Raw genomic sequence first — 575,243 nt, 5'->3', positions numbered from 1 at the left:
TCCCCTCAGTTGGGGAGGAGAAGATTTTGCTGCCTTTACTCTCTCTGGAAAAATAATAGCTCGTTCTGTTTTTCAGGAAGATTGCATAGGTAATTCAGAGATGCAAACAACAATGAAGAGTGTTATTCCATACTAGAAATGCTTTATATAAGCAGTTACCTATAGTAAATAATTGAACTAATTAGTTTAAAAAAAAAAAAAGGAAGAATTTATTCAGTCTGAAGCACAATTCAAATGTGATGCGTGTGCCCTGCTGGCAAAGGTGTGCCAGGCCAGAATCTGAGCCTCAGTTTCTGTTGTCCAAGTGCTGTGTCACCTACCCATCTGATTTTGCAGAGCAGTTGGTAAAAACTAATCAAATGTGCTTTACTACAGAGATGTGCTTTATCTGCAGAGGGTTGTAAGCAGATGTGATGTGAAAGCGTCTCGCTGGAGAGGAGGAGATGGTAAAATACGAGTGTGCTGAACTTGGGCTGGATGTATACGTGCGTACTGCATGGTGCAGCAGGATCAAAGAGGCTGCGCTCACCCAACAGCTTGTCAGCACCGAAAAGAGTTGTCTTGTTCCAGTGTTGTGTGCTCCTTCGTGGGCTGAGTAACATTTTTGAAGTAGCAGAAAACAGAAGCGTAAGGAAAAAGTAGGTACCTTTCTGCTGGCAAAACTGTGGGATTAGTGAACTGAATTGGCTTATCGTAGCTTCAGAAAACGACCACACCTGGCACAAAGAGACAACAAGTCTTCTGGCTCTAAAAGCAATAAATGGGTGTAGGAATGTCATTTTAGTGACAACTTTTTGTCAATATGCCCCTTCATTTGTCAATAGGTATTCATGTATCAAAAGCATTTGTCAGACTTTCTCTGCAGACACTCACTGTTTAGCCTGATTGGCGATGTGACAGACCTGAGTGACAGAGCTGAGTTTTGTGGCTTTGCTTGACTCCGGAGGGAACTGTTTGCCAGCTTGTAGCACTCTGTGGGATGTTTGTATTGCAGCTCATGGCTTTTCATGAAATGGCTGTCTTGCTGTACGTGGCAGTCCCACAAAGTGAGGTGACTTGTTAGCATAGGATTGCTTCTCTGTAAGATACACATACATACCTATATATATATCTTTATGTATACATATATATGTATTTTACAGCTCTTCTGTTGGAACAGTCTTTATTGATTCAAGATTCGCACATAAGATTCTTCCTGGCTTTTCTGTATTTGCTGGCATAGAAGATACTTCAGAGTCCAAGTCTTCATTGGCTTGAAAAACATCTCCATATTAAATCACTGTCATTTATACAGTGTATTTGTCATAAAAGCTTATGTATGTGGCTGGAATGCAAGGCGACCTGCAAACTACAGCTCTTCCCAGCTGTGCTAATGTATCCAGAGATGAGTGTTCATCTTGCTGAAATCTAAACACAAGGTCACCCATTTTTGTGTTTTGAAGAAGTGCTTTCTCTAAAAGGGTAGAGTAAGGGTAAAATGATGATTTATTTTTTTTTTTTAAGCCAATAAGCTTTTGATTCCCTGTATCAGGTTTGTAGTCTCTCTGCTTTCTAATGTGATACTAGACTAGTAAGATTTACTTCTTAGGTGTGCAAGATGGAGTTCAGTATAAGTATTTATAGCATTAGCTTTCTTGCTCACAAATATTAGAAAAACGTTTTCCATTCTTTCGCTCTTTTGCTCTCCTTTTAAGCTGCTTACTTTTGTCATTCAATTTATCCTTTGCTTTAAATTATAACTACAAGATGCATCAAAAGTAGAGGTGGTAGAAATAAATTGTGCAGAGATTAAGTAAAACAAACAGCATCTTTAAAAAGCACTCGTTTAATTCCATTGCTTTTATAAATGATCAAGTGGATTGAAGGGCAGTGAAATTGTTACCCTCTTTACTAATCTTACATACTCTGCATTACTATCATTTGCAGGCCCAGATTATAAAGTGTCATCTTCTATGCATCAGATCTTTATACTTGTTTGCATAATTTGGTTTTGTTTAATACCGAAAAGACCAAATTAGAAGGAAAAAGAAGCTAATTGTTTTTTCTGTCTTCTACAAATCGACTTCATAGTGATGTGTCTGTAGCTTTGGCTTCTGTGCACTCATCATTCAGCTGCTGAAGTCAGCTTGAGTTGTTACTTATTTTCTACAGAGTCATCTATATTTTCATTAAGTAGGAAGTCTAAAAACACTATAGAAGTGAATCAGGAGGCTGTTGCTGATTTCGATTGCTAACATTTTTTGAGGTTTGGTTGCTAAAGCTGTGTGAATGAAAACTGAGGAGCAGGGACTGATTAGAAAAAGATATTTAAAGAAACTTCAGAAACGACATTTTGATAAAGCATCTGTTTTCTGTGGAGGGAAAAATACCTCTGTTGGGGAAAGCTGTCAAAGCGTTCTTGTTTCAGCTTTTCAAATCAGGACTTTGAGAGTGGAGAGAGAGAGGCATTGAGTTGTTTCCTTATGGTCATAAAGCTATCAAATGGGGTCACAAGTTGAACTGTAGTCTTTGATTCCCTCTACTGTCTTATATTTGTCAATCGTGTCAGAAATGATAGGTCTCGGAGAGACAGAACAATTATCCATAATTCAGGTATTGTGAGAAGTGATGAATGCATTATTAACGAAAACAACAAAAAATAATGAAAACTGCATGGATGTTTTGAACTCTGTTTTCTTCTGCATACTAATAAATTCCCTTGGCATGTGATTTTCTCACTCAGCAAGGGATCAGGGAGAGCTTGAGCTACACGTTAGTCATTTTTCTGTATGTGCATTTGAAAAAGGGGATTGCTTCTCTCTGCAACTATCCTCCAACGAAGTGGCCAAGAGGGAACACCTCCTGTTGGGTCTCGAAGACTAAATCTTAGTTCTGTTCCACATCAGTATGTTGCAGGTTAGAGTGGTGTTTTGGAGCCTTTTCTGGCCTCTTCAAAACCAAAAAACTCCCAACAAAACAAAATAACAGAAAACCAAAAGCATTTTTGAACCTAAGAAACTTTCGTAGTGGAACACACATTGAAACTAGATTTCTTCACCATAGTGATTCATTTGTTTCAACATAGCGATATTTTTCTGACTGCAAATAAAGTTGTAGTGAGCTGTAATTAGTGCTTAGAAATAAATAAGAACATATGTGCTTTGCTTCCCGCTAAAGTCCAAAGTGGTGGTGTTTGCATCTGTATGAAGTTTTACACCACAGCCTCCTTGTAACTGGTGAAAAACTGCTTACCGTAACTAGGCTTTGCAATAAAACTCGGACAAGCTAGAGGACTGTGGGATGATAATCTGATCTATGGTGGAGTAAGTCTTCCTTGGGTTTTGTTCGTGGCGCAGCTCGCGCTGTGCACTGTCTCTGCCTGCTGGCACTCAGTCGCTCTTTTCTTTTTTAGTGCATCATTTGCATAAACACTAGAAACCTATTTCACTGTGGTTTTTGAGGCTGGTTATCCCTGTGTTTGTATTTAATCTATTTCAATTTCGTAAGAAAATATTTTTTTCCCCTTCCATCTCCTATTATAATTAAAGTTGTAGGCTAAACAACTGCTTGTAATTTGGAGGCTAACCGAATAATGCTGTTCCTTTTACTGTACCATTTTCCATGGAATAAATAAAATAACTGTGTTGCTCTTAGGAAAACAAAAAACAAATAACCACCACCACCACCAAACCCCAAACACAAACAATATAAACGCCTGAACATCAGTATCTGTGCCCCTGTTTTTGTGAGGGAGACAAAATTGATGCTGTCCCTTTTCTCCTGGCACTCCTGCCATTGTTAAAGGTGAAATATTTGTTATATTTCCCTGTGAAAAATGTCAGTCTGTGGTGCCAGACAGGTAGTCACTACAAGAAACTTTGTGAAGTGCTTCTCTCCTGTGGTAGACTTTAAAGCACTTGGTTATCAACTAGCAAGCTTTCACAGAGACTGGATCACAGAGTCATTTTAGCGATTTGTGTCAAAGAACTCTTGAGTATTCCCAGTGCTTGCATTTCAGCTCTAGATATGATTTGTATTATCTGTGAAATTTCACATGTAATAGGTGTGCCTCATTATTCATGTTTTTGGAAGACTGAAACTATATTCTTTAGGACACCCCACCCCCTGCCATGTCTTTCTGTTAAATTTGTAGAGTATGTAGCGTAATACGTCTGGGAGTTTGAAACACGTTGCTGATAAAGAATGACAGCAACTGTGTTAGCTGTTGGTTATATTACTTTGTCTTCATTAATTCTATGAAATATCTGAATTCCTTTGTAGAAATGGGAGTCCTGAAAGCAATCTGGTCAGCACTTACAGGAAACCTTTTCTTTTCTGAAGGCTTTCAGCTGTGAGGGCCTCTCTCAAGGTTTTCAGAGCTACCTTAAAAAACTTGTGACAATATTCATATCCTCTGGCAAGCCTTATCACTATTGATGCAGAGTACTCTGTTTCTGATGGCATTGAAGTTAGGCTTGTAGTCATCCATGACGCTTGTGGTATGATGCAGTGATTTGTTTGGCCTGGCTCTATGCACAGCATAAGATCCAGCTTTTCTCTTTCGTTATTGCTATCATCATCAAATTATGTTCACGTTTATTGTCTGTTAAATGCACTCCTTAGAATCAAGATACATTGTGGTTGTTGTACAGTAAATATACAGGATAACTTTCTTTTTTCTTCTGGGAGCAGAACAAAACCACTGCATTTTCACATTTGGGTCTTTCTAGAGGGAGTGAATGAATTAAGAGTTCCTCCTTTGGAAAGCACTCCGTTTAAATCATTGCACGCAAGTGAGCACAACAAACAGTTTTAGGAGAACATAAAACCAAGCTAGCCGTTTCTCACCATCAGTCATTGTTGGGAGTGTGAAAAATCTGGAGTTTCAGTCCTTTTTGCGCTATTCCCGCTTGTAGGCTTCATTTCAAAGGAAGAAGTATTTTCAGTACTATCGCTCTCATCTCTTGAATTCTTAAAAGTATTTAAGAGTTAGCAGAGGGTGATGTGATAAAATGCTAGAACATAACTACAAAATACTTCCGCAGGTGCTAAAAGCCTAAAATCAGAATCTTACTTTTTAAGGAAAGTGGTGGTACTTGGTAGCTAAGAAGAATAGTTGTGGGTTTTTTGCCTTAGACTTCTGTTTTCTTTGGAATTAGTACCTCTTTATATATGGGGAATGACCTTGCAGAATACAGCATTGAAGGTAAAAACTAATCATTATGATTTATCTCATGTTTAGAAGTTATAATAACATGGGGTATTTAAGGATTTTTGTCTTTCAAGAGATAGACAGTTTGTGTTTGGAGAGGGCAGAAATGCTTTAGATGTTTCTGTCTCATCAGTTAATAACCAAAGGTATTTTGCTTTGCACTGCAGAACTTCATTGATAAATAAACTTGGTTTTCTTAATTATGTCTTTTAAATATAGAGCAACTCAAGAGCTTGTTTGAATATAGAAACTGAGTGCTAAATCTTTGTCTTCCCCAAGTTTGATGGTCAAGGAAGAGTTTCTGTATGGGCTCTTCCACTGTCCCTAGGAGCAACCTTGGTATTGGTTCCCAAATCAAACCAACAGTAAATGGTGCATTTGCCATAGTGGCCTTGTTTGAGAGCTGAGATAAAGATCAGTGCCCAAATATTCTTCCTCATCCTGTCTTCGGTGCATTTCATCAGCTTTGAGCTTCAGGAAGACTATGTAGATCCCCTTTCGTCTTAGGGACCTGTTTACAAAGCGGGAATAGACACAGTCAGACCCTTTATTAAAGTCTCAATATCCGCTCTTGCATGCTCATTTCATTAACTGTACTCTGGATGCTTTCAGGAAAGGCCACCTTGGTTTGTCACTCTTGAAGTAATCGGCAAAATTAGTAAACTAGCAAAGTTCTCTGCACAGAAAAATAACTTACTACTCTCTGTCCTTAAGTAGAGGAAGCTACATCGAAACTGAACTGAAAAAAACCCTCCGTCCATAAATGGATGTTTCAGTTGAATGTTTCACTTACACTTTCAAGTGGAAACTTAGTAAATTAATTTAAGATGGTGTTGGGCATTGAAACTGGAAGTTGCTGGGTGTCTGCTTTGCAGCTGGGGAGATTCCCCAGGTGTCTGCTGGAGTCTCACCTCCTGCACTGACTTGGAACTGGCCAGTAGCCGCTTCTCTTCACTGGCAGTCACTTGGTATTCTAGGAAGGATGAGCCTGGTGAAATGTAGGAACCACTGACTGCAAATTTGTGCAGTGAGCTGAGGTTGAGGATTGGGGGGGAGGAAATCTAGCAAAAGCTCTGCTAAACTAGCAAATAAAATAATGAAAGGCTCATTTTTCAAACATAGGTTAATTTTGCTTTTCTCTTTGCTTTCTAGTTAAAGAGCCTTTTCTGACTGTGGAATGCTTGACTTAACCCAACTAATTTGATAACCAGGCAAGAATAAAGCATAAGCTTTTTCTTGTAAACTCCTTCATTTTTCTGAAGCAAGGGAGAAGTTCTTCTGGAATCCACTGTTCACGTGATTCAGGTTTGGGATGTCTGATTCACCTTCTCTAGAAAACCTCAGGTGTTTGAGCCTGGCTAAAAGCTAGTTGCATGTGTAGATGAGGAAGGTGCTTTGTGTGCGCCAAAAAAGTTGACCGTGAATCATTAAAGGGCAGAAATATTTTTTTTTTTTTTTTTTTACTTCTGCCTATGTGGTGATTAGCTTGGAGTGTTACTGTCTGTGGGGATATCCTTATTCCTAAATGAGGCTTGTGTTTGAATTAGCATAGTTTGCTTCAGAAGTTGTCCTTTAAAGGTACACTTTACCTAGCCTGAAGTATCATGAAAAATTTGTCTTCAATTTTCTCCCCCTCTGTGTTTCTGCTCTAATAAATATTTCAGTACTTAAAAAAAGAGGGGGGGGGGGGGGGAGACAGTACAGTTTAGTGTTAAAAATAGAGTTATTTTCTACTGCATTGAAAAAATTTCTAGCACTATTGATTAGACCATTTTGAGTGTAATCCAGACGGAGGGGTAGCATTGTGAAGCTGCTTAGCTCTGTTCATTTGTTACTGTGTGTTCCTTTGAAACAGTGCTGTGGCTTCTCTCTGATTTCTGTCATTGGCAGTTGCAAATGTAAATGTTAGAATAAAACTAACTTTGTGGACAGGGACACAGGGGTACTTGTTCAACAAATTGATTACATGTGTCAGACACCTGTTATTTGATTTCCACAGCAGAAAAGAGCAAATATTTTCTTGGAACTGAACTTAAAGTCTGGCTGGATAAAATTATCTTGAAAGTTTGTGCCCCTGTGCTGGAGAGGGAAGGGAAGAGAAGCAAAATCACCTTTTGTTTTGTTTAGAAGCCCTTTCTGTTACACAGTCAAAACAATCTTAAAATTACAGTGTTCAGGTACAGCGTTTTCCTTGGAGGTAATCTTTGCTAAAGACAGGGGAAGGGCTGTTTTGGTTTTTAGGCTTTGGGTTCTTTGCAAAGATTTTGCCAAGGGGCACCGCATCTGTGGCGATCATCCTTCTCCATGGTGGAGAGCTGTGGCTGCAAAGTTCCTATCCCACAGAGATTGGCTTGATAGTTATCATTTAGTTTTCCTGTGAAATGTAAATTCAGAGGATCCTTAAAATCAGTCGCAAACTTTCTGCGGGCTTTGGCATTTTGATGAAAACACCTGCTGCGAAAGAGAAATATTCTTCAGATGGCTGTCTGTGTGAAAGTGAAAGGAAAGGGCGGGGAACAAATGAGCAGGAGAGTCCAAGAGGAGACAAAGCCTTGCCTGAAGCACATGTTAATCAAAGGAGATCAAAGGATATGATGTCAGTTTATAGAGAAACAGGTCAGGCAAGCCCAGGTAGCTCAGGAAGCACGATACTAATTATTCACTGCAGAAAGTCAGGTATACGGTTACCGTGCTACAGTTGAAAGTCAGAAGGTCAAAACTTGCACAGCAACAAAGTCAACTTGATAAACATCTTGGCTCCTTTCGCGGGGGGGAGTTTATCGTTTTCTACAAATGGGAGAGAATGAATTTAGTGTGCCGAGTCCATCCCAACAAGGTAAGCACATGCAGCCTGTGAAACACTGTGCTTTTTGGAGGTTTGGGACAGCGTTAGTCTGTGCATGCGGGAGCTTGTTTTGCTGTCGGCTGTTGCTGCGTGTCCACACGAGGGGATGTGTTTTTGCATGTGCGTGTGTTTTGGGGAAAGGAGGAAATCCACATCCCTCATCTCTGCAATACCTTGCTTTTAGAAAAAACACTGCGTGAATTTAGGAGGGTAAGGGAAGGTCTGATAAGATTGTGTCAGCGGTTGTCACTACATTGTCAACAAAGGTTGCTTTAAACTTAAGGTGATCCGTGAATGTTGAAGTTACCGTTCTGTAACGTAGTTCAGTCTGCTGCAAATGTTGTTTGGGTAGGAAATGCTTTGCACAACTGTTTTGCACAAATTGAGTACCTGTTGCATGCAAGCAGAGCATGGCAGATGCATAAAGATGAAGGATACTCTTTCCAATTTGCATTCTTGGCTTATTCCAGGTTGTTGTCTTTTTTTTTTTTTCCTTCTGTAGGCTGTGCTAAGGTAACACCAACACATGCATGCAAAATAGCTCTTGTAAGCACTTGTGTGACTAACTGTAAGAACGGAATATTCTGTCCTAGGTGTTTTAAATTTTCAGTAGAAGCCTGAACACAACAGTACATAAATCTTGCTTAGTCCTGCTTTTGCAACATTAATGTCAGGTTTTTGCTTTGAGAAAGAATGTTTTCTCAGTAGTCCTTTTTTCTTCCAACAGATAGTTGTAACATCCCAGGAAATATTATCTTCCTGAGGAATTATGCCATTATTTTATCTTAGTGTTCAGGAGATATTTCCCCTGACATTCAACCTGTGCTTTTTTTTTGCTTGACTTTACCAGTCTCTTCCTGGTGTTTTTCTTGTACTTTGCATGCCAGCAAGGGATAAAGCGTTTTATATGTTTCGAGTTTTGCAAGAATCCTCAAGCTATTGTACAATTTGCAAAAGGTTTTCCAAGACCTGAAATGGTAACTTTCTAGTCATCAAGAAGCCATGCTACTACTTTCCCTCTTGAAATTATTCCTTATATATACATCCAAGCATGGTATACTGGGAGTCAAATACGTGTCTTGGACCTATGTTAATGGATAATAACTCCATTAATGCCAGAGCAGATTTTGTTCATGGAGAATCTTCCCACTGCTTTTTCTCTCTTTGTGTAAATGAGTATATACATACTACACAGAAAACATATACTAACAAATCCAGTTTTCATCCAGATTTTAATTTTGTAAAAAACAACAGTAATGCTCAGGAGCATACAGGTCTAAGCACCATTTCTGGCTTGGTAATGAGAGAGTTGATATTGTTTCTTTCTTCTGTTTCTTCATTCAGGATATGACTTGTGGTTACAGGGGTATGCTGTTCAGAAATATGCCCAGCCTAATTTTGACCATAGTTTTCGTGCTGTAGGTGAGGAGCTATTTCACTGTTGCTACTAAAATCGTGTTGATGAAACTGATTTAAAATTATTTTGGGCCTGTTGTATTTTATACAGGTCTTTTGAGAGCCATGATTGTGATTCTGACTTAATTTTTGCCTTTTCTCCATTAGTGTAAGTGGGCTTAGTCAAATGGAAATCCTCTTGATTTGCATCAGTGGTAATGAGACAAGAGTTAGGGCTGCACAGTAATACCATTTTTAAATAAAAAAGTTCTGTGTGTCCGCACATGCAAACACACACTTACACCCCTGGTATGTTTTTTTCATTACTATCAATCCGATGTACTGGGTTATTTCCATGTGTGCTTGTTTTTAGAAACTGTCCAAAATAATTGGCGATTCAACTGGTATTTTTTAAGGAGAAAAAGGTGGAAAAATTAACATTACTCAAGATACCTGTCAAAACCACTGCTAGTGAGACAACTTGCATTTCTTTTCATGTTATTTATTTTTAGAGGACTTTGCGCTTGTATGAATTACTGAAGGTGCCAGATTGACAGCCCTGGAGGCTGGCTTCACTTATTCATTAGCAAACGAGATACGGCCTGGGCAGCAGGTGCACAAACCTACTTGCTGTGCTAGACCCAGGTGTTTCAGGTCTGCTGTGAAAAAACACTTTTTCAGGATCCAAGGGTTTCAGTCGTGTTCACTCCTTGCCTTTCCCTGCAGCATTTTCTTCTAAGTGTGCAACATAATGGTCTTGTGATGATTAGGTTTGTGCAGTAAAGACTACGCAGAGACCTTTATTTGCCTTCACCAAACAGCCGTCAGATGGTGAAGAAGGCTTGGGGCTTACATAAGTCAGTAATTCTCGCCATCTGGTCAATCAGTAAATATAAGGTCACTCTGCCATCACAGCATTTTTGTTTTGCAGCAAGTCCAGTAAGCTCAGAGAATAAATTAGCTCTTGATTCCGTTGTTATTCTGCTACTTCTGTAAATGCTTCAGACCTCCATTTCTGCGGAGGCTTGCAGCCTGGGTGTGACAACTGAAAAGAGCAAAGCCCAGAACAATAGGGCTTTCACTGCCAGCCATAAATTGATTCCTCGTTCAAGCGAGCACACTGAGAGCCCTTCAAAAACGTGCTGCACTAACTGAGGATATCTTGTATTTTTTGTGGTGGTTTGGGTTTTTTTTTGCTTTTTTGTTGTTGGGTTTTTTGCTTCTAGAATCAAGCTCTGTTCCTTCACATGAGTTGTTGTTTTCAGTCTTCCTGTGAATTAAGTACTGTTTACTGGAGAGTGTGACAATATTAGCCCCACAAGATGCAATTACTGTAAATTTTAATTTTATGTTCTAGTACGTGAGTTGTAACTGATTTTTACACTGTAAAAATGATCATAGTAGTTTCACTTGCTTGCTAAGTGTGTGTAATACATGCTTGCCTCTCTGGCCCAGAGAGGACAGAGTTAAATTGACAAGTTCAAGTTAAAGCAGCTTATTCTTTCAGTTCTTGGGAGGCACAGTAAGTGATAAAGAATGAGAGGAGTCATATGAGCATTATTAATATATCCTGAAAAATTCATTTTTTGGGGGGCTCCCTTGTGTGCTGTTTCTTTTGGCATATCTAAAGTGTTTTTATAAATTATTTCATTATATATATCCTTAACATAAACATATGATTAAATAAGCATAATATTTCTTAAAATAATTTCCAGCAAGTTCTGATTCCTTCCATAATTATTCTGGGCTTTGGATCAGCTCCAAAGTGTGTTCCTTAGGGTTTGTTCTTGTGTTCTGATTTTGATTTTATAGATCGATATATGTGTAGTCTCATGAAAGATTTACAGAGCAGGTCTAAAAGAAGCAGCTACTACTTTTTGCTGAGAAAGGTGATAGGAAGAACATCGCGTGCTTGCATGTGTCAGTTGGAATTAAAAAGGGAATGTCCCAGAATGCGCATTTCATTCAGAACGGTGGCTTTTCAGTCTCAAGCTTCCCTTTCTAAATGAGAGGGCTTCTTGGCCACCAGCTCTACCCTGCTTGCTGGGGACTGTATTGAACGGTTTTGTTTCAGGTTTGTGTTCTTGAGCAGGACTCTGAATAGTGCTAATGAATGCTGTAATCAGCTGCAGTTATTAACTGTGGGGTTCTCCAACAAAAGGTGGTAATTCTGAAGGTCCATTGTAAAAATGCTTCATCTCTTCTTTGCGTTCGATGACCTCAGTCTTCAGAATTGAGTGCCTGTTTGCTCTCTGGACAGTGCTGGTGGAACATCATTGGGTCCCTTCTTGGCTGTTTTTGAATAGCGAGGGTTTCCTGTGACAGCATTTCTTATGCAGATTGGCTCTATTCCCCAACCAGGTACAGTAACAATGGGTAATCTAAAATAATTCATTTTATTGCTGCCTCCCGTAGATTTTTGACTTTCATTTCAAAGTGGTGAATCTGGAGAGCTGGAGAAGTATGTTCTGATCACTGTCCTGGTGCTGTGAAAAATTTGAGATTCAAGTAGTCCCGCAGAGCCATCAGCAGCTGGATCAGCACAGAGGGCTCTTTGACTTCAGCTGAAGTCATTGTAACATTTTCTGGGGGCTTTTAACTCTTTTATTACAGGTATTGTATTTTTTTTTAGCTTTAATTTTGCCAGTTTATATGTGCACATGAATCAGGATTTGGGACTTCAGTTCTACAGATATACCCTCGGTAACATAAGTATATTAAAACTGAGAAAACGGCATAAATTGAAGAATGATAATAGTGGATCTCTCTCCAATGGTGAGAATCCACAGCAGAACTGGATATCGAACCCAAGACTTGCAGCTCCCAATCTGCTTCATATTATTGTTGTTTTGCTGTTATAATCTTTTCCAGTTCTTAGAGGTATGTTGCAGATGATTGCATCCTAATGTATATGCCTGAAAATGAAACAAGATAGCAACATCTTGCTGCAATAAATAGCACTGAAATTGAAAATGAAGTAGATATATAGTAAAAGGATGATGTTTGCAAAGTGTCCGAAAACTTTTCCTCATAATATTGATCATAAAGCTGCTTCAAACGTTGAAATTCTATGAAATGTAGAAATAAGCTCTTGTTGGCAGTAGGGCCTGTCAGGTTTAGTGTCTGCCACTCAGGGAAGTGATCCAAGGAAAGTTGTTGGGTTTTGCTCCAATACATCGTTCTTCAGTGTGTGTGGTAAGCATTAGATCTATTTTGGCTGCGCCCGTACCTCTTTTCTCTGAAAGTGTGCCACTTACTTGGAGAAAAGTACAAAAAGTGAGGTAAATGTAGGGGGAATATCAACGTGGTTTTAGCAGTTCAGGCAAAAGAAACCAAGATTTGTGTAAACTTCTTGTGCAGGTATGACGCTAGTTCATAATCTAAAGAGTGCTCTGCATTTATAGCAGGTCCTGACAAGGTCTCTTTTTTTTTTCTCCTTCTTCAAGTACTGGAAGTTTTCTGGAAGCATCTCCACTGATCTCCACCACAAGTGAGGTGGTATAATACTGGGACAATATCCTAAACAGAATTTGTTTTTTCAGTGAGTTGTTGAGATGTGCTTTATAAAGACAAGCAATGTTGTTTTCTTTGCGGTATTTAATGATAAGGCCAAGCAGGCTGTTTGGGGGAGAAGGCATACTGCTTGAATTTACCCTTCTGAAACTATTTATGGATTGTTAAACTAAGAGCATGCTGTGAAGACTGTCAAACAGAACATGGTAGGCGCAGAAAATGGTTTATGTCATGTCATTTGCACATGCCTTGGAAAGAGCTGAGGTGCACTGCGTAAAGACTTCTGCACTTTCTTACGATGTTGCTTTTGTCATTCAGGTTTCAATAGTTATTGTAAGTGTCCATATTCATGACAACTACTTAAAATGTAGCATGTGTTTAAAAAAAAAAAAAAATACTGGGGGATTTTGGCTATTTTATCCTTATTTACTAAGGAAATGAGGCTTGTGCTTTCTCTGTCAGATGAATTTGAGAATGTGCAGGCAAATTTTGGATATTTTGGCTGTTCTTCTGGAAGCATATTTTTCCCAAAGATTTTATTGGAAAGCAGTTGATGTATGCAGCAGCCAATGTAGATGAAGATACGTCTTAGGCATAGGGGGTTGGGGGAAGCAAACAAATTTAATTACTTTTCAGTGACTTCAGATCTTCCTATCCTAAGATTAATTTTTAATTACACAGAACGCTGTGCAACCCTGAGGAAGTGTGGACATATCCACACTTAGAAAACAAAATGCTTCCTGGTTTACTAAAGAAGGGCACATGTTTGCAGAAATACTGTGATTTCATTACCTGTTATGCATTTTCTAACTGTCGTTATTTCTGAGGAAAAAAAGGACTCTGTATGGATGCAGTTCATCTGTATTTAACATCTATATCATAGTTGTGACAATTTTTAGGAATCTTATGGTTGTGTAATATATAGAAGTGGGAATAATATCTGCAAAACAGTTCCTCTTGCATTTAGTCAGTAGTCAGAGAAGCAAGAAAGATTTACTTCATCTACGTCAGGAAAGTAGCTAGAAACCATTGGAAACCAAGGAGACTTGTCGTGTTCTTCGCTCTCAAGCAAGACGTGGATGTTCTATGTGGAAGTGCTGGAACTTTTAGCTCATATTTCTAATTTCTGTTTTTAGAGAGTCTGCCGTCTCCAGTGCCATGTTTACTGCGGGACGGTATTTCAGCTGGTGCAGAGACACGAGGTGCCTTTGGGCCCGCACTGGTACTAGGGGTCCACTCTTGCAGGGTGTAGCTGGAGCTGCTTCTGCCTTTTTCCAGTTTCATGTTTTTGGTTATGTTTTGGTCATATACTGAAGCCCTTCTTAGCATTTAGGAGAATAAAAAACATAACCTGAAGTTAACTAAATCCATCCTTGTAGAAACAGTCATAGAAAGTGGAGCTGAAATGTTTAGCCTGAATGTTACTGTGAATCTGTAGTGCTAGACATCGTTTAATAATAAGTGGCTTTATCAGTATGTATACATATTAATCTTTTTCTTCAAATAATGCTTGCATAAAAGTGGCATTCCTGCTGTCTGTGTAAGTTCAGATTTTATGTGCCTTCGTAACACAATTAAGTTTACCTGATTTTATTCCTGCTAGTGCTGCACAAGAGGGCCTGAGTCAGACTGTATTTGTTATTGTGCTTCATCAGTGGAAACGTTTACCAACCTTCTAGTTATATTTTATTTGTGAAAATGTGATGAAAGTAACAGGGTTGCACCGATATCAGAGGGTTTCATTTGGCTGGTGTTATTAGTGTTGATTGAGACACGTGAGCGAGATATAATCCAGTTAGACTTCCAGTGCCCAAGGCTGAGTTTTTAGGGCTGACAGGAAACAAATACACATCTTTTCACATCTAAACTAAATATATTTGACCTGAAAGTGTAAGAGTTACAGTAAAGCCAAATTACAGCAATGTTGGTTGTGCAGCAGAATTGTTTTTTCTCTCTCCTCGTAGAGGTGATGTGTAGTTGTGCTTGATCAACTGTGCTCTCTTCTCATTTGCTCTCCTTTCTCTCATCAAGTCTTTTCTCAGTATGCCTTGGGTGGAAGAAAATACAGGTAGAGGGTTTGGGTTATAAATATAAAGCCATTCCAATACTCCAGTAAATTAAATTACAGATACCATATTACTCTAGATCCTGGTGGTGTTGGCGACTGGTACCTGGCACGCCACCCCTGGGATGCTGCCTCTCTGTAACAGAGGCTCCAAGGGCTCTAAGGGACTGTAAATTCAGCTCTCTGTTAATTCATGGACATTCTGGCCATCCACCTGTAAACTGTAGTGTAGCTGGTGGTTAACTAGCAGATAATTATATAAACCCATGTCCTCTACATACCCGAACAACAAAATGTTTATGACTGTTGCTTTGCTGATAAAGAGAATTTTTCCTATTTGCTATTTCTATGCTTACCAGATTACATGTGAAAACCATAAAATCCTTTATATTATCCATAAACATAATAAAAAATGCTACACTACATAACTTTGACTTAGTCAATAATTCTAGGCTTAGCCTGAGGAGTTGAAAAGAAAATTATTCCTGTTACAAATTTTAATTATGCCATAAACTTTGGGAAATAGCTATTGATCTTCAGCATCTGGCACCAGAAATGTTGCCTGCTTTTTTGGTTATTTAGTTTGTGAGTAGCATTGTCATATAGGATAAAAATAAAAAATGTCACAAGAGATGAAGATGCACCATATGCAAATGAGAATATTTTGGTTTGTTTATGTACTAAAAATATTTTATTGCTGAAGAGTTTTTTGTTTCTTACCAGATTTTTTTAGCTATCTCCAGAGAAATTTGCATTTGAGATGCAGGAAAGTGAATTCTAATTCTATCAAAGACCGTTTCTCACCATGGGACACTGTAATGTATACAGTATGCTTCTTGTGTTAGAGGTGCATTTAAAATTGCAATTCAGTTGACTTTTCTCTGTTGTGGAAAAAGTAGAGTTTCAAGGGCCAGATGAGACAAAGGCTGGAACTTATTTTTTTGGTTTTTTGCCTTAAACCTGAGCTCTTAGATGATGGGTATTAGTGTAAAATTTTTAAGTCTAGCTTAAAATAATAAAATTGAAATTCTGATCTGCTGTGAAATCAGTGGCAAAGCTAGCATTGCTCTTCACAGAGAGCTCTTTCTTGGATGTCACTGAGTAGGTGGAAGAGCTTTTAACATGTTTGAATTTCAGAGCAGCATGTAATGAGTGCAGCATTAGAAATGCAGACTACCTTTCTAATCATAGTAAGGCCTAGAGCCAAATGTGTTGTTTCATGACGTGCTTACGTTTCTGGTTCATGAGGTTTGACTGTAGGTGAAAGAAGAGGGAGAACTGAGGTGATCCCCAAAACCAGTCATTTTAGGTGACTGGAAATACAGACTATACTGTCATTAAAAATTCAGTACAAGGATCCTTGTAGGCAGAGTAGGATAAAACTCCCTTTCTTTTCCCCCATCCAAAACTGTCTTTGAGGAGATGCTACTTGGTGCCCTCCTTTTGAGGTAAATGGAGATACTTTTTCCTACCCAGGAGAACTGAAGCTACATAGAGAAGAACTGGTTAGAGAGCTCTGAAGAACTGGTCCTTGAAAGGACGACTGAGGGCAACTCACTGTGATGCCAAAGAACGATGGAGACTGTCAGACCCCTGAGTTAGGTGCCTGTGGGACCAGAAAGTGCTTGCTTTCTCTTCGAGTGTCTACATCGTGTAAAGCAAGGAGGTAGTTTGTGTGGTCCTGAGAATTGTGCCAAATTAGTGCAATTGTAGCTGGCTTAATACAAAGATATAGTGAACCCAATGTTAGTGTCAAATACTACGTTGATGTATCTATATTGAAAGTAAGGATGTTTGTAAAGTTATAGCATGTGGGTATGCTGCTCTGTCAAGTAAACTCCCAGAACACCCTTGAGAAATATTGTACTTTTCTGTCTGCTTCAGTAAGGGGTGGATGTGCGTCTGTCCCTTTCTGCTTGTTAGTTTACTTAGTTTGTCACCTTTTTATCTTTGTGCACCCTATGGTGAGTGCTGATATCAAGCGGCATCTGACGTTTTTTAAAACTTTGTGCATGTTACTGTGATGCTATGACCTCTTTTGAATAAGTAAAAAAAGCAAAGTAGGACAAAGATGGCTTCAGAGAGGCAGCTTGTAGTAGCTGTTGCCAACTCTTCGGCAGGGAATTGCTCCCTTGTAAGAGTATCTGCCAGTGGCGTATTGATGCTTGAACCCTTCTGGCTGACTTTCCTCTGCCTAGCCTTGAACAAAAGGGGTAGAAAAAAGTGTCATTGAGGCTTGCAGGCATTTGAGGTGGCCAAACTGACAGGTTGCACTCCAGCAGGTAAACGGAAGCCTATTAAGAACACACAGAGACAAAACGTGTTGTGTGAGCTTCAAGTGTTTTGTTGGGATGAACTTTGGTGAGGAAGACAGCTGTGGCTGTTTCAAGGGCATGGAGCAACAATGCAGCTTCTGAAGGCTTTCTATAGCAAATTCTGACTTAATTATTTTCAAAGAAGACTAAATGTCTAAATGGAGACATGCATTTGTAGTCTCTTCGTGGAACCAGGATTAAGGTGGCATCCCTCTATCTGACTGCAGAGCCCTCTCTGTAAAATGGAAACAACCACCCCACCCCCAGTGTTGTCCTCTCTGAAGAACCCTAGTACTACTTGAATAAATTTTTTTTTGTCTGCTTTCTTTTTCTGGAAAAAAAAAATAATCTGTGAAATGTATGCATTTTTCACAGGGGAAAAATCCATTGAAACACCCAGTTCTCTGTGAAAACTTGCAACAGTTTGGGAACCCAGACCTGCCTTGATTTTTTGCTCCTTTGCAGTTACTCTTTAACCATTCAGTTTGGGCTTTTACTCCAGAAAAGTTCTGCCATTTATGTGTTGAGCCATTTATTTTGGTGACAAAGGGAAGCTTAATACCTTGAAAAATGTGAGCTCTAATTTTTATATACTCCAGGTTTTTTGTGTTTTGTTTCTGGCTGGCAGGTCAGATTTGTACTGCTGCCGTATGCAGCAACTTAAAATTCATGTTGGTGTGTCACTGCAGTTACTACACTCAAGCCGCCACACCAGAAAACTATTAAGTTTCAGTTAATGATAACAGAAGATGTTTTATAATAAACTGTGAAATAACCTAATCATCTGCAAAAGGTGTAAAGATTTTATATTAAAATGCAATTTAACTTCTGCCTTTTTTTTTGGTTTCTTTTTAACAAATTGGTTATGTAAGACATGCAATTAATTGGCTTTTGCTTTGGAGGGATTTTGTGTTCGCTATAACATGGTGTCTCCTCTAACAATAGATGACAGCCACTAAATTTTCTGATGTTTACATGTTCCTACCTTTTTGGTAGGAAGAGAAAGAAGCAAGTGGTAGCATGCACTTGTTAAAGCTAGGTGCCAAGTTGTACTCTGAAGACTCAAAGCCATAGAGAGGCTAAGAAAGGAGAGGACTTGTTTCAGTTTTTGGTTGAATAACAAATTTTCTGTATGAGCTTGGGTTGCTCCCTTGTCTTGCTTTGTGCAAATCACTTCACTTTTTACCTTAGACTCTCATGCGAGGTAGGCAGACAGGAATTGCCTGAGCTCTGCTGGCATTGCAGGGTTAAAATCTGTCAGTAATTCTCAAGTGCCTTTATCTCAGCGAAGGTAAATATGATAACGACAAGAACTACTTATGAGTACCTTTGTGGTTTTAATTGGCTCATTTCTAAGAGCAGAAGAGAGCGTTCAACTAAAGTGGAAAAAACCCAAAGTCTTCTAGAGAAAAGGAAACTTTCCTAAGATGTGAGGTTAGAATGTGCTGAGCTGTTAAAAATCAAGAGGAAAACTTTTACTGTGAAGGATGGGAACTGAAAGGTTGGGAGAGGAAGATGAACAAAATGAAGAATATGATAATTTGTTCAGAAAACACTTCTGCTGCAGTTGTGGTCAGTTATGAAGGCTGCTGGCACCAGCTGCCTTCCTTTGCACTGATGGGAGCCTAAAATTGTGGAGTAAGTTTCCACCTTCCTGAGGAGGTTTCTTGTTTCAAGACAGACTTTTCAAACACTCAGTTGGCTGTCTGTCTGAAATGCTGTAGGCACTCTGCTAATAACAGTGGTATAAAACAGGTTTAAATGCAAGTCTTGATGTAATTATTCACGTTACCTCCTTCCTGTGTCATGTAGAAGATTCAGGATAGGTTTCTGGGTGAATGAAGGATTAGTTACTTCAGTGTCCTGGGTACAGCAGTTAAGCAAACCCTTTTCCTTTTATCTTGTGCTTTAAAGCTGTATGTCAGACTAAGTATCTCCCAGCACTCTCCAGAGGTGATTGAAAGCAAAGGGTTCCCTGTATGTCACTTCATTGTTGTTTCTTAATCTACTTTATGACATTTCCAACTATTTTTGTTATGCAAATAAATTTATTTTTTACATTATAGGATTCTTCTGAAATTTTGTTATTTTTTTTTAAGTAATTGAAAATAGAAATTTATCTAGCACAATTATTTGATTTTTGGTTGACTAATGGAAATGCTAAGTATTTTAAGATGCCAGACATCTTGGGGGAAAAAATCTAGGCCCGTAAATTTACATTAGTCAAATGTTATCCCAAATACAGTTTTTCTTAAATGGGAAAGATGAATTTTGGTTTATAAATGCAGTGTATTGTTTTGTTTGTTCAGCTATCACTGCACTTTGTATTTTTAAGGGTATTCTCCGGTGTTGACATGGATGTCTTAGAGTCAGGAAGCAGCAGGTACTGACATTCTGGCCCTGCTGAAGGTGGCTCTTCACATCCTTGAGGGACATTGCAAGGGTCTATAAACCAGTGTTTCTCTTACCATTGCTCTCCTCAGATGAAGATTAAAGATTACAGGTTACACATCTGTAAATCATGTCCCAAAGTTGCATGCTTTTACAAGCACAGGAGTTAATTGATCTGTGACTTGGAATCCCTTGTAGTTGGAGGCTTTGAGGTGGGTGGGTATGTATGTGTGTATACACATGCAATATTGTGCTCTTGTTTTGCCTGTGGCCATTTTTCGTAAATCAATATCACACGGAACACATTGCTTGCCTTGGAGATGTAATTTTATTTTGTTAAATTCTGCCCTTCCCACAGAGCGTGATGGAGACAAACGAGTAGAGCAGTGAGGGAAGGTTGTAAACCACCTTGTTGTATACGTTCTGTGGTTACACAGAGAAGGGCAGTGGTTAAAGTTCACGACTTTTTACACACTTAGTTTGTTACTGTATTTGGGTTTCTTGCCTTTTCAGTATGTAGTTGTACTCCTAACCTAGTGATACATTCACAGGCAATAATCGTATTTCTTCAGTCATCTGCCTTAGTCCAGAAACCTTTCCTGAACAGAGTCTGTGAAGGTGGAAGAGAGGTGGGTTTTCTTCTTCAGATCTACCGAAAAGCAAGAGAAAAATCAAATTGGTTCTAAAACCAAAAGAAGTCTTAGTGTCAAGATATACGTAGCCTTAGGGTATTGTGTTCTCTGGTTTCTTTTATTTATGTGATGAGGAGAGTCCCTTGTAGCTTTATTTCTGTCTGTTGCTTTGTCTTCCATGCAGACCAAAAGAAAACATTTTACTGAATTTAATGTCTGTATCCTCATTCTGCAGCATGTAGGGTTACTGCTGTGCTCCCACTAAATGAGGATAATGTCCAATAAAACCTGGCTTTTGTCTGTAAAGTCAGCTGTCATGTTTAAGAAACTTGGATTGTTCCTTTCTTTTTCCTAGTTTGGTGTCAGCTGCAGCTATTTGAATGGGATTACATCTTTTATTGCAATTACAACAAAACTAAAAGATGCAGGAAAGGAAAATCACCTTCATATTTCTAAACTGATTGAAAAAAAAATAAAATGGGTTTTCTGTTCTCTCCGAAACAGATGTTTGTTTAAACCCAGGCATGAACTTGTACTCTCATTTAATTTATTGTTTAATTTTGTACCAGTCTATTGTAAATGAACTGCCTCAGGAGTAAGTGAATAGGAATTTTCTATATACTGAAGACTTGGAATGAGGCCCCTTTCAGCAGAGTTAGGCATCCCAGGAAAAGAAACAAAATTGCTGATAAAGCAGGCTCATGTATACAGAAATTTGCCAGGGTTTAAAAGATGCGGTAACTTCAGCTTGCAGTACATCTCCAGCTAAGTCTGATCAATTTTGGTGCAAATCGAATCTCAAATCTTCAAAACTGAGACTTCCAAAAAATGATTTTTGTGTTGCTTTCTTTCTTCGGCTGTGGGAATCTGCGGCCTTGGCTGTGCTCACTAGTTTCATAGGCACCACATCCGAGTGCGGATAGGTCTTGTGTGGAGGCGATGAGATACAGCTGGTGTCTTGAAATTATTTTTGACCAGACGTGAAATAGGCCTACTGAAATGTCATGATGGTTGTCTTGGTTTTCTGTGTGGAAAATCTTACCTGGTAAGAAAACACAGGTGTTGGAGAATGAGGTTTTGAACCAACCCCAAGCTTAAAAACTATTTCTGAATTGCAGTCAAGACTTTAACAGATTATAGGCATTATAAGCACAAATATACAAGCATTTTTACTAAATCTATTTATCCAGTTTGTCTTACCTATCATAGTGGATTTGAATTCTTCCTCTTAAAGAATGCAGAAAAATTGTCTGCTTTCATTTAGTTTACTTTATCTTGTGTATATTTCTTACTCAGAATTGGAAGAGAGAGCAGCCAGTCCATCCAGTGACTCATGTCTGGCTTTTCAGGGAAACAAACCAAAAAAAAAAAGTAATGTACTGACTATTTCAATCGTAAAAATAAATTAATAAATACTAAGTTTAGGTCTGGAAAATTGATTTGAAACAGGCAAATTACAGTTGATCATATGTGAAAAAATAAAATTTATTCTGGTAGCATGCTTCTGTTTAACACACTGTTTTTAGCAAACATTTTTTTCTTGTTTTCTGGTTTTTATGGCATTTGTAGGCTAAAAAGTTATAATTGGCTATGTTTTTCATTTTGTGGTAGCTGGTTTTATTTTGGTATTTGTATCAGGAAGTTAACGTATAGATCTTTGAATAGGCATGTCTGTTGTAAAGATACAAAACTGATAGAGGTGTGATTACTTACTGTAATAGGAGAAAATTAAAATCCTCTATTCCATGGTGTAGAATAGGGGCAGAACTCTGAGATAGGATGTTTGCAAAAGCAGCATTTTAAATGTTACTGGATTGTTCGGTTTTCATTGGTAAACCCTGTAACCATGAGGCATTTCAGCCATTTTAAGTTACTAGTGTATAAATGTTTAAATTATGCCAAGTATAAAGATAAACATTTCTATTATGCTTCAGAATTTGAAGATCATCAGTAACTTCCTATTCTTCATAAAGTTCAATTTCATGCAAGAGTAACTGATGTTTTCAGATGCAGTCAGTGATGCTGTGGCTTCTGCAGAGCTTTTAGTTGGTAAGGGAGAAGAAATCGAAGAGAAATAATTTTGAATAGTGTGTGGTTGATTTACTAAGGCTATCGTGACAGCGTATCCCATATTGTGTTATTAAACCCAAGTGTTATCATATTAGTCATTTTATGTATCATCATAATTGGGTAATTATTGTGTTTCACATAACCAAGTTTGTTCCCATTAGCTTTTAGTCTTAAATCATTAAAGGCAGACTTTAAATTCCATGTGAATTAGAATAAATTTTTTTCTTAATCAGGTCAGTCTTTGCAAAAAGCTCCTGCAGATTTTGATTCCACTCATTATTAAAGTTTTCCTTTCTCAAATCAAAACTCAGTATTTCTAAATAGTTTGTTGTCTTTTTATAATTAACTGAAATTAGGGTATAGTGAAAATGTGTTTTTAACTATTTTAATAGTCCTATTTAAAATTATTTTCTTCTTTCACATAATGAATCAAATTTCTAATGATTCTTCCTGCTCACTGATGTGCATTGTTGTCTGGCTGCCTTGCATTTAATCAGCAAGAGTAAACTTAATATATCACCAGGAGTCTGTCAGGAGTATCTGTTTAGCGCTGTGACTGCTGACAGTGTATGGAAATTTGCTGGAAACGATGGGCTCAGTCCACCAGGGATTTCATCTCTTGTCAGAAACACAATGACTGGCATCTCAAAATCTTCAAGTAGAAGATGCAGTAACCGAGCTCTGGTATGGGGCATTGTGCTTATCTGGCAAACCACCTGCTTTCTGTCTGGATTTGTATGCTCTTCTGATTTTCTGTCTACCAGTAAGCAGCAGAAATATGTTTATTTTGGTAGTAAGCGTTTACAGAAATGTCTGTTTTTATAGTGTTGTTGGTTTACATTTGGTGTCTTAACAGAAGGCTATGAGTAGAGTTGAATTACTTTGCATGGTTAACTGCAAAACAGAAATTTTCAGCTCGTGCTGAAAAAAAAAGAACGAAGTGCAGTTGGACACTTTCTTCCTTTGGTAAGAACTTGCTACTTACAGACATTTCACAGTTGTTTGGCATTACATGTTAGGCAAAATATCAATGGTGAAATTGTATAGTCCAAACTTCCTTGCTGTGCTTATTTTGCCAAAGATGCTTTAACATTAATAATGGTTCATAGAATAAAAAGACTAAAATATGAAGGTAAAGCTGTGTTAAGATTAGTTTTTTGTTGGGTTGTCTGTTCTTGGATTTTTTTTGGTAGAAGCCCAGAGACTGTACTGATATTAGAGGGATGATTCAGTCTTCATCTGATCACAGTAATTAAATTCAAATTTGGAATGATAATTGATCAGTAATCTTGGAAAAACTAACTAAAAAGTTCTAAAGAGACAACAGTAAAATGATTTTTTTCAAGAGTAAAGATTCTGGCCCTCCATAGGCATTTCTGATAAAGGATGGAAGGCTTAATGAATGTGGAAAGAAGAGAGCAAATAAGTCTTACTCATAATTTTGTGCTTGCTCCATAAAATGATGGTAACTGTGATCTCTGATTGCATATCATTTGCGGTCCAGTTGGGCTCTTACATGTGCGAACTACGCTAAATTATAAATATTTGGAATAGTCTGAAGTTTTCAAGTTGTGCAATACTACAACAAAGAAGAATTGTTATTAAGAGCTGCTAATCCTTGTTTGTTTGATTGGTTTTTTGTTCTTTTAACTACTTCTAATCCCACACTAAATCTATTTAACATTGGAAAATGGAATATGTGGGAAAAAAAAGATTTTAGCATTCGAGTGATACGATAAACTCTGTCCCTGTTTGCCTGTACCACGTCTGTTTGTCTATCACATCACCACTAAAGAAAGAAATTTGAGTGGTTTCACCCATCTGGTTGTCCACTCTTCACTAATTCTTAGACAATGGTAGCATAGGATGAAAAATAACGCCTTTAGTATTTGCAGTTTTGCACGTATTCCACGAATAATAAAGCATTAGCTTGTCATTATTTCTCACAGTTTAATTCTGCTGTTGGCAATATCAGGGCGTAAAAAATATGAAAGCATATTGCAGTCTACTCCTAAATTTATTTTTTTGCATTTATCAGTAGCAGATCCTCAACTCTATTTGAAGTTTGAATTAAATTTATTAAATGTATGTGATAGGGATGTTGCTGTGCCCTTTCTTTCCTAACTTTTGAGCCAGGCTGGCTGTGTGTAGGTGTTAGAGGGAGTGAGGAGAGAGGGGGCTTTGTCAAGGAGGAGCCAGAAGCTTCATAACCTGATTATAAAAGTGATTATTGTTCACCGCCTGTATTAGGAAAGTGTTAAACACTCATTAGGGCTCTGAAGTGTTAGCCATTATGAACCTGGCTGCAGTTGCCATACAACTTTTATCTTGAGTGTTTTGCTTGGATGCGGTAATAGAAGTGTAAATTAGAAATGAGAAAATCCTAAGAGCAGAAATAACAAAAAAACCCAGTGTTTTATAGTCCTTTGCCAGTGCAAAGTATTCTTTTCCTCTCCTCCTATTAAGAGATAGAAAGCTAATCCTACCCAAGACACCCTAAGTGCGCAAGGAAGAAATTACACCGTAGAGACTCAACCTGCAGTTATAGCTGAGAATTAATGTGATACCATATATTAAAGTGGGGAGGCTGTGCTGAATTGCAGCTGAGTGGCACGTGTCTGTAGGAAGGACAGGTGCGTGATCTAAAGGATTTTTTTCTAAACCTGGAGCCTGAAGTGACATACCTGGATGCTAACTGGGATGTCAGTGATCTGTTGTCACGTTAGTAATTTGTCAGTGCATTGAGGCCCTGAAACTGTGCTCCGACAGGTCCGTGCAGAATCCAGCAGTCATCTGTCTGCCAGGTTGTTGCGCGTTTGCGACTGTATTGAAACCAGGCAAGTCTGGGAAAGTGAAAAACCTTTTTTTACCCTTCTCCAGTTTTTTCTTTGAGTTGTATTTTCAATCGGATTCAAGATTGTTACAGCTTCTGTAAGGATACTGGCAAATAGTGAGCCATTCCACGTTACTTTAACAATGCAGTACCCTATTAAGAATATCCTAAAACATAGTGCTGACATACGTGTTGCAGATGTCAAGTTACCTTAAACTCCAGCATCTCTGGAGTGTTCCTATTCTAATGTCTGTTTGGCTGTTCAAAGGTCATTATGGGTTGTTCCTGTCTTGAGAAATGCGTTGTGTGCTGGGTACACAGCATTACACAGAGTTTTATTCAGGAGGTGCTGATAACAGACTTGATTTGCCAGTTTGCTTGATGCTAGATCATGTTTCCTGCTTTGCAGGCCGTTCAGTGTAGAAATTGGTCTAATTTACTTCAATTTAAATGTTAATGATCCTTTTTTCTTGAAGCAGAGGAAAACATGCACAATCACTCTGAAAATAAAGATTTATTCTCCTGACAATCCTAGTAATAACTTTATGTCTAAGAATCCCCTTTAAATACTTGTTTTCCTATTTGGCATTACCTATTTCTTATGTAGACAGCTTTTTAAAGGCATTGATCAGAGATTAGAATTTCAGACTCAATCTAACAATATATGCACTTATTTGAAGCCTGTAAAATGGATAAAAATTGTTTGCTTTTGCTGTTGTCAGTTGTTTTTCCCAGCTCCATAACAGTTATGGAAGCTTCAAAGTGGTTTACAAATTTTGGGGGTGGAAATGTCAATATTTTGTCAAACGTGCAGTGAAGTTTTATCATATGCTTTGTTTTGAAAACTTTGTCCGCTTGTATTTATATAATAGCATGTTTTAGAACCCTTAAATTATGTGCTGAGTCTGCTTAAAAAGCATGCGCTACTATAATGGGAAGCAATCCTTGCCTTGGTGAGCTTCCTTTATAAGTAAGTATTTATTTAAAGCAGAATCAGGTGTATGTGGTGTATAATAAATAAGTATTTATTTAGAATATAGCAGAGTCAGGTATACATGGTATAATAAATAAGTAGGCTAAAGCAGAATCAGGTATAGATGGTACAAACGAATGGTTGGAGAAGAAACTGGTACGTGTTGCTGGATGAGCAGGGGGGCTGTGGGTGTTGTGGCTGGTTCCCAGCTGACTGAAGCACAGTGCTCTGACAGCAGTGCCTCTTGTGTTGAGCCCCTGGGCTTGGAGCGGGCGCGAGCATGCTGCCAGCGTGAAAACATGACAGGGGCCTGCAGATTACTGTGTTCTGCCATGCTGTGAGCAAGGGAGATAGATTTTGACTGGTTTTCTGAATTGTTGTGATTACCAGGCTCTGTCTAGTGCATTATAACAAAATACAGTTGCAAAGCTAGTGCTGGAGGGGAATGTCAATGAGCACCAGTGATGTTTTAAAACCCTGAGAGTAGGCTGGACTTCCCATTAAAGGAGTTGATGAGAAATTATCTATTCTGTTCTTTAAAACATTCACAGAAGTACTAATTTGATATTTCAAGTGGCTTTTGGTACCTCTTCTTTTTCTTCCTTCCTTCTTTTCCACCCCTGCTCCCTGGAAAAACAGTGGGGATCAGCTTGTAGTCTTCAAAGCTACATTTCCAGCGTCATCTCCTTTTGTCACATTCATATAATGAAGAACAGGGAAGACATACCCTACACATCCAGGAATCATGCTGGCTGAAATTAGATGAATGCTGATATGAATACAAGTAATTTACCTTCCAGGGTGCTCCTTTACCTTTCATGTCTTTCCATGTGCTGTGAAGATGGAGAATCTCTCACAATTTTTGTGTTGCAATTTCATGTTTATTTTGCAAGACAGGGGATTTTTTCCCTCTATGTGTATCAGTCTGTTGAAGTGGTTTGTGAAGTTCAGTCATTTGAATTTGCTTTCGGATTCTTCTTTGAACAGGCCCATGTCTACCGTCTCATCCAGTAGTGTAAAGAAAGTTGCTTGCTCTAAATAAAGTGAATGTGGATATTACAGAAAATGCTACATGCAGTCTGAACCCAAGAAAATACATCTGCTTTCTGTTAAAGTGGCAGTACTGTTTCTGATAACAGTTGGGGCTGCCATTAACATTTATTTTGTGGTTCAAATATTCTTTATAGGCAGAAGTGCTAAACCAGTTATAATTCCATCACTGCATTTGCTGTTTGGGATATCATTTATTGGCTTTAGATTAGGTGTTTTAATTACTTGATTGCTGTATTTTGGATTTGCCTAAATGTCTCTTCATTTTTGTGGCGCTCCAAGAATGATTAGTATCAGCAAAAAATATTGAAGTCCTTAGCTTTCAGCGTTCAAAATTTTTCTTTCTCTGTCAAGATGGAAGAATGTGTCAATACGAAAACAATTTTCATTTCGAATGAGTGCTCATAAATTAACAATTAAGAAGCAATTAATTGTTTTTATGAATTTTAGTGGATGATATGGTGCAGCATTATGCAAGGGAAATGAATGACATGAATTACACTGGTATATTGATTCATATCATTTCCCTGTACCTCATTTCATATGTGTTAGTCACATAGGGGTGCAAGCTAGACAAGTCGTTGTTGCACACATTGAGAATCTTTTCGCAGGAGACTGAGACTCATCCATTACTACGCTGGAATGTGGTGGCATTTCTGATGGTGCTAATCAAAGCTGTAGCACTGTTTTGGAGAGGTTGAGGGGAGGTTTGCTCCGTCTGCTAGACAGTGTAAGAGAAAGGATGTAACCAGTAGTACTGACGCATTTGAACGCTGTATTGGCTTTACTGTGCTTTCCTATTACCTTTTAACAAAATTAAATTTTTCAGTAAGTTAAGTATTAATATAGGAAGTAACCAAGTAACTGTGTGTGTCTCATTCTGCATCTCCCTTCTTGCAAGGGACCCGAGTAAAGGATTGTTTGACCAAGCGGTGGCATTGGTTTATATAGTTATTTATTTTACGTGGGTGGTAGGGACAGAGCATTGTACGTGGTCACAGGGTGAATTAACGGATAATGATAGAAAGTGTATTACACAATTTGTAATAGACCTCAGCAGACAGGAATTCAGTTTCTTTATCGAATTTTGATGTTCAAGGACAGAACAGGACAGTGGGTATAGGCCGGCATGTATTTAAGATGGAGAGGTCACAGCTGTATCTGTTAAAAAAAGAAAAAAAAATTATAAGCCATCATTTAAGTGTAGGTGTGGTTTCAGAAATAGTCAGAAGGCTACAGAAAGACCTGTGTGCTGAGCTGTGGAGGTAATTATTGCTGGTCAGCTTCAGTGACTTTCTTCAGCACTGTAGAAAAAACAAGTTCAAAGCAGAGTCATGCTGAGCTTCGGATAGATAGGTGCTCGTAGGGGAGAAAGTAGAAAGGAATATAAGTAGCAATGAGGCAGTGACTTAAAGCTAGCCGAGGTGTTCTTAACCTGGCAGCTACAGACTCAAAGAGTCAGTGGACTATTCTAAGGATCTGTGAGGATAATGAAGAAACTCAAAACTTGTTAGCTGGCCTAAATTCGCTATGCAGGAGTGGGGACTGGCAGGAGAAGACTTCAAGGGTTAATAAACGGGAACACCCCTGAGTTAGAACTTAAGACCCATCCTCAGTTAGATTTGCTGTAAGATTGATTACTAATACCCGATTGGATACTAGATCACTTCCCTACCAACACCTTAATTAAATGCAGTTAAAATTTTAATTTTGGATTGCACTTTGTACTGATGGCTTCCTACAAAGTTTTATTGCTTTTAAAAGATGCTGTGCTTTCGTGATTCACTTCCTGTTAAAAAGAAAGACCAGAAAAAAACAACTCTGTCCATCTGCTTCTTATGTTGGCCATCTTTAATGGGAAAATTACCCTGTGAAAGGTATCTAAATTTTGCGAAAAGCAGAGCCTACATTCTCTAGTGTATTCAAATGCACACAAATGGGAGTTGTAGAGCAGGTAGCTGAAAATCAAACACCCTGGTCACAGCTATAAAGGGATATCACATAGACATTGTACAAGACCTTTTCAGAAGTTATTTCATTAAAGTATTAACTCAAGACAGTATTTAAGATCATTCCTAATTTCGAAGGCAGTTAAAATAATTTATTAGAAATTGAGTCTATGCACTGATCAATGGATTTATGTCAGTAACTTACTGAAGTCAGAAGACTCAACAAGTTCAGTAACTTCAGTCATCCCTGAAGATAAACCTTTATAGTTTTTCACAGCTCTGAGAAAACACCAATCTGATTTTCTGTTAAGTAAAACAAAAATATGTTCCCAAATGTATTCCCTTTGAAGAAAAAAAAACCTGTTAACTTCCCTCCCATCCATCCTGTGCAATGTAGTATAAGTTAGCAACACATGAACATTTCAAGAAGTGGGATTCAGGTCTAGAACTGAGGCCGGTTCATCTTACAGCAGGCAGTGTGAAGATAGGAGGTTACTTAATGTTTGTTTACATGTCTCCACATCTTTGCACATTACATGATATCAACATACCTTTCAAAACAAATTTATTTCAATTGAATGCAACTTTATGTAGTGCAGGAAGCAGTGGAGCCTAGGAGCAATACTGGTACACAACCAACTGCAAATATTTTCCAAGTATAATTATTCTTTCTTCTAGATAGGTTCGTAGAGGAAGGCGTCTTTCATTTAGAAAAACTTCCAGTATTCTGGTGATTTGTCATTTAAAAATACATGTGTGTGTTTCTAGACGTTCATTGAGCAAGGACACTTTGAATTCAGTGGCCTAAAGGCATTTGTTTCTTCTTGCAGCAATTTGCAGATATTTCCTGGTTTCCTGACTTTTTTTTTTTGAGATGCACATTCTCTCGTGTATCTTCTACCCAGATTCCAGCTAGCTCCTTATAACAAAACTTGTCTTCCTTCTTGTCCTCTTAATTTCCTTTTTGCAAATTGTAACCTGTAGAAGAATAACCAACATACAAAAGAGTTGAATAAAACAAATCTACAAAGAAAATCTGTTCACAAATGGAAAACTTAAATAGACTTTAGAAAAGACACTGTTATTTTCATTACATTTGTGCCTATTTTTGTGTTTCCTGAAATGGCTAGAGCTAATATCAAAGGTTAAATGCAGTATCAGTAGGCTTGTGGGGTTTGTTTTTAGAAAAGAAAAAGCTCTGCAGCTTGGAGATAAAATGTAATGTAGTAGTTGCTAAGGTAACTGCATGTTTTTGTGAATAGTGGAACAAATTAGGTGAGCAAAACATCTGTAAATTGTCAATACGTGTGGTAGAGCTGTCCTTAAGCCATAGAAATTAACCTCTTCAGACCTGCTAACAAAGCCAAGGAATATGGAGGAGTAACGGTCGTGCTGAGCTCCATTGTAAAGCTCCTACTGCAGTGTATGGTGTCATCTCTTCCCAGGAAGCAGAGGTTGGCTGTGGCGGTGGTGAGTCTTCAAAGGACCTGCGAGCAGGGATGAGTCTGGACTCATCTGTGGCTCCAAAGATAGTTCTGGAGAGAGATGAGCTGAGTGGTCCTGTTCTAAAGGATGGGATCCCACGTCCTTGTCATACCTGGCTGCGTGAGGACTGGAGCGTGCCCCGAGTCCTGCATCAGGGGTGGCCAGTTCTCATTATAGTGAAGGTGGTTCTTGGTCAAGTGTGCTCCTAAAAATTAAATACAGACTTGGTTCCCTGGAGAGCTACCTGTAGAGGCTGTGTCTCACACCCCTATACATCCAATACTCCTCTGAGAACACGCAGTAGCTGAGTATACAATTACCTTTGCTTCACCTCACACTTTACAGCTTTATGTAGATGAAGCCTAGACATTATTGCCAGCTGCTTTTTGGACATAACCAGCTAACTCTTTGCCTACTACTGGTGACCAATAGGACATGTTTTGAAAAGGTCTGAAACGTAAATTTTACAGGATGAAACCTGTTGCTGTTATTTGATTATTTTAGAGAGTGATGGCATGGGACTCCAGTCAAAATCTGACCCACATCTGCAGAAAGGTAGATATGACTTTATTTGGGAGGAGAAGCTTATTGAATTTCTTCTGGCACACCAGAGGCTAAGGACTAAAAATGAGAGCAGTAAGATTAGCAAATACCTTAATGGTTACAAATCCTTTAACAATAAAAATGATTGGCCTCGTTGATATTCAGAGCAGGGATTATTTTCCAGAAGGAAGTCAAAAAGTCCAGGTATGTCTAGATCTCAGTGACTTTATGTGCCCATATTTCTGAGCATCCATCTCTGGGCTTAAAAAAAAAGATCTTTGTTTTCTACCCTTGACACGTCTGCCTCGTCTTCCACAAATTGACCCAAAGGCATCTCGATAACCAAGTGAGCTGCAGTCATTTGAGTTTTGTCAAATGGAAAGAACCAATAGTTCATAAGTAGATAATTAGTACAGGGATGAACCCTTTTTTCATCCCAGTCTCTTGTGGTTAATTATCCAAACTGCAAAATCATTTGAGCTTGGCATGCCATAGCAGGATTAGCAGTTTTTGCGTGAGACAGTACCAGAGAGGTTATGGGGTCAGGGTGATTTGAAATGTGGAGGATAAGCTTTGTATGGTTAGTTTCCAATGTTAGTCCTTTACAAGAATAAAATTCATTATTGTTATGTGAAATGAGAGGTGAGGGGAAACACCCAAGTGTTGTGAACTAGGCCTTCCTCATCCTGTAAAGTACATTCTCAAATGAAGGCATGAAGCACACAGCTGCCTGCTTGGGAGAACAGAGCTACAGAAGGAACTCTGCAGGTGGTTTTGTCCAGACCATGTTCACTGAAGGTCACCCAGACTGATTTGAGGGCAACTCGGACATGCCAGTGCTGGAAGCTCCAGCTGACTTGTTTCTCCCACCATGAGATGTTTGGAATAAGCTGTAGCTCCAGCACCAAACACAACCCCATGGCTCGTCATGTGAAGCAACTTTTGCGTGACAGTTGCACTCTTAACTTCTCGGGAGCTTTTGCTTTCCTGCCAGTGGGGCCACTAGGTACCAGTAGAGCTGCAACTATTTTGTGGAACACAAAACATCTTTATTCAGTAGATTGTCATTATGGGATGCAGCAGGTGCTTAAGAGCCAGTGAGTCAGATTCATAGTTAAAAAAGAAGCAAGTATGGAGGAACTTCATTTCAAGTACATGACAGTACTTACCAATTAGCCACAAATAACTAGTTGTAGAGTTTGCTTTGGTTTGTTACAGTTTTGAGTTGCAGTTGCAAAGATAAATGCAGCTTTCAATTTTCTAGGGGTTTTTAGTGTTCTTTTTTCTTAGGAAACTCCTGCAATTGCTGTTACTGAATAATTTTAATGAGTAATTTTTCTAAGCATGTGAAAATTTTGCTTATTAGGTTTTGTATTTAATAGTGTAACTTGACCATCGATAAGACTTTATGCTGTAGGACATGATTTGTTGAATCTGCCTAATTAAATCAGGAATTAGGAATGAATAAAAATTAACTTTAAAATGAGAAATGAGGCATAGACAAAACTTCATGGGGTTTGGGTTTGCTGGTCTGTACACAGGATCTAAAATATTCTGCAAAGTGCATCTCCATGGACAGGAAGAAATGTATTTTAAAATTGGACAGGTGGCATTATATACACAATTATTTGGTCTTTAAGGGTAGACTGTCCAGATGAAAGAACTCTATTTTTCCCAGCTCAGAAATCTCCATTTCGTTCCTTCTAGCTCAGTGGTTACCAGAATCTCATTTTTGGAGGCGCTTTCAAATCCAACCACCTGTGCTCAGAATTGGACCACAGGATTCTTAAAGATTTTATAAAGTGACAATTACGTTGGTCTGACATTACTTGCATCCATTCCCATGGTGTTTTCCGCTTCACCTAACTAACTTTTCGTGTCTCTTCAAGCTAGTTGCAATCAGGATTGCTTTTTACAGTGAGATTTGAGACCATCTAAGAAGGAATAAGTTATTAGTGTGGGGCCCCATCAATTTTCATCCTCACTTTCCCAAAAGTGAGAAGAGGAGACGCTGAGAGCTCTCCCACTGAGGGTAGGACTTTGGGCGCTACATTAAAAATACAGACAGATAGAGAACCCAGTTTCCTGCAGCTCTCATGTTTTGTGATTTTAGGTGGTAAATGCTTATTCTCTACACTGCAAAATTGCACATCCCATATCTCTGTGCTTTGTAGTGTACACTTACAAATAGCATTATCAGAGTGGGGAGATAAACGTATCCATAAAATATGTATCTTTATAAATATATTATTGTTTTCTTTCTCTTTTAAAACATATTTATCTGGAGAATTTACGCTCGTGACATCCCTCTTCTCCCAGTGAGAACATTCATTTCTCCTCTGAAGGCCTCCTTTAACAGCAATGATTTTCTTTCCTTTCAGTCTGTACTTTGCTTACTCCAGTTGTTCTGCTGTTAAGAATTCCTCAGTTTCCTTCTGGAGTTCTCTTAATTAAAAGCCATGAGCCTTTAGTTATTCTACAATTCCAGGAAGGTCTCTTGAGAGGGTAAATGCTGTCAGTTCATGGCAAATGTTGACACCTGCATAATTTCTACCACCTTTTGGATGAATAGTGATTATTTCTCAGAAGAACAATCTCAAAGCTTTATTGGAAAATGGTTCTCGTTATTGGCCTCTAAGAGGAAGATCCAGACTGTTACTAGCTGTCAATCTGAAATGCATTTGGAGCCTATCCAGAAAACACACTTTTGGCCTGTTAAACAGAAGGTATGATTTTACGTATTAAAAACTCCCTCTCTGTAGACAGCAAATTTTATTCAGAATGATTGGACCTAAAAGGTAAAACTGAAATAAACATTTTTCTTTTCAGCCTTATAGTAAAGTCAGTGGGAGAAGTGGAGGTTGACCAAACATCGGAGTTTAGACATGATAGCTAAAAACAATAGGCTGCTTTTCATCTCTCTTTTGGTAATTCAGTAGTTTACTGGATCAAAGAAAAGACAGGTGGAGCAAACCCACTGCCACTGAAAGTGTAGCAGAACAACCTTATACTGTGGTGATAAATATAAAATATGTGGGTGTAGGATGGATGGAAAAGGCGTTTCTGTGCCTGATGACAAGGGGCTGCGATAGCAAAGAGAAGAAGGAGTGACAGAGGTATGTGTCCCTTCGCGTTGTATGCAGTTCCTTAAACCGCAAGTAAGTGTTGGCTGTGTGGTTTGTTTTTCCCTTGTAGAAGGTCATATCTCCTGAAAAACCTTGAGGTTTTTTGGATGAGGCAGATATTTTTTTGCTTGTAAACAGTAAAAAAAGAAAAGGAAAAAAAAAATAAATCAGCCTGATAACCAGAGACATGATAATCATAGCGGCAAATGGAAAAGATATCAATTATATGAGAATTCAGACAAGTAGTTGTAATTTAAACCATAATGTGAATTGTGGCTGGTTTTGATAAAGGGGAAAAATAAATTCAAGAGAAAGTTTATCTTGCCAACAAATGGAACAAATTCTGGAGAACCCCCCCCCCACATTTCCTTTGTTTCTGAAACTCATAACAATAATTGTATTTATAAAGGGTTTTGCTGCAGTGATAAATGTACAGTGGATCTTACATGTTTTTCCAGGACATTCATCTGGTTGAATATTGCACAAGTCATTTAAATGTGCATCTGATGTGTATTGCATTGTTACAATGAGAAAGTGAAGTTTTCATTCTGTACAAATGTGTGGAAAAGCAGCCTGGTGTATCATGTGGTTGTTTCAATTAAGGATGTAATACTGGAGGAAGAAGTGCTTTATAATATGGGAAGTGGGCAGGATTTCAGAGTGTCGTTTCGTACTTAACTATAAAAGTAATATTTTCTAACAAAATTACTATTTTAGATGGCGCTGTAGTGTTTTTGAAGGGTTGAAGCGTGGGGAAAGTGGAATTTGTGTTTGAATATGATGTACTGCAAAAGGGGTGTCCTTGATGTCTGAATTGGCTGCTAGTTAGTTTTAGATTAAAGTGCATAAACTCCTCATTTCTCAACATAAGGAGGTTCATAGGCATTACAAGCAAAGGCATGTTCTGTTTCTGGAGTAAAAAGTGCAATGCATTCCCTGGAATAATCAGAAAATGTGAATAATTTGGTAGTACCGATTGATTTACAGGCTGGTATTCTCAGTCAGAGATATATTGCTGAGATGTATTTCAAAATAGCCAAATAACTTGGGCTAATAATAACTGACATAACTGAAATCATTATCCAGAAGACCTAAACCTGTAAAAAACGGGGGTTAGCTTTCTTGTTTACTATACCTTACAAATTTGGAACCAAGACTCTGAAGCTGGATTCGTGTTACTGTGCGCTGTGAATGCGAGAGCTGAATGTTGTTGGAGAATAAGCTCTTGTAGACTGATCGTTTTTGTGGGCATGTATTGAAGGTTTGTGATGCAAATATGTGGAGTGTGGGGTTGAGACTAGAATCAAACTGATGACTTAAAGGCCAAACGATGCGATAACGTAGATCTAAGGGTCATGAACCTACTGTCTTGTGTATTTTGTGTATGGTCCTGGGGTTTTAAAACTGTGCTCATACCTCTGAATCACTGGCTGAAAAGCTAAAAGCATAGAGCTAAATGTAGAATAGAATAGGACTGCAAGGCCTTTGGGAGGATGAGATGACAGCGTTAAGGTGCATCCATGGTGCTGCTTGTGTTAATGTCTGTATATTGCTCATATTGAGGGGAATGTACTGAGTTCAGAGAGGTTTTGGCTCATAATAGAGGCCCAAGAAATTTGATGGACAGAGAGTATTAACTGTTAGGCTATCTAGCACATACACTTAATAAACTATCAATATGGTTGTACAAAGGGAATAGCTTTTCTAAAGAAAAATTACGATGGATGATAATTTAAAGGAGAAAAATTTTAGTATAAAAGGGTACATCATTATTTAAAATGCCAAAATGCTTTATTGTATTCAGGATCACCTCTTATTTTAACTGCTTAAAATTCAGAGAAGCCCTTTCAACCTTCCACTGTTTAACAACTGTCAGTGGCTGAACCATTATATTCATAAGCAGTTTTACAGTATGTCTTCCGGTACATCACCTATTTATATTAATGCCTTCATACCACAACCTGAAGCACAGCTCCTTTCTAATCAAACATTCAGTTACAGGTGGCCTACCGAAAAGATTAATGAAATGCAGACTTTATTAGCCGCTGTGGAACATGTAATTTGACTGTTGAAGTTACTACTATTGCTCACCTGAACCCACACCTTTGACCACAGGAATTGAATACGTTTGATCTCTGGGAGTGCTTAAAGAGGATAATTGGCTGATGCAGAGGATGGGAGCATCCTGAGGTAGGTGGCACTGTGTGTACCAGGTGAGAGGAGGACTTGCCTGGTGACACGCGTTCTTTCCCCCTTTCTGCTTGGTCCTTTGGACCAGGTTATAGGTGAAAACTCAGGTCAAACAGCATCAGTGTGTGCTGATGTGCAGCAGGGCTGCACGCTCGGCAAATGCCCGCCTTGCTGCACGCAATTCTACGTTAGTCAGGTGAACCCGCATGCTGCAAAAGAGAATTTAAAGGGCTTAGAGGGAAAGCAAAGTCAGACCAGTTTAGTTTCTCACCTATAAAATGTATAGGAATAATCTGAATATGACCTTCTGGTGGGAACAGCAATTCATCGTTTAAGTACTGATCCAAGTAAGAAATAGTTGCATTGTAGCATACTTTTTTATTTTTATTTTTTAATTATTATTCTCTGGACAATACAGATCTTCTTCAAAGATGCACATTAGCCTCTGTGGCAGTGCTTGCTCTTTTGCCTTTTATACTTCTAGATCCCAATGAAAAGAGACTTAAGAGGTAAATCAGTGTTCTGACCTGCCTTCAGATTTGTGCATTTTTAGTCCAGACTTTTTAATAACATGCATTTGTGTGGTGAGGCTGTCTGTAAGTGCATGGTTTTGTGTTTAGCGTTAGCAACAGAGAACACGCAGTTTGTAGAGGAAAAGGAGCCCAACAGCAGGTGGAGCAATGAACTATTTACATTGCTGTATTCTGCTATTGGATGTGCTTTTTTTAGTTTTGTACTTGCTCCATCTCCTTTTCCTAGGGCTGTTCAGATCAATTGTCAAACATCTGCCTGTCAAAAAAAAAAAAAAAAAAAAGGTTGTCTTTCAGTTTGGAAGATTAATTGGGTTATTTCAGTCACAGGAAAGTTGCCAGCTCTTATAAAAATGGGAGGAGAAGGGACACAAATTCTAACAGCTATTGATTAATAGATGTATATTAACAGATGTATATTCTACGGAGTGGAAGATGAACTGCTCTTTTCAGGGCTTTGATGGATAGGGTGCTTGCTTCCCGGTTTCCTGGAGAACACTGCAGGGCACCTCTCTTAGGCTGCAGAGGGTGTTACCTAATGAATTTCCATTGATTACATGATAGCAAGCATTGATCAGGTCTCTGTTGCCTGTCAAGTCCCTCTTCCTGCTGCTACTTCTGCCAACCTTCCTCCAGTAGAAAATAACAGTTTCCAAAGGCTGTTTCCCTGTGTTTCTTTTATTTCTTTGTGCTATTAAGGACTGACTTGAAATGATGTACATTCCTAGAAAAGATCAAATCCTAGAATCAGCCCAAAGAGCACGCTTTCTTTATCAGTTACTTTGTTTAATGCGTAAAGTGTCCAACAGAGTGTATAATCCAGTGTTTTGGTCGATTAGTAAATCAATATAATCCAAAGCAGATTTATAAACTGCACACAGACAACCTGGGGAACAGGATCTTTAAAGCCGATAGCATCAGCCAGCATGTCTGAAGTTATAATGACAAAAGTACTGGTAGAGAGTAACTAAATGTTAGATTGCTTTGTAATGTCGGTGTGAATAAAAGAGACGCTGTTTTTACACACAACGTGAGGAAAAAGCGTTGTTGGCCTACCGTAGTGCTTCTGTGGTTTTGTGTGCGTTCGCTACATGTGGACGGAGAGCTGCCTCTGCTAGAAAGAGAAGAGGGAAAATATAAAGAAGCAAAAGAAGAGATTGATAGTAGAACTAATAGGGCACTGCATGAGACGGTAATTTCTAATCCACTTGCAGAGGAATACTGAAGTGTTTCAGGTGCTCTCTGCACAGCGTGCACCATACGAGTGGTTCAGGTTTTTGTTCTGTCGTTGGTATGGTGCATGTTTGCCTTGTAAAATTAATTATTGAAATTTTTTGCATGTTTTTGAGCTGTGTTGTTCTTTGGGAGAAATCTAGATTTATTTTTAAAGATTCCCTGTCATCTTTATTCCTGCAAGTGTCCTGATATTTCTCTTGAATTTCACACTGGGACTCATATATGACTACATTTTAGTACTACTACAGACTTCCTCATATGAAGGCCACATCATTTGCAGGTCATTGAATTGTCAAGAGCTGTATAGGATCAACTAGCTGGATATTAACTTTTTGGTGGGTTGACGGGCATTTTCGTGGTTGTTAGCAATAGAAGTCAAATTAACATGCAAGTCTGTCTCTGTCTACAGAAAGTACTGTGCTTTTTTGGTTTGGTCTTTGCTGGGTATCACCAGCAATGTCCAGTAGCCCACCATTTTTTAAAAAAAGCAACTATAAAGGACAGATTTAATCCACATCATAGCAAATAGCTATTTGAAATCCAGCTCTTTACTATTTGGTATGGGCTGTTTGTGCTGTTTTTTGTTCATCCCTTTGGGGTTTTTTTGCTGTTACATGCATGAAAACTTATCTAAGAAGGTTGACTCTGCTGCTGGGTCAGTGCACCCCAGAAGACAAACATTTAAAAGAGCATCTGTTCAACCTCTGATGAATTTTTGGAGCGCAGTCCTACCAGCATCACTTCTGGCAACTGTGTTTCACCAAGTGTTGCTGCAGCAGCTCCAAGCAGGGTGGCTGAATTACAGTGCTCCTTAACTGTCAGGTTGCTTGGGTGAAGGGAAGAGAGAAGACCACTTGACTATGTGAAAGGAAATCTCGTGTATGATAAATTATACTTTTTTCTTTCATTGCATCAGTCAAATTAAAATTGCATAAGCATTGGTATTGGTTTCTAAATTTCAGTGACTGCGCAGCTGAAAGAAATGCCTGCAAGCAGAAGTTAATTTAATGAAATATTCAAACACTCTACTTAACCTCCCGATGTTGCCCCTTAGATGTGTGCACTGCGCACTTGTGGCTGGGAATGGACTGCACTTCCACTGCCAGAGAAAAGTTGGCTGGAGTATCCAGAACCATCAAATTCCTGAGGATTTCCTCTTAGTGAAAGACAAGAACTCCTTAAATGTGGAAATTATATATGGAAGTAGATACAGTAATTTATTTTAACTTACGACGCATCACAACCTGTATGGGATTTTTTTTTTTTTTTCTGAGCATGATACTGTTTGAAAGAATTTCTTTTGTAATTAGAATCTGAGGAAATAACAACGGTTGTCAGAGGTTTGTCACAGAGATAAATATTAATGAAATACTTCATATAAGCTCTGTTAAAGCCTCCCTGGAAATTCAGTCAGTTCATTTCCCTCATTAGCTGAGAGCTCGTTTGTCATTCATGCAGTAGCTCACTCTTCTGGAGGAATGTAACTGTGTTTTTCAATGAAGATTTCAAGAAATCTGTGTGTCGTGTGTCATGTGGTCTTCTCTAACTCATTTTATAGGGATAACTCTATCAATCAGTTCCCAAATTCTAAAATTACTTTAAAATATATGTATTAGTCACAAACATTCATAATGTGTTTTAGAAAACACTTCAGATGGTATAAAACTTAAGGGTGTTTTCCAGGCATCTACAGAGAAGTAGCATTATTGATGTGAGAAAATAATTTGTTTGATCACCTTGTGTTCTGAGGCTTTGTGTTTTAACTGTCTTTGAATGCCTGCTGAGAGCTTTCCTGTAATAGCATCCTCCCGGCCGATGACTCCAGCCTCTACCATATCTGCTGTCAGTTGCTGAGGTTCTCCACACTGTTTTTCCTCCTCAGCATAGCCATACCTGTACTTTGAAGTTACATTGGGTTAACTCAAGACGTTGTCTTCTGATCTCTTACAAAGAAATAATAATGAAAATACAAAGGTCTTCCCGATTCCAGCTCCTCGGGCTAAACCACCTGCTAGCTGCGATTACCTGAGGCTTTCCATCACTAGTATTTTCCCATACCGCCAGACTTCAAAGGAAATATATTAAATGTTACTCTGTATTAATGATTAATTGTAACGTTGTATAATGCAGTTTCTGGCTTTTCTTGTCTAACTTAGAAATTCACGTAACTTTGCCTGTTAATTCATTTACAGTTTCGATTTGATTGGAGTTTTTCAGAAAATGCCTAGGTAACAAAGGCCAAGTAAGTGCTTTCATCTGGTTTGATCAAAAATCTGCCAAAATTTGAGAGTTTTCTAAAGGGAGTAATTTTTTTTATCCTGTGAGATGTCTTGTGAATGTAATAAGTAACGTGTAATATTTCTGGGTTTTGGAGAATTTAAGCAGAATTTATTTGCTCACAGTTCAAACCCTCATTCAGTCAGCTTCCATAAAATGCACTTTCTTTGTGGGCTGATCCTGGCTGTACCCTTGACTCTGCTTCTCTGTTTATGATTTGACTTCTTTTTTGCCCCCTTCCGTTCTCCTGCTCTATTCCTTGAGCACACACATTCCTCGAATACAGCCCCTTTTTCATACAGTTAGTGTTACTGAGAAGCATGTGTTTGGGATGGAGACGTGTCCCCTGTACTTTGACAGTGCTGTCATTTCAGCTGTCTCTGTCCAACGAGAGACCACACACTGCCTCATGCAATAAAGTGTGGTAGCTGAAAATCTCACCCATTCCGCTCCAGTGGAATTTCATGCAGAAGACAACAATATTCTCAGTTGTTCTATTCACGCACATTAAGAGACAACCACTAGGCTTAGAAAAGTCAGGGGTTTTATTTTTCATTTTGAGGCATCTGAAATAACATTAATGGAAGCAATAAAACTGTATGATTTGATCACTACAAGTAAACATGAAATAAATAAGAAAAAAAGGCTGGTGATAACAGTATAGAGGGAAAGCAGCAGAAAAATTACAGGTTCAAAAAGGCCTTTCAGTGTTATCAAGTAAAGCCCCCCTTCTAAAACTTTGCGGTGTTTCTACATCATAAGATTTCATTCTAAGAGGCTTAAGTAGAGGTAAGATCGGTCAGACTGTAACTGCATGCAGACCTCAATCTAATTTACTACATTTGTATCTTTCGTTCACTCATCACCCATTAGTCCGACTTCTGTGTAGTTGTAGTGAACTCAGGTTTTAGAGATTGTTTTTCTGCCATTTGAGAGAGAAGAATGACTGGTGAAATGCAACAGGAACTCCAGACTGAGATTATAACCTGCCTTGATGCTGAATGTCATAAACGTTTGGACAAATGGTAAATGTTCAGTTTTTATGAATTTGCAGTGGAGCTTTATCTCAAAAATAAAATAAAAGTGGAAGCTGAATAGCAGAGAACGGAGAAGTTGTTTGGTTTCTTTTTCTTCTGGTAGTTATACGTTCATTTTAATTCTTCTTTTAAAAGAATCTCTCAACTCCATTATTTAATTCTTACGATGAAAGCTTTTTTGATATAATAGATACTTTTGTTCTGCAACGTTTCTAAGTGCTTTATAAAAATCTTAGTCCTATTTTGGAAAGTTTGACTCCTTAAAAAAGGTGATTCAGGATGTCTTTTGTAGCTCTAAAGTAGTGTTGGTTTGTGGTTTGTTTTTTTTTTTTTTCCTAATTCAATTAAAAAAACCACCCTGCAGAAGCATAAAAGTAGAACTTTTTTCTAATAATGACATAAATGTCTTTTTTGCCTGCCTCTAGATTTTTGTACTAACTACCAGCTACCTAGCCCCAAATATTTGTACTAATTTATTGAATCCATTCAAACCAAAAGGCTGCTTCTGTTAGAATTTTCCAGCATTCTAACGTTCAGTTCTACAGCTGTCCATTGTAGCAGCATTTTGCGGCATACAAGGCTTTTCCTATAAATAAGCATTTTACTAATACTCATGTGAAGTATAACATTTTGGGATGCTTTGTAGAGCTCTGTGCTTTCTAGTATTTATACTCTGTTTCAGTTTGCCATCTTTAGCCGTTATGATAGAGGTTATCATCTTTATGCAGGTGATGGTAAGGCTTATGTGTATATAATTAGTTTTCTGTAGCAGTCACAACTTTTAGAGAATAGCTTAATTGTACCTCACTTCTTGAAGGTTGGTTCTGTTGTATTTAGGAGAAACTCTTTTGTGTATATGTTTAAGTAATCTTCTCCAGGGTTGGTCCGTGCTTGGCCCTACCTGATGCTTCAAAACCCGCACAATTCCTCTCAGGCATAGCTTACAGTATTACACCTTGGCACTGTTTTGGATTTATCCAGTGTTGCAGGGGAGCAGCCTAAAAACGATACACCACAGACCAGCCAGTAATTAGGTCAGATCGGCAATTTCTTCCCAACCTGATGATATGTAGTAGCCTTAAAATATTGCAAGAGTGACACAGTGAATCTGAGCTGTCTGAGCATCTTCTCATTGTTGGGAGTTTTGTATGAGCCTTTTGTACGTAGGCTGTGACTTGATGAGCTTTTGCTTTTCCTTCTGTTTTTGTTGGTGCGGAGCCTTTCTGGTTCAAGTATGTTCATTACTCTCTACGTGACAAACTAAATTAAGAATTTTTGCTAATGCCAGTCTTCTAATGGTGTCTAAAAATAGTTTCAAGACCAACAGCGCAATGTCTTTCAGTAATTGTTAAATATGAGTGAACTAACTAGACTAAAATAAGAATCGGGCCAATTAAACCTCTCTTTGAAGATAGTGGTGCTATTAATTAGAGATGCTCAGGAAGGGTTTCTCTCCCACTCCCCACCCTTTTTTTTTCTCCCACAAGATGACGGAAAGTGAAGGGAGAGAGCACCCACCTGAAGAGCTAAATGCTTGAGCATTATAGTGCTCACATGGGAAACTTCAGCAGTTTCCCCAGAACATGAAACATTATACTGAGATTTTTAGAATGCAATTCTGTGAAACTTCCGTTTGTTGTTTGTTTTTGGTTTTGTTTTTTTAAGAACCAATGCTTTCTTGGAAAATCTCACTAATCCACTATTTATGGTGGTGGAGAGGGGATGTAAAGTGCCCTATTTAGTGTTTTGAAGACTCATGATTAGAAAGTGTGGCCATAACGATGCAGCAGGACTGTTTTATCAACAGTCTCTGGAAGCCTTACTTTAAAAATAAGAGTGATTTACCTCTTTTGATCAACTTTTATTCCTCATTAAGTAGGTGAGAAATTATATTATGGATTATATTGCTGGTGTACTGTAATCTTCCTCTCCAGCTCAAGGTGGAACACAAAACCTCGTCTCGAGTCATGAGGCTACTTCTGTAAATAGAGAACCTGGAGAAAGCTGTGCGTGGGGAGGGGGTCGTGCCTGCAAGTAGGGAAGTTTTGTGTCCATGTGAACCTCAGTTTGCCAACTTTTCCTGATAGGCAAAAAACTATTAGATGCCATAAGGTGATTTTAAAAGAAATAATTATTCTTCTTTTAAAATATATTATATTAATCTGTAATCTAGTTTCTCAAGAGAGCAGTCTCATTTGAGGGAAACTCGAATGTCTTTAAGATCCCTTCTTACAAGGAATGGCATACGGCCTTATCAAATGGGGGTTATGAGCACCAACTTGAAGGTGATATTTCTTATTGTTTACTAGGCCTTTTAATCCTGTACTACTTGCATCCTTTATCTAATCAATTTCTATCTTAAGGATTGTAATCTTTGTAGTATCATCGCTGCATGGAGGATTGCAAACCTTGCCCGTTGGAAAGACCTTTGGGTTTTGGCTGGTTTGGTGTTACTTCCTTTTGTCCTGACTTAGGGATACCTACGTTGCAGTAAGGTGGGTATTCTAAAACTGTAAGACTGAATATGAGATGAAGGTAGGAAATAGTATGAGAAGTCTCTCTCTTCAAAAACAGATTCATATTTGTGAAGTGATGAAGCTTGCAGAAGCACTGAACGTTTGTCAGTTCTCATTGTTCAGCAGCAGGCACATGGTACAGTTGTATAATTAATTTTAGCAGAATAATTTTTTTTAGAAAGGAAACTTACACTGACTTTTCTCAGTGTGAACAGATTCCAAAGTCTTCAAGGTTTTGTTGGTCCTAGACTTTGTATGTCACAGCAGTTTCTTCTATCTTGAATGTAGCTTAATTGGCTCCCAGATGTGAGAATAAAATGGACCCTTTTTTCAGTGATCTGTAGAAAACATGGACATATGCAATTACATCGTTTCAGTGTATTGGTTGGGAACCCTATAGACTATCTCTTTTTTTATATTAGGGCTTGCTTTTTAGAATCAGTGAGAATTTCATACGGAAGGTTTCAGGAATCTGATGTGGATGTATATTTCCTATTCACTCAGGTCTAAAACCCAGCATGACTTTGTCTTTGCAGCAAGCTGTATTTTCACTGAATTCTTTGCATTATAGACTGAGGAATCGGATCAAAACCTGGTGCTAACAGCAGCGGTGCCTGTATGATACATTGTTGTCTGTTGATAATATTTTTTGGTGTGGCACCTGAATAAGGATGACCCCTTAGAAAAGATTGCAAAATAGAAAGAAGGGGGATGTGGTGTTACCAAATTAATAACTCTGAAATGTGTTTGTCTAAATGGGTTTCTCAGGTTTTGGTTGTTTTTTATTTTTTAAAAAAAAACTCCTATTCAATATTCTCTTGATTTAATTATTAATGTGAAATTTAGCTCTTGGGACACTTTTTAACTGCCATTATCAACAAGAATGTCATTCCAAAAGTGGTACGTGGTATTACTGTCTTTTCATGGTGTCATTAGGACAATAGTGTTTATGTGGCAAAGATACTTCTAACTCAAGATCACCTTCACCCAATCAGCTGCTACTAAAATTCTCCTTATGTGTTTAAAGCTTCTTCCCTTAATGAAAATTCATGATAACAGAAGAGAGGTGAGTGGTGGTGATATAAAATATATACCATCAGGCACAAATATGTTTTATGAACTTGTGTCGTATGAAGCCTTGGGAAATCTTATACACATGAATGCTTTCACAAATTATGTTTATCTTGTACGTGCACAGGAGCAAATTACATTTTTTTTATTCTTCAGGGTGCCTGCGAGTGGGTCTGTTCTCGCCAATTCAGTCTGAGCTAAGAAATATATCAGTAAGGCTGTAGGCTTTGCAAGGTCACTTCAGACGGATAGAGTTGTATGAAATTTCTTGTTGAGGCTTGAAAGCAGATGAAATTCAGGTGGTTCTACTCTTTGGTACAACGTGAATTTTTTAGTAGTTCAGGAAAAGTAAGTAAAAGAACTAGTTGAAGTGTCACAGAAGTGATTAAAATGCTCTTCCAGGTTCTGCTGGTGCAGAAAGGGAGGGAAACCATAGTATTGGAAAGGCAAGAGCAAGCCAAATTGCCTATAGGTAAAAGTGGCAATTTCCTTTTTAACTCTTTTACCAAAGAACAGGGGTTAGAGTTCGGTTCTGTAGAATGGATCGGTCAAAAAAAAAAGTTAATTATTGAAGTCAGTTACATGAGGCTTAATTACAGCATTATATATTGGATGCTTTCCATCATTAGCAGCAATGTCCCCCATGCCACCCTCCCACTATCGTGTCATTTTTCATTGTAATTATATCTTCGCTTAAAAGAGGTTTTTAAAAAATTTTTCATCTTCACGTTTCATCATGCAGAGAAGGTGATCACAATGCAGCGGCGTCTGGGATGCATTTGGTAAGTTTGTCAAGTGTCAAACATGTTTTTGAGTGTTTCCAGGTTAGTTGCAAGCTCTGGCATCTCAGGCAACGACAACAGAAGTAAAACTATGCAGCTATGAGTAATTTGCCGTTTCCCAATAACCTTCCAAGTAGAATTGAGTGGGGTTTGCGTAGCTTTCACAATTGCTTTGAAGAGCATTCAAATGTACCTCTCATGTTGAAACACTCTTTTAGTTAGGTTTCCCACACACCAGCAAGTATTGTGTCCTAAGTAGTCTTCTGCAGGGCTTTCCCAGACTGATGTGTGAGAAGTTACTGGTTGAACCACTCCTATTTCTTCCGCGTGGCTGCCAAACCAGTTGTTTTAGCTATCGACTTTCCCTTTTAATCTTTACTGTCTTGGTTATTCACATGTACTAAAGAATGAATATTATTAACTTGGATGATGACAGAAGTACTGAACACAAGATTGTTCAAACTGGGTATGTAATCTGAAATTTTTAAGAGGAATCTTCAGGTGGAAGCGAGTTCATCACCAATAGTGTTGTAGGTTCTGTTACCTTTTCAATCCGTATTTGAAAATAAGACTTATTTTTTCTTTTCAATCCTGTATCAGAGAGAGGCTGCTCTCAGTTATTACAGAGACTGTTGCATTAGTGATAGGACGAGAGGAAATGGCCTCAAGTTGCGCCAGAGGAGGTTTACATTGGACATTACAGAAAATTTCTTTACCAAAAGGGTTGCCAAACTTTGGAACAGGCTGCCCAGGTAAGTGGTAGAGTCACCATCCCTGGTGATATTAAAAAAATGTGTTGATGTAGTGCTTCTAGACATGGTTTAGTGGGCATGGTGGTATTAGTTTGATGGTTGGACTTGATCTTGGAGATCTGTTCCAACCTAATGGTTCTATGATTTAACTTACTACAAATAGGGAAACAGGACGTGCAGGGACCACAAAATACGTGGCGTCTACCTTGGGACAATGGTATGGAGGAGTGGCGTAGGTGACTGGTCGAGGAGGATCTGCTGAATAAGTACTGCACGTGCCCCCAGGTATCATAGCCCACAAAAAGCTCCCAATAGGAATACGAGACCTACAGGAGAGGACCAAATGCCATAACTGTATTGCCCATTAAATGCCATAAGAAAAGAGCAAGAGAAGTAAAAGCCATGGCCATTATGCTGGATATTTGCAATAAAAGCACATTGTTAAACAATATTCCAGTGGTCCTAGGAATGGGCCGTGGTGAGGAAGGACAGAGCAGAAACATCAATGGTCTTTGCTGCTCTTGAAACAGAAAAGCTAGAATGGCATTGACCCTATCAATGTAGTTTGAAGTCTAATTCATAATAGGCAATCCCATAGGCTCCCTGCAGCTGTGGGAAAGTTTCTCACTCTGTTCTAGGGGGCTTAATTTTCCATACAGGGCTCTTCATGTTTTTCGTTCCAGAGGAAAAAAAAATAAAACCCTTACTGATGAGAGGTGTTGGAGGAAAAAAACTGCTGGTGAAGATACACTGAGCCAGAGCTATCAATCCTTTTTAGAAGAGTAGACAGTAAATTTTCAGTGTGTCTGAGATGGCAAAGGAAACTGCCATTCATTTGAATGTTGTTGAAGGGCTATCTTTATCTCTTAACCCATATCACTGTGTCTTGAAGCTTGGGGAGCGTATTGTCTTCCTCTTTTGAAATCAGTGCAGTAGATGCGGTCTCTACTAGATGCCCTGCATTCAAGGGGTGGGAGAAGCTTTTTTTAGGGTTTGAGGATGGTAAGGGTGAGGGAACATCTTATTTTCAGCTACTTTAATCATGTTTGTGAGTTGGCTTTGGCTCAGTCCTTGGCAACTGTCTTCAATCATTGTTGGGTAAAACGGCAAACCTAGAAGTCGAGAAATCTAGAAATCCACATCTAAGGCTATTAGAACTGAAGATATGTGATACTTTGTGGGTTTGATAAGACTTTCCGTATAGTCCCTCTCGCTTGTAAACTATGTAATCAACTTAGGTTGTCTGATCAGCTTGAATATTCTTTAAAAATACTGTAAAATAACAGACATTGGAGTGCTGATAACAGAAGTAATCAAGAACTGTAATTCCTGTAAGTATTTTAGCTGTTATATTTCTTAATCTGTCAATAAATCTTTGAAGTGTTATGACTCTGCTTTACAAAACTCAGGTATTAAATGGAGAACTTGTCCTTTAAGAATTAAGTATTGGTGAATACTAGGAGTAATAATACAAACCCCCATATATAGTACATGCTCCAGAAGCAGTGAGGAAAACAATAAGGCTAAGGTAGACAGCTCTTGAAGATCCATTTCAGCAGTATTAAAATAAGCACGAGACTAAGTTTTAGTGCAACTCAAAAATAATCCATCTCAAATAAATACATAGTGGCAGCATAATTGATGCAAATCTATGTAAATAGGTAGTTATGGTAAATTAGAATGTAGTGTTGCTGAATGGACTGTGCAAGATTTCATTAACTAAAAAGACTGAAGACCCTGTTTACTAAGAAAAATATCCTTTATTCTATACCAGTTGCTTTAGGTTGTTAATTTGAGAAGCTGATCGTTTTGGACCATTAATCATAATAATTAGAGACAGATTTAGTGAGCTTTAGTGCAGTTCTCAACTAGACTAATAGTTGTGTAATCCAGTGTTTATTAATATAAATTAAGTAAATTAGAAGGATGACATTATAAAGAGGAGGAAGAAACTTCAGGAACATTCCTGGATCCTCCTAAAACTCCATTAATTTACAACGACATGTTGTTCTTCAGTAGTTTTCTTTGTGTTGGTTCACTTTTTTTTTTTTTTTCTCCTGCGCTAATAGTGCTGCAGTTCAGCCTGGATAAGCAGCCTAGGAGAAGAATGTGTGCAATGATCTCTAACCATGTTTACAGTTACTTAATATCCATAGATTTTGATATTTGGGTGGAGAAGGGAGTAGAGAACTTACCAGCCACGGGAAGTTGTACGTTTTTGTTTTATACGTATTCTTATCGGTAAGATCCTGTTCTTCATTCATCTGGAGGCTCTGAGCCAGGTTTGCCAGTGCATGCGAGATTTCATGCATGTGGAGACTCCCACCTCAGTGTGGTGCAACAGTTTATCGATGAACGTTGCCATGCAGAAGTCTTATTTAAAGAAATACCGCGTACAGCGCTGTCTCCTTGCTGCTTCTCACAGATAGGAGGGAGTGAATTTTAAGTCTGCTAAAGATGTGACCACCGTGTCTATCTCTACGTAGCTTTACTTCAGAGAGGAGGTGGCGTATGACAAGAGCGTAGTGTGGAGGTGAGAGGTTTTCCCCAGCTGTGAGGTATTTTATATCTTTCCTTTCCTGAGGCCGGTTGCCTTAGGGAGTCTGGGTTTTCCCACGCTGGGGTTCACGTGGCACGTTAACGCTTGCTTGTAACAAAATTTCCCAGTGTCTGGACTTCTGCCGGCCTTTCCTGGGGGTTCCGGCATGAGCTGTGTGGGTCTGTGTGTGCTCCTGTGCATAGGAAACAGATTTCCAGGGGCTTTATTGAACTTGTGTGCTGAAGCACCTTGTTTTTGAGCCGTGTGTGTAGTTAAGGGGAAAACCTCACAATTCTTTAGGATTAGCATTAGTTTCTCACTGTAAACTTAATGTTTCAGCACCTCCAGAAATGCGAGGCTCTCCTGAGCCTCGTGGATTCTAATTCTAGCTTTTCTTTTTCAAAATTCTTTTTTAAAAGTTGGGAAGAAAATAGCGTGAGTTTCACAAGATAGAAGGACTCCTGATACATGAAGAGTCAAAATGTAAATTATAAATTAAAAATCTCCATGTGCGTTTAGCAGGTGGAGGAAGTCTGCATGTGAGTGTATTTATTTTCCTACTTCCTCTACCAAAACTCACTACCCAAATTGATCCATAGAACTGTCAGCAATTTCGTCCTCAGAGAATTTTTCTTTTACAAGTAACCCCACCTTCCCCCTTGAAATGGAAGGCTTGTTTTTTAACAGGGTTAACCTCCTGTCACCTTTTTATTTTGCATACACAGGCTTAGCTCTGTTTTGAAAATCACATTGCAAATCTAAATGCTAATAGAAAACTTCAGAGCTCACTTCAGAAAAAAGGCGCAAGGAAGGCAGCAATTCCCGTACTCATGTATTTTGAATGGCAGATTCTTCTAATGCAAAATACTAGACAGCGGTTGTAAAGAAGGTAATTTCCTGTCCAATCCAGGCTCCGGCTTACAAATCACCTGACAAAAATACCATTAAGAAGTGGTTGTGAGACATGTGCTTGTCTGTCACTCCGGTTATTCCACAGCAGCTTTCCAGCGAGCAAGTTGGGAAATAAGACTGGCTTTCCAGTGGAAGCTCCTTAGGGTAGGTTTCAGCTTTGCCTCACTTGATTTGAGTAAGACGAGCCTGTTTGCAGTTGCGAATTCTTTTGGAGCATGCCTTCACATGCAACTTTCCATACTTTTTTTTGGATCACCTTAAAAGAAATCCGTACCTGTAGTTGACCTACTTAATCTATGCAATTATTCTGCTTTGCTAGGGTGTATGCACATCTTGTTCTCATCTCTGTGGTTTTTTTTTTTCCAGTTTGGCAGTTATTTCATTCCTTGTTAAAAATACCATGTGGTTGGTATGGGAACCTGAGTTCAGTGTTTCTATTGTTACAATTACTGGCCAGAAGAATGGAGGCAAAAATCAGACTACTGCTTTGCAAAATCGCGGCTTATTCACTGCTTTCTCAGATATCCTGCTGGATTAATTTAGATGTTTTTAATAGCGATGAGTAAGGCAAACGAACTCCTGTCGAAAGCAAGTGAAATGTCAGAGATTGTTGGTTCTAGTTAAAAATGCACCCGTTTCTCACCAGACCTTGATGTGGCAACATCTCTTTATCTGTAAATCTACTAAGAAATTTCCAAGAGCCGATGGGTATCTTGTGCCTAATTGTTATCTTTTGTGTAATGCCGAATTTACTCGTGTGTTCGTTCCTTCCTGGCCGTAAAGCTACAATATTCTTTAAAGCTCCAGAGTCTGCATTCTGCGTATATTGAGTGTTTCTGGATCCAATTGCGTCTGAGTGGGGTATAAGTAGAGATGATTCAGCCCTGTAAAACCCTGTGATCCAGCAAAACTTATTAATGAGCTAAAATGGAAGGATGTAAGTAGTTTTTCTGAAGCCACTGAGTCGTTCCGTGTTTGTTACTGGCTTAGTACTGTTTCTCTTAACACATTGTATTATCTATGCCTTAGTCGATATAATGAAAAATCAGCAAATCTCTTCAATTGCTAAATATAAGGCTACTTTTTGTTAAAATTTACTTTTTCAGTTGTGGTTAAATACTTACTGTTACAGGAAACAAAGATGCTTTACTTGCCTCTTGTTACTAAGTATGTACAGGTTACTATGCATTTCTATAGAAAACTGAGAACAGATTATAGCTGTAATCAAAATTAAATATAGTTTTTAACATAGTGATAGTAAATTTTTGGTGATATTAACATATGCAGAGGGAGAACCAATAACTACTTAGTTGTGCGGATTACTATGCGGCTTCTAATACTATCTAGTGACTTGATGATAGCACTTTTGACCCTGATGTTTTGCTTCACATTTTTCTTGTAAATGTTGCTTTCGGAAAGTTGCCCTAATAAATTCTTTCCTCTGTTTCCCAAAGTGTCGCTTTGCCCCTTGGCTATCATAGGGAAACAGCTGTGATTTAAGACATCAGCTTTGCTATTAACATCAAGTGGCTGCACAACAACTATGAATCATCTTTATGAATGTGCTCTGACTAAATCATAGGACTCATTAGGTGTGGATGGATGGATGGATGGAGGGATATCTGAGAAAGTGATGTAGGGAACAGGCTGTCTTCTAAGATAATGAAAAAGTTTTCACCTTCACTTTTCTTTATATGCTTGCCCTGGAAATGGTGGCTTTCTAATACAAGTACTTGCAAACATGCAGCTGAAAATGAGTCTGTCACTGTAAATCCAGTCACATGCACAAGACTGATTCATATGATTGAACGATAATTATTCACAATTGGGACTTGTGTAGCAGAGTGTTTTATCAGACAAGAGCAAATTAAGTTAGGGTTTTTTCCGAGCTGGAAGTTTTTTGGCATCTGATGCCCAAGAAAGAATTCCCTCTCTGAGGGAAGCGGGGAGATTTATTGTAATGAATCACACAGGAATGTGTAGAAAACAAATTTCCTGAATTTCTATTTTGCCAAAACGATGATATAAATAGCATGCATTCCTTCTACATGTGATCAGTATGGGAGAGTATTTAATCTTTCCTGTATAATTTATTTATTTCAAGGAAATTAGTTTATTTTACTATGGAAAAACACAAATATATAAGCAAATTGCCTCTTGGCCAAGCCATATCTCAAACCAGCAAATGCAATTCACCCCCTAAATGAGCTAGGTTAATCTGCTCTTCTTGATAACTTTTTGCTATGATCGGATTTTTCATAGTTGATCTCTAAGTACTAATTTTAGTTTGATAAAGCTTTCAATTTATTTGCTGCAAAGGATGGTTATTTAACAGCAACAACCAAAAAAACCCCAATCAGTCTGAACATTAACTGCCTCAGGACACGAACTCATTAGAAGCACATACTCAGATTGATTGGGCTGATACTGATGGTAATGATAATAATTGCATTACAGTCGTGCCTTAGGATCCTAGCTGTAAATGGGGTTCTCATTCTTGTAGGTACAGAACTAACATCTGCTCCAGCTCTGCAAAACTGCAAAACTAGAAGTGAAATGAGAATCAGAGAGCTTGAATACAAACCTTCTGCTCTTTTTCATTTGTGAGGGGAAAAAAAACAAAAAAAGTAGACCTGTTTGAATTTTAACCAGATATGCCAAATTCTGGTCTTCAGCACCTTCAAAAGAAGCAAAATATCTGTCAGGATGATAAAATATTTAAAATAGTTTAGGCAGAGCACTCACATGAAACAGTCATGCAAGAAATGGCAAGGTCTGCTCTCCGATATGTGGTAAGCAGTTAATAAAGAAATGAAATAATGAATGATGCAGGTTTCAACTGTAGTAATGCACATAGTGCTAGTAATAAGCAGGGAACACATACGCCTGTTTGAAGGATGAATTGAGGTTTATACCAAGCTATTGCTTTTACAGTCAAGCAGATGTCAGTGGGCTTGCTTTACAGGATATTATGATATATGAAACTGAAGGCTTTTGAGTAGTAAAAATTGCTCCTGTCAATTTGTCTTTGTGTATGGGACTTTGATATATCATTCACAGCTTAATTATATTGTCGTAGTTGAGAGATTAAAACAAAAGTCAGGTTGACTCTTGCTTAAACCTCTCTCTGAAATAATGCTGGTAGGTGAAGAGGGAAGAAATCCATAAGATCTATATAAAATTCCATTGTAATGTATTGTGCCATCAATAACAGGTTCCTTCCATGATGCAGTTTCACCTAGTGCAGTTAGGGAGATATTCATCAGCCATCACTCACTACATAGGAGCACAAACAACTAACACCAGGCATGCCGGGGGAAAAAAAACAAGTGAGAGAGTGGGAATTGTCCTTTGTATAAGCCCTGGCGTGGTTGAGGTGTGGGTTGTGCCAAACCCCGGTAGAATCAGGGCAGCTGAACAAGGACACAAATCCATCGGTGCAGGTTTATGGGCCTGACTGCAAAAAGTGTTTGATAACTCCATCCGGGAAGTCTTTGTTGTCACCTTCATCGACATGGTGATGGCTACCTGTCTGCAGAAGGTGACTGGTGGTGGTGGGAGCCTTCAGCTGCCATCCCTGGTCAGAGGGGACAGGAGGGATGCCCTTTCCCACTGGTGGGATAGAAAGACTTACTTGGATATTGAGCTGGGCTCAATTTGTTACCAAGGAGACGTGTGGTTTTGTGTTTACCTGTTAAATAGCGAGCTACAAATGACAAAACAAACTCTGTAATCAAAATAAATTGCAGTACGTGATTTAGGCATGCAGGTTTTGAGGCTTAATTATTATCAACTACATTGATTAAAGCAAAACCAATCAGAACCCGAAGGAGAATTTTCTGTGTTCTCAGACTCTCCGTTACTCTTTGTGCTTGTGTATTGTATCTGCATAAACTAAATAGCTCTTACATGAAGCTGTTTGTGGAAGTAAATTGCATGTGGATACCTAATAAAGGTCTACGTGGCGTCCAAAAAATCTGTGGTTAAATGAATGTTGAAATTTTTTCAAGATGTATTTGGCATATTACTCCTGCACCTTGTGTTTCTGGATGATACTGTAATGCATATACACATTAAATGTAATACTAATGATTACTGCCAGGTGCTGCAAAAGATACAATTTAAGCATCAGACAAATGTAACTTAGGACAAAGCTTTTAATATGGGTTGTTGTATTACTTGTTGTATACGTTTTATAAGCCTTGATTCAAATGGTGGGTTAAGGGATGCATTTGATTTATTTCACAACTTCCTGCTGCAGCTGTCAGTTTGCCCATGGGTGGCTTTCAGAGTGACAGCTTTGAAGGCAGAGAAAGGTTGTTTATCTTTGAGCTTCCGGATGAGGAGGTAAAGGTGTGGATGGGCGGAGGTGCTGGCGATGATGCCAAGTGGCGTATGCTTGGTAAAAATGGCTATTGAGGAATTTTTTCATTGAAAGAGATCACTTTCAAACGCTGTTTGAACACTGGAGCTGTTTCTGTGGATGCAAAAGTAGAGCTGCTCCATATTCCCCTGCCTGGGGATGTGGCACATGCTGACAGTACACTTTACATACATGCAAGCAACTAGATTAATGAAACATAGGTAAAAAGTTCAGACATACCATCTCCTTTACTTGCTTTACAGCTAAAAGGTTAGATAGGCTGTCATAAATTACTAATCTGAGCCTCCTAACTGTACCAATTTGGTGCCTCCACCCTTCTTTTCTGTAGTTTAGTGTAACAAAACTGTTATTGCTTCCTGCACATATTAAAGAATCTGGGTAGTAAAACAAAAGAAAGAAAACCTTACATGATTCTGTGGGTACCTGAATGTAATGAAATGGGTTTGAATCTAATGTTTTCAGGTATTTGCTTTGCTAGAGCAATATCTTTCCATGTATGCAATGTGCTTGTATAATGTAGGTAAATATCATTTTACACTTTTTTGATGTTTGAGAAAAAAAAAATCATTTACTATGCTATAATTTTGGAAGAATGTTATAATGACATGGTAGATTGCCAGAAATTGCTTATAGAGTGTGTGGCACGTGTTTAGGTGAGAAAATTTCAGGAAAGCTTCTGCTCAAAGTCAGAAAACAAACCTTCAGCATTCAAACCCAAAATTTAAGCATTCTAGGAAAGTGACAATTTAATTTTTTCTCCCCATGCCGAGACCCTAGTTTGAGTGAAGGTAGATCTGTGGTTTGATAAATTATTTTAGGACCTCACCCTGAGTAGAAATCTGTCTTTTTTTTAGAAGTAACATGCTGCCCCTGAAGGCACAGTGTAAATTTGTGTAAAATGTATTTAGTGATGTGATTTGGGTGCATTAAAATAAGAATTTGAATTGTTTTCCATTACAGTTAAAGACTTGTTGAGAATAGCTATCTTTTTGAAGAGCTTTTTGCATCTGTTCTTATCTTACTGTTTTAATTGTCTAGTGCTGTATCTGTGTGTTTTCCTTCCCATAATAAATTTGTGTAGGATGCTGATGAATGCTGTTAATGTGGAATTGCCTGGCTTGACTTTGTGATACTAATGCCTTTTGCGAAAGCTTTGTCCAGCTGATTGAGAAATAATGAAATTGGTAAACATTTCTTTTTTGGTGTGTGGGTAATTTGCTTTTTAAAAAAGGCAGAGGTGGAGTCCGGTGTTGTGTAGTGAAGGCTGGCGTAGTAATATTTTTGTTCCTTTAGAAAAGCATTCGCTGGGCAGGAGACCAGAAGCAACAGTTTATCCGCTATTAATCTCTCTGTGAAATATTTAATCTTCTGGTTTTGGAGGGATTTGCTAATACAGTGGTTCGCCTGAGTAACCAGTGTCTTCTGAAGGAAAAATAAACAGAATTGTTTATGTGTAGCAGATTGTTCGAGATTTTGCACTTTCTATGTATTTATTATATTCTGTATGTAATATTTTTGATATCTTAAGAAAATTCTTTTTTGCAGATAAAGGTTTGTGAGGGATCTGAAGTGTTCTGTGTCCTTTTTTTGGCCAAATAATATTTTTATTTAGCAGACACTATCACATTTTCCTTTTGAATTCTAAACTAACATTGCAGATGGGTGCAATTAAGTTTGGTTTTTTTTTTTTTGTGAGAGAATGGATATATATTCCAACATATTGTATTTAAAGCAGTGCAGGCAACCTGGAACTTGCAAAGGTGATGAGAATGGAAGCGTAGCCCTTGCGGGTATCATTAATTTAAAGCTCCAGGGGTATGCTGTGTCAGAAGGTCCCACAGACAGCTAATCTGCAAGAAGCAGGGGGTTCTTCAAGGTACTGATTTCCGTACTTGGTCCTTTGTTTTTTCCTTGTGTATCCTGGTGAATGCTGATACCATCTGCTCTCTTGAAGCATAATTTGTATCACACCGTTGGCCAGCTTTGCCAGTACTGCTTGCATGCCTGTTTGGGAGGTGAGGGGGTGGCCCACATGTGGATCTGCTTGGCCCTTGTCTCAGCTGTTTCCAGGATTGAATGGGAGAAGGCTGGAAGGATTTGGGGTTGGTGGGGCACTTTAATTTCAGCTGGTGTGTTAGGCACAGCTGAAGGAAAGTTTGGACTAATTTGTCAGGGGAGAAATGATCTAAACTGTCTGTGTATTTCTCTCCTGCCACGCTGGCTTCTGTGGGTTTGGCTACTTGTGTGAAAATCATTCTAAATATCTTCATATATGTAAGTTACTAGTGAAATAATTCTCTGAAACGTTTCCATTTTGATACTGTGTCTGTGTGGAGTTGAAGATTTGTGGCTGTTTATTAATTTTACTGTTTACTTGTACTTTGTAAATGATCCCATTTAGTTACCTATTGAAAATCTCATTTGGTTTTCTTAAAGTTCACACTAGTTCTAAATCTTAGTTTTATAGTCTTTTTTGGTGGTAGGAGTTCCTTGCTCTGCAGACCCATAGTTTTGTTTTTTAGGTAACTGTAAGGTAGATAACTTCTTCAGTAATAAGATGACTTCATGTGTTGTAAGTAATGTATTTGGCTATTTTGATGAAAAATGTAATATTTTTCCTTCTGTATGTGACTAGCAGAAAACTTTAAAACTGGACTAAACTATAAGCCAGTACCATTAAACATTTCTGTGGAGATACTGCAGGTTCTTGACTTGCTGGTTTACTTGATAGGGAATCTGGGCTCATTCCTGAGTTTGCCCCAGAAGTTTCATGTGAGCAAATAGTGTCTCCTAATTTACCGTTATAGGGGAAATGGAAGGAATAATCTTCTCTTGGATCAAACCTGATATTTAGCAATATTTTCAGATATTGAAAAGAAAAATGGATTTTTGTTGCCTGCACTCACTTGTCAATTACTGTGCTGGTAAGTTACTGCAGCATTGCTGTGGTAAATTACTGCACTGTAAAATACTGCTTCTCAGTGGTTTGGGAAGATTTTTTATGTACATGCCTCACTTAAAAGATACTGTAGCATTAATCAGATTTATTTGAAAGGTATTATTAGATTTTCTGTACTCTGTACTGAATAGTAACGTATCCTTAGCAATGATTACTCATAAATCCTGCAATTATTCAAGAATAGCCTCATGATTAGTAGCGTTGACTGTGTTATCCTGTGTTATTACAACAGTATGGAAGCATTTTCATAATAACAAGGGATTTAATTGGTGCGAAGACTTATTTGCAGAATACTAAACACATTGGTAAGCAAGGCATTTGAATTGTGCATTACAGGCACCCAGAGTATTATCAGCTAATTAGGTACTGGAAGGGCATATGTAGTGTTAGCGAAGGCTGTTCAACTTCTGAACGCAGTTGTTTTTCAGTATTAAAATGGCTGGAACAATGATTATGAGTTTTATGTGACTTTAAGTATGTTTTACTACCTTCTGTGAACAGTTTCTAAAACATACTTTTAAGCAGTTTTCAGGGAACAGCGCATGATTAAGTTTTGCAATGAAGCTACTGATCTATATCTAGAAAATTGTGTAGGAGAAGTGTTTACATCAGTAATAGAACGGCATAAATATTTAATCTGTTTCCAGGAAAAGCTGGGGTTTTTTACCAGCAGATGTATTTTGTCAGGTGCTGGGAAAGTATGAATGTAGGTTGATTGGTCCAGGTAAAGGGGGAGATGCATTAGTGGGAGTCTGATACTCTGGGGAGATCTTGATTATTAACCTGCCAGTTTTAAATTCCATCTGTAATGTACTAATCAAATGCTTGTGACAGTTTAAGCTTTATTGTCACCCTTAAACCTCTACAGAAGGAAGGTTTCCTCTGAAATCTGGTCTGTTTCTTACTAGGCATAATTAACAGCTGTGTGATATGTTTTGTTAGTTTTTCCTTCCTTCCAGGCCAGTGTCATCTGCAGATTTCTTTTGCTTCAAGTCTTTAATATTTTACCTGCTCTCCTTGCTGTTCCTCACTTATCATTGAATTTCTTGGCAGAAGTGGTAGCCCACACAAGTATTTTATCTTCTGTTCAAACCTTTGATTGTTTATGACCAGTCAGCTGTCAAAACCCTACATCGGCTGGGATGCTACAGAAGTTATCCTTGCTAGAGGCAGAGTTTATTTTCTAAGGAATTAAACATTTTATCATATAGGCGTGATGTTAAAAGTAGATAAAAATGTATGATTACTGTTTCACGGGGGAGGAAAACTGTTGCTAAGCGGGATAGGTTGGATTGTCGTTTTGTGAATAAATGTCTTTTTCCTTGCAAATGTGTGTGCAAGGCGCAGAGGTGCCTCTCCTTGTCCGGGGCAGCACCGGGCGACACAGGGTCCTTGTCCTTGCCCTTTCAGGGATGCAGAAGGGACACTAGGTGAATGTGCTGGCTGGAGAGATGTGTTCCTCTCTCCTTCCTGGTCAGGACTTGACTTGATGGAACCAGCTACCTAAAATCAGGGCCAGCTGAGGAACTGGCTGCACCAAAGCTACGGTGGTTGTTCTTGACGTAGGAGGCACTGGCAGCAGAGGGATGAGGGTGAGGGAGAGGGGAGAGCACAAACTGAACTTCACAAACCGAACTTGGCTGGGCCTGGTGCGGGGCAGTGCTGGGGGGAGGGAGAGTCCCTGAAAGCTGTCAGTGTCTTGAAAAGCTGCGGTGTTGCGTTAGGGCTGATAGCTGGGGTCGAAATTCTGGAGTGGTTTGGTTTTTTTTTTGGTGCGGGCTTCTTCCAACAGAGCTTGTGCAATAGTAATGCCTCAGGACCTATGGTGGTGCTTGAGCCTTGTCATCTCGTTAAAATGCCGAGGCTTACGCTGCGCACTAACTCTAAATAAAGTAGATCTATTAATATAACAGACCAATTTTGTCCTTCAGTATGTTTATCATACCTGCACAACAAAACAAATAATCTCAAAGTGACAGAGTTCACTCTTCATTGGGCTGCTGGCGCGTTATTTACTCATTTGTTTGAAAGCAGAGTCAGGAACCCCTTAATTCCCCCTGCCCAACCTGGAAAAATCCTTTTCACCTATTAGACCGAGTTGTAATGCATAAGGTGCTTATGCGGGGATATATTTCACAAGTACAGCTGAAGGTAAATGACTGACAAAATGTTATGTTGTGAAATCATGCTGCTGGCAGAGAAAGTGTCTCCCCAGTTTAATGGTTTTCTGCTCTTCCAGTTGGTGTGCCAGCCTTTCAGGGCATCGTGATACAATTTACTTATCTAATATCTGTAATTAATGTGTGAGCACAGTATCATTTTAAAGATAGGAGATGATGAATGGTAATAAGGAGTGTTATTTCTGCTACATACAGTACTCTTTAGCCAGATTATTGTTAAACCCAGATGTTTTATGGCTTTTTGATAATAGTGCAGGGTGTTTTATTCTTGGTATTAATTGGCGTTACATTTTATAAAGTAGAAATTCATTCTGTCCTTCATTAAATAAGTTAAAATCACACTATTTGGCAATTTATGATTCTAACAGCTCTTCCTTTTTAAGTATAGAGAGAAATTCCAATTTATGTCCTGTATTTTGCTAGCCTGGGACAGGCAGAATTAGAGGGGAGAAACATTGCACACTCACAGCTTGGCATATAGCTAGGAAATAAGTCCAAGACCAGTGTATTTTTACTCTTTTGGTTGAAGAGGCTATTAACTGGTAGTACATGAGAGAGTTTTAAAAGAAATTGATTTGCTTACTAACAATGTTTTCTTGCCTGAATAAGAGTTTAATCGTATTGGTGGGAAACAAAATTGATGAACCTTTAACATCAGATGGTACAGAAATAGTGATTAGAAACCATTTGCCTACAGTTTAGAAGACAGAAATTTAGATTAAGCACAACTGAAACATTAATTTAATCTAATTCTGTTGAAGTCATGGGGAAAATCTGCTGCTGTAAAATTAATCTTGCTCCTCATTTGCAGTTACAAGAAGGGTAAAATAATGTCAGTATAATTCTAGTGTAAAAGTCATCTATATACTTTTTTTTCTCCTTCGTACCTGATGCAAGCATTCTTCTCACTTACAAAGTGTCCTCCTCCTCCTGTCACGTTGCTTGTCTTCTGCCATTCCCTATCCACAAACAGTCTAGATTTAGCTTTCCAAAGCCAAGCAAGTGAGATCCCAGCATTCAAAAGCCTTCTTGGAACAGAATTTCACAAAAAAAGTGTCTCTCCCAGCTGGTGTATAGGCTTGAGCAGGAAAGACAGAGCAACCATGGTCTTGGAGGTCTTTCCTGAAAAAAAAAAAAAAAAAAGAAACCAAAAAACACAAATGCACGCAAAAAAGCTCTAATCATGCATGGTTGTTTTCCTCTCCTGCCAGGATTCTGGTCTGGGCATTCAAATCGGTTGGACTCCTACTCAGGTTACCTTTTCCCCTTGTCACTTTCCTACTGATTTGTGTAAACCGTGGCTAAAGTAATCACCTGGGGATGCTCTTGTGTGTTGTGCAACTGCTTCAATATTCATTGCACTGTTAAAAGAAGTAGTTTTGGGGTTTTGTTTTGTTGTTTGGGGTGGGGAGACTCTTTCCCGTTGACTCAAGTACTTACTTGATAGGAAGGGCACTGTGATTTAGTGAAGAATTCATTTTTGATTCATAGAAAAGTGTCTCTGGCTGCGAAAAACAGCAACAAACTAATTACTTCATTCTCTGAACTAAAAATCTGTTACCGCCTCCTTCATTGTGCGACACGAAAATGGGAGCTGTTGGCGCACAGATTTCAACACCGTCCTTCCCAAACCTCTGCCAATGGGTCTGATAGGGGAACCCTAACAGAGTCCGGCCACAATTTGCAGTGACCTTTTCTAGCAGAAATCCCGGGAGATGTGGTGTCTGATAAAGCTCATAAAACAGAACTTGTATTTTCTACTACCAGCAACATCAGATGTTGCCTAATGTACAGTTCAATCTTTGTATTTAATGTGCTTCTCTCTTCTCCTTTTGTCAGGACTGGGGCATCAGGCTGGTTGGTTGGTCCCTCTTCTGGGCTTGTAATTAGTGAGCAATAAACTGCTTCCATCTAGGCCAGATTCACTGAGGTAGGCAGGTTTTTCACTTCTGTTTAAACTCCCCACTCCCAGTCCCGATTCGGCAGCTACATCCTTGTGTGCATTTGGGCTGAGCTTCCTGTGGTTGTTAAAAGAATCGCTGGTTTGCTGAGAAAAATAGCAGCTACTGGAGTGTTAGAAGGATGACGTGCTGCTGTAGACAGATGATCAATCTTCTAACGCCTGGTTTATATGCAGTTGTGAGCCTGTTCTGGGGTGTTTTATATTCACAGCTGAAGTATTGCTGTGAAGGCTTGTGACAGAACTGGTGAAAGCTGGAGTGTCACTGCGAAGTTAGCTACTAGGCAAACTAAGTCTTGATGTAGTCTCTCAAAGGTCTGGCCAAGGCCTATGTAAGACACTTCTGGTACCATAGGAAGAAGTTACTGACTGTGCGATTCATCTCTTACTTTAGGGCATGTGTGGAGCAATTCCTGAGATGGCAGGAGTGTATCTAAGGGGTTGTATCCACGTCAGTACTGCTGATGGCCTCATTCAGGCAACAGGACATGTTGCCTGCTGAAGGACCTCAGCACCTGTTTCCACAGCTTCTGGTGGACTTGGCAGTGTTAGGTTTAGGGTTGGACTCTATGATCTTAAAGGTCTTTTCCAACCTAAATAATTCTGTGATCAACATACCAGTTGTTCAGTTACTGTGCGTTAGCGGAGCTGCGATAAGTGGCCACGTTTGCACAAATGTGAAGATATTTGGCTTGGCTTAACCTGAAGTGAAAGAGGGGTTCGGTAACGCCTGTTACTTCGTTACCTTGCATTTTATTACCTAAGACCAGGTGACTGGAGAGTTACTGGATGTGGGTAATACGTTGTGACAACTTTATCACGTGTCTGAGGTCTAACTACACTGTCTAATGTCTTCATTAGTGTTTGCAGTGTACTGTATGTACTTGCATACTGATGTGTGATTTGTGAAGGTCAGATTTGTGAAAGATTATTGTGCCTATGTACGTAAATAATAGTACAAGTAAAAGCTAAGCAACGCGAGCAGTTTTGACAATGCCATCTTTTTATTGACTATGCTGGCTTTTTACAAACTAAATGCTTTTATGTTTGTGTGGAAGTTGCATTACAGTAGAAATTGTGCACAGGCAATAATTCTGAACTGAGATGTGCTAGCTCGCTAATGCCAAGGCTTTCTGTTGGTGACATCTGTCATCCTGTTAAATAGGAGACCTTTATTATGTATCTGGTTTGGTGATTTAAATCCATGACGGACTTGCTGTCTGTGCTACATAATGCGTTCAGATAACTTGCCCAAATGGATGCTTTTGGTTTAGGTTTAAAAATGTATTTCCAAAAAAAAGTATATTGCTATGATAAAGCAGTGCAGTTATTCATCTGCGGATTGCATTTGTTACAGAATTCTTCTAAAGGAAACAAATTATTTTATTGTTCTCATCTACCAAAAAATATCAATTACCATGCCAGACTAATTAATCTTATAAAAACTAACAATCAAATACAGCACACTTCCTCCCATAGGAATACACAGTACTTCTAAAGGTCACTGTTTAGCTGTGCACCTCCTTTTATTACACTCTTTCAAAAAGGAAAAAAAAAAAAGGAAAAGGAGTGGTTGAGTGATGAGAACTCAGATCTCTCTAATGCTTAATAAACTTAACCTTTATCATGGTATTGAACTTGATGATCCTGCATTAAAGAAGAGTGCGTGCTGCTTTAGAGGCATTTGTGCTGACTGTTAGTTAATCATTTTTATTTGCTTTATGGATACCACATGGAGTATTTATTAAAATTCTTCAGAGCATAGTAAATACGAAGAGAGATTAAAGCAACAGAGTAGGAAGGGTAGCTCTCTGCAAGGAGGGGGTGTGTAAATACAAGCGAGTGTAGGGGATGCATGTTGACTCCAGAAAGATTTCTTCATGAGCAGTCACCCTGATGTGTGATTCTGGACGTACTCAAATTCTTAAGGTGCAGAGAGAGCTAGGCATGGGAGTTATACAGGTTTTTTTTTTATCCAGGGTTCTGCACTGTAATAAGTGGTTAAAATTTGACGTAACTGAAAAGAAATACTGAAATTTTTCTGCTTGTATGCTCCTATTAGAAAGTCTGTGGAAAACCAATCATTTTGAGAAGCAAAAAAAGAGTATAAAATACTTTACATAGGGGTATTCTCGAAGCTCATCAAACTCAAAGCTTTCAAATTTCATCTCCGGTCAGGCATCTTTTATTGCTGCATTTTAAGGAGTTAAGGATCTTTTCTCAAGTAGACTATAATTCTTCATCATATATGGTATGCTAAGTTGCTTTAGGAGGTAACTAGAGAATGACTTTTTTTTTTTATTGCTGATCCCGAAGTAGTGCCCAGAAACTCAGAGGTTCCATAAGCATTTCTAATGATCCATTAAAATCATGCTAACCGTGATAGATTGCAGGTTGCTATGTTTTACGTCATGATCCTCATCTGTACTGAAATTAAGTTCTTGTTTCCTTAATTGAATATTAGATTTATTCTAGTCCTTGGGGGACTAGATCCTTAGCACGTATGAATCTGACACTTATTTGCAGCAGGTGCTAGTCTTGTCCAAAATACACATCCTTACTATGGCTCTTTTCCCAAGAAATTCAAGCTGCTTTGCCACATTGTGCTGACTGTGCAATAAATGGGCCCTACCTCTAGACTGAAATTAAATGTTGTGTGGAAAACCTGAGTTCCTACTGGCGGGTTAGCTATGGAAAGGTGCTGTCTGTGCCGCGCTAGGGATCAGGGTTCTGCAGATCACTTTTCAATGGTGGATCATCACTGAGAATTGGGAGGAGAGTAAAAGGTATCAAACAATTTGTCCTCATCTCTGGCTTGTGTGTTTTCCCCTGAGAAGACAATGCCAAGTGTTGCTGAGAAAACGGAGAAAAGCCACTGGAGATGACAAGTGTGCCTGTGGAGTAACGGCAGCAATGGAAATAGGGCATGAGAAATATAACGAGTTGCCTACAATCTGTTGCTTTCTCTGTTTTGCCTCTGGTTTCACATCAATTTTTATCTTTTCCCCAACTTATTTTTCTTTTCCATAATACTGCTATATGTAGCAAGCCACATCCCAGATCAAGAAAGTCTGTTCACTATCTCAGGGATCCCAGCCTAACTATTTTTAGCTTCTTTGGGCTGAGAAGCGAGGGCAGGGCAGGGTTGATGCCAGCAGTGAAGACGACCGGGTGAAGGAACGACTGTCCTCCTGGCTGCACCAGCAACACCAGTCGTTGCAACAAGTCTTAAAAAAAAAATTCAACCAGCAGTGGGAGCAGCGGCTCTTTAAAGACACCCCACCTCCATATTTGTTTTAGGGATGTCAATCATTTGTAATATTTGACTTGCTTGTCAGTCAGTACCAGCCTTCCCAGCTGTGTGAAGCGGGACTGGAAAGGCTCCTCCGCGTTAAAGCCTCTTTTATCACTGTCAGTTTTGGTATGGCAAACATCCATCAGCGTCACTAGTGGGAGGAAGTTGTGCTCTCTCTGTCAAAATGTAGTGCTCCTGGTTAGTGGATTGTTGTTGTTGTATTCTTGTACTCATCCAGGAAACCCACAGGATCTCTTGTCTGACACTGTTGGCTTCCAGGGACATAATGTGCAGCTTCCTCCAAAAGTTATAAAGCCTGATGTTTGCTCTCCACAAACAGTGCCTTCAGAAGTTAGAAAGCTGCTCTCTGGCTGAGTTTATTTCCCTGAGAAATATATGTACAAAATGTTTTTGCTACCTTGCATGGCTTTATAGGTGAAGTAAAATGTGCTGGCAATTGCTGCTTTAATTTTTGTGTTTCATTTCTGTATTACTCCTTTTGAGAAATTGCTAGAAGATATAAAAGTTTAAGTTCTGTGCTGGAAAATAATTCTGGCATTCATAAAAGACCTGTGTCTCACAGTGCCTGTCAGCGTAATATGCCTGTCACATGCTTGAACATGGCTTGCTGTTCTTTTTAAAACTTTTAACTCTTCTGCAGGCACCAGTTGACAGCAAAGAGTCAATTACTAACAAAAAAAAAAAAAGTAGAAAATAAAATAAAAATGCAAAGCCTCCACCAGTCAAACCTTTTCCTAGAAACTAGAGAGAATAAATTGTAATGATGGTGTCCTCAATGAGGTCATCTGTCAAATCCCAAACAACTGGTTAAACAGACTTAATATTACTGGCAATAGGAATAAAAGAAAACATGGTAGTATCTCAATTTGGGATATTTGAATGTGAGCAAGACTGCCAGCCCTGAAGAGTGCACTGTGGCTTTGACGGACTGCTTGAGGTAGCTACCAACTCTCCTCCTCTACAGAAATCACCCTTTCTGGTAGTTTGGAGCCCGTTTGATGGGCTAAAATATGCCTGTTGCTCTGTGGCCCATCCTACCCTGTCTGGGCACTGTGAGGGCACTTCTCCATAAGCACAGCTCAGGGCTGCTGACCTGCAAAGTAGGTCTTGGTTCCCAGTTGGCAGGTCGGCTAGGATCTGCTGCAGTTCACGCCGAGTTGCTTGTTGCGTACCTGGTCGGAGTTTATGCCGTCTTTTCTGTTAGCTGTGCTCCGGCTTGCTGAGACTGTCGCCCTGCACCTCTGTCTGCTGCTGCCTTGCTCAGGGGCCTGTGCAGTTCCCTTGCACGCCCTGTGCAGGTGTGCCGCCTTTCGAAGGACCTGAAACGTGCTCCTCAAGCCTCCTCAGCTCCCTTGTCACAAAGGAATAATTTACTGAATATTTCCTTTGCTTATTTAAAAAAAAAAAAAAAAAAAAGGCACAAACTCACCGTTTTCTGGCCCAGCCAATGTAAATCCTTTACGGAATCCCATTTTCTACCATTTCTTTATATGCTGAAGAGACAGGTTTTAAGGACATGTTCATGGTAGCCTTTGCTCACTCCTGTTTCCATCACAACGCTACAGTAGCACTGTCCACCTTCCTTGGGTGTTTTGGGCATTTTCCAGGTAGTTTACTAAGTATAAATGCAAATAAACTCATTGGGGCCTGATCCAACGGTATAAATTCCTTACCTCTGGTGTCCTCAAGGAGGGACTACTGTCTTCTGCACAGGTCAGACCACAGGATTTATGCAAACTGCATTTCCCTTGTGCTGGCTAGAAGCAGCTTTCTTCGAACTTTCTGAATGGCAAAAGCATGTGACTTCTTGCAGGTATGTTAAGTGTGAAACCGTTTGTATTAAAAGCAGATTTAGAGGCATGTTATTTTTGATGTTGCCTTCATTAACTAAAAAGGTGAGGTTATTGAATGCGTGAAAGAGTTGAACCGATAATTGTAATGGTTGAAATGTTTTTTGCCTGTTAGGTATTTGGATATTTGGTTAGGTGGCTATATAGTAAATATTTAAGGCATGCTGTTAAAATAGCTTTAGCTCACTGTGTCCAGGCTTTCTATAAAAAGACCCTTTTTTTTTTCCCCCTCTGGAAAAGGGACATATTTATCAGAAGAAACTCTGTAAAGTATGGAGAGTTTCTTTGTGACTTTATAATACGTAAAGGTGAAGCTGTTTGCATGCAGGGTATCCTTTTTCATCTGCTGCAAGTATTTTATACAGCTCTGGCTGTAAGATATCAACAATACTTTTCCATGGCTTACTACTTATGTGAATAATCAGCTAACAGTTTCTTTTGCAGTGGGTTTGATTTCATAAAATTCGGTGCTGGAATGGTATTACAGCTTGCAGATATTTCAGAGTCAGCTTTAATATAAATTTTTATACTACGCTAGAGTGAAGCCACAGTCTGAAATAATTTTACATCATAAGTGGTTCTAAATGAAAGTACTTGCAGGTTATTTCAATCACATTTGCGGAGGAAAGAATCTTTTTCTGCCTAAATAATATTTAAGTCCATTACCTTATGAGAAAACAGTCATTTCAAGTTTTAGCACCTGACTGGTGCTGAACTGTAGTGATAGTACTAGGCAGGTAAAAGTGCTGAAAAATAAAATCCCTGCCTTCTCAGGAGAAACTGGTCTCTGAACAAACCTTGAGAGCCCTGCTAATGTGTCCTGCATAGGCAGAGTCCAATGCATTGAAGTCAGATGATGCAACATCTTGGCTTACCAAACTTTTGAAAGCATATATAAAATTCGAAAATATTTTTTGTGTTTATCTATGTGTGTATATACACATGTGTATATGTTTCTTATATATATATATATATTTATAAAATTTATACACGTGTAATATCCGTTCTTACAACGGTGACCAGAGTGGTTTTGTGCTTCTGAAACCATAACCCAGATCACTGCCTTGGAGGGATCAGAGCCTCTCTTCTCCGCCTGCTGCTCCTGTAGAGGGAAACAGCCTGGTTTGGAATAGCCTTCCTATGTGTCATCATGCAGATGCGAAGTCTTTTGTTTTAGGGGCTCAGACGGTTCATGGAGGAAAGAAGGGGCTGGGCAGATATCAGTCCTTTAAAATATCACAGGACATCGACTGTGCATCTGCCAATGCTCAGAGGAAGCTAATTGAATCATAGTCATTGGAAAAATGACCAAACAGTACAGCCCCAGTTATAAATTTGATTACCTAAGTTCATGTGGACGTGTGTCTGAATTGAGGTGAGACAAGATAATGGTTTTGTGTGTGCTTAACTGTTTATTGCTATGGCATTAAATAAGGTTATCGGCCTCAGGATCTCAGGTTCACACTGGGCCACACACCACTGCCTTTTGAGGCTGGGGTTTTAGCTGGAGTACATCAAGGAAAATAAAAATCTGTTTACATTTATAATTTCTTAAATGTCATTTGAGTTGTGTAACCATTACTGGGAGAATAAAATACTTTTTTCTTAGGGTTGTTTGTTTTCTTTTGTGGAAACTAAATATTTCAAATGACACTGAAAGTATGTTTGTAGCCGTCTGTAATGCCAGTAAATCAGGGTGGAGAGGGAACTATCTCATTTCTTCTGTTAGGATTTGGGAAACCTCATTTCTTGCGGTGCATCACTTATGTAGTGCTTGTGATTTGACTGAAGTACAGTACTTAGAATTTGGTTTTTTAACGTCAGTTTTAAAAAATTCCAAGTAATACATGCCAGTCATTTTCTGCAGGGGGTAAGGCCTTCTGTTGCTGATCTTCAGGCATGGTGCAGGCTGAGCTGTTGGTGTGTTCTTTATCCTTCTTGTGAGATTTTTCCCTTACATTTTATAGATCATTTCAGTATGTATGTGCTCTCCTGTGTTTTCTGTTAAGGGCTAGGCTGTTCTGAAGGGCAGCTGTTGCTTGCTAAGAAGTTTCTGGAGTTGTAGTGTTCAAGATTCATTTTGTTCATTTACAGCCTAGATGTATGTTGGAACAGGGCTTTGTGTTAATAAACCAAAAAAAAAAAAAGGTATTAAAGAGGTAGCTTTACAATTAAGCAGAGTTTTGAGCCATCTCATTAATTTTTATTTTCATAAACCAGAATACAAAAGCAATAGCGAGTAACAAGAGTATTCTAATTCAGGTAAGGAAGGTAACCGTTCTGCATGTGAAAGGTGAAACAAAAGCTGTGTCAGATGTTCCTCTGAGCTTGAAAACCTTTCCATCTCCGGAAATGAAAGTATGCATGGAAAAGAGGTGATTTTTCTCTTGCTTTCTGCAGTTCTGTTTTGCAGTAGCTGCCAACAGGTTGTCTAGGCTGACAAAATCATATATACGACAGTACAAAGTACAGGCTTTTGGTTGTCGGAGCAACCTATATATTTTGGAGCAATGGGTAGTAGGGTGGATCCTGTGAGATTTCTAAGTGATACACAACAATGAGAGATGAGATTCAAGCCTGTATTACCACCCACACTACCCACGCTTAGGCATACAATTGGATTTTATGGATTGTTTTTTTTTTTAATGTGTTTATTAAGGTATGAGAAAGGAGAGGAAAGTGAGGTTGTCTAGCGGCACGCATTATCTTTGAAAATGATACGAGCTGTAAGAGTTTTTTAAAGGCAGTATTTCAAAAAAATGCTTCAGGAGCTAAATTCTTGAGCTTGCTTTCTCCTTCAGCCAGTCATGATGATTGTGTATAATTGCTTGTATTTGAAACCCTTCTTCCTTTAAAAGAAAAAACAGCGTACAGCAGTTGTCAGGTTCTTTGTTTTAACATCCACTGTTGGCTTCTGCAGAAACACTTCATGCATGTTCTAGAAGGTTGCCTTTGGGCTTGCTGTGCCAATAGCCCTGAAAGGATTTAGTGTGAGGCAGAGCTGCCGGACAGCTTGGGCCGCTGACCCTCAACTGCAACATGAGCAAAACGCATCTGTCTTCCCAGGGCTTCTCTTCAGCAGGGTTGTTACTGTACAAGAGCTGAACAAGGCTTAAGTCATGTCAAGTGTAGGGAAACCTCATTTGGGAATACAGTTTTGATTTGAAAGTTGGCTCTGGAAATGTGCCTTTTTTTTTTTTTTTAATCCTAAGGAAGTTGCATTATTTATTAAATCTTTGAGCTGGGTTTTCAGATGGTAATTTAGATTTTGTCTCTCAGATGTTTCTGAAGTCATCTGCATGGGGAACTCCAAGAAATGCTGAGTAAATAATGGCAGATATAGCAAATCTTTGCTGGTGCTTATACAGTCCAGGTTGTGAGAGCACAACTGTCTGCACCTTTCTGTATCCAGGCTCTTACAATCCTCGCTTTACACACTAAAAGCCTGTTAATTGCTCTGGGTCTGTCCGTTTTGTATATGTATACAGCATAACCTGTTTAGACGTTGTGGTTCAGCTATGTAGTAGCACAGTGTATGGCCATCGAAAACATGACGTAGCGTTGCGCGGTGGACTTGTAAGCCACAGCCTTGGTGCTGTAGCTCTGCACTAAGCCCTTGGCACAGCAGTAGCACTCTTCCAAAAGCACTGAGCTGCTTTTCAAATTTTGCCATGAAGTTTAGTGCTTTCATTTCACCAAAGCTTTTGATTATCTGAACCATTTGCATTTTAAAAATTAAGGATAAAGGTGTTCCTACGTCTCTTACGTTGTTAAATTACCTTGTGGTACCTAAACCAAGCCGTGGTTTCAGTGGGAGGCATTGAGCAGTACTGCAGTGGGAACAGAGAGAAACACTTTTTTCCTGTACTTATTCTTGAACTCTGGCTGCCTTAAATTCGGTCCATTAAGTCTCATTTTCCTGAAGAACAGAGATTAGTGAAATAGCTTGATTAATAGGGCCAAAATTAGAAATTGTAGTATACACAGAAAAAAATTACTTTTCACCCATAAACTGAAACACTTGCATTTGTATGTACGTGTGAGTGTCTGCCAGCGTATAAAATTACCTGTCATAGTAACATAGCCCTATGTATTTTGTTGAGCTATAGTAGGTGCACATGAAATCTGCCAAGAAACTTGTGCTATTCAGGATGCTCAACTTTTAGTCCCTCTCTAGATATCTAGCAGTTTCAGATTTGCAATATAATATATATTTGGTAATCTAAAAGTATGACAGTTATATTAAAGTATCAAAAATGTATTTTTTAAAAAAATGTAGTACTTACATACTTTGCTGAAGTTCATGGGTGGGAATTGTTGGACTTCCGTTAAAGACCTCAGTATTTTACTGTGTGTTAAAACTATAATTTAAGTGAGAAAAGATACTTGTTTGAATTCCCCTAAGCCAAAGTAATGTTTGCTTTCTCAGAACTTGTTAGAGCGGTATTACCTAGTCAGCTTCCATATTAAAAAAAATGAAAAAATGCAAGAAAAATGACAACAACAACAAAAAAGCTGCTACTGAATTGAATGTGCCCTGGCTTATTCAAAGCTAAAAGATTGAAGGAAAATATTTTTCTCTTGTTTCTCTTTACAGCATAGCAATCTTTTTAAAGTAAGATGCAAACAACTGTGTAGTACTATCGTACATTTAAATTCATATGAGAAGATGTCTTCTCAATTCGTGCCAGATCAACACAAAAAAGTATTATTTTAATAACAAAATGGCAGATGGAAAAGATATATTGATTTTTTTTTTTTTTGTCTGAACTCATTTTGTCAAACTCGTTTTAGTGATTTACTTGGAACATTTCTCAGAAGAAGCTGAGGTCGGGAGGAAAATGTTGGTGTGTTGGTGTGCTTAGGTAGAGGCATAAGCAGTTCTGTTCTTCAGTGTCAGCAGTGAAAGCAGGGCAGATTATTAATACGTGTTTATACATTTTGACTTCAGAAGCCAGTGTTGTTCGTAGAAAAAAATTGCAGAATTTTTGTATTCTGAATAAAACTGTTGAAAAAGGATTGAGTAGTCAGACGTTAAATCATCTCAGACCTCTGAAGGGTCTGTGTGAATACTGAATGTTATTAATTTGAGCGTGTCGCTTCCTCATGAAATCTCAGGCCCTTGAATTTCTTCTTGGATTAGTGACAGGGTTGACATTGGGCTTTTAGGGGCAGGATGTGTTTGTTTTGTGGGGTTTTTTGTTTAGTTGGGTTTTGGTTTTGTGGGTTTTTTTTATTATTTTTTTAATTTTTTTTTATTAAGAGCATAGTCCATCTGCTGGGTCAGCAAAAATTTCAAGCTCTGGATCTGTGGACATAATGCCAAAAATTGCTACCCTTGTTGCTGAAATATTCCCTTTCATGAGAGTGGATATTGGTTTATTTCTCCAACAGCTCTTTTGAAGAGGATCGGTCAGATCAATTGGAACATGTCCTCATCTATATAGAGTTGGAGAGGCACATGCAGGTGTATAAATTTCATGTTTTGGTGTGTTTTCTTTAACCCTTCCACTCCCAGTTAATGAAGTGGAGGACTAATGAGCTTTTTTGTGATTTTAGTACCTCAGCACGTTCTGGTTGCTAATTCAGTGTTAACGTGGGCAATACAGGCATCAGTGTAAAGGAATTATTGGATCATGACATGCAGGACAGTTAATACCTTTCCTTCCAAAGCTGGTCAGAAATCACTGTATGAACATGGGGCAGTGAGACTAGCCTGTAGTGCGTACATAGTACAGCCACAATTCTTTATATCAATTACAAATGGGGTTGCTGATGTTCCTACTCCCCTATTAAAAAAAGTCTGTTTTTCTGCAATGTAAGAGGGAAACTAGGGGAGATCTAATACTCTTCTAATCTGAGCGTTTGAACAAGTAACTGCTAGAACGTCAACTGCTACCCAGGCATGTTCTGTAGGGATATGGCATTTTATACTGCACTGTGTTAACAAAAATAATAATAAGGAAACATTGAAGCTGCTTGTACACAACTAAGAAAAATTAAGGGTAATACAAATAAGTGAAAGACTTCTTTTTTAAGTTTTAAAATGTTGGTTTTAATTTTAGCAGGTTTTTTATGTTTCAAATATGTGTCCTTTTGCGTTTTACTCTGTCCCTTTAAATTCAGAGCTCTCGGCTAGTGTAATGCTCCTTGTCCTTCTGAGCGTGGTGTCTGCCTTCATCGTGCTTCATCTCAGTGTGCCACCTCTGACCATTAATGCAAATTGGAGGCCAGATAAGAGTTGCTCTGGATTTAAATTGGTGCAACTCACAGCAGAATCTGTCTCCAGTTCATATTAATGACTGCAAGTGGGAGAAGCCTGAGCAGATAGAAAGCTCTAATGAGACCATGTTCCTTCACCCATAGCCATATCTGTGCCACCTAATCTCTTTTCTATACTAACTGCCAAATCAAGTTCATTTAGTTCTGTTTCCAGTTAAATTCTGTGAAGAGCGAATATGAGAATAAACAAGAAATTGTGTTTGCGTGTTCAAATCTCTTTCTATTTAAATTCAATGCTTACTTTTTTTTCTTGGTAATCGCACTTAACTTGCTCCATGGCACTCATGGCTGCTCTTGAGGGGCTAGCGGAAGGTCTTGCTTCTTGGAGCACCTGAGGCATTGTAATAGCCCATTCCTGCTTGGGCTGTTTTCTCTAGAGGAAGTTTAAATAAACACTAAGAAAATAATTTGCTTGTCCATACTGCAGTTCATAGCAGAGTGAGATTTCCGTGTAGATATTGTGTATTGTGATTCTTTGTATGCTTGACTAAGGGCAATATTTATGTCATCATTCATGAGCTTGCATGAAGGATGTTGTTCCCACTGTGAGTGTCAAAAAGGATCTTCAGTGTCTTGCAGCAGATACCCTAAACTCCCTTCTTTGATAAAGTATCTTTTGTCAGCAAGTGTGTATGTTGAAAATTAGTGGTTCCTTCAGCACGAAAACCTTGACATTGAGTATAATTGAGGAGGTTAGTGTCGGCATGTTCGTAAGTATTACCTGTCATTTGAAATATGACGGTGCTATAACTGCAGGACCTTGGGGACTTCAGTGCGTTGGCACTGCCATCTGACTGCCTTGGAGTCTGCGAGACCGCATGCCGAGCGACTTCGACCCTGAGATAATTAACATGGCCCTGGAGGCTTCTGCCTTTTGCTTTTCTGCACTTGTTTAATAAGATGTTTGTTGCTCTGCTTGTCTCTGATGCAGTGGTGTGCCTTTAGGGACGCAGGGTCCTTCACATTCTGTCACAGTTAGTAGGTTTAGGTAATGCTGTCTGTGGAGCCGTTTCTTTCATTTCCAGCAAATTAAAATATTATCATAAATTAGCCAGCTATACTTGGTGGCTTGCTTCATTTCTGAGAGAATGTGCATATTTATGTGCTACGAAAACAAGGCGAGAGGGGGGAGAATGTTTGAACCCTGACTTTTCTTCTGGCACTTTAATCATATAATAACATTGACTGTTAAAATGACATCATAGGATGCGGGAATGAAAGGGAGCATGTAAGGCTTTGGGGGGACAAGTGAGGGCTGTGGTTGTTGCTGTCTGGAGGCACAGCCTTGCGGTGGGAAGTTATCAGCTGGCTCTGGTCAGAGAGACAGTTTCTTTAATCGCTCGCATTGGTTGGGATCACAGTGGTTTGGTCCACAAACTCTTTTTAATGTATTACTGAAAGCAAAATGTGCTTTTAATAAGAAAGGAGGGGGAAAAAAGAGCTGAAAAGTTTGAAGCGTCTATGTGAAGACAAGCTGAACACAAGTGGGTTTACTCTTCCATTCTGTGAAATGGCGTTTTAAAGAGTTTTGAACAATTCAGCTGTGTTGCTCCCTTTTAGAGATTCATGCTAATACGCCAACTCACATGGCTGAGGTCCTTTTTGAATATTGTAAGGACTCAGCACTAAATCTTAATTATCAACTCCAGTGGATGGCATTATTGAGCCAGGGTGCTTTCACAAAGGTGCATTTTAAACCACAGCAAAAGCTTCACAAAGTCATCTTGTTTCTAGGGAGTTGTCTGTTTCAAGGAAACAAAATATTCTCCTTCAGTTTTTTTCAACAGTTGACTTTTTTTTAAATGTGTTTTATTTCTGAAGGAGACTACAACAAATATAAAAAGCATAACCTGGTATGTGCAGCCTTAGAGAGCTGTGGTCAGGGCATTTAACTTCTGTTTCATTCCGTAAGAACAAATGAAACTTGAAAGAAGTCTCATTACACCCATTTAGTTTGAAATGCTTCTAATCTGTGTTGCTTGTGGGGAGTATCATTCATAATTAGAACTGGGAATCAATGCAAGATAATATTGAACAGTGAGTTTGGCTATTTTAGAGAAATGCTTTTACTGGAGAAGCTTGGAAAATGCTATCAAATAGAGTTGCAAATACTGAAAAGATTAACATATAAACCACAGTTTGCACCCATAAGGACTCGCGGTATAGTAACATATTTCAAGTTCCTTAGTGTATTATTTCCACTGTCATGATAATACAGTATGAAAGAGGGAAATACAGCTGTTTTCTTCTAATCATCCAGGACTAGTTCAGGAGTTAAAGCCAAGATGACTGAAAGCTACAATATACTAAAGCCTCATTCTACCATTCTCTTACATTATGAATATAAATATATTTTCAGTTATAGGCATTAGGCTTTCATTGTATGGCCCACTGTTAGGCATAAAACATATGAGAAATCTGTCTACATTAGGCTATTGAAATTGTTCTGATTTATAGCTCTTCTGCACCCTTACTTTACAAATATTAAGGGAAAAGTAAGGGGAAGGGATACTGAGAATTCTATATAAATACATTAAGCTTTGACTTCCATTTAGGAATGCTACGTATTTGGCGGATGTGGACTTTTTTTTTGTTTGTTCTAAAGTATGACTGCAGCATTTGTTGCTTAGTTGTAACCTGCCTGTCTAAAAAAGTAGTAGTGTGATAAATCATTCTTCTCTAATGCCTTTAAGACTAGAGTTGTAGATTTTAATATACATCTCGGAACTACTTGGCTCGCTTGGGAAAGGAAAGTGCTAAACTTAAACCCCAACACAACAGAATTTGCATTTACTAGGCATACCTTTAAAATAAGGAGTTGACTGCAAAATCACATCAGTATTTGAGTAATTCCAAGTTAATCCTTTTCTTGCTTAAAAACTGTTATTGGAGGGGAAGAATCTATTGAGAAAATTATAATTAAGTGCAAGATGTTGATCACCTATGGCTAATATGAAGTTAATTGTTGCTAGAATTTCAATCAGCAGAGACAGAAGACTTCAGCAAGAGAATATACAAACTCAAGATCTACCAGATGCGATACAAAAGCGAGGTGATGTGGGTGTGACTGTTCTTTGGGGCACAGCCATTTAGGCATCTCGGGTCGCACGCTGCTGCTTTCATTCTGCCTTGACCTCTGCTCTGAGGCTGCAGGATTTTTAATGGGAGTTACTGAAATAGATGAAGACTGGCACAGGATGTCAGAGGGCTTCCAGTGGTGGAAAGAAGCATACTGCACAGATAGGGGTCGTTTTTTTACAAAGCCATTGAGCTTTTATTTATCAGAAGACAATGGAGTTCTGTCTGTTTTCCCAAGGAATGGTAGAACATAGCCAGAATTAAGTGAGTAAAATTAACAGTAATAAAGTTAGGGAAGCATGAAATTAAAAAAGTGATTGCAGTAATAAGGTGTAAGTTTTTTTTCAGAAAAACAAAACAAAACAAACGGTCTTGATTTGGTGAAAAATAATATTAGGACTACTTATTAAAGAGAAATAAATTTATATTATCAGTATCTCATCTGTGAGATCTGCATAGTTTTTGAATTTATCTACTCTGTTCTAATTGATTATCTGAAATTAATGTACTTTGCAAGTTGTCCTCCTCATTTTAATGATAAGTTGGTATTGCTAGCTTAGTTTTGGGAAAAAAAAAAGAAAATAAATGCTGAGGCTTATGAGAGAAGTAGTCAGAATCCATTGAAAAGAGCTTTAGTTTCAGGTGCTCAGAGGTGTCTAGCTCAACAAAACGTGTAGAACTAGATGTTCGGCTGGTACCTCAAGTAGCTTTTAGGTACTTCAGTTTTATACAGTGACAACTCAATGCAAAATACGTGTGCAGCCCTTGAAACAGCAGCTCATCCTTCCGTGGGACAGCATCCTTCCAAGCATGCAGGGAGATACTCTCGTTTTTTTCCCTTTTGCACCATCGTGTGCTCTGCGCAAAGCTGACTAACAAGGGTGTGCAAGAGGCATGAGTGTGAAGGAGTATGGGTGAGGAGCAAGGCTGAGCTTACAGGTTGCAATGTGTTAGTTGATCATTATTCCAAGAGATGGGTTTGGGTTTGAATCATCTCAGGAGCTGAGGCTCTATAGATATCGCTGGACTTCATGGGCTTGTGCTGAGGTCGAGAGAAGCAGACAGACTTGAGGGAGATCAACTTCTCCATCGGTCCTAGAGTTCTTCCATACAACATCTGGCATAGTCCAGTTTTCTCTTTAGTAGATCTTGCATGTGAATCCTGCCCTGTCGGATTTATTCATTTATTTCTTCCCTCTCCACCAATTTTCGTAGCTTACAAGCGGAAGGATCAATGGAGCCCAGTAAAATTTTGGTCAAAGATTGATGGGCAGAACAGCAAGAAAATCGTGGTTTGTTATACAAACACAGTGTTAGGGGTTTTTTTGTATACAGATGTGATTAATACCACTTCACCAAAATAATATTTCTGAACAACTGTTCAGATTCTTTTTCCCAATGATCTTGATTAAAATGCAAATAGAAATATCCCAATAAATTTAGACAGAGGAGATATTAAAGGGAGTGTCATTTGAATGTATTTAGTATTTTTTAAATTAGTAATTGAGTTCCCTTGAGGTGCTCTGCTTTCACAGTTCTCCAGTTGGCTGGTTCGTTTGGTGTTAAACATCTCCAATAGATCCGGAGAAGCTGAAAAGCTTGATAAGGTCAGAATAGTGAATGACTGCTGAAGACGCATCTTATTCACGAAAAATGCATCTAGTCTTTGAATGCGTTGCTATTCATCTTTCTATCTCCGTGTTAGAGTTTCACATCTTATATAGAAATGTCAGCACATTTTTTTTCTTTTTGAATACTGAGCTTTGCAGAGCTGATCTTTATTGTTTTCTTGATTCTTGCCCTTTTAATAACCTTTAAATGTAGGTCCACTTCTTGCTGGCAGACCAGCTACTTTGCCGTGAGGGTTTGAAAAGGGACTCTTGTGGAAAGAATAGTGTGTTCCGGGCAGAGTTAAATTTTCCCCATGTGCTATTATCTGAGTCACATCAGCTCAGTGGCACATTAAGTAATAGGCTGTCATGGTCTGTTGTTATGGAACAGTTCCCATGAACTAGCACTGGGTGTATCTTATGTAACAAGCCTGTCTTTAGGCTGACGTACAGAATTTCACATTGGGAGCCAGGCAGGGACATAGCTGATGTTTCATTTCTACCGTTACGTCCGTTTGTTTAATGCACTTAACAGGAGTAGCACTTGGAAAGTGGATGCTGTTGCTTTTCGTGCCTGCTAAAAGGAGATAGCATTTCTTCAAATAAAGGTGTTCCGGAGAGAATAACAGATTCCAGATCTGTAATCGAAATGCTATAGCCTGCTGCCCTGTAAGACATCAAGAATTTGTCTTGTGACACAAAAATGTGCAGTCTGGGGAGAGGTTGCTGCAATTTTGGTGGCATTTTAAAGACTCGCTTCAGGGCCTGGATCAGATGTTTCTTAGATACCTACTGCCATTGGCAAATGCCTCATTTTAAATAACACTTGCTGGGTGACCTTTGAAGAAAATCACTAATTTCTTTGTTTCGAGTGCAGAGGGCATGGATCTCATAGAGCAGTTTCTGGTAAATGGAGTATATTACTTCAATATCAGTGTCACACTGTCAGAAAGTGGCACTTTGTTAAGATAATGTGACCTTTAGAATAATCATCTTTCAGTACTTTATTCTGTCTGTGGTAGTGTGAATCTCTACTTTAATTCTTAATGCTTTCTGATGAAGTAGAAATAACACAAAATTGAAGTATTTATGTTATTTTCTTTCAGCTATATAAGATGGTTTTCTTCATAAATGGCACAGGTGTCATTTTGTCCGTGAAAAACTTTTGTTTGCTGACTGTAAAATGTACATCTGTTCTGAAATGTAAATTTAGTAAGCTTTTACATATTTTATAAAGCAAAGAAACTGATATGATAATGGGTATCAATTGCTTTCTAGTAGCTTTTATGGGAAAAAAAAAGTGGACAAAAATTGCCTTGTGAGCTTTGTGCAAGGTTGTCTATTGCAGGAATAGAAAGCCACTGTGCTGGAGCAATAATTATTTAAAAGGATACTATGAGACCAGGTCTGGGTTAGATATGTGGATTTGGTTATAATACTAGCAAAACTGTCTTCCAGTAATTTTTCCCATTAAATTCCCAACATATTTTTTTGAGGAGTTGCCCCAGCTTCAAAATTTTTGTTCTCAATCAGATAGTCCTTATTGTGCGTTCACTGAATCAGAGGTTCAGCTTGGTCTCTTTTCCATCTTCTCTCTTGGAGCTGCTGCATTTAATATGAGTCATACAATATGCTTTGGGTCAAGGAAACAGGCTTCGATGCTTTCAGAAATATGTTTCCGTTTTAGAAATGAAGTTTGGTGGTTGTTTTTGTTGCGGTTTTTTAACTACCAAAAGATTTAGCCGTACTCTTTCTATCCTTCTGGGTTCTTAACCTGATAAGTGCTGGTTTTCAGCAGTTGTTCCTTTTGCTTTCATCTCATGACGCCTATAGTCATAGAATAAGGTCCTGCTACTTGGAATGTGAACTGGAGGTACGCTTGATTAGTTTTTCAGCCTTATCATCGTGATGTAAATTCAAATGGAGTAGAAAGAGCAAAATACCACTCAGTTCCTTTATGGTTTTGGTTTTTGGGGTTTTTTTTAAACAAAATTGAAGAAAAGCTAACGTTTCACTGGAGACAAAAGCATTTTCAGAATAGAATCTGTGCTTCAAAAAACAAATTTTATGGAGCAATGTTGCAGGAATTTTTTTGTTGTGTAAAAGTCATGAGTTTTAAATACTTACAAGTACTTTTAAGTATACCTTTAGGTACCATTCTGACTTTTCCCTCAATCCCCATAGAAAATCTCAGCATTGTTACTGTACTTGGGTAGCTGAATAAAAATTTGTGCTGGAATTTGAAGGATGTAACATATATTACCATTTCTGAGACTGAGAAGGAAATATTATTTTGTTTGAACTAAAAATTTGGAGGTTGGTTCCTATGTTTAACAGCATCTGAGTCTTGTTTTACTTGGAATGGAAAAAAAATGTTACTGGAAATATTGTAGAAGAATTCTAAGAGAAAGCAATTTACTTTCTAAGCCCCCTTAAATTTTAGAACTGTGAAAATTTATAAAAAGTTCAGTCTTGTGGGAATTACTTTTGATACTACTTTTGATACTGATTACTTTTGATTTCTGAAATCAGAAACGTTGATTTTTTTAAATTATTTTTTGTCTAAAGGAAGGATCATCATATAATCCAATTGGAATAAAAACCTTAATTTTTTTAATGGTTTTTATATTGTTATTGCTAATGGCAAACTTTCTCACACAAAAATGTATTAGCTGCAAATTTTTCCTACTGTCTGTGAATGTACTGCAGAATCGTAACAAGTGTTGGAGAAGAAATAAGTACAAATAATGATAACTTATTTCCATAAACCTTTTAATAGTATTTTGAACAGATACTAGACACATTGTAGGTGTGTCGATTTTGTTAAAGCTAATATTTTAGCTCAGGGAACCCATTTGGCACTTGAACTGAATCCTCCCAGATGGAACAATATCATTAAAAATTAATTGTGTAACCACTGGACCTGCCTTTAAAGACTTTTGAACTGCTGAGGCTTTCTAATCGTATATTGTTGCTCTAGTTCACCAGTGAAGCGAATCCGATGACTTTTTCAGCGTCTGGCCTACTTCTGTTAATGAAAGTACAATTTATTCTCTTCAACATATAGATTGTAAAACTAATCTCCTAGTTGACACATTATGCTCTTCTGCGTGTTTAACTTCTCTTCACCGAGCCAAAAAAGTATATAGTAAATCAGAAGGGAAGCATCGATCAACGTGGCATCATTTAAAATCCAATTAGAGTTTGGGATTGTAGTCGCCGTTGGTGTCGCATGCTGAGCCAGGCTCTTCCCTGGCAAGCCTGGGCTGAGCTAAGGGGAGTCGCATCAGCCGTGGGTCTGGCCCGTTACTCTTTCTAGGGGTCTTTAGCATTCAAGGGCTCTTTAAAAAAAAGTAATTGTAACTACTACTTGTTTTTTTTAAGAACCTTGTTTAGTATTTTCATCTTTTCACAAATATTTTTCCCTAAATGTTGGTATTTTATTTTAAGACAAAGCAGATATTATCCGTCCCAAACAGCCGAACGTTCTAGTCCTCTCCTACATGGCTTCCGTGTAATCTTGGCATCTGTTGTTACTTTGAGAAATAGTCATGGCTCCGAAGTGCTTCATGAAAATACTTTTCGAAGCCTTGGCAATGCTCTTTCATTGGGTGTGTGAAATCTGAGGGCTACAGTGGAACCTGCTACAGCAGTAACTCCAGTATAAACACAGCTGATTTTCGCTTGTGATGTTCACTCGGCATGTAACCACCCCGGAGTGGGAATGAGGCGATTACTGTGCTGTTGTGTTATCTGCTCCTTCGACTTACCGGTCACTGCCATCTTTCCCTCCCGTGGAGTGACGGGCGCTGCGATGATGGGCTCAGTCAGGATATGTCAAATGCCTCGTTTGTCAGGATAACAGCCCGTCACATTATTGGAGCTGGGGAGAGAGAGAAGAAGCTGGAAGGCTGAATAATAGCATTTGTCATCTAACAACAGTATATGGGTGCATTAGAGAAAAACTTTACACCTTGGGGTAAGAGGATTTGCTTTTAGGGTTTTTTATTTTCTCTGTTTAGGGGTAGCATTACCACTTCATTACCATACCATTTACTGATAGACAATACTGATAGTACCTCTGGGCTTTCTCCTTCCTACTTACCACTATCATGAAATAACTTTCAGATGGTGAAATTCATCAGAAAACATCAGCGGCTGAAACAGTAGCACTTTCATTTGGATTAGATCTGTCACTGTTGAAGGTGGATGAAATAGATGAGCTGGCTCTTGGTTTACTTCCCGCTCCCTTGCTGAGGCAAGCTATCTCATTTTGGGCTCCAGCCTGGGGGAAGGGGGCCTTGAGGCTGTGGTTGCAGCCAAGGCAGCAGGGATGCTGTGGGCTTGTCTGAGAAGGCCTTGTCGTAGTTGATCCTTGCATCTGCCACGACTGTCTTTATAATCATACAAGTATGGACATCTCCTTTAGGTTGGGGTCTTGTACTGCAGTGTTTTCCTGGAGGGCAGAAGTAGGTTGTTTCTCAGCTGGCACTGCTGGCTTTACGCTGGCAAGTGCTTCCCTTGTCCTGTTCCTCAGCTGCCCAGCTACAAATGCTTTAAGGCTGTTTAGGGTCGTTTTAACAGTCAGAAGACTAATACTCTCGCTGTAAATATTAAAATGTGACAGTTATTACTGTCATGTTTAAGTTTTGAATGAGGTATTTGTTGCAACAAAAATAGTTCAGCAGTAGTGTAGTTTTGTAAGTAAATACCAGATAATAATTTGTGTTTATGCTGTATACAGCTATAGAAAATGCATGCACATATATAGTTGTGTGTATATATATATTTGTATGTACTTAAGTAAATAATTTCTGTACAAAATATCAGCTATTCCTTAAAATACCAAAACCACCCAAAACAACAGCAGGATAGATGCACTAGGACATGCAGAGGATTCTAATTAGACTCTGACTTCAGACTCTGTCTTTTCACAGCACTGGTGTAGGCAGACTGAAAGGTAAGTTAAAGGTTCATTAAACAGCATTCAACTAAAAAAAACCCTAATTGTCTTATGTGGTAAATGCACCATTACACTCTGAACTAGTATGTCATATTTATTAAAATTTGATTTAGACTTCCTTTTCAAGTGACAAGCACAGGACAGGATTATATCTTTTTTTTTTTTTTTTTATAATGAGTCTTATTTTAATACATTTTTCTTGGTTTATCTACCATTTCAAGCTGCAAGTCATAAACATGCTTGGAAATAATGCTGGAGTTTGTGATGTTTCTACATTGAAGTGACCTTTTGTGATGTTTCTGTTCTGTTCCGTCAGCTTATAGGGAATAAATTGTGAGAACAAAAAATAAAGGGAACAGTGGTATATATTTCATCTCACTTCTTTTATGCCATGTACTTGCCCAATAGAAACTGGGGAAAAAGTAAGTATATTATGAAGATAAGGTGACACTTCAATCAGCTGTACTGCTGTTTTTCTTCTCTTGTGCATTCAAGCAGAGAAGCCGATCCCAAGTTGGAACTCATTGGGTGTACAATTTGGAGAGAGCTTATCCTCTTTGTTTGTGAAATTTAACATTAAATAAGTTTATAGTATCATAAAATCCAGAACCCAACTTCTATAATCCATTGCTGTACTGGAGTTTGCTGAGAAATTGAACTAATCAAAAAAAAAAAAAAAAAAAAAAAAGTGAAAGTTTGCGTTATGAGCTGCTTAAATCATAAGACTAGGGGTGTTTGGTTTTGTTTTTTTTTTTTTTTTTTTTTTTACTTCAAATTAGGCAACCAGTTATGGTGTTTGTAGTCAGAATTAAAATAACCCAATAGATTCAACTAGTGATTTTTATAATCTTTCTTTTATATATGTCTATATGAATAAGTAAAAGAAATACTACTTACACTTTGTGACTCAGATATAGAGACCCTTCAAGCTATTTGACATTTACATAAAGGCAAAATATACTGTTCTATGACAAAATTGAATTAGTATACGTACACTTGTATTATTGTGGGATAAACATTTCACAACCATTAATTCTACCCTACCCCCAACCACCCCTTTTTTTGCCTGTATCTTAATGTCTCACTAGAAGACACACCACAAAACCAGCAGTGACTGGAATGTACTATCTGCGTGTGTGACAGTTCCCTGATTATTGGAATTAATTTGTGTTTACTGCCTTACACGTTTGTGCTTCAGTTTCTGCACATAATGCAAATGGTGATACCTGTCTGACGTAATTCCAAATTCCTTAGCTTGAGGTGACTGCCCACTGACTTAACAGACTGCCAATCAAACCTCATGTACTTTAGTATCTAGCGCTCTGACTCCTTTGGAGGTAGCAGTTCCTTTTCTAGAACAGTGAAGATGCTAGAACAGCGTTCAGGAGAGATCCTTTTCTTTCCTTCAGCCTTCATTGGCATATGTGGTATGTTAAGCAGACCAACAGAATTTTATCTTTTTTTTTTTAAATTATTCTCTCATTTTCATTAAAATCGCTCAGTTTCTGATTTACCTCTGGTATCGTGTCTATATCCTGCTTCTCCATTTTCGTGTGATTCTGTGCTTCTGCATAAAGTGAAGAACTAACAAGACTAACGTTGCTTTCCCACTGTAGCAGTACCGATGTTCTGTGCTGATGCAAGAGCAGATGTGCGTACAACCTTCTGACCACTTTTATCTGCAAAACCAATGATAAATTTTCTTGTTCAGTGCTATATAAATGTAGTTATTTTATTGTCTTAGGCAACTTGTAGTTTACGGTTTTTTAATATCTTAAATGTTGCATTAGGAGTAAAGCATGGTGTAGAACTTCTTCTCTATTACTGTTTCCAACGGCAGAATAGGTGAGTGGAAAATCATTGCCGATTCAGCAAAAGGTATTACACTGCAATTAAAAGATCAGACTGGACATTGTTTGTTCCCGCCCTCTTAATTTTTTTTTTTTTTTTTGGAAACATGTTCTGGGAGTTATGTAATTAAATTATTATCTGCTATATCACCATCTGCTTACATGGTTCTGAAACGTTCCTAACCTCTGTCTGTGCTTACACTTCATGACTTCAAGGAAATGCCAAAAAAGCAGTGAATGTACTCAGCAGATGGACTGAGCAACTCACACCCTCCAAGCAGTCAGTCTTGATTGTTCTGGGTATAATTAGGCATATTTTCTCTAAATCTAATTATTTAGTTTCAAAACAAGGCGGGGAGATGTTTATAGTTGTAATAGTAAAATACTCCTTGACCTACTCAAGATCATGTCTGTAGATAAACTTTGTGTTTTCTTAATAAGATCGTACACCATTTATTTTATTTGTTGTTTTAGCTAAATAGCTGTATTATTATCTTTTAAGTAAAAAGTATTTCAACTCATTCTGTGCACTACAGCATGTTGTAAGTAAATCTTAAAAACGATGAAACAGATCTGGATGCTCATAGTAAGCATGCCAAAAAATGGAATTTAGATTTCAGTGCTTAATGCTTCAGGTATATATTTATTTTCAAACATTATGGTATCTCGTTCGAAACAATTATAATATTCAGAGGCTTGAAGTTTGAGCATGTTGTCCAACAAAAAGCAGTGTATAACTTCAGTTTAGAGAAGAAGCTACAGATATGGAATTGGTATGGAAGAGGGACAGTAAAATCTGGCTCCAATAAAGTCACAGAAGAGCATCCTCCCCAGCCTTAATAAGGCAGGGGTTATTTGGGTGTGTGCGTTTGTAGACAGCAGGTCATGAAGATCTTTGAAAACAACCATTTGTTCCAGGTCTGATACTGAGTGAATTATGGGGTGTTGCTCTAACACCAGCCTACACTACCAGGAAACTGGATCGCTGCTAACTGAATGAGTTGTGCTGCTCACTGCTTACAAAGTGTAGAGCTTGTTGCCAAGAGACTGACTTTGATCTTCAGTTACATCTCATCTCGGTCCAGTGTCAGTCTTTAGCTTTTATTAGAATACTGAAAGCAAATAGTGAGAAGTCTTGGTAATCATTGGCTTAATAGTTTAAGCAAACAAAGAAACAAAGCAGAAAACAATGATTATGATTAGATAGTAATACAAATTGTGATGTGTGATGCAGAGCTGTTGCTGGGTCAGTTCTGCTGGATTTAGTGTATGGTTTGGAGAACCTGAGCAAACTAATTCCCTTTAATACAGGTGAGAGTCGCGGAGCCTCAGCAGTCCGCAGGAGGAGTTCATCAACATAAGGAAGAACATTTTCACTGTGAGGGTGACAGAGCACTGGGACAGGCTGCCCAGAGAGGTGGTGGAGTCTCCTTCTCTGGAGACATTCAACACCCGCCTGGTTGGATTCTTGTGTGATCTACTCTGGGTGGTCCTGCTCTGGCAGGGGAGTTGGACTAGATGAACTTTTGAGGTCACTTCCAACCCCTCACATTCTGTGAGTCTGTGGCAGAAAGAACCCATCCTCTCAAATACATGTAGGCTAGGAATTTCATAGACTGTTGGGCAATCATGAATTATCTTAGGCCTTAGTCACAAGCTGAAAGGCTTTATGGGTTCATTAAATGAGAGTTCATTCTGGTTTTATTCAGCTGTGTGAAGTTTAAGTTGCGATAGGGCTGTAAGAAATTTTTTCTCACTACCAATGTTATGTAACTTTTCCAATTTCTTACTCATTTTGCAGTCGTTTTGACCTTGGTAAAACAGTTTCAAACTATCTTCAAAGGCATTTAAATACCTTTTTTCAGTGCTATATTCAAAAACTCTGAAGTTAATACCTTCTCTGTATTTCATACCTTATATATTTACTTTTAGATTCTCATTAATTTAATTAGATTGCAGTCCTCCTTTGCTCTTTACTGAGAGATCGCTCTGCAGGACATACACATTTTAACTTTGCCTGATGCTAGATGTGGATACTCATAGGTATCTACTCAAATAAAAGTGCCTGAAGTAAAGTGTTCTTCTTTCCCCACATACAAAGTTCCAGTGCAGTCAGTAAAATTGCTAAGGAGTTTTTGATAATCTGCATCTCTAATGAGAAAGTCATCTCTTTACTTCAATGATAACTACTTCAGCGATACATAAAAGTGCTTCAGAACAGAGGTCAATGTCTTTTATCCCCGTTTTGTTTTTGAGATCACCCAGCAGCTTAACAACCAGCCGGGATATGAAATTCAGTTCTCCAATCCTTTGTAGTAGTCTGCACTAGGTAGCAAACTTTATGGGCATTTAGCCAACTGTCTTATGAAGTGTTGCATTCACCCGTTTTGACATTAATCCATAAATTCCATATGTAGCTCAAATACTGGTCTTTGTGTGTCCCAAATTACAATGGCAATAATTAAAATGTTTACTTTCATGTCCCATATGGTAGCTGTGGTAGATAATTGTATTCACTGCAATTATTTTGGACTAAGTTTAGCAGCAGAAGATAAAAATCCAGTATGGTTTTGTAACGGGACACAGTATTTAATTGGTTTAACTGTAGGCGTAATTATTTCCAGGATCTAAAAGTAAAGGAAAAATATAAGTGGATTACAGGTCCAAACAGATTTATGGAGAGTTTGCATGTTACTTACATAGAGATGTGACATAATGGCCACTTTGGGGTTATTGTCTTTACATTCAGTGTGGTAGGCTTTGGGCATGACTTTGTAAGGGTTATATTATGGATTTTTTTTGGCAAAGTTATGAAAATGGAGAATGGAACTGATTACTTTTGATCACACATATTCAGTCTCTAGCCTTTGTAATGTAGCAGTGCAGCTAAAGCCATGGTATCTGTATGAAGTAGAGCCATAGCTTGATACTTTTTAAAAAAAGAGTGAAAAAAGGAGTACTTAAGTAATGTAATGATTGCAAATTAAATGTAATGCAATTGTAATGGTTTTGTTTGTGTTGTTATAGTAAACCTAGTTGTTTCAGGCTGTATTTTGATAGTATAAATATTCTGTGATAAAACGGTGTTTTATGGCTTCCCGAGTTTTACATTTTTCTGCCATTTCCTGACATTTGGTCTCAAAACAACATTACTTTTAAGTGCCATTGAAGATCATTTATTTTTAATAATTTGCCTGTTCATAAATACATTATAAAAGCTATGAGATGTACATAAAATATTTCACTGTGTTTCTACATACCTTTAATACATACAGAAATTATAGGTATGCATGTGTATCTAAAATAGAGGGAATTCTGCGTCTTCACTGTAGGAAAAAAAAAAGGCATTCAAATTTTCAGTCTTGAATTTCTCTTAATGTACAAACTGTTTTCTAATGTCGTTTCTGGATTCATCTTAATTATAAATTTAGTCATTCTAAATTTTTCATGAGCTTGGGTGACTTTTCACTAGAGACTGATTTGCCGCTCTTTCCTTGCTGTAAATCATGAAAAACTTTGCACTATGACACTCAGTGGAAGACATTTCACTGTAAAAACCAGTAGAGATGAAGAAAGCACTTTTGCTTGTTTAAATTGCGTGACCTGACTCTTTTCCTGTGGAAGCTCATGGGCATCTTTTGACTTTTTTTTTTTTTTCCCTGAGCTTCAAATTAGGTCATGTATAAATAAAGCTGATTAAGTTGTTTTGTGAGGGAAATATTCCCACTAAAAAACTAAATTTAATCAAAATGCACATTTTGACTGAGGAAATGTTTATTTTTAAAAGGAATAATTAACATGTAAAATAAAGCAGAGGATGTTCAGTTTTGAATGACGTTTCTGGGGAAACTGAAAAATTAGTTCTCCATTTTTGAAGTTGAATAAAATACGCATAGATGTGGGGATCTGTATCCCTATTTCTGTGCTTTTTTGTTATTTTGATGTTTCAAAATGGAAAGAAAGGCAGGAGAGACCAGGGACGTACTGATACTCACTGTCACAATTTACACAGTTTCCCAGAGGCCTGCGGAGAGACAGAAGCAGCACGTGAATGATGATCGGTTATGCATTTGTTTATTTTGTGAAGTCTTTTCTTCTCACTTCAAGGAGACACCTAAGTATTTTGGTAGAAAAGGCGGCAGGCGATGGGACTATAATTCAGATTCCAATCAAAAATATTTGTACAATGTTGAAAATATGTAGGAATTTGGAGAATTTAATAGTTGGTTATATTATTCAGAGTCACTAGTGTGTTTCTTCGAGTCCTTTTCAGAGCCAATTACGGATAATATTTTCATGAATATTAGGAAATTCTGTTCTTTGGAAGTTGGCTTATTGATTCTTTTCATTATGTGGGTTACTTTTTGAGAACATTGGATTCTTAATGGTTCTTAGCTCTGTGCAGACGGTGAGAACTGGTGACTGAGATTAAAATTGGGAATAAAGTCAGTAAAAAGCTTTACCGATCCCGCAACTTAGAGATTTCCATGAAACTCTCAAATGTTTTTGAAACAGAGTTGTCTTGAGTAGTGAGTTTCCATCTGTTTCTGTCACTGGGAAAATGCAGCAGATAAATCCGAAGCTAGGAGGCAATTAAATGCACTGCTGCTAGATGAAGGAAGGAAAGCCTCAATCCTGGTTGTTTTCCTCCTCCAGACTGAAGGGTTTATTTAATAGGACTTCTTATAAAGGAAAAGTTTATTGGTCAAGTCTAGATTCTGCTGTGATGTTTATTCTTTCAAGAAATCAACATGTTCTTCATATACATGTTCTACAAAGCCCCTGCAATGAGTCCTGGTGAGAACGCTTGTGTTCACATCTTGCTTCAACTCAGCTGAAGTTACTGAAGGTTTTTTGGAGATGTAGGGTAGCAATAGCAAGGCATTGTACAACAATTAATTGTGACCAAATCTGAATTGACACAGACCTCATTTGTTTGTTTATTCTGTACTTTCTTACATGAAGATGCCACTGAGATGTTTTGTACATGTTTTGGTGATGTGCAAGTTGCATCAAAGGCTGCAACAAATATGAGCCATGGAAATGAAATGCTTCATTTACCAGTGATTCAGGAAATCTGCGTCATTCTTGTGCTTCAAGGGTTACAAGTCAAGCATTTTTTAGCAAGCTGCTAATCTGCTATGCTTGCTATATAGTTATAGTTGCTTGCTATCCCAGGAGTTTCTGGCAAATGCTCATACAATCTGATTAACATGGTTCACATACAAAGGGCGCTGGCCTGGGGACTACCATGTCTCATTAATGGAAATGAATTTTTCATGCCATGGCTGCTATCTCTGTGTGTGAAGACTTTCTTTTTTTTCTTTTTTTTTTTTTTCCATTTCTGTCTCTTTTTTTTTTTTTTTTTTTTTTTTAAGCAGAAATATCTATGAATTTTAACAGCTGGTTATATTACAGGTTGAGGTTATTTTTGCATACTGATGTTTACTTTTATTAAGAAATAGATGTATCAACAGCTGAAAAAAAGAGAAAAATGGCATAGGTATGTGCTGGTATTGAACCCTTTAGCTCTGATTGAATGCTTGATGAGTTCAGTTTAAGGATGAGGTGACTCGATCTGTTCTTGGCAGCAGTCCTGCTGTAAGTGGGAGGTTGGAGCTGGTGACCTCTGGAGGTCCCTGCCAGCCAACGTTTCTGTGGTTCTGTGAATTGTCAACTTTTCAGTGTAACTTTCCAGAATTAAGGGAATTAATGTAATTGATGTATCATCCCATCTTTTTAAGAAGCTGTAACATCTTTTACTGTGACATAAATAATGTTCTGTTTTATTGCTGAAAGCAGGGAAGAGAGGGCTTAGTTGACTCTCAAAGCTGTTGCTTGAAGGGTTTTTTTTTGATTAGAGCTGCTTTTTAAAGGAAATCAGAGAGAGGAAGTAATAGTACGTATTAGCTGGTATGCAAAGTGTGCTTAGTGACTGGTCAGCCACAGCTGCTGTTTTGTGGCGTTTGCTTGTTTAAGGGTTTTGGGGTTAGCAGATTGCTATTTTCTGATTAATATTACTTTGTTGAAAAGTTCTTAAACATCACTAGCTGCCGTGTCTGAACCTGGTTATCCAGCATCTTGGAAGATCGTCAACACGCGTTTAGCTGATGGTATAAAGCTGAATTAGCACAAACCATCAGTCCTTCTGTTCATGCATAATTCCTGCTTTAAATGGGAAGTGCTGAAATACTTCTAAGCCTCAGTTATACAGTTTATAGCCTACTTTAACTCAGTATACTAAGCTATATTTTCTTGAATATGTTGTCTTTGTTCTTATCATAATGCACACTTTGCTTATCTTCAATTGCTGATGTCTCTAAATCAAAAAGTACTACAGCATAAACAATTTAAGCTCTAATAGCTATACACAAACCCTTGCCTAGTCTAAAAGAACAAGGTTTAGTAAAAGTTTTTCTTCTAAAGCAGCTGATCTGTTTATTTTAGATTGTGAAGTATGTATCATGCTCTTCTCTAATGCTCCTCTGTTTGTGGTCAAGAAGCATTATGTTTACTTTTTAAGAAATTATTGCTTTAACTTCATTAGTACAGACTAACAATATTAATAAGAACTGCTCAGAGTTCAGCCTAATAGTGGTCTAAGATAAATTCTGCCTATACAAAAGTTTAACTGTCAACTTGTAGGTGTCAAAAGCAACTGTAACACACTGAGATGGATAACTGAGAATGGAGATAGTCTTTAGGATATGTACTTCTCTAGTTTATTTACTGTGATACCCTCATCTTCATACATCTCAACACAACTGAGAGATTTTCGTAAGTGATTATTGGGAGTCCGTCAAAGAGAGGCTGAAGATAAAACCATAGGCAAAGCAGCTGTGCCTCTTCTCCCAAGGCTGTGGTCACAGTTGGGTAGGACTGGGCTGCAAACAGGATCAGATATTTCTGCTGCTTTTCATGACTTAGTTCCAGAAGGGCTGACAGCAAAATGTAAAATTCTCCTGGAAAGCTACTGAAAGGATATATATTACTGATACACAGAACTTTACATATAGATTTACTTCATCACAGATCTTAAACATGTTTGCAGAGTGATACTTAGCTAAAGGAACAAATCAGTTTTTAGTTTAAGATGCTTCCACGCTGACCTCAGTGCTGGCTGATGTGGAAAGGCTGTGTCAAGAGTGGCAGAACTGCTAACAGATAGATATGCAGATAAAGCAGCAGAAAGAAGGGGTGCTTCCTTTGATTTTTATCCCCAGAAATCCGCTGAGGATTCCTCTGTTGACCTGAACTAATGCACCTTGGATTTTCTTTTAAAGAGAAATCATAAACTCATTTCAGCATGTAGACATTGGCGAATTCAGGATGCTGAATGTCACACCATGTTGACTATGTGTGAAATAACACGTTGTGATAAATTCACGGGAATTGTACACCATGCAAAATTACACCTCCGGGCAGACTCCAATGACCAAACTCTGACATTTCTCAAACTTGACAGCTTATTTCAGTGGAGATTTAGAGAAAAAAGGTCAAAGGACACCAAATATATTATTACTCCACTCTTCGCCTGTAGCTATAGAAACACTAAATCTTGTGATATTACATCGTGTGGCAAATTAAGGTTTCCTCATTTAGATCCTAGAAACAGGAGTGATGGCTCGAAGGCTTCGTGACCACAATATGCGGAAACAACCTTGCATTTTATATGTCGTACTTGGGGTTGCTGCAGCTTAATGGCTGTGGCGAATGTCCCCTTGCCTTGCCAGGAGCGGAATCAGGACTGATAAGGCATGAATAGCTCGATTGCCTTCCGACAGGAGTCTGGAGTGCCGGTGTGCCTCGGCATGTGTATACGGGTAAATAAATGTGCTTTCATAAACATGTTCCCATCTTGGGTTGCAGTAGCGGTTGCCATGGCAACGCCACTGTGTGTACTTGAGCTTTAACATTCGAGAGTTCACCCAGAAAATAAATTTGGCGTGATTATGAAGTAAACTTGCTTGTTTTCTGAATTCTTTGGATACAGATTGTTGAAAAAAGCAGAAAATTACGTTACTGCCTTGCTCTGTTTTCTGCTATAAACCATGCACAGAATCATTAAAGCTGTCATCTATCAAAATATAGTAAAATTCCAATAAAGCTAAATTGTAAATGTTGCCATCTTCAGCTCCATAATGTATTATTTTTAAGGGCTCCGTGTCATTGTTGAAATTGATAAAACTCAATAAAACCCCACTGAGCAAGACATGGAAAATTTCTATAAAATGTACTCTGAAATAAGGAATTTTTTTTTTATATATATAAGTACTGACCTATTTTTCTGCAGCAAGTTAGAAGACCACAGGATGGTGACAGCAGAAACATTTTATTACTGTGTATCAGCATTTTAAATATATAATTTAAAATCTGGTTTTATGCAAAAAATTGCTCTTGACATGAGGTGTTAGTGCTTCATATGTCATGTGTATCCCAGATTTCCATGTGAAATCTTAATTAGAGGAAGAATTGTCTTCTGTAACCAGGTAAGTTTGTGAAATTAATCCTCAGCTTTGAAAACCAGCTTAGCTCATCTGATCTTGTGAGTCACTGGGAGCAGCAGAGCCTTTGCAGATGAAGTCCATTCTGCTCTCCACCATGCCACTGCTGTTCCGTTCTCTTCAACAGAAGCCTTAGAAACAGGGGTTTGAGAATACTTGTCCGCTCCAGCTGGAGCCCCAGCTCTTCTATGGGAAAAGAAATTGTGCACAGGTCAGTCACACGTGCAGATTTTCTAGAGGAAGCCTTTGCCTGTAGATTTATTCTTTTTAAAAGCAGATTTGAAATACTGACTTTTTTTTTTTGCATTGCCTGTCTTGTAAGTAGTGATTTATCTATCTGAGATCATTCTGCTTGGAGGTGACCTCTTCTAAAGTGTCTCAGTTGCTTAAGAGCCAGTTTCCTTTTAGAAGATATGTGAGTACAACTCATTGTCTCCAATCTACATTTTGTACTAAGACTTGGTCTTAGGTGCTGAGCTTGTCTCACGCTTGCAGGTCTGCTGCATTCTGTGTCCCTTTAGCAGGGGCAGATCCCTTCCGTGGATAGACTGAAATTGCAGGGCTGACTCATGTCCATCTCTTATCTTTGTACTAGACTAAGGCTAGATAATCTCCTGTCTCAAGTCATCAGTTTGGTTCCCCCCGCCCCCGCCTGCCCCCAGCAGAATGTGTTAGTATTTTCATTGCTAGATTTTGGCAATGAATGTTAAAAACCCTGGATGGAGTCTGTGTTTATGGTGAGGCCAGATTCCTCTTTGTAGCTCATCCATAAAGGTGACCTTTCTGGCTTTTTTTTTGTTGTTGGTTTGTTTTTAGAAAGACATGGGTTGAAATCACACAGTATTTTGTGATGTTGGTCGCACCTTTTGGAGTATAGTAGACTCTCAGTAACACAGTTTGTTGGAGTGTAGTAGCTTGCAAGTGTACAGTTTCCGAGTTTTTAAAGTTAAAATTATGTGTTAACTTTTTACAATAATTTAAATGTGATTGACTGTAATTCATGAAATAAAAAAAATCAATGTGAAATGTGCCCAAACTGAAGACTGGCGATGTAAAAATTTCCAAAGCAGAAATGAGTCACATAAAATTAACTTTCTTAAGAACTGCTAGGGCCTGTTATTGCAGCTATCGCTGTCAGCATTTTCAAGTTAAACACCATTTACAATAATTTTATTTCACATCAAATTCCCAACTATAAGCTTGAATGCAAATGCCCCAATAATAGTTTTTGTCTCGGTAAAGCTTTGTGGTTTCTTTCGTTCAGAGGCAATTATAATGTCTGGAGAAATGCAATGCAAAATATATTATTGATGAAACCTTGAATTAGGAAAAAATATTTATGCAGGCAAACTGAGTATTAGGTTAGCATACAGGCAGTTGGTATGAGGAGAAATGGGAAAAGGGAAAGATTAAGGTGTTCAAAGAACAGCCCTGAGTGGGTCGATTGTGAGAAGAGGTGGTTGCTGCTGACCATCCCAAATCCCACTGGGCGTGAGGGGGCAGAGGAGTTCAGCAGGTGGCTTTGTCCAGGATCCAGTGATGCTGCAGTTTAAACCAAACTATGGCAAGGACTGGCTGAAAGACTTCGCTTAAATTTCTTCGTTTGCAGGAGACACATGCTTATTTTTTGCATCCCTTCTGAATGCTTTTTGTTTGCTGTAGTTGTATAATGTCTCCAAGTCCCTGAAATCTGAAGCAGGGGTAAGAACTTCAGCACTTTTTCTGAGGGACGCTTGTTGTCAGGTGGACTTTCACCACCCTGTCAGCTATTGTGATTCCACGGGGAAGTCAAGGAATTGATGCTGGAGCGGAGTGGCAGCTCCAGCAGCAGGGATGGGAGGAGCTGGGGGGCTTTGGGACAGGGATGGGGAGGGACAGGGTTGCTCTGAAGAAGCAGAGCCTGATGTGCTGGGGCTGGGGGTGGGCAGGAGCCCAGGCAGAGGTGTGGGAAGGTAAATGGCGGGGAGGTGACTGGGGCAGGAGAGGTTAGGTGGTGGGGCTGTGGCCTAGTGCAAATGAACAAATACGTAGGACATCATTTCTTCCCCTTATACCTAGCTTAAGAACAGCATGTAATCGCACATGCACAACACCTCCCTCCTGATGCTGGGAGTCCTGTTTTCCCACCCACCTTTTTGCTTTTAGAAACACTGCGATCTATCCAATGCCCTTCCCAAGAGCAGCAGCGGGATCTGAGTGTTGAGCTGAAAGGAAAGATGAGTGATTAATTCACGGACTAAGGAACCGGTGTGTGGGGGGCTTCTCCCTCCTTGTTTGAGACTGTTGTTCCGATGTTTGCAAATGAGTGTGGTAGAGAGTGAGAAGGTAGAAGACTGAGCTGTTACCCACCCGGAGTGGGGGGAAAAGCTGTTCTGAAAATGGAAGCAAAGCAAATGCGGCAGCACAGCACGTACCACCAGAAGTGCACAGACTCTGTAACAGAGCCATTTAAACTGGTCTGATTACACTGCAGTTTTAATAAACCTCCTAGGTAGGCTATGCATATATAACAGATGCTGTTAGCTACTGTAAGTTCAGTAAATATTTCTGAGTTTTGTTTCAGGCAAATAGGTATTTGCAAACTAAACATGTCTGAGGATGGCGAAGATCTATGTTAGTAATGCATGCTCGGCATATTAGAGACCAGCTGAGTCTGCCTCAGCTTTGTGTGATAGTTGTCTGCTGGGTGAGAAGGGCTTTCCTAGCAATTCTTCTTTCTCTGAGCCCCAGGACAAAGGCAGCAGGCAAATACACACGTGTGTACCTATGCACACCTGGATGGCCCAGGATATTCTAGCTCAAGCAGCTGATGCATTTGATCACTGCCTTGACAGACAAGTTAACTCTTGTCCAACTGGACAGCATTGTGTGCAAGGCTTATGAAATCAAGGTGCATTATAGACCTTGTCATGTAGTCATCCTTTGTCTTAATGGTATCCTGGTCTGCATGGCTGTTCATGGTATAATAAAATTGAGGACAAATTTTCAAGAAGTTAAATATTCTGCGTCACTTGTGTGCCAAAAAGTAGTATTGGTGTTATATGAAGAGACAACTTGGACTCAGCTTAGCTGTGTTCTTCACACCTTCCTTCTCAAGTCTGATCTCTCTGTTCTGTCTTCTGCTACAACACTGCATGTTCTTTCAGATTGGGTTTGTCTTGAGTCAGCTAGTGAGGTGTCAACAGCTGGTGGGTTTTGTCATTTGTTTTTATACGGTGGTAGTGCAGAGTGACAAGGAACTTAATTGTTATACTGCAACTGGACTTGTTGCCAAGCCCATATCCCAAACGTGAGGGAAGGGAGAAATCATTACTGCAGAAAATTAAGGAAGCGATGATGGAAATATTACATTATTTTCTGAATTACAGTGTAGTGTAATGTTGCTGTTGACAAGGGCATCATAATCTCTTCTGCAAATAACTTTTGCAGGGATTTATAACTCTGAAGAAATTTGTCTGGGCCTGAAACTTGGCATCATCTCATTTAACAAAATACTACATTGTTGTCATATATGCTTTAAAGACTTGTATGTGCGGTGGATGTTGATTTCCATGGTAAGTCAGCTATTTGCCCTTCAGACAGGTGACATCATATCTGCTTTGAGCGTTTGCCTAGACACAAAAAGATTACAAGGACTTAGAGCAAAAGCACTCTGTATAGAAGATACTGAGAAGAAAATAAAAGTGGAAGAACCTTTAAAAATGCGGTTAGCCACCAGCCCTGGATTTCTGCTTTTGTGACTATACAAAGAGGCTGCAATGCCTTTAGTACAATTCCTGGGAAAAACTGGCCTTTTTGGTAATGAGCATTAAATAGTTCAAGAAGGCATTTGCTGTGGGCACCACGTTAACACTTGCCACTCTTCCTGCTGTGAATGAGCCTGCTAATTGTCTCTGCTATTTGTGAACTGGATTTAACAACTACAGCACTAGTCACAAAGAATTTACTGTAATATATGCATATTGGTCTGTCTGTTGGTTTCATAAAATGTTGTATAAGCTGACCTTTCTGGTGTGGAGGTGTTAGAGAGTGGCAGTGCTCCAGATGAAACACCTTTCATGTGGTCCTTATTATATAGTTTTCAAAAGCTTCGTTGATAACGGATTCAAGCCAGAAAGCTATCACAAAAAGATTTTCTGGTTGTTTCATAACAAGATGTACCTGTCAGGATGTAAATGTGTTGTTTTTAAAATCAAACAACAGGTAGATAGTTTTGAAATGGGCTCGTTAAGGGAATAACGATCTGATAAAGCTGACTCTCCTGTTTCTTGTGCACAGGTAATTGAAAGGATGTTTAGCACTGATTTGATACCTCTCTATAAACATCCCGCCCACAAATATGAGGAAGTCTAGAAATGCGCATAACTTTGTTGGTCATCAGCTTGAGTCTGTCCAGTATTCCAGTGTTTATGATCCCCTTTGCTGTCCCTATGGAATGGCTTTAAAGCTCACTCAGTGCACATTCAGACTTCTGGTATTTTGCAGTTGCTCTTTTATTTTTATAATAAAACATGTATTTAACAACAATTAAATGTTGAAACAGCTTGCTGGCAGATGGGATGGATTTTCTGTCTCCTGAAGTTTTCAAAAGTGTCTTTCAAAAATATGTTCATTTTATGATCTGTGTTATAGAGAAGACTGAACTAGAGTATCATAGTGATTTTTTTCTTGACTTCATAGTTTATCCGTGTTTCTATTGTCTACTTTTTGTTATTCTCTATGTAGCGTTTTCTTCCTTTTTCTAATTCCTACCTAAATTTAGATTTCAAACATAACCTTTAAGTCATGCCTACTTCCTTAACCAGCCAAATGCTAAATAGAACTGGGAATATAGATTACATGGTTCAAATGACTTGTGCCTTGAGAACCAGGAGACAGACCCCTTTCTCAAATCGCTGTTGGCATCGTTAAATACACTGCGGGCCCTAATCTTAGATACTTCGTTGCGCCGTGTCCTTACACTCAAATAATGAACTTAACAATATTAGTAGAAAAAGTGAAGATGTTGACTGAGGCTACTCTTGCATTCTTTGCAGTCCTTAACTAAAGAACATGCATTGCTAAGAAGATCCCGTACTGCAAAGACTGGTCTCAAATATAAAACTGAATTGAATATTGATTTTTATTTTAGTTCATTTAGTTGTTTGTTTTTTTCTGGAGTGAGGTAACTGGTTTTGGTGCATTGCATGAATATTGACTTGCTGGGATACTAAGCTGTGGAATGTGGTTACTATTCATCTGCATTAACAACCATTTAAAGAAATTTCATGGGAATTTTTATTATGCGCTTAAGTGTAGATTTAAATAACCTTTATTAATACAGTCTGTTGAACAATAACATACATTTTTAAAATGTCATAAATACAGAGAAAAGTTAACTATCGCGGATATGCAATAGTCAACGCTTATAAGCTCAGCAAGATTAATATTTGCCATGCAACTGCATCTGAAAAACTGCCTTAATTCCTATTCTGTGGGTAATACTGTTGTGATCTGTTAAGCGTTTATTTATGTCGCTGAAGAAGTTGGTTAAATGACTGAAGTAATTCTCGAGTCAAAATTACGTATTTATGGAATACAGTAATGATTTGTTTTGCTTTTAAAGGACGAAACATTTGCATTTAATTTCTAATAAAAAGCAATATGAAATGGACTTGGAAAGATGAGGTGGCTGGGCAGCTGTTATTATCTAGTAGTGACCTCTGTCATTGGTGGTTTGCAAATTAATCACTTCAACAAAACAGGAGGAGACAGAGTGAAAGGGCAGATAAATAGTTTGAAAATTGGTTAGCTCAATTTTCCAAAGACTATTAATAAATTGCTTGATGTCTGTTTAGTGCTTGGTAAGAAGCTTAGTGCACCAGGGATCAGTTCTGGGGCTGACATTATGAAATATCTTGCTTAATAACCTGGGCGAGAAGACGGCGTGCTCCCTTGAGAAATCTTGAGGTTTGCACAGCTGTTGGGGAAGGGGCTGACCCGGTGCATTGGAGCGCTACGGTTCAGAGCGACCTTCACAAACCTGAGAGTTGGGCTAACAGAAAGTCCGTAAAGTTCAGCAAGAATGGCTGTGCAGGCACAAGCCGTTTGTTGACTCAACTGGAATTGAGAGACTTAACATTTGTTATCATTATTTAAATAATTAATCCGGATTTTTACACTAATTTAAGATGCCTTAGTTCAGCTCACTCTAAACTCTGTTGCTTCCGCTACGTCTTTGGACTGCAGGTGGAGAATTGATTTGCAAAGTGTCTACAATAGCTGTGCTTGAAACCTACACCTCGAGTATGGGCTCCCTTGACTGTTCCTAGACTGCCTGACAGTTATAGGCGAGGGATATTTATATGGCTGTACAAGGAAATAGGATCTATAAATTGGGGTTGTACAGAGCAAGATACTCTTTCAGTGGACAATAGGCTGTTTCATTACATCAATGCTTTCTAACAGTTTGCTCTCTTCAGAGAGCTTCAAAAAGCTAAATTCTACTTTGCCATTATAGTAGGTTCATCTATTATGTGGCCTCAATAATGTTATCTGGAGGTAAGTCTTGGAGAAAGAAAATTACTTAAAATGTAAAAGTGGAGGGATAATATAGTATTGTGGGTGTCAGTCCAATATCCATCACTGTGAGAGGTTTAATATCTGTATCTTCATTTTATTCTAATTGATGAGTGAGGCTGATGTTTGAAAAGCCCTAAATTACGGATGCTTATGTGATGGAATAGCTATTGTCAAAGCATGGAGGAAAATGGCACCCTGTTGTTGCAGTCTGTTAAAAATGATTTGTTGAAAATTGCCTTTGAATGTTTGTACTGGAGGTCAGAGTTCCCTTTAGAGGGCTCAGACTTCCATAGAAATACCTAGAAGTGCCACAGATATGCCCAGCTATTAAAGGAATGATTTTGATATAAATACTTACCTGGCAGTGCTTTTGATTCATTAAAATGGGAAAAATAAGTGGAGCAAAACAGCTGGGACAATTTCTAAGTAAATTCATCAGTCATTCAGGAACTATGCATTTAAAATACCTATAAATAATAGAATGCTCCATCTAAATGGAAGCCTTTTATTGATGTGTAAGTACAGTGTCACCCTGAAAATTTCTTTTTCAACTTATCATTTCCTTGTGTTTAGAATCGGATTAGGCAAGTTATGTTATTTCTACTTTTTTCAACTTCATTTTAACAGCATTATTTTGTGTGGTGTGTGAAATGAAATTGATACACAGTTGTTAAGCTTTAAAATTACTTTCAGGTATTAAATAATTGTTTTAGAAACTCTGTGCCTTCACTCAATTTTTTTAATATTGTCTTCGGGACTGAGAAAATAATAGGATAACTTTTGTGTTTTGCCATTGTCAGTTCTAAATTCCCTTTATGCATATTCTTACCATGTATTATATTCCCTTAAATATCTTCTTTCCCCTCTGACGATGTTCATGGAACTGCTAATCCTACAAAAGATGACAGCATAATGGAAACAGAGAGAGTGAAATACTGAGAACCCGGTTTTTGCTTTTTATTATACACGTTTACTTCTCCCAGGTTTACAAAGAATAAATAAATTGCTTTTGTATACATAAGGAAACAAACATTTAGGGCTTTTTAAAATTTTGTTTTAATAGATAAAAAGATGGCCTATCACAAAGTAAATGCAGACCAGCGAGCACAGGGGCACTCTCCGTACCTTGACAACGATGAGCTCCAAGCCACAGCGCTGGAACTGGAATGGGACATGGAAAAAGAGCTGGAGGAGCCTGGCTTTGACCATTTCCGACTGGATGGTGCGGTCCAGCATCACCTGGGAAACTCACAAAGCCCTGACCTTGATCTCGAGCCCATCCAGCCTTCATCTTCTCCAAAGGGAAGGTTCCAGCGGCTTCAGGAAGACCCTGACTACGTCTCACACTATACGAGACAGGCACCAAAGAGCAACCGCTGCAGTTTTTTTCAGATACTGAAAGTATTTTGCACTGCTTTGATTTTATTTATTTTTGGAATTGTGATAGGATATTATGCACGGAAGAAATGCCCTTCTCCCTCAACATCTCAAGAACCAAATAACCCTCATATCTACCATGAAATTCTCAAGGAAATCAAAGCTGAAAATATTCAGCAGATTTACAGGTATGTACCTTGACAGGTTTTTGTCTAAATGCAATCGGACACCAGTGTTAGGACTTGTGATTTGTTGTTGTGGAACCCTGTCTGCAAACCTGGAGTTTTTTTCTTCTTGTTCAGTGTTCTCCTGATACTTGGGAAGCTTCCATAAACATATGTGAAACGGGAGTAATTTTTAACAGTGTAGATTTGTGTTAGTCATTACAGTTTTCTCTTTAATAATGTTCTATTGGTAAATATATTAACATTAGCTTTAATGTACATGAATTGAAAAACATAGATAACTGAAAGTGAATGGAAGTATAGACAATAGACCAGCTGTCCTCGATCGAGTCGGTTGTCAAATAACATTGTTGAAAAGCAAGATTTTAGATGCTTTTTGTAATATTTGGTGCTTTAAGAAATCCCCATCTAATCTCTGACAAATAAGTGAATCCTGGCTTTTGTTTTTCAATCTATATGGTGAAGTAAACAATTAGTCTGCATGGGTTTAGAATGGAGTAATTGAACTCTGAAAGACACTGATGATTTTTATTTTTTTTTAGTACCTGTTTTGTTCATATGAAATCTTGTAAAATATCTACTGACTGGTTTTGATTTTATATTTTTTTCCATGTGGAATCTTTTCACTGCTTTGGAGTGTATATAACACATTTGTATCACAGTATAATCTTCACTTTTCTGTAGCAGTGAATGTGGAAGAAACGAGGTTTTCCTGCCAACTTTTAAAAGTTACTTCTATATAAGGGAGGAGATGAGCTTATTTCTGGCTTCTGGAAGTGCAAGTTCCTTTTTCGTGATAAAGGAAATGCATTGCAGATATTATTTTTTTTTTGATCTGTACCAGTTCAGAAGCAGCAGGACTTACATACCTGGACATCCAAAGAGGTGTTCTTGAGTACGTCAGAAATACATTGGAAGTAACCACATAAGTCTTCTAACATAATTTATCTTTTATTATATTTGCTAAACCAAGCCTGAAATCCTAAAGTGGTTAGTACCATGTTTTGAGCCAATACTGTTACTGAATTCAAGGATAAAAAAATAGGTATGAAGGATATAAGATCAGTTTTCATGTGCTGAGCTGACTCTACTTTATACAAATCTAGTTATTTTCATAATGGGAAAGGGTATAGGTGCTGAAATGTGTTGATTCTGAGTGGTAAAAAATTAACCTCTTTGTCTTCTCAGAGAGTAAATGGAACTGAATTCTGTCATTAGGCTTAGTCATGAGCAAAATACTGGAATAAGCTAAGCCCCACTGATTGGGTATTACACAAATCTCAGCAAATTGCAGAGAAGTCTGTCAGTCTTAGGATAACACTCCAATACTTTGCGTTAGGAGACTAGGAATTGCTTGCCACTTTATTACGTCAAAGGGTGGTTTAAAAACATCCCTTTTCAAACTCATTGCTTTTCAAACTATTTCAGCTAGCTATTAGGATATTACTGAGCATCTGGCCTTTAGGTAAAATAAATTATATGAATACTTTGGAACTTAAAAAACTTAAGTAGTTGCTATCCTTTAATTAATATAATTCTTAGCATTTGGTACCTCTTTTCTAAATAATAGCATGATTTCAACAAATGTAGTCAAGCATTAATTCAGCTCCCTATCGATTCTGTATATAAATATATAATAAATGCATTTAATATACCGAATTACCCACAAGATTTTTCTTAACCCAACAATTTTATATGAGACAGCTTTTGTCCCAGGTTGTGTTAGGTTGCTTTCCCTCAACATCTGTTTGGCAAGAGTCAGAGCTACTGCACTGAAACCTGTGTCTATGTAACCCCACAAGTACAGAACATGCAACATTTGTTGCTTGGGGAAAAAAAAAAAAGCCAAAACCTGACAAAATCAATATGTGTTCTTGTAAGACTTCTTTCGATATAATATACTTTGAGTTACTAGGAATAAGTGGCAGCTGCTTAGCTTGCAATTTCTAAATGTTACTGAGAATGACGTTAATTTAATTTTCTTAGCTTACTACTTAGATCAGACTCAATAACAGTAAGGGATTTTTCTAACAGTCCTGATGAAGGACGTAGGAGAAAAAAAAAAAAACTATAAAAGACACAGGAGTGCCAGTCATATCGCCCAAGCAGACGTCACCATAATGTGCTTGGAGGTCTAGAGTGAGAACTTCCTATCTGCATGAAATCTGCTGCAGTCAGATGAAGCTTTGAGGATTGGGACCCTCTGGGCTTCTAAAGAGATTGCAGAAGTGCACCGGTGGACTTGTGTTGATTTGGACTGGATTCTGTGCGAGATGAGTGAAGTCTACCAATCTGTGTTGGGAGCGGAGGATCACGTAGGATAACAGCAGTCTGTCTGCACGGGTTGCTGAAATTGAGATGCAGGTGTTCCTGTTCAGCTTCTCCGTTGGAGGCTCTTCGTGAGAGCTCGTGTGCTGCGCTTCTGTCAGTCACACACTGGCTGTCTACACCATCCAGGTCCGCGTTAAGTATTTTTCCCAGCAGACATACTAGAAATCATTAAGAAAAGTCACTGTGTTGGCTTTTATTCCTTCAACTTTGCACCTTGCTTCCCATGAAACATCAATGCTACAGAAATTCAGTGCAATTTAGCACGGTTGTAATTACTGGCCTTGGCCAAGTTGCATAATTAATGAAACAGCCTGAGTAAAGATTATCTCTGTAAGCCTATTTGAACACCTCTCCGCACCCCCGGTAGGGAAGTGCTTACTATGTTGATGATAAAAAGCAGAAATCTGTTTACTCCTGATGTTTCAAGAGGACTTAAGTTGTCAGAGGTGCCTGAAAGGGGAAAAGGAGTCACCACAAAAAAACCTAAGGGGATTTCCTTATGCTGCACATTGCATTTTACATGCTGGCAAAAATTAGGAGAAATCTTGTTAATAGTATTCAGTCAGTAAATCTAACATTTTAGGAGTGTGAATACTAAACTTGCTCAGAGAGATAGCTGTGAGAGAAACAACCTTCTCCATAGTATAGGTAGAGTCAGAACCAGTAAAACGAGACGTAAACATCACTGAGCTGATAGAAATCCAGAAGTATTGTATCTGTTTGTGCCATGAATATGCCTTTCATTTGAATGAAAACTTATGAATATGAGTTTTCATTTGGAAGATACATGAAAAGGTTTTTAGTTCAAGTTTGGTGTAACTTAGCTTACACAAGCCTTCAGGGTGAATATGAAAAGGACATAAATCCTGCATCCAGAAGAGACCAGGTAGAAGCTGGGATACAGAATACCTCGGGCACTGTTTAAAATTATATCTATAACCAGCAGAACTTACTGGGGTGACACAGATGGACAAAACTGGTAAAATTTATAGGCTGAAAGTAGGCTATCTCCTGGGACAGCTCCATGGCAAGATTGAGTTCTCGAAGCCCTTTTAGAGAGAGCATGTCAGGAGGGCATAGCTGGAGAGTAGTCATCTCTGCTTTGAGTCTGCCGTCTTGCTCCCTGAGGAATGTGTCTGCAGCTCTGAAATATAATCGTTAGATTAGGAAAAGTCCTCGTTTCAAAAGTGATGAATGTGTTTAGGTGTGGAAGTCCCTAAAGTTTATAATAAATGCTTAAGGTCGTAAGAGGCAGACTTTTGAAAATACAGAAACACCGAACGATTTTGCTAAGCACACTGTTGAATTCGCATAACTAAATGAGCCAAATTTTCAATGAAAACTGATATTTTTAAGCTACTCCTCAAAATAGGATTCAGATTTCTAATATCACTTAAGTGCTTTTAAAAATTCATCTGTTTTTTCCTTCTCACTGTCTGTAAGAAGGGGGATGCTAAGGAAGTGTATCATTATCCTGTTGCTGTGTATCTGACAGGCAGGTTAGCTATTCCGTGGTCATTACCACATAACTGAATTATTCAGCAGATTTATCCTTGTAATGAGTGGATTGTTCGTTCCCCTCCCCATCCCCAAATTAAAGATGTGTGCCATTTTTGCTGTGTAGTGTCCCCTCTGGTGATTTTTTTCTTGACCTGCCTTCAGGAAGAAGCCAAGGGACAATAATCTGAGACACCCTGGTCTGGAGTCAGGGAGCATTGTCACTGACTTCAAGGCTACTGTCACTAGCTGCCAAGATTTTGGTCATCATATATGTTGCTAAGCTTTTATATTGTAGAGTGGTAAACATTTCAGTGTAATGCAAGGTGAACTTTGGTGAGTGTTTTTGGTTAAGGTTTGAGTTGAATGTTATTAACAAAAATCTAAAGGGACAAGGCAATGAAAGCACAAAAAGTAGCAGAAATACAGTCTCATCAAAGATCTCTAAGATTATGGTAGCTATTGCTATCCAATCTGACATCTTTTTGTTAAATGGGTTGTGTTGCATATTCAACAGTGCCGAGCATTTCAATAGGGGAAATACGAAAGGTGGTATTTTTATTTTATATGAAACTATTTCAATTTTGTTGTTCTGAAAATAAAACTTTCTGAATTTGTTTGGAAAACGTGGGGCTATCATAATTTTTTAGGAAGTTTTCGTTGTGGTGTTGACTCCTGTAAATTAAACTGATACAGAAAGATTCGTGTTGAATAGTAAGAGTAAAAATAAAAATGGACGGCTGTGTTGATGTCAGTGATAACCCTCGCTATATCGTATTGGTCAGATTAGTTAATTCTCTCAAACATTATTTTAAAAATTCTTATAGCCTTACTCTGCTTCACTCTGTTAATTCCTTTCAATAATCGTACATCCTGGTTACTATCAGTTTCACAATCCTCTCGGTACATTTTTCTGTAATGAAGACTGGGGACACAGACAGAAGAGTCTTTGCTTTGCTCTTCATCCAGTCTGTAGAGCAGCTCCTACGTTTCAACTCTGCTTTTCATCCTGTATAGTCTCACTCAAATGCTTCTTCGCTTTCATTTTTTTCCCCCCTCGAGCAATAGGGAGGTTTAAATCCCTTCATAATACATCTAGTTGTAACTAACTGTCCTTTGGAGGCATATCTGTTCCTTCTTCCAGCTGGTAATATCACCTGCAGAATCTCCCAAATCCATCTCTGGCAAGAACTGATTTGTTACTGGTGCCTGGTGCCATCCATAACTTAAGCTTAATTCTTCAAAGGGCTTTGGGAGACTAGGCAGCAGCAGCTCTCCTGTGCAGTCATGGCCAAAGAGACAAAAGTGCCTGTGCAGTGAGAAAAGGAGTTTACTACTTGGTTGGTTTTTTTCTGAAAGTGAGCAACTTCCATACCCAAGTGTTTCTTGTCCCTGATCAGTTATAATCAGTATTGATGAAACCTTGGAGCGCCAAACCTTTTTGTCAGGTAAAGCCTGTGAAACACAGACCTGACAAGCAAAGAGAGCCCAGAACTTCTCAGAGAATTTCAGTTCTGGAGGTTTGGACTGAATTAAATTTACAGGCTGCTGCTTGGCAAAATTGCCTTTGCTGTCCCAGGAATGAGATATCATGGCAGGAGCAGATCCTCTCCTTCTAAGGGAAGGGTACGAGGAGAGAAAGCAGGGCTCTGGTGACTGCTTCCCGTAGGAAAGACCCATTTTGTCCCTACTCCTCTTAACAGCTACTGTTAATTAATAGCTACATACTGACATCTACATGGCTGATGGTAGCAGTCGGCCGGCCGAGACCACTGCTAGCTTTACTTGTGATCCGAGCGGTTGTCTTTGTGTCCCCTGTACACAAGCAAGTTCTGGTTTTTGTCCTGCCAACAGGTGAAAAATGTGCTGCAAAAGGCAAATCTCAGTGGGAACTCATCCTAGTCCCTCTAGTGTATCAGTCTCAGATATTTATTGTATTGCCATTAAAAATGCAAGTATTAAATATAATTAGACTGAGTCTGAAGTCCTGCCTACTACATTTTAGAGATGGATGCTGGTGCATTCCAGGGTAGCTGCGAGCTAAGCGAGCTCTCTAGACTTATTTCATTCCCACACACTGTGTAATCACTTGGGATTCTCTTTATTCACATGATAATTTTGAATGTGTATTTATAAGTACAAAGCGCCTTTTGAAAGGAGATAAGAGTAATGTCAAACAAGTGAAAGTTCCCACTTATCCTCCTGCTACCTGCCCGGTGAAGAATGGCTCTGAGAACATGGGGAGGTGTCTTTTGTGGAAGAAAGATGCCCCGCATGACCTGAGCAGTGTCTGTGGAACAGCAACTTGATAAATTTAGGCTCCAGATACCCACTTATCTCAAATACGATCCTTTTTTTAACCAAAAAACAGGTTATATTTGTACTTCAGAGGTGTTAATAGAAAGGCTTCTCTGTTTTATAGTTTTATTTGGTTTCATTCAATTTGCCTCTTGTTTTAAAAATCTTTTTTTTTCTTTTTGTTTGCCAAACAGCTCTTTCATTTGTTTTTCTGTAGATGAAAGAAGAAAGCATTGTATTGACATAATGCCTGCCAAGGAGGTGTAAGTTTGTTCCTGTTAGGATTAATTACAGCAAATGCGTATTAAATTCCTCTTCCTTTTTGAAGAAATATCGTAGCTTATGGTTTACTTAACACTGAAAGGACATGTTACATGTTGCAAGTCAGCCATGTGGTTCACTGAGAACAGTTTTTCCTCTCAGTTGATTATTTTTTTTAATGGTAGCCATAAAAAATATGTTGATTTTTAGATGTTTGATTTGGGAAATCATTTACAGTAAAGTCCAGTTTTTCTTTTGTAGCTGTGTCCTTTATAAATGAAGTACACAACGTTACTTTAAAATCATTTTTCTAAGCAATACACCAGTGTGATATAGTAATGAATCAGATCCAATAAGCTTTATTATGCCACATTGGCATAAGTAGTAATGAGTCCCTTTATGAATGTCCTTATCTGTCACAGCCCACATGAATGGCTTCTGTCTTACTGCTTCTTTCTCAAAACCAGCATACAGTTCTGGGCTAGGGAAATCATAAAGATAATCACAATGGGGCCAGCTTACTGGTTAAGAAAATCTTTAAATACAAAAGAAGGTTTTTAGTTTGGGATGGAAGTATAGGAGAGATTGCCAAACCTGTCGAAAGAAGAGAAGCAGGGGGATTTGTGTCTGGTAATTGATGTCCTGGGTGGACATCATATGTCATCAGTGTAAAACTGATGAATGAGGCTTTTGAGTATTTTCTTATAAATGTATCGTTCCAGGAAGTGTATTTTGTGAAATAGGAAAATATATGGTTAAGCTAACTGGGACTTTTCAGAAGACTTTTTTTTTTCATGACTCTGCCTTTTGTGATACAGTGTCTGTTTCATTGCAACGTTCAGTGGCTCAAGGTGGAAATTTGGGAGGGGAAGATGGGGGACAGCTCAGTACTGCTGAGAGGTTACATGGGACGTGGGGGACTGGGGGTCACAGTCCTGTTCTGCATTGGGTGGAACAGGACCTGACGCCTGAACTTCTCCCGTTGGAGTGCTTTCCTACACCACATCTGCATGCTGGTACAACGCCTCACATTTTCTAAGGAAAAGTATCACTAGTTCTTGATAGGCTGTACACTATAAATGAATTTTGCTCTGATCGCTTATTTTTGGACTGTATAATCCTACTTATTTTTAAAATTAAAGATTACCTTGCTGAAATTGCCTCAAGCTCATCATAGGAGAAGCGTGGTTAAGGTTTAGAGTGAGAACCAATTTCCATGGCCGTTGCCTATCTACCTCTTTACCATGACTGCTGAAAAGTGAGGCGCAATTTAGTCCCAATTAGAACAGTAATTCTGCATGGTGACAAGTACGACTTTTCCTGATAGAGGATGAAAGGAGCTGTGCCAACATGGGTGAGGGAGTAATCTGCTTTTTTTAGAGGTCTAGCATACCTTGCTTCTGCCTGCTTGGGGTAACGGAGGGATCAGGGAGGCACTGATGAATCTTCGCTTGCTGGGCTGCCTCCAGGACATCACTCTCTCCCCTTTGCCTGAAAATATTTGGAAAGCTCACGTTTTCAGGGGACTGTTTTTGTTTCGCCATGATAAACTGGAACAGAAGGTGATACATCTATGGATTTTAAAAATCCACACCTTTTAAAAAAACTTTGGTGAGTGGTAGGCCCTGGACGTGACTTTACCTGCAAATGAGAAATATTTGACTAGACGTTTCTGAGTGATTCTGACACTAATGCTGGCTAAAAGGCAGTATTTAGAGGCAAAAGACTTATTTACGTTGCCATCCATCAGTTTTATAGATGTAACCAAACCGTATTTCTTCTAACAGAAAGAATCTGAGGGATAAAAGCACGCAGCCTGCTGAGATGACAACCCGTTTTCGTTTTAGGCCAATTGCTTCCAATGGGGAAATACCAGAGGATGCAGAAATTGGACAAAGTTGTCCTTCACTGTCCAGCCGTTGCAACTCGCTACAAGGAGAATCAGCAATTTTGGCTAGTGGTCCCAGGGATGCGCTTACAAAAATACTGAGAAACAAACCTTTCAGAACAAAACCCCTTAACAATTTAATTAGTGGCACTAGGTACAGGGACTATCTACTAATTGCCTGAACAACGGCAAGGGTTTCCTCCTGCCGAGTTAACTGTTTTGGCTCTCAACTTCTCCGCGATACACTGTGCTCAGAGGGTGACTGTTTTCTCGGAGGAGATGATGGCACGGGGCATTACAAAGAGTTCTCTTGTAAAATTTCTTAAGCACCAAACACTCACAAATTCCTGTTTAGGATGCATCTCTCATTGGCGGAGTGTAAAACTGAAGTCTATTGGTACTCTTGAGATACGGTGTTTGAGTGGAGTGCTGCAATTCCATGGTATGCAGTGCAACAATTAGCAATTAGTTTCCTGCCTGTACACATAAATCAAATTAACAAAGCCTCGAGGGGAGAGAGTTTTCTCAGCCCTCTTTGGTGGTGCTTTGACATCCAGTTCCCTACAGTCAGCACCTATGACAGCTATTTACTTGAAGCCTGCTAATAAGTCAGACTGTTACCAAATTTACTGGGAGCAGCAGGACTGCAATTTGTTGAGCAGTATTAAGTTACTGTTCATGCAGCATTTGTAAGTTAAGGCTGCTAAGGAGCATTGCTAGGGATCGATCAGGGATAATGAAATTGATATTGTCTGAATAATAATCAATTTTAGTAAGTCTTCTACAGTACTCTTGCATTAAGGGGCTTCTATTCTCAGTTCAATTCTCTTTGAAAGCTGATGAGTTTCTGAAGTGTAGTAGCTGCCGCACTGAAACAAATATGAAATGTGCTGAAAAGTTGGGGATTTTCCAAGTAATATTGGAACTTGCAGTGTTAGATTTCTTGAAAATAAACAAGTTGGTTGGCTTTTTTGTTTATGGACAAGAAGTGTACTGTTTAAGGACAAGAAGTTAAATAATGCAGGAGGGCTGTGTGTGTGTCTTTTTTCTGTCTCAATAACGGGTAATCTTTAAACATGTGAGAAGTCTCTTATATTGTATAAGCTGAAGTTTCCTTTGGACACATGTAATTGACACACATTTACACACATACCGTTTCCTGATGAACTAGTTCCTGTCCAAGTTAAAAAACTGACTCATACTCTGCTTATTTTATGAGTATTTTTTTCAAGGGTGAATATGTTGAAATATTTCAGTGAGACAGAATTTTCTCTATCTGTTTTTTTTCTTTTCTTTTCTTAAAATGTAAAAGTCGAAAAGGGAATTGAAATGTCACTATCGAAACAAAGTGTTCAAATGGCTCAGAAGTAAAATTGTTTGGAAATCTTGTTTATTGGAAACTTCAGGATTTTTGTTCCTAGTTGGGTAATTTTGTGTGAGTGGGGTGACGTTTCCTGCCAAAGCAATGTCTGGTTCTCAACCAACTTAATCTCTTTCTTTATCTTTTGTGAAAGTTGATTACTTAACAGAATGGAGATGATAATATCAATGGTAGTGAGCAGATAACATTTGAGGGTTTTGTTCATTTTACCTTTTATAATGGGTGCTCAAACTTCATTAGCCAGCTGGCTAATTGAGTGGGTTATGCGAGGCTTGAGGGAAAAGGTCGCTATGGCTGTGGGGATTAGGACCTCATCAAAGATTGACTGCTCTCCAGCAATTTTCGGAAAGCTCTTCAGAGAGGAGCTTGTATGAATTGTAATATTTTTGCTGAGATCTGGGTCTAGAGAAAGGAAATAATTTGGGTTGTCTGTCTTTTGGAAGTCCAAGACTTGCGTTGTACTCTAGGCAGTAACACGTTTTGCTTCTGCGAACTGGAGCCTGTAGACTGGAGAAGACCATGGCTTCTCCAAAACATGAAGAAGGAAGACAGTGGGAAGAAGGATTGACAGTTAAAGATGGATAAGGAGTCTGATGGAAATTGTTTTCTTTGTTTCTGACAGGGCAGCTGTGATTTAGCAGGGAGCTCACATACTTGCAGTTATGATTGTGGCCGAGGCAAGAACATGTTCCCAGCGGTTGTGGAATCTGTTTCCCATCGAAGGCTGCGTGATCCAAGGCTGATGCAGTGCAGATTGAGAGCATTTAATTATTTAAATAGCTGGCTGAGTGCTATTTGTGAGCAAAAGGTGGTAGCTCGGGGAAGTTGCTTGTTTTGTGGCCATTAGTTAGTAATAGTTATTGAAAGCTTTTACATTTAATAAATGCAACTTAGGTGATGGGCCCTGTGATGTGCATTATTAAATAAATAGACAAGCTTAGAAAAAGGCCATATGGTCATGAATAAAGTTTCTGTTCCCTGTCAACTATTTAGGGAACAAAGCAAGAAACTGAATTATTCATGACATGCTTAGTGCAAGGCAAATGGAACCTGCCGCTGTGTTGCTAGCAGTGCAAGTACTGACTTAAAAAATACAGATGGTTTTCCACTGTATTATCATGCTTGTTTTTCTTTGCTAATATTTCTAGAAACTATTTAAGAAAATTAAACCCTATGATAAAAATTAGTTAAGTCTGCATAGTTCTTGGAATCCTAGCACAGACCCGGTGGGGGATTTTATTTCTAGATTATTCAGCCTATGTGCTAAAAAGATAGATAGGCTATTGTGTTTTGGAAGTTAATACAGGTATTCCTTTTGTTCATGTGGAAAACTTTTTGGTTTTAAAACTGAAATAAGTTTGGTAAAGGTTGTTTCCTATAGACGGAAGTATATATGTATTTATATAGCTGTCCATTCATAGATGGAGCTTTCTGCATATGTGAATACATAGGTCTAATTTTCATAGAAGCTGAAGTTCTGTCATTTATACTACACTTCTCAAAACCATCATATATTCTAGTGCTCAGCGCCACTTCTCCCTGTGGTCGTGGCTGAAATCTGATTGCCGTTCTAATCCCAGGGCCAGAAGTGCTTCTCGTATTCATGATTCCCTTGAAACTGTGAGACTCAAAATACTGTGATGACTGTGTTATAAATGCCCAGTGAGTTGTTAAGGGCACAGTTCTGCCCAGGAGGATGGGCCTCAACTCCTAATAAAGTTATTTATTTAGCATTGGATGAGAAGTGAATATAGGTTGTGGGTCTCGTCTCATGCATATTGAAATAATAGTATATAAAATAAAAGATTAAGTTAGTCGATGACAGTGCAGAAATATTTCCACGTGAAAATAGACACCTGGGCTTCTTCATCTGGTGTGGGGAAAAAAATGCAAGCAGCAGCAATGACTGAAAGATCAAGCATTAAATTAATATATATATATACATATACATACACACACACACACAGAGCACAGATAAAGTGATGAATGGAACAGATTTCGTTATGACTTTGTTACATTGTTGGATGTTCTTTAGCCAATTTGTTGTTAATAGTGCTCAACATGAGGGAAATATAAGTCTGGCATAGAAAAGGCAAGGTGAGAAGATTTAGTGGTTTCTTTATAATGTTTTTTTTCCAAACTGTGTTTCATCAGTCTTTTCAAAGATTTTATTAAAGTGTGCTGAGATCAGTCAAATTTGTTACATGTACAGAAAAGATCTCGGAGTGCAAGCTTGACAACCGATAGTACTTTGGATGTGGAATGAGTTCCTCAGAAGGCAGTGACGTCCTTTCTTTTTCCTAATCATAGTGCAAGGACAATGCAAAAAATTCTGTTGCTTCCAGATACAAACAGAGAATATGGATCCCCTTTCTTGAATTGCTCAAAGGAATAGGATTTTTTTTTTCAATAGGATTTTTTTTATTTAAAAAAAAAAAAACAAACAACCAAAACAAGACAGTTGACTCTGAATTTTTGACCAAATTTTAAAACTACGATTGGCATCTAGAAACTGAGAGCTGGTGTATAGCCCACGTGTTCTGGTGTCCGTAACTCCGAGTACCTGGAGCGGGAGATGACAGCTGGAGGAACGCAAGGGGTGATTTCTACCTATTTTCTGTAGCACTTGTAAAAACTTCTTTAAATGAACAATTGTGTTAATGCAGCATATGCCCGGTCTTGTTATGTTACGGGTCAAGTAAACAAACAACTAAAGAAAAATCTTAAAAGCAGACTGAAAAGACTGCGCTCCGGTCAGTCATCGTGGTGGCAGTGTGGCCCCACTCTGCTGACCCTCCGACTACCTTCACGTGGGTTTCTGGCAGAGAAGAAAGCAGTTACTAAAATACATTTCAAAGGATTAAGCCTGCCCTGACGACCTCTGCCTCTTGTCAGCTACGGTCAGATGAGATCAGATTCCACAATTCTTCATCAATTGGCTTCTAAAAAAAGGCGATGATGATTTCATCTGATAGAGGATGCCAGCATTAAACTCCTAAATTTTTGGAGTTACCGCTTCTTTTACTTTATTATTGAACTGTTTTAGCAGCTAGGATGCCTGAGAGGGTTTGATATTAATATTCTCTTTTGATTAATAAACTGAAGTAGAACAGAGGATTTGGGCTCTGGTGGTCGAAGGAGCCGAGTGCTGTCGCGGGGCTGCTGGAAGGCGTGCGGAGCTGTTTATAGCACTGTGAGGCAGTCGGGCTTTATCTGGGATTTGCAGCTCCGCACTAGCAAAACTCTTTTTTTTTTTTTTTTTTTTTTTTAAGCAGACTCTGTTAAAACAAGAATCATTTGGTATTATTTTAGAAATACAAAGCTAAATAAATTAAATCCTACTTTAGTCTTACGGATTTGGAAATTGCTTTTACATGCTTTCGTCACATCCTGGCTGGATTAATCTAACTCTCTTTTTACGGTTTTGCCAGCGTTGCCGCTGCAGGAATTGTACAGATTGCAGCAGCAGCAATGAGCAGCGGCTCCCCGAGGAAGAGCAGTGCTCGCAGAGATTTAGGTCTCTCTTCAGTCTTTCTCATTTTCTCCTGACTTACTATGTCTTGAAGTTAAAGAGGTCTCGCTGTTTGGGAAACAGTTAATTGGGTCAGGATGAGTCATACCCAGGATTAAATGCTGGCGGTAGGTTTGGATCCCTTCCCCTTAGTTAACGTAATTAAGACTGACATTAAAGATCAAATTACCCTGCACCAAATTAGAACCTCAGGTGAGAAACTCTTTAGGGACATTCCTGCCGAGTGCTGTCCCTGCCTCGCAAAGGAGGCTATGGGCGTCCCCCCGAGAAGCCCTGTGGTGCCCCGAAGTCTGCCCTCAGGTCCAGACGTCAAACCCCGGCTGCCCCAGTGCTCTGCGCTGGGCAGGAGGCGTGCTGGCTCTCGCAGGGAGCGAGCAGTGCCGCTGCTGCCTCTCTCCTCCTCCGCATCCCAGGCGCCAGGCGCAGGTGGGGCACGGGGACAGGCGGGAGGAGGGTGATGGTGTTGCTTCAGCTGCAGTTCAGAGCTCTGGAGGAAAGCTCGCAGGCTGGGTTTGAGGCACGCTGCCTCCCTGGCGTCTTCGAAAGTCGTCATTTCTCAGATTATTTTGGAGGGGCGTCAAAATTTTTGTAGCAGGACTGCGGAATTGTTCGTCCGAATCTAAATGTCTTGCTGCTTGGCTGCCTTTCCTCACTTGCCTTTCCTGAACCACCCCGGGGAAATCCCTGGCTCCTTCCAGGGCACCCTGACTGAGCTGGGCATGCTGCTCCCGCCAAAGGGTGTGATGCCTCCTGACTTCTGAGGGACTTCATCTGAGCCATCTTCACTCACTGTGTTTGGTTTCTCGGAGACAGTTGACTCTCTTTGAGATTTGGTCACATTTGCTTCATCTCGGATAAGGGCAGCTGACATTTCTGAAGGGCCTTTTAGCATAGGTTGATAAATTTCTTTACACATTTACTCAGAAATTATTTATCCTCCAAAGAACTCAGGGTGTTCGCATTTGAAATGCAGTCACTGAGTAATCCATTCTACCCAAAAAGAATTAACTTTAAGATTAGGTTATATACTGGATCTTTTGGTGCATAAAGACATTTTAAAACCTTTTATTTATTGTATGTTAAACCCTGGTTGTTGACTGCATTGTATTATGTGACTCTTAGTTCAGCAGAGGTGGAAAACATATTTCATAGAACCATAGAATGGTTTGGGTTGAAATGGACCTTAAAGATCACACAAGCTGGTGTCGTTGGCAAATTTGCTGAGGGTGGACTCGGTCCTGCTGTCCGTTTCACCAACAAAGATATTAGAAGATCTATCCAAAGATGAGTCTTAAATACTTTTTTATATGCTGTTGTGTGACTCTTGGAGAGTGACTTTGGGATGAAAATGCTGATATTCTACCAGTAGTTCAAGATATATTACCCCAAAGGAAAAGTTGATACTTTTTTGTAGAATGAGGGAAAGTAATTTTACACAGAGAAGGATAGTAATGGTTGTCATAAGGCTTACTGTAGTCCTACACAAATAGTTTCTCAGTTTCTTATGCCAGACTATGAAAATATGTAAATCATGTAAATAGTGCCTTAGAAACTGTAAAAATAGAACTTCAAAGAAAAAGTGTGACCTTAGCGAGAATGACAGGGCACTACTGCAGAAGGAACAAAAGCGTATCGTAGTACTGCCTGTTTCTAATCCTTTAAATAGTACTCGATAGTAATGGACAATTAGAGTTTTTTTCTAGATTCACCTCCAGCTAGAAGATGCACCTTTATGCTTTTTATATTGCAACAACATATTAGCTTTTCTTTCAATTGCGAATGCTATTAAAGTTTGTCAGAAAAGCTCTTATTTTTCTTTGCACCTACTGGTGTTTCAAATCGTTGAAACATTAGTATGTATTCAAGATTTGTTCTCTATTATTATAGCTGAGAGGGAGATAATCGATCTCTGTTAGCATATTTTTGAGACAGTATTTAAGCTGCTCTGGGAATATTTGAGAATACATAGTAAAATAAAATTATTTTAACTTACAGTATTATTTGAGCACTAACTTTGAGAGAGACCGTATTCTACTAGATATGGAAAATTAAAGTGAGTATTTGCTTACAGATAATTATATGGCTCTGAATGTGAGGAAAGCTCTGTGGAGAAGTCCTTGTTTAATCTTGAAGGCAATGTAACAGTTTACCCTCTTTATCAGAAGAATTTCAGACCTACTGAAAATATTATATCTTGCCAGCCTTGAATACATGGAAATGTTACTGTACAGCTTCACAACATAGTTATCTCTGTAGCTGAAAGTTTGAATTTTCAGAGGAGGCTTAATTATTTAGGGAAAGTGAAGACTGAATGAAGATAAGAAAGGCTCCTTGCTGGTATTCTAATTGTGTTCTTTTCAGAATGTGTATTCTATCGTAATGTTTTGATTTCATCAGCAGTAATTACCTTTTTTTTGATTTGTCCTTTTAAAAAAACCAAAACTACTAAACAAAAGACAGGCATGAATTGTTACATGAGCATTACTATGGACTGGGAATCAAAAAAATGTGAGTTCATGCTGTTTGGACCCATCTTTAAAGAACTAATCAAATATTTTACTTTAATTTGCTTTTTTCCTGAATATCATGTAGATTTTTTCTTATCTCCTTCTATCATCAGATTTGAACAGAAGGGAGTAGTTGACTAAGTATGGATAGAAACATTTGCTCTTGATTCCAGTTTCAGGTTTCCTAGTATGCACTTATTTTCCTGAATTTCCCAGAGTTCTTCTGAATTTGCAATCCTGTAACTGAGTTCAATGTCTTGTATTTAAATTTTAATTATTTATAGTTAACAGTGTGACCATTTTAATGTGTTTTCTTTTTGGTAGGTCTGATGTCTGGCATGTTTTGGCACACCTGAGCAATGTGAAGTAACACACTGGGATCTATTTTTTTATTTAAAAAATAGTAAATTAAAAATTAGCCATGGCTATACATAATTTCGAGATGGGTCTCAGGAAGATCAAATTAGATTGCTTATAACATTGATACATACTTGTTGTTTGAAATCTTTTGAAAGAAATGATTCTGTGCATAGGAGGACCAAAATAACTAAGACCATGAAAGTATGGATTTTAAAATCTGGTTTGTCAGGTACGTAGGCTGGAAACTCCTTGGGATGGTGAATGCTTTTATTAGCTGTATATACAGTGGCCAGTGTTCGGAAGTCTTGAACTCAAATTCCTCTGTTTTGAGTCACTAAAATGCCAATAACCAGTAGTAACACTGCCTTTGTTTTCCTAAAATACATGTGTAGCTTGCTCTACTTAATTTTTCAATGCACAGTTAGCCATAATTGTATAAAATTAGAAGATTGTAAGCATAGAATTGGAGGGAGGGTGAACTACTGCTGCTAATGAAACTGTAATTGTTGAAGTTCAAGTTGAAGGCTGAACATGCAGAATTGTATCAGAGACTGCAAACCCCCTAACACTTACTACTTATGCCATTTGAAAATGATTGGGCACTTCAGTTTAATTTGCTTGAAGGTGAAGAGTTTAAAAGACATATTTGAACCTAGAATAATATTGTCAGCTAATTTTTACATGCACGAAAAAGAACTTTGATAGAGGAAACCTTGACTTTTAGTATTGTAGAGCTAGAGTCCTGCTGTCATAAAGTCCCTAACGATTTCTGACTTTAATTATGTATCTGAACACTTAGGCTGATACACCTTCACTACCCTTTAGAGATCTATGTTTAAGTACCAAATACTGGATGTACTCTTGCTTTGAAACCTGCCTTACTTTACCTCTCTGGCTGCATAGCTCTGCTAAGATCTAGGAGATGGATTCTCTTCTTGTTAGTATTTCACACCTAAGTTAAGCCTCCCACACACACCTCCTTAATTTACCAATAAATAGCATAAGCATTAGACCTCGTTTGCTGATGTAAAATGCTTTGTGGCAACTTTTAGGAAAAGCCCTTCTATATTTGTAGCAACGTCCTTCTGTGTGGCCGCCAGTGGTTTAATCAAGTGGTTCCCAAAATGCTTTTGCGCTTGGGGATCCACAGTGTGTTACTGAGGAGGAAGGGAGGGAGGAGCTGGAGCTTTCAGCCAGGTGTCTCCCCTTTAGATGGAAGGAGAGCAGTGGTGGAACTGGAGAGAGGCTCCAGCAGCCAGAGTTGCCCTCCAGAATGGAGGCAACGTGTGGTTTCTGGGGTGGGGATGTCCCACACTGACTTGAGAAACTAAGGGAAGTGTGGGCAACTAGGACAGGGCAGGTTCACCTCTGGCTAGCTGTGGAAACAAAATGATGAAAGAATCATTAGTAGAAAGAGAATTGTTCTTCGTAGTTGCTTTTGTATTAAACCTGCTGGTTTGATACTAAGGAGTGTGACATCTAAAAGGTTCTGCATCAGAAGTGCTTCAGGCAAGTTTTTCAAAGATTGTTACCCTTTGGCTACAGTTAATTCCATTTTAAATATGTTTATTTTTACTTAGAAAGTTCAGCTAGGGTTTGGATTGCTTCCCTGTTGAAGATAATTTGATTTCAGATTGCAGCAGTTTAGAAGTATATAGATAGAAAAAAAATTCTGCCATAAAAGCTGCACTGTATGTAAATCATCCTGTTCAGGCAAGGAGTTTGATGCTACGTTACACATTATGTCTTAAGAGTGAATGATTTATGGTTTTGATATAATAGTTTTAAATTCTGCTGTGAATGCCTGTCTTTTAATAACTCATGTGTCATCCAGCTGGCACATGTTATGTCTCTGTATGAAAGTGAATGTTGAAGTTAAGACAACATAATGGAAATGGATTTTCAGAAACATGTCGCGACGTTACTGTTTTTTGCATCAGACATGCTAAAACTGGTCTGAGTTCACAATAGTTTGGCAGAAGTGTCAGTCTCAGGCTACATTGAAGCTGTCTGGGTGTGATGCATTATTTGCTGACGCTGTTTTCTTGTTTACATAAGTGGATTTGCATGGCTTGGTGCTCCAAATATTGGACTACTGAAAACCACCTGCATCTGCTGAGGTATTGAGACGAAAACTCTGGAGGCTGGCCAGGTTTCTGCAGCGCTTTTGCTTACGTGGTTGACAGTAACATCTGGTAACGCAGATGTTGAATTCTAGAGAGCCATAATTATTTTGAGAGTAGGGAGAAGTTGTCACACGTGGTTATTATCATGCTACTATCACAGGTATTAGAATCAAAGAGATCATTTGTTCTTTGACAGCATATGTTTTCTCAGCTTTGGAGATGTGCTGTTTTGATGCCATGTGATAGGCAGATTAAAATTTATCGCTTTTTTTTTAAGCAGCTTGAAGGTTAAAGAAGAGCAAAGAGACTGTAAATGCAAAATGTTTTGTTTCTTCAGAGTACCAGTTCCATTGCAGTCGTGATTGCTGCCAAAATATGCTTCACACTGTGCCCTGGAGCCCCTCATAAATAAGCACTGGCTTTTGTGCTAGTGGAAGGGAAATGCCTTATCTGTGTTCATCTCAGGTGTTAGGGTTTTGGGTTTGCTTTGGTTTGTTTTTTGGCTTCTGTGTTTGTTTGTGTTTTCAGCTCCCTGAATACTTTTCAGGCACAGCATTACTGGAAGGAGTAAGACAGCTGAGATGTTGGGAATTTATGTATTTACAGAGGTATTATAGAATAAATATTTGAATCTCTACTAAGAGAATTAAACTCTATTAATAGAATAATTCTGAAAATTTTAATTCAATTGGCCAACTTGATATCAGGAATTAACATCCATTTTTATAAGAACCACCTTTCATTGAAACTGGAAAAAAATGTTACTTCTTGATTTGTTTACAGTAAATACAGAGTTTTCATCTTAAAGATTTGTGTTTGGACATCTGCACAAGTGGAAATGAGCATCTTGTGAAATTTCTCAAGTCTAGTCTGACGCACAGTAATGTTCTAATGGTTTTTTTTGAAGCTTATATTTGCATTAATAACATTTTTAAATGTCTTAGACCACACAGGTTTCTAATGTGGCTAGGGACAAACTGCAGGCACCAGCGAAATCTTCCTTCTCCCTAGGACTATAGGAGCCAAATCAAAGGTACTTAAAAATCTTTGCACTTTCTAGGATAAGTTGTTGTTTTTTAATCTTCCACCTGCAAGTGATAGATAAGAAGAGAATGTAAGTGGGACCAAATATGAGTAAGAGTCCCACACTAAGAATATAAGTACCATCAAGTTCTCCTAATGTCTTATTCTGCACAGCCTAAATATGAAATTGGTAGTAAGAACAATTTTATAATAATCTGTATTTATTCAGCATTAGAAGTTGGTGCGCTTTTTTTAAACACAACTTTAATCGTATCTTAGTAAAAATGAGTGTTCTTTATTTGAATGTCTGAATTCTTTGAAGTTACTTAAGTGTGTTAGTATTTTTCAAACTCATCGGCCTTCCTATCCATGTAGCTCTGCAAGTGCTCAGGCAGTCAAGAGGAAAATTAAATCACAAACACGTCATCATTTAGTTAGTTCTAAAATTGCCTTACAGTGGTGTTCAGACATCTGTACTTTTACCTTGCTTTTATCCTCAGTTTACATTTACGTTTTAGGCTGCACTTACTGCCAGATGAACACAGTGAGCTGCTGACAATGCTAAAATAATAAAATAATAATGTCCTTTGTCTTCTCGGGTGATATTTTTATTTAGTTAAGATGGCTTTTTTTCTGCTTTACTGCTGGAAGTCAAGGGTGCTAGAGGGAAGGGATGCCATCCAGAGGGTCCTTGACAGGCTTGAGAGGTGGGCCTCTGCAAACCTCATGGAGTCCAACAAGGCCAAGTGCAAGGTCCTGCACCTGGGTCGGGGCAATCCCAAGCACAGCTACAATATCGAGAGCAGCCCTGTGGAGAAGGACTTGGGGGTTTTGGTCAATGAAAAACTGAACATGACCCAGCAATGTGCGCTCACAGCCCGGAAAGCCAATCGTGTCCTGGGCTTCATCGAGAGGAGTGTGGCCAGCAGGTCGAGGGAGGGGATTCTCCCCCTCTGCTGTCATGAGACCCCACCTGCAGGGCTGTGTTCAGCCCTGGGGCCCCCGGTGTAAGAAAGACACGGACCTGCTCAAGAGGGTCCAGAGGAGGCCACAAAGATGATCGGGAGCTGGAGCACCTCCCCTGTGAGGACAGGCTGAGAGAGTTGGGGTTGTTCAGCCTGGAGAAGAGAAGGTTCTGGGGAGACCTTATAAAGCAGCCTTACAGTACCTATAGGGGGCCTACAGGACAGGGGGGCAGGGACTCTTGATCAGGGAGGGTTGTGATGGGACGAGGGATAATGGTTTCAAACTGAAAGAGGGAAGATTTAGGTGAGATGTAAGGAAGAAATTCTTCACCATGAAGGTGGTGAGACACTGGCACAGGTCACCTAGAGAAGCTGTGGCTGCCCCCTCCCTGGCAGGGTTCAAGGCCAGGCTGGATGGGGCTTGGAGCAACCTGGTCTGGTGGGAGGTGTCCCTGCCCATGGCAGGAGGGGTGAAACTAGATGGTCTTTAAGGTCACTTCCAACCCAAACTCTTCGGATTCTCTCTATGATTCTACTACCTAACCAGTGCTCAGAGTCCTCTGTGGTTTCTTGGTTTTCCACTGCAGTGCCTATACATTGTTGTACTTTCTGGTGCCTTTGCATTTCTCCTGTAATTGTTTCCTCCTTTGCACACCGCCGGTGCCTAAGTTTCCCAGGGTGAGTCATTATGCGGGTTCAACTTGACTTTGATGCAAGCACTTTATTATTTTGCGATGTGTTGCATAGGAATAGTTACCATGAGACGCATATTTTGTAATTTTCTGATATGGTTTGTTGATGCAACAAGCTTGAGCGATTTAACATCGTTTTCTGCCCTCCAGTTTTACTGCTGCTGGATGAAAAGGTCTGTTTAGTTTTATTCTCCTTTTTTATCTGTTGAACACCTTGTCTTTGAACTGTACTTAGCTGGTGCACTAGGTCAATTTTTAGTTTCAGATGCTTCTCGGTTGCTCTCATGTAACTGCTTCAGTTAATCCTGGACAAAAAAATCAGGTCATTTTTACATCTTCCACAGAATGTTCTTTCCTTGATTGTATAACTGCATTATCAGGTGAATTCCCAAGCCATCTTGCTGACGTGTCAGCACTCTCCTATGACAATTTTCTTGCCACAGTGTGTTCTTGGCATTCCCTGCCAGGTTTTTCTCCTGAAATATGTGGTGGCCTATTCTTACTCCCTTCCATGATAAAATCAACATTTGCTAAGCTTCTACATTGACATTCTGCAGATAATTCCTATTCTAGTTTGTTTGAAAATACCGCACTATTTCAGACATACCTGAAATGATTTGCCTGTTTATACATGATTACACATCCATGTTTTAATAACAGCAGATAAATTATACTTTAAAAATGAATGGTCTCAAAACGTTGTATGTATTGTGGTCCTGTGAGTTACAGGTCCATTTGATTACGCTGAAACCTTGCTTGTGACAGCACGATTCAGGTATGTATTTCCTCATTTCCTTTTTGCTTTCTTCTTAAATTTGATCTTAATTTCTGACTTCATATTTGAAATGCTCTTTCTATGGTGGAGAAAGCATCAGAACAGAGAATACAGCAACCACCTCCCTGGTGAACTGCTCTGGTGCTCTTTGTTGGACAGCTCTTGTCTGTCCAGGGAAACAGGAATTACAGCTCACTGACTATACCTGGGTGCGGACTTGTGCAACCTGCTGTAGGTGAACCTGCTTTAGCAGGGGGGTTGGACTGGATGATCTCCAGAGATCCCTTCCAACCCCTGCCTTTCTGTGTATGTGGATCTGAAGCAGGTGGTCTGTGAGGCCATTCTTCATTTACTTGTTGGGTTGTTTTGGTCTTTGCTGCTTCACTGTAGCCAGGATATTAAAGCATTGGAGTATTATCAGATATACTTTATGAACTTGAGACTTCATGTGAATATATTTTATCATTACTTGTGATCCTGACTGTCCTGCTGGGCCTGTACATATCCGTATGAGGAGCTGTGCAACTGGGAAAATCTGATTTAGAAAAGAGCGAGAACTGGGCAGGGTTTTTGTTCTAGGATGGTCTTACTAACATTTTTCGAAATAAAATAGGAGTTGCTTCTTTGTAAACTTTTTTATGTGTGCCAGAAAGTGTTTGAGATCTGTTTGTAAAGGCTAGATTTTGCCGGCCTTGCTGCAGTGGGTCTGCTAATTTACCAGTTAGCCTCCCTCAGGGGTATAATTGCCAGATGTTCATTAAACTGGAATCAACATCCTTATGAAGATGGACTGTAATGCTGCTACTTCAAATAGGGAAAAAAACCCTGTTGTCAGCACTAAGAATAGCAGTGGCTATACATTTCATAGCAGACATCTTGATTGCAGTGGTCTTCTATGAAAAAAGAAGACGACTAGTGAAGAAAAAGGAAGTTTTTCCAAGTGTTAATAATATTTTTGCCTACTTACATACTCATAACACTTCATACTTATATCGCATTGATGATGCAAAATATTCCATTTGAGAAAATGTGAACTTATATTTTCAACAGCAGCAATATATTGAGTAGCATGGTAAATTCTACCCAATGAGCTTTAATCTTGGTATTATGTCTAAGAGAAACATGAGATTACTACTTATTTTAACTGTAATTTCAATCTCAGTTATGGAAGGTGGGTTCTGAGAGTGAGATAGCAGAGCAGGCTGCCCTCAAGCAAATTTTAAAATTGTTCTCAAAGAATGTTATGATTTCAGGCAAAGATTTGGTGAGAATCTTAAAGCTTAAAATATAACATAAGGTTAAATTATGTAAATATAAAGCATTTTTTAAAATATTGTACTTTTTTACATGAGAAATGAAGAAAATACAGAATTAGTGATAAAATTTGAAACACCTATTTCGTAATTTAACTTTGTCCAATAATACAAAAAGGTGTGGACTCCAGTTTAGCAACCCGTAACACTGTTAATTAATTAAAAACAACAGCAACAAAAAAGCAAGATAAACAGTAGACATTTTCAGCATCAACTTAACTTTCACAGTTGAGACTGTGCAAGTTAGCCCCACTTCTGAAGATCAATAAACTTCACAGATCAGGCATGTAATTGAATTAGTTTAGTGCCTCCTGTTCCGTGCCAATGCCAAATGCGTCAGAGCATACTGTAAGAATTCACAGTCAATAATTATGGCTTAGTTAATGGTTGTATTATGCCTTGAGGTGAAGCGTTTCTGACTCTCCTGCAGAAATTTTTATTTTTCCTCAGGCAAATGCGTATTTTTGTTAGTCATGTAAATGCATCGTTTCTCCCTAAATGTTGCCTTGGCTGTTCTTCACAATATTTTTGTTAAGGGAAGGGGTGGGGAAGAAGAAGCTTTCATCCATCATTGTTGTGATAATTCTGCATAAAAGAGGAGTTTAATTGGGTGGAGAGGGGAAAGGGCACACAGCCACTTGTGGCAGCAGGTGTGACATCTCGTGTGTGTCAACACAACACCTTGAAGTGGCCTTTGTGTCGTTTGTAGTAACACATAACCGCGTTACAGGAAGCCTCGGAGATGCTTCCTTCAGAGAAAACTCATGGCCGTCTGTCATAGGAAAGTTTTGCCACTTGTATAATCCAAGATTCTTTTTTCGATCACCAGGCTTTTTATTTTTATCAAATCTTCTGGAGACAAAGCCAAAATTAGATGCAGCCTGGGTGTTGTTAGAAGCAGTAAGAGTTGAGCTGTGTCTGCAGTGATAGAAATTATTTTAATGTCATTCTAAAATCAAGACATCTTTAACCTGCACAGTAATCCTGGGAAGAAGGTGAAATACGCAGCCAATAAGAATATTGATTGCTCAGAGAGAAACAAGTGTGTATAAGCTTTGTTGGGCTGACTGCAGAGGCTCCCACTTCCAGCAGCTGCAGCAGATGAAGCAGCAAGTTCCTCCTGGAATACCCTAATACTAGTGACAGCTTTCTTGAATGATCTAATCCAGATAGCTTTCCCAAGTATTTTTCCAGAGTTTAGTTATTTCAGGCTTTATTAAGGATGCTGGTGTAGCCACTTCTCTCTATTTTTGCAAATGAAGCTTGAAGAACAGATCGTGTAGAGTCGTGATTTAATAAAGAACATTATTTAATAAAACAAACTTTTTTATTGCTGACCTGTACAAAGCTATTGCTTTAATAAGTAACTGTTCAAACACATTACTTAAAAAGGAGTGGTTATTTATTGCATATTCTGCTCATGCAATGGAGCGCTGGGGAACATTGCCAGCTTTTGAGTTAGCGCTTGCTAGGGAGATCAGCACTAGAAGTTCTATTAATTCTGGCCAAAACTAGATTACATTATCAAGATGTGTATGATGGCACGTGGTGCATAAAGGCACAAAACTTTGTATTGAAAAATAGAGAATGTTTGGTGTGTAACAGCACCTGTATTTAGGGTGCGCGTGATTTTTCAAGTATTTGTGTGCATCTACAAAGTCCAAGAGGCTGCTTGTTTTGACAGAAACAGCCTTTATACATTATTTTGAAATTTTCTTTTAAACTGTTTGAGCATATTTACTTTTATCAATATACATTCTATTTTTAGGGATTTCGGAGGGATTTCATTTTATTTTGTAGCTGATAGTGTAATGGCTAAACTGCCTTTGGTGATCAATAAATCCCAGAACTAGAAGGCTTTTCTCTTCTTTTCCTGCCTTTAATCATATTGCCATTGTTAATTAAAAAACAAAAAGCCCATTTAGTTTAATGAATCAGCTGTGTTCAGGTGAGTAACTTGGAAAATTATCAGCAAAGCACGTACATAGTTGATGTCATTGTAATATGGGGATTTGAAGTTAACATGGTATTGATAAAACCTAGGTAGGTTGTTGCATGCTCTCTTCCAATTTTCACCATAAACACTTTGTGTATGTATATGAGATTATTATTTTCTTCTGGTATTAATTTTAATAAATTCTTTGTTTGTAGTACACTTATTTAAAGTTTTCTTTTAATTTTGTTTTTCAATATCTAATCAGTGATGTTGAACGTATCAGACTGGCAGCCCTAAAAAATCACAGCCTCCCATCAAAATTCTCTGAAATTGTTTATTCCAGGTAGTGTGTCTTGCTTAGTCACCAGGAGGTTTTTGGTAGATTCCAGCCCCCACCTGCACCCCCGCTTCTTGATTAACTTGTGTCTGGCTCATGGTTTTGTGAGCTTCATGGGCAAGGAAAGGAGGAAAGTAATTTTGCCTGAATGAAGACAGCCATGCTTTTCAGAACTTTTTTGTGATGTGCTGATATCCTGAATTCTTAGATCACTCTTCGGTTACTCTGGAGTAATTATTAATATTTTTAGTAGATTTTGTGAATTAAACGTGGGGCGGTTTGCTTGGTTTTGTGGGTTTTTTGTTTTTTGTTGTTTTTTTTTTTTCTTAAGGCCATTTGTGTTCAGGTGATACTGAATTTAATTAGTTCTTGTTATATTTGAAGTAGGGGCAGAAGTTGGATGGAGGAGAGCTAGAACTCAGAGCTGTTAAAATCAGAACAGGCACTGATTGTTCATCTCCCCTCTGATCTCCTGGGTTTTGGAGTTAGAGTCCAGATTTTGCCATAGCATCAGATAGGAAGACACTTATTTCACCAAAGTCCAAGAATAAGGACTGTATGTGTAAGGGCTTTCATATGATTGACCCTGGTCTTTGAATGATTTTGAGGGCGAGAGGAAACAACAGTTTTCCCTTACTTTTCTGCTCAGGGAAAAGCTGATGGAAATTTTCAAAATTGACATTTTAGAGATGGATAAAAAGGTAATATATCTTTTTAATAATACTCAGTTGATATTTCCATTTCAGTTACTGACTGAAATAAAGACTTTTACCCACCTCTTGGATCTGTACTGACTCACTCGTGTTTTCTGACTGTGTAAGATTCGCCTGATTGATAACTAATATCCAGTGGAAAGGTCACAATGGAAATCTTCATATGAAAGTGAGAAAACTTTTTCTGGTTACAGAGTCTTTAGGCGTGTTGAGGTGCAGTTGTGTGTATCTGTGGTTGCGACGTGCTGTCAGCACAGGTGTCATAAAAAGTGAGGCCAAACCTGTCAGACACACGCGTTGAGGGTATATCTGCTTTTGAAACTATCAGTCTGGAGGAGACTGATAAGACGACCAAAAGTAATCTTGAGTTGAGAAAAGAGAGAATAACAGGATTTAAGATGATAGGGGAGAGGTGAGGTAAACAAGAAAGACAGGTGTCTTGGGGATGACAGGTTTGTACTTTTAGTGTTCATAAATAACATCCCACCCAACACAGCAAAGTGAATGTCTGGTAATCCTGTAGCAGCATCCTGGGAGCCCAGCCTGCGCCTGTGTGGCTTTGTCGCTGTTGGTGGCTCGCTCTCGGCGGAGGGAGACAAGGGGTGGGCTTTTTGGTCATCCCTTGTGCTCATCGCACCATCCATCTGCCAGACATCCCTGCTGCTCTGCTGCTCAACCTTGACTGTAGGGTCTCTGCCAAGGCTCTGTTGCCTTTTCAAAGGCAAAGACACCCAAGCAGAAGACACGTGGGTCATATTCTTAGCAGGCACTGTTGTATCATGGTGGTTACAGAAGCAAAACCATCGTTGTCATCAAATACTCATCTGATCGTGACTTGCTTCAGCGTCTAACACCAGCACTGGAGCTGGTTTGACAGTTTGAGCTCTGAGGCAGAGCTATATGGAACAGTGATATAGGTGACACCTGCACTCCAGGTACCTATTTGAATGGCACGGATGAGGATGCCTCGCAGGTCCCAGGTGACTGTCTCCTGCTCCGTTATCAGGAGAATTTCCTTGTCTGTGTCCTTGCAGATCCTAAACCTGCTGAATGGCTGGGATGTGTGATGCTCACCTAAGGACCTTTTGGGATTTGGTGGGGGGGGGGTCAGGTTGTTTTGTTTTTCCAATCCGTTTCTACTTTTCTCCCTACCCTTTACGTAGTACTAAAAGTATTTCTCTTATGTTTTCATTTATTAAGAGACTAGTGGTGAGCCATGGTCTTGTGCTGTCCTATCACACCTGTTAAAAATTACACCTGTTTCTAGTAGATAAGGCAGGAAACAAATTACTCTGGGATGCCTTTCTCTGACATTTCATTTGTCTTCCAGATTGTGCAAGGGTAGTTACCTTCACGCCAAAATTAATTATGGACAACTCTGGAATTGCTTAATCTGTCAGAAGCAACAGGAGAAGAAAACATCCATATTCAGTGTCAGAGGATGGGGTGAATAAGGAATAGACAGGAGATTTTCAGGCATAAATAGGAGTTTTCTCACTCCTATGTTCAGCTGATTTTCAGAGTTCCCGTGGAAGTTGATAAAATTTCTGCTTTCATCAAAATTGCTTGGCTGTGTCTTAATTTAGCAGGGTCACACTATAGCAGATGGTTGAAGAGTTAAACTGTTTTCCTTTTTTTCTGTAGTAAATTTATTCACAATGTGTACAACACAACAAAACTGTACCCTCCTTGGGTTACTCTGTTTCAAGGAAATGCCATTTAAAAGAATAGATCTTGAATTGGCTGGATATCGTCTTATAATCCAAAGAGTGCAACTGGTAACTACATAAATTACTGTTATATTCTCAGCACAGTTTCAAATGAATGACTTTATTCCTCTTAAAACCATTCCTGTATGTCTTTTTTGCCCGTAACGGTGTGTGAGGGACTGCTCGCTGTTTCCTTCCGCTGCTTTGCCAAATACTCCCTTCAGTTTAAGTACAGGCAGTAGCTTTAAACTATATTTATTTGTTTGGAATGAGTTGAAATCTGTACGTGGGCTTGTGGTTTTCCTTGTGCTTTCCCCTGCAAGTGCCAAACGATGTGCCCTTCATCTGGTGGCAGGGTTACAGCGGAAAAGGAAAGGATTAGGAACACATTTACAGGAAGAAGTAAAAGCCTTTCACTGACTGTTGATTTAACAAGGTAATATCTCTGCAGTCAGAAATTATATTGTTAGCCTGGGGTTTTTCCGGAATAGGCTGCTTGTTGTTTAGAATAGTTTTCTTTATGTTATAGCAAGCGAGTGGCGTTTATACGGATCTTACTGTGTCTTTTTCCTCTCAGTGTAAATTGAAGTGGGGTTTGGCTCAGTGTTTGCAATATTCCAGATCCGTTCGGTTTTCTCCATCTCTTTGCAGAAACATAGATTCTGTGGCATGCAGCAGCTATCCAGTGAGCGTGAGGTGGAGGGTATTTCTATTCCATAGACTACTTTTATTTATTCTAACTGTGATTGCATGCCTAAACTAGAGGAGTGCAGCCATTCCTGGCAGCATCTAAAACCCCGTCTGTATTGAGTATCTTCTAGTGGTGCTGTGCTTGCTGAATCCTCTGAGCTGCCACCGGGCTTCTGCAAGTGAAGGGGCCCCAAGGGCAGCAGAGCTGGGCAGCAGCAAGTGACATTTCTGTCCAAGTGACATTTGGGGCCCTGCAGTGGAGACCCCAAACCTCCCCTTCATTGGTAGTGCAGGGAAGGCTGGGTCACCCCCTTGCAGCTTGCTAAGCATCAGATCAAAGAAGTATGAGACCCTCTGTGTGACTGTCTCACCACTTTAATTTATTTCAAATACCACGTAAAGCAGAATTGCCAACACCACATGGTAAAATGATTCATCCTCTCTCTATTGTTACTTGCTCAATCAATGAAATTGTATTAAATAGGAATACTGTTTTAATTTGTTATCTGACTGCTGAGTGTTCTTGGGTCATTTCTGTCACATTTTTCTTTGTAATCTTAGGAGCTAAAATATTTTTTAATAAAAGCTGGAAATCTGACATCATCATTGTATCCCAGGAGCTAAGACTTGAGAAGAATGCAAAATAATTTGCATGGCTAGGAACTTTTTATTTGTTGCTGTAGGCATTTCTATAGGAAGTTGAGAATAAAGCTGGGGGGAAAGGTTTCACTGTGAACCATGCGTGACATTTCAAGTACTATTTGCTTGTCTCAGTAATAGCAATTTTATCTGTAAAAATCTTGCCGATAGTTTGTCACATTACAGTGATGTGCCTAAAATGAGAGTTGTTAATAGACAGTGGTATCTTGGCAGCTTGTCGTGTCTTGTGCTTTTGCTTCTCTGCTCCAACTTGGGTTTATGAAATTGCTTTAAAGGCATCTTATATGTTTAAAGCACTGACTGGACCTTTATGGGGGATGTGCCAAACATATTCTGGGTATTATGAGTAATAACAGCATTGATACAGTCAAGAATCCCCAAACCCTTCTGAATTTTTCAGTTACCACTTCTTCACGAGTGTGCCTGTGTTAGGAGATTGAAAAAATTACCGTGTTAAAATTCATGTGTTTAGTCTCCCACTCTCAAAAATAACTCATTACATATTGTCGTCTTATGATCGTATGTATGATGCCGTATTTATTATGCATTCGTCAGCTGACAACTGCAACCAGTAATTTTAATAATGTTTCTAAATGCTATGCTTAGCAGGAATTATTTGATAATCCAAGCTGTAATAATTGGAAATACTTGCTTGGAGATGTGTAATCAGATTATGTTCATCTATTTCAGGCTTTTTAAACCTTTTTATGTAAGTGACTTCTATGGTTTCAGGTGTATCATTTTTGTGTTTTCAGTTATATAGGGAATATGTATAAAAAATCAGTAGTTTTCTACTGAAGGAGACTACTAGAAGAATATCTTTGGTACATTATTGGTCCACCTGTATTTGGAGGGTGGGCAAAATACTGGTTTGGCTGCTCAAAATAATTTTGTACCATAGTAGTTCACAAACGTATTTTCCTGTAGAAACAGGTGGCTCTGAATTGAGCACTTCCTAGGAGTAGTGCAAGAGAGAATTACAGCTGGTTTTGGCCTTAGAAGATTTTTGAAGCACACTGCAAGTGATGTTTTCCGTAAGTGTCAGCATTTAATAGGATTTTGTAATATGAGTGTATTTGTCACGTTGTAGACTGATGAAAATGAAGACGGTACATAGAAAGGCTTTGATTAGTTTAAACTTCACCCTTTGTGTGGTACCATAACTTTCTGGGCTTGAACACAGGGGCACAGCTTTGCTCTGTAATTAACCCAAACAGACAGAGTTCAGTGTACGTGAGGTGATCCTGTAATTTTTTATCTTAAAAGCTTATATTAAATTTTTGACCTTGTTGGATAGTGGATTTTTTTTGTGGCTCTGAAAATGCTCCTGTAATCGTCTTATTTCCAAAAGATACTAAGGAGCCATAAACTACCATCAGTGGGCTTCGTTCTTCGCGTCTTGGAAAATACAGGTCTTTAGTGTGCTCAAATCCAAATACTTGAGGAAGAATAATCTTGGCAAGTGGGAAAAACAGGTGTTGCTTTTGTTTACTTAAACTTTTTAGTTGGTAACAAAAGGCCTACTTTTTTCATTCCCTTTCAATCTTATGTTTTTGACAGCTGTGACCCTGCAAAGCTAAAGGCGCATTTTACAAAGAAAGCTGGAGAAACAGGTGAGAATGTTTACCCAGCAGGACAGCCTAATGTGTGTTTTTTCCCTCTATAAAATGGGGAACTAACAGCAGCTGAGAGCTGTGGCAGGGCTTTCTCCCAGGCTTTGGTGAATGACGCTGCCTGGTGGAAGGAGCAGCCCATTGTAGCTGTGTCTCCTGGGGTTCATGCTTCATCTGGCAGGAGACAAGCTGAACTGTAGTTGGAAGTGTCCAAGGATAGAGAAAGCAGGTTGTGTTCCAAACATCTTGTTTGCTTGCTGTCATCAGGAGTTGCACCGAAATCTTCTTGTGTTTCTGCAATCAGCCTTAAATTGGAAAATAACAGCTGCAGATTAAGCAGTTGTCAGGATTCTTCCAGTCACAGCAGTTTGTGCTGCGTGCACACATGCGCACACTCTCGCACACGTGTGCATGGTTTACTGTTATGCCTATTGGTTCATGTATATTCTATATATTTTTCTGACTTTTGAACAATAATGATGCAGTTGTTAAAATTTGCTTTAAATTTATATGTCTCTGTAAGAGGGCTGCGCTTTTATAGGAAGGAGTTATTTTCCTCTTACAGTTAATCTGATTTGGGGTTTATTCTTAATTTGACAGCATGTGGAAACCTGTATATTAACAGTCATTATCTCACGCATTATTGTTCTGGAAATATGAACAGATAGAAACAATGTGCCTTTGAATGCCTTTAACTGTGCTTTTTTTCTATTAATTCACCAATGCAGATGTATCTTTCTATTGTAAAAACATACGTCAGTTATTGAAAGCTGCTTTAATTGTAGGAGACAGTCTACTTCATTAAGTAGAGACCATTTGGTCTCATTTCATATAATCTCCTGGCTACTTAATGAGCTTTTAACTGGGTTGCTGGAGTCCTGCGGTTTATTTTATTTTATTGATAGCACACCTGTAAAAAGGCTGGGTCCATTCAACGAGAAGATTTTGATGTGGTCATTTAATTTCAGGAAACAGAATAGCCAGTGCCTACTGTGGGTGCTACAGAAATGCTGGAAGTCAACTTGTATTGGATGGTGGCTTGTCAAAAGGTTGTAATTTGTCTTAGGGAGAGGACTTGCTGCAGAAAAATGTTTTGGTAGCTAGTCGATGAGGTGGATTAGCGAAAATACAGTGTTTAAAATGTATAAATCAACCCAGCCTATTTTTGTTGAGGTGGCTTTATTGTTCCATCAACAGAGCTGAATAAACAGTAATTTTCAGATGGAGGGCAAAAGGGTAGGGGAGGGCTTGGGACAATAATCCCTTTAGTGGAAAAGGCTGCAGCTGGAGATGCGTGAGTTTATTGGGTGAATTTCCAGAACTGATAAGCGAGCGGCATATTTGAAGGCAGAGCATTTGGTATGTCTCTTGAGACTTAGGGCTGAGGTCTGAGCAGGTAGAAGAGGATAAACTGTTCAGGTACCGAAAGGTACGGCATGTCTTGTCCTCAGAAGCACACAATGTTGCTGACTTGCTAGTCTTCCACAGGAAGATTTTATAACAGAGGAGAAAATAGGCTTCCAAACCAGGTACTTAACTGTTTAATAAAACTCCTATGTATGTGACCTAATTTTCAGTGCTCATCACTTTGAAATCAAGATTTTTATATGTCTAAATATGGATCTGGGATTCTAATGTTCACCATCCTTTAAAAAAAAACAACAAGTGAAATCTTGGCTGTGGGTAATTTGATTAATCCAGTCTTTCCAATTGCTGATAGGTATACTAAATATATACCTAGAGAGGGTAATTTTGTTGATGATTTAAGAAATGCATCCTGGCAACATGCTACAGAGGAAGCTGTAAAGCTAATGTTGTCTTCATATAAATGTATCATTAAACCGCATATCCTAATAGAGTGGCCAAGGTGAACAGAAGACAAGATAATGCAGAGTGAGTATCCTTATTTCCCATTTCTCAGCTCTGTAAATTTTCACCTCTCTGTCTGGATAACAGAGCTATACAAAATCTTCTCATAATGATTTTTTTTCCCCTCAAAAAAAATTCTTTAATAAACTGTTCTTTTGTTCCTCCAAAAGAGAGGTGGTGTATTAGTCATGAAGTGTATGAATAATATTGTCAAATAAAATATAGAACCTAATTACCAAGGTGGAAAAAGATTTCACCCATTTTTATAACAATTTGGGCCTTTTGTCAGCCTCGAGAACAAACTTGTGGACACAGACTACCAAGTCATCTCAGGCGACATCACTTTTAACTAAAACTTTAAAACCTCAGTAGAAGGCAGCAAAACACTTCCAGCAGCTAGACTATTCCTCTCCCCACTCACCGTCTAGGTACTGTGAGTAAATTATTTTTATAAGCCCACACTTCTGGAGTATTTCCTCCAAGTGCTTTCTTTCATGATATGCAGGACTAAGGGCTGGGGGAGGCGTATGTGTCCAGCTCCCCTATCAGGTTGAATTACTCCTTTCACTCTCCACTCGAGATGTATTTGCTACATCAGTCATTTATTCTGTCCTGAGGCTCAAATACCTGATCTTTGTTTGCTGATCCTGTCAGCTTGGTATGTAGAGTAACACGTTGTGGTAGAATAGAGGGCTGGAGTGGGCAAGGGACATTCCAGGGGTGAAATGTGGTAAAGGAAGAGAACAGATGTGAGACCATCAAAGACTGAGGTTACCAAACGACAGTTTGTATGGGAAGAGGAGGATGGTGAGGAGGACAGGTGGTAGAACAACTCCCAAGAAAGAATGGTAAAAAAAAAAAGTATATGACATGAGGTGACACCCCATCACACCCCCAACCCAAAACCAAAGCAAATCACAAAACCTCAGAGAGAAGAGGAAGTATAGGCAGGATTTGACAGCTTTGACAGTATAGACTTCACTGAGAAAGATAAAGAAGCAGTTTCCTTTTTAATATAACCATTTTTGAGGACTTTATCTTAATTCACAGTGACTGGCACATACTCGGGTGACTGTAGCCTTTTAGCACTTGCTCTGTGTATACTAAGGCTCAGCATTCATACAGTGTTACTGCTGTTAGCTAAGAAATTTGTTGTTTGGAATACTGTACAGAAAAGATGCTCCTACATGCAATTCAAAATATAAGCTTAAGTCTTTTTGCTTTCCTAAATCCTGTAGGCACTTTGGAAGATACTGCTTACATAAATATCACAGCTAATATTGTATTTTGTTGACAAAACTATTAACGTCACTGAAAATATACTTAACATCTTCCTTTGTGTTCTGTGTTACAATGATTTCAGATAAAGTGAATTTCTAAGCTTAACTACACGTGATACTTATTTTAATTGGTGATCAGACTGAATAAAATTACAATTTGTTTCACTCAATATTGCTTGCATTTCCAAATCATTGTTTTCTTCAATAGCAAGGCAGACAGTAAAGTAGTTTTCTTACTCCTTTTTGCCTTCTAACATGCCCCAAATTGCTCAGGTCTCATAGCAACTGTTGCTTTTTCTTGAAGTGTAGTTTTAATTAAAAGTAACTTGATTAAGTGTCTAACCGAAATTCAGAAGCCAGTAAATGCTATCCTAGTTGTCTTTGTCTTTGTCCTGGAAGGAATTGAAGGAGTTGATCTAAATTTAGGTCTGTATATTTTGGTTTAAATGGAGCTTATTTGGGTATAGTTTTAATTGGAGTTGGGGGAGAGCTTGCAGTTTGCACTGGGGTGACGTGTTACTGCTTTGTGGCAGTGGATTTATGGAAACTGCTTGTGGGCACGCTTTCAGCCGGCAGACAATGCAGAGAAGTAAAAGCCTCCAATGATTTTGCATTAAACAGAACAACTGCTTAAAAATAATGGCTGCATATGGATTTGCACTTGTATAATTTAAGGAAGTTTATTAAAACAGATGCGTGCAAAATCCGTAACTTGCTATTACGGTGTGTTGCTCTGAGGAATAAATGCAGAGGAATTGTTGAGTCTTTCACTGTCATGTTTTTCTTTTTTTGGCAGAATTCTGTTTGCAGTGAAAGTGTCAGTGAATATGCAGCAATATGGGCCATTAATCTGAACCATTTTGGGGGTGTGTGGAGGAAGAAGTTAAAGAATGGGCATGATACACATTAGACTGCAGTGAAACTGTTACTGTGTTCACACATTTACTAAGTAAAGTAGATTCGTTTTCTGAATATTTCCAGTAAAACTCAGTTAAATTTATCTTTAGTTTCCCAAAAACACAGACTTTACAGATAACCTGTGTTTTTGTGGCCATTGCTTCATGTATAGTTACAATTGTAAATTTTTACTTTTTTGTCTGTTATACGTGTGTGACTGTACCTACACTGCTAAAGCTGTGGGTTTACTTTTACTTTCTCCCCTGATGAAAAAATCTGAAGCTGCTTTATGTGGTTCAGCTTCGTTAATATATTTAGACTTCAAATCCCTTATTAGTTTTTCCATTTCAATATTTATCCTTTTTATGTGTCAGTGAGTGTCATATGTATTACTGTCACAGATTTTTAAGAAACTTGAGATGAAAAGTTGTGTCTGCATAATGCATGTAGGTAGTTTGTTACCAAGAATACAAATATTCATGTCATGTTAATAACAAATAAACCATCTGCCTCCCAGAATTCCTCCAGTTCATAGATAGTTTAATAGATGACTTTGTCTTTGTAGTAGATATATTGGCAAGATGACCGTGCCAATATTTTTGTTTTCTGCAGTGTAGGTAACATGACCGTGCTCCATACATACATACCCAGAGATAACCTGCTCCACTGTTGAGTTTCTGAATCCTGTTTTGTGTCCTCCTGTCTGTCTGTAGCTTCCTTAACACCACATTACGAGCAAGCTCAGACTCAGAATCATAATATCTTTGCAGGAAGAGAGACAAGAAAATGTACCAAAATTTACCATTGATATGTAATGATTCTGCTTTTTATTCTTTTTGGAAAGATTTAATTGATACTGCAGCTTTGGAATAGAGCACTTTCCTCTTCACTGCCTAGCAACAGCCACCCCCCTCTGGCCTTCAGGTTGAAACATCGCTGTACTACAATAGCCCATTTGTACTTGCTGTAAGCAATTCAGGTGATTGCACATTAAAGTGTGTTGAATACTAGGGGGCATTTTTCAGCCTTGATTCCAATTCCTGAACATCTGCATATTGCTGTTGGTTTGGTCTTTTATTTGTGCTTTATTCGCTTAAAAATGGGCTTTGAAATTTTAGCTAGATCGTAAGAGAGGCTGAAAATGAATTAGACCGTTTAAGTATTGCACCCTGAAATCACCAGCCGCTATTCCTGGGACACTTTGTGTGGTTTATTTATTGTCAGATAAAGGAGGGCCAGAAGTCCAAAGGAAGTCTAGAACAGGCAAGAAAATATGGGCAAATAGATTGCTTTCAGGGGAGCAAGTTACACTTTTGGTCTTGCAAGGTGAAAGGAGGGAATGTTGTATACCAAGAAGGAGAAGGAGCAGGTAAGGTCACTTTTCTGTGGCTTTTCTAGAAGACTCTGCACTGTGACACCTACATTTTGCCCTGCACACCTAGGTGTTCTAACGTGCCCCTTGTGTTCTAGCGTGCCCCTTGGGGATGCACTTTACTGTGTGAGATACGTGGACTTTATAGAGCAGCTGGTTTGGATTTTGTGGACTGCTGAGAGGAGGTGGAGTGGGTAGATCAGCCTTAGAAGTAACAGAAAGGAGGACTTTTTTGTATGGACCTGAAGTGGACTGTACAGGAGGTTGCAACAGAGGGAGAGCAACTGCAAATTTGCTGGACTAGGAGCAAGTGTAGAGGATTCTCATTGTAAACAGTGATGACTTTGGAAGCCAAATCTCAAAGTAGCTCCAGACTGGAGACTGGTAGAGGCTGAGCAAGCAAATACATTGAATTTTGCCTACTTTAAAAAGTTTATCATTCTAGTTTAAGTCCTTGTAAAATTTACCTTTTGAGTCAGAGCCTACTTGATGTTTTGGGAGGGCTCACTTCAATAACAATACACGGCTCTGGCTGGGCCAGGTTGCTGTCAGCACACCCTGGTGTATGACAAAGTCTGGTGTGAGGCTGACTGCACAACAACTCTGTAAGTCTTGCACTTATGCTTAGTTATTTATGTGGGAGTTGTTCAGGGTTTGTTGTGGGGTTGTTTTGTTGTTTGTTTGGTTTTTTGGGGGGGGCTGGCGGGCAGGGGAATCCATTCTTAACAGTGGATTCTCAGCACTTTGAAAATCTGACCTGTTTTATACAGTTCATAAAGTTGTGTTCAGGACCGTTCCTTCTTGCAGCAAATGAGCGATGAAATGAAGAAGCCTCTTTGAGGTCAACAGAGCTAAAGGACTCTGAGAACTTACTGGAGAGGCATGGAGGTGAAATCAGAATAAAGGACAGCAGAGGAATAATAATTGACTTTTATGGAGGCAAACGATAATTGGATACTCATCATTCATTTTCAGTGCAAGTGACATATTTACAGTGTCCTTTTGTTGGAACTCAGTTTTGGGAGGAGTGGGGACATGCTAGAAGAGGGCCAGAAGAGATCAGGGAGGGCAATCAGATTTCAGGAGCAGGAGCTCTGAGGAAATGGGTGTAAAGACTGCAGACATTTGGCTTAAGACAAGATCAGGTGAGCGAAGGCCATAGGAGAAGTCCTTAAGTATGTAAAAAAAGCTGTTGGAGAGAGAAGATTATTAGTCTTTTCTCAACATCAGTGGTTTAAGGGAGAAAATAAAGCATGCTCAAATGCAGAAGTACATTGGGTGATTATTTAGGACAGACAAGAAGCTTCTATATGTGGAACAGGGCAGGAAAGCATCTGCTTGGAGTGGCAGTTGGGTGAGCTCAGCCTGCCTTGAACCAAATGATCCCCTGTGGTCTCTTCCCAAGCCTCTCTCTATAAGATTTTATGCTTGCTTCTTTGGAGAGGGCTTTTTGTATATCCACAAGCAATTTGATTTGTGGTGCAGTATAAATAACTTCAGGACACTGTTTTGGTTTATCAGTCTTGATTTCCTCAGTTGTATATTAGAACTGAAGGGTCAGTTCAAAGATGTCAGTATTTTCAGATGGAAACAAATTCAGCTGAAATGCGGTTCAGCAGGTGAGATGGAGATTATCCAAACCAAGCCATGTGATATGACATTCATGATAACATTTTCCTTGCATAAATATGTAGAAATGGTATTGTATCCCTTTTCCCATTTTTTTTTTATCTGCAGTTTTCATTTTAACTAATACACCTGAGTGACCTTTTAAATATTTCTGTAAAATATCCAAGCTGACATATCAGCTAGAAATCTCTCCAGTTCTATTAGAATTGCACAGGTAAGTTAACATATTCTGATAAGAAAATGAGGCTGGTAACAGAAAGGTTACATGGCATCGTCTTGTGGGTGTCTCAGGCTTTCCTGTATATAGGGTTAACTTTTTGAGATTCATGAGATAAAATGAAGATTTTATCTTCTTTTTAATTTTAAAAATTAAACATTTACTTGGAGATTTATCTAATTCCGAATAATCCTAAATCTTCAAATAATAGGTAGCTTTTCTAAGCTTTTTTCTAAGTTGTTTTTTTCTAAGTTTTTCTAGGATTTCAAGTTAGCATGCCCTCTTAATTCCTCATTGTCCTTTGGGAACTGGGATATTATTCAAAAGTTAAATCATACAGTTCAAATAAAGACGCCCGGTGCCGTCAGAATAACACCCGGCATTCAATCTAATTGCTTTTCAGTTCACAGTAACCTAATGATGGCAATTGAAAGGAATAAAATACTGCCAGTTGGGCAGTATTGAGATTGTTTTATTTTTTTTTTGTCCAGCAGATTTTCTCTACAAAAAGCAAGGTTTCAAGGGTTTTTTTGATCAATAGATTTTCTGTATAGAAAAGTGTTAGTGAAACATCCACTGCCATTCACATACATACAGAAATGGTCTCTTGCTGTAAGTAAACGTAATTGTCTCTGACAGTAAAAAGTACCACTTGGACTTGATTATGCAGCTGGTCACATTTTATTGAGACACTGACATATTCCCTGTGGTCTAGGAAGAAAAGGAGATTATATGATTGTGAAGTTTTGCTGGGTCAGTGCTCTCCCTGTGAATGCAGGGTTATATGCAAACACTTTCAAGGTGGGAGGATTGTCTTTTTCCTGTCCTCCTGCAGCTGTAGCGTGCATCGCCCTCAGCTTCGTAACCTGGTGGAAAATGCAGAGCACGGTTGTTTGGAGCTTGGGACCAGGTTCTGTTCTTGCATTAGGAGAAAATAGTAATAAATCCCTTTGTTAAATAAGTAGACCTGTAAACTTTGAAGAAAATTATATTCCCTTTGCTGTATTTAAACCAGAGGCTAAGATATCCTTGTATGTCCAAAATAAAGCTTTAGGTTAAGTCATAGAGAGCACTATTACATCTTCAGACATAGTACAAGTTTAATTAAAATACTTTAGATGGAGTTGTGCAAAGATATAGATTGTGATGTTACACACACACACGCAACCCTGTATACCAGAGAGGAAAACCTGTCTCTTGTGACTGAAGCTTAGCAACTGTGGAAGTTAATAAGAAAAGAGCAGTGGTGGTGATCTTACTGATTTTTGAAAGGAAGTGACATCATTTTGAGAGATCCTCTTGCAAATGAGAGATTGTTTAATGGGGGGGGGGGGGGGGGGGGGGGAGGATTTATTGTGTAGATCTCTCCATTCTGTGTAAGGATGTCATGTGGGACAGCATCAAATGCTTTGCACAAGTCCAGGTAGGTTGATGTCAGTTCCTCTTCCTCTATCCACCAACACTGTAACGCCGTCATAGAAGGCAACCAAATTTGTCAGGCAATCTGATTTCTGTTCTTAGCTCTGTCATGGCATACCTGTCTGCCCTTCAGTGGTTTGCTTATACTAAAAATTTTCAAAAACTTCCATGTTTTTTTGGTTTTCGTTTCTTGGGTGCCTGGTTTAATATCGAAGTCAATTAACTGCCTTTCAGATTTTGCCTACATGATTGTAAGTGTTCGAAAAGTAGGAATTTAACTAGTTATTGCATGAGAGCAGAACTTCAGCTGATTACGTGTGCTCATAGACTATTGCAAATTAACACATTTAAACAATGTTCAGTTTGGCCATTTTACTGTACTTATGCACTCTGTTGATAAGCCAATTCATTCATAAAGTACTGCAGTAATGTTGATCTTTTGCCATCCATTTTCCATACTGCAAATAGGAATTGTATAAGTTATTTATTTTTGAAAGTCTGGTGTATTCAGAACAGTTTCTATAAAATTTACAACCCAGATAACATATTTTGCAGATGTTCAGTCTTTTTGGCTGACTTGCAAAGGGTCTGAATTAACTGAACTCTTCAGTTCTTTGCCCAGCAATTTCTGGAATCAACCCCTAGTACACATATGCAACATTTTTTGGACTTTAGCTGAGGGATTTATATGACTGGCACTTGCAGATGCTGCTGATTCGTGAAATACTGAGAGTATTCACTGTGTTGCTCTAGAAGACCATACATGGAAGAATGAAACAAGGACCTTCCCTTACGCTGGAATGCAGTTTATAGCTACAATTGATTCTGAAGTTGTGACTTACAATACCAGGGATTACTGGAAATTAAAGTAAAAGGATTCAGAACAGATATAAACTCAGATAATTTTTATGTGGTGAACATGTGCTGAACTTTTCTTTTTGTATGTAATGTATTTGCAGATGGCTTACTTGTTGACAGATACCTTTCAAAATGTGGATGCCTTCGGTTCACTAAGGTGATTTCTACAAGTGTCTGTTGATGATTTGTTTGTGGATCTGGCCACGTACTCTGTGTTGTGATAGAGTTTAACTCATTAGATTACCTCATAAATCCTATGACTGCTTCAGTTGCTGCACTTAGATCATTCAATAAAAGTTTTCAACAATTTTCCTTCTCCATCAATAACAAGATATAATCAGTAGTCTTCCATTAGTAGACCGTTAAAATGTGATGGGCTCTTGAACTTTGAGTGAACATGTTACATTGACACTATTTTAAAATACTATTATGTTGTTTGTGTGTTTGATGCTAAATAGGAAAGGCATATTGGACAAATTGTTGTTTACTAAACAAAAAGATCTGAAAGCCTTTTTCAGTTTAGAATGGCATGTTATTGCTGCAAAGTAAGGTGAATACTCTCTAGGAAGTCACAGGTATTTGGAGCTATAGATTTTATTTATTTATTTTTACAAAAGATCTGCGCTTAAAGTAAGCTAGAAGAGTAGCTGAGGGATTTTTGTGTGTGCTTGCCCTGTTTTTACCCTCTTCTGGGCAATCATTTGATAACCCCTTGTTAGAACTCATACTGGCATTCCGATGGTCTGAAGCATTTGGAAGATTTGGATGCCGGCTAGACATCAGCATAACTGACATCCAGATCTCTTAGAAAGCTGTGGAAAGCTCACCTATAGCCAGTTTATGACTTTGTAGTGTTTAGTGTAGAGGAACAATGAACTGCTTGTTTTCCAATAAACTGGTATCACAGAGTGAGAAAACCAGTCATTTTTCAATGCCTTCCACCATCTGCCTTGAATGCAAGTTTGGATTGTATCCTGATGTTGGCAAGTGAGATTTGAACTATCCTTGTTAGTTTAATTTAAAAATATAAAAGGCATTTGACTGTCTGATGTGGTGGGTAGTAGCAATATGCCTGGTAGTCCTATAGTGAGGAAAAAATAAATGTACAGAATAACTAAGCTTGGAAACCAGCAAGACTGAGATCTGAGATTGTTCTTCAATCCTGTGACAAAATTTCTCAGGAAAATGAGAGGTTTGGCCTGAAGCTGCTGTGCATATAATTATAATATGATATGAGATATGGTCGGGTACCCCTGCGAAAGTCTAATGCCAGTGTGGACCTAGTACAAAAATGTACAAAATTGCCATGAAGTTTTGTTTAAAAGTACTTTCGTGCCTGCTCATGGTATAATTTTCTAAATAGGTAACTCAAATCCCTTTTTATCAAAAGTACTCAAAAGCCATAGTGCACATAATGTTTAAAACAAAAAAAAAAGTTCAAAAGCATTTTTCTGCTGCAGAACTATGCATCCAAATCTAGAGCTGATGTTCTGTTATCTGATGTTATTTATTTTTTGTGGTTTCATGACTCACATTTATTTTGTGTCTGTGGAAAGTAAAAGTTGTCATAAATAATACTCCTTTATGTCAATAACATGATAATCTATGTTGTATGCAGTATGTAGCATACATAGAGATAGGCAGGTGCAGATCTGTAAATGCTCCCTTCGATAGGAAAAGTGATATGTTGTTACCCAAGAACGAACGAGGTTTTAGCTTTCCCATCATTAAGACAGTCCGTGCATTCATCACGATGTTCTGATGAGCCACGTATAAATTTTTCTATCAGGCAGAACTGGCTGACAGCGTAGGGCTGGCAAAAAGCCCTGCTTCCCATGAGGGGTCCATCTCCAATGGAGAGGCTGCTGCTGGTGATGAGACTGGCTGGCCAAAAACCAGTCAAGCGGAAGAAGCATGTCGCAGAGTGGCTGACCATATCTGGTTCCCAAATGTTATGTTTTACCAGAGCTTTCCGTTGCCTTTGTGCCATAGGCCAGTATTATTTTGTTTGTTTATGATTCAGGAAGCGTATCTGAATAGACTTACCTGTTAGTTTTGGTAGTTAGTATGGTCATCGTGTGACAAGAATGAACACGGTACCACGTTTCTTGTGACCCATGACTGTCACAAATTTAATATCGGTGCTAAAAATATGATCAGAATATCCAAAATGTATAGAGAGTGATGGCAGATGTGACAAAGGACGTGTCACAGATCTGCTTTCTGAAGCAGTAGCTGGAGCCCTTGCAATGTAACCTGAAGAGCATGAAGTGGCGCTGGGATCCTATCCTGTACTAACCGCTTTAACACCGTGAGAATGTTTCTCTTATATATTCTAACCTCCTGATAAATATTTATCCTCTTCGGGACTTAGATTTTTTAAATTTGTTTTGGAAACAGCAAATTTGTGGCAGTCAGTTCCGACCACGGGAAATCTAATCGGGCAGGTTGGAAACCAGCCAGTTGAGCACCCTAATTAACAGGACCATGTAATTAAAATTTAAGCAGATGTGGCTTGGGCAGGTGGTATTTCCTGAGTGCATTTAGTTTGCTGTGTGTACACACTGTATGTGATGGATACAAATAAACAATCTTATCTGCAACTGCGAAAAATACTCGTGCATATGCTAAGCAGTTGGTCTGTGCAAGTGCTGTGCACTCGCCCGGCACTGCTGAAACTGCCGCGTCTCAGCTTTTAATGGACTGAAACAAGTTCTGAAATCCTGAACATATGTGAACATTTTTAAAACTCAGCCTGGACAAAGTTTGTGGGTAGGAAAAAAAGACATATGCATGAAAATCTATAAATATAATAACCCCATATGATGCATTTCTTGCATTCTTTTTTTAATATCTGATACCAGCTACTGTTGGAAACAGCGTATTAGTCAAGATAACACTTTAATCTGTTGTATCATTACAAAAAATGTTGTCTGGTGAATGCACTGCGACTCCCAAAACTTGAAAACAACCACTCAGATGAAAAATCAGCCCATAAAAATTCCAAAATTATACCTGTTCTTAGCTCTTACCTAAAATGCCAGTAATTGCTTTATCAACAATTTCAGTGAACTGGAAGAAAATAAAGAGTAAAAATATAAGTCAAAATGTGGGAATAAGGAAATTAGGTAAACTTCAAACTCCGCAAAACTAGATTTTTTTATTTTTTTTTTAGGTCATGAAGTGTAGGCCATTTCTCACTCTTATTGCGGTATGGACATTCAATGTTTAAACAAACAAACAAACAAACCACGCTTGAAGTTCTTCATATTTGAGGGAAAATTTTTGTCCCTGAACATTTTTGAGTTTAAGTGTGTAGAATTCTCCCTCAATTTTAGGTTTGGTTGGGGGGTGGGGATGGTGGTTTGTAGCAGTTAATAGGATTTTCTGTTAAGGAATTCAGTCATACAGTTAAATTATCCCATCTTTTGATTGCTAGTGTGACCTATTGTAATTTTTCAGTATCCTTTGAGCAGTGTTGCACAGTGTCCCAGTGTATAACCATCAATGAGCAGCGGGCTTGTTTGCAATACCTTGTTCTCTTCCTTAGCAAGCTGAGGCGAAGAAAAGTGCTGTTACAGCAGATGACTTTCCATGAAGCTGCCGCAGCTCCATGTGGTTACCAATCTGAAAATGAAATTTCTGTGTTTTCTATGTGTATTTATTTATCTTTTATAATTACCTGTTAAAGATTGGTCTTTTGAAGCTGCAGAGGCTGCAGAAAGTCTGACTTTACTATAGATATATCTTTGCCTTATTTTGAATTATTTGCCTAGCTTTAGATCTTTGGGCCTTCTTCAGTCATTGTCTGCTGCTCTTAACTGGCCAGGACATTCAGCTGATCAGGCAGTAAAATACGACTTGGACTTCTTGTTTACCCAGGAAATCCAAAAATGTTTCTTCATAAACATTTTCTTGATCTTGCCATCACCTCAAAATGGGAAAACATTACCTTATTCAAGTGAAGTAAGATATACTCTCTTAAGTGCAATTGTTTGGTTTTTTTTTTTCAGCTCAGCAACTGAGCATATTTGAGATGGAGCACAATACTCATGAAACAAGTTGATGTCCTGTTCTGGTGTACCTTAGTTCAGTATCTGATCTATGTTAGAGAGTAAAGGCTGGTAACTTGTGGAAATCTTTTTGAGGGCCTCCAGTAAAGGCACAGTATTAGTCAGATTGTTATTGTTATATTTGTCAACGTTGATTCTAACTTGAGACCAAATCTTAAGTCTGTGGTGGCTTCACTTCAATAAGTTATGCAGGTTTACAGCAACTGAGATGTGCCCGCTAGCTTTGTGGTGATTTCCATTGACTGAGCCTGACCAAGTAGCTGAAGAAAGTATCTTTTTTAATGTAAGGGAATCAAAAGTTTGGCTGACATTATTAAAGGCAGCATTGTAAATTGAGATTGGCAATCACATTGCTATTGATTCTTGCTGAGCATGCAGCCATTTGCAAAAGTGAGAAACATAATCATCCTGAGGGCCTGTTTTCTTTCCACTGCTTCAATCTTACCGCTATGAATCTCAGTGCTCTGGAAGTTTTAGGAAGCAAGTTAATTGATAATTTGTAGAGAAGGTCTGTGAAGTGCATATGAAGTGTTGGGATTTTTCCAGGATGAACTACCAAACTTTACACTTTTCTGATTTTGGTCAGGTTTATACTTGTTATTCAACTAGTATATAGTAAATTAATGAGTAAAATTATTTTAGACTTTTAAGTCCATGCAGTCAGCAGAATTATATCAAAGACATGTGCAAGTCAGTGATTGTAAGAAATCTGAAAAAAATAAAATAAAATCTTGCTGGTGGTGTTCATAAGATTTATCAAAGTATTCTAAAATGTACTCATTTATTGTAATATAATGTGTGCTCATAATTTTCAATTTGATTTTAACATGCTATAAAGACATTATGGAGTAAATAGTGAGTGTGCTCATTTCTTTAATCAGATATGTAGTCACAAAAGTTTCAAAGACAAGTTATTTAATTATGAAGTAGAAAGAAACTTTACTTCTATTACGAAGGGAGCAATTTGCTTATTGTATCTTCTTTTAATGCTTAATTCCTTTTATTGAAACTGAATACTGCTTGCTGCAGCGTACCGTAACCTTATAGTCCCGAGATAAGTTTCTTCAATTATTTATTCCATTAATGTTTCTGTCACCTGGGGGAAGTGCAGATATTCTGTTAATAACTGTGTTAATCAAACAACTTTCTGTATTTCTGCACTGCTCAAGTTCATGCCATTACGTTAGCAGGCAGAGGAGATGAAATTGGAGCCTTGTAATATACTACAGATTGGATTAACTCATCTGTTTTGTGTAGACTGCTTGAAGACTTATTTTAGATAATTTAAAAAGATTAAATCTGCAAGACAGTTATTCCTCCTGACAGGATTTCTGAAGTCTTCAATATTAAGTCCAGTGTTCGTGTAAAGATTTTGAACTTGGTATGTGAATAACTTTACTGTTGCAATGCGGCCTGGGATACAATCTGTTTCTTTAAACAGAGAATTTTTGTACATTTTTTAAATCCTTTGCATGTTGAAATAATTATTTCACCCATGTAATGTGATAATGGGCACTAGACATTTGAATGTGATATACCATTTTTGAGCCATTTCTAGGCTATAATAGGTGTTAAATTCCCTTTTTGCCTTTTAAGGTTTTGGTGTTACTTAGGCGGTAAATGTTCTTTTTTTAAAGGTCTGTTGAACCACAAGATAGTTTTGTTGGGGCAGAGAAGGGAGTCTTGGTGCTTACTTTCTGTCACAAGCTTTCTTTGGTGGAAATCTCCGTGGGGTTAGTGCAGACGCTGATGGAAGCAGTGCCGATACCTTCAGCCGGGAGCATCCTGCCTGCAGCGTCACAACTGAGTTCTGAATAGCACGAGGGTACCTGTAAATCACTTGGTGGGATTTTCCAATACCTGTTGCTTTCAATAATGGTTTTAAAAAGACTGTGCATTATTCAACCATTGCTTTTGATGTGTGCAAGACAGCCAGGGTTTTTTCTAAGATTCTGTTGAGGACCCTAAAGCATCTAAATATAATTGGCCTTTTAGTGAAGAGAAGGTTGTGAACAAGAGTTTCAGGCAGTGTCAGTATTTCTGTGCTTGGAAATCAATACCTATGTGATTCTTAGCCTTGTTTCCCTACCCTGAGAACATTACAGACCAAAAAAACCCCACCCTAAAACAAAAACAACACCCAAAAAAATGAAAATCCTCACAAAATTCAGCAAATACTCCATAAGCTTTTTGTACTGCATTTGAGTAGTGTTTTTTATTTGAATAATGGTTCCTTTTATTTCTGCCCTGCTTTTCCTATAGAAGAGTTTGCCTCCATAAGGAGGGAAAGCCTTTGGTTGTCCCTGCAGCGTGTCTAAAGTTACCTTTAAAATACTCTCTGCATCTTGTGTCTTTTTGGCATTTGCTGGGGAGCAGGGGGGTTCTTCAGTGCCGTCACCGTTTTCATCCGGTGGCCCATCTGGCAGCAGGTGTTGAACAGCGATACAAACCCAGTGACACAAGCCCAGACTGACCCATCTGAAATCTCAGTTGGCCTGTCTGGCAGATACTGCCAACATAGTTTCCGGGCTCGTGTCGTATGCTTGCCAAGCTCTTGGCTCAGGTCGTCCTTCAGTGCAGGTAGGAAATCCGAGGAAAACTTTCTGACAGCTAGCACAATATTTGGGGGAACAGTTCCATTCTGTTTAGCAAATTGCCTTTACTTGATGAATTTAAACCAAATGTAAAATCACGACTAATTTTCAGCATCACGCCCTCCCTGGAGTCCCTGGAATGTTACTTCAGATTGTGTTCTTCATATTCAATGGTTGATTCGTTTGATGGTATGTCAGAAACTTGATCAGCGCCACAAATGGATTTTGAAACCATTACTGTGATACTTTCTGTAGGATTCTGAGTTTCCAATGGATGTGTTTCCTATATTTTTTTTTTCTTATTTTTATTTCCTAAAAAGTGGTTGCTTTTGTCTCATAATTGGTAAGAAATTATTTGCAAAAAAATAGGGGTGAATGGTTGGGGTTTTTTGTATGTTTGGTGATACATTATGAGTAAAATTATCGACTGATGCATACTAAGGTACAAGTGTCTTGGTGGGAAATAAACTAAAACTGTGTTTGCTTTTGTGTTTTTTTTTTTGTTTTTTTTTTCCCTAGAGATTTATTACAGTTGTCTAGAGAAGATGATGTAGACATTGCAATGAAAATCCTGGTTCAGTGGAGTTCCCAAGGCCTTGAAGATGTCCGGCTGGTAAATTACTCTGTTTTACTTGACCTACCAGGCTCTTCTTCAAACACAGTAACTCTGAAAAACAGCGGTGAATGCTTTTATCCTAGTGGACAACAGTGCAACAGAGACACCAAAATGCTTCATAGCCAAGACCTCCTGTACTCATATGCAGCTTACTCTGCCAAAGGAACTCTTGAGGTAATATGACCATTTGTCTCTGTCATTTGTATTGAAATAGAGTCAGAAAACATCAGCTTTTGTTGTGTCCTTTGCCAGCCAAGTTCATGGTGAAATGCCTAGCCTTAAAATAAATATGTTTAGGTAAAATATGTGGCCAGTCTCGACTGAAACTGAAAAATTAGTCAGAGCTGAACCACTTCATATGATATATTTTTATTTTTTATTATTTTTTTAAAGCATCTCAGTGTATGAATTGACATCTTTTGCTTGAGTGTAAAAATCTGAAAGCTGTGTCTAGAGCTACATTTTATCCTTTTTGATGTATAAATGCCACTGGTTTGAGGGATGCCTGTAGGAAGGGTAAGATGAGGGTTTTTACAGTGAGACCAGCGGGAGTGCTGGACTAATACCTGGAGCTCCTGAATTATGGTCGTGGATCTCACATACTTTCTTCTGTGGCAACTCAGTTGACACATCTGCTCCATTTCCTCTTGAAAACCCTGATTTGTAGTTTTATCTTACTGTAGCTTTTGTTAGGAAGTTTTGTCAGTGAAAAGATCCTACCTATTGGGATTTGTTAATTGCCAAGTGAAATAAGATCTTGGATTATCTTGTTTTATTCTCTTTACTGGCTTCACTGGCTGCCTTCTTGTGTTTACTTTCCATATATATTGGGTGTGCACAAAGGGGTCATCATTTCTGTTTATTTTCCTAGCTGAGATAGTATAAATCTAAATAAACATTTCTCAAATAGAAAAATTGTGATTTCACTGCTAACTGCATTACTGTTGTCTTCCTCCATTTTAAAATATTATATATTATTCCAATCATGCAGGGGTTTTTCCATCTTGGTTTCTTTATTGTTTAAAAGATTAGTTTATTTTCATGACTTAGAACGCTAATAAGACTATATAGGAACAGACTGTGAATGGCTTTCGGTTTGGAGGATACTTCTTCCAAAATAGCTTTATGCCTTGTGAGTATCTTAATAATTATAGCATATCAGTTAGTGAATTTCTGACAGTAAAATGCAACTGCTTTATGCTTTCCTTTTGTTTGTGATGGTGTTTGCCCATGTTTATTGGTACCATGTAATGCACTGTGGAAATCTTGTAATGAGTCAGAACGGGGAAAGTTGCATGATGCTAACTAACCGATTTTATGGGCTATTAATACAATTTTGAATTTTGGACTGGTAGAAGGTCAGTGCCTCAAGTTTCTCATCCTGAAGTCCACAAGCTTCAGCTTCTCTCTCTTAAAAGCATTGAAGCTTTCTAGTCGAAGGGATTTATTCCAGAGAGGAGAAGGTATGGAGATCTTGTTCCCCTTTGGGAGAGATGCTTCTCTCCATCTCTTGTTTTTGCGTATCTTACATGCCTGCTTTCCATATTGAGTCTCATGGTGGTTACCTCCATACAGCCTCTGTTCTGGGGCTCTATCAACCCAACAACTGCAAGGTAAAGTTTGTAGTTAAGAAGTGAAATGAAATAGGCTAGGGTAGGTCCTAACCTGCATGATGTATCTTTTAAGTTTTCCATGGGCAAATAATAACTACTAATAAATGGGTTTGGCTTCTCACATTTATCACTTAGAAACTCAATATATAATACTGTTTTCTCGTTGTAACTTAATAAGAGTAACTGTAATGAGATAAAAGTACAGTTGTGTCCTTTGAGATTTTATTTCATGAAAATCGATGTGTTGCTAACAAATTCATCAGATTAAAGGAAATCCAGCGTTCCAGGAAAAATCATTGATGTCATTACCAGGAAAACATGTACACTTTCAGTTATGTTTCAGGGCAGTTTTTTATGAGTTCTGCAGAAATGAGGACCGCACACACTGCGTTGTCTTCATTACTAGGGTTGGAACTTTGTTTGGCAAAACTCAAAGCTTGTACTTGAGGCAAAGAATGCACAATTTTGCAGTCAGTTCTTTGAGATACCTAGCACCCTCAAAAAAACTTAAGATATTTTCTTTTATTTTTCAAAAAGTCTACCCAAAGTGTCCTTAGATCTGGAATTTTGCCTAAAAGGGAAATATCCCTATTTGTGTGTGCCACAGAGGGGTTGGTAGTGATCTAACCTTCCTGACTTTCAATCCTACGCAGTAATCTCTACTATTGAAGCTAATGTAAGTAGAAAGCTTTAAATGAGAAGCAGCGGGTGGTGGCTGTTGCTGGTTTCAGCCATCAGAGGGTGACTTGATTGCTTGCAGTGGAACTACAAGTTGCGTATTTTTAATATCTTGCAGTGGGTTGTGATTGCAAAGCCATGAGGGTTTTACTGTGAAAAGGTGTTTTTGTAACAGCCACTCATAATCTGAGTAATTTTCTTTCAAGTGTGACACATCTTTAGGAGAAAACTTCTATTGTGTGTCACATAATCAGGTTGAATTGCTAATATTGCTTCAATGCTGCTGCTTCATTGTATGTTATTTGTATATTTGGGTTGCTAGAATTTCAAGCAAATAAAACCATTACGTTATTGCAGTCTGGTTACTAGCAGAGGTACAGCTCTACTTTCATGTTGACAAGGTTATTTGTAGAATAACAAGACTCATTTTCTTTGACCACCTGTCATGTCCAGTCATCATATGGCCATTGTATATGAGCCATCCAATTTGCGCTTTCTGGTAACAGTCTAAACAGCATTTGTGAGTGAAAATGTGAGCATTTGTGATCTGAAATCTACTTCAAAAACCTACTTAGTGCCATTGTGACGGATGGTGCACTTTACTACTTCTCTATATTTCATCAGGCCCTGAAAAGGTGACAGTGTTTACCCATCACAGTGACAGGCAGGGCAGCCTAGTGTTCTGGAGAGGGCTGTCTAGTGGGTTTTGAAATAGATATTGCAGCTGTTATGTAAATAATATATTGTAGACTAGGTCAGTCTAAGGAAAGAATGACATATGTGAAATATATTTTTATTAAAACTTAAATATCAGCCACCTTTTATAGAGTTTAAACCTTTTGTCTGTGTGATGGGAACAGGAAAGCCACTCTGGCCAACAAAGTACATATATGAAGGGAAATTACATCGCATCACATTTATGCCTTAAAGCAAAATGCATTGTCAAGTAGTATCTAACCAGTCTGCGAGCGAGTGTAGTGTGGTGAATCCAAATGCGCTGCTCGCTGCCTTCACAGTGCGCGGTGACCCGAGAGCTGTGGCTGCAGGTGCTGTCAGCGGCAGAGCAGCGGGGGGATGAGCTGGGGAACCTTCGGCGAGAGCCGAGAAGTGCCTGTGACCTCCCCCAGAGCCAGCGTCCTCCTTTCAGTACCACGTTGGTAAGTAGTGTCGGTGTGGGTGCCTAGTGTAGCCCGTCTGTCCACACACCTGACGGTGATCGCCCACGTGCAGCGAAGTGTAAGGAAGGATACGTCGTGGCTGGAAGTGCGGCAGAAGGCTGGGTGGTACTCGGGTCGTCTGGGCGGGTGGTTTAAAGCAGGCCCACGGAGTACGGCGAACTTAGGAAGAAACGAGTGTTCAGTTTTGGTGTCGCAACATTCATCTGCTCTGTTCCCTGTTTTTTTAGCGACTGTAAAGGGAAGATCTTAGCAGATGTTGTGGTTGGTGTGTTGGGACAACAGTCAAGGACAGAATAATTAAAGCAAAGTGAAGACTGTATTTGCTTTATATTTCCTGATTTTTTTTGAAGTTGTGTTTGTGTGACCTGAAGTTTTCCTCACCTTCTTTTCAACTTAAATTTATTCACCCTTTGCTTTCTGGAAGCATTAAGGAACTTTTGGCAATGCTAACTCTGCTTTAATACTTTAAACAGAGATACTCAGTGTCTTCTGTTATATGGCATTGTCTCACGCTATGCTACACTCCTCTGCCTCTTCAGGAATAAATGCCTGCTGAATGCACCAAATCCCGGTTGGTTCCTTTGCTGATGTCCTCTGTCCTTTCATTTTTTCACCATGGACGCTGTCAGCAAGCCCAGCAAAATATCCCTTTTCTTTCCAGGACCTCATACACTGAAAGGACTGTGTTGGTTCAGGAACCAGGAGAGGATGCATGAAAAGTACAAGTACTTGGCGCATTCTTGAAATGGAAACGCATATACAGGCAGGGGTTTGACGGTTTCATGGACAGAAATGAATCATGCCCATCTCCAAGGCAATTCTCCCAACACCTGACAATGTCTCCTTTGTACTTTGCCCACTCCTCTGTCCCTGTTCCCTGACTGCTTGGACTCCTCTCCTATGTCACTTCACTTCTCTGCCATCGTCCACATTCCCTGACTGATTCTACCCATTTGTCTGTTTGAAGTGTCTGCTGATTTTAGGCATTTATGCTCCCAATCAGCCAGTGATATCTTTGATTAGTTTTGGAGGGGCTGCAGGGAGCAGGCAAGTGAGAATACTGACTGTCTGCTTCTATCTATGATATGCAGAAGAGATTCTCTGCATCTGTTGAGAGCATATCAGCCTGCTTCGGTTCATTTGTTTTAGTGACATTTTCTCAGCTAAATGAGAACCCACCACAGAGATTAATGCAACCTGACGCACTATGGGAAGTACAAACCCATCTGTTAAGCTCACTCGGTGATCTTCCCACCATTCTTTCGTCTTGGCGAGATGGGAATAAGGGAAGCAGGACTCAGATTGCTGTCAGATCCTCTTTCTCAAGGAGGAGCGCTTGCTCACATCTTATCAGATACCCCATTTTCTTATGGCTGTGCCAAGATGTCTCCTCTCCCCGTCCATCCCCTTCTTTCCCAGGTCCTTCACCCTGGGAGCCTTCCTCTCCTCTACTACCCATTCCTCTAATCTTTCCCATTTATTACAGGCTCCCCACTTGGATGCCTTACAGTTCCCTCCCCTCTCTGCTAGGTCTTTATGGTACTGCAGCACTGTTTGCCTGCAGTACCTGCAGCTCTCTGTACTTCTAGCTTTGCACCACAAGGTTATGAGTTCCTCTGGAGGAACAAATGCATCAGGAGATTCTTGACCCAACAGCTTGCTTTCATTTGATTCGGTTTCATTGTGCTGGAAATGTGATTAGTGCACCCTTATTATCTTTTATCTTCCCTCTAGCTAATCACTGGTAATTTCCTTAACAGTATCTCTGAATTAAGATTGGTGTCAGCGGGTTGGTTTTAGAAAATTTTAAAATCCTCCCAGGTTATTTTTATCCCCAGGCAAAATTTCAAAATGAGCCTTCTGCAGCATGCTCACTTGCACATCTTGAATAAGTGCATATAATTTAGATGAAATAATCGCATCATCTGACCCTAAGTCTTTCAGTCATTTTTGATGACACATTGGTGCAAAATATCAAGCTAGAGGGAATCTTGATACATGTGTGCGTTTAATTCTTTTAGGCACGCCAATTTAGTTCATTATTATCTTTATTAACATTTTCTAAAATTCCTTCTCTGAAGAGATATGTACTAGCTAAAATGAATCCCTAGCAACTGAAATCAGTTTGCAGATGGTTAGGGCTATGGGTTGAATAACACATACACACAAATGAGAAGACTCATGCAATTTTTGTAACATTTAGATGTTTTAGAGGAGCTTTATTTATCTTTTATTTATAGAAGAGTTTCTCAGAAACCTCTTCCACAAATAATCATAATTTAGACCACTGCTCTGCATACCAAGTAGGCACAGCAAATTTTCAAGACAATCTCACTAAGAATATGGATTTTAGAATAGACTTGACCTTTAAACAGAAAACAACATTCAACATTAACTACAGCATAGCTACCACTCCATTACAATTACATATAGAAAGCTGTGAAATGCAATGTGAAGGTTATATAATTTAAAATTGCAGTCAAGGACTACAGAAAAGAATCATCGAAGAGATGTCCTGCAGAACATCCTGTCAGTTTTATGGCATATATCACATAACTATTCATAAGTAAAGTTATCCAGTTCCCTAAAAATTCTAGTAGTTCATCACGCACAAAAGCCCGGTTAATATTGCTGCAAGATTTTTGCATCGTTGAAGGGCAGGGTTTCAGAGATGCAGATGGCTACAGCTGCAAAACCTTTTGCTGTTTTATAGTTGCCAGTCAGTACTGTACTAGTCTTTTACTAATAAAATATTAGTAGTGACATTTTAGTAATGATGTCACTAATAATGAGGGGTTTTAAATGCAAAAAAAGCAAAAGGTGAGGCATCTTGCTATCTGCAGATGTAACAGATCACTGAGCACTTCCGTGCCGTTGCACATAATCAGCTAAAGGCATTTTTCAGTAAGGCCTCTGTGCAATATTTGAGAGGGAGCAATGTTGAACCATAAACATTATTTACATTCCAATTGCATGGTAAGAACTGGAGAGTGCAAGCACTGCGGACGTGGGAAATGGGTTTGGTGCTTTATTCAGGTTTCAGTGCAAGTAAAATTCCTATTGAAATCAATGGGAATGACATCATTTTTAACCAGAGTTGAATTTTGTCTGTTAGTAGTTACTATGAGAGAATACAAGTGGAAGTAACTTCTGCAAATGCATGGTTCTCCAAGAAATATTTTTCTCTTTAATTACTTTATTGTATAATTTAGCCCTGGCAAGTTTCAATCACCTGTGCAGTTCAGTGAATATGAATGTCTCAGTAAATATGAATGTACCAACAACAAACCTGAGTTTTTTCTGTTTAAGTCTACAAAGGCAATATCCTCCTCAGAGGAGGAGTTCCGAGTAAAAAGCTACCTTTGCTGTAAGCTGTTTGGTTTGGGGTTTAGGGATCTTTTAAATTTCTACAGTATTTTCAAGGTTTAAAACGTCCTTGAAGGGATCATGCTTACACTAAAAACAAAAGCAACAATTTCCTCCAACAGAGAGACTATAAAGCAAATATTGTCAGTTTTTAAAACATTGCTAGGATGAGAAAAATGAGATAGGAATGAACTACAACTGATAGAATGAGAACAATGACCAAAAAAATGTGGTTTCATGCGTAAACAATAAAGAACTGGTTAAAATGCTACTTGGTTATGAGTGACTGTAAAATAGAATAGTGATTAAATTATTGCTTCTTCTCATTTTTTTTTAGTTTATTTTTGAGGAAGAGAAGCAAGCCCTAAACCCTTTTAAGGAACGTTAGCAATTCATAAGCATCTGCAGTGGGAGGCAGATTACATTTTACCATGCCTATAGATCCTGTACTTGGGAGCATGGTCACCAGATTCTGACCCTGGTAGTCCCAGGTATCAGTCGGTCATCCATAAGAATATGGCTTAGAATCACTGTAAATTTTTTTTTTTTTTTTTTTTTTTTTAAAGAACAAACTACTTTTCTGATATACTGCACTTGATTTTTTTTTTTTATTTTATTTTTGTAATAGAGAAAAAGTCTAATTAATGGTGGTGTTTCTTGTCTCTTAGAGATGGCAGTTGTAAAGAATCAGGAGCTGAAAAGAATCAGGAGTGACTTTGAATCTTCAATGCAACATGATAGATCTTATCAGTTGAAGCCTTAGCGATATGTTTTATCTTAGGAGTTATCTGTATCTACCAGTATAACTTTTACAGCCATTATTGGACAACATCTTGTCAAAATTTTAAAAATGGATTTTTTTTTTCTATGTGTAATAATACTAGCTCATTGAATGCTTTTCTACAAAAGTGGTTTGTTTTTTTTTTTTTTGGTCTCATTGGTAAGGTGTTTTTAATACTGAAATGAAAGTAACATTGAGAATCCAAAACAAATCTGAAGATTCCCTATCTGTGTTAGGATGTGGTAATATGAAGTTCAAATATAATCTCCTAAAATGACCACTTTGAAAGAGTGAAAATAAGTTCTAAAGGAAAAAAAAGCATACATGAGAAGTTTTAAATGTAATCTAAACTAGTTGAGGATAAAGCTGCCATTATATGGGTAATTTGGTGAGGACAGATGTTAGCGGCTTGTCTGACTTCTTTGTTGAAGAATTTTCCTATAAAAGAGCAAAGGATGTTCCTCTCCAAAGGCTGCTTTGAGGAATGCTATAAACCTGGACACAGAGCCTTAATAGTAAGAGACACCAAAAAAGGGAAGAAGGCCTCTCTCAGAGAAAACCCTTTGAAGCAAATGTCTTTTGAAAGCCTTTCAGAGCAGCATGAAAAAAATGTGCAGCTGTGATAGATCTGGTTGAAAAAAATATATGAGAACTGAATTCTTAAAAATGTAAAAAAGAATAGTAAACAAAAAAAAAAAGACCCTGTAACTAACCATAGGCAAGTCTAAGTTTGGTTTCTAGGTGCAGCTGGCAGAAGTGCATTGGGTGTATAGTATGCGAACTGTCAAAATGCCAGAGCCTGTTCACTGCCTGGTCTAAAATGTCCTGAGAAAAACCTTTTGTTCAGAATTTCACTTTTAAGCTGGTTGGAAATATAGCACTTCTGATTGTGCCCACCAGTCACAGTCCCAGGAGAGAAGTATCCGCTTATAAATAATAAAAAAATCCGTGCAAACTGAACAAAGCTGAAAATACATCGGTCTTCCCTTTTTCTAGAATTAGGCATTCCTAGTTTTTTTTCCTGTCTAATACGCTGTCTCTTCTACTAAATAAAATCAGTCTCATGTCTAACACCTCAAGTAATGAATATTAGTTACTGTGTTTATCTCATTCATTAAGAGGGCCTTAATGTGAATTAATCGTGAGATATATCAGTTCTATTCTCATAATTATTTCTTATGTTCCTGTGCTCTGCCGTTCAAAGAGAAGGTGACTAATCAATCACCGGCTTGTGACTGGCCCACGAGTAGGTGTGTGTGAGAAAGAAGATGTTTCAAGAAATTTATCTTCCCTCCACTGAATTATGTTACCATATAGAGTTAGTCTTGTCTCCTGTAAGATTCACTGCTTCACGCTGGTGTCTTCGAGGGGCAGACAGAGGTGAATATGGATAGAAGAGGTCTGGCAATGGCTTTGACTACTAGAGAGCAAAGCTGCTTAAATATGCAAGAAAGCTCCTGCTGCGTTGTCGTCCAGGAGAGATGTTCCTCCTACTGCAGGTCAATGCGTGCCAGGCACGGTCTTTACTTAGGGAGTATTTAAGAGGGTGAAGAAGTATGAAAAGCTAAAAATTACATTTCTGGCAAAAAGAAAAGAAAATTCTTATGTCTTTGTCCACGGTGTCCTTTTACCTATATAAAACGCTTACATCTTAAGGCTAAAAAGAAAATATTACAATCATGTAATGACACAAACTAAAAATCTGGAATGAGGAATTGTGTCAGTGTGGACAGTGTTAAGCTCAGGATCTGAGGGGTAAGACTGACTCAGTTCAGATCTTTCCCTGGTGATCTTATTGCTGTTGTCTTAATGACAGTAGAGTGGCTCTGCCTGAAATAAACTTTCACGATTTTTCAGTTTTCTCTGCAGACAATGAGGATAATTTCTTCACCATGTATAGTGTTAGTAAAATGGGTACCAAAAATGTAAAGACAAATGAAGAAGTACAGAGGGAACCTCTTCAGTAGATTATATCATAGTGAATCTTTTTAATGATGACTGTTGTGCATTCTTTGTCTCGTCTATTGAATTTAGTCTCTTGTGTTTGTTAAAATTAAGGAAGGGACGACTTGGTGTTGGAAGATGGACCATTAGGGGAATTTGTGGTTGAATCAGAATTTATGAGACTACTTACAAAGCTCACCATTCCTAGTTTCTTTTTGTTGATTGTTCGGCGTCCTGGGCAGGAGGGATCATAATGAGTGAAGAGAAAGAATTGGGTACAGATTTCTATGATAACTGATAGTTCTGTAGTAATGTCCCTAACTGCTTTTACTGAAAACTGTACCGTAAAGTACTATTACCACAATAATACTGAGCTCTTCTCTATTGCTGTAAAAGAGGCTGACCTGGATTCCAGGCTGTGTGAAAGATGAAGGAAACTGTTCAGATCCAGCTCCAGAGCTCTGGATGGGCTGCAGTGATGTCAAAGCTCTTGCGTTAACCAGTGAGGTCAGTTGTATGATGTCAGGTCAGATTACTCCTTCCTCCCATCAAGTTGTCCAGGTTCCAGAATCTCTTCAGACTTTCCCATATGTTTCAGATAATGTGAACGTTTTTCCAGCTTTTCTTCTGAGGTGCAGTTTAACAGGACACCTCTGTACAAGGTGAACAGTTTACTGGGTCCTTTCCTAAAAAGAAGCGGTTTCTATCCTTTGCACGGGATTTCCTCTTTTTCTTCAGGATTTTCCATCCCTGCTAAAAGCACAGGAACCAAGTTCACAAATTCTCCATGATGTTTCTGCCAAAACTTAGCAGAGATGAATGCTCAAAATGTCTGTGAAATTTGGCAGAATTCAGAAAAACCTTCACCCTGACCTTTGGAAAGACATAGGATAAAGGTGAGCTACTAATTACGCTATAGCAAGGATACCTGGCAGGGACCTATCCTGAACTCCCATTTAAGCCTTGCTGTTAATAATAATAACAAAAAATAATTAAAAATTAAGGTTAGCTGTTTCTGAAAGATAAATGGTGCTGCCATATGAAAACCTTTAGATGGCTAAGCAATGCAGAATACTGTATCACATTTAATGACCAAATAGCAATTCTAACACATTGAGTACATTTTTAAAAACAAAATCTGAAAGCCTGATACAACAAAGAACTTGGTTTTCTTCCTGGTACAATTTTTTTATGTATGGTACCTGAATCACATGCCACATGTCTCAAGATAAGTCTGCTTTACAAACTGTTGGGTGATTGAAAAATGGAACTATATTCTTGTTTAATCAGAGCTGTGCTGTTCTCACATACGGCCATCTTTGTGTTTGTCTTGGTCAATCATTTGGTCCACTTGAATTTGTTATCGCTCAAGGATATTCCCTGTTATCATTGGAGTCCCTTTGTGTCATCTGAATGGATTTGTAATTTTAGAACATGTTTTTCCTCAGTCCTTTTTTTACAGGGGTAATTTAGCAATCCATGAATCTGCGTAATGACTCAAAACAATAAAATTCATGCGAGATAGGAAAGGTGTCATTCTCCTTTTTGCGGCTGCATGTTTGCTGCTCCAGCTTTGATAAAATGCTGCTTTAATGCTCAGATTTGTGTTTACAGCACCATGTGGTTGGACATCTCTCTGATTAAGTTCAAGTGCGTAACATTTGTCCAAGCAAGGACTGTAAGTACTCGCTGAAAGAGCATTTCTTCTACTCTGGAAAACAGAGTTCTCGCTGACGTTTCTGAAAGTTCACGTGTTCTCTTGATGCAGTGGATGACCTCCTCTTGTACATCCATGGGGTTATCTGCATTCTTGGGGTAGATGTCTATTTTATCTTTATCTAGGTACTTGTAGTAACAACAACAGATGTTTTATATGTTTGTATAGCAAGTGTGCATAGAAATGCAACTAGCCTATGCACGCACTAGGCTTAATGAGAGTTGATTGGGAAACGGGCTTCTCGCCCTGTGAAAATAACGCTGTATCAAGATGTAGTCTGCATCATGGCAAAAGTTGGAAACCTGAACATTGTAAGGCTATTTGCTAGATATTTTTGTTTTGACACAGCCTTTCTAACTCTAAAACCGAAACAATTGAAGACAGTTGGAACACTGCTCTCTAGGAAACTAAAATACCAAATGTGTTATAGTTATTAGATTTTACTCAGATTCAAAAGCATTTCCACGTAACATTTCACTGCAATTGGCACACATATTTGATGAGGGAGCGTTTGCATTCACAGGACACTGATCTTATGACCTCTCATTTCAGACGGGAGATTACTTTCCTTCTCTGGATATGTAGGTGCAAACTCATGTTTCACTGTTTTTCACGCTGAGTGTACGAACAGGCGGAGGGGAGTGTGCCCAGTGCCGTTTGGTGGCCTCTCCTGCCCAGCTGCGACGCAATAGCTGACTAGTTGGCAGTTGCTGCTGCAGCCTGCAGAGCCTGATTGTATATGAAGTGCTTCCAGACACCTTCTGTAAGGTGCAAGCATCTTCTCTAAAGAGTTAATGGTTGTAGCTAGTCTAGGAGGGAATGCCTGGTTTGTATTCAATGTGTGATAAAAAGGCCACTGAAGTAGGGCAGTCTGCAGCCTCTGGATGTTTTGCTTTCATTCTTCGTGTTTGAGAGTAGCCAATAAAACCTCAGCCTCACCGCAGTCCAGCCTTGAGAATTAGTTGAGTTCTGACGTAATGGGACTGGATTCTGACATAAAGCAAATTCACTGAAAATTTTAAAGCCAGGTTTAAAATCACCCCATTAAAATTTACTGTGTGCATATCCAGCTTGTGATTTATTTTTTGAGAAGTTGCATCACGGCTGAAGAGTTGTGTTTTGTTTAGTTTATCCTTTGTCTGTGTAATTTGTAAATGCATATTTGCATGAATAATTACCCCTGAATAAGCTAAACCAAGTAGGCTGGCAAATACAGATTACTGTTTCTCCTTAGGAAAGTGTGATCAATGTGACTGTATGCTTTAGGGACTAATGCTACTAGATATCTTTGCAGTTAACTCTTATAAAGAGGAGGATATAAATAATATTCAACATGTACAAGAAGGAATCATTAGAACTTAAAATTTTGTTACTAGTGAGGTGACAAATAATCAGCACTGCTTAATGAAAGTTTGAAATAATAATGTTTCTGATAGAGTTTTAGGCATCAAATGATATTGTGTCCTTCAATGTTCTATAACCAAAGCAGCGTTCTTAGAGATTTAAAAATAAATGTCAAAATAATATGACTGGAAATAAGAACATTTTATTTTGGAATACTTGAAAAACTAGATTTGCATTTAAATCTAATTAGAAAAGATAAAAAAATAGATTTGTTGGTTAGATATCTCACTGGATATCATGAATTGAGAAGTTATATTCAAGTGTTAGTTTTGCCTTCTGCTAAAGGGAAACTTGAAGAATGTGATTTGGGACAGAGGGCGGGAGGGAGTATGAATGAATTAAAAGAAGGAAAAATAAAGCTGAGAACAGATACAGAGGGAGGAGTCTATAGGATAAGCACTATCAACTGGGAACTGAGCTATGTCAGCTCAGATTTATCTGGGGCTCTGTAACCATAAAACACAGAATCTAAGTTCTTTTCTGTAGGCTATAAAAAGGCTTCCATCTTAATTCAGTCTCCCTGGGAGTTGGTAGGAAAAAAAAAAACAAACAACTTGTTATAAGCTGTAAAAAGCAAGTAAACAAGCAAGTTAAACCTCCGTGTCTTTCTAAAAATGATACTTGAACAGCAAAAGCAACTGTAGGAGAAGCTTCGGTAGAGCCCTGCCTGGAAAGGAGCTGTGTTAGCAGGACAGAGGACGAGGGGGAAGAGGGAGCGCATAAAATGTGTCTGTGACTGAAATTGGTCTGCAAGGCCAAATGCTTTCAAACTGAGGTTAAGGGATGTCTTTTTTTTTCTTCCTGTTTTGGTACGATTACAGTTTTGGCTGTCATTGTAATGTAGTGTGCAATTTTATGTAATAAAAACTAGACACAAAGAATCCTTTTTGACTGCAAGCTGACACTGAGTCATGATATTGAGTTACTCTGGAGTTTTATAGTATGAGTAAGAATATTGGAGTAAAAAAAAGAAAACTTGTAGAGGAAGGTATAAACAACCATGAAGAAAAAAATGTCATGAATCTGTTTGAAGAAGAGTGCTTGTAGGTAAAAAACTACAAGTTATTTAATGACCAGCTAGTTATTTAATCATTCCACACACATGTTTCTGGCTATGTGGGGCAGTATTGAAGTTCTGTGATTTAAATCTGTCCCGACACTGTTGGTCAGGTGCATCTCTTCGTATTGTAATGGAGCAAAGTCAGCTTCAGTTAATCCAGGTATGTAATGCTTTGCTTTTTCGGGCTCAGATAGCAATATTCAGGTTGCACAAATCATCTCTTTTTGGCTTGCCTCACAGAGTTTCTTGGAAATACATTAGGTTGTTATTTTTCAAAGTGTAAGATTATTTTTCTCATTCCAGTTTTCTAATAAGACATAAAAAGAAGCTGAAGGATAGGGAATCGTGTGCTACCAGAGACAGTCTGGATAAGTAAAGTCCAGATTTGTCCAGGAAGGTAGGGGAATTTACTTTCAAATATACAGTTTAGTCATTTGCAGGATATCACAGAGGCATTTCTGTGTAATTACCACAAATTCATCTACGAGATTTCCCCAACATTAGGAATGGCCTAATGTCACATGACACACAAAAGATTGTGAGCAGTATTTGCTCCCAGAAGACATCCTGCTTGGATTTTGAGGCCTTATGCCAAATTTTTCATAAAGAAAATAGAGAATGGAAAGCTCACCAGGGGATTTCAAATACATTGTTATTTTGAAATTATTGCTTTATAGCAAAAGCAGCTCTGTAAGAAATAATTATTTCATATGAAAAAAAAAAAACCCACCAAAACCCCGAGAACTCTCCTTTTAAAAATCACTCTTAAATTCCCTCCTGATTTGTTTCTGTCTTCTGTTTGACTTGTCTTTATTTTACTAAATGATGAATTATACCCTTCCTCAGATCTTTTCCTTTTCTGATAATCCTGAACCTGGTAACGTAGAACAGGAAATAAAACTTCCTGCACTTGCACTTGGCTTCACTGAGTCCTGACCCCAAAGGAACAGACTGATCCTACTCATACCGGGTGCCATGGCTGTAAAAGAAATCAATAGTTAGGCGCGTTACTTTCTTAGTTCAGCCTTCAGCACTTCCGTTGGACTAGGGACGGTGATCAGATGTGTGCCACAAACCCCACAAACACGGGAGGTCTCTGTCCCTCTTTTTGGCTGGAACCAAGTGAAGGAGAAAGTTTGAAAGGTAACTTTCAATATTAACATGTCTGTAGACATGTATATTATAGATGACCATGGCTGTTTATTTTGTCTCTGGCTTGCTATTTTTGACAACAGAGGAGGCTTGTGTGGTAGCAATCATGGGGAGACAGCTTGGGTTCCCTGATTGTCAGAGGGATGCTTTTGGCTGAAATGGGAGCAGCAGCTCCTGTCAGAAAGCGTAGCGGAGTTTACACCAACAAATGATTTGGCATACTTGGGCACAGCTCTGTTATCTCCCCTTTCCTTTCTTCCTTTTCTCTAATTTTAGAGAAGAGCTAGTTTTATATCTGCAGCTTTCTTTGCGTTTGTTGATGTCCACCTTTGATCTACAGCCAGCTTGAGTTTGCTTTTATGCTTTGCTGAATGCTGCCTACAGCCTCAATTTCAGAGCTGTGCAAATAACAGAGTGAAGTGTTTAATTAAAGTTAGCCTCGTGTCCTGATTGCAGACTGCCGTCTTCTCAGATACAATTTGCAAATATATTTCTGAATTTTTTTCTTTAGGCAGGATGACTAGTTGAAGGTTATTTATTTGTGATGGATGCTGCATTGGGTGTTTCTATTACCTTTATTTTGTGAACAACCTGAAAATAGTAGCTGAATGTTGAAGGAAGAATAAATGGCATTGACTTAAATGAAAGAAGGTGATGTAGTAGGCCCGAACAGTTGCAGAACCAAGGGGTTCATACTTCTAGAATGACATATGTGCATTTTGGAGAAATCATCTTAATTCTGAGGAATAAGCCATCCTAAGTGTATTGTATACATAGCATTAATATTTCATTTTCTTCAATACTTGGAGTTTCTTTACATCATCCATTTCTGACACTCTTTTGGTGGGTAAGTCAGAACCAGCAGGAATATGAGCTTGATTGTGCTAGTGAGTATCAGTCACATTCATAGCTGCAGCTTCTATGGTCCTGACCTCCCAAATAGCTTGTGTAGAAGCTGTTCATTAATGTGGTTCCACAGATTGGCATTTGATAAAGTATATTCATAATTTGAGGTTTCTGAACTGTGGCACTAGCAACAGATAACACTAAGAAGAGAAGATTTTTCACCACAGTCATTCTGTCTGCTGCTTTTGGCTTTTTTTCTGCATAAGTTTACACCTTTCAGGTAAGACTTGTTTCGGATGGCTCAGTACTGACCTTAATATATTCTCTTAAGAAATAATAGTAGAAGGATTTGCTTAGGTGTGATGCTTTTCTACCCGGGGATTTCCAGCCTTGATAGCCAGAGAAAGTGCATTTAAGAGCTGCCTTCTTATCTGCACTGACTCCATCTGCGTTTTGGTGGTTGTGAGAAACCTCCCTTCCTCGGTGTACTGGCTTTCAGTTGTTGCTTTTTTTCCGTGGATTTTTCCCTTAATCTTTTTCCTATCTTGTGTGCCTCTGGCAAATCAGCCACAATCTGCTTCTTAGCCAGTGTATTGGATGAAGATATATAATGCTGTTATTAAATTCCTTTCCTCATTCAACTGGACTGAATGATGACAATGTGATATGACAAACATTTACATTATTCATTTTGATCTATTTAACTTATCCAATTCTAACTAATTGTTCCATCTAATATCCAACATCTTAAAGACCTCAGTTGCCACCTGTTTCATAGAGTTATTCATCCTTTTCTTTTCCAAGACCTGTCTTACTCTGTCGTCCGTGACCGGATGAAGTATGCTGTTTTATTCTCTTTCATTTTGGCAATAAGTGGAAGAAATTGGGAAAAGATCCTTGACCGTCTTGATTGTGGCGTTTTCAGAGTGCTTATCTTTTCTGTTTACGGGGGATTTTATCGCAGTTTTTAAGATAGAATGCTTACAACTCATTGAGCATCATCTTGGGACTTAGAAACTAATAATAAGTCTAACATAAAATAATTACTTTTTCTAAAAATGTTTGTTTTATTACCTACCCCTACTTCATTTCATGCATGGGGGAATACTACTGAACTCCGTATTGCACATCGCAATTTGTTCCTAAATAGTCATATCTTTCAAACAGCATAGCATGAAACAATTTGAAGCATAAGTACCTAATTCAAATGGATAAAAGAACTCATTCTTTTAACAAGTTTCCCAGTTTTAGGGTAAGAGGATTTACCCTTGCATATCTAATGCAGCTACACAAGTGCTCTTTTTCAGCACCTGATAAAACGATGCGTTCTGTTCTGAAGAGAATTATCCTGCCAAAGGAAAGGAGTTTATCAAATATGGGTAGTTGGGGTGGGGTATTTTGCTTTTATAAATCTGGAATGTATAAAATGAGGATTATGTCATGTTGTGAGCATTTCCAAAAAAGAAAGAATAGGAAATCTTTATTCATTTTAGGAAGTGTTAGGAATGCTGTGACAGGACTTCATGCCACATAAATGGGCTCTTAAATTTCTCCGTGGATTATTGAGAGGGTAGCAGTTTTTGGATTCAGTAGAGTTCTTTAACATTATTATAAAGATGTATTTTTTCAACATTTTATTTTATTCTTGAAGTAAAGAGTCCAATTAGCTGAGCACCCGTGTATTAAATAAAAACAAACCCGACTACTCTGAGCTAATGTTGCTGTACTGTATTTGATGAGATGTTGTTCTTAAGTAGTGCAAAATATTTTACTTTTTATTGCAAATTTTACTAGCGCGTTGAGGTGTAGAAGAAAGGAAGGGGCAGGACTAATTTTTAAAAGTATTCTTAGAATTTAGTGTTTACCTGTTAATTTCTGGACTGTACTGCTAAAATCTTACGACATTGTTTTAAACTCTTCCTGTGGGTTATTGGCTTCATTTGGGAGGGGAGGAGCCAATCTGTAGTTTTACTCAAGATTTTATTCCCTTTTTTTATGATTTTAAGTTAGACCTGAGATTAGCAGTGCAAACCTCCAGCTGCTAGGCTCTGTGTCGTGTTACCAGGATGTGATCACTACTTCGGTAGACATGTACAATATTTTTACCCACACTTTCCAGAAAGGTAAAATTAAGGGTCAAAGATTTGTGATGAGAAATGAACCACTTTGAAGTTAGTGAAGTGTAAGTGTGCAAGTACCACTGAAACTGGACAGTAACAAGAGGCTTAGGTCATATCTATTTTCAGGCAAGTGCAACAGAAAGACTTGTAATATATTGAGCTCTGACATACCCTTCATGTGGAAGATGTGGAATGAAAGCATATGTAATTCTTTGTTATATTCTACCCAGCTGCTTTTTCATTATGTGATGAATTCTTACATATGCTCTCAAGGTATGAATGTATTTAACAGCTTTGGCATCGGGACTTACTTTAACATTTGGTGCAAAGAACACAGTTTGCAGAGTGTTTGGGGCAACAGGGAGTAAAGTTCTGGTTCTCACATAATTAAAAAATGAGCTGTGCTTTTGTAGGGCCTTTTATTCAGCCTGCTCTTGTTGAGCTCATATGTTGCCCAGGAAAGACCTGTGAGCAGCTCCTGAAGATGCAGTTTGCATCCATAAATTAACTAAGAACATCCAAGGGCAGTTGGTAAATGCATTAATAATTGTGCAAACATGTAGTTTTGTTGTTTACAGAGCAGTGGATAGCACCCAGGAGGAGCAGCTAGCAAAAATGATGAGAAGAGAAGCAGCACATGTAGATGGGCAGGGATCTCATTTTCACACAGGCATGCTGTCGAAGCAAATGGTTTGATACTTCATTATGTTTTATCTTTGGGTATTGATTTTGCCTTGGGAAAATTCAGTGTAGTTTCTCTCACACAAATGATGAAAGCTCTGGTTTTCAGTTCACTTGAGGGTAAGCGGGAAAGGCATTGGGCCCAAAGGAATTTGATGAGACGTCTCCCCAGAAATCAGCCTAGGTATAACCTCGCAAGCCGTAAGAATTTTGAGACTGATAATTATTGCACTAAAGTATATCTATTGACATGTTGGTAGGTACCAATTAAAATGAAGCTGAGATCTACAGAATAAGGTAAAATTTGTGTCAAGTTGAAGGTAATACACTGGTTATTACCCTTTCCTCATTTGAGGTGAACTCTTTGTAACCAGGATTAGGTAAAATATAAAATAGCTTCCACTAGTACAAAAACTTCTTTACTTGATTTTATCGTACTTGTCAGATATGATGATCACAGGAAAAAAATTTATATTGGATTTCAGCCTGTAGTAACCATTTGAATTTTCTTATGAAATAGTTTTCAAGTTCTTTAGATATTAAAACTCCCACATATTTCAGAAGAATCAGTATGAAGTGCCTGCATTTCCTACATGTTCCTATATTTCCATATTTGGTGTTAAATCTTATGTTTGCATGTTATGGAAGTGTTTTATAACTTAGGCTGCCCTTTCTAAATACTTGGTTTACATAGCGCTGATGACATGTTATAGGTTTAGGATCTTGCTAGCTTGAAAATTTAAGATGACAGGAACCTTGTCAGATTTTTTGTATGAATTGCATTGAGGTGCAAACTCAGACAAAATATTCAGATACAGTTGTAGAAGGGTAAATGCTTTCCTAAAATACCCATGTTCAGGAATCTAGTAACATTTCACACATCCTACATATCCAGAACAGCTGTTGTTAGAATTTAAACAGTTTGTGTAGAGACGCCCAAAATCAGAACTTGCCTTTGGCAATGAATCCATACTTCAGTTACCAAAACTGAACTGAAAGAAAAACTTCTCCATCTTTTACTGTTCCTCTTATTTCAATTTTTAAACACTCATGTAATATTCTTGTATCTTCTTGTTTTTCTGTTTTATCTGAACACTGTGTAGTTCTTAATGGTGTCCTGAGAGCTTCATAACATCCTAAAATAATAATGTACAGGAGTGATTATCCTCATACTTGGTCTTCACCAGAATATATTGAGATAGATAGATAGATAGATATAAACATAAAATCCTTGAAAACATGTCTTCAAGTATTTTTCCATCACTGCCAGTGCTTGATATTTAATAATAACATAGACCTTTACTACATGTTCTTGCAGTGTCCTCACTGAAGAGCTGAAGATCTTCATGCTCTAAACACTTTTATTTAGATTCACTTCCAACTAAATTAATTTTAAAATATGTATTAATAGAAAAGTTTATGCATCAGAGCGATGTAGTCTGTTATCACTATGGTTATTGGATTATGATGGTTGGATAACTGGTGGATTATAAGAAAATACTTCAGTAGTTACGGTGGGTTGCTCAGAAATCGTGAGACCACATAATAAAACTATATTGGTAGAGTATGTATTGTCTGTATAATTTCATAAGTGACTAGTATACGAATTCACTCATTTTCTGAAATGCTTTACAAGACTGATTCCTTTTAAGAAAATTTACAGAGATGAGTTGGTATCCCTTAAAATTTTTATGATTTTAAATACATTCCTGTAGCTAATGAGGGGAAATTCTTGTCAGAATCAGCACCACTTATTATAACTCCTGGAAAAAAACCCTTGTGTTTTGGTCACAGTTGTTGAATTGTGAATGAAAACTGCAAAGATATAAATTTATCCATCAGATTGAATTCTCAGGCTCTTTGTTATTACAGGTATTCTGGATTAGGAAGCGGGGGTAAGGTAATAGCAGAACTCTGCTCACGTGCTTGGACTTATGCAAACAACTTTGTTTCTGTGGAAGGAGCACCCTCAGTGATGCTTAGTTGTGGGTATAGTCTGAACTTTGTCTTCTCTTTACAGGCAGAACTTGTTGATGTACAGTATGGGACCGTGGAAGACTTGATCCGGGTTCAAGCCATTACAAACGTGACCAAAAAAATTGCACTTTTGAAGCTAGGACAATCACCTTTGCTTTATAAGGTTAGTCAAATGCTTGTTGAACTTTAGCTTCATTATTTTAGGGTTTTTTCAGTTTCAAAATACCAGAATGTATTTTGGTCCCATTCAATCCCCGTAAGTCTGAATTTACTGGCATTCAGATTTTACCTTAATACAACCCACTTTGATCTGCGATGCCTTTTATGTGTTACAGTTATTTATTTTGCTGCATATCTTACAGCGCCCCAGTAGTATGCCGTATTTTCTCTGGGTGTACTGTAAGCCTTTTGGCAAATAAGGAAATCCCTAAAAGAAATAACAAAGCATGAATGGAAAAAAAAACCAACAAAATGCAACTGAGATCAGGAATAGTTGGATCTGTGTCAGCTAAAAATGTACTTATAACACTGAGCTGAAATCTTACGTTTCTGCATACTGGTATGTCATACTTGGCCACTGGCTATAGTTCAAGCATGCTGTGAGAGGAGGCGGAGCTCACCATGTCCTCACCTGACCTCGGTCTTCTGTGGGTCTTTCCAGTCCCGCTGGGCTGTGTCTAAAGCCCAGCACTTTGGGCCTTGCTGCGGGCCTGCTGCTGCCAACACTGAGATTGTGAGGTAGTAACCAGTAGCGTATACTGTAGGAGGACTAACATCGTTTATGGATTTGTTTAAGAAATGGTGTCATAACGTGATTCCACCATGACATAATATAGCCTTGCTCTGTGGAGAAGGTGCCTTTGCCTTCTCGGTTCTTTCTGTGCTCTTTACCACCTTAGAGGGGAGAAAGGGACTATGAGTTGAAAACCAGCATTTACTTCTGTTGTAAAATGTGTAAGCAGCCTACCCTGAGGTACACAGACAGGCATTTATTCCCCCTACCAGTAGTGGTCAGACACTCCTGTAAAATCACTGGGGTTTACTGGTCTATGGATGGGTTACCACCAGTTCAAAATGAGAACCCTGTTTTTCTTCCACTCCTTCATTCCTTCTGCTTCGGTTGCAGCTATGTGTGGGGAGAGGTGTACGTAGGTATGTGTGTGTCTGTTCTTTCTCCTCCAACTCCGGCACTGGCAGAGAGCGCAGAGATGGAGCTCACTAGTCCACTCATATATTAGATGTAATAGACTCAACGCATAAACCACATTTAAACTCTAAATGTCACCTAACTGCCTTCTATTGCAAATATTTTATAAACAAAAATGCTATTTTGCCTTTCAGAAATGCACTAGCCCAATAAATATTTAAACAATTCATTCCCAATTCACAAAAGCAATTATAAAAGAACAGTAACTCCAGATCTTATAATTAAGAGAATCGGGATCTGCTCTGTCGGCCATAGAAAGCACAATCGGGACCGCAACACAGGTTCAGAAAATAACCACTTAATTTTTTTTTTTTCTATAGGAATAATATTTGTCTCAATAAAAATGCCATTTTCAGCTGAGTAGCTTTAGCTGTTTATTTGAATTATTTAGATACAATCTAATTAGGCCTGTGAAAGGTCAGTTATCATTGTTGGAACTTGGCTGTTGTGCATCGTTTCCACCAATAGATCTTTTTCTGCGTTTCACCACTGACAAAAACAATGAAATGGCAATTGGGGCTCATAAAGTAAGAATCTGATAAAGATGCAAAGTTTCCTGTAACAGCAATGTCTAAAGTGTCTGAGATGGACTTTTTACCAATTTAATTTGTGTTCTGTATGCACTTGCTATGTCTAAATTAGCAAGTGGTGCAGCCTAAAGGAGTAGGTAAAAACAGTTGGTGCTGAGGACAGGGTGCATCTCAGGAACTTTATTTTGGGTTGGCTGTAGTCTGGTCCCTTGGTGGCTGGGGTGTGTTAGCCACCCTTCTGGTGCTCATCTGCTCTTCCAAATGGATCCATTTTGCACATTCAGAGTCCGTTACGCAATATGAACCAAAGTGTGGTATGATCAGGAGTTTGGTTTCGAATGCACACTTGGGATCTGAGCTAAAAATACAGCTCCCCAAACCTACCTGTGTTCTGCTCCTCACACACGAAGTTTACCCTTTTGTTGTTATTTATTCTTTTTGAGGTTGTAAACTGTCTTTTTTTAGAATATAAACTGTGTCTCTTTGGCTGTGAAATAATTGTAAGCTATTAAGTATGAGAAAATATTTAGGAAGATATCAGAAATAGGTGTGGTTTTTTTTTTTTTTAATAAGGAATATTTGAAGTCAAAGAGGATTGCAAGTCCTGGCGGTTTAAATGGCCCCGGTATCTCACTACTGAATCCTTTTTCTGTCTCCTCCCCCCGCAATGTTTATGTTTCTGTACTTACTCTCACATTTCTATTTCAGCAGATACCTTGCTCAGCCTATATTTTCCTTATCTCTGTCTTCCACGTGCTTGGTTTTACATCACTTTAAAACAGAACGCTAGTTCATAACAGAGCTGTCGCTATATATATTTGGGTTTTTAATTTTTTTATCTGGTTTTCTTTCTAATTTCTCTATTTCACTTGTATTTTTCACATTTTAATGTTCTTTGATTTCTCATTATAATTACTTTATATTATACAAATATCTCACTCTGGATTTGGGTCCTATTTTTATAGATCCTGCACCAAGGTTTCATCTTCATAACAGAGTTTCTAATCATGACTCTATTTTTCATCTTTGCATTTTTCCTTGCATGGGTACGCTTTTTGCTTGCCTCTCTTTTACTGCCGTCATCAACTGCTGTTTTTCTTGTGTTGTTCCTATTTTCTCCCGTGTGTTTGTAATTTGCCTTTTTTTTATCTCGGCTGTTCTTTCTCTCCATATTGAGTCCATTGGAAAAAGCCTGAAAGAAATAATAAAGTGCTGCTGGCAGAAAACTCTCCATGAAAGCTGAACAACGTTTCTTTAGTCTTTACATCACTTGAAGAGAAAGAAGTATGTACTGGTAGAAAACAGCTGGATGTACAAGTGGATAATTTATAGAAATAAGCCTGTGATGAAAGTTTGAATATTTTGAAAAATAATTGTATTATTGACAATATTTTTGCTGTAGACATTTAGTTTGGTATTTTATGGAGATTGGATGGTGTACAATATTTGGAGGAGGAACTCCAAATAATTTGGAGCTTCTAGTTTCAGTCTTTCAGACTACTCCCATTCAGACACACTGAAAACAACAGGCGGGGTTCAGAGCTTGGAGTAACTTGAAATTGGAATATACAGGGAATTTGGAGTATGCAGAAAAGCCTGAAATTAGTGTGCTGTTGGAATATGCAGTTGAATCCTTAATGTGAGTGATTCTAATTAAATTTGGTAAGGTTCATAAATTTAAGCTGCTTTGTGAGACAAGGTTTGTAGAAATCTGACATTACATTAGTTTTTGTAATTGAATATGATTTTCAGATTTTATTGGGAGTGTTGTATTTCTATTCCACTGAAACGGAACGTAGTAGCTGATCTTTACTTCGAGGGTGTCACAGCACTGGAACAGGCTGCCCAGGGAGGCTGTGGAATCTCCTTCCCTGGAGATATTCAAAACCCACCTGGATGCGTTGCTGTGCAAGCTGCTCTAGGCGAATGTGCTTTAGCAGGGGGGTTGGAGTAGATGATCTCCAGAGGTTCTTTCCAACCCTCACCGTTCTGTGATTCTGTGATCAGGGCAAGAGGGGCAGCAGCTATGGCTGTGGGCAAATTCTCCTAGAGTGTGGGCGTAGCCACGCAGACACATCTCGATCGATTAAGCTGGAACTTTTTAAATAAAGAATATGTTACTACAACCACATGATAAGTTATATGTCTAAGAAGAAAGAACATGGACCCTACCTTTATAGCAGGGTAAAGTATCAAGAAGAACATTGACTCTGGGGAAAAAACCCAAAACAGGTAGACCTTTACATGACTGTGATAAAAAGAATAGATAAAAAAGGAGTGTATAATAACATATATATAAGTCAGAGTGGAGTGGAGGGTTAGAAAGGGCTTTTAGCGTTGATATGGCACTCCTAAGATTAGTAAGGGAGCGAGACTCCAGTCTATTGTAAAATTAATGTTAAAGTGGGAGGAAAGAAGGGTAGAAATGCTTCAAGGGATGGAGCAAGTTATAGTATGGCAAAGGCAGAGTCATTTTCAAATGCAACTGAAAGGTTTAGGAATTTACTACTCCCGGCACCTGGAGTGACAATTTCCTGCAGCAACAGAAACTAAACCAGCAGACTGAGCCGTGAAGCATAGAGGGAGCCCTCATATGATGTGTTAACTTGGCACAGACGTGATGCTAGTAATTTCTGTCTCTTTAGCCAGAATAGTGCACAGTGCTGAATAACTGAGAGAAGGAAAAAATTTAAAATACTGTGCCTACTCCTGAAGGGGTCTTGTGACTATTCTGAGACACAGAGGGGACTGGATTAAGGAAGAAGAAAAGCTTTCTTAAGGAGAAAGCTGAAATGAGACAAATGTAGAACAGAAGTGAAGCACTTCTGGAATTAACTACCACAAACAAAGTAGAATACTTGCTTCCTCGCGCCTTCAGGTTGAAAGTGACTACCTCCTGATGTTCTGGCTAGAAAGAAAATTTGAGTTTTGGTGGAACTCAGGTTACTGGGATCACTGATGAACTTCAGTAGCCAGTTACATACAGGAGGTCAGAGCAGACTCGCTGATGTCCTTGAACCAGGAGAGTTTATACATGTGGGGAAAGATGATAAAATTTATTACTGGTGATTAAGCAAATGAATTCTGTGATGTAGGACACCTTGAGAAAGAGCAACTTGGATTGCCTGCTGTGCTTGTAGACAAGAAACATATTCTAATAGTATAAAATATGTGGTGACAGAAGGATTGATGAGACCACCTCACTAGCACCCAGCTCTGCTACCCTAAAAGTCATCTGAGTATATGTCACCACTGTGAGCACAGAAAAGAAGCCAGAGGAGGCTTTTTTCCAGGGAGTCAATATCCAGCCTCTGGAAATACCATCACCAGATTATTTTTTTTTTTTTTTTAATGTTGTGAGGCTTGATCATGATTTAATCTTTTGGCATTGGGATTCGAGAAAAAGCTGTAATTTCTGTCCTAAATTAACTTTTAATAGAGCAACAAAAGCCCTGAAGGCCAAACCACTTCATCTTGAAAATGTTCACATATTAACATGTTCTCCACATCCATTAAATGAAGATGTTGTTCTAATGTGTAAATATCTATATTTATTTTAATAATTTACTGCCTTCATAAATATTCATAAAATTGCTTTTTAACTGTCATAAAGTTTAGAAATGTGGATGCTTGCATGTTTATGCAAAGGTTATTGGCAGGCACTTATGGATATGGATTTACTGAATGGAAAATAGTAGATTCCCAGAATAAAGGCAATTTGCTAAAGGACTTATATTTAATAACTGAGTTATTTTAAATGTTTCCTTTTGAAAAAGTCATTTCACTTTTCTACTCTCTATATTGTTTATTTCTTTCCCTCTGGTGCTTTTTATTGCTAGCACATGTAACTGAGAAGATTACATTTTAAATCTCCATTTAACTAGGACTCTCTCTCTCTCCTTTCATCCCTTCTCCCTTCCTATATATACACATGTATATCTATCCACACAGGAATATATATATACACAGTGTGCACATATAAATTGTATTGATAAACTATATTGAACCAAATGGTTTTTCAAGAACTTCATCATCTCATATACATTTCATTATTAAGGACACTGGTTGGGGTTTTTTTGTAGGATGGAATTTTTTCCAAGGCATCTAAAGTCTTTCTGTACCTACTTCCCGTGTGAGTGCTGTGGGATTTTTAGTGATACTATATCCCCTCCCAAAGCCCTTCTTGAAAATTCAAGCCATAGGTATAGGTGGTATGGATAAAAGTTACAGAACCATATAAAACTAGACCTGGAGTTCTGGATCTGAAGGAAGCATCTAGTAACATCCACTTGAATAGCAGCCTGTTTCTCAGGTTTTCCCTAATTTATCATCCTTTTAAAAATCCCCTGTAAGTTCATAAAATCCTGAGAGTTTCTCTTGCATGTGTGATCAGATTGGTAACAATCAGATTTGTTGATGCAGAGCTTGCTATTTAGCCCAATTATATTTCTAGAAAAATGCTAGTTCTTGCTTTGTCTTCAAGGAACTGCTAGTTGCTTTGTGATCGTTTTTCCTTGGCCTTTGTCTGCCCTGAGTTTATAGGAGATTCCCTGCTTCAAGACAGTTGCTTTTATTGTTATTCTTCATCCTTTTCTTTTTCCCCCACAAAGATTAGATTTACTGTACTCATGTTCTTAACCTTCTCCTTCCTCAAACAGCTTCTTTAATCTCTTAGATATAATCCAGTCTAGGGAAGGCTCCCTATTACTTTCTTTCTCTACTTCCTATGTAAAAACATTCTGTACCAAGGCCATCAAAAAACATTCTGGACAATAGTCTATACCAAATAGGTGTTTATGTAATTGAGGTTTCACACTGCCATTCTTCCTGTGTTTTGAATGATTCTTTTAGTCACCTATTTACCTCTTCCTGATTTCACGATTCATGGAATGATGCACAAGCTGTTTTGCTCCTTAGTGACTACCGAAGAAATTTATGTTTATTTTGAAGACCGTGGGTCTTCCTTCATCCCAAAGCGTATCAAATTTAAGAGATTGATAGACATAGTTCTCAGTTATATTCCTCCTGCTTTGACTGATAACAATGCTTTCTTGTCCCTTTGAACAGAAGGAACGAGACGTAATAGTTAATTAGAGCAGCCTGGAGACACCCCGCCTTGATACCATAAATCTGTTCTGTGTTGGAATGACTAAGAAATTCACCCCCGGCCCATTGACTACATGTATCTGAGTTTAAAAAAACGAGTCTCTCTGCACAGATTTATCACTTAATGCTTCATACTGAACTCATATTTTAAATTTTTGTTGGTAAACTTAGTTTAAAATATAGCTTAAAAAAAAAAAGGAAGTACCAATTATGAAGCAGTTTTTTCCCTCTGTGAGAGATACTATGGGAAAGAAAATTGAGAAATGATTCTGACTTGAGAAATCTATAGTTGATGACTAAAAAGAAGTCAAGAGTGGTTTTGCGTTGCTGATTAGAACCACATCACACTGAAATCTGTTGTTCAATTCCTAGAAGGCTGTTACTACCCAGAAAAATATAAACTGAGCATCTGAGTTTACCTCGTACTTAACCCAGCATTTGAAGCATGATGTACTTTGACCTGTATCACCTAAAAATGAAACAATGCCAGTTCATTTATAAATCAAATCTATATCTGTTCAGATGAATATCAAATAGTTGACAAGTTTTCTCTCTTATCCCTTTAGTTAAATGCTCTGCAGTAAATAAAAGTAGAGTGAGAATTCCTCCTTTATACTGTATAAATAGGAGAAAATAATTTGCTCTTGTAAGCAGTAAGAAAGATATGCAAGGGGTGGGGTAGGAGAAAAGCAATTGATGTCTGGTAGGAAGCATAATTGTAGCTCAACTTGTCAATATTCTCAAGTAATTAACATTTTGTTTGCATCAGACTTTTGGTTATTTCTCATTTCCTTTTTGATTTGTTTGAATGGAAGGAGAAATGTGCTATTAGCAGAGTAAACGAGGGGACATGTAAGTTAATGAGCAAAAGTAGATATCGATTATTCTGCATTTCTAATGCCACAGAATCTTCCCTGAATGTTTTGAGAAGTCATTGCTGTTTTGCAGACATACTTGTGTTCGTAGCTGTAGTTCCTATTCTCTCTTTCTCTTCTGGATTGATATAGAAGTTCCTGAAGTCCTACTACTGAATCAAACACTGAATTCTTAGCTATTCCACTAGGTGCGTAGTCCCGTTATCTTCAATAACACTGAACACTTAATTTTCTCTTGGGAAAATAATTCTAAGTATTCATGTACTCAATTGGGTGTTTAATTGCACGTTTGCTACATATATTAAATGCATCCTTTGAAAAATTAGTCCAGCTCCCATTATGAATTGCTGTTTCCTGAGGGAAAGGGCTGACCATTTTATAGCAGGTCTCCTCGTAGTACAATAGGCTTAAATTGAGTGAGACAGTAAGTGACTTCCATTCAAAGATGGAGGATGACTGACTCATACAAATTTCATTCTGGGGTCTTCTGAAGCTCTTATCAGATTTGAGAGGTGTGAAACCCAAGCATAATTTTCTATTTTATCAAGCCTTTAAAAAGTGAGTAGTAAATGCAATCATCCAATTTACTGTCTGAGTGCTATGTCCTGATAAATGGTGCAAAGTCAAGTGAAATGGCTTTGCTGTGAGGCAATTGTTCTGAAGCAGAGCTGAGCAAAGAAATCCATTGCCTTAATTTGTACCTCAGAGCCTTAAATCCACGCAGCTGATCAGCTACTCAGGTGCAGGGCAATAGGAAAGACTTAGGCACTTTGTCTTTCTCTCGTAAAATCTAAACCTTTTAAATTTGCTCTTTCTGCAGATGCACTACTGCACATACTTCTGGAAGTGGTCTTGGCACTTTTTCTGATGCTCATGTAGGGAATTATAGGTGGGGTTTTCCTACTTAAGCTGCTAATTGAGCTAGCCCTTCAGATTAGTTGTTTATTATTTTTCCTAGAGTTCTTTGATGCCTCTTTTCAGATCTTCTGTAGCTGGATTTTGTGGAACATAGCTGGATAAAATACATGTCTGCTTGTCCTCAGGATTTTTGGATGTCCTTCTTTGGGGGAGAGGTGGCTTTTAGCATTATATTTTTTCATTTTCTCTTTCTTTAGATAATGCTGAAGAAGCTGTAGAACACCAAAGTCAAAATTTCACACTTAGCCGTTTGGGCCTCTTGATGCCTGTGCATTAATTTGGAAAGAAAAACACCAATTCCATCATCACAAATATAATTGGCACCATCTTTGCAAGTACAGCAGTAGCCACTTGGAATATTTATTTTCAATTGCCAAAACGTTAAACTAACCTTCCGTGCAGAAGGCAATTCTTCCACAGCAAACATGTATTCATTTAACAGGAAAAGATTGTGCATTTCAGTATGAGAAGTCAGGCATTTTAATTTTATCTTTAGGTCTGAGTGAATAATTCACAGACAGCAACAGACGCAACCTTATTTTCTCTAGATCTAGCTCTAAGTAAATGGGAACTTGCTTTAAGTTCTATCTTATTCTACTGTATTCTCATGTTTTTAAGTGTGTTTGGGTTTTGTGTGTGCTTTGTGTTGTTTTTCCTTGGGTTTTTTTAGTATTGAATTTCTTCTAAGCAATTTTCTGAGAGCAGTTTTCCATATTTGAATTTGGAGTTGTGATCATTCATGATGGTTTATTATTATTATTATTATTATTTTAAAAAAACAAACATTGGGTTTGGTGCTTTTTGATACAAATTATTAATGAAGGATGTTGCATACAAAAAGATTCCTGAGCTTCCTGAAATGTGTTTTCATTGGGTGAGAAAACAAAAGTCGTATGATCACAGTCACGGGAACCTTAAGTTAAAATTTTTGGGGGCTACTTTCCTAAATTGACTTAGAATGCCATATAATAAATATTAATATTTTTCATTGATAGTTCCAAATTTCACATCACTTTTACACTTCAAACTTCTCTAAAAATCATGTTCTTCAGCAGATTAAAAAAAAAATGCTGAACAAACCAAAAACCTCACACTGTTGCTGATGGTAGCCTTTTACTTGTAAATATTTGTAGTATGTGCATTGGTTGAAATTTATCAGCACAGAGCACGGTTATGTCTGGATACAGGATGTGTCTATCTATAGATACAGGATATCTATAACCTTAATGTGTTTAAAGGTCGTTTAGATGTGGTTTAGGGGTGTACTTGGTAGAGTAGGGTTGGTGCTTGGACTTGATGATCTCAAAGGTCTTTTTCATCCTGAATGATTCTATGAAGAAGTAATACTTTAGATAGAAGATGGAGTATTTGCATTTTGTGAAGGCTGGAGGCGTGCCTGCACTGACAGTTGAACCTGTTATTTATGTTTTTTCACTGTAAGTTATACAGGCATCATAAGATCTCTTACTACGCAGCCTCAGAAGAGACCTTGAGGTGACCTAGAGAGACCACTCTTTCAATAAGAAGGAAGAATATTTTTCAATTCTAAGTCAATCTTGGTTTTCCCTACAGTAAAAATTGACTATATTGCCTTTTATATCAGTATTCAGTTATATATGAGGGTACTATGATATTAGATGCCCATTGGGGAAGCCACCTGACATCTCATTTCAGTCAGGCCTCCTGCTGCGATCTCAGAGGAAATACGATAACATTTAATCCACTTAACCACCTGACCGTGTCCCATTCCTGCATATCATATTATAGAGTATAAGAAAAAAAGGCAAGTCCAAATCTTCTAGTTCAGACCATACTTGGATTCCAGGTTTAAGAAATCTCTGCCAGTGTGGGATTTAATTAGTCCTGTGCATCTGACAGCTGTAGAAATTACTGCCTCTCAATAACCACGTATGCCAACTTAAATTTGAATTTCCTCCTAGCAATGCAGTTGCTGTCACATAAATGTGTGATACGTTGGATCTGCCGTTTCCAATGTCAGATAAATGTTGAGGCCTATGCAGGCTTTATGGGCTCTTGCTGTGCCTGGCCATGTAAGTTCTCTCTATGGGAAGGTGCTGTACAAGTACCTTAAAAAATGAGATACCAGGAAGACGTTTGGAATGCATGAAGAGAATTGTGACCTAGCCTCCTTTTTCTGCCCAAGAATGGTATGTAACAACAATCTCATTCAAAATGGCGTATAGGTATCTTTCTTGTTTTGAAAGATCTAAGCACAAGGTAAGTGTCCTGTTTGCACGGTGCTTCACTCTAGGTGCTAAGGGGAGCATATTTAAAAGATGGCTTTGCCCTAGCCAACAAGGTGGGGTTGGAAGGGTGCTACAAAGTGTGATAAAAGTACAGAAATTTTCACTACAGAGTATTTCATTTACATTTGGTTCCTTTTCACTGTAATGTGATTCATCAGAAATTGGCTAATTACAAGAGGCTGAAATCTTAGCATTTAAAAAAGTGCATGTGAGGCTATCATACCCCAAAATTTGTTTTGTTACAACATTGTATATACAATATAATCTCTGCAAATATCTATAGTGTTTTGTTTTCATCTGTGTATTTTTGCATGTACTTTTTTCTGGAAAACTTGTACTCTTTGTAAGTGTAAAGTGGGTCTCACAAATATTTTTAAATGAGATTTTTGTTTAAATGTTAATTTATTAATTTATATTGTTTGCAAGTAGACCTGACTGGGATGAATTTTGATGCGAGTGCCGTACAGATTCACTGGACATTGCAAGGACAAAGTCTGGCGTTGCCACTGAAGGTGCTGTATTTTCTTTAAAGAGGAAGTCATTTCAAGGCATAGAGATTCAGAAAATAAGGTTTGCTTCTGGCCTCGCGAAAGCGCAGAATTGTTCAATGCTTTGGTAACAGCAGTGGTAACAGGGGAAGGGTAGCTTAAGTGTCCTGTTTCTCTCTTTTTCTGTTCAGGAAGCAAACAGGATAAAACTTAAAGTACAATATTTAATTTTGGGAAAACCTGTATTTTAATGTCAAAATTAGCTTGATTGTTAATAGGCAAAGTTTATTTCTCGGTACAGAGTTAAGCTCGATACAGTGACGTTTCTAGCATTCTGCACTTGCTCCACAGGAATATAAAAACACAGCCTTACCTTTAAGCACATTAAAACTCTTTAATTAATACAAAGAACATAATTAAGTGTGTTACTTAGTAGGTTTTATTGGAACAATTCCCCTTTATCAAAAGCAGCCATGTCTGGTGTTTATTCAGGTAAAACTCTCATATGATGATAAGGTCACGGCCATCACATAATCCTGTTACTGTTGAAATATTGTTACCATAAACTGTCATGGTGAAACGCACAGGCAATCGCTCATCCAGAATGATCGGCTGCTTAGTCTTCTGTCAAGATGTTCTTATTGACCAGAGAAAACTCTCCATCTTTTACTAAGAGAACATAATGTAAGGTATGTCCTTTGTCAGCCTGATATTCTTACCTGACATGGCTTATGCTTAGGGGCAGAGTATGAGTTACAAAACAAGTACATAGGATTTTTTTTTTTTTTTCCTTTGGTATACCTTTCCCAAAAATGGCAGTCATTGGTGGTGTGACTTGCTGAAGTGGAGGATGTGTCTGGGTTGATCTGATTATCATTATGAACATGCCATGAATTGGTGTATTCCAGTTCTGAGCCTGTTTATACTTTCCTCTATTATGTCTGTGGTGATGAGTTCCACTATGTAGACTTAAGATTTCTTGATACAGAATTTGGGAAAGCATGTATTTAAAACTCTGGTAATGCTTTACCACTTGTTACAAAACAAAGAAGGATATCACAACCTACCCACAAAATATTCCAGGTTCAATCTACAGATGAACAGACCAGAGTAAATGATACAATTCTGAGGGTACCAGCTGCATTCTAAACGCTAGTCTTTGCCCTTTAAGAGTCAAGAAAGAGATAAGCTTTTTCTCTTGGCCTCAAGATTAATAGACAGTTTATTAAGAACTAGTGTTTCAGATGTCTGTGCTCCTTAAGTAATACCCAAGCAGATTTTAAGCTTTTTTTTCTTTTTCTGAAATCAGGTTGGTGTCACCTGGTCAAGGTGTGCTACATGATGATTTAGTTTGCCTCTGTGAACATGTTTATAAATAGTAGGAAAAAAAGACATCTTTACCATTTCCATTATCATATTCTCTACTTGCCCTCCAAGAGGGCAAAAAAAAAAACCAACCCGAAAAACAACACCCCTCCAAAAAAAAATGCAAGCGTATCTAAAGTCGAATGTGTGTCTTGTCCTTAAAGAGGAAGCAGCACTTCCTTTTCTGTCTTCTGGTGTTGACATAAGTCTTTGGAATGGTACCATGTTAACATTTCAGCCAATTTGATTACAAATGGTACACTTTCATTCTGGAAATCAGTTTATTAATAATTATTTTTGGACAAAGCTATAGATCTTGTATCTTGAAATCCACGTACGTCAGTTTCCCAGCTAAAACCATCTGGGGTTTTTATGCTGATGCATAATACGTGATGTTTATTGCTTTGTGAAATTTAGGGGAGGAAGGATGATGTGGAGCGATAATGTCAGTAATACAAGCGTGATAATGTATGGCTTTGAATTTTTTGATGTGTGTTCTCTCAATTCTTCTCTTTCAATATCTACTTCACCTGCTACTTCTGCAGTCAAATAAAGCAGCGGTTATCCTGTTATTAAAGAGGGGGTTGTGTATTGCTCCAAATACCTGCTTATTAGCATTGCATCAATACAGTTCAGATCAATTTCTACACAGTTATCTGTGTGACTCTAGAAAGATTCGTATCTTCTTTTTGCCTCTATCTCAGAAGTGGGGCTGAGAGAGAGCATTTGGAAAGAACATCACAAATGTATAAATTCAGAATGGTGACACTAAATGAGCAAATGGCTTGAGAGGATTTCTTAGACTTTGTATTGTCACCTGATCACTGATTTCAAGTATGTGCCTCTGTTGCCTTCCTCTTGCTGGGACGTCAGTGGTTCAAAACACATTTCTCCAAACATTGTGTTTCAGAATCAAAACATTTCAAAGAAGCATGAAAAATTTAAATGCTCCTTTTTTTTTTCCTACAAAATATTAACCCCTCCAGATTAATGCTGTGTGCAACAGAGAAATAAAAATAAATTTATTGATTATTTTATTGTTGCAGGGCTGGCCAAGTAAATAGGTTAATCCAAGAAGATCGGTCATTAGTGTCTGCTGGAAAATTACAGCTATTGTGTTCCCTATCAAAATTGCTCAGGTCTTCAGGAAAAAACACAGCAGTAAGTGTTTTAAAAGATGCTGAGACTAAAGAATAGAAAAAATGTGGGTTTGTTGTTGGAAAGCAGACCTCTTCTCTGTTATTTTTCAAGACTTTCTGCCCTCATTTTGAAGTCAGTCATAAAACTTAATCCTCCAGCTGGGGTAAAATAATCAGTTCATTCTAACAGGTTGCACTTCTCCCCTTTTCTAGAAACCAGTAAGAAACTCTTGACTTAGCACCCTGTTTTACAGCATGTTTGTCCATCACTGACTTGTTGATATGGCTTCTGAAAGAAAGGTTATACGGAAATGGGAATACTCAGAAATTGTTACACTTGTGCTTGTACCCAACTCCAGAGATCTTGGATGGTGTCACGGAGGCACCCACAAAACAGCCAGAGCAGTCACTCAGGACACCCCTACAGACCTGAGCAAACCGCAGACCAGATGCCAGGCAGAGGCACTCACAAAACAGACAGAGCAGCTACTCGAAATGGGGGTTTATTCCAACCAAAGTTAGATAACACTCCAACAGACCAAAGCAAAGTTCAGCTGTCGGTTGGGAATATATCGCTACACAGCTGACTTAAGAAACCTTTTTAAAAAAAACTTAGTAATTCTTAGAAAAAATATCCAAAATGTGCACACACTCATCCACTAAAAGGGGGGAAATCTGTCACTCAAGGATACCCAAAACTAGAGTCACTCACCCAAAAGGGGCGAGGGCTTGCTCAATGATCTATCCAGCAGTATTGACTCACCAAAGGTGGGGGGGTGAGGGCACTCAACCCCCGGGAGTTTCCTCAGGTGGCATCCCAACCCAAGGGGAGAGTCCCCGACTGCAGCCCCGCTGCTCCGAGGAGGACCAGCTCCAGTCGGCTCTCTGGCGGGACCCCATTTATACCTGAGTCGAGTCTGGCCTCTGGTCAGTTCTAGTGAGTTGGTGCTGAAGGAAAAGGCAAGGTGAACAAAGTGATCAGGCTTTCAACGGCCGGAAAGCCCCCATCTTTGTGTGCTTTGTCCGGTCTCCAGAAAGACTTGATCTTTCTCGGGTGTTTTAGCAAGCCCCGGTTGTTTTTGGGTCAGAGCAGGTGCACCTGCCACAGACGGTAAGGCTGGAACTTAACGTCAGTGAATGTGAGCTGAAATTAATACAGATGTTTCTAAGGCAAACTTCAATGTCAGAAGTTATTTTCTAATAAAGATTATCTTATGGGGTGCGAGGGGTTGAGCTGTGTTAGAGAAGGTTTTTACTTTCAGTACTCGTTTCTAAACATGGAATGTCACCTGAACAGATCCTTTTCTTCAGAAATCTCATCTGACAGGACACTTTAGTAGATGGTGGCAAAACCTCAAAAAGGTAGTTAGATTTTAAAACCCCTGTTATGCTGCTTTAAGTGTCTTAACAGAACTGCTTACCTATTCAATATCTCCTATTGACATACAGGCTCCTGTTGGAAAGATGGGCATTAATTAATTTCTTTCTTTGTTGGTCCAAGTTGGCTCTAGTTCTACATTTAACTATTCTTTATGTACTTTCTCTGTTTTAGGACTAATCTTCAGCAATTACTATCAAAAAGAATCATAACATTTTTGTGTATATTAAATATTTTTCCATCTCCTAAGAGTTACATTCACTACATATAGTATCATAGAATCGTTTAGGTTGGAAAAAGGTCATCCAGTCCAGCCGTTAACATAGCACTGCCAAGTCCATGACTAAAACATGTCCCCAAGATCTACGCATCTTCTAGGTGCCTCCAGGGATGGTGACTCAACCACCTCCCTCGCAGACTGTTCCAATGCTTGACAACCCTTTTAGTGAAAAAAATATTTTCTAATATCCAATCTAAGTCTCCCCTGGTGCAACTTGAGGCCTTTTCCTCTCATCCCATCAGTTGTTACTTGGGCGAAGATGACTACACATAAAAGGTTACAAAGCCTGACTTTCAATTTCTTACCAATTTAAGTTCATTGAAATTGAGAGGGTTATGTTGGTGTAAAGCTGGTGCAATTAAATGAAGATTTAGACACAATGATTTCAGCAACTATTAATATTCTAAATAAAATGAATGTAGCTGCATTTTCCGTTAGTAAGTGATGCAAAAGTAAGCTTGCCATATAACCCCAAACTGGCTTTCTTCTCACGTTTTTGACTAGTTGCAAGCAATGGTAGATACAAAGATGAGTCATCACTGCCAATCTGTCGCCAAAGAAAAGGAATTAATGGGTGAGAACAGAAATTTCTGTTTGTGCCATTTTCACATCTTGTTTCATTTGCAGAGATGTTGCATGAGGAAATGCTTGTCTGACCTTGGAACTATTCTCTGATTTTCTATAGATTTCTCTGCTGTTCTGCACACCAGGGGTTATGAATGTCGCCCTCATTTCTGTGTCAAGACCATTCGTTCAGTGCATGGACTTGCAGCATAACATTGTGTCATTCAGCTTTTATTTGGGGTTTGGGGTGAGGGGGTGGGTTCCAGAGTAAGTTTGTGTAGGCTTTAAAGACTTTTACTAAAAGTTCTGTCTCAAGAGAAAACATTGGTGTAACAGAAATTGATTGATCATGAGTTTAATTCTGTTTCTTTTTCATTCATTTTCTAACTACTGTATTCTGTGTTTATGTCATTTAGAAGTCAGTTCAGTGGAGTTCTGGGAGCTGTAAGCGGTGCTAAATCTCTTCAGTGGGCCCATTGGAGGCAACTTTATTATTTGTTTTTAACATACAAGGTTTCAAAAGATACTTTATTTTGGTCTTTCCTTACCTTACCCAAGAAGTTGTCAGAGAAAGGCAAAAATTACTTTACTGTGGCTGCTGTCCGTAACCTAGCAGGGAAGAGTGACAGGGAGCAACAGTATTGCTAGCTCATCTTTCTTAACCACCCTTTGAATGACCTTGTTTTGATATTGGGGTCTTCCTTTCCTAATCACGGCAGAAAAAAATCTTTATGATAGCAAGTCAGACATATTTTTCCCATTTTGTATTTTTCACTCAATATTTTTTTATGACAAGGCGAGGGCATAATTCTGGATTAATGTTCTGGAACTAATTGTGTACCAGTGTTATTGAAGAAAAGCTGGGATTTGTTGGGTTTGGGTTGGCTTTTTTTAACTGATGGTGAATGAATGACTTTGTAGTGTTTTGTGACTGCCAAACTAATACAACTGCCATCCGTGTTCTCACCAAGTTCTTCAACCTTGGACCTCCTTCGTGTAGCTCCTTCTACTATTTCATTTTGGTAAAGTGGGCTATTTAATAGGTCACAGGAGGAGCCAAAGCTTTGTTTTACTGATGTGCTGAGTCAGAAGCAGTGAAAAAGAAAGGACCTAGGAAGAAAAAAGTTGCAAATGTTGATTTTTTTCAGCTGTTGTATCTTTTGTGTGGATTTCCTGCAGTTTTGCTGTACTTGAGTTACACGTAAAGTGGTATTACGCTTTATTATGCATTCTGCTATAGACCCTGATGTTCGGTATGAAAGGTACACTCATCATACGTTCTGTGTAGCACAGTTTATGAATTAGTTCTTGTGGAAAATTCTAGTTGCTGAAATGTCAGTCATGAAGAAAAGTGGAAACTAGACAAATTTTTAATTTTGGGATTTCTAGGGGAGTTTAGGCGTGGAAATTGGTACTGATAATTTGTAAAGAACTTTTATTTCTAAGGTTTTTAATAACTTCTTTAATATTTATAGTTTTTGAAATAATGTTATACACTGGGGCACATTTTTAATGTTCATTTGTTTTATCATTCCTGGTTTGTGACTGTTTTTTCTAATAAGGAAGATAAATAAGTTTATTCGGAGTATTGATTTACTTAAAGGCATGCTAACCAAGTAGTTAAACACTGCTCTTTTCCATAAATGAAAGTAAAATATTCATCAACCAATTAATAATATGCAGTTTTCCTAGTTGATATGTAGATATGCCTGAGGCTTACAAGTAGCATACTCTATATCATTATGTGTTCCACTTAGAAACATAAAATTAAACCAAATGTAAATTTAAAAATACATACAATGTTATACATATCTAAAGAGACTGTTCTATTATTCTCAAGGTGTTGGTTTAAAAACATAAATCCTGGGTACAGTGTAATACTCCAGATAATAGTTCAACAGAGAACATGTTTTGTACTTTAAGAGAAATGGACTAGCTTTTCACAGAACCTTCCAAGAGAATAATTGCAAGAATAATAAAATAAGTGAAAGGGATTTTTTTTTTTTTTTTGCACAGGTCGAATGAAGGCAGTTGTATTTTAACAAACTAACAGATGTCCTAAGATGTGATTACTTGAGGCAGCAAATGTGCCTTAATTAAAACTATGACTGATCGTTATGTGGGTTGTGAGAACATGTGCTAATATCTTGATAGATACCATATAACATCTACATTCACAGAATTAGTAAAGTCATAATCCTACTTTTATTTTGGAGATGGTAGGATGACTTGGGCTGTTTGCATTTCAGCAGTAGTAACTCAGTGTCAGTGCTGGAAAATATGTACTCAAGGTACCCCCAGGATATCCCAAATACAGCCTACGTGTAAGTTGAGAAAAGATTGTTCAGAGAATCAAAGATTACGAGTTTACATTGCATACGATGTGCAATGTAGGGGGTTTATGCAAGTAGGTATTTCCCTTTCTGCTTGCTTACTTCCTTAGTGTTGCTGATTATTTGATAATTTTAGAAACAATTTATTACTTTTTTTTTCCATATTGTTGTCTCAATTTTTTGTGTGTACTTTTGCTTTGGTTGGTGGTCTGGGGCCATTAAATGTCCAAAGCCTGTCCAAATTCTCCTTGTTTGGAGAATTGTTTGTGGAAACGATTCATAAATGTAGGCAATTATGTGGAATTAATGCAGAGGTTGAGTGAATAATGGTAATGATACCCAGAATCCCCAGGAGGAGTTGTAACAAACAGAGAAAGTATATCAAATGCACAAAAGAGGACACATTCCCGGCTTTTAGATGCGTGCAAGACACAGACCTCTACTGTTTGTTATGTCTAAGCGTAGTGCATCTTGTATTAATTCTTCGGTCTTTCAGCCCACCTGCCACTTCTCATAGTAAATATAGCATAAGAATTTGAGGATGCCTATCCTGATTTTAACCTACAAGTTGCTGTCTTCCCCTATACACCACTATATAGCCATAGGGGTTTCCCTTATGGGCAGAGGACAGTGGCTGTGGCAACCTGAATGACTTCAGAAGGCTGATGCTTGCAAAGAAAACTGAGACGTAGCTGTTGCCTCCCTGTCAGAAGGGCTGCTCCTCCCTTCATCTGAAAACATATACCCGTGTTACTGACTTGTGCTGCATATAACTGAGAAATAGTAATTCACTCCATAGCTTGAAAGTGGAAAAACAAGCCTGATGTGTGCTCACTGATGTTTGGTTGCTGGCAGCACTTAGATAATACAATTTAGCATTTTATAATTATTTTTTTTGGTAAGAACAGTATGATGCTCCCTTGAGTTTTTGTTGTGAGTATGGCCTTGAATTTAACAAAAATTGTGACTTCAGTTAAACGTATCTATGACCTATGGATAAATAACTTCAGTAAAGTAAAATTATAATTTATGTGTTCCTAATGTTTAAATTTCCCTGCATGCTGTCAGGTTACCAGTTTTAGCGTGACTCTTCTGTGATGCAGGTACTAATACACTGGCAGCGGGTTACAGTCCCAATCTACGCCAAAGGGATAGCAGCTCACCACTGGAAGGAACGCCAACGTGAGCAGGTTTCTCCCACTGCCGCTCACAGTGGCTTCACTAACTCTCTGTAGGTCAGTCTCCGTTTGAACAGCTGGCAGTGTGTTTTGAAGGCAAAACATGGAAATTGTGATTGAGATTTTTGTCAAAATGTCTGTACCTTAAAAAATGGAGAATTCTCCAAAATGAAAAATGCAGATTCATCTTGGATGAAAGATAAAGGTTAAATGGACAGGCACTAATAATTTTAAAATGACACATTATATAGTTAATAGCTCTTACTGTAGTGACAGGTAAAATCCCTTTACTACACCTATTTGCACTTTATTTGTGGTACTATTGACTGAGTGGAAAGTGTTACCGCTCATGAATGTAATCACTTCCCTTTTGGATAACATTTCAGGGTTCAATTTATAGCTAAAGAGCTAAAAATAGGAGCTGCTACAACACCTGATGGGAGTTCAAGTCCTGTCCTCTGTATTAACGCAGGGTGGGAGCCTGCTCATCGGTTTGTTAGAGGGCTCGGGGGACTGCCAGCTAACCTCTCCCTGTTAACAGCATGAGTTAGTCTGTCGTTACCGCTATGGTTAGCAGAAAACAAGGAGAGAGAAAACCACCCCAGGCTAAATACATTTTCCTAAACCAAGAGTAATGCCGACCCTGGCCTGAGGGAGACCCTGCAGCCGCTGGCCCAGGCCAGGAGGAGCAGGAGCCGATGGGTTTGAGTGCACCAGTCGGCAAACCCTCCAGCCCCAGAACGAGCAGGATCGCCCGAGCCTTGCCGCGGGTGCTGCCCCAGACAACGGGCCGCGCCTCCCAGAAACTCCCAGAAGGGGAGGTGAGGCCTGTCAGCCCGTGAGGGCATTAGGGCGGGCACGGCTGCCGGCAGCGGGCGGCTTCGTGGCCGATCTGCAGGGTGAGTGCTGTTCCGTGGGCGCGTGGGGAGCCATGTTTGCCATCACGAGGTGCCACAGCACTCCGTGGAGCTGGAGGTTGCGGTGGGGAGGTTTGAGTTTCCGTACAGGTTTGCCTTCTGTATGGAAACCCAGCGTGGCATCATGCAAAGGAAGCAACGGTCTTCCACACTTCCCGCCTGGAGCCGCTAAGGTAGTACAGCAGTGCTTCCAAGAGATCCGAAGTGAAGCCAGGTACTGTAGTACGCCTCCAAGCTGATGCTGAAATTGGGTCAGCCGAAAGTTGTTTCATGGTTGGGTGTCTCCTGGCTGGGAGCTGGCTGCTGGGTTCAAGAGTGGTGAGGAGACACGGACTGCAGAGACCTGAGACCTCCCAGATGTTGGGACTAAGTGCCGTGAATGGTTGTGGTGAACAGAAACTGCAGCTTCCTCACCAGAGAAAACCTTCTGCGGCTTTTGTGCCCTGCATGAGGTGCAGAAGGGCGGTGTAAGCCTGACACCGGGGCTTTCTCTACAAGAATTGCCCTGTGCTGGGAACAGCGTTTGTAAATTGCATCTGCTTTCTGTACTTTAGCTTTCTAGCGGTAGGAAAACAAATAAATAATAACAATTTTTTACAAAAAGTAAGAGGAAATTGGCAGATTTGACTCAGGCCTGTGACAGTATTGGTTGTTCGGTGGATTTTGGATTAAAAGTTTGGTAGAAAGCATCAAATACAAGTAAGGGTCTAATCAGTTTATTGCTGATGTTTACCAAGATTATATCTTTGTGTAATTGGTTTTTGTTTGACAGATCTTCAGCTCTGTTCTTTCTATAATAGAGTCGAAACATATAGGGAAATAAACATAATCAGAAACAGATTCAGTATGAACAAGAAAATGCTGTTGGCTCTTTGGAGCTTGGTTCATCTGGACCTTCATCCAGTCTGTTTGTTTCTTCTTTTTAATGTTTACTGAATATTTAATGATACTTAGTATACACACAGCGCTCCTCAACATGCTTATTGAAAAGTGAGTAGTGTTTCCTGAAGATGTAGGCATGCAATAGCAATATGCAAGGCTTTGTATTATATACTCATCAAATAATGAAGCATTTTTTCTGGACTGTAAGCAATTCAATTATTTTGTTTCTGAAATAAATTAAGTAAAGCTTATTGAGTCCAATCAGCTCTTGTTTCTAGGGAATTGTAGTTCAATTTCATTTTTAATTAGATTGAACATCGTGAATTTCTTAGCAGTGGTAAGCAAGATCTGGCAATAAAATATGCACTCAATTTGTATTAAAAGTTTCTAAAATCTAGTGCAGGGAACTGGCAGTATATCTGGCTTATGTTTAATTGTCCAAGTAGCCTATTGTGAAAAATTCCATTTTTAAAACCTGCTGATGTATAACAAATTACTTTTCTTTGACAAAACTGTATAGAAGATGAGCAGACACCAAACAGGAAAAAGTATGGGACACACCATTCAGTTCCTTATAAGCTTAATACCACATTCAGGACCATGACATTAAATATTTTTGCTGTGCAAGGATTACAGGATTAAACCAGACTGCTTTTTGGTTTAGAGATGGTGGGGGGGAACAGTCTCAAGAGGTTTTTCCTTAACTACTATGGCTGTCTAGTGCCTAGTTTTCCAGTCAAACTAGTACACAACAAGGGGAATGGTGATTCAGCGTTATACATGAATGCTTGGGAACTCTTGATCCAGTTTGAGTTCTGTCAGTTTATGGTGGCTGTAATTTATTCAGTAATTCATTCCTTTTTTTGGTGTGAGTTTCTCTCGGCTTTGCAGCATAGAAGCTGCTGCTCTTTGCACATGTACTGTGATTCCCAGTGCTGATTGTCTTGCATTTTCTTTGCTTTCCTTTTTCTTTTGTTTTGTGGCTATATACCATCTTATGTTCAGACAATGCTCCTGGGCTTCTTTACAAAATGCAGATACTCCAGACAAGGTGACCATTCTGTGGCTTTTGAATATAGCATAACTCACAGGAAAATTAAACGGGGCTCTGTTACAGACGGAATCCCTATCTATGGGGAGTAATTTCCAGCAGGGATTAAGGCCAACATCACTAGAATAGTAAAACGTGGGACGTGTTAGAACATGTTATTGTGTTTGGGGGTGTTTGATTGTTTGCCTCAGAGAAGGAGAAGGGTTAGCTACACATGTGATAGTGGATAACTGGTATATGAGAGGTGTCTGTGCGAAGGCTCCTCCTGCTGCAGGAGCACCTTTAGTGGGGACAAAGGCTTCCAGGGACTTCTCATGGCCACATTTAGCACAAAAGGGATTGAACTAGTGTTGAGATTTAATATTGCTCCGAATTGATGGGCTAGGAGCGTTGAAGTCTATCTTACTTCCCTCCAGTAATTTCTTAAGTTAGTCACACTAAGGAAAAACAGTTTACCTGATGCTTTTACTTCTAAAAGCTGGTATTTCTGGACCTTCTTGTGGTTACTGCTAATTTAAGTCTGCTGCCCTTGAATAGCACTTAACTGACAGAAGAATGTAGTTAAAAATACAGCTAATGGTAAATTTATGTACAAAGTAGCTCTTACTCCTCGCTGGCTATACAGCCCCGTCGCTCATATGCAGATTTTTATGGTTAACATTCTAAGGTTTCTTACCCTTTCCTCCTGCTTTTCCTCCCACATTCTACAGGACATTCAGGAAATACAAGAGGGAAATCTCCTCTCCTTAAAAATCATTTTTAGATATGAAAAGGACAGAATTCTGAAAATTGAAAATTGTGAATGACAATTTGGATTTGGAAGGTGGTTAATAAATATGTCTTGAAAAAATCTTTGGTATGCATTTCGGACTCTTTGCACAGATAAATGCACTTCATATTACTGTTTCTCTGATAGTAAGTACATCCAAGTTTTAAGGTCTTGCCATGACGCAGAGCAAGTATTTTGTTTCGTATTGTTCATATAATGGCACTGTATGTCAGGAACAATTTCTTTAATTCCAGTGCAGCATGTTTTGTAAGAACTTTATGGGAATAGCGTGTCATTTATGAAGTCACTCTTGTCTGCGTTTCTAGCTTTTTGAAGTTTTGTGCAGCTGATAATCCTTTTCCCAGTCCTGTTTGTTCAATATAGCAATAGTGTCACTCCTTAGACAAGGGCAGTGTTTGAGCTGAATAGGAAAGATGTATTTCTTTTCATCATCCCCATGTAGTCAGCCGTTAAACTGGCTATGTCCTCCATCTCTTTCCCTGTCTTAATGCAGCACCTTGAGTATTGATCAAGAAAAGCCAAAACCTCTTCAAACAGATTTTTACCACAGAATTCTTTTGAACGCTGTCCCTAGATCTTTGTGATGGGAAATATGGAAGCCTGATTAAATGTTAAGTGCAGAGTTAAAAAATTAAGCTGAAGCCAAAATGAACCTTTGCCACCTTACTTGTTAAAAATGTGCAACTTGGAAGAGTGCTATGAAAATGAAGATATGTGTATCTAGGTGGTTTTTTCCTGCCTTGAGTCTTGTTTGTGTTACCACTGCATCTTCCAAGTATTCTGTATTATTGTAGGTAATTGAGAGGACAGTGGCATCTAATTAAATTTACACTATGCAAAGTTCTTATTTTTCTACTCAAGCAATCTGTTTCAGAAATAAAAAGATGTTATGTCAGTGAGATCTTCCCACAGTTTAAATGGCGCTTTGCCCTTGCTTGGTAATTTTGCGTACTGCCAGTTAGCGAAATGAGATGGGAGTTCCTTTCAGAGCGTCATGATTTTAATTGGAACTTCAGTAGAAAAGAGTAATTAAAAACTTGTAGCCTATCCGGCTGGTAAAGTTGTGTTTCAGATTAATGAAACACCTTTTTCACGTTGCACTACGAAGTGAAAAATGCAGTAGTTAAAAACTGTTTACTGTTACTTGTCTAACTAATGCTGATTGTTGCACTGAAGTGCAATAGGAGACAATAGGAGACGCAGCTTCTACAAAGTGTTATGAATAGGCTTGATTTCAAACAGCGAATAATAGGTAATAGGTGCAGGTATATATGTTTTCATGCATGCTTGACATTTTCTTCCTCTGAAATATTACCTTGTATTGTATCGTTTTTTTTACTAATTAGTTTTTCTTCTTTAAAATGTATTTTGTTTCAATTCTCCACGTGTATTATGACTTTGAATATAAAATTCTGCATGCATTTTTGTGTGGATTACCTAGAAGGGGCAGAGAAAAGGGGATGACAATTATATACAGGCAATCAACATATAAGTGGGAATATCCATTAAGTTTTTATTTTATGAATGTGTTATGTCTCGGGTTTACTGTGTTAGCTCCTGAATGGACTTGTGATAAACAGTGCAATTTTGAGTCTGGCTTTAGGAAGAGGAATACATTTGGCCTCAAGTTATATGGAAGAGGTCATATGCTAGAATAACGACATGATCCAGTATGAACTTTGCTGTACTGTCAGCAGCTGACACTTCAAGGCCTTTATTGTCCAATGAACTGTGGTGTCATTTACACTAATGCAGACATTGTGTAAAATACCATTTTTGTAATTCTGTGTGCAGATTTAAGGAGTGCAAACTGCCCTCTTGAGCTTTAAAAAAATCACATGCTTAAGCATTTTGTAAGTGCCGATTGGTAAAGCATGTTTCGTGTCTTTGTTTAGGGTTCTGTTAATTTGCCAGACACAGACATATTTTGATAGACTTTTTTTTTTTTTTTTAACAATAAAATTGATGCTAAGAGTTGAGAAAGAATGTAAATACTTGCTTAATTTACCACTGAAAGCTTGGTGCCTTAGTATACCAAACCAAAGGCACCCGTCTCCGGAGCATCTGTTTCTTTTCAGTTATTGTGACTTTCAGTTGGGTATATAATCTTTATGGTACTGACATCAGTCAGAAGCTCCGAGTATATGGCGTAATTGCTTTGATTCTGATTTACGCAGAAACCTCTTTCTGCCATGTTGTGGTGATTGAGTAGAATGGCTTTCAAAAACATGTGAGTAGTTTCAATGAGCAGCTTAATACTATCTATTAATGTAATTACCTACGTACAATAATGTGAAATGCATGCAGATTAATGCCTTCTGAGGATGAGGACTACATTCTGAGGCACTTTTGGCTTAACATAGTGTGCTAAAGGTCTTTTTGAAATGTAGACTTTTAAATTATACTAGCATAGTGTTGAAAATACATGATAATGAGGTAAAAGGGAAATCTTAAATACCGTTGTGGAGCTAGTTTATTTTGGTTTATTTACTGATGCATTTTAACCATTATGTAATGATTGAAAGTCTGAAAGCTTATGTAATAGAGTTGAAAGCAGAATTAGATGTAATAAGAAAATGTCACTGGATTTGTATTGAACCTAGTATTGAGACAAAAAACGTAACAGAAGGGAACCTGTAGTAAAATGAAGATGTGTTTGCTTTTTTTCCAGCTCTAGAGTTTGATTTATCACATGCTGAAAAACTGTCGTCAATGTATATACAAATCGTGAAATACATTTGAAAGTTGCTGTATGTTAAATTAGGTTTTCCAGACGCAGTGTTAGTGCTACTTGTTAAGCATAGAGCCTTCCACGACAAAGGCAGTTATTATATAGAATTGTGAGCTAATATGTCCTGTACTGAACTGCATTATCTTACATAATGTATCGTTTGATAAAAGAACAGGTTGTTCCATGGGTTTGTGAACAGGTTTTTCACAGCTTTATTTCTCAAGGTTGGATTTTGTGGTCTTAATTTGTTGTCCAAGTTTCTGTATTCTTTTCTATCTGTCACTCTCGTGATTTCTTATATGTTTTTCCCCCCTCTCCATTGATGGATAAGCTCTGCAGATTTTATTAATGCCTTCTCAGTGTGGTGCATTAGATGAATCTATCTCTTGTCTACTCAACATCCCATTTTCATTAAACTTGCAGGAATATACTGAGGTAGTTCCTCCTGTGAAATGTCTTCTGTGCCAACTAATCAGTGGTTCGATCATTACTGTGGATCGAGACACATAAATGGACAAGCACAGAAAGCAGACTGAAGAAGCCTTACAGAGGCAATATTTATCAGTAACGGGACTGGTATTATACCTTATAAAGCATAGCCGTTACAACTTAATGGGAGAGAGAGAGGAGATGACCTTCACCAGGAGAGAGGGAGGAGGACAAACTGCAATGCTGATGCTGTAGCTGCCTGCACATATAACACCATGACTGATTGCAAAGAGGATTCACAGAGATGGAGAGCTGTCTAGACAGTGGCAGTCTAGACAGTGTACCAGTTTACCCGAAGGACTTAATCTACAATCTTTAGTCATGTAAAAAAATACTTAGTACCTTGTTCAGGTTCTTTGTGCTAGGGCATTTTATGGCAGTTAAGATGTTGACTTATTTAAGATGAAAATGGAAGCCTCAATGCTTATTTGTTGTTGGCACAGTTGTGATGTCACTGTTGGAAAGTTAAAAAGCAGCAATTATAGCTGAGATCTGAAAGCTGTTTTATAATTTCACATGTACAACACAACTCCTTACTAGAGATTGTAGCCATGGCAGCAGTGGTTGCTGCTCATTGTGAATAGCTGCCATGTAGTTACCTTCTCTCAGCGAAATAGAGGAATTTAATAGTGATTTTTGTTAAGTACAAAGTTTTTAAAACTCTCTTCAAAAGGAAGCCTGCATCTGTGTTTCCTATCTTCTGTGCTGTTAAATAAAAATAGAGATGAATAAAAACATACTGGATATGGATGCAGGAAAAGACAAGACAATTGTTATTTTAAATCCTGGCTGGTACATCATTTAGCTATGATGCCTCCTGCTTCTCTTATAGGGTCCCCACTCCTTTTATTGTGCAATCAAATCCTGGCTGAGTATCTGAACATGAATTGGAAACAGAACATTACAATAATAAACGAATCCACCATTTTGGAAACGTTCATTCATGCATTACATCTACGGTCTGTAATGCATTTTTAACCTTTTACGCTTTTAAACGTGTGCTAGTCATGTTCTCACTCTGCACACTTGTTTTCATCTGAATAGAGTTCTCTCAAAGAGACTATCTCTTTTCATCTGCAGATTGCTTGTTTGGGTAAGACACGTAAGATTACACAAGTGATTCACAGGTTCCCTTACATCTGTTTATCTGAGTTCAGACTAGAGCATCAAAATCATGGTGAATCACAATATTAGATATGTTTACTTATAGAAATGGCAAATAGTAGGCTGTTATTTTTATACATTTTTTTTCTGTCTTAACTTTCAAGAAAAGCAGAACTAAACATCAAATGCTTTTGAGGCTTAAACTGAATGCCATATATTCATGTAATTTACATACTTGTAAAGCCACAAAGAACTATGTATAAACATTCCTTAAAACCAAGAGCTAGGAGACAAGTTGAAGATATATGTATATACACAGGAAAAAAAGAGAAGGGTCTAAAAGACAGGAGAAGGACAATTGAAGTGATAAATGGAGGTATAGTAACGAGTTCTCAGGTTCCTACAGAATCAGTCGTGTAGTCCAGAAATATCATATAGTTGCAGTCATTCCTCAGACCGTTTGGAGCCGTTTGGAAAGTCATCAGTAGAGCATAGTGAATAGTAAGAGAATTCTTAAATACCAGAATCACTTCTGTCTGAAAAATTAATATAGTTTTGTGTCATTGTTGTAGTCTTCATTCAATTCCAAATACGTAGAGCATTACATAGGAAGGTCATCTAATTTCATGGGAGTATTTGCCATGTTACAATTTGATTTTATCTGATTCAGAATAAAATTCCCTTATTTTTTTTAATTCTCTATGAAAGGGAGAACTGAGGTTTTTCTGTCAAAATTGATCTACAGACAGCTGCAAGTTATGGTACTTCCATGCTTTTGCCCTTGACTTTGTGGAACTTTTCCTGATTTGCTGCCCCAGATCTATAGATTTTTTGGAAAGGCTAATTGCTATTACCAACTCAAGCTGTGATGGTTTAATGAGACAGAATTAAAAGCTGTCTGTCTGACAGGAGGCAGACTCCAAGGTTTGGGTAGGCAAGACAGCTCTTTTTTATCTGTATTTTTTTTTTTTCTCTCTCTTAACTGAAGAGTAACTGTGTCCAGAAATCCTCTGCAAGACTGGTGCCAGTGTATGCAAACATCCAGTATGGGCATGCCCTGGAAGAGGTAAACTAAGCAGGAATGTCATACTGCTAATAATATGGAAGATCTACTCGAGATTTTTTTAATGAGATTAGTTTCAAAACTGAGGCATTTTTGAGGTGGTATTTGTATCACACAAAAATGTATTAGGGTTATAAGTCTAGCAGGTGCCCAGTGAGCAGGGAGAAAGGTGGCTCCGCTTGTCTCTCTCTGTGTGCGTTACTGAATCATGGCCAGTACCTCATCTGAATACTGTCTCCATCCTTGTCTGACTGTCACAATGAAAGATGTGAAGATGGAACAGTTGCAAATCTCAAAAGCAGTTGTAGGGAGTGTTAGCACTGTGTTTCCTCAGCATGCTACGTACCACTTAAAAGTGAGAATTCTTTTTATCGTTAGACTTTGAACGTTAGCTTTTAATGTGATTTGGGAAACGTGACTTCGAATTCGTTTTTTGGGGGTTTGATTTTGTCTTTCCAAAGAATAGCAGCTGGTTTTATATTACGAGCAGTTTGGAACTGCATCTGTCTTTGTTCGGTTTGTACAGAGCGTAGTATGGCGAGAGCCTGATGCACGCCTCTATCTCAACAGTAACTATAATAAACAATAATGTGTTCTGACATCATTTTTGTTAATAGTCACCTATGTTGGTTTGTTCCCTCAGCTTTCTCTGTTAGAAGATGCAGGGTTTGGTGGTGTTCTTCTTTACGTTGATCCTTGTGACTTACCAAAGACTGCAGATCTTGCTGATAAAGCTTTTATGGTTTCCTTGAACAGCGGAGGGGATCCATCAACACCTGGTTATGCCAGTATTGGTAAGTACTGTTCAAGGCATATTGGGTTAATGGACATTTTAATTCTCTCTAGATTGTAAGGATGGGAGTTAAAACACTAAACCAAATCCTGCCTGAAACAGAAACTCTGAGTAAGGGAACACGGAGTAATGCATGGCTCAAAGAATGGAATCCGATCTCAAAAGTACTTGCACAAAGTCTGTACTCTTAACTTATTTTGTTGATTTTTGTATTTGTGTGTTCACACACTGAACCATTATTCCTGCCTTCTTATTCTTATCCCATGGCAAAAAAAAAAAAAGCTGTGAAGTACTAATCTTGTGGTTTCTGAGCAGGTTCCATGGGATCTGTCCCCACTGACAGTATTCTTCCCTTCATTCTGTCTTCCACTTTCATGGTATTGGTAATGGAAACTTCTGGTCAATAGATGTAAGTGCAATTGAATAGGGTGTGTTCATTCAGCCTTCTCAGTTCTGCCTGGATAGACTTGTTTGTCAATTATGCTTTTCTAAATACATGTATTTTCAAAGTATGAGAAATAAATAATTGATTTTAAGGAACTGCATAGTCTTTTCTAAGTTTAAGAGGGGTTTTTTTTAAAGCGGTGTTAACAATAAAAAGAAGCAGCAATGTATTTGACTTGTACGTACTACTTAAATCTCCATTCTGGCAGTTCAGTGAATGTGTCTTCTGCTTCTCTGCTGCCTTTTCAGCTTTACAGCCTTTTTTACTGTCTAACTATTTGGAAATGTATTAAGCAGCAGTCTATGAGTTTGTGACAAGGCTTCATCAAGAATATTTGGTCTGGTTACTAGCTCAGACATCTAAAGTCTGACTTGAATTGGCACTAAATCAACTGAGGCAACACTGGGGTACTTCATGACTGGAATGGCAGAAAATAGAAATATTTGCCTGGTTGTCAAAGAAGGGTGTTAGCTATTCACAGCATGAATGCCTTGACAGCTCAGTGGGAAAGAAATTGCACATTTTCTCGGTGTCTCAGTGTACCTGACCCAGTGTTCTTAAAAGTGCCCTGGGAGCCACAGAGGTAAATATAACACTCTTTAAGCTTTATTCTTGCTCATTTCATGGAGCTATTCGAAAAACAGTTTGTCGTTTATCTGTCTGGCTGACTCTTTAATGTTTTATTTACCCTATATGAAAAGTAAAGCTAATTAAAACAGATATAGCAACATGAACATGCCACTTCAGTGTCTAAAACTTATGCATAGGTTTTCCGTCAGTAAATGATCTCATTGACAGTGTGCATTCCAATCTCCAGTTTGAGAAAAAGAAGCTTAATTCTATGGAAGATGTTGATAAAAGTACATTGATGGTTTCTACTAGAACCCTTAGTGCAGCTTGTCTGTGGTTTTAAATCTCTGAGCAACATTCATAAGCAGGAAGAGGCTATCATGTTCCTAAAATCTTTTATATTTTGATCACTGAATGCAATGATGAGCTGGAAAGAGCTCAAAGGGACGCTTGAGGAAACTCTTCTTTATGGTTCTGTCACTGGAAGGTAGATCAGATAGTAATTTCTGTGTTTCTGATGCTGTTTCTCTTCTCTGGAGACTATGAGTCAATTTGGTGAGAGGTAGCTTATGCCTGGGACAAATACAAATACGTCTGGAGTGCAGACATTTGCCTGAGGGGTGTGCTTGCATGTAAGGTAGCTAAACTGACTACAAGTAGAATAAAAGTGCCAGGTACCCAGGGTTGTCCCTATCACTTTGATTCACAGACTGTAACATGCACTACAAGAGATTTTGTTGGAAGCTCTTGCTTAAGTTATTGGCGTATCTTTGATACCATCTGCACTTCACACATTGCCAAAAGAACTGTTACTATTACAATCTCAGGGACTGCTCCTACCACCATTTTCCCTTTTACTAGGAAATTACTAGTAAGATGAGTGATCCAAAGTTAGTCTTGTACTAAGTGATTAAAAGGTAGGAAACTATTTTCGTGCTGCTGCCAATGTTTCTCACATTCTTTTTAGTCTGAAAACAATTTTTTTCTGTGGTGTCAGAGTATTGGACTGCTTCAGGTTTTTTTCCTACAAAAAAACATCTTCAGGAATTGATACCATTTAAAGATCTCTTCTCAAAGTTGACGACATTTTCAAATGAGGTTTATGTAATAGAGAGAACTTTGGAGTTCTCATGAGGTTTTAGCTCAAATTTTCTGTTTCATAAAGATTAAATGCTGCGTTTCTGCATATGAATTATTTTAGAATGTACAGAAATAGCTTGCGGATGGCTTTGAGATGCCTGCTACCTATGAGTGGAATGATTTTTTTGGTCTCTGTTTAATAAAGGGAAAAAAAGTAATGATGTGGAAAGGAAGCGAACAGCACTTATGTAAAAGTTTCCGCAGCATTGCTTGACAATTTAATTCTTCTGTTCTTAAGACACTTCAATGCTGTCGTATCAGTCCTGAAACAATCATGTGAGCCTTTGTGAGCATCAGTTCTGTCTTCCTGATTCTGATTGCCAAAGACTAGTAGCCTCCATTTTTAGAAATCTTTCTTCTATCTTCCTGCTCTTGAAATGAAACAGATCCAGTGGGTGGGGCTCGTAGAATTAAACATATGGGATTAAGAAGCTTGAGAGGGAGATAAGAGACTTAGGTGGCAAAAATTATCCTTAAAATAAAGCTTAGAAGAATAGCGTAAAACTTAAGTGACTTCCCCCATCTGCTTTTTTTTTCCATTTTTACTTTTTGAATGCTGCACTTCCTTTCACCTGCCTTTGTATGGCAGACACATACTAGATTTCTCCATTGCTAGACTTCAGAGCCATTTTAAATCAAATTTGTTTCCACGCAAGAAATGGCTCAGTAAACAAAAATATGGATAAGAGCCTATTTGTCAATCCTAGTATGTAAATAGAAAAGTGGCATTGTGATAAGCATTAAGAACCCTGCCCCTGAGATAAGGTACCTCATAATGGAATCCCTATCTGTGCAGTGGTGGAATAGAATTCAGACAGCGTCATGGAAAATACTGTGAGCTTAAAAATGCTGAAGTATAACAGCCGTAAAATACAATCTTATGCTATCAGCTGGAGTTTCAAGTGTAATGTTGTGTTAGAGAATTGTTACACAGAGGTTATAACAGTAAGGCAAAGTGGTATATATTTGGAAGTAGTCCATGCTTCAGGTCACTGTTAACCGCTTGTCATGTGAGCCATATTACAGGGATTGGGGTGAAAAAATCAGTAACACGCAGAAATGCACGGTGTCCCTAGAACTGCGAATAGTGAACATGATTCAGGCAGAGGAATTGACGTGAGCATTCCTCAAACATTGCTAACAGGATTTGATTTCAGAGGAAGGGACAAGGAAGATGAGGTATCAGTGGGGTGCTGGTCTGCTGCAGGCCACAGCTGAGCCCGTCAGCAAAGTTGGTAGTGCCTCTGAGAACGTCTTTAAGAAAGGACAAGAATGCTGGACAGGCAGGGGAGTGAAACTGAGCCTGGAAGAAGGCAGGGTGAAGGTGCTGCTTTAATCTTTTTGGTTTTGTTTCTCATTATCCAAATCTGTTTTCATTGGCAGTAGGTGACAGTGTTTTGCCCATGATGGTAATTGTGTGTGAGTGATCTCCCTGTCTTTGTCCTGACCAATGAGCTTTTCCATCTTATTTTCTCCCCCTATCCTGTTGAGTAGGGGGAGTGAGAGCACAGCTGGGTAGGTGTCTGGAAGCTAGCCAAGTTTAACCCGCTACGCTGTGTTCTCCAGCGTAAGTTAAAGAACGCGAAATATGCATCATAAAAAGTCCGTGGCATTCACCTCTTTAGTCATGTGTCATTCTTTAATTGAGCTTAGCCAGCTCTTCTGCAGGGAACTACTGCTGCTATGTGGAATATGGGTAAGTAAGTACATGCTGTGGTGGAAATGTATGCCTACTTTATTCTTAGTCAGCCTTGTGATTCTGTATGTTTATCTGCTTCCTCCTCATATCTGAGTTTATCCTTACTGAACTTTACTTCATGATACTTTACTCCTCTGAAGCAACCAGCTGAGCAGAAGTTAACTAGAAAATAGTACGTTGTGTAACAGTTTTAACCATGCATATGCAACATATGTTCTAAAATGTTTTGTTATAAATCATCATAAATTTTTTTACAAGATGTCCTCAGCCCTGGTTGTCTGTTCTTCTAAAGAACAAAACACAGTTATAAGGATACAAGGATAGTTTTTCTATGCTTGCCTTTGCAGTTGTGGAAGTGATCCTGGGAATTTTTTTTTTTTCAAAATTTGTGTTTACTTTCTGCTAATAACATCAGATAAATGAAATATGAGGACAACTTGGTGTAAAATAGCTGTCTACATTCAGGTTTCTGGTGTTTTTTGTTTTGTTTATATTTCTTAAGGGCAGACTGAAGCTGGGGAGAAAGAAAAGCTTACAGTGCCATATTTTAATTTAGATGTGTATTTATATATGTTTACATATACTCTTGATCATTTTATTTTTTACTTATGACATAATTTCAGTGGTTGCCGTTAAAAAAAACCCTACACCTCATTACTGTTCTATCTGATACAGTGTGTTATTTTCTGTATTAAAAAAACCCAACTAAATCTGTGCTAATGCAATAGAGAGATAAATCTTAAGCAAATACTGGCTTTTGCATAGTGAGCACAGTAAGTAATAATTTCAGCAGATTTTCAATAATACTTCTAGCACTAAGAGCTCAAAAGTATCTGAATCCATGATCTGCATCTTCAGATTTCACAGGACACAATAAAGCAACTAAGTTTGTATTTAAATACCAAATTACATGCTCTGAGTTTTTGTGGGTTTTAGGTTTTCCTTGTCTGGCTTTCAATTGGTGTTGCATGTATTTAAAACTGAGAAAATCAGTTGGACATCAGGATATTTTAGTCTCAGGTTTGTGTGTGTGGACCTCTGTATTGTATGTCAGGTATCATCTTATATTCTATTAAGTTGCTTATAATTTATCTTGGGGGGAGGAAATATATTTGAATTGAAAATGCAGTGATTTTATCAGTAAGATTAAGGGGAGAAATTACTGCCAATGGTACTGCAATGCCTTGCTAGCAATGTTTGTATATTTGACTCTTGCAAATGCCATGCGGAGCCATATGGTCAAAACTTTTCTCAATTTCAAACAGAAAATTATTTTAAAATGTGCATTTAAGACAGTAATGGAATATACAAGTGGTAAATGCCAAATTATTAGGGGAAAAAACAAACAAACAAACAAAAAAAACCCAAAAAACAAATCCAAACCCAAATCAATGCTTTCTATGCTGCAGAATTAGTTGAGTGGAAAACATATGGTCTAAATACTTTCTGATGCCTTAGAAGTTGGAGAGGACTCCTCAGTATTTTTGATCTTTCAGACAGTTTCAAACTACTAAACAGCTTTGACTCCCTACAGAACATTTTCCAGTGAAGCTACTGTGTCTCTCATCCATCAAAAATAGCATTTTAAATGATGTCCAGATTAAAAATTTGAGGCTACTCAACTTGTGAGTTTAGCATATTTAAAACTTTTGTGCAATCATGACTGAAAATAATCCTGCCATCGTTTTACTGACATGATATTTCAGCTCAGCGTAATTTGTGCGAGTGAGATAATTTATTACGTACTCATGAAACCGCAAACATCACTGTATGGCAGTAAGTCTAGCAAGTGTATTGGAATCTTCTACTACAAAAGCATGGGTGCCTGCAGAGTCTACTGGAAATCAACTGTCTTTGCATGGGCTGAGAATCCAGGACGGGGGGCTGCTTTTATAGCATCAGGAAGTTTTGTGAGAACTCCCTTGCACTCCCATATACAACTCCTGGCTGGAGTATGGGAATGATGTTAAGAAGCAGATGAGACCCAAGACAGGGTATTGAGGAAATATTCTAGATTTATGTGTATGAATGAGGAAATGAATTACTTTTGTTTGCAAAGGTAGAGGGATGGATAGTTGTATGTTTCCTCACATAGCAATATATAATGATCCAGTTTAAGAACCAGCTAAGCTCTGACCTGACTGTCAGCTAGAGGCCAATTTTATGGAGCACTCTCTGTTGCCAGTCATTTGCTACTGAATACCCTTCTCTGTGCATTACTGTGGTTCTTCTAATCCTGTGTCTTTCACAGGTTTTTCCAGTGACTTCATTTTGTTTCAGGTGGGGTTTGTTTTCTTTCAGAACTCGATTAAGATAATGTTCCTTGACATGTTTTCATTCAGCAGTGTCAAGCGGATAGGCAGGAAAGTTTAGCAGTATTTGTACATGAAATCTGAGTTTATAGCGAGAACATGCATAGAAATAGCAAAGCACTACAGTCTCTTTCAGGTTTTTGCTAATTGCAGCCTGTGCACACATTTCTTTGTTCACTGCAACTGAAACACTTTCTTAGACAGTTGTCAAATTGGTGATGACACCTCCCCACTGCGAGCAAGTAACAGTATTGCTGGTGTTTGGGGATCCAGAAGGGGCTTAGAACAGTAGATACCTTTTGAGTGGACTTTTTGAAGGCTCTAAAATTTTGATTATAGTATTACAGTAAAACAACCTCAGTGTCCTAGGCCATTTTTCTTGTGTTTCTGATAGTTGAGTCTAATTATCACCATTCTCCATTGTACATTCTGAAGAACAATAGTCATCAAAATTTTAAAAATTCTCTCTTGATATGACTGTTCAGGCAGCTTAGATCTAAAACTGGCTGCTAATTTTTCAGTGAAGAGTTAAATTCATTTAAAAGAAATGCTGAGAGGCAGAATATGTTTGTAAATTTAGGCAGATTTTAATATTTAGTTTTGTATGCAGAAAAGGGATTTTTTTAAAGCCGTTAATTTCCTTTTTAAAAATTTAAACTTTTCTATTTAAAAGTTGATGAAATGTAGGGGAGAGACAAAAGGGTAAAGTGGTTGAACATTTTGAACATAAAGGGCCCGATTCACTATTAGTTGTGCCTTTTTCCTAATTTATTTTGTATATACAAAGCAAATACCAATTTGGAGATGACTCTGTTTTACTCAAGCATACTGCTAAGATGACAGAGAAAAAGACGGTCATTTCTGGTAGGTGTGACTAGTTATTACTGCTGCTGTAACTGCTGGAAATACAACTGCTTCAAAGTACAAAATCTGGCCACATTCAACCAATAATTTTGGCCGTATAGAAGCTAAAGGGGAAAAAAGTCAGAACTGGAATGATTGTAAAGCAGTTTAGATACACCTTGCAGCAAGATAAAGTAGGTAGTAGCTATATACGTATAAAGAAAGGAATCGTATTTACTAATAAACTTGGTTAACTTTCCTGTGTATTTGTGTGTGTGTGTAATACAATGCTATTTTATCCTCCTGGCACTCCTGTGCCCGAGGTAGGATACTACAAATGTAACTCTTGCATATTAGAGTTAACACCTGCAAGTGCACCTGCACAGTATCAAGAGCTCCATAAAGTCAGCTGGCTGATTGTTTAAGCAATTAAAGATGTAATTAGTTTTATAATTGATTTTTTTCTAGTGCAGTTTGAATACTGCAAGTCAGAATAAACCGAACCATCTTTAATTCCCCTTGATCTCTGTTCCAGCCCACTGCTTACCATATTCAGCAGCTGTATAAAAAAGATAATAGTACTTCTTCCTACTTTCAGACAGGTAGAAACTCCCCCAGAAGAAAACCTAATCATCTTAAAATGGAGATGTGGAAAATACTTTTTCGTTACATAAATCATGTTTTGTAGTGTACTGTTCTGCAGTACACTAAAAGACATAAGTAATTCATTGCAGTTTGGGTTTGGTCAATTTTCAGAAGCATTTTACTTGTATTTTTCAGAGGTTTTTTCAGACTTGCATTGTTTTCCTTGCTTTTAGAACAGAAGAATGCTGTACCCAGGGGCGCATAGAAGAGGGCAAATAAAATGAGAAGCTGTTGTGATGGTTTAGTTGGTTGGCTAAGGGCAACACAAGGGGTGAAGGAAGCTTATGAGAAAACAGGGTAGAGAGTATGTGGTCATCAGATGTGGTCAAAACCATCTAAACATATTGGGGGTGTGATTTCAGTGACAGTACTCTCCAGAGCATGGTGTATCATGGAGTGGCTGGGATGTCTCTGATACTGATGTCAGGAAAGGGATCACAGCCCTTAGCACAGGAGAAAAGAATCACAAAATAGATGAGCTTGGAAGGGACCTGTGGAGACAGTTGCAGGACAAGCTGCCAGCTCAAAGCTGAGTCAACTACAGCAGATTGCCCAGGACATTGTCCAGTGCAGTTCTGAGCATCTTCAAGCACATGCCAAAACCACTCTGGTCAACCTTTTCCAGTGCTTGACTGTCCCCAGAATACAAAAGCTTTCCTTATGCTTAAAGGTAATTCCCATCACATTTCAGTTTGTGTCTGTTGCCCCTCCTTCATTCCCTGAATACTCCTGGAGAAGAAACTGGCTCCACCTTCTTCCACACTCCCGTCAGGTATTTACACGCATTAGTAAGATCCCCACGAGTCTTCTCTGCTCAAGAATAAACAACTCCACATCTCTCACACTCTTCTCTGATGTCAGGTGCTCCAATCCCCCAGTCATCTTCATTGCCCTTCGCCGCACTTACTCCATGATGTCCACCTCTTTTGTCTAGGAGGGAGCCCGAACTGGACCCAGCAATCCAGGCGTTGTTTCACCAGTGCCCAGTGAAGGGGAAGAATCGCCTCCCTTTACTGGGGACTGGCAACACCCTTCCTAATGGAGCCCAGGATGCTGTTGGCTACCTTTGCTGCCAGGGAACATTGCTGGTTCATGCTCAACTTGTCTACCAGGACCCGCAGCTCCTTTTCTGCCTTGCTGCTTTCCAGCCAGTCGTCCCGCCGTGGGTACTCGTGGTTTAGGCTTATTCCTCCCCTGTGCAGGCCGTTGCCTTTCCCTTTGCTGAACTTCATAAGATTCCGGCAGCTCATTCCTTCAGGGTATTGAGGTCCCTCTGAATGACAGCACATACATCTGGTCTATCAACCACTCCTCCCTGTTTTGTATCTGCTTCAAACTTGCCAGTCATCTCATTGTTGAGGGCTATCAGGTTGCTTGGACATTATTTTCCCTTTGTAAATCCATTCATACCACTCCCAATGACCTTCTTGTCCTTCATATTTTTGGAAACGATTTCCAAGATTACTTGTACCATCACTGTCCCAGGATCTAACATATGGCTGATCCCAGATCCTCCTTCTTGAAGGTGGTAGGAGTGATGTTTGCTTTTGTCATGTCCTAATGAACCTCTTCCCATCACTATGAACTTTCTAAGATTTTGCCTCACTGTGGCATCTGTGAGCTCCTTCATCACTCAGGCTTCCCAGCCCATCAGAGCTTGCCCTGATGGATGAACTTACATCTTCCTCTAACGACTGGTCTCTTAGGCTATTTGTTCGCTCTGTACTGCTTCTCAGTATCACAAGCTACACTTGTTACTGCGCTTTGGATGCTGAAGGATAGTGGTAGATGAAGTTTCTTAGATACAGCAGAATGTAGCCTTACAAAATGCATTTGGAGCAGGGAAGAAGTGAGGCATTGTGTCCAGTGGTGCTCCATGGATAAAAGGAGATTCCTCTGCCTGGTTAATCTCCGTTGGATGGTCTTTAGGTGTGATGTTGTGAACCACTGTAAACACACTGCCCAAGGACACTCAATATGACTGTAGACACAGTGACTCCTTTCTGTTAAGGGGCATTAGATTCATGTACTGTTGCTGGTACAGAGTTGCAAAACTCCTTTATGTAAGCAACTGCATCAGTTTTGATGCAAAGGTGTTCTTTCCTCTACTAAAACAATTTAAAATGCTCTGATATTTGTTCTGTGGAAGCAGGGAGCTTCATTTTGGGAAAGGGACCGTACTGGAAAAAATATTTTGGGTGTAGAGATGGCCAGGGGCCAGCTGTGCAGTACAAGAGAATTTCATAAATGTGGAAGAATTTCTGTAACAAGGGCGCAGTCACACATAACAAAGCTTCTTTCTTCAGTGCTTTTGGAGTAGTCCCGTATGCAGTGATGCCAGTCAATATTTGCTGTGTGATGGGTACGATGCCAGAATGAGAAACAGTCAGTTTGTTGCCAGATGCTTTTGTTATCTGACATGTTTTTCATGTGCAAACCTAGGCTATGAGAATGATTTGAATAAAGCTTTGAAACTTTGATAGCCGTTTCGATTTCAATTAGGACGAGAATATGCACAAAATGTGTGTAACTTCCAGTACTCCCTATATGTTAATTTTACGTAGCTGACAGGTGGGGCTGTTGAGTTAGTGAAAAAAAAAAAAAAGAGTGAAGCCTCTTGGGTTATTTAAAACCTTGTCAAAGTCATATATCTTTTAGAATAATGATATAATGATCTGCATATTTATTTAAAATGTTGTGCTATAGGGACCACCCTTTACAAAATACGTAATGAACAAATCTTTGTGCTGCCTACTTGGGAGGTAAGTTTTTTTCTTCTAGCAGATGTCAGCAAAAGCTGACACGTGGTGACAATCTATTCCTTTCTGGTATAATGCTCATAACAAGGAGACTAATTTTAGAACAGCTGGCCTACTCATGTTCTAAAATGCCTAGGGTTTTTGGTTTTTTTCCTGATTTTTAAGCATCAGCAGTCTTTCAACTAGTCCACTGTGCGATTTCTGCCAAGCCTAGTTTAATCCAGGACTGCAAGGGATTTTCAGCAATATTTCACGTACTCTGGGAGAACTGAACCACACGTTGCCAAGCCTTCAGCAGTTAAAACTTTGGCAGTAGTAATTTTTGCATAATATAAAATCCTTTTTGTTTTTTTTTTTTTGTAGTAGATGAAGTGTAAAGGTGAGGTAAAACTAAGAATTAAGTCCCTTGTCAGTTACCTCTGCTCCTTCCCAAAATTTCTGTATTGGATGTGACTGAGTTTTGCCAGTAATAGGCAAAATGTTTCTCTGGGCAGTAGTGTTATGTGCTGCTAATCCATTGCAAAAATAGATACATCACCTGACTGTCTCCACGGATGTTTTGAAAGTTCCCCAGAAAGACAGAATGTAGGCTCTGTGAAGATAATGAGTGAAATATTTCATGAGTTAAAGTTAGGTGTGTCAGGTGTAAGGAAAGTTGTGTAGAGGTTACGTAGATAATTTCATAAAAGGTTGTTGAGTTTTTTTGGGGTTTTTTTTAATAAAAGATGGGGGAGGCAGTAAATTAAATGATACCAAAAATCTAGGTATCAACTGACTACTACTGCATTTTCTTAATTATACTTTGTAGTTGATTAGTTTTGCAAGCCTTAGGTCCTTCAATGCTCTTATCAGGTTTTTTAATGTTAGCATTCTATTTTATGTGAAAGCGTTACCTTGTGAGCTTCAGGATACTGGAGGAAACCTAGAAGTGCAGCTTGACTGAAGTTTTTTAAAAAAAAATAAAAAATAAAAAAAAAAAATCCCAAAACCCAATGAGAATGAGGAAGATATCCGTGGATTTTAAGTAGGTTTCATAACTGTTAGGCTTTTTAAATATTTTTGTTTGTTAATACAATATATCAAAGCACAGAAAAGAACCATGTTTAAATCATTTAGGCAGGAGCAGTAGTCCTAAGCTGGTCAACAATGTTTTCTAGAAGTTAGAGCTTCAGTTTTATTTTTTGAGTTTCTGGCAACTTTGTCTTGTTAGACAAACACAACTGTGTTTCTAGAGTCTGGATTGATCCTCTGAATTACACAATGGACCTGTAATTTTGAACTCTGAAGCCCTGATTTAGGACTCAGTGCTTTAAGATAGCATTTAGTTACATCTCTCATTTGCTTTGTAAGATGAAAAGTTGAATTGCAAATCCTATAATAGATTTCCAAATCCTAAAGCATATGTAGAAATACTGCAAGAGATTTACAAATCGTAATATAAATTTTAATAAAGTAATTTTTGGCTATACAAATCTATGCTCATTTCTAAGTTGAAATCTCTGTGATCCTAGCAAAAATCATTCTTGAATTTTAATGTCTGTTCTGTTTTGGGTCAGGTTCTTTATGATTTGTTTCTGCAGGAGTTACATGTATTAAATACTTTGTCTCAGTTTCTCCTTCAACTTCACAGAATAAAAAAAAAATCTAAACCATTTTCGTCTGAACAGACAGGGGAGTTACCATTCCTCTTGTAACAGAAGCTGTTACAAAACCTGTTCCCTGTTAGTTGTATTACAGCACAAATGGCAACTGAAATGTGCATAAAAGTACTGTGATTTAGTAAGATGTCTGTCTCGTACCACGCACACACCACTATGGATCAGGTTTTGAAAAGACATTTTAATGTCTTGTCTCACCTTAAGATGAGAAAAATCCTAGCTTTCATTTTTTGTTGTCTTTTCTTTGGATTTATTATATTTTGAATATATGAGTACTGTAAATGCTATATTTACTGTTGGGGGGGGTGGGCAGACATTGGAGCAGAATGCCCAGAGAGACTGTTGCCCAGAGATGTTATCCAAAATGCACCTGGTCCTGAGCAACTTTATCTGTTGCTACTTTGAGCAGGGAGGTTGGACTGGGTGATCTCCAGAGGTCATTTCCAACCTGAACTATTCTGTGAGCAGGTAACAAATTTTAGAATTCATTCAGCCTGACAGCCAATTTTTTGTTGACACTGATATTAAGAAAAAAATAATAGTATCAGTGATCTGGGACAGGATGGCCTAAAAGAACCTGGGAACTGTGACACGAAGCCAACAAGCCCCAGAGTATACCATGTAATGCTCTCCTTTTCAGTCCAGCTGATAAGAGCTGGCTGGCCGTAACATTTTGGGAAGATATGTCTGTATAATAGAAAGGGAAACAAAATACTGGTCTTAGTATAAGAAATCAGGACTGAACAGGTTCTGCATAGTCTTTTCCTTTTCCATGTTTAAATTCTGACCCAAAACGTTAATCAACAAAATGACATGTGGGAATAAAATGTGGTTTTGGCAGAAGTATAATTTGTTTTTCCATTTTAACTCAGCTTTTTTTGAATTGTTATGGAATTATTTTGTTATTTGAATCGACTGTTATTGACTATGTCGTGTTTCATTTCTTGGTCTTCATTCTTTATCAATAGTTTAAAGGACTTCAGTCTTTCTGAGGATAAAGAACAAGATGTTGTGTGTGTTGGTAGTATGCAGCCATTGAAATTGATCTTGATCTGGTATTAAAATAGGGGAAAGCTTCTGTGATGCCTATTGTTATTGGCAGTCACAAGGAGTGAGTGATGCAGCTGATTCAATGTGTCCATCTAATGCAATTTCAACACAATGGCAAGTATTCATCCATGACCCAATCTAAAGAATAAAAATAGCAGTAATTGTCTGAGTTGGAAGAATCAGCGAATGTTTTCTGAGAGCTATAAGTTTAAAGAGAGAATTAGATGGATGGAACGTGGGTACTTTCATTGTTATAGTCTGTAGACTGCAGGCATTAAAGAAGATTTCTCGAACAGTACTGGGTGCTGTGCAGTAAGGAAGATAACAGGATGAAATATATTTTACAATTTTTATTAAGGAATTTCTGACACGTGGTGAGAAATGCATTAGTTGTGTGACATACCCTGTAACACTTAATCATATTAGTTTTTTCTCTGACTGTAAGGAATGGTCTTGGTAGTTCACAGACAGTTTTTGAGGGTACTAAAGGATTTATGCCATCTGAATAGGAGATATATCCAGTGGTTCTGAGAAACGATGACAAAGAGAAAAGGATAAAAGAAACCTTGAGGTCCAATAGTGTTTGCAATAGCTGCTGCAACATCACAGTAGTCTTTCTGATTCTTTTGTGGAGCAGGAGTCGCGAAAAGCTACATGGAGGTTTTCTGGAAGCTCAGTTACAGTGACCATCATACTATTCTGGTAGTGCCACAGTTACTGCATTGTGTTCAAGGCTAATTTTTGAGCATGAAAGCAATTTATCACTCCTGGAAGAAATGCTTGCATTGTTAATTTTGTTGCTCAAGACTTTGGGCACAGGAAAGCTATTCCGAGCCTCAGAAATTCCTGCTTTCCCCTGTATTGGTCTAGCTAAGACAAATTCTTGTGGGTAAAGTAATTATCTGACAGTCAGATTCATCAGTTGGGTTTTCTGAAATATGGGGTTGCTTGTGTAGCATTATGTATCGCTTCTGCTATCTGTATTTCAAAATCTGCAGATAGCCATGTTTACAGCTGCTTTTCTTAAGCTATGCCTGATAGCCCAGTAAAGCTGAATTGAGTTATTAGTAACTGTGGTAATGCACTGGTATCCCTATAATAATTGGTTGTGATAAGAAGGTAGATATCCTCACATGAACTGTTTTTTACTTTGTAGAAAAGAATTTGCAATACCCAGATTCGCTGTCTTCCAGTAAGGCTACAGACACCTACAGCTTAATGGAGTGAAAAAAGAAGTAATTAGAAGAAGTGTCAAAAGAACTTTGATAGTGGTATTTAAATAGAGAACTTATCTGCTTCTCCCTCCTGATCATTCCTTCTAAAATTGCTTAAATTTTTATGGACATGGAAAATTGAGCAACGTAGGGTTCAGGTCCTATTGGCATGGCAACAAAAGAATGGCTAAGAGCTCTAATGTTTAAGAAGAGTGCTTCCTGCATGCAGCCTATTAATAGACCTGTGCCGAGCTAGTCTATTTTCAAAAGGATGTTACTGTGTCTTTTTTTCAACTTCTAAATACACACTGTTGTAATATTGTATACTTTTTACATTAAATTTGAATAATCAAGGTGATCATGACAGAATATAGGAGATAATACAGTAATTACAGTTATGCTGGTAATGGTGATTTCAGAATATACCAACATTTTAAAAAGAATTTACCTTAGTGATGAAAAATGCTTCTTGAAATGCTTGTGGGAAATCAAGAGAGACTTTCATCTAGGCAATAGCCCATAGTCTTGTAGCCCAGGAAATTGCATGGAAAATGGTTTTTGGAAAATGAGATATTTGACCCATGAACTGTTTGCTCTTTTGGAGAGTTATTTTTTTACCTTTTCTGTGTTTCAGTTAATCTGTGATTTTTAGTAAAACACATTTTGACAGAAGTTTGCAAGCAGCTTTAGTACTGATATTAGGGTAAATCCAGCTAGAAATATCTTAAAATCACATCTGGAAACATTCAGAATACCTCCCTTTGCTTGAGATAAGATCTCTGGAAGCACTCAAACATTCTCTTAACCTTCTTGCTATCTTAGTCGTTAATACTTCCAAAAGTTTTACCTTTGGTGTTTGCATTTGTTTTCTGGATACTACTGGAAACATAGTTTGTTGGTTTTGTTTACGCAGGTATAATTTCATTATTCTTCAAGGTTTCACATGATGTGCTTTGGTGTGTTGTTAGTCAACAATGACTAAAAGGAAGCGTTGTGATATTGAGCAGTTACAGAGATGAGTAAATAACAATTGTGGAAGACTGTTTTTTAAAAAGTCAGCATAACTGTTGATTCTTGCAATATTCTGATTTGCTTGTTAAGAATCAGAATAAAGTTGAAATATTGAAAGTCAAATATATTAAAGAATCATCACTGAGGAATTAAATTGTTATAATTATTGTTTCTTAGTTTCTTTTAAAAAAAACTTTCAGTAGCTGACAGATAATCTGACTAGCAAATTGATGTGTATTACATACACCATTTATCTGGGAAGCCTTGCAAGTTAAAAAAAAAAAGTTCTTTTGGACAATTATTGACTTTTTAATATCATTGTTCTGACAAGTTAAAACAATGCTTAATTATTGGTTGTCACATGTTTAAAGAACAAGTATTGAGATTTGGAATTCCTGAACAGAAGAAAGGGATTTTACAGTTCCAGTTTTGAGCTGTGCGGAGAAATGCGCAGAGATAAAGTGATTTGTTCTTCCTGACCATAAAGTTAGTCAGAGACACGTACTGATTTCTGGATTCATTCTTTTTTGTCCATTTCATTTCAAGAATTTCATACTTGTTTCCTGGAGAAAAATACCACGCCATAGATGTTTTATTACTTAAATAGTAACGCAGGTTTGATTATGTGGATAATCTGGATGAACGTTATTTTAGCTAAAGGATATCCCTTTCATTTTAAAGTATTGCCTGTTTCTTACCTGTCATGGAAGACGGGATTAACAGAATTCATAATAATATTTACTTTTTAATACTGTCAAGCTGTGCTGCTCAATGCCATAGTCTGTCACTGCTGTACCGGTTTGTTACTGAATCAGATGAGCTGTAATTAGTGTAAATCCAAAACAAAGTTATTGTGTTCTTTCTTCATTCGTGCTTAGTCTTGTCCTTATTCTGCTCCCTTACATTAAAGGGGATTTAGTTGGGTTTTATAATTCTTTTACTTAGGTCATGAATGAGTCTGTTTTCTGTTTGTCTGTTTCTCATACCAGTTGCATTTCATGAAAATTCCGCTATGATAAAGAAAGGTGAGAGTGGGCTGTTACGATAGTATGGCTGTCTCTTAGTGATGCCTATGCACCAAACAATTGCAATGATACGACTTATATGTGATCTTTGAAGTTTGGGATTTTTTTACTTTTAGTGGAAATTGCAATAATGCTTCATCTGATTAGTTAAAACAAGTTAAAGAATTAGATCATTTATCTTACAATATGGATTTGAGCACTGAATAGCCAAGGTGGCTGAAAGATGTCCTCTTGACACAGATATCATTACAAGTTTGCTGGTTATAACTTACTGAAAATACCTATAGTTTCAAAAATGGAATGGTTTAATATTTTAGTAATTATTATAATAGAAATTGCCTCAAACTCAGACATGTGTTCGTCCTGTCATTTGTGAGGCTAAATTTAAACTCATGATGAAATTCTTAACCTGCAAAAGAAGGAGTACAATAAAGCAGAGGGAATAAAAGAAACTGAATGTTTAAATTAATATCTATAAAACATCCACATACAGACCTAAGGCACTAATGTGTACTGGACTAGATTTTGATGTGAGCTTGTTTCTGTTCCAAATATGAAAAATATGGATTTGCCTTTAGTGAGAACCTGATGGATTTTGTTCATATATCCACTCTTAAATAAGGTCGAAGAAAGAGTCTGTGGTCTTAAATTTCATTGAGGGAACAGATTGTGTGTTTTGAGCTTCTACTGAAGTGCATTAGTAGGATTTACCAAGCAATATCTTGTATAATTTAGGGCTTGAAGGAGCACTTTTGCAGCTGAATTACCTTTCTAGTTGTAACTGTAATTATGCCCATACATTGTATCTCTGACTGGATGTGGGTGCTAATTTGAGCACTCATGCTGCTGGTGATTTGACTGTGAGACCAATTAGCTGGCTAGGAGCACAAATGGATAATTAGAGCTCAGGTCTATTTAGGTAGTGTATAGCAAACTCGCCTACTTCTGTTTCAGGTTCTGCCTTCCTTGTTACTGTGCTTTCTAGCAGACCCTAGAAGGCACTTCTAAAAGGAGTGTATTGAACGCAATATGTGTTGCAGCTTCTAATAATACCTTTCAACATTGTCTTCCCAATATTGATAATGATACTGTAATTGTTATGGAGTACTTCTGAAAAAATGCTGATGACTCTTCAGGCCATTGATCTGATTGAGGTTGGTGTCTGTTCAACATCTTGCAAGTGTAATTTGCAAAAACTAAGCTTTATTCAGTAAATTGTTCTCAACTAGAGACTGTTCTAATTGCAGAGACCGACTGCGCTCATCCGGAAAAGTTCAGTTCAAAAGGCATCTTGCCACTTACTTTGACTAAAGAGAGGAAGGAGAAGCCTGACACCTGTGGAAGGAAAGCTTCGGTTGTTTCAGAAATGTCAGGCAAAATGTCAGGGCTGAGAATATCAAGCAAGTGATTCGTATGTTCCACTGATGGTATGCTTTTCTTATGCTTCCATCAGTATTTTTTCTTTGAATTAGCATCCAGTGTCTTTTATTTTTGTGTTGGTAAAGAAAACTTTAATGTTCCTGCTGTTAAATGCTTGCTGTAGCTTACATCTTCCTCATCTTTTTCAATTCCTTGGACTATTATGTTTTACCCAACTGATAGATTTTTTTTTTTTTTTTTTTTTTTTAGTGTCAGGGCTAACAATTAGAATAGTACTCCGGCTGAGACTTTGTGTGCTTGAATAAATGAGCTGTGAATGTACCCCATGTAGGTGATTCATACTGCATGGTTGCTTTCAGGATAAAACCTTAGTTTTGTATGTGTGAGGGTACAGTTGCAAATTCTATTTCAAAAACAGAGTTTCTATCTATACTTGGATACTTTTATATTCATTAATGCTATTTAAAAGACACATTTCAAAAGCATGTCTACTACTTTTGTTTCTGCTTAGATTTATTATAAGAGTAGAGCTAGTGAATGTACCAGTTCCTCAGGATATTACCTTCAGGATATGATTAGACAGGATGTTATTACCTGATAGTACTGGAAGTCCTGTCTTAGTTTACTGTAATGGAAAGCCTGATAATTAATAAGTGCTTTTAAATGTATTTACAGTTCAGTCATGACAAGGATGAAAGGTGATTTGGGGTTAAGATCATCTTGATTAAATTTATGATGTTAAATCTGGAGAACTAATGTCAGAATCAGTCGTAAAATGTTTGACTTTGGTTAATGGCAGCAAGTACCTGAGTTTCAGTTCATCTAAGAATAATTTAAATTATCTAAAATTAGAGGAAACTCCATCACTTCTAATTTATTTGAAAATTTGGATTTTTTTTTTTTTTTTTTTTAGGTACCAATTTTCAATGCCAGGTTTCTACTTAGCCAGTTTCAATAGTTAAATTATCCCATGACCAATTTTGCCTGTTTCTTGTGACTTCAATTTGGAGAAGCCCTGTGGTATTTCATTTTCATCTGGTTTATCCCCTTGACTGTGCATTGCTTTATCTGCCTCATCATCCTGGGCAATGATTCCTTCTTCTGTCCTGGTTTACAGATCCTTTAAAGACTTGCTCCCTTCAATCTACACAGAAGAAATAAAAGAAAACATTAGATCTCTTGTGGCTTTCCTCTACTATGTTATCCATAGTTAATCTTCCAAGATAAAAACAAAGAACAAAAGCTGTTTTTACTAGCATGGCACATACTTTTTTTTTCAAGTATATGTTTTAACAGTCCTGAAATGACAAATCCATAAATTTAATCTGTTACTTAAAATGCCATTTTTACTGTACTTCATTACATGTTTTGAAATCCATTCCTTAAAACCCTTTGTACATACAGTTTAAATGATATGTTGGTTAAACAGTTAACAAGTTTTCAGCAGGTTTCGTAGTGTGTCCAAGACGGTTCTCACAAAGACAGTATTCCTTGCACTTCTATATTTCAAGTTGAAATAATAAAATAAAAACAAAATTCTAATGGGAAGGTCACAATTTGACAAAGTTTCTTGAAGCAAGCCTGAAATATTTGCAGATGCTCACTGAAAGTCTTACTATACAATATTACAGATTAAACAGTTGATATTTCGTCTTGTAGGCTTTCACCCGTAGTGTAATACCTATGGTACTCTAAAAAGCTTACTTTTTTTCTTTCCAGGGAACACGGCTGAATTATCATAAAGGGGATTGTTTTATTGAATTCAAAATCTGAAGTCACGTACTTTGTCCCATTAAATGAAATCCCTTTCTAAGCTTTCTACTTTGCCCTTATGTGGTTTATAAATAAATAAATACATCTATGATTGCATAGTCTGTCAACAGATTTTTGTTGATGGTGGATATTGATATGCTCTTACCTCCCACCTATTAGCCCATGTTCCTCTAATTTTAGAAAGGTATTATAAGTGTCTAAAATAATATGTAAGAAAGTAGTATTATCAGTGCATTTCCTTAGTTCTGCTGTGGTCAGTTTTGGATTATACAATTAGACTCTCCTTAGCTCATGTACAAAAGGTGTTTTTAGCAGGACGAAAATGCATTGAAATATTTGTAGCTGCAGAAAATACAGATAACCATTTTATGGGGATACCTAATATTTCTAGGTATTCAAAATGAAATACATACTCTTAAATGGCAAGTGGAAAAAAACAGTTGAAAACTTGCAATTATACAAACTTCAAGATAAAAATCTAGATTTCATTATAATGTACTTCTCCACAGTATTTAATACTGTGATCTTTACAGTACAGCAAGTAGTTAATGAGTAATATTATTTTCAATCAATTTATGGATATAATATTGTCTTCCAAAATGGACTGAAAACAAAGAAATACTGCCAGAGTTCTGCATGTATTTGAAGTATTCCTTTTCCAATTACAGTGATCTTAAAAGAAGAAATCAGTGTATTATTTCCCTTTCAACTCTATGGTGATAAATTGTAAGTGGAAATTTTGGGTATTTATTTGATTAAGGCATTAGTGGCCACAAGGAATAAGTATAGATCTTTATAAATAGATGTTCAAGTGTCTTCAGAAGAAGGGTGCTACTTTGACTCAGATTTTTTTCTAGGAAACATATTTTCTTTTTTTTTGCGCTCAAACTGTGCCCTGTGAATCTTTTAATTGACTGTGATGTAACAGAAGAACAGCTATAGAAATCCTGGCCTGCTCTACGCTTCGGTGGTATAGCATCAGGCCCATTCTTCACAGCTGCGAGGATTAAGTACTTGCTTTGTTTTGCACTGATTGCTAAATGTATTCCTACTCTAAGAACAGGGCAACACTTTTAAATAATCTTTCTCTCTCTCTTTAGTTCTCAGTAGCTTATTATATGTTCTTAGAAGCTTAAAAGTAATTTGTCATACCAGTTTTGACCTTTCTAGCTGGCAGTCATTATTGATGAGGAAAATTTTGCTTCGGAAATTGAAAGTGCCATTTTGGTGTTTATTTTCTTTCTTTTTGAGGACAAAATAGTATGTCTCTACTGTACACTGTGCAGATTACTCAACAGAGCTCTTCACAGTATCAGTATATCAATGTCATTGCATGTGTTGTTTGAAATTTAGACAAACTTCAAGTTATACACGTTAGGAACCATCTAGGCAACAATAAAATTTTTCTTTTTATTGTCAAATTACTTTATCTTTTAATCGCCTAAAATAGGTTCAGTTCTATCTGGTTCCCTGCATTGGTTGAGATAAATGTTATAGCATGTCACTGGCACGTGTCTTTCCATGTATTTGTACCAACATAGTATCAACATCTCAAAATTCTTCAGTTCCACGCTGTAATCTTTGATGTTCATTACTGCTTCACTCAAAAGGTAACAGAACTGACTCCTTCAAATCTTTACAAGTTCTATCCAGGAAGCTAGATCAAGCGTTGGTTAATTTTATAGACTGAATTTTCTTACCTTCTGTTAAACTTTGTTTCAGGCAAAAATTTCCACTTTAGAAGGGGCGAGATGTTTACCACAAGTACTTTTAATTTGTCTGATAGATGAAATTTCTTAGGCTCTCACTGGAAGATTGTTTTGCATTTCATGATAGCCCAATACACGCTGAAGACTGAATTCTTGTGTTCCAAATAGATGAGACTATATGCTCCTTCTTCCAAATTACAGATGGAAAAAAGCTGTGTCACAGATAAACAGTATTTGCAAAGATTATATCATTGTGTTTAATGAAAAATGAAACACTTATTTCTTAGTCAACCAAGATTAATCTATAGAATAAAAATTTCAATAAACACATGTCATTCCTTTTCATAGGATAAAAATAATGGAGAAGTGCCTAGGACTGGGGATACAGTCTAAAGTTCTGGCCATTTAAAAGTTTTTATGAGTTTTCAGTTGACTTTAAGGTCAGAATTCAGTCCCAATTTTCCACCTCTGCGTTACTGCAAGGTCAAGTTAGTAGAGATAAAAAATGTCACATCTGTGTAGCTGGTGCAACAGCATTTCAGAAAATGTTTTGAAGTTGTGTGTTTGAGAATTAATTCAATTTGCCAATGCATGTCCACACATCCTTCTCTGCTGTCATTACCTCTACTTACATTTTTTTCTCTATCATACAGAGCCTGTCTTCCCCTTGGATTAGATACTATTTCCTGTTTTCATACTTACTGGTAAGAGTTAGTAAAATCCCACCAAAATACAGAGAAAACTCGTTCTTCTCCCTGTGATAACATTGTTGATATATATGTAGCTGTTGCAATATATCTGATTTTATTTTTTAGCCTAATACTCTAACGCTGTTTTGTCTATATATAGGTGACTCTTATTTTTGGTGCACACACATTTCAACGCTGGCAGTGTAAAATATTTCAGACTATATTCGTCCATCCAACCTTGGTGTGGTCTGTAGTATTACTTCAAGAAGGGATAATAATCTGTAAGACCTGACTAAACTCCTTTGGTCTTGTTAATAGCAAAACTGCTGTTTAAATTAGTCTCTGTTCGAGTAGGCAAAATTTCAGCCAAACTGATCCCTTCCTTATTCTGCTTCCTTGCTTGGGTTTAAAACTTTTTCCAGTAAGCATTTTGAAGACATTAGCAAAGAAAGGCTTCTTTTAGTCTGTCATTACGAACAACATTTTGCTATTTATTGTTCATTACTTGTTATTTATTGCAGACTAACCCCTCCAGTTATTTGAAAGAGAATCTTCTGTTGTCGATAGGAGGATTCTCTGTAGAACTTGCAAGTTTTCCCTGCTACACCTGCTACGTTAATCTACATTTACTTTTATACTCAATGAATATTGTTCCTGTTTTGAAAAGACAGTTGATGCCATTCTAGAGGTGAACTATTTTTCAAATACATATATTTTGCATATAAAGATAATTTTTATATAATTTAATGTGTTTCTAATGCAAGAATTGCAGTTCCTATGTTAATTTCCATGTAACTTGTGTTTTATACTTCTGATTTCTTGATTAAATGCAGAAAATACCTTTCAGTTTGTTTTTAGTACAGTGTAAGTTTCTGTTCTGAAATGATGAACTATGTTTCAGTAATGTTACATTGGAAAAAAAACAGAAAGAACACAGCTAATTTTTTATAATTCATCCTAATAATGAATGCAAATAATATAGGAGGTAACATATTAGTATTGCAGATTAGCACCTGATTGCTTGAAATCCTGCTTCAAAAACCCCACATCTATTATTAGTGGTCATACTAATAGGCCTCTATGGACAATATTGCAAAATAATTAATAAAGCCAGCTTTACTCAGTTAAGCTGCTGTTTGAAACCAACCTGAGAAGAAGTAGAGCTTTGGAAGTACCAAAAGTACTTATCATTGTGTTATAGTTCCCTGGAATTATTTTGAAGTATACTGAAGTTCATTACTGAATGTCAACCTCAGAGTAATTACCTACACACTAAGCATCACATATAGCTGTCTAACTCACAGCTTTGAAATATGATTAACGATTCAGCATCGTTTTCAGAAATTCATTTCTTAAGTCCTTATTTCATTGAAAGTTGAAATGCTTTTTAAAAACAGGCATTCCTCAAAATCTTTTAGGCTAAACACTATACTTCCAGTTGCATTTTCAGAATCTTGACCTCAGAATGTTAATATGAAGATTTGTTCAGTCACTCATAAGCTGGTTTAAATTGACTTGAGTAAATATGTGGTAGTTTATACTAGTAAATGATCTGATCCTGTGACTGTGAACATAAAGTCAGATTATATAGCTCTTGTAACACAACATTGTATGGTATCGCCTGGAAAAGAAAGATTAACTATCTTAATTCGTAACAGAATGTTTATGTTTGGGGTCAGATGCTCAGTCATAGTTATCTTTTACATTTATATGCCATTGAGTTGTCTTGAAGTAAGCAAGGGTCTATGGATTATTGAGAGACTTCGGGTTGAAACTGAGGGCTTGACAGCCTCATGCTGTGAGAGGGAGGAACAGGGAAAGAAATCTTACTATGAAGTAACTTAGGAAAGCATTTCTTAAGTGGCATGTAAGAAACCTTAGATGTTACAGGGAGGTTACGTAATATAAGCGATCTCTTATTTATTTATTTAAAGAAAGGTTCCATCTGAATTGGAAACATCACAAAGAGGAAGATGACTTACACAATTTAAAGCAGGTCTGGGTGACTTGCTTTGAAGTGAAATGAATTGAAAACCTGAACCACTTTTGAAATCTTGAATTCTGTTCCTACAGATGTTTACTATTGTAAAAGCTTTGACAACAATTTCTACTCTCTTCACTTGAATAAATTGCTTTTAAGAGAGCTTTTAGACTTTGAACTTGAAAAGGCATAAATATGTAGAAAAGTTTCCATTGTCAGTGTGTTTTCTATTAGCCAGTCTGTCAAATAACTAAGCTTGACTAAACTCTGGATTTTACCAAAGAACGCATTCATGTGGATGTGGAGTGTGACAATCAATTTATGTTAATACAGGTCCTAGCTTACAGATCCAAGGAGTACAGAACTTCCTCTTCCAACAGTGCCTTTCTAATCCTTATTCACTGAATGTGACAGCTTACCTGGTGTACCCAATTTCTTTATCTGAGTGTCCTAAGTATAGTTACAGACACCTTCCAGAACTTACTGTACAAATGGAGGTAGGTGAGCTGCATACTAATCCTTAATATTATATTCTAAATGCAGAGTTCTGCTGAAGTCTGAGCTCCCTAGTTGCTGGAGTATTATTGATGAAAATTTTGCCAGAAGTAATTTCGGATTCTCTTTCCACTTACATAGCTTTGTAATATAGCCATGACAGGAACAGTGCACATATGAATTGGGTTAAGTGCCAAACTCCAGCTTCTGGCTTTGCCTTCTGATGACCTGGATCCATAGATATCTTCTTGATATTCTTTTTAAAGTACTATTGACTTAAAATAGTATTTTCTTTTTTTTTTTCCTTTATTTTTCTGTCATCTTACTACAAATGCACGCACTGTGATTTGAGATTGAGTTTGATGTTATATATGCAAATATTTGACCATTAGTGAAGAGACATTTTTGTCTAGTCTAGGTACATCTCCTTGACCACTTTCCAGAGAAGTAATCCTTGGCCAATCTGACTTCCCCTGCATTTTAAATTATATGAGCATCAGCTTTTCTGTTCTCTTTTGGTGATGCTTAGTGTATAGTTTAATGTATATCTTGTAGTTCAATGACAATTGAATTTACTGTGTGCGTTTTGTTGACTTGGTTATTTTAGAAGTTAGAATGAGCTGTTTCACTTTAAACAAGCTAGAAGTGTTTGATTGATTGTGGACAGCAGGATGACCATGAGCCAGCAATGGGCCCTCATGGCCAAGAAGGCCAGTGGCATCCTGGGGTGTATTAGAAGGGGTGTGGTCCGTAGGTCGAGAGAGGTTCTCCTCCCCCTCTACTCTGCCCTGGTGAGACCCCATTTGGAATAGTGAGTCCAGTGCTGGGCCCCTCAGTTCAAGAAGGACAGGGAACTGCTGGAAAGAGTCCAGCGCAGAGCCACAGAGATGGTTAAGGGGGTGGAGCATCTCCCTTCTGATGAAAGGCTGAGGGAGCTGGGTCTCTTCAGCTTGGAGAAGAGGAGACTGAGGAGTGACCTCATCAATGTTTATAAACACATAAAGGGTGAGTGTCAGGAGGATGGAGCCGGGCTCTTCTCGGTGATGGCCAGTGACAGGACAAGGGGCAATGGTTGCAAGCTGGAGCACAGGAGGTTCCACATCAACATAAGGGAAAACTTTTTCACTGTGAGGGTGACAGAGCCCTGGGACAGGCTGCCCAGAGAGGTGGTGGAGTCTTCTTCCCTGGAGACATTCAACACCCGCCTGAACGCGTTCCTGTGTGACCTGCTCTGGCAGGGGAGTTGGACTAGATGATCTTTCGAGGTCCCTTCCAACCCCTCACATTCTGTGATTCTGTGATGGGTACCAGAATTCCTGTCTTGTTCTGGATATGTCTATTCAAAATTGCAAAAGATTTTCAGAACCCTTGTGGTGAAAGATATCTTACTGCGTGTAAACACTTAAATGTATAGGACTTTTTCATACAGTTTGTTAACATTTTGTTCTGTTTTCCTTCAGAAGATCTCAAAGTTCTTGATAGTACTAATAATGTATAATTAGAAATAGTAAATAATAAACAGTGAAATAAACATTTTACCATGTTGTCATAGGATCTGAAAATAATCAGAGGTTAAAATCTGATTCTGCATGAAAGCAGTCGTTAAGGGTTGCCATTAATTTCACAACTGTTGAATTAATCCGAAACAGAAAAATATTTAGTTATTTGACCAGATTAAGTATTTTTCTGGGTTTTAGTCAGAATCTTGCATGTTTCTTACAGTTTTTAATAATATCATTTACATATAAGGAACTGGAGCGGAGCAGTAAATAGATATATATTGATTTTTGTTGAATTGGGGATTTGCAAGGTTGCTTTGAATTCTGTTTCTTGCATATTTTTGGGAAAACTGAAAAGCCTGCAGTTATGTTTTTGGGTTGGTTTTTTTTTTTTCATTTGTCACTTTGTTCTTTAGGTCACTGTCATAGTTATGTGTAGGTCAAGTAAATGAGTGGTATTCCAATCCAAGTTGGCGTAACTTAGTCTTATCACACATAGATCATTGTTGGTAGCTATCAGAAATTTTATTATTATCATATTGCTTTACAGTTTGCTTAAACTTGTGATTTTTCTACAGAGCATTCAGTAATTATTAAGTTGAGGTAATGAGAGTCACTTCATCAACCTATGATTTGACAAAAACTTCTCAGAAGTTCTTTAATGTCATTTGTCGCAGAAGAAATGTCTTCACTTTCCGCAAAGCCAAAGTGTGACTTAATTCTTTAACATAATATTGTGTATTACAATTAATTTGAAAAAAAAAAAAAAAGTTTAAAATAAAAATTTAAAAATACTTATTTGTATTTTTAAAGAATTGTCAGAGCAGGTTGAAGACAGCTAATGTCACAATAACTAATCCATACTGTATTTGTAATTTCCTCTAGCCTTTTCAAGATAAATATACAGTGTTTATCAGAAATATTTAAGTGAAAATTTAGGGCAGAACAATCCAACTGTAATGGCAAGACCGACTGTATATAATTCAAGGTAAATAATTGTGTCATCAAGCTGATAATTAATTTTAGTGTACATGTTAGAAATGCATTAGATCTTGATTATTGTTAGTGCTTCCGCAGTGCCTCTGAATGAATTCTTCCAGTATTTTGCATTCCCCAACATTGAACAGTTTTAAGACTCAACTTGACAGGGTGCTAGGCCGTATCATTTACACTATGTTTTTACCTTGAGCGGTTGGACTAGATGATCCTTGAGGTCCTTCCAACCTGGTATTCTATGATTTGCATTATAAATACCTTCAGGATGTTAATTGCAGGTATGTTCCATATAGAATGGCTGCATATGCCAACTTGAAGCAAAAGTGATACAGCATTTACTGTTCTTTTGAAATTGTATATAGACAGGAGGCACCACAGATGAAAGTATCCTTGGTGTAGAACTTCATGGAACAACACTAAAGCTAAAGAGGGGTTTATATTTATAAAAGTTGCTCTGAAAAGGCATTTACAGTTCCAGAAATTAGTCTGAATTGTTTCAGTCTCTTGATTATTCAGTGGAGTATGTACTTTTCTGATCCAAGGAAATTTCCGACTGAAAGCTGGCAGCTTTAATTCAGGTAGTTGGCCATGGTTGGAAGTATCAAGTTACCTGACCATAATAAAATTGGATTCTCCTGTAGGGAAAACACAAGTTTGCAGCCACTTATGCTGAAGATACCGTATGTGTATCTCAGTGTGTTTATGGTTGAGAAATGGATTAAGGAGGATTCAGTATAGACTTTTTCCTTTCCATGCAGGATTTCTTTCAGGAATCATCAGTCTTGTCTTTCAGGAGCTGCCATGAATATAGAGTTGAATAAGAGTGTGTAACAGACAGTTTCATTTCCTCCTTCTGCCTGATGAAGTTGCGTTCGGTACTGAGGTACCTAATGCAAATTACACACACTGAATATGGCCAATACTTCTCTGAAAAACCCATTTTTTCCAAAACCTGTGAGAAGCAGTGCAATGATGATTTTAAGAAGCTTTTGATCTAAATTGAATGACTTTATAATATCAAGCCTGGACATGAGATATATGTTCTTAAGAAAACACATTTCTAGTTACAGCTTGAAAAACACAATTCCGTGCAAAGTCCAAAGAGCACATCAATATGAAGCACTTCAAGTTAGGTGATGGATAGTAAAAGCCGCAGTACTAATTGAGTTCATATTCGTGGCTCTTGTAGAGGTTTGTATTGTGTTGATTAAGACTTTCTAGGAACAGAAGAAAATGGTTTCATTTTAAAATTCAGTAGCCAGGATGTAGGAAAGCAACTAATGAGCACACTTCCAACCACTGTTAGAAAAATAGACCATTTTCCATTAAATTTTAAATAGATTTGTTTCTGGCTTTTTTTCTCAGGGACTTAAGGTAGAGTTTAACAAACAAAATTTGAAATATTTACTTACAGTAGGAGACAGAAAATGATTGAACTGTTTTTGAAGGAAGTATAATTAGCCCAATTAATCTAAGGCAATACTTTATTTTGCTCAATAAGTTCTGGTGGGAAAATTATTGTTTAAACAAGTTTGCATACATACCTCAAAATCAAAATTTTAAGTTATGTAGGTTTATAGATACTTGTAGTTTCATCAACACAGGTCCTGTACTATCTAATTTTATGTACAAGAGAATTCTGTAAGGATGATAAATAGCAAATTCATACGGATATATTAAATAATTTGGGTCATGGATTGTTTTCAGGTTTCCTTTTTTTGTGTTTCCTCTTAGCCCTTTAACACTGCTCAAGAGTCAGTGCCACTTTTTCAACTGCCACTCGTAAGTACAACTGGATTGTTGTGAGAACTGAATCAAGTAATGGGCCAGATTTTTTGAAAAGGACTTATTTCCTTCATTTCTGTGTTTTCTATCAAATCGATGCAAGCAGAATGCACAGTCTTTTATATATACTTAATTAAAATGCATTTAGCGTCTTCTCAGCAGATAGCTTTGTGACTGATCAGCACTGATGACCGAGATGATTGTGACTGTCAAGAAAGTAAAGGAACATCTTTCAAAAACCCTCTCCATGCTTAGTCCTGAGCTACATTACTGTATTGCTGTCCATGCAAAAGCCACACATGAAGTAAAATTTAGCACAATAAAAAAGATCAGCTCTATCTACAGACTAAAGTAATGCTTTTGCTCTCTGATGTGTTATTACTTAAATATTAGACTTGTTTACTACAGTTTAACTGCAGGCAGTAAAATGAAATTATGAATTGGTAACCTGAATAGGTTAAAGAATATTTGAATTTGGGCCTTATGATGAACGGTGATGGACAACTAAACTGTTCAGTCAGTTCTGTCTCATTGACTTAAGTGCTTTCCTACAGCATACCATGTCTGAGAATGAAATGTTGTCTACAGCGAGTGCGTGGGAAAATAACATTTGATCTTTGAGTGGCTATAAATATTTTTTCTGAGCAGGAAACAGATACTCGAGGACAAATTGCAACTTTCTTATGACACTTGGCAGGAGATAGTTTATTATAAAACTGCGAATGCTAGTTTGCACACGTACATGAAATACAGTACCCATGACAATAAAGAATGATGTTACGTATTGCAGAGGCAATCACGTAATACATCAAGTGTCACTTTAATGGAACAGTGCCAATGGAGTTTACAAATGTGGCATCTATTTATTTCTACGAGTACTGAGAAAGAGGTGAAAAAACATGGAAGTGATGATTACTTGTGACACATTCCTTTTATGAAAATAACTGCTAAAATAACTGCTTTAACCCATGTTGTTATAGTAGTCCATGTGTTCTTTTTATTTGTATTTCTTTTTCTTTCAATGAACCCTATTTTTACATATTTGTTTGTGCTTTTGCCCATCAAAATGATGGAGTCAAGAGCATCTATTATCTACCGTAAAGGTGTGGTGATAGCGTACTAGCTTTGTGCAACTTTATGTAACTTCAGGCAAAAAATCCGTGAAACTGAGTTGTGACGGTAAAGTAGTAGAATCAGAATAGAGACAATATTGAGGGTTAGATTGTCAAACGTGTTTTGAAATGAGTTCTGAATGAACTTTACAATAATGGTTAAGTGATATAGGAGACTAATGCTGTGTCTTTCCCATTGAAAAAATCCTGGCTGAGGCTCATGTTAGTAAAATGGCATATCAGAGCTTGTTAACTCTATGTATAGGTAAGATTTATGTGCCTGGACAATGATCTCCAGACTCTGCTGCTTCTAGTTCTGCAGCAGTCACTGTCAATGGCAGCTGGAGGGTTCCGTGTTTCATGTGACATGGGGTATGTGGGTGTGGGTGTACACGCACATGCGTGTATTTGTAGGCCATAATAAATCTAGGTAGCTGTACCATCCACACTGTCTTAGATACTGAACCAGAAGCCTTTATGAGGGGTTTTTCCATAAGATCCAGACACACACATGAGTTCTGAGTCCCAAGTACTGTTAAAATTCATGTGTGTTTCTGTATATCTAACTTCAGACATTTCAAGAGTCTTCTTGATAGATGCGGATGCTGTGAATCTTTGAAACCTTGAGGTCCCGTCTTCAGGGACAGAGATAGTCCTTGGAGGTGTAGAAGAAAACAAACAGAAAGCCTTTGAAAGGGAGAATGTTTATTGACACTGCGCACATTTATGAAGTTTTTAAGATACCACCGTTACAAACATCAGTAATGTTGATGAAGAAATTAGAAAAGGAATATTGTGCTTGATACTGACCTGTAGCATAATCAGCTCCTTTTCTTGGTATAGTTTTTGCAGATAGTTTGATTAATGTTTCTTCCACGTACCTAAGTGTTTTTAAAGAGGACGACATTCTGGACCATTGCAAGTTCAGCTTGCTGCAAGCTCTTCACTAGTACTTACAGGAAGGTAGTGGCTAATCTGGAGCATCTTCTGTAGTGTATTATTATATTCTCTTCCAGTACCACTCTTGTTTTAACAACAAAAAAAAGAGGAGAGTTGCCTTGTGTTCAGTGGTTCAGTTGAGGTGCAGTTGCTATGAAGAGTAAGATTTGCATAGGTGTTTCTGTCAGTCTGTATACATTCTGTGTGCTTCTAGGTATCGTTTAAAATTCATTAAACTTCAGGGTAACAGTCAGAATGAAACTAGATATGTATTGATTTCTTCTCCTCCACTGCTGTTTCGGGATTCCTCTAACCTATGTTCTTTACTGTAAAAATTATAAAAAAAGAAAAAAAAAGAAAAAGAATGTATTTCCTGATTTGCCTGTGACCCAAGCAAGCTTTCCACGTTTAACACTAGAAGGGTACAAAGGACGGTTCAATGCTGCAGTGTCCTTCTAATCTTGCCGTAAAAAATGAACTAGGAAGAATATGTTTTTTGAGGGAGCTGTAGAGAGTCTCACTTTTTTATTTCTTTTAAAAGGAGAAGGGACTGTGTAATATAATTATACATTGAGATTCTGAGGAGAAAATGGGCCACGAAAAGATACTTTAGGGTAATGTAATTACACTGATGGATGCCTTTCAAAATCAAAACTGAGATTGGTAACGTTCAGGTTCACCAATTTAGTAGTATCATTTTGCATCAAAGCAGGTAAAAAATTTAATTTTAAAATATCCAATAAAGAATTGAAAATATTTTTAACTATTGAGAATTTTTAGAAATTGTTTGTGAAGATCACTGATTTTAATATTTTAAAAAAAGTCCCAAAAAATATTGCCAGGTAATTTTAAAAAGTTAACCATGGAGCAGGGGAGAATATGTAATGATAGTTGTATGTACATTATCAAGTTAATTCTCCTGGAGGTTTGAGGGCCATTAGAAGATTATGATCTGTGCCTTTTCTTAGATAATGAGACAGATACCTATTTTTCAATGTTTTGGTTTTGTTTGTAAAGTTTCTGTTGTTTTTCATGTTCCATTTTCACTGTTCTAGCACTATATTTTCTTTTTGTCTTTCCAAGTTGTTTTATTCTGTTACAGTGTTTGATCTTTTTCAGATCATTCTTTTTTTTAGAGCCCGAGATCACAGAACCCCACTAACGGGTTACTGCCAGTGAATACATTAGTTTATATGTGAATATGAACTAACCAAAAATATATATATAAAAAAACCCCAACAAACTAAAACCCCAGAACAAACAAACAAACAAAACCAACCAAAAAACCTGAACAACAAGAAAGTGGTGACTACATGATAATTTTGGGGGGAAATGAGGTTTATTTCAAAACAAACAAAACACTTCATTTTATACTGAGCAAAGATACCATGAAGTGATTTACAAGAAATACAAGCTCTAGCTGGAAGTAGCATGGTATGGGAGATTTGGGTACACATAGTTTTGTACCTGTGAACTCCTTTGAATTGAATAGGAAGTTTATTTTACAGAGAAATGTAATACTAATAAGGGGTTAGTGAAGTTCAAAGAAGGCAAACAAAAAATTATCTCTGGAATTTGAAATAAATTTCAGAACATTGGATGATAGAAAGGGACACTTTCCATTTAAATTAGTTTTAAGAAATAATTCAGATTATAATATTTGTATTTTCTGCAGAATTTTGATAGCTGTATTTGCAATAATCTCCATTATATTTGTGGAACTGTTGTACTTCAAAAAATAAACTTAACTAGCGTTTTAAAAATATATATATAGGAATTTGTGTTTATCACTGACAACTTAAAACATGACCTTAAATATAATACTCTGAAATTATGCTGCCACTTTACCCTTCTTTAACAAGAAATATTTTTTTTTAAGTATTGCCTCTTTTTTTTTTGTTTTTGTTTCAGATTTTCTTTGCCTCTGATCTTCCTAACTCAAATTGTCCTTGAATGTCAAGGGGTTTAGCCTAAATGTTAACTAGCTCCTCAGTTCTGTTATTTCAACAAAATTTATTTTGCATGCCCATCTCAGCTAAAACATGCTCGGTTGTGTACATTACCTCAGTGAAGATGCAAAGCTTCTTACGGGAGGTGATTCAGGAATCATTTAGGGTTAAGGACTCCATTCGGAGTTTTGAATGGATATTTACATACAACATGCTCTCGTGTGCAGAATAAAATCCGGTTCTCATGGGTGTTTGTAACAGCCTTCTGAAGCTGAATGCAGCAGTTACAGTAGTCAGCATGAACATAATAAACATTACAAATACATAAGCAGTTATTAAGTAAATTAAATACCAGTGTTTATATCTCCGAGGAGTTCTGCAAATAGATTATAGTTCGTTTGTCTCTGTTCTCTAATCCAAGAAATGAACTAATACATGTTACGAGGATTTCAGAATTTCAGGATTTTCAGAGTACAGCTCTTTCTCCACTCTGTACTATAAAGAGGATTAACTAAGGGTCTGGAGAACACCTATATCGTCATTTTAGAAAACTGTCATTTGAGCTTGGCTTGGCAGGATATTTTTCTTATTCAGTAATTATCATCAAATCGTTACTGGTACATGACCAAATATATCTACTATGTCTAATCTTACAGGTGAAAGATTAATAAATTAAATATGAACTCAGAACTTGGAACACTTTCATTGTACTCTGGCTTTTTAAAAACACTGATTCTTCTCTGTATTTGAGGATACTTCTTTGGAATTGGGTGCAAGCCCTTTAGATAGAGATTTTTTTTTTCTTTAGCTGCTCATCCGCCTTTGATACATATAGTCAGAATTTAACCTGAAAATGAGCAAAGTTAAATGGTATCAGTATACTTTGAATTAATAGACATGCATTATTAGTAGATTTATCTTCTTTTAGAAATTTTTTCACATTAAGATCATACTAGAAAAATTAAGACTGCAACTTCCTTATTATTTTGATGTAACAATTAACCCTGCTAAAAGAGAAGGTATGTATTAATTGTGTATCCTATTCAGATAGAATGTTAGAGGCTTTCTTGGTTTTAAACTGTTTTCTTGAATTACCCTGTAATGCCTAAAAAAAGTTGCAACAATGTTGGTGCACATCGGGGTTGCATATTGCAGCATAAGAGGAGACTATTAGCTGGGCAGTAACATTTACCAGTTAATTGTTTTACAGGGGAAAAAAATGAAAAACAAACAAACAAACAAAAAAACCCCCAACAAACTAGCACTAGTTTGTATCTGACTCTCCATTTATCTCAAATTCCCAAAACATTATGTTTTTACATACAGAGTGGTTTTCTTAATCCAGCTATTCTTGTGTGCGGGGTCTAAGTTATGAGTTAGAAATTGTATTGGTACTTCAGGTGGACGAAATAGGTGCTTTTGAGTGCGATGCTTTGCATCATCTTGGGGAGATACTTGATTCAGACAGCTGCGTGACTGATAGCTTAAGGATTAAGAGTATCGTTGTCAGTGTATCCTAATAGCTACTTATTCTATTTGCTGTGTATGGAGTTAGGGTTCCATCACTGCTTAGCAGACATTCCAAATCACTACTTGCTTCATGTCAGATTCAGAAGAGGCAACAAACCCACTTGAGGCTTCAGGGTTGCTGTTCTGCGTGCAGCTCAGCACACCAGATGGCTGTGCTGCCATTCAGAGGGACCTCAATAACCTGGAAGAATGAGCTGCCAAAAATCTCATGAAGTTCAGCAAAAGGAAAGGCAATGTGCTGCATCGGAGGAGGAACAAGCCTAACCACCAGTACCCACTGAGGGACGACTGGCTGGACTGCAGCTGGGCAGGAAAAAAACCTGCATCCTGGGCTGTGTTAGGAAGGGTGTTGCCAGTCCCCAGTAAAGGGAGGCGATTCTTCCCCTTCACTGGGCACTGGTTCTGGGCTCCCCCCCTAGACAAAAGAGGTGGACATGGTGGAGCAAGTGCAGCAAAGGGCCATGAAGATGACTGGGGGATTGGAGCATCTGACATCAGAGAAGAGTGTGAGAGATGTGGAGTTGTTTATTCTTGAGCAGAGAAGACTCGTGGGGATCTTATTAATGTGTGTAAATACTTGATAGGAGTGTGGAAGAATGTAGAACCAGTTTATTCTCCAGGGGTATTCGGGCAATGAAGAAGGAATCTGAAATACAGCAAATTCCCCTTAGGCATAAGAAAAACTTTTGTATGGTGAGAGTGGTGAAGCACTGGAAGAGGATGCCCAAAGAGCTTGTGGTATTTCCGTGCTTGCAGGTGCTCAGAACCGCACTGGACAATGTCCTTGGCAACCTGCTCTAGCTGACTCGACTTTGAGCTGGCAGCTAATCCTTCAGCAGTCTCCACAGGTCCTTTCCAAGCTCAACTGTTCTGTAGTTCTGACATTATCCAGACTGGTCAGTCTGTTTAGGGGCCACAAGCAGCCTTCGTATAGTATCTGGACAATGCCCTCTTTATGTTTATGTCTTCTCTGGTAGTTTTATATGAGGCTATTATCTTTTCCAATGGGGATTATTTTCATAAGTTTTGCAGATGATGGCATATTTGCAGTTCAGAGATCCAATATGGAAACTTGCTAATTTCTCTGAGGAGAAACGTAACAGATGGCAGTCAAAAGTAAGGGATTGTATTTTTTTTATGAGTGAAATGCTAATATCTAGAGTTATGAACAAAGAACTTCAGTAATAATTTGCTGGTAAGAAAACAAATGTGGCAAGGGGGAGCTACAGAGCTATGCAAAATGTGTAGAGAAAACGACCTAGGGCATCCTGTTTTGACATTCATTAACATAGTGTAGAGACAAAAAGGAGAAAAGCAAACAATTGTGTACCTTAATACTAGAATGCAACACACTTGGAATTACTTTAAAGCAGAGTTTACAGAATAACAGTAAATGCCTCGTACACTACTCCAGAAATGTTCCAAAATATCAACTGAACAGTAATCCTTGTTGAGGGCTGAGTCAACAGAGCATATGTACACCAGCATTTTTTACATATGGACAGACAGTGAAGCCATATTGTTGATTTGCTACAACTCTTGCAGGAAGGAACCAAAAATACATGCAGAAGGCTGATGGAATGTATGTGCTGTGATTCAGTATTTAAAATAGTCCTTGGGCTGACAAGGGGATTGTTGTTGCTTTTGATTCTGCTTACATGGTTGTGTGTATGCAGGCATCTGTCCATTAGGATCTGGCCTGTGATTAACATCTCATTTCTGATCTGTCATTCCTCAACTATTGCATGATTATGATAGATTTACCAGTTCTTTTATAAATCAAACCCTAACACAGTTAACTATTTGATTTTTTTTCTGTGTGAAGATTGAATTATCAGGCTCTGATTTTTAAATTTTAAGATGAGGTGATGCTCTCTTATAAATCAAAAAACAAGCTTTTTTTTAAAAAAAAAAATAAGAACCTTAGAGAAAATAGAAAATGTAGAGACTTTTTTTTAAAGCTGTAAGTAGCTTTCCAATTGATGTGCATATATAAGTGTCATTCTGTGCCAAGGAACAGTCCCTTTGTGTCCTGGAGGCCAAGAGCATCCTCTGTAATTGTGATTTGACAATACAAGCCTTTGGGAGGAATTGGAGAAATTCCTGCCACCTCACCTGCCTCCTTGCCCCAGCTTACCTCCTACTCTGCTGACTTACCTGTTAAGAGCACTGGTGATATGGGTTGGGGAACTGGTCTAGCTTTGAAAACTTCAAGAGGGTTTGCTGATCTGGTTCATAGTATGGCCATTGAAACAGTCGTGCTGGCACAATTAATGGCACTGCAGGGTGGGAAGGGAGTAAGTAACAAGCTGTGGGAGAAGGGGAAGACTTCAAATTCTTGAATGACCCCATATGTCGTCAAACTGAAGCCAAAGTGTGACCTTCCGTGATTTCAAACAAATATGGAAGAATAAATCGGAGATATGTGTTATTGTAAGAAAAGCGGTGTACCACAGATAACATATGCAATTTTATTTCATGTTGTCCACCAAATATATACAGATGGCACATGATTCTGAGTCATTGCAGTGTTCGCTACATGCTATAAACAATATAATTGGTATCCTAAACCTGTCACTTTCAGTGTTTTCTTAGAGATTTTCTATTTCCATTCTGTTCCTTGTAGAGTGTTATAGGGCTTTTATTATTTTTATTGGCAATAAATCTCATTATTGTGGGTAAACAGGACTCCATGCTTGTTCGTATCCAGAACAATGATGGCATCTGTAACCTGATGTATATTCTGGCTGCTGCAAACATTTTTCACTTAAAGCAAGACAGTTATTTTGCTATTTGTAGTCTTGATCATCACTGAAGGGAAGGAAATATGTATCTGTGTCTCATTTCATGTTTGTTGTTTGTTTCATCTATAGTGGCCATCACCAGTGTAGAAAAACAAGGTTTATTTCATGAGGGAACAAGCTCTAAGACCAGCCCATTAGCTCTTAAATGTGCCAGAAGTTGCTTATATCTTGAAGTGGTTAACAGGAAACATAATTCCTAGACGTGTGCCTTATCTGCTGGTGTGACTTAGTGGTCCCACTATTGAGTGGGATACCCATGCTTGGTGGCTACCTGGATCCTTTTTGCAGGAGGGAGAGAAATCTTTGTCTCTGCTGGGCAAACATAAAGTAAACTGATCAATATCAGTTATTCCCTATTCTCATCCTCGCATCTTCTCCAAAAAGCGTGGGAGAGAGAGTAAGCAGCCAGTTACTATAACTAGCCATAAGCTAGAGAAAAGCTGCTTGCCTACTGACCGTACAAGAGCGGCTGCATTGTCATCATTGCTGGTTTTCTGACTGTGGGCTGCTACCAGACAGGAAGAGGAAACCTGTTTCAGAAAGTAGCTAAGGTCTGATTGGAATATGGCACTGCAGATTGGAAAAGGCGTTATAAAATCTTACTATAATAAATTTCTTTTTTAAAAGAAAGGTCACTTACTTACCTTGGAGGTAAAAAGCATTATGGAAGCAAAAGTAAAGTGCTTATGTTCAAGACTAAAAGTGTGTCTATGAACTATGTTATAAAATATGAAGTATGGAGTAGGTTTTGTGTCACTTACATAATACCTTAATCATATGATTTTATGTTTTCAAAATTTTTGCTTTCAAAAAATATTTAAGGGAATAATCCAACCCTGCAGAAGGAGAATGTGGGATCCAATGATGTTTTCTGTGTCCATTTCGACAGAACAGGCTAAATTCAGTTGTAGCACAACCACAGTTGGGAGTAAACTTGAGCCAGGGCTGTACTTGATCCGAGGTATACAGGCAGATGGGACAGACCCATGTAGCTCTGAAGACACAGACCAATGTGTATTTTTTTTCAGTGAAACTGATAAAAAATTTCATAATATATTTGGCACTTGAATTTATAATATTCTATAGCATTTCAGTTTTAAAAGCCACCTCTGTCAAGCTTAACATCGGTTTCATTTGTGTTCCCTCGTGCACACACACGTACGTACATGCTTCCTTCCAGATTCCAGTTCAAGAGCATCGTATAGTTAATAGTCTGGGAAATATATTTTCTGGGAGCAACAAATAGGTGGATTTCAAACACAGACTTGCAAATACAGAATTCACGAAGTAGTTTTACTCTAAGAGAAAGAGTAAACAAAAAAAAAGTCCAAGTATATAGGATTATGCAGTAATTCTGAACATCAGAGCAATTACTTCAAGTTTTGCTCAATTTCATTTGATTACTACCTCTATATACTTTAGGAAAATACAAAATATCAGTTAATAAATTTGTGGTAGAATTATTTTATTATATGTTTGAATCACTAATTCAATCCAAAGATCTGAAGTTTAAGAAAGAATTGTGGTATTTATTTTTGCAGTCCATAATGATGGTTATTATCCAATTTAAGACTCAGATAATATGGTTGCAGCAGTTCGTGGTCAATTTTTTATGTGGCTAATGTTTTTATTTCCAATGTTTTTAGCACTGATTGTTTCCCCACACACACTCTTATGGTGTGTACCTATGTTTTTAAATTTAATGAAGGTAGAAGATGCTAAGCAGATGTTTTGGTATGAAGGATACCTCAAATAAGATCCAAAAGTAAATAACAAAATTTTGAAGGTGCTGGTTTGAATTCAGCATGCATGCAAAGAACAAATTGTGCAGAAACTGAAATTTATGTTTATCGGATTTTTTTAAATAATCTTATTTTTAAAGTATTGAGGGCTATTTATTTTTTGTCTTATAACCCAAACAGCTTCTGACGACCTTTTGGTTATCACTGTCAAAAGGGTGGATAGTAGTTTGTATGTCTGTCCTGGTTTGAGCTAAACCAGAACTAATTCTGTTCAGTAATTTTACTTTTTAAGTCTTTTCCAAGTAACTGCACTTTCTGATATTAACAGCTTATTTTTCCAGACAGTGTCTGGTTCTAGTAGCGTTAGCACTTGATATGTGTAGTTACTACCAAGGAATGGGATGCAGAAAGGCTCTTGCTTATACTTGCTCCCATAGAAACAAGGTCACTGCTACGTCTTGCACCCCACGTTGAAGTGCCGTAAGTGAAGGGGTCGTAACGAAGTAAAGAGGTTGCGCAAGCGGGGAGGAGCAGACAGGACAGGTGACCCAAACCTGACCAACAGAGTATTCCATCCCATGTACGTCATACCCCGTGTAAAGCTGAGGGGTCACAGGGTTAAGCTCTCTTCTTCAACGGCCGACACCCGAGGAGGACTCTGTCTGTTCTTCTGTCTTCGATCCCGATCCGTGCACTCCTGAACCCCGTGCCTGAACCCAGCTCCTGTATCCAGTTCCCATCTGCTGCTGAGTCCAGTCTGGGACTTCCCCAGTGCCAGCCCTGCAGTATCAGTGGTGATGTGTCATCATCACGGGTGTTGGGTTTGGTATTGGCTTTGCATATATTTTATCATTTTCTTATTAGTATTTTTTGAATTGTTATTTTTTCATTAAAGCTGTTATAGTTTTATTTTCCAGTCTACCAGTATCTCTCCTTTGTTCTCTCTCCCTTCCCCTTCTGGGAGGGGAGAGGGGTTAATAGAAGCTGTCTGTCACTCGTTAGTGGCCCAACCCTAACCCGTGACAATGTCCCATGGCCCCAGCTGCTCTCGGTCAGTGGAGAGTTTCTTTCAGTTCAATAGTGAAAGGAGCATTTGCTAACACAGGAAGAACTAAGAATTACCTTGTCCTTTCTCCCCTGTTATTTCTATTGTTACTAGGATAAAAGAATATGTCTTAGCTATTTGTAATATGTGGAAGAATTGCTGTTTCCTTTTTATGACTTGGAGATTACACAATTGTAGGATTCATAAAACCACAAAATTTTACTTCCATGTCAATTGGTGTAGAAGTGTTATGTAATTTTGCTCTATTTTGGCCTCCGATATGTCATTTTAATGATTAGCCAGTATAACAAGCTAAGTGGAAAGGGGGATTCTAAATGCTGAGAATATTGTGAAAAGTTTTTTGTGTTTGTTTTTTTTTTTGTTCTTGCCATTTTATTAAATATTTTTAGAAGGGAACAGGGGGATTAATGAGATGTTTTTGCATCAGTGTGTCAAAGCAGTTTTGCTTTTACAAAATAAATGTGTTGCTTTTTATTCTATTTATCTTAAAAGGAAACAAGACTGACAGTATATTTAAAGTACATTAAGTAGGCATTAAGGCAAGAGTGATTTGCGCTAAGAGACAGGGAAGTGACATTATTTTTTCTCTTTCATGTTGGTTAAGCACAGTTGCTTGAGAAGGAGGGAAAATGACAGTGGGTTCTAGAGGTATGTTTTTTTCTATCAGCTATAGAATTTCTAGTTTTATTTTTAAGGATGACTGAAATCTGTTTAAAGAGACAGTCATGGGTAATATAGACCCAGATTTGCATTCAGTCCATTGCCAAATGTGATGGAAACAGAATACAGTGAATATACTTTATAAAGCAAAACAATATCTGTATAGTATTATGTATTTTCATATGTATCAGTAAATGTAAGGCCTTATTAACTCTTGGGAGACTGTCAAATGGTGTGATATCTTTGTTTTTCTTCTAAACTCTTTAACTCTTGATGTCACAAGACTAGAATTTTTTAAAAAATATTTTTAAAGAGGTTTCTTTATCCACCACAAATGCAAAGAAAAAAAAAATCAGAAACTTTCTCTCAGTAATTTATTTTCCTTCTAGGTGATACTGCCTTGAAGTTCTGTATTTTCTGTAAATGTGCATAACCTTTTTACAGGCACGGCTGTCACCCATATCTGAAATCAGGACATAGTTCTAAGCATCCCTTGTCCATTTGTGAATCATGCATCCTGAAATGCAAGGTGCCACGATGCTCTTGTAATTGGCAGAACAGTTCATCATCTCATGCTTCATTGCCTGTAAAGCTGCCTTGAAAGTCCTTAGTTCGGACTGCTGTTAAAATCCCTGCTTGCAAAATTTCCACATTCTTTTTTTATAAAAGAGAAGCAAATGTTTTTCTCTTCCTCCGTATTACTACCAGTGCCTAGTAAAGCAAAGTACTTCAAAATTGGCGTATGTTCCACACTGTAATTCTAGTGGATAATTTATAGAGAGCTGAATAAAGACATAGCAGGAAACTGGTTGTTGCTTATACTCCATGGGCAGCTGCTCCAGGTTCTTCTCTGCACTTGAGTAACGTTTTACTATGCCAGTTATTTTTCTTTTCCTTGCTGATATTTTTAGGTTATACCTTTCAGGATACTCTCTAAGTCTGAAGTTGTGGTCATCTTCCCAGTAATAAAATCTGTTCTGACTTCCATTTTAAGCACCACAGGGTGATCGGCACCATTTTGTTTGCTTTAGAGAGGTGGAGGAAGGGCTTTCCATTTGACTTCATATGCAGAAAAATATGTATCTGACTTTGAGTCCAAACACTGAGCAGATGTGGGGCTTTCCCAAGTTTTCTGTTCGTAAGTGCTGGGAGAACAGCATCAGTTTTTTCTGGATCAGCATTCTCACTGTATCCATTTCCAGCAAGAAGTGAGAGCCAGCAGTTTCTTTTTTTTTCCTATGTTCAAAGAGAGAATTTAGGAGGGAAAATACATACGAGTGACTTTGTGAGGTGTAGCAGATGGAGTACATTTTATATCAGAGGTTAGACAGGGTCTCTGTTCTAAGAATCTGCTTGAACCGAATCCTGCAATTTCCTGTGAGTATGACTATACCCATACTGATAGTGCCATTGAAAAGTACGTAGGAAGTCAATAAGATTTGTTTTATGAAAAGATGTTACTTCATAGAACTATTAATTGGAAGAGCAATGTGCAAAACCAGCAACAACAAAAAACCTCATAAATAGTGATGTATAATGCAGTGATATGACAGTGCAGCCTTGTCTGGCAATGTTAATTGACAGTGTGAAGGCTTAATTGAATTCTGCTTTTTGAGTAGGAAGAGTCATGTCTGTCTTAAAAATGCTGCCCCTGGGCAGTATTGTAAGCACCTGTAGCTGAAGATGTAACAAAATAGCTGCTGCATAGCAGAATTATGATGATTAACAGTAGTGATGTGGTTTTAGTACCCAGAGCCACTAACCAGCTGGTGGAGTCTCCCTGCAGTAGACACCGCACAGTCCCTTTCAGTCTGGGCATGTGGTTAGATGTAGGTCAGGAAAAGCACAGGTAAACTGATTTTGCAAGGAAGTGTAAAAAGAAAACCCCGTTGTGACTAACTTTGTGAGAACCAGTGGAAACCTAACAGCTGTTGAATGTATCGGCAAAGTTGGGGGGAAGCTGTATACAATTTTGAAGAAGTGCAAATAATGGAAGTATGCATGATGTGTCATACAAAACACATACATCTTTGTGTTTGTCATGGTTAACACAAGATCAAGCGCTGACAAAGGGCAGTGTAGAACATACTCCGGGAATGCATAAATGGTAGAATACCTGTTTCACAGAAAGGCATTGAACTAGCTGTTCACTTCAGGCAATTGAGTGACAGAACCATCTTATGTGACCAAACTCACTTTATTCTGTCTCTTATGCTCTAAATTATTCTCATCATGTGCTGTGAAGTTCTGCTTGGAGTGTCTATTCTCAGCATAAAACTCTTTGTCAAATTTCTATTAAGCTTAAGGTGAAAAATTAATGAGCCATTCACTTCAGATATTTCAAAACTAATACTTCTCTATTATTAATGCAGCAGAAAGTCAAAGATGTGGGTATGTACAATTATCGTTCAGTGTTCAGTCAGACTTTTTTTCATATTTTGGGAGGGACATCATTAAAACAGTGTTTCAGGTCATAGAAGGAATTATTTTAATTAATTTTATTAGTAAACGTTTTAGACAGTTTCATTTACTAACTTTTTGTTTTATCAGATCCTGGCAGAGGGTGACAATGAAATACAATATTCTGTCCAGTCTTTCTCTGAATCTTGATTTTAACTAAAAATGAACAGAAACTTGATTCTTAGTGCATCAACTTTTTAAAGAAAAATAAATAAAAGCCTAATTGCATAATACTGATGAAGGTTTGGGTAAACCAATACTCTTTTCGCTAGAGAATTATGACATTGTGGCTAACACTCTTCTGTTACAAGCGTTCTGATTTTTCATCCTTGACAAAAGTCATTGAAACGAGGTAAAATTGTACTTTAACCCAGAATTAAGTGGCATATGGTACAAGTATTACTGTTAAATTCTCCCAGTAAAAACTTTTCAGAAATCTCAGAATATGTTTCTGATACCTGTAAGTTAAGCGATAGAGCTCTACGAAAGGCTGGGTTACAAGTGTGTATCCCAGACTGAGCAGTGTGGAGACTGGTGCTCAAGGTTTGTGCTTGCATTGGAAAAGAAAACACAAAACACAGTCACTGCAGAAGTAGAAATGCAGTCCGTACTTTCTATGCAGAAACTTTCTAAATATTACCTCTTTTTGCATTCCTAAAATTAACTTAATAATTGATTAGCATATTTTTCTTCTTGCATTCCAGTATGTTCTGTAACGTCTGTCTTAAATTAATAGCAGTTTTAGGCCTGACACGGTTAGATTGTTAGACTTGCATAGAGGAAGGAATTCTGTTTCTTGGAGGATTCTCATGCTATAAAACTAAATTTCATTGCAAGCAAAAATCTCGGATTATTCTCAAATCATTTGCTGTGCTCGCAGATCCTGGAAGCACGATGTGCTCCAAGGAGTTTGGCATCCAGCAGGGAAAGAGCAAGCAAGAGTCTCACAAAGTTCTTTTGATACGTTGGTTTCTTTATGAAGTTGCTGTGCACTGTTTTGCGGTTGGTACAGCACCAAGCCCATGAGTTTTTAAAAACTGAATGATTGTACTTTAACTAGTAGCCCTGGAAATTTCCAGATTTTTCAGTGTGCACTGTGTTTTACCGGGGGAGACTGGTGTTGAATCTGTCACTTTTGAATCCTGATCATGATGCAGGTAGGTTTCCTGTCTCCTAAAGAAGGTACGCTGGGAGGGGGAAAGGGACTCTTCCTTTTTTTTTTTTTTTTTTTTTTTCTTAAAGCGTTTTTTAATATTAATTCCAGTATTGCTTCTTTTTTTTTGTAAATAGTTCAGGAGGTTCAGTTACTAGAGTATTGTGTAGAAATCAGGCCTCGAACAGATGTCAAGAGGTCATCTAATCTAGTGCCTTCCCTCAGGAAGGGGATCAGCCATACCTGTGTTACTCCTGACAGATGTTTAAGCTTTTCTTTAAAAGGATTTCAGTTGCAGAGATTTTACCACCTGCGTAGGCAAGTATTTATTAATTCCTCCTACTAGAAAGTGTTTCTTCCAGATAACTTAAATCTCTCTTTCTTTATTTTAAATCTTTTTTTTTTTTTGGTTTTGTCCCATACTTCAAACTCCATCTTATATTGTGAAATGATTCATTTTTAAACATGGGAGCTATGAACCTCCTCGCCTTTTCCGTGGGGGGCTTTTTGTCTGCAAGAGTATTCTTGCTTTCCATGGGAAAATGATGATGCCTTTGTTAGGCCAGCTGAAATAGTGGAGGAAAATAGATTGAGTGCTTCAAGAGCATTTCCATGTGCAGAGTTTGCCTTTTTCTTCCAGTTCTGTCAGTTGATCTCCCAAAATACCTTCCTGTCCTTAAATGTTGGACAGTTGTCTTTTCAGTTAAAGAGAGATTTTAAAATATGTGTGAGTCTGCTGATATTGTGAGGTTTGTGTCATGACTTTTTAAGATCTTAAAGCTATAAATGGAGTACTCTGATGCTTTCTGATCTGTACCTTCCTCCACTTGACGTGTCTGTTTTAGTACGCTCTTATTCCAGACCTCCTTCAGCTGAGCCTTCAACCTTCCATCACAGAAACACCCCTGCATTTATAAAATAAATTATAGTCACCTTAGCTGCATTGAATCCACTTTGAGTCACTGAGATAATCAGATTGTATTCTGAAAAAGAGAAAGGAATATATTAAAATTTTCAAGCTTTTTGGTATATGCAAGGAAGCGCATCTCATCAAATTGACAGTTTATCTATCATCAATGTGCGTCTGTGGTATATTTCTTGTCAAAGTTCTCACAAAAGCTTGCTTGTGTGATAGCTCGCCCCTTAAACAATTTTAGTGCTAAGTAGCACAACTTCTGTAGAGTTTAAACATTTTGGCATCCCTAGCAAAACCAACAGCCTTATCGGCAGTGGCATCGTTCAGTGCAGACAGACACTTCCGCATGATTTCAGGCTGTTTAAATGCCTGCTCTTCCCTGTAAGGCAGTGCTCAGTTCTTACTTGAATTTGGAAGTTATTGCTGATTAGTAATTCTGTTTTTCAGTGATTCCTTTAACTGCACACCAGTTTAATTTGTTGTGTTTGTCACATGCAATCTAATATCCACTTGGACTCTGATGGTTTCTTTCTTGTGGAACTATTCCCCAAATACTCTAATATGTACATGTAATTCTGTGGCACGTGAGTACAAAATAACAGCTGCTTACCTAAATCAGTTGTTTTAAGCTGTATTGTAGAAATCTGCTTTTTTTGTTTCATTTATGCAGAAGAGAAATCTTCTCATTTTCATTTACTAAATTGCTGTTCTCTTTCTGTCATTTAAGATGGAAGCTACAGACAAAATCGACTGAACCTCACAACACTTTTGGTACAACCAATTTCTGCAGTGCTTGCCAAAAAACTTGTTTCCTTACCTGAGGACACGGTACAAAAAGATAGGTGTATACCCCTCCAGCTGCCAGCTACAGGTAATGCTTTTTAAATAATCTTTTCTTCTAACTATGAAATGTTCTTCAAAGACTCCAAATCCGTTTTCTATAGCTATATATAACTTAAGAGGTTTAGCTGATTATGAGAATGTTTTGCTTAGCTGCTTTCTAGAAAAGAGTGAACAAAAAAAAATATGCTCTCAGAATCTAATAGATGGAAGTTTTGGTTAGAAAAAAGAAGTCTTTTAGTATAAGGCATTAAGCTCTAGTTCTTAATATTGAGTTAAAAAACCCTCTATCTAGACATCATCACTAGAGAGATTTTGTTAGTACTGCAGTGTGGTTTGTTAGGCCTTGTTTTGCTACTAAGAATGTGTTTTTAACATTAAGGCACCCATAGCAGTGCTGAACTTATCCTGTGTCTTTTTTCTGCCTCTGGCATAGTAATACTATAATTCTAAACAGCGATAAGTCTTTCTGTGTTCCTTAATTTGTATCTGCTATAGAATAAACAATGCATTGTTGTCTGAACCTTCAGGCACCTTGTCTTCCAAGTTTCACCAGAAAAAGTCATCATGATAAGAACAAAATACCTTGAGTAGAGCTAGATGTAATGAAAGAATTCATTCAGAGTATCTCTTCAGAGATATTTGTAGCAAAGTCATACAGATTATTGCTTGAACAAACTTATTACTGACGTGGGAGAAAAAAGTGAGAATATAGTCTTCCAGCAAAGATAGTGCAGAGTGTTTCAATGAAGGAAGGAATACCTTCCAGATAATGTTCTAGATGAGGTGCATGTTTAAACAGTAATCCTGTCTTGATTTTTCTTTTTTACTAGTCTAACTTTCACCAGAAAAAAATGCAGAAAAAATGATGTGTTCTATTGTAACGCCTGCTTCAAAGAATTGATTTGAAGCAGTGGCCTTAGAAGTGGGGGGACAAATTAAGTTAGCTGCTGTGTCCTGTGCTAAATACAGCGATGATAACACTAAAAGCAAATTTTAAAGGCAACTGTTGTTCTATCACATATGTGCTTTATCACTTGTTTATTGTTTTTGGAAAGTTATTGTGGAATAGGAATACAATACAACAAGTCGTAAAAAAGGTTGATTAATTTCATGACTTGTGTTAGCATTTGTAGTTATGCATACTAAAAAGGCAGAAAGACCTCATGCTTCATGGCTTAAGCTGTTGAGGTTAGGTAGGACTATTGCTTTCCATGCATGACTGACTAGGTATTTTAAAGATGAGCTGGTCTTCCACGCAACCAGTACTCAAAGACTATATAAATGGGGAAAGGTCATTTTGGAAGGAACGAGTGCTTAACCAGTCCAGGTAGGATGTGTGAAGCTCAAGGAAAGCGTGAATTTGGGCTGGCGAATGACACTTATTTTAGTAAGGTAAAAGGCTGCACTGTGTCTGTTACTCAAAAAGCTTTGTGTGCAGGCTGCAGGACAGCATCACCTAAAGGGTAGCTTGTTCTACCTTCGTCTGACAGGTGTGGCATGTGTGTTTTATTTCCCTGAGAAGGCAGGAATTATGTGTGGTGGAAAATTTCTGGAAAGAAAGAATATTCCAAGCTAGCAGTCTAGTAAGAGCCAATCCACATCCGGCTTACTCTGGGTAAACACAGCAGCTTGTGTCTGTCTCCATGTAAAGCTTTTGAACCGCAGTAATCCATGTGGGATTTTTTTAAAAATTCCTGATTTATTGAGCAAGTAGGGTCTATAATAAGAAGCCTTGCATAACTCTGAAATGCATTATGATATATTTTGCCTTGAAATAATGGAGAAACTACAGATGTGCTGGAGCATATAGTGTGCTGAAGTGTTCAGTAGCAGCCTTAATGGAGAGATACAAGACTGCTCTCATGATAAGAAATCTTTTATAACTGTTTAATAACAATAATAGCCAAAGAGAAAATGCTGAACAGAGTAATGCGTGTAAGAACAGTGAAGGCTGAATTTGCAGTCTTCCTGTTGATTTGAAGCAGCTTAAGAGAGAGATTTCACTACTGACGTGGAAGTCATCACTTATCTGTCAAAAGAGGTGAATGAGCAATTCAGATGATTGGTTGGCTTAAAATTTGTTAGAATAAAATTATCATCATTCTCTCATCAGTATGTTTCAAAAAGCTGAGCAGCAGATTCATCAGTAATGATTAAACATTTATATATAGTTTTCTCAGATTGCCTCTTTTTTCCTTAGCCTTGCAGATTGCAAGAGACGTAACGTGACAGAGGCAGTGGGAGGATATGGAGAGAAACAGCCGAGATCTATTGAATGCTTAGAACCTACAAAGCGAATAGTGGGAATTGAAGTTACTTATTAGTTTCGTGTTAGTTGAAGTTAGTAATTAGATTTCCTTTTTGTTTGGTGTGGTGCATCATTGCTAATCCTCATTAATCTGAAAATCTGTGCTCTCACAAACTTTTTCCCAAAAACAGGCAATTAGAAGGTATTTAAGAAAAGCTGCACACTTCTGAAGCTTTCTTTTTTTTACAGAATATTACTAGGCCATTTGCTAGAATGTTGTGAAGATTGCCATAAAACTAAAACACTCCTGTAAACATAAATGAAGAATGGCCTTCTGTGTTGCAGTAAATACCTTTCTTGTTTGTCAAGTTACTTGCCAGTTGGTAGATTTTAGTCAGTGCAAATCATCCGTTTTCAATGAATCTCTTGAGTATTTCAAGTAAATCTATCTACTGGAATTTAATCTACAAAGTGTTTTTCATCACTAATGACCATATACTTTGGTGTTAAATGGAAAGCCTGGTAGTCTGGAAGTCTGGTAGTTAAAAACACTGGAGATAAATGTGTAATTTTTCTTTTTGGCTTTAAGTGTCACCTTTCATACTCATATGATTCTAGTCTGAGAAGACAGAAGATCAGAAAGATCTAAGATTTCACTAGTGATCATCTCCAGCTGTCTTTGGCAGAAGTGAAGACCTGAGGATTTCACAGATCAGCTTGGATGATTAAATAGCTTTCATTGTCATACGGCATATAAGAAAAAAAGATGCCGTATTTTTCAGAGAATGAATGAAACCCTGAGGAATTTGGTTTGCCAGACTTGTAAACAGGGAGATCAAGGGGATACTGTCTGAAAGGGTCTTAATTGAGAGATCCTCTCTAGAACTTAGGAAAAATAAGATAACATGGTATATGAGGAAATGTGTTCACAAGGCTAAGCAGCTGTTTACAATTATAGGCAACAATAAGTTAAAAAAAAAAAAAAAATTTTAGCACTAAAGGGGCGGAGATAGTCACCAATGGAGATAGGGATTTGTGGTGGAAGGTGTTCAAGTGCCCAACATTGGACAGTTTTAAGATTCAGCTGGACAGGGTGCTGGGCCATGTTGTCTAGACTGTGCTTTTGCCAAGAAAGGTTTGACCAGGTGATCCTTCAGGTTTCTTCCAACCTGGTATTCTAAGATTGTGAATGCTAAAAATGTACGTGAGTCAAAAAGGGCTACTTAAAAATTCACTGAGGGAAAAAAATTCCATGAATTTTGAGTTTAAACACACACACAGCTCCCCATCCCCGGCCCTGCCTTCACTGACTTTCAAGTCGGTGGGAGACACAGTAATGTCTTAGGAAAGAATCAGTATACACCCATCCTACTCTTACATTCTTCTCCACATACACGTTGTTGGTCACTCTTGGAGATAAGGGCTAGATCGCCAGTTGGTCTGACCTAGCATGCCTGAGCAGTCTAACTGAAATCACAGGAAGTATAGTGCAAACATTCATGCTTTGATCTCATGTCAAGGCTTCGATGTTTCTTTAACTAACTGATGTTTAAATCCAACCCTATTTCTCTCTTTGTCTGGATCAACCAAGATCATTGAGGGCGTATCATTTCAGAAAATATCAGTAGAATTAACATACACAGAAGATCATCCCATTTCTTATGATCTGTTAATGCCTTTTACTGTGAAGTAGGCGTAGGGTTTTTTATATTTTAACTTATAAAATAGTGAAACCAAAGCATGAATAGTTTAAGTAACTTGAATGTGATCAAACACTGCATGAATAATAGAGCCAGGTATACAAAGACTCCCAGCATTCTGCTATAGCCAGTTAAATGACTCTGATGAAAATGTTTTTAGGTAGAATCATTTGATCTCTTGTAACCTTTTTTAGCCTACAAAATAGAGTCATTGATCAATACTGAGTCATCTTAATGACTGCAGTGCAAAACTACGTTGTAGGCTGCAAACAAATCCACATCCTCTACGAAAAAGGTGAGCATGGAACAGAAAACCAGAAATGACTGTTACTGAAAACGTTTGTAGCATAACATAGAGAAGAATTTTTGTAAGACTTTGAACATCTATTTTATACAATTCCACATGTCCTATGCTCATTATACTGAGTTTTATAGTCATCTCTGATCATGTGAAGTTTGAACCATTAATTATACAAAAGGCATAATTCAAAGAGTCCTTTAGTTTCCATATTATATGATCACTGTCCAAGACAAAGTTCCCTGCCAAGTGCTGCACTAGTGCAAATCAAGCCTGTTTTCTTTTCAGTCAAAGGAAGGGCATGAAAAGATAAAGGAGAGAGCTATATATATATCCTCCTGTTGGGCTACAGCCTTGTGATGTTGTTATATGTGTTTCTCCTTCATAGCTTGCTACCTGTCAGAGAAAAGGAAGAGTACCATATTTAATAAACTCTGGCTGTGTCATTACACACTATGATATCAATGTGCAGACAATCCCATAATTTCTAGGTATTTGCACTACGCTAAATGTAAATCCAAGAAAACAAATAAAGATGCCAGCATATTGTGTGGCAGTACATGTTACTCTTATCTACCAAATTTTAATTCATTGTACATAACAGTAGAAATATAATGGCCTTCTGCAGATGTTGCTTACTGGCATTTCAAAGCAGTACGTGTTAAACAGGGAAGTCCGGTGTAATACAGACATACTGTATGTGAAAACTTGCAAGCATTTATACTAATACTCTTGGATTTTCTTTTTCTGATTGCTTTATGTTCTGTTCTCTTTTTAAATATAAGTTCATGAAAAGAATTAAGCATAATGACTACAAAGCTTTTATATATATATATCTCTATCTATATAGATATATATCTTCTCTCTACTCCTGTCTGCGGCCTCAAAGAGTTTTTCTACCAGAGTTTTGACTGATCCAGATATATTTTCAGAATTCTGTTCTGTGCCATTGTTTTTCTGTGTGATGCTTTGCATTTGATTGCTGTAAAGCAGGTAAAGAATCTCTCAAAATAGTCTGAGATTATGAAATTCCAAATATTATGTGCCAGTCCATATTATTCCATACAGTATCACCGATATAATAGAAGAAATCTATGACATACTTGATTATTCATTATGTGTAAATAGCTTATAGTGTTTCTACATTGAGTGCAGTTAGTTCTTACTGTATCTTCATGTTCTGTCGTATTTGATATCACTTTAAAGCCTCAGGTGTTGGGGCAAATAACTTTATGAAAACTGTAGCTTTCATTATTAAAAAAAAATTGTTAGCCTTCAGGGTTGTCTAAAAAGCTTGGTAGCGTGTGCTCAGAAAGTTAGCAGTTGGGTTATTAAAGCCTGACATAAAGTTTTTGAATGACTGGAACAAGAAATCTGTTGGACATGATTCTATCCTGACTACCTCAGCTGAATTAGTGTCCCCTAGGTAACATGGCCATGGATGTTTGATGATGTTTGAAAGCTTTATCGTGATTTCAAACTGATGTGTTTTTATTGAGGTGTGGTTTATGTTGATTTCAGCAGAAATTATATACACGTTAAAAAGTGCGTGACTTGAACTTATTCCATGTACCTTGTTTCTGAAATCTTCTGAAATAACTTCTGTGTTTACCATCCAAGAAATGTTATCAAAAAGCATACATTCAGTTAGTACTTGATGCTTCTACGCTGGAGTTAAATGTGCATGTAGGGGAATTTTTGTATATGATTAGCAAAAATCTTGTCAAATTAGTACAACTTTCAAACCTGAGTCCCTGCTGATGCGTTTTAAAATCCAATACTCAAAGGAATGCTCGGAAAACTGTCTGATTATAGGTGTTTAAGATCAGGATTCAAGAATTTAACCAACATGTTTGAAAATCAGGCTCAAACTTATACTACTCTATGTTATTATGGACTTGGGATAAGATTAAAAGCAAAAAAAAGAAATAAAACATAACTCATTTTACAGGCTACAAGTAGTAGTTTTTTTCCTTGTCTGAATCTCTAAAATTGTCAATCAAATGAGTGGGAAATAACCATGCATTTCTAAAAACAGCTGTGTAGTTGTGAGAGGAGAAGGTACTCATTTGGTATCAGTCAATTTACAGACATCAAGTCAAGAAATAAATAAATAAAAAATATTGACAATAAATACTCTTCTGTTCTTCTATTTCAGGAATAGCTTTTGACTTGCATAAACTCAAAGTTTGTCCTAAATAATGTTAAACTAAAGTCTCCGCATAGTTTTCCAGAGAATGCAGAAAAAAAGAGAAAGTTGTCAAGATCTTTAAAATATAGCATTAGGAAGAGAGGTTTGTTGTCAGAACTGTTTAAAGGGGATTAAATTTCACTTCTGCTGTATCCTCCAAAGAGTACTTTCAGCCTTTTCATCTGGTGTACTAAGCCTTTAAGCCCAAGTCACTTTAAGCTGACTACTGTGTTACATGACTATTAACTTGAATATCTGATTCCAGAATATGTGTATTGCCAGCAGTTAATTTTCTATTTCTTTATTGTCAGTTGAAGACTGCATAGCTGATGTTGATTAAGGAAAAACAGTTAAGTCAGTTGTCTTCAAAAGGATTTATCTTCTTTTTGTTTGAAACGGGGCCTAAAGAAATATGGATCTAAAGTGTTGTAAGGTTAGAAAAGGAAAGGAAGTCAGTTTTTGGCTTGAAAATCTTTTCTGAGCAGATTAAATTAGCTCTAGAATGGTTGCAGGTGAGAAACAGAAGCAAGAAGTGACTTGCGTAATATAGGTTAAATTTAAACTGCTGAAACAACATGGATGCCGTGAGCTGTTCTCATATTGTTTTAAAAGACAAAAAAAAAAGAACATAGGTTACAATTACAGTACAGCGCCGGGAGCCCTTTGGATTAATTTTTGGTTTGGTTTGGTTTTTTTAACGATTTTTTTTTTTTTTAATTGTAGAATAACATCTGTAGATTTATGGAACAAACACAATCCATCGTCACGTGGCATTAATAAACCTTACAGTAACTTACATCAGAAGGGCAAAGTTAATTACGACTTGAACCCCAACATATGCATGACAGAATAAAATACTAACTAGCTGTGATTGATAATTGCAAAATAGTGTGCTGTGGTTTATTTTTAATTAACTGTGTCTGACTTGCATTTTATTTACTGTTGCATTCTAGCAAAAGCAGGGTTGTCACACAGAGGACACATCTATTGATAAGAGAGGAGGTTTTGTCTGAGTAAAAAGTAGAACAAATGTTGCTAGTATATTTTTTTAAAACAAAGAAGGATCCAAGCAGTTGGTTTGCTTTTTTCAAATATCAATAAAGACTAGTGAATGAAAATCTATTGGATTTTATTTTAAGAGAATTTTGAAGTAAATTTACCAGATGAAGTACCAGCAAATGAACCTTGAAGAACAGTATTGTAGAGATGTATTGTTTTTATTTAACATGTTGCAGTAAACTCCCCACTTGCATATTGCACACATCTCAGGAAACAAAGCCAGGAAACAAACTGTTGGAAATACATCTGTAGGAGGATAATAGCCTGGGAGATAGAGAGCAAAATGATCCGTGGAATATTTTAATTTTGGTCTGTGACAGTTGGGATATGGGCATTGAAGGAATTCTGGCTCAAAGACACCTTTAAACACAGGTCTGTCACGGGGGTGGTGCAGTGCTCTGGATGTAAGAGAACTTCAGTGAAGGTCTAGGATGACACAGTGGTGATTGTCAGACAATTGCTAGCATTTAAGTTAGAGCAGTTTCAGACATTTTCACTTTTCTCAAATAGAAGTTATGACCTTTCAGATAAGATGAATGTTAATACGGTCTATTATAATGCAAACGAAACATTTTAAAGGTATCAGCAGCTCTGTGTAGGTAGTCGTTTTGTTTCCATTGCCACAAACTGCAGGAGTTGGGGTGGTTAGTGTGTTCTCCTGGGGACAGAGGGAATGACAGTAATTCTCAGGAAAGGACAGTTAATTTTTTTGAGCTATCTTAACTCTGACATTTACTTTCCTCTGGCTTTAGCCTGTACTACAGTCTCAACTGGCATAGCAGTAAGGGCAAGTCCCTTACTTTTTAGCAGGTTTGGGAAGTTTTTGGCCTTTGTATTTACACCATTTCCTCGGTTGATACCAGCTAAGCCAACAAAAGCTGTCTTCTGTTGGCATAATTTCACAAGTATGTCACCAAAGGCTATGCTGGCAAAGTGATTAGTAATGCAGAAGTCTAACTTTTCCCATCTAATTTAGCATAGGGGGATTTCTCCAGAAGAATAGTGTAATATAAACCAGGTATAATGTTGTGAATATTCTTGAAAGATTGGCCTGGGCAAAGGATTAGGTGAGAAAAACCTATAAAGATTAAGGCAAATTTCCTTATCATAGAATTATGTAAATCCTACTCTTTTTAATTCTTTTTTTCCATTGTATTCTGGCAGCATTTATTGGGTAAATTGAATGATTTTTTTAACTCAAGGAGCAGAGATCTCTTTTGAGATTCTAGCTTTGAACCCCACTGCTAAAATGAGACTAAGAAAATGATGTAATATTTCATGTTTTAATCTCTGGTTCCTCCTCTGTATAATTTATTTCTTTCTTCTTTTTTTTTTTTTTTTTTTTTTTAGTGTGTGGGGAATTTACATCTGTGGCCTGTAGATTTCTTGGTTGGATAAACAAGTTCAGTATTTTCTTCTTTTTTTCTCCTTTTTATCTTTTAACAGGCAAAAAAATAATCAGTTTGAGTATTCAATCGGTCACAACTTACAAGAAAATTTCTAATGTTATCGGATATTTAAAAGGCACCACATTCCCTGGTAAGTAACCCATTACCGTTTGTAGCGATTATTTGTTTTATGATGGCTGGGAGTCATAGCTGGGATCAGGATTCTGTTTTGCCAGATAATGCTCTAATACAGAGGAAGGAGAGAACCTCTGTGGTAGTCATTTTGTGATTTGATTTATGACGAAACAGAACATAGGGTTTAAACGGAGAACGAACTCAAGGGGGTATTGTAGTTACAATAAGCTTATTTTTACACAACAAGCATGAATTACACATAGCCCATAGAGAGTGTTAGTATTATATAACAACTATGTTGGTGGTTTTAATTTTAGGGGGTACTGGACTGCATGATTTGAATATGCAAGCTGTCTGTGCAACTTTAGAAAAGATTGTGATTTTTTTTTTCTAATGTTACCAGAATTTTGAGATAAATAAAACTCTATATGCTTCAAGTCCAGAACATCCCTACATAATTGAAGTGTCTCACTGAAACCAGGGTGTATGGCAAGTGTGATCTCTGGCTTAGTTAAAAGTCTGATATCAAATGTGACTATAGTGGACAAAAATCTGTGACAGTTCTTAATCACACTTGGTGCTGCCTTACGTTGCGTTGCAATCATGCCTTAAACTAGTTTTATACAAGTCTATGAGTAGTAATTATTGTTCTGTATGACTTGTTCTGTATGACTAAGAATTAAACAATAAGATTCTAAGTGCAACTGTGGCATAAACCACAAACCCCCTCCCTCCTTTGATGCTGTATAATACGATAATCAGGACATCATAGGAATGAAGATCATTCTGAGCTTCTGTCTGCAACTGAATTTGCCTAAAAGTTGAAGGGTTTCTGCAACGTGAAAGAGCGGTGTTGCTGGTTACTTACATAGCGCGAAGTGTTGTGGACCAGTCCCATTCCTAACGTACAGATGGCAACATCATCAAAACATCATTGCCTTGGCCTTGGTTAATACATTTTATTAGGTTCAGAAGAAAGATGGCAAATTTATCTACAGTCCCTTAGGAGGTGGGTCAGACATTTCATGTTTTAAATGATGGAATGAAGGAAGTGAAGATTTAAATTTATTCCTGTTAGACAAATAATGACTAAGTTTTATGTGTGCTGGATGCTGTACTTTGTGGCAGAAAAAAAATAATTAAACAACTTAAAGAATAATTAGCACAGTGAATTTAATTTCAATACAGGTTTTCAATAAAGGATTTAATTAATTTGAAGTTAACTAGTCTGCTATTGCTAGTGTTTTGCAAATATCTGTCATGGAATTTGAAAGGTAAAAACTACCATGTTTAGGTGTACTGTCTACTGAATTGTGAAACAGAAGCGAGAGAAATAATTAAAAGTATGCAGCAGTTTGTTTAATAAATTCTTTATCTTCTCTGTACCTGAATATTTCATCTTATTATTGCATTCTTAAGAAGCTACTTTTTAAAGATATGTTAGTATATGCCTAACTTTAAGAATTTAAGGCTATGAAATCAAGTGAAGTCAATAGCACTACCCAGATGTCTTGCTGAACAAGGGCCGTAGCATCTGCCTTCTAATATAGGCACAGGTTAAGCATGTGATGCAGCAGTGAGAACATTTTGTACAGAATCAATGTTAAACCTTCATTTGTTTCTCTGCTCTTCCTGGTTGATACTATAGCCGTGCCCTCTCAGCTGATTGGAATACTTGATGTTTTCAGGGCATTGGTTGTCTGCCATTTTGATGAGGTTTTGCTAGTTTCGTGCACCTGAAATACTCACCTTTATGTTCTCAGAAATGCAGAAAGAAAGTAAAATTTATCTTAGTGCTTAATGGAAGACTGCAGAGCGTCACCAAGGGTGGATTTTTTTTGTTGTGGGTGGGTTTTTTGGGTGGTTTTTTTTTTTTTTACTGAAAGGCCTCTAACCACACATACAAACAAACTCATCTATGTAATGGTGATCTAGTTTGACATTTGATCTGAGGAATAGCAACGAGCATCTGAAATCCAACCGAGATATTAAACGATCTAGGAGCAGAGGAAATGTGATAGTTCGTAGCTTTTTAAAACCTGAAAAACATAACACTGATTTTGTAGCTTTATTGGACATGGTTGAAAATGGGAGGTATAACAAGAGAAGGCAGTATAAAATCACTCTTTTTAATGGTAAATCCCTGTTGTCCAGCCCATCACTACCCTAAACACTATCCCATCTTATCACTTTCAAGAGAATCCGATGGATATTTTTTTCTCTATCTCTAGTCCTTTCTTTCTCTTTGTTCTTACTGTGTGATCTCTTTCTCTACATGCTACAGCAAATGATTGTGAGAAAGGACAGCTGCTGCCTCTGTAAGCCTGACCATCCTTTCTCCAATGCTTTTCCTGTAGTCATTTGCTTCAGGGTATTGCCTCTATTCAAAAGGGAGAGATGTGCAAAGGTGAAGAATTTCAAAGGAGACACCAGCTGTTATGTTTTACCCCTGTTCATTCAGCTGGCATCTCCTGCAGTAAGTTCCTGCTTGTAGCTTTCTTCTCTGTTAAAATGTCCTGTACTATTTTACATAAAGTCTCTTTCCACTCCCCTTCACATACGCTGGTCACAGGCTGAACAGACTTTATAGTACGGGGCAGGCATTGATTCTGTTTGATCACTCTGTGTTAGGGGCATTTCCTCTGACGACCTAGAAGCCTGTAAGGCCATTCATTTCTGTTCCCAGTTCCTAACATTGAGTGAGTTGAAGATCCTATGGTTTTTCACTGTCAGAGCAACCTATAATTAAACATCTCATGATGCAACACACAAGTTGCAAAATTATGTGATTTAGTTTGCATTTTGTGACATTAAATTATTATGTACTAGATGTAAATTATGCATATCTGCTTTTAGAAAGAATTTTTGATTTACATACCTATATATCCCCCAAGCAGTTGATTGAAAATGTTGTCTTATAGGTACCTAACAGATCCCCTTTGTAAAACATTGTTGGTTCCTTATAAAATAACATTGCCATGTATTTTGTTGAACAAAACTGGTAAAAGTCCAGTTTGGTAGAGAATGGTTTTATAATCAAAGTATGTTGGTGTTCATTTAAAATTGTTTCTAGGCAGCAGTCACTGAAAAAGATACTGAGGAGTAGATATTTAATTTTTTGAGCAACTATAAGACGTGGGCATTTTACCACCTATGTGTTGCTACATTCCAGTGTACTGTTAACAGTGAAGAATGAATACCCTTGGATAAAGAAAGGAAACCAAAACTTTTTGTTTGCACTTTTTTGAACCCAAATGACATCCAGAGACTGTTGTGGATCTGGCATCACTTGATAACTATGCCTCTGTTCTCTATCGGTATCCTGAAATATGACAGAACACCTTTAAAATTGTAGATCTGGTCCAGAAAGAGACTACACTGACTATCAAACGCAACCAGTAAGCAATCCTTCAAAGAGGCTTCGGTTGTGAATTCATCTCACACAGCAGGTCTAATAGTTTAGTAAGTTGTTCGGCATAACTCTGCTTAGACTTCTTGACACATGTCAGTCACAGTAGTCGTTCATGTTGTTTCATACCACATCATCTTTTTGGAATAGAGTAAGGTTCTTTACACTTCGGAGTTAGTATTTGGATTGTATATTATTCCTTGAGAGATGAAGATTTCATTTAATTTCTCTGAAAAAAATGGCGGGGATTTTTTTCTGGATAACCACAGGAATGTTCTTTATTTCAGGTTGAAACTTCTTGCTTTTCATTTTACAAAATACTTTCTTCCAGTATCATCAACGTTGCTAGGTCTGACTTACCGTTTCTGTATCATTCATTATCTCTATTCCTCTGTCATGTCTCCCCTTTAAACCTGCAGTCCAGGTCTTTTCAATGTCTCCTTACATGGAAGTCTAAGCCCTGATATATAACCGTTCTGGTTACCAGCTTCTCAACTGCTGTTTCTGCAATGTGTTTTTTGAGATAGGGTGGTGAGCACTGAACACAGTCTTCCAGGTGAGGGAGTACTAATACTTTGTGTATATTCTTTATGTTTCTTATTGTACTACCACATTTTTTGTTTTCTTTTTTAGACACTAATATGTATTGAAGATAGAGTTTCCTGCTTATTCGTTTGTGTTTTTTCATAGCACTCTAATGTAAGCATGGAACTTTATTAGATTATCTGTATGATGAAGTCCTGGCTGTAAAAATGGTATATATCAGATTTATACGAAGGGAGAGTAATAAGCCAACAATGAAGGCAAAGGCACAGGGATTAGGTTAGGGACGTATATACACATATTTATTTACTAGTTTATTTTTAAGTAGTTTTTACAGTTTTATGTTTTTATATTATATGATTGTCTTGTAAATGATCATATAAATTTTTGCTGACAGCTTTGTGTTGTATTAATGACATGACAGATTGCTAATATAGTTCATCTTTTAGACTTCTTTTTTTTTAATTCATTTAATGCTAGTGTCCAGAAGAAATAAGATTCTTTTGTCTGTCTTCTTTTTTTTTTTTTTTTTTTCCACATTTCAGACAGATATGTCATCATTGGTAGCCGTCACAATGGTTTGAATACTTATGGTGGACAAGAATGGGCCAGTAGCACTGCTATCATCACAGCATTTATACAAACCTTGATGTTGAAGGTTAAGAGGGGCTGGAGACCTGACCGGACCATCGTTTTCTGCTCGTGGGGAGGAACATCCTTTGGGAACATTGGGTCATATGAATGGGCAGAGGTAAAATAATTTTAGAAGGACTCATTGCTATAGTGATGACTTTTGTAGAAAGCATGAAGACAACATGGAATTGCCACACAGAAATTGTGGTTCATTAAGTGGTCTGTGACACCAGTCTGTGTACGTTCATGTACTTGCAGCAAATGCAGTGAAAACACCTATAGAAGCAGGTCCTGTGGAGCAGAGCATGTGTGATACTGGGATGGCAAGTTGTTTCCATAGCTGTGAAGGTTGCATGTACTGCACCTTTGTGAGCGGATTCCCCTCCTTAATTCAGCAGAGGACTGTAAAAGAGGGCATTGCCAGAGTTTGGTGGAGGGGGAAAACCTCAGAAAAGACCTAGGCCCAGGAATAGCTTAGAGGGCTTTTTCCTCCTTCTTGGGGGTTCAGCAGTTATCAATTTTTGATTGATAGGCTTAGTGTGGGGAGAGCTGAATCGAGAGCACACTGAATGAAGAGAACCGTACTATGGTTTACATTAATTACGTTTCGGTGTCTCCATGACTAGTGCTGTTTCACTTTTCACATCTTCATGCTAAGGAGTTAGATACAATCTGACACAGGCAATTCCTTGGGCTCTTACTTTCAACAGAATAGAAATCAGCTTATTGAAAGAAAGTACCTCATCAGAGTATTGTTGCTCATACATGATTACAGTGGATTTCAGTTGATAAATTAAAGGAATAGCTAGCAGAGAGGTTCATGGCTGCTGAATTAAAGCCTTAGACAAAATGAAGAGTTAATTGCTTTCTATCATGCGTGAGAAGCGGCTAGCTCTCGTTGAAGTTTCATACTTCCAATATGATTATTCTTCAAATACAAGAGGGGGTGAAAAAATCAAATTGAAAAGATCCAGGCAGGAAGCAAAATTTGTTTAGTTCCACTTCAAGTCAGCTTTACATCAGATGTAATTGCGTTACATCCCTTCTGTTCAATATAAAGAGCCACTTCATGCAAAGAGTAGCTCATTACTGAGAAGGCAAAGGGGATCTTTTTTAAAAAGAGATAATAATTGAAACAGTTCATACATAACTATTTTTGTAGTATTAAAAATAATGAAATTAAAACACTGGGAAAGTTGTGCAATTCAAATCTGATTTTGGTCTCTAAAAATTTGAGGACATTTAACTGTTGATAATGATTGCTTTTGAAGTTTGTCTTCTGTCTTGCATAAGTTTAAAAGGCCATCACGTTGTTTCACAGTATGTAATGTTTTCATTTTTGGACTTACAAGTGTAGTCATTTTTGATTCCTCCCAGGCCTGTTTACATTTTGTTGAGATGATGTGTGAAATTGAATTATAACTTCTGCTATATAGAGAAATAACACTAATATCCTTTGAAGTTCTTAACAGCATATTATAAGAAGTAGTAGTGGTTAAGTGATACTTAGGCAATCACAGAGGACAAAAATGTAGGGTGCAGTTTTTCCCTAGAACTGAAAGAACAAAACAAGTTGTAATTATGATGATGCATACTAATAACCATGGCTCTGCTTGTGTTGTAGGGTCTCAGGAGAGTTCTTCAAAGAAATGTTGTGGCTTACGTTAGCCTCCATAATCCAATCAAAGGCAACTCAACTTTACACCCTGTTGCATCCCCTTCTCTTCAGCAACTGGCAGCAGAGGTTAGCAGTATTTTTTTTTTTTCTTCAAACGTGGTTTATGAGGTTACATGATTAACCGCCTTGATGCCAGTTGGTTTTAGATAACTGTAGGTGGAGTTTGTTTTGTTTAAGCATTTTAACCTCACGAATACCCATGAACTGTGTTTACTAAGTAAGCAGTTTAAATTTTATTTAAAAAATTACAAGGTGTGTCAAGAGGTTGGAAAGGATAACTTACTTCAACATCTCATTATACCAAGTCTCACCATATTTACATGCCCTACAGCTTTTTCACCTTTTGGCAGCTTTAAAGTAACATTCTTTTTTATTCTTTAGCACAAAGCACATTTTTCTTTTCCTAATCTGATCTTTCCAGACTGTTTCTCAACTTGCATGTAAACCTTTATATTTACCAGATGTAACATGACACACAGGGAGAGTATTACTCTTACTATAATAAATACTGTCTACAGTAAGTATGTCAGGTTCGGTGCTCAGCTATGCCTTTGTAACTAGTCTACAGTCAGAATGTTCTGTATGTTCTGTACTTATGCTTGTGTAAGTGCACGTAGGCTTTAAACTAATAACCTTATTGCTGAGGTTGATGAATTTCTTCATATTTAAAATGAATTGAAAATAATATAAGGTACATACTAAATGATCAAAACAGTTTAAAGTGTTGTGCTGTTAAAATGGAGTTGAATTTGACTTTCACGAAGTATGCTTTTCAGATATTTTTTTCCGTAAATTTACCAAGCTAATACTAATTAGGTTATTCTGATGTTTCCTTGACTTGCCTCTGAAGCATTTGGTACTAAACACTTCTCAGAGTATCATCTGAGGTAATCCATTTTTAGACCACAACAAAAGAGACCAGCTTGCAGTATTTTTTACTAATCCTAAACAGTGTTGCAACATTGTTTTGAGGAGGGGAAGGCTAAGATCTCCTCACCATTTGCACTGAGGACAGATTTGTGGTTTGTTCAATGCTCACCGTTGTGCTAAAATTGTGGGAACTCCATCTCAGTAAAAGGGAGGCAGAATGTTTTCCTAGGGACAGTTCATACTTGTTACAAATGCCTACAAAGGTTAAGTGTTAGAATTCTAGGGAAAAAGTTAAAAACTGTAGTTTATTCTGTGAAAGAAAACTCGAGTAAAAATGACACTAAATACGGAGCACTCCATGAAAGCTACAAGGACCATAGCTTAAAGAGAACTGTGGAGAAACGGCAAAGTAAGGTAGGCACATGTATACAGCAGTGTTTAATTTCTATGCTGTAAATATGTGGCTTTTCTAAACCAAAATTTTGGACACTTGGTAATCGCTGCAGCTTCCAAAACAGGTTTTTTCCCCTTAATTTCTGGAAGCTGTGAGAAAAGTAGGAACAACATTTTAGCTGAAATATAGTTTGTATGAATATTCTAGACTTACCAATAAAAAGAAAAATCGCAAACCTTATGGGTTGACTACTGTGTGAGATCTGATGGTCAGTTACAGAATAAAATAAGTGCTTGGCTAATTAACAGAGACCATGACTTCTTCAAGATGTTTTATCTAAGGGAGTACATCTTTATTTTAGTTGCAGGTTTCAAAAGGGAGCTACATAAGCAGCCTGCAAATAATAATTTTATGTGCCTATCAGTGGGATTCAGTGGGATTCTGGTTGAAACACCAAATTACATGAAGAAGCTAATTTAAATATTTGGATTAATTAAACAAAGAGGAATTCAAACAATTCTGAGACCTTGACATATTTAATTCAAATCTTTTTTATATAACTATGCTAATTAGTGTCCACATTAACACGAGGGAAATATTGCCAACTTATATTTTTGCCTACTATTATTTTGTTAGAAAAATTATCGTTAATTCACTTGCTCGGTTAGTGAATCGACATTTGTTGGCAGAGTGTCATTGGTAAATTGGGTTTCTTTGATGCTGGCATTAATTTTCTGTAAATAAGGCCATTAGTAAATTTTTCTATAATTAACATTTCACAAGTAAAAAAGTTATTATGAAACAGAAATTAATTGCTATTTTCCTTTAACTGATTGCGTGGCCACTGCTGGTCAGGCTCCAGGTCTTCTGTTATTGCTGAACCCAAGAAAACTTACTGCTTCTGTCTCCTAGGGAAAAGAGCCATTTAAAGCTATTGAAGAATGAGTTGAGCATTAAAAATGACTGTACCAAGTATTGTTCCGTGCTATTTATGGTCATTTGTTTCCATTAATGGAGTAAAAAGCATAAAATGTCTTTACATTTAATGGTGGTGCTGTTGATAGAAAACAAGTTTTTCTTTTCAAAGTAGAACCAAAGATAAACTTCTGTATAGATGCTTGTTACTACTATTATTTCCTGATTTTTTTTTAAAAAAACACCTTACTTTAATGTCAGCACTGATTCTTTTCTTCCAACTTCTATGTGTTTCTCATTTGTTTTGTTTTACCTTCAGCATTTAATAATGGATCTCCAAGCCTCATATATCAATAAGTTATAAAGAAGAAAAAAAATTATAATATTGTTTGAATTGCTTGTTGTATGCCGTATAATAGAAGATTATAGCTTCTCCATGAATTTTCAGTCTTGACCTCGTACTGCTTTAAGTCTTACAATTGATTCTGGTGTTACTTTTTATACTTGTGTTGAAAACCAAAAAAATCTCTTGAGAATCACAAGTTTGTACTGTGAACTCCTGCCTCAGGAATTCATTCAGCTGAAACCAGGACACTGTGTTAAAAGGATGCTGTGAATATAGACAGTACTTGATTGCCAGCTCTATTAAATTCATTAAGATGCTGCTTCTCCAGTGTGAAAAGCAAAGTTTCATCTAATAGTGGATTTGATTTTGGAGTTGCAGCAGGTACTTTGCATCTGTTAACAATGCTTTTATTTTGATAAAATGTTGCTTTGTCCACTGTTGCATATTTTTTCACTTTTCCTCCCCCCAATTAAACAATTTTCATAGATAAAAGCTGATTCAGACACTGGGTAATCGTTTAAACTACTACTATGTTTTGATGTTATGAAAATACTATTGCTGTTAATGATGGGGGGAACAAGTTTGTTAGCAAGGAAGAATGCAAGTGGACTAGTTTTTATGCTGTGATCTTATTGAAGATCTGCCAAAAGTCCTTTGTTTCTAATGAATCAAGCTTTCTACTTCCATGTCCTTCCCATCTTTACAAAATTAAAGTGTCAGGTTCTTCTGCTAAAAGCATAAATGGTGTATATTTTCAGCAGGGCTTTTGTTTTGTTTTGTTTTGAAATGTGAATGTCAACTTTGATAGCCATTGTAGGTAAAATTGAAGAAATTTGGACCTTTTATTATCTTTAAATGTAGTGCTGGAGTATGGGAGATTTCAGAAATTCTTTACCTGCTGTAGAATGTATTTTGGCTCTAGGCTTCTATTGGCCAATCTAATTAGAACTGTTTCATGTAATAAGCTGTACTACATGTTAGAATTGGTTTTTTCCTTCCAGAGACTTTATCCAGACTACAGTATTAGAAAAGTTGACTTCAGTTCTAAGTAGTCCTTTGCTTAATTTCCTCTTACTGCTCTTAGTTGTTTCCCTTCACAACTGACTTTTTCATGATAACAGAGAGACGTTTCCTTAGTGGCAGAAAACATTTCATGTGGAGAGTTTAAAAGTAAACTTCTAGTTCTTATGAAAGATGATAGATTGACAGCTCTGGATATTTTAATATATATTTTCTACATGAACACAAATCACTGAAGAGTTTCTCTCACGGTTTTTTTTTCTAGTCATTATTAATTACGTTGTTGAATGAAACTGACTGAATAGCTATAAGCTATGCAACACAAACAGCACATGGGAAAGAAATGCATTTGCAAAAATGAAGTGTATGGTAAAATGACCAGAAAAAAAAGAAAGCATCTTTAAAATCAAAATCTAGAAGACATTAGTATAAAATGAAACTAAAATTAAGACTACGTTACGTCACTTGGCTCTTAACAGTTAGAGCCACATGTTCCTTACTTTTGCATGTGACAGAAAAATAATCAAAATTTTGTGCAGCACAACACACTTTCTAGTTTGCAGATCAATGTGGGGAAAAAACCCCCATCTGAATAATGAAAAGCAGACTGTTTGTCATATAATTAAAAAGATGCAATATTTTAAGTAATGTGATAGACATTTAACCTGGCTGAAAGTGTGAGATACCTATTTTTTTGGTAGTAAGATAATGGCCTTTCTAGGTGTGCTAACCTCATATTCTGAGAATGGGAAGCTTTGAAAGTGCTCTTTGACAAACTGTTACTCACTCTGTCTCAGTATGTTTTTTTAGCTGCAATTATTCTTTTTGTGTGTGTTTATTCTATGAAGTGCTATGACTTTACATGATTTACCAGTATTTTCTGTCGTAAGATGGTATGGTATTTCATACTGTCCTAACTAGGTCACATATTGAGAAGTCAGAGGAATGGGAAGGATAATCGATTTGTAGAAACATGGGAAGGTGGTTTTGGTTTGTTGTTTTGCTTTGTTAAGCTGTTTCTCCCAGGAAGAGTGGAAGTATATCTGTAGAATACTAATCCAGTAACTGATGTGAAAGCATTGACCTGAGCCCCACCAGGAAGTGGGCATAGTAATCAGCATGGAATTCCTGCTCACGCTGATAGATTTTGAGGTTGGAAGTTCTCTTCCAACATGGGCCCTTGTCATGCATGCGTAGAGGATTCTTCTGTGAGTTTTGGCGTTCAGATTCACCTGTATGTTGTGCAGGATCTGTCAGACATGCTCAGCAAATGCATGTGTCAGTTTAGCATCCGAGACTTTCTGGACTCATAATGAGCGACTTTAGTGCTTGATCATTTATTTATACATTAGATGGAATTATATTTGAAATAAACTTAAGTAACAAAGTTATAATTTCAATGGTTTAGAAGTCACCTTAAAACTATGGTGATTTGTTTTGGTTACATTCCTATCTTTTAATACCCAGGGGTCTTTACATCTTAACCTTATAAATTTGTCACCCAAAGCGTCCCTTTAATTTCAGTTTTGGTTCAGTTACATTTCTGACATGTGAAAACAAAAACCTGATTCTTTTAAGACTATTAATTGGATTTCTGTGTCTGTTCTATAGGCATAACTGTATAATAAATAGCAAAATTTGAGAAGAAAAAAAAAAGGCAAAAAAACCCAAAACCAAACCCAAAGAAAGCCCACACCTGAGCACTTCAGCGTCAGTCATCCAAAGGAAAAAAACCAAGAACTTAAGTGAGAGCTTAGTAAAAGTCGTCGATGAATTCGTTGGATCCAAAAGTTTCTGATGGCGAAACTATGCATGCACAATAAAAAGGGAATGGTAAATAGTGATTCAAAATTGTGGAAGAAGTGGGGAAAAACATTTCACATCCATTGAAAGCTGTCATAGCTTAAATAATAACAACCATCAACTTGAACTGTTCTAGGCGTTCCCTGTTCATTCATTTTTTTTCATGCCTTATTCATCTGTTTGCTTCACCACCAGAATGTTCTGGTGTGAAAAACCTACTCAACAGGGCTAGATGGAGGTTATCAGGACACTTCATAAACTATAAATTTGTATTATCAGGAAATATCAGAAGTAATTTCAAGCCAATCAAATATATCTGAAAAATCTCTGTATTTTCCAAATTATTCATGAGGTTTTAATCAGTAATGTAGTTGAGATGCATTTTTGTTTAATGAGTCGAAGCATAATTCCCATAGTATTACTACTCCTGTCTTTAAGTGCACATAGAATGTGACTTCACTGAATATAACAGGGAAAACTTTTATAGCTGATAGTCTGTGATGTCAGGAAAAGAAAGAATGCAGGATATAGTTTTCTGGAAGTTTTGGCAAAAAGCTTTCTTTTCGCACATAAAAGGTCATACAGTTCAAACCTTTGTCTCTTGACAGAGCCTTGAAGGTGATTTCAAAACCTGTTTTGTAGCCATCTATTTTAAGACTTTAATACTTAGGCTCGCTGTCAAGAAGAGACTTCTAACATTTAGGAGAGAAGCTAACTTCTTAACTTTGCATCGTGTCCACCTCTTCTTGATGAGATATGTTGTTGTGTAATTACTTGAAGAAGGCTGAATGTTCAACATTCAATAGGGAATTTGGCATTAGAAGAAGGGAGTCTCCTAAAAACACACACACAAAAAGAAAAAAAAAATCAAGTTGGATACTAGCTTTCTCTTAGTTTTAACGCGTTTTTGTTTTCTCTAACATGAGAATGATCACATTTAACTTTAGTTGTAAAGATTTTTAAAAAGCTGCAGATCAAGATATAATTTCTTGCTATTGATTTTTTTCCATAGTCTTTTAAACACTCCTAGAAAAATGTTGCATTATATGTCTGAATGGAAAAGAAAAATAATATATATTATTCAGATTAATAAATAAACAGCTCATGAGTTTGTGTAAATAGACTTGGCGGTCTTACTCCTATTTCATACGTTACCAGTCTTTGTGATGGTCAAGGAAGGGATTTGGTACATTCTGGGTAACTAGATTTTCCAAGATCAGCTACTAATTTTGGTCAATGCAATCTGGAGGCCAAAAATACGTATAAATATTTGTGTAAAGTTATCCTTAGTTTATCCACATTTTCTACCACTGATAGTTATTAAATAAATACCTGTTCTGAAATTTCAGTAATACTCAAATAGCTTTTAAAGTTTCAGTCATTAAATGGACAAGTGTCAAGTATACTTTCTAAAATCCTGTAAGTTTAGCAAATTTTTGTTTCATATTTTTGTGAAAAAATTAAGGAGGTAGAAATTTGTTAGAAAAGTAGTAATTTGGGCTACTAGGCAACATATAAAAATTAAAACAAAAATACTTCAAGTTGTCTTATTCTTTCAAGTTGGCACTAGTGTGAGAGAAAAATTTGTTTAAGGTCATTCAACTCTGAAACGATAAAGCCGTAGTCTACCAAGTAATAATTTATGAACAAAAGAGAATATAATGTGATGTAGAATAGGCTGACCTCATTGCTAGTGTACATGAACTCCATAGCAGTTTTTAAATTTGTCTTTCAGCCTAATTACAAAACATCTTATTTGATCTGAGATTCATTATTTTTAAAAAAGCTGGTCTTGTATGGTGTATTTTATTGTTTGCCTTTTGTTTGCAACATTTGGTCTGCTTATCAAGCTTTCTGTAATGATTAGATTTTTATTTAAAACAAGTAGCAGTAGTTATTTTCAGTTGTCACTCAAAATATTTAATTAACTCCAAACACCACAAAAGTATCGTAAGTCTTACTTACGAAATATCTTCAGGTAAGCTTGTAAAAGAGTTGCCTGCACAGCTAAAATGGAACTGAATGTTCAGAATGGAGGGTGCTTTGGAACCAATTATATTGCAGTAGATGCTTCTTTGGGGCTCTGGGGAATTGCGGGGAAAGATCACATAAAATCTTTTTTCTCCCTGTAAATTAATGGATCATTGTTGTAAATGAAACCCAAAGATGTAGTTTGCTTGATTTATTGTTTTTATGTTTCCATAAAGAAAATGAGAATTTCATTTTACAGAATCCAAACATAAGGTGTGATTAGGTAAAATATACATACAAATGAATTTGTAGAGCACCTTTGATACAAAAACAAAACTGGGAAGGGCTTCAAACAATCACTTGATCCAACTCCTCATCCTGCTGCAAAAATAAGTCTCTCTGATGTGTTCAGCTTCCAGTCTGAATTCTGAAGTCTACAAGATTCTACAACTTTCTCAGATGATCTTGTATCACAGTACTATTTGGAAATTTTTTTTCATCCATTGAAGTCGTCATAGTTGAAGATTAATTTTTTTTTTTCCACTTTCTTCCACTGGTGATCTTTTTTCTTTTTTGCAACAACATTTTCTCATATTGAACGAAAGCTATCGTTACACACAAAAGAAAATGATACACCTTATACACTGAATATCATCTTCAGAGGATTGATACATCTTCCTCAAAATTAATACGAAATTCAGGATTTGAAATTAATTGGTATGTCTCAGACAAGCAAGGGAAGTCTCTGTTAAATCCTGCTTTTACCAAAAATTACCACCTGAGGCACATTGCACTTCAACTAATATTTTACATTGAGCTAAAATGGCAGAAGGATGTATGTAGAGTGAAAATGACTCTCCAGAGAGTCTAATCATAAAAATACCCAATAGAAATATGTATTTCACTTTTTTTTGTTGTATGCTTGGACTGCTGTTAAAAACAGCATCCTGATTGGTTATCCAGTGATTTAATGCATCTTCAGACCAAAGGGTATTTGGAACGTATCTTTGTAAACCAAAGTAGCTAACTAGCAAGTGAAACTGGAACCAGAGGCATTTTAATAAACAGCTTAATTAATCTCAGAACACTGTGTGCCATCCAAATGCCTTCTCTCTTCATCTGAACTTCTTTTGTGAAACATTTTTTAATTCTCACCTATGCGTAAATCTGTTTTCCTTTTGTTTCTCCTTAAATCTTTTTAAAAATATTAGTCCCTAGATGTTAGTTTCACATTCATATGTGGGATATATCTCACATTCTCTGCAAAATGGCTCTGTGTTTGCATTTGTGGGTTTTTTTTCCGATCTCGTAATGGTGAAAGGTTGAGGAAGGAATTGTATTTTCACTTGTATTTCTATAAAATGCTGTAACCTTTGTGATTTAAGTATATATTTCCTGATTTATACTGTTACAAGAGAGAAGGGCATTGGGTCATGACTTCTGATTTATTTCCTTCTAAGAATGGTAGAGTTTTCTGTTTCAGCACTAAAAAGTATGGCTTGTATTCTTCATGAAGAGAGTATTTTTTTTTTGTGTTGACAGAGCTACGAAAGGCATCTGATCTTGATCATCAAAAACTGGTTGTCTTTGGTGTCAGCTAATCAGAGATAGACAGGTGACACTAGTTACCTTGTGAGTGATGAAAGCAATCCATTTGTTTCAAGAGAGGACTAAAATGTTTATCATCTATACTTTATTAGAATTAATTGCAATACTAAACTTTCTTTTTACCCTGTTTATGAGGTACTGAAATGGTTGTTTTTAACTTCATGTTTTTCTCCTGAATTCTTCTTTCCTCCTACACATGAACACTTGGGACAAAAGTCAGATAAGGTAGATGATGTGTGTGGGTATATGTGTTAATGTAAGCAGAACTGTCATGGTGGAAACAAGTGTAATAGCATCTCTTTTAGAAGAGAGGTGTGCTATAGATGTCCTGAGTGGCAGGTAATCAAAACAAGCAATTTTTAATACCATAGCAGGTCAGCCCAATTAGGTTTCTCTATCAGGCATTTTAAACGATGATGTGTAGAATTGATCAGTTCAGTGGTTCTGTCAAGTGCATATGGCAGCTTGCATTTTTAGGTAATCAGCTTAAATCCATACCACATTTTTTGGTACAAAGAAAATAACAGTATATTGTCCTTTGTGTTGTTCATTTTTGACTATTGGATTGATGCCATACATATGTGTGTAGCTGCCTGGCACGACATACCCACTTCCCTCTTTTTTGTTTTTACTGGTTCTGCAACTGTCGGGTAGGAGAAGTATCCATGTGAATCACAGAATCACAGAATGTGAGGGGTTGGAAGGGACCTCAAAAGATCATCTAGTCCAACCCCCCTGCCAGAGCAGGGCCACACAGAGTACGTCACCCAGGAACGCGTCCAGGCGGATGTTGAATGTCTCCAGGGAAGAAGACTCCACAGCCTCCCTGGGCAGCCTGTTCCAGGGCTCTGTCACCCTCACAGTGAAAAAGTTTTTCTTTATGTTATTGTGGAACCTGCTGTGCTCCAGCTTGCACCCATTGCCCCTTGTCCTGTCATTGGACATCACTGAGAAGAACACCTAATTTCTTTTTTCTATTCCTTTTTTTTTTTTTTTTAACAAGTCTCAAAATCTGACTCTTACAAAATTAAACAGAATAATAGCATTATTATCTGAAAGGGTCGGGTTACATGAATTTCGGAAGCTCATCCTCACTTTGTATTTGAAATTTCTTATTTACACCAGTAATTGAATTCTGCAGCCCTAAAGATGAAAATAAAATCATTAAGGTAGCAAAATTCACCTTAGCCTACTGTGCTGAGAAGTCTTGCTTCTGTCCTGGCAGCATCTGCTCATTCTAGGGTTCCCAAAGTAGGCTGGTTGACATCCGAGCTTGGTGCTCTAGTATTTAATCCTTCTTTGAAAAGAAAACAGTAAATAAATAATTGTAAGTTCTACGATCATTTCTTCTTTCTGACATCCTTTACTTCCCCATCAAAGCAGGCACAAGTACTATGCAGCATTCTTCCACGCAGACTTAGTGTTAGGCACTTGTGCAGCACTGCTTATAGTAAGTAACGCTGTAGCTCAAGGCAAAATATTCTCATAAAAGCTTACAGCCTACCTATGACCTTTTAAAAAGAGAGCTGTAACACTGTGTGAACAGAGGAGAGCTCATACATGACCTTTAATTGGGACAATGTGTTTATGCTCCACAAAGAACACATTCTGCCTTGGGCTTTAGCGTAAATATTTTGATCCTTATTCTGATTCCCTGTAAACTAATGTACACTGAGAGGAATTATGTGAGGACTAGTGCAGTAGTCATCCACAGTGATGTAAAAGTGGGATAAAACGTGAGAGAGATTTGAGGTTATTCTATTTCTACAGAAGTCTGGATTCCCAGCAGAGTTGGCTTTTTTCCCCCCAAATACTCTGACATGGAGCCTTCTTTTTTTTTTTTTTTTTTTTTTCAAGTACTTTTTTTTTTTTTTTACTTCAGTGGTTTTTGCATAGTCCTGGGTAATTAACTGCTGAGGTATGTTAACTGAATCCCCTTGTTGTTGAGTAAAATACCCTCCAATTATTCTAATTTTGCTGAAGGACTACCAAGTAAAATACAGAAATATTTAAGCAGTCTCTGAATCTCAGACAGCATGAGCACAGATCCTAGGATTCTTCTGGAAATACTGAAGACCTTCTGTGGTAGAGTAATTCATCACATCTGTATTGCTGTCCTGGAAGAACTGCAGTACATCTGTCTTGCTGGCAACCATTAGCAAGTGCTTTCTTGCAGCAACATGGACATGTGTTCCCTGCTGAGAAGAGTAGTGATATGCCCCTCAATTCCCTATGAGACATGCTACCTCAGATATCTCTCTTTTGAGTTGAGGAGCTAGCTATATCAACCATACCAGCAAGATTTACTTACATTGACCCTTAAAATATTTGCCTGTATCAACATTTCTAACTGTATGAACTCAGATCTTTATGTATTTTTCCCTAGATATATTTTATTCCTTCTCTCCTCTGTTTCCTGTGGAGCACAAGCCCAACAAGAATCTTCTAGAATTCTATTAAATCCTTGTCAGTGTTTTCATCAGTATTATCATTCCAGGTCTCAGACTAGAGCTTGTTAATTAGCCAGAGCATCCTCTGGATCATTGCTTTTCCATCATGCATTAACATTTTAAGGCCATCTTGGGTCTCCTCCATCAGAGTATTTAATTTTGAAATAAACAGATAGCTTGAGTAATTCAGTATTGATGGTGATATCATAGTTTCAAATCAGTAGGAATTCACAAATTCATTTGTTGTTTGGAATGGTTTACAAAATCTTTTCTGGATCAGATCCGCTATTGATCTGTAGGTGATCTGAAAGCAGTACGCACGTATCCAACGTTCCAGATGTAAGCTAGTTAATGTGGAATTACAATTCTTTTTGATCCCTGATTGGATGAGCTTTCTAATGCTTTAGGGTCACGTTTGCTTCAATTTTATAAGTTATTTCCTTCTTTAGTCAGGTAGCTGTCTCCAAATATTTTACAGCACTTGCTACAGTACCTTCCCGACAGGCAGTGGTATTAACTCAAAAGCCTGAATTCAGATTATTGTTTTACTTTTTTTTTTTTTTTTAATTATCATTGGTAATTGATAATAACCACTCAAATAAGGATTCACCCTGGTTTCAGAGAGTGCTGAAATCTCTGAATCTGAAATTGGGCTTCAGCACTTTTTATTTTTTTTTAAAAACAAAACCAAAAACATTTAAGTTCAAACAAAAATTTGGTCCAGAGGCTACACTAGACTTCTTTCTTGCTTGTTTTTTTTTAGTTTACAGCCTTTCACGATGTATGTGGTCCTCACTCATGTTCTCCGAGGAACACATTACCCTCTGGAGCTGTGTGCCCTGGTTACACTAGGATCAGTAGGTGAAGCACTACCGAGCTATGGTGGTGTTAAAGATGAGGGCCAAAGTGTCAGCAGGACTCGGGGCTGGCAGAAGGGAGGAAGAGGGTGAAACACCCGTAGGGAGACTCAGCTAAGAAATGCTGAGGTACTATTGCATTCCTATTAGCTATGCAGATGAATGAGAAAGGGTTTTTTACTCAGTTTTAGTATCTACTGCATTGTAACTAAGTTGAAAATAATTCCTGACATTAAAGTTTCTTTAATGCTTTTAGATGGAAATCTTTAGCCCCCTTAATGTACACTAATACTGTTTATCTCCAATCTCTATGTTGAACTCTACGTTAGAAAGGTTGGGGTATTTTTTTCATAGCTCCTTTTAGTTCGGCACAATTGGCTGAAATTGTAACCTATTTTTCAGTGTTTTGATAAGTCAATCAGACTGCACTCAAGTGTGTTAAAGTGAAGCACTTGAAGTGAAATTTGCAGTTCTAGAACTCATCTGCATTGCTATTTTTGATCACAGTCTTTAAAAAGCCTTATAAATTATATTCTCAGAGAAAATAAGAGTACTAAAATTTCAAACTAGGTATGTAATCCAATGCCATTCAGGAAAGCAGCAAATGTTCATATAATGGGTGATAATTATTAGTATTTCTATATTGTGTCAACATGCAGATACTTAGAGAAATAGAATATTTGATTACAGATGAGTGTCCTAATGAATGTTCCATTGCTACTTATGTCTTGGTAGCATGGAGATTCAGAGGAAAATACAATTTAAGGAAAGATATGTAAGTAATTTGATGCATCTCTTTCCTTTTAAATAAAGATTCATCTTTGATTCCAGCTTTAGGTCAGCATTTTCTTTTTTTTTTTGCTTGTTTTCTCTTTAAAGATCTAGGACAGAAGCTGTAGATGTATCATGAGTATTTTACCTTTTTTTTTTAACTACACTGCTCATGCAATATCAAGTCATTCTAATCTCTTTCCTTGGGACTTTTCAAGTATCATGTATTTGTTAATAGACTTAACAGAGAATAATATAGCGCTCTCAGATTTATTCAATTTGCTTTGTTTTCATAGCTTTTCAAACTACTGTTCACAAGAACTTCTGCTGTTTCTCAAGAACATCAGTGTAACCGATCACTTCTGAAGATTTTAGGCTTTAATTTTAGAAGGCCAAATCAAAGATATGAACTGAATGGTAAGAAGGACCATATACTAGAGGCATAGACAGGAGGATTTGATAGTTTTCCAGTAACGCTTTCTTACTCACCTTTCTTACAGTAGGTGAATAGAGTCTATGGGAACAGTGAGTTCACTGCAGGAGCTATAAAGGACATTTGCTCATGCTAATTTACAGAAGAAATGATATGGCCATAAGTTCATTCTAGTATTTTTTTTTTTCCAGTTATTATTATTCCAGAGTCAGAAATACAGTGCAGACCTTCTCAGGATACAAATAGGCTGGGTGATATATTTTAATTTTTTAATCATATTTCAATTTATACAAGGTGAAATATATTGTAGTGTAAGTATATCACAATCTGACAGACATGCACATGGCCCTTACTGTTTCTGTACCTTCTTAGGTCAAACATTGCCTGGTACACAATTTTTACGAGGAAGTACTAAATGGGGTTTAATTTCTTCAGAGAGACGTGGTTTTATTTGTTTGGCTATTTATGCCACAGTTGTAATCTGACACACACCAAACAAGATCAGGATAGTAAGCCAGGAGATGGAAGAGGTTTTATTTATGAGTCTGTGTAAACCTGAGTCATGCACATCTTTTGCCTCCTCCTTCAATACACCGTTATAATGTCCTTTGTTCTGTGTTTCTGTTAAGATCGTAGGGCTTGAATAGATATTTAGATTCAGGAAACTGTTGTAAGGCTCCAAGTTGTTTATGACTTTAGGATGGAGGAGGTCTGAGGATCTCCTCCCTGAGCCTGGGGAAAATTAAGAAAATGGGCTAAGAAATTAAGAAATGTCCTAGCACTGGCCGCTCTGCCTTTGAGGAAGCCATGTCAACTGTGAAACCTGGGCTTCTAGACTGACGGCAGAGGAAAAGTTCTGAACTCCTACTTCTCTGCAGGCTGATTCTCAGTGATACTGACACATCAATAATCAGGGGGAGGCTCAGGGGCCTAATGCGTTTGGAAAATGGGTGTTTCATAACATGACTGGATTTAGATAGATTCTGGATGTTAAGGTCTGACCAATTTTGGCCTATATAGCCAATTAGGACAGATTGAAGTTTGATTATCTAGTATCTTTAGTCAGAACATAGAATTTGGATATCTACAGAATTGTTTTGGAACATACTTTTCAACAATAGATACGTATACTTTGTTGATAAATATTTTGAAATTGGAGCAGATGATAAAATGTGTTGGCTATTCAGCCTGATCCAAGTACTGAATGAAAACGAACATTTATTGTAGCGAAGTTATATATACATTGATCATTCATTATGTAGTCTTCAGAATGACAGGTGCATAAGATTTGCTTCAACACACATGCTTTAGTTCTGTTGGTATGAATATGTTGTGTGTTTTTAAGTAGTGGATGTCTACTTATTTTCTGAGCTAGTAATTTGTGCATCTTTTGAATGTAGAAATCTCCCTCAGACCAGTAGAATCAGTTATTGTTTGTTTGTGTAGATAGAACCTCCTTATTTGTTAGGTTTTAGTGGCCTATGATTAATATCATCTTGAAATCAGGTAGTAAGGTGTTTTTTCTTCCATAGAACTGGAAAATAGTGGAAAATAGCAGCTTTTTTTTTTTTTAATTGTAGCGCTTTTAAAGGCATACAGGAGGAAAGAGACACTAGAAACTTTTGATCTCATTCAGTGTTAACTGTGTTAAGACACTTTCTTTGATTTGCCTCTTAAAATGACAGTCTCAGATTAATATTATTTTTAAAAAATTCAGTTAGTCTAAAGGAGCAGCTGAGTTTTGGATTAGTTTTTACTGCATCACTAGCACTTTTCAGATTAATTACTAGGAAATCATAAAAATTAGAGAAGAAGGTAGTTTTGTCAGTCTTGCTACATAAACATAAAGTTTTAAAGTCTGTAATTGGAAGTTCTTAAACAGCGGTGGCATCCTGTGAGGGAACCAAAGAGGAGGAAAGGTGAATCATTCTGTAGAGTCTCTATCTAGATCCCGTAAGGCAACAGAGCCCAGAGTTCCCAAACTGAACTGTAGGCTAAATGAGCCGTGTGCACTGAAATATGGAGACTAAGGGTGTTCCAGAAGCTAAAAGAGTGCTAAAGCTGAATCAGCATCACAAAGGAGAAGTGCAATGACCTGTGTAACTGTAGATTGATTACTTTTGGTAATACCCAAGATAAAATAAAGGAAAGTGATAATTGATTTAAAGAGGCTTTAGAAGAAGGAGTGTAATTAATGCCAGTCAGAATTTTTTCACAGAACACATCTTTCTGTCATTAAACTTTTTTTTCATCTTTTGAAGGAATGGTGTTTATTTTATAAAGGTAGCAGCACAGACTTTTATTGAACATCTTGTATGATACTCTCTGGAATTTACAATAAAAACAGTGCTTTAGGATAGTAGTTCATCATATGAATCTCAAATTTACACAAGGTGACAAGATTTTCCTACCAACATTTTTCAGGTAGCAGCACTAGATTCAGTACTAGTCAACACCTTCATTGTTTATTAGATAGAAAACTGCTACTATTAAAGTATGTCAATGGTAAAATATAAAGGATAGCATAAGAATCAAAAACTGAAAAATAAAATCATACAAATTCACATGTGAACTAAAAAGCACTATTTTAAGAGTGAGGACAATGAAACATTAGAACAAATTACTTTGGAAAAGATCATTTATTTAATCTCTTAGTGTCTTTAGATGTAGATTGGCTTTTTTTCATATATGTTATTCTTCACCAACATGAAAGCAACCGATCTCAGGAAAAGAATATCCTTTTTTTAAAAAAGAAAAGGATAAGTCAGACAATATAATTGTTGTGTTTGCCTTCAGACCCACAGCCCTCAATTGTTACAGAAAGGATATTGTTAAATACAGCTATGTTTTTACATGTGATTACTATTGAATACCAGCCATACCAAGAACCAGTACACTGAAAATCATGTCCTGGAACTTCCAGTCTATTTATATTTTGTAAATATGTGTGTGTGTGTGTGTGTGCATGCTTGATTTTGCATCTCTGAATAATACTTCTGAACTTAGGAAAGCTGTTCCTATCCATGAAATTGTTTGCATATACAATTATAGCGGTGAGGCCAGAGATGCAAACTGTGGAAGATGGAGTGCACAGAGAAAGATTGGCTATTGAGGAAAAAAATGAGCTCATGTTTATGTGATTCAGTAGCTTTAGTCCATTTATAAATATGGGGCTGTGAAGTGAATTTTTTCCACACTACTGTGTGGAAAAATCCTAGAATCTGCACCTTTGAAGGTTCATGTAGATACTGTATAATTTAGTAGTCTCAAAAATACTTACATGTAGCTTTCGTTAGTCTTCTTTACCTAATAAGAGTAAATGGCTGTCGATTGCACTTTATGGGCTATGTCAATTTGTTTCCTCAGTGTGTGCAGTGTAAATGTTTCTCTCCTACGTACTGTGCATGCGTTATTTCAGAAAGTTTGTTACATTGCACCAAAATTAACTTTGAAAGATGGGAAACTGGAGGATTAAAACCTAAAATATAATGTAATAAATATTTTTCTTAGATTATATTGTGCAGTACTTAGAAGCCATCAGTTTTCAGCCTTACAGATCTGTACTAATAAATTCTGAAATAAAATATGTTATCAGCCTTTCTGGGATTTGCTTGCTTGTTATGAAAAAGTAGTGCATATCCCTGGAACCTTGGAAACAAAAAACTCCACATTTTCTTAAAATTTAGTTTGTTTGGGGTTTTTTTGCTCCTCCTTTACTTTACATGACATAAAAATTACAATATCCCTGTTGAATACTGTAAATAGCTTTTGGATAATAATAATTTTTCAGAGTGCAAAGTGACACGTCATATGGGTGTATGGTGAGTTTGGGGTAAAAATTGACTCCTGTGTGATTTGATGAAAATCTTATTTTCAAAATCGCTTTGACTAGATCAGTTCTATGTGTCTGGCTAAAATGACATTTTACCCAATTAGTTGAAGTTGTTTTTCCAGGCCTTAATATTTCATAGCTCTTGCAAGCAAGGTCACGTGAACTTCTGTGGAAACCAGAAGGAAGTCACTTGAGTGTAGTGGCACTACTGCTTTCACTGCTATAGCTTTTTTCCTTCTGCTTTCCTGATAATTTTTTTTTTTTTTTTTTTTTTTTTACTATAGTACAGAGGCAATACTGAGGATACTTTATGGTACAAGTAGATAAAAGTTGGAAGAATCCAGTCAGGGAAAGCATCAGAGCATTACATCATCTAAGTGAGGGTTTACAGTGGTTCATTTGTCCCGAAGTTTTTTTGCACCACTGCTGTAGAAAATAAAATCATCTAACATCTTTTGGATCATTTAATTTATCTCGCAGTGGAGCCTGGAGACCAGTATTTGTGGCGCTGTCTGACACACTTTAATAAATCTGCTTCGTGATGATCTTTCTGAAAAATGCAATTGATACAGATACTTGATATCTTAAGTGCAAATACTGTTATTATTCCATTTCCTCAATTCCCACTGAAGTCCAGGAGAGGTTTTTTATGGAAAAATATGATAGCAGTTTATTGACCTTCATGCCCTGTATGGACTAATAGGAGTGACTTTCCATTTCAAAGAATGAAAGATATTTTTTGTGTGTGACTGGGAAGGGAGTGATTTGTTCATGCATAGTTGCTATCGAGAAGTTTAAGTGTCAGACCAGAGGTTTCAGGGCAAGGTAAAGCTTTGCCAGCAGTAAATTACTTTGGCCTTATTCCAGGGCTGTGCCATGAGGGGAGATTTGCAATAATTTACCAATGTGGCAAGAGAGTTCCTCCAGAGTATTACATGTGATTTTCTGTGTTCTGTTCCAAAAAAAGTTTATTCATTTGTATATATTATAATTCAACTACTCTGGTCTTTGATTACAGTAACAAAACAGAAATTTTGTCTGAAAATTTCTACTCCAGTTTAAAAACCTGACTGATCTACTTGTTACACCATATTTACTTGTGTCCCCTCTTACTCAGGTAATGTGTTATGTTTCTGTCCTGCCTCTGTGTATTTTTAGAGATGTGCAGTATGATTCAGTAGGACTTTTAGGTTCTGGAAAAGAGCTGATATGATATTGGATAATGGGAGTGTGTGGGGAGGGGTAGGGAATACGTGGTATGTGATATGTTCACATATGTGACAGGGATAAATAACTTTTTTTTTTTAGTGATACACTTCAAATTACGTTGTGTTCATAAGTAACAGATTCTAGATCTAAGCACAGTGAAACAGCCCACTGCAAGGGGAAAGGGTGGCAGGTTGACTTTCACTTAAGATCTGATGCATCTGTCTTTCTGGGTCAGCTTTATGATAAGGCTTGGAAAGATGTGTTTGGTGAGCGGATTTGCACTTCGACAAGTGTTTTTTGGCAGGAGTAGTGCTAGCAAACATTTCTGGCAGAAATCCTACAGATCGTGAGTGCTGTGCAGTTCAGGAAGAGGAAGTGTGACATGTGAATGCTGATGGTTGGGGAAATATAAGTTAGAGTAGTTAGAGACTGTGGTGTCCTTATTACGGTGGGCCTAACTTCTAACATTAGGTGCTGCAATACAAATACGAATTTTTCTCTGTGTGTGGTTTCAGTTTTGTTCTTTTTTAAAAAAAAAGATAGAAGGATGGGGTAGTTTGAGCCATCTGGTTAGCTAACTGAGCAGCACAGCTTCTGCAGGTGTGTACTGTGCATGCTAATGGGGCTACTGTTGATCCCTAAAAAAAGGCATAAATTTACTTTCATAGTTAACTGTTCTAGGTGAGTCTTAATTCACTTTTAATGGAAAGTATGTGGCAGAAGCTGTCTCTCTTGATTCTTTTTCTTTTTGTGCAACTATATTGAAGACCAGTGAACAACACATTACAGCATACTCATCTGACATCCAGCCTCACAATGACTGTCCTGTTTGGGACACGTATGAGATCTTGAAATATGATATAACTCTTCAAATAATAAAGTGAGTGTACAGAAATGTCCCTTTTAGAGGGACAAGTAACTTCTCTCTTCTTTTTTTTCTTCCTGTGGGGTATGGAGAAGCAAGACTGCGATCTCACTGGCATGAATTATTTAATATCCATTTGGAGGGTTGGAATGATGCATCCCAAAATGAGTAGCATGGCAGAACCTGATCATCACAGAATTAGACTACACTGAAATGGGTTCACACTCCGTCTGTCTCTACATATTACAGAATGCGAATGCCTTTAGGCATTTAAAATGATTTACAAGCCAGAGCTATTTCCATGGAGTATAAAATATCAACCATTTGAAAATGAGGTCTTGTTGTCAAATCTTAATCCTCTTACCTACTTAAGCAGTGTTTTGATAGCAACAAATGTTACTACAGCACAAAACATTAAGGAAGTCATGCAGTTCTTATCAAGTCCCAATTTTATCAGTGTTTTGTACTAAAGCTGATTAATTTGCATTTTGTTAAAGCTAGGTTTCACAGTATCCCAGTATATATGTGACAACTAACACTGACCAGTCTTCCTAATACTGAATACCTGGAAGAAGAACCTTGAACACCATGAAGTCCAGGAAAGTACTACTCTTTACATAGTCAAAAAAAACAGTTTGACTGGATCCTTTAATTACAAATGCAACCATTCCATGCTCAAAAATAGTTTAGATCAAAAACTCAATTTAAAAATAAGCGCTGAAGGACAAAAGCACCAAATCTTTTCAGTGTGTTCAGAGCTGGGTCCAGAGACATGTTCCCTCTCTTAATATAGTATTTTCTTTGCTGGGCATTCATTGTAATACAGTCTTAAGCTGTTTTCTGAATTTTAGCATAAATAAAAGTAGTACAGTGAATGTTGAGGCTGAACCTATGGTCAATGGAAAATAAGTCTTTAGTTTACCTGAGGTGCTGCAGAGCTTGCCTTTATCTGTGCTGATGAAAAAATATCGGAGAAGTTTTAGTTTTAACACAGTGCTTTTCTGGTTGATGAGTCTGGGGTAAGTGGATACTTTGGAGAAACACAGCTACATAGCTATGTTCTGTAATTTCATAATTACTTTTGTTAAACCTCATAACTCTCTATATTTTTAAGGTATTGAGATGTTTGGAACTGCTGATGGCATTCCATTTTGCAGTCTTGCCACTTACATAATTTATGCTATGTAATTTTAACTCTAAATATTTGATTGCTCTGAAATTCTCTTATCAAATGGGAGCATACCTGCTTGATTTTTACCTCCCTTAAAAAAGCTATTAAAATTCCTAGCAGTTTGTACTGGGTGTTGGCAACAAGTATATCTGAGTTAATGAGGCATATGACTTCAATTTAGATATAGGAAGGATAAATGTAATTCAGTATCATACAAAAAGCATCAGGAATCAGAGAGTGACTGTCAGTAGATAAAGTTAAATGAAGAAAAAGTCCAGTAAAGGAAATTAAATTTACACTATATAATTTTTTACTGCCTTGCCTTTGTATTTATTACCAGTTTGATGTAAACTTTGCATCTAAAATGTGGTTCAGTCCTGTGAGGTCCTGTTTGATATAAAGACCTTACACTGATATTTTTTTTAAAATAAGACGATGATTTCAAAATATGCAAATGCTGCTTCACAGAAAACAAAGCCCTGAACAAGCAAAACAGGTTTATGCGTCTCATGTTTTGTAGCGGTAAACTAAATAAAAAATAATTTAAATTTGTAAAGTAGTACAATATACAACAATATATTTAAATATTTCAAACCAAGCATACATATGTCTCCATGCTTTGTTTTATAACCGCTGGTATTACAGTTTCCCAGTTTTATTAGGAAGTGAATATTAAAAGGCAAGAATTATTTTACACTTTTTTGAAAGGCATAACTGGAGTTTTAAGTATGGCACCTTATGTTATGTAGTTAAACTGAATTTTCCTTGGTTCAGTAGAAATCCAAATACGCTATCAGAACTGGGTCTTGGGTAATCTCAGTTTGATCTGACCTTTTATAAGCATTGTAGTTGTCACAATTTTTAGTTTCCTTTGCCCCCCTGGGTGAAAAAGCTCTTCGCTGTCGTGTGGGACACCTGCATGCACTTTCAAAGAACAATCCTTTTAAAGCCATATGGTTTATGTGAGAGGCAGTTTTGGCTTGTGAAAATACAATATTCTTTTCCCACACAGGCAACCGGTTTACTCTTGGAATTTCCAGATGCAGTGCTTCTGTGTAAGAAAACCCAGAGTACATTGTGGGGGGGAATTTCTAAGGGGCTAATGGTGATCCCTGGCAGCTGTAGTGATCTGTTTGAGAATCACCTGCACGGTGATGGATATCAGAAGAATGTAAGATGATGCTAAATTCTTTGTCCCTGATGTCTTTGTATAAATACTAGTTCTTGTGGGAGTTGGTTTTCCCTTGTGACGAGATAGTCCTCTCAATGGAATGTGAGTGTGTACAAGGAACTTCTCTCGTTTTACTGTGATAATACTGAAGAATCAAAGCGAGGGAAAATTTCTGAGAGTTAAATCCAGCTTTTCTGGGACTGACTTTGCAGTGCTACACAACGATTTCACTAGGAGTCTTCACTTTGCCCTTAAAGGTCAATCGATAATGTTCAGATTTTTGATTTTTAGCTTCATATATGTTTAAATGAAAATACTCATAAGCTGGAAGGAAATAACTGCTGAGAAACTAAGGAGCCAACATTTTATTCCTTTTTAATTAATTATTTTATTCTAAATATAAACTTAGTTAAAAGCAGCAGGTTTTAATCACTCTACCTCAGAAGATTTCTTGACATAGTTGTAGTCATATTTATCTTACTCTGAACACTTACAGGCTTGGTCTACAGAGTGATTTTTTTTTTTTCAGTGTTCGTACTTTATTATAAATGTTGACTAAAATGTGCTAGCAAATAGAATAACTATCATCATATGAAGCTGTTTAGTTGTGTTTCAATGTCTCATGTAGCATCAAGAAGTCAAAGATCACTCTGAAACTGGGTTGTACGTGCATTTTGAACTTTGCTGTCATGGCCAAAATAGATCCAAAAGACATGCACAAGCATTGAAATGACAGCTTTTTACAATATTACTGTCTATAGTTGAACGTTATAGTCTGCCCATCCCTTTTTTTGTTATTTTTATTGTGTCCCTAAAACGTGGAGGTAATCAGATTACTGCATTACACAAACAGGCAAATACATCACCTTAGCAGTGCGTAACATTTAGGCTATTTAAACCACAGCTATTCTCTGTATATAGTGTATTAATTATTGTCAGCACATTTGGATTTTCTTTGCTTTTTTTTCAGGTAGAGAAAGAATGAGTGGATATAATTTAGAAACATTATTATGTACGTATTTGAATCATGACAGTTTGGTAAGGCTCAGAGTTTGGGAAATGTGCATTTAATTTCCATGTAGTTTTTTTGCTCTGTGGTGTTGGGCAAGACTGAAAGATTAGGTACCTTGCTTGCCTTTAGTTGGTTTGAAAAGTACTTTGAGGTCTATAGAGGAAAGTGCTGTATGAAATCTCCATAATAATTTTATAAACAGCCATTAATAACATTACATATGATCAATCGGCAAAGACAGAGAGGAAAGCAGGTTGTTTATAGCCAAACCAGATCATCAGATGGGAGAAAACAGAGGAGTATGCTTGCCAAAGAATTAATACAATTCCTAGAAACTCCCTGATTTTTTTCAGTAGGTTTTGGTAGTCAGGGCAAGCAACAACTAATAATATCTTTAAGATCTGTCAAACATTCTTGCTCTAATGATTTGTTTGTCAGAGGCTAGCAGGTTTTTATGAATGAGAGACCTATAGAGAGATATATACTTGTGAATCCTTTGCTATGCAGCATCTCTGGCCTTTCGTATCTGTTGATGATGATTTAGCATAACACATTTGTCATAATAAAGATGCTAATCTGTTGCTTTCTGCGTTTTTGCATGGTCTGTGATTAATAAATTCTGTAGCTCTCTGTTTAGATAATTTTAGTTCATCTAGATGGTCTTATCATGCTTCAGCTTCTTAAATGTGTTTGCCTTGCACCAGTTACTAACACAGGTGGTGATTCGGCTCAGGAATAGAGATTGATTATTCATGAAGAATAGGCTTCCTTGCTGCAGTTCTGAAGCTGGGATCACTGATACGTTGTAAGAATCATTGGCCACTCCTTATTTGTCCTGTTGGAAACTACTTAGACATTTTAATCCATTTTCAAAAGCTGCTAAGGTTTTAACTTCAGCTGGAGTCATGTAAAGGAAGGAAGGTAACCAGAACTAACTGACAGGTACCTGTCTCTAGGTGGAAGGTGAACTGTAGAAATGGCCAATAAATAATTAATTTTTTTTTAATATAGGCTTTTATTTATACCAGGCTCTTAACATTGCAGCAAAAGGCACCTGTGAATGCTTAGCTCTAATTAGTGGTAGAATAAGGTCTGCAATGAAGTACCACTTGATTATACTTTAGATGTGTCAGGTCTATTTTATAACATTAACCCAAATTAAATGTATTTAATGGGCCATATGGTACTCTTCATTTTCTCAAATTTGTTACAGAAACCTGTAACACGATGTTGAAAACCAAAATGAACTCCAGAGAAATAAAATTATTCAATTACGAATAACGTGTGCATCCCTGCACTGACATGAACCACTCCTTGATTACTGTCTAACCACATGGCTTGATTTCCTTCCAGCCTAAAGGGAGGGCTTGATTGACACAGTGGAGACCAGCCTGAGCAACTGGGCGATCTAAATAGTGCTATTAGAGGTGTTTTACTGTAAGACTAACCAGCTGAAGAAATGTCGTTTGCCTACTCTGCTACAGGGCGGGGAGTTCTTACAGAGCGTATTGCTGATAATTTATTCTAGATGCAATTTAAAGGATTTTTATTATTATTATTTTTTGACTACATAAAAGCTAACATTTAAAGGATCATTAAGTAGGACCTGACTGCACTTGGAGAAATAATGCATAGCAATTAAACTTTGTTTCCAAACTGGGAACTCACCGATTGGTTTTTTGCATATATGAAAGGAAAGAATCTGTGGATTAGCAGAATTAAAATTAATCAAATTGTTAAGTCATAAAGACGGTTTTTTTGGTAGATGACACCATTTTAGATTTAAAATGCAAAAATAGCAGATTAGTTGGTGGGGGAAAATAAAAAGGAAAGGGAAAGCAGAATGCCAAAGTGATACACCATTGTTATTACACGATGATTGACAATTTTTTTAGCATTGGAGGACTTTAAAATGCTTTTAAATCCTGTGTTTCTGGACATTGGCATTGGTATAACCTTCTCCCTCACCCCTGTCAATTCTGTGGCCTACATCCCTTAGCAGTCTTTTACTTGGGAGTGACCTTCATTTCTTAGCACCACTAATTTTTTTCACGGTCAGTCTTTCATCTCTGTTCTGCATTGATGCCTACTTGGCTTGCAATAAGGATCGGGCATTCTCCTGCCGAGAATGGAAGCTGTCCTGCTTGTCATAAACTGCAGTTCCAATTTTGAGAGAGGATCTTTTCCTTGTTTCCTGACTGCTGCATATTGAAAGAAACTCGAGACAGTGCTTGTACATTTTGGTAGGAAAGTGTTTCACATGATACAAGAACAATATTTCCAGTTCATTAACTAAGTGGACTTCGAAATTAATTTCTGTGTCAGAAACAGTAATGTCTTCAGTGCAGAAAGATGGAACAAAGGTTTAGGATGGTTCTTCTAGGTAAGGATGAGAAGGCAAGGAAATGAAAGCAGCAACTACTAGCATAGCCAGTATTTGTGGGCAGTAGTCCTATAAACAGGTATTTGTAGGTATGGCTTGTTATGTGTCTAGCTGCTGGACTTAGTGCTATAAATGCAGTTGATATTAGGCTTAATTGATGTTACTCTTACCTGCAAAACAATAATAATAACTACAAGGCTGAGCTGCCTGGATATTGACAAGCAGATCTGTATAAATAAAGAAACTGCATTCAGTCATATAAACAAAAAGGTTTAATCCCATTTGAGCTTTGATAGACTTCCTCAGATGCTGATCCAGTAAGATACAATTTTCCACTGTGTCTTGCTTTAGGTCCTGTGTGAATGCCTTGCAACATCTCCAATGCCATTAGACACCTGTATTTAGGCAGAGCCTAAAACGTCCCACCACCTAATTGCTCCCATCCTATGTCCTGTCTTTCCCATGCCAGACATCACCCTTCTGCATGCTAAGACCACCTCATTTTTGCATCTTACTCCAGGAAATTGTTCCTCAACTTCTTTTCTTACAACTGTAAGACGGGGGTGGACAAAGAGGCTTCCTTTGCTGATTCCCTCAACTTCTTATTTGCTTTGGTTTGTTATTGTATGTGAAGTATGTGGCATGCTGTATGGTGGTCTTTGTTCTTGCATTGACTAAGTTAAAAGTTTGCCTCTTAGTTTAACAACGCTTCATTGATGGGAAAGTTTTATTAATTGTAGGACATTATTATTCTTTATCTTAAAGTCCATTAATTTTGGGAAACATTTCATTTATTTAATGCATGCAAAACACACTACATGAACTTTGCAGTCCTTGCCAAAGACTTGAAGAATGCTGATGTTGTAGAGTTTGCATAACAATACAAATAAATTGGAAGAGAACAGTATCTTGCACATAAAGCATCCTGCCATATCAGTGCAGTGTTAAATATTTATCATTGAATAGTCATTATCAGGGGCTTGTGTGCCAGAACGGTGCAAGCTGAACAAAGTGTTTAACTCTTAAGGTGATAGCACTGTTGAATTGAACATTGATGTCATAAAAATATAAATCCTATACCATGAGTGATGGTGATGTAAAAACCAAAAAGCACCGTATGTCATTGTACACTTAATCAAATCTGTAAACATTTCGTATCTAAAAAATATTTCATTGTTGCTATAGTGAGGAAAAAAGTAACAGATTCTTCTTGAACAGTTAAAATGGAGTGTAGTAAAGTGTTTTCTGAGGGGCAGAATGCTGGCTTTTTAATTCCTTACTACGCCATGAAGAGACAGAATTTTGGCTGCTGTGAATCATACCGCTCCATGGGTATCTTTAAAGGGGCTAGTATATCCTAGAGGTGGAGTGCACAAGCAGAAGTGATCTTTTGTTTCTGTTTGGACTATAACTCTCAGTCTTTGGGGTCAGACCTTGCACAACTGCGAGTGTATGTAAGAATGGCGGGAGCAGAAATGTTTAACAAAAAAAAAAGAGTGTGATATAGCCACCATTCAATAATACTTATGAAAGGGAAGCTATTTCTTGAAAGTATTTTGAAATACTTTTCTGTGAGAATCTGCAGCCCTTATTTATATTGTGTAATATGCAATTGCATTCTTCATAGCACTGAAGTGAAACTGTAAAACAATAATTATGCTAATTTAAAACCAGAAAACTACCAAGATTTGTCTCTTTCTAACTCTTAAAACATTTTTTGGCTAACCTCGGGAACTTTAATATGTGGAATCTGGTGTATTTTAGTATTAAAGGAGAATTATTCTTACACAGTTCTTGTAGCCAGCTAGTAATTTAGTAGGTAGGTCTGAGGAAGTTATGTTATGCTATAAAACTGTGAGCTAAACATAAATAATCTCTGGTACTTCAACCTCCTAACATTCTTAAAAAGAAACCTAAGTAGCTTATTTGCTATAATAGATGTTGAAAGCCTTTGTGCCTACTTTTTAGTAAGTGTTTAATTACCTGATGTGTTTGAAAGCTACACTAGCATGCAGCCCTCAGTCTTGGGCTTGTTTTCCAGTTTTCATCTTATGTTTATTGCAGTTCTGTTGCTAAGACTTCACCAATAAATACTGACATGAAAGAAATACAAGCATGTCACTGACTAGAATTGTTTTAAGCAATTTACCCAGAAAATGTGTGTTTGTATATATTTAGCCTTTTAATTCTATTTTTCTCTTAACCCCTGCTCTGCAATTGTAGCAAATTCTTTCAGTTGCCAGCATTTCATAGACCATAGATATCTTGGATATGATTATCTGGTGCAGGTTTTTGCTGATAGAGAGCATGCTATTAACTGAATAAAGAATTGTTTCCTTGATAGCCATTAAAGATCTCGGAACGTGCTTCCAAAAGGCACCACGATGACCTCTAATCTCCTGCCTAGCATGGGACGTTTCATATGTCTACCAAAGGCTTCTTCTCTTGCCCCTGTTGCCATTTCAGTTAGACGTGACTTTCATTGTCCTTTGAAAGATTCAGCCACGTTGCAGCTCACTCTTAGTTCTCTGCTGCGTCCTATCCCAAAGTCTGCAGCATATACGAACAGAGGGTGAAAAGTTTGTAGACTCACTCACTACTAAGCGTGGATCAGCTGATACCTGTTTGCACCAGTGTAAGTTCCAGCCAGTTCTTAAAATGCTTCTACCCAAAGAACACTGTGTAAAGAGATAGATACAAGTCGTTAAGTGTCTGGTTGCAAATAAGTAAGTAGAATTTTGATTTGTTTTTGTTTTTCAGAGCCAGAGCTTCAACTGTGTGGAAAAGACTAGATGTCCAAGATCCAATGTCAGTTCTGTGCAGATACAGGGAGACTCAGATTATTTCATCAACCATCTTGGAGTACCTGCCACGCAGTTTTCTTATGAGGACATCAAAACATCAGAGGTAGTTACAAATGAAAATGGCAAACTGAAAATGTCAGGAAGAGGGAATTAGATTTTCTCAAGTTATGTCCTTACATGACAAGCGTGTTGTAGTGGAAAGTTACCTTGTGTAAGTGCATTTTTTTTAGATCTTCAGAGAATTACCACAGAGCTTCAAAGTGAGAGATTTTATAGGGGTATGGCGTTCAAACAAACAGATAAATGCTTAGAACAAATTAAAAGCAAAAAAATATTTTAAGGGTTTGTGTTAAAAATGTTAGTATTGCTGATAGGTTTATACATTACATGTTGTCTAACCAAACTTTTCAAACTGCTTTCAGCATAGAGGAAATGAGCTTTGATGTGTATTTTTTTCCTGCACAGTAGGATGAGACAGCTTTCAAAATGAATTTTATATCCATTTTTATACTGTGGGCAAAATATGGATGTCTAGTATATGTGTTGGCTGTAAAGATCTGTATGCTTCAAAACACCCTGTTCTTTTTCAGTCCATTGTCCTCTGCAAGGTAGGTGGAAGGAAGAGTGTTACGCTGTTTGGAGACCACGTTGGAATTGAACACAGATAAACTGTTAGGAAAGTTTGTCCTTCCTCATTCTTCACTACAGTAGGTTATAATTGCACCTGGAGAGCTCAAACTTACCCTCAGTTGGTCAGCTGAGGATCAGGGAGCTGGCATTAGATAAGTCAAGAAACAGTGCCCGTGGGAAAAGGGTTTTTTGTAAATACAGTTTTCTCGTAAATATGACAATGCATTGACTTCATATTCCCCTCATTTCTCTTCTTGCAAATGCATTGACTTCATATTCCCCTCATTTCTCTTCTTGCACTGTGCTTATCTACATATGCGCACATCTTTCCAAGTTCAAGAACAAAGCTGAAGCTGAGATGAACTGGAATGCATCCTGGCACTGCATTCTAATATGCTTGTTTTTCACAAATACAAAACAAACCAGAAATAGATCAAATATTTCAGCATTGTTGTCATGTTGTTGTGTAAAATAAAATAGATTAAGTCAAGAATTTATATAAATAAGGAGTCTTCTGTTTCTAAACACCACTGCACCTATTAGGCAAAGTATTGTATTTCAGATTAAACACAAGGCAAAGGCTGTAATGAAAATGTGAAGGCAGAAGACCTATGAGTGCAGTGTTTATGATAGGCTTGTGGTCCAGTGCAAGTTTCTGTTGTTATTTTGCAGCTGTTCCACATAGTTTTCATTACAGATCTGTGTACATAGGATCTATAGAGTATGAAAAAGGATCTGCAAACTTCAGTATATCAAAATTGTGTTTCCCAGCAACATTTAAAATATGAACACTGAAGATTTCCTTGGCTATGGTCTGTTTCAGTCCTACCAAAGTTATTCTTCGTGTTCAGTTAACTTTGCAGACGTGAATTTCTTGTCTCAAAATGAATCAGCGTTGTAATTAAAATCATAAAAGAAAATATTTTCATACTTCCTTAAATATGACACAGAAAATTTGATTCTGTGTTGAAAACTCAGCTTTTGTCCTTCTTGAAAAATAATTTCCTAGAAATAAACTTGTGATAAGTGTAATCTGCAGTCTTGAAGCTGATGTACTGCGCTTCTCAGACTGTAGGATATCTTGACCCCATGAGATCTATTTCATGTGAGAAATCAATCTGCTTAGAAAAATGTGTAAATTTCTGTTGGAAAGAGGATGGATTTTTCCCTAAAAGTGAAGTTACACAGAATAATTAAATTTGGGTTCTTTGCTATATTTTTGTTATTTGTTGTACTGATTATTAACAGTCCTTCAAAACATAGGCTCGTTGTCTGTCCTATATTTTATCAGTCAAGCAATCTGTTTATTGTTTACTGTTTATTGCAGTTGTTTATTGAGGGTTCTGTTTATTGTATCAAGCAGGAATAGTACTATTATAAGGCAGACAGAAATTATTCTGGGTTTACAGCTGTATTAATAAACATTGTAGTAATCTCTCTTGTGCAGGGTGGTGACTGAAAAAAATCCGTGGAGTTGCAGGGAGGGATTTTTGCTTGTTTGTTTCCAAGCCATTCAGCTTTTTAAACTATGCCTCAGCTTTGTCAGGTTCATTGCAAAATAAGATTTGGATTTGGGAAAACAGATTTCAGAAATGGGATGTTTTGACATTCTTCTGTAGACTATCATTTTGCCAGGTTGGTTTCCTCTGCTGCCTCTTTCACTGCTGTGACCTACTCATGAAAATTCTCTTCTTTTGGAATATACATTAGTTGTTTATTTTATCCACCTGTCAGCATGCAGTGTCAGGTAAAACCAATGCTATTCAACACACAAAAAAAACCCCTGTGCCTTGTACTCTGCCTACAGAGCTACAGTTATAGGTCAGCTTTAGAAATGCGTTTCTTACACAGTCAGTGTAATGCCAGTCTTCAGAGAGAAGGTTGTAAAAGCTTTTCATTGGCAGGAACCTGAGGAGTAAATAAGAGGAAATAAAAGTTGTAAGAGGAAACATTCAGACTAGAAGAGTAAGTAAAACTGTCTTGCTTGAAATTACCTAATACAGCAAACCACAGCCTCAGGGAGGTTAAATCTGCATGGCAAATGCCTGTGGTCAGATCTGTGAGCTGGTAAAGTGCATTCTAAGTATTCAGCCACTGGTATAAAAATGCACTGACTGAAATGCAGCTCATTTATTTACTAGCAGAAAATATGAAGAGTTTTAGTCTGCAAGTAAGAAGAAAACTTGGAAGAATTTCTCAAGTGGAAAAAAAATGTACTAACCCAATTTCCAAGGATTCTCTTGCAGTTGCTGAAGAAAGCCTTCCTGTCCTTCTGTCTTCTGGTGCACTGGCTTTACCTCCACATGAGGGACACATTCTGATTTGTAATGTATTAGGAGAAAGACTGATCAGCTTTTCCTAATACTGCAGATTCTCTTACTTCAAGGAGTTGTGCTATTCAAATTCATGATTAATTTTCATCCGAGTGACCATGTAGAGCCTCCAGACAGAGAAGTAATGTTGATTTCAAATCTGAGTTTCTCTGAAAGCCCTCGATTATAAGTCTATTAGTCCTTACCTCAGTGGAAAAAACTATTAGAAACATCTTCACTTAACTTCACATCAACAAGAAAGAGCAGTATAAAGTAAAAGAGGTCTTAGATCACAGACTTGACTTCGTTACTCTATGTACTGCAGTAGGAGCTAGATATCAATGGGATTACTCAGTTACACAATTGTTGGTACATCAGGAATAACAACCTGGAGCGAGCAATGGTAAGCAATGGTGTAAAAGGTATAATACATAAATGTCCTCCGTAATGATAGAAAATACATGCATATAAGGGACAGAACTATGGTTTTGGATACATCACTGTTCATCCTGATTCTGCTTAGTATCTTAGGGGTAAATTCTTCACCTGTGGTGTTCTTATTTTGTAAACGGCATGACTGCAGCTTAGCTCTTGATTACTCGATTGTAAATCAGGAATAACTCTGTAAACACTGGATATGGTGGTGTACGACCTGAAGAACATGTATTCAGTTTCTATTTGTATTCTTCATTGTTCTTCCTTCTGAATGGATATACATTGGATGTGTGCCTATGTAACAGAAAATACTACTTTATCACTTAATAACTTACCTTGTTTCTCTTACCTTGTTCATCCTTTTTTATCCTTCTCTGTGGCTTTTTAGCATCTTTTTGAATTTTCATGTTAATGGAAATTCTAGTGTTAAATGTTTTATTTCAGTTGTGTGACTGATAACTGCGTTCTTCCATATGAAGCAACGTTTACTGTCGAATTAACTGAAGTAACGTTTACTGTCGAATTAACTCTGCTCTTGTGTATAACCTCTACAAAATAGAAAAAAAGTGTTAAAAATCATTGAAACTTAACTTTTACAGCAATAAAAGGCTCATTGTTCAAATCTGTGGCTCTATTAACAGAAATGATTTTAGTCACAGTGAACGCTTACTTGAATATGAAAATTCCTGTAACTGGAGACATGAATGGAAAAGATGCATGAATCAAGAATACTCTGGGTTATCCTGTTTAACACAATTTGAGTTGTTTTGTGAAGACAGCACAATTTATTTCATAAAGTGGATACAATTGATGTGATTTTGAGGCAATGGGTGGACTGTATGGAGGTGGAGAACTTGTTGTTCAGATTGCTAGGTTCGTTTCTTTATAACCAAAATCACTTGAAACTAAAATCCTTCAAAACTTTGTTTGACACATGATCTAGCTGACCATGCCAAGGTGTTTCAGCCTTTACATATGCTGAGTTCCCACAGTTCTGAGTAATATCAATTAAATTTCAGGGTGTTTAATCCCTCTGAAACACGACTGGAAATTATTTCATGTTCATAGAACCAAAACAAACTTTTTTTTTTACTTCTTAAAAAGAAAACAACCTTGATTTCTCTGTTGCTGTAGAACAAGGTTTAGTGGTGATTCTGTGAGGCATATTTAATCCAAATCTGTAAAGCTCCTTTCATAATCAAAGTTATGTTTCTGAGAAACAGTTTGTACTTCTGGTCAAACCACTGCACTTGAAAAGTTTAGGTTCTTTTCCCAGTTTAGCTTATCTCTTTCCTTACTATTTTTCTCACACATTTATGTAATAAGAAGGATTCTAAAAGAGCAACATATTCGGGGGCTAAGCACGGTATTAGAATGTGTGAAAGTTTCAACTTTGGTACAGTTTTGGAATTTTATCTATGAACTTTTCAAAAAAATCTTTGGAATATAAGTATTATCACAGTGAGCTGATACAGGCGTTGTAGCTTTATTCAGCAGTATAGATTGTCTGTACTACAGAGGCAGAGTAAAATAAATCGCTTGGGGATCTGAGGGGGTTTTTGCCTCATTACTTTTAAGCCGCAATAGCAGCATCACCTGTTATGGAAAAGATATCACTTAAAATGTAAGCTGTTTACACAGCTGTTGGTTATAGAGATCGTGATTTCAGGCAGTATATATTGAGAAGGGCTAAATGTGCTGGGATATATTTCGATAAGTGCTGCTTCCGTGTGCTTACGGTACAAGTTGTTTAAGGCTGGTGTGCTCAAATAGGGTATAAATTGTGGAGGAGGAGAGCCAGATTCCACAGGATCACTGAAACTCTGTGGCAAAGTTAAGGGCTAATTTCTAATCCGGCTTCTTTAGTGGCCTCATCAAACATGGAAAGGAGAAGACAGATTCTGCTGTGCCAAGAGCATGCGTGTCAGTACTTGAGGTACACAGAGAAAGAACATGTGAGTCTTCCATAGTGTTGTAACTGCTGAGTGACTTCACTCTTTCAAAGAACTTCCTGCTGATTTACTTAGAACAGGTTAATGTTAATTTTATGTCTTAAAATATACCACGTGTATGTCTTAAAATATTACACAGCTTTTGCAGTAGGGTGTAAAGGGTGTCTCCAGCCTTCTCCAGAAATTTGGCATGAATCCTTCCTTTCATTTTTACACTGTGCTTATTGTATAAAAATATAATACCAGCACCACCAGCACGGTCTGTAAAATTTTGTGGGTTTTCCTGTCTCTAGCTATAGTTTTACCTGTCAGAAGACACAGAACTTTAGAATTTTATCCATGCCTTCTCTTTTAACCACCTTCTGTTTCTCTTATTTTTCTCCCTTATTTCTTTAAGCTTTGCCTTGTTTTTCTTTTTATATAAGCATCGTCACGTATCATTTTCCCTGTTCTTGGTGAAGCACCTTAAAAATGTAGGTTGCTCTGCATTTTAATGATGGCCACACTTGCCTTTTATCTTTCGCAAAAGGAGACAGAGGAAAGTAGTTTTTGAAAGCTCTCTATTTGGAAGTGTAGTAGTGCAGTTCTTCACTAAAGAGAAAAGAACCACCTCCGTAGTTGCAAGTTAATTCATTTTGATTATGTCTTTCTTTGCACAGTTGCTGAAGTACTGCAGCATAAGTAAATCACAGAGACTGAGAAAAACAACCTTCCTGTGGCTGCCTAATGTTTGGGTACAAAAGACAATATAATCTGGTTTTGCCATGGTTTCAGTTAGAGATTTGATTGTTTCTTCAGTATTGTAAATCAAACAACATTAAACTGTACAGCATTTTGAAGCCGTTCCGATCACTTGCAAACTTAAGCTGGTGCAGGCATATTTTGAGCTTTTTTCAAGATGGAAACAGACTGTTACTATCCATTTCTATGTCACTGTAGTCAGCAGTTTCATGAGGAATCCAATTTTTTGAATTATAGCTAGATGATTTCCTATATTATCTGCTTATTATTCATCCTTCTCAGCGAGTGCATCCTATTACATAATGATTCCTATTTGATAACACAGAATGTTAAATCCCTTCTGTGATAATGTGGTGGGTTACATCAATGTTAGCATAATCATTTTGTTTTGAGAAAAAAACATGTTACTGCACATTATTAAAAAAAAAAACCCAGCCCTATCCTCTCTTTTTTTTTTGTTATTTATTGATGGACACATATTTAGCATGAAATATTTTATGGCAGCTGTCCCAGTTTGGGTATGCAGGGCTTACAGAACATTTACTTTTACACCTAGACCATAAAAGTTGTTTTCCGTATCTTCACTCAAACTTAAGTACAGGCAAGAAGTATAAAAATTACCTGTCACATTATTCACAGGCTAGACCAAGATAGTGTAATACCATGGACCACTAAGCTAATTTAGAAGAAAAATGAAAAGAGGTTTCTTTATAGAAGGCATTTGTATGTAATATATGTAGAAGAGTTCAGAATTTTGACAGTTTGAGATTGTATCCTCTTTAGAGAGAATGCATAATGATTTTTATTTCTGTTGAAATATGCATAACTTTTTGAAGGTAACTTTCAACTTTCATTAGAGCCCTTAAAAGTGATTTTCACCCACACTGGTGTAAAACAGAGGCCACTAAATCTTAACTCTTCAATGAATGTGGCTTCTCAGTTGGTTTTACCATCTGCCTCCGTGTCCTCCCTTCCCCCCTGTCCTGTCCTCTTTTCTTCCTTTTTTATCACTCTTTGGGGAAACTTACTGCCGTTTCTTGATTTCAGTATTTACATGCTTAGACTGACACATCATGCACTTCTTTCAAAGAAATCAAAAGCTTTCTAAGTTTTCTTTGTTATGAGAAAAGGAACAGAGGAGCTGTCCTTGATGGAGAGTCTTAGTGTCTAGTTTAGTGAAAAATAACTCCCGTGTTGCCTGCTGCTTTTATCTCTTTCATGTGCTTGTGTTAGTGTAGAGGGAGGGCTTAGGCAGTATGGAGTGCTCTTCAGTGCATCTGTCTTGTGTCTTTGTAAAATGGGAAATTGGCGTTTATACCATTTTTTGTCTGTGTGGGAATAGTCTGTAAGTTGTGTGATTCTGGTGTCAGTGATTAGGAGCAGCACTTTAATCCTGTGTTATGAGGACCTTCAGCTGCTGTTCCATTTCTTGGGGTTTTTTTTTGTGTCAAGATAAAGTTTTGAACTGAACATAAAAATTCATAGAAATGAGGGTGGCCTGGGGAGGTTCTGTGTGTCGGCCATGTGTAAAGGGTCAGGACTCTATCCAGGCAGCTGGATTGGCCACACTGGGACCTTACCACAAACATCTTTGTCCCACTGGTGATCATTATTGATTCACTGATGTACCGAGTTGTTCCAGTTATGACCTTGACATGTTGTTTATATTATTTAATTTTAGTTCAGTGAAAGTGTCTAAGTAATTAGCCTCTGTGAGGAGTTTAATTTAATTTAAGTGGAACTTGTAGGAAGTACTTGGAGCTTTTTTTTCTTTTCAAATTTGCAACTGCCTTATCAATTATCACAGCATAGGTAATTCAGTAGTGTAGTTGATGGCTGCTGGCTCTGTTACAACACGAATAGCTATATAACCTCCAGCACACTGTTTCTTAGATTTCACAAAACAAGTTATGAAAATCAAGTTAATTTCTGCCTACTAGGAATCTATTACCATTCCTCTGGCTGCCAGAATTTATTAAAAGCTACTGGTTTTTTGAAAGAACAGTTCTCTGTCTGTGTATCTCTGATACAAAATGGACTGTGTATGTCAACAAAGCTGAAAACAACCAGTAAACTTTTTGCAAACTCAAGACAGACAGATAATCCCCAGTGACAGACACAACCTCTTGCCTTCAGCTACAATGTCTGAGCTGCAATTTACCTAGGAATGTAACATGTATTGTAATGTGAAGCAGCCGGATGTATGTGAACAAGCTCTGATGACTGTCACTGTAAATTTCTGACCAATGTTCTCTTACACTCTCTCTTAGGAAAGTTCTTGTCAAGGAATATTTAATATAGATAATATATATACACACACACACTTTCTATGCATATGTTTATACATAATCTAGGTGGCATTATGGAAGGCAGCAAAGTCTGTGGTATAGTTTTGTCAGCAAATTCTGGGTAAAGCAAGAAATTTAACGCCACAAACACAACCTTGTACCTGTGTGTGTATGTCTAAAGCAAACATGAGTTGTCTGATCTATGATGCCCTTTACTGAGAGCCATTTTTGCCTCACTAATGTAGTTCGCTGGTCAAACAGTTACAGTGCTTAAAGTCAATTTTTGTGTTCTGAAGTTTCAGATCTCTGTATTCTGAATGTAGTTATCTCAACATTTTGCATCACATAATTAATCTCACTGTTATTCCATATCCAGATCATTTACTCCTTTACTTCCAGTATGTCCTCCAGTCCCTTTCAGGCAGGAAAGAGTTAATTACTGTCTTGAGGTGTCTGACTGACTACTTGGCTGATCTATGGCTGACCAGGCTCTTCTGGTAAATTTTATGCAGTTTTTCTTCTGTTGTTGTTTGTGACCTCCTGGATTAAGTGTCACCCAGTACCAAATAATTTATCAGGTCCAAGTATATTTATCAAGAACTTCAATTAGAAGCATCGTGGCATCATTTTCTTTGAAGGATCAGGGCAGACCGTATATGAAGAAATGGTGTACTTACTTCAGCCTTAGCTGCTCAGAACAGAACTTCCAGGCCTGTGGCATCTGTGAATGTCCTTAGAAGAGAATTAGTGACGGTTGTTTGACCCTGATATTCCAGGGAGATTCGTACCGTAAACAGAAGCCATATTTCGCCTTCTGTATCTAGACTCATAGGGAGTTTGCATAACAGCAGTGTGTTGCTGTGATGATCTGCAATTCGGTAGCTTTTCCATCTAAAACTATAGCTCTGCATGACTCCCCTCCTTCCCTGCTTTAGTCTTCCTTTCTCCCTGGTACATATGAAATTTTTCAAGCAAGTACACAACCAGTAGCTGTCCATGGGGAGTTACAGAAGATGTTTCATGCATGTATGAAAGAATCAAAGTACTAGTGTGCTTAGAATATGAGAGAATACCAGAAATGCTCTGCAAAGGAGCGAATGTATATCAGCCTAAGAATGTTAGGTGGCTTGGGAACCCAGGATTTCCTTTTTCTGAACCGTCTGTGGAGAGTTTCATTTGCTGCTTTACAAACTTTGTAGAAGAACTTTATGTTCACCAAGGTATATCAACGGGAGTTAGATGGGTCAAGGTGGAGAGAGAGGTTTCATTTTTGTTCATGGACAAGTGATGAACTGCCAGTGTTGAACAAAATATAGTTCAAACAGTCCCCAGCAGATTGTTGTGGGACTAGTTGTGGAGGTCAGTCCAAACCACAGCTGCTTTTATGTCTTGCCTTTCTCACTCATGGGCTATACTGTCTTTACGATAGCTGTGCTTTTGTTTACTCGTACTATATTTCTTCTGATCAACATATTTTTTCTGTCCATCTTTAGCATTTAGCTTCCTAATTTCTCGTTCAGCATTCACAGGTTACTCAGTGTACTACTCACCAGTAATACACTAATACATTAGTCCATCTGTTCAGTTGGATGCTAATTTAGTTTAATGTGGTAGTGAGAGCATGCTGAAATTAAGGTTAAAGACTCGGTGTTCTAAAAGACAAAATACATTTTATGTTCAATTGATTGCTTGAGTTGTTTTATTGAATAATATTAATATTTAGCTATTTAATTTTGTGGAAGAGCATCTTTGTTATTCCACTAATGTTAGCGAAGCTGATGACATCCTCATCAGTTGGATACATTACTTTGCTCCAAAAGAATCTGTTTGGTCTCACAAATCCTAGCGCTTTGATGTCCCAAACATTCCACAGCGCATCCAGGAGGAGAAAATTCTTTACATAAACCTGCCGTACAGTAACAAAAATGCACAGCTGCTTTAGCATTCACACTGCATGAAAACATGTTGTTGCTGTAAGCTCTGTCCTTGCAGATTCTCTCATAGGCTTTTCATTTTCTTGGAACTGACTGAGAGCTGATGAGAGTCAATGGAAGAAAGGCAGCCTGGAAGTTAACAGGGTCAATGGGATATGGGAAAACATGTGAGAAATTTGCTTAGACACCAATTCTCTCTTCTGTTTAATAGCCAGCTGAAGCATCTAGTTACTGAAAACATGTATTATATAAGGATAAAAGATGCTGAATTATCTGTCCTCCCTGGATAAATAAATGGCGTGTTGCATTCAAGGTAACGGTTTTACCATTGCTCTTCTGAATAGCTAAATTCAACAGACCAACTGGTAATATTCTGGCAGAGTATCTGGAATAAGTATCAGAACGTGGTTTGTGTCAGCAGATATTAGTAGTGTGGCACTCAACTTTTTCTTTAATACTTTGGGGAAAAAAAAAATCACGATCACTGGACTATCAAATAGCTGTGATTTGAGTCAGTGATACATTCTCTCAAATAAAACTTGCAATGTTTTATGTATCTTATCATGGCCGTTAAAGAACTGTTTAATAAGGTTTTCGATAAATAAATATTGTCTTTGAAGACGTTGTAGTAGTTCTTAGCAAAAGGCAATTCTGATTCTTACTGCAAAATGGTGAACCTCTTACCTGTACAATATCTGTCCAGTGGATAAAATAACTTCAATAATTTTTTAAAGTGCTAAAAATAAAAACTGGAAATAGGAAGCATCAAATCAGGAAATAAAAGCATTGTGCTTTATACTATTTGTGATTATCAAAAAGACTTTGTCACTGGGATTCATGGCTTATAGCAGGACATTGTTAGGATGATCTTACTGGCGCTGCATGTTTTACGCATAATTTGAATGCTCACAACTGATCATAAAATGTTACAAAATGTTCTTGCATCCTTCACATGACACATCCAAGAAAAGGTATTCTTTCTCACATGTAGTGAATCTGAACTGAGCCTCCTATTTTGAACCTTTGGGAAGATCCTCTGTGAGGTTCCAGATTTCTGGCTTGGGCTGCTTCCTTTTACTTAAACTGCTGATTCTGCTTTCGGTTTAAAAAGCATCAAGGGAAAACTAGAGAGGAATAAAGCTATGCAAGTATCCTGATATCTTAAAAGTTGCTTTCTTTGTGCTGCAGTCTGTGAATTTATAGCTTTACAGTGATTATTTCAATTCACTTACTAATGCAAGGAAGAAAACATTAAATTAAAAGAGATGAAAGAAAAGTGCTTATATTCTTTTTCTGTCTGATGACTGTTGGCTTGAATTTTTCTGGCTACAATTGAGTTGAATAATAAAATAAATTGCGCAGCAGTGATTCCAATTCTGCCTCTTCTGTTTTCTGTGTAGTCTGGTTTGGCAGGCCTTGCTTATTTTGTCCAGCATACGGCGACCTCCCAAGGTCACTGTGCATCTTTATTAGAAAGTTCTAACAGAAAATAGATTTGTTTTTATTTCTTTTCTAAAATTCTTCAGTAAACTGAAATGGTAAAAATACCAAAGAAAAGCCTCTTGTCAGAAACTCTTTCCGACATGCCCATTTTCACGAAGTAGGGTCATTCTCACTTTGAATGAGATTTTTGACACACATTAAGCTGTGCCAACTGCAAAGCTTTGCTTTCTAAAAATAATTTGAAAGCCCACACGTTTTATGTCTTTACTTTCATTTCAGTAATAACCAGTGAAAACTAACTTTTATATCACTTTATAATCCTGTGTGGATTTTTTGGAGGAATATATAAGTAGATGTTAAGAGCATTTGCTAGAAAGGGAAAAGTCGGCCTACTAGTGAAAGGGAGAGGCACACACTCTCTTCTGCAATATATTTGCATCTTTAAGGGACTTTATTATTGAGAAATGCTATGTGCCATACATTGATGCCTGGTATTATTCCATTGATTCAGTTTAACCCACGCATTAGTGAACCACACTTTGGCTTTGGTATGTTCTATGCTGGATAATCCACTTTTTCAGTAAATCTGTTTAAAAATCTGCTTCAGTCTGCAGCACCCTCCCAAACTAAAAGTATTCCAGATAGCTGATGATAAGCCATATTTTAGTCTACCTTTTCCCTAATTCTTTTTTTGATCCTTCTTCCAGTCAAACCTCTGGTTCAATCTCTTAGACCCTGTCAGGAAAAAAGGAAAGTGGAGAAGAGATGACCTTTTAGCCTAGCTGAGGTGAAACACCTGTTTCACAGAGGAATACAATTGTATATTTGCTGCCAAGACAACACATGCCAATTGCTGGACTTTTAGGGTAAAATGGAAGACTGAATTAGTGAAAGCCTGCAGTGCAGATTTCAGAGGTAATTTTGTTCTGCTCAATGCTCTCTCTTTATCTTTTCTTCAGATGGGGCTTTCTCCTTCATGCTATGACAAATTTTTGGCCATGGTTTTGAATACAGATGCAGACAAGTCCTCATGCGATTGTAAGCTTCTGGATTTCTGGGTAATAGTTTTGGACCCTATCGTAACTTTATAGTGCATGCTCTGCAGGTGAATTCAGCCTCCCAACTAAACTTGTTTCCCAGGTTGATTCTAAAGGTAAACACTGACAGCTTGCTTCATGTTTTAGTGACCAGGCACTGCATGTTTGTGTGTCCCCCTCACGGTTGCTGCAATTCTGCTCTTCATGCTGTTACAAAAAGGCAAAGGGTGAAACAGATTAATAGCTCACAGAACAGCAGATATATAGATATTGATATAGATATATATGTGGATGGGCAACAGATTATATTCTCAGTCCTGATGCAGCAGAAGCTTTATACCCCTAAATTCTCCTTTAATAGATGTTATTCTTTGGTCTATGTGAAGAAAATAGAGTTTTCTCTTGACTTTCATCCTTCTTTTGTGTATTGTCTTTGCAGACTTCAGCAGTGTTAGATTAGCATGTTTATGCTATTTGGCCTACCTGTACAGATTTCAGAAGGATTTTTCCTCTTTCTACTTGCTCTCTGTTGTACCTTCCTAAGAGTCTCTTACTTTTGTGCAGTACAAAATCGGTGGCGCAAGTATTGTGAAGTGCTGAATGACAATGCTAGCACAAATATGGACAAGAACTTTAGAACTTTAGTCTAGAGACTCTTTTTCCAGATTGAGTGTTATTGCTGTGTGGAGAAACCTCCGCTACACATGTTACTTTCAAAAAAAAAAAAAAAAAAAAAAAAGCCAACCCGCAAAAACCCATTCTGCAGGTATTTCTGTGTTATTCACCAGTTAAGGACAGAGGGATTTTTCCTTATAGATGCTGGTAAATATTCAACAGGCAAGAAAAATCTATTCAGGTATGGAATGAGAGCATATTAATAATTTATTAATTACATAATTTGAGTTTCCTAACTGGTAGTTTAACTGTTTCTAAAGTAATAGTCAAGAAAACAGGACTCTCTGTTGTGGATGCAGCATTGTCCTGGCCTAGTAAAGAAAATTGTTTGTTGTACGTGCCACAGAACTACTTTGAGTTCTAAGAAAGTGTGTGGCAAAATTTAGTTCTTTTTTAATGGCAGCAAAATAGATCTCTAAAGTATGTCTTGGTATTTACTCTGCTTTACATTAAATCACCAGAAGTGCTGTGGGATTTTAACCATGATTTAAAATGCATTGGTTGAAAGTTGGCATATAAATTGAGGGTATGCTATAAGATGGTACACAAGGGATCGCAAATTTAGTACCTTTAGAAGGTGAAGCATTCTGTTCACTTAATTAGTTGAGGAAGGATAAAGTAAGTTAGAAAAATGAGTCTAGTAAATCAGAAGGAATTTTAGTGCAAGTGTCCATCATAAATAAGCAAGAGTAAGCCAGGTTTGGGGTTTTAAGGGTTTTTTCCCTGCATTTTCGATCTCCATTTAATCGATCCATAAATCAATTAATTACTGTCATGAGACCCACGAGCAGCAGGAAATTGGGTTCAAATTAAAAGAGAAAAGGAGGCAATTTGTTTTAAGATTGAAAGTTGAATGTTCAATCGAAGTTTAATCAGAAGTGACCCATTATTTGAAAAGTGGAACATCAATGTCTTTCTAATTTCGCACAATGCTTCATTAAATGAGTATTGAAAAGATCAGGTTAACTGATCATTCCGAAAGGAAGATGAGACAAAGGGAGGGGGGGGTTTGGAAGCCCGCTTCCAAATACATGTTATGCTTATTCATTTTCCTTCTGAAGAGCTCATAGAGAAACCGAATATTTACACTGGGAATTCGAGAATGATTGGTGTGGTCCTTTCTAGATTGTACAGATTGTATGAGAAAAACATAACTTCATATCAGAAGAGCAAATGTTCTTAATCCATTTGGATAGTTACATACCTAAAGAACATTTCACAAAAGGCATAAACAGCAAGGAGAAAATTTTCAAAGGCATGACTGGAATTTGGGCCTCCCTAAATTTTAGGGTGTCGCACAGTGGTCTGACCTTGAAAAAGTTTTTCCGTAAATTGATATAATCTTGAGAGGCATTCATCTGCACAATATGTGGAATGCTCTGCATATTGTACCAGGTGGGGGTGGTACTAGTGCCTGACTAGAAGTGGAGGCAGATTAATTTTGTTTAGGAAGCGAGTGCAGGAGAGTACGAGGACAGCAACTGTAGCTGTAACTCCTCCTGTGGGTGAAAAACATAAAGGAATAATACAGTTGGTTTTAGTGCTCTTTGGATTAGCATGGCTTTTGCTTAGTGTGTATTTACTAGAAATTTGCTTAGCAAATTGCTGTTTAAAAAAACAACCAAAACCAACACTCGCCTATATTGTGAGCTTGCTGAAAGGATAAATGAGGAGTCTGATTCAGTTTCTCACTGTTGGAAAATGTTGCTCTTGCTGTTAAATACTGAGAGGTACTCTTGAAACATCATCTAGGTTCAGCTCTCTGCTATGTGTTCCCTGGGATAGAGAGTGGACTTCTGTTACTTGGAAAGTTCATGTAGCTTTCTTTGATGAGCATAGTGCTTGAAAGATAATAAAAGGCAAGATAAACAGAATATGCTTGCCTTTCTAGTAGCTCTTTATGGAGGTGTCTTTTATGGACAAAAAAAAAAAAAAGGAACAACTCTTGTAAACATTTCCCACATACAAGTGCAGAACAAGATATTTCAGATGTCAGCAAGTTACTTCAGATAGTAATCTTGGATTAACTATTTGCAAGATTTGCAAGTATTATCTGTCTGCACACACAGAGAGATTAATAAATGTTATCTGTAAATATTTACAAATATCTAAAATTGAAGTCATTTGTTTTATTTCCTGTGCGCTGCACAAGAAAGGATTTGATTTCTGGGCAGAAAGTTTAATTGTGCAAATATACTCAAGCCTGCTTGAAGCGGTGATTCTGTATAACTCCTTTTCAAGATCTTAGGAATCAGAGTCTTGATTCCATTGTGAGCAAAATGACTTGCCCCTTGTTATGGCAAAATGTGTTCTGATTTATTTGCTGTTCGTTGCTTACGTATGTTGTGTCCCTTTAAAAGGGAGCAGCTGAGGCAGTAGCAAAGACTACCAGTTTAATTTGCCCAACTGCTGTGGTCAGTGGCTTTCAGAGAAGGAACATGCTAATCTGGGAGAGTTTTCCAGAGCATAGATGTGGCAAGCAAAAGAGACAGCAACTGGTCTGGTGTGAGAGGGGGAAAGTAATAAAAATCAAAAAGACGCCCAAACCTTTCAATACAGAAGGGACTGATGAGAAGAACAGGGACCATATTTGTAGTCTTGACCACAAGACAGGTAGAAAAAAAAAGCTCTTTTCCTCAGTATCCTCGTAGGAGCTGTGCTGAGTTTGTTGAAAAACAGAAAGTTACTGAAGGGTGGTCAGGCTGAGGAAGAAGCTCGGGATAATTACTCCTTGTGCAATGAAACAATAGGCAAAATTTGTTTACAAAGTGTTTTTTATTTTGTTGTGCTTTTGCTTTTTAGTAAAGACTGTCTTTCTGGATTCAGTTCTCATAAAACTGAGTTTTAAAGAAAAATAAAGTTCGTCTTTTCAGATGTTTGCCTCCAGGAGGATACCAGGACTGATCCACATCAGAGTGCTAGCTGACTTGAGGTTCAATCACACCACTCACTTGTGTAATTCCAACACTTAGGACCTAGTATTTCTTTCCATTTCAGTTGTGTAAGACGAGCAAGACCTTCTGCTCCATGAAGGCACCGAAATTAAGAGATTGATTATGAGTGTATAATTCCAGTGTTTATATCTCTCACCATTGAACACGGAATGAGTGTAGGACAACTAGAACTCTAACCTGTGCTCCGCAGGTGTGAGTCGAGTAGGGTGGGATAAAAGCCAGTTAAGCGGTGTTGCCCTGCTTTACGTCCATCAAGTTTTAGATCCCAGAGAAGGAATACTTGTCTAGATGGAGCGGTAATCTGATCTTGTGTAGCAAATCTAATTCAGTAATCATTCCCCTCGCTGACTCTCAGTGAGGTACTCAAGAATGAATATAAATAATGTAATGCTTTTGAAGTTATTGATTGCAATTATGTGAATGATGATGAACAGATTAGCACCACCGCATCACAATGACAATGTTCCTCAACCTCCCCCCAGTCAAATGACGTGGCTCTGTAAACTAGTGCACAAACTTAAAACAAAGATGAATAGGTGTTACGAATTAACCTTGAAGTATGTATTTTATCTTTATAATAAATGACTTCATGCATCTTCTCCCTGAGATCTAAAAAAAAAAAATAAAAAATAGTTTTCTGAAGGGAAGGATGACTTCATTTGTTATTCTGATACTTCTGTGACAAATTATACAACACACAGATGCATCACTGAACACAAAAATTTGCATGAGTTGGTGCTAATTATATGTATTTTATTTTTTTAGGAAAGTGATGGGAGCTTACTATCAGATATACTATGCTAGAAATGTATGGAAATACTGATAGACTATTGATCATGGAGGCATTAGTTTGTAGAAAAAATTAACAAGCAAGCTTACCTGCAATGTAACATACCTTTTTGAGACATACCTTTCACTGAGTTTTCTAGAACGTGTCTATGAGACATGTCACACTGTTCAAAGAAGCTTAATTTAGGTGTGAGTGTACTAGCTCAGGAGGTGGACTGAGTATCTGTAGGGAGCTGCTCAACCGAAGTCGAGCAGTTCTGAGCAGAGCATGTTTGCATATCACATCACTGATAGATTATAACACATTCATGTCCCACACTTGGGGAAGAGAGCTAACGGTGCTGTGCCCAATGAAGAGCTACCTCTTGGACCTGCGCAATGTACTGCTTTGTGTAGGACAAATATAATTCGTATTCAGCAGGCATATATCAGAAACCACCATTTTATGCCCCAGAGTGCATGAGTAAGATGCTTTATATTGTTTGTTTTGAAGAAGAGAATAGGGGGTTTTGTCTGCTTCTTTTTAACTTTTGTTAACAGCTCTTTTAGCTAAAGTACTATTTTTCTTCTGTCTTTGTATGACTTAGAACCCAGCATGGGAAAGAGCAAAGCTCAGTCACGTAAGAAGAGGCTGTACAAGCCAGAACAAAGCATCTAAATTGTTTGTCTCTCATTTGCTCGCTTCCTGATTTTTAAAACAATGAACCGTGCAGAATGTTTTCAGCAAGTGAAAAGGTAGTGGAGTGCCAACCGTACAAATCAATCCTGTTAAAGCTCAGATCAGTTTTAATATTTTTTTAACCAAAGCTCAGCATGCAGTCTCTGAATGCAAATAACTTTATGGCTATTGAAGAATGTGTTGGGCATCATTACCAGGTTTAACTCCCCTAAAAAGGAGCTTCCCTTCTTGTGAGTACAGAGTGTGAATCTTTTCTGGAGTACAAGGACAGAAGCTATTGAAGATCAGTATGTATCAAGGGGAGGAAACTGAAGAAATATTAGTCTAGTAGATATGGGAAGCTGGTATTTGAAAAGGGTATGCTTCCAGAATGTCAATATTCCCTTACAGTCTGGGAAATAATATGAACCAGAAAAATTATTCATCTTAAATACAGGACCCTGGGCTTCTGTGAATTTTATTTGGAATTCAATCTGAAACTACTCAACATTTTTCAGAATTATTTTCATAGAGATGTAATCATAGTATAATCTCATGATGATTTAGGCATTTCTGAGCCAGGGATATTGTCAGCTTCTTATTGCTGCCTGTACTATTTTATATGTAAATTCATAGAATATTAAAATTGCAGTCAGAATTGGGGTACTCTTTTATTGGGTCCTGCGTAAAGCTCCAGAACTAGCATATATAAAATGTTTTGATTATGAGTGTGGCAAAATATATTCGTTTGATGAGTCACACTCCTCTGCTTAACCTTTCTTATTGGATATGTTTTCTTATATTTTTATTACTGTCCCTCTCCAGAAAAAAAAAAAAAAAAACACAAACCAGAATTAAAGGACGCATGCAAAATGTTAGTTTTAGGACTAGCCTAACTTAATCTGAAGCTGGATACTTCCCTAGAGATTCTGCCAGGGCTGTCAAACAAAGGACAAGACTAGTTACCCAGCACTCAGATGCAAAGACATGCTACAAGGAAGTATGTTAATGAGAAGCTTGTAGTCCCTCTGTAGTCCCCTCTCGATCCCTCTGGTAAGCCTCTATGTGATTCTACGTGACACACACGTGGTACACTAAATACAAAATACAATAAAAGACTTTAGGATACTCTAGCTAAACGGAATAGTATGTTTAGGTGTTGGCATCCAAAATTAAAATCAAAATACAGATTAAGATTCATGGACAAGGAAAGATTTAGGCCTTCCAAAAGGGAGATACAAAATATTACGATGCTGAATGTATACATTATATATATAGTATAATATATTAATAAAATACATCTGATTGCTGCCTAGCTCAGAATGAACTCTATGTGGATATTTTTTTCTTCCTCTAAGCAAAATTCTTAGCTGCTTTGGGAAGCATAATTACAAAGACAACTGCCATTCCAGAAATAAAGTCATAAGACTGAGGGGTTTTTGCCTCTTTCAGGGACTTGGAATCAGTTAATTAGATCAGTGAAGTAAGTTTAATAATCGACAAAACTTAAGAACAATTTCAAGTGTTTTTCAATCTCTGAAGAAAATCCAATAAGCATTTGAAAGATGAAATAAATGTGGAATCCTAAAAGGCTTCTTATTTCTTTCTCACAGAATTCTAGCTTTCTCTCCGAAGCTATTTTTCCTGTATATACAACAAAAACTGAAGAGCTGGATCCCTCCTTTAGCCTGCATGAGACCATTGCAAAGGTAACAGAAATGGAGATCTCATTGATACATGCTTTCCTTCACATGACCAAATTTGAATTTATTAATAATTTTGAAAGATACTGTATTTTTTCCTGTGACTACTTTGAATGTAGTTAAAATTGTGGAGTTTTTTTCATTGAGATTCACTTTTGGAGTGGTGAATTTAATGTTAACATTTTCTTTAATGTTACGTTGGTCAACTTGTGTTATCAAAACACTTTTTGTCTGAAAATGCTTCATTTTATGTGATTCAATTGTATGGTTCACATTAAACATACTGGCATGAGTACAGGTCATTGAGCCCCAGTAGACGGCAGGAAGCAGCAGGTTTGTTGCTGTCAGTTTTGTCAGTGAAGAGGGCTCTCTGAGAGCACCTTCACGTGCACAGATACCTGGTTTTATGAGCTGTCCCAGTGATGCTCATGTAGGAGGAAGGGGTGGCCGTCCCGTGATTCTGGAGAGTGCTCTACAGAGGGGACACTCCCAAAGTTAATGTGTTCTGACTCCCCTCTTGTCGCTCCGTATAATACTCCCTCCACGTTATTTATTAATACAGTCAAAATTACCCCTTGCTCTAAAGTGCTCTTTCTTCGCTCTGTCCACTCAGCAAGCCCTGTTTCTACAAAGAGACAGGACTACAAATGAGTCCAACTTAATTGATTCATACAGTTCTTATAATTGGATTTCTTACAAACTAGAGCTATGTCGACCTCACAAACAGATTTCTTTGTTTATTCAGAGCTACTTCTTTTGGAAAAGCAGCTGCTGTTGAAACATTTATTTTGGCAACAACAAAAATAAATTCACAAAGATCAGCAATGTATAGATTTAGCATGTAGGCAGATCAGCATCTTTGGCAAAATAGACAGTGACTGATCTTGGGAGTTTTAGGTTGGTTTTTTTGTTTGTTTGCTTGGATTTTGGGTTGGTGGTTTGTTTTTTTTTTTGAAAAAAGAAGCACATATTCCTAGACATAGTTTTGAAGCTTGGCAGAGTCTGACACTTAAGGAACAATCACAAGACAGGAGTCTTTTCTGAAGCCCTTTTAATGGAATCGATGTTTTTTAAGCCATCCTTGGTGCCAAAGTGACTGAAAAGATTCACCATATTTCTTCCTAAAGCCTGAGGGGAGTAAGTATGTGGTTATTTACTGTATAATTTTACTCATTAGTGTGTGATGGGCCATGTGTAATCTGAATAATCTGTATTTTAGTATTTGCTCTATAATGTTGACTAACACAGAAAAATATTTATTAGATAGTTGACTTGAAGCATTTTGATCCTGTTTACATCATTACAAAATATTTTAAGTAGGTTCATTGAGCATTAGTTTTCTTTGATAAAACTTGATGAAGATTGCACTAGGATACGATTGTATTTCCACTTTGCTTTTCAGACTGTAGCCCAGGATGCTTTTATAAAGATGTATAGTATATGCAGCAGTGGAGTGAGATCTTCAGCTGGTAATTTTGTCATCTTTAGCTTAGCTTAATTGATCTTAAATTATTTTCTGAATAGCTTGAAGAGCAAAAGTTTTCTAAATTTTATCTATTGTTTACTCTTTTTTTTGTACTTAAATTACAGACCTCTTGGTTCCCTCTATTCCCCCCTCCAAACTTCTTCTCAGAGTATTAAGCCAGCCATTGTCTTTCCCTTCTCCTGCAGGATGGCCTTTCCTTTGCCCCTGCTTTATCCTAGTGTTTGTCATCTGTTTCAATTTGAAAGCATTTTCTTTGCATGAATGTCCAGAAATGTATGCAGTATTTTATATAAAGCCTTAATGGGGCTTCGTGTGGTAACATTTATCCAGCTTTGTATCTGAGGTGATGTTGTGTCACCTTTTCCTTGGTAAGATCTTCTTTCAGCCTGACATGTGATTCTAGTGGCTGCATGTTAGTGCAAACCAGCTGCTGTGGAGATACAAACCTTTTAAACAATAGCTATTCTACACCATTCCATTGTTGATCACTTATCTATGGTCAGTGTGTGAGTGCTAGCAGAATTCTACCCATTGTACTGTGCACATGAATGATATACAATGCTTGCTGCTTCAACAATATTTGGTTCTACAAAAAGTGGATTATTAAAAATATTTTTTTGCATTTATCTGTTATTGTGTATGCATGATGCTTGTCCTTAAGCCAGTATAGTTAAAAATAAATACATTTTGGGTGGAAGAGAGAAGTGGATAAAAATACAGAAACATTATATATCCTGAAGTACCATTTAATCTTGTATCTTTGAAAACAGAGTTTTGTTGACTTTTATAAGCAAGATTAAAGGGACAACACTTTTTTTATTTTGACTTCTAAGTTGCAAAAGCAAATGGTGTGCATGAAACTACAGAAGTTCTGATACAATTATCTGAGCACCTCTGAAACCTTACAGTTTGAGTGATCAAGACTTATTTTTACGTTAAAGACTTCAGTAAGAAGTCCTGTACTTGGATATAGGATTTAAAGGAAATGCTATAATTTATTTAATTAAATAAGTACTCTTAATGCTATTTCTTAATCTGAAATCTTCATATTTTTGTCGTGGTATTCTGAACAGATGAGGCCAAGGTATATTCAAAAGATTAGAAATCTCTAGCTTTATTTTAAATTACTCATATTTGAAAAAAAAAAAAAAAAATCCATCGTGTGAAGTGAGCTTGTTAGAATTTACACTCCTGAGTTGGAAGTTTATGCTCCTCAACAGGCACATGCCAACTGACTGTCTAGGTTCCGTTGCAATTGCAAGTAAAGCAGGTATCATAACTGCTGCAGAAATTTTAAGTTTTAATTTTGACAGACGTTTCAGAGAAAACTTTTTATGTTAAAATAAACTACATATTCCAATATAATAAATTCAACATTTTACACTTTCGTTGGCTCTTTCTCTCAGAAATGGCTTATGAAAATATTTGAAACTGTAACTTTTTATTCTTATTTGAGACCAAACATATTCTAGTTAATTTTTCACACGTTGGAAATGCTGTATTCCAACCTGCTTTATTCAGATACATATCTGGTTATTTTATCACTGTTTATCCAAATATCAAATATTCAAATCCTTCTTTACAGAACTAGAGTGATACAAAACACTGTTAACCAGCTATAATGACTTTGAAGACTATGAAAAACATAGAATCACAGAACAGTTTGGGTTGGAAGGGACCTTAAAGACCATCCGGTTCCAACCCCCCTGCCATGGGCAGGGACACCTCCCACCAGACCAGGTTGCTCCCAGCCCCATCCAACGCGGCCTTGAGCACTGCCAGGGAGGGGGCAGCCACAGCTTCTCTAGGCAACCTGCTCCAGTGTCTCACTATGCCCTTTTTAAATTCATTTGCATTCTGATTTCCATAACACTCCATAGCAACGTTTCCCACAATTTAAAACACACCCACCCCTACCTTACTTTAAACTTGCTTGCTTGTTTATCTCACTAGGTTCTTTTATGCCTTTGGAATGGGAAATAATAAACAGACGTGCTCTATTTACTTTTTGATACCAGTTGCTTTCTTTTCTAAACTGTGTTCTTTGACTGTAGTAACCAGTTTGAGCTGCCCTCATAGGTAAGTCATTCCTGCCTAATCCTGCCTAATCCTCTCTACTTACACAGTTCTGTGGCATCTCTTTTGCTTTAAAGGTAATCAGAACTATGTACCGTATTCAACATGAATCACTGTGTATATATAGACTCTGTATGATATTTTTTTCCCTAATACTTCCCCAGTAATCTTCAACATTCCGTTGGCCTTTTAGACTGCTGTTGTATAGCTGTATACTGTATTCAGTCTTGGTAGCAGAGGTGTGCTTGTTGTTCAGTTTGATGAAACTCGTTTGCCACTGCATTTCACTCGCAGTGTGCGTTGCTTGTCTGGCTGCTGAAGCTGGTGGAAAACCTTGTGCTGGTTTTGTCAGGAAATTATTTGAGGCCCTTCATCTCTCTGAGGGAAATAGGGCTTTAATGATTTTTTTTTATGTGAATGGCTTGATACTAAGTAACCATGGAAAAATCTCAACATAAATTTTTACATGAGGTTCAGTGTAAGAACAGATAATTGGTTAATTGTGGCTTTTGCTCTCTGAAGACAGTAGTTACCTTAATTCCATGAACTATGGAACGTTGAAAAGGAGGAGATTGCTGAATGTGGCAGGTAAAATGAATAAGAAATGTGCAGCTATTAAGGAGATAGATCTGTAATCTGAGTGCTTAGAAGATCTAATTTGTCAGACCACTTGTCAGATCAATTTATCTTAGATCTTGGAAGCTTAAAGGTGGATTTAGGGTAGATTGCTGTAAGGCCCAGGCTGATCTGAAAAATTCAGAGAAGAAAGAGAAATATGTAGGCTTCCTAGTGGTGAAGAACCAAGACATTCATTACAGCAGCGTGTTGCAGTACAAAATTTAGTGGTATCTGAAGTGAGATTTGCAGACCTTGTAATTTCAAGTGTGTTTTATAATACATATATCAAGTATTAAAATGGAGAAATATGTGCCAGTGTGGCACAGAATGGATTTTCCCATCAGACCAGAGGTCAGGTGAAAGTCCATTGTTATCAAATGCATACTCAGAAAAGTATGTGCTGTTTTCCAGTAAGTTTCATTAGGGTTATTCGGCACAGTATTTCATGGTAACTAGTCAATTGGAATTATTAACAAGTTTGAAAATACTTTTGTGTTATGAGATATGCTCACTAGAGAAGCCTGATAAGACTTGGATTATGCAGTTCTAAAAGCTTTAATGGCAGTCCCCCAACAGGGAGTGCCACTGGAGCCACTTACCCAGTATCAGCCATGGAATAATAATCTTTTATTGATTTTTACTTTGGCAGGCACCACAGTGTTGAAAGGTATGCCAAAAGTGACATAATTGGTTTTATGATGAGTTATGGGTGCTGACAGATAACTCTTAAGAAAATTATTAGTGATCCTGATTATTCTACACTTCAGCGATGGAGCTGCATAAAGAAGAACTACCATAATGCAATTAATTTCTAAACATTAAATAAAACAGCAATAGGGAGAAGTGTTTCCATTTCTGGAGAAAAATAAGGAGGTTTTATGTAACATACTGTAGTATGTCCAGGTTTTTTTGAAAAATCTAAACACTTCCAAGAAAGTGACAGGCAGATTCTTTCCTTGAAGCAAATGGAATGAAAAGTACTGGACTGCACGACTGTTAGTAAATGAAATTCACATTTTGACCACAGATAAGGTACAGCACAGGAATGTTGATTTGCGGAATTCTCTAACTGTTTTGGTCCTTTGAAGCAAAGGAGGGATATATACTCCCATTTACCCATTGTCTAGTCCCATTAATTTTTTAATACAAGCACAGGGAATACCCGTTAGTCTTGGCGATGCAATGGTATCCATAACTTTGATAGTTCCTTTCTCTGTAATCTCCCTAAAAATAAAGATCTGTCATTTGTGGCATGCTACCTCTGCTAAATATTTTCATCTTCCTGCATTGTTACCTATGAATGAGCTCTTTTTTTGTATCCTTTAGTGCTACAAATGCTAAAAGTAATTGTGGAGATAGATAGATATATAGATATATAGATATATGTATATAAAAATATAAGTGATATATGATATTGCTATACATTATTTAAATATTAGATGTATGAAACATAAAATAAAACAACATATCTAAATTAACATGAAGGTGGCATACCTTTACAATCCCGAAGACTATGAGCGCAGATTTCGAATCACTAGAATAATACTGCAAAGAACAGTATTAATGCTGTTTCCTGCCAGAGTTCAAAATCTAAACAAAATCTCACTGTAGTCAACCCACTTAAAATTTCTTTGCATTTTATTGAAGCATCTGTTGTAGTTTTGGCAGGGATGCAATCCCCATGATATCAAATAGAAACATTTTCACAAACCACGTACAACACATCTATGTTGCAAAGTTTTACCAGAAAGATTTCTGCCAGCATATCATTACTGGCATAGCTGTTTCAGCAGAGTATATTCACATTCGTGTGTTGTTACCGCTACAACATGCCCTTTTTGGTATCAGATTGTTCTTGAAAATGTGTGTGGCATTGTGCTTAGGCATCCCAGCGGCCTCTGCATTATGGCAGCTGGACGTCTGGATTTCCAATGATGTATCTTCCATTTCCATTTAAAAATTTCCTCTTGTAGAACTAGAGGATTTGGCAGAACTGTTTAAGATTTCCAAACAGCAGGGGCACAATATTACTGCAGCCAGAGTTACAGCACTTAAAGTGTTAAAGTGCTTGTGTGGCGCATGCAAAATGAGTCTGAAGTATTCTGAAAACAGAAGTCTGATGCACCCAAGTATATTGCATATCCAAGCCAAGCCCAAAAGATCCTTTGGGCTTGCAAGTCCTTGCCTTTATCCTTGCAAGGCCCAGGCAGATATATGGCAGCCTTCCCCCGCATCACCGTGTGGTGTGCAAACTGGAAATTTTTTCTGTATGCCATGATTTCCATCGTTGACACTTTCAGAGTGTCAATTTTCACAGATAATTTCTCCAGTTAAATTTCTTCAGTGATATATCCCTTTTGGTGTATTTTTAAAAGTCATGTCTTCAACCACGTAGGCTCGGCTTTCACATCATTTCTCAGTCTCTTCATCATCATACGTCCAAAGACATGAGTTCTGCACAGACCAACAGAACTTTCATGCCTTTTTAAAGACAAATTATGTTATGATTTTGTACTTTCAAAACAAATTATCCAAGCCTTCAGCCAACAAAGAGGAATATGGACCAGGGATAGGTGACAGAGATGCCAAATGAGGTTAACATAACAGAAGCACAGTTCTCAGTGTGTGAAGTGAGAACCGAGCTGGGGGATCTGATCAATATCCATATTTGAGACAATCTGGTATTGATAACTAAATTTTTAGGTGTGGAGTTTGACCTTGTTTTGAAGATACGGGAATTGTCTGCAGTATTGTTTGGATGCTCTGTCACGCATAAAAGCACCCATATCAGGTTTTTCACCTGAGAAATTGCAGGATGACTTGGGGCATCTCTCAGTTTCTCTGTTTGTCCTCCCACAGCTGGCAGCAATTTGTGGTGTTTCAGCAGCTCTCACCTGCCCTGAGGTGATGTAGCAGCATAGGTGCAGCCTAATACACCAATTGCCAGGTAGTCTCTCTGTACCTTAATGACTTGCTTTGCTGGTCAGTCTCTCATATACTGGTTCTGAGCATCTTGCTGGTATTTACGGTTTAATGGTATTTGAGATGTGCAAAGCAGAACTATTGTCTGTGGTGACTGAATTTGCCCAAAACCAAACTTGTCCGAATTTTTCTGCAAAGCAGCACAGACATGTTTCACAGAAATGGTTTGATTTAGCACATATTCTCTTAAGCACACAAGTGAGAGTTTTTGTTTTACCTTTAGCCTTCTTACATGAAAGAACATATAATCCAGTTCAAGCAGAGGGTAAATACAAACCTGCTGAAAACTCCCTTCTAAGAATGTGTATTTAATTCTGTTGCTGTTGTCAGCAGCAATAAAAACAAGAGCTAATCTGGTGATATAAACTGGCACAGTAACTTTGGGAATGCTGTATGAATTGTGGTGAACAGGGAAGTAACAGCGTTCAAAGCAAAAATAGTGGTCTGGGGATTTTCTCAGCATTAGATGTGAAAGAGGTGACTTTGCTGCTAAAGACATGAGGTGTTCTGACAGACAGTCATACTGTGTTTGGCTAGACAGCATATTTTCTATCTGTTGTAGCCTAGTTAAGGTAGATATGCTTGGAATTTTTCAGTAGTTCTTTGTTCCTAAAAGCAAGTAGCCTCAAGGACTCTTGCGCTTTATACTTGAACTCTGATGGGCAAAGACTAGGTAATAAAAATAAACTGAAATTGCAGAACCTGTGCTAAAAATTTGATGAACCAGCTGCACTGTCCAACATAACTTCTCTTTGTTCAGTCAGGTATTAAAAACCAACTCCGTTTCCCACCCCACCCCACCCCCCAGTGAAATTTTCCACATCTTTCCTGCTAGTAACTCCTTCACAATAGAAGAAACGTTACAGGACAGAACTAATTCCATTTCCTCCTGTGCCATGTATTCGTGAAGTTGTGAAAAGATGTCAAGGCTCGAGTATTCCAAGTTTGTCTCTGGGCTTCTATTTGAGTGGCTGGAATTTAATGTTTTCAGCTCAGAGAACTCTGACAACTATGAAACTATCAAAATAACCAGGAAACTGTGACTCCAATAAACAAGAGAAGCTGAATGAATAAGAAAACATAGCCATCATTAGTAGAATGGGTTGTCTGTGTGCAGTCCTAACTGTTCCATTCTCTGACTATCAGGAGAGAACTAATTCTACATTCCTTTTTTTTTTTTTTGATATTTCAGCAAGACTATATGTTCTTAAAAAAAGCTAGCATTGGCTTCTTTCAGAATGTTTCTTAACCACATTGCTGTTTAGAACCACATCGTTCCTGAATTCCTCTTTTTAGACCTAAATTTTACTCACTTGCACTCAAGATTTGTCTGTCATCTGTCAGTGAAAAAGGAAAAAATCATTGCATCATTTTTGAAGCTAGAGTTGCAATTTAAGTGAAGTAAGCAAATACATGTCAACTCCATCTGATCCAATCAAAACACAGGATAAACATACAACTTCATACATAATGTATCATTTTAAATCTTATGATAGCAACCCAAGATTGGTTTTTGTACATCTTGTGGAAGACATTTTTTAACTCTGAATTACAGCGATCTGACTAAGCAAAAGAAGATGAGGCAGGAATGAGAGGAATCATTGTTTAATCCCCATTTTATAAGTGATAAAATTAAATACTGTTGGTCAAAAACGGTACTTACAATAACTGAGCAACTACTTCATCTCCTCACCTGAATTCAGCATTAAATTGCAGAATCTGATTTTGGAATTTAGCAGGTGTTTGACATTTGCTGGAATTGCAACTACTGGCTGTAGCCGACGGGACATTTTTCAGCTGTGTACAGAAGCCATATGAATGCCTGTGCTAGTGGGACTTACATGGCTTGGGAAGAAGTTACATTGCCTACAGCAATGCCTTCATTTACAGTGCCTTGTTTTGTTTGTTAGCACTTGTAATCTGACTGCACCTCTAGGTGGTTACTGAGTGTCGCACTGGTGACAAACTCTCAGCAAAGATGATCATGACAGATGCCTTTGGGTTTTTTTGGTCTTTTCTGGTGGTTGATGATCATGACTGTACAAAGGAGCCACTACATATTTATTGCACAAGTCAAATGATTGTTTCCAATTTGTCCAATGGTGGCTTTGTGTGATGAGAAAATTTGTTTCATATCCGTTGCTTTAATTTTGAAAACGTAAGTTTGTTATGAGGGATAGCGAATAATTGGCTATATACAGGCATTTTTTAAGGAATGTCAACACGTATATTTATGGAATCATAGAACTGTTCGACTTATATTCAAGCACTGAAATTCAACAACTGAAAAAAACAAATCTGAAGCTTGCAACTCTAATAGGTAGGAATATGCCTGGGGTTTTTTGAATTTTCCCCTGTTTCTCACTATTCTGTTCTTCACACAGTTATTGAATTTGTCGGGGTTTATTTATTAATCCATTCTTTAGCATCAGTACTACCATAAGCATTTGTTACTGATTAACAAATACTTCACCTGCCAAAGATTCAGTCTTTATTCTTGGCATACATTTACTGAATGTGGCTATGTGAGGAAGATGTGTTTTTCTTTAAACACTACACTAACATTCTAGAGGTGTAGTTCTTTTGGGTACTCTAAAAGTGTCTTGTGTGTTGTATTAGCTCACTGAATTAGCTCTTTTCTGTCTTTAGATCTTTTGACAAAGATGTCAAATCAGACAGTCTTTTCCCCAGAGCATACCTCTTAAAACACTAAGTTTCTACTAACTATAATACAGTAATAATACAGTAATGGCTCTTTTTTATTTTTTTTTTTTAATTTCATAACCCAATTTGCGTATGAGTGAATATGAGGTAAAGTCAATGCAACTTAAGTATCTGCTTAAGTGCCTTTTAACAAGAGAAGAAGATAGCTACTTAAGTGCTGTGAATGAATTAATTGGGTTTGGAAACAACTTGCAGAAATACCTGGGGAAATACAGGTGCTAAGATGTATGTTTATTTATATTAATTTTTTCTTTTTATTTTTTAGACCATACTTGTAACTTCCTTTGGTGTACAGTTGTACAATATGTTATTGACATGTTTTGTCTTTTTTATTTTATTCCGTGACATAACTACAAACACATCCGAACTTGAGAGAGCCTCAAGTTTCCTTCATGAGCTCGGTCCTGAATTCAAAACCAGTTTTTCAAGACTTTGGCTTCCCTTAAGGAATTTTTAAATGTCAGATTTTCCCATGAGTCTTAACCCAATCCACAGTGTTTTAAATCTTGCCTTTAAATGCTGACACCTATTTTAGAATCAAACTGATAGCTGAACACTGCTGCAACTATCCTCCTGCTGCTGAGCATTTCTTGGGCTTGTGGCCATCCAGAGAGGGGATTATAAAACCAAAAGTAAATGTCTACACAGTGGATAAGAAGAGATGTGTGTCCTCGAAAAAAGTTCCTAAGAATCAACCCATCATGCTCTGAGTTGGCAGATGTCTGCAGGAACCTAATAGTAAAAACTAAGCACAAACTTATGCCTGAACAAAAATTGTACTCTTTTCTTGAGCATTGTTGCCTGAACAAGCGCTATTTAATAAAGCTCTACATTTTTTGGAATGTAGAGCTCTAACTCTGCTGCAAAGCACAGACCCTCTACGAATTACCTTTGTTCTACACCAACACTGTGTAATGTAAAAACGTGATACATTGTGGAAGCTAGGACTGCCCCTTTTCACACTAATTGGTAGGATACAAATATACAGTCCTCTTTTTTCATTACTCTGTTTTTAGAAACTCGGATTCTCTGTTTGGAATATATGATACATGTGTCTAGAATGGTCTGTAGCCTGGATATGCTGTGGTATTCTTTTGGGTCATTAATGGAAGTTGCAGATTTGAGTCCTTCAAGCCACAGAAGGAAAGAAACTTGTCCAAACGTTATAAAAGCTTGAATATACAGGGAAAGGTGATTCTATAAAGCCTTCTAAATACATGTGAGATTAGGCGTAGAATTTCTGTTAGAAGGACTTGTTACAGCCTTGATGCTGTGTGAGCCTGGCTCAGCAGTAGTCAAAACACTGGTGTGTTATCAACACCTTTGTAGCTATCACTACAAAGCACAGCATGATGAGGGCTGCTGTGGGGAAAATTAACTCCATCTCAGACAGACCCATACAGAAGGGTAGCAAAATCAGCAGGAATGAAGACTGTCTTTTCAAATACAGTTGGACAGTGCGAAGAAATTTTGTAAAGTATAAAAGTTGTGAGACAAAACTAGTAAATACTTTTAAAAAAAATTTATCATGAGTCAAAAAAAATAATATAAGCTTGAAGGTGTTACAAAAATCCCAGGAAGAACATCTTGTTTATTGATCTGTTTTTGTACGAGCGTAGTCAATAACAATAAAAAAATACTGCTAGTTTGCTGAGACACTCTAGCATTAAAGCAGCTAAAATTAGAACAATTATCATTAAACTAAGAATAGGTGATTAGCCTTGAGCTAGAATTATAAAATTAGTAGAAGTGTCTTTCAGAGAATTGTGGACTGAAGATCCTATATCAGAAACAGTGGGGATGTTTAAATCGTTTATTCTTATTTTGGTAGGTGCAAGGAAAGAGATCATCTTGTAATAACAGCAGTGTGTTTGGTTTTATGATCTGTTCAGCACCTTTGAGAAGAGAAAGGTTCTTCTAAGCAGTGATGATGGGTAGGGAATACTGTCTGTCTCCCTGCTTCACCTCTGGGAGCCTGAAACCAGGTATTAGTTCAGTTGTGTTATGAAAGCAGTTAATTCTCTGCCACAGACAATAAGTGGTAACCACAGCGAAAGAGTTAGGTCTAAGCATGTAGAGAAGGAAAGCAAAAGCCACCTTGTTGAGTGCATTCCTACTGAAGAACAGTCACTGTTTAAGGACTGAAAATGGCTTTCTGGCTGCCAGGGTCATGTGGTAGATAAGAGTATTCCCGCTTGGATAGCAAGAAGGGGGCGGCGGCAAGTAAGCTTGGACTTCTACTGGTCAGTTTTGCCTTCTGGACTTACAAGTTCAAGTATGATCCTTTCCGTTTCCCTGTGGGTCCAACAGAATGGATTCAAGCCCATGTGTTAACATAATGCTTGTGAGATTTAGTCAACCTACAGGAGCTATTGCCCCATCCACCAGCAGTTCCTTGGGCCAGGGTCTGGCTATTATCTGTAGCAAACTAACCATAAAACGAAAGCAATATGAAAGATGGAAATTGTATTTCTACTTCATAAGCAGAGATCATATGCTGCCTATGAACCTATTTTTTATGTTAATAGCTTCTTGTAAAACTAATAGCCAGGAGTTTCATAAATTGCAGCCTAATTCCAACCGTGCACATATAATATTGATTTTCAAAGTTACAGTGTATGTATAATCCATTGAAATCATTATAGTTCAAAATTTAAGCTAATATTACAAAGTACAGCATTTGGACCTAAAAATGTTGCAAGAAAAGAGTCCAGCAGCTAGTAAATGAAAAGCAGCATTTCAGAAGGGTAGAAGGAAAGAAGGATAGAAATTGTCCTAAAGTAATGGACTAGTACATTCTAGTATGCTGCAGCATTTTCTTCATCTAAAATTAATATGATTATGTAGAAATAAAGTTTTATTGTTAACCTTATTTTGAATAAATTTGCCCTGAACGATACTTCCTTTGAAGAATCATTCATGAAAAAGTAGGTTTTCTTATAGTTCTGTGATAATTCTTCAATCTCAGAGAGTTCTTGTCTTTTCAGAAGATGAAAGAATAGCCCATTTATTTTGTTGCTTAGCTATATCAGTAGTAGGTGTACATGGATAATGCATGTGTATATTCCAAGGTAATTGTAAAGTTCTACTTAATCTGTTTTAAATTATTGCAGACAAGCAATAAAATAATCTCTGTTTTGCTACCATCAGGTGTGATCTGTCAACATTTACATGCTTACATCTTTAGAAGAATGAAACTGAAAGGAGAACATTTATTTTCTTGTGACAAAATAGTTCTAATTCTTAAACGGCCAAATAAATAGCAATACTTTTGCATCTGGCTGATGTGGATGATAAGACTATTTACTTTGAATTTCATGATTAATTTTTTTTTCTGATCAATTTTGATGTGAATTTTGTGATTACCTTTTGTTAGTAAATTGTGATACCCTTCTTTTGTTCTGATGGGGCCAGGAATGTGCGGGGTTTATTATTTCAGTAATGAAACTGACAAATATGGAAATGCATACTGACATAATTCGTCAATCTAAATTGTAGTCATGGAGCATAATTTGCCCAAAGATCATAGCTTGTCCAGCCATTTATGTCAAACTTGCCTGGACAGAGAGAATGGCATGGCTAATCCATCAAAATTCATAAAAGCTCACTGAAATTTTGGAGCATCCGGTAAAAATATGGGCTGCACAATCAAGGTAAGTTGCAAATTGACATGTACTAAGGAAGATACAGGTCAGCATTGTCAAAAATTAGTACTTTTTTCAAATGTATAATTAAAGTGAGTATGAAAATGGTTGAATATAAACTGATTTTAATCCTTTTAGAGTGGACGTGACATCTTGTTACATTAAAACATGCTTCCTTTCTGATCAACAGCATTGTATCAGCACGTCCTTTTTAATTTGGAGTGAGGCAACCTTACAGATTTCAGTTCATCTTGGATAAGTGTTTAAAAGTTCTGATATTTAAATAACTCGGGGGAAAAATTTGGGCGGTGGCTCTCAGTGAAATAGCCTTCCTCTTTTATTGATTATTAGCCCAATCTGCTTGTAAAAAATAAATATAATTGCTGGGTTTGGTTTTCTTAATGGGTTTTTAAGTGGTTTGGGTTTTTTTAATTAAGGCACTTAGTTGGCAAAAGTGTGCTTCTGCTGGCTTAATTGAGCTATGCATACACACACTGTCTTCACAAAATCCAAATACTTTGGGAGAAAAAAAAGAGATCTTACTAAAGATTGTCTACTCGGTGATATTTTCTATATTCTTATAAAGTATTTCAAATGTAACACAATTTTTAAGGTTTGTTTTTTTCTTTAATGATACTCGAATCGACAAAAGCTCAGCTTTCTAACTCAACATACTTACAGTTGTAGAGTATACAAGCTGGAAGACTTTTTATCACAACTTGCCAAGGCAACAACAAAACCAAACAAAAATTCATTGGCTTCTGCTCAAATTAGCTTATTGTTGCACTACTTCATGATTCTAGGGGGTTTATTGCCTTTTTTTTTTTAAAAAAAAAAGGGGCTTTGGAACCCAAAGGTGAAGATTGCATAATTTTATAATTTTTAAATTTGTTTTATTACCTCTGTAAGTTATTTCCTTGATATATAATTTTGAGGAATCTAATTTTAAATAACATTGTTGTATCTATCAAGGTGCCAGCCTGTGTTAATCATTCAGATTTCACTTTTTAAAACTCATGATTATTGCCCTCTGTCAGATAAATGAACCTGATGTAAAATGATGAGCCCAGATCTAATTTCCGTTATAGCACTAATTCACTGTATTTCAGTGGGGTTTGCTCTGGCTTCAACCAGTATAACAGCCAATGGTCTGCATGAAGTGTCCGTATAAAGGAAAATATTGGTCAGATTTTTAGCATTTGAGCCTGTAAATGCAGATGCACTCTCAGATTTTCAGGTGCAACATGAGAGGCAGCAGCTGTAAATATAATTCATTATATTTCAAAATAAAATATGTAGTTTTGTTCCACTTGGTGAATATAAGACCTATTTGGGAATTCAATTACAAGCCATATTCTGCATCCCGTCAGAAATCATCCAGGACTACGCTGCGCTGACATGGCTGCACTTGAGAGGGGCATTCAGCCCCGAAGCTTAAAAGGAAGCAGAGGAGCACTCTGAAGACAAAAGACTAAATACTTACATTCATGCAACTGAAAAACTTGATTAGGCTCAGTGGAATAAATGCTGTGCTACAGAAGTTTTAGATATCATAAAAAAGCAAAATTGATCAAAACAACATAAAAAGAGATAAAGTTCTTTTTTTTTCTTCTTTATTTTCATTTCAAATAGGGAGAGCATTGCCTTGTCTGAGCAGAGCTTGTGGTTCAGCATGCTATGACCTTTGATTTTGGGGTTTTCTTCTGTGGTGAGAGGATTTGGCAAGTGAGTTTTTTAATAGAAAGTCTGTATGTAATACAAGGGCTTATATAAATATCATTAAAGTAAAATTTAATTTATATAAGTATTTAAAGAAAGATATATAACCTAACAAGTTTTATTGTTACACATGTTGGTTTTAATATAATTTATTTACCTGACCGTGGAAGGACACTATTGCAATTTCAGTTTTCAGTTCAACTTTTTTCCTATTTTTAGAAGTATCTCAGGAAAAGTAAAAAAATTCTTAAAATAACAAGAAATGCTTTCTTCCCCCTGTCTTTGATACATCACTTCTGATTTACTGCCTCTTCCCTTCCTGTCACCTGTATTCCATCAAATTCTGAGCTGAATGTCAAGTTTTTAGCACCTGCTATTGGAATTGGATTTTCAAAAGGCTTTGAAACTAATGTAATAATTAAGATAGTCAGAAGTATCCATCAGTTGAATGTTGCTGACTTTATAGTTTCACAGTTCCCCTAAGCCAATCTGAATGCTACCACAGAGTGAGCAGAATTAAGTTCGATCTGACTGAAAAGTAATCATTTGGGTTTGTGGTTGGTTTTGCTTTAGGGGTTTGTTTTGTTTTCAACTCTCGGATCTGATTTGCCATACAGGCTTTAGTGCCTGTGTAAGGATGACAGTGAGAAGTGCATGCAGGGAGTAGCACAGAAGCAGTTATTTCAGCAACAGCATAATTTTTGATAGGCTTTGAAATTTGAACTGAAAGGGTGTTGAAATTGGCCCGAGGAAGATTATTTCTTCGCATACACTGTGGCAAGTTGATTCTTAGATCCGCTTAAAATACGTGCCTTAAATTTAAAAAGTAATTTCCATGTTTGTTGTTACTTCAGTAGAATTGTAGAAACATCATGGCTAAATTTGACAAATAATAACAAATTGCCACTTTCAAAAAAAAAGAACTAGGGTGCTTTGTGGCTGGAGTGTGATTGATTCTGAACTTTGAAGGAGGACATGAGAAACAGATTACAAAGCCTTTTATGAAACTCATTATTACATCTGAACTTCAGGAACTCGCTGTGGAAGTTCTGATTGGAATTTATAAAACCTAATTAAGAGTTAATGTGTAAGGGCTGTATTTGTAATTTTGATGCTAACAGCAGAGCCCCAAAATTGTAATTCAGAAATAGATCTATTGCTTGTACCCATAAAGTGCACAGGAAAAATGTCTAAATGAAAACTTTATTTAGGATTTATTGATAATACTTGCATATCTGTCATTGTTTTTATAAATCTGTTGCAGGGTTGTAAATACGCTTTAGGATTAGTAAATCCATTTGGACAATATTTGCAAAAATCTGAGATGTGTGCATTATTTGACTCTTAAGGAAGTACATATTTCAACGAAATTCCTAAAAATGCTTTCTGATTTTAGTGATGGCAGTATTCATGGTAGGTTAATGAAAAGCAAACTCTGCAAAGGCAGATTTGCATCTCCCAATTTTATTAGGTAACCACTGATTTTTTTATTTGCCATTAATGAACTTGTTTCACAATGCAGCTTTATGTGTTGCTCATTACCAAAAGAAAAATCAGTTCCTATGCCTTGTGTTTAAGAAAGCTCTCTTTCAGAGTTAAGTCAGATGACAAATCTGGTCAGACTTGAATGGTAGCGTGGTTTGCTATTTAGTTACTCAGGTTCTAGTGTTTTTGTTGTGCTATTTAGTTTTTGCAAACTGTGTTGCTTACCACAAACTGTAGTTAAATGATCACAGTTTACTTAATTGAGGAAATCATGTAAATAAATAAAAGACACTATGCTTTTTAACTGAAAGGTGTATGCTCAAAGATGTATTCCTTTAGCTTGAATAGCACTGCCAGCTAATCATTTTCTACAGCCAGTTTATCAGATACAAAGCAGAGATTACCCTGTATAGCCCATTACATTTTTTCCCTTTCCTCTTTTGGGTAGCCAAGAAGGGGACTGTAACCCGAAGGAGAAATTTGGTGAAAGGGCTGGCAGGAATGTCCCTTGAAGAGCAGCTAGGGACTTGGGTTTGTCTGGTTTGGAGAAAAGGAGGCTGAGGGGAGACCTCATTGCTCTCTACAGCTCTCTGAGGAGGGGAAGTGGAGAAGGAGGTGCTGAGCTCTTCTCCCTGGTACCCAGCGATAGGACGTGTGGGAATGGTTCAAAGCTGCTCCAGGGGAGGTTTAGACTGGGCATTAGGAAGGATTTCTTTACTGAGAGAGTGGTCAAGCACTGGAACAGACTTCCTGGAGAGGTGGTCGATGCCCCAAGCCTGTCAGTGTTTAGAAGGCATTGCACACTGCCCTTAATAGCATGGTTTAACTTGGTCAGCCCTGAATTGCTCAGGCAGTTGGACTAGATGGTTGTTGTAGGTCCCTTGCAACTGAACTAGCCTATTCTATTGGATTCTATGTGGACACCTTCTGCTATTCTTTTTTTCTAAGACTGTTCACAAGTCTGTAAAGGGAGTGACAATTACATTGTAAGCTGGGCGGGTACCCCAGCAGTGCCCAGAGCATGTTCACTAAATGGCTCTAGAAATTTGCTTGATCCAAACATCAACATTATCCAGCTTTTAAGAAAACTGAGAGAGCGCTAAACTCTTCATGAGGAACACACTTTGTATCTCTCTATCACTAGCTTTTATTTAAAATGGCGGCAAAATGAAATATAGTTAGTTTGCCACCTGATAGGTCACACTGCATGAGGTGGCACCACGCTTACTGAAACTACATTACACAGTGCTTAAAAGTTCCTTGAAATGGCTGTGTTCCTCTTTGGCTCGTTGATGAAAACTGCCTTCTTGAAGAAAGAGCTGTGATCCTAGAGCAGCGCTCTGATCTCAAACGATCAATACTTTTATTCTGACTTCAAAAAAAAAAAAAATTTCATACAATCTCAAATATTAACAGTTGCTTTTGCTAACAGCTGTCTTGTAATAAAAAAAACTATGATAATGAATGAGAGATTTTAAAATTATAGGAGCACATTAAAGCAGGTATGCCTCTTAGAATCAAAGACCTCGTACAATGTGCTGTTTACTTTAGCAGCTATTGCAAATACAATAAAAACATAGTGTCATGAAAGAAAGCGAGTAAGGAGAGTATATCTTCGCTACATGGCTGGAAAGAAAGCAGTAAATTTGAATATAAATTAACATAGCCTGCAGAAGAACTTGAGATAAATCACCAAAATTTTGAAATTTTAATAATTTTCACACAGCCAAGTAAGGAAGTGCTCTAAGATTGAATGTCAAGCGTGCGCTCCCTGGACAATTCAAATTTGAATACTATTTATCTTTTGTGAAACTGTGATCCTAAAGAAAGTACTGCTCAGCTAAGAAAACAGCACATAAAGAGAAATGCATGTTGGAATCATTGACTGGACACCTTTGTATAGCGCAGTTTGATTTTTGAGGTAATTGCAGGGTGAGGTTGGGCCTTTACCTAAATATTGTCATGTCTAAAATTGATGAAGAAAATGAGGCCACAGAAAGATTCTGTCTTAACTGACGTGAATGATATTCCTCTGAACTTGATGTTACAGCCAGTGCAATCCTTTTGATTGACATATCTAAGGAAAATTTTAAGCTTTTTTCTTTCTTTTTTCTTGAGATAAACTGCCCAAACTTGTAGCTGACAGGAGCCTGACATGAGATCCTAATGAGGGAAAGGGAATGAAACATTTATTTTTATGCCGAAGCACCAAAACCATAATGACATTGTATCATGGTTTCCAAAAAAATACGAAAATACAAAAACTTGCATAATGTGGAGGACTGAATGCTGAATGTTGAGGATATGAGTTAATCAAAACTTTTCTGTCTCCTCTTTTTTTTCCTTTTTCCACACCAAGTTGAGAATCTTTAATTTGCATTCCCTTTCTCTTGCAGGAGAAAACCTCTGTCCACAGTAAAATCTCACAGGACAGGGAGAAACAAATATTTGTCATATGGAACTTCTTATCTTAGAAACTCCTATGTTCTAAGTGCTTCATTTACATTACTGCATTTGAAATAGAGCTTTATCCTAAATTAGTAAGTTATTTGCTGTTCCAAACAGCACTGCTATATCAATCAAAATAGTTAAATGTGAAAATAAAAAAAAGTAAATTAAATATTGAGTCGATTTTATTGAAGTAACTGATTTAAAAAAAAAAATAAAATCAAGAATTTCATTTACTTCAAAACTTTAAAATGTCCTTCTCTGGAAGGATTTTTATTTTTTAATGATTTTTTAAAAAAAACAGAAATTACAGATAATTTCTTTTCAAAATTTCCCATTAGGCCTTATTATATATGACTGGCAATGCAATGATTGTTAGTTACCTCATTAAAGATATTGCTATATTTCTTTGAAAGGGTTGTGTTCCACTGATTTTCTGTTGAAAATTGGATCACTTCTTTCAAATCTCTAGACATAAGCAGGATATAACGCCATACAGAAATGTAACTGCATTCTTCTCTACCCCATTAGAAGTAAACAAGCTCACAAAACTGTCACAGGTAGGAAAGAAGAGAACAAGAGAGTGATAGTATTTGTGTCTTGATTATGAACATTCCATCTACTCCTAAACATTAATACCAAACCCCATAATGATGCATACACCTGTGCAGAGTGTATCCAAAATAAGAAAGTCTGTGACCTGCCCTACACAAATTACTTGTTAGAGCACCTTTGCCTCACACCTTTGGAAAGATACAGAATGGGAAATATGTGATAATATCGTAACATCCATTTTTGTAGTACGGACCATGTTTTTGTGGATGCTGCTGCACCAAATGTTACAGTATAGCTCTATAACGTATTTGATTACAATCTGATTTAGAGAGCTTGTTTTTTTCTAAATTACAATATGTAGTTAACAGGTAAGATGATTTTTTTAATGAAAGAATTCCATTTAAAATCTTGTTTCTGTTTATCTGGCATATTTCTTAATTTATATTTGCTGGGGAAGGACAGGGATACTCTACAGCCTGTTGCTTTTCTTAGTGAAACAAAAGTAAACAAAAATAAATCTTGGATACCGTCAATATCTGAATCTATAGCAAATGCTTTTATCTCATCATACCGTCAGAGTTATTATATCATCAGTCTTTCATTGACTACCTGTCAGAGAAGAGATTTGGCATCCTTTTTTAAAAGCAAAACCCTACCCATACACGGAACATGAACCTTTTCTCCTCTTCATGTCTCCTGCTGGTCTCTACTGTCACTGCGTTTCCACAGCACATTGCAGGAGAGTGAAGTACCTGGCTGGGGCACTTCAGCTGGCTTAAGTGTACTGCTGGAAGAGGCGTGTCCTGTGAGTTGGAAGGCCTTGACTTCTGACTTACTCAGCAGTCATACACTGACAAGAGAAATTGTTTTCTTGCTTACTGGAGAAAACAGGCTCTAACTTTGATTGAAGCACCAAAATTCTGACAAGCTTTGGACTGTTGTGTTGCAATAACGTAACAGAAGACAGTAGCTACATGGGCGCATTTTTAAGAACTGAGCTGTAGTTCCAAAATAAAGAGTTATAAATCTGTGTCCCGTTTAATATCTTATGCATTCCGCCTGTCCAGAGACAGGTGATATGCTAGTGTTAACAATCTACTTTTCATCTTCCATTTATATGCACAGTAAATTTCTGGTGAGTTTTCCTGGTGGACTTGTAAAAGCAGAAGAGATCAATACTTACAAATATATACAAAGTTCCTTAAAATGGCAAGCCCTTAGAAAATATTAGTGTGTGTGAAGTTGTTTCCCAGTATATTCACTAGCAGTGAAGTGATGCTATTCACAGGCATTTCTCTCTGTAACTCTGCCTGTCCCAGGTCTCTAGGGGAAGGTGAAGCTGGAAACTAGGAGTGTGTTCTCCTCGGGACTTGAACGTGGTCATTTTGTTTTGTTTTGTTTTGATGGAGCTGTGCTGACTGACAGATTGTAGCCTTGAGCTCAGGCCTAATATCCCCAAATGGCCAGACCTAAGACACCGAACTTAAGTGAGCTTATATATGGTACCTAATCTATTTTAATAAATTTCTAAAGCTGAAAGGCCTATGATGCTTTCTGTATAGTGACCGGTAGTATATGTGCAATTTTTTAACCACATCTAGCCATTGATTCTGGTTAGCATACTAATCGTCAGGCTGTGATTGCTGGCTATTTGAAGATATCGGCCGTCCCAGATGCACTATTTACTCAAAAACGTTGTGAAAACCTTTATTATTTGGAGTAATAACAAATCTGGAAGCTCTTATTATTTTTGTTTATTATTGCGTTTTTGTGAAGATTATTGTATATTTTGCCCATGAGGCAGTTCTGACTTGGCTCTTAATGATTCTTGTCACTGAGGTGCTTCAAAATCGGTTAGAAACTAGAGCAAGTGAGAGTCTTGGTGAGGAACACAAAAATGGAAACGTGTGGTTTTGCTCCATGCATTCAATTTTAAAACTTTTTTTCTGGTTAGAAAAGGCTACGTACTTTTACTATGTTCTAGCATTTTGAGAAGACAAAAAGAAGTAGAAATTATGACAAGAAAATCACTGTGCTCTTTCACTAAATTGAGAATTCAATTGTCTTCCTTCTATGGAGATATTTTATCCAGTAGCCTAGTCCTTGTTTAGGGATAATTTTGCTACACAGTAAGATATTCTTTGATAAATCTAGTAGGCATGTGATTGGGCAAGTTTTGGGTTTTTGCTGTTTTTCAGAAGCTGTCCAGAAACATTTTTTTAAAGGCCCATAGTGTCTGTCTTCGTATTCTCTAATTTTCACCTTGTCACCGTATTGAAAGCAGTATGATTCTATTTGCTGCTTGTGCTTTCTTTGTCTGTTACTGTTAAGATTTACGTGTAAGTTTGAGATAATTATGAGCATATACAAAATCAAAAACTTGCTTCTGTTCAGCAGAGAATGTGTACATGTTAGTGTTATCACTTAGAAAAACTGTGACATATGCTACTGAAATATGTTTCATTTCATTAAAAACCTTCAAATTTTATAGATTTCGGCTTGAATTGCTTCGCTGATGTAGATCATAGAAATAGAGCTGGTCTTCTGACAGTATTGTAGGAACAACAAAAAACACCTCTTTGCTTTAAAATACATCCTTGAGAGTGATCGTTTGCTGGATCTACAGCCTGCACAACTAGAAACGGCAATTCACCAGTACACATGAGTTAGACTGAAATCAGTACACTTGTTACATGAGACTAAGATGAGTCCAGATTTAATTAATGTTTGAGGAATCCAGCGACATGGCACTACAGCTATTACAACCTGGTTGTACTGTCTGTCTTCTTAATTTGCTTACCTTCAGCATCTCATACCGACTATAAATCTTCCAGGGCACTGCAAAATGTCTTTGTTGACAGTACTTAAGTAGGGCTCCTTGGTTGTGCTTAAGGATGCTTTATAAGCAGAACCCTTCTGTAATCAAGAAGCTGCTAACAAGCGGTTTCCATATCTTCATTCCCTTTTGTTTTTTCCTACTTTCATATTGTCTAAAGTAGTTTGTTAAAGTTGTGTCATTAAATAGAGGGTTGAAACATGTAATACCTTGCATAATCATGTGTTTCTCTTCATTACAATACTTGCAAGTTATGTTCCAGACACTCAGATACATAACAGCAATTCAGTTAGCAGTCTCACCTTAATTTTTAAACACTGGTTTAAAAGGACATACACATAGAGATCCCTCCTCCAGAATGTCTCTGTTGTGAGAGGTGATTTTAATTTTGTTTCTACGTTTACAGCTTAAGGTGTAAGTCTACTTCTGCATTTATTTTGTAATTGGGACATGGCTGCCCATAGTCCTTTTCATGTACTTCATGCATTTCTGTTAGAGGCTTTTGGCAGGGTGTTAATTTGCGGAGCACTCTACTTTAGAACTCAGCTTTTCCTCCAGCAGCACATAGGTCTTGTGTGTCACTCGTAGAAGGCACAGGAGAAATATGGAGTCAGGTATGAAAAAGTGGATAGTAAACAGGAATAAATACAGTCATTTGATTTGCAAGTTGACGCTTGTCATTTACATGAGAAGGCAAAGAAAACAGTGAAATTCCAGAGGTCATAAGACCAGTACCTTTTTAAAATTTCTATTCTCAGCTTGGACAATTCCCTTAATTTTCATAGAAACTATAGAAAGCACATCCTTGATATTAAGTGAAGTCTTTCTATAAACTTTTGAGTTTTATTCCAATGCATGAAGCAACTCAAGCTGTTTGGAGAGAAGGTAACCAAAGTTTAATACTGGCAGAAGAATTTTTTTTTTCCTAGGCTTGCTTTAATTTGTTGGAGTCTTTATTCGAAAAAAATTTAGCGACCATTTATTCTCTACAATTTTTGCGTGAGGTTTTCCAAACTAATTGAACTTAAGCTAAGCAACTCATTAGTAAAGTCCTATGTGTCCAAACTTTTCATTTTTGGGGTGTGTGATTTACATGTATTTTCCTAAAAACAGAACAAAGCAAAGCTATTGGGAAATATATACTGTGCTAAAATTCTGAAGTCTCATCTGATCCATAACTGTGTTTCTTGGGCTATTTTTACCCTATTTTCCGTAGCTGTAGTGGACTTTCAAGCTTCTATTCTTATATGACTAATGGATCTTAAAAATTATTAAACTGTGTCTTTGAGAATGAAAAACTAGTAACTTTAAAATTACTGCGTGTTCCAATAATCGTAGCTTTCATAGTGTCTCAAAAGGCAGCAGAACTAGAAACCTTGCTTTCAGAGATCATGTAGGAAATACTTAGGATGATCTTGAGTCACATGATTTTAATAGAAACGTTTTTAATGTTAAGAAGTAAGTTCTTGCTCACTTTCTCCCAGTTTGGCTGTTTCAGGCCACTGAGACCGAGTTGTGTTGCTTTCACTGCAAGGCTTAGTAGTTTTAATTCAAAGACAGTAATGAAGAGAAAAATGCAAAACACACCCTTTACACTGCTAAACAGCAACAGTAACAGGTTTGTGTGGTTTATAAAATGTGTTGAACTGCCTAATCCAAAACTCGTTGAAACCGAATGCAAGATTGATTAGGCTTTGCTGACTTTTTTCTTAATCCCTGTGAAGTAAGGAAGATGTCTTTCTCAGAGTAGCAGATCGTGAGTGAAGGGATAACAGTATCAGAGCTGAGATATAAGAGCTAAGGTTGCCTGGTGTCCACACACATCTTTGAGCCAGTAGTGGCTTTTGAAAGATTTTTTCCCAAAGCCCAAGTTCCATTTTCAGAAGTGACTAGTGGTACTGGCAGATAAACGGTTTGGGATGTTGCTGGCTTGCTGACTCTTATCCCTTTTAGTTACCAGCTTTTTTTACTACCTGTCATCTAACCTGGGGTGGGGAAACACGCACTCCAGTTAACATCTCCACCGACCCAAGTACATTCTTCATAGCAGATAAAAGCCAAAATTAATTCTTGAATTTTTTTCCTTTTGTTTTTAAAGTCAGGTTTCAGTCACACTCTCTTTAATCAGTAAGGCACAAGAGACACGACTCTTGTTGAGAGTTCTGCTGACCTTGACTGTTTAAGGTAATGCCTGTACATAATGTGGATGACTACACATCGTTCTTTTTATTGGCATTAGTTTAGATGGACTTTGTGACATAACATGCTGCTGATTATCTTTTCCCTCAAATATGAAATCAGAATGGAAATAAAATGTCATGGATGAGATACTACGAATTGTTATGATAAATTGTGCTAATTGAAGTTAGATTTCAGGACATATGAATTACCTCTACTCGTTAGCTGAAGATAAAGAACTTTGAGGTCATTTAGTTCATTCCTGCCAGTACAGTACACTTACTTCCTTTCTTCCGAGCTTGTGTTCAACTATCAAAGCAAAAGGTCTTTTGCCACCTTACTTGATGAACTGTTCCACAATCGAGAATGACCACTCACAATCTTTCTTCCTTCTCTTATTCAACAAAAATAGTTGAATTTCCTGTAACTACTGTATTCTTAATTTCTTTGATAAAAGACGCCTTTATTTTGAGATCAAACAATTCCAATATACATTAGCACTTTAATTATAAACTACAGAAAGATAACTGAATGAATAGGGCGAAGAGTCTTTTAGACTAGCAGGGCTGACAATTAAAAAGGCTTTTTTCATGACTTGCAGCATAGCCTATTCTTTTTTTGTTAAATATGGCTATTATTGTAATTGAAGATTAATAATCACTAATAGCTACTGGGCTCTTTTAATGTAATGTTCTGCACAAATAAAATCCTCTGCTTAGATGGTACTAGCCTCCCCCTTCATCCCCTCTTGTACAAATGTGGCCAGGGAGGTTATCCTCCCCCTCTACTCTGCCCTGGTGAGGCCACATCTAGAGTACTGTGCCCAGTTCTAGGCCCCCCAGTTCAGGAGGGGCAGGGAACTACTGGAGAGAGTCCAGTGGAGGGCTATGATTAGGTGACTGGAGCATCTCTCTGATATGGAAAGGCTGAGAGACCTGTGGCTCTTTAGTCTGGAGAAGAGAAGACTGAGAGATCTTATCAACATAAATATCTAAAGGGTGAGTGTCAAGAGGATGGGGCCAGGCTCTTCTCAGTGGTGCCCAGTGACAGGACAAGGGGCAACGGGCACAAACTGGAGCGCAGGAAGTTCCACCTGAACATCAGGAAAAAATTCTTTACTCTGAGGGTGACAGAGCACTGGAACAGGCTGCCTAGAGAGGCTGTGGAGTCTCCTTCCCTGGAGATAGTGAAAACCTGCCTGGACGTGGCCCTGGGCAACCTGCTTCTAGGTGAACCTGCTTTAGCAGGGGAGTTGGGCTAGATGACCTGCAGAGGTCCCTTCCAACCCCTGACATTCTGTGAACTGTCAGTTGATACTTGAGCAGAATAAGCAGGAAAGGCAATAAACTCGACTGGAGACGTATAGTTAAACCTCTGTCTCAGGGACACTTGGTTTTTGTGCAGGGAATACTGGAGCACTGGAGGTAAAATAGACACTACCAAAATCAGCATAATATGGTGGTCTAATCTAATATTGTGTTTAGAGTCTGCTATTCTCGGTATGGAATTTTTAAACATTTGGGAATGAACGGACATGGAGAAGACTACGTGCTGTGTCTTTGGACAACCCTACCGATGGCAGACCCTGACCACTGAGCAGTATGCAATTAGCAGCTCCTTGAAACCACAAGATTTAGAGTGTCATTTCCGATTTTCTTGTTTCAAATATTTTAAGTCAATATTCATGATATGAAATGGGGTTTGAAAGGTGTTAAAAAACCTTAGTTTGTTACCTACTGCTTTCAGCTACTGAGTGAATACTGAAGTCTGTCTTTTTCATTAGGTCCATAAGTGAAAACTATATATTTTTATTTCTCTTTAATACAGTATCAAGTATGCACTCTGATCAAGTCCTCATGCCAGAAATGCCCCGTATCCTTATTACTGGATGAGGCTTGGACGAAAATATTGTTAATTAGGGTTCAGAAGCTGTGCAGCAGTATGGGATACCCAAGAGATCAGAACAGTTACTGTAGGACTTTTTAGTTTCTCTGAATATACAAGCGAAAAACTTTAAAATGTCTTTTGTATTTTTGACATACGATGTAGACATAGTGCAAAATGCTCTAAAAATTTCACTCTGATATCAAAACTCTTTTGAAGATTATTTACATTTAGTTTAAAGCTATTCAGAGTACATCAACTGTCTATATACATTGCCTTTCTACTGCAGAGGGGGGGAAAAAAAGAAGTTCTTAGAGTCTACGAAGTCTTATTTTTAGGTCTGAAAGTCTATTTTTATCCGTAACTGCATCTGTCTTCCATTTTAACATACAGAAGTAGTTTCGGATGAGTTTTTGATCTATTTATGCAAAAATACACACACATACACACGTGCATGCATATATCGCTTTGGATACTGGTAGCACTCCCACTAATTTGTTCACTCAATATCAGTGTCATATTCTGCAGGACTTCCTCTGTTTGGGGGACAATTTATTTGGATTTTACATAGTACGGGGAAATTATGGTGAGTATACACTGATTGCAGTATGCTGAAGGATGTTGTTAAGTATTTCTCCCTGGCTGGCCTCGTGATCAAACCACTTCTCTGCATTGCAATCTCCTCTTGTTTTGACACACTTGCCTTGCAAGTCTTTTTTCTCCCTGCAATCCATCTATAGTGTTGTTGCCAAAGTGATCTTCCTCAGCTGTCCTTTTAATCTTGCCATCTCCTCTTTCAGAAATTCCCCAGGCTCCTGTTTGTGTTGTGCAGCAATTCCAGCTTGTTTTTATTTCTAAATCTTTCTCAAACCTCTTCCCTTCCACTCTTCAGTCTCTTCAACAACATCCTTTTCATCCTCTTCTTTCAGTACAGTCATCAGATCTCCATGTTGTTGTTACCTGTCAGGAAAAGTCTCGTTGTCTGTTTGCCCATATTGAGATATCTTCCAATGAACTCATTTGTTCCAGAAAGTTAATCTAAAACTGAAGACACACAGGCATTCAGCTATGCCAAAACAAAAGTGGAATGACTAGCAAGAGCAGAAGCTAACAAAAATATGGTGCTTACCAACAAGGTGAGTCCTGAGCTTTGGGTTGTTCTTACAAGGCTTGTCAGATGGTCTCAAGTAGCCTGTGCCTTTCATATGCCATATCCCCACTTCTTTGTGGGATTCTATTGGATGAGCTTAAGATAGGAGAAAGGCTTTTAGAGTAGATGTCTTTTGAATTGTTTTCTGAGACACATGTATTTTTGGTGCTTAGACACTAATGATGATTATAAATAGTAAGATATTTAGAACAGGTAGTACCTGGAGAACCATGGTGCAGTACTGTAGGTAAACATCGGGGTGGGGGGTTTTTCCCCTCTTAACAGCAACTACTGTCGTTTGAGCAAGTAGTAACATTTCCTGTAGTGTTGTAAGATTATATGTTTTTAAAATGTGCTTCTCTATTTAATCTTTGTTGTTGCCATTATATCATCCTGCCTTTATCATTTTAATACAGCGCCCACATAAAGATAGGGTGCAGTGGAATGAAATGGCCATCATAATCTTAGTAACAGGTGTATTATCACAGCTCCAGATGTGGTAATAAATCTCAATTCTACCTTCAGATAGTTTGAATTTTATTGCTAAGATTCCTTATGTATTTCAAGGGCTATTCTATAGCACGTTCTTCTGAGTTTTCTTTCTCTGTTTATATAAATATTCTGTGATGAGAAACATTATTTGTTAGGACTTTATTCATTGTTGTTCAGGGACAAGTTTGAAAGGTAAGGGAGTTTCTTTTTCAGGTAAATAGGTAGCCTCAGGAGCATGCCAGCTAATTATAAAATACTTCAGTAGGTACATCAAACCGACCTGGGATTCCCTAAGGCTCAAAGAGTTTGTCAGACTTGGCATTTTCCCCAAGCCTGAGGGGAGCTTGCTTAATCTGAAACATAGTCATCTTTAATTAATGTTTTCTTTTTAAAATAAAACAACCAATGTTCCCCCACCTTTATTTGTTAAGTTATACTATTTAATTACAGGAGGAGGTTTGAGATCTCCTTCTGAGGTTTAAATTTCAAATTATTAATGTAAGTCAACCGATTACTTCTTATTCTATCTGGCCTGCACAGTATACATTGAAGATTGAGTATTTTGACTTGAAAAGAAGTGTGAGAAATTTGCAGACATTGCATCTTTGAACTACGATACTATTAAGAAGCTTAAATACCGTTCTGTCTTGGTAACTGCTGTGCAAGTATATCCAAGAGCAGACTCTAACCCTAGTTGAAGTAATTGCCTAACAAGGAAATTGAGCCTCTTTGTGGATATTGCAGTATAGCCTGGTATCTGGGGGTAGCCTCAGCACATTGTCCATCCAATTCTCCTCTGAAGTGGAACGTGTCTATTAATGTTTGTGGGTCTTTTCGATGAGCTGTATACTACAGAACTATGTATTGTCAGCTTCCCTTAGCTCCTCAGCACTGTGGTTCACTAGCGTCTCTCCCTCAGGGCTAGTCTGTTGTGTTTAATGAACATCAGTGCTCCAATCCTGACTGATTAGGGTGACCTAAGTGGAAAAATTTGAGGTACCTTTGCATCAAGAAGTGGCATGAAATATCTTAGCTTTTTGGGGGGGGATAGGGAAACTTTAATATGTAATATTCTCATGAATCTTTTCATAATGCTTATTCTGTTGAGTCTATGCTGAATTGATTGTCCAAGTTTTCCAAGTTTCGCCAGGAACCATTGCTTCAGCCCCTCATTGGTGCTTTTCTTCAACTTCTAGACTCAATTTCTTCTATCCCGTTGTCCTTGGTGCTCCCCAAATCCTGTCTGTCTGTCTCTAAGGATTGACTGCTGCCTAGCATACATTTTTCTTTCAGTATGGCCACTTAGAAAGACATCATAATTGAAAATGAAATTCAGGCAAAACAGAGTATAGTTTAAGGCCCCTGTTATAGGATTTCCTCATCCTTTTCTCACAAATCTCCATAGTCAGGTCTGAGCCATTTTGAAGGTCATGCTATGCAGTGAGATTTAAGGATGCTGGCATGTTAACACATCTCAGTGTCCTGAGATCATGATTGTTAACACTGAAAAATTGTATAAATGAAATAGGGATAGATGAGGAAAAATAGTAAAAAAACTGTGTTGGAAGAAAAAGAATAAAGAACATCAAGGAGAATGACTGTTAGGTACTGAAGCAGATTATATGCATTATTTTAATTAAGAGTGCCTAATAGTACATATGGTTTCCTTTGAATAATAATTGCATGCTGATGAAGTTGATTAGAGACTTTTTTTAGGAGTTCAATTAAATCAAATCCATTTCTGTAAAAGGAGAGTGATTAAAAAGATGCTATCAAGCTCTAAACTGAAAGCTGTGGTTGGAGCTTCCTATTGCAGATTTCTTTATTAATGCACTCCTCTGATGACTATTATCTAGTTTTTAACAATGCCACAAGTTTCAAACTGAGTCCTGCAGATTCAGCAGAGGAACCGGCTTTACAGATGAAATAGAAACTTTGCAAGTACTTGCATGTCCTTGAATGTATGATCCTGGGATTGGTCCTAATTCAGGAAGATTCTTGGTTCGTGCATATATCTTGAAGCATATGAGAAGGTACTTTGATTAATTAGGACTGTAAGGCAACATACTGTTTGCTGGGCTGATTTATATTTCTGTAGAGTGCTTGTGAACCTGGGTGATTAAATGCAGACTTGCACTGCTGCTTATTTTATCTGCTAGTCATTACTGTCTGGCTTGTAAGGCTCATAGACCAGCAGGACCCAGCCAACTGTCTGGCAACTGTTAACAAAATTATCAATTATCTTGCTGAGTCCTATCATCTTGTGCTTTGATTATCCTGTATCGTGAGTAAGGAGAGCTGGTTGTGCTAACAGCCTGATTGCAGTCCTAAACACATACATAAGTCAGGGAAAGGTACTGATATTCATTAACTGGTAGCAAACACAGTGAAGGCCTTTAGTAGCACGAAAGAGCACGATGTCCAAGCTGTTAATCACAGCATCCTGTGTTTTCATACTGGTACACAGGAATCTGCACTGATATGTCTTATCTGTTATTCTGAGATAACATTTACTTTCTTTACCTTAAACTTTCCTTTATGGCTTAAACTAGAAAAAATACTTAACATTTCTTGTCCTAAAGTGTGTACACTGTTAGCTAGCTGCATGTCTCATCCTTCGAATGTCTGTATTACACATGCAAATAAATAAAGAAAAAAACCCACCAAACCCTATGTAATTTTGGTTTAAGGTAGTAAAGATCTGTCCAAGATGCAATTTGCCACTGATATATGGAAATAAATTTTGCTTCATATTTTATTATATACTTTTCTTTCTACTACAACAATAACTAAATCTGTTTCCTCAGGACTGCCTGTAACCAGCTTCAGGCAGTTAACATTGCTCCTTTAAAAAGGATCTAGCACCAGTTTCCCCTTCCTCCTGCTATAGCTGAAGAGGGTCAGAGAATGAAAGCATTTAAAAGGTCACTTTCTGTGCAATGATGGCATCTTAGTTTATGGAAATGCTACGTGCAAATCATTCAGCTTTAAAGCAAAATTTTCTGTATTTGTCACACTCAAAGTCTGCAGCTGGTAACCAGAGCAACCTGGCTTTAAAGTTGGAGATAAAAAAAAAGAATTAACACTAGAACAAACTTTTAAAATTTTCTTTAAGAAATCTAGCGTGAGGGTTTGTTATGATGTAAAGATTTGTAGAGTCGTCGTATGACCTCTTCACCCAGAGCTCATGAAGTGCAGAAGAGCATTCCATTGTATCCTTTTGCATGCTCATAACTGTGCATGCCAGGGAGAAGTCTAATTGACTAACTTTTTTTAACAAGAAGCTTGGATCTAGTGGCCCTTCTGGAAGTTAGTTCGACACTTTCTTTGCACCTGGATGCCACTAGAAGTTGACATAAATAAATACGAAATACATGATTATAAACTCTTTTCGAGATTATTGCTACTCACCTGCATACTTCAAAGACAGGCACTTGAGAAACTCTCCCTTTCTAGCTACACTTCTACACTGCTAAACTGCCCAGGTAAGGAACAGTGCCTTACAGTTAACTTCATGGTTTCCTGTGTTAGCATTAACGCTGTGTATTCTGCACGGACATAAAGTTGCTCTGCCTCAATTCCAGACAAACCAGGTTGAGTACAAGTCCCTTTATGCAGTGTCAAGCCTACCTTAATAAAGTTGTTATCTTGGAAGTTGAGTTAATAATTCCCATTCTCTGCCGCCGTGGTAACTGCCACAGTGGGCCAGACCTCAGCCTGGTTCCCAGGCTCTGACCGTGGCTGGTGACGAACGCCTCAGAAGTGTAGTTCTCCTGTGACCAGAGGAGCATCATTTTTGGTAGTCAGCAGTGCACTGCCCGCATGAGTCTGTCTAGTCCCGTCCAAAAACTGTTTGTGCTCTTGGTGCCAGGCACGTCCCATGGCGGTGACGTCCCAGAACACAGTGATGTCTCTCAAAACACAAGGCACCTCTGCCTGCTCTGTGCTGGGTGAAGAGAGGAGGATTGCTCTCTGCCACTCTGTGAGGAGCGGCATGATGACCCTTTGATGTCCTCACTCATATCTTCTTCATTGATGATCTAGGTAGAAGGTAGAAGTGAGTGGAAAGAAAATCTGTATAGCCTCGCGGAGTTATAACCCAGGGCATGGGGTATAATCACTCATTAGAAATTAATACAACTTAAAATACATTTGTTTGTGTACACATATTAAATGATTCACATAAATGCATGTAAATAGACACAATATATATATTTCCATATACTTTATGTAAATATAATTTAAAATGTAGGCTTTACTACATGTACACGGAAAACAAAGCAGAGATAAGCATGAGTTTTTTTGTGCAAATAATCGAAAGCAGTGGGATGAATGATCCCTCCCAGCTGTGAGTGACATCTATAGAAAATGTACTTTCACTGCTCTGAGTTCTGTGTATCACTAAATTGGCCAACAAATTAGATTTTAAGCGAATTAATCACTTAAGAGAATACATACATTTGACCTTAATTTCTCAGTGCCTCAGAATCTCATCATGAGCCATGTAGAAAACGTAGCATATGATCATGTAAATGGAGATCTTCTGTACTCCAGAGTAAGTGCCCAAGCTACCATAATTCTGGCATATCTGAATCTGTCGCTTTCAGGATGCCTAATGCTGTATGGAAGTGGTGTTTGCTGTGCACAGAATACCTGCAAAGAGGCAGGATCCGTGTGTTGTTCACTGTCACTATTACTTCCTAATCAGTATTTCCTTTACTGGGAGTAAATAAAACAATATTAAGTGATGGAGGGGAGTGTTTCCTTAGTCAGAAACAGCTATCTGTTACAAATTACTATGCTCTAGTTCACCCACCGTAGCCGTAGACTCATCGTACTCTTTTCTCAGAGAGCCCTCTACTGACCTAAAATACAGTGTGTTGAACTGAATGTCAGGTACCTCAAAATATCGTTTGACTTGTCGTGTGAATACATGCCCTGGTGCCAAGGTAGATTTCAGTAAGAGCAAAACCACATATGGTACTGCTGAATTTTTGAGAAGTTCTGAATTTTCAGTAATTGACAGCTTTAGTGCAAAGCAAACATGTTTGTGACCAGATTTCTGTTTGTCTAATCAAGGGAGTGTGGTTCTTCAGAAAAGTGATGGGTCAAAGAACTTGTTGTTTTCTTGTGCTCCTGCCTCTGACTTTTTGTGTATGAGTCAGTTTACTTTTTTGAGGAGTGATGAATATAAGAAAAACAACTGTGGAGACTGATTATGCAGGAAAATTTTCTACAGTAAATTGAGAGCCCAGTATTAAAAATGCTCATTAATTTATCATGAGTCTCACGATTACTGCAATTCATCCAGTAGTACTAGGTGCTGAAGTTATGTTTTGCTAGGGAATCACAGATTTCATTTAAATAGACTTAATTTTTCATGCTTAATTAAAAATATCTGATAGCATGAAGGAAGTCGGGGCAGGGTGGGGGGAACCAGCAGAAAGCAAATTCAGGAAATTTGCCTGTATTATCAAAATAGTTCTTTAATTTTGCAGGGTGGAGAGGTTAGGGAAGGCTGATTATTTTAACATTTGTGATTGCTAACGTTGTGGTTCTGAGAGGGGATCTTAATATATGCAGAGATTTATTCCTTATTTATGTGAGTGTGGACACTGAAACCATTGTTTATGTTTGGGTTAATGTCGAAAGGTCTCAGCAGGTCACTGCTAGTCAGTACCTGTGGAAAGAGAGGCCCCTTGATGCAAAGAGGTGAACACCTGAGTTTAGACCGTGCAACAGAGAGCCACAAAAGTTTTCATTCACCTTTACAGGAAAAAGGTGAAAAAAAGTGTTGTTTTCAACACACTGTTATTGATCACCCTAAACAGCACAGGGTTTTTCCATGCTCATCCATGAACCCCATGGATAATGTGTGACGGGAGAGGTGCAAGGCGTGAGGGCAAACGTGACTTGAAAAAAATAATGCCTGATGTCAACAGAAATTGAGGCTCAAGAGTTCAAATGAGTTGCTCAGTGTCACACACACTGATCAATTACAAGGGTTGTTTGAGTCTGGAGTAGGGACTCTTAGATACAGAGGTCTGTTGAGTCTGTAGTTGGGACTCTACGCAGGTCTCCTATGCTGCCTTGTTACATTATCTGCTTCTAATATGAGTTGTCATGTTTTTGGTAGATTAGCTGCCGTGTGTATTCTAGTTTTCTCTAAAAGTGTACAAGTATCAGTAGGGTAAAGTGTTACTAATGTTCATGGAATAAAATTACATAATAAAAACCTGAACTTTATAGAATGCAGGAAGGAAGAAAAAGTATGTTGCAGAGGTGTATGGCTTGAAATACAAGGAGTTGCCACTTCACAATTCAGGTTTCAAGTAGCTATGTCTAATTCATTCCAGCAGGTAAAATTGGAGTACAGCACTACTGAAGAGCAGTGTTCACAAAAGGATAAACATGGCAGTTTACCTGATTTTTTGAGTTACGTTGTTTGTAACTTGGCATATGAAGAGATCTGAGATGTCTGTTTAGATTTTAGCACTCTTAATGTGACTAAAAATGTCCTAAAGGCTCAACACGTACACCCACTGAGGTTTACATAGCGCAAAGGCTAGATATAGCACACAGTTCCAAATTTCACTAGACAAAAAAACCCCACCAAACCAAGACTGGCATGTGAACTTCTGTGTTAAAGAAACTGCCTGCGCACTATATGCTGATGTTTATTCTAGCAGATTGATCTCTATCATGCATAATATCTTCATATCCACTAAATGTGTTTTTATTTTATTCATCTTACAAGTTTGTCATCATATGACAGAATGGAAGATGGGTTGCCATGCCTGCGTTGTCTGTAAAACCCGATAACATTTAAGATGTGTCTCTGCAAGACATGATCAATAACAGCATGCCCCAAAAGCAAAACTGAATCTGTGTAACAAAGGCTGAGTGGAGCCTTTCACATTTGTGTGTCCTGGGTTTTAAGTATTCAGGGTTTTTTTAAATTTTGCATGCCAATAGACGTGCCTTGAATGGTTAGCAGGCAGCCTGGATATTTGAGGAAGCAAGTTGCCTTGAAAACTGAGTTTAGCACACTGAAAAACCAGGTGTGACATAGCCAAAAAAAAAATTCCGTGATGAACTCCTCAACTCCATTTTAGTTAGTTTCCTTATTTACATTGTAAAACAGCTAAAAAGGTAAAGGATATTTATAATTTATATAGATTAACATATTGTGTGTATTTAATCCAGTCATTATTTGGAGAGTGGTGCAGATCCACCTGATGTCCCTGAGAGCTGATTTCATAATGAAATTATAAAGGTTCATAAGTTGGGAAGAAGACATAGTTCCTAATGAGTAGGTTATAACACTTTGGAAGAGAGAAGAACCTATGGCTTGATTCAGTATCACATGACACTTCCTAAATGATCTTTAACACCAGCATTTTTGCAACTTGGTTTATGGGGCTTTCTTTAGCTTTTGGGATCTGCACGATGTCAGAGAGATAAAGGCAGTTACAGTGGTTATTTTCTTCCTGCAAAGATGTTTGTGCCGTAAAGTAAAAGACCTTGAAAAAGTGTTACCTTGATGTAAACTTACTTTGAATACTCCAATTTACTTTGCAATATACACTATAGCTACAATTATTGTAATTTTTTATATTAATATTTAAAGTGATTGGAATTTCATTAAATACATGTTAGCTTACTGAAGAATTCCCAAAGCTGAGTGCAGTGGAGAAGTTATTCATTATTTTTTCATTTTAAATTTTATAAGGAAAGCATTTCAGAATCAATTAGCATTTGAACTGTAATTTTTTTGTTTAGACTTGATAATTGTGCAAATGTTACATCAATTATTGTGTGTGTTGTGCATGTATTATTACGTATAAATGTTATCTGAGAAGTTATCATTAATGTTCAATATGGGAATAAAATCAATTACGCTGCTTTAGCATTTCAGTTTATGAGAAAATTGTTGTCTTTACTCTTTGCTAAGTTATTCTTGCATTTAATAATTCAATAGTCAGTCTGAACGATTTTTCAACAGGGAAAAGGGGTCAGAAGCTTGTCTTTATTTTCCGTGTATATTCCATGTTGTACTCAGGGGAATGGTATATCCAAAAATAAGACTATAAATAAGAAATCAGTAGCCTTTTCTGTCTTGCTGCATTATGTGGGTTTGATATATGCTTCTGCAGCATTATTACTTACTCTGTTCAAATCAATGCTCTGAGCTTTTCTTTTGTGATTGATTTCTTCCAGATTAGCCTGAGAAGTACGTGATTTAATAAACACCACCGTTACCTGTTCGCTAACACACAAATGTCAGCAGTATTACATACAGAGATACTATAAAGTTTCCAAAATGCTTTAGTCAGTCATAAGATTTTGATGGTGTAACTTTATTTGAATAGGAAAGAGAAAACAACTTTGGTCTTATGTAGTCAAAAGCAAAATAAAAGTGCTTGTAAGAAATAGAAATAAAGAAAGAACATTTTAAAATCAAGCCAGGTTCTGTAGGAGACAGCGGTGAAACGGAAAGATGCTTACTAGAGTATTCTCCTCTTTAATGCCACTTTCATGCCTCAGAAAAGCATTTTTTCCATCCTATTGTCTTATTGTCATAACAGATTGAAAAGTATCAGTAGCACTGTATAGCTGTATGTGTCCCTCCCTAAAATATACCTATGAGTATGTATCTTGCATTACCATTTAGTGATGGTTTTTGCAGAAATGGGGTGTCAGGGGAGAATTCAAATGTTTAGTGTGATATAGTACTATTTAGGATTCAGAGGCTTTAGGCTCCATGTAGAATGCCTCCTCTTTAATAGGTTGTTATTTCATTGCCACAGTTGCTTTTCCATAACAACTTACAGGTTGTTAACGTTTTGGGCAGCTATCTCTCAAAAGAGTTCCGTGCAGGACAAGGAAGAATTTTGGATGGCATTTGGACATTTAGAACCAGATTTTTTCCAGTTGCTTATGGCTGGATTGTGTGAACCTTGTTTGGATACAGTTTTGCACATATTTCTGTTTGCCCTAACAATTGGGTTTTTTATATTTCCACAATACCTCTCTGATATTCCGAAGATCACTGTTTTCTAATGCTTTTCAACCCAGAGATTCTTGTGTGTAATCACTGATAGAAAACATAGTGGCCTTCAGGTACTAATGGCCTGCACAGTTCATAAGTTTGGAGAGAAGTTTCTTGACGGGTCATTGTGTTGAACTTACCACAGATCTCAAAACACAGTATTTTTCATCTTCCTTCAGGTTCACTCTTAGTTCTTTAGTTTTCCTGATAATGGCCTGTCATATCATTATTCCTTCCTATTTTTTTTTTCTCACTGTATATATGGCAAGGTTTTTTTTTCTTCATGCCTTTTGCAATATTGTATTCTCTAGAGGTAAATCTCAATAGCTCATAGTATGTCTCTGCTCAGATGTAGGTTGCAGCCTGTTATACAGTATGTTCCCTCAGTCTCTATACCCAACTCAGTCTGTGGCCAGGTCATTTCTTTAATGCTTTCATAGAAATGTTGTTGGGGTTCTATTAATCTTTCTTCAGGAAACTTGTATTTCTGATATTACCCTGTTTTCATCCACTTTCCTGGGAGATAGTTTTCCTTTTCAATTGCTGTACTGTTGTTTTTAATATTACTTAGGATTGTTGTCTTTTCCTACTACTTTGTATTGTAGCATTAAAATGCTACTTTCAGCACAGCAACTACCATATTGCTTTTGAAGGACAGATATTATTCTAACCCCCTCAACACCTTGGGAAGTATTGTACAAGATGATTCTATTCAGTCCACATTTTTATCAACACGATCACCCTCACCTGCAGCCATCATTCCATTTTAGAGCACAGCCCTACAGCTATTTTTTCCCTTTTTGCAATATCAAGATATGAAGAAGATGAATGAAAGTTTCTTGCATGTTTTTGTCAGTTTGTTTTTATAGCTCCCATGAACAGCAATGGACTTGGCAGCCTAGAGACTGAAATCCTCTGTTTAATCACAGGCTAGGTATAGTTCAACAGAAAGGCATATTTCTATACACAGCCCCTGTAGCATGTTTAAGCCTTGTGCTGGACTGCCTGTCTTCTATAAGTGAAAGAAAGCACTTCAGGCCAGTCAGTCCCTGGCCTCATCTCTGGAACTGTTGAAAAGAAGCGCTCGTGTCGTTGAGTTTCATGACAGGTACTAATGTCTGGTCTGGGTTGGACTGAGAATTCCCTTTCACGCATTTGGGAATTTCTTTCTCTAAGTTACTGAGAGAATGGAGGGTTCTATCCGGTTTGGAAGTTGTACGTCTCTGTGCATCAAGTTGTCACGTATCTCTTCAAAAGGCAGTAGGTTTTCAGGTCAGCTTGCATTTAGCCGTGGGCTTGACCTGAAGCTCATTAACGTCTATGATGTTTGGTGGTTGTTTTTTTTTCCCTTGTGTAAACTCTCAAAATACAGTAACTAAAACTAGAGAACTAAGTAAAACAATAAACCTCCTTCCTCTTTTCAAAATGTTGAGATGTTTTATTTGAGAACAAAGCAAAACTGAGGTCCTTCAGAGAGTCCTGCAGTATCCTAGGTCCACAGAAGAAGCACTACACAGAATTCTTTTATGTGGTCATAAACTGTAATCTCATAACATTTTTATTGTTGTATCAGGAAGGCAATGGTCTAGGTCGTACTCCTTTTCACAAAGATGTGTTTATGGGGTTTCATTAATTTTTCCCTGAAAATCCAGTGTAATAAAAGTATGTGCTATTCCAAAAGAAGTGCTGGCTATTAAATCTGCTAGAAATTATTTGACTGTTTTGTGGGTTTTTTTGTATTTTTCAGCTAACAGGACAAGTGACTTTGCAAATTGCCAATGAACCAGTTTTGCCGTTTAATGCCCTCGACATCGCATTAGAAGTTCAGAACAGTCTTAAAGGTAATTTTTGTTAGAGGAATATTGTTCTCCATTAATGCAGAGGAAAAAAAAAAAGGATCATCTACTCCCTAACAAGGATTTTCAATTTCCTTTTGAACGATAGCCAGTGATTTTACTAGTTAAGCAGTGTCATTATATAATGCTAAATAAACCACCGTTTTTCTTGCTAAATAAAGCCATAAAATGTTTATATTTCTTTTGATGTTACTATGTCAGTTAAGCAATAATTAGGATTGAATTCTCATCATCACAGTCAAAGATTGCAGTCAAAGTCACTTCTGTGACTGAATTTGGTTTTAAATCCTTTCGGGGCTTTGTTCAGTACAAACAAGAGAGGGCTTCTAACCCTGTTGCCATTTGGCTCCTTAATTTTCACAATCATCTTCCTTGTTTGCTTATTTCACTAACTCACCTTGTTGGCAGAGCATGCCAACTTTCCTTCTTTTTCAAGCATGACAAAGCACAATAATTTACCAATACTTACTGTTTGAGTCAATTAAGCACTGAGACCCTGGAAGCTCTGTATTTGAAACTGATCTTGGTGTGTTTGGGACAATGGTTTGGGGTTAGGGAGAGGGACAAAGGAGTTCCTAGTCAGGAGTAAACAAGTGACTGGGAAACGATGCAGATTCAATTCTCATAGACTCTGGGTTTGGCAGTGTTTGTGAGGTGTAGGACGAATGCCTTGATATGAGACCACTCCATCAAGATTGTGGAGCCGTTACTAATATTCCTGTGTTGCCTTCTCATTTCTGGCTCTTTCTGTTGTCTTGTGGCCTTTTAGGGCTTCATAAATGAATGAGCATTCTGCAGTCTTTTTGTCATATGCTGACAACAGAACCTAATGAAGCCAGTAGCCTTTTGCTAGAGCTGTTTAAGGCAACACAGTTAAAGGGTACCATTGTGCATTCCCTTTGCTTCTGGGGGCTGTTTGTTGTTTGTTTTTTTCTCTACAGTTGGTAAAAAAACGTTGATCTGTTATAAGGAACTAAACCCATTGTGTGTTACTGAGACATTCTCTGCTACTATCTAGACTACAAAAGAACAATAAACCTTCTTATCAATTATGAAAATAATATCTGTCTTAGCTCCAGTCCTGAGGACTAAGAAGGGAGAGGAAGTCTAGGTTCTAACACTGTTTAGTGTCACTCATCCATTTAAGCTTTCTCCTTCAGTATCATCTGTCTTCCTCCTCCCATTTAAGGGAAGCTGTCATGTTTCTCCTACAGTTTCCTCATAACTTAGTGTATTCAAATGAGATCCAATTCTCCCTCCTTTTCTAAGTGATTAGTTGCAAGTAGGCTGGATGTGGAGAGCACCTAAGAGACTTAGTCCTTAGAGATTAAATCTTCTGATAATATAGCTAACAAGCTATTTGTGTACAAAGTGAGATATTTCAGAAGCTGGTATTCCGGTCAGAATTCAGTGAACTTAAAAGGAATGGTAAAAGGTACATCCCTGACAAGAACCCCCATGAAGTTTGAAATACTACTCCAAAGCATGCCCTTGTTAGAACCTCACAGTGGAAAAATGTGAGATAGGTAAAACCATATTGTTATTTTCTCTTCTTCAATTATGTCTCTGATACAGACTGCCTGTAGTGTGCTAAGGCCTTTCAAAACTGATTTTTCTATTTACACGTTTATGGAACTCTCACATTGATCTGTTATGAGATAGAAGTTCTATAAAATCACATGAAAACTTTACATATAGTTTAGTGGAATATGACATCTCAAACTTAAAGATTTTTTGCAATCTTGAGATGCTGCCCCTGCATTTCATTTACTCCCTAAAGTATCACTGTTCTGTAATACACATTCATAGAAGTATGATACCTTTTCTTGAATCTTTGCCATCAATCTTTGTCAAGACCTGGGAGTCGCTAGGCTAGCATCGGTCTGGAATTAGTGAGCATCCAAAAAGACAAGTAATTTTAGCTCTGTTGTGCCATATAAACATTGGTTTAGTTCAGCCTATGTACAACAGGGGATAATCATCGAATAAGAAGTGTGGCTCAGCTGGTATTCCTTCAACTGAACATGAGATCTCAGGTATTGTTCTTCCTTTCTTCTTTATTTTGAGTAACAGGAAATTTTGTTTTGAACTGACTTTTTTTTTCCTCAAACTTCTGTTAGATCATTTATCTGAACCACTTCAGGGGAGGGAAAATTATTTTCTAGTCTGTAAGGCCAGCAGGATACATTTTCTCCCAGCTGTTCACTTCGGAGTTTTTTTTAATGACTTTCATGTCTCATCTATCCCTGACTTGTGTCAAATAACAGTTTATTTTTATTTTGGAAACCAATAAAACAATAGTCTTTTTCCTTTTTACTTAAATGAGAAGTTTTACTTTTTAACATGGCTCATGGATTTCCTCATTCTTCAAAAGATTTTATGTTGTCTTAGATTTCTAAGACTTTATGTTAGGCTTAATTTTGTGCCTATGGGATCTAGTTCAGCCGATCACTTAAACACACGTCCTATTGCCTGTTGGACTTTCTCACGTTCTTGAAGCTAAAACATATGTGTAAATACTGGAGTCACAGTTTTGCAGTCTCCTGGATGTCCTCACAAAAGAATGCGTGGGTCTTAATATTTGTTAATATTGCGTTCATTTGTGATTCCATTAAATCTGTAATGAGGTGAGTGTCTGTACTGTTAGCTCTGTTAAATTCAATGGGATGTTACTCAGCACTTCATAAACCATGTCTTCCATTTGGGATAGGCTGGATGGCAGGTTATAGGGAAATGTCATCCACAACATGTTTACATCTGGCTTGAAGCCTGTTCCTCCAAAAGATGGGGAAATGGCTGTTAAATGGCATGTGTGCTCTCTGCTAGCACACACCAGAACTCCTGGAAACAAGTTATTCCTATTGGGTTTACCTGAAAGGAAGGGTTGCAACTGGAGAGACATTTCTTTTTGTGCATCTGCTGATGCTCTGATGTTTAACAGGAAACCTTGTGATCATAAATGGTATGAGGTGAGCTCCAAGACTGAAATCCAGGTCCCCAGGGCTATTCAGGCTGTTACCTGTCTGATCACAGATGTGATATTTTAGAGAAATTCGTTGATAGGTGGCAGTTAAAATAGTCTCATTAACTACACATTGCGGTTGTGCAGTGTTTGTGCCTTTCATACATTTGAAATCAAGACCCTCTGCACCTTGAATTAGAGGAATATCTCAGTAGGCCTTGCATGCTATGAAAACCCAATTCATCTTTCGAGGTAGGGCACAATCAAGGTGCCAAATCTGATGTGTGAATGATACAAAAGGTTCTTATAAGCACTTTTATAGAATTATTTTGAAAGTATATGTAAGTAAAAATGTATAAGCATTTGTATGTAAGTATTTTGTGTGTATATAAGAATTTTTGTTCAAAACATATTTGTATAATCTGCTGAAAGCTTTTAGCACTGTGCAGTCTGGACATGCTCCTTGTAGTCTATCTTGCACTGGATTTGAGCCTCTTTAAAATTTACTATATATTACAGCAAGCTTCAGGGATTGATGGTGGAGGTGTCTCATTAGGATTGAAAGCCTTTCTGTACCTTTGCACCTGACTGACTCGGCAATAACAGGTTCAATCACACAGTTTACAAAAATAAAGGCAACCAGGTTTGATGCTAGCCGTGTCTCTTGCTTAGGTGCTGTCGGCTGTAGAAGCCGATGCTGTTTCATTATTGCAGGTCACTGAGCCCACCTAGACTCATACAGACCTTTCAGAAATCAGTATCTGTTGCTCCAGCCTTAGATTGTGGCTGAGTAGCACTTGGCACACGTGCTAAGATTCCCTAGTTGTGGCTGTTGTCACAGGCTGCTGAAGCTGGTAAGCAAATCAGGTAAGCTGTAAGCCATCTCTAATTGGTACTGTCTGGGAGAGGCCTATGAAGACAAATTAAGTGTGAGTGAGATTTTCTGGTTTTCCCTGTATAGGGAGAGCAAGGGCTGTGATTTAAAGCTCTTTGGCTGACGCAGTGTCAATTGTGTGTAACTTCCTATCCTTTCTTCTCCCCGGAATGGATGTTTTACAGATGTTACAGCAGCTGAAGTACTTGGTGTGATAATAGTAGGCAGTGCTAGCAGAACTTTAAAAGTAATCTGTTTTATGATAAGCCATTTCCAGAAAAGTATGCATGACTTCCCACAGCCTTGGCTCAACCGATACGTTTCAAAATATCAGTGTAAACCCTCCGTCCTTAGAAAAATCAATACAGAAACATATCTCTGTCATTTACTTGATGGCTGCATACTCATTACCTACAGCTATCTTCAGCTTGGCATCCATTTACCTGCTTGACTGTATTTCCCTGATCATTTAGGGTGCTTTTCAGAGTTGCTTTCACCATTTGTCTGTAATGTTCAAGAAGTTTCCCTCTTTACTGTTTCCACCCATTATTCTTGACGGCTACAGAGGTGAAAAATGCAACAGTTAGTTATCTGTATATATGACAGAAATACCTTCTTTGCTATGACATACTGACATCTTGTCTTCAGTATCCTTTCAGAGATATTATATATTAGTATCAGCAAACATTTCATCAGCCTTAAAAAAAAAAAAAATTTGTGGAAAAGTGTGTTGTCCATGGACAAAGCATTTGGTACTGAAGGGAAAGGATAAACCTCTATTCTGTGTCGGTAAACCACATATGTTTCTGCAGCTTTATGCGAAGTCATTGATAACTTCACAGAATCACAGAACTGTTTGGGTTGGAAAGAGCAGTGAGCAGGGACATCTTCAACTAGATCAGATTGCTCAGAGCCCCGTGCAAGTTGACCTTGAATGTTTCCAGGGATGGGCCTTCTAGCACCTCTCTGGGCAACCTGTTCCAGTGTTTCACCATCATAAAAAATTTCTTTTTTATATCTAGCCTAAATCTACCCCCTTTTACTTTAAAACCATTACCCCTTGTCCTATCGCAACAGGCCCTGCTAAAAAGTGTGTCCCCATCTTTCATATAAGCCCCCTTTAAGTACTGAAAGATCACAATAAAGTCTCCGCAGATCCTTCTCTTCTCCAGGCTCTTCTCCAGGCTTCTTTTGTACAGTCATGCATAATAATATGTCACAACATGCCTTTTTATTGATAGTCTCTTTGAAAAGAGACTTTTAGCAACACCAGATTAGTTCCCTTGGGCAGGAGCAGTCACGGTAGCAAAATTGAAGCTGATGGCAACATGTTCTTTGCACTGAGGATGTCCATGGATTTGTGTTTCTGCCCCCTTTAGGGTACTCTCTACAAAGCTTTTCCATTCAAATTTTCCACTGCCAGGTCTGATCATCCAATTTTGCACAGCATGAAAAATCTAGCTAATCCTGAATTTGCAAGGTAATCAAAACCTGAAGCAATTTCCCCTCTGTCTTACATGGAAACACATGTTCATGTGCATGATGAGCTAGCATCATACCTTAAACTGCTGATTTGTCTGTGCTCATTCTCCTATATGTACTCATAGGTAAGTACATTCATACTTAGGGCACAAACACAATTTTAAAATGTTAAATCTCTAGCAGTACTTTTCATAAGAGTAATCAGTTGCACAGGGAGAGGCTATTGTATTCAATGTCTGTAAAAATAAATAGCTATTTGGTGTAACCTGTTTCTGAATAAAATCCAGTTACATTCAGCAAGTGTAATCAAATTCAAGAGTGCAATTCTCTGATCAAGAGTGTACATACTCTTGACTCACTTTCTTGTACTTGCAATTTTATTTATTTAACAACTAAACAACGAGCCTGGGTGATTCATCATGATTCGTACTGGAAACAAAAGGACAAAAAATACGAAATATAATAATGTGGCATTACTTTGTTTTGAGTGAAATAACACTTGCAGGTTTTTTTATGTTCTCTGTAGAAGCATCAAAAGATGGTTAAGACATGATTAGTTAATGCATCCTTTTCTTTAAGAATCATTTGTCCTTCCACTCCCAGCTTCTCAACTTGAGAAAAGCATAAATCACAGTTTCCCTTGGCAGTGAAGTTCAGTGTGTTGTGGTAAAAACTACTGATGCCCTTAAAGCTATGTCCTTAGTTCTCTGTGGTAACACTAGCCACAGACACTTCCAAGTCTTGTACTGAAGTATTAAAAAAGGGCCTGGGTGCTTGTTTTATAATGAGTGCTGGTTTAGAATGTGATGTAAGCAGTGCTTGTTACTCATGACTGTAAAGTAAAATGTAGTTGATTTAGGGGCAAAATGCATGCTATGGAGCAGCAGTGAGAGCATTTACAGGATTTCTGTTTTTAAAAGGGTGGTCTGGTTGGCTTCATTTCCAAGTATGGAATGATGCATTTTCCCTTTATTTCACCTTCCCTATTTAAAAGGCATAACTGACATTTACAAATGTTTATATAATATTCAGAATAAAAAATTTAAATGTTGTATGTTACTTGGAATATGAAGTGCTTTGCTGAAACCAAAGGATTCTTTCTAACAGGGTGAATTTAAACCTTTCCATACTGACACAAGTCCCAGGGTAAGGTATGCACAGTGCCTGGATTATATGCATGGAAATGGCAAGTTCTTCAGCTGCACAGGATGTTTGCCTAAGATATGAAAATTGAGGATACTGATTTTTTGCAAATTATCCCAGATGTACCAAGTTTATATGCTTGGAGAATATTTTTCTGAATATTTTCAACCTGACTTAATCAGACTTTAAATTACTCAAGACTCAATCAGAAAGATACCAGTCCTGTGCATCGAGGTACTACAGTGCCCGTTATCCGTTCTGACTAGGGAAGGATTGATCAAGAGCCATTGACAAAGCAACCTTGTCCCAAACCAAGATGGGCATAAGCTATCTTCCCTCACTCCTGTTCCCACAGAAAGCTTCTGTTCATTGTTGAAATTCTTCTTGATGGCTCAGGAAATCTGACAATTTCTCTCATATCAGCATCTGTCTCTCCATGTATTTTGGATCATTCCGTGTTTTGCTAGATTGGAATGCGTTAGTCAGCTGAATGACAAGAGTGCGTGGGGTTCTATTTCACTTTGGTGAAATATATCCAGTAGCAAATCTTTTTGTCCGTGTGAGAGGGAGAATATGTCACATTCAGGCGTTTCCTTGAATTTTTTTTAGTTGTACCTATTTCTTTTCTATTCCTGTTATATGCTCACCTTTCAGACACTATCCATAAATAGTTTGAGAAATGAGTTGATGTTGTCTATTTACTATTTCTGATCTCTCCATATATGTATTAGGCAAGGAACTTTAGTGTTCATTTAGCTTGTGTCTTGAACCACTTTGTTGGATTAATCATCTCAGTCACTAAGCTACTGAAATCACTGGGCTTCATACATTCAGCTGAAGGTGAGACAGTTTCTAAAGCTGAATGGTTTAAATTAAATCATAATTTGAAAGACCTAAGGATAGTTGATTTTCTTGTCCTTAATAGGCAAAGTGAATCTTGGCCTTAAAGATCATTTCTGCATCCAGGAAATGTTTTTGCTGACTGATGTTACTTTTGACTTCATATCAGGTTCAGACTCTGCTTTCTCTCTCCATGTGCTTGTAAAAATTAACGCAGTCTATGCACACACTGGGAAAGGAGGCCATGCGCTCCACCTGCGTAGCAGGTCGGAATAGACTGAACGTACACAATGCTCCAGTTCACGTATCACATTCTTCCTTCTGGGCTGAGAACAGCAAAATATCGAAATTGTGGTGTGCTCTGAAGTGCTGTGGACTTTTATTCTTTTGGTGTCTGTGTGGAATTACAAACAAAGTAAAACAGTTAACACTCTCAAGTTTAAAAAGTTTTGAAAATATTGACTGGATTAAAATATGCATTTGGATATCAATTAAAGTGTTAGTTGACTCATTGGCATATGGTTTAAGTGATTAAGAGGAACAATTTCACATCCCCTCTACAACTGTTGTTAACCTCTAGGATTCTCAAATGTTGAACGAAATTCAATTAAACTCTGCATATTACGATTTTCTATACAGCAGTCATTATGGAAACTAAGCACAAGCTTTCACCCTTGAGAGCAGTAGCATCAAATGGCATTGAATAAATTCTTTCTCAGAAGGAAATTTTACAGTCGCTGATTTATAACCATTGCTTCCTACATACCCGTTTTTTTCCAATAGTAGATTTCAAGCTGTACCTCAAAATCGTTCCTCATAGCTTATTAGATCCTAAAGCATCACAGCCCGAACTGATCTTTCAAAACTAGATCAGAGCTTATGTGCAATGATGTGTGGCTTCCTTTGTCCTATTACATAATTCTCACAAGGGAAAAGAGGCTCTGGTTTTAATTGAACAATTAATTTTGACTTGTAAGCAAGAGTAATGAGTGATGTTCTCTGAATCACTGGCAACTGTCTTGCTCTTACTATTCCTAGGTGATGAAGTAGACGTTCCTCAGTTGCTTACAGTGGCATCACGTCTGAGGGACACCGCAGAGTTGTTCCAATCGGATGAGATGCGCCCAGCTAATGACCCCAAGGAGCGAGCTCCTGTCAGAGTCAGGATGCTCAATGATGTGCTACAGAGCTTGGAGAAAAGCTTCCTGGTTCATCGAGCTCCTCCAGGACTTTACAGGTGTGGTGTTCATTTGAGCTAAAATGGTAATCTCACATTGCTTGGGTTTCAAAACTGTCATGCTCTTTCTGGGAAAAAAAAAAAAAAACAGCTCAGTGAGTATCCAAGATTAAAGCTGTTTTCTCCTTTCTCATCCTTTCTGTGGAAAATGTTAATTCATTACAATACAAGAGGTCATTAGGATGCAGCACTGTAGCATTTCTGTCATGACATCACTGCTAACAAGATGTACGGTGTGATGGCAGCTCAGGCAGCATGACAGATACTTGTGTTAGACGGTACAATAAGCTTTCAGAAGAAGAAAATATCTTGAAGCCTAATACTGCTTGACAAGTTCCACCTATATTTTATTTAAAACTTTTTACAGTTCATTGAAGATTCAGAATTACACAAGATACTGTGTAGCATTATTTAACATATTTAATTATATAGCAGTGTTCTTGGATGCTTTTCAAAGGCAGTACAGTGGAGTGAATGAGAGGGCCTTAGTCAGTCACCATTCATACCATCTTGACTCTGTTTAGAATTATTCTCCAATGATGTATTCAGCTGCACTACCCAGCTTGATGTTAAGATACCATAATCGTTCCATCTTTCACTTTCTAAGAAAGAAATCTACAGGTCTATTGCTCTCACCATAGATTCCTCTACAAAAACAAACAAACAAAAAAAAACACAACAAAAAACCCAAACCAACTTAAGGCAATCAGTAGCTTCAAAACAGTTTGAAAAGCAAGAATTGGCCAAGTCTGCTCTGAGTAATGCCTGGCCCTCTAGCTGTTCAGAAGTAATAAGGTGTGTGCATGGGCTTCAGTACAAACTGTCTGAAGCTCTGTATTGCAGCCCGTCAGCATCGTGTTTCATAGCTTGACCACAAGGATATGTTTTGAATGCCCTGGGCTATAGGGTGAGGGCATACGTGGGCTGTTCATGCCTACTGGGATTATTTTGAAGGACTCTGTGGCTGAAGAGAGCCAGTGGCTCATCCATACTGCCCATTAGGAGGCTTCCCCAAGGAAAACTGTTACTAAAGCCATACCCAGGTTTTACTTTAGGGGAAACTGGTTGTCACACTCAAAAAAAGAGAGCTTGAAAGTGAACTGATGTACATACATGGCAGACAGACAGGGACCAGGACACAGAAGTGAGTGAGGCATCTGTGTTATTTAGGAGTATAAATGTACTTGCAACCAGACCTAACTGAAGCAATAAAACAGGACTTCATTGCAGTTGATGGGAAAAATTGCCATATGCCTTGGGCAAGTGATTGTTTCAAGTGGGCGCAAAATAGACAGTTGGTAGAGGTTGACTTTGGAAGAAAAGCAGAAAGCTACAGCATCAGGAGGAAGCATTAAAAATGGCATAAAACAAATGCAGTCATCTTTTAACAAAAACAAAAGAAAAAAAGAGAGAAAGGTAGTTGTGGTGAACTCAGCAGTGTCAGTGAATAAAATCCATACAGCTATAATAAAGGAAATATAATAGTGATATTTTGGGAGGGACTAATTTACTTCATTCCTGCTGTGACTGGATTTATAATATAAAGAAATAAACCAAAATGTGATTAAATTAAGTCTAATATTCCAGGTTTAGCACTGCTGTCTTGCTTGTCTGAAATGGTACAGTGTTGCAAACAAGCCATAAAGCTGCTTAATATAACGTGTCTGTGTTGCATCACAATGGCACATTGTTGAATCTCACCCAGTTCTTTATTTGTAAGAATAAATTGTACCAAAACTTAGGATTCCAATAAGAGGTTTTTTTGAAGTCTTCTAATATTTAAATTGTTGCAGTGCTTGCAGTATTAAGTTTGTTATTCATCAAGATATAATTGTTAGATATGCAGGTATAATGTGAATTAAATTTTCCACCTTTCTGCTCTCAGCAGCACTTCGGTGCAGAGTGCAGTACTCACACTGCCAAAGCAGATAGTATGGAAGTGAAAATTTCCTATTTTTTTCCCCCTCCTGATTTCATTACATTTGATACAAAATGTAGCAGTGGATGATAGGGTTACTTCAGAGTTTGTGGGTAAACATTAGATTTGACTTTACTCTGGACTATTTTACCTGTCATCATCTGGATTATGTAACAGTACAGTACACATGGTGTATCATCATTTAGATACGTATTTAAAAGAAGGCGTTCTGCGTACTGTGCCAAGGTGTGTAATTGTAGTGTAGATTCACCTTTAATGCAAACAGAATTGAGGACAGTGGTAGATTTCTGATTTCCTTTCCTGCCGTTAAAAATCTTCAGTGCAGTTTCTTTTCAAAAAAAAAAAACCAAAAAAAAACATCTAACAATATGTCTTTATTTGGGTTATTTTTCACTTTTTAGGGATTGGAAGTCCTTCTATTAATTGATGCAGTCATAGGAATCTATTTTGTGTTCTGAAGCTATAATTGTATCATAAGAACACTAGAAGTGCTTGAAAAACCTGATGTACTTTTTTTTGCTTGTATAATTTTAAGCTTTTCTTTCTGTAATTTGGTAAAGAAAACAAACAAAAAAATCAGTCTCACAGCCAGGACCTTGTATGCCATGTTTCATCCCAGTTGGAAGATTGATGGGCAAGTTATAAACCCCTGAAATAGTGGTTTATAATGGAAATGCTGGCAGCCCTTTAACTATAGCAGCTCAAGCAGTGCAGCAATAAATACTATACTTCATCTGTAAACAGAAATTTAGGATGCAGTTTGCAGCCTTGACCTTCAGGCTCCAACTGTGTTTAGATCATTAAGATTCCATAAATACTGTAATTTACAGCCTTCTGAAGGAAGAATTTGTGTGCACAGTAAAGCACGTATTCTTCATGAAAAAATGATTGCTTCCTGTATACCCATTTGGACTCATATTCTCAACCTCAATCAAAGTACTTGACAAATTTGCTGAAGTTTAGGCATCATTTTTAGGCTTGTGTTTGTCCTAATTCACAGCTCTCTGGATCTATACTATGTTTTCTCTTCTAGAGCTTGAATTAGAAAGAACGGTGGATTTTTTGCTTTGTTGCAGGAGGTGGGTTGCAACCTACTTGTGCTTGTCCACTATAGGGGAATAAATATATGTTTTTCTGTATCTTTTTTTCTATGGTACTTTACATATGTACTTAAATAAACCAGTTGCCTCATTCTAGTCAATGCCATAGGGCAATATTCGGGCATAATTGATGCATTATTCATCTGTAATGAGCACTAAAATTTTTCAAAGTTACGAACAGAATTAAAATTAATTTTTGATAATTATATTAGGATATCCTGACTAAATTTAAGTAGTGATGATTGGCAGGCTGTTCAATACAGCATAAGTGAACACTGTAGTCCCAATGATTATCCTTCTTACCTGAACTTCATGACATTGAACTGAAAATTTGACAATAGCATACTTTCCCCATCATATTCTATTTTCAGCTGAGAAGGAAATATACACAAGTACAGCTTTCATCAGGGTATTTTAGTCTTACCCAGAAATTTAGGCAGAATGAAAAATAACAGGTTGAGAAATGTTATCCTGCTTTGCAAAGATTACCCTGGGGCTTGATTTGGGGTTAGGACAAAATCTCAGTTTTATTGTACCTGAAGAATTTCTGTGATTCCCAGTGGTAACCCCGGGTAGACTTTCTACTTCCAAAATAAATATTCAGGAACAAAAGAGGATAGCTGTTGGGTTTTTTCATTTCTCTGCCTTTGCTTCTTGTAGCGTAATCATAATATTGATAATTTTGTCATTTATATTTTGTCATTATTTTAATGGAATAATCAGTAGAAATTTGTATATGTTTGTTTCTTTCCTCTAGCCATTTCTTACTTTCCACTCTTACAATCTATACCTGTGCTGAACATTTTATTATTGTTTATTTATTATTAGTATTATCTGATGATCATATTTGGCTACTAATAACCATAGTTTACACTGCAGTGGCATGCACGAAGCTAAGGTAAGAACAGAGATTCCATTATATTAGGCACTGGCTGTTGTCATTAAAAAAAAAAAAAAAGTCTCATGTATATTGAATTCTCTGAGATGGTCAGCCTCAGCAGAAATATAAGATGATTCTATAAGTGCTGATATATAGTAAGAAACCCCCAAAATCTTACCCTCATCAGCATTCAATACAGTACATGTAGTTGCCTGCTGGAGTCGGGAGTAGATGCTTTATCTCTGTAGTCTAAGCAAAGGGTGCTTCAGCCATACATAAACATAGATCGAAGCAAAGACCTGAGGCTGTTTCCCTACAGTGAAAGCGACTTGTCTGATAAGGTCAAGGAAGCACTCACCGACACCGGTTCTGATAGTGATTAACCAAATCTCTACATGACTTCTGAGAAAGAACAAAATTAATTTCTGTAAGTGAGTGTTTCTAAGTTAGGTAATGGGGCAAATGTGTCAATGCTGAGCGACGTGTCTCCTTTTTGTCACTTTCCTGAGCATCTTTGTCTTTTGTGCATCAGCTAATCCTTAAAACTCTTAGACTCTAAAAGTCCGCTGTTGTATTTTGCACGCTTTTCCCTCTACGAAAATATCTACTGAAACACTGACACCTGTAATATCATGGATAACAAGACAGCACACATCTTCCTGGTGTTACTAAATATTGAGCTCAAATCTTATGTTTGCCTAGACTGAGTAAGACCATTCCCCCTGTTCCTTGTATATTTTATTATATTTCTTGTATTTGCTGATCACCACAGCCTCTGACAACCTGTCAACCTAATGTATCTGTCAAGTCTGTGTGCGTGCTCCTTAGGCATTCACACGGAGAGCTTGTGTCTTTTTGTTGAAAGGCACAGCACTTCAATGGCATTGGAACAATGAACATTAATATTGCAAAGAAATTAGGTAGTCAAGTAAACTTCATGGAGTATCAGGCAGAGGACACTCAGTGCAGTAAGATGTGCTCTCTTACTGAAAGTTTTTGATTTCTTCAGGTTCATGTCTAATCTTCGCATTTCATGGATGCTGTTGATACTAGATGGATCCAGTAGTAAGGATGCAGGGTTTCCTAGAATACCCTGTGATGCTCCCACCAAGATTTCCAAATCTAAAAGAGTCACTAAAAACAGAGTTTGTGTCTCTGGTCTTTAAAAGTAAAGTCCAAAAAAGGCACACAAGGGCTCAGGCTGTCATTTTTGCTCCAGTTAGGTGGCTTTTATTCTTAATGGACCATTGCTTAAGGATCAGTTATGTCTCGACTGACAGTTCTTTTAACAATTTTATTAAAAAAATCAAAGTCAACTTGCATGAAAGCTTTCATTTAAGAGTTTCATCTTAGCTTGCCAAGTTTAACCTGTCCATTCAGGCTGTACACAGCTGTCACCACTATTTAAGGAATTGTTGCAAGGGACATTGTGCTATGTCTAGTAGATGTAATTGAGTTAATTGGGTAATAAGTAGGTGAAAAGTAAGGATTTTGAAAACAATCTGTGTTTTCAAGAAAGACCTCCAGCAGTTTTTATTGCTCATTTGTGCAAGTTAAACTTCCTTCTTTTGCTTCTTTTCATCATGGATACCCAGGTGTCACATTAACAGTTTGTTGGGCTAAAAAATTACAACAGATCAGTGTGTTATAATGCACCGAATAAAATACTTGCAATAAGCAACGATAGATTGTGCCCCCTGAATTTGCCATAATGAAATGAAAGAACAATCAAAAGAAGCTTTTAGCACCATACTTAGTATCACTGCTAATCTCATGCCACTCAAGTGTTTGTTGTTCACCAGAACAAATGCTTTCCTCCCAGATTGAGACTTGTGACGTATGTTCCTGACATTATGTAGAGTCTACTGGATTACTTTCTGTTTTGCTGAACTGCAGCAGATTCTCAGGTGTCAGCATTCACATGCCATAAGACTATAGTTTCTAGAGATAGCTTTAGTAGGAAAATTAAAGCCGTTGTTTACACATGGAGATTTAATAAGTTGCTCATTAGAATTTCAGAGGACAAGCATTAAAGATGCAAATATTCTGCTAATCTTAAACAATGACATGGGTAAACATGTAGTGCAATGTCATCTGAAAAAAAAAAAAACAAACCCAAAAACCAAACTAGCCAAGAGTTTCTACAGAAGATGGTAATTCTGTCTCATGGTATAAACTTTTCAGATTTGGGTTTTCATTTTGAACTTTTCATTTGTGGCTTCAAGTATCCTTAATATTAATCCTAATAGCACTTACATAGCTATTGCTATCTTTTAAAAAAAAATATGCAGTAACATGTTTGGCACACTAAATTCAGTTTAAAGGCATAATTTGAGTCAACTTCCTACATCCACGTCACTAGCAGAATCTGGAGTAACAACCTTGATATAAAGTGGATGGAAAGTATTTTATTCACCATATTATTTTTAAACATTGCAGCCAACTGTTACATGGGGGTATAGCATGGATGGGAGGAAAACAGGAACTCTCTTCTTTCTTGAGCAGCAACCAGAAGCCAGACATAATTAAGATCACTCCCTATGCACTCAAATGGTGCAGATACTCAAAATGGGATTTCAGGGACTGGGAAGAAGATACAGTCATGAATCTGCTCGTTCAGTGGATCAACATAATGTATTATTGAAATTAAGCTGTAACTCTGAATAGCACAAAAAGCTTTCCCCAGGATGCCTTTTGCCACCAGTGCAGCTCCCCAGAACAGGCATAGTTAGGAAAGTGTAGGAACTATTTAATTCATGATGGACCTTTAGGAACAGTATTCTAGCAGCATGAGTATTCTCTGTGAGCTGGGCAACTTTGGGAAGGGTTCTGACCTAGTCCTCCCAGCTTCTCTGGGGGTGGTTGAACAGCGCTGTGGATTTTTACTCTATAGGCCAGATAGATAGAATTTCATCTGCTGGGATATTGACTCTTTAACATTCATCCATGTGTGGAGCAGCACATTTATCCTCGCATATACCGGTAGCAATTACTAGTTTGGTGATGCTCTTACAAATTCCTGCAATGGTTATTATTTTTCTCATGACTGATAATTGTGCTGAATTATGCCCTTTCTTAATACTGAGAAGATGCAATAAAGTGAGTGTAACTTATACTCAAAACACCTGATCCAAGTGGCAATTCAAGTGTTTTTTTTTCATTTGGAATCACCGGTACATGTAATGACCATGAAGTAATGACTGTATTTGTTGTCTTGTAAATTTTTTTATATTTAAAGAGCATTTGCTGCATAAATACTACTGAATTAGCCATCTGCAGAGATGTAATTATGGTTGACTTTAAAGCTTATTTAAACAGGGAACATGAAAATCTTTTCATTACACCTGCAAAAGCAGAAAGCCACTATAATTAGGGATTATGTCATGGCTGGAAACCAGCTTTCTCACTTCCCTGGTATGAATGGTAAAGCTGGGTGTACATACCTTAATTTATTTTTCATGTATGTACTCATGGATTTTCTTCCATCCTTGTAATTAGATTGATTTATACACTTACAGAGTTCTGTCTGTAGTATGCATCAGACCCTTTATGGATTTGATACAGTAATTATTATTAGTATTATTATGTATATTGTAATTTAACACAGCATTGGTGGTCCTGAAGACAAGACTTTATCCAGGACATACAATTCCTCACGCTTTCCATGAACGTACATGGTCCTGACTTTGCAAAGAACCTGGGTTTTTTTTTCTATAATGACATTTATTTGAATATGTGCCCTTGTTAGATGTATTAGCCAATTTCACAGCAGTTTTTCTGCTAACTATTAAAACCCTTTCACAGAAGGCTATTCATTGACCTCAGTGCAGAGCTATCATGCCAATGCCTAGAAAGCCTTCCGATTAGCATACAGTTTCCATTCAGTTTCCCTTGCTGGCAGATCTTGCTCCGGTCTGTGCTTATGGTGCTAAATAGGCCAAGAATATTTAGTTACAGAGAAAAATAACCTATGATCTCAGAAAGTTATTCAAAGTTTTAGATTTTGAATTTATTAAATACGACAGAAACTTAATATTTTATACATTATTTCATTTTTCTTATAAACAGTAAGGTCAATTACATTTTTTAGATCCAAGAAATAAATGGTTCCACAATTTTGGTCATGACAGATAAGAACTACTCATGTATGTTTGAAATATTAGCCAGGAATATTTCTCAAATACAGTACAAAAATAAGTGGAATTCATGGGAAAAACAGTTAATGTGTAATTCTCCCCCAGTAACGTATTACTAAGGCAATAGGGATTAGAAATTTGGTGGTGAGATCATTAATGGGAAAATTACCTGAACTGGGATTAAAAAAAATGTTTTGTGTCTATGCATGCCATATTATGGCATGATTAATTTTTTATCCGTAGTTAACTCTTACGGATAAAATGACCTTTCTGATTTTGGCTGTGATGATAATGCTCTCACATCTCATGTTATGGAGTTACTTAAGATGATAAACCTAGTCAGATCAGAACTGGAGATCGAGGTCAAGCCAGTCTACTGCATCAAATGTTGGACACTGCTTGCTGCTTTGTTTAGAAATGCTATACCTCCTTAGGAATCGGATGTTTTACATGATTTCTTAATGAAAATCCCTGTGAAGCCTTCGGAACATCAGCTGTGAGTCATTTGGAAATAATTTTATTAATTCACTTCCCTCAAGTCCTTCAAAATAGTAGCACATCTGCTTTGAATGGAAGTGTTTCAGACTGAGACATACTTAAAAATAGTTTCCTCCAAATTATTCAGCATAAGCATATGTTTCTTTCATTTGAAAAGCATAAATCAATCAAAGAACAACATGCCTGCATTTGTTACCAACATGGTATATTTCATACCAGTTGCTGCCAGCAAATTTTAAAATACAGTTATATTAATTTTGTTTAATGCATCGTCACTCTTATGTATAGATGCAAGTCCTTGTTCTAAGAAATTACAGAAAAAATATTGAAGGATTTTCAAGGCATTTTTACATTTCTGTGGAGTACATATCATTCTCTCATCAGCTGCGTACACGGTTTGAAAGCTCTATGGCCCAGAGTCTGATAGTGTGTTTTGTTACTTCTTCAGGAATGTCTAGATAACGTCGCTTAATTAATTTCTATAAAACCCTGGAGAAAATCATGCCTAATTAATTACAGTACTGCTCTTTAGTAGTGATAAATAATTGCTTGCAACTTCTGAAGAAAAAATGCATCCTAATTTTTCTTTTTCTTTCCACTTCTGTTCTGTGAAGTCATTCCATACTGTTGAGGCTGTAGAATTGATTCTTCTTACTTACTGATCTTATTTACTTCCACTCAAGAAAGAAAGAAAGAAGTTTCCTAAAGTCAGCAAATTTTCAACAAGGGAAGAACTGTGAGTGCAAGTTGGTGTTCAGCCCTTGCAAACAGGTATTTTATCGAAGCCTGATTTTACTCAAACTCAGCCTTTAAACTAGTCAGACTTCTTTACTCCGTTATTATTGGAGGCTGTTCCAGGACATCAGTCCTCTTATGATTAGTAACTTGCATCAAGCAAGTTCGTGGTTATTTTATATTATACTAGAAGCTGTTTTGCTATCATAAGCCACAAAAATATAAAAAATTACAGGAAGAAATGAAGTAATTGTTGTTTTTTTAATGAAATTATAAAAGTTCATCTACAGGTTGTCATAGATAGTATCCCATTTGAAATCTTTTCCAAGCTGTAACAGAGTACTGTCCTATTATCAGAAAATCAAGATTAACATTCAGTTAGTTTTATTTTATGTCAGTCTTTTCTGTTGACAGCAATTATTTAACTGTCAAAATAATGTTTTTCTTATGTTTCAGAACAGAAGAGAACGTGAATGTTTTCTGTAAATGTTGAGTTTTGGTAATAAGGTCGTCCCCAAACAACCTTTACTCGGCTTGATTTCTTTAATAGATCTTTCACTTTCTCTTTAGGATTCTGAACGCTCCTGCGTGCAAATCGAAATGTAGTAGATGGATCTGTAATGATCACCAGGATATGTTTAAAGGTGGGAAGGTCTGTAGGTAAGGTTAGGATGGGTGTTTTTAGAACCAAGTCTGATAGGGTCACCTGATTAGGTGAAGATTGTCAGGGGGTGATTAGGGCTAGCTGCTCCCTAAAGGATGGGGAGCCAAGCTTGATACTGTGGCCAGCAGAGCAGTGGCCCCTCCAGCCAGGCCTGGTGTGCCCAAGCAATGCGGGCGGGGAAGGCCTGGGAGTGGCGGGCGAGGCTGGAGAGGCTGATCAGATGTACAAGTGCACTCAAGGCCTTGACAAAGATCTAAGGGTGGCAAGGTGCATCAGGCTGAAGCTTATGCTAGAATTAGGGTTATGCTTTAGTGATAATTCAGTAAGAGATTAGTGTTTTTTACAACAATGCAGTCGTTCCTTTTAAAAAAGGACTCTGATCAAAGATAACTGTAGGGAGATAAAAGATAACGTATCTTGTAACCAGCTATCTTCCAGTTTGGCTTCTCTTGTTTCCTTTGTTTATTTGGCAGTCAAGCCAAACCAAACCTCAATACACTTCACAGAGCTGCCAAAATCAGGATTATTTTTTTAACAAGCCCTGTTCTAAATTGGCCTCTGAGTAATGGTTTCAAACCCGGAATAATTACCTCCTTTTAGTCCCATGTCCCAACAGGATTTTGTTAAACGCAAACTTGCCATAACCTCCGTTTGACTCAATTAGAGGTGTCCTAACTCCTGTTTCTTATGCAAGATAAATTTCTGTCTGCCAGGGACAGAATTTATCTGATATACCACTGTCACATAAGGATGCCTTTGAAATGCCTTTCAGTTGGTTCAACTTCATTTAGGTTTGATATCTAGAATACCTGTAGTTTATCAACTGCTGATACCACACAGATACATATTTTCTGGCAGACACTCACCTTTGCATGTATGTGATTTAATGTACATCGCTTTCTGTAACGTATACTGGTAGGACAATTTGCAGTCCTATAAATGAGAGCACTGAGTGAAGGCAGTTGATGGCTCTTAAAAAAAGGATAGGATGTGTAGGAAACAGAGGTTAGGAACAACTTATTACAAATAAAGGATCCTTAAATGTGACACGCTGAGCTTGTGGGGACTTAGGACAGTGAGGGAATAGAGTGACATTTACAACTAAGTTGCCCTAGAAGATTGGCTGCAGTATCCCCATCTTCCCTGGTCCCATGCATGTTATTCGATCACATGGCCCCAGAGCTAGTGACTTCCACCACTTGATCCAGCAAGAAGTGAGCATTGTAGAAAAGTTTCTTTTTCCTCTAGATCAGCTATAATAACATGTAATGACAGATCACCAGTGCATAAATTCTGTCCTGATAAAAGTTAGTCTTACCCAGCTAACAGCTATAATTTTTTAATTGTAAACCTTCTGCCACAATAGTGCTGTGAAATAAAATAGGTACGAGAAAATAACTGTATGTGGGTGTCAAAAACATTTAAAAAAATAAAAAGAGAGGAAAGGAGAAGCACTGTTGGAGGTCAAAAGGATAGGGGACACAGAGGAAGAAGGGAAGCTTTCTGTACCTTCACCGTAAAATTTTCTGAGGTACAAACTAGTGTAAATAAACTAGTATAAATCAGCTCATGCAGTTCTCAGCTTAAGAAGAATTTGTAATATTTTTATGTCCTACAATAAATAAACACCCTGTGGAACTGGAAGTTCCAACATGACAATAAACAAACACCCTGTAGAATTGGAAGTCTCAGCATATAAATATTATTATTAGAATGCATTTATTTATTTACTGAGTTAATAATAATTTATGTTTTACAAACAAACTCCTACATGTAAGAAAAGTGCATTTGAAACTGAACGTTATCAAGAGAAAGGGAAATGCAGAGAACCCCTGCTCTGGTTTGGTTTTTTTTGTTGGAGAGTACAAGAAAAAAATAATTCAGGGATTTATAAAATTGAATTTGTGAGGATGCTGAAGCATCTCTAGTCACAGCACATTGTGTTATAACTAGAATAGACAAAGGCTGCCCATAGCATTTATCTGTAAATAATTCTAATGTGATTCCACAGAGAAAACCTGCACTCATTTCATGTGGGACTGTGTGCTTGCCGTCATGTCCTAATGATTTAATAATTACTTTTCAAAATCTCAAACGTAAGCTCTTAGATAGGAGGCTATTTGTAAGTACCTGAATAATTCAGCTTGTGTTGTGCATTACCTACACACAAACTTTTATTCTAAGCTAAAAAATCCTGTTTTCATGACAAGAATAATGTAGTAATCTAGTTTTATCTTGTACTGTCCATTTGTTCCAATATAAGGTCCAAAATAGTTAGAGGTTGTGTTAAAGTCAATATATTTTTAGTGTGATCTGTCATTCAAGAATTTGTCAAATTAATTTTGGTCCGGTGGGGGTGACATTACATCCTTATTTGTGATAATGTAAAACAGCGTTTAACTTTAATGTCATTATTTCGGTCCATAATGTTTATGGTCTTAGACCTGCAAAGGGCTCATAAAAGTTGTAGAAGAGGTTTTTTAAGAATTATTTTTCATAGATTCTTTGCTTTAGTTTGCTAAGACTGATTCTTTTGTTTGGAGCCATTTTACCTCTTTCTGCGTGAAGTTACTAATCAGGTTTCCTACTTCAGCGTTATACTTTTCAGGTCATTGTGGTATGTCATTGAAGCAAGCCCATTAAGATTAATTGTGTGTTGTAATTTCATTAGTGTCATCAATAACATATTGCACTTTTCTGTTTAGGAGTCTGTTTTTGTTTTGTGTGGGTCAGGCTGATGGTGTGAATTATATTTACAATATCAAAATAATTAAAGATGAAGGTAGATACTTAAGTAATTAGGCCAGAGGCTGGAACTGTTGTTTTAGAGGTGTGGGTTACAAAAGCAATTTGTATTAAGGGGTGTTTAAGTAATTGAATTTCACAGTATAAATTGAAGTCTCGGTATCATTGTGCATATTGTGATCACAGAGTGGTATCTTGTGCCAGTAAAATGGCTGCGTTTTATTTTTTAGTCCACATGTAATCTTTAATGAAAACTCTTTTCTGACTTGTAAAGCCTTGAAAGTAATAAACTGGACTAAGCATTTTTTTCATTTCATGAAGCTTGGACAAAGATAAGAAGTAAAATTGTATAAATTGACTCTCATGAACATGCATAAAGAGAGAAATCATTTTATGCAACAAAGGGGTGGCATGACTTGCCGAGCAAAGATAAGTAATTGGAAAATGTAAGATCCTGGTGAGAATTCCTGGCAGAGAATCTGAAAAACCAGGTTCCTTCTAATGTTACTTATTGTTATTTGTATACATAAAAATCAAAAATAGGTTCTGTTGTACTATGCAGTCAGCTATGCCGAAGTGCCATTACTATTGCAAAAGTTAAGATATTCTTTTAAATTATGACAGCAGGCTGCTTGGCTCTTTTATTTATGAAACAACTAAGCTGTTCTCATTAGACACTGATTTGTACCATAGTCAGGTGGGATGGGCTAGGAATACTTGTCTTTTACAGTGCATTATCTGCCTGTGGATTTACTGTGGAGTTGCCCGTGATTCCAAAATCACAGCAGTAGAATTAAACTGTATTAACATCCTTGTATGTCAAGGTAAACCATCTAAAAGCCTATGTGCCTTGTTTAGAGCACATTCAAAGATGGGATAGGAGAAGATCTGTCGCTATTCACCACAAACATTGTCTCAGCAGTCCCCAAATATTCCAGTCTTCAGGTCATTCTCTCTTTAGAGTCTGATTTCCAGCAGTCTTTTAGTTTTGCTCTGCTGGTTGTCATTGTCGTAGGATATTTTTATTAGTTGACACTACCCCCATTATTGGAATAGAGGCATCCTAATATAGATCAAGATGCCAGTGTTGTAGGCATTTGGAGCTGAATTCTAGCTCAGTCAAACTTCAGCAACCACCAGCAACCAGATAGGACTGTCGTATGCCTCCTGAGAGTAGAAAGTAATGTGATTATCTCTAGCATTGCCCCTGCTGTTCAGGGGCTTTGAGGGGTCATGAACAGGCTTCTGTCTCGCTGTGAACTATGGGAACTATAGAGGAGAGTTCTTCAGAAACCTGGTTCTGCTCTCACTGATCTCAGCAGGAGTTCCTGAATTGATTTCAGAGGGAACAAAATCAATCCCTGCTTTGAAAACTACAGTATTTCCTATAGCACAGCCTATCCTTAAAAACCAACCAACCAAGAATTTAGCTGGTTCTCAACATACACAGTTTTCATTTACTGTTTCAGAGATGCTTTAGGGACAGTCCATAATATAACTTTAGTCACCTTTGAGTGTAAGCTGCATCTTACAGCTTTGAGTGTAAGCTCTAAGTGTCTTAAGGAACAGTAGCATCAACTCAGAACTGAGGAAGCAGGCAGTTGTCTTCTGGCAGCTGCAAATGCAAGGTGAAGAAGTTATTGACACATCTGTTTGTTCTTGTCCTCTTGATGGATGTTTCTGTCCCTGCTGAGCTGTTCCTGCAAGCACTCCTAACTTGTTTCAGTCTAAATGATCTAGGTCAGTGATGACCTACTATTTAAGCTTTGTAAGCTATCCTTCTACTGTAGTGTTGGATGTGAACAGTTTCTGTTTAAAACTAATATGTATTGCATTGCAGAACACGTGAAATGGCTAGATGTGTGGCTGTCAGGGGATAAAAAACTTACCAGTCCTATTGCACACTTCTGGTTTTGGATGTGTACCCAATATAGGAAGGTAAAAACAGAAAGATTGAACAAACGTGTTATGAGGATAGGAGTCATTTCATATCTTTGAAAAACATTGCCCCTCGTTCAAAGCATTTTTTTCAAACTGGAAAACATAGCAGAAGATTGTAGATGTTCGGCAGTGTCATTTATTGGGCTACTTCATTACCATTCCACCTTGTAGACTGTCAATTAGATGATTCATATAATAATAAGATATATTTTTGTGGTCATCTGTCTTGTAGGTATTTGGCAGTGTTATTACTAATCTGGAGTTGTCTTTGGGCCTGTTCTGTCATGCAGTTAGGTTACTAATGGAGTATCTAAGTGGCCCTGCTTTCTTGCTGGTTTCATTCTGTGAAACTACTTCTCCCCTGCACTGAACACCTGCCTTGTACTTAAGGATAAGGTCCTGCACCAAATCACATGTAGCTTTCCTGTTTCAAATTTCACTCACTTCTGTTTACAATCAAAGGAGCTCAAGGGTGGAGATTTATTATATTTACATGCTCTTCTAATTAGGATAATGATTACACCTGTTTTTAGATAACATTTATAGCCTGCTTCAAAGACTCTCACTGAAATCACTGAGTAGCTTTGAATTCTGAGCCTTCAGCACCTCATACAGAGGTGTTTCCAAGGGATCAGACATTACCTTTGCATGTGTTTTCATAGAAGCCATTAAAAAATCTTGCAGATACTCTAGGAAAACACAGATTTTGTTTCCTAAGGGTTTAGCTGTACATTCCATTTATTTCCTTTCTCAAGTGTGTGACATTAAAGATGGGTTGCTCTTGTTCCGATGCCACAAAGGATTGTTGGTGAAATAAAGGCTCTGCTGAACGCTATGAGAGTTTTACCATTGACTTCAGTGCAGTTAGAATTTCTCCTCTGAAGTGTGAAATAAGTAAGAGGAGCAGATAGGAAAAAAACCCCAACCATCCCATGCCTAGGGTCTACACTAATAACCAAACTTTTTTTAGAGGGGAATAAATGGAATCCAGCTGAGACATGAAATACTTCATGAGGGGTGTGATAGGTCTAGGCTCAGGATTTTGAATAAAATCTTGAATGGTCAAAGAGGCATGTGAGATTTCTTTGTCGGATTTAGTGAATGTTTCAGTGTATGACGTGGATCAATGAACAGGCGCACTTTACAAAGCCATAATAAATATGCAGTTGTCTTTCAGTTTGCCATGGATCAGCCTTACTGTGCATAATATGTATCATCTGTAAAGTGTGGCTGATACTGGCAGGGTTTCTTGATGATTTCTGATGAATTGTTTTAAGTAAAAAGTTTACCATTCTCCATTGTTCTCTTTTAGAAATATCCTTTACAGACTAGATGAAAGGACAAGCCAGTTTTCAGTACTGCTAGAGGCACTGGAGCACTGGAAACTACATCAGTCAAATGAGACCCTTCAAGCAGCCTTGTCAGAGGTGCTGAACAGCATCAATTCAGCTCAGGTTTACTTCAAAGCAGGACTTGATGTGTTTGAGACTACCTTAGCTGGAAAGAAATGAGAGGATTCTCTGCATTCTAAGACGTTTGTTTACAACTTGCTAAACAAAAGTTCAGCTTGGACCAGAATTTCTCTGAGGATGAAACCTTTCTCGACTTTTCTTTCAGTTGGCTCTTAAAGGTACTGCAATGCGTGTTTTTATAAATATAAAACACACTTTTGCACTGTTCACAGTATATCTCAAATGTCTGTTTCTGAATGTATAAAACATAATGAGAGGGAATAACACTTAAGATAGGATTTTTGGAAGGACATCTGCTGTATTTTTATACGTAAAAATATATTTTTATGACTAAGAGCTCAATCTTGCGAAGTACCGAGAATGTCCTGCAATATGCTGAAGACCTGGTTGTGAGACACCCCAGATGTATACCCAGGTGAGCTTTCCATGCCTGTCAGAAAAATGTGACTTAAGTATACTCTTTTGTGTTTCTTAACTTCCTCAGCAAACTCATCTTCTTCCTTACTCCTTTCAAAGTAAGTAGGTGAAGGATGCAGCATTTCCTTGGGTATTCAGCACCGGAGTTAGTCAGGAAATGCACAAAAGACCCTTACCAGTGCAATCCAACATCTTTGCTCCTGTGGAAAAATAAATACCTCAAATCTGACAATTACAGAGAAACTTTGATTATCCCATTTCTCTATGAAAAACAGTTGTTTTCTCTAGTAATTCATGGAGAGAAAATTTATGTAATGATTTCAAATTATTTGAAAAGTTTGAATCAGTAGTTATACTTGGATAAAAATACTCTGAATCTCTATGTTAAATAAAATAACTCCCTGGTCTTATAAGGCTATAGGCCTTATAAGCTTGTACATTATGGAAACAGCCCACTTCAAGGTCTCCCTAAATTTCCAGAGAGCAGTAAATGAAAACAAGACCTCAGAGTTCTGGGAACATTTTGGGGACTCCACCACTCGGCCACACCACCCACTATTCCAGGCTGGATCATTCAATCAGTATTGTCTTGCATATAGGAACTGGATTGTTGTCCAAAAAGCACAAAGAAAACATCAATTCATTCCCTACTGTAGAACCAGGAATTCACCTCTGAAGGCACAAGCTGATGAAGCATATTGCAGGGCTAGAACTCAAATCTGTTTTGCATTGGTGGAAGCCCTGTACAAAGGCTGTGCTCACACCGTTACCTTGTTGGCCTGAAGTAATCTGTGAATTAAAAGATCAGGAGGTTCAGTGTCCTAACCTCTAAGGGGTTAATATTTACACGCTTGAAAAGTGCAGGTCTTAATAATATAAATAGTTGAAATTGTTAAGCCCTATTGGGTTTAGAGTTTTGCAATCTCAGATGATTCTGGGGTTAGAGCTTAAAAAAATTAATTTTATATAGATACTTAGAACTGAAATATAATTTATTTGATGGAAAGGTTAAATGTATTGTTACCCAATTTGCCATGGAAATATTACAGAAACATTTCATGTTGCAATAAAAATGAAAAAAGTATGTGTATTAATGTAAAAAATGCCTTCTGGAAGATTTCGAAGTGCACAATTTGGTGAAAGACTTTTTGAAGTGAGTGGCCACATAGCAAGAAGTGAGAGCTGTTTACAGATCTAGGTTTCTGTTTCCAAAAGTCTTTGGCAAACAGGCCTCTATTAGCAATGACCTGGGACTAGGTACATACAACTATACTGTTGCTACATTTCTTTGCAAGTTATTATCATAACATGGGCGAAAGCATCCTAGGTCTGACCGGAGGTGGAGCTATGCAGTTGTACAGCTACAACTGAAGGGGGAATATGTTCAACATCAGGCAGCATGATTGCGTGGGCTGAGGCATGATTGTCTCATATCTTGGCATCTGATAAGCAAGAGTATGTGATTATTCTTTTGCTAATGCTGGTACCAATTCTGTTTACTGCAGAGAGAATGACTTCTGAAGAGTAACATTTTTTCTGATGCTATAATGTTTGTTCATTCCCTTGTTTCTGTGGTTTTTATTATGGTAATACTTAAATGGTTGGAATAGCCACATTTGAGTTGTGTGTTTATTTTGTGATAGTATTTGGGGATGTACTGTGATTTGAGTTGTATTTTCTAATAGGGACCACTCTTCTGAAATGTCGTTTGGTAACATATTTTCTTTAGAGAAAGAGGCAACATCTGTGGTCTTAAATGACGTAGGACCAAGTGCCATTAAGAGACCAAAAACAGAGGTTAACACTTCCTTTAACTCTGCTGGGTGAATTTAATAACTGCTTCCTCAGTCTTAGTATGTACGTTCCACCAAAACCACCTCTAACGTAACCAAAGTGTACTCAGGCAAAGTCAGTGAAATCTGTTGAGAATAGGACCCCTCATGTATGACTCCTCAACCATGTAATTCCTCACTAAAATATTTATCTTGTTTTCTCACTGCTGTCCTTCTACTACCACTTTTAACAAAGCAGATTTCAAAGTACTCCACCACAAAAGCACCGCTACTGTAAATGTCTGTTCTAGAGACAATCATATATTCTTGTTGGTGAGATGAATCAGATGAGCTATTTAGGGACTTAAATGCATTGATTTCAATGTCATCTCACACCTTTAGATCTCTAGGCTTTTATTTCAAATGTTCAGTTCTTGCGTATAAGTGAGTGCTCAGTGATAATATTTGTACTATTATAGCTTTGGAAAAGGCACTTTTGAGCCATATCCTTCAATTGATTTTTAAATCCTACCTATTGACTTCAAAGAATTTATAGCAAGTTAAACTCCTAAATACCTGGTGTGTTTCTAACATAGACTTTTTTGCCCAGGCAGCTGTGGAACATCAGCTAAAGGAAGGTGTTAATAAATCATAGTAGCTTACCCAGATTGAATTCATTCCTTAATTGTGTTGAAATAAACGGAGGGCCCTTAAAGACAGAAGTATGTTTGCAAATTGCCTGAATGATACTAAAAATTTGTTACCTTTTCAGAAACGTCAACTGCCAGAGACATTAAAACAAATGCATTGATTGCTAGGTAATCTAGAGTCATGCTCACAGTGACCAGAAAATCCCGGCTGCTTGCAGTATTTGTGTGTTGAGACAGTTGATAATAAAAAGCTAATAAGATTTTATTAGTGCGTATTTTAAAGAGTCCATAAAGAAGCTAAAGTACAATCAACTCAGATGAATAATAAGTGCATGGGAGCTGGATTTTCAGTACTAACCTTAAAAAAGGCAGTGAATTGCTTTTATCATCCAAGAAAAACAGTATCTGTGCAAATACACAAACACACAAATAAGCAAATGCCTTATATCTTCAGAACATTGTACAAACACAAATTTACTTGTAGTGATATGATACATCTGCGTAAACATAGATGTAAATAATAGCTACTTGAGAAAATTAGCAAACACCTTGCACTGCTTCACTTAACTTATAAGAAAGTATTTCAGCCTAGAGGTGTAAAAGAAGGCACTTTAGCTGACCTCAGTTCTTGCAGCAATAGGTGGGGAAAGGTTAAATCTCTCGGGTATGACAGAAAGGACCTCTGGAGGTCATCTACTCCAACCTCCCTGCTCAGGCAGGGTCACCTAGATCCAGTTGCCCGGGAGGTTCAGATTACTTTTGAATATCTTCCAAGGATGGAGGTTCCACAACCTCTCTGGTCATCCTGTGCCAGTGCTTGATCACTCTCACAGAGAAAAAGTGTTTCCTTCTTCTGTAGATACAGTTTCTCCAAATCTCTCCCTGTATTTCATAGTTGTTAAATTATTGTAATTGGTTTAATTGCAAACATTCAAGAGAAATTCATCATTTCACTCAGTGAAAACTCTTGACCAAGGTCTCTAGGATTTCACAATTACTATGTTGGAAAGTTTGTATAAGGAGAGTTGTCCTTCAAGCCATGGGGTTTATTTTTAAGTTCTAGAGACTGATGTCTTTATCTTTTGAGGTGTTTTTGTACGGTCAGTGGTTCCCAGTCACAGGATTTCTATATATATTAAGAGCGTGATTGAGAACAAAAGATGCATTAGAAAATGTGGTGATGAAAAATGCCTATCAGCATATGCGTAGCTATGCGTTATGAATGTATCTATTTTAATCAAACTGTGGGAGCTCAGTGCAATTCTATAGCTTGTGTTATGCAGAAAGTCAGGCAAGATAATTGTATGGGTCATTCTGGCTTTAAAAGCTATTAAATGCTATAAACATAATTACATCTGGGCCTGTATTCTCAAGGGAGCAGTTAAGAGTTTCCTCAAAAGCCCTGTGTTACAAGCTGTTGTCTGTGTTACTCAGAAATGGGAACCTCTGACATACATTACGGTTGCTATCTCAGGAAACAAGCATAGTGTGGAAGATGTTCTTGCCCTTTAGCGCTCTTAAATTTTAGCAGTATTCTGCCAGTCCCAGAAAGATGATAGGAAACAAATCTCATTTTAGGGTACCTGGGACCTGAATTTTGAAAACAGTTAACCTTATACAGCACCATAAATGCTCAAAACATAGGAAGGATTCTTCTGTTGGAGCTCTGAGTCTACAAAACTTGGGGTGGAGACTCCAGCATGGCAAGTAACTGTCTCAGAAATATAGAACACACAATTAGTTACTCTCTGTTAAAGGTTATATTAATGGTAAAAATTACTTGCCTGCCAAGGCAGGGACAGCATTTCATCACCCTCGATATGTTTGGTGGCTTTAACCATCAGACTGTCTTTTCTTCCTCTGCCACCATCTTATCCAACCCCCTGCATTCCCTGCGTTCACATCCACATGCCATGTGATGACTTTCCTCATTCCTCACCACCTTTTTCTCAGTCATTCCCAGTCGTTTTCTGTCTCCATTCTGGTTCCTTATCACTTTGCCAACCAACAAGTTAATCCACCTCTTTTCTTCCTGTGATCTCAACTCATGGCTTTTGTGACTCATCTCTTTCTCAACTCACCTCCCTTAAGATTAGATTCTTATTCCTAGAAGTGATAGAAAAGTCCTGCTCAGATCTAAATGGATAAAATATAAGGAGGCATCTGTTAAATTCAAAGTAGTCTTTTCTGAGTATGTGCAAACAGCAATTTTTCTATTATAACTTGATTGAATAGAAGCAGATTTTCTTGGTGTCTGCAAAGTATTTTTTCCTATCTTCTTTCTCTCTAATGTTTGGACCAGGAAATTCCCTCAAAAATATTAGTGCAGGCAAGTGATAATCTTGAAAGTTTTGAAATAAACTTTTTGAAGTTGAATTAATAAGAAATTATAGACAAACATAATCAGAGTTGGTACTAGCTGCCTACGAAATAAAATAAGCGGTCTGTAAGCATGTAATTTTTTCTGACCTTGTGCATTGCCAACCAGTACTTTTCATTATATCATGGCTACATACCAAATTATGTGTGTAAATATACTGTGTTGCAGTGTTTTCAGTGATTAAGGATGAGGACTCAAGCCATATGCACAAACCTGTACTTGAACATGCACACTTGAACCTAGGAAGTGCCTAAGAATAATGAATACTCATCTCGGAAGTGAAGGATTTAAGAACATCTAAATTAGACTGTATTTTTACTAAAACTATGGTGCTATCAAGACAAACGTTTTTTTTCCCCTAATTTTTATAACATGGCCACTGGTTATTTCTACTATTGCTCATACACAGTCTTCATAACTGGAGAATATGTACCCCTGCAGATTTAGATTAACTGAAAGATTGTGTTTCCCCTCAGGCTTACTGACTTGATCTGGTTTTTTCAGCAGGGTTGACCTCACCATGACTGCTTATCAGGGTACTATTCCACATGAGTGAGGTCAGCAGAATTTGGCCACTATTTATGGAATTGACCAAAATATTTGGTGTCAGAACATATGTTTATTTTTGTTTAGTCTATTCTCTTTAATCTCTCAACATAGATTATTGCAGGCAAGAGTGTATTTTTCAAAAAATGAGCAGGAGTCTCTTGGTCAATGTTAAGTAAACCCACAGGGCGGAATATAAATGTGTATGTGCAAGCGATGTGTTATAATCTAGTATTAACTTAATAGTTATTACAAATGTTGGCACGGATTAATGCACACATTCTCTTATGAGCTTCACAGATTGGAATTAATACAAGGGCTTAATTTAAGGAAATGTAATCAGAATAAAGGCATGGAACAACTTTTTTTGCTTTGTAAATGTAACATATACTTACTCATCTGCCTAATCCATTTGGTTAAAAAAGAATAGGGTTTTGTTTAAGCTACTTTTCTCTGGTTTATTTTCCAACAAGCCTTTGAAAATGAAATCTTGCTCTTTATTTTTCTTTTAAATGTGTTCTGCCTCTAGTGTTTATGGAAAGCTTATCATGTGTCAAGACAACGTAACTTCTTCTTGTCTGATTGTTCCTGGACTATTTGATAGAATTAAAAGTGGTATTTCAAAGTGGCCCTTTACTGACCAGTTAATGTATGTGATACTATACGCTTGAGTGGCTGCCTTTACCGTGCAGTGGTATAGGTATGCAATGTAACGCTCTGAGGCACTAATTTAAGCAAACAATTTCTTTTAAATAGTATTGCAGAGACCTGCTAATTTTCCCCTATTTGAAACTGTTCTCTCCTGAGCGTGCTGATGATATAGCAATGTAATACCAAGTTCTCTTAGCACCTGCTACAAGCTCTTACTACAGGTGGCGCGTTAGGGGGTTGTCTGAGCTGACAGTGTATTCCACAGCTTTTAGTGTCTTTTGTAGCCCCACTGAGCTTTTGTGTAGCACAGCCCTGGTTCTGGTTTGAAGGACACCAAGGTGAGATGCACAGGTCTGACTGATGTGTTAACTTGCTATGGACACTGCTGTTGCCCCTTATCCTTAAAAAGTTAAACATAATACTTGGTAAGTACTTCCCAAACTTCTGGTATTTTCAGTCTGTATACTGAGGGTTCTGAAAAAGTACTGGACACTGAGGGTTTTTATGCAGTCTCATTTCTTGTGCTCCACAGCTGAAACATCTTGTAGTCTATGAATCTACCAGAGGAGAAATAAGGAGATGCTTAATATTTTGTACTTAAAGCTGATAAGATGGATACAAATTATCTTTGTTTTCCATTTGCAGTTTATGCAAGTAAATATGCAACATACTCTTATCACATATATTATGATTTGGTATTCTGAGACAAATGGAAAATGAATGTTGATTCCATATCCAGAGGAGGTATAGTGGATTCGGGGAACGCTTCACACTCAAGTGTCTTAACCATTTGCATATGGTGAGAAAAAGCACAAGTGAAGATACTTCGAACAGATATTTTGGAGGGTTTTAATACAGGTCTTGAAAATAATATTATTCTGCATAGGGCCAGATTTTAGCGTTGCATTCACACCTAGGTGCATGGTAATGTATTGTATGTCCTTAATGCTGTACCTGTGAGGATTAAAGCTCCAATGCTGTTATCGGTGATTGTGTTAGTCTGAATACAAACTATTATTTTCGTGTCACATAACACCTTACAGAGTTTACCTAATTGGATGGAATATGCAAGTATTTCTGCCTTTTGTATGCAAAATAGCAGCTGTCAAGTTATGTTCTCTTTGTCAAGCTTTGAAATAGAATGTGAGACGCCTGAATGATGACTCCTTCATTCCTCTACTTCTAAATTTTCACGTTGTAAAATCAAGTTGCCACAACTGATAGCTAGTCAATCTAGTCAATTCAGAATATTAAGTAACTAGGGGTTTTGACCATGCAGTAATATAAACTTGATGCAGTGGTTCCTGGAAACCAATAAATATCATGTTATGTGGAAATGTGCAATGAAAGGTTGATTTTTATAACACATTATAGAATGTTGAGTCTGAATAAAATAGCTTATTTGCAAAATTATTTTACTTTGTATCAATTTGTACTTTTATATCATAATGTAATAAAAAGGTAACATTGTCCATTAATGTAAGTAGATTATACGTACTTTGATTAAGAAGCACATTTTACTTGTTTGTGCTATGAATATGATTTTTGCAGTCTGTGGGAGTGTTTGTACAGAAGGCACTGTGGACTGGAATTCAGTAATAGACGTTCTGTGAAAGCGGTTGTAAGTTAGACGACATTTTTTCCATAGTTACGTTTTTGCTAGAAATTAAACTGGAATATGAAAATGTGTATAATGTACGTTGCACTGAATGATTTGGAATTACATTAATTTGCTTTTTTGTTGGTTTTGCTTTCTTTTTTTAATTGGCTCTGCCAGTGAGCTGTAACATATGCCTCTCAAGCTGCTGATTCAGTAACATGGATCGCAGGGCATTAAAACATAATGGGAAGAAGGAAGACGAGGAAGAAAAAAAATTAGCTAGACGGGACCTCAGAACCTGGGATGTGATAATTTACTGACAAGTAAATTTTGAATCATCCGCTTTTTTAAGTGCTCGTGTATAGAAAGCCCAGCTATTCAGATAATTGGTCTTTCAAGTATGAAGAAATTGTCCCTGTACGTTTTTGAGAATCAAGAATTTCAAAAGTAGATGGAGACTTTGGATCAAAGTACTCAGGATGAGACTCTTAAAAAAAAAAATAATAAAGCTACTGAACAACCTTCATGCTATCTGAAGAAAGAGACCAGTCAGTTCTGAATATCTTGATGATATGTAATATTCAGATTCCATGAAGTTCAGATTATCAGGCTTTTTCCTGTAGTTCAGGGGTCCTGAAATTATAAGGTAGTTGTTATCTCATGAAAATCTGAATTCCATGTTCTGCTTGTAGTGTATGAGAACTTGGAGGCTTTTCTGTACTTATGAAGCACTTGAGAGGTGTAATGAAATAGTTTCATTGTAAATGAATGTGTATTTCCAAATTTTATTTCCATTTTGTGTAGGTATTTTTTTTAATCTGCTTTCCTGTTCACCCTATTAAAAGGAAAAATAAAACCAATACCTTGTTAATATTTTTGATCATGGCTAGATCATTAACCTAGTTTGATACATTAACTCCATACAAAGTGCAGCTTTGACTAGAATATCTCATGTAATGTTAAAGACTAATTTGTGAAACATACTCCTTCAGAATGTTTCCTTTAAGCCATGTAAACTTGTGCCATGAAAATAAAAGCCGACTGTATATCAACAATTTCATACAACTACCTGATTGCCGTTCTGCTGATAGATCTGTGGAAGTATTAGTATTAGTGAAAAATGTCATTGAAACTAATCGTTCTTTGTCTGGGTATCAAAATCTCCTTGTGTGGCCCTGCTGAGGAGATTGGACCGTTATCTTCTTTCACTAAGAATCTTTCTAAGAGAGAAAGTTTTTAAAAAAAAAATTAAAAAAAGGCATATTTAACATATAAGCATTCCGAGTAGTCAGGCTTGGTATAGAGCAGATTTGTCCATGAGAATGGGAATGTAACCAATTCTCTCCACTGTTTTCTTTAACCTTGAGATTGCTATGGCGTTTCTTGCACCTATATTTGTCATCATGTAGTAGCACAGGGATCCATGTGGGAGTGGAGCCTATAGGATCATGTAATTATGAAGGCATTTGCTTTTTATATGATGTGCAGGTATGGTAACTGTGCAACTGAAGTAGTGAATAATTTGATGCTGTCACAGTGAAGTGTTTATATACTAGGCTGATGAGCAGGAGGGGAGTAGAAACGGATTCTGGCCAGTGGTGGCTGCCTGATGGGGCCAACAGTGGGTTGAAAGTCCGAAGGCTGCCAGAAGTGGGCACTGGGAACAGCAGGTAAGACAATTCTGTTGCACCAGGTACCAGAAAGCACATGCTAGAGAGTTGGCTCTTGCCCAAAGAACTCTGATACCAGTTTAACCAGCTCTGAATCTGTTCTGAATGCACTGCAGACTGGTAAGAGCAGTTCGGCCCGACATGATCTGTTTGTTTTGGAAAGGGCAAGTTATGAAATTGCTAAGACTTTTAACACTAGAAACAGTAGCAAATCCTGTCTTTCAAATAGAAACTGGAGGCTTTGTGAGTTAGTTTCTATATTCCGTCAGAAGAGAATATAAAAGTGACTATGAGAGTAGTGCTGTGAACCGAATCGATTTTGAGATACTTAGTAACAACAACTGGATCACAATTTTCTCCCTAACAGGCAAGAAGTGGAGTGGGTGATTCTAGGACTAGATAAGATAAGCTGGGTCTAAACATCTGAGCTTAGAATGCCTTAAAGCCTTTGTTGAGGCAAATACACAAAGGCACCGACGCAGATTGCTTTCAGTACAGTGGCCTTGAACAGTCCATTGACCTTGGTTCTAACAAACTTCCATCTCTCTGTGCTTACAGTCCTCCTCTCAGCTGCAGAGGCTCTGGGCTGTGTCTCAAGTGTTGTAAACCAAGATCACTCCTTTGAGGCTGTCAGCTCACATCAAGTGAAGATCTGATCTGCTGTTTGTAGCTCAGCCTCAAACAAATGGAAGCATTTTCTGACATTGCTTGACTATCTCATTTCGAGAGAAATCTAGTAAAGTTTCTAGCCAATGTCTCCAATTCATCTTTCGTATATTTGAGCTGAGGTCAGTGCTATGCCAGAGATGAAATATTCCATTGGGTTAAGGGTTACTTTTCCTGTGCAAAAGAGAATGTACCTCAGGACTAACATCATGCCAATATTTACTTCCTTTTAACATGTTGTTGGTTTAATAGCAAGTATTCCACTTAAATTTGGACCTCTTCCTTAAGCACAGTTACCTGTCATCCCTTACGAATAAGCTGCTTTTATACTATATGATACAAACCAGTTTCATACGGTATCCTTCTGTATGCCTTAGCATGATTAGAGGGGAAGATGATGAGCACAGTGCCCTATCAGAACTGTGTCACTGTACCTTCTCCAGGAAGAAGGGAAAATAATGGGCAGAGATGTACTGTAAGAGCTGAAAATACAGAAATATAAAAGATAAAACTTAAAACAGTAGAATTGTTCATGTGGCGTTGGTTATGTAATTTAGAATGAAAGTTACAAGAACTAGTATCTAAAGTGAGACAAAATGGGTAAATATTGTGTCAATACTGAAGAGACAAAATGGCTGAGAAAGGCCTTGCTTTGATAGTGTAAACCTGTTGTTACAGAACACGTGGGGAAAACCGTGAGATTAAAAACTGGTTCAAGTCCAAGTTACATGGGTACACATAAGTTGTAACGTGAGAGAAGGTGTACTGCCGTATGACTAGTCAGATGTTGAAATGCCTAATACCTATCCAAAATGGAATTGTTCCATTCCAAACTGGAATATGGCATCCAGAGGAACAAGGAAAAAGAGATTGGCCTGTGCATCTACCACAAAAAGGTTGACATTTCTAACTATTTCTGTGTTTTTCCTCTGATTAATAATAGAGCTCAGTGTAAGAATTCATAAAGATGGATTTGTCTCTAGCCTGGGTGACAGGCAGGTGTTTGTCAGCGTGAGACTATATATGAAAGATGGTCCAATTAGCTGAGTAAGTTTCCACATATGTCATGTGTCACTGCATTTCCTAAAGTGAAAGATCACTGCATTATCTAAAATGAAGATGCAGAACTATGATGGGAGACTGTCGAGGTTTAATCCCAGCTGGCAACTAAGCACCGCACAGCCGCTTGCTCACCCCCGCCCTGGTGGGATGAGGGAGAGGATCGGAAGGGAAAAGTGAGAAAACTCATGGGTTGAGATAAAGACAGTTTAACAGGTAAAGCAAAAGCTGCACATGCAAGCAAAGCAAAACTAGGAATTCAGTCACCACTCCCAATGGGCAGGCGGGTGTTCAGCCATCTCCAGGAAAGCGGGGCTCCATCACACGTAACAGGGCCTTGGGAAGACAAATGCCGTTGCTCTGAATGTCCACATCCTTCTTCCCCCAGCTTTGTATGCTGAGCATGAAGTCATACGGTATGGAATACCCCTTTGGTCGGTTGGGGTAAGCTGTCCCCACTGTGTCCCCTCCCAAATCTTGCGCGCCCTCAGCCTCCTTTCTAGTGGGGTGCGGTGCAGAAAAAGCCTTGACTCTGTAAGGGCTGCTCAGCAATGACTTAAACATCCCTGTGTTATCAACACAGTTTCCAGCACAAATCCGAAACATGGCCCCATACTAGCTACCATGAAGAAAATTAACTCTCTCCCAGCCAAAACCAGCACAGAGACCTCGATAAGCAGGTGTTACTTACACAATTGAGCATGAAAAATTAGATCATGCCCCCATGCATGAAGCTCGCATTTTCAAATTCTAGGAGGATGACCCCATAATGAACACTGAATTCACTTTCAGGACTGTGCCATTCATAAAGCACTTGTCACGCTCTCCTAGCACAACATAATCTGGGCCTTATGAGTCAGTAATAGCCTTGTATTCATAGCAAGGCAATTTATTATCCTATATGTAAAATGACAACTTCATTATCATCCACTATTATAAAATAGCAGGGAAAGTAGCAGTTGAAATCAAAAGGCAGCTTTTTAAATAATTCTTTTTACAGTATGAAAATCCAATACATAAATTCGTGGCATGTAGCATTTTTATTAATCTATGAAGAATTTAACTTGATGTTCCATGGCATACTTCACTGATGCTTCATCATTAGATTTAGAGAGAAAAATTTGTAGTGACTGGTCACAGCATCATGGGGTTTTTTCAACCAGCTGTGCACCCCTTAACTGTGCACTTTCAGACTGGCAGAATTCCACCTCAGTTACCTTGCTGGCCATCCAAGGAATTGACTCTAGGCTGTGCAGTGTGATGCAGCTTTGTAAACTGACTGCAGATACTTAGTTCTGGTCACAATGCAGTGCAAAATACTTGACAGGTGATTTGTCTTCTCGTGGTTTTTGCTGTTATTTCCATGAGGGCTTCACCATGCGTATGCAATAAGCAACTGTTCATTTAGCTCCTGCTGGTACTACTGCCTTTTCAGGATAAGAGGAACTCTTTCTTGTCAGAATAGTTATATTTACCCAACTTTTCTGTCATTTATTAATATTTCTGAGAGAACAACCTTTTCGGTATACGTTAATTTGCTTCAGATTACATGTGTTGATGCCAATCATTTTATAAATCTAGAATAAATGAAAAGGAATGATCAACCACGATAGGGAACTCATTAAGTAGACAGAGAACAGATTATATAATAAGGTGTGATCTGGTTGGTGGCTTGAAAATCCTTCACAGTATGGCAAGGATGGCATCATTAACTGTAACTGGGAAGGAGAGGTAAGTCCATTGGGAGAGAGAAAACCACAAACCATCAGACTTACAGAAGAAGGATGGGAACAGCATCAAGTTGAAAACAGTGATAGAACTTTTTTTTTTTTTTTAATGTTATTTTCATGACTTTTCTGCACCATTTCTGTTTCCAGAGATTGTTCAGTTATGGCCAGGCCTCAGCCAGCACGCTTCTGGGATCTCTAATGTAGCCCGCCTGAGGAACTACTTTCCTAGTTTCTTATTAATTCAATCAAATCTTACAAGAAGGGGCATTGTTTACTGCTGCAATGCAATTCTTTTTAAAAAGTGTCTGTCAGAGAAGGTGTTTACATTCCAATACTGTTAGGACTCAATGGGTAATCCGTATGATGAAGGTTAAGACAGAGAGTTATACTGAACCAGCAAATAAATTTGTTAGGAAAAAAATTGCTTTTGTAAATCTTACATAAAAATAAATCGCTACATTGTATAAGCACCTCAAGATCTCTGAGCTGGTCAGTGTCACAACTCCCTTATGACCTAAAGAGGTTTTTTATTTTCCTCTTTTATAGCTAGTGGGACTAAGGTGAAGGGAGCTTGCAAAGAATGAGAAAGACAGGCCGTCGTGGTTTAACCTGGCAATCAGCTAAACACCACACAACTGCTCGCTCACTCCTCCCCCCAGCGGGATGGGAGAGAGAATCAGGAAAAAAAAGTAAAATTCATGGGTTGAGAAGAAGAGGGTTTAATAGGACAGAAAAGGAAGGGAATATAATAATAGTAAGAAGAAGAGAATTGGAATATACACAAGTGATGCACAATGCAATTCCTCACTGCCCACTGACTGATGCCCAGCCCGTCCCAAGCAGCAGCCCCCAGCCAGCTTTCCCCCCAGTTTAGATACTGAGCATGATGTCGTATGGTATGGAATATGCCTTTGGCCAGTTGGGGTCAGCTGTCCGGGCTGTGTCTCCTCCCAGCCTTTTGTGCAATTCCCAGCCTACTTGCTGGTGGGGTGGTGTGAGAAGCTGAAAAGTCCTTGACAGTGTAAATGCTGCGTGGCAACAACTAAAACATAAGTGTGTTATCAATATTATTCTCATCCTAATTCCAAAACGCAGCACTGTACTAGCTACTAGGAAGAAAATTAACTTTATCCCAGCTGAAACCAGGACGTACCTGGAACCTCCTGCATTCCACCAGAGAAATGTAACTGCTGGACTGTCCTTCTTAGGCGTTTATCAAAGACAGAGATTTTTGCCAAGATGAATTACTCCAGTCAGAGAACAGGTATATACTTTTTTTTTTTTTTTTTTTTTTTCCAAGAGGACATACGAAGACTTAAGAATTCGCTCCCTGAGCAATTGTGTGATACTTTGGATAAATCTTTATATGCAATAATACTCAAGGACCTAAGTAATACATCATATTTGATCTGACCAGGCATAAATCATTTATTCATGATATATCGTTCATAACTTGATTCATTGACTCATCTTTAGACAAGACAAGGTCAGTAGAAAAAAATGATTAAGCTTTTTGCCTGCAGGAGGAAGAAGCTTAAACAACAAATTCATCTTCACATCTGACCTCATGAAACTTGACAGAAGATTTTAAAAATAGAAGTGGACTTAAAAAGCCGATTTTTACTCCCAATTACACTAGTTTAAATCCACAGTCACTCCACTGACTATAGAGTAAATGGGAAAAGCCTGTACAAGTCAGTGGAATCACTCTGGAGTTCATAGCATCAGGGAAGACTTTGGCTCTGAAAGAGGGGACTTAGACATTTAAAGTTGAAAATAACGTACCTAAATATTTTATTGGCTCAAAGATGGCAAGTCAAACTCTGGACCCAGTCATATCATTATAAATCTGGCAAGATGACAGGAAATTTCAGACTAGTCTGAGCCTTCTGGCAGGCTGAACCAAACAGCCTCCTTGATTTACAGTTAATGTTTTTACCTATATTACTATTGGAATTTCATTTTAACGGACCTACTCCCTTCTGGAGTGTCCTTGAGAGCAGCATCTTTAGAACAGGTCACTATTTTGTTAAATAACACAAGGTGCAAGAGTGTGTAGCTTCCCTGCAGTGTATCCTTGGTCCTAGCACCTGTCCCGAGACGTTTGCCAAGCCTTTGCTCATAGAAGAGGGCAAAGTCTTTCTCATTCTAGTGCAGCACTGGTAACAGTTGTCGTGAAATAATTATTTTAAGAGGAAATAATACGACATTTCAAGTATGGTAAGGCAGATCCTTCAAACTAATTTGAAATTGTCCATGTGCTTAAGTGTCCAGAGGGCACAGTAATTTTCAAATAAGCATCTATGCATTTATTCTAAAAGTTATCAAACTAAGTGTCAAAATGGAACTTGATTCCATTTGGCAGAAATCTCAGCTTACTTGCAGTTCTCAGAGTGACCGAGTGGCCTGTCAACAAATGAAACTGTTAGAAATGGAGGGTGGTAATACATTGAACCCTTTGGAATTCCTCTCTTTGTTTTTAAGAAATGTGGAGATGGAAATGTGTAATTGTGAAAACAGCCGGAATTGGGATGTTATATTAATGAACCTGGAAACAGATACAAGCAAAAGACAATGATACATTAGAAACATGAAACAAAATGCTACAAACAGACTAAGATAGCTGATGGGGATTTGGTTGCAGAGGGATTTTGAGGAGGTTTACTCTCTTTTTGGCCTTTTATGTTTCAGACTGCTGTATTACAGAGTAGCCCGCCAAATGTTACAATTATGAGTGTGACCAGGAGAGTCCTTGAGCAGTGCGTTTCCCCTACATCTAAAAACCTGTGCTAAATAGCCTAGTGCTGATTTCACATCTCCAGTGTTCGGTAGCCTTTAAAATGTCTCATTTCTTTGCTCTGTGATTGTACTTCAGGCAGTAGCGTAAAACATAGAAGTATATCAGCTCAAGGCATGTAATGGTATTTTCTTATATCACAGTTCTCACAAGGAATACCAGCTGTATTTTTTTAATATAAATAAACATTTTAATCAATTTAATAAGTTTAAACATAAATTCAGCCTAAACAGCTAATATAAGTACAGACCCAGCCACCAAAAAAAAAATGAAAGAATAGAGCATGACAACTAAAGCAAGAATTCACTCCAGTCTTACTAAACCCACTTACTTTGTGAACTTGCAGCAAATATATATAAATATATAAATATATAATAAATAATCACACAGAACACTCATGACATATCCAAACCTAGCAAAATAACCATCACATTTCTTTGATCATACTAATACAGTTACATTAAAACTTTTTTTTTTTTTTAGTTAGAAATTAACTTCTTGTGGTATGGCTAATGTGATAGCCTCTTCATGGTTTCAAAAGGCTGATGTTGTCTGCAGTGCAGTAATTCACTCTAGAAAATGCTTCCATCCAAGGCAGCGATGACCGAGCATTGTGTGGATGAACTGTTCAAAATTCCAGTGTATCAATGTGAGGTGCTGTTCCAGGGGAAGAGAAGAACACAGACAGGGACCCTACTTAGCTCCTTGGGGCTGAGCAAAGAGAGGTCTTGGGCCAGTTTGTCTTAGAGAGAAACTGGGAAATGAACCGGAACTGAATTGGGAAGGTGGAGTTTTCTTCCACGTTAAAAATACTGCATTTTGTTTCATCTAAATTCTTTTGCGCTGCCAGTCATGATAGTCTCATTACCGATACACATAATGACCCTAAACAAAGAGGAGGGCAGTGGCTTCCAGTGCTAACATGATCACTTAGCAATTCGTTAAGAACGTGGGATAGGAGGGCAACACATCGATTTTGCCAGAGCACGAATTTGCCAGAAGGATTCACTCTTGAAAAGAAATTACTTTCTCTGAAGCCTTTAGCTTTAGATTTGAATGCCATATCTCACCCTACATAACTGTCACTTTGTATAGACACTAAACTTATCCTGAAGTCCGCTCTATTTTAAGCAAGAGAGACAATCATTTGTTCAAAGCTAATCTGTTTGTTTCTCTGCTTCTTTTCTTTGTAGCTCCTTATGCATAGATTTCTATTCTGGTGTCATTTAGATTCCTGCAGAGAATTCCTAATTGCTTTCAAGGACATTGTGGCTTGACACTAGCCTAATGACACCTTCCATTATTGCTTTTCTATTTCTCACCCATTCAAATGAAGTGTTACACTCATTGTTAAACAGCTTGAATGAAATTCCTGATAAAACTCCACTGGTTTTGGCTGAATAAAACTTTTCTATAATATTGTCCAGTTAAACTTTGCTATTATCTCATGATTAATTTCTCCAGTATAATGCCTTTCCTTGTGGTGTTCTTCTTGTCAATGCTTGGGAATTTCTTGGTGAACCAGTGCTGTATTACCTTAGCAAATGTGTTTCAACATTCCAGTTCATTTCCTGTTATCCATTGCAGAATATCCCTATTGCTCTCTTTCTTCCTGGTATAAACATTGTATAAAGTCACACTCTTGCTTAGTTAATTTGCGATATTTTACAACGCTAGAATTTTAGACCAAAGCCCTGTTTGCTTGGAGTTGAAGACATTACACTTCCTGAAAAATTACCCATACAATACCCTTTAACTTGATATGTTTTCTTATTTGGACTCACTCAGGTATGTATTTACTTGATAAAATGATGCCAAATTGAACAAATTGCTGTGTTAATAACCTTAGTCCAGAAATGTATAATGATTCCTATTCAAGCCTTTTCTACCATATTAGACAGTAGAGGAAGTCAGTTTTACATGCCAATATTAAATTTATGTGATTCCAGCACTAAGTACATCTTTTCGTTGTTAAAAAAAATAAAGAAATAAATTGTTATTAACACCGTTTTTTATATTGCGTTTTTTGAATGAGTGGAACCATGCTGTTAAAGAGGAATATATCATTCAGCATGTCTGGCTGTGCTTCCCAATTGCTGTTAAGAACAAAAACTATTAATACTAAAACATGGTGCTCAACAGATAAGGTCAAATTCATTCTGCAGCTATAGTGACATTATAATTAATGAGAGATCTGTATATGGCAAGAAAGGAGAATATTGACCCATTAATACACATTTGAAAATCAAAGATCATTTATCTCCTGGTAATTCTACCACGTGTTCAATGTTACATGATTTTTTTCCCTCTAAATGAAGGACAGAAAAGCCATTTAAAAACTAAAAGTGGTTGAATCTATAAATGATACTTGAAAGTCTGGAACTTGTGCAGCATTATGTCAGAACAGGAAGAATGCAGAGGGACAACATCTGGAGCAGCTGGAAGGCTGCAAAGGTCTGTTCTGGCTTTCATGTTGGGTAAGTGCTTTATCACATGCAGTAAGTGTTATTGTTCCATTATATGTGTGGGGAAATTAAGCATAAATATAATGCCCACAGCCATTCATGAGAACTCAGAAAAAATACCCAAGATCTCCAGTCCACTGATGTATTCACTAGAAACAGTGTTTTTCTGCATGCCACAGGATGGCCTGTGCAACACAGAAACTTTTGAAATCGGTAGGAAGGTGCCTACTGCGTTCTGCCATCAAAGGCAGAGCACCCAGCAAGAGCAGCATGGCGTGAGTGCCACCTGATGCCCGTCTTAAGTGGGTGTCAAACTGGAAGGACTACAGGTTGCCAATGCCACTGCCTGGCAATGTGGCATGTGACTTCACAGAGCCTGAGGAAAGTACCAAAGCAAACAGTGGTGCCCAAAAAACTACTTATGATCCTATTCAAATATGTGGGAATACTCAGAAGTTTTGTTGCTGTGAGTCTTCCATAGGGAAAAATATTACATTTTTGCTGTGCTGAGGTTCCTCTGCCGTACTTGCCATAGTTGTATTTCTGTACCTCTGTCCTGAAGGTAAAAATATTAACACTTACAATTTGTTTACTGTTTTGCATGACACAAACGTTTGATTTTTACATTTTTTTCTAGTTGACTGTATGTTTTGACATGCAGTTAACCCAAAAGTCTATGTGAGGCCATCTCACTCACGACAAATAGTCAGGAAACCCTTTTCTATATAATTTACGATCTTCATCAAGGTATAATATTTTTAAACATTTCTCCAAAAAATTAATAGACTCATATCCATTATATGGTTATACCAAGCAAAATAGAGCAAAATGTTCTGTGTCTAGTTCAGAGATTTTATCTTATGTTTGCTGTTAGTGTTCCCTGTGGTAAGTTCAACAAAACTAACAAAACCTCCATCTGTGTTAAGAATTGTTCCGTACAATATCTAATCTCAAATATCTAACTCAAAAATCTTTCATGTTGCTTCAGCAAAAAGAATAACAGATGACTAAAATCCTTGTAAACGTCTTCTGCTAGAGCTATATTGCCACTGTTAGGGGAAGAAGAATGGTTGTAATTTTCTAATACTGTTTCTTTATTGAAAACGTTTAAGAAAAAGTTGGTTTTTATTGGAAAAATATCAATCTTAAAGGCCTTTAAATTCAGTATTTTCAAGAACTCTCCAGCCACATGTAGGGGATCCAGTCAGTAACAAACAAGGCATTCTTGTGTTTCTTAATCCATTGTATGAGTGTATGCAGGTAAGAACTTTTTGCGTTCCATGATCATAATATATGCAGAAACACTGGCAATGTGTTTTGGGCTAGCTCAGAAAAAATAAAAGGGAAAATTAATTGTTTTGGTTAATTCCCCCATCATTTTGGGTAAGTAATGAATAATTATATCACTGCTTTCTCTGTGCTTAAGTTCATATTGAAACTGCTTTGTCACATTAAATATTTGCTGAACTCACAAGAATTGAGGTGTGCAATGAACGTCAGTCACCAGGAAAGGAAGTGTCAGCTGACTGGGGATCAGTTAGTCATTACCAGGTTCCAGCGAAGAACTGGCTTGTCAGCTACAACAAACTGTAGTCTCTGTTAGACTCTTAGCTTTCAGGCAAAACAACCAACACTCTGAGTAGTGGGTGCCTGAGAGATCCTGGGGAATCCATCAACATTCTGCTCCTGTAGGTGGCGGCCTTCAGGTTGGTGTACCAGTCTCCTTTCTGCAGGTATTTTAGGAAAACTTCAAAATAAATTAAATTTCCTCTAAAATTTATAGTTAAAGATGGCTGTCACATGGAGCTTCTTTGGAGTGTGTCCAAAGAAAGGTAACAAAGCTGGTGAAGGATCTAGAGAACAGGTCTTATGAGGAGCAGATAAGTGAACTGGAGTTGTTTAGCCTGGAGAAAATGAGGCTGAGGGGAGACCTTATCACTTTCTACAGCTACCTGAGAGGAGGTTGCAGGGCGGTGGGTGTTGGTCTCTTCTCCTAATTAGCAAGCGATAGGACAACAGGAAACAGCCTCAGGTTGTGCCAGAGGAGGTTTAGATTGGGTATTGGGAAAAACCTCTTCACCAAAAGTATTTTCAAGCATTAGAACAGGCTGCCAAAGGAAGTGGTGGAGTCACCATCCCTGGAGGTATTTAAAAGACGCATACGTGTGGCACTTAGGGACATGTTTAGTGGTGGACTTGGCAGTGCTAGGGTAACAGTTGGACTTGAAGGTCTTTTCCAGCCTTCGAAGGTCTTTTCCAACCAAAACCATTATATGGTACTTGTGTCAGATGTATTGTACATTGTCAAGTCAATGTAGATTTTATAACAGTAGTTGCTTCCCATGACAAATATGTATATAGTTCATGTAAAGTTTTCAAGTCCTTGATTATCTTTTTGCCATGAAAGTTGTTAAACTGTGTAAATGCAAGTTGTTATCTGTCTATCAATTGGGGTGGATTTTTTTGTAATTAGCGTCCAGTTTCTCTACCCTGTAACAGAACAGTAAGATGAGAGAAGGAATGAAAGAAAATAACTTTGTCTGGTTTGTATTAATTTTTTTCTGTTTCTCATTGTTTTTATGCAACATATGTGATTTAGCCAGCATAGTATACTCCGCAGGTTGATCAGTACTGAAAAACAGAGATGTTATTTGTATCTATTAAGTATTATTTGTTTAATGAAAAAGCTGTAATCTGCTACAGCTCTGTCTGAAAAGAACCGAGATGCATAACGTTCTGTAGGCAATCTGTCTTGCATCTTCTTAAAGCAGGTATAAGTTTGAAGTTAGATTGCCATAGTTTGGGGCACGTTTAATTTTGCATCTTTAACCTTGACCAGCCTGCAGTTTACAGCAAAAAGCAAAGACAATATGAATTCCCATTAAACAAAATCCAATGCCATTTTCAGGTTCTGTGCAGTCAATGTAGTGATAATGAAACACATTTGTCATGTATCTTTAAAAATTATCACCCCTTGGTTTCCATCTTTCTGCTCAGACTGTGACTTCAGTGGCCTTGAAATGGGTTAATTTTGTTCTCATACATTAAATTTATTTTTAAGAGATTTACTTTATAATACTGACATTTCTGTTGTAGGCACAATACTTGTGTGACATTTTAAATCCACACTTCTTCCAAATTGAGAAACGAGCTATATCTGTGAAAATATTCCAGATCCTTAAAATATTTGTGTTATTTTCTGGGAAGAGGCAAAGTTTAAAGCTTTCAGACATGGCTCCACTCTGGATTTCTCCTCTGAAAGGTCAGCTGAATTAAATATTAAGTAGTCTTTGCTCAGTATATTGGAAAAAAAAATGGTGAGTTACGTATATAAAGCTGTTAGAGAGATTTGGCTAATGCTGAGGCGTGACCAGTTCACTGATGCCAGGATGACGCATACAAAGGCCTTTCTCTAGGCCTGATTTGTGTTAAAGCTGAGAATTAAAAGTCAGAGAAATAAATGGATATCAAGAATCTAAATTCTTTCTCTGGCTGTGCATGTCCCTGGCTAAACAAACAGAAGCACTTGGTTTTCTAAAGGGGTCAGATATCTCAGATTTAAAATATGATTTAGTAGCATGCATGCATAATCTCAAGTCACATGAGGGAAGATGGGTAAAGCAGGATCAGCTGTATGAGAAACTAAGTCCAGTAATTAGCTTTCTTTCCATTTGGCAACAAATAGCTGTGCAGTAATATTAGAAGAACATTACTGAAACTAATTTTCAGTAATGTGACTCCTTGATATTACAAATGCATGAATCCCATTAAATAAAGTTAATTGAATTTTAAAAGGCCACTTACTGCTCACACATCAGGTAGTTTTCTCTACCATATCATCAGAAATATTTCTTTGTGAGAGAAAAGCAGAACAAAAACAGAGTAACAAAAATGAAAGACTCCCCCTCTGCCCTAGACTGATTACATTTTCTTCCCAAATATCCTGCACATTTGCTGTGTTGGCACATCTCATTGGGGAAGTCTGTTCCTGACCCCAGCTATGTAATGAAGTAGAATTTCATAAGAGGAGAACCATGTGCGTGAAAGATCAGAAAAGGATTCCCATATCAAACAAGCTGTTCTGAAAAGAAAATGTCACCCTCTGTATTGTGTCAAGGAGAAATCAGAAAGGGACTAAACAAAACCTGATGCAAGAAAGCTGGACAAACTATAACCTCGTCTTGCAGATATATATGAAGACATTCAATATTCTATGCTAGAACAGTTGACTAGTGGTGATTAAGAGGAGCCACGGAGTTGCCAGTCTACAGAGGGGAAAAAATTAACATATACACCTGCAGAATTGGGACTTAACAGAAGAGGAACTAGCTGGCTGTTTGCAAAGTGAAAGCAAACACTGAAAAGCTTGTCTGATCGCTTGGCTAATAGGAGTTTGGACAAGGTTGTGGCCGACTCAATATGGATGAGAAACTGGGGTGAAAAAGAAGGGAAACGTTCTTTTATCTTTTGCCCTGGTGAAAGGCCAGCTTGTCACAGCTATCATCATCTCATTCTTCCCAAAGTTTATTTCCCTAGAACTCACCCACTAGCTGATGCTGCAGTTCAACTGTCAGTCTTACCAGCACCCATGGATTTTAGGAGTTGGATCAGTAGTTGTCTCAAGCCCACATAATCACAACTTAACCCATAGTAGCTTGTTTTTGAAAGAAATTCCTTGGGAGCTACAAACCAGTTTAAAATGCAATCATTCTTGTGCTGCAAAGGAGAAAAGAAAAATTAATAATCAAAGCTGCATAATGAACAGAATGGCAGCTTACTTATGGAAGGTGCATTTTCATCTCCAGCAAGTGAGGAAGAAATGACTTCTGAGAATACAAATGAGGAAAATCAAATACCTCAAAATCTTTGGGAGGAAATTTTGACTTATCAGATAATGAGCTAGCTTTTAGTGATGAGAATGATAATGATTCCATAAGTAATACTGATAACAATAACAATGGCTGTGTGCAAGCTTAGCAACATCAAATGGTTTGCATCTGGCGAGAGAATAGATTGTTAGTATAAAAATAAGAGAAACATGAAAATATACAGATTTTTTTTTTAAGCAGTAAAGACACAAAGGAGCCTAAGAGTAATAATAAATTACATGAAAAAATAGAATGTAAAATTTGTTATTTTTATTTGCAGAAACTAGAGTAAAATTGCCAGGTTGAGGAAACATTGCTTACTTGAATTCAAACCTACTACCATCCTCAAATTTGAGTGCTGTGATAAATAGATGGCCAGAAAGCTTGTTACATGTGCCAGGTTTTGATAACCTGATCACTTGGGGCTGTCTGGAGGAAAAAAAAAAAAAACAACAACCCAAACCAGAGGCCAAAGTCAGTGTCCTTGGTTCTTGGTTTTTCTACAGCTGAGAACTTTCCACTTTAAGATGATGCAATGACAGCTATTGAAAGCCAGTTAGAGTGAAATATGACCTACTTTCCCTTGATAATCACACAGCCTTCTCATAGACATCAATAGATATTGGAATGAAACCAAAATTATCAAGAAGACTGATAATGACTGAACTAATTAGGGTAGTTGGTTATCAAATATACACCTTAAACTGTTTCATAAATCACAGCCTGCCAGATTTAGCCTCAAGGGAAGGTTCTGTAGAGTCAACATGAGAAGTTATGTTGATACAGAGAATATTATCATCTGCTGACATTTACCTTCCATCCCTTTATCTAAAATCATGCCTCTATTAATTCATAATCTATGATAAGTAAAATATATATCAGAGGAATACATTATGTCATAAACCCAGCATTGTAATTTCCAGCCAAGCTAGTCAGAGATACAGTTTTAATGAACTTCAGCTTCTCACTTGGTACTCTGCAGGGAGGGAGTCAATGGACTGATTCCAGAGGCCTTTAATGACAGCTTTTCTACTGTTGATCAGAATACCCTGCCTCATGCCATGCCTGTAGTTTCTCACCAGTAACATTCAGGGAGAAGATTAATTTAGTTAAACATAAAATTTAAAAAAAAAATGTTATTTTCCTGGAAGCTTCAGCTGATGCCCTCTGTCACCATGGCTGCAAGAATGGCTTGCAAGTTACGATGGCTACCATACTGCTTACTGAGGCAATTTGGTCCTAAATGAGCAGCTCAAGGCAAGGTTTCAGGACTGGCTGGTGAAACAACACAAGTGTATAACAAATTTTTAAAAAATAAAATTAGAAAAAACAAGAACAATCCTGATCGTTTCCTCTACTCTTTTTCCTTGTTGGTTCATCCTGGCAGACTGAAAGCAACAAAAGAGACTAAGGTGTGGCAGAAAATTGGTATTTTCTCTGCACTATTTTCAGCTGCTCTCAAGACATGCTTTGTGCCAATTGCACCTGATATTATACAGCTATTCTAAATGTCAGACTATTAAAAAAAAAGCCCTCTGATTTCTCATTATTATGGTTCCAAAATTTCCTATCCTGAAGAAAATTGGTGTGGGTGCAAATGTGGAAAAAGTAGTCTAACAGTTCAAGGGATTTTACCTGATTAGTCACACTTTTACAATATGATTTCCTGTGAGTGGAAATAAAATACTTCCCTCTTTTAGTTAAAATATTTGATGGATTCATTGTACACCAGTGCATGAAAGTTAGCTGTTACGATAAGGTAGGTTGTCTGACTTCAAGTGAAATCTAAGTCCCGTGCAAGCCTTTCCTTCACAAGTCACTGTACAAAGACACACTTAATACAGCTCTACAATTGTTGTTGGGGTTGTGGTGGGTTGGCCTTGAACTGTCGCCAGGAGCCCACCCAGCCCTCCCACCTTCCCTCCTCAACAGGACAGAGGCAGAAAATGAGGTGAAAGAGCTGTGGGTCAAGATAAAGACAGGGAGATCCCTTAGCTGTTACTGGCAAAACAAGCTCGATTTGGGGAAAATTAACATATTACCAATTAAAATAGAATTGGCTAGCGAGAGACAATGACAAAAATTAAAACAACTCCTTCCTCTCACCCCTTTTTCCCCGGCTCAACTACACTCCCCTCTCCTGACATGCCCCCAGGCAGCACAGGGGGGCCATGGTCAGTTTGTCATGGCTCCTTTCTGCCGTTCTTTCCTCATCACATGTTTCCCCTGCTCCGCCATGGGATTCTCCAGAGCCTTCACGTTCATACTGCTCCACCGGGGCTCCGCAGGGGACCTCTTCCTCCGGAGCCTCCAGCACCTCCTTCCTGTCTGACCTGGGTGCTCACAGGGCGCTCTCTCACACTTTTTCCCTCGCTGCTGGGCAGCATTTTGCCCCTTCTTAAATACACTTTCTCAGAGGTGCCACAAGCATCGCTGACAAGTCTTCAGCCGCGCCCTGCGGTGGGGTTGTTCTGGACCCGGCTGTGTCCAGCACGGGGCAGCCCTGGTCTCTCCTCACTGATGCCCCTGCAGAGCCTCACTACCAATACCCAATACGATTGCTAACATATCAGATTTTGTAAGATACTTAAATCAAAGATTGCTTTTCTTTTGCATGACCGCAGTCACTGTTTTCTGAAGCAGGTAGGACGGGCAGAGGACCTACCGTCTTAGCAGGAAAAAGAGAACGTCAGTCTTCCGAAAACATGGTGAAGTCTAATTTGCTAGTCTTACATGCAGTGTTTGTTATAGTCTCTGTCTACAAGCCAGCAATGAAAATAATATAGCAATATATATATTTCTTATTTCTGACTAAACCAACCTGCCAATCTACTAGCCACCTTCTCGTGATGGCTCCCTTTGGTGTGTTCCTTCCTGTGACTGCTCCCTGCAGAAGAAGCAATCTTGCTCTTCCACTTTCCTCCTGCTCCTCAAAGTGACCTTAACAGACGCTGGTTTCCCCTTCACACTGCCTCTTTATTCAAATTCATATTTATGTCCTCTGCCAGCCTTGTAGACTAATGTTAAAATAGATGTGATTTGTGTTTTATGTGGTATGACTTGTGTTGACTGAAATCTAACTCATTTAGCGATCAGTAGGACCAGAGTTTTAAGAAATACATAGTCACTCCTACAATTCTCATATTATACTGTTCCTTTGTATTTCTGTATCTATCTCCTGTGTTAGGTCTAATTTTGGTCACAACATATTTAGCTAGGAATTTATCTTTTTTTCTAAAGAGCATCTGACTGGGGTCATTTCCATACTAAGTGGCAAATGATTTTGCCTAGTTTGATCTGTAAGTGGAGAAAGAGGGGAGTGGACAACATTTCATGAAGTGAACAAAGGGACTGTGACCACATGAAGTATATAGGACAGCTTTTAAAAACTTACACTGATTAATAGCTTGTATAAATTTAAGCATGGCAGTACCAAATGCAACTATGATTTATCAATATTTAACTGTGAGACGGATAGTCATAAGTAATCAATAACAATAGACAAAGTTACCGAGGTAATTAAGAGAATGGCAGTGGATGGCAAATGGCTCTAATAGTCTTATGAGATGACTCTAATGATGATAATGCTAATGGACAGCTATAGCAAACTACACAGCACACAGCCACAGAAATATTAAAGGCACAGTGTCATGGTTATGATAGGCGTTTCCAAATCTTCAAGATCTCCCAGCCCACCGTGGCCCATCAGACTCTGCTGTTGGTCCTTAGAGTCCTCACTCACAGAACAGGGCTCCCAGCAGCATCCCACCTCAAATCCCAAGGTTTCCTGGAGAAGGTGTTTTCTTCCACAGCAGTTGACTTTTTAGTAGATGTGGTTTTTAATGCTGATCTGCTTCTGCTGATCCCACCTTGGTAGTTTTCTGAGTTGTCTTTTATCCCCTTAAGAATCCGTAACCTATGACCTTCTGTTCTTTACTTCCTCAGTTTCCCAGGCTGATAGTTTCTGATGAGTCAGTTTCCCAGTACAGAGGTTTCTCTGTGTCTTTGGGTAATGTTTCTCTAAGAAACTGGTTTCCTGAAACCAACTCTCATATTTTCCCATTTCAATATTCCATATTGACTTTTGCATTCCATATTCCAAAGGCAGTGTTCCTTTCAAATAGTTTGTTTTCCTCTCATTCTGCAGCTGTCTTAACTATGCTGTTGCTGCATTATTTTTCCTATGTCCTATTTATTGTGGTAAATCAGGCATTTGTTAGTTCAGCAGTTCCGCCACAGTTTATAGATATTCTCAGGCCTTATAGTTATGCTAAATCAGCAATTTGGTTAGTTCTTGTCTCACCACAAGTAATGCCAAATGTATTTTCACAGGTTGAGCAAAAATTAACCGTGGCCCATCTTGGCTTCAATGATCCCCTTTCTGCTACTATGATACAATATTATGTTAAGGCCTGTCCCAGCTCATTGGTTCTCTTCACCTGAAATAGCAAATTATGAGAAAGTCAATCAGCCTGTCTTGGCTTGCGGGTTCCCTTCCCCTGCTATGGAAATAAGACATCTATGTTGTTCTTCAATTTCCCGTCACATCATCTCTGTCAGGAGAGCACTTAAAGAGAACTTACTGGCAAATTCCTCAACTTATACAAATCATTTTAGCCTTATTGACCAACAGAAAATTAGTCCCATAGCTTGAAAATTGTTCTTTATCCTCTGTGATACGGGTTGGGTTTTTTCTGGAAATACATTAGGTTTAGAATATTTTTTTCTGGCAAATGGCAAAAAATCATGCCTATAACCATAATTTCTGCTTCTGTTGCACAAACATATAGTATTGGATTCTTGCATGATACAATGCCATATTAGATGGGAAAACAATTGTAGCAAAGAAATGTACTTTATGTTTTAGCTGATAAAGTTAATGACTAAGATGCTTAGGAAAAAAAATGCTATATACTAATTCATCTGTAATTGATAACTTAGATCTTTGCACTTTTCTGTAAAGAATGTGGCCATTGTTGGGCACGGGATATATAAATAAAGAACCACAGGTAAGGTCTTTTCATTCATGCCAATGAAATGGTAATCTTAGTGTTAAAAATATTATGATATTGTTACTGAGATATATTTTTATTACATAAAGGTACAGTCAAGGCAGCCAAAGTAACTGCAATTTTAAGCAGAACCTAATTTTTATTTGTCTTTGAAAGCCCTTAGTATATTTTGTGACCGTACAGTAGAAGGTTTCTGCAGAACAAGCCCCAGGGGAAGAATGGTATGTCATTACTTTTTGTACACTTTACTATTCTTATAACGACCTGTTCTACCAAACTGATTTCTATACTTATAATAGAAATGACAATAAACTAGTTCATGTTTTTTCAGCTTGAGATAGCTAACTCATTTAAAATATATTTTATTATGGGGAAAGCATAGCCTGAACAATTTATGGATTAATAACAACTGAAAAATATTGGTTATGTTTTAAATAAAGAATCTGTCAGTCCTACTGAAAAGTAACACACTTCTGATACAAGGTAGGAAAGAAAACATTTGTGAAGAAACTGTGTACGTAGACCAAATATTAAATTTTGGAGATGCTAGATGCTCAAACGCATTCTTTTATCAGGCCTATTTTAACATTAGGCATAAAATAGAGCAGGTTATTTAAAGAAATGTATTCTCTACAGTGAAAGATACAGGACAATCTAAATCTCCCTTACATGGGTTAGTGATATTCTATTTCATTATAGATACTATTTTAAATATCCAGTAAGTCATTTGCAATAAATAAGTGTGATGTGAGTAAAATTGTTCTTGACTGGTAACTTGAGAGTATGCCATGGTTTTTGCCAATGCAGACGTGATTCCACATTATATTCTAGATGAATCTCTGATTAAGTTCCCTACCAAAGACTGTATCAGTAAATCAAAAGCACATAGTCACTCAGTGCTTACTGACTGTAAGGTAAAATTTGCTTTACTGAAAACTCTGGAGGATGAAAATGATCAATTAATAAATTGTCCAGATGTTGTGTGGACTTGTGGGTAATATTCCTGTGCCAGCAATACTTATTGTCACCAGTTTTAGTAGCAGGTGACCTGCATAAGCTAGTGCATACATGGCCAAGGTTCTGAAGTGAGAATGGCATTTCTATTTTTCCAAATTGTATCTCAGAAACAGCAGTAAGAAAGACAAAATAAGGTATTCCTATATGCCACTGGATAAAGGGTAGATGTGCATGGCTTTTCTCACTTCTCTCCTAGTAAGGACAGATTGATGGGGTTTCTTTCTGACAGAGAAATGCACTAAAAGGCAGCCTAAAAGGACATCAGATGCTTTTGGGATGTCCATCCTGTGGCAAGCTTGTATCAGTGATCTACGGTTGTCTTGTGATGGGAGTTTTGCCTATACAGGACTGCAATACAGTACCACAATTTAGCAGATAAGTGCTGAAGACTTCCTGCTAATCAGAATTAAAGCTCTTGACGTATGTATCATATTTTTTTCCTAAAGATGTTTTGAAGGAATGAGCTTGCATCCCTCAATGAAATGTATTTGGAAAAAACATGTTTGAACCTGTAGATATACATATATATATTTTTTGTGTGTGTCTAAAGTTTATGTGTATATATAATATATAAACATATAAACACACATATATATGTAAAGACACACGTTCAGTGCTTTTATTCTGTGATTTTTGGTTTCATAAGTAAGGCAGAACTTGAAAAAGACTGTGAATTTTGAAGTGTTTTTAGGAAGTTTCCAACCAATTAATTCCAGATTCTTTAATAAATGTACATTTTAGCATCCCATTATAGCATAACTATTTTGAACAACCAAGGAAGGAAACTCAGTATTAAAAACATAGCTAACATTTAAAACACTGATATAAAATGTTTGTTATTTTCATGTAGTTATTTACAACTGTGTACTGGCTGAATTAATGAGTTAATTTATTACCTGTATATGAGTATTTATTGTTGGTGTCATTATTATGTGACTGTAATTTTAATTAATTCCTTGGCAGAGTGACTGTGATTTCTGTGCAGAACATTAAATGTCAAATTGAATTTCTTTGTTGCCTCATTTGTAAGTATTAAAGTATTTGTATACAGGAAAAAGAAATTAGTAACAATTACTATAAGATATCTATTGCATATGCTAAATGAAAACAAAGTGAAAAAACCCACCCTGTTAAGATTCATACTATTTTGGAATCTTTCTTTCTGAGTTAGATTGAGCGTAGGACATGTGAACACACACACACACACACACAAAAATCCATGAATCGTTCCTCTACATGTGTGTGTCTATTTAATGGCGTAATTTTTAAAATTACGTTATAGAAGAGTACTTTCCACAATGATATTGAAGAAGAAAGAATCTGAGGCAGGCAGCTGCCATCACATCGTTGATGATTAAGTTATTCTGTATGCTTGTTTTATTTGTATGTAGGTTAGTGAGAATTAGCTCTTCGGACTGAGCTTATCAAAAGTCCCCACTCTCTAATGTATTTTCAACATAAAAAAATATCATGGGCTTTTCAAAACCTAAGCATATGAATCAGAACTTTTTTCCGCTTTTTAAGTAGGTGTTATGTCAGTAGAGGAAGTTCCATATAGCTGGATGGTTACTGGCATAACACTGAAAGTCTAGGTACTACCTCATGCCTTAACAGCAGCAGCAGCAGCAGCAGCAGTAATAATAGTAGTATGGCCCCAGAGGTCTGGTTTTCGTCTTAAACTCATGCTAATTCTTATTGCATAACTGATAAGCCATTTTTATGTATCTGTGCTCTGGAAATCCCGTTCTAAAAATACCAGAAATGAACATAAAAACGAAGAAAGTTGTGGTATGCCAGATTAATGTTTTCTGGAACAAATTCTATATCCGAGATACTCTATGTGTTCTGTCTGCTGAAAGGCTCATTACAATCACTGTAAGTCTTTCTATTACTTCAGTGGAGTTTAGACAAAACTTTTACTTCTTGCAATCTTCCCATTCAACAAGCAAGTCTAGAACAGACTGGTGCTAAAATTTTGCAAAAATGTTGAAGCTGTAAGTAATTACCACAGTGTGTTGACACCCTGTAATCATTGTGAAGTCTTTTACGCTTCTTGTACTGGCCCAGAGGAAAATTTTACAACCAAATTAAATAAGCTCTTAAATATACTGAAGATATTTTAGCAGAAATGCCAATGACACTTTCTGAGGTTGTTGAAGGCTTTAGTATGAACCTCTAGGATAAAGCTACATCCAATTTTTAGGTGGAAGTATTTGGTAGTGAATTATAACAGGAAATTCCTAATTTCTATTCAGGGTGGTCATCCTTCTTTGACTGATTATTCTAACTCGTTAGACTTTTTATTATCCAATTACAATACTGTATTCCTACAATCAGTCAAAATTTTAATAATCGATATAAAATACAGGTTGGGTAAGGCCATTTAATTAACACAAAAAATTGAAAACATACATACTTAGAAGTCTAACCATCATTTTGGGTTAATGAGGTAGCCCGGATATAAATTTTATATTCCATATTTTAAATCTTAACATAATTAAAATAGGTTAAGTCTTTTAATCTTTGTATCTAATTTTCATTTTGCACTTATTTTGATAAACAATCCAGGAGATGCCAATGACCTTATATAACGATGATTGCAAGAGAAAACCTTATTTCTCACAGTAGAAAAACCTACCCACATGGAACCTTTCAGTGGTCCAGATAAGGATCTTCTGTATTAATGAAGCTCATTTACATTGTAAATATTCTTATTCTGTGTTTTCCTTCTTCAGTGTCTTATCTCACCGTTTCCTTTGCAGATTAAACGGGCGGGCAACTGAACATGGGATTTTTTCCTGTAGAAACTTTCTTTTTTTTTTTTGATCCAGGAGCATTACATATCAAATTGCTGATATTTTATGAATTGCCACATACTGATGTTCACACTATATCACAGTATATGGTTAAAAAGAGGCCAGCACAGGTATATTACAATGTTAAAGGGAATAAGAAGAAATTTCTTTAAGCTCTCTCAGGTCTCTTCCAAGATTGGTGATTTAGCTTGGCCCTCTGCATAGCATGGGCTTTGAGCTTCCATAAATCAAGACTGGTTTGACCTGGAGCATAATATTATGGTAGTACTTCGTCCCCCTCCAGAGCTGGGGGACCATTGTTCTATGCGCAGAACCTGCATGTAAAAGACAGATCTGCCCTAAAGAATTCCTAGTCTAAATAGACCTGACAAAGAATAGGAGGAAAGAGCTGTTATTCATATTCACATTTTATACTTGGAAAACTGAATCATAGAAGATGTTATGAAAAGCCCATAAAAGTCAGGGAAAGGCTTCCAGTGATTTCAATGGATCTACGATATTATATCAGCAAAGCACTTAGGGACATGGTTAAATGATTGTCTGACTCTAAGGCCTGTGCCACACAAGGTCTGCAAAATAGGCTGAAAAGAGTGTTTCTGGTGCCAGTGCTGGAAGAATTACCCACAAATCCTGTAATTTTGCCAAACAGTAAATCTATTTATGGAGGCCTATTTGGTCTTTTATCAGTTAGATGATCCCTTATGTATGGAAACATGCACCTTGCATTTCAGTTAAAGACCACAGATCTGATTTGTAGCCTATGAAAATCAATTTTGTTCTTCAGTAGACTTTGCACAGTGACCGCAGGGAATTTTAATCATTGATACAAGAATTCCAAAATTGATCTATTGTTTAAGAAAGCATTTCTTCCTTGCTACCACAGAAAATACTGGTTTTGTGTCAGCCTCAGAAACATCTTACTCATTCTCTCTGAGTAATACACAGTAAAGTAGGTCATAATCTGGGGCATCTGAAATATCAGTTGTAGTGAGTCATGCATGCAGCAGCCAAGGGCAAGTTTCTCCCCACCAGTGCACTCTTCAGATCTCCATTGCAAAGTTTAAATTCAGACTTCCCATCAATGTCAGTAGAAACTCAGCCTGTGCTGTAGGTATAGATCATGCAGGGAAGGAAATGGACAATTGACTGGGAAGTGGGAAACAGTAATTAAAAGGAAACGGTAGCAAGTTATTGAAGAGAGGCCAGCCTGTTCCAGCATACTAGAGCACCAAATCATGTCCTGTTATGGTGGCATTTATTAGCGTCACTAAACTTTATTAATTGTGCGAGGAGCCAGGACTCATGCAATGAATAATCTCATACACACACACACAAAAGGTCTTTCTTATCCCAGAATATTTATCACCTGATATTTTCATTTGGCCATACGAGATTGGTCTAGAATAGAAAAATATGTCTCCAAGGCACTAGTCAAATTTGTGGTTTTGGCTAGAGATACCTACACAGATGCTATAAGAGGAACGAGAAAGGAAAGGAAAGCAAGGTCAGAATGCATTTGCTTTCTCACAGGGGAAGGGCATAGTGGATTCTCTGGCAGCCTTGATGACTGAAGAGGTGGAAAGAAAACAGAAATGACAAAAACCAAACCAGGGTCAGTGGCTCAGATGGATTCAGTGCACACTGCTCTGTTGAAAGTCATTTCATGAGAGATAGTGTCAGAGAAACTACTACATGGGGGACAACTGAGGGGAGAAAAATTGCCCTTGCAATAGAGCAACCACAGTATTGAAATCTGTCCGTGAACAAGAAATACATTTTTCCCCCCTGAGCTCCCCATTATCAGTAGGAAGGAACACGTGAATGCCTTTGTACAGCTGTGATAGCTTCAGCCATCTGATCACCACAGTAGCTGAGAAGATTTAACATTCAAATAACTTCAAAAATCTAGCATGTCTCCAAAATACGTAACATGTAGGTGATAAATTAATTTAATAGAAACTCTTTACTAAAGTTAACAGTAAATATTTAACCACCCATGCAAGGCAGGAAATTGCAAGTTAGAGGTCTTTAACTCTGTGTTTAGTATGTTGTGTTAGCTTACAAGTGACACCAAGCATGAGTGGTCTGAAGCTCTAGATGCAGTCAGTGCTGCAATGTGTAAGCAGAACTGGTTGCATTATAGATACAATCTGAGCCAGGACTCTGAATTTCTTGCTGTTGGGATTGAAGTGGAAGCCTTCCTATCATTATAATGTTAAATGTTTTTGTTGAAGTGTCCAAAGCAAATGTTGTCTCGTTGGATGCGAAGCAACTGTTTACGAAAAGCTTCATCTTGCATGTGACGCTCAAGAGTAAACATTGCAAATTTAATTTACTTAAAAATCACTTCCGTTATTGGAGACAGATCAGTGGGAATGCATAAGTAAGCGTTCTACAGCAGGTAAATAAAAGAATCTTTAACACTCTTGTTTTGAAAAAAACTTTGTTCATGTGGTGCATTTTTTACATAACAGGAATCTGTCAGTTTTGCCTCAGTTTATATTGGGTGTTTCTCCATGCCCTGATGACTGTAGTTGGCCAGAATGACTTGTTTTGGCAACTCTGGTTTGTATGCTTGCCTGTTTCTGGCATGATTGTTCATCCTGCTATGTCTTTGTAGTTAACTTGGGCTCACAACTAAAAAAATCGTGTAATTCCCCTTTTCCAAATGCTTTATTTTCTCTTTTACTGACAGAAGTCTCCCTTAGTGGTCAATCTTCATTAAAAATTCTCGTCTCTTATTCTGGACTTGGATAATTAGTGAATTCCAGGCTCTTTTGTTTGCTTATATTTCAAGCAATTCCCCAAAACATGCCATAATGTTCAGTGACAATGATGAGCCTCTTGCTTCTCAACCTCTGAAGAAAAGCTGGATAAATGTCTGCTGAACCGGTTTGATTTTTATGAGTGCTTCTGGTAGGTAAAGAAGGTACTAAAGAAAGTAGGTAAAGAAGCACTGCTGGATTTGAGCACAAAATGCCTCAGTTCTTGTCTGTTGTGAGTGTATTTGGTAGGATGCAATCTCTTGGGTACAGAAAAAAAGTCCTATAAGTTTCAAATGTTACTCTGTACAGGGTCTCCGTAACTACTTGAACATATCTGCATTGCAAATAGTCATTGATAGTCATTTGTGTTAATCATGGGGAAACTTTGGCTGCTAAAGAAAATGTAACAGAGGTTGAAAACTTGGAATCCTACTAGTTTTGAGACCGTCCCTGCTCTCTACAGGGGTGAAGCCATCTGTAAGGATGGCTTTCTATTGACATTAAAATTAAGAACTGGAAGACAAGGTTTGACACTGTTTGCATACTAGGATGTTCAGAGATTTAGATGAGTATTGTACGTTTAATTCTGGGGGTTTATAGTAGTAAATATGCAGTGTGATGTGTCAGATGATCTGCTTTTTGGGTAAGCAGGCGTGGAGATGCAGCCCTCTAGGGTATTCCACCCCGTGTGGTTTCTCCTGGGTAGCGGCACAGACCTTTTGCTAGAGGAAGGCTTAGTGAAACAGTGTGTAATAATCAACACTGCCATCTTGTGAGCAAAACCTACCGCTACATATTAATACAAGAATTATGGTAAGAGATAGGCAGTAATATACATATATATATATATATATATATATATATATATGCTGTTTCATTTTAGGAGTATCCAGGTTTTTCTGGGCAGCTAACTGTTCAAAATGCCAAAAATTTAGATTGTTTGCTTATATGAATAGACTCCCATACCCCTATGCTAGCCATATCCCGTGAACTTGTAGGCAGGATTGTTTGGTAGTTTATTTCTTAAATCAATACCTGCTATCAAATACAGTAGTACATAGCAGTATTTTACCTTCTTGTGTCCCCCATGACCTTTCCTCTTTGTTTTCTTGTTGCCATTCAACAAGTAAGAGTATGCAAATTCACCATGAAAGGCATTTTAGCAAAAAATAGTCAATCCTGCTTTATAAAGAACGATTTATGATATCATTTCTGTTACTCGTTATTGGCTCCATTCCTTGAGATGATGAAGGACCTATCTTTATTAACCTCAGCTAGTTGAAAACATTTCATCTATGAGACTTTTGAAAAATCACATCTTAGTAGCTCGTGATGGAAGGCATCTGTGCTGACCGATCAGCATTGCTATGACTTTCAATGTATTATACTTAATAACAAAAAAACATCCTTTGCAGAAAGAATCCTGCACTGCAGCTTGATTACATCTGCAAAGAACAATGATTGCCCTGACTATTTGAATACAAAACCAACAGGTGATGGTGAGCAAACACAATCTGTTTAAAGCCATACTGGCAAAATACCTTCAATCCACAAACCAAGGGTTTATCGTTATTCCAAGGTGGTGTGTGCTTCCCATTGATTGCAGCACACCCTAAGCTTTCTTCCTAGTTTGGGACGTAGTCAACATAACGGCAGTTTCCTCTGGAAAATGCAGCTGAACATTTCAAAGTAACGATGAGGTAAAATGTCTTCATAAAAGATTGTAAGTAGTTAAGAGCAGTAGCCTTTGTGGATTTCTTCATGTCAAGGCTGGATACTGTCTTGAAGATACTGTTTGGTCAAATGTTAAGTATTGTGCTCATGCAGAATGAATGTGAGTAAAAATTTACTGCGATACAATGCTGTTACTTGCTTTTAAATCCATTTTAAAGAACTAATTGATACTCCTAAATTTAGTTTTAGGGAAAAATCTTTAAGAATGAACAAAGGTACTGTAAAGCTTAGTACAACAGATTGAAGCTTTTGATGACAAATTTATTTCTACCTTTGTTACATTAGTAGCTTCTATGTTTTGAGGGCCTATGTGGTTCTCACTGATATTGATTTGATGCTCTGGATCTGCAACAGGTCAGACTAGATGAATGTCTAGCAGATATCACCTGGGAGGTCACAGCTTCTACAGTACATGCAGCAGTATGCAACTTCAAAGGCATACTAGAATTTTAATGTGTAAATATTATAATAACAAGTTTTTATAGAATAGCCAGATTCTTCCTCCTTACAAAAGCAATTCATTTAAAAGAAAACAGTAAGAAAAGAAACCCCAAAACACACAAAATAAAACAAAACCCTCCAAAAAACCCTAAAAAGGACAAAGCAATGAATGAGGCTGAATCAATCTATGAGTTCAGTTCAGTATGTTTTTCTTGGGCTTTTGTATAGTTGTCAACGTGAATTTGAAGTTGTAACTTTTTTCACGGTTGAAAAATATGTGATATTAAAACAAGAAAGTACCTGTATCTTTAACAGTGGGTATTGAAAATTTGTCTTCAGCTAGCCAAAGGCTGCTTTGAGATGAGGTACATTTTACGTGACATCTGATATGGTTCTGAGCACCAGCTCAAACCGATCTAAGATCTTCATTAGCATTCTCCTGTGTTCTTTGTCTTACTTTTGTTTTTCTACTAGGTTCGTTTTCCTTTTGCTGGCTCAATTTGGTTTTCATATAAATCTCTTAATAATTAAATAACATAAAATTGGAATGTTAGCCAACACTGAACTGTGAGACAATTTCAATTTTATTTATTTATTTATCTAGCTATTTATTCATTCATTTTGCCAGTCATTTCCTATTCTTTACTCAGATGTAGGATAAAATCACCATTTCCTTTAATGTGTTCTACACTGGAGGTGTTTACTGATCTCAGGTAAATTGTCTTTAGCTAATTAATCTTCTTTATTGAGATTTAGTGATAAAAATGAAGGTCTTTATGAGAATATAACAATCATAGATAATTAAAGAATTTGTGTATACCATTGTAATGATCACAATTCATAGCCTTTCAGAAGAACCTATTCAATTCTTTCAGGTGTTCTTACTGGTTTTCTTATGACCAGGATATTGTTATGGTAGTGTTGTGTTCTTATATAGACAGCAAAGAATTTTCTTCGTTAGTACTTGATTGATTTCTATACAAACACATACACATACAGTATGTATAGCTGATGCAATACCCAAAGGGAAAGTGAGTAGCAAAACAGACATTTTGGTGTGTTTGTTGTCAGGAAATGTCATGATTCATCTTTCATGAGCATCTGCAAATATGCATCTGCCAAATCTATTTTACTAAAAGCTTGTTCTCAGCCAAACATATTCTCACCCCAAGAGTACAACATTTTTGATTGACAAGTAGAAAAGGATTAATGATTACTTTAATGTCTCTACAGATTCATACATTCCCATTTTCCGCTCCACAATAGGAACAACTATCACGATTCCTTCTCACTGTCACATGGTAGAAATGACTTTAATGTCTTTCCAGCTCTGCACATATTCTTTTGAAGTGACACAGGGGGAACAAACGATGCCTTACAGGATGAACACTAGGACTCACCCTCAGCGGTTAGCTTCACCTAAAACTTTACTTAGTTCCTAACTGCTATTTCCAGAGCATTGCATTCTAATCTGAGTAAGTCACTACTGATCTAATGAAATTTATGAAAATTGATGTCATTCTTTCTCTGCTATTAAGAGGGTGTACAGCAGTCCAACATGTGGAACTGCAGTAATTATCATGGTTCATCAGGCTGCACTGTTGTCTGTGTCTTTCTCTGCTTTCATCAAGCTCTTCCTTTCACACCTGGAGAACAAAGTTTCCATTATAACAATGCAATGAAATTGTAACCCATGTTTTAACAGGATGAACGCGAAGATTGCACTGGAACATTAAACTAAAGTTTAATATTCTCTGATAAGAATATACTTTGCCATTCGGTGACTACCTTTCAGTTTGAGACTCTGTGAATATTGCAGAGCACATGAAGTCGCTACTAAACTTTCTGACAGTTCTGAGCCATAATCTGTTGGCTTTCATTAGGAGCAGAGGAGAGAAAGGAGAAGGTTTCTTCCTATTTACTTTAGCGTGTGGAATTTTCAACATCTGAAATCAGCAAACAACAAGCCCAAACCAGGGACTTTAAACTTTATTTAAGATCTGTGAAATAATTGATATCCCATAATTAGGATTAGAACTCAGGTATTTTAACATCCAGTCCTGCCTTCTAATTATAAACCCCAGCTCATTTCAATAAGGAAATGAAATCATGCCCTCAAGACTGCAATTAAATATGGATAATATGACATCATAGTTTGCTGTGAGGGCTTTTTTTGTGTGCTGTAAATGATAAAGTACAGAAAGATCACCAATGACTTCCAAGCATCATTTTGTAGTATGAAAAATTAGAGATTAAAAAAAAAACAAACAACTTCTGGGTTCTTACAGTGTTTGTTGACTTCTCCTTCATCACCCTTAGTGGTAAATTGACAGCATCCTATTAATTTATATTGTACTGCTTTCCTTGCCAGGTCCATTTCTAACTTAATCTGTTTGTTTTGTTTTGTTTTTGCCAGAGAAAGACTCTGATTAGCCTCGTCTTGTTTAATGTTTATCTGTATTTTTATCTTCAAGTTCCATCCTTAGCTTTTCTCTCTAAAAGTAGCAAACTGATCAGCAAAATGAAGGAAAAAATGGTTGCATACAACTTTTGAGAAGGCTTTTGTTACTTTGCTGAATACATATATCATGTACTGAAGATTAGAATATTTCAGCAGATGAGTAAGATCTTTCTCTGTACATCTGCATGAGGAGTTGGAGTAATATGTTGTGTCTCCAGTCCATTGAAGTCGGTGACAAAAACCACAGAAGACAAACTGACAGTAGTGGGGGAAAAAACCCAATAAGGCTCTATAGTGGCCAGTAGGCAAAAAAGACAGTCTTATCTACTGTCTTTAGCATGGGCTAATAGAAGGTAGAAGTCTGGCAAGGGTGAGGCATTTACTGTTTCCACATGTATTTACAAATTTTGATAATTTACAAAAGATGTGAATAGTAAAACTAAATTTTCTGTAGCAAAACCATAGTTGACATCAGTTATCATCTGTAAGAAAAAACCAGAGAGAGAACTCTTCCTCACCTGGTGAGAAAAGCAAAGCCTGCCTGCTTGTGGAGCACGTGAGCAGGCATTTTCCAATTGAAATTTTTTCTGGTCATTGAATCACATCAGGGCAATATCATAATTAGTTGCTAGTATAATTCAGAAAGAAGTTGTCCCCAAGAGCAAAAAGGGAGGAAAGACACGGAATAACTGAGGGAAGAAAGAAGTACAGTGTCCCTTCTGCAATAAAAGAAGTGGTTTGGGGTGTGTAAATCACATGGTGCCATCCATAAAAAATATTGGAATGATTGTGTCGTGTCCCCCACCTTTTTTATTTTAGTTTTGTTCACTTATCTAGACTAAAAAACATTCAAGACAACAAAAGAACTCTGTGTGGTTCCTTTCTTTTCCAAGGTGGGGTGAATTTCTGAATGTACTTTTGTGCTGGAAATGCAAATGTCCATTTAGCTTACTCCCTCCCCTTTCTGCAGTCCCCCATTCTGGGTTACATATTAGAGAGACGGTCTCTTGCATATAAAGGATAAGTGAGTTAATAAAAAATAAAGTACATAGGAGGCCAGAGTAAATGGAGCATATAATTTTTTCATGAACTGGTCTTTTAAGTTTCATTTTGCAAGCCATCATGATTTTCTACATATTTATGAAAATATGAAATGGTGAACTTGATGCTTAATGCAAAACCTACTTAGCAATTTTCAGTAAGGCTGTATCTTGTTTTGTCTCTCAGAAAACCCAGTATATTCTACAGGCACTACTACAAAAGATAGAAAGATAATGATGCTTTGCTGTTACAAGATTCTGTAATTCTGCAAAACTTCCTTCAAAACTATTTGTCTTACAAAACAAGTCCACATGCCACCTTGTTCTGTTTGGTAACATGCAAGCAAAACCAGGTCAAATTGACTGTTAAGGACAGAATATGATGCTTTAAGAATAAAAGTTATCTAAGATTAATATCACTGTAAACATAAGCAGTAAAGTACAACTATTAAGAAAGACAGGTGAATATTATCTTTTGAAAAACTTCATAGAGGTGTTTTTTTTCTAGCAGCTAAATGGTGTTTTCAGTCTTGAGAGCTCTAAAGCAGTTTATAAAGATAATTAGGCATAAATGTCCCCATTTCACAGCTGTGCAAACAGAGGGAAACAGTTCTGTAACCTACTTACCAAAATCTTAGAGAGGTAAGCAAATCTTGAGCCACCAGATTGCAGGCACTGGTTCATTAAGATTGCTTTTGTATGCCTACTGGTTTTAAGTTAAATTAATTAATATTGGTATATCAAAGGAACAAAAGAAGCCCTAGATCTCAAACTCTTAATACTACCTTCTTCATTTCTGTCTAGTTTCTTCATTTCTTTGATAAGACATAAGCTTCAGAGCAATTCAGTATTTTTCCATTCGCTGCCTCATTATGGTCATTGAATACCACTTAAAATTTCCAGTGTGATATCTGGGCAGGTGTAAAGTGAGAGCTACCTGGATATATCGCTGTGACAGCATAATACTCAGGCATAGCGCAGTAAACTATCCAGGTAATACCCTAACCACCAGTTGCAAGGCATTCAGAAAAGGTGCTTGTAAACGGATATGATCCACAGCTTTCAAAGTACACAGCATATAGTCTCCTGCATTAGCAACATCTCCATGACAACTGCTTTATAATTCATGCCACATAATATATAACTTTGCTGTTAAAAAAAAAAAAAAAGCCCTTGCAATATACTAACAAGGCCACATTCTTGAAAATTAAATGAATCTGAAAGAAATTTTAGCAATCAATTAACCATTAAATAAAGCTTAAGGGACATCAGAACAGTAAGAACGACAATATTTATGGCTTTGATGTGATCATGAAATCTCATTCTCTGCTTCTCCACCATTCTCACCATTTCAAATCCCTGTAATTGATACTGATGCAACATTTCAGTCAATAGCTATAAAAGGGAATGAGGAGCACAAAATGGCTTTTTGGCATTTAATGAGTAAATAAGATCTCATGGAGCTTTGTATTTCAGAATTTTTTGCTAATCAATCTTGTTTTAATTTAAAGAGCTGAAGTGTTTGAGGGATATCAACAGTTTGGGGACTTGGCAAACAATAAAATTATAACAAAGGTAATGAAAAAAATGTTTTCTAATGTGGTGCAGAGAATTAAAACTATTAAAATGCCTTTCCCAGTTACTGCCTCAAAGCCAAGTTAACCAATCAAATAAAACTTCTGCTGTAAGACAAACAGGCATTATAGCAAGCATGAAATCCAGTGTAACTTTGGTTCTGTAATTTACCAAAAGCACAGAAGTATAGATAAATAGGGAGAGGGAGAAACAGATAGCGAGATACCAAGTATTTACTGGCCAGGTCTTACTTTTTAAGAGTCAGAGGAAACAGGGGTAACAGGGCAAAGCATGTCAAGCTTAATGGATTGTAAGCATCCTATTCATTGTTCTGGCTTAATAGACATCTGCTTGTTTTAACCTAGTAATTTTATTTTAAACATCAAGGCTAGGAAAACCTGGAATGAACGTCTTGGCTCCTTCGATGGAATAAAGGGGATATCATAAGATTGCTCAGCCATTTTTATGCAGACTTTTGTATCTGAAAAACTTTTATTTGTTATGATGTATAGAATGTAATGTATATTGTAATAATTGTTTTCAGAACTGGGGTACAGAAACTACACAAGATATCTAATAGGAAGGAATTACCAACTGACAAGTAAGAGGCTTCTGTTGCATTACAAACCTTAAGCTCTGTTAAAGAAACAGCAACGCAAAGAACGACGTTCTGAAATGAGAGGCACTAGTTCAAAATACAGGGGCCTCATCATGAGACGTGTTATTGACTTAAGCTTACAGGTTTAACTTAGTAGCTACCAAAAGACAGGCCTAATTCCCCAGTGAGACCTACTTAAGAAACAATGACATTAGTGACCAAAGAACAGTGGCTGTGCAGAGCTAATCCCAAAGCAGGGTGCAGTTATAGCAGAAGCACTCGATGGTTTTGGCTGTTTTCCAGGTATCTTTGTTTGCTGCATCTCCTCCGCTGGATGAGAGGAAAATTGACATGAAGTAAAATATGCAGAAACAGTTCAAAATGGGACTGATGTCTCTTTTTTTTTTTTTTTTTTTTTGAGGTTCTAGGTGTGCGGTAGTATTTTGGGATTTGTGTGACTCTGAAGCAGAATTTAAATTATTTTGTCTAAGAGAGACAGAATTTTGGATTGTGAACAGATTAAATCTGGTGCTTAAATCTGAGGAATTCAGACAATTCTTTATTTCATCAGTTAGGGAGATTCAAGGCATATATACTAATGTATATTGTGGGGTTTTGTTTGTATTGACTGTCATGTTCCTCAATTACTGGGGCCTGTGCTTCTGCAGAGCACTCAGAATTTAACAGTGGGGGAGCAGAAGAAAGGGAACGTTTTGTACAGCACAGGGACAATTTAATTTTCTACAGCTAAATATGATAAAACTCCCAGCGGAGTTCAGATAAATTTTTCTTTTAAACAACAACAATATAAAATTTTTTCAAAAGATTCTACAAGGTCCATAGTCAAACTTCTGCTTTCAGTCTTAGCAGCAGGTTGTGCTAGAAATACATCAGTAAGGAAATAAGGAGGCAGTTGCACACAAATATTCATGCTAATGGAATGACAATGGTGATGGGGTACAAGTTTATTGTTGCCAATTCCAGCCAGAGAGACTAGGGGTCTGGGTTGAGTAAGGACCAAAGATTGGGCCGTTGGCAGATTAACTTTCTCAGTAATAGCAATGTGAACTAAGGAGCTCTTTTCTAATTTCATCGTGTTCACTGTTGACAAATCTTTTTTTTTCTGACCGTGTCATTCCATCTTTCAATTCCTTAGCTAGCCCTATGTATCTATTCCTTTCCTTCTGACTGCAATCTTTATAGCTCTGGCCTCCTGTTCAGACTATTTCTTCCTTTGCATATTCAATAATTGCTCCGTCAACTACTCCTTTTTCCTCTTTCTTCAAAGAGCTGCTGCTGTGTTGAACAATCTTCCTATGTGCCTCTCTTCAACTTCTGTCTTCCTCTTCGGCTTCTAGACTATGTGCTGTCTGAACACACTGATATTTGTCCCTTGTACAATGCCAAGAGTATCAGTGTTTAATAAATAACAGCGCAGGAAATGCACAGTTGCTATAAGAGAATTATACAGCTCAGGCAAAAATTGAGATACTGCTGCCTCCGCAACAAGCATTGACTGCACTAGCTGTAAAATCTAACTAATAAATAAATTGTCTGTTTTGGTGTGTGCTAAAGAAACTGAGCAATGGCACACATGCAGATGTTTACTTTCCATTATCCTGATAACCCCCAGTATAAGTATCCTTGTGGTGCACTGTAAACTCCTTTCAAGATGCTGTTTAAGAGGACTTTAATCTGGATTGAGCACTAACAAACTGAAGCACAGCAGATTTATTCATTTAAGAGAATTATTCATTTAATTTTCACCATTTAGTATTTATATTCATTTACCATTCATTTATTCCCTTCATTTTTATTCATTTATTCGTTTATCAAATATTCATTTTAATGGCTTTCATTATCACTACAGTAACTGTAGGGACAGATTTGCAATAATTTTATTCTTTAAATAGGTTTTTTCTTGGAAAATCTACAGAGCAGGGAAAAGCCACTTGTTCGGTCAGGTTCATTCCCTTTTCCATGTCCCAGAACTGTTTGTCTGTTTACTTCCCTTGTTTCTTTACAGCCCTCCCTAGGTTTCTCTTGGATTCCTTTATACGTTTTATGACAACATTTCAGTGATATTGGACCAAATGCTTGGCTGATGTGAATGACTGAAATCAGAGCATGCTATTCAGTGCTTTGGACACTGATTTAGTCTTCTTGTTTCTCCATATATATTTCTTTTCTTTTCCTTCTAGGATAGCTTTTCCTCTAGAATTCACTTAATTCCCTTTCGATGACAGTTCCATTTCCCCATAGGTTAGTCCCCTACAAACCAGGGATCAAAGACCTTTTTAGCAACAAGTGTTTTGAACGACAGCAGAATCTAGACCTCTGAAAAGATGAGGTTCTGTGTATTAATTTCCACTGGAGCACTGAGCATTCAGGTCTTTTGATAAAATGCCTCTTTACACGACCAGTGCTTTTGAGTTAGAATTATAGTTCTTCAGTTGTAGCTGTATAGGCTGATAAGTGCTTATGCAGTTCAGCCCCTGAAGTATATTACCAGTCACATTAAAGGATATCTTCTTACGTATAGTGAAATTTTATCCTGGAGAAAAGTATATTCACGGATGAACACATGCTTGTTCTTGAGGAAGGATTGTTTGTAGATTGTTTCCATCTTCAGTGAACCCCCAATTTCCTATGAAACCTCTTTGTGACTATTTTAATGCTTCTTTGCATTACAACTTTTAAACAGTGGCTGTTTCTAGTCTCCTATATCTTAAACTTTTCTCTAATCAATCAGGCTATTTGAAACTTCAAGCCATTCCCATCCTATAGTCTTTCACAGCATAGCTGTACTCTGAGTTGTGTCAGAAACTTTATTGCTGAAATAGTTTACCACATCATGATTAGTTGGATAGTACCTATATTTGACACTTAGAAATTTGTTATTTTGGATTTATAACATCATAATAGAATAATTTCCCTGTCCTCGTAGAAAGCATCAGGAACTGGGTATTACCTACTATTGTATTTTCAATAAACCAAACTGCTTCAGATATTTGCATTCTGAAGGTTATCTTTGTTGCCAGAAGAGCTAGAAGTAATTTCCTTTACAATGAGATCTTAAGTTTGTAGAATATGTTCTGACCTTGCAGAAAAGCCTCTTCACACCCCAGCTCTGGAGGCTTTTTATCAGCTGCAAAAATTTCTTATCTCTGGTTGCTTTTAGCTGCATAATAAGAGGTCATTTGAAATAGGTAATGTCTTCTTAAGGGTCTATAATCTAAAGCCCACAGTTGTCAATGGAACATCCACTGATTTCAGGGACTGTGGATCCAGGTATTTATTCCATAATATGTGGTGTTTCCTCAGTAAATTCAATAGTAGTAAGTTATGAGGAAATGGGACTGCCTATTGAAGTCAGACAGAAATATTCTGGTGGCATTTACTTTGTCAGATAAAGCCCTGAAATTGCTGTGAATGTAAATACTTTGCAGTAGCATGCCTCTTTAATTAACCTCTGCTGAGAAAGCAATCCTCTTTCCAGCTCACCTGCCCAGCTCTTCCAAGCCCAGGGCTTCTGGGAGGCTGCAGTACCATCTCCACAGTTATGGCCTGCAGGATTCTTGGGGTCCTGTTGCTAAGGCTGACATCTCTGAGGGTGAAACTGGAAGGCTGGGCCCAGAAACAGTGTAAAAAACCAATATGTCTAACTTTTTATGCTCTAACTAATTTTCTTCAAAATATTGGAACTTCCTGAAAAAGGATTCTTTTTTTTTTATTTTATCAACTGGCTCAACTTGCCAAAAAAAAAATCAAAGAAAGTATGCATTCAAGTAAGAGAAGAAAGAGTTTATATGTTCTTCCATCTAATATTCTCATGTAGTGTTTGAATGAGTTTTATATTTGAGGGGGTTCCACTCCCCCTCCCAGCAGAGGCTTAAGTCAGTGTGAAGAGATCTGATGTATGCTTTAACCCTCTGGTATATGTACATTTTTTCATTAAATCTGAACGTTAACCTGATGGCCTTTAGGCACAATAGTTTCTGAAAAACTTAAGTGTGCTCTTTATTGCTTGCTTTCCAACTCCAGTTCCTCTTGCAAACACTACAGGGACCTCATTAAATTCTGGGGCTATATTATCCTCTTTCTTTATTAAGTTCCTTCAAATATCCTGCTGTGGTTTAATGTCTTCTCTTGTCAGCTTCACTCCACTTTATACACCTGAAGGAGACTTTATTGTTTTTATTTCCTTGCTCTGAAAAATTCGTTCATAGCCAGTTTTAACTTCTCAGGATTTCTTAGCTCATCCCTCCGTTGTCTCAGCCTTTGTAGGCCTTGATAATATTCTGTGCTTTTTAGGCCTGACATGCATTTTTTTAATCATTTTTTTAATTTCCTGATTTAAAACTAAATAGGACAAGAAACACAGCAGAAACATAGATGGTCTTGTAATCTTTTCCACTGTCCTAAAAAAAAAAAGGAGATCTTGCAAAAACGTGAAAAAGTAGTCTGAAAACTTGGAGAAACTTTTGCTTTATTTTTAGGAAGCTATTAGGCCAGTAAGTAAACTAAGTGGCTATAAAGGGCAGCCCAATCCAGTGGTGCATCCTAAAAATTGGAGCCACAGCTACTCACTGCCTCTCAAATCTGGCCACACAGGCTTTGTATTGATTCCCCCAGTTTTGCTTCCACCCTCCCCTCTTTTGACCTTCATGGCTGGCATGGTTTGAGCTCACCTAGCTGACCGCAAAGCACCGTGCAGCTGCTCGCTCACCCCTACTCTGTCCTCTGAGGGATGGGGAAGACAAAACACAACCAAAAAGGATCGAGGGTTGAGACAAAGGACAGGGAGGGCTCACTCACCAATTATGGTCACGGGCAAGAGACAGACTCAACTTCGGGATAACAAGGTCTTCAGCAAAGGGGCTTTCCTAATATCTCATCTAAATCTACCTTCTGACAGTTTGAAACTATTACCCTTCATCCTTTCACTACCCTCCCTGATCAAGAGTCCCTCCCCACCTTTTCTGCAGCCCCCATTAGGTACTGGAAGGCCACTATAAGGTCTCCCTGGAGCCTTCTCTTCTTCAGGCTGAACAAGCCCAACTCTCAGCCTGTCTTCATAGGGGAGGAGCTCCAGCCCCTTGATCCTTTTTGTGGCCCTCCTCTGGACCCACTTGAGCAGGTCCATGTCCTTCTTACACTGGGAGCCCCAGAGCTGAACACAGCCCTGCAGGTGGGGTCTCACCAGAGCGGAGCAGAGGGGGAGAATCACCTCCCTCGACCTGCTGGCCACACTTCTCTTGATACAGCCCAGGATACGATCGGCTTTCTGGGCTGTGAGCTATCCTGTGTCAAGGACTAGTGAGAATACTGTGCTAATGATGGTACCAACACCACGTCTCTCACCTCTATATCTAAGCTTTTAATGTTAAAATTAGATCCAAGCCAGATGCTTCCAAATCCGGTATTTTGCAGAGTACCTGTGAAGAAAGACATACATATTCTTCTTTTAAAAATGGTATTTGTTTCTCTTTTGCTCAGTTGGGTTCTTTGAGAACTTGATACTCATTTTTGCTGCTTATGCTGATTAGTTCTTACCGACCACATAACTTAGACAATTCTGGCTGTGTGAATGCAATAAAGTGCTGTTCAGTCAAGAAACCTGCAAAACACAGCAACAGTTTTCATCTGCACTATGTACTTACAGAGCTGCACGTTTTTGTGTCGCAGTAGGTAGCACTATATTGATATGTATAAGTGGAAGTCAAGTCCAGCAGCACTGTATATGTATGACTCGGCATGCACTCACAGGAATCAGACTGAGAATGTCCTTTCTTCAGAGTTAGTTGCTTGTTTGCTTACAGAGAGTAAGCATAAAGGATGAGTATTGGAGATGGCTTCAGGCAAGGGCAGATCTAAAGCAAAGGCTAAGTCTGGGGCCATCTGGTGTGCCAGCTCACATGGAAAATCAGTGACTTTGAGTGCAGGGCTAAATCAGTGACACCTACTAAAAATTGCTGCTGCTGAGGAGGATTTTGCTGAATTTGCTACTATCTCTGGATATATTCCTGCAGTAATTGGTCAAAGAGAATGAAAAGAGCTAGTAAACCCACCTTTTTAGGAAGAAATAAAATATTTAAGTCTTTGTCATGGCTGTAGAGGACAGAAACCAGAATTAGCATTTGTTTTTAACAATTTGTCTTTATCTTATAAAACTGAAGGGTCCTATGCTACCACGCAGATGCAGTTAGAGGACAGTAATGTAGCTGTGCATGAAATGAGGACTGCTGTACTTCAGTTAATATAGTCTGAATACTGAACCCTGACAGCAGACCATATAACTTAAATGCTGGAGATTTTAATCTGAGCATTTATTCTCTAAAAATGGGTTCGGGAAAAGTAGTTTCTCGGGTTTCCATTCGTGTTAGGACATTTTATATTTTGGACAGGAACAGTTGTATTTCCGGCCTATAGTAGAAATGACATTTTTAGAAATGGGCTTATATTACAATTTGCCTGTGAGAAAAAAAAAAAAAAAAAAAAAAGATAAAGAATGTAGCTACTGTCTAACACGATTTTTTTTTTTATTGTCAGCTAAAATGTGCTCTTACAAGAGATTAATACTTTCGGTTATTTTAGTCTCAAAGGGTTTCCAATAGGGAAGAAAATGGAGTTAGACTAAAAGACTATAACAAAAACTACAGACAGTAAAGGGGGAAAAGCTATTTGTAAAACCCTAAGCTTTGCAAGGAGAGGAACAGTTGACAAAATAAGTGCCTGATATTCCAGCTGTATTAAATTAAGATGAAAGCAGTACATGTGATGCAGCCTACTGCTAATGAAGTGGCCATGGTTATAGAAAGACTCATTATTAAAACAAATTATTTTATACCTGAAGTTATCTATAGATCTTACAGTAAAACGTGGGTGGCTGAACCCTGGGAACATTTCGAAAGCAAATTAATGTTAATTGTCCATGTGAACATTGGGCAGTTGCTGAGATGCCACTATCACCTTCTGCTAGGATAAGGGATGTGCAACTGATGGTGAGACAACTGAGCAGCCATTAATGCTCCACACTATGGGTGATTTATTCAGAAGCCTTCCAATAACGTCAATGGGCAATTCCAGAAAATTGTTCAGAGCTGTCTGCATGGACAGCTTGATAGGGTTTGATTTTTCTTCTTTATCTTTAATTGATCCTTGTTTAAAGAACAAACATTTAGAACAGTCTAAATATAACTGTGAAGCTGCACAGACAGATCACTTCTCCCTCCTTCCCAATTTTGCACTATGAAGTTCTTAGGAATATCAGGTTATATGGCTTAGAAGATCCTTGGGTTACCTGCTGTAATCTAATGCATCCATAGCACTTACTTCAGGTACAGCATTTATAAGTATCAAAATCTCTGGGCTCTGACTTGTGCCTTTAAATGTGAGCATTAAAGCCTTGGCCACAGTTACAGCTTTCAGGGTTTCTAGACACAGCTGACACTCAGACCCTGGGTCATCTGAAACAAGCTCTCACCATATATAACTGTTTCATGCAGTTTCTCCCATTGCTACTTTTGACCCAGGAACCTGGGAAAATACCTGCTGAGTATCCTAGAAGACTCAAAAGATTCTGTACAGAATTTATACCCTTTTCAGCTGTGGGTCCCAGGAAACTTGCTTCAACAAGAAACATGATGTTATTTAAGGAATATCTGAAAATTTTCAAAATTTCTTGTTTAAAAAGAAAGGGAGGGGGAGCATTCTTACTTAAACTTATTTTTGTTATTTACACATATGATTACTTCGTTGTTTGTGAGAAGTCTCAGCTTCTTTGTTACTCCTGCTGTATTTTACTTCAGGATTTTCCTGTATAAATGACTTAGCATATGTGCACCATAACATAAGCATTGTCATGTGGGTTTATTTATAAGCTCTTAGAAGTTACAAAACATACTTTGAATAATTTATGTATGTATGAATATCTATATCTTTGAACTTACTCTGCTGGAAGGCTAAATGTCCTAGGCCTTCTGTCTTCATGTATCTGACATGAATTTTGGCACTGTGGTGTGGATAACCTGAATCTGTCAGATCTATTGCAGTGAATGTGTGAGCACGTGTTTAGCTCATCCCCTGGCGTGACACAGTGTGGAAGTACTGGGCTCTCCAACAGCCTGTCAGGAATTCAACCGATGATAAGTGCGAATCTCAGAAAGAAAGAGAGAAATGTTGGGCGAAACATTTTGGGTTTAGTGAATGGCATTTCCTGGCAAAACTCCGCTGTGTTGAAAATGTTTTCTAATCTACTTCTGAAACCAAAATTTTTTGTGACCAACTGCTGCATAATAAATTGATGTAAATTTTAATTTACATCAGAGCAGGCTGAGACACTATAATATCTTTGTTCCCAGGGAAAAGAGGAGTTGTGGCTAGAGCAGGGAGTGCTCACATCACAGGTAGTAAGGCTGTCTGTGTCACTGCTATGCCGTCGGTGCTGTTCCACAGCTTTGCTGGACTCCAAAATTCTGGCTATGAAAGAAAGAAAAATCTAACCCATTTCCACATAATTCATTTCTTATCTTCAGTTTTTTAAGATATAATTGTCCTGCACTATTGAGTTCTTTAATATGCTAGCTGTCAATACAGATTCTTCTGATTACTAGAATAGCAGTTCACTTGCCTTTTATGCCAATGTAAATAAGAAACAACTTCTCTGATGTCAAAGGAATTGCACTTCTTGTTTTATCAATGCAAGTAAAAAGGAGAATCAAGCCTCATATTTGTTTTATTCCTGGCATAGCTTTCGGCAAAGTTCTAGGTGCTGTAAATACCATAAAAAGAAAATCCGTTCTCCAACATTTCCAACGTACAAGACAGCAGCAAAATATGGATTTCTTTCTTAGTTTCTTTGTAGCTTAATACATATATGAAATTAGTACAGGGCTCCAGAAAGATATGAAAGGAGAGAGCTCTACCCAGGGAACAAGTAAACAATGCCAAGCAATTGGTGTTGCACTGTGCTATTTGCTGTGCCCTATTTCTGCAGACAAGCAATTTCTGCTGCCAAAAATGCATGAAAGTTCAGAAATTTCAAGAGCCCCTGTGGTGCTATGAGTTAGTTCTTCTTCTTCTGTTGTTTAGTGATGCTCTTAGTTTCTCCTAGCTGGTGCAGGCATAAATCCCTTTTTTGCTAAAGGGTGGTTCTATTCCATGAGGCTAATTCGTTTGAACTTCAACAGGATCATATTAAAGAAGCTGTTACCTGCTTCTGTTTTGTTTCTTGAAAGTATAGCTTCTCTAAGGGGGCTAATCAGAAACAGTGTGGTCAGCAGGACTAGGGAAGTGATTGTCCCTTTGTACTCGGCACTGGTGAGGCCACACCTCAAATCCTGTATTCAGTTTTGGGCCCCTCACTACAAGAAAGACATTGAGGTGCTGGAATGTGTCCAAAGAAGAGCAACAAAGCTGATGAAGGGTCTGGAGAACAGGTCTTATAAGGAGCAGATGAGGGAACTGGGGTTGTTTAGCCTGGAGAAAAGGAGGCTGAGGGGAGTCTTTATCGCTCTCTACAACTACCTGAAAGGAGGTTGTAGCGAGGTGGGTGTCAGTCATTTCTCCCAAGTAGCAAGTGATAAAACAAGAGGAAATGGCCTCAAGTTGTGCCAGGGGAGGTTTAGATTGGATATTGGGAAAAATTTCTTCACTAAAAGGATGATCAAGCTTTGGAACAGGCTGCTCTGGTAGAAGGGAAGTGCTGGAGTCACCATCCCTGAAGGTATTTGAAAGATGCATAGATGTGGTGTTTAGGGACACAGTTTAGTGGTGGGCTTGGCAGTGCTATGTTAATGGTTGGACTTGATGATCATAAGGGTCTGTTCCAACCTAAATGATTTCACGATTCTACAATTTTTAACTTCCAAGGTTTGGGGAAGGTGGAGCCTGTGTCTTCAGTTGGTACTTTAAAGTATTCCTAAATTTCCAGTAAAAATTTCTTTGAATCAGGATCAAGGAAAACAAGTTGGTAAGAAATGTTTCCTTATATACTGTGCCAGTAGCTGATAATTAAGGGAAGCCTGTGTTTGAAATAATTTCTTACCTGTATAAATAGCCATTCCTTTCCTCTCCCCATCAAGTACTTGCATCTTTCCCCCTTTAGGCAGATAAATAGAAGTTTCCGTGCCTGTAAGAAAACAACCTTCCTCCAGATTTGCATTGCAGGACAAATACCTCAGTGTTTCCTTTGAAATCCTAAACGGCCTTTTATGTAGATTATTTCATGAGGTCTGACTCATACTGACCAATACACCTATGCCTCACAAACACTGTTTTAAGTACTTAGGAAGTATTTAAAATACTTTAAAAAAATAAAATAAAAGCTAGCTAAATAAAATAAAGTACACCGCCTGCTCCCATCCCCACCTTGCAAATCCTGTCAGATGAATATGAAGATTCAGGGCAATTACAATATGATTTGGAAGATTCCACACTTCTTTTGAACACTTTTTTGTTTTAAAGTGTTCCTTTACACACACCCACACCACCCACCTCAACCCTCTCTCTCTCATTAAAAAATCAGTACTCTTCTAACATTCTCCAGGTGTTTATAATTTTATTTTTTTTTTTTAATTGGGAAACAATCCAGGAGGTGAAGTCCCCAAAGCAGTTGATGAAATTTCAGCCAAAATAAAATTTCCTGCAGTGTTCAGTCCAGTACAAAAGGTACTGTTTCACTGGAGTCCAGAATGCTCTGACTTCAACTTAAGACCCCCGGTATTAAATATGATACACACGAGTAGACCCTTTTGCCCAGCTGTAACATTATTGCTGAAGATTTTCCTACATCTAAGCCTTGACCTATACTAATTTAATCATGGGGTTAAGATGTTATTTTCTCTTTCATACTAAGAAATAGTCTGCAGTAAATTCTCATTTTATTATACAAAACTGGGTCATTGGGGAGATTTTTTTTTTTCCCCAAGTTGTTTTCACTGTGAGAGTTAAAAAAAAAACAAACAGGCAAACAAAATATCCACAGCTCATTTCAAAGACTCTGTGCCTTAGATTTCTAAATGTAAGTGTAACTTTGCAGCTTTAATGTAGGAATTGGTAAATTTCACAAATAAATAGTATACTGTAAGGCTAGGTACACAATATATAAATTTTACACCTTCTTATTAAGATTTGTCACTTCTGAAAAATAACACAAGGATTAGCAGATATGGAATTTGAGCCACTGATACTATGTTTTTTCCTCCTAGCCACTGCAATAAATCTAATTACCAGAAAGCTCACCACATCTGGCACTGATATTCCACACAATAATATTCCAAGCCTCACGTGTAAAAGACCAGAGTTCAGTCCTGCTCATGGAGCTACCGAGATCTATGTACATAGTATGACCGAGTTTATGGAAAAATTCATAGCAACTTTCAAGTAAGTCCTCCTTAACTCAACAAGTGCTCTGGGGTCACCTCATTTGTGTTGAATGCGGTCAGTAATGTGTCAGGTGTCTAAGGTTTGGGACACATTTCTGGTTTGGGTATAGTCACTAGCACAATAGTTAGATCTGAGGTTATCCTAATGGCTGGCCAAGCATATGATAAGTCTTCAGTAACTGAAAATCCCTCTCCTCTACAGCTTCAGCCCTCAAAGCAGAGCCACGACAAAATTTTGGGAACAGAAGTGAGCTCACTAACTTCTGCTCTCAGCCACAGCAATGTCTTTACACCCAGGCAGTCAGTCCTACATTGCTAACAAATTCATTTGCCATTTTAGTTTTCACTTAAAAACACTTAAAAATTAAAAACAAATCATGATTTTTTTGTTCTTGTGAGATTTTTACTCCTAGTCCTAATAGATGTTGGCTTGTGACTGGAGCAATTCAATCTCTGAATATCTTCCTCTAGTTCTTTTCTTTACCTAAAGGCAAAGATTTCATTATAGTATATGCCTTTGCTGAACTGTATGTTAACCCAGCTTCTCATGTACAGTGTATTATATAAATAATGCAAGATTTACAGTCTCCCAAATCCTTTATCAGCTGGTAGCACGATTCTTTGAAAATCCTTTCCTAGCTTGTGGTAATATGTTACTTTTTATGATGAATCTACTCGGGGCTTTGCTAACAGCTTTGAGGGCAAAGACACGCTATGAATATAGAAAGACTGGAGATTTTGTGGGGGGCATAGATTAGATGGATCTTCCTTAAAATTCCATGTAGAAGAACTCAGTGGAGGGCTGAGAGGTATAGTCCTTGTGTGCAGGCTGGACTATACAACAACACCTCTTTCAATGAGAGCATTTATTCCACCTCTGCTGTAGGGATATCAGTGATGGACAGAACAATCTAGACACTGCGCTGTAAATCATCTGAAGTCAATAGAGTCAGGTCTGTGTACCACACCTGAAGCTTTTTGTCTGTATTAAGATAAAGTCTGCTCTTAAGGTCTTCAGCCTTAGTCTTCCAAAATCTCTAATTTGCTGTAGGCAAGTTACTGGTGGGGAAAAGTCGTATTCACTTAGACAGAAAACTTCCTGGTAGAAGTTCAAAATATTTGTAAGGAGACAATGTTATCAAAACCATATTTTTATGTTCGAACCAAGACTGGGCTCAACTCCACCTAGCTGGGTGCGATATTTTTGTTGTTATTGCCTGGTGACTGACAAGCCCCCAGAAATGTAGGAAGTCAAACGACATAGTAAGGAGTCCAGAATGAGCAAGATTCACTGCTTCTTTTCTCCTGTAGTAAAAAGCTTGCTACTGAAATGTGTTGCATGTTCATCTTGTTTTTCTTCAGCACACCTTTATTAATTATCACCTAAGTACTCACAGCACAGAAATAGGGTTCAAGACAGGTATATAGAAATAGAAGAAAAACCATGTGTATGTTTGTATATGTTTTAAGTGAGCTCAAAAATCCCTCTGTCAACCTGCTCTCCCTTAGATCGTCCTGCTAATGCAGTAGCAGAGGCATGTAGATGTACTTAAGCAAATTCCTGTATCGTGGAATAATTTGATTTTAGAATGAGTGAAAACCTACAAATGTATGTAAATCCTCTGCTGTTACAGTGGGGAGATCTAGCCAGATTTATTTCTTCATTCTTCTCTCCAATATTTCACCCCTAAACAGTTTTCTTGAGCCACAAATGGAAGGGAGATTAGGAGATTAGCATTCCTCCATGAGGATTGTTGGTTTTCCTTCCTAACGTTTAGACAGTGATGTTCTTCATGCATGATAAAGTGGGACCATTCCCTCCCTGAGTGGCAAACTATACCTTGTTAACCAGCTTGTAAGCTTAGCTGATGATAAGCTCTTCATTAATTTACTGTGAGGTAAACTTTCTCCTGTGCCAGGCTGATGTATCGTTTCCTTAGTATACGCTCGAAGCTACATCTGAAATTAATGTAAAAATTATCACTCCCACAGTTTATACAAGCATAGAAATGAAAACAGTTATGCAGTTCATTAATAGCTCTTGCTCTTTCCTATGCACAGTGATAACCAACTATTCCAGTGCCACAGAGGGAGTGACTTTTAGGAAATTCTTTCCAGGGATATGTGCGTGGGGGAGTGTGTGTGTGGGGGGGTAGTGCGGTGTACGGATGGTGGAGAATTATTTAATAACATTTTATAACTATTTTCAGCAGAAAAGCAATACTTTTTCATAAATATGCATTGCACTGCAAATATTCTATAAATAGCCTTGCATGGCTGATTTTTTAATTTTTTTTTTTGGAGCTTAGGAAGGTTTTAGGGCATAGGGTAGGAGGAACTTTTAATCTTTTTGAGGAATGTCCCAAAGGGATTTCAATATCTTGTTTGATCTGAGAATGGGTGATTAATAAAAGCAGAGCTGCAGAAATAGTAACAACTAGTACCAATAATGCCGAGCATTTAGGTACATAGCAAACATACAGTTTATCTTACTGTTTACCCATTAAATTGTTCCCTTTCTCAGATCAGTACAGCTAATCAAATGACTTGCTAGATCACACAGGGAATCAGAGGTACAGCAATGGAAAGAAGTTTAAGGGCATGAAGCGACAAATGCTTATGACTATGAGTAACTTTACTCTTGGGAGTATTTCAATTGACTCTGGGAGGGATTATGTAGGGTAATAAGCGCTGAACTTCATGGAAAGTGTTCGCAGGACTGGTCCCCAAGCATATTCAATTGCAGTCTTCACATAAAATCACATAAATCTGTAGTCAGGGACTTTTAATAAACATATTCTATGCCATAAATTACTTTGAGGAGGATTTTTAGAGGCATAATTTTACAGCATTGACCTCCAATAGACTCATAACATTCTATCATGTTAAATGTATATTTAATAGCTTCAAATATTTTATATTAGTGGTCCAATGGGCCTGAAGGACTTAGGACTGCAACAATCTATTGTGTCAATGGATATTTAGAAAAGTTTTAAAAATGCAGATTATTGACTTTGTTATTGATGCAAAGGAGCCATTATATCCTATCAGGCAATTAAATGACCTTTCATAAAGAGCTCATTGCATGGAGACTGAATTTATGGAAATGATGAAACTTAATGGCTCTATAGGAATCATTACATCAGGTCTGAAACACTTTTTGGGATATTATTATTTATTTTCTGATTCATACTTGTAGTAATGAGAAATTCAGGATTTTTGTAGTAAATGATGAATGTAAAGATGTAGATATAGAGGTTGTTATATTAATTGAACAAAGCCTAAAGGGAAATGAACTTGCATCATTTCCTCCTTTCTTTAAAGGTATAAAGTTTAGCCAGCCCAGTGAAAAGATATGGCTGTGTTTTGATAGCTTTTCTAAATCTATAATGTGCCAGGTTAAAATTTACAATTTTAATTTTCATTTCCACATCTGATTTATAAACACTTACCCACACTTCACCCCTTTCTACTAAAGCCATAATTTTGCACAGGTTATTCTGACACATATTTTATAGCTAATAAAAGATTTTGGATGTATCCACATACAACATGGCATTGAACCTAGAAATTGCTCTGCTGTCTTACTTGAGTCCGTTTGTAAATTCAGTCCTAAATCCAGCCTCCCAGTAAGGTCTCTCTGGTTTGCAGTTTTTTCCACTTTTAAGCATATATATTACCCAGATATGTTCCCAGAGCTTTTTTATCTTTTTTTTTAACATCTAGGTATTTAAAGGCCACAAATTTGGTGGCCTTCTATGACGGGGTTACAGCAACTGACATCTACCTGGACTTGTGCAAAGCATTCGACACTGTCCCACATGACATCCTTGTCTCTAAATTTGAGACATGTGGATTTGATGGATGGATCACTCAATGGATAAGGAATTGGCTGGGTGATTGCACTCAAAATGTTGTGGTCAATGGCTCTATGTCTGAGCAGAGACCAGTGGTGAGCGGCGTTCCCCAGGGGTCGGTATTGGGATCAGTGCTGTTTAACATCTTTGTCAGCAACATGGACAGTGGGATTGAGTGCACACTCAGCAAGCTTGCTGATGACACCAAGTTTTGTGGTGCGGTCGACATGCTGTGAGGAAGGGATGCCATCCAGAGGGACCTTGAAAGACTTGAGAGGTGGGCCCATGCAAACCTCATGAAGATCAACAAGGCCAAGTGCAAGGTCCCACACCTGGGTGGGTGCAATCCCAAGCACAGATACAGGCTGGGCGATGAGTGGACTGAGAGCAGCCCTGGGGAGAAGGACTTGGGGGTGCTGGTGGATGGAAAACTGAACATGACCCAGCAATGTGTTCTTGCCGCCCAGAAAGCCAATCGCGTCCTGGGCTGCATCAAGAGAAATGTGACCAGCAGGTCGAGGGAGGTGATTCTCCCCCTCTGCTCCACTCTCATGAGACCCCACCTGCAGTGCTGTGTTCAGCTCTGGGGCCCCCAGCGTAAGAAAGAGAGACCTGCTTGAGTGGCTCCAAAGGAGGATGACGAAGATGATCAAGGGGCTGGAGCACCTGCCCTATGAAGACAGGCTGAGAGAGTTGGGGCTCTTCAGCCTGAAGAAGAGAAGGCTCCAGGGAGACCTTATAGTGGCCCTCCAGTACCTAAAGGGGGTCGACAGGAGAGCTGGGGAGGGACCCTTTATCAGGGAGCGTACTGATAGGATGAGGGGGTAACGGTTTCAAACTGACAGATGGTAGATTTAGATATTAGGAAGAAATTCTTCACTGTGAAGGTGGTGAGACACTGGAGCAGGTTGTCCAGAGAAGCTGTGGCTGCCCGCTTCCTGGTAGTGTTCAAGACCAGGCTGGATGGGACTTTGGAGCAACCTGGTCTAGTGGGAGGTGTCCCTGCCCATGGCTGAGGGGTTGGAACTAGGTGGTCTTTAAGGTCCCTTCCAACCCAAATCATTCTGTGATTCTGTGATTTGGTGTTAGACACAAAGGAGTAGGAAATATGAGAACTGCTTCATGAGAAGTGCACTACCGCAGGAATGCTAGATTTTTGTAAGAGTTTGTTTCTTACTCAGGGTAACACAGCAGATTTCTGGAAATGAAGCTGCAGCCGTGTCAAAAATAGCCATATCTTTAAAACCCCTTAGTTGGTACTCTCAGATGCTGAACCCATCCAAAGAGCTATGTCTTAGTCATCTATTAGTGTGGCCCATCAGCTGGTGCTTTTTAAGGGTCTAAGCAATTAGGATTTTACACTGCATGAGGCAGGTGTGTGGACTTGTGTTTTGGGACTGTGTGAAGCTGCAGCATACCCATTACATATCCTTCCATATGCTCTCTTATTTTGTGGGCAGGCTGTAACAAAAGATCTCTGCTGAAGCCCACAGATAAGACGTACAATCTCTACAGACATTCATGTTTTATCTAGGCCCATATAACCAACAGCAGGAGTGACTACAGGCCAAGAAGTTTGTGTTTCTCTGTTTCATAGAGCCCACAGTAAAAAATTCTTGCTGTATTGTGAGACATCTGCCTTTTCTTTTGGCTTTACCATAAATTTTACTGTAGCTCCATTCAGTCTCTGCTCTCTCATCTCTTCTTATTTGGCAAAAAAAGGAAAATTCAAGTAAGGTCATATTACTACAGCCTATACTGCATAGTCCCTGGGTGGATAAAATGTTCAAATGACTACCTATAATAAAAATGAAAATAAAACTATTTGTTTATTTTATTGGATTTACTGGCTTTTGCCTTTGTCTGAGTTTGGGAAATGAAAGCACAGGAATGTCATTGTGCTGCCAGTAGCACTATTTTGCCCCTACTTGAGTAAAGTTTTCTTAAAATATTCTCACATAAGTAAAGCCAGGTTTCCCTACATTACATGTTTACCTATGTTACTAAATTGCCCTGATTTTTTTTAATCTTTTAGAATGTGCTCATCTCTGTTATGGCTAATGTATCTGCTGAAACATAGGTGCCTGTATATACCTTGGTAGACTCAGGGGCAGCATCATAAAAGACAAAAATTACTGAACAGAGACAGTACTCCATAAACACAGTTTATGAAGATCACAGTTAACTTTAGGAATTTCTTTAGTTTCTGTTCATGTCAATGATGAGAGACTTATTCTTAATCTTAAGAATCTTTTATTCTTAAAGGCTGCTCTGAATAATGTCCTTCGTATAATATTAATTAAACCAAAAATTTTAAAAAGGTTTTTCCATCTTTTACTCACTTTCTTATTGCAGGGCTATGTTAAGACAGTAATAGTGCTATAGTTTATTACAGGTAATTTATCTGTTGTTACTGTGAAGAAGCTGTGTAGGTGAGTACAAAATTATTTAAGACCTTTGAAATGTTTGGTTTTGACTCTTTCATTTCCATATTTTTTTAATCAAAGATGTGCCATACCTATGAAATAAATTCTTTTGTAGAAGGAGGCTGTAGACAGGTCACTGAAATGCTTTGAGGAGCTTTGTCAAGGTAGAGGGCTCTGTAAGCCACAAGCATTATAATTACCTGATTTTGCTCTTGTTGAAATCAGTGGCAAACCTCATAGGTTGCAGTGGCAGCAAGACTGAAAGGAATGTCTGTGCTTTAGTTTATTGTTTCATTTTCTGATTAACATCTTAAACTGCATGTTGATCATGTAGCTGCTGCTGACAGAGAATGCCTGATAGTCTTTTGTTGATCTTCTGAGAGAACAACAACTTATGTTGACGCTCAGCCAAGGCATCTATCATTTATCTGTCCCTTTCAGTTACAGTGGTGAGAATGCAACACAGACCTGTCTCAGAGCTCTCCATCTGGTGACCTGTTGGAAGAGCTCTTAGACCTCTTTCCTTTCAGGATCCAGCAATGATATTTTTTTCTGCACAAAATGTGTTTTTAACATTTTGTATTGAGTAAATTTAGCAGGTCAGACTCAAAATGAGGTTACTATTGTTCAAAGAGTTACTATGCACCAGTTTAGCCACAGTAACTGTCCAGAAGAGGCATACTTAGCCTGCAGAAAGTATTGTGTCATTTAACAGTCCCAAAGGTCAATGCTAGAAACTAAAAATAATGTCATATTACCTTATGTTTGGTGCAATGAGTAGTGATGGACAAGTACTGAAATCTAGCTAACGTATATCAATTTGACTATGAGACTGAGCCATGTTGGCATTTATTTCTTTTAATTTTCCTAATCAGATGGTATTTTTTCCCACCATGCAATTTTTTCCTCCACTGTTTTTTGAGATCTCTCATCTAGCTTTCATTAACTTTTGTTCTCCACATAGTGTTCAGGCAAGTGTGCTGCACATAATCTAGGATTGCAATTAAACAGAAATGGGAGCAGGGGAAAAAACCTAAAGTTTCTGCCAAAGATAATGACAGATAGGTGCAGAGGTCCACTCTTCCTGTTACATTGTATGACTCTTTATTATGTATAGGTATTAAACAGGGAGTACCTTCCTTTCTCCCTCAGCTTCTTTCCCCTTTCATCTCTGCCTCCTACACGTGTCATATGACATCCATCAGTAGTACAAAGGCTGTGTCACGTGCTTAGTTATTGCTGCCAGTAGTAATACAAAATCAGGCCTGTCTGACACGTAAAAAGCAGAGCCTTCTTTATTGCAGGCCAATAAAAGTCACCAACAAAAAAGGCTGTGGATTTTTGATGGAAAGAAAGCACTAATGAATAGGCATTAATTGAAAATCAGGGCATGAAAGACAGAGAAGAGCTAAGACAAATCAATTCTATACCTATATCCTGAGCTGACAATAAATTAACAACAATAGCAGCAAAATGCATTGGATCAAATTAATCACGGATGCAAACAATAGAAAGTTAGGTGTGAATAAATTAGTTTAAGAAGGGTCTACAAATGCCAAATAATTCCACAATTGACCATTGTGGAACAGCTATAACACAGGACCGGGACAACTATACAAAAAGAGTTTAACATATACCTCCTGCCTCTAGTAGGAGATACGTCGATTGGCTGTGGGTGCATAAAGAAACAAAAAAAATGTGGCTCTTACCTCGGGGATAGTAAGGTCTGTCCCCATGTGAATTTTGTAAACCTCTGTAAAACCTTTGAGTCTTGCTTCCCTCTTGTGCTAAGCACAGATGGTGCACATACCAGGACCAGGTCTAGCAGATGGGCATGTGGGCATGAAAGGTAGTGCAGAGGAGAAAGTTGGTTTCATTGCCCTGGCTGTCAAGTGATTTCAGGGAGAATTTACTGAGTAACTCTGTGCTTCAACCCTCCTTTTTACAACAGTGAATGATTTTGTGTGTGTGTGTGTCAAAAAACAAATTCAATAAGCATACTACATGGTTCTCATGCATTAATTTCCCAAGAAATAGCCCTAAATATTTTGTTGGCTCTTCCTAAGCTTAGAGTGAGGCATTGAGCAATTCGTACTGAACACAAAAGAGGGCAGTTAGGAAAAAGATACAAAGTCCTTTAAGAAATCTTTTTAGGTTTTGTTCTGTTTTCTGACGTATAAAAACTAGTTAGTATTATCCAGATATGAGTAACTTGTACTGTTCTTGCTTTATACACTATTGCTTATATACATTGTGTTATGCCCACATATGTATGTACTAGGACATCTTGGAGTGAAGTATGTTATGATTTTTGATTGCTGCAAAGCAGCCAGCATTAATTTCAGTCCTGAATTCTTCAAAATTAAATTACAATAATATTCCTGCTCTGCATTGGCATTGCTGACATCAACAAAAAACATTAACTCTAATTACAGGACTGATTTGGTTCTTATTAGGCATTTGTTAAGAGCTAAATATCTTGATAGAGCAGAATATGCTGCATCTTGACAGCACAAATGAAGCATTCTGGAGAGTGCTCCTACCATCTATTATCTTTCTCTGGTGATGATGAATGTGCACCATGAAGAGATTAGATCATTTGCTTCACTTCAGTAATAAAATGTTCTGTGCACTTTCCCTTTAGTCAGCTTGTTGATTCTGATCAAGTGGGGAACTTGCCTGGTCTTGGGATTCAGCTGATAAGAAAATGGAAATATTTGAAATTTGGAATTCACTGTGAAATACATCATTTCATACTTTCAACTATAATGGTTAAAATATTGTATACTCTGAAATCTGTTGCTGTCCTTTACAATAAGGAGCTGTATCTGAATTAAAATAGTTGAATTGATTTTTCATTTTTAATTTCCTAAGGCATAGGGCCTCTTCTTTTATATAACAACTACTGGTTCGTGCCAGAAGGCTAAGCCACAGATATGGGACAACACACTGCCATGCTCAGAGCACTTGCCTTTGCGCTGCTGTGAAACCTACGGAGTCCACTTCCATTCTGGGCAGTGTTAGCTAGTGGATCTATCACAACTTCAAATGTCAGGTACAGATAAGCAAGTATTTTTGTAGAACAGTTGATATGGTTTTTGTCTGATCTGAAGCTATTTGAGAATTCGAGTTGAATCTCATTTAATTAAAAACTACCCAGTCAAGCTGCTTGTTTTGTGGGACAGAATTTAAACTCCCATTTCCCAGAAAAATTACCAAATGACTAAATAACTCTGCAATATCATATTCTAGGTGCACTATTTTTCTCCTTCAGTTGAGCCTGTCCTACTTTGTGTAATAGACTTAGCTTGTGCTTCAGAAACTGGGAATCTTATTTCCTACCTTTGTAGTGAGTAGTCTTTATAGTTATTCAGTCTTCACTCCTGTTTTTGACTACCATGTTTAGTGGAATAGCTTCTATGGGAAGAACTGAGACTAACCCCAGTATGTCTGCTGTAACCAAGACATATAACAGCGTAATGTTTAGGGGCATGTACCTACAAATGAGGGCTTGTAAGATTATGTCTCCTCAGGAAAAGGAATCCTCCCTGTGACATTTCCAGAACTTATTGTGTAGTTAAAAAAAAAAAAAAAAAAGCTATCCTTGGATGCCTCAGTTTACTCTAAATTACAGATACGATCATTAACTGCTTAATTATTACCTATTGTATTGCTCATTCACTTCAGACACAAACTAATGTGTTTGGGGCTTTTTTTTGCCTTTTATTCTGAGTGGTTTTGGTCTTAAGAATGTAGGAAGCAGTTGCTTGCTGAAAGTAGAAAAGACTAAGTGTTTTGTTCAGCGCAATTTACATGCTTGTGCTGCCTCATACAGAGCTGTTACTTTAGCATTTCCCTGTACTGGGTTCTTGCTGTATTCTAAAATAACCAATGTAGTCCAAAAGTATATGGCTGTCCTTTATGCATTGCACAGAAGGACACAGAGTAACACATGTAAAGGCCAAAAACTGTCCTGGTTTGGCTAGGACAGAACCACAGCCCAGCCACACCAGGCAGGCCATTAGCGGTTTTGAGTCAGCCAGGGCAGCTGACCTGAGTGAGCTACAGGGGTAGCCCATCCCATCATGTCATGGTCATTATAGAGGGGGAAGGTTTGCTGAGGAGAGGGAGCTCTTGTGGGGTTCTCTCAGTTCTCCTGACAGTTCTTCCCCAGAACTGTTTTCTGGTCAATTGTGGCAACTAGATATTCATTTGACTAGATGTAACTCTGTACATCTCTGTTGGTGTTGGTGGTGCTTCATTAAATCTGTTCTCACTTCTACCCATGGGTCTGTTCTCCTTTTTCCTGATTCCCTTCCCTGGCTGGTGAGGGGTTGTTGGGTGATAGAGTGACTGTCATAGTTTAGGCACAGGTACAGGCTAAACGTAGACAACATCACCGTCAATTATCATTAAGTTTGGAAGTTCTTAGATGACTCAGCAAAGGTTTCGAGTGTCATTCAAGGAATAATACGGGGTGCTGCAGTTTTTTTAAATGCAGTCTGTATGTTTTTGCCCAACGTACGCAGCATTTTGTTAATCCACGTCCTTGCTGCGCTGTAGATACCCGAATACTCCATTTCTGAATTATGCTCAGGTGACCCACGCATGAGCAGATGGCACCAAAGATGTGTCCCAGGTCTGCAATCGTTGGTGTCCAGTTAAGTCAACAGGCCGCTTGTCTCAATGCATTTTAATTAACAGTGGGAAACAAGTATACAGTAAGTATAGTGCATCAGCAAGATAGTGATGTTATCTAAGTGCATTATTCTATGGTGAAAATAATTTTTTTCTTGATTCAGAAATCTGTTCCATAAGACAGTTACCATGAACTTTTTGGATTTAAAATGGCTTTAAAACAGCTCTATTCTTCTTAAACCAAAGTGCTAGTGCCTTTCCTGCACAGGTCTGTGGTTAATGCACGTCTGAACAAACATGTTACACCACTTTGTTGTGGCTATCAAGAGCAAGCAGTGCTGCTCAGGGTGCAGTGGCATGATGTGTTTACCTATGTAAGCTACATCATGTTTATGCTTTCTGGTCAGTAGCATATAAAACCCGTGCCTCAACTACCTGCTTAGGTTTGGGGGGTGGGGGAGAATTCAATGTAGTATGACAGGAAGACAGCAGTCATCCGTTGCCTCTCTAAACAAGGAGAAAAGATGGTGAGATTTACATTTAGGGATGAGAAACTTATTTCAAAACTTCTCTTTATGATACTGTAGTTTGGGAAATACATAACAATGAAGGCATGTTTACTTCGTGTAGAATTCATGTCATGATGAGGATAATAAGACCCTCCAAGGCAATAATTGCTTCACTGTAGGGTGCTTCTGCATCTCAAATTGCTCAGCATCTGGGTTTTAAATCATTTGTGTTCCTGGTGGGTAAAACTGCCAGCTAAACAGGCAGGCAGACAAGTAGCATTTTTAAACTTACACAGCAGGATCATGGCATGTGTGCATTTAAGGCTGAGCTTATTATGATCAGGAATTGTTATCTAAACCAGAGAGACAAACACCAGAATAGATTTTATATGATACTCTTAATAAATTGTTTTTGTTCACAAGGAAACCGTTCAGCCTACGTTATAAGTCTGGTGCTGGTTTGGATAATTCTGGCAGACTGTCCAGCAGGAAAGCGTTGTCTGCTGAGCTCAGAAAATGTGCAATAAATTCCACAGTTCATCTGTGCTGTGGTGAGCAGATGACTGTCACTGAATGCCATGCTGAAGATCATGTTATAAGCAGGAAGAGGCTTTGCTGTATTCACAGAGAATTATGTTAATGTGTAAAGTAGTCCTCAACTTGGTAAGAAGTGAAGCCATTCTGTATACAGGAATCATTGATTGAAACTGAATCTGTGTTTCATTTTTACGGGGGGGAGGGTTAGACTTTGCTGATGAATGCTCTGCCTTTGACATGTCCTTCCCTACTGTAGTTTCTGAATGCTTACTAGGTATTTGCTCTTGCAGATAGTTTCTTCCATCCCCTAACCTAAAATACAGTGAGTATGTTACGGTGCATAAGAGGACTAGTGTTTTGGTTTCTATTTTTGAAAATTCTGCTTTTGGGAAGAACTCCCTGAGGTGGCAGTTTAGAGATGTCTGGATGTCTACACCTTAACCGTCTGAATGGTTGAAGCGTGGCAGCAGTGAGAAGACTTGCACCCATGCTTTATACATCTCAAATTATAGTTTAACCCTTTGTGTTCATGCTTTTATATCCCCAAGACCTGATACTGGTATTTTGAGCTTTGAGTTCCAAACCTGCTGTTGCCTATGTCCATCATGTCCCTGTGATATGACAGGATTATATGCTGCTGTCTGTCCAGGCTGTAGGTTTTGAACACCATGCCAATCTAACAGTTCTAAAACTGTGGGCTCAAGAGAGACTTTGGTGAGTTTGTGAGTTGCCTGACATTTCTTTTTGGCACCAGTGGCAGCTGCTTTGAGTTTTTATTTTTATTTTTTTTCCCCCTAGGTTATTTTTAACTTGAATCAATTCCCTGATCTGATTCACTTCATAGTCACACAAATAGTTGTACTGGCACAATGGAGTAACCAGCAAGAATTAGCAGAGGGAGTGGTGACTGCACACAGCAGCCCTCGTAAAAGAAGAAAAACACCTTAAAGTCCTCTATACTGTGTCAATTTGAAGTGCCCTCATTCTCTCTCTGTTACAGGCTTTTTTGTTGTTGTGGATTTTCCTCACTTTGCTGCACAGTTGGAGTTTTTTTTCCCTATATAACATGTTGTTTCAACTCTGCCCGTACTCATCTGCCATCTCGTTAGTTGTCTGCTGACTACTGGAGCACTCTAAGAAAAGAAAAAAAGAAAGAAAAGAAGAAAAAGTCTTTGTAGACTTGTAACTTGTGTTAGCAGGCAATTGAAAATTAGCAATAAGATGAGCATCACTTGGTTTTAAAAAGCAAAAAGAATAATCACTTTCCTGGTAACCAAGCAGTTCTGGCTAGAAAGCTTGCTTGCTGACATAGTCATGCATGCAGTGATGGTACCCACTTCTCAAGGGGCTTTCCCCCTCTGCAGTCAGAAAAAGGTTTTCCAAGCAGGCCTGTGTCAGTGCTTGCTGCTTTCATGTTTTCCTTGATGGGACTTTGTGTTATCTACAAGGTAACGTGCAACGGCATATTACTTGATGATCTTGAAGGTATTAATTATGATTGCTGCTGGTGGTTTGCTGTTTGGCTTCTTGCTCATGTGCTTTCTTTCTCCTTTTTTCATGAAGAGTGGTTCAAACATTTGGAAGGCTATTCTGCTATTTGATGTCATACTTCTCAATGTCAGTAATCATTCTTGATACAATCTTCTGAATTTACCTGAAATCATACTTTCTTAGTTCTCATCCTCAACTATGAGAAAGCAGAGAAGTTGTTCGTAAGTGAAAATAGATGTTATGGTCACTAGATTTCAGAAAAGGTTCATAGTTAGGGCTTGAGTCTTCTTGAAGCAGTAGCACCTTGAGTCATCTTTTACACCACTGCAAAGTGAATGTAGGACATGATCCTGCTTTTCTTATTCTGTCATTTGAGAGCGATATAATGATGTGGAAGATGTACAAGTACCAAACCTTATCCTTACAAATACTCTAGTAAAACACAGATTTGCTGAAAACTCCAGTACTCCTGTTGCTTTTTGTTGCCTTCTGCTTGGGTAATACATGGATTCTGGGCAAAATGGAGGTTGTTTGGTAGCTGCGAAAAACAATGTATTTATATGGTTGTCCTGGTTTGGCTGGGACAGAACCACAGCCCAGCCATGCAGGGCAGGCCATTAGCAGTTTTGAGTCAGCCAGGGCAGCTGACCTGAGTTAGCTACAGGGGTAGCCCATCCCATCATGTCATGGTCATTATAGAGGGGGAAAGTTTGATGAGGAGAGAGAGAGCTCCTGTGGGGTTCTTGACAGTATTCCTCCTGCTTCTCTTCTGGCTTTTCCCAAAGACTGTTCTGTTGACTGTGACAACTGGATATTCGTCTGGCTGAGTATAACTCTGTACATCTCTGTTGGTGTTGGTGGTGTTTTACTTCTACCCATGCGTCTATTCTCCTTTTTCCTGACTTTCCTCCCTGGTTGGTGAGGGATCATTGGGTGAAGAGCGACTGTTATAGCTTAAGCCCGGGTACAGGCTAAACGTAGACAATGGTTTATAGCTTAAATTGTGGATCAGAACCTGGGCTCCATCTGAACTGTACTTGGAACTCTGCAGTTGAACAGGGAGCTTGAAAACAATGTTAAGAGTGGGAAAGTACTCTGTTCCTTGCTACGTCTCAGCATAGAGCAGGGAAGCTATTGTTTGTTTCTGGGGCACAGAGAAGCCTTGCTGTTACTTAATGTCCAATAATGTGTTCACCAGGAAACCAGAAATCCGTTCTGTAGGAGCTATTATAGTTACCTTTTGTCACAAAATGCTAACTTTCAGCAAAGGGAAATTTTATTCAGCCAGATCCAGTCGATTACAGACCTGTACCTGAAGCCAGAGGAGATTCAGTTCTTTAAGATACATAGTACACAAAAGAGTGATATGGTTTCCTCCAGGTTAAGAAAGTGTCTAGAGGATTTCCTTTGAAGGAAATTTTTTGTGCTTTTACCATATAGGTCTAAGGCAATTAATCAATAAGCAAGGACACAGGGTGAAAACATATGGTCTTTGATATTTAATAAATGGATTAACGGAGTCCACCGCTTAATATTCAGCCTCTGCCTTAGGAGTATAAATTAATAAGCATTAGGTCCTTTTTAATGAGGAATTTTCCCTTTTAAAACCTGAATGAATTATCAAAAAGAGCTCTGGCAGAATTTCAAAGACATTTTCTGACCTTCTAGTATTCTGGCCTGCATGAATTTTTAACAAGATGCTATATATCTCGAAGGTCTATTAGAATTTGCCTGCATGAAATCTATCTGCCCTCTAGCCCCTCTTCCCCTTTTTCTTTTTTTCTTTCTTTTTCTTTTTTTTTTTTTTTTAATAATCAGACAACTAAAGCAGAAAAAGGGGAAGTATCTATAATAGCAAGGGAATGTTTAATTTATGTAAATGAAGTTTTAAAAAGAGAGTCCTTATTCAAGTTAATAAACCCCCACACACTACTTTTTAAAATTTAATAGTGGCTGGCAAAAAGTCTTTATTTATAGTGACATTTTCATTTATATTCATTTTTGAATAGTATCAACAATGTAAAGTGTTCCAAGATTTGTTTGAAAATGCATATTTTAAAGTGTGTAACATGCATAACTTATAATTAAATGCACATGGCTATGCTTTCGGTCCTGTAAAACATTTTTTGCTGGTTTCTATTCCAGAAAACCTTTAAGAAATCTTTTTGATATCTAAATCTGTTCAGAAAATAAATGTTATAGACCAAAGCAGATGTTTTAATATTTGTAGGCTGATTTTCAGCATAATGAAAAACGCTTACTGTCATTATTACTTTCTTTTTTATTTTTAAAGGGTTGTTCTCTGACATATTGAAAATTCAGAACACCGTTTTTCATAAAAGGTTGTAGTTATCTATGCAAATTTTTACTGATGATACTTTGTAATCTAAATACCACTTCAGAAAAATACTGCATACATTAATGAAAACTGAACTGTTTCACTTCTCGAGATTACAGTATCAGTTGGTCCTACAGATGGGATAGCTTATTGGCAGGTTATTCCTCTGAGTCGTTGTAGCAGATTCCATGCTTCAGTAGCTCACTTCTAGCTTCTGTTCAGTACCATGAATTAGATATATCTTCCTGGAAGTATCTAGGGGGTTTTGATCTTGCCCACCTGGAATCTGCTGAATAAAAAGCACTTGGGAACAGCTCTTGCTCCTGGAGGTATTTAATGTGCTGCTCATTTGCCACAAGGATCAGCGCCTATGTGTGCTAAGAAAGAAGCAACCTTTAGGTTTTCGTAAACAGATTATTAGAAAGTGGTTGTCTTTAGCCTGTTAACCAACAATTGCAGGAACTACTAATAGGATTTCCATGTCACTATTTCTTTTGTTTCACTTGTTTCAGGGGAAAGTTCCCTTCTGAGTTAATCCTTTTGAGTAAAATACATCCCCAGGGTAAATCCACAGGAACTATTGCAGTTGATAGACGTGCACCTCAGATGGAGCTGAGCCACTGAGAGCCACAGAGCATAAAACTGGGAAATTCAGAGTGTGCTTCACACATTCAAATGCTAACTGGTCTCTTGAGTCTGGAGTTCACTGACATTTGCTGCCCTGGCTCTTGATTAGGACCACAAGAGAGCAGAAAATGATGCTTAAAAACATGGCTTAATAAAAGCTGGCTAATTATTTGCTCATGTTACTTTGTCAGGACAGCTTAACTCTGGAACAGTTCCACTGTAGCTTGTTTTTCAATAGGCAGCGTTGAGCAGACATAATATGATGTTTCTAATTTTTCTTTGTGAAGATGAGGGAGATGCAGTTCTAAGGATGTATTGATTTAATTGTTAAGACTAAGGCCTGCAATAGCTCGTGCTAATACTTGTCTACCTATGTCAGATACTTTCAAAGACATGAAAAAGCTGGATGAATAACTGTTATCAGAGGGCACTAGGGGACTGTATCTCTGTTGTACTTTTCACCTTGTTGTCATTGGCTCTCTGCCTGTCTTCCAATTCTGCGCATGCAACGGGCAGCTTTTCTGAGCTCATTGCCTTCCAGCAGACAACCTGACAGTTCCCTTCCAAATCCCTGGTGGAGGGATGACAGGGAAGAGGGGTGACACTCTCCACAAAGTGTTTATCACTAAGGCGAGAGGTGATACCTGGTATGAGAAAGAGGCTCCCATGGGGTGCCATTTATGTTAGTTTTTATATGGAACTCATGGATGTAAAAAGAAAAAGGCAATTGGACTGACAGGTGAGAGGCTGCACGGTGACAGTATCCTTGAAAACCAAGGCAGGGAAACTAGAGAGGATCAGAATAAAGTCTCAGGCAGGTAGGTGACAGGAGCCTTAAGGGTATGTAGTAGCTCAAAGAGGAGACCTGTATCTTAGACTTTCTTTAGCTAAACCCGTGGTTTTCGGTTTTTAAAATATATCTAATGATCCTTCTTTGCTAAGGCTCAAAGTAAAATAAGTTTGAGATTGCTAATTACATAAATGTGCTTTGGCGCAGGCTCCTCATTCAACACCGATAGGGTACATCGAGATGATTAATGCTTGTACCCCGGAGCATTTGTTGTGCAGGGCATAGTGCGTGACACAGCATAACATTGCCCAGACAGACTGGAGAGCAAGGCTTTGCAAAATTCATGCTAGAACTGGTATATGTGGTGGTCTGAGGGGACACACACTTGATGGTAGAGAAACAAAGTAGTTTGGTACACTGGAGATCAGGCTACTCAAAACGTGACTACTTGGAGTGGTACTGTGCAATTTGAACAATCAGTTCTAGTAGTAAGTGTTGCCATAGACCTGTGTTTCCGACTTATAAATTTAATTTTCAAATGAAGAAATAAAAGACAAGTGTGCATGAGAAGATGAGCAAAGGAATAGTAAAACTGAAGCAGAGTCTGTGTCTCCTGATTCATCCTAGTGAAGTCTCTTGGACTAAGCCATGTAGAGAAAATAATGATGGGATTTTGAAAGACACCCAGAGATGTTAATCACCCAAATGCCCTCAACAGTACTTGAGAAATACTTTCACATGCCTCAACTCAAACAAAGAGACCATCAATATCTACTCAATTAAACTGGGTCTCCCTGACAGTGCTATTGACCACAAGGGAGGGGAGTGTGCTATGGAGATGATAAACGGTAGAATAATTAAGAAACTGTTATTCTTAATACAAACTATTATCTTGCCCCCAGAAATCAATAAGTGTGGGGCTTTTTATGATAGAAGTATTTTCTGAGTATGGTGTCAGTGAGTTAGAGACTAGAAAAAGGAATAACGCTGTGAACCACCACGCTTATCTTTAAGAACATTAAAATAAAAATATACTGTACCTTTTATCTGCAGGCTGCATAAGACTACATTTTCAAATGATATTTCTTCTGAATAAGCCACTGCACTTGCAAGGACTAATTTGCATTAAGTATGTGAAAAGAACAGGTACCTGCTTGTTTGTGGAGAGCACACACCAAAAGGAAGGGGGGAGTGGAAAGCACTGACATTTGCATACTGAGCCAACACTTCTCAGGGGTAGCCAAGTCTACAACCGAGCAGAAACAAAATTAAAATGATGTTTTCAGGTGGCCAGTGCAGCTGCTACCTTTGAGTTTGCCTCTGCTGTTGTTCTCTCTGCAGATTTCATAGTGTTTCTTTATATGGCATGACTTCTGATTTATGCCATGTGACAGAGGGCCTAATTGGTTTTTCTGAAGTTGAATGCGGCTGTGGGGTCACACGTTTGAAAGAGTAAATAAAACTGGGTCTCACAGAGAAAGCTGCCTCGCAGTCTGTTGTCTCGGCTGCCCTTTCTGCAGGGCGGTGGGAAGGAGCTTTTCCCAAGAGCAACTGGCACGCTCTGCGGGGGTGCTGAGCCTGGGATGGTGGGCAGGGCACAGGGTAGGCCCCAGGGTGGGCAGCGACACCCATCAGGGACTGGACCTTGCTGGGAAAGTGAGACTACAAGAGAAGGAGTCAGTGCCTTACGATGAAGAGGAGAGTACAGGGTGGTTTATCATTATTTGATTTGTTGGTGGTCTGAGTTTTTGGTGTTGAAAGGTGTCCACATGGGAGAGAAAGGAGTAGCTTCAGCTGCTTGTTTAGGGGTCACGCAGCACTGCCCCGCAGCCAGCTGAAGAGAATTCATGTTGGGTAAGGGAGGTCAGTTTTGGGGAGTGGGCAGTGGCTTAGTACCACTGGCTTTGCACTTCAAGTTTTAGTTTCACCATCTGTGGTGAAAGGCTGATACTTTGTTGTTCAAACTCCCAGCACTCTCCTAGAGATTTCAGTAGTTTAATACAGGCAGAGAATTGCATATTCGCTAATCTTTTTCAAAACGGTGAGTTGATGGCTAATTGGGTAAATGCTGCTATCAGAAACTCTCTAGCCACTGGATTTCTAGTGCTCATTTGTGCTGTTGGATGAGTGCAACTCAGTTTATTTAGATTACTGGAATAGAAAAATGAAATATTTCTGGAGGGCATATTGATAAGTATACATTACAAGAATAAACAATGACCAGAGGAAATGTATTAGCTGTTTGATGCAGGCATTGAATCCAAATGTTTTGGTCAGCTATCCTGTTTTCCAATTTGTTCTGAAGTGCCACAGGGGAACGGTGCAGAGAGATTCTGCCTCTCGCATGTAGCACAGAAGTGTTCAGTAGGTTTTGTACAATGAAGCATAAAAAGTGCACAAAAGTGCATTCAAACAGCTGTACTGTCCCTTCTGAATGCAGAGAGACAGATTGTTGTTACGCTTTCTGCCGCACAGTGAAGGCAGTGGGTAAGGGGCAGGTGCAAGTGAAATTGTGTGAGAATCTGTTGTAAATCCAGCGTTACCTATGGCCTTCCCAGTGATGACTTAAGACTTATTGTCACAATGGAATGAAATCACAACTGCCTGTTTCCTTTGCATTGTGTGCTGGGTCCCTTTGTAGACCCTTGCGTGTACTTATCAAGAAACATTTACAGTGTGAAGACTTAGATGTGTGTTCATGCAAAACATTCATGGGAATACAAGTGAAGATATAATTTCACGTGGAAACTTCTGTGTGTTGTGGTTTATTTTCATGGCATGTTCTAGGCCATAGCACGGTATCTCTGCTCTTTTATTGGTACCTGTTTTGTTTCTCTGATGGGTTTTGGCTGATGCATCTGTCCACACAATCCTAAGCATCCGTAGTGGAACTATCTTGGTGGAAAATAGTGAACGTTTAAATGTTTACAGAGACATGTTTTTAAATTTTTTTTTTTTATTTTTCATCAGGCTGAGTCTTAATGTTGTCCCAAGATATCAGCAAAGAATTTATAGATTTAAAATTAATGATATGTAATATGCTACTGAAAAGTTAGGCATACCTGAAGGGAGTTGATTGCCCTGTATAAATAAGGTTGCATTAACTGTGCATGGAAAACCAAAACCAATCAGCAATAATTGGTTATCTGTGTTCTGCATGCACGTAGTAGGAAGAAACAGCAATTTTATGATGTTAGGAAAGAGACTGGGAATGACAAACTTACTTCTAATTGTGACTCGGTATCTGTCAACACTGGAGCTGTTGTATGTCCCTCAGACAGTGCAAGTCCTCATCCTCCCTGCCTTTTTCCTTGCCTGCATCTATAGGGCAGTTGAATACTGTGATTTTTACTTTTTTTTTTTTTTTTTCCCTACCTCCACAAATAATGATTTGAATTTCAAAAGGTTTTACTTTGAAATTGCTATCACCTTCTTTGGTTTTGCTTTTTGCATATATTCCATGATTTTGCTGGCAGTGAAATTCATAGGCAGCAAGTTTTAAATAATTAGGGAATATTAATAGAGGGTGAGTTTCAAATCAGTGTATATGGCATTTCACACAATGTATTCCAAGTCATATGCTCTTCCACTCATGAGCTAGTAATGTACTGGGTAATTTATGATGTATGTCAAGTGGGCTACTTCACAGATTTTAAATATCAGCTCATAAATTGTGAATGCTCATATTCACAAATATTATTTCTAGAAATTAATTAAAATTAATAATAGGTCTATATACTAATTGTTGACCTCTGGTGGCAAAGACTATGTGTATGAAAGAAGAAATATTTTTTTTCTCAATGATTTACTGCACAATTGCTCTTATAGACACTCTGACTACAGACTGGAGTATTAAGACTTAAATTAAGTCTTGAGTATCAAGCTCTGGGAAGGTAGGAAGCTGCATTGTTTGTTTTGCACTGTGGTAACAAGAATTACACTTCTATAAATTTAGTTCCAGCAGTCAACTGCATTGAAGAAATGCTAATTTTTTTATGAAAACATAAATACTTTCTGGAATGCAGTAGCAGAATAGCTCTGTGCTAATTAAACAAATGCAGAAATTCGCATATAAATGACTGCACATGGTCTTTCATTTATGTGTATGGATATATGACTGTGTAAACCCTTAAGGGTTCTGAAAATTCTGATCTTGACAAAAAAATCAGGGGTAAAAATATATATTCTTTTTCCATCTGCAAACTCTGATATCCTTTGATGATTGGTCTTATAAATCAGAAAACAACTTTCATCAGGAAATTGGTTTGCTGCTTTACTAAGACTTAGTTGAGGATGCCTTGCCTGGGAGAAGCTCTGGGTTTTAATTTTGTGGAAGTATTGCCATTTGTGTTGAGAGGAACTCGTCACTTGGCTAAGAATTACCTCTGTCATATGAATTGATGGAGCAGCTTTTTCATAACTTTGATTATATTAACCACATGATGTGAGTGAAAAACAGAACTAGACCCTCCTTGCCTAAGACTTTTTATCATTAAAGAGGTTAAATAAAGAGGCTAACACAAAGCATGATTGCAAGTCTGTTCGTGCATTGTTTCCCATATCTGTAAAAAGGTGGGGGAAAGTAGATATTGCCACTGTTTCAAAGGAGTGAGAGCAATGGTTCTGAGTCATTATTTGTGAGCTGTTTGGAGATGATTCTGTGACAGGAGTTTGAGAAGTGCAAAGCGCTGCAGAGTTATGTTTGTTGTTCCCTTAACACCCAGGGAAGAAACTGCAGAAGGTTTCCAGGCTCAGGTCTGCATCTCTGTTCATTTCTCTATTTATCTTTCTTAGAGCTATCTTTGATAGCTTTTTCCCCCCACTGTCTGCTTGTTTTCTGACCCTAAGATATGTCTGGGCAGGTGATTTTTGCACTCTCTGTGGTCATTAGGCTTCATCTATACTTAAACACTTCTCCTTATGAATACTATCTGATTTGATATAGATCAAGCTCTCATTACCCTTGTGTCTATAGTGGTTTTCTAGTGCTTTTGACGATGCTTGGGTTTGGGGAATGTGTATGAGATGCCTAACAACTTGCAGCGCTGGTTTCAGGAGGCAGCAGTAGTTGGCATAAGCTTCGAAAAGAGAGAAAAGAGGGCAGAGAAAGACAATAGAGTGTTCCTGTCTTTGTTTCTTGTTACTCGTAGCAATGCTACAGCTGAGGCACCCTGCAAAGCGGTTGCATAGCAAGATGGAAGCAGCTGAAGTGCTTCCATGAACCAGAAACAGATCCTGAATTCAATCTACAGTCACTTAAATGAGCAGCAAGATTTTTGCACAGGAGAGGTGTGATTGTAAGGAGAAAAAAATTCAATGTGAGGATGTACCATCGACATTTAACATGGATACAGAGTATGAAAGGGAGCAAAAAAAAATTAGCCCGCTCTGTTGCTCTAGTCTCTCTGTGCTGTACGGAAAATTCATTGTTCCTCTGGGCTTGAAAGGAGTTCTTAGTGCACCTAATTGAGTTGAACTTGGTCTCTAATAATATATATAGATCAAAGATTTCTTTGATAGTGGCCACTAACACCTTCCAGTACAAGAAAAATTATATTCAGCTTTTTTTCAGAATAAACCAGAGAACACACCTTGGCTAGCCTATTATGATGATACATTCATTTGCTACCTGGCAATTTAGTTTGTTGGAGTTTTTTTAAGGATAGTTTAAGTCCCCAGCTGGTAAGTGCACTTTGTTAATTAAAGCAACTGAACACATAGCTGAATATGTTTTCTTTATTTGGTTGAAAACCAAACAAGGGTTGGGTATTCTTGTTTGTTTTGTCTTTTTATTGTTTGTTTTGTTGTTTTTTCCTCTTTAAGAGACAAGCCCTGGGGACCCAGGGAGCAAATATATCATCTAATACCCTCCTGGTACTGCATAGTTTTATTATACTTACAATTTGTTAGTCATTCTGGTTCTTACTAGAAGTAGCTCTTGTTTCAGGATTACAAAAAAATCCGTTGGGGACAGAGAAATAAGATATTTACAGAAGCAGACATCATTCTTCAGTTACTTCACTGGATTAATGAAGAAAAAGTATGGATCTAAAAGGAAAATGAAAAGAAATGCTTATTTGTTCTTGAGATAATATGTTAACACTATTCCATTATGTGTAGTTATCTCCAATCTGACTCAAAAGATTTGAATGTAATAAAACTCTGGTACACCAAAACCAAGAGGTGATAAAGAAAATATTTTAATTTAACTTATTTGACAAATTGCCTCACAGACAAAAAATTACTGCATTTCTTGTGTTTCTTTTTCAACGCAGAAAAAGCCCATAACCTTATCAGATTACCTCACAATACTTTAGTATTATAAACTTTGTTTATAATTAAAGCAATCTGTGTATCACTTTTTTGGGGAAACAATTCAACCTGATTTCTGTTATATTAGGGATAAACAGAAATAAAGATTTTCCTATTCAAGACTTTACAGCTGAAATTGTGCATTACCTAAGAACAGCCAAACTGGTGTACTGCCCATTTCTACTATTGCATTTATCTGATTTTACTGCATTTGGTGTAGGTTCTGCAGTGTTTTAGTTGGTAAGTATCAATGAAGCATTAATCCCCTAATAGCTAGGGACAGTTTATTCATTTCCACACAAATAATTTCTCAAGATTAAGTTGAAAGAAATTAACTGGAATTGACATGTGTAGACTAAGGAAAAAAAATAAAAATCCTACCACAGTAAGTAAAACTTTTTGTGATATTTTTATGTGAAACCTCCGTTATCTGCAAAGAACCTATATCAAGTCTGTCCTTGGCCTCCATTTCGTGTTTGATCAAAAAAAAAAAAAAAAAAAAAGGCAAGCTTTCCAAATTGACACAGGAGTTTAAACATGATTTAAAAAATTGTTCCATTAAATTAAAAAACACTTGGGACATAAAGGGGCACACATTAGGCATTAGGGATAATTGCAGCACATCTGCTACATAGAACTGAGAAAATAAGACTAGTGTAGCAAAAGCAGCCACTACTGAAATGGCTGAAATTTGGTAAGTGCAATTTGCACACATAGGATTAAAAAACAGCTAAAAGATTTCAGTTTCCCAAATAGCCTTGTACATTCTGACAGGTTTGCAACAATGATGGGCCTATATTAAATCTGATATATCAGATGTCTCAAAGAGTTACAGAAGCAGTTTTCTAACTTGGAGATGTGAGTGTGTCTAAACATGTCCATATTGAATGAACTGGCAAATTAAAATTGCAAAATCAGATCAAGTCAACCATCAGTTTAGCTTTTTAATTAAAATGTTCGCTTTAGTGGTTTGACATACTTCTGGCTAATTTGTTCAGGTTTGAGTTTTACCCCTTGTATTTTGGCTGTTAGGCTGCGCAAACTGAAAGACTCTTCAGCCTATGGTCACATGCAGGGTGGTGGTCAAAATAAATCTTTTGACTAGTCTGCTGTCTTGGGATGTTCAAAGTAGCTACTCATACCAAGGTAATTGGAAGAAGGACATTTCTTCATATCCCTTATGTTTGGGCATGGCTAGAGTGAAGGAAGTAACTTAGTAAGTGTGGGAAAAATGCATTCAAAATAACCACTTTAAACCAGATTGAATAAAGTATCAGGTGCCTAAAATAGGCATCTTCCTGGTGTGATCCAGGACAAAACATAATAATAAACTCTGAAAATAACTCTCATTTGAGCTATTTACACACAAGCAGCGCTCATGACGTTGTTACGATTGTCACAGAACATCCTGTGTGCCTGTAGTCACTTCACATCCTAACATAACAGTCCTTGATCCTCTGTTTTTCCTAAAGTATGTCACAGCCTACCTTTCAATGCACTTGCTAAAGAGGAAGAAAGGAAGGTCTAAACCACGAACGCCCGTGGATGCTTCCTGTCTTTCAGTTATGGTTATATCTCAACCTGTGACTCCAGAAGAAAGGAGATAAGGGCAGTGTAGACTAGGAGTGCTGGAATGAATGCAGAATCTGTTTTTGTTCCCTGGGGTTACCAAATCTCTCTTGAAGAGTTCAATTTGAAGAAAATTCAAAGAACGATCACTTCTTTGTCCTACGCGGTTGCCTGTAGGATGACTTCTTAGTTTGGCTAAGTTCCTGGGAGCTAAAAGTCACTTACACAGACAATTTCTGTCAAGGACGTGCTTAATCAGCTGCACTCTGGTAGGAGGTAACAGCAGCACTCTCTTGGGCTTTGTAGTAAGTCTTCGTGTAGATAAGCAACACGGTCCACTGGCAGCTTAAAAGTGTCTACTCTGTTTGAAGCAAACTCCATGGACTCTAAGCTATGTTCAGAGTTACTTTGATAAATGCATAGCTTAAATATTCTCAGCCAGAGAAAAGTTTTTAAAACTGGTGGACCACCTTCCCCAAGCTAGGGAATGCTTAGTGTCGTTTGCCTCTTATATTTCCATTTTTTTTCCACATCCAAGGCTAAAGGAATAAAGCCCATTATACTTCAAGAAATGTATTTTGATTCCTTTTATGATGTCTTCTTTAAATATAATGTTATATGACAGTATTATTGTAAATCTCAGAGTGATTCTCTTTCCTTTGAAGCTGAGATCTATTCTTCATTTTAATATGTCTGCTAGCTTCATGTTGCCCGCTCTGCAAGATTCCTGTGAAGATGCAGTGCATCTGCTTTTGTTAACTCTGTCATCTTCTTCTCAAAGGTAGAGTTGAATTTGACTTTGATATGAGAAGGGCTTAGAGAAAAAATTACTCTCTGCCATGGCAAGTCCTTATAGTTTTTGTTAGTATCCTTCTATTTGTAGTTTATGCTTTAGTATTTCTGCATTCTATTTGACTCTTGAATTTTCCTCCAAGATGCAGACATTTGTTTGACTAACTTTGAACGGTGCTTGCACTTAAAAAGTTACCGTTCTTCATAAACATATCTGGGTAATGTAGACAGTGGAATCTTATTCTTTTCCCTTTCTTCTGCTTTGACTACAAAATATCACAAAATCTTTACTTTACAACTTTGTGTTTATATCAGATTTTTGATAGCAACTTCTGTCGGCTTTTCAATTTGGTAAACCTATATCCGTTAGCTAGAATTTATTTCACTATTTAACTATTTTGGCTTCATTGATTCCCTTCACATTAATGCTAATAATTTTTACTGAGTACACCAATGGCTATAAAATCACTACAGTATATGTAAGAGTGAATAACTCTAATAGAGTTTAGACTTTTTGTCAGGTGGTCCTTTGGCTAACTGTGGTACACGTTACAGTTCCTCATGGGTAGTTCTCTCTTGTGCTGTATTTTGCAACAGTGATTTACCCTGGTGGCACCAGTAGTGAGCTTCAGGCTTATACTGAACTATGTTAATTCTCATCTAGTAAATCTCCCTACGAGGTACGCATATTTGAAGCCTGCTAATTTTTAGACTTAATTTAACAAAAATAGCATTTACTTTGTTTAGTCTACAGAACTATCACCCCTTGGTGGAACAGGTTGATTTTTTTCCCGTCAGCCTTTTAACTCATTGTCATACTTGAACCAGAATATTCTTTTGATAGTTTTGCTTTTATGAGAAGACTTGTATGCTAATATTGCCAGTTGGCAGCAGCTAGTTATAAAGGACCAGTGGTACTGATTGATCCTCTTAGGAAAGTTCTAACTGTATTGGTCTGGTTCTGTAAAGCAATGAAAATGTGCCTTAAACTATATTCTAACAGAAGAGGTAGGGTGACAAAAAAATCATCGTGATTGATTACATCTTGTTACTGCTGCAGGTATTATGTCCTGGCCTTCTGACTTGTGTAGTAACTTTCTGTGCTTTTGAAGAGTTTTGCTCAAACATTTTCTACCGCCCTTCTAGGATTTAAGCAACCAAAATACTAAATCACTAACTTCATACCAACTATTTCATTGGATACGTAAATCTGTGCAGGGTTTTGAAGTAATTGGAAACCTTTTCTCTGATTTCCTCAAATTTGCATGAAGTCTTCATTTGTACTTAGCATCAGTTTAAGTTCTGTACATGAATCTCTGTCAAGCATTACAAGATGTAAATGCGGGTGCACTGATGTTGGCTTGCCACTGAGAGATATTGTTCACTAATTGGTGGTGTTATGGTATCCATCAGCATTGGCCCCAAGAGTTTCTACAGTTTTGGGTTTGCTACAGGTTATTGAGGCTATATGCAAAAAGGGGTCTGATCAGTCAGTGTGCTATTTGCATTGCTGCTCTTGAGGGAGAAAGAAAAAGGTTATAGTAATACCATTGTTTATTACAGCTTAACTGAGTTTAGCTTCCTGATACAATACAGTAGATCCAGATTGTTAAAAAGCATAAGAAGAGTCAAGATATGTATAAATTTCTTTGTCTATCACAATTTTATGAGTTATTCATTGCACTTTTCATTATGTAGGGATTTCAAGCTTGATTGCATTTGTGACAACTTGAGTTTTTATGCTATCAGAACTGATGAAAACTAAATAACTTCATAACAACAATTGTGCTTTTTTAATCTTTGAACCTTTAAAATGCAGATTGAGATCCTACAACAAGAATTTGAGGATACTAATTAATTCATAAGGATAGTTTATATTTTTATTTTCAAAGTAGTTTGGGACCCGGATGTCACTTCTCTCCTTTCCATTACTGCTGGTTTATGCCAATGCTCCTTCTGAGCATTTTATGTCTGGTTTCATGTGTGTGACTCCCAGGATTTCAGCCTGCATCAGCTGTATGTCACTCAGAACAGCTTGCTAGCTAGATGAACCAATTCCGAGTTCTTTTCCTATTGTGTGTCACCACACCAATATACTTCAAGTATTTATAAACCACATTTTGTTGTATACAGGTGAGATAGAGGGTGACCTTTGTGTGTCTACTCCAGATAAGTTATGGATACATCATGTATATATAACATGCTTATTGGGATGTTTACCTGACAAAACCATGGGTTGCTAGCAGCTAGACAGTAAGGGAAAATAATGGTCTCACAGGATTTCTCACAGAGAGAACACTTCAGTACAGCCAAGAAATGATACTGACCTACTAGTTGGGACAGTTCTAGCCCCAGAGTCCAATCAAGTTATGAAAATTCTTTTTTCCTGTAAGGTCTGTGCTGGGAATTAACAGATCAAAGGACTTAAAGATTAAAAAGATTGTCTAGAAGGGAGGCAGGTACTGGATAGCCATTTGTGGCCTCCTTGCATTTCATTAGAAGATGCTATCCTCAAGGTAAGAGATGTATGAATATTGATGATTTAAAATCTTTTTTCTTGTTGTTTAGGATTATTCAGTGCTTAGGATTTTTAATAGGGTATCTGGTAACAACACTGAGTAATTGGCCATGATCATTAGTTGAGTGGCTAAGTACAAATTCCCCACCCCTTTTTTTTGTAGTTAAATTTGACTTTGAGAACTTCCTTTAAATAAGTTGAATTATTTGTATTGGAGAGCAGGCTACTTCTTGTAAAATCTTTTATGTTGTTGTAAACATATAAGAAGGCAGATTCACTTCCTTAGCCCTTCTCAAATTGCCATTTGGTATCATGAGGAGTAGGGTTTTGTACAAAAATAATAAAGCTTTCTGACTATTTTTAGGAGGTTTAACTAAAAGGTGTTTCAAGTAAAATCCAGTCTGAATTGTGAAATGAATGTTTTTCTGTAAATAATTGTGTCTTTAAAGTACAAAAATAATTTTAAAAAAACCCACACAAAATTTAACTCTACAAGAAACTTTTGATAAAAGTCAGTGTATGTTACCTCTGCAAGGAAAATGTAATTAAAAAAAAAGAGGCCCTAAAGAGCATCTTTGTACCAACTTTCTATTGTGAAGTGAATTTAGAAACAAATAGTTTCTTCCTTTTTTTTGAAATGGAGTAAAATACTTCCTGGTTTTGGACTAATTTCTAATGATAATAGAGTTCACAAATTTATGTTGATTTTATGCCTTTCTTTTCCTATGCTGCAACGATCTGGAAGTCAATAGTTATAACAAGTGTTAGAGAGTAAGTTTCACATGCAAATAATGGCATTTCAGTAATAAGTGGTTCAGTTGCCAGTATAAAATGAGACACTTCCTTATACCTTTGTACTATGTAATTATTATTCTACATTAGCATCTATGAAAAGTTATTTAATACTCTTCAGTGTTGCATATGTGGCTAACTGGAACAATGAGCCAGATCAGACTGACAGACCTTGCTGTCCTTTCAGCTGAAAAGCCAGTGCTTGATGCAGTATCACTGAAAGAAGCAATCAACAGGCTTACAGAACAACACAACACACTAACTTTTACTGCCTGTCCCCAAATCATAATATTAAATTATGTGTTAAAAGGATATTAGGAGCACAGTCTTCAGAAGAATCCAACTTGCATCCTGTTCGAATTAGCATATAGATGAGCTGAAGTCTGAGATGAAGCACAACCTAGATGAGTTTTTTAGCATTATGCTGCTTTGTATATTAGCTCTGTCAAAATACAGCTTTGTGAATAGGGCCTTACACACACACATTTTTGAGTTGTTGCATAGAAAGTGAGGAAAACATAGCAGCAGACACAAGGAAAGGCTTTCACCTGTATTTCCATGCTTCCTGTCCTGTATCAAAACAGACTTGATATGCATGTATACAACTCTGAATCATATAAAATACCTTCCAAGTAAGACATATCTGTAACCTTAAATTGCTTTTGTTGTCCTATGGAACTGTTGTGTGATATAACTTTTGAAAACTTTGGTAGAATTGCAAGTGTTCTTTGTTACATGACTTCTACATGTTCAGCTAGAACGTTGTTCTGTGTACCAGTAACCTAGGGCCTGGATGTTACCTAAAAAACACTTCAAATTGAACACAAATAAAACATGAACACTCATTTATTAAAACAGTAATATTATGTTTGCAGAATAAACAAACAGTACATTTTGGAATTATCTAGACTTGAACTATTGACAGAACCTAGAAATGGGGTTGTTGGGCAAAAAGGTTGTCCTTTGGGTAGCATAAGCCTGAATTGTACCTGCCAAAGCATTTAACTAATTATATATGATCTATTTGCTTTCTTGCCACTTGCTGCCACTCTTAATTTGGCAGTTTGAGAAGCATAGAAGAAACGTGTATATCTCTCTGAATTTTTGACATAGTACTAAAACTAGTGGGGCAAAGATGGCTCTTCAGTGCAACTGGCATCAATATAGAGCTCGTAGTCTAATGAAGCTTTTCTTTCCCAATTTGTTTTGTAGCTGCAAAGAACAGAACATCTGTGCGCTCCAGGGTGATTGTTACTCAAGCACAGGAAAGGGGCTTCTTCAGAAAAGCTTTCTCCTACAGGGCTGTTGTGTGTTCTCTTCCAGGACAGACATAAGCAAAAAGATGTGGATTTCTCCCCACATGGAATATTGAAGTAAATACCTGGGTACTATCCAGAAAGGAGATCTGAGAGAGAAATGATTATTTTCCCGAGTACTGTTGGCAGGGAGAATTTTTTTATTATTAGCTTCACGTAATCACAATAAGAGTTAGAAAAGAATCATTAAGTCACTGATGGCAGTATAGTGAATTATTAATATTGAGTAGTTTACAGAAATGAATATTTACTCATATTTGAAGTTCTCCTCTTTGAGAATGTGAGTAAACCAGAAAATATCTTTGCTGATTCAAGACTAAGCGATACCTGAGGGATCTGTTAAGGTCTTAGTGCAAACCATGTTTGCAAGAGTCTTAGTGAAGTCAGACATAGTATCAGACTGTCTGTTTGTAGAGGAGAACCTATTTACTTGCACTTACTTTACTTTGATTACACCAGGGAAGTAAATATGACTTTGAAACCATCATTGCTTCTCTTCCCTCATCCTTGCAACATATATTATCTGATCACGAAAAATCAGTGCTTTCTGCCTCTTGCTTTTACTTGAAAGTTACAAACAAAAAACAAGGAAAGGAAGAAGATAGTGGTGTTTGCATTTATTCTGGTTTGGGTTTTTTTTAATATTTATCACACCTTTCACCAAGGATTTCAAATGCAACTGTGAATGGATTCACATTCATGAAGCTCCATTCTGCTAACAAGTGTTTCTCCACAAAGAGTCCAGTTGACTCAAAGTTGACTGTTCTTCATAAAAGCTGTAACAGTTCCAGATCTAATTAAAAGCCTATAACTTTCCCTGTATCATATTGCAAGGCTTGTAAGTTGCAAAGTACTGAGGTTTCACTGCCCCAGTCCTGCTTCTCTGTCTGTGTGGATGAGCGTTGGGAAGGATCCCAAGAAAGATTTTCCTTGAGACTCCTGGTTGCTAATCATATTTCAATGAGGCCAAGCCTTACTGCCTTCCAGGCGCTTCTGTCTTTGAACAACTGTCAAGAGAGGTGGGATATCTGGGTGGGGATTACCATTGCAAGGGAGTTACCGTTAGTTTGAGACATACATTTTATAAATAATAGTGAGTTTTGATGGAACAAGACTAATGGACATTCTTACGTTGTGTTGTGCTTTTAAAAATAGTCAGTTTGCTCGGTCCTTGATGATTGAAGGTATTTAAGTGGCTAACAAGTAGGTCAGAGCAATATATTTCAGTCATTTGTAAACTTACTTTGACATGCTGTGGTGTAAGTTCAAGCAGAACGGAAAGTGAGAAAACGAGTGTTACCCATACAAATGTGGACAAAGAGAAAACCTGTTTTGTATGTCTCTCTGAAAATGATAAACCTTAAAACAATTTGAGGTATAGTAATTTTCAGCTGTGTTTTTTTTCTTCCAGAAGGGCGTAGCTGAATTCTGTCACGTATGTAGAAAATCTGTCTCTGATTAAATAAATTCTCTTAAAAATATAGAGTGGCATGAGGAAAAATAGGAAAAATTAGCAGAAATTTGTATAAATTGTGTTGAGGGTGGGTGAATGAGATGCTGGTCTGACCGGTGCCCTAGACATCCACTGTACTGACATGTTTTACCTGAATTTTAGCAGGGAGCTTTTTGTACACTTTTCCATATATAGCTTACCCTGAAGATATGAAAAGGTGTTTGTTCCACAAGAAACAATAGCAGCCAGAAGTGGAAATTACTGCCAGCTCATCAGATGCAATTGAATAATAATGAAAGCTAATGCAAGACAACATTCAAGGTTATTTTTAAATCTTTGTAAAGGTCAATGTATTCAATGGTATTCAGTTCCAACTGCTGAAAGAGTTGCTGTGTTTAACTATGATGCCCTTGTTTAGAAATAAGAGATCCTTACTAGGAAGGGTAAGCAGGACAAAGCAGTATCTATGTCTCCTCATCACATAATTTAGGAAAACAATTTCAGAAGTATCAAACACTGATGATTACTTTCAGTCTCAGGACCTTGTGTAATACTTCTTCCATCTCAAGTTGCTAAGTTCATTACCAAAGAAAGAGCAAGGTGCCTCCCCTGTGGACCTTTTCTACCCTGGATAGCCATAGAAAGCAAAAAACCGTCTTGTGACCCTCAGCGGTCTAACCTCTGGAAGTTTGAGAGATGTCATTAGGTAATCATTTGGCCACTGTAAAAATGTCACCATGTAAATGTTGTAATGTTTATGGTCTTTAGTAGTCATGACTTCTGTCCTCAGCACTTCTTGTTATTGTGCTATTAGCAGGAGAAAAAAACACTAACTCTAGGAAATGGAGGCGTGAGGAATAACAGGAGGGCAAAAACAAACCCCAAAACCAGAATGGAGGTATCGACTTTAGCTAACTAGAGGCGTGTACATAATCTCCTTTATGTTGTTAATTGTTGAAGAATGTTACAAGTCTTCCACAGTATCATGTAGAAAATGATGCCGATGCATTTCAGAGGGAAAAATGCCAGCATGGGGCCTCATGCAAATGCAGAGTCCCTTCCCTGTACGTGGGTTGCCGTAGCATGTCACAGCATCTGTAGCAATGGCAGTAGCAGTAGTACATTGCTGTAATGAGACACTTACTGATTAGGTGATCACGCAGCCAAAGAGGGAAAAGGAAGGCAAAGGAGTATAGGTATGGGATTCTATAGACTTTAACTTCAGAAATGTTTATTCTCAAGATTTTTCGTCTTTTCTTGTATTTAAAGGTAATAGTAGTGGAGTCATAATGTATATGATTAATGAGCTAGAACAATTCTACTGGAGGGATTCTCCAACTCTATTATCCAGATGTTCATATTCTCCATTATACATGTTGGGCTACTTGTACAGCTTTTCACATACTTATTTGCAACTCTATATTTGTAAAAGGCTAAGAAAAATCATTACAAAGATAACAATATTAAACTCACAGCAGATAATTTTCAAGTAGTATGAGTTTAGCTAAGCTCCATTTGAATAGGAAAAATGTTTTTACATAAAGATTTAATATGTCTTTGTAATGTAACACAGACAAAGGAGTTTAATACATAATGCCTAGAGACAGTTTTGCATGAACATTTAGCTATCAGATTCCTTTTTTCCAGCAGGAGATAGACATTTAAATGCTTTTCAACACGTGGACCTTAGGACCATCTAAGAAGGTCTAGTCATTGTACAAGCTTGCTACTTTCTGCCATTCAAATAAACCGTCTGGATAAAGGTTAAGGGCAAAGAAAGAGACCGTTCAAGGACGGCTAACAGCTGGATGACAATGGTCGTATTAGGTCAGTAATTTTTTTCCAGCTCTTTCAGTGGAATTGCACAAAGAGATCAGATTGAAGGAAAGGAAGAACTGAAGGCAGAGGGTTCAGAAACAATTGGCAGAAACAACAGGTGGCACAGAAGATACCATTCAGAGAATAGTTTTACTTCAGTAATGTCCATCAGTGTGTGCACTGGACTTTGCTTTGCCTTGCTGTAACTTGTCTGGTTTTGGTGAAGGCAGACATTTTGATTTCTCGGATATGCTATGTGATATATGTTTCTTTACATCCACATACAGGTAACTGGACACAAAATGAATAAGTAGCAGATATTTGCCTTATAATTTGAGAGAGAGATTCAGAAATTCAACTGGAAAACTTACAGGAATATTCAGGGATCCTGATGTTTCTTTGTTTCCTTGTTTGAGGAAAACTCTCATGAAATAGCTAGATAATGCAATAGGTGTGACATGTAATATTGGTATGCAGTATTTCCAGCTCCTGGGAGAGATGCAACTCGGGTACATTTATGTGACAGGGCTTCATTTTCTTTGCTGGGCAGTTTAGGCCAGTGAGTGTTTCACAGCAAATCTTTTCTTGTAGCTTAGGAGGGTTTGGTGCTTTGTTAGCTTACTGGAAAGCATGTGTAACTAAAAAGCAAAGAAAAAATAGTCAAAAAGAAATCCAAAAGCAAGAAAGGTAGCAGCTAAAGGGAGATAATGGCATTAGAGGAGATCTGTAAAGATCTCTGAACATAGACACAGTATTTTACTGCTGGAGGACAAGAAGAAAGTGGTGGTTTCCATATAGTAGAGGCTTTTGTGATTAGAAGCAGCTTTTCTTCCAGTTCCCCTGTCCATTCAATGAGGAGTCAAGACTAACAGAAAGGCAGGATTTTCAACAGCAGTAGAGTGTTGTCCTCTGGCTCATCAGTGCTGGAAAGTCCCTGTGAGGTCTTAAATTGTGGTGTAATCATACTATCTTGAAAGTCTGCAAATACTTGAATAAAATTCTCTATAAATCCTTTTAAGGACTATTGAACAGGACTAATTTACAAATAGGATCAAAATATGCTTATTTCTTTTTAAAATTCTTGGTATTTATGTGGTTGGGTATTCACTTTTTCAATTTTAATTACTCCTGGCTCGCTAAAGCACATGTGCCTTGATACCACTAAACTAATAATGGAAGTTGCTGAACAGCTTTTTTTTTTTATTGCCCTGTCTGTGGTTGACTCTCCGCTCATTTGTTTTCCCTTTGTTTGTATAAGTTTCTACATTTTAAAAGAGGCTAAATGGATTTGAGAGAGCAGTCTTCTACAATTTGGTTGGTGTTTGGAAGGATTCCTTTGTTTTAGGGGGAGCCTCAAGAAGCATAAGTAAAGGAACTGATCAGGCTGGAAGGGCTACATTAGAAGCAAAACTGCCAGAACGATCTGATTCAGATTCTAGTTAAACCAAGGATTTCTGAATCAGCCTTCAAATAAGAAATTAAGACAAAATTTATGAAAAAACGTCCCCTACAAGCCACCTCTTTGCACCTTTGCCAGGCTGTACTTAACTGATTTGTTCTAGATTATACTGAAAAATTAAATTTGAAGATAAATGAGTAATATTGAACAGGTAACCGAAACTGATAGAGAAACTTGAGGGGAAAAATGAGTACGAAGGTTGTAAAAGATGGCCACCAAAATTTGACTCCAAAGTCTGACACACTTCAATGCAAATCTCCTGCATCCTTTATGCACTTGTATCCCATTGAAAACCCTGCCCCATTTTTCCCTTCCATCCTTTTAAATATGCAAGGGCCCTAGGAAGAGATGAGGTTGTGCTCCTGACTTTGCCTTTGTTCAAATGTTCCCACATCAGGTCCCTTGAACTCTGCAGTGTTCCTTCAGGTGTGAATTTTGATGGGGAAATGATTTATTGTCAATATAGCAAGATGTACTGGTATTGATGATGAAAACCGTCAAATATTCTTATTGATAGAATTGCTAACTCAGCAAGTAACAGATCTGCATTTGCCCCAAGAAATTTGGAGTCATATTAATGGCTGCCTCTGGTAACTAATGCTGGAAGGCATGCTGGGTGTGCCAGCTTCTGCCATGTAGAGCTCCATGCTTAAATGGAAAGAAGAGTGCTAGAGGTCGTTTTAAAGCTGATGTGGTTCCATTAGTTATTATCACCAATTAACTTGGGTACGGGGAGAATTTGGTACAACATTTTTCACATATTTCTCTGCAGGTTTCTTCCTGTATCAAGTACAACAGTGTGAAAGAACAGCATCATGTCCTTAGAAGAGAAAGCATTTACAACATGTCTCTGAACAGCACTGCATGGATGATGGAGCACTTCTAAAAGAATATCTGTGAAGGAAATAAACCCATTAATTGAACAGAATTATTGCACACCAAAGCTACATGTTTGAGAGGTCTCTACAGTATTCAAACAACTATTGAACCATTTGGCACATCCCTAATAAAAACCTTTATCCATTAGCCCCGTTGGTGCACGCTTAGGCAAATTAACTCTTTTATATGTAGATCTAAAGAAAATGGTGTGTTATAATTAAATTATTCTTTTGGGGGCAGTAAACCTCTCTTCAAACAGCTTGAATATTAGTGCAGTCGTTTTTCTTTCAGCCCTACTAATCACAGCAAATTTAGCTTGCACAGCCAGAGTCAGGGTGCATGTTACAGGACATTCTGGCAATGGCGACAAACAAATCCCAGAAGTACTGGTGTTTGGATTATAAAAAGGATTTTATCTGAAGTTAATGTAAATTTATATGGATTCTTGCTGTTCATGAAATCATGTTGCTGTTTTAAGATGTTTGGTACTCTAGATATGTGTATGTCAGAGCCCACCTAATAGAAGCCTGTAGTATAACTGACTGACTTTGGATTTGAATGGGAGACCTAGAGGATAAATGGCAATTGTAGTCATTACGTTTAAACACATGCCACACATTCCCCACAAGAGACTTGGGCTTTTCTCCCCAGTTTATAAATAATTTGAAACTTCTTTGAATTGGGTGAGGTTTTGCTGGATGGAACAGGCACCTGATACTGAACCATGATGGAACAGACCCATAGTTGCCTAGACGAATATTTAGGCCAGGATTTCCTGATGTGACTACCAATTGCTGGGATTTAATACTTTGAACTATGCCTCATTTACTGAAAGTGCTGAATACCTCCTTTCTGAAAACTGGGCTCTATGGACATGACCTGTTCTGACTTTTAGTTATAAAGCTAGATGTACCACATTTAAATGCTGTGATCTCCTGAGACTGCGCAAAGCTGCTTCCAAAAAAAACAAACGCGTGTGTTAAGACCTTAGATTTTTGTCTGGTATATGGAAGGCAGTCTTTATGTTATTATCGAATTTAGCCTCAGATTTCCACAGATATCTACTGGAATTAATAGGATCTAAGATGTATTCATACCCCCTTTTCTTTGCTGTCTGTCTTCTATTGTCAGTCTTGTGGGTGTGTTCCTGCTCAGTGGGGCAGACAACTGCTCTCAAGGAGTTCCAGTGCAAGTAGTTGGCTGCATCTAACACAGTCCTCTGTTGGCAACTACATCATGTTACAGGCAATGAGGAGCTTTTTTTTTTGCTTTTTTTTGGGGGTGAGCACAGAGCTGACAGGTACTCTAAATGCTGTGGTTTGCCTTAAGGCCCAGCTCTGTCTGCTTTTTTATGTTCTTCTACAGAACGGTGGGCTCCCACGTAAGCCAGTGTCATTACCCAAATCCCCTTTCCCCCTGGGCTTTCTGAACTCCCTGGTAAGAGTTTTGGAGCTTTCAGCTATGTAATGACTTCAGTATCCAACATCTGAGGTCAGGAACCTTGGCTATTATCAAAGTAGAATCATTTAAATAGGACTTCTGATAGTATGGAATGAAGTAAGATTAAGAGCAAGATGTGATTCAAATATCCAACTCACTATGGACACTGCAGTTTCAAATTCCAGTAAGCAAAGCAGATTGCTTTTTCAAATTATATGCTGCAGGATATAAAAGAGCAAGCAGGTTATCTCACGGGACCATGAGATGCCTTCAGTTTGCACATGCAGCTTACATTGTTAGGAGTCCCAGCATATTCTGAGGGCATGATATACAATCCAAACCTGGCAAATATCTTAAGGGGAACAGTGTTCAAAACTGAGCCACCCATTTTGTTTGGCACTGCGTTAAATTGGAAATTTACACACTTAAAATGCCTAAATTCAGCGTGCACGTGGATCTCTCAGGCAGCTGGTATGAATTCTGGAATATGATATGCATGTTTTGTTATTGGTGTTCCCATTGTGCTTAAATAAAAAGATCAGTTACAGCGCCTAGGCTGATCACTCGTAGAGCAACTGAGAAAAAACAGTGTGTGCCTTTTCTTCCCTTTATGGTATCATGTTAATCATCTCTAAGACTCGTAGAATTTTACTGAGAAGCAGAAAGAGACCCCTGTAATTAGTGTCATAAGTGGCACTAAATTACAGGTAAGCAATGGATTGTGATGGGAGCCTAAAGGGTAGCTGAGGTGGACCCCTATTTTCACTGAAGTCTGTGAAATTACAACGCTTTATCTCATGTATGATTTGGTCTCTAATTTAATATGGCCTTAACTTCTTTTTCTAATCCCTTTATGTGTAAGTCACACTGATGTTTCTGGTGTACATTTACATTTCTGCCACCTTAGACTTTCAGGATTTTTATTCCCACCTAAGAAGGATGATGTTCTCTTTGTGCCTGGTCAGACACGGATTAACACTGTGCACTGATTTTAATTAGTATGCCTAGACTTTCCAAAGATTGTAAGAGACATAACTTCCAAGAAAACTTCAGAGGTGTTTCCTTATTCCTTGATTTCATGAGATTAAAATTTATCCATTATAGATTTGGTGAAAGTTAGGAATTGCAGAAACGTTATTATTAATCAGTAATCGATTTATTTCAGTGCTCTGTACTTGTGGCGGTCATCAGTTCACTATCTTGGGAAGTGCAGCTTATCTCCAGCTGTAATTCATAACCATTGCTTCAACTCTTAGCATCAGCAGGTTTAACCTTGAGGCTACTTGCTGTGTCAGTGGTGATGCCTAATGTGCAAATGTACTGTTTTGTAATGCAGAGATTGTACCTCAAATGTCCTACCTTACAGACTACATTAAGTTTTCTAGAAGGTGAAGCATTATTTTCCACATCTCTCCTGGGATGTATAGAAGGCCTACTGAATTCTTTAAAGACTTGGTGTTTAGTTTGCTTAACAATCTCTTGCTATTATCAGATACCAATGAAAATACATAATGTAACACACAAAAAAGAAATGATGTTTCAGCACTATGTAAAAATCGCTGTTGTTTCACTTACTTTGAGATGTTCTTTGAATGCCAAAAATGCTCCTTTGGCGTCTAATGTAACTCTTATTTCCACATCTAGAAATGTCTGCTGGTAGTGGGGGGACCAGACACTGTCAGGAATCACAGGTGCCAAAATGCAGGGTCGTGGGTCTGTCTTGAGAATGAGTAGTTTCAGACCCAAAGGAGGCTAGAAACATTTGGGATATTCAGAAGCAGAAAATAATTTCTTCCATTTTTCCCTTCTTCTCACCCCCCAAAAGAAATAGTTCACCAAGTTCTCATAGAAGTTCATAGCTCAGACGCAGGCAGCAACCAGGTGTTAGCACTTCACATTGCACCAGCTGATGATGAAGAGCCACAGCAGCTTTAACTGTTCTTAAAGTGACTTTATATTCTGCTTAAAAAGCAAGAAGCAGCTACTGTTAAACTGGCTGGAAATCTTCTGAAGGCTTGTGTCTCTACCTAAACTGAAGGTTTGTTGAAACTGAAGCATGTGGAAACTGGTTGAGTCTTTGACAAATTTTTCAGCATGATATGAAGTTAGATTTTAGGGTCCTTGAAGCTGTTAGATTCCCTACCATCTAGTTCCCAGCTCTCTGGTGTTCTAGTCTCATTGATGCTTGCTGGGGGAATAATTGTTGTAGTGGTGGTGAAAGAGGGACTGAACTCTTAAAAATAGCTTTTCTGCAGTTCTGCTCTTAAAAAAAGTAGCTTATATTCTGCCTTCACCTTGACACCCAAAAAATTTTACATGCAATTTATGCTAAATGTGAAATTCTCCATGTGGAGGGTAATTTTGGCACAACTTTGGACTTCAAGTTTCTGCACTAATTACAAAGCCACTTTGTTAGCTTCTCATAAACTTTTTACTTAGAAGCATTTTTCAGGATAATTAAACTGTTTAAGTAATTCAGCTGATACTGTACATAGTCTTATTTGCAATGTAATTAGGACCACTACAAGAAGAGTGCAAGCAATTAGTGAATAATCCTGGTAAAGCATGCTTTAGGTTTGGGTTTTTGTGCTTTTGATCCCTCCACACCTACCTCTGTAAGAATGAAGGTAAAAGAATATACAATGTGTTTAAGATTATTTCGAGGGGAGAATCACAGTTTGGGGAGCAGAATTGATTTATCCTTGTATAGGTTGCAAATGGAATATTTTTTTTTCGCACACTGAGCAGTGTCACCTTGTCTTTCAACAGGTACTTGGGCTTCCTGGTTTCCTCTTCTTAGACATTGATTCACTGTCTGGCCTTAGGTAATCTATTATCACACTTTCAAATTCATGTGCCAGTAGCCACATTCAGATACTTAAGTGATTTGAGGACTATGAAAAAGCAAGTAATGTATGTAGTTGTGTAACTATGGAGCACAACTAAGGATATCTAATTTTACATTGATTAATGCTGTTCATCATTTGCATAACTCTTAGTACAAAGGGGAACTAGGTGTCTGATTTGGAGTAATAAATTTTGAATGTTCTGTCATTCTGTAAGCATATGAGTTTATTTGTGTGTAAAATATTTCCATTTCTACGATGTCTCTGATTTTATAGAGACTGTTTTTTCTGAATTAGCCCAGTCACCAGTAATTACAGTGTCTGTTGAGTGTGTGTGAGTAAAGTTGATTAATTAATGAAATAATGCTATGACAGCTATTGGTAAGAAAAAGTAAACAACATCTTATGAAATGTTCTTCAATGAAAAATGTATGAATATTTAGGTAGCAACTACTGTTTAATGAATAACCTTTTGGAAAAAAGACACCTGTATTAAGTATCCAACTCCACAGCTCCCTTGCCCTCACCCTAACAAAAAGCGTTTAGTGAGATGTTAAAAAAAATTCTCCTGCAGACTAAGAAAAAAACCACTGTGGACATTTCTTCCATTTCCATAGCAGGGGAGAGGGGTTAGAATATGCATACCTTTCTATCTATACAGATAATCTTGCAAGTGACTTTGGTTTTATCCTCAAGGTAAATAAGTACTATAGGACAAAGGCGCTGATGTAGGCAGGCGTGATAAGTTTCCGAAGCAAGTATTTCTGGGATGGAAATAATGACTATCGCTGTGTGAGCAACATCCAGCCATTCCATCCATTATGTACCTATTACAGTACATGGAGCTTTGACTGCAAATTACATATGTGCCATCCTGTAGTCTACATTCCCTTTGCTCCCTTGATTCCTTTTCAAGAATAGCTCAGATTTTTCCAGGCTTAAGTAAAGAATTATTTTACGCTTTGAAATGATCATAACTCTTCTCTTAAAAAATACATGACTTGATTTAATGTTATGTTTTGTGAAGTAAGTTAAATGTGGTTTCCTGCATATTTAAAATGATGACCGACCCTTTCTTTTAAATTGCTTATGATGTTTAATCAGCAAATCCAGACATACTTCAACTCTAATTAAAGCTCAGTGGAAACACAGAAGGGTAATGGACGTAGGACAAGCAATCATCTGAAAATTGAAAAAGTAGTACATTACAGAAAATGTTTATGGCACATTTGCATTTTCAGAAGGCAGATATAGTTGCTTCTGCTGCATCAGTTATCAGGAGCTTTAATAATTAGCTGCAATACAATTAACCATTAAATCAAGGAGGTTTTAGTCTTATTTCCTAGATAAGAGATTTCAATATTTCTGTATTCACAGTGTGAAACAGCTTTATCTTTGTTTTAAATTAATCTAGTAGAGCTTATTTACATTCCCAAGCAAAAGTAAATTTTACAACCCTCGATATTACATTCTTGCTGTTCTGTATGGTCTTCATTCCAGTTTCTGTCAATTAAATCCTCTTAGGTTGGGTTCAGAGTCATGTTAGCTCTTTGCACGTTTGGCCAGGTCAACCTGTCTAGAAGCCATCAGGCTTCATGTAAATTGTGCCATTCACAACAGCTGAGTGTCAGACCCTCTCTATCTTTTCATAAGTCTTGTTAAATGTGGATTTTTGGTAGTTCTAGATGGTTCTGAATCTTGGAGTTGCTGCTGATTGTGCCCTTGGATTATTTATTATAATGCCCTGTGCATTTTTATTTTATGTTTTTACTCCCTTTCCTCCTAATTTTTTCATTGACTGTGTGATTACAGTAACAAACATTGTGAAGTATACCAGGCTGGATTCCTTGCTGGTGTAGTTTCAATAGCTTATGTGCCTCGTAAGTTTGACACATGATGCAGGAAGATTATATAATGATCCAAGTGTTGGGAGAAAAAAGGGATTTTTTTCCGCACATATGTGCTTACATTTAATAAAGAATCTGTGGGATGGGTATGGTTCGTTAGACAAGGCAAACAGAATTTTATTTTGTAAGTTATCACTAAAAGAGGAGTGTAACTGATCTCCATGTATATACTATATGTGAAACGAGTATTGAAATCTCTTTCCAAATAACTATTTTTTTCCGTAATCTTTTTTCTTTTGGACTAGTATTGATAACATATTGCTCCTGCTCAGAAATGACTTCCTCCTCCCCTCCCACCCTTTCCTTAAGAAAATGTTGACAAAATCCTTTTGGCTTGCAGGGAAACAAAGAAAACAAAACATTTCTCACTTACTGCTTATGTGTCACAAAACAAACAGAAGACAATCAGTGCACCTCGTTTGCAGTTTGAGCGTGTTCAGTTTTGAAGTGAATCATGCTGAGACCTGGGGAGACAGGGCTCTGCTGTCGAGGGCTCTGCTGTCGAGTGCTTCACTGGCTCTTTCTCATTGAGTGGTGGAATTCATAACTGGTGCGAAAAGCTGCCAGGAAGTCTACTTGTACAAGGTTTGATTATTCCCAATGCCGTGCTAGGCCAAGTGCACAAAGTCTTAAAATATATCATGTGTTTTAGAAAAATCTTGTTTTCTTAATTGGTGAGCTAATAAGCCTTTTATTTAAATAGGCTTCTGCCTAAATTAGCATTACTTTCATAAAATTTTCTCTAAGATCCCTGCAGCACTGTGTCATTTGGTTAGCTTTCGATTCTGACCGTATCTAGAAGCTTGACAGATGTGCTGCCTGGTGCCCAAGGTCCTTGCACCAGCACACAGGAGATTATAGCCTAGTTTCAAGCTCAATTTCTGACCTATTGGATGTTTTGAAAGTAGCTGTTTCTGGTTGCCCCTTCAGTTAAGTGGAGAGGATGCTATGAACTGTCTTTGTAAAGAGTTATGGTTAACTGTAGACAAATAGTACTACTTCCTACTCGTTCATCATAGCTCTCAGGGTTAGGGGATGGGTAGCCAAATACAGAAAAGTGGTTGCATGCCAAAACTTTTTAGTGTATTAGAATTAAAATAAAAGGAAGATACAAGCATGATTTCAGAGGCATTTTGATTTTTAAGGATTTTGCCCAGTTTGCAGTTTCTCCAGTAAAATAAGGCATGTTCTCTGCATGCTGCTGGAGATTTTGGGGTTTGTGTTGGTGGGGGTTTTGTTTGGTTTTTTTTGGTTTTGGGGTTTTTTGTTTGTTTGTTTTTAATCAGATCCACTGTTCTGAAGGTCACTGTCTGTTAGGTATATATTGCAGTGAATGACAGGAATATTTTTGCAAGAGATGTGTGACTACATACAAAACAAGAATTGTCCAGCACTTCCTATTCATGAGTATGGTTCCAAAGAAGATGTCTGTATCTTACTGGGGGGAGGGGGGCAAGAAATGAAAAAAAACCCCACTCATTTTTTAAGCAGTGAAAAGCAGGAAATTCTTGAGGAATAAAACATCCATATTTATCTTAGCTGTTAAAAATTACATGATTAACAAGAAAAAACTTTTATTGACTAATTAAAAATATTAATGAATAAGTTTATGTTAATGTGAAATTCATTCTTGAAATAATTTGATGAGTCTTATTTTACCCAGTTTTAATAACTTAATTTCTCATCAAACTATCCAAATTCAAGGAGGATCTGACAGTTATTAGTAATGTGAAACTTACATTAAACTAAATAGGAGGAATTAACATGTGATGCATGTAAATGGAGTTCTGAGTGATTTCTTTTTATTGTAGGTAGTTCACCAGGAATTTTACTGGAATTCAGGACCAGTGCTTTCAATTTATCTTATGTTGCAGAAAAGTTGTATTTAACAGATGGAAGGGCTCTGATGAATGCAGCACTTGGTTTTTCTGCTTTCCAATAAAACTGGAATGACACTGTGTGAATCTAGGAGCTCTTGTAATCTGTGAAAAGTCAGGAGAAATTGTATTACAGTAATTGACTTCAGTAGGATCGAGACTTTCTTTAACAATTCCATGGGGCTTTTAAGTAGTTTTGCAGTCTATTTTAAGACATGTGCACGCTGGTGAAAGCAGTGCTTCTAATCAAAATGGGCTATATTTTATTCAGACCTTGGAGACCAAGTAGGTAGAGCTAATTGGCTTATAACTGACCTGCTTAAAGGATGTCAAAATTGGCTGTTGGCTGTTCCTTTATAACATTAGTTTGATTGACTAAGAGTCTGGCAGCAAGATATGAAATATTATGAACCCAATTCATTAAAAATGTCCCCATTTTAGATCGTTACATATTTTCAGAACAAATGGAACATTCTTGCAGTATAAAAGAAATATAGATATGTAAATTACTAACCCATCAGCCCCCACCTCCTCCTTCTGTTCCCCTCCTTGGAATAAAAAACTCCAGTTGATCATATGAAAATAAAGGGGGGAGCAGTGGGACAAAATTTTTTTCTCATAGTACTATGCAATATAAAGGTCTAAAAAAGTCTTTAAAGAGGAGAATCATGGGCTTTATTTCCATTATTTACTTCCAAATTATCTGGTTGCCTGTCCTGCAAGGATGCAATGCAAGAGCAATGAGCATATAGATCTATCGTTACATCAGAGTTCTGTTTATCAGGGAGGGGTTTTGTATATTTGGATAATAGTTCTGTTTCACCTTTTTTAAATCATTGAATTTTACTCTGCTAGGCATAAAACTGTCCTTTCTCAGGTGACTGATCTTATTAGACTTCTAGTAAGATTCAGTTTTGCATGTGGCATAATTAGGTGATGGTTAGATGTAAGATACATGTACTGTTTTAGTCTGAAAAAAAACTGCAACTAGCAGTCATCCCACCACGTAAGAGAACAGGGAAATTGCAAAGTTTCAGAGTCTTGCAGGCACGCATGTTTTGTACATACGTACTTCATACCTGAGCACTAATTGGTACGGAGCAAGGTATTGCTCTGCGCTCTTAAACTGGGCTCTTAATGTAAAATCAGGACCTAAAGGATTATTTCAGTTAACAAAATTAGTGTTGAAACTGGGTACTCTGATGTTATCCCACCTGTTTACCGCAGGGGTTAATACTCTCACAGAAACAAAGTATTGTTCCTCTGAAAGCAGAAGGAGGTGGGGTTTTGCTAGCAGTTCATCTTTTCAGGCAGAGTTTATGCTGGAAATCGTCTCGCTGAAGTTTGCTCAGGGACAAGTTCCAACTGCTGCATTTTCCAATATCCTTGGCTTTCTCCTCTTTCAGGTCCTTGGCTCTATGCTTTACAAACAGGATGACTGAAGTCTGTTGAAAAATAGCCACAGCCCTCCAGATGCCCCTGGTTTGGGCGGGCACGGCTACTGCTGTGTTACACCTTCTTTCATGAGGGTATTCTTGTGTGTATGCGCACACAGGTAATATTCATATCTTTTATATTCACCAGTTCCCAGGAAGTGTAATTTAAAGCATACGTAGTCACAGGGTTCTCTTGCAAATTGTGCAAAGCAGGTTATGTTCTTTGAAGGGTGTTTCACATGAGCCTCGGGCAGTGGAGCTCACTACATGAGCCTGCAACCCATCCACACGTGATGGAGACATTCCAGCAGGAGGGATGGTCTGCCTCACGCTAGGCACAGAGTAACCTTCAGCGGCATGGCCTGGGGTGCCTTAACAGACCCCTCTGCAGTGCACTGCAGACCCTGCGCTTTACAAAGTACCGAGGCACCCTGTCCTCTGCCTGCATCTCCCCCACTGCTAGGGGAAGCCACAGCCAAACTGCTGCCTCTCTCCTGTTACAGGGATGAACAGTCGGGTGCTTGCTACGGTAATTTTAAGGGGTGCAGGTGCAGAGATCTATCCTATGGCCAATGGCTTCTGATTTTTTAGTGCGGAATTATGGTACGGACACAGCTAAAATGGCATTAAACCACATCTGTTGGCTGCCTAAAACTCTTACATAAAACACGTGCGATTTACACTGGTGCTATTCCATGTGCATGTGAGCTTATTCAGGGAGTGTTTTCCAAGACTTTGGAGCTGCTCATTAATATATATTGTCGTTTGCTCATTTTGGCAAATCCCAGAAAATCCTACAGGGGCCAAACCTAACTGAAATCCTCATTAGCTCTAATAGAAGATGATGCATTCAGCATCATTAAGCTGAAAAACTTAAACCCTTTTTCTTTCTTTGCACAATAAATAGATTTTTCTGGTTCTACATTTGAGCACAGAAGGCACAACATAGTGAGTACCAGTCTTCTGAAAGAGTCAGTGTACTGGGGAGGATTTCCCTTTTGTGTTTTTGTTGGGGTTGTTTTGTTTTTTACTTCTGTTACTTTGCAATTCCAAACGTAGTGAGTTTCAGAGATGCTGTTAGATGCTTATGGTCATCTGTGTATTCCTTTGCAAATACTTTGACAGTTGGTAAAGTGAGAATATCGTTCTTTCATCTATTCGCATCTGTTGCCCTACACACAAATAAAAGTCACAGTCATGCTCAATTCCCATTCTTTGCGTTTCGAATCTCTCTTGTAATGTAGGTGGCTCAGATAGAAGTCTGGCATCATTTGCAGGAGCCTTGTAAACATTGTGGGGAGAGAAATAATGATGATTAAAATAAAAAAAAATCTCTTGGTAATGTAAATTTAACCTGTGGTAATGACCAAAACCTTGTTGCTTGTGCTCCATGTTCTCTGTTAAAAGATTTCCGTATTGTTCTCATCCGCAGTGATAAGGTAACAAATCTTAAAACCAAATCACAGCAGCCAGCATTAAGTAGTGGGTTTTTTTTAACAATGTGATATCTTGCTTTTCTTGGTAAACCTTCGCAGCACATTGGGGCCTTCCTTTTCCTTCACTTTAGCTGAAGATCCACTTAGTTCTATGTTGAGCCTTGCAGCCAGTCTCTGGTGTACAAGGGAGGATTTGGGGATTTGGTAGATGCTGGTTAGCAGGCGTTTCAAACTGCCCAATCTAGTGCCTAAATTAGTTACAATTACAACAGCATCATAGTTCAGAAGAGCAATGCGTGATTCAGACCATCTGCTACATGCGAGTAGTAGACATTCTTGTATAAAAGTAAAAATACCGTTAATGGGTAGAAAAATAGCTATGATGAGGGTTTCTTATGAGCATGTAGGTGTATGTGTGTGTATAATGTATAAAGGAAATTCATAATAAAAAGCAAGGCTTACCCAAGTTTTACGAATTGTTTCAGTCATTTTGTGAGAATAACATGACAAGAAACAGGAAAGTCTCAGTTCTATTTTGTGCATTCTTTAAAGAAAGATGAGCCATTTTATCTCCCTGCATTTCATCCAAACTTTCCAGTGCTTTCTTCTACTAGTGAAAATTTAGATTCTTTTTTTCATTCTAGTGCACTAAATGCTCCTTTTTTTACGTTTTTAACAGTATAACACTATTGGATAGACGACAGCAAACATAGCGATTTGCCTCCAGTCTTTCTTACATCTATCTGAAGTACTAGTGCGCAAGCCGTTTCTCTCTCTGTCAAGTCCATGTTATTTTCCATGATTTATATAGAGTAAGGACCAAAAAAATCAGTTAAATTTCATCTATTTGCATTTTATGCTCCCGTGAACCATTTTTACTGTTTTGAGGCTTTGATATTAATCACTATCTCTCAGTATTTCTCTTGTCTACTCACTGTCAATCTACCATTTTCTCTTTCAAATTTTGCTGAAAACTCTTTTGGTTTTTCTTACCATCTTTTCTCCAGCACTCTGCACATCCTGCCTTAACCAGACTGTCTTTTTTTTCATTTGTCTTGTATATTTATGGATTGGAATACCTCCATTGCTGTGCATTAAATCCTTTGGTGCTCCCTAGCCAGCCTTGACTGTGTAAATTTAATGAGGGCTGTGTAGTGGTTGGTGTTGTAAGTTATCTTAGACTGATTTTTCAACTGTCTGCTGTTGGGCTAGTTTATCACTTTCCTGATGTGGCATGCATAAGGGTGCCCCACAGGCTGCTACGTAGAGCAGCGATCTCATTCTCTGAAGTCTATGGCTCATCTGGATGCAGGGCTGGAGCTGCTTCCCTCTTAAGTATTCATTTATGTTACAGGCTGGGACATACATAGAGGAAAAAAAAAAAAGTCAAAGGATGGCTTGTTTCTCCTGAGCATCTCTGGAGTGCAGGGGGAAACATACACTAGCAGAATGGTATTAGAAGCATATTTTAGAGCTCCAGTAGTCTAGCCCATTTGCAGACTAAAGAGAGGTTGTGAACAGGGAGACGATTTTCCTGACAGCTCCTGTGCTGCTGCTTTCAGTGTGAGGCATGAATAGCATTGCTTTTCTACTCCTATTGAGGGATTACCTCTTCTCAGGAAGAACTGAGGTTCTTCTACAGATGTTGAAATTGTTCCTACTTACAAGATATGGAGGAAGATCAGAACTGAAATTTGAAATTTTGTTAATCATCAGGCAATCAAACCTAAATTGGAAAGTACCAAAAGTGTAGTCAGGCGTAGCAAGAATCTAATTACACGTCATCTTGCAGTGTAGAATAAGATCCCCACGGAATAATTACACTTTTTTCATAACCTGTACGTGTTCTTAATTTCACCTATACCGATAACACATCAAAGCAAGTTCTTGCTGGTGTTCTACTTGAGTCCTTGACTGTCCCTTGTAAAACACGCCACACTGCTGCGGCACAAATCATTACCAACATGTTCTGTGACACTTCGTGCACATCTTGAAGGTAAGTCAGGAGACTTCTGTGGGATAATGAGCTACAGTATCTCAGCTCCAGCCAGCTCATTGTCAGAATGACATCTTTTTTTATGTAACTGATAGTAGGAGATGATGTAAGGCACTGTACAGCTTTCTTCTGCCTGTTTCCAGGTATATTTATCAGGAAAACTGTGTACAGCTCCCAGATTTATAAAGGAGCTGTAATCAGATAATTTAAAACAAAAAATGCTGTCCTTTCATGTATGTCTTCCTTCTATGTCCTCTAAAGCAACCTTGTGAGACTGTAGCCAGAGTAACTGTAATAATTTTAAAGCTTGCTTTCTGTTTAGTTGTGGTATGTAACACAGTATTGGTTTACCTTTTTACAATATTATTAAGCAGCTTAGATCTGAATATGGAGTTGATACCACGACTTACAAAAACATTGGTGCAATTTGGGTGATTGTAATACAGTTACTGAATTAATGTGAAAACTAGCTGGTCTCCATGCACTTTTTTTGGGTGCAACTGATAGATTGAGACTTCAGGTTGTTGAGGAAAAAACATTTTTATCTGAGATCTTTCATAGATACCCTGTGACTGCATAAACCTATTGTGGTTCACTAGGGACTCCTTGTTTTCATGAGTGTTTCATGGGGTCAGCACTTGAGCAAAAAATGTGCATAGTGTCCCTGAAAAGTGCTGTGGCATGGGAGCCCAGGGTCTGTACCTCACCCTGCCGTTGACCTGCACTGCAAATGCACACAAACTTCTTCATCTTGCTGTGTGTCAGCTTCACCACCTGCTGAATAAAGGTAATAACACACAACTTTCCAATGACGTGCTTTGTGACCTCTTGTGATGTAATAGTTTGTCAAATGATCACTAAAAGTCTGGTAGTTCAGACAACTAATAATGTCTGTTTCTTGAATCTTGGTTTCATTTTTATCTCCTTTGAAGACTGTTTTCTTTGTTTCTCAAACCATACAGTATGCTGCAGTTCCCTTTCTGGGCATTTCCTTTTCTCTTATCTGATAGGAGCGATGTGTGGAAGGCAGTTCTATCTGGCACACAGTACTTTGTCTAACGACCTAACAGAAGACATAATTGGACATTTAAAGTGGTTATTGGAATTTTCTAAAGGTAAAATACTGGTCAGAGGCTGGTTTTGCGATTTCTGGGTTTGCACGGTAAATGTTTGGGTCCTTTTGTGCCAATTAACCCTTTCCTCTCAGTCTTTTGCATGTTTCTTGTGAAAAGTTCTTTGAAAAGCTCTCATGGTAGCCCAAGCTGTCCTTCACTTTTATTCAATGAATGCATAGTGCTAGTTATTCGGTGCCAAAGTGTAGGGATTTGGGTTTTTTTCTCTGCTCCAGGTGAGATTTGGATACTTTGGTCTTCCTAAATCTTACAGGCTGTTTTTTTTTTTGTTTGTCTAGGACATTTTGTTGGTGATGTGTTTTTCTTTTCCTCCTCATTCTACTGAAAGCATTTGTTCAGAAAGATGTCTCTGTTTTAGTGAGTTTTCCTAGCATCAGGAATTCTCAGCCAGTTGCTTTCAAAAGATGTTGAGGCAGGAATGGCACTGCTTTTCCCCTCGTTGCAGATCCCAGATCCACTGGGGAAATGACAAAGCTGAATCTCTTCATCTTTGGAGGGCCGAAAGGCTGGTTCACTTGAGTCCAAACCTCTTCCGAAGCAGCTTGACCTAAGCTTACTTGGAGCTGTAATATGAACTTTTGCAAGTAGATGTGTATAACGTTTAATAAATCAAGGCACTTGTAAGCCAAAAAGCTCCAGGGATTTACAGATCTTTTCAGAAAAACTTCGTTGGGGTATTTTTTTAAGACATCTTGTTCTTTTTACTCTCTACTAAGGTTATCTGGAAAATCTCAAGGTAAATACATTCAGCAGAGTTGGGGGGGAAGGTGAAGAGGGTACCTATACTGATTTTACTTTCAGGACGGTTCCCTGTGGTATTTCATGTCAATAAGCCAAACTCTGTTCTTTACAAAACAAAACCCCAAGGTCAACGAAATGTGGATTTACGGTGTCAAGCATTAGATGCAGCACTGCCATGGGTGCTTTCTAGAATCCATATGGCATTATGAGAACACTTCACTGAAGCTGTGTTCATTATGTCTGTTGTGGAAACAGAGGTTTTGATAGACTCAAATGACAGATACCCTTCTAAAATAATCTGGCATGACAATTTGCTTAACATAAACCAGTAGAATTTGGTAAATTGTTCTTTTATCAAGCCCATAATTTTTAATTGAGATAGAAAAGAAGATTTTCAAGACATTAAATGAGGAATGACCCCTGTATGCCAAATTTAATAGGTAATTATCCACACAAAATCTGTATTCTTTGCATCTAAATATAAAAGGCTCATGTTTTCAAAAATCTGAATTTTGTTCTGACTTTGCCTAAAAAACTCTTTATGATCAGGAATCCACTCACTTCTCACTTTTATCTTACATATCTTCTCCTACAGAAGAACTTTCTTTAATTTTTCCAATTTGCCAACAAAATATGTCTGGACTGAATATAGTGTGACAGGAATAATGTCTTCTATAGTATGGTATCTTTGTGTTTCTGTTATTGCACCATGCTTACATATCCAGTTTCACCTCTCAAGGACAATCCTTTTTACAGGCACTTAAGTGGCTTAAAATATTTTGGAAAAAGAATGGGTATGAAATGTCTGGTGGGAAATTCTGATGCAGTTATTGCCACTTCACTACTGAAGCCAAAATACTGTTTCATACAGGTTTGAAATGAGCAGTAGTGTGTGTTCTCACTAGCTAGATATAGAAGAGTGCTATGTGTAAAATCCTCTCTCCAGTGTTTGGTATGGCTTGGCAAGCTCGAGACTTGGCAGTCTTGGGTACAATAATTTTCTCAGGAGAAGTTGGTATAACATAGAGCAGCCCCAGAGCTCTTCTGCAGACACATTAGAGGTAAAAGCAGACAGAGGCATGGAACATTATATGGTTGTATTTGCACTGATCATCTTAGTGGCAACAAGCTTTATTTTAAGGATCTGTCCCACTAGCCTCAGGGTCAGATCAAGACTAACGTGTTAAATTGCTACGATGAAGCATGTATGGTAAGAATGTTCAGCTCTCCTAACAAAATTTATAAGGCACTCTTTTCTTTCCATTAACCATTTATTGAGAATTCATTTTGTTTGATAATTACTGGGTGTTGAACATACCAATAAGGATATTTTATTCTATTAAAGGTATTATCTCTCCTTTCCTTTGCTTCACCTTTAAATATATATAATTAGATTTGGAAAGAGTCTTTCATTCTTAAACTTATTTTAAAAATGGCATTTTGCTGTACTTCATAGAATAGTTAGACCAATTAAATTCTTCAAGATAATGGTGTTCTGAACTTGCATCTATTTTTGGAACAGTAATGATATCCTGCAATGCTTCCTGTGAAAAATCAGAGACAGATACAAGCATTAGTATGTGTTAATTAAATTCGAGTTAATATTATATTTTTGGTCAGAGGACTGCAATATATACATGGATGTGTTTGCTTGTTAATATTTTTTTGTATTACTTAACGTAGTTGTATTTCCTTATTAATGAAGTGGAATGTATTAAATTTTGAACATACTAGATGAAATTTGGTTCAGTCTGGTCAAAATTCACTTCTGTCCGTTTTATCTAAGATCAATCCCTGCTTTACATAGAGCAGAAAATAATGTGTAGGCACACTACTTAAGACAGGCTGTCAGAAATGTTAAACTGAAAGTCTTGTTGGTTAATTGTTTTTCTACAGTTTTTCATGAAGATTTTTTCTTTTAAAAAGTCAAATCTCCCAAAATCTCATATTTCATCTAAAAATCTAAGTTTTCATCCAAAACTGAATAAGCTAGGTCTCTTTTAAAATGTTGCTGAGATTCATCTTCATTTCCTTTTGTAAGCTTAATTCACAGATAGATTTTTTTATGCAGTACTTTGACCAAGCAAGTCCATGAGGCTTTCTGTTTGTCTTCTGCACTTCCTTTTTTTATAAGGACATCATGGAAACTATAGTGTCAGCTAGGAAGCTGAGCATATAGATGAGACTATGTGCGTCAAATATTCATGCTACAGTCCCTGAAAGAGTTGCATTGAAGGGCTTGTTTTCTTTCCCTTTCCCTAATCCCCCCAGTATTTTACATTGAATTGGCATTATCTCAAAAAAAAGGAAAAAAAAAAAAAAGGGGGGGTCAAGAAGACACAGAACGTGTGACTCTCCCTATTCTGTAGTGTGGCACCACTTCTAGCAAAGATGGGAAGAGAGACTCATGGAAACGCTTTTAACCAGTCTTATGTCCGTGCCCTCTCCACATCAGGAGAAAATAGCTGAATGGTATTTGTTGCACTTCACTCTTCATCTGCTCTTTCAATCTTCTATGGATTTTCAGACTGAAATCTAATTTTAATTTCTCTTGAACTGATTGACAGCAAAAAAAGTTTTCAGTTATCTGCTTATGATGGTCAACCATTTCAATATGAAATATGAAAATTTTAGCTCATGTTGCAAACTGTTCATACAAATATATTGCGCGGTGCTCAATAATTTGGAATACTTTTATTTTCTTTTTAATTTTAAGGATAAATTTATCAAAAATTCAAAAACCAAACCACTTTTGAATGCAAGGGCTTTCATTTTAGAAAATGTAATCGTGAAAATATGTGAATTTCATCACTCCTGATATTCTTTAAAAATTGCAGTATCCTTGGTAGCTAAACTGTGAATGTGTGTTGAAACATTATTTTCCACTGGAAATAAATTAGTTAGAAATTTTTTTGCCGAGTTTATTTATTTATGGATTCTTGTGCACATGATCTGGAAATGTAACTCTGTTTTACTTTACATTATTCCTCACAGTAACAAGAAATATTTTGGTTTATAGCTTATAAATCAATTCAGATTTCCATTATTTGAGGAAAATTTCGCTGTTCTTTGAGAATGCAAGTTGTATGCTATCTGAAAGACCTCCAGAGCTAATTGCTGTAGGCAATTAAACTTTTTAAGCTATTGTTCTAAATAAGCAAACAAGGCTTTCTTTTAGTGGTACTGCACTGAACAAAAATAATGAACAAATATAATTATGTAATTTAGAATAATTAAGACATTAATGGATAAATGGAGGTGCAAATATAGAAATTTCTGGTGGAATTTGAAAATGAACCTGGATCACCTTCTGACTTATCTATCCTTTTCCGCTTGGGTTAGTGAGATATTAGCTATCATTATTTCTGAATATGTGGAAATCTGCCACCGAGTTATACAACCTCTTAGCAAAATTAGTCCAGAATTTTCCATCATCTGTTCTGTATCAGAAAACTTGGGAATTAAAATTGGGCATGTCACATAGTCTGTTTTCTAAGAAACAAACTCGTTCTAAGATTAAAAGGAAGAACTTTTTCACACCTAAAAGCTGCTACATGGGAGTTGCAGACTTGAGTGCCGCTGCTTCTTTGTCTTCCGCAGCCAGGGAATGTTTTCCATATTGCTTTACTGTGATTTACTAAGAGGCAAGGTGGTTCCACCTTTCAGGGGATGGGCAGCTGCCCAAACATGCAGTCTGGTAAAGTATGGAGGGAACATGGAGTGCTGTAAGGATGAGCAGTGACATTTGTGCATCGTTGTGAGGGAAGTGCAAAAATTTTTGATTTTCTGTTATTTGCTGAAGAGTCAAAATTTGTAAAGGAGGAAGAAACAGGTTTTCTACAATTTCTACCATTATGTTCCTGTTATATCTGTGCCTTGTCTGTTTGCAAGAAGAGAATATCTCTTAAATTGTTGGCTATTACCTCTGAACATTCTTATTATGAAAGTCTGCTTTACTTCTACAATGAAAGACCTATGTTAGTTTACTCATACTATGGTCCTAAAGCTAATTTGTTAGAGCTTATACACTGTTTCAAGCATAATGAGTCATGCATAGATTTTGCACAGGAAGGCTTGAAAAGCACCTGTCAGTGGCAAAGTAATCAAGTATTCTTCACGTCAGACCTTAGCAAAGCAGAGGAGGATAATCTGTACAAACTGCAGTTACTGATTGCCATCCGCTCCAAATAATAAATCATTTACAGCTATCACATGTTCCTTCTACAGTTAAGTATACAGGCAAAAAAAGAAACTATCTACATTTCATCATTAGCTTAATCAAGCCAGTGTATCAGTAACCTGCCGTGAAACTGATTGCTGAAGAGCAGGAAAAGTTGATGTCTATGTACAAATGATTTTGCACCTTTCTTTTGGATTTTATTCCATTTTAACTGGCATTTCTAAAGACCGTAAGTTCTTTTCTGAAAGAAGATAGTATTTGGGGAAATAAAAAATTAAAAATGCTCAAATACCAAAATTCCCCTGTTTCTTTGTTTGTTTCCACTTGAAATAGGAGTCCTTGACCCTAAAAGGAAAGGGTAACCTTAAATTCCAGCAACCTTGAATGAAGCGAGGGGCAGCATACCTCCAAGGCATGCTCTTGGCTGCACAGTGTGGAAGCTGCAATCCTGGAGGGCTTCTTTTTGTAACAAATATCTCTGGGTTTGCAAGCTTCTTATCATGGAGCTGAGAGCCAAAATCCAACATCTGGGTGAAACTAGGCATTCTAGATTTCCAACTAAAACAGAGGAGTGTGACCCAGGGAACCCAGACTGAGTCCCAGAGAGGCCGATACCAAAAACACAGGGATGTGGGACCCAGTTCAGGTTACTCTCCTGGGTATGGCTGTTCTAGCATAATTAGCCACCTGTATGAAAAATCTCTCTGTCCTCCTTTGAACTATAAGAATTATTTCTAGATCAGTTCCATTTTAATTAATTGGTTTAGTGCTTATGTAGTGGAAATGTGGGATGTAAGCAGGAAAGCTAAAAACTAACACAGGTCACTTTGAAAAGGTGAATGACGAGGATTAGATTTTTTTTTTGTTGTTTGGAAGTTGTATAGGTAGTTGTTGTTTGGAGGCACAGAATATGGAATACCAGAAAGACTTCAGGGGTCTATAAAAATGTATTCAATAGCCAAACAACTTCAAAGTCATGGTTTGTCTGAATTTTATCCTTAAGTACTTTGGTTTCAGATCATGAATATGGTGAGTAGCTGCATGCTTCTCTTGGAATTGTCAGCTTTCTCTTTCTCCTATAGTTATCTCTTTTTCCACCTTCCTTAAGATACCCTATGGCCTCTTTTGTTCCTCTGTCTATCTCCAGATTATTTTTTATTATTATTTTTTACTTTCTAGAGTTTTAATGCCCGCAGGTTAAAAAGGATGAAGGCGGCAGATCTGAAATGCCCAAGAGAGTTAACATCCTGTAAAAACAGGAGTGAAAGTCAAATGGGAAAAAAAAATACGGAAAAACACAATGCATAGGACCTAAGGGTTTAAAGAAGGCTTGAAAAGAGACTTTCAAAAACAAATTTTCCCTTTGAGAAATATTCCATCAAAATGTTCTTTCAGCTTTTATCTCCTGTGTCTTCAGTGAATTATGTTTTAAGACTGAAATACTCCCTTGAGCATGCGTAAGCTCAGAAATGAATTGGGAACTAACTAGAGATGTAGAATTCTACTTTATACCCTAGATACCTCCCCCCCAACTGGGCTAGATATGTGGATTTTTCTAGTTCAGGGGTAAAGGTAATTCTGGAGTAACGGGTAACAGTTTTTATTTGCCATGATAAAGTTAATTCCTTGCACATGTTTTGATGCTTTTAGGTTTTTCTTGGCATCAAGTCACAACAATTATCCTCATGTTTTATAAAACCTATAGTATAAGATGTAAGAGTGCATCAAGATAATGACAGTATAATAGTGTCGAAATAGCTAAGGCGTTTTGGGGGAGAAGCTGTTAGAAATGACAATGACAAACTCTAAAATTATGAATAAAAATTACAGGAATATAAAATATATTGACTAAACATAAGCCTTTTTACAGTGGTATAAGGGAGATAGGTTAGGCAGGTGCAATCCTGGGCTTCTTTACATTTCAGATCATCACACTAGGCCAGATTCTCACCTGGATCAGATAAATAACATATCATAGTAAACAGGTAGAAATGAACCAGTTTACAGCCATTGAAAGACAAGTAAGAATCAAAGATGTTGATGTCACTGTAGCTGCATCTGATACAACTCATTTCAGACTAAATAAAACATTAAAACACCTTTGTGTTTCTCTCTATTATATGGAATGCTCTAGTTATGAGTTTGAGCATCCCCAGGTATCTTTTAATGCAGAAACTTATTTGGAAAAGAGCCCACTGAGGATTCTATGTTAAGTTATCTAACAAAAAATAATTTAAAATGAGTCAGTGTCTCATATGCATTACTACCTTGCTGAACCTGCTACTGTATTTGGTGAGGTTTGAACAAAGACTGCATTTATATAGGTAATCTTGTTTAACAGCAGTATTAAAACATTGAAAAAGGACTGCTGCTGGTGGATAGGCTGATGGAGGCTAATGGTGTGAGAAGACAAGTGAGCAGTCATTATCTTTTAATTATAGGAGTAGGGATGATCTGCCTGTGTTGGAAAGGTTTAGTCTGAGACCTGGATCTGTGAGTTTCTGGACCTTGCCAAATGTTCTCAGTAGTTTTGTGTTCACAGAAATGATTTATGATTGATTTTATTGCAGGTTGGATTATAGCTAATTTAAAGGCCCTGCACATACACAGAAGTTTAGAATGGGGAGTTTATTGTCTGGTATCCCAATAACAAGCTGGATAGGCCTTGAATTCAGAGCTGGTCCTACAAATAAGCCCAGGTAAGATTTTATTTAAAAAAATATACGCTTCTAAAACCACAAGAAAATTTCGCTTATTTTTCCCTTTACTTAAGGAGACAGTAAAATAAAAAGGCAGTGGTAAAATGCTGTGATTGAAGAAATGTCAAAGAGATGAATGAACGATCCTGATAAAGTCCCCATTTCTAACTGTTGGATAGATGTTTCCTAAACACAGCCTCAGTTAATGGGGTAGGAAGCACTGGATTCTGCAGTGTGTAGGAAATGGGAAATCACAATTATTTATTGGGTCAAACGCTTGATTTGCATTCAAATAGGGGTGAAAGAAACCCCATTGATTTGACTGCCTGACTTATTGAAGCCTAAGGGTTTTATTTATGAAAGTGTCTAAAGCTCCTAACACTGCTCTCGTCAATCTGAACAGACAGGGTGTGCTGGTGACTCTAGTACGTGGTGTTCTCCTTTCTCTTTTGGTGCAGGTAGATATGCAGCCACTCGCACTCTTAGATGTGCTGCTGCCAGGGTGCCTGGACAGGCTGGGTACCACGGATCCCTCTGGCAACACATCTCACAACACCAACGGTTTTAGCGTTACCATCACAATCTTCTGTCACCTATGTGTGCAAGTAGAAATTCTGAGTGGAAAACAGAACAGGATCTCTTTACAGATTTCTTTTTTCTTTTTTCTCTGTAGTAGTTTATGTTCTCATGTGGCATGTGAATTCCTGAAGTTTTTTTCAGAATTTCTTCACCAAAATAATATATGTGTACCTTATTTTAATATTTCCAAAAGGTGACCTCACTGCACAAGATATTCAGAGGAGATGGGCAGGCAAATTTCCCTGGTGTGTAAAAGAAACCTTCAAGCCAGTAGATGTCCTTTGTTCTAGCGAGGGAGTCCTTTTCCCACCCCTTTAAACACACCAGCCCTCGAGCTGACATATCCTTAGTTCTGGCATTGCAGATCAGCTCTGTACATTAAAAAAAGAATCCCTGAAAGTTGTACCAGACAATCCCAGAAAGTACCCAGACAGTTCTCCCAATATTACCTTAAAATATTACATTTTAAAGCCACATTGTTCAGGAAGGTAGAATCAAAATGCTTTTCTGCAATATTACATCGATTCTCCACACTACATCCTGATGAACTTCAATCTTTTTTTTTTTCCTCCTCAAGTGATCACTGATTAATCTAAAAACTGTGAAATTAAGTTGTTTGAACCAAGAATTAAAAATTTCCAGCAATTAAAAAACAAAGAAACAAACCAAAACAGCCACCAGCATTAGAAAGTGATTAAACATGACAACAACTGAGATGCTGAAATTAGTCGTCCTCATTCCAAAGGGTTTGTAACGACTATGATGTTTTTGAAGCTATTAAATGATAGTTAAGCTGTGTTATTATTTGTAAGCAGCTACTTTTGTGTCCCAGGCCCACTGAGTGAATGTCTTGCACAGCAGGAGACTGGAAGATAGCAAGCCTAATCATTGTCATTTTACTGTACAAGAGGCAATTTTAGAAAATGATTCCTTAAATTATAAGATCCAAACAAAGACAAGGCTCTGCAGCTGTGAACTTTGTTCTTTTCTGTCATTGAAAAGTGTATCTTTTAGATTCTATGAACTGAGGGTGTTTTCACTACTAGTAGTCTAAATATAATAAAGGAAATTTAAAAGTTTGCATATTTAATAATCCTTGTACTAGTTAATGTAAGTATAAGGATTTGACGCACTAGACTAGCTTTGAGTTGCCTGTAGACAGGGTATTGTGGAAACAATGAGCCTGATTCTCTCTGGAATTGCTCTGGCTTGGCTCCAGTATAATCGTGTTGCAGTCGAGAACATCACACTGTTGTAAATTTAAAATAATGTAGAAGAGAATCAGATGTGATGAATCTCACATTTTGGATGAGAGCTTGCTGATAGCTTATATACTTCTAGTAGTCTAGACTTTATTCATTACCCCTGGTTATGCAGATGAAATCTGTTTTGCTACATATGGTTTGGAAGGTTTTAGTACACTACATTCAATTCAGAAGCTTTTAGGATGCTATCCACCATAACCTCTTCATCTTCCTATTTGGTGCTTTGTAGCATGTGCTGTTATAAAGAATGTATTAATTTTTTGTGTGTTTTGCTGCAGTCCCCTTATATTTTTTCCTATATGAATTGCGTAACCTATTCATTAAGATCCCAGTTCATTCAGACATTCATTTATCAGCCTCCTTTTTACGCACTTAACTTTCAACCTTAGAAAAATGTCACCTCTGGGTGGATGTATTGTTTTTTCTAGCTGACAAAAAACTGTTCAAAATACTTGCTAGTTCTGAGGTCCTAATGTATCCCATTCTGTTGGCTTTTTTCCCTCTCTGCAGTGGACGTGAATACATTACTCATTTTTATGTGATAGCATTCTGCACCCATGTCGCACAGATGCAGATTACTAATGCAAGGTGCAAGGCAGCAGGATGTCTACAATACATGATACTGGGAGTCTCGTGACAGACAGGAGCTGCTGAACTCTGGATTCTACCATGCCTTGTTAATTCCCTTTGCAAGGGGCTTTTCTTTCAAATGCTGTTAGACTGAGAGATCTGTCTTATTCGCAGAGGCAGCATCTCTCACTGTCAGCTAGTGAAACTGAAATGAAATCCAAGGAGTCACGTGAGGAAGAAATAATTTAGCCTGCTATTAAGATTTTTCCCTTTTCTTCCATCCTGACTTTCACTTGGTCCTCAATGTTCTCTTGAAGTGATCGCTGCTGCTATTACCAGTAGGTGTGTGTGAAACTGCTTGTTGTCGTTAGATCACCCGTTATGTGTGCTGTAGCACTGAGGATTTATACACCCAGCAGGTGACAGATTTGAGAAAAGACTGCATACACAACACTGCAGCTGTGCACAGGGAAGAGTTTGACAGGGAAGCAGGAAGGATCAAACAACTACTAGAGTTGCTAGAGGGGAAAGCTTAATGACAAGTTTCTGTGGTGTTTATGACCAGATTGATTATGAAGATTGAAAAAATCTATGGTATATTTAAAGCGTGCTACTGTACGACCATCCAATATAGGGGTTGCCATGGTAAGTACAGATTTTCTATTAACTAGGAAGGTGAATAGTCTCATAAAACCCATGAAACTTGTTAGTGAATAAATTGCATATGAGAAGCACCTCTATTGACCCCTATGGAAATGTAATATTTTCAAACAATGCTGTAAAGACTTTTCCTTAGTTATTTTTTTTTAAAAAAAAACTGTCCGTGGTACTGTCAAATCAAAATGTACCATTTCTGGTATTCCCCATGTCTTGGATGACAGCTTAGACAGATTGGAAAATCATCACTGAGCTAAAAATACTAGTGTGGAGGCAGCAGGGTAAGAAAGTTACTGAATATTGTCAAATTGGACTTGCTTTACAGCCTTGATGCTTGATAAGGTTAAGATCTTCAGCATTACAAACTTCAAATTAAAAAAAAAAAAAATATATATATGGACTGTTTATTACTTGATTACTGGTCTCCTCAAATTTTTCTCTCAAGTTATGTAAAAACAGGAAAAAGCATTGTGTTAGTGCAGCTTGAAGAAACTGAGCAAAGAGAATCTCATCAAGCATTAAATGATAACTCGTGCACATTTTATTCCCTCCCTCCCTCCCTATGTTGTATGTGCATACAAAAGAGTTCCCCTTGCTTATGTATTGTAACCCCACAGAAACAATACAAGGGTAGAAGATAGGGTAAAGCTATGTGGTGTCTTACAGACACATACAACTTGATGTGATGTGCTGGTTGAAGCAGTATGGTGGGAACGTTGCTGTGCTGTTACCATCTTCTATATAATGTAGTACTGCTTTCTTCTACAGCAATTTTGGTTTGCAGTAGAACCATAAGTTTATTACGAAGAACTATGATTTTATTGTTTGTCACAGAGTATATATTACTCGGTAATCGATGATTTGGGGAAAGTCCAGTGGAATACAGAAAATGCATTGGTATTTTACTGGGAAATAGTCTCGGTTGGTAGCAAGAACTTCTGCAAATGTCCAGACTGGATGCTGACAGTCTAGAAGGGAGTATTGCAGCTGTGGATGCATTAGCTGACTTGATAGTATATGTTCCTTACAGTAAAGGAAGGCAAAATCGTCAGTTGTGTCCCTCTGTTCCTCTTTCTCGTTCATACCAGAGAATGTCTACTTTGACTTCTTTCCATGTCTTTGATACTGGTGGCTCTGTCTCATGGCCACTCAGCGTGTTGCAAGTGCAATTGCTTAGGCAGAATAACAACTACTCAGAGATAACGCTGTGTAGTAGTGACTGTGTAGCATTCAGTGAAGTCTGACTGTCCAGCAGCACAAATCTGAAGAATTGGAGTTATAGCTTTCTCTTATCTATAGCAGGTAATTTCTTATTCACTATATCAGGTGCATTTCTCTTAACAGGCATCTTCAGTCTTGTACATTCTTATTAGCTATTTATTTTATCCATATGCTAAGTGCCGTCTCTAATAATTAGCATCGCCATGTGTTCAGTTCATACCATATCTCTCTTAATGCTCTACATTCATATTTCCTAGTCCACATATCTTCCTCCAAGCGATATCACAGGTGTTTCGTTTAGACCTCCATTACTCCTTTGAACTACAGAGGTTCAGCTTGTTAGCCTGCTGTCTCACTTCTTATCAGTCACACTTGCTTCTGATTACTTCAGTTGCACAGCTACTGTAATTATATTTTATATTTTTAGGCATTCATAACACTTCTTTAGTGTACACTGTGCTATCAGAAGCATTTTAGACAAGCCATAAGACCAAACTAATTAAAATGTTCCACAGAGACTTTTTAAAGGAGGGTTATTGTTACTGTGAAATTGGTAAATTCATGCACATGCAGATGGTAAGGCCAGAGAAGGCTGATAGGACAGGTTAGTCAGATCTCCTATGTACTGGGGGTCACAGCATCTCACCCCTCAATATTTGCTTTCAGTCCATTATGCCTGATGACTTCTAGGAGAAGATAAGCCAGGTTTGGTTTCAAAGAGTTGCTAGGGTTTTTTTTTTCCCTCCCTGATATAAGCTTCCTTTTTCACTCTTGGAAGTTTTTCCCTCTCACAAAAGGCTATACAGAGATTGTGAGCTTGTAACTTTCTTCATCAGTACCAGGTAATCCAAACACTTCTCAGAAATTGCAAGTTACCCACCGTATTCACAGATTGAATTTTCTAATGTTTATGGGTTTGGTTAAATATTTGTAAGTGTTATTTTAATCTGAGTTTACAGAATTTAGGTTCCACTATCTTTCATTGTGTTCTCTATTACTAGTAGCCTCCTGCTTGGGATTTTCTTACCAGAGTTATAATCTCTGCCTTTATTTCCTCTCCTTAGCCTCCTATGAATGGCTGTTGTCTTCTTCCTCTTCTCCAAGGTGAGGAATGTCTTAGTAAATGGTGGGCTGAGGCTGTCTTTTCACTCTGTGTAGAAGGTATCTATAGATAGATTGCATACACTATAGTCCTTTGTGACAGTAAGGGAAACAGGTCTGGAAGGCACCCTGCAAGGTTCTGCATAGGCATTTATAGAATTATTACTGCTTCTGTTTTAAAATGTGGCATTTGCCACATACTCAGCAGTATCTTTTGAGATGTAACTCATCTCATGACGTGGTCTCTGTATGAAATTGATTTTCAGACAAGGGGAGATTTAAGTTTATTTACTGAACTATTTTCTGTCTCTGTGTTGAATATAATCTGAGCTAGTGAATTTCATGGCACCTAAAATAATAAGTACAGAATGTATTTATATTTATTTTGTAACTTACGTAATTTCTGTTTATAACTATATAATTTGTAAAGATTCCATCTGAAACAATAAATATGACCTGGTATTGTGGTAGAATGCTCACTTCCCTAGAAACTCTGCTTCTAAATGTAAGCTTACTTGGAAATTAGTTGCAACAGGGGTAAATGCTCTCCATCCTTCCATCTCATGTAGTCTTTGCTAGCACTATAAAAGATTGCTTTGGGAAAACGACCAACAGTGTATTTTTCCGATATAAGCATATTCCCCTGTCATTCATTCACTTATTTTAGAATTAGCAAAAAGTTTAACTGTATATTTTACAGGAAGAATTAAATTACTGAAGTCACTAAATAAAGTAGCAGTAAATATGGGACAAGGGTATGACAATGTTTAAAAGTAATAACTGCAGTGCAAATTTACATAAACAACTATTGTTCTTTCAGAATCTAAACCAATCTGTTTCCCTTCCCTTTCCTCTCTAATTGAGAGGTTGCAGCTGGATTTCCACAACTACTAACTGCAGTTTGGGTAGCAGAAGTGTTGACTTCTGATTTGGAGATAAGTCTTTGAAACCTTTATAATTTCTTTTATACCATGTTTTGGCCATTGAATTTTCAAGACCATCTGTATAAGTGAGTTAGAAGCCACAGATTCACTAAGGGTCACTGGTTTTGTTCCTTTTAGTGGAACAGGAACTTCATACTCAAGGGCTTTCAGATATCACACGTTGATACATGCAAACATATATACACGACCTGCAGTATTGTTTTCACGTGGTGAAGTACTCTGTATCCTTGAGCACATACAAAGAAAGTTTCTACAAATTGAATTTTTTTGTATTGGGCTTTTATAAGTGGGATTCTGTTTGCAGGAATTTTTCTGGAAAGAGGGGTTTCTTTGTCAGCTGATACTCTTTCTGCTGAATCCATCATTTGTGCCCCATGCATCTCTGAAGAATCAGAGAAGTGGACTGTAGCCAAATCTGTAGATGCACCAGAGGAGTCTCCTCTTTTGTGACCCATAAAGAGATTGATGTTGTGCTTACTGTAGAAACACAGAGATTGTTAGTGGATAAAAAGGTGGGTCATACAGAAGTGTGTGAAGAGCACTCCCAAGGACTCCCATTGACTGTGCTCTTCCTGAATTTTTGGGGTAACATTTAGAGAAACCCTGAGTCTATGTCTGTGTCTTATATGCTTAAATCAGTGAATAAATTGATGCAGCTTTTTGTTGGCTACTAATGGGCTGAAGTACTCCATCCATGCATCCTCCTCCCAGGAGCTGTCGACAGAGCAGATGGGTGAGATGGAACCGTCTGTCAGCTTGGAGACCATCCCACAGAAGATCAAGACAGGTAAATACCTTGCCCCTGCTGCAGATTAAACACTTTCAAGAGGGTTTACAAGTGGAAAACCAACACTTATTTGACTTAATACCTCAAACCCAATGCACCGGCAGTGACGGAGAAGCAGGCTGGAGGAACTGAGGCAGTGTGCCTTGACAAAGCAAACCTCTAGCCCCATCAGCAGTAGAAAAGAACAAGCAGATGTCATTTGAAAACTGTCACAGCTGGTCTCTACCTTTCAGTTAGATGGAGCAACACAATGGACCAAACGTGTTCAACCTTCTTGTAGAAATTGGTGACAAGCAAGCCTTTGGCATTAGCATTTTCCTTGCAAAAAAAAAAAAAGTGTTGGAAGATTTGCAGAACTCTGGCTCATGGAGCTGGCCTACAGTTAGGACAGGCTTGTTCAAACCGAACTATGAAATATTTACAAAACCCAGCATGTTTAGAAACCAAGAGAAATGAAAGTAACTGACATCCTGGTTTCAGAACTGGAGTACAAAACTCTTTTTTTTCCTCCCTAAAGATAGGAAGTTTGAGGGAAAGGATGCTGTAGGTAACAAGGTAGGCAACTCAGTCAAAAATCACTCAAAGAAGAATGATTAAGGAAAATTTATCTTTTCAGACTGCCTTTTGTTTCTCTTAGTTAGCAATTGGAATCTTTTATTTCATGCTCCTCTATTCTGTATTGTAGATCAAGTGTATTGTCACTGTGGACTTTTGCAATTCAGCCTGCCTGTTCTGTAGTTTTAAATTGAGAAAAAACCCTGTGTGCTGCAGTGTTAAGTAGTTTTTTGTGTTCAGATGACGCTAACCACATCCTGTCCACATGTTCTAGACTCTCAAACAAGATACATTTGCTCCTCTCTTGTCCTCTCTTTATGCAAAGTGAAGGTGCCTTTTCCCACAAATGGATGGTTTGCTTTGTCTAGCAAAAGTAAGAGCTTCCATTGTTATTTCTGCCTTAAGAGCTCAGCAGAGGTTTCAGTCTATTTAAAGATCCTTGTACTGATTTCAGTGATTTTTATGTGTATGTGGGGGGTGTGTGTGTGTGTATTGATTTATGAAAGGCAATACTAGGTGTCAAAGACAAGAAGTAAGAAATGTGCCCATGTATATAGGCTTTCTGTATAAACCCTACAACTGCTAATCAATTATTAATGTTGCTGATATTTTTGTTTCTTTCCTGCCATAAGAAGTATTTCTAAGAGGCTTTACAGCCTTACTGAAGCCAGCTGTGTCTTCTGCACTCTATGTCCACAGACTGGTAATAACAGGAGCTATCATTGTCAATGCTGCAAGAGTTTGGGTCAGGGTCTGTGTGCTGGTTCTGGTTCTTCATTTGAGTTCCTCTTGCAGAATCACAGAATGTTAAGGCATGGAAGGGACTTTAAAAGTTCATCTACTGTTCTTTACAGGCTTTTCTCCCTGTGTCAGCTGTCAGTTCTTCATTCATACTGAAACCGTTGCCTTTTCTAAAGCATTTGTCTCTAAAAATATGTTGTTTCCTGAAGCTTCATAGTCTGAGTTCCTCATTGAGGACCAGCTTCCTTCCTGCTGAGACAGGAGTGAGCAGGTGGCATTCATCCTAGAGGAGATGGGATCTAGTAGAAGCAGGAAAAATACAATAAAAAGACCAATTAAGGTAGTATAAAGAAGCAATACAGTAGTTACTGCCACCATGGTAGCTGGCATTAGCAGCATACCCTAATAGGATACAGTGTGTTTTGGTAGCCTTCAGCTATCTCTGAAGCACTGGTCCAGTAATTTACTGGTATATGGTGTATCTTGCTTAGCCCACAGGAAAGGAGGAGGTGCTACCACAACGTGGCTTCTAGAAGGCTGTAATTTGGGTATCAGAGTAGAAAATTGAGTTGTAGCTGGCGTGTTCAGGACAATTAAGAGATGTGGCTTTTCATTTAAATCCTTACTGCACTGTTAGACAACCCTCAGGAAAAGCAATTCTGCATTTCCATCTCTGAATTTTGAAGCAGAAGATGGGAATGAAATCTGTTATCCTTCTCAGAAGAATGTTTCTCATTTGGTAGAAGTGCAGTCATCTTTTCTGATGAAAGGCAAAATTATTGGTGAACTGCAAATAAACCTTAATAAGAAATATCCTTTGAAGGATAAGAGAAAATAGAGAGCTTAAAGAGTCTGGGATGAACACATGCTTTTCTCTCCAAGTAGATTAAAATCACTGATACTGGCATATAAGCCTTTTAACCAATGAGGTGTCGTATTAGTTTTCTCTTTTTTTTTTTTTTTCTTATGCAGGGAAAAAAAGAGTGGAAAAATCTTATGGCTAGCTCTGCCCTCTGGCTTAATAAATCCTGACTGAGATTCAGTGGACTCAACAGGCTATTGTCTTTCAAATGTTCAGCATAAATCCGGACTGACTGTTTTGTTGCATCTAGATTAAATAGGTGCAGGCTGCAGCACACTTTCCAATCCTGGTACTCAGGTTGTTCAGAATTGGGACATGCTCATTTCAACACCTTTCTGGTTCACATGCAGAATTTGTCACCTCAGAAAGAAGGCACAGCAAAGACTGATGCAGTATTGGATCTTGCACTGAGTCAGTGGTAGCTGTGGTGCATATTCAGACTCTTCAGCCTAGATTTGCTTGCTCCCAGGCCACCAGTTCATACTTAAACTTAGAGGCTAGTATTTTTAATACAGCATGACAGTCCTGTTGAAATGTCTTGGGAAATAAACAAGAAATTAGAATAATTGAATGTTACCCTTCTCTGTCTCCAACATATTAAATGCAGACTGAGTCCCTGTCATTGAGTCAACATACTAGTCAGGGATTTCTGAGGCTACATCAACCCAGACTTAATAAATAGTGTTATTGAAGTAACAATTCTCTTTCCTTTTCTCAAGGCAGTTAATTGTACTCACTGTCAGAGCAGTTAAGGACGTATCTATTTATCTTCCTAATGGACCTGTTGCAGCTATCATTCAGCAGTCGTTGAAAAACTTTGGAAAATAGCACCTATGTAACAGGCATATAAATTTAACAGTTTACTAAGACTTCTTTTTAAAATTTTTGGCCTATGTTTTGTCTCATTTCTTGCAAACATTTTTTGGAGTGTGACATCACGCACAAAATTTTTTATGCGTTGACTGTGTTGTAGGTCAACAGTGCTACAGAAATCCTTCTTAGGTCTAAACCATTTATAATAGATCAAATATGTGTAAATTCTATAGATGGAAAGTACCTTATTTCCACAGTAATTTCTGAAAACATACTGAAAATTCATTCAGAGCATTAAGAAAGCTAGAACATTTACATAGAGACATGCTTCCTTCTCAGCATTACAAGAAAGCAGTTAGTTAACACTGGAGGCAATGGCTTTTGCTAATCAAAAGAACTGAGCTTAACTTGTGTCTGCTTAAGCAATTCTGTTATGGAAGGAAGGGGAAAACCAGCTGTAAAACTGGACTGTCAATTAAAATGAAAACATGCAATGCAACACAATAGTTTTCCATTCGTATTGCAAATGTGTTTGGAAAATGACATGGCCACTACTTAGTCTTTGAGTGATGTATTTATTGTACGAACAACTTTTTAAAATTCAACCTTGCAAGTTTATGTTGGTTGATATTAAATATTTTTATCTGAATACTTATTGTTCATCAATATTTTGTTTTCACTACCCTTTTTTATTTTGGTCTTACAATTGACAGTGTCTTCCACCTTGGCTTCATCAACACATGTTCTTTCTCTTCCATGGGCAAGACCTGGTCAACTTTAAATAGAGCCCTAAGGGAGAAAAAGTCTTTTTCAATTATCACTGGATTTGACTGAATTAATCTTTCCCCCCCTCTTCTTTTTTCTCTTTACTGTAGTGAGTTTATAGGACATAATGAAAGTCCAAATTAACAAAATATTTTTAATATTTTAAAATATAGTTAACATTTTTCTTGTTGTAGACAACAGGCACCACAGCTTGTTGTGACAGATGTATTTCCAGCCATAATAGCTCTGATTTAATCTTTATATGAAATATCCCTACACCAGGCTTTTTATTATTCATTTATACACTGGTATTAAGGAAGTCACTGTCCTGGAACTTGGTGAGATCTGAATCAAATTCTTGACTTTGCCACAGATTTCTTGTTTGTTCAATGAAGCTGTCAAATTTATACATGTGAGATGAACACTTTGATAAAAAAATATAGTCCTGTTTTCCACTCAGACTTTTCTCCCTAGACCTGACTGTAAACTGCAAGCACCAGGGATTGTTTTGTTTGCAGTGTATGGTTCTTACTTGGGAAGAACTTCTTGTTTCTGAAACACAAATGTAATATTTATTACTGTAGAGTTATTCCTATCAGAACAGTTAAACCCCCAAAACAGAGATTACCTGTTTAATCTCTCTAGATTCTTCTGATAGAGAATTTGTCTCCTGTTGAATACAGAGATCTCTGTAGTTTGGCATATACTCTTTAAAGACAGTTGACTATTCTTCAAGGTAGGTTCATCACTGAGAACCAACCACTATATAGACAGACTAGTAAAAAGTTGGTAATAAATGATCAATCTCATCTTGGGACAAAAGGATAGCTGAAAGAATTCTTGTGGTCGTTTCCTGTCCTATGACTATATCTGTGTCTAAAATAACCTATTGTAGTCTTTTCTGATGTTCTTCCCAAAAAGATGATGATGAGGCATCCAAAAACTTCTAACTTATTTTCCTATAGTCTTTGCACTGAAACTGTTGATTGGAGAGAAAATATGTGATCTACTGTTTTGCCTTAAGATGTGGTAGCTGTTTCCTAGATTCTCAAAATATGAATGGAATATTTTTCAGTCTGTTTCCTCTTTCTAATCGAGTTGCCTATCTCCTTGCTGCCCTCCCACCCCCCACTAGCTTTTTGTTCAGCTGCCTCTCAAAAGTACAAAAGGAACTGGCTAGCTTTTTTCCTGCTGTGAATGAGAAAAACTCAAGATAGTGTTAAACTGACATGGATTGTGCTGTTTTGCCAATCTCTGAAATGTCATTGCCTGGGCAGCCTGCTGGGCTCAGCTCATAGTCGTGGTGCCAAGACTGTTAATAAAAAAAAAAATAAAGGTTAATGGTGGAATGGAGGTTTTTATATTATTCAGAATCAAGTTGCCTGCTTTTTTTCTGTAAAGTTTGTTCAAGGCATAAGGTTTTGATTTTTAATTCTTTATTTTTCCCCTTTGCAGTGTTTTGTATTTAGTTTGTAGGCTAAATCACAGTGGATGCACAGGGCCCACTCTGGTATCTTGCTTTCAAACTGATCTACTTTTCTCTAGCAGTCCTTAAAGTAGAAGACTACTAATGGATATGAGTGAGTTATCCTCACCTGACCCTGAATGACTGCAAGGCAGAAAATTATCTCTTTTACGGTTACAGAGGTCCCTGTTTGAAGAAGCAAAAAGCTAAGCATTCCTAAAGCCCTGCTCTGATAGTGGAGCTGCTTCTTGACCTTCCCAGTGTAGCGTTGTGAAAGGCACAGATGTTCCTGTGCACTGGCTCTGGGTCACTGTATGCTGCTTTGTGACGTGGGGGACATAGCAACGTTGTAATAATAACATAGCAATGCTATTTCTCTATTGATTAGTTTATATAGGATTATTTTTTTTACCTTTTCAGCTATAGCAAAAGGATGTGCTGCCATGAATAGCATGTGGGAAATACAGGGGTTGAGTGGAAGAAGATAAAGCAAAGACCATTAGACACAGTTGGGTTTTTTTTTCCTCTTATCTGTGCACAGTAGCTGTATTTCAGCTGTAGCACACTTAGATGCTGCTCTCACCATAAGCTCATCAGTGCAAAGACCATCTGTTACTGATCCTCTCCCTCCTGCCATGGCCTTGCAAGTTGTCAAATTCTGGTGTTTATTTTTTCCCAAACCACTCCTAGGTCATATACAATTTTTCCGCACAAATGTATACTCTTTGTACAATACAAAGTGACACTAGTTAGTGTTAGATTGCAGCTAGTTCATTCTTCTGTTTTTTTTGTTGATCATAGTGGCTCAGTCCTGATCACGGGAAGTGGATCTAGCCTTATTCTCTACCTCCTATATTTACTTTTGTCACTGCAGTCACAGCTGGCTTGTCGCCACCAAAAAAAGTGCATATGTCAGGATTTTTATGAGCCTTTACGTATCAAGTCCACTAATCTGTTTTTTTATGATGACCTTACAGTTTTAGGGTATTGCTGGTACACAGCTGCATAATTTTGAACTACAGTTGAGATGGAGACAATTGTTTATCCTAGAGTGAAATTTATTTTAGAATTATGAAAAGTAACTTATTTTTACAAAGGTAAGGATCTGTCTTTTCTTCCGATTCTGCATTCCTTTAGTGCCCCCCTGAAAAACACACTGGGAGATTGACAGAAGAATTCTTCCTAGTGGCAAAAAACAGGTTGAATTCTGACAGCTAGGAAGTGCTCTTAGCTGTAAGTCGTACTAGTGGAGAATTTTTTTGTTGTTGTTAAAAAGCTGGTTTCAACTTAGGTGATTACTGTAGTTGTTGCATCTTCTTGTCTTCCTGTAAACTATTTTGACAGCTATTTTTTAACTGCTTTTTTGAACAAGTGCAAAAAAAAAAAAGTAATAACACACTGTAAAGAGTTTAAATTTATGTGAGACTAGGATAAAAATGTACACATGGATGGGCATATAAAGATGTCAGTGCATGCACATGCCAGTCAATGCATGCATAGATCACTATATAGTGATCGAAAAGACCGGGCCTTGTTTGCCAATGACTGTTAAACTGGAGGTCTCCAAAATTAGAAACAAGAGCTATTGCAATGGGAACTAACTAAATGGTTCCCAGAATTTGCTGTTCTAAGATGTTATACTTCGTTACTTGAAAAAAGACAGAAATCTACAATTATAGCTGCCTGTTTATAAAATGAGGGGAAGGATGGCAGGTGGAAAGGAGGCTATTTTTTTTTTTTATCCTCCCTTGCCATCGGTGCAACATTAACAAAAGAGAAAGTAAATATATTCTTTTAATGAAAGAAAAAATGCACCTTACTTGAAGAGTAGACAGAGTTTGTTTGTTGTTGGGTTTTTTTTTTAAGTTAAATTCTGTAGAGTTGGAGAAAATACCAAAGTAAAACTCATACCCAGCAGAGAAAGGCATTATCCAGCTCTCAGTTAAGTCACTGGAAATCCTCCCATTGACAATCGCTCTGCATTGCACAGTGTTGAAGGCAGAATACAAAATGAGAGGGGAAAATATAGTCTAAGTATTTTATGCAGATACACCCAAGTGTTGTATAAAATGATTTTGTAGAGTGTAATACAATGCAGTAATATATATAGCCATGCTAAAGAAATAAAATAGTTTAAAGAAGGGTAAAAGAAATAAAACCAGATACTGTTAAGGAGAAAGTAGGTGGTGTTGGTGAGGTGGAAAAGACTATGCTAAGATGGGGTTTTGGTTGAAAATAATTTAATATAGAGCTTTATATTCTCAGTTTAAAAAGGGCGATGTTTTAGAGTCCTCTTCAAAGAACTATGCTTTTGAAACTAACACAGAGGAACTTTGAAACAGAAGAGCAAAACTTCCTTGAAGGCAGGGAGCAAGAGTGCTAATTTGTTTTGGAGAAGCTGAAGGAACACAGATCTTGCAGAAGTCCCTCCCCTTCCCTTCAGTTTTATAAAGATTTTTCACAGTCTACTTGGAAGGTGACACTCCCCAGGCATAATTTTCCAGCCCCCATTGTCAGCATGACTAGGTCAAATATTGTCCCTGCTTAGTGAAGGGTAATTTGTCAAAAAGGGGAGCGTGGTTGCCTAGGTGTGCAGTGGTAAGTGTGCACTGATACCACATCTTGCTTGCCACATCAAGCATATAATTGTTCTGATTGTGCTTTTATAAACTCTTTACAGCTGGCTCAATAGTTGTTCCTCTCATTTACATAAACACTAGAAATTTACTTGTGCTGATGCTGTATCCTGACTGCTGCTTCTCCGGCTGATAAAAGCAGGAGAAAACATTCCCTTCTCCCTCTCTGAGACCCATTCATGAAGATATCAGTTTCTACAGAGGCAGTTATGTTTTATCAGGCTGTAAAAGGGGCATACACGTGGCCTTGTGTCACCTAAGGTGGGGTATAAGAGAATGAGGCTTATGGCTCAAAGTGGTGTTTCCTCTGATTTCCATTTATGAGGGACAGGGTAAGATGGTGGTGAGAGAAGGGAATCACATCTCCTTATTTTTTGATCAGGTCTAAGGGGCAAACTCAGTTTTATGCGTGTTTGTATAATGTAAGTTCTGTTTCTTTTATTAGACCTCTTTGGAAAAGCGAAGGAAAAAGACACTGATGGTCAGTGTCTCTAATTGTAACTAAATTTCTGGCAGTGAAGCATTGAGTTTGTACTTAAAACTGAAGAAAAAGTTTGCTAGTTCAGCTGCCTGTTGTTCATGAACTTGACTGAATCCACACTTAAAATAAGGGGCAATACAGGGGAAAAAACTTCTCTTCTACTTAGGTGAAGCAAGTCTTTATTTCCCTTAACTATTATTTAAATTAGTTAGACCCTTCTGGCCATATCCATTCCTGCTGTCATTCTAACCAGCTGTTTCAGTAGATGTGTGAACGAATATACTCCCTTGTTTTTATGAACTATAGTTAAAAACCACTTTTTTTCTTTTTTCTTTTTTTTTTTTTTTAATAGAGTACTTTTTGAAGCTATTAATGAATTACAGCTTTTTTTCCTGGATTACAGGGACTCCTGAATTAATCCAGAAAATCAGAGCCTGCATCCATTTGTATCATCATTGCTTGTTTGCTTGAGTTTAATACTTTCCTTGTCAGCCTTTTTTATCTATTCTGAGTTTTGTTTACTGTGTAGCAGCAAATACTTAGATGGTACAGTTCCAACAAAATATAGATGCTCTATGATCTTCATGTGTGTGGGACATGGCTGGTAAATCCATGCGTAGCCCTTTTCTGTTTTGCTGTGGCTGCAGATGGGAATTCCTTTTTGATGAGCAGTCGACTTCCTCAAGGTGCTGTGGAATCATAGCTCTGCAGGGTAGACCTGATGTCCTCCAAATGTGAGGCCTAATGTATGACCTTGACTCAAGGCAACTTTTCTTGAGTTCCCCCCCCCCCCCCCCCCAATTTAAAGAGAACTGAAGAGTACATACAAAAACGTTTGTGAAAAATTTCCTAACATTTATCCCAGTTGCAGTCCAATATCTACTACTTCACTGGCAAGAAAAATTGAAAATCATATTCCTAGAAGAGCTGATGCATCTCCTTCTACATGTGAGGCTAAAAGTCGAGAGCAAAATGGATTTTCTTGCGCATATCATGCATGTAAGGTAATAGTGGATAGATCTGAGCTATCCCTGAGTGTCCAGAGGAACTGTGGGAAAATATTATGCACAGACATTTGAACTGACAGTATGTGGGCCAGGTTGAGTATCTATACTAACACTTTACCTAGCATTCATCCCATACTGTTTCTGCTTTTTTGCACATCAGTGAGCACAAATTACTACTCTTAAAGATTTTGTTAATATATTGCTTAAGCTGGGAATTACAGCTTTTTAGGCAGGATTGGAAATGATTTTGGAGAATTTAGGTGAATCTTCACTTTCTGCTGCTTTTCAGGGGTGTGGTCCACTTACTGAACGAATGCAGGTATATTTTACGTAATTTCTGCAGGGTTTCGACTTACTGTCTTTGACTGTAATATCAAAACTGGATAAAGAATTTGGTGAAATTTTTACAATGTAGCTATAGTGAGGTCTAGGTGGGTAAAAGTAAGGAAAATAAAAGGAATTTTAAAAAATATAAGGAATAAGCATTCCAAATGTTCCTACAATCTATTGAAAAATAGTAATCAAATAATTATTAGCAAAAGTTGGATTGTGGATAACAAACTCTATGATATACTCCTGAATATTTAGGAATTCTTTGGACTGTATTAGCTCAGAATCATTTAACTGAATTCAAATTGGAAGACCGTATTATGCACTGGAAAGAAAAACTAACTAAGATCCAGTCTGGATTAACATATTGATGTTCAAATATTTAATCACCAAGACAATAATGTGCAGTTGATAGAAATAGAAAATAAAAGCATATTCCAGAACCAAGACAGAAATCAGCAGCCTTCCTTCTGGAAAATACCTGGTACTAAGCTGCAGGAGTTTTATGGTGTTCATTGGGTTCAAAAGCATGGGATGGATCCCTTCAGGTACCAGTGGATACTTGTAGAAAAAGGAACTTCCTTTCCATCCACCAAGAGGAACGTTAAGGGACCAGGACTCCCAGATCATGGCCTATATAATCAGCACTTTTAAAATAAGAATCATAATGGATGCTTTGATAATGTTATAGAATGAACACCTGTCATATTGAATACACACATTCTTGGGCATGGAAGGGAATCTGCGAAGGTAGAAAGTACAAGTATCTGTCCAAAGATCTTAATTTTGCATTTTAAAAGTGCCAGTTGATTTTTCAAGTGTTCTGTGGAATTTGACACATGGTATTACTAGGTTAGCACAATTATGCTGAAACCACTTACGGACACCACTGACAAATACAGCTCTTGGGAGTGTCACTTTTGAGAAGACACTCCACATTTCTGAAGTGTCTTCTGTAGTAGTACTTGAGCAATTGACATTGTAGAGTAATAAGGCATCATCTCCAGACAGACGATCAAGAATTAGCCAAGTAATTATTTCTTGAGATCTAGTTCTGTACAAATATTTAGGGGCTTTTGAAATGCAGTCACATTTTAGATTGTAAGGAATATACTATGATTGTAACTGCTCAGCAATGGGTGTATTTCTGTGGGATTTTTCAGGCAGATGTTGGAGTGCTTTGCCAGGCAGATGTGATGTTTATTCGATTGAAGTGCCAAGCTGGCCAGGAGCCTTATGGCTGCAGCAATACGGTTCTGAGCTCAAGATAATGTACTTTGCCTTTCCTCAGGCCTTATTAGCTTGGGCTCTGTGCCGTACTAACTGTGGCTTTGCTCCGCAGATGACTTATGCCCAGCTGGCTGGGAGTGTGATGACAGTTTGCATCAAACACGGTGTCGACTTATGCAGTAGACTCATCCAGTATCTCCTTTTCTACCCAAAATCCTAGTGAAGTCAAAAGAATGATTCCCATTTATTTCATTAGTCTTTCAATCTTTCAGTCAGACCATGATAGAAAGCAGCATTTGCCCCAGTACTAGAGTATACTGCTACCAGGCATTCCAAGACTGAGTTTAGGATGAGTTTATCCTTACTGTATCACACTTCTCTGATGTTTTCTTCCTTGATATAATGCTTTATCTTTTTCCTGTGATTACAACAACTGCAATTATCACCCCACTTTAAGTGTTTCACCCATGACTTTTTTTAATCTGTTTTGACCTTCTTGCCTACTTATGGCTAATAAATTCTGAATGTACAGCCATTTTTTTACCAAATCTAACATGGCAGAGGTGATCTCAAAGTCATATTAAGTTGCTAAAACTTTTAAGAAAATAGTCAGCCAAGGTAGAGGTGAGGAAGAGAAGATGTAAATTCAGTGCTTGTCAGTGAAGGAATAGTGGCAATAGGAGCTCAGTTTCCTGTGATTAGAACACGAATATGAAGATAGCCATAGGAAAAAAAAAAAAAAACAAACCACAAACTAATGAGGATATACTCAACCTGGAGTAAGACAAAACCACAAACTGAAAAAAGACAAACTTCATAATTTTTGCTTTACCCAAGCCACTAAACTTAGTAAAATTCTTGAGAGCTGAGACTGACTTACAGGACATTAACTTGGAATAGAGTGTAATTTGGGGGGTTTTGCCTTTATTTAATACATTTTCTGAAACATCTACGTATTTCGTTACAGAGATTCTTCTGGTAGCTATTGGGATAATGAAAAGTATATTAGGACAGTGAGCAGTCAAAAATAATTATATCATGTCCAAAGTTCTAGAAGTTTCATTAGTATTGTTCTGTTCACCTTATTGTATGGCTGAAGCTGATGAGGGTGAACTGTATGATTATTTTGCTTTAAGTGTTTGATTTGGCAAATTTTATTGCCAAGTAGAATGTGTCCTGTGTAGTCTTGCTACTCACAAGACATAATTGATATAATAATAATGGTATACATAATAATGTAGATCAAGGTGCTCTGAGCTTAACATTTAGGCAAAACTGGCATTTGTAAAATCTCTAGCAAAATCTACAATATCTCAGTGCACGCTTGGTCCACCATCATGTAGCTCCAGGAGGACAAAGCTGCAGTTTGTCACACCAACCCATTGTGATTTCTAGTTATCTCAGCCTACCTCAAGTGTCAACTGGAAACCTGGAAGGGGTAGCACTAACCATATGAGTCAACTAGTGCTCTGAATCAAGAGCCATAGATAAACTCTTGCCTGGAGTTAATGTTTATGGCTAGTTTTATAAGCTGCTGAAAAGCAGGACGTATTGCTACATCCTGAAATATAATGGTGTTGGTGACTGCTGGTATAATAAACTGCAGAGCCTTTTCCCAACCTTTTGGATTAAGTAATAAAAGAAAATGATTAAGAGGGCAATTCCATCATTTTTCTTTTGTTGAATAAAACTTTTTTCCTTCCTGATTCTCTAACAGAGACAGCCATGAAAATGAATGATTTGGCTTCACCCAAAATGATGGATAATCCTGCTAGAAGAGCATGACAATGATAGACAGACATCTTCTGAAGAAAAAGGTAATAGAAAAGACTGGCACTTTGATAGGCACCATGATGAACAAGCCCTCAGGGGCTGTGAGATTATAGGTTAATAGTAGAGTTCTAGCTCTTGCAGCCCCTTCTATCTCAGAGCTCCTTTTAGAGCTCCTTCAGCATCAAAAGAAATAACGTGATGAACAGAGGACAGATACATTTTGTAGTGCAGCAATATGCTTTTTGTGTATTTCTTAACATTGAAATGAAACACAGAATGAAACTGCTTTAAGTGAGGTGCAGTGAATGTCTACTGTGCTCAGCTCTTATCAGAGCCTTTACTTTTTCCTCTCCCATCTCTTAGACATTGCTTGTGGGTAATATAATGTCCTAAGGATATTGCATATGTTGAGTTTAATCACCTGTGAAATATATTGTCGGAGTCCTGCTGAAGTTAACGGTGGGCCACATTCTGACGTTGACTAAACCAGAAGATAGGCCAAATAGCTTCATTGGTGTCAATAAAATATGTAGCTGACTTCTTGGTCAGCTGCTAACAAATATTTCATTATTATGAAAAAAAGAAACTATGTTTTTTTCAAATTATTTTTAATTGGTTGTAGCTTTTCTATTTTATCTCATAATTTTTTTCCTTATAAACCTGTAGCAGTTTTTTTGTCACTGATGTATCAATGTGTATTTCGTTACTTGTTGTGTGCATTGGTGGTTTTCCTTATTAATGTCTGTTAAGAGGTTATGAATTTGCAAGCCTCACTATCTTGGCCTAGAAATTAAGCTAGCGTATACTTTATTAGTTTTGTATGTCTTTGCATTAAGGAGTGTTTTGGTTTGAACTATTTTCTTACCCAGTTTTCAAAACCAACTGCAAGAGTAGGTTTTGACAAAAAGTTTGGTACAGTGGGCTTGAACAATTTTATAGTAAAATTACTAATGTAAGTCAAATTAGCATGAAAAATAGTAACATAGGTAAATGAATAATGAGGTAAATAAATAAAGAGGAGATCTATAATGTCAGTAAAGCATGCTTTACAGGAAAGTAAGCAAGATGTTTCAGATAGTGTGATATCACAGTTGGCAAAGTCTCTCTGAGACTATGAGAAGTCATAACGATATACTTGTGTTGTTAGCAGAGATAATGTTCACTATGTAGGACAGTGGAGGACAAATCAACTCCCTGACATGCTGCGCGAACTTGGACGAGCAAAATCCTTCTCTGTACTTATCTTTTCCCTTATTTATTTTTTAATGCTCCCAGACATGAATGGTCAATGTGTCTGTCCACATATGCCACATTTCTGTATAACCTTAAAAGGCATTCACGTAATCCAAATAAGGTTGGGGTGTGTATTTTGTAGGAGCACAAACATGACAGAAGTGTTCATTGATAGATTTCTAGTCTGCCTTCAGGATACAGTCAAGTTAACATAAAATATCAAGTACATACATGAAAAGTTTACTTGAATTTAATTAATATACCTAAACTCTGTATTTGAGTGGGAAATTTTGCCTCAACTATTAGTTTTTACATTGGCTTACTTATTTTAAATAACTTTTTGTTGCATATCTATTACTTTCTCTTCATGTACAAGAGTATTTCTGGTCTTCAGTAGAACATAACAGGAGTGTTATGCTGTTATTTAAAAGAATACATAGCCATTACTTCAACAAGTTTAACACCAGAATTTGTGCGGACCAAGTTGGTTTACTTCACTCTCAGGCATTACTAGACTTTCTAGTGTATGACTGCAGGTTGCTAAGCAGGAGCATTGTAAAGCTCAGTTTCATACTATGGAATAAGATCCTTTAAGAATTAAAAATCCTATTACCACTCTGGTCTTCAATCTGACCTGTCTACACTAAGAACAGGTTATAGGTACATTAAAACTAAGTTAAAACACTGTCAGAACAAAATACTTCACAGTACAAACTGTGTCCTTGTGTAGAGAATGAGAGGACACACTACAGATCAGAAAGGGTAGCTAAATTGCTTGCTGTGCTTCTGGAAGTTCAGGCCCCAGACAATGAGGTTTAAGAACATGGCAGATTATGAAGTTTAATCTGTTTTATTTCTTCTCACAGGGTATATATATGTTTGTTTTTTTTTTTTTTTTAATCTGTGACTCCTGTGAATTAAACACTAGTTACTGTGGATGTTACCACACTTCACAGCCCCTGCTCTGGGGAGCTTTCATGCTACGTCAAATAACATGCCATAAACAGAGCATACAGCAAAGTGCCATACAGATAAATTGATTGGGAAAAGACAGTCTAGAACTAAACCTCATGGGTATCATACCTGCCTTATTTTCTATCTAGCAATGAACTGGTTAATTCTTTCTTTCACTTGTAGAACCTAAAAAAAAAATCTCAAGTGGCTATGAAAACTTCTATTATATTAGCTAATAGTCTATTAAAAAGAATAGATATTTATCCTTCTGGAGCAAGTCACTACTTAGTTTTTGTATCTTGGTTTTTCCGTCTGTAAAATAAAAAGAAAGATTTTCATTTTCCTGTGTAAATGGCCTAAAAGGTGCAAAGCAAGAGGAAGATGCTGCAGTTCTGGAGTGTTAGCATGGATGCACTGGTACACAGGTCACTGCCGTGGTACAAGAGAAACGAAGAAATAATTGATTGCAGCTCATTGCCTTTTCAGCATGTGCTGGCTGTACGGCAGCAACAGTCCTGGCAGGCCCATTGCAGTCCCTGTCTCACTGGCAAAGGAAAGGAAATGGAGGTGTTGAACCAGCTCTGTGATTTACCGCTGCCAGAAAATGTGAAGCTTAGGGGTACTTTTGGCTTTACACACATATTCAGTGCTCTGGTGAATTGTCCATGAACACTTCAAATGCAAACTTATTTAGAGCTTATGCTTTTTGTGTTATGTTTAGTCTAATAGGTTCATGACTGGGACTTGTAGCTATAAAGACAATTCAAGTAATAATACTAATGAGTTGTAGATATCTGTGTGTTTACAGCACATTGGCATATATGCAACCCATTGGAAATGCTTTTGAAATAAAGCCCGCTACACCTTTAGTCCAGCACACTTCCCAGATCACAGATCGTCCATTTCTTTCACTTGTAATATGCTCTCAATGCCAATTATCTTCATAGTTTACCCTTCTTGCCTATGGAAAAAGGCAGATGCCATTAAGCCATGTTCTAAAAGAATAGGCTGATCTGAATGTTAAGTTAATACCTATGTATGCATGCACATGTATCTCTATTTTAACTGAGGTAGATATTTCAAATATATCAGAGGATTTTGTCATTTATGTATGAAAATGAATTCATAAATCTTTTTTGTATTTACAGCAGTCCTGACAGAGTTTATCAAAAATGAGTTGCCTTATGGAACTATCAATGGATTAATAAAAAAGATCTGATCTAATATTCATGACACAGGAGACAAATGTAAATGGCCAGGCAACTTCATCTTTTTATTGTTAGAGAAATGTTGTTTTTTTCATAACTTTTCCTTGTAGATTCTGGTTTTTTATTTCATAACTGCTTTAACAAAAGAACAGTGCCATCAATTTTGCTATATTGCATTATTCATGTAGAAGTATACACACCAAATTCAGCGCACAAAAGAAAGAAATACAAAAGAACGTGCTATATTATTATTCATATAAAAACAAGAAAGCTTTCAAAATCACATTGTCCTCTTATATTTATGACCCAATAATATTCTTCCACAGTTCCTAACGTCCAATACATCTTGCTGCCCTGTTGCTCTTAGGAAGTCTTAGTATCTAATTGTTTATCCTGATTACCTCTATCACTTCATTTTGCTCTAAGATCCAAGCAGCTGATAACTAATTTGGGAAAGGATCATTCTTACACTCGGATCTGTGACCTGAAGTTCTAGTTGTAATGGAAGTTATTAGCTTATTATAGAGGAATATGCAAATAATACTTTTGTTAAGGGAGTGATTGTACTCACCGTGTATGCTCAAGAGGATTTTTTGCAAGCCATTTCTGTGCTGATGGTATTGGCTCTAGGGTGAACTTGGCACGAAGCTTCCTTAGCTCAGCCCCAGAAGCACTCCTGTCTGAATCAAAGGCAATGCTCACCTTCCTGCCCTTGTTTACCTGTCAGCCTGCTCCTTTCCTGCTGGTGAAGTAGCGAGCAGTAGTAAACCCAAAATATTTCTGAAAACCTCACAATCTCACCTAGCTGGGTGCTTGGAGGTTCGTGGAAGTCTTTGTTTCACTACTGCATAATTTACATGGTGGTGCTTAATAACAATTCTCATTTGACGAAAAATGGCATGGGTGCAAGGAAGGCAGCTTTACTGCACGCAGAGTTCCTGCCCCAGAGTAACCGTCTTGGAGTCGGTGTTGCTGTTAGACTTTAGGAGATGCAATATTAAGCTTTTCCAGTCATGACTAGCACAAAGTGGTCTGCTCAGGAGCGTTATCTTTCATTCGAAAGTAATTAGTGTCCTCAATATTGCAGACATACCATTTACTTACTTTCTAATTTAGTACTATACTAAGGACAAATTACTTTCCAACAGAAAATGTCAATGGTTTCATAGCAACCAGAAGTACCTGAGAGCTTTCTTTTCATGTTAAATCCCGTCATAAGAGCATCAAGCCTGGTGCTTTATACCCCATGTTGGTACTAGGGCCTGACCGCTGCACCCAACCAACAGAGTAGGTCTCTGAAATCTACTTCTTGTTGTGCATGCTGGAACCAGAATTTGAGAGGCCGCTGACTTGTTATGTCAAAAGTTGAGTGGTTTATTTTCATTAATTTCAACAGGTGCTTCTATGAGACAGAAGGCTGTTTTAAGTGGCTTTTATTCTCAGATCTTTTCTTTTGTGTAATGGCTTGCTTTCACGCTCAGAAACTGTGAAATGAGATGTTAGTGAAAAAATATCAGTCATTATTAACTACCTTCCAACTGCTTTCTTACAGAAACAAAATGGTAACCAATATCATAGTCCGATCATACATACAATCATGTACATACAATCTGAAATGCAAATAAAAACATCTAACTATTGCTTTCATTAGTTGCTGAAGGTTTTGCAGCCTATAGATGCTCTTTTTGTCAGAAAATGGACAAAGACTAGCTGCATCATTTTTAAAGTAGTGGTGTCCCAGGGAAAAAGCAAACTGCATAATCAGCCTTAACTCAGGGCTGTTCAGTGGTGCAGAAGGCGCGAGAAAACCGGAAGGTGGGAACCCATTGTGCTGTGAGCCAGTGGTAGATGATTCCTTTTGCTGTTACAATACCTGGGAGGTAGAGTGGTACAAGGTTATATTTGCCTCGGCTATTGCCTGAAGACAAACATTAATTGCTAGTCATTTCTCCATCTTTATAGTTCAGAGCCATGGCCTTGCAACTGTTGAGTGCAGGTTACTCAGCCTCGATAGATCCACCATTACGTGAATGTGTATTTTACTCTCCAGAAACATGAATGCGTGCAGGAGAGCTCTTCCCTGAGCAAGTGCAGAAGCTCATGTCAGCACCTGAATGCTCTCTGGATGTGCAAGCAAACAGAAAAAAGTGTAGGAGCTTGCAGATGCTTCGTATTGGTGTTTTTGAAATATATACTTTTTTCTCAGTACTTAATGTAAATTAACTGTTTACTTTGGGTTTTATTGACTGAATCTGTACAAGCTGTTATAGGGCTTAGGCAGTTTTGGGGTCAATTTAATGAAAAAAATAAACCCAAACAAGGGGCTTGCTGACACACACTACTTCTGTTTTCACTTCTTTTGTCAAAGGAGAGACATGGTCTCAATACACAAATCAGAACACAAAATAAGAAATTTGTCTTTGTCAGGCTTTGTATGTGGACAGAACTAAGCTTCAACTGGTGTGGGATTTGATAAAATTAAATATGACCACTGGGGAAAGCTGTTATTGGATTTCATAAGAAAAGATTGATTTCAAAAAGCTCAGACTGTGATATGAACAATCACAAAAATCAGTATTTTTATACAGCAAAGGCATAAAAATTCCAGTGGCAAAGTGAGTCACAGTTTCTTCACGGAAACAGGTTTCCAAAGCACCCTGAGAAGAATGAGGCAGTTGCCCTAGGGTTGGCATGGTGATGATCCTTTCTTTAGTGTACACTTGAACAAATAAACAAATTTTCACATTACTTGACATAGTCAGAACTTCTGTTGCCTGTTTAGCCATCTTTTTTCAGTATGTTTTTTTCTGAACATAGTTTTGTTATCTTAAATGAAAGGGTACACTTCATAGCATATCTATGCTACCGCTAAAACTTTGATTTCCTCACCTTCAGCTTCTCTGAGTTGTTACTGGTTTATAAAAGATACTCGGGCTATGCTCATGTAGACTCTGTGTATTTGGATGTGCAAAAATTATTTTCACCAAATAAAGCATCTCATAGCAGCAGACTGGCTGCAAGGTAATGTTGTTCGAATTTTAATTGTGTTCTGAATACAGCCTGAAGTGATCCCTAATTCTTATGGGTTTGTTTGTTTGCTTGTTTAATCAGTCAGATTTGGGGAGATACTAGATTTGGCTGGCCCAGTTTGCTTTTCTTGAAACAATTATATTATTGGCTGTGCTAGGAATAAAACCAAGCATTTAAGTCTGACTGGCAGCTGTGCTTAGCTACAAGTGCAGTTACATATTATAAAAATAGACTAAGGATCTTTTAAAAATATTTTATAAGTGATGTGCATGTGTTACACATAATTTTATTTTTGATAAGCTCAGAATTAAAATTGTGGACTGTGACTGATAATCCATAAGAAATATATAGAGATATTTGTGATTCCTAACAGAATTGAAGCAAGAAAGTTGCAGAACTAAAGCTGATTCTTGTAGGAATAGTAAATCCGTGGAAATCATAGAAACACAGATCATTGCACAGGTAGAGACTGATATAAGAAACCAATAAGCATAAGGATGGTAGAGGAAGGAGGTAATTTTGAAAAGTAAGGGAAAATTTATGCTAATATAATTTCATAAGGAGAACAAGAGAATGTAAGTATGAAAATTAACTTGAATATTGGTACTTTGGCAGAAAAAAATAATTCCCTCAGGCTGTTGTCCATCTGGTGCCCAGTTTATGTCATGCAAACCAAGGTCATCTTAACAAAAGTGTAAGCATATTCATAGCTAACAAGATTTGTAACCTGCATTGGTTTTTGTGTATGTGATGTTTATTTAATTGGCTGTATTCCATTAAATTAAGCTGTGATTTCATAAGCTTCTGAATTTGTTGCACTTCTATGAATTTCCTGCCTTTCCTCCCAGTAATTTTGCATTTTAACCATTTATTGTGACTAGTAGGAGGAAGAACTGAACTGTTCATGTTTTTAATCAGTATTGGTAAATGATTAATTGACTGTCAGTACTATGGTCACCTTCAAAGTTTATATTAGGCGTTGGTGAACAGTATATTTACTTGATTATCCATTCAACTCTTAGGATTTTAGAAAGATACCATAATAACAAATGCAAAACCAAAGTTCCATCAAAGCTGTAATAAGTTAAACTGAGTTGTCTTTTTCCTTCTTCCTTTCTAGATCTTTCCAAACTAGGATTTGTTGGAAATCTATGCATGCTTTTTACGTAAGAAGTTAATACTTTTTTTTTCAGTACTATGGAAAAAAATTGTAATGTGCAGCTCACACAGCTAACGCTGTTAGCCTATTGGGCTCTAAATCTGACCTATTTTTTTGTTTTCTTCAGTACATTTGCTTACATTTAATGCCTCATCTCTTTTCCCCTCATGTTTTCGATGGCAAAATTTGCTCAGTTTTCGTTATGGTAAAAATTCTACTAAGGTTCTGGATAGAACCAGAATTTAAAGTAGTATGGTGATTTTTTAACTCTCTAACTGTTACGGATGAGTAGCAGAATATTGGGAATGTTCCTGCTATCTGTGCTTCAGAGAAAAAAAAAAAAAAAGAATATGTACAAAGTAGAGGTACACGAAGGTTTTGGAGGGCAGAGAAAATGAATTCCAGTGGGAGATTTCTGTTGAGCTTATAAAAAAGAAAGTTAAGCCCGTATAAACACCTTTCTGCAAAGAAAATATGAAATACTACAGGGTTCTTTAATCTACCAAAGAAATATATAGCAAGAACCAGTAGCTGGGAGCTAAAGCAAGGCAATTTCAAATTAGAAATAAAGCACATGCTGTCGCTTTTTTCTCTATGTTTCACAGAGATGGTAATTAAATTTCGGGGCAGGATACAGTGCAGCAGAAAATGATAGACGTCACCTCTGGAGGCTTTCAGATACAGTCACTCTACTGTCTGAAAGTTATTTCTTGGCTGAACACAAGTTATGGGGCCTCAATATTAGACGTAATTGGGTGGAATCTAAGTATCTGTGAAACAAAAAATCAGCATAGATGAACTAATCTCTTCTCCTGGCCTTAAATGTATGAAAATATAGATTATACTACTGGAATGTGTTTGTTTCCTATACCTAATTGGTTTTCTTTCAGGGCTCAAAAAATTTTAGTCACTGCAGCCTTCATCACTAACCTTTAAGAATTCAAAACAATGTTCTTTACCGTTTGCTGAATTGTCACATACTATATCTCTCTAAATCCATCTGAATGTGCAATTTCCAACTCCTGATTAGCACCAGGAGCCCAGTCAAGGATGACAGAACAGCATCCAATTTTGTTGATCTGTACTACAATTACAACAGTCAAAAGCTGTGTAAGTGTTATCCTACAGCCCAAATCTCTTGAGGAAAGACTCCTTGAAAACGTGCTTTATCACAGGGATTGCTGATGAAAATAGGGTGATTGCCAGAAAATTTTAAAAAGAAAACCTTCCTAGGACCCATTACAGCACAAAGGTATAATCAACAAAGAACGGACTGTCTTTAGTGTGAATCTCAATAGATGAATTCCCCACAAAGCACTGGCTAGAAGGTGCTACTAGACAGTTGCAATAGCTCCACTCCCAGAGCAAGGTGCTGCCTTGATTCCAAGGACACTGTGCATATTTTGATTTAAATTTCACGTATTCTGTCTGAACAAGTCAGACATTGCACTCAGATTGTATTGGATGTATGACACTGAGAGTGTTCAGGAGAATCGGCAGAGTGTGATTAAGCCATACAGTAGCCATGCCCAAAATGCCCTATCAAGGAATTTAGAGGATTATTTTCTGAGAGGTATGTCAGTTACTGTTACATCACTGATTTAACACAAAACTGTGTGCACCCTCTCTGCCCCAATCCCCAGTCTTCCTTGTTATGCCTTACTGTATTCATCTTCCTCAGCTCTTACTACCAGAGTGTAAGTGATTACACTCGTTCAAGCACTTCTTGTTTTGATTCACTTTGTCTCATGGGGTATTTATCTTCTTCCTATTTCTGATTGCCACTGAAATCCTTTCTCCCAGAAGATATATTAATTCAGGTGTTTTTTTTCAGATTTTATTAATATCAGGTTGGGAGAAAAACATAATAAATAACTGAATAAATATTCTAGTGACTCCTCACTAGAATAAATTGTCGAAGATTTTTAAGAAAATTATGCTGTCTTCTAAGCTATCGTTTCTGTAAACAAATGAAGTACATCAGCATAAAACCTTCCTGTCTAAGCTGTTATGACAGGTGTTGAGAATGCAATGCTCTGGTTACTCCAAACTTGAACATACACATGTTGTTGACAGCTGTTTTTTCCTGACTCCTGCCTATCTGAAAAGAACTTTTCATGGTCAATATTGCTACCAGCCCTACATCCATGCTCTCATTGCTTCTGATCTAGATTTTTTTACAGCCAGGGCAATGGGAAGAGGAACCATTTCCCACAGAGGGGCCAGCAGTGCTTTTACTTCCCCTTGGAAGGCAGAGCTGTAAAAAAACATCAACCTATAAATCCTGACTGATCCAAACCTTCAAGACCAACTCAATCCATTTTGTGGGTTTGACCTGCCGGCTGGCGGGATGACTGAGGTTCAGTGCAAGAGTCACAGTGTCCTCAGGTCCCAGTTGGCTTGGATGCTTGAATTTGTGGGTAGATAGTTCACCTGAGAGTGTAGTTAATTGTTTTAAACTCCTCAAGAATTTGAATCCTAGCTTGTGCATCTTGTAAATGAATGCACTATCTCCTCCTTCTACCACATCCTATTATGTAGGTACTTCTTGGGTAAGAAATTTCTCTATTAGCATTTCTGTCATGCAGAACAAGCGTTCTGTCAGTGTTGGCAGCTCTTTTTTACTACAGGTCTCAAATGTGGATTGAATTTTATATAAATTTCATGCTGTGACTTAAATTACCTCCCTTGAAGAATGACTATGTGTAACACCTCTTTTAGTGGAGAGTCCTCAAAGAATCCCAACTATGGGACTCAACAGTGGAGTTAAAAATCAAGAAGCAGGTTTTAAGCGAAAGAACATTTTATCTAAAGCATTTTGTCACAGTAATTTCAGCTGTTCCCTTCTTAAGGAGGAAGGCTAGCTATGATTTTCTAGAGTGCTGGGTATTTCTGATGTTCTACATTCCTAAATATCTGTTCCCAGGTGTGAAACATGGAACTAAGTTGTTAAATCGTTCTGGTTTTGAAATCTTCTTCAAAATATCCTTCACATGTAAGGAAGGATAATTTTGGAAATCCAATCAGCAACACATATGGTGTGCCGGCTGTATTTCTTTTATATTGTATCCCCATAGAAGACATGGGAGAAGCTCAGGGGAGTTTTTCATTGAATTTTACTGCTGTCCAGGATTTCACCCACAGAGGGTTAGTGGCATCTCACAACAGATACTCTTCAATAGTTTTGTTCCCAGAAACTCCTCTTTGGAAAACAAGCAAACAGCAGAGAATCCCACATATGAAAAAGTTCTTATTCAAAGGCTAGTAACTTCTTTCTCCTCCTTCCTGTAGAGGAAGGAATCTGAAAAAGCTGTTGAAAGTGTATGCATTAGAAAATGCTGCGATAGGAGCATTTTGCAAAACACTTTTAAGAGCTTTTATCATCTTTACTAGTACAACATCCACTGCAGAGTTGCAATCGTGCTCCCTGGTAAAGAGAATTAAGTTAATTCATTTCCATGTTGTGACCTGCAACAGTTTAATTTACCTTATACTGTTCTGCTTGTTAATAGAGGCTGGACAAAAACACGATAACTTCAGGTTATGTTAAGTGTCTGATTTGTGATGCAGTCTACCTCTGCAATGACTGCACTGTTCAAATTAATTAATACCAGATCATTATCTTTAGATGGCAGGCAGATGTTGAGGTTATGGTGTTTGTGAACCTTAAATGCATTTTTTTTTTTTTCTGTGCAGATCACGAGCAGTTGCTATATAAATTGAGGATCCAAGGTCTAGGCCTTCTGGCAGTCAATTGGTTTTGTAATTATCTTAGTAATAGTTCTCAATTATTATTCAGTAAAGGTCTTCTTTCCTCTGCTAATGGGTCACGGCACCCTCCAGGGATCCATAGATGGGCCACTTCTCATTTTTCTCATGTAAATGACTTGCCATCTGTGTGCCATGCAGGTTCATCTAAGGCAGTTCTGAAAACACTGATTATTAATATCAAAGTTGAAGGTTCTGACAAGATTGTAAGAGTTATTTTAGACATTTTAAAAGATGGGCTTTGTTTCCTAAAATTTTCAAGCCTCTGTGTTAACTGTTGTGGACAGATTAGTGGCAATTCTCTTGAAGTAATACAATGATTAAAAATGTAAACTTTCTTTTTTAACTAGATCACATGTATTCTACCTATTTATCTCTGTCACATGTCTTCAATTTAATTCACAAAGTATTGTGTTTGGAACACATGTTGGAAATACTCTTCCTTTAAAATTAGCTGTAGTTTGTAATATTAACATTCAGACAGATTACTGATGTACATGGGAAATTTCCCAGCCTTTGGAATGTTTAAATACTTCCAAGTCCATATTTCAGGCTTTTAGTGTGGTTTTTTTTGTGCCAGTCAGTAGAACTCCTATGTATGTTCATTCAATAATATTTTTTTTTTTCATAGGTGTGGTCGAAACGCGAAGTCCTCACTGTTACAAGGAAAACCAGTTTTTTTTCCAAAGGAGTAGTGGTCATGTATTGCAGACTATTTCTCCAGAAAAATACAGACTTAGACTTTAATAGAAGCTAGACTCCAAAACAAGGTGGTTATGCTCAATTTTCTTGCTGTGAATTTCATCATGTGTGTCCTTCTGGTTAGCTTTTCCCATAGTCTGATAATTTTGTATTTCTGTTGATAGCACAAGCTCGAACAGGCTCTGAATCAACAAGCTTAAAAGATACACGCTATCACTGTGCTACACCCACTGACAGTGCTGGCTGTAGGAGATGTGAGGGTGTGTGCATGCATATCTCCAGCCACGCCACTGTTAAATCCAGCCCTGGCGTGACCTACATGGTTAGATCATATGGAGGCATCCTGCCCTGCTCTGTCCCTCTATTGTCATGGCTGCTGTTTTTCTCTGTGGTGATGTTATTCTGCCTCTCCTTCCTTCTAGTGGCATTTCAGCAGGCATTTAGAGTCAACAAATCCTGATACCCTTTTTTCTGTTCCATCCTAATGCTGACCTGCCTGCCTTTATTTCTACCCCACTGTATTTATTTCTCCCGTGTGATTGCCTGGGGGAAGTTTGATGCCTACCTAAAGTTATTAGACTTGCATGAAACCTCTTTATTCCTTTCACTACATCATGTTTACATTGCAGGCTGTGCTAACAATGGATAAAATGAAAAAGTTAACAAAACTGATAAAGTCATCATGTGCTTCTGCTCTATTGTAATAGCTATGCTGTAATTGGCACTGTTTCATATAAAATTACCATATAAATTGCGCCATCCAAAGCTGCAACAGAAACAGCAACAGTATTTACAATAAATGGCAAATCCCTGTTAATTATTGATAGCCTAATAAACACACTATTATCATTCATTCTTATTATTCATTATTAATAATAACTCTTATTTAGTATTCATTGTGTAAGGATCAATTGTGATTAACTGTTCTAAGAATGAATGGTCACATGAACGTTTCTATTTTCAGGGTCTTTTCCATTGAAGGAATGGCTTTCCATATTAAAATGTTCTGTGCAGTCAACAGGACAAAACATGACTGTATCTAAACAGCTGGTCCAGTGTCCTTACCCTGGTGTTGGTAAAAAGCTGTTACAAGCGCTGTCAGAGGCAGTTAAGGATTGTTTCTTTGGAGGTTATTACATGCCCCTAAGGTGGCTGGCTTATGACCTAAAGCATGAAGTTACGTAAAATAGTATTTTTTTCTACCTGTGGATGTCCATAAAGTACTCTAATCTGTACTTGAAATGTATTAGTCCTTTAGCATGGGACTCAGGTGACTGTATAAGGAATAAAACATAGGCACATGCAAGTGATCTAAATGTTGTGTTCTTTTGTTATATCAAATAAAAAAGTCTAGCCATTGTTGTTTGAAGTATACTTTGCATCATCCTAAAGTAGGCGCCTGCATTGGCTAGATGGATAGTACCCTAGAGCCCAGTGAATGCATCAGCTAGACTACTGTTGACTAGAATAGGAACCCAGAAACCTAGTTCAGACGGAGGCAGGTATATTTTGTAAATATCTGAATTTAAATGAGATCTTAGAATCATTTAGGTTGGAAAAAACCCTTAAGATCATCAAGTCCAACCATTAACACAGAACTGCCAAGCCCACCACTAAACCGTGTCCCTAAACACCACATCTATGCGTCTTTTAAATACATCCGGGGATGGTGACTCCACCACTTCCCTGGGCAGCCTGTTCCAAATCTTGGTCACCCTTTCAGTGAAGAAATTTTTTCCCAATATCCAGTCTAAACCTCCCCTGGCACAACTTGAGGCCATTTCCTTTTGGTTTATCACTTTTTACTTAGGAGAAGAAACTGACACCCACCTTGCTACAACATCCTGAACCTTCTTTTCTCCAGGCTAAACAACCCCGCTTCCCTCAGCCACTCCTCATAAGACCTGTTCTCCAGACCCTTTACCAGTTTCGTTGCCCTTCTCTGAACGTACTCCAGCATCTCTATGTCTGTCTTGTAGTGAGGAGCCCAAAACTGAACACAGTATTCAAGGTGCGGCCTTACCAGGGCCAAGTACAAAGGGATGATTACTTTCCTAGTCCTGCTGACCACACTATTTCTGATACAAGCCAGGATGATATTGAACTTCCTGGGCACACTGCAATTTACCTTTAATAGTCATGAAGTTTTGCTTTACTGCTCGGCAATGTCAGAGAGAGCTCTAATTAAAATAAACTCAGCGCAAAATTCATTGAGGCATCATCGTAAGTTCTAGTGGCTTTAAATCTTAAGTTTGATGGGGAAGGAGGCTGAATTCCAGGTGCTACAATGACAGTGTGTCCTTGTGGGGATCTGCAGTGTGACTATTTGGTATAGCACAAACGAAGCTGTCTTCTCCAGAAATGATAAATGAATTGAACCCTTGGTCTTATAACACTTCTCATATAGATTCAACCAGGCCAGTCCTTCTAGACTGCATTGCTAGAGTCATGACTTTTGCCATCTGGAGATAGTGTCACCACTGGCTGTAGGAAGAACAGGACTAGAATTGCAGACAGCCGGCACTGTAGATGATATTTTCCTTTTTCCATCATGTTTTATATTTTCAGGCCTCTGTTCCTAGTATGGCTCAATAGATAATTACCACTAACAAATATCAACAGAGAGTACTGATTTCTTACAATGCAGACCTAATGCCTACCTTCTTTGTTGTGGCTTTTAAACTTCTGACTAGACTTTGGTTCATTTTTTGCTTTGTCACTTGTTTCAGGTTTTCAATGCACTGGTAACTTCACTGTATCTTCTGCTACATGCTACATGCTGCAATTTCTATCTGTCGGGAAACTCACTGAGACCGCCAAGCAGTGCCCACTAGTGCTTGTGGAACGTGCCCCTAAGAGCGTCACAGGCCTTAGAAGTGCCCTGAAGATTTCAGAGTTACTTTAGTTGAACAGAAGGCAGAAGTGCAATCACTGCATGCCAGGGTGAGACCTTTCTTCAGCTGTGACTGTATTTCAGACTGCTTTATTATGAGGAGTTTAAAGTACGCTGTCTGCTGGCAGCATTCTTGAGGTATCCAGAGTTTCTTGGCACAGAGTAATTTCTGCATATGCTTTTGGTTTTTTGTTTGACAAGGGTTCTCCACTGTCTTTCCCCAGCTGCCCACTTCAGAACTTAAAATATCTGATATACTCTGTATTTTTCCATGATGTGCCAATTCTTACCAGCTGTGGTTTTCCAAATACAGTGATGCACTATAAAGCAGCCAACTGACTTGTAAAAAGATAAGAGTTTGTGTGCCAAGGAGAATTTAGCATAATGATTCAACTGCAAATATAAAGCATAATTTCAAAGAAGGAAGAGAAGAATTTTAAAATGTATATAAATATGAGATATATATATAAATATTTTGATATTTCAGAAGCCCAAGCTTCATTTTTTTCAAATAATGGCTTACTTTGCTGTGTATATAGCATCCAAGACATACTAAACGTTTTTTTAGCAGGTAAGTAATGATTATTTTATTTTGTGGACACAAAGTAGTATATAAGCCATGTAGTTCCATAAAGGCTTTGTTTCCAATTCTTATGTGCATTACACTGTGATATCTCTGGAATAATTCCAAAAAGTCTTTTAAAGGTAAGTCCTGGCAGCAGAATGAAGATACAACAGTAGTCTGAGTAACTGATGGCACCTCTATCAGCAGCAGCCCAGACAGGCTGTGTAATAGCAGCACCGACGCTGCAGTGCAGAGTGGCGTGTGGGTTAACGCCACGTACGTGCCTCATGCTTCGCACCTTTGGTGAAGCCGTGCAAGGCCATACTGAAGTGTCACTTCTTAACCACTGTTTTGATTGCCCAGGGGAGGTGTCTAGCATGCTTTGTTGCACAAGTCACACCTTCATATTGAGGCGTTGACACATCTTAAATAAGAACAGAATTTGATCTCTCTTTGACTGATCAGTAGTCCTTTACACAGAGTTGTTAGTCAGTTCTCCCAACTGCCTCATGAAGTAATTAACTATTGATCTTGCGCCTTTTACAGATGATGAAAATACTCATGCTGTGTTTCAAGAAATGATCACTTTTACACAGTCTGTTATTTTTCCCAATCAAGTGAGCGAAATGCACAACCTTGATAAAATATGTTTTAATCTAGTTTTGTCATGTAAAATTCTAAGTGAACAGCCTGAGAGTTTATTCTGGGTCAGGGTTCAGGATCAGAAACAGTTCTCAGGGCAAAATTTCCTTCTGTCATCTAAAACCATGTGGTAGACTGAGAACATGCTCTGTAAGCCACCTGATCACTCATGCCCTTTGGCTGGTGCATTATGTGTAAATAAACCACCTTACAATTGTCATACACCCAGGCTCCACAGCTTTCATTTCTCCTTCATCAAGAGATTTACTTGACAATAATAATAATCACTTCTTAACAAAGGGTAGTTTACTTTCAAGGCATTTAAGCACATATTCCAATTGATACAATTTTCTAATTAATGTATCTCTGATTAACCCTTATAAAGTCTTTCTAGGAAAAAAAAAATGCTATAGAAATACTAGCTAGAAGCAAAACTGTGACTGTCTACTATTATTAAAAACAGTCTGTGAAACCGTTATGCAGTTTAAAATTGATTTTCTAAATGTCAGTGATATAAACACCACAACAAAGATGTTGCTGTTATTATACACACTTTTGTTATGCAGCCTAACTAAGAGCAATGTTGTGCTTAAAAGCAAACAAGCAAGTAAAAAATGAAGGATTTTGATCACAGAGAAATCAGTTTTACCATGTGCTGTAAATATTACTGAGGCAGCAGCATGCCTACTTCTCAGAAGCCAGATAATGAACAAAATGAAGTGAGGAATAACATGAATCATAATTCACTGTGAATGCAGAATATTTAATATATTTAGTTTGTTTGTTTGGTGTTTTTTTTTGTCTTTAAGTAAGGAAATATACATACTTTGATTACTTTGCTGGAACCTCAAAACATGGAAATACAGAAACAATGAGACACGGAAGCTACATCAAATGTCTGCTGGAAAGAATCTTTGTTGCTGGCACAACTGCAAGAGCTTTCACTGTTTTTTCAACTGACTAACATTTGCAGTATTTCCCACCTAGTACAGGAAATGACGGCTGCTTAAACACATATTTAGGGCTTAAAAAAGCCAGCTTTGAATTTAGTCCAACTGTTAGTGTTTATAGAGGAACTAGTGTGTCAGGAAAGTAGCTGCCTGTTCATCAGCTTACTGTGGCAAACCTGCCATTGAATTTAGTGAGAAAAGAGTTAAACTTTTACTTTCGTTGCTGCTGATATTGCTGGAGCAATGTACTCCTTTTCCATCTGCCACATTTTCTTCTGTGTATGGTATAATTATCAGTTTCATTATAATAACTCTTGCATTTAACTATTGTACTTATCTGAAAGCAACCTGGGAGATTTTGTATTTGCAAAACCCATTTCATCCTCCTGGAATAAAACTGAAATACTGAACATAGCGTGGCTCCAGGCAAGCACCAAAATGTCTGATATTTAGAAGATAAAGGATGAAGAGTATGATATACTATTCTAAATAAATGAAGACTGGCAGATAAATAAGAGCAATGAAACTAGTTAAGCCCAATATATAATTGTTTGACAATTTCATGACTAGATATTCAATAAATATTTGCTTATTTGTCAGATAAAACAATAAGTTAAATTAGTCTTCATAGCATAGGAATGATAGAAAGTTTTTTCTTTAACTTCGCTTTTCCATTTATGGCTTTTATATAAGCAGATTTTGATAACCTAGGAAAGCAGAACTGTGCAATTTGTGAATGCCTCGCGAAAGCAGCAGCACCAAGAAAGTTATATTTTAGGGTTTTACCACAGAGATAAGTTTAGTAACCAGGTCAGCTTTCCTAGGAGAAAAGAAAGCAAATAAACCCAGCCTCCCACCCGAACTTAATTTGGTGCAAATGAATGAAACATCAGTAGGCTTTTGGACATAAGTGAACAAGGAAACAAATAAAAGGCAGTACTTTTTGTTGTGAGATAATTTTTTGTTATTGTACACGTCTAAGATTTGAAGCCTTCCTGAAAAAGTGGAACTCAAATATAGGTCTTTGTTTTAAAAATTATGTTTTTCTTTTACACAAACACAGGAAATGGGGATTTTTATTGTATTTGAGATTATAAAAAAAAATAATCTGTAACTTTATGTGCTGTATTCCTGTGCTATATACCAGTTTAATAGCAATCTGAGAAGGTCATTATCCAGGACTCAAGTGCAGCTGTTATGCATTTTATATTGGGGCTTTGGTTTGTGGGGGTTTTTTGTTTTTTTTTTTTTTCCTAATCATTATGTTTCAGTAAGGTTTTACTAGGGATCCTTTTTGCCATTGCTTCTAGACTTCTTTCATTCATGCTATATTACGGCATCCAAAATTAGATTTGCTACTCTGAATTCTAGAACTTTGTAAGGTTTCATAGGAGATCTTTTAGCAAATCTAAGTTATAGACATAATTTCAATTTTATCAGTTTTAATTTTGAATACATTGATTTTAGGAAGAACTGAAGCAACTGACACCGCTAGACTAGTGCTTTCCAGGCGTATCCATGCAGTTCTGGGTATATCTGTCTGGCTTTCTCCATTTCTACAGGAACTTCCCAATTTGATTAAAACAATGCTTGATTTCCAAACTGATGGAAAGCTAAGTTCCATAATAATGCTATTGCAAAGGATTAACTCGTTTTAATAATTGATGTAGTAAAGGTCAATTCATTAGGGATTAAAACTGAAACTGATTTTCCTTTGGGGTATGCCAAATTTGTTTATAGGATCTAATTCATGCAATTGACTTTAGTCTTCCTAAAACCCTAAATTACAATCACTTACTAAGATCTTTCACTTCACCATATTTCCAGATAGTAAAGAAAGATTCATGCCACCGCTGATGATCTATATCATGCATCCTTTTCATACAACACTGAAGACAGTTATCTGCAGGTTGGCTTCGTGGTTTCAGACCTAGGGTCATAGAATCATTAGGTTGGAACAGACCTCTAAGATCACCAAGTCCAACTGTTGACCTAATACTACCATGCCCACCAAACCATGTCTACAAGTGCCACATCAACATGTTTTCTGAATGCCTCCAGGGTTGGTGACTCCACCACTTCCCTGGGCAGCCTGTTTGATTTCTCTTTCAGTAAAGAAATTTAAGTCTAAATCTCTTGTTGTACAACCATTGGCTGTAGAACTGACGAATATATGACCCTCTTCAGTACAGCATGATGTAAAAAATTTCCCTCTCTAGTAGCTGTGCCATATAATCTGGAACCTACCCATGCACCTTCCCAGGCAACCGACTACAGACCTTATGCTCTTCCAGCCCTGCTGTGCATTTATCTCTGCTTCTCCCTCTCCTTGCAGCTAAATCGACTTTTCCTGGATGAACTGTCAATAAAAGCGTGGTCCACAGTGCTGCTCTCCTCAGGATGGCTCCTCTGCTCTCATCTCAGGGCGAGAACAGCCATACATGCGAGTTCCACATTTTGGAGGGGACGATGTGGGTAAAATAGCAGATGGCATTAAGGGCAGGTGAAAGAGAAGAAAGTCTTGAGTGGGTGAGAGGATTGGGCTGAGCAAAGGCAACAGGTTACAGGAGTGAAATCTGCTAATTCCCAAGCTCGTTTTGCTGCATTTTTTACTGTGAGGTGAACTTCAGTGGCAATAGCTCTGTCACCGGGGTGACCAGGAGCTGCAGTGAGTGGAAAAGAATTGAGGGATCATTTTAATCTGAAAATCCAGTTATTCCATGTACAGAAGGTGAAGTTAGTATCACAATACTTGGAGATATTTTGGTATATTATCGAATATTCGTAGTGGGAAAGAATCAAATTAATCCCTGTTCGCTCCTGGCAGTATGGAAGTGCCTCCAGCAGCCAGTGTAAAGCACTGAGTATGAAAACAGCAAAAAACCTTAAAATGCTTATCTAACCCTATAGTCATAATGAGCTCATCCACTGCCGCAAGCCTTTCTAGGAACGCAGGTAGATACAGCGTTCAGCACATCAAGCGGTACGGTTGGCTGCACTCACTCTGGGTGCTTCATAACACTGACAAATGACCTTAGGGATTTAGTGAACCAAGAGTATGAATGGTAATAGAGTTAATGTACACTTTCTAACACTGTGTGCTCTATTTTGTTTGCTTTTAATAGTGTGGCCAAAGCGTAAAAATGGATGCAGGATTTTTAAAACTTCCCAATAAAGAGAAAACATGTTTGAAGCCGTGGAAGCTGCATATCCACTGGCACGGCGACTAATGCAGTTTGCTTCGCCATTATTGCCCTGAAGTATCTTTGGAGATTCACATATAAAATGCAAGTACGTAACCTGCTGTAAAAAGCTACAGAAGTGCCTTTGGCAAGTTTCCCTGGCCTGCAGAGGGTAACGACACGTGGAACGCAAGTACAGCTTGAAACTGGAACTAATTAGATGACCAACTTTTTCTCATACAAATGCCATATATCTGTGATATCTTGATGTGGAATTTTGACTTTAAAGGCCTAATCAGGGCTCACTTCAGCAAAGTAGAAATAATCTAAAGGGAGAAGGTACTTTTCCCATCAGTTACAAGAAGGATTTAGATACGCACAGAGCACTGTCAGGCCCCACTTCCAGTCTGGTGTTATCCTCCAAGTCAGTAATGCAGTTGGAGACGTGAACGAGCCAGGCGGGCTAGCTAGTTCTGGATGGAAATGTCTCTACAGCAAAGCTAGCTTGGAAATACAGCTTTGTGTTTTAGCCAAAAAAGAGACAGAAATGCTCACAGCTTAAATTTTATATTTAGCAAAATGTACTTAGGCTTTGGTTATTCACCACAGCTAAACACAATTAGCTGCTTAAGAGGGCATGACTTTTAAAATTTGTTCTTTATAGGTAAAATTGTGAAGATTCTTATGTAGTTCCCATGAATACCATGGTTCCTGTGAGTACCATACATAACAAGAAAAAAAAAGAGGCGTCTGCATTTTTGAGAAGCTTCCACAGTGTTTTAAGATAATTTTGTGGTTGGGCATTTTTAGGCATTTGTCAATGCTTTTAATGGAATTATGAGATTTGTGCTATTAGATCACTCTGTTGGTCTGTCCAGGCCAAATGGTCTTTAGTTATGGCTAATACTTGAGCTAGTCAGAAATGTTTAGCAGAAACGTCTTGTGCTAGAAGCAGTACCATGTTCCTGAATTATTCATGGAAATACATGAGTTCTGATAAAAACTTTAAACCAGCTAGATTGCTGCTGTCTAGGATAGACTTTGCTGAGGAGTTTAAAAGAAAAGATTATGAAGGAGAGAAAAGTGATCCAACAATTAGTGAACTCAGATGTGGAGGAATGAGATTCAAGCATCATTTATGCAGACAGAGTTTTGACACACATACAAGGAAAGAAAAAACAATTATAAATTACAAAAATTGCTGGATAAGAAAATGAGCAATTTGATATACAGACTTACTGTGTAAAAACTGAGGTGCAATATTTGTAGTTAAAAATTTATATAAATGAAAGCTGTGTGTATATTTCTGTACAAATGATGAAGGTGACCCTGATTTAAGTCATTCAAAAAAAAAAAAAAAAATTTAAATATGTAAATCAGAGATTAACTAAGTTTAGGGAGGGTTATCAAAAACGTCTGTTATCTTTGAACATGAACATATGCTCACTATGCTAATTCTGTAGGCTCCTCAGATCAAATGCTGGCATATTTCAGCTTTAAATTTTGACTTTGGATTTCATCCCGTTTTCCTTTTTTGTATGTTTTCCTTTTTTTTTTTTTTTCTATTACCAAATACCAAATTAAGCAGGACCATCTAAAGGGAAAAATCTTACTGCATTCTTCTCTTAGACTTTAAGTATTGCATCTTGCTGGTTACTGACTGGGGAACTGTCCAGAACAATATGAGACCACAAGTTGTCCACTCTATAAAGTCATAAGAAATTTAATGTATCACAGAGGACAAACTTTATTTGAATTTTCCTTAAAAATCTGTGCCTTTAAAATAGTTAAGATCAGAGAGCCCTGAATTTTTAAATACCTTGGTGTCTTGAAGTTGTTGATTGCTATATGTATTTGAAGACTAGTCCGTCATTGTTTTAGAAGATTATATTTGTCACAAAAGAAAATAGTGTGATTTTGCAGATGGAAATAAATTCCTTGGTTCCTCGTTATATAAGAAACTTTGCTGCAGGTTTCTTCATCGTAACTTACAGAAATAGACTGTATGGTGCAATGACAGGATGAAGTCCATTTGTTGGTTTTTTTTCTTTAAGATGAAGATGATAGCATGGTGAGCAGTTTATGTTTTCATTTGTTAAATAATCCACAAAACATTTTTCTATTAGTTTAAGCACTTGCATCTCTGGGTTTTGTGCCCCCCAAGAGCTCTTTCATTAAGGTGTAAATATGTTCCTAAAATAATGAAAGTACCATTATCACCTTTTTATTCATTTAGGTGCCCACGAAGGGAACTGAAGAGGCGTTTAGCTGAAAGCATACTTTTAGTATAAAGAGATAATATTAACACAAGAATCTCTGCAGATCATTAGTCTGATTATTCTCTAATATATACTTTTTTGAGTTTTGTTTGCCAGAATACAATTTGAGCTAAAGGGCAGGCACATCTGTGAACAGACACTGGAAATTTTCATTTGTCGCTCATCTCTATCTCTCAGCGCTGGGCTGGTCCAATAGTCTTCACTTACATCCTTATCTCCAAACTGACAAATAGCCCCTGTCTGTACCCTGTATGGCTGAATCCCTCCAGAAAAGAACAGGTCACTTAGGACTAAATGACAGTGTAAGACTGCTGACTTATGTTTGAAGAATCAGAACCACAGGAGGCCCTAAACGTTGTAGCATGAATCCTCAAATTTTTTTTCTGCAGAGTAGGCAGCTGCTGTTTTTGACACTGTCCTTGCTATGTTCCCACACGCCTCCTCCTGGAATGATGTGAGCATGGTACATCGTGGGACCTGATAAAAAGCCTGAGGTAATAATATTGCAAAAAGGTGTTAAATTATTTTACTTAAGAAAAAATGCTCAGATTTTTTATTCTTTTTGAGATGATAGTAGTTTGACTTTTTGGAAGAAAAGATGTAAAATATTTGCTCTTTGGATGAAATGAGTAATCCCGATAGGGATTTCAGGTGTGTAAGTAACCATCACTTCCCTAGGTAAATTGTCCTGCTGGCTATCTATCTATAATATACTACTTTGAATTTGGATTTGTCTACCATTAGCTTCTGGCTATTGTGTGAAATCGTACTTTTTCCTACCCTCTGTACCAACCATAAAAATGTTCATCAGCCTCTGAAAATTTTACAAGAGGAGTTTGAAAAAATCAGCCAGGTTACTGGTTATTATATCTGTGTTTCAAATCTTGAGGCGTATACAAGTAGCTTTTGAAATCAGAGACAAAGGTAATGGCTATTATGAGTTACTGTGAAGCTTGCCTTTAGAGCATGGACTCAAAGCACAAGCTCATTACCAATCCATGTGCAAATAAAATAAAACAAATACGCTTCAACATTTCCCAATAAAAAACTTAACTCTGATATTCTGTTATCCTTGTGTTTTAGAACTAGATTTGTCAATGCCTCTCTGACACAGGGTTGGATTTTTTTGGTCGACTAACAGCCAGTCATTGTTCTTTGACTAAGGTTGCGCTCTAATCTTGGATGCCATATGAATTTCAAGAGAGCTAATGAAGATTTGTGGAAAATGGCTTGGCATTTTTCCATTACTGTTAATAGGATTAGAGAGGTGACGAATTGCCCACTGGAGGTGTTGATACCTCTGAACAAAGACGACAACCTGCAAGCAATACTTGCAAGCCAGCCATTGCTATTTACAGTGCAACATTGTTTGGATGGCATTGCTGTTCCTTTTTCACCACTCAACCTCCACTACCACTTTTACAGACTGATCCGCACAGGTTAGTCATACTTCCTATATCCAACAGTTGCTTTGCAGTACGTCAAAAGCCGCAGAAGATTCAGAGTCAGGATCGATATCCACTTTTCATAGAAAGGAGAACAACAAGAAAACAACAAAGCAAGAAGGAGAGGTGTCATAGGGTTTGGTAAGTCAGCCCCTGACACTTGTTTGAGTCCTTGCTCTCAAGCTGAGGAACATGCAAGCTCTTGCGAGATAGTGCAGTCTGTCATGTGAAGGTTAAGTTGCATTATTTTATTGTCTGTGTTTAACAGTGTGTACTAGCTTGCCCCTGGCTTATTCAACATGTAACACTAAACCAAATTGATAAATAATGTAGCTGCATGTACAGCCTTTTAAAAGTTTCTCATGAAAACAGCCTTTCATGAGATTTGAATAGTTTTCCTCGTTACGTTTTGTCCACTGACAGTAGATGTGATGAGGAGATTTATACCTTTTGCGTGTCTATGAGAAAGAGGTAAATTAATATAGCTATCTTGATCAAGACCTTTTGAATTACCTTTCTTGATTAAAATAACAAAATCTAGAATATTAAAAACCTGACATTTCTGAAAAACAGTGTCTTGAATTTTTTTTCAATCAAAAACACTTCATAAAATATTTCAAAATTATAAATACTTTTTGTTAGAGAACTTTTTAAAGGCATTCCAAAGCATTAATTTGATTTTAATTTTAAGCTAACTAGATAATGCTGTTGACAGGGAGAAATACTCTAATAAAATGAAAGATTTTAAGGTTATTACAATAAACAGGTTACTGTCATGGATTGAGACTGGGCCAGCCACTTATGAATGACAGATGATCTCTATTAACCCCTCTCCTTTCCTATAAGGGGAAGGGAGGGAGACTTCTGGATTGGAAAAGAAAACTGAAACAATAAAATAAAAAATATTAATAAGAAAATGATGAAATATATACAAATATATGCAAAGCCAATACCAAACTCAACCTCCCTGATGACAACACATCACCACTGATGCTGCAGGGCTGGCACTGGGGAAGTCCCAGACTGGACTCAGCAGCAGATGGGAACTGGATACAGGAGCTGGGTTCAGGCACAGGGTTCAGGAGTGCACGGATCGGGATCGAAGACAGAAGAACAGACAGAGTCCTCCTCGGGTGTCGGCCGTTGAAGAAGAGAGCTTAACCCTGTGACCCCTCAGCTTTACACGGGGTATGACGTACATGGGATGGAATACTCTGTTGGTCAGGTTTGGGTCACCTGTCCTGTCTGCTCCTCCCCGCTAGCGCAACCTCTTTACTTCGTTACGACCCCTTCACTTACGGCACTTCAACGCGGGGCGCAAGACGTAGCAGTGACCTTGTTTCTATGGGAGCAAGTATAAGCAAGAGCCTTTCTGCATCCCATTCCTTGGTAGTAACTACACATATCAAGTGCTATCGCTACTAGAAGCAGACACTGTCTGGAAAAATATACCATTAATATTAGAAAGTGCAGTCACAAAAGAGACTTAGCTGAATAATAAAATCACTGAACAGAGAATTGGTTCTGTTCTAGCTCAAACCAGGACAATTATTTCATATTTGACTTCACATCAGTGTGAGACTGGTAGATCTCCTTCCACTTATTCCCTATTTTTTAAAAAAATGTTGTGAACGTAGTGATACTAAAATAAGTCAGAGCATTGCTTCTCATACCAGAGAGTGTAATTTTCAATGGAAGTGCCGAGAAAATGGGGTTTCCCAGGGAAAACAAAACAAAACAAAAAACAAACCTTGATATTTGCTAACCTTGCCTTTTCTGAAAATGTTGACAACAAAAATAATTTAGAAATGTCGCAGTAGTGTCATCTATATGTCTATGTTAGTGTGATTAATGCCTTTGTTCTTACCTGTGATTTCCCTTGCAGTTCCCCAGATATTTCACAGCCTCCCCTTTTCCTTAGCCTCTGCTATGCATCACAAGAGACTCTATGCTACAAAAGACTGGGAAATGTCTTTTTTGTGGAGGAAGGGTAGCATGAAGTCACAGTGGTCTCTTTTCTATGGCCAAAAAAAAAAAAAAAAAAAAAGTTTTAAGATTTTAAATACTAATTCTTTAACTTAAAAGGTGTTTTCCCCTCCACAGATAGCACAAACATCTTTTGAAAGAGAGAAAAACATGCCGCCAAGAAATGTCATCAACAGCCATAGCCATGACTACAGGTGAATGTCTGATTGGCTTTGATTTTCTTTCTACCTACCCGTCTCTATTCCTCATACTTCTCTGAGTGGACTTTATTTCCTTATTTTCTTACTCTGATGCACTGGAGTTAAGAGAGGACATTTAAAAACATTTTCATGTACATCATCAGTGGGTTTTGTAGTTTAAATCACTGGCTAGCACATATCACTGACAGTTCTTGTCCAACTGACAAGCAGTGTACATTTAGACATAACCTAACCTATAGAAACAAATCAGCCCAGGTTCAGCACAAGCTGTTCAGTCTTAACCACATTGAAGTACTCTAGAAAGACACATGGAAAGAAATTCCAGAAGAGTTAACAACTACCTTAATAACACTACCTTAACACCAGGTAGTGTACCATGATGTATATTGATCCTTTTGGTAAGGATAGGACCCAAAAATGGGAGTAGCAACTCAGTTGCTAATTTAAGGAGGTATATATAGCCTATTTTCACTACCAAATGCTGCCAGATCAGCAACGCAGCAGAAGTAACATATACATCATTGATTTTTATCCCTTTCAGAGCAGTCTTTCTTAGTATTTTTAATGAAACATTAAATGATTGTAATGTAAACTGTAACAGAATGGCATGGTTTTATAATTTCTTAATTGGATGCTAATATCCATGTCAGTATTTGCATGAAAAATGGTGTACTAAGCCAAATATCAAGGTTTTTAAAACTCATAATCATTCTTCTGCTGATACCATCTGTCAGCTTAATCTCCACCTCCCAGGATTCAAGGAAGAGGGTGCCTTCAGGGAAAGGGAAAGGAAAAAATTACTGTTATGAAAGTACAGTAAATTGAGTTTAGACCGTGGACTTGAAATCCCGGTTGATTAGATTGGACTTATTAGTTATTAATTGTCAAAGTTGGAAAATAATTAAGAATTACGGTTGGGGCACTGTCACTCATCCTCCCTGAAGAAGCTGTAGGTCTCCCTGGAGAAGGGGATGGGAAGCGGTGCTCCTGCACAGCCTGCGCAGCAAGCGCTGGCAGAGAAGTGGTGGAGGCTGCCTCTGAGAGCCCCTGCCTCAGCTGGAACTCCCTCGTGAGCGGTGAAAGGCTGTGTCCCCTCTGCACCCTAATGGAGGGCAGGCAAAGGAGTCTGAATCCCATATGCAGTGTGCTTGGTTCTTCTTGAGCTTTTTACAGCGACCCTGCATATGCATAGCCTGCATATAGCTGTTGCACGGGGCAACCACCTGGTACTTGTCATTCCTCGGGTATGCATCCTTCTTCACTGTACCATTAGATACCCGCTGAGAAAGCCAAGTCCTCAGAAAAAAAAAGGGAGGAGCGGAGCTGGAGAGCTCATCACCTGCTGCAGTTTATTTTGAAATCAGAACATATGGGCAAAGCAAGCACAGATCTTCTCTGAGAAAATCTCAAATTCTGCAATACTGCAGGGACTACAGCCAATGCTCTCTTAACAAAAGTAAGAGGGTGCATTTTCAGTATCTCCAACATTGGCAAATCCTTTGATATACATCTACTTTACTAGATTTCCCTGAAGAAACTCAAAAGCCGTTGTTCTCTCAAAATGTCACTGTCGTTCGAATTTCAAAGACAAACAAATGCATTGGCTCGTTAATGTTCATGTTTGTGCAGCAGCTGTACCTCCACAGCTTCTACTGGGGTGCTCAGCCTCTGCAGAAGCCTAGCTGGAGGTAATCCCTGCCCAGGGAAAAGCCCAGGCGAGACCTGGCTCATCTCCTTTGCTAGGGATTGTATTGCGTTAGGAGCAAATCCACAGAGCAAAAGGGTGATGAGGTCTGTATCCTACTTGTTTGGGGCTGACTCTGTGTTAGCTCTGCCCTGATCATGTAGACCCCTTCGTGAGTTGTGTCATCTCAGTGTGCATCCTCCAGATCAGGCTGATACAAAAGGAATCTGCTTCACACACTTCAGGAGAATTTTGCAAGCAAGGCCAGGCACAGTAAGCGGGGAAATAGAATTGCTTCAAAGGCACCCATCTGATCTAAATGAAATAAATATTACATTTTTTTTTTCCTTTACTTTAAATCAGTATGAGCTCTTAGAACTATATACAGGGCATTTTAAAATGATTTTTTTTAAAAAAAAAAAACAAACGCACAAAGACATGAAAGTGTTTCAACGTTGAAATGCTTCATTTTTTTCCTTTATTTTTTTCTTTCCTCCCTGGTCAATGCTCGCAGCTTTTCATTCTGCTTTGAATAGCTAGTCAGAGGAAAAGGAGGAAGTAAAAACTTGTTCTACTAATAGTTACTCTACTGCCCTGCTAACTATCTGCTGCTGACACCTTGCTCACTTGCAAATATGTGCCACAAACCATCACAAAAAAACTAACGCAGCATGTCAGAAGTGTGTAACCCTTAGCCTGTGCATAGAAGATGGCATTTGCAAGAGCCTCCAAGCCAGCAGCTAAGGAGTTTTATCTTCAGGTTTTCTAGCTGGGACAGGAGGTGCAGTGGGAGGCATGTAAATTAAAGAAGAAAAGGGGAAGGAGAAATGTAATTTTTTAATGAAAAATTCTATACTCTATCTTTCTGTGATTTTGGCAAAGAAAATCAAAATTGTTCCAACAAAATTTTCTCACAGTATCTGGAATCAATGAGCAGCTACCAACGCCCATGACCCTCTCCAGCTCCTAACCAGGCAGACAGGATCAGACTGCATCAGAGCTCTGGCATCAGACAACCAGGCTTTTTTCATTCATTTTGTTTTCCTGTTTGTCCAAACAGTCCAAATTTGAAGTCCAAACTTCAAATTAAGTTGTGGTTAACTAAACAGTATAGACCAGTTGGTACATGGAGAAATACTGTTAGGTTCTAACTTGCAAATTGTTCCACTTAAAGTGGTCTTTTTTGTCCCAAGAACTAGATTATATAGATGTAATATCTTTGTACAGAACAGTTTGCAAGTTTGAGGTTTCATAAGGTTTTTTTTTTATATATTTACATACATATATATATCTACATACATACATACATTTATTTAGTTACAAAAATGGCATTGTACTTTTCTTTTGTTCAACCAACTCCCCACAGCTCATATTAATTTTCTGAATTATTTGTCCTATGTTTGCTTATCCGTAATCCCAGAATGACTTAAAGTGAGCAAGTTTCCCAGAACTAGAGTCCTCAGATGGTGTTCTGGTAATTCAACAGCAGAAGACAGACTTTCAGAATATTAAAAAAATGGGATTCCTCTTTTGCTTTTATTTTCTTTTCTCCTTCTTTCTCTCCACCCTTTCATTCAGTAAGGCATTACCAGATTAAAAGAGGGAGGGGAGTGTTTCACGTATTCCCTTGTAAGTAGTTTTAAAGCTCAAGTAGTTCATCCTACTTCCATTTATTAATACAAGACAGAGTCTAAAGTACACAGAGACACAACCCATATTCATTTAGCAGTGACAGGTTAACTCAACATTCTAAACAAAGAATATTAAACACTGTTCAATCAGTGTCATCCTCCAGTTCTTTGTTTGGTCCATTACTTGGAATCTGAACGAGGAATTAAACTCCCACATCAGACAACAGCCAGTCATTCAGATGCGAAAGAATTTCCATAATTTATCCTGCAAGGTGAAATTCCATCCTGTGCAGAGGACCAGGCAGAGGCAGACAAACCACTTCATCCTGACGTAAGTCTATTGAAGCCTCAAACAACATGCAAGGGCCTGCGCTGCTCCTTGCAAAGAGACGTCTTTTACTGCAAGGCATCATATCACCTCCTTTCCAGAGAAGTTAATTGTGGTTATACTAAAGGCCAAATTAATTTCATCACCAGCTTACAAATCAAAGTTAGGTCAATAAGGACTATCATACTACTTCAAATAATAAAATCCTTTATAAGGTGAGGAATTATTTGCCCTCCGTCTGAAGTATTTCTCTTGGTTAATGAAACAGAGAAGGGCAGAGAATGGCAACTCTATCTATTTCATACATTCTCAGTGTCCTTTCACGTACATAAGCCTTTAAGCCAGAGCTTCTTGGCTTTCTGTGTCATTTAAAAGGTGATTTGAAACTTTTTTTGTGAACGTGCTGCTCTTAGTTTTGTGTGTCACTGACATATTTCTCTAGAAGACGTCCTAGTCTGAACTTTAACTCAGGACCTGGCAAGTAATTTAGCACTTATTTATTGAAACATGTGCATAAGCCTTAAAACCTCCAGACAGTTCCAATGCAAACATCTGTCTTTTCAAAAGATAACACCCTGTCAAAATGCCCCGAAGCAGAATCTCTTCCTTTGGTTTGAAGTAGAAGCAGCAGCAGCTACAGTAGTTAGACAGCAAGTATTTTTGGAAAGATGACAGCTGGGTTGCCAGACATTAATGCTGAATTACACAATGCTTGTATGTTACAGCAGAAATGTAATAAGCAATTATTCTTACATTATCATATGTAGGGCTGCCAAGCTACTGTCTAAGAGGTAAGATAAAGGACTTGGGGTCTGTACTGGTTCTGTTGATGTTATGGGGTTTCTATCAAATGTAACGGATGTTGGGTCTATTTTCACCCTTGTCGTGTAAGGAAGCGTCAACTTAGACATCTGACACGGAAAAAAGATATCAATGGGTAACATCTCCAAGGCAGAATTATCCCCAGCATGAGAAAAGCAGGCAAGCTAGCTACTGTAACTGCTGATGATGAGAACTTAGCTGCTTCATCATCAGATTTAGTATATAGAGTAAAATCTTATTTACTTAATCTTCAGTGTTGGAAGTCTCCAACAAATTTAATTGTATTTTGCATATGTCATTTTTACACAGCACCATTCAAAAAAATCACAGCAGTCTTCAAAGTAAGGGGTCTCTGGGTACTGTTTATTTAGTTCTGCTCTTGTCTTGAAACAGGAAATAAAAGAACTCAAGTCAGGGAGAAGGATAAGCAAACATTTGGAATATCTGCTTTGTCAAGGAAAAACACCAAGCAAGCCTAGAGCTGGAAAAGAGATAACTGAAGTTGATATGACACAGGTCTGTGCAAACATAAATTAAGAAGTTAATAGAGAAAATTGGTCATTGTTTCTCAAAACAGAACAACACAACAAATGGACTGATTAGGTAACAGGTTCAAAACAATCAGGAGATAATTTTTCAACATCTAGTTAAACGTTTGGTTTAGTTAAACATCTAGTCAAATTCATGGCTATGAGCCAGAAGTATATTTGAGGTAAAAAGGCCAGCAGCCAAAATGATGTGGAGAAAAAAAATCCATTGAGGATTTGGAAGGTACAATCTCTGACTCAGTCACAAAGCCTTATATTTTTCCCTAGGTATACACTATTGGTCACTACTGGAGAGTGGCTAATGGCCTTAGACCAGACCTGACATGGGTCTTCTCATGCTCTAAATTACAAGGCTAGAAATGCAACTGACTTCAATTGTCAGGAACCCACTGAAGTCAGCTGAGCTATGCAGATTTATTGAGGACCTCTGTATATTTTTAGCAAACTATCATACAAAAAGGAGGACCTTAGGAAAATAAAAATATATATAAAAAGAAAAGAAGAGCTCTTCAACAGTCTTTTCATTACCTTAAGGTAACAACTATCAGAAATTCTATTTGAAATACTCGTATGGTTTTCCAAGGAGCAACATTCAGCAGCTGCTCCATCTTGCCTCCTGTTAAAGCTTAGATAAGAAGGGCAAGTTCTCTGCTAAACCAAGGCAGGGGGTTAGTTTCAGTCAGACTACTTCTCCAAATAATGTTTTTTAAATTGTCATCTCACACCTCTGGTTTCTTAGATTTCAGCTCAGATTAAGCAGTAACTCAGCTGGACATAAAAATAGTTACTTAGGTTGAATCCAACAAAATGAAATTAATTTACAATCAAGTCGTGCTGAGAAAGATCGGTGTTTTTTCCTTTCTGTTTGGGTACTGTGCAACACAAAACCACCCAGTTGTTTCTTGCAACAATGAAGGTCTCTGAGCACAATAACAAGTAAGCAGAAACACTACTTTGGCTGTCAGGTGAACCAAAGGTTGCTGAGGCCATCTGAAGTCAGTCTTACGTGGCATTAATACGTAAATACTAGGTAAATATGCCACTAAAAGTTGCTAGGTATTGTTTCTGATGTTAAACAGGATCTGCTTCCCCTGTTTCATTTCAGAAATACCAAAACCTGTGAGGTTCTGCTCCACATCCACTTTTCCAAGCTGAGAGAAATCTCTGTGGCACAGGTGGCCGTCCAGCTGTGGGGTTCAGAGCACAGATTCCCATGACCTCTGTGCCAACACACCTCTTCTCCAGCTGGGCTCTGGCTTCATCCTTCCTCTGGCTGACCCACTGTTAGACTGACAGTGTTAGGCGCCTCAGGACAGTCAGGGATACCAAACACACATACAAGTGAACCTGTAATGAATCCCTATTGTAATTCCAGCAGCTGTACAAAGTACTTGGATTAAATACTACTTTCCACACAGATTAATGTTTTCTGGGGTGTGTATTTATTGATAAGAAAAATTGACTAGCAGGGTACCTGAGTTTTATTCATAGCACCTATTCATAGCACGTAAACCTGTTCTACAATTGTAGTCTCTAATAAAAAAGTCAACAAAAGGCTACAGTGTTATCTGAGCTTCTCTGGCAATTTCCTCTCTCACATTAAACATACCTTACGTTCCCTTTGTTGTCCAAGGAAGTATTATTTGTTTAATGTTCCACTGTGCTTTAAATAGTTCCCCAGTTCCTTTCTTAGATGCGTTAAGAATAAAATTATCTCTCATTAAACAAACACTATTCCTTTGTTGCCTCAGATCCTCTGTTTCAGATGTGCTGGGGTTAAAAAAAAAATCCTCTTCTCCCTCCTGCAAAGCCCTCCAGGGAGTCCGTGTCACATTTAATCTTTATCTAACTTCCTGGTTCTCGGGGTGTCTTCTGAATAACAGCAGGTCTGTCTATTTTATTTGCTCCCTCTCTTATACACGTGCAATTTAAGAATAGTAATTGAAACTATGGCACCTCACCTTGCAGCATTTGTGTGGTTTGAACAGACAAGTACCTAGAGATCAAATTTGTGCTTATCAGCTGCATAAATGCGATCCAAAGCCTGGAGACATCAGTGAACTCTGCAGGAGTTCACTTGCTGAGCAGGTATTCATAGCCCATCACAGGAAGAGAAGTTTAGGCTAGAAATACCTTTTCACCTCTCCAGACCAAGTAGCTTTTGCTGCAATTTGCACCTCTGGATCTACCAGTCAGTACGGTAACATCCAGGCTACTCTGAATTAGACTGGCAGTCCAGGCCAAACACAACAGTGAGGCATCAAACAGTTGTGTGTTTCCTGCCCAGGTTTTACTGTGCACATGAACTGGTGAAGCTGGAGGAGCTCTGATTGCCACACTGGAGCCACAGGGGCTGCAGTGAGAGCCTCTTTCCGTGCCGTGGTACTTGGACTTCTAGGGCACTTGCCATCAGAAACTTTCTCACAGTTTTTACACGACTGACCATGTTGTTTTCAGCTATGCAATTTCTTCTTTTTTTTTTTTTTCTCCAAGTAGAAGCTTGATTTTCTTTTTTTTTAACATTAACTTCTAAAAATCATTTCAAAAAAATCACCAGTGTTAAGCTGCCTCTTATAGAAATGAGACAGCGAATAGGCTGGTCAGACCTCATCAGCCAAAATAGCCTTCTGTCGAAAAAAAACACCCTGCTCTTTCCCAGAAACTGAAATATCTCATTAAAAACACCCCTGCATCTGGAAAGAGAGGTCTGGGCACCTAGACTGCGTTCTACAAAGGGGAGAATCTGTTAGCCATGGGAAAGGCTTTGAAGCACTTCTGGCTCCGAGGCAGGTGCCTCAGCAGGAGTTTCCCAGAGCCTGTGGGCAGTCCTGCCTGCAGGTCACCTCTCAAAGGTGGCTGGCAGAGCCCCCACCCTCTGAAACCTGACCCTGTGTATGTGGCCGTGGGTGGGCAGGGAAGGGTCTCACCAATTTTTTTAGGTTTTAGGCTTTTCACATCAACAATTTGTTTTTGCATAGAGGTGTTTCTCTTGTTTTGAGAACCTGAAAACCCCATGGAGGAACACAACAGACGTTTTGGGCATTCTGGGGCCAGCTGTGGTGTCTCAGGTCTGCAGAACTGTGAAATCACTGGAAAGTTCTTTCAAAGTCTGCCTGAGCTGCCAAGGATTTTGCAGAGCATCCTAAAAACATGTTTTACACCTTCCATACCATGATGGAGCAAAAGTTGGTTGTACCAGCACTTTTCTAATTTTTATAAAACTGCAATGCTGGATGGAACAATTTGGGACCTTGAATGTTATCAGAGAATTCAATTTCCTAGACAACTCCAGTGCTGAGCTGCTCCTGTTTCTCTCCCTGCATTTCTATTGACAAAGAGGCATTTAGAACCTTAAAGCTGCTTCTTTTTTTTTTTTTTTTTTTAACCTAATAATTGCACGTTAGGCTCATGAAAGGCTCTTCCAGGGATTTATGCTTTAATTTCATTCTCAAAGTCTCAGTCTTATTAAGCGACAGTGATCTTGGGATATTAAAAAGTCAATTACGTGATGATTTTTACTAGTTCTATCTTCTTTCAGAACCTCAAAAATTATCATTGAGTTATTATGGTCTGTGGTGGAAACCTATTCTTGGTGTGAGTGATAAGACAGGTGTTTGTCATTTTGAAGACTCCAGTAAAGGTATTTTAAGGCAGTACTCGGCAGCATACATTAAGTGTTCTCTAATAATCTATGCGAAATGTTAAAGAAGATTTTTCCATTCAATTATAAAAATAGACTAGGGAAATTATCACGTACTTTCAATATGGGTTGATGTTTTTATGTCTTTTCATAGAGCAGTTAATTTCTGGCTATTTCTTTTGTGACAGCAGGATGTAAACCCAGTTGCTGGCTCTTTCCAGAGGCAGGGTTCTGGACACAAATGTCAGTGCTGAATGGCACAGACTGGTAGATTACAGCGCATCAGTCTCCCAAGCAGGTCTTTGGGAGTGTGCACCATTGCTTGGGATCATCATATGCTGGGAGGTTAGTGGTTCCAAAGGGGGGGGAAAAAGGATCACAGAGAAACACCAGTCAGAAAAAATGGCTAATTCAAGGATAGAAATGCTATGTGCTGCCTCTGCACAAGCGTTTTCTTGTGCTTTTTTCCAGCCTGTTTTGACTGTTTCCCTTGGGAAACCATAACAAAGCAACCACACAGCACTTGCTGTAAAATAATTTTTTTTTTTTAATTTTCACTTGATTTCATCTCTCCTATTTATGCAATGCTTCACAACTTTTTGTATTTCAGTTCTAAGTATTTCCCATGCAAACCCATCCTTAAAATATCTGCTGGCTGCTTTCCCTGCCTCATGTTTTAGCCAAGCTATATCTAAACAATCTTGAATTTCTTTTTTTTTCTCAGGTTAGTTCTTCAAATTCTATGGTTAGTGTTTTTGTGGGCTTTGTTAATGCTGTACTTTGTTACCTCTCTCAGCACCACCACCCCTCTCTCTCTCACCATCAGTGGATTTAATGCTTTATGGTGTCGAAGAGCAGCTGCTGGATCACACCGTGGGGCTCCCACTGAGCTCCTGTCGTGGCAGTGCTGGTATAGACGGGAAAAAATCTACTTTTAAGATATGGTCAGATAAAAGAGAGCAGCTGCAGCAGTGCTGCTTTTGCTCCCCTACAATAGTTGACTCTATGCACACTTTTTGCCTCAACTGCCCCATTTCTATTTCTAGAATGAGGCCTCTACTTTTTCGGAGATGATTTCTTATTACGGTTGGTCTTTGATCTCCAACTGGAGGTCCAGACACAAGCACAATTTGCAATTATTTGTTAACAGTAGAAATTACAATAGTAGTTGTGTTGCCTTTTTTAAAGCAAGTTTTGTCTCTGCTAGTGAGTATCTGCAATTTGAGCTGCTGTTCCTCAGATGTGGGTTTTTTTTTTTTCCCAGTGAAGAATTCTACCAAGAAATTGGAGAGTTCTTCGGATAAATAATCCTCCTTTAATCTCTTTATTCTTCCATTTGAATCATTTTTTCATTATAGATATAATAATAGAGATGAAACCGCTGCAATATTTCACTCTTTTAATTGACAATGAGGTCAACATAACACAGGTGGCCTTTTTTGTTCTTTCTCATTCTGTTTTGGGTGGGGTTAGTGAGTGGGTGTGGGGGCCAAATCACACTGCCACAGGCCACTGTCCTTAATTTCCTTCAGAGCAATGAGGATATCAGCTCGCTTTCTTTGTCTAGCTGTACATTTGTAGATGGCTTGTGAAGATTTACCTTCTCAGGGGGGTTATGAATTTCTATTTCAGTTAAAATTTATTTGAACAAAATGAACACAAGTCACTTTTACTGTTGTTTGTTTTGGTTTTTTTTTTAGTTTAAGAACTCTTCATTCTCTCATTAAAAAAATATAAAGAAATCAGGTTTGCCAGCACACAGGAGATTCAAACGGGAGGGTTAGATAATATGTAACCAATAAAAAAAAACAGTTTAAAGTCAGAGCTTAAAATATTACACAGTATTTATATTTTTTTTCTTATTTTACAAGCAACTCTACTAAATAATGGAGTATTGTGATAACACACCTATAAATACCTTTGCATAAATGCAGCTGACTAGATGTATTTTCTGCCTGAGGATCTGGATTAGTACATGGTTTGAAATATTGTTATATTACTTTAAGAAAGTAGAAAGCCCAAAATTGCTGTGCACCAGAAGTGATGGGGTACTTGAGAATACAACTGGTAAGCAGCTACTCAGATTAATGAGCAGGATGTCTGCAGTCCACTAAACAGAACCAGTGACGACTCAGACACCTGAGATACTGCACAGTGAGGATATTTAGACCAGAAAAAGTTGAAATATAATGCTAAAAATACGTAACATTTTTGCTAATATGTGAACTTGGAATCATGCTCAGTGTAGTCATAAACTAATTAACAAAGGAGATGAAAAGTGAGGAGGAGATGCATGACCAGAGAGATAATCAGTAGGAATACATGCAATAAAATGAATCAGAAACTGATGAAAAGGATATAAAGGGGGACTGTGAACTGGATTTTGACCTCACCGTATGTTGCTTGGCTATCTCTGTGCAGTGTAGCACTTACTATGTACTATTCTGCCTCAGTAAAGGGATCTGGGTGGCAAACCCAGTCCCGAAACACTGTGTTTAGAGATAACTGAATAAGCGAGCCTATGTTTGGTCTTCTGTAATGAAGATTTGTTCCAGGGACTGCAGAGGGGAGGAGAATGAAGGGTCCAAACCTGTGTTCCTAGATCAGTTCCAGCTCAGTTATGTGACCTTTCTGCCTTTGTAATTCCCTACATCTTGATAGATATTTTTTAATAATTTTAATTATCTGCAAGCAAAACAACATGGCATCTTGATATGAACAACTTGTCAGGGCAGGTAAATGCACAGGGCTTTATAAAGTTGACAGTGTCTCTCTAGGTAGCAACTGCTCTTGATGGAAGATCCCTGAACCGCTTAAGGTGTGTTTGAAACACTGAAAAAAAGAAGCGTTTTGTTCTCTGGCTAGCTCCAGCTTGAGCATTGGGTCATCTCAAGGTTGAAGGGTACCTGTTGATCAGTGCTGGCTGTGATGCCAAGCCTTGAGGGATGAAATGGCAAAGGGGGATTAGGAATAAATTGGCACATCTTCGAGGTGTTGGGAAGTGAAAGGCAAGCACAAACTCCCAAGGACTGGCAATGATAATGTCCCTCATTCACTTGTCAGTGTATCTCACTCAAAAACAGAAAAAAAATTACTTCATTGGCACTGAACAGGTAATCCCACCTCCACACTCGTGCAGAAACTAACATGATTTGCTATATTTACTTGGACTTTAGACCATTACTGGCAAGTGTGTCTAAATTTGGTTATTTTCCTTAATTAACTACTGATTTGTTTCATCCAACATCTTGTCAAAGGACACAATGACAACTTTTGGATAATAAAATAAATATATTCAAATTATGTCCCAATATTTCTCCATTCCACTGCTCCAAAAGACAGAGGAAAAATACCTTTAACAAACATATATTCAAGGAAATTATAATTTTCTTTGTCTTATGAGTAACACAATATGAAGCACATATACCTCAATGCTTGAATTATGTCTGCATCTTTGATGTTAGTGATCAAATATTCATTGCCTTGATTATTCAAATAATTAGACATTTTATCAGCTCCTTTGAAAAGCTCGGAAGTAAAAAGGCAAATCCCTTGAAGGGGTGTTCAATATTTAGTTTACTGTCAGCAGAGGAGACATCAGGCAGGAGGATACTGTGACAGGGAAAAAAAAAACCCTTTGTTGCAGAAGGTCTCACATTTTCAAAGCGAATGCTTTACAACTTGTGCTGTGTTGTAGCTACTTCTTGCTCAAAAATTGGAGGCCAGATCCTCACCTGGAGATACTTATCACGATTCCAGCATGTGCTGATGTCAGATGGAATCCCTCACAGGGCTGAAGGGTCTACTCAAGCCCCCATTCTGCTTTGACTTAAATGATGTTTAAAGACAATACCGCAAGGGAACTCTGCATTTCACCCTTGCAGAAGCAGTGATGAATATACATAAAATCAGAATTAAAGATCATGTATAATTAAAACCAGATATGTAAATTCCTCAGCTTCTTTATGAACAGCAAACAGTGGGACTGCTCAAATTCCACTATTTTTAAGGTTACAATTTAACAGTGGTTTAAAAAGAAAAATTACATATTTAGATCTTTATTATGCTTAATTGTTTCAAGCTTTCTGACTGTTGTGTGGATATCATGGAACATTAGCATAAAATCAGCTCAATACTCATGCATAATGTGTGAGAAATTTTTTGTTTGTTATAATTTCTACCCTTTCATATTAATTGTAATCAGCAGCGAATGCAGGCTCTAGTTGTCTTGCTAATGATAAACACAAATATAGCAACAGTATTTTTCATTCTATTTATTTATTTATTTTACACTGGGTGCCAAGTATATCTCTAAAGATAGAACAATGGGAGCTTGTCAGTGTGCATGCACTGTAGGAATGGGGGTATATAGAATGTATGTATGCTTTTTTATTGAGAGATAAAATATAAACGTGCTTTCCATCATCACCTTCTACAGATTTTTGTTATGGCTCCAGATGCTTCTGCAAGCATGCAGAAATATGTTCTCACAAAAGACAGAAGTGGCTTGACTTAAATGTTCATTATTTTACAGATTCCATCATGACAAACATTATCTGTAAGAAGAGAGGTCAGCATGACTGCTTCATAATAAAATACTGTTACACCTATATGTAAGTATAGGTAACATTTTATGCATAGAACTACGTCATGAGGTTAGACAAGAAACTGGGGAACATACGAGACAGAATAAATCTTGTTGTTACTAATACATCTTTTTTTTGGGACGGTGGATATCCATAATAGCTATGTCACAGAAAGCAGAATAATGACAAACAGGACAAAAATGTAAATATACTTGCATGCTACCTCTGACCCTATCAAAGGCCACAAAGGTCTGGAAGTTCATTTTGCCTTCTTCTGTACTTTTATTTTTAATGGACCTGCAGGTTGGAATACTGCAGATGAAACCTGGTCAAGGACAGGCATGCAAAGTCCTCAGGCCCATGTGAGCAGGGGGTGACCAGTCTTACATTGGAGAAACATCTTCCAGGTCCCAGGGTCACAATCCCCAGCTACAGAATCCACAAACATCGAACCAGCAATATGCCAACAGACCTGATGCACTCAGGCCATTTGGTTCTGCCATCCTAAACTATCCCATTGCAATAATGAATAATACAAAGAGTTAAGAGAATAACAATAGTTTTTTTCTACTTAAGTGTTTGAGGTACTTTTATGAACATACAAGTAGTTAAGTAATTTCTGAAGAACAATACATTCTTATCCATACTCAATCACTACGTTTTCAAAAGGCTTTTCTTGTGCCTCGATACTGGATCAGAAATAAAAAGATTGCAGTTGTTACAAAGGAGTTAAGGAGAAAGAGGACAACTGGGAGCATTAAAAACAGGCAAGTGTTTTTATTTTCATTTTGGTTTTGTTACCCTTCAAACTAAGACACAATCTCACTATGTTCTTTCCTTCAGCAATGATATTCCATTCATACTGAAAGAATCCAGGGTTTCTATTAAACTCAAACAAAATACTCAAATAATTCTTTAAGCAACGTATGAAAAAAAAATCTTTGTCTTGCAAAGGCCAAACAAGTTTGCGTGCCAGTAAAATAATGTGCTGGCTCTCTCTGATGGACATTATCATTGCTGAATAGCATGGGTTTTGCACAGATGGTATTTATTGCCAGCAAAATACAAGAAATGACTGGCTGGCGTCAAACTGGGCCGTGGATTGGAAGCACTGCATGAGAGATGGAGAAGATACGAAGTCGAAGGAACACATTATGGGAGTGCTCACTTGCCCCAAGGCCCTGTCATTGACTGTTACAACAAATTTAGAACCATATCGTAGCAGTTGTCAATTCATATCACTTGACATAAGGAGCAACGGTCATGATGCCAGCTGAGTGTCTTCTCATTTATTTTCATATGTTTGTAGCTCCTTTGTAAATGGTTCATCAGTAGGAAAGGTGACGGTCTATTGAAGAGAGATTTAGTGTACGTTCTTTGAACAGGATCTGCTTAGGATGTAGAAGAGGAGGTCTTGCTGATTGCTTCCATAGCAAACTACTAAAAGGGTTTTCTTAAGAGATACTGTGGACACCCTATAATCAGAGAAGACCAAAGAAGTAGGAGGAGATGCCCATTGTCTCTGACAGCTCAAAGAACATTTATCCTCTATACCAACCCACAGAGGAGATGGAATTCCACAGAGGACACTAAATCTTACAGCCAATCAAGTCAACATGTCTAAGATCAAGAGAACCTTTCTGAATCCTTTTTTTCTTTTTTCCAGAGGGGGGTGGGGGGGGTTGGGACTTGGGGAGGGGAAGGTGAGGGCGAGTGATCTCTACACAGAGTGACTTTGCAATTGAGATAGTGGCTATGCTTTTCTGTACTCCTTAGTACACTGCAAGATTTTACACAGAAGCCTGCAATAATGAATGTGTGCAAGAACTAGAACCACAGAAATATTCTGCTTGAAAGCAGCCAATTAAACATTTAACTCTTTTTAATGGAGAGAAATGATTAAACAAAATCCTAAGTGGAAATTCAATATTCTTTTGTATTATTTCATATAATGAGATGTAACCTTCATAGTTCTCCAAGTGAGTGTTTAGAAAGCTGCGTGCATAGTTCTAGAACAGACCTTGTCCTAGAGAAACTGCTGAGCACAGCTTTTATATTGGTGTATTAATGCAATTTATTTACTGTGAAATGTTCGCATTATTGAATCCTGTTTTTCTACCAGCTGGTCATACCGTGAAAAGCAAACCATCCATCTTAAATAAATAAAACAATACCATTGTGCTGGTAAGTCAGAAGGTAGGCTATTCTGTATAATGGAAATGCAAATACAAATGCAATTTTTATTTCATGGATAAATGGAACTTACAGAAAGGTGGTGCAATGTTTTTCCCCTCTTTTGTTCATATAACCATTAGGTCACATACTAATCCATCCTTTGTTTGCCATGCACCCTACATTTTAGTGCACTGCTGTTATGGAAGAATGGTATTTCAAAAGGGCTTATGAACATTTCTTTTCTGATCTAGTAACCTGGTGACCAGAGGTTGATGTATCAAATTACCAAAGGTCTCCAAAAGTCATTTCATAGACACTTCCCCTTTGCTAAAGATTACTTGAGGTAATAGCTGTTTTCCTGTGGGTCTCTTTTTCATGTTGGAGAGTACTCTCAGCAGAGCATCCTTTTAGGCAGTTCTCAGCACTCGAAACAATAAGCTGATGACCATGCTACTTGCTCACTGTCTATTTTTGCACACATTTTTTTGCACTTTATTTTTGCACTTGTTACAAGGTTCAGGAATTATATTAATTAAGATTAAGAACAAATGTATAACCTGGAAAACTGAAGATGACTTTTAACTTTCCAATAAATATTTTTGTTGCCATAATTTTCTTTTAGCATTCTAAAAGACTGGTGAATATTTTATTAACATTGTTTTGAGGGGGGTTTTGTTGTTGGGTTTTTTGTTGTTGTTGTTCTTTTTTTTTCCCCTATGCACACAATGAAGTTCAGAAAGGTATGGGGTACCAGAATCAGAGGATTGTAAAGTCTAAAAGGTAGGTGGAGGGTGCACACAACTATTTAGGGACAGAGCTGGAGGCTCTGAGCTGGGCAGGTTTCTGGACCACAAAGCAATGCAGAGTGAGATACTGAAAGTGTGGGTTTGACGGTTGTCATATTAATCCTACTTTAATACTTCTAATACGTATTCCGGCCTTGAAGAAAGGGTCCTGTGTACAAACCATTCCCTCCCTGCCATCTGTGACTTTGCAGCTCTCAGATGCATGGTAGACCCACTTGAATAAGGAGCTACATTTCTTAGTGCTTATCCAAGGCAACTGAAACTGTGAAACTTCTGAGGATCACCTTTCACATTAAATCTGTTGTCTTCAGGAAAGAAATTCTCACTTCAGCTTGGCTTGTGCAGTATAAGTATACAAATCAAGACCTTTTTCTGATTGAAAGGGCACACAGAGATTGCTCCAGGCTACTAATACCATGCCTGTGTGGAATAAAGAGAGATAACCAAGAGAGGGCTCAAAAGTGACAATACACACACACAGAGTTCTATTTTTCCAACACAGCACACCTTCATTAGCATTTACTTTCTTTATATTTTAGTGACAGTTATAAGGATTCCTGCTAAAAGATGTAAAGGTAGGACCCAGTACCTGTATTAAGGCTACAGTATTTGAAAATTAGATGGTGAACTGCACTAACACTGTCTCAAAGATCTGGATGAGAACGGCAAAATATTTTAATTTTAATACACGATTAATGCTGAAATGAAAGAGGAGATTCCAAACTATCTTCTAACCTAGGACATTAATGCTCCTATCTTCCATACCTTTGAATTTCACTTTCATTTTATCTTCCAGTTTAATCTGATTCAGTTCCCCTGTAAAGGACAGGAAACTTTCTGTTGATTTCAGTGGGGGCTAGGTGAGGTGTCATGGGTAAGGTCAAATGGGTGAGTGAGCATTTACAGACCCAGGTATGAGCAGTCACAATTCACAAATGGATGATATGGTTATATATAGTAGCCTATGGGAATGGTGAGTACCTAGATAATGATGTTCATCAGGCCAAGTCCTACTTTACAGCTGGGACCATTTCCTCTGAGGTCATCACAACATATTGTGTGTATATATATGTATATACCCACATCAGCCTTATACAAACTACCCTGGATCAAGAGAGTGCACTCTGTAATGACCCTACATAAGCCTACCACCTGAATGGGGTAATTGAGTCTGTCCTGGGTTCCGTGTTGCAGAATGCCCAAGAGTAGGTCTGAATGGATGATACTTTTGAGATGGTTATTTTAAAATTGTATTTCTTCTCTATGTTCCATAAAGGTATTTTTTTAATTCAGTATGGTAGAGCCAACAGAGTTATAAGGCACTTCTCCTTTCATGCTTTTTAAATACAGCTTTCCCAAGTTGTAGGTAATAGGGTCCTTATCTCCAGGAGATAACGGTGGGAGATAATCCTGTCATATGGATCATTTTTGCTTGCCTGTCTGGAATTTTTCTTACAATGCCAGATCCTCTACAGACCTGACATTGAAAGAAAATGACAGGGAAAGCCTGGACAGCATTCTCCACTGCCTGATGAGGTCTTTTTAGCCTTTAAATATTTCAGGCAGCATGTCTGATTCAGAATGGACAAAGGAAAATATGGACTGAGTTTCTGAGGATGGGAGTTGTGGGAAGAGCTGGAGATGAGATTTATCAGGGCATGGAATAGGTTTCTAGCAGAAAGTTATGGCAAATTAGCCTGAATATAGTACTCAAATATACAGCAGGAAGCAATTCCAGAGAGTTACGGCAATAAGCAAAGTAGCCTACATGTCTTTTTCATCTAGACAGTTTGGGAATGAGTCTGTGATTGGTTTCTCTCACAGCACAGTCTGCAGTTGGTAAGCAAGGAGGGGAAAAATGTCTTTTTTTTTTTTTTTGGTCTTTTTTTTTTTTTTTTTAAAGTGTTTCCATTATTTTGTACTGTGGCCACTGAGTCATCCAAGTCTCCCTGTACTCATTACTGTATAAGTCAAGTTGCCCACTTACCCTATAGCACCCTGGAAACAATTTTGATTGTAGAAACAACAAGCAGCATCTTGGAGGTGGCGGCACGAAAGTAGGGGGACAAAAACAGAAGGGAAAGACTGAAACTGCTCATCTCATCACTCCCCTGGCTGCCATAAGAGCATTCAGCTCAAGAGAACATTTTTTCAGGCCATGTTCAATCTGCTGCAGTTTAAATGTCTCAAGTGATAGGGAATATTTTCTCACTACTTACTGGGAAGTTAGAGTGTGTCAGTTCAAACTAATAAATATCTGGTTTGACGGTGACATTTACAAGTTGCCTGCTCCACTGAGCTCAGTGCACAAGTTAACAGCTCACTTTCTAAAGTCAGTTCCTTAATTATCTTGTCTTTCCCCCAAAGATTTGTCAGGAAGCCTTCTGATGGTATCCCAGATAGATGTGCTGTACCAGTGAAGCACAGTTTTGACTTTGACAAGCTTTCTGTGTTCCTGAAGACACCTTGCATGGTAGGAGGAAGTGACTCAGCAGTTGTTCCAGTGCTTGTTCTTACCACCGCCATAAGATTTTCCTTTAAATGCGCTTGCTTGAGGGTTATTCAACTTCTTCATCATACATTCAACAGAAAGAAAGAAGAAAAATCTTCCCTCGAACAATGTTCTGTATTATTGCAGGCAGTTTGAGGAAAAGATCTCATATCTAGGACAGGGTAGAATATAAATTAACACGGAAAGGACAAAAGGAAGTTTAACATAATGTATGGAATCCAGAATTTTTTCGTAATGAAATTCTTGCTTCTTAAATAGACCTGGGATCTTTTTCCTTCTTCTTAGATTTTCTACTGCAAATTTTTTATTAGCAGTCACAAGGCAGGGAGAGAAGTGACCAAAAGATCCTAATGCTTTGTGATTTCATGTATTTTTTCTCTCTCTCCTTCACGAAACGTTATGGAGGACAAAGAGATATCATTTTGGGGGAATACCTTCTGTATATGCAGAAATTAATTATAATGTCTTCCAAAGTAAATCCTTATGAGCTCATCAAATTACTGTATTAAAAATCATGTGAGACTCTAAAATATACAGAATATAAATTAATTCTCAGGAAACCAGCCTGGATGGATGCATTACATCTGTTCTGTAGATGGTTATACAGTTAGAAAATTTTTCTTGTTCATGTCTACAATCACCTACAGTGGCATAATAATAAAGTCTTCAAGCCCTCCATTTTATTTGCTGGAACCATGACACAGAGATTAGAGAGGAAAATTTGGAAAAAAAAAAAAAGCTGTGATTTTTCAAAAATATTTTACTCCTGAGAATCTGAAGTTAAAAAAAAAAAGTGAAACAAAACAAAACAAAAAACCCCCACAACCAGAAAATCTTCAATATGTTCTTTGTCAGAACAATTACTTAGTGGGTAAGAGATGCAGAAAGAGGCACCTATATTCATTCTGATAAAGTTATATAACATCCATATAAGCAAGGTAAGAAAATCGGTAGTAACATTAATCAACAGTGCTACCAAAGTGGCTGAAAATACATTTTCCCAGAAGATTTAATACTTTGCTCTAAAGCTAGGAAGGTATTTCAGACAGAGGACTGTCAGTGTTTTCATTAACTTAAATGAAGGAAGACTGTACTTATGTAAAATTTGCAGTGTACATTAAACTAACAAGAGTAACAGCATTATTGAAGACAGTATTAAGATTCAAAATGATCCCGATAAATTGGAAAGATGGTCAAGATTCAATGAGATGACGTTCAAAGCGGGCAAGTGGCAATGTACTATATAGTATCACAAGAGGAGACCTGAGCTAAAGTGCCTGTCACTAGCGTAGCATTGTGGCAGAAGTGCAATTCTCATCTGGCTATATGTTAACAGCAACGCCATGTGTGAAACATGGCAGGTAATTATTCTTTGGTACTTGGCACCAATGCAGTCTGATCCAGAGAACTTCATTCAGGACTATTGTATCTTGACAAAAAAAAAAAAGTAAATATGGGTAAATTGACAGGAGCTGAAAGGCATCAAGAACAACAGGAGGTTTAACAAACATCTGAGTAAAGATAGAATAAATTTGAGCTTTTTAATTTTTAAAAAAGAGAGAGAGGAACACAGAAGCAAAGAAACACAGAGAGAGAAAGAGAAGTGAGAAGGGGCCAGAGCCAGGCAAACAGACAGGGGCTGGTGTTGGGGGCAGGCATGAGCACTGCCTGCCCGTACACAGATGTTGTTAAAATCAGTCACTGTCTTCTGTGTTCCACCACCGCCACTTAAAAAGAAAGAAAAGGCAACATCACTGTGGTTATTGAAATGTTTCAAATCAACAAACATTTGGTTGGAAATTAGCAAACATTTTCATGGTTATTGAACTGACAGACAGCTGAAATACGAAGTGTGAATTATGGGTTAGAGGGCTCCTCTGTCCGGGAAAGGCATGTGGCAGTGATGTGGTGGCTCTCTGGTGTCCGTATCAGACCACAGCCAAGGGAAGTCTGATACAGAAAGTTACTTTTAATCTTGATTTTTTAAATATAATAATTGTACAGATCTATCTTGGAAGAAACTATAAATAATTTCTGAATATATGTTGAGAAGAACAAGTGGAACCAAGGGAAGAGGCTTTGGCCCTTCTAGCTCCCACCCACCTTAACACTGGTACCTTCAGCACTTTCCAGTTGAGACGGTGCTGGGAAGATGGAAGATGTCTGTGCTGCAGCAGCAGATGAGAATACCCAATGGAGGCGTGGATGCCTTGAGATCCCACCTCCTCACTGCTCACCAAGAAAATACATGCTGAGCACAGTTTCTTTAATTTCAGGTAAACAAAAGGTTGAACAAACATCAGTTGAGGTTAATCAAAGTATTCTGAGTCCTTTCTCAACACAAGATGGTTGGACTAACTTTGTTCTTGAGGCCTTTCCAATTATTCTGTGATCACATACACAGATTAAAGCACACCTTGCAACCTATAACCTAAGGTGAAAACAGTGAATGTAATCATCCTGACGTAAAACCAACAGACTTTACTAAGGGACAATGACACTTGGGATATTGAAAGTATATAACCACGTACGTTTTTAATGTGTACTCCACTAAGTATCTAAAGATACAACTGAGGACAGACCTACCCCAAAAGATTGAAGATTGCAACATGTTTATTTTGCTTAGAAGGTACATAAAATAAGTTTTAAAAACAAGCAGCGACAAACGCAAGATAAAAACTGTAACCCAGTCCTTGCTTAAGACATAGTTCTGTAGTATTTTTTTACTTCTGAAAAACACCATTGGCAATTGTACAAAGCAACAAGGAAGCTAAATAGTGGGACTGACATTAATCATACATTATTCTCCACTTCAAACGTCAAAAAAATTATCTACATTATTCACCAGGTTAGACACTTGCCATAATAGTCAAACGAAGCCTATTCTTTCTTTTTCACGACTCAGCCTACAAAACCTCTCTCATTACTGCTAAGGACAAGACACAAGAATTATGATTCCATCCACCCTCCTACAACGATAAGCTCTACACAATTGTCTCCAGCCATTCTTTCCCACACTTCTGACACACAATATAGGCTGAGAGATTTAGATGCTGAATCCCGTGTAATGCTGTTAACCGCAATAACAAAGTAACTCTGCTGACATGTTTTAAGGCGTTTGCAGTCACAGTTAATAAAGCCAAGCAGTCAGTACTAGATTTTAAAAAATGCTTGAGCTAACATTACAGGGTGGGGTTTTTTCATTTTCAAAAATGTCTGATTTGTATATTTAATAATTGTATTGATTAAAGTCTGGCAAGTCTCAGTAGTGGAAACGAAAATGGTAGCCATCTTTAGATCTAAGCAAATTAAAGAACATAAATCCTATGTGGTGTCATAACTGGATATTTAAGGTGGATTTTGGAGCAAAACATTACGCACAGATATGTTTTAGTAGTTGTTATAACCAATGAGTGCTAAGGCAGAAGGCATTCAAAGGATACTGATAACATTTAGGTATTTTGGTCTCAATGAAATATTACAGGGTTGACAACCTAATGCCATTCATGTGGAAATATCCTTAGCTTTTGGTAGAATTTTTGAAAAACCTCTCCTGAGTGTCTCAGTGGTTTATACAGTGGCTGTATGGGCTGAGAAACTGCATGGTCCAAGCAACTGCATGGTCCTTGTTAATTAATCTTTTCAAACACACCAGTTTAGTGAGAAATGAGTATTTGCGACCTTAGTTTTGCCCGGCTCCAACTCCAAGCAAGTGGCACGCTGTCGGTTATAAAAAAAAAAAGACTGAGAAACACTTGTCCAGAAAAATGAAAATTGTGAAGAGAAAAAAGAATGCTAGGGAGTGATTCTGGTTAGGATCACAGGTTTTTGCCTAGGGAAATAAAATAATAGGATGTTATGGGGAAAGGTCGAAGAATGAATGACTGCACGGCGAAAGAGAATAAAAGCACAGGATACATTTGCAGCTGCCATCTGAAATACACTTGCTTGCTTTTTCTGCCCAGGAAAAGACTATAATTTAAACAGAAATTAAACTGTTATCATTTATATGCTTCTTGCATCAAGAGAGAGGTCCAAGCAATATTTATGCTGTACATGTTGGTATTTTATGCTATGTGTGCTATATACAGTTCATTAGCAGGGCACTGCCAGATGCACTAAAATACAAGGTATTTGGTATATTATCTGGGGGCTTTCTGTGAGTCCATCTTCAAATTAAGGGTTTGTGTGTTATTTAGGTGTCCAATCCCAGTCTCTGGTGCAGCCTGGAGAGTGCTGCTGATGCCAGCTGCTTACGGGTTAGTGATGACAGGTCCTGAAATGAGTGTCTGCCCATTTTGGATGTGGATGAAAATTTTCTACAGACCATGTGCTAGAAATTCCTTAAAGGACTAGAAATCCCTTAAAGAACTAGAAGTGCCTCTCCTGACCATTTGTTGCCTACATTTATCCTCTTTCCTTCTCTTATTTCTATTCCTTTTGCGTTTCTGTTGTGTTTCCACAGTCACAGAGCTGGGTGAGCTCCCACGGCAGTCACAGGCTCTGAGGAAAGGATGCTGCATATTGTACTGTCTCTATTTACATGGCTCCCCAGTAACCAAAAAATACATCTAAAGAATGTCATCAAAGCATCTGTCTTTCCTATCTGGATCACTTCACTGTAGTGTAGACCTGACCATAACACAGTCGTCTCTTCACAGAAATATTTGTGGTTCAAAGTACGTTTTAAAAGGCAAGGCAGATATTTTTTTTTAAAAAAACCCAGTACAATAATATTTTTTCAAAAAGAAAACCCCTTCTCTCCAAAAACAGTTTGGTGAGTAAATTGCTTCTTGGAAGCCTCCCTGTGTTGGTCAAGTTTCTCCTGGCAGGAGGTTTTGAACAAGATATAACAATCCTGTCTCATCTCAAAGTTTTCCTATAGAAAATATGACACTTGATCTTGTTAATGAGTCTAATTAAGTCAGAATCTGCAGAAAGTGAGCCCAAGAAGAATCATAAACAATTGTTTTCACACCACCTACTGAAAAAAGATCTGTTGATGAACTAGAGAAAGCAACAGTGCAACTGGGGTGTCAGAGATGCTTACAGTTAGAAAAACCTCATAGCCATAAACTTCGCAGTGCATATATTGCTACAGCCTCTGCACAAGACACAAGGCAAAGAAAATGAGGCTATTTTCTGAGTACAAATCACCCTCAGCTCTGGCAATGAGACTGCCCCTGCCTTACCTGAAGCAAACAGAATTGTTTCTGCTTTAATGCATGTTCACTCATTATGAATTTTTTTCAAAGTCACCCTCTTGAACTTGGTAAGTTCTGCTTGCCATTTCCATCACTGTCCTGGCAAAGGGTGAGAGAACGACATAGTGGCTAAAACTAATTCTGTTCTCAGCTCTGTCCAATAACACGTGTAGACATGTCCTAGCCTGTGATCCGGCAGTGCTTGGCCCAGTGTTTCCACGGTGTTTATATTCCTCCCCTTGGTCAACTGTTGCTTCAGTGCCTTATGTCCAAAATTCTCCTTGTAAGTTCACATGCTGCTACCCTAATCATTTGGGACATCAGCTTTTCAGAGAAAGTGCTGTTCTTTTTTAAGTACGTGCTTTGGTATAAGACGGTGTGAAGTAAGATATTGGCTGATAAATTAAGAGTTCAAATGACTGCTTCTTTTTCCTTTATGTTGTATCTTCAGTTTGTTTAAAAATGTTATTTTTAAAAAATGTTTAAATTTTTAAATGGTTTAAAAAATATGTTAATACCAACCTCAGCTTCCCACTGAGGAGGGAATATTAGTGAATAATACAAATATAGGTGTTTAAGCAGAACATCTAAAATAACACTACAATACCTGAAGGGATATTCTCCAATTCTTAGAATTACTACAGATAATTAAACTGTTATTTTACACAGACTGAAATACTAATTATTGCTTTAAGTGAGATTCCATTTATAGCAAACTACTTTTAGAATTTCATCAAGAAAGCAAGTGCAAGAGGGATCATTCATATCTACCTTGTTTGTGGGGAAGAAGTAAATTCAGTTTATCAGTAAGGTGTTCAAATTAATACAAAATGAACCAGCACGTTTACCAGGAGAAAATTTCTTGTCTTTTCTAAAGCTCAAAGAAACCAGAAAGCAAAGTGGGGGAAAAAAAAAAACAAAACAAAAAAAAAACACTCTGTAACAGCTTAAATTTGAGGTAGCAAATTATAAGATTTTTCTCTCTACCCAAGGTAGAATCACAAATAAATAAATATCAACAAGAAAAATCTGACAAAGGCTGCCACTTCTTTCCACATTCATTCAACTAAATCATCCCTTGTGCTTTGATCAATTTAAGGAGCAAACTAATTTTCTTTCTAACCTTAAGATCTAAAGGAGACCACCTGTAGGAATGTAGGAGACATTTTGGCAACTCCCTCTATGAGTTGGTACCCAAATATTTTTGCCTTGAACAACAAAGGACTGGAAAAAGTTGATAGAAATAATTACAGAATGTTGCAGATACCCAGACTTTCAATGCTAGTTTAACCTGCACCCTGCAGGATTCCTGTTTACTTAAGACCTCTGAGGAGCTAGATTACTCTTGTCAGAAGGAGTTAAAGACACTTAAGAACAGGAAGAATAGAAAATCACAACCTTTGTGAGCCAACCTCATCTGCCTGTCAACGAAGACTGGCCCAGATTTTATGGCCTAAAGACTCAGGCCATGCAGGACCTCCTAGCTTGGAAATTAATGCCAAGGAAACAGAAATCTTTCCTAACACTATCATAGGGCCATGCTCCCTAGCAATCTTCAGCCTTATTGAACCAGATTTTATTAGGGGAGTTTTGCTCCTCAAGTCACCTCAGATGAGAACTCAGGAGATTCGGGAAGTGCAGACTCAGGAGATTTGGGAAGTGCAGCAGGCTGTCCGTGGGAAGGTTCTACTCCACGATCTGTTGGTTTTTCTCTGTATTGTGACTGCAGAGCGCATGTCACTGTTCAAGACACTTTCTTTGCAGTTGCTCATGCTAAATTCCTCCCAAAACTTTTACTGTGGTCTTCCTCTTGCTCCTGTTCTTTCACCGTTTCGTGCTGTCTGGCTTGCTTCTGTCTTTCTGGGAGACATGCACCAGTCACCTTCTGGTGGCTTCCTGGGGATATATCTTATCGGCTTTTAATTTTGTCTTTTGAAGTACATGCCATACTTATGAAAGTGTAGACCAGCCAGTGTTTTGGGAGCTAACTCAACTCTGGTAACCAAGAAGCAGTGGAGCTCGCTGGATAGGACACTAGCATGGGTCTCACAAATCCTGAGTTCTCTTCTGTCTCCAGCCCAGGCACACTCAGCAGCTGTGCATAAGTCCTTTCACCTCCCTGTTCATGGACTCTTTGCATATTTGGCACTTATTTTCAAAGCTATTTTAGAAAAGAAGCATTCATTCCCATGTGTTTGTATAGAGTCCAATATAATGTGACCCTGATTTCACTTGAGTTTACTGAAGTATGAAGAAATAATTAGAGGGGTCCTACATTTCAGAGGCAGATAAAGGCTGAAATCAGTAGTACAACTGCCAATTCTTATTACTGCCAACACACTTCTTTCATATCTAATTCTTTCTTTAAAACAGTCAAAATTATCTCCTATTGTAGTGCACAGAATAAACCTAGCAAATAACCCCAGCCTTTTAAAACCAGAGAAAGTGTGTGGTGTAAAAGAAAGAAGTGATGTATGTTGAGACAAGGAACCAAATTAATTTGCTTATTCTTGTAAGAGCGTATTGACATGCTTACATGTTTGGAGATTATTTACTTTCTGAAATATTTTTTAGAGAGTATTATGGTCATATTCACAATTGGCCTCAGAGAAGGACATGGACTTGGAACTTGTTCAGAGTAATTTAATCAATCTTATACAAAAAAGCAACAGCCAACCATTATGGCCCAAGTCAATACTAAAATGATTTCCCAAAACTCATTTCAAAGTCACTTCCAGGAAACAACTGGTAGCTTCAAAACTCTGAGGCTAAACTATAAATTTAATTTTCTTTAAGGTCTGTAATTGAGCTTTTTTAATAAAGAAAAGGTGTACTGTCATTTCCTTTAAATATAATATTGTGCATTGGGTGGCATGTCATTGTGCTCCAGCTAACTCCTCATTTTTTAACGTGTATCAATATATTTTGTAAGGTTGTTACCACCTCATAGTGACTAGAAATATAAACGCAACTCATCTTGTTACAACAAAAATAAACATGTGGCATAAATTTAATCTTCCTGCCTGCCTACCAGATGGAGAAAAATAACAGGGCCAAGTCACTGGGCCAAGTCACTGATGGAGTAACTGGTTAATCACATGGGCTTGTTGTGCAAGTCCTCTTGCACCTTTGGGAACTCACCATGTTTTCTTCCAGCTTCTGAAAGTGCATTTTATCCACAGATTAGATAGACGCATGATAAGATCATGAGATAATGAGGAAATACCATCTTTATTACTACTGACTCATCTGGATCCCTGTATCATAACTATACTTGAGATCTAAACTGTTCCATTTCATGCACTGAGTCTACCTTTGATTAATTTGAAAAGTCTCATGTTTTGATGAACTTTTGTTAAAAGTACTGTGAATATATCAAGAGAAATTCATGGCAATTTCACAGACAACATCGCTTACTTCAGGAAGATGTTTATTCAGGTACAATTGACAGATGTTTTGACACTGCCTTCACAGGATAAGCATTTGTTCAGGGTCAAAAGGTGTATCAGATTTTGGCTTACTTTTACATACTTTAGATACTGTTTAAATCAACGAAATTATTCTGTGGGATAAAAGGATACTCAGGAGCAAAGAATGGGAAGTGTTTGTCTCACAATACCCCATATTGGTTGTGGGTTGAGGAGGGAGTACAGCTCCTGTAGCATTGCTGACTTTTTGAAATTCTGCCTGTAAAAAAGGCAAATTCTACTCTTCCAAAAAACCAGTGTGAGGCCCTGTCTGGTTGTGTCACTGTGTTGTCATTGATATGATCTACCTGAGCAATCCTCACATGTTCTACAAATCATGTAAATTGGACTCAGGGGGAATATTAAAGAACAAGAGGAGGAGAGATGTGTTGGAGAGAACAGGTGAGATCATAAAACAAAAAAGGCCCCACACATTTTGTCTAATACTGCAGGAATGTCAGTATCTGCCTACTGTTAGATATGTCCAGGAACATTCTGCATATTTTAAAATCTCTCAGTTTAGCTGTGAATTTTGTATGCCTCATCTCTCCTTTTTTATTTTCTCTCCTTTTATTTTTTGGGTTTTGTTTTTGGTTTTGTTTTGTTTTTTTTTTTTGTTGTTTTGCGTTGGTTTATTTTTGATGGGGGTTGCAAGGAGAGAAATTGAGAGGGAGAACAGAAAGAAGGAAAAAGGGAGCTAAAGCTTCAATGATCCATTAAATATATTACTAATACAGTAGGAAGATAACCATAAACTCTATACATTAACAACAGGTAAAAAAAAAAAAGTTTTCTTAATGTATCTGGGGTACATTTAGACAAAAAAAATATCCTGTGGAAATATCAACGTAAATATGATATCAAAAATAATCTACAAATTTCAAAGAAAAAAATACCTTAAGATCTACTTACCCAAGTACCTGGTAGATTTTCTATCACATAGTCTTTTAATAAGCATTGGATAGCTTTTTGAAAAAAAAAATGGTAAGTCAAACAGAAATTAGAGGACCGGTGCAGCAAATACTGGGTGAAGTTCTGTTGTCTTTGCTATGCAGACAGTAGGACTAGATTATCATAATGGTTGCTTCTGGCCTAAATTCTTTGAGCCTATGAATTATGATAATGACACTGCTGCCAAGACAATTAGCTGCGTATATTCCATGAGAAAGAATTAATTATCATATATTCACCTTCTGTCTTGACACCTGTGGAACTTTCTATTGGGTCATTTACCTGTACTGGATTCTTTGAGTATTTCACCCAAATTACTTCAGCTCTGGCCTCTGGATTCAGGAACCTATAGAAATAAAGCCTTTGACTCTCCTAAATTTCTTAGCTTGGTTAATATTGCTGAGAATAAGTACAGGTTATCTAAGCATTTGTCATGGATTTTTGCCTCCCATAGCTACGGATATAGGACAGAAGGTTACTAAGATCTATAATAATAAGGAAAACAAAGCAAGAGAGAGAAAAGCAGTGTTGCACTTGCTTCTTCAGAAAAATCTTCTGTGACATAGTGTTAGTGTCCGGCTGGTGCTTATTAAACTCACACAGTTTTGAGATGAAAAATGCTTCCTTCTGTCACACTTTCCAACAGAAATCTCACTACCCACCTGATTGGAGAAAACTTATCTATCACGTAGTGATTCTGGAACTTCATGTTTTACCTTCTATCACAAATACAGATTTTTGTGAGTGGGTTTCTGCCAAAAGATCAGAATAGATATCAGGTCTAGGACAACTCTTTGCAGTCAACTATACACAGCCAACTGTCCACGGCCAATGGCAGAGTTGTCCAGTGAGGAGCTGTCTGCACAGAGTTCTCCCCTCTGCCTCCTCTGAGAAACCACTTGCTGCCAGGCACCTGGGGCTCCCTGCAGTGCCTTGCAGAGCCCCACTGATGTTCAAGGGCTTTGCGGAGCTCACCATGCAGCAGGGAGGACCAATGTGGCACCACGTGCTAGGGAGGATCCACGCGGTGCCATGTGCCAGGGAGGACCAGAGGAATCTGCCAGGCTGCATAGAGTCAGCCATGTAGAATTATCCAGCGGAGAGTTGGCCGCACAGGGTTGGCTGTGGAGAGTTGGTCGTGCACAGTTGTCCTTTTCCCCTCAGCAAAAGAGGTAGTATCTACCTGGGATGAAGGTAGGTTTTGAAGCATCTTGCAATTGTAAGACATTTGAATATATCCTAACAAATTGCTTCCAAAACTGAGAATATCTTCTTCTTAAATATAAAAGAATTTCTAGATATTTCCCCGGTACGACATCATTCAACATACATGGAATTGGAAGCAACATAATTACCAAGAGAAGGCTAAACAACAGTTCCCAGCACTTTTTTTTTTTTTTCATATTGACCAAATGTAAATCATCTTTTCACAGGATTGTTGTATGTGTGAATGGCTGCTGATCTGTAGCAGCACACACATGTGAAAATGGTCTGCTTGCCTCAAGATGACCTCTAAAAATGCCTAAGTAAATAGCTGTTATTTTCAGAATTGCTGAGCTTGCTCATCTTCCTTTAAGTCACCTGTGGTTTATTGTGGCTGGTTTGATCCCATTAAAAAAAAAACCATAAAGCATGAAGGAAGAAGTAGTTCCGTATGTCAGTACTGTTTGTTCAGTCTGTATGCACTTTCAGGCAAAACCCAGGAAAGATGTAATACTGGGTTTTGCTGATGTTTAAAAAAGGCAAAACAATCTCAGTAAGGTCAACAGTATAGAAGCTAAATATCAGTTAAAACTTCTGATTACAGATTGTTGGGAAATAATCACGGAGAGATATATATACAGATCATAACAATTTTTCATCAGATGAAAATGTTTGTGTTTGCCTACAAATAGGATTAGGGTAAGCTATTAGTCTAACATTTAGGAATCCAGCACAATTTAAACACTTGCCTACTTCTTTCAGTAGTTTCTGATATGCATTCAAATAACTACGGAGCAGAAAGCAACCGCAGTTTGACTGTCCCATTTCATAAACTCAGTCTACCTCTGATTTGAAAAGTCTTGGGTACCAGTTTTGATGACCTTTACAAGGTATATCAGACAATATCAGATCACCAAGTGTAGTGGGTCTATAAGTGAGTATTGCCAATTCTGTGTCTGAAGTGAGCAGCTCCACCGAGTCTTACCGGGACCTCTGAGAAGCCACCCAGTTTCCTACTCCAGCCTCCAAAAAGATTCGTGAGTGCTCCAAAGCCTGTGGTCTTGACAAAGTGAAGAAAAGACAAATTATTATGACTTTTATAATTTATGGGGCAAATACTTTTTTTTAAAAAAAAGAAAAAATTCTTGGTTCTTTATGGATTTAGCAGAAAGCTCCCTTTGGTGAACTCAAGAAAAATTAGGAGCAAGGACGACGTGTAAGGGCTCTGGCCCATCTCAGATTCAATAAATGGATCTATAACAGATGGCTAATTACAACCACAGTAAGTAACACTTAGCTCTTCCAAAAATATTACTGAGGTATTGTGGCACACTGTGTTCCAGCGCTGCAACTGAAGTGAGACAAACATACACTGTCCTAGGCTGGTGCAGAGATTGAAAATCCAGAATATCTGTTGTCCTGATGGCTTATTTTAATTCTTTCTAACTGTGACCCTTTATCAACCATGGAGCTTTATTCAAGACCAGTGTAGACTGAGTAATTGAATTTTCTTGGCAGGTAACCTTTCTTACTCTGCCAATTAATCCAGCAGGAAAAAAAAAAAAAAATCACTGTTGTCCTGTGAGAAGAAACATCTAAGATATCAAAGACTGAATTCACTCTCCCAGCACTCCTGCCAGTGACTACATGTGATGTATACTCAGGCATACTCCTTATGCACCATACGGTTGAAGTAGGCACATCATCAGGGTTTCGATTAATCTGGAAGCTCAACGTGAACTATTGAGGTGCTGGACATTCATGAATATGGAACAGCTGCCCAACATCACCAAAATCAGCCTGATAAAATTTCTGAAGAAAGAGAACTCGACTGGTAAAGACGTATGGTAATCTTTATAGTGCATGCTCTGATGGACAAGCCAGTGCAGTGCTTTTTCCTCTGCTTTCTGGCCAATTAGTCTTCAACTGTTTTCTGCAGTGCCCTGTTTTCCACAATATTGTCTCCCTTGTCCTCCCATTTCTCCTGCTCCCACAACGTCTAAGATTTAGGTACTCTTTCCAGAGAGTGAAATATGGATTAACACCCTCTTAGGCAGTTAAGAGCTTTGACTGTGGACTGCAAACTTCCTGGAGGAGCTGATCAGCCTTTAGACGACTGCAGAGAAGTGGCAATGCCACACATTGCGGTGCCGTGAGTGGAGGGCTGGCTGGGGCTATGTGACTGTATTACATTACTGAGATCATTCACATCTCCCCAGACGGTTCTCTTCTGGGTGGCTCATACATCTTTTAGCCTCCAAAGTAAACCCACACTTCAGTTGGTGACCCCTGCGTCATGAAGACGGAGTTTTTTTGAGGGAGCCAAGGTTCTTTGAAAGTAAAGGCACAGATGCTTATTCTCCATGTTCCTGAGCTCTCGAACCGGGGTCAGACATAGGTGTCACCTCTCAGGCCCACGTAGCACACCTGATAAATAGGATTCCTGCTTTCTAGCACCAAAAGGCTGTTCATTTAGCATGCTGGCTGCCCCAGATAGCAGATCTGAGCCATCCAATTTGTCCGCCTCACTGCACAGGGAGTCTTGTGCCCTAACATAGTTTTGTATTCACTCCTGGCAGCTAGGCTCGAAAAAGTGGGAGTTGCAGTGAATAAACCAGTCACTGGCTCTGTTTGACTCTGGTAGGCAAGAAGAGGAGCTGTGCTTTGGATTCTCCTTTGTTGATCTTCAGCTAATGTAAATCAACTTGATTCTGCTGGCATCAGTGGAAATGAGCTGATTCATGCCATTTATAGTTTCTTCTTGTTTACTTACTGCATCTTAATGACTGCCAGGCACAAAAACACCTGACTGAGGGCATTAGAAACAAAAGCTTTATACCCTTAATGTTTTGTTCGTTTAAAGACTAACAAAGAAGACAACTTTAACTCCTGATGAGAAAGCTAGGCCCCTGAACACTTAGCACTAATAAGGTGCTTTTCAGTTTCTAAGTGCTTTACAAACATTAATTAATTATTCCTTTCAACAACACTTGGTTATTTTCTGTTACTAGAGTGCATGTTTACCAAGTTAGCTCCATTCGTGCACAGCACGTTGTTGGCAGCAGGCAGGAGCATAAATTGATCTATAACCACATGCTGTAATTTGCAGCAGATTTGCTTCACCAAACACCATCAGTACAGCTACAGAGACAGCGTGGAGGACTAACCACTCCTCCCCACGTCCTATGGTGGTGATAACCTTTACCTTCCTGGCTATGCTGAGTGGAAACATAAAACCTGTTTGCTGCACAATTCAGCTAATTCAACAGAACCATAGTCAAACAGGAGCTTCCACGTTGACACAGCTGCAAAAAGTAACAAATTTTGTTATGTATCACACCAAAATACCCAGTACAGAAGTGACACAGAGAATAGGTAGATTTCTAGTAAAACACAAGTGAGGTTGCCACCATGAGACAGCAGAATTTTCTGCGTGCAAGTTATTAAAGATACAAAATAATCCTGGCCTGTATCAGGAAGTTGCCAAAAACTCAAAAAAAAAAAAAAAGAAAAAGAAAAAAACTCCAACCAATGAACGAACTAAGCAAACAAAAACAGGAGAATGAGGTATTACCCATCCTAAAATAACCAAGAACTCAATGGGGAGGAAAATGGCCAGAAGGCAGGAGCTAGAGTCTCACATCCCTGCTGTGTTCAAGTCACGCCAAGGACCTGAACCAGTGCTTGGCTTTCCAGAAGAATAGCCCCAGCTGCCAAGTTATTGCGTATTTTCACATCCCTGTCTCTTTCTCTCCCCTCACATCACATGCTAAAGGAGAGGAATGTTTTCTGGCAAAAGTTTTGTCCGGACCAATGTGTTTCCACTGGAAATGGGTGTTGTAGTGAACTGTGGCAGACAATAGCAACTATTGCCATAGGCAAGATAATATCTCTGCAATTGAAAACAGGGTCTTGGGAAGTGTTAAGCTATCACTTTTTAATTAGAGCTGCCCAAAATTTTTCCACAGAACAGATTTCTGGCATAAAATGCTGGAAAGCATCAAGCTGACCATAACCATCAGCAGAAACCAGGAATGACAGTCTGCTGCATCTCCTGGCCACCTCCCATGCAGGCAATGCCACTCGGGCCCCGGTGAACAAGGGTCTGGTGTGCAGCAGGCATGAAGTCAAGTATTGCATGTACTGAAATCTCGTTTCATTGAGTGTTCAGAGCAGCTTGGTCTACACTGCCTGTTGCCAGCTCTAAGGTGGCTCCGTCTGTTTCCTTTCACTTTCTTCAAGCTCTCTTTGCTCTGGTCAGCTTTAGGCAGAGTATTCTAACTGGCATCAATGACGTGGCTTAGTGTCACATACACAACATGAATTAAAATTGCAGAATCAGAAACTAAATCTTTCAGTATCAGTAACTTCCATTCCAGGAGTGATAAGGAACACCAAACTTTAATGCTTCAAGATATGAAGTCTAGTTAATTAACCATCGTTTGCTTTGTTCGTATTTAAAATATTTTGTCTGCAGGTAGAGCTGCACTGGCACACACACTGGAAATGTAGCATGGAAAGCAGCTATATTGGCAAATACATCTTGTTGTAGATCTCTAAACAGACAGCAAATGTCTTGGCAAATAGATTCTTTTGCCTGTGTATCTCTATGTATACCTGTGCTTTTGTCAACACAGCTGTTTTCTCACAGTCCTACTCAGTAAAGCTTTCTCCAGTATGAAAGGCCTGAGACTGGTTACTGAGCATTATCTTCTACACGGGTGTTTACAGTTTCCAGCATCTCTGCCGAAAGAGTGTCACTAAAATACACAAGCATTTACTGGAATCAGGCAGACAAATTTCAGTCTATTTTCAGTCTGAATAGTTTAAACCATGCTCTGGCATTCTTTGATTTTTTTGTGGGGAAGAAAGCAAAAAATGCTCCTGCTGATGAGTTCTAATTTGTCTCCATCTATGCTTGGTACAAAGCAACAGTGAGGTAATCATACATACTTCTGCCGTCTGCTCTGCAAACACACCAAGCTTTCATTTGAGAAAATGGCACATTGCACGGTGATGCAAACAAAAGATTTGAGATTATATCCATTCATTCCAAACCAAACACAATAGTAATTTCTTTTCTGAAGTGTTGAGAAACAAGAAAGCCTTTTTACTTAATGAAATACAAACATCTGTAGTTATAGAAATAAAGTGCAATTTTAATCTTAGAGTAGAGTTTTCAGCTTCTGATATATAGCTATATGGTTACTTCAGACTTTGGGAGTTTGCATGAAATTACCATTTTTCTGCATGTTAACATTTCGTGCAGAAAACAATTAATTAAACCACATGTTGTATTCTAAAGGATACGTTTTCATTGCTTATATACATCTACACATCAATATATTTTTACATTGGCGCACTGTAAAATAATGTATAAGCTAAAAGCACAATAATTACTGTAATACCACATGTGAATTCAGGATAAATGTAATAGTGTTCGAAATGTATTCTAAGTAGCTGTTTGCAGCAAATACTTTGAGAGTTACACAAAGGATACCAACCAGTAATGTGCAGAAGCCGTTATAATATCCTTCCTACAAAGGAAGGGACATTCCAGGGTAGTGGTTCATCTCTCCCAATAATCAATCTCTGTTGCTAGCCAGAATCAGATCTTCTAGATGAAGATGCAAAATCCACATGAAAAATGTGGAATTAAATGGCTATGGTTAAAATGCCTTTCCAATATTCATCATGTGAAACATGAGGGAGTTTTATTCCTTTCCGAAATTGGGATTAACAGCTCCTGAGCCCCAAGTTCATTCTAAATAACACACTTGTGGATGTTCTCTTTATTCAAAATATCCCCATGTTTTAGACTTTTAGTACACTTTTGGTCCCTGTTACATTCCTGGAAATAAAAAAATACAAACTAATTCAACATATATGAAAATTGCTTTTTTCCACCTTTTGAATTCACTGAATATTACCTACCACCACTTGAGAAATGTAGCCGATTAATACAGTCTTAGCAGTAATAACTTGTACAGAAGCATCCAAACCTAAGAGTAATTTTCAGCAATGTAAACCTGTGATTTACTCATGCCATGGAAAAGTACTTTGGCTGTTGTTTTGGGTGTTTTTTTTGCTGTAGGAAAGGAGAGAGAACTAGCACTTACCTCTTATGAATTTGTAGTATAACAGAGCGGGAAAGAGAAAATATGAAACATGTTCCCTCTTGCACTTCTCCGAATGAGGGTGTTGGATGTGTTTGCGACATAACTAGTTGCAGCCGACTGGCACCAAGCCCTGACAAGCTCCCTCTCTAATAAAGTGTGTTTCTTTCAGTACCAAAATCTAATTGGCGGAACTTGCTTGATACCTTCTAAATGTAAAGCATGTTAAACACCCTAGACACTGAATATGTGAAAAGGATCATTATTCACAAACTCCTAATCAAAGCTTAGTTTCGTGTCATTATTTGTTTGATTTTACATGTTTCCTGCGTGCTGGAACGAAAATGTCTGGTGCTGGAAACTGTCACATCTAGCTCAGAGAAGCTAGGCAAGGAGTTGTGCTGCATTCGGAAATGCCCAGGCATAATGGATTGTTTGTTTTTTTCTTTTGGAAAAGTCTGCACTGTTTGCTAGGTTGTAAATTATTGATTTATTTGGTGATTTACTTTGCAGCAAATTGAAGCTATATGCAAGCTAAATACAGCTTCACTTCAGCTAATTATGATGATGGGGGCTATAAAGATTCAGAAATAGATAATTGTATTTGTTTGACATGTACACTACAAGCAAAAAATATACCTCTCTTCCACAACACATACTCACTATATAGAGTGAATGTAACTTAAAATGTTTCATTCACAGTTGCAACTTCTCTGCTTGCGAAAGCTTCAAGGTGCTATGAAGCAATGACATGGAAATATTCTAGGCTCTCCTGGCTTTCCTGTAAGGATGTCTCACCCCTATGTTGATGCTGGGGCCACAGAGGGTCTAAGTCAGCAAGTGGGGTTAGGGACACCATGACAACCCTATATTTTTTTCACTGAAAGTCAAAATACAATTAGCAGTGTTTGCCATGTGAAACGTTGACTGAATTATCTTTGTTTTTCTGTACTTGTTGGGGCCACAGATGGTCCTCACAAAAATAGACTTTGAAGGTACAAGCATCTGGGTGGAGTAACTAGAAGTCTGGTACCGAGCTGGTAATGGCACGGAGCATGGACTGCATCACACAGAGATCTCCCTGGTGCCTGTCTGTTTCAGGACTGCTCTCACGGCTTTCCCAGAGAGAAAGCAGTTTGACTTTCAGTATGGAATTTCTAGAAATGAAAATATGCCAATGCAGATTTCTCTCTCAAGATCAAACATCGAGTGATTGCATCTGGAGAAGGATGAAGATGAAGTCCAAGTTCTGCCACAGGTGCACAACAGATTTTGGCATGTTGGCTACTGCTGTAGATACATTCCAGCTAACTTTTAGACTAACTAGGTGAGATACCTATAGCAGCATAAATCTGAAAGTACCTGGGTGACATTCGCAATCTGCAGCTTTCTGTGCTTTGTCTGTACTTTTAAATCCATGCTGCTGTAGGTATCCTATCTGTTAGCTTCAAAGTTAGCATTGGTAACCAATATGCCAATGCCTGTGTCACAGAACAGATGTTCTGAAGTGCGCCTCTACATCAGGGCACGGGGAAGGACTGGTATTCCTGTTAGCGAAAGCCAGAACCACAGGATACACCATGTCATGTTCCCACACTCTGGACCAGTCTGATGGGTGAGCTCTGGGAGCCAGAGACCCTGAGATCCCAGAGTCTGCAATCATAAGCAACCATCGCTCTTGAGGCTTTCAGACTCTCTCGGGTGAAACCAAGTGTCTGAGAGACCTGACTCTAATCTGAAAAGAGAACCTTTCCATCCCAAGTCCTTGCTTAATGAAATCAGTATTCTGGTCAGCTCCACCGCCAGAAAAAGCAGCTGCAGTATGCAGGGGAACATATTTCGTTCTCCCAGCTACATGTCCTAGTGTTTCGCAAATGAAATTTTCTCAGACTTTCACGCTATACAGAATCTTGAAATTAAAATGAAATGTAATTGTCAATGAATGGAAAGCACTGCTTTTTGGACAGCTCTATTTGTACATATAAGATATCCTAGACTTCTCAAAGTGTCTTTCATGCCATCTCAAATTATTTTCTTTTTTTTTTTTTTTATTGAGATCTCCAAAGCCAGCCGCTTAGGGGTTTTCAGGGCCCAAATTCCCACTCCTTATTTCATTTGACACTCAGATCCCTTGAGCAGCACTGAAAAATTACTAAGCCTTAATATCTGTGCAAGACTTCCAAACAATATCTACAATGAAGAAACTGGTCCTGGCACTAAAAACCAATGAATATGTAAGACAAATTGTATCTGGAGAGAGTAAACACATTAAAACAGGCTACCAGTAGTGTCTTTCAAAAGATGTACAATGTAAGCCACATACTCTTCAATAGCTCAAGGGGCTTATAGTCAATAAATTTAACAGGCTGCAACCAAAAAAAGTAAAAGCTAAAGTACAGTATGTAAATGGAAGCTACAGTTCACTCTTCTTTTCAACCTTAGGACAGAGTTAATAGAGGCAAAATGACAAAATACATAAAAAGGAATACACAGGATTTGACAGAGTATGTTTTTTTCTTTTCACTTCAAGGCAAACGACCAGACTATTTTGGTTTACAGATAAATCAAACAAAGAACTTTTATCAGTTTGCATAAAAGTCTCATTTTCAGCATTCAAAAGATTAAGCTTCTGAGCCTTATTCTGTATGTGCATGTGAGGGATTACAAGGGAAGTAATGTAAATAATGACCTTGTCAAAGAGAGATTAGCTTCAACGATTATATGGTAAAATAGTTGTGTTTTCTGAATTTATGGATTAAAATATTCATTGACAGTTTCTGCAAACTAGTAGAACTCATGGATATGGATAATTGTGGTAATAGGGTAATGACAGTAGCAGTATCTGACAACCTCATTGTTGCCTCTTGACATTATTCATGGTATTCTGATGTTCATTCGGGGGAGACTGATCCTCACCCTTGCCAGATTTGTTTGCAGTGGCTCAGTGTTTGTGTGACAAAAATTAGGAATTCCCTTTATTTTACAGTTGCTTTCTCACCCTAAACGCAAATGTATTAGACCCCTCTTGTCCTTTTGATTTTTCAAGACCTACTCCCCACTTCTCACAGTTGACTAAGAGCACATAGGGGTTGAATTTTCACTGACTTACCCCTCATATTGACGTCTACACTTGTTTAAGCTGTCAGTAAAATTGAAGTAGCTGGACTGTTCCCACTGAGATTCTCTTTCCTCAAAATTTTGTCTTATTTTGCTGTTTCTAAAAAAACTCCTGTGAGGAAGATGGGAAATATACACGTGGGGCAATCAAGACCCTGGTGTTGTATATGACAGGTCTATTCTCTGCTCTGACTAAATGGTGAATCCTTGGGTTGAAAAATCCTACTTTCAGAAAGGCAGAGCAGAAAATGGCATGGAGGCTTTTGCAGCCCAAGTTAGTATCTTAATACAGAATGTCACAGGCAGAAACCCCCTCTCTGAGTGACTGACTCAGCGTTTCTGAACACACTCTAGCCAGCTTATGTTCCCAAGGAAAATGAAAATAAATTCACCAGAAATTGTCTGCTACTGGTCTCTCAGCCTATAAAATGGTACAATAACAAAATTCTGTTTACCCTGGTGATATCATTTTAAAGTTTGCAGATATATTGGTAGCTGTATATTGTGCAGGACAGTGAAGGAAGAGGCTCACTTTGTTTACTTGTTATTTACATAGAGTAATATCTCTATGGTAAATAACTGGGTAAAAGAGTAAAGTCAACTTGGTTCACAAGAGACATTCCCATACGAGGGGCAGCCTAGCACAAACTCATGCAGTTTGTCTAGGGCAGTCCCAGCTTACACTGGTTGGGTTCTTCATATAAAGCAAAGTGCAGCCTTTTGTCTATCATACTTCCTGGCAAAGAAATCAGGGCTTCATAGCAGCCTACAGAAATCCTGTTACTAGCAAAATTGGTTAGTGTCTAATTATGTTCAACGGAGAAAGATTTAGAAGTCCCAGGTTCTGACTTCCTAAATCGTTTCTACTACAGATGCAACATGTTAAGATTTTTCTTGAACAATATTATCTATCGAGCCTATTAAGCTGTGTGCAATAGGGCTTGGATTTCTGCTCTCATTTCATGACAATGGAAAGTGAGATAAGTAGACAGGAAATAAAACTGCACTGTGGATCCGGGTGGGGGGTTTTGAAAGTATAGAACAAAACTGGTTTTAGACAGGTCCATGAATGGTAGCACCAAAATTGATCATTAAGTCTTCAAAAAGACTGTTAATCGTAATTATGAGTATTTGTACTCTCAGTGTGCTATTTCTTAGACAGTATCTGTAGTGCAATGGGGATGGAGGCAAACAATATGTAAACTAGACACATTGGGCAATGGCAGCAGTCTGTCTTCAGAATCACAGAGCACAGAGTTCAAGCTGAAAAATTCATTCAGAAAGCTGAAAAAACCAAGGAGGTTAACCTGTGCTGAACCCAGCGTTGCTCTAGCTGGTTTACACTGAAGTTTTGTAATGGTGGAAGCACAAAAACCTGAGCCTCAGCTTTGATTTTGTGTGCCAGTAACTGCCAAAAAATAGGCTGTCTACCCTTGATCAGGGGTGAGGTGCTTGGATATGCATGGGGTATGACAGATGAGCTCTCGCTATAGAAAAGCATTAGTAACTAGCCACCTAGGGAAGGTAACAGGCTAATCAGAAAGTCCAATGAATAAAGAAATCTTTCAATGGACATGAAAACAATCTCTTTCATGTAGTTAACTGAGAAGACTTTATCTCTTGTAGGTAAAGAAAAATACAGACCTACTATGATAAACGTACATCTGCATACGGTTAGCAATTCAGTTTTTATTGTAATTACCTTTCTCCCTGTTGGTTCTCCTTGTTTCTTTAACACAGTCATCCCATGGACAGTTTCACAAAGACAATCTTGAGAACAGAGAACTACTGTCTTCTAAACAGAAGAGAAAACAAAAGGTTTCTGGGGGCTATCTTCACTGTACAACACACCTAAGTGACTTCACCCACCATCTAACTGCACTTTCTGATTTTAGCAGTAAAAAGGCAAAAGGCAAATATACTCTCTATATCCACAAACTGGAAGATAGACAGGAGGATGTTGTGGTTTCAGACTGCATTGAAAAAAGTGAAAGATCAAACTTTTTTTTTTTCTTTACTATTGGTTAAAAGTCTTTGAGGGAACACTTCTTTTCCTTTTAGTGCACTTTTCCCAAAGTTTTATCTTCCAATGGTTTTGGGCCTGTGAGAGCTGTTTTTAAAATTCTGGTGACAATTTTATATTCCTGAAGGAATTTAAACATGTTATCGCACGTTCCAAAATATATCAACTTGCATATTATTTAACGTTTAAAAAAATCTGGCTCATTATATTCATAAAACTAGAAACTTTAAAAACTCTACATTCTTTTATATAAACTCATTTACTTATCAATTCTGTTTCAGTAAAGAAACATCACTTAAAATGTGGTCAGAATAGTTTCTTTATGCAATACTAATCATCATTTATAACTACAGTTAGCTAAACAGTATTTGAAATGGATTTGATCTGTCTTTGCTTTGTCTAATATTTGTCTTTCACAGTCCTAAAAAAACTCAAAACAGTCTATTATTGAACAAAATTATTAAAATGTCGGTGTTCAATTGGACAGAAAACTACTTCTCAGGTGAATGGTATCATATGGAGTAAGCAAGGTCAAGTGGAAATGAAAGGGGATATTCAAAAGCAGGTAAGAAGCATTAGCTCTATCTACAAATAATCAGTGTAGGATTTTCAAAAGCCCTAATGAAATCGGTGACTGACCAGCTCTCCGGCTGCAAGTAGACAAAACTGCCAAAGTAGAGACATTCCCAGTTTGGTGGAGAATATCGAGCTGTCTCTTGAGCTATGTTTGCATCTGACAAAATTTGAGAAAAGTACTGGAATAAAACTCCTGCCTCCCAGGCCCATCACAGACACGACACTCTGGCCAGACCTTCTGCCCTGAGCAAGTGGCAATAACTTGAAGCAAAATACCATGTGGCCATTCTCTCACTGAGGGCCTAAGACAAGCGTTTTGATTTCCTTGAGCCCAAAGGTCTTCAGCACAATGACATGGTAATAGCTTTGCAAGTGAATATGATCTCAGAAGTGACTAGATATAGACCTGTTTTCGGAGAGCTGCTCACACTGCCGTAAGTCTATGTCATCATCTCTTCCATCAAACCCACATACACTGAAGAGTCCATAAAATCCCTTCAAATCTATGAGACTCCTCTTATCAACTTACAAGAAACGAAGAAACGAAGCCCTGCAGGTCAAATCTTGATCCTAAATTGCATCCAAGTACCTTTTAAATGATAAAATTGTGAGAGAGCTGAGCATCGTCATTATTATTAGATGTCACCCCTGAAAAATGCTTGAGAACCATTGCTGATTGTTCTTAGGAAGTTACTGTCACAGAGATATTACAATTACTGAGTATGTTATATCATTTAACCATATATTTAGCTTAATTGTGGTAAAACTTGATAGTATTCTGTTGATTTCATAATTACTAGAAAAACCACAAAATAAAATACATGTTTTGGGGGACTGGGAATTTGATGTGGTTTATAATCAACAACATTGTTCACAATGACGGATCTGAGTATACAGAAATTATTTCACGCCGCAGCACTGATGCTAACACTTGCTTTTCCACTTGCTTTTCATTACCATTGCAAAGTAGTTTTCATAGACAGTGCTTATTTTAGTCATGACAGAAACTAATGAATTTTTCAGACTTGTGTCTGGGTTTTATTATACTCCTATACAATCTTTTATTATACTCCTACAAAATCTGGGTTTTATGTATTGTACTATCAAAGAGCGGGCTGAGGATGCCCTTACTTCCCTTTGAATCTTTTTTACAACTTTATGATTCAGAAATTTAAACTTCTCTTTACCCATTATGAACTGCTAACCTCTGAGTCTGGCCTTGCTTCTCCCTCTGGGTCACTGTGAAAATTATCTGCAGTATGGTGGCATTCAGAGCCTCTCTGCTTTGGCCCTGTTGTACTAAACAGCGTAAAAACAAGGCTGTAAATAGTCCCACTCTCAAGAGCCTGCAGTTTGGTATGTCTACAGGACAGATTTTAGCAAAGTAAAGAGACAGTTGAGCTAATTCATTTCAAGCTAACATTCATAACTCTACTCTGTACTGGAGCGTAAGCACGATCTAAGTTGGTAAGACAAGGGAGTTGGGAGCGGGTGCTAAATAAGTGATAGGAAAAGGGAAACTCATAATTCCTCCCTCCACACGGCTGACATGAATGTGGTATTCACAGCAAGAGATCCAGCAGAGAAGACAAGCCATTTTGTGTGAGCGACTGTCAGTCTGAACATCATTTTGCCCTTTCTGAAAAATCGTCCTTTGAAGAGACATGAACGCCACTGGAGTGATTCACAGCCCTGTTAGATGTCGAAGCTGCTGGAGAACCTCGCCATAAGGTGAAACATGTGGCTGCTCTGGTGCCCAGGGAAGACAGCAGCACTGAATGTATTGATTAACTTTGTGCTGTTTTCTACAGGAATGTAAAGAGGTAAAAAAATGTGAAAGGGCAAGAGAAAGAGAGTTCATTTGGCTGATACAGCAAGGCACAAGCAGCCAACAGACTCTAAACCCTACTCCCCATTTTTTCTGCTTTCATTCAATCAATTCATCTTGCTCTGTGGATCCATTCCCTTATCGGACGAAAAGACTGACAAAGGTCTTTCTTACCTTTGTTTTTCCTTTGTACCCTGTGGGGTCTGAGAATGGAAAGATACTGAGGGTGCATAATGTGTGATTGCTGTTGTGTATGTAGGTATCTCCTGTTACTGATTAGGTGGAGCCTGCTGTTCCCCTAGAAAGTATATCACGAGTGCTGAGCAGGCAGACCCCCAACATAGAAGTTCTCTGTCATAGAGGTGTAGAGAGAGCAGCATTGAGGGAAATACTGTGTGTAGGCTCTAAAATTGCTTTTTCTTCCATGTGCAGATGGGGTTTGATTGAGTACCACAATGCAGAACAGAAGGAAAGGAAATATATTGTAGTGGTAAAAAGGTGAACACTGTGGTGAAGAAGGGCTTTAGAAAACCAAATGCAATTGAAATGGTAGAAAATTGAGACCTTCACATGAGTAAAACAACGTTTTTTTCCACACTATCATCTGTTGTTACAGATAAGCACTCCATGTTCCTCTCACAGCCTCACACTTCTACTGTCCTGGCTGTTTTTTTTGGGACACTAAAACAGTAACAGTTGAAAGGCAATAATGCTGGCATTTAACGTTGCAAAGAGCAGGTGCAGTTAAAGCATTTACTTAACTTCAGGGCAGATAACACTCCCAACTGAGAGCCACATACTGACAGTTGTAAGACATGGGCTGTGTATCTCAGAATACCAAAGGGAAAGACAACCATGGAAGTAGTTCCCTGGTAAAAGGTGGTAACCGCTCTACATGGACACAGAAGTCCTTCAGAGCAGGTTTAGCAGCAGTGTCCCCAATACACTCTTTACAAACAGGGAGATATCTGGGGAGAGGAGAGTGACATTGCCCTACTGACGAAGTGCAACTAAGACTCACCAGTTATTTCTTCTGTTTGCAAACTGCCAAGTATCTAGTAAACATGCACAAACCAACTTGTCAACTTGTACAAGCTTTCTGGAGAGAAAAGTGACAAATGGGCAGTCAGGTTGAGAAGGCTAAAAAGAAACATAATCCTGTAAGAAGCTAGACTCTTACTTTGTGTTTATGGCAGTGATCTTCTACATGTGAACACCAACGTTGCACTAATTGATGTATGAATGACACCTGCCTTACTATAGGCTAAGGTGACGTGACAACTCAGACAACATTGCAAACCAGAGATAATTTCGGGTTCTGCAAAATGGTTGTCATCTATGTACTTTAAGACGATGCTTCAAGCAGCTTAATAGAAAATTATAACATGACTTTTAATAGCATAACCTATAATTTATTTTTCGTTAACTACTCAAATTCAATTTTGATACTGTAAAGCTAAATGCATTTTTTAAGCTTTTACTTTCATCAATCATTTGATTTTTCTGACACATGACATATCTTGTTCAATGGTATTGGCTGCTCTGTTTTTAAATAATATTCTGTTTTCCAGAATACCAGTATGATTGTATTTAGACATCCTTAAAAAATGTAGTGACAACAATTTCAATCAAAAATGAGAGGAAAAAAAGATTTTCTTTACAATGAATAGCAAACGAAAAAAGCTAGAAATAAGGAACGCAAACCCAGTATTGGAATACTTTGGTTTCATTCACACTGAAGTTTGTGGTGTTGCAAAAGAATTATATGGGCCTTGTACATGAGTTAATACTGCAGTAGATCACCATTGCCATCTCCTGGTAAATAAACCATATAACTGTATTCTGGAGCTTTTTCTAAACAGTCATATATTGTACAACTGTAGAGAGATTACACTATAAATAGGCAATAAAGGATTTAGGGTATTTATTGTGAGACTATCATTGCATTTTTATTCTTTGCTCACATAAGACCTTTATAAAGAACTGCATTACAGTTGATAAATAGTGGCATTTGTTCCAATGCACTCTTTATGCTGAAAAGAAATACTGCTAGTTATGACTCTGTAAATTAAGGTGAGATGATGGGTATTGTTGTGATTGAAACAAATACCAGGGCTGCTTAAGAAAAAAATCACCATAACCAAAACAAATATACACTCAGAGAGAAGGCATTAGTTTGCCCTGTGTTGTGATGAGACTGGGCTACAGTAGTCAGCCAAGACACTGTCAAACTGTGTTAAGCCACACTATGAAGCGACAGTAGGTGTAACAGCAGTGACAACAATAAGGTGTTCATTTCACTTTCTGGTATATTTAATCCTTTTATTTTCTTGCCATTTTCATTGTCCTTCCCACTGTCATTTGCCATTCCACTCCCTCTCTCTCACCAATGCTCCCTTTTTGTCTTTGTGCAGATACCTGAAACCTCCTGATAAACAATAGATGTCCTCTCCTGCTCAGAGGGGCAAGGAGTGGGCTGATCCTGAAGCCAGCATGCACAACCTCCTCCCCAGCAGAACTGCCCGTGTGTCATGCCAAAGCCTGCAAATACTCACCTTGCCCTGCAATCTCACAGTCACGTGGGGAAGGAGAATGAGATGTGTCTACAACTCATTACCCTTCAGACCAGAGTGCAGCATTCAATGTGGTGTTGAGCCTTGATAAATCATCCTTTCAATCAAGTCAGTAAACAGAGAGAAATGCTGTCTAACTGGCAATAAATTTCAGACAAGTTCAGCAAGGAGTGACAGATTAGTCGAAAGCTTGTGCCTTGCTTTGTTTGTGTATTGCTTTTGCAATGCTTCTCTCTGCAACAGAGAAAGCAAGTTCCTTTACTTGCAGCTGTGTATCTCCTGCCAGCACTGCCAATTCTTATGACAGGGAACAACCCCTTTAACAAGTTTTTGCTTTTTCCTATGGAAGCAGAAGAAACATTTGCAATATCCTGGAAGAAACTAGGGCTGAAGGTTTTCTGATAACACTGAACTTTCTGCAGCCAGAGCTGCATCATGAAGAGCATCTACTTAAGAGCGCCCTTCTCAGTA

General features: G+C 37.8%; 1 protein-coding gene across 1 annotated transcript; it reads left to right on the top strand.

The window, feature by feature from the left end:
• Window positions 1-99,891: 99,891 nt before the first annotated feature.
• Window positions 99,892-371,114, top strand: NAALADL2 (N-acetylated alpha-linked acidic dipeptidase like 2). Its single transcript, XM_086468611.1, has 14 exons — window positions 99,892-99,958; window positions 100,778-101,279; window positions 148,611-148,881; window positions 169,268-169,387; window positions 198,523-198,673; window positions 244,409-244,552; window positions 253,467-253,559; window positions 258,041-258,246; window positions 259,753-259,872; window positions 287,648-287,794; window positions 307,153-307,248; window positions 346,319-346,412; window positions 354,767-354,965; window positions 370,916-371,114. The coding sequence occupies exons 1-14, from the start codon at window positions 99,892-99,894 to the stop codon at window positions 371,112-371,114; spliced, it is 2,409 nt and encodes an 802-aa protein (XP_086324737.1).
• Window positions 371,115-575,243: the final 204,129 nt, after the last annotated feature.

Source organism: Leptosomus discolor, chromosome 7, assembly GCF_034619465.1.
Source record: "Leptosomus discolor isolate bLepDis1 chromosome 7, bLepDis1.hap2, whole genome shotgun sequence".
Classification (NCBI taxonomy): domain Eukaryota; kingdom Metazoa; phylum Chordata; class Aves; order Leptosomiformes; family Leptosomidae; genus Leptosomus; species Leptosomus discolor.
The sequence above is the reverse complement of the archived record's forward strand: the minus strand, read 5'-3'. Positions and strand labels throughout refer to the sequence as shown.

Coding starts and splice junctions, on each gene's coding strand:
- NAALADL2 (XM_086468611.1), top strand. CDS start 99,892: ATGGAGGAAAATGGCACCCTGTTGTTGCAGTCTGTTAAAAATGATTTG. Junction 253,560..258,040: donor AAAAGGCACCACATTCCCTG/GTAAGTAACCCA, acceptor TCCACATTTCAG/ACAGATATGTCATCATTGGT. Junction 307,249..346,318: donor TGCATGAGACCATTGCAAAG/GTAACAGAAATG, acceptor TGTATTTTTCAG/CTAACAGGACAAGTGACTTT.